At 43.0% G+C, this 513,608-nt stretch overlaps 4 protein-coding genes and 3 long non-coding RNA genes across 18 annotated transcripts; 2 read left to right on the forward strand and 5 right to left on the reverse strand.

Moving 5' to 3' along the window:
- Positions 1 to 7,278: 7,278 nt before the first annotated feature.
- PDK4 (pyruvate dehydrogenase kinase 4) lies at positions 7,279 to 19,432 on the reverse strand. Its single transcript, XM_083469072.1, has 11 exons — positions 18,706 to 19,432; positions 15,708 to 15,849; positions 14,747 to 14,818; positions 14,213 to 14,397; positions 13,422 to 13,511; positions 12,613 to 12,690; positions 11,973 to 12,049; positions 11,638 to 11,736; positions 11,019 to 11,126; positions 10,253 to 10,366; positions 7,279 to 9,586 (listed from the first exon to the last, which is right to left on the reverse strand). The coding sequence occupies exons 1-11, from the start codon at positions 18,833 to 18,835 to the stop codon at positions 9,443 to 9,445; spliced, it is 1,239 nt and encodes a 412-aa protein (XP_083325198.1). The 5' UTR covers positions 18,836 to 19,432; the 3' UTR covers positions 7,279 to 9,442.
- A 151-nt stretch (positions 19,433 to 19,583) lies between these two features.
- On the forward strand, positions 19,584 to 251,499 carry DYNC1I1 (dynein cytoplasmic 1 intermediate chain 1). Of its 9 annotated transcripts, XM_083469062.1 has the most exons (19): positions 19,584 to 19,676; positions 21,902 to 22,185; positions 27,468 to 27,594; positions 70,493 to 70,609; positions 72,611 to 72,725; positions 76,231 to 76,321; positions 84,351 to 84,410; positions 86,623 to 86,738; positions 141,892 to 141,981; positions 150,403 to 150,565; positions 152,189 to 152,288; positions 156,371 to 156,496; positions 182,234 to 182,380; positions 188,560 to 188,673; positions 189,503 to 189,636; positions 189,949 to 190,093; positions 213,314 to 213,454; positions 226,206 to 226,331; positions 245,506 to 251,499. In XM_083469062.1, exons 3-19 carry the CDS (start codon positions 27,592 to 27,594, stop codon positions 245,614 to 245,616), a joined length of 1,899 nt encoding a protein of 632 aa, XP_083325188.1. In that variant the 5' UTR covers positions 19,584 to 19,676; positions 21,902 to 22,185; positions 27,468 to 27,591; the 3' UTR covers positions 245,617 to 251,499. The 9 variants fall into 9 exon arrangements, with proteins under 9 accessions (XP_083325188.1, XP_083325195.1, XP_083325192.1 ...); XM_083469066.1 differs by lacking the exon at positions 19,584 to 19,676 and having other exon boundaries at positions 19,920 to 22,185; positions 76,264 to 76,321; XM_083469063.1 differs by lacking the exons at positions 19,584 to 19,676; positions 21,902 to 22,185 and having other exon boundaries at positions 26,556 to 27,594.
- Positions 49,315 to 52,558, forward strand: LOC310690321. 2 transcript variants are annotated; one of them, XR_014518037.1, is made up of 2 exons: positions 49,315 to 49,728; positions 50,221 to 52,558. It is a non-coding gene; the product is annotated as an uncharacterized lncRNA (long non-coding RNA). The 2 variants fall into 2 exon arrangements; XR_014518038.1 differs by having other exon boundaries at positions 50,238 to 52,558.
- LOC310690323 lies at positions 222,673 to 226,189 on the reverse strand. Its single transcript, XR_014518044.1, has 3 exons — positions 225,518 to 226,189; positions 224,804 to 225,375; positions 222,673 to 223,070 (listed from the first exon to the last, which is right to left on the reverse strand). It is a non-coding gene; the product is annotated as an uncharacterized lncRNA (long non-coding RNA).
- Positions 248,864 to 368,500, reverse strand: SLC25A13 (solute carrier family 25 member 13). 3 transcript variants are annotated; one of them, XM_083469059.1, is made up of 19 exons: positions 368,394 to 368,493; positions 362,279 to 362,293; positions 341,493 to 341,546; positions 334,751 to 334,893; positions 325,580 to 325,695; positions 307,578 to 307,717; positions 299,550 to 299,696; positions 296,016 to 296,154; positions 295,072 to 295,165; positions 294,825 to 294,909; positions 291,056 to 291,140; positions 290,202 to 290,360; positions 285,686 to 285,738; positions 284,763 to 284,843; positions 270,286 to 270,426; positions 261,038 to 261,176; positions 252,423 to 252,581; positions 252,238 to 252,328; positions 248,864 to 250,133 (listed from the first exon to the last, which is right to left on the reverse strand). In XM_083469059.1, the coding sequence occupies exons 1-19, from the start codon at positions 368,403 to 368,405 to the stop codon at positions 249,953 to 249,955; spliced, it is 2,034 nt and encodes a 677-aa protein (XP_083325185.1). In that variant the 5' UTR covers positions 368,406 to 368,493; the 3' UTR covers positions 248,864 to 249,952. The 3 variants fall into 3 exon arrangements, with proteins under 3 accessions (XP_083325185.1, XP_083325186.1, XP_083325187.1); XM_083469060.1 differs by lacking the exon at positions 362,279 to 362,293 and having other exon boundaries at positions 368,394 to 368,500; XM_083469061.1 differs by lacking the exons at positions 362,279 to 362,293; positions 368,394 to 368,493 and adding an exon at positions 362,798 to 362,824.
- LOC310690325 lies at positions 342,913 to 356,033 on the reverse strand. Its single transcript, XR_014518046.1, has 3 exons — positions 348,042 to 356,033; positions 346,520 to 347,719; positions 342,913 to 344,027 (listed from the first exon to the last, which is right to left on the reverse strand). It is a non-coding gene; the product is annotated as an uncharacterized lncRNA (long non-coding RNA).
- Positions 368,501 to 451,895: 83,395 nt separating the features above from the next.
- On the reverse strand, positions 451,896 to 458,416 carry SEM1 (SEM1 26S proteasome subunit). The gene is made up of 3 exons (XM_083469081.1): positions 458,180 to 458,416; positions 453,830 to 453,923; positions 451,896 to 452,357 (listed from the first exon to the last, which is right to left on the reverse strand). Exons 1-3 carry the CDS (start codon positions 458,256 to 458,258, stop codon positions 452,315 to 452,317), a joined length of 216 nt encoding a protein of 71 aa, XP_083325207.1. The 5' UTR covers positions 458,259 to 458,416; the 3' UTR covers positions 451,896 to 452,314.
- Between the last annotated feature and the right edge of the window lie 55,192 nt (positions 458,417 to 513,608).

A 513,608-nucleotide genomic window follows, 5' to 3' on the forward strand; every position in this document is an offset into this window, starting at 1 on the left:
GCGATCAGCCTTCTTTGTGGTCCAGCTCTCACTTCCATACATCCCTACTGGGAAAACCATAGCTTTGACTATACGGACCTTTGTTGGAAAGGTGATGTCTCTGCTTTTTAAGATGCTGTCTAGGTTTGTCATTGCTTTTCTCCCAAGAAGCAGGCGTCTTTTAATTTCGTGACTGCTGTCACCATCTGGAGATGGGTGGGACCAGAGGGAAAAGTGAGTGGAGTAACGAAGGCAAGCAAGAGGCACTAACACATGGCAACCGGTCTAAAGCACCGAAGGAGAGTACAGAGCAGGGCTGTTGAGGGGTGTGCCCTAGGGAGACAAGGTGTGGCTGACAGGTGAAGCCCAGGGAGGGCAAGATAGGCAGGTCTGGAGGTCCGCATTTGGCTCTGATGCCTGAGGTTGCCCACCCCTGTATTAAATGAATGTGAACTTACAGTACCCAGGATGCTACATGACCACTTGGAGGAATGGTATTTACAAGAAAGGTCTTGCCCATTTTGATTGTTGGTCCTGTAAATAGATTGAGGGAATCATAAGAACATAAGAGGGCCCTGCTGGGTCAGATCAAAGGTCTATCTCGACCAGTATTTTGTTGTCATATTGGGCAACAAGTTGCCTTTCTGCCAGCATACTAGGGGCTCATCTGGGATTGCAAGTGCCATCCTGTGGCTGGCAGAACTCTCCGCCAGCAAAGCAGCATTCATGCCACTTCCAGTGGCCTCTCAGCTGAACTTTGGCCAACTTTGGGGTTCCCTGTCCTTTTGCAGAGTTTGTTGCAGAAACCAAATTGCTGGCTACAAAGGAGCATAAGAATCTGCCTTGTACAAGCTCAGAACATTAGTCTGTCTACAGTGACTGCTAGCAGCTCATCAGGGTTTTAGGCAGGACACAACCTGAGTGCTACCTGGAAATTCCAGGGATTGGACTTGAGAGCTTCTCCTTGCAAAGTAGATGGTCTGGCACTAAGCTTCTGAATCAGGTCAGCATTCTGTCCTCCTAGATACTCTTGCAGAAGCTGACAACTATTTGTTCTCTTCTTCAAGAGTTTTGGTCTGTCTCAGTTTGAGATCATCTGTCCTATATAATAGAAGGCATATTAATCATTATTGCCACTCTCTTCTGTCGGCTCTGGTACACAAGGAATGATAACAATACGACAAAAGTACTTATTTTAGCCTGAGGCTGCCAGGCATCTCAACAACTTAGCTAAATATATAGAGAGAACAAGCCTTCCTGCCAGGAGAAATCAGAACAGGGAGGAACTCCTTTGAAAATCTTTGCTTTTTACAAAGGGTAGACCCCTGCTTTTTTTATGAAGAAGAAGGGAAGGCCCTGTAATGCCTTGCTGACAGTAATCTGTGGAGATGGTGATTTAAAGGCAAGACTCATTTGTACTTCTCCATGCCTGGGTGGAATATAGATTATCTGAGAATGAATCAAGGAGAGAGAAATTATGAGGCACCCTTACCGTTAAATACAGTGCAGCACACCAGTTTGAATTAGTGAATTGGGGCATTTTCAGACAACCGGCTTATTAAGCATCAATCCTGATTTGTTTACAATGAATTTAGATGATGTTATCCCACACTTTCCCATGCATTTCCTCGACATTTTCCTTGCTGCAAGACATTCAGTCTTTTGGGGAGGAAGGTTTGTTGTACAAGACCTCTTAGTCAACTTTAATTGCACAACCTGAATTTGCTGGTATGTTATTGAATCCCACCTGAAAATGTTCAGAAGTGGTCTTGGATCCTTTTAAAGTTGCTAAATAATGTAAATGAACATGCTCTTTAAAAACCTTTTCAGCATTTCAGCTGGATTTGATGTTCTTCTTGTATGTCGGCTGTGGCTCCTTGAGGATGCACATGCTCAGACGCAAAAGATTCCTCTTCTGAACTAGCAGCAAAGTGTTTCCATGTAATATCTTTCCTTTTCTGTGACTAATTTCAAAGAGTATTACTTCCCTTTTACCCAGTTAAATAAATCTTGGTATGTTGTTGTAGGGAAGAAAAAAGAAAAACAAGAGTCTTGTGGCAGCTTAAAGAATAACAGATTTATTGCAGCTTTGCCTTGCGTGGAATAGAGCCAGCTTTGTTACTGAACTGGAACAAAGAGGGACAAATAAAGGGTGGATAGAAAATGGACGGAAAGTTAGAACACATTAGGTGAACTGGGCCCCAAATTAACATATATATTGTCAGTGCTATTTTTCTAGAAAAAGAGGTGACAGAACTCATCATGAAACACCTCCCTTGTTCTCTTAGAACGCCAATGGTGCCCACCTGAGAGGTGCTGGAACTGAGTTCTGGAAAAAAAGCCCTATATATTGTTATGAGTGTTTTGGAAGTAGGCTGTATGCTGAGACCCTTCTAACCCTTGGATCCAGCAAGTGGTGAGGTGATTGCCTGGGTGATGGGCCATTAGGGGGAACAATGGAATGGGGCTCTGTGTGAAATGGCAAATGGGTTGGGGCATCCTCCCCCAACTCACAGATAGTTAGAAAGACAGAGCCAGAGTTTAGAGTTGTAAGTGGCAATGATGCGAGCTAGAGAAAAAGCAGCAAGCTGAAGAGTCAGAGTGATGTTTGATTTCTGTTTGAATTCAAGGCTTTGACTAAGGGAGAAACAGGACCCTTTTGGGGTGTTAAGACTGGGAAACCTTCCATCGCTGCCTCAGGTTGCATATATGTGTAAATAAACCATATGTCAAAATGACACCATAGTCTCTGCTGTATCTCATCCCCAAAGGGAAACAGGAACCCGGGGAAAGCGCCTGGAATCCCTGGAATCTCACACCACAATAAGCTTCCCAGGGTACTGGCAGTGGAGACTGGTGGATTGGGGCGAGTGGGGTTCTGCCTTACCAACTTCAGTCTACCCTCAGCTATCCAAGCATTCCTTTTACAGGTGAGAGGATCTTTTGTTTTCTTTCTGCCCCATTGGAAGACATGGGGCTATAGCAGACAAGAAGGCAAAGTCCCACAATTTAAAATAAAAGCTCAGAAGAGAGAGAGGTTTCTGTGAGCATATCTGCGCAGCCTGAAATCCAACATCAAAATGCAGTTCAGCATTGTTGTTTTTTCTTTTTTGAAGAGGAGCTTGTTCCGCTTCTATAACGCATCTCCTCATTTTGAATCTCGATTTCTGGGCACACCTGTATCAAGCAATGCAAAAGTCCTGCTAGATTTGGCACAAGAAAGAGGAAGAAGGTTACCTGCCAACACCACATGGTAGCTCCGTTTGTCACGTTCGATGGAGGCTGTGTGCAACTTCTGGGTTTGCCAAAAGCTTCAAGAGACACACACAGAGCTTCTGCTCAATCGATGAGTCATTGAACTACCCACTAGGTACTTTTTGCGCTTCAAGCATGGTATTATTTTTCATAGCTAACTTCACTCCAGTGTAGCTGCCTCGCACTCCCTTATTGACTGAACCAAGAAAAAACAACTATATTTTCACAGTACACCCTCGGTTATTTCCCAATGGGCAGCAACACTGATGACAGAAGAATGACTCTAAAGATAAACCTTTGAATTGCCCTATATATATATATATATATATATATATTTAAAAAACCTGGCTATATCAAGTGCTTCATTCTCTAATTGTTGGTTTTGGGGCCCTGACTCTCATATAGAATTATGGGGTCCTTGCATTGAGATGTTAGGCTTTCTTCCATCACTGTTGTGAAACTTACAGCAGGTGGTGGTGATTTCTAGGTTATGGAGAATGGGGCCAAATGAAAGATCCTTGCAATGCAATATTATAGGAATACGCTCATTACAACAAGCTCAGAAGCCTCTGAGATTGCCGTTCAGGGATGAGTAGACTGTGGTCCTCCAAAGGGTGGTGGACTATAACTCCCAAGATCCCTGGCTACTCCGGCTGGAGCTGATGGGAGGAGCTGGAGCCCAACAACGTCTGGAGGGCCACAGATTCCCCTTCCATGGTGTAGTCAGACATTTGTAAAGTGGCAAAAATATATTCATTTCTGGATATTCAGTTTGGGAGGAGCAATATGGACTTGGTTCCATTGCTGCACCTGGAAATGCAAGTTTTAGGGGTAGGATGAAGTGCTTTATATAAATGTTTTCTTGTGAGAAAGCTCCAACCCACACTTTGAAAAAAAGTATTTGTTCTAACAAGGCTATTTGTCTGGAAATTGATGAAATTAATTCAGTTGCCCCCTGAAGAAGGCTGCAATGTGACATTATGGTAAGCCATGGTTTATTGTGATGGGAATGAGCCCACACACTCTGCCCAGTCCACAGACTTATGGACTCCCCACTTTCATCTTCCTGGCATGGCTACCAGCAAAAGTTTCCTGATTAATTACAGTTTAGGATTCTGCTTGAACCCCAAAATGTGGCTAATCTTAACTATGGTTTGTTTGAAACAAGCCAGCTCTATAAACTAGTTCGAAGATGGTTTGTTTCAAATAAAGTTTGATTTAAAAAAGGACTAAATAAAGTTTGTTGGGTTCAGATGACACAGCAAGCTGTGGTTAATCAAACATGCAAGTGGGAACCTCTAAACCTCTCCACGTGGATGGGAAACATTCACCCAGGAAGTGACTAGACTACCGTAATTTCTGTCATGATGAATAATGGTTTACAACCATCAGAGAGCCCTATGAATCAAAAGACATTAGGCATATTGGCTGACATCTTAACCTGCAGCTTTGAATGTGGCTGGCTCTGAATGTTGTTCTGTTTGTTTGGGCAGGGAGTGGTGGTCATCGGTTCATTATCCAGCGGGGAGCACATTGATGTAGGGTTGTCACCTGCTGAATACAAGTCAAGGTACCAATTTGAATTCATTTAATTAGTAGTATGGGCAACATGGCTTTAGCCTGACAGCATGGTTTGGTCCATGGGTAGGCAAACTAAGGCCTGGGGGCCAGATCCAGCCCAATCGCCTTCTAAATCCAGCCAGCAGATGGTCTGGGAATCAGCGGGTTTTTACATGAGTAGAATGTGTGGTTTTATTTAAATGCATCTCTGGGTTATTTGTGGTGCATAGGAATTCATTCATTTCCCCCCCAAAATATAGTCCAGCCCGCCACAAGGTATGCAGGACAGTGAACTGGCCCCCTGCTGAAAAAGTTTGCTAAATAGGAACAAGGTGGCCCCCAACTAAAGCTCAGGGTTCTGTATCATAGATTCGCTGTCTGGCCTTGGGCATTTTTGTGGGGTGTGAAACACAGAGCAGTCAAATACAACATTCCTAGAGTGGACGTCTAGGGGATGTCTGGATCAGCCAGTCGGAACCCACAATTTTATATTTCTAGTCTGTTTCCCATCTGGGAAGCAGAAACAGCAGCAACCTAGAAGGATGATGTTGCTGTTTGTGTGTGGTGTGTGTGTACACCTGTTGTCAGGATCCAAAAGAAACCCACATATTGAAAAAGAACTTTGCAATGAATTATTCCTGAATTTGCTGAATCAAGTGGCACACACTTGTATACTTTGAACCCCACTCATCCCTGCCCACTCTCCTTTAAGCTAGCTATTACAGCTGTTATCTGGAGACATTGACCCAGGAAGGTGGTGTTCCTAAGCTGCCTTATCTGAAAGTTTCCCTTTATGTAACCTAGTTACATAAGGTGATGTAACAAGACCTTTTTTAAAAAATGAGTTCCTTGAAAGTTTGCAAAGCAAACAAGTGCACGGCAAAGGGCAAAGTATTTCTAATCAAAAGGTAGACAGGCACTATATAAAGCAGAGAGAGGCTGTGAACAGTTGTAGAATAAGCCTTAGAAACTAATTTCAAGTTATGATTGTGCAATGTATACACAGATTGATGAACTGTTTGCACGGGGCTTTTGAAAAACTGGCAAGGACTTACATGGACCTTAAAGGGAGAAAGATTTTATAGTTTAAAGTTTTTTTAGTAGTACATGAGAAGCATTCTTCTTTGTTTCTGTTGAGACCCAGTCCAAATTTGGCAAAACAAGTTCCTTGCTTTTAAATTTGCTGGATTTTCTCCACCAAACAAGCCTGGGAAGACTTCTGTCAGGCCTTAGCTTTTATACTACTGCTTAACCAATACTCTAATTCTTGATATTCATTGTTTTCTGGCTCTCTTTTTCCTTTCAGCATTCTGAGAGCAGTGCTTACTTTCTAAAACAATGGGTGCTAGAGCTCAAGACATTCTAAACACCCACCCACCTCTAAAAATAATGGCTCAATGTAGTTAAGTAGCAGACATTTTCCTCTACTTCAGATGGGCCCCCTGACATTCAAAACCAGCTCCAGGGCTGTCATGACATTCTGGTTATCTGCTCCCACAAGAGATTATGCCCCCAATATAATTGTGTGGGATGAGTAGGAACTGTCTCTAGTTTTGCATCGGCAAGGGCAGTTGTGGGATTTACGGCTCTCTTAAATGAGTCTGTACACCAAGACAAATTGGACTCTGAACAAAACGCTGCAGCATATCACAACCCCCAAAGAGGAATTCTCCAAACCCACAACAGGAATTCTCTAGTTCAGAACGTGGGAGCTGGGATTGACTTTTTCTTTTTGCACATCATGAGACTTTTCCGTGGATAGTGCTACAAAGCTGGAGTTTACATGCTGCCTGTGAACAAAATGATCATTTATACCATACATAGTGAGCAGGTGAGGATGCTGGCACATGGCAAATTGAAAGTGTATTGGCTTTAGCTTTGCCTTCCTTCAAGACATCCTTGCGTGGGGACAGGGTCGTTGTATGCTGTGAGTTTAAAAAATATTTCCCTAATCCTCATTCCCTCTCTCCTGCAGTTACTGTAAATTATTAGGGGGCTGAGTAAGTGGGTTGTGTCTTCCCCATTTATTTCCATACCCCAACATTCCATTATATCCAGAAGCCTCAAAAAAAAATAATAAAAAAAATCAAGGTCTTTTGGGGTGCTTTTTCTCTTTTCATTTACAAAAACTATACACTTGCATATTTGAGGAACTGCCCAACCATATAGACAGAAACCACTACCTTAGTTTTGCTTCCAGACTGCTAAGCGCTCAGCTACTAGAGTTCACTGTTTGAGAGCAGTGACAGTGTTACTGTTTACAAGCTATAGAATAGCAGTAATAACTGAGCAACAACTAGAAATAAACTGTTGGACCAAAAATGGAAGCAATAATGTCTGCCCCCCCCCATAACAAGGACATGTAATTTAAAAAAATGGATAGACTAAAAAATAAAATGCAGACTTAGAAATCAACCATGTAACAGGCAATACATTGCTTGCATGATTTAAGAGGAGGGTGGAGAAGAAAAGAGTCAAGCAGTATTTTAAAAAAACACCACAATTTTATTAAAAATCTTATAATACATCTCGAGTACACCTGAACTCGAAGGCACACTGTGGAAGAAATACTTCAGTCTTCAAAAATTTGGGGTTTTTTACACTGCATTTTTCACTTTGTACTGAGCATAAAACAGCACCAAAAGCTTATTTTGCTCAAAGTCAATGGCATACTTAGGCTTGCCTTTACTGCAGCCATATAATTCAGCCAAAGGAATTCTAGTATCCATTTAGCATGATAATATGGTCTGTGACAGAAAGATGGCACCTTTGGTTCTTTTCAGAAACACTGCATAGACTGACAGTATAGGTTATTAAAACAGTAAAACAACTCATCTTTAGCAGATTGTATGCACTGCATGAAAGGCACAAATTCTATCACAGTTATCCAAACATTATGGGTGAACATATGCGGATGATATTTGAATGACATTCATCTTGTTATCTAATGCTGCCACTGTGATAACACCATAACACTAAACTTAATGCACAGCATTAAGACCTCACCCCTTAGTTCTTCATCTCAAGTATGCAATAGCAATTAGCATGTCACCTACACACTTGTTTCCTCACAATAAAGCATATACAAATAGGCACTGCAGCAGAACAAAAATCTTCAGCATTTCCCAAAACTGAACTACAATGACAACAGGAAGGAACAAAAACATCCAATACTCCAGCAATGTTAGCTGTTAAGCCTTTTGTTGGTACAGGTTACCAACTGCACATAATAGCCTCACATGGCTGGGATTACCAATTCAACTGAACCCAATGTCCACAGCAAAAATGGACATCAGCAAATGTGGGAGCTTCATTGCTGTCCACAACTGAGCAGACACTAAATCTCCACAGATAGCAATCATTTTGAACATAAAGTAGTTTTAGCTCTTTAGCACATTGTTGCTTTTTAAAAAAAGAAAAAAAGAAGACTGACCTGGATTGTCACTAGCTGGGCCCTGATCAAATTCTCTGCCTTTTAGCAGCACAATTTGGAATGGAATATTCTCCCGATGCTCTCTTCACAAAAAGAGACTCTGCCACCCTCGTTCTTTGCAGTTACACAAAGAAATAGTATTTCTCACAGCTGTTCCTTACGCATTTTCGATACAGGCACAGTATCTTCCACAACCTGTTTTATCATCACATCCCTGCAAATGTCTCAAGAGTAATCTTAACATTTACAGCATTGAAAGTCACATTTTTTTCTTCAAATTGAGCTGTGGCAGGTGGCCCCCAAATTAAGATACATTATTCAAATTTACACCCTGAAAACATAGTTGGGTGTGCACACACATACATAGTAACAGTACCATTTAGAGAACTCATCTCCCCTCTCACAGCTTCATATCCTGCTCAATGACTTGCAATTTAAGTATCTTTAAAATACCCTATTTGTACTGCTGCTCCCTCACTGTATTGAGCTGTGAGCCATACACCAAGAAACAGCTAATAAACTTTTATCTTCACAATATCTAACCGTCACTTCCTTGACATCACTTTAAGATTCTTCTCCAAGAAGAGCAAAATCTCAGCATTAGAAAAGCAATGAAAACGCTATACATAAATACAGCTATTTTACATTTAAAAATTCAAGTAATGTTCACCATTTGGAGCAAGTTTAGAAATATGCAACTTTCAGCATTGCACTCTTGATCTAGCCAAACAACTGCAGTCAAGGTAGCCTGTTGTCGGTGCTCTTTCAACTAGACTTTGTCGGTTGAGCATGTCAAATATACTTAAAGTCATAATTTTGTAATAGGATGAAATACCTACTGACTGGATTAGGGGGAAATTGATGTGTACTGGAGTTCAACCACAACATAACGTTTTTTGAATATTAACAAGTCCCACCTCAGAAGTCTGAAAACATTAGTACTTGGGAGTGCTAATTTAAATTTCAAAAAGCTAAAAAGAAATGATGTGCACATCTTTCTATGCATTTTGATTCTCCTAACATATCAGTTATCATTAGACATGCTGTAGTACAAATACAGTACATGCAGTCTATGCTGTAATCATGTGTTCCATATAATTTCTTCTCTTGCTAAATCCTGGTATAGAAGAGAAATGACTTCTAGTTATTCGTTTCATTAGTCCTATCTGAAACATTGGTTTGATCCACTTTCAGTGTTCTGGAGAAATGCAGATTTCATGCAGCTGCAGTCTGCCTTGACACATTCTTTGGTTCTTTACTTGGAACACACCAATCATCTGCTTCTATAGTGGTTTGATAATGCTTCGAAACAGACTTGTTGAAAACAGGAAGTTTCTCTACAGAGTCTGTGGAAAGGGCCTGGAAAGCAAGACCAAATATAGTGAGATTACACCATTATTATCAGTGTAGTAAACTGATTTTTTTACTGAGCCTAGTTATGAGCAAACATACAGCCTGGAACAGGTTTGATTCAAAGTTTGAGACTTGATTGTTCTGCCAAGCTTTTGAGACTGAAGTTTATGATGCACCACACTTATAACAATCTTAAAGACAGAACACTAACTGATAATACAGGAATGACAAGTAGTGAGAGAGACTAAACTTAGTATTTGTGGGAAAAGCAAAGTCAGATTATTTTTAATGTGAAGGCAGCCAATCTACATTTATTAAGAACTCTCATTTTGGCACATACTTTCAATTATTTTTGCTTTTTTAAAAAAGTACAATGTGAAGTATCACATTGTAATACTTCCATATTTCTATAAAATAGCCAAGATGGCTTGTAATCCAAAGAATAAAATAACTTACAATGACCTACTTAGACAAAGGCAACAGCAGTCTTTTGAAGAGCATATTCTGCAAAGACTCGCTGGTGACTAATGTACAGTTGATACAAAGTACTGTCTTTAAAGTAATAAAGCTCAAGTTACTAATAAATAAAAACAAACTTGATTCAAATAAGCTGGTGATAGGCACAGTTGCAACACTACAAAATTATTGGGATTGGGGACGGGCAGAACATACCTTTAAGTAGATGAGAGCATCTGTTCCATAACCAGAGATGGAACACAGATGGAGGTCCCCATGGAAGTATTTAGCATACAGGCGAGAAATGGGTAAGCCATAACCAAAACCAGCCTAGAAAGAAATGAGGCATTTTGTTAATTGGAACGATGGGGTCCTTCTTTCCTAGGCTAAGTACTGTATAAGTGTCACACTGTGCAGATCCTATTGGTATGAAGTCCCAACGAAAAATGATGTGCTCTACAATGATTGTTCACAAGAGAAATATAAGGAAAGCACATTCTCTCCTGTATAATGCAGTCGTAGTTTGCATTATAAACAAAGGCAATCTAAAATAATGCAACACTACTGACCTAGTTTCGGAGGCTCATCAGTGGTTGCTTGTCTACATAATTAGTAATGCTGAACAGAAAGGGGAAGAGGTGGAAATACATGCCAAGTATTGGGTCACTATCAGGTCTGGGAGAGGTAAACCTGAGTATAAATTGTACACACCAAACTACAGGTGGGGGGCTCAGAAGACAATACTCCTCTCCTCCCAATACAGAAACCCTGATGTGCACCCCCATCAGAACAAGGCTGTTTCTATGAATTGGAAGCGATCAGCATGGTTGAGTCACTACAGATATCAGGCGTGCTTACGTGTACACCTGGAAGCATTGTTTTTGTCAATGAACTCAGAAGCCAAGTCCTTGACAAGAACAAGGGCAGCTACAAAGACTCAGCTCTCTTCTTACAGCTTAATTCTTATAGCTTCATTTCTTACCAGAGGAGTAAAATTCTTTTCCATCACAGGCTTTGGTGCTGTAGAATATGTGTAGCTGAAGAGGCTTTCTATTTTTCTCACTGGAACACCACCCCCTCTATCAGATATCTAGTTGAGAACACACACAAAAGGTATTAAATGCATGTTTCTAATCCTTGTTAAAGTATCACTAATGCCCGCACAAAGCCATTAAATCATTACTGCTTTAAGGATCATCCTGTATCAAATTTGCTTATCTTTTTCTTAATCATATTCTGTCCAAAACAGTATTGGCTAGCGACAGCTTGTTGTAATTTCCAAAGGCTTGACTATTTGTAATTTTGCTGCAATTCACTGCCCATCTATTCCACACCAAATCTTTTTAAACCTATGAGACTCCGGATGCTTCCAGACGGTCACTATTTTGGGGTGGGATTCAGTCACATACTGGCAATACAGAAAGTGCTAGAGGAAATTGTATGGGAAGAATGAGATAATGCTGGTGATACAACATCATTTAACCTCCTCACAAACAAATCAGGAAAAATGCTCAATAAACAGGTTGTCTGGAAGTGCCCCATCTGTAAGTTTATATTATATGTTGCACCTATTGTATTGGGAAAAAAGCCTTGTAAGATACCTTAATTGACAGGTCTTCCTTTCCAAGTACAACGGTCACCTCAACTGGATCAAGGGAAGGTTTGTTTTCCTGGTGTTCAACTGTTGCTCTCATTGCATTCTAGAAGAAACAAAGAATCAGGAGGACTTAATTCAATCTGAGGCACTCTAATATTTGCTATTTTTAATTCCAGTCAATATACTAATGTATCATTAGATTTCTATCCCACTTTTTCCTTCCAAAAGAGTCCAAGGCATCAAGCAGAATAGTAAAAACAGCGCTGAACAAATGCTGCTGCTAATGCACACATAAATATGGAGGCGAAAAATGAATGTTTCATAATTGTAAACACAAACCTTGAAAAGTTCAAACAGCATGTGAAAGAGGTGGGATGGTACATATACTATGTGGATAGGCTGTCCAGCTGCCTTTCCTGCAGGAAGATGCACAAACAATAATCAGCACACAGCTGCTATTCAACTTCAAACAATTGTTATTGTGTGTCCACAATAAATGCTTTTAATTAAGATCTGTGCATTTAACACTGCATCCTGAAATTTGTTATCCTTTATTATTCTATAGTACTGTAGTTATGAATGTTCTTGTTTTGCAGAAGTTTGTATTGTGCTGAATAAGTACAAACTTCCTGCAATCCATCCTTCATGAGAAAAAACATTCTTGAACTATTATAATAATAGTGGAATTGCAGCTAAGCTAATTTCTTCTTTTGATTTCTTTTAAGGAAATGCTGGTGCCAACCCTATCAGAATTACTACATGTCCATGTGCTCAATCAATTCTGGCATATTGCATCATATTTATTGGGGGTGGCAAAGGTGAATGAATGTAACCGTGCAAATTTAGCACTTTCTCAAGGGGGAAAAATGGTAAGCCTCCAATTCTAGACAAGTGGGTCAGCAGTAAGAGCAAAACGCTTCTAAAGAGGAGAAACCAAAGTGCTACTCTGATATGGTGGAAAAGAGGAAAATGCACTCACCATTCACTTGAGTAAGCTTTAAGTCTGGAGAAGCGAAATAGTATTGGTCACAAAGCATCTGGGCACTCTGGAAAGCATCTGGAAAAAATGAAGCATGATTTAACACAAACTCTTATGCATCATTAGGTATATCCTAGATACTAGGCTACTCCAGGCTGTGCTCTCTAGCATTGAAATAAAGCTTCTATATATACAGAAAGCTGAATTATAACTGTCAGCATTAAGGCACAGAATGCCACTGAAATATCCGTTACATATTACCCAAGACTTCTAACTGCACATGTCTGTCACGTGGAAATCAACAGACCTTGCATGCAGCGGACTGAATAGGGCTGTACCCAACAGGAATGCAATGCCACCTGACTGCATGAGAAAATTCTGATGACCCGTTAAAAACAGGCATTCCACCCTTCATTCACTCACTACTGAATGTAAAAGTGTGCAACTTGCCAGGATCCCTGTCTCATGACGGTCAGAATATGCAGGTAGGTATACACATGAACATATGGAGCTGTCTTATACCATAGTACAATTGACTCTTCCACCTTCCTAAGCACAGTTGACTCTGACTGGCAGAGGCTCTCCAGGGTTTTAGGAAGAATCTTTTCCCAGCATGGGGCCTTCTGCACGCAAGGGAAATGCTACAGTCCTTCCCCAAAATATTCTGCACTTAGATGTGAAGCCAGGATACTCATAAAAGACTGACAATTCTTTCACTTTCTCAAACTGGTTAATGCATCTAACAAAAGGACATATTTTCTACACGTAGCTGAATCCACCAGGGGATGCTGACAATTTCATATACGTACCATGCACCAAATCCACAACGTCACAGCAAGGGTCAATGCATCCAATGTGCTTTGGATTACCCACATTGTTATTGTTATCAAAAATAAGCGCTGTTGAAATAAAAGACAAAATGATCAATTTTTTTCAGGTTGCTCAACGTAATTCATTACAGCTATCTAAAGGATTATTTTTAGCAATAATAAAAAGTACAAAGTGCCACCTTTTGGAAATTCCCCCCAAACTTCAATTCCACCTTTTAAATCCCTGTAATGTCCGGTGCAATCCGGACGTATGGCAGCCCTGTCTTATCTCTCCTTCCCACAAGAGCTCATGGTGACATAGAAGGGACTATCCAACTTTATATTTATAACTGCTCTGTAAGGGATGATGGGCCAAGGGTCAGTGATTTGCTGAAGGCCATCTAGTGAGCTTCATTGCTGAACTAGGTTTTATCTGCTATTCTATCTACTACAGTGAAGTGCTTTGGCATTTACATTTTTCTAGTCTGGAGGCATCTGTATCACAATGCATTTCCCCTTGTGTGTACTACTTTACCAGGTTTTAGTACTGGAGTTGTTATGTACACACATTTCATTGCTGTTTGGCTATACTGTTTATTACCTAACTACTTTCTGCTTTTGATCCTTGTTCTCCCTCGCATAATAATTTATATCATTTACACTTGTGTTTTTTCTTTTTACAACCAGCATAGATAAATGATTAATAAAATCCACAGTTCATCAAATATTTCTAAGAATGTTTGACAAAAACATTAAAATCAACTTGTCAAAGGGATGGAAAAACAACTTACTGTGCTGGTTTATTAACATTCGAATAGATATCCGGTTCATGTAAAAGCGATCCAAGAAGTACTGGATGTTTTGATTGATGAATGGGTCCATCTTGGAAGAATCTCTGTATTCTAGAACCCCTTGTGCCATTGTGGGCACTACATCATGGTGCCGATTTCGGACTTTGACAATGGCATCTATGAAACTGGGAAGGGGGGGATAACTTTAGACTTGGCCTATCTGACGAAGGCAGCAAAGCAAAACTGAAATAAGTTATTTTTTTCACCATTCATTCTGTCAAGATAATTGAAGCATCTTAATGTTATCTTGACAGTTTATAATTCATTGCTGACTTATTTTATTTCAATGTGCCATTTTTTGCAGTATCAGGTGTCAGTTAGCTATACTGTTAAAAGCTTTTGATCATTATCATATGATCAGTAGTCTCTGTATTCTGAACTGAATAATGTTCATGCTTAGTTGAGCAAGCTATCAAGTCAGCTGTTACTGTGAAGCAAGTAAAGCTACTAACAACACAACTCATAAGAACTTACTTTGATAGAACTTTGTGGTCATCTGATTTTTTGTCATGGAACTCCACTAGCTCCATTAGGCTTTCAACATACCTGTTAATATACAAAGTAAACCATGAATTATTCATACAGGCCAGGGAAAGTTGACTGGAGAGATAAGATTGCTTTAGCAATTCAGTAACTCGGTGACCTCAAGTAGAAGGCAAACTATGAGCAAACAGACTACTAGGACTTCAGTTAAGTTTAGGAGTAGAAAAATATATTTTAAATTCCTATGTGCCTGCCTCAATGTTTGTATGCATGCCTCTTAAGCTATCTCCAGCTCACTATTATATGTTTTTTTTAAAATGTGTGTGGTATCAGTTGGTATACAGCATTGCACATACCAAGGACGCAAACAATGCCACCAAATCTGTGCACAAACACAGCAGCTGTTAAAACGCAGTTCCTTTATCTTGACTGTGCAGAATGTCATCATTATGATAACACTACATGGGCAGAAGACAATTATGTGAGGCTTCACAGCATCTTAGTTCACATTTAACAAGCAGCCACGGCAGCTATAAAATGACTACAGAGGATGCCATAGTTGTGCGTCCAGCACGTCCTTTTCTATGCTATGGCCTTGATATAATGACCTGCATTTTACTAGCAACCTGTCAAGCTTCAAATACAGAGGTACCTCTAGTGACGAACTTAATTCGTTCCGGAGGTCCGTTCTTAACGTGAAATTGTTCCTAACTAGAGGCGTGTTTTTCCGTTCCCATTCTGGGGCACAGTTCTCAACTTGAGGTAACTCTTCCAGGTTAGCGGAGTTTGTAACCTAAAGCGTTTGTAACCTGAGGCGTTTGTAACTCAAGGTACCACTGTAAAGGTTCTTGTTACTGTTGCAAAGTAAATATGAAGCTTTCTGAAATTTAAAATACAAAAGCAGGATTAAGTTGAACGTAGTAAAATGTGTTATGTAAGTTTTGCTACTTACCAACTTTTTACCAACTGTACTGAAGGAGTGCTTAACAGTCGGCTAGGGAGGAAGTCGATTTCTTTTAGGATATTTGCTAGCCTCACAGGAAGTTCATGTCGAAGAAAAGAAAAAGACGTTTTCTCGCATGCATTAGTTGACCCTGAAAAACAAAAGCCAGCTCGTTTAAGTTGTTTTCCATATAAGCACCATAAGGAATAGCTTCAAGATATCATATGTCAACTTTATGTTATACAATCAAGTAGCTCAGCTACCAGTGCAAGATCGTGTAGCGACTGCTAGTTATTAGAACTAAAGGATGTTTTGCACAATGGCAGCAGTAAATACAAAGTAATCTCTGAAAATCATCAGGTGTCTTCTGCTTGTCACACATTTCCCCAATACCAATGTGCTCTTAGGGAACAGAGCTATGATATGACTTACCACAGATAAAATCAGCTATAAACTATTATTGATTTAAGCCATATTATATGTAGTTACAATTTCTTGGTAAGGATTAAAAAAAAGGTCTAAGCTGCAATCATATGTGCACTTCCTTGACAGTAAATTGCACTGAACTTGGTAGGACTTAGTTCTGAGTAAACATGCACAGGACCATACTTGGGAAAAGTGGACTAGGCCACATCCCAGCTGTGTTCCACCAAGTGTTCAGAAGAATGATGAACACTATCTGTCTCTTGAGATATTAACAAACAAACCCCCACAAATGCATATAAATTTCACAATGCTTTACTCTATTTTAAGTTCCACAAGTACAGTACTACTTAACATTAAGAGTATGTAATTTTAAAATGCCTTTGGCTTTTCTACAAGTAAAAATTGTGGGCCCTCACAGAAAATAGAGACGAACAAAAGCCAATCATTGCTAACCAGCCACAAGAGAGATCTGGTGAAACCACAAGCATGTATAGAAAGCTTTGGCAAAATTACTACTGTTTTAAATACCGTAATTCCTTTTAGCTGCAAGTAGCAGACCACACCTAACATACTGGCATGTGTATTTATATATCTAGCAGCTGAGTGATTAATATTTTTTTCTGCTTATAAGTTGTAAAGTTTTAAACTGTATCTACTAAATGAGAAACAGCTTTTTCTATCACACAACAGACTGACACTGATGGCTGAAGAATGACTGAATACAGTGTCAGCAATAATAAACTAACAAAGCCTACTATGGGTGGCCAGGCTAAAAGTAATAAACTGAGCAATGCTGAAAATTACTTATCCAATTAATCAGAACTAGAGGACAAAATCCTATTTTCATACTTTGTGACTTGAAGTTATTACCATTTTTTTCTAGCATTTGTAATAGAACATGTGAAGCAACTTGAGCCAATGAGAATAGAGTAAACAACTATGAAGATTCCTAGAAAGCACCCTTGAAAAACTGCCATTTTTAAAAAAAGGTAAAACTGCTTCTTTATAGATTTTAAAAGCTAACATTTAAAAGTATAGAACCAATTTCAGTGACTAAGAAAAATATAGTTTAGAAACACAGGCATGTAGACAAATGTTTACTTAGGTGAACTATTTCCAAATGCTTCACATTTGATTGCATAATAGATTTAATAAAAACCATATGAAGGGAAAGAACATACAATGTTATTTTTTTAATTTGAGAATTCCTGTAAACTATAGTAATTTCCTGCAAAACTCTCTCTGCACATTTGCTTTCTAATAGAACCAAAATTGTTGCATAACAAAATTGTTGCATACCAAAACCACAGAGAAAAAAAGATGAAAAAATCTATATGCTCAACAGGTTGACAGTTCCATGGAGCTCTGTGCAGTCCTAAGATATGCTAACAACAAATGAAAACTTCAGCTGGAGTACAAGGGCAAAAGATGAATAAACCAAAGGGAGTTTTGGGGATCCTTAAAGATTTGTAGTGCAAGTTTACTCAGAAGCAAGTTTAATAGTCAGGGCTGGCCCACCAAGGTGAGGAAACCACCTTGGGCAGCATAATCCAGAGGGACAACAGATCTCAATGTAGATCTTTATTCCCCCCCTTGCACCTGATACAGATCTTCACTCACCCCTTCCTCCCTGGTGAGGAGAGAGGTCACCATTTTGTGGTTTGGCTCAGGTCCTAAAATGTCTTGGGCTGGCCCTATCAATAGTGCTCACTCCCAGAGAAGTGTACATAAGGTTGCAGCCTAAGAGATCGTGGCATAAACTCCTTTGGACTAGATCCCATAGCATCAAATGTGTGGATTGCATCAGATGAATTCACTTGATGAACCAGACTCCAGTCCACAGAAGCTGATGTAACAAAGAACTTGATTAAGCACTTTAAGGTAGCCGAGACTTGTTTGCTTTTGGTTTTGCTGTGATAGATGCACATAGCTACCCTACTGCAATTTGCTTGAATGCAAGCCAGTAAGAAAAGATGGAGATAACATTCCACACCCACCCCATCCCTCTTGGGAGCATTATCCAGACACACACACCCCAAAGCAAAATCGTTTTCACCCTCCTTTCCCTCCTGGCCTCAGCTTACACTGCTTTGGAAGCCCAAGCCATGAATACAAGGACAGAGGACCAGGGGTACCCCCCCCCCACTTAACAGAATGAGCCCCCTAATGCAACAGGACTGACTTCCCACAACTTGAAGTGAGTGCAGTCATAGACTTTGCTATCTGTAGCAGCTTTTGCCAACCTGGCGCCGCTCCAGATGTTGTCTGGCTGTGTTGTCTGGGGCTGGCAGTCCAACAGCATCTGGGGGGTACCAGGCTGATCTATGGGGGAGGGGGGTCCATAAGACCATTAAGCCTTATGGCCTCTCCACACTAAACTGCACCTCTTATACACACAGACACCCAGTCATCTCAAGCAGGACCCTACTAGGCGGTGTCCCAAAAGGCCATCTCCCATCACCAGCGACCACCTCAACCCCCCCCACCCTTTTGCTCTGGCATTGCCCCACAGCGGCCACCCCGTGCCGCACCCACTCTCCCTCTCTCACACACGCGTCGATCGCACCGCAACTGCCCTCACCGAAATCCAGGAACTGCTTGATGGACAGCGGCGACGGAGAGTAGCGGGCAAAATGCTCCACCTCTCGGGGCGCCCGCTCCCCGCCCGCCAAGGGGGCCGCGCTGCGAATCGCGATGCGAGCGGCCTTCATGGCTCCGCAGCGCCAGCAGCAGCGAAACGATGACCGTGAGCAACGGTTGGAGTGTATGTATTTCTGCGCGGTTCCTCCGCTCGAACCCTTTTGCCTCGCGCCCTGCACGTGCGGCCCCTTATTTACCACTTCGAACCCTCCCTCCGGGGGGCGTGTCCGGAGCGCGAGCGCCAAGCCACGCCCCCTCTCCGGAGGCTAACTGCCCCGAGCTGGCTCTTCCCACAGCCACCTCCCCCCTTTCCAGGTATCTTGCGTGCGTGTGTGGCGACCTTTAGCCCTTCGCCGCTTGGAAGGCTCGGCTGCCGTGGGAGGAAAGGGAAAGGGGCGTGGCGGAGGAGGCGGCACAGGGAAAGTGGGTGTGTCTTTCTCTCTCTCTTGACCCACTTGCCCTTGTTTACGCGGTTGGGAGATGGAAGGACACGGTGTCATCCTCCCTCGTCCAAGTCCCGAGCCTTAGTTCTCTTCCCCCCGCCCCCCTCCTGCCGTTGGAGAAACCGTCAAATGACCGGCGCGAGACTGAGCGGTTGGAGTTGGGAGGGAGGGGGAAGAAGAGAGAATGGAGCGCGGCCAGGCCCGCTCGTCATTGGCGGGTCGTTTTACCAGAAAGGGCCAATGGGAAGGCTGTATCCGTACTGTGGGCGCTTTGACTTCGGGCGGGCCTCGGGAGATAAACAGCTCGGCCCGATTCCTGAGGGAGGAGGCGGGAGGCTGGTGGGATGTGCAGGTTTTTCCAAGAAGCAGTAGAACGCCCGGCGCGGGGGCGCTTCAAGGGACGGGAAACGAGGCCGGGGGGTGGGGGCAGGGCCGGATTTAGGTTTGATGAGGCCTTAAGCTACTGAAGGTAATGGGGCCCTTTATATGTCCAGGTATCCTTTGTCAACAACAAATTGTTGCTGTTTTTTATGTTGAATATATGCTATATGGTATGTATGGACCTAATAGGTATCTCAGGCCGTTTGCACAAGTTGCCATGCAACCAGTGACATTTTAGGGAGCAGGCTAGCAGGCAAGGCCCATTACTTACATCACAGGAGCCTACACAACACAAAACACACTTGCTGTATGTAGGTTTTATTTTATTTGTTCTTGTATCTTATATTTTGGAAATGTACATCCAGTTTTTTTCCTTTAATTTTCCCAAGAGAGTGGGGCCCTAAGCTATAGCTTGTTTAGCTTATATGTAAATTGTGGGGGAACGTGTGGTGGCTGCACATTGTGAGAGAAACGCGCTTGCTCCCTGAAAAGAGAAGAAGTGCCCTTCTGAAAAATTATCCTCCCCCACCCTAGCAAAATATCCTAAATATAAACCATCCCGTTTTAGCACACGAATCAAGATGTGCTCCTTCCAATGGTTTCACGGACTTGAGGCTGGAAAGGGGTTTTCTGGCATTGCAATATCATGATAGCATGATTGCAATATCTTCACATTCTTTTGAGGGGAGTTGGTGTTCAAGAAGCACTGGGAAAGTGAGGCTTTTAAAAGAATGGTAAACATGGAATTAGGCAGCGTTCGATCCATGGAGGTAGTTTTTTTTCTTTTCCAAAGGGTTGCGTCATTCCTTTTTTATATACTTTTTTACTTTTATATACCAGCATTCCTCCATTTTGTGCAAGGAGAGGCCACACGTGGTTCCTTCCTTCCCTGTTTTATCCAACAACAGCCCTGTGAGGTAGGTTAGGCTAAGAGACAGTGACTGGCCCAAGGTTGCCCAGTGAGCTTAATAAGTGAGTGGGGATTTGAACTCTCATTCCATAAGTGCCATAGGAGCCAACTTCTAGAGGTTGTGGGGGCTTCGGCCCCCACAGCAAAATATTTGAGGGGGCTGGACCCCTATAAAGTTGATGGGCATTTCCATTCAAATGGTGTGTGTGCACTGTGTTGATTATGCGGGGCGGCCACTCTTTTCTTCCTAACCCTATACATATAACACCAATGTCTCACAACAAATGTAACTGAAGAACCTGAAGAAAGAGACAATGCATGTGCTTTTGAAAACGAGGCGAAATTATTATTTTTTTAAAGAAGACAAGGAGTGTGTGGCAGCCCCCAGTATTTAAAGAGCCCCCACCCCTATTACATATAAGAACCAGAACATAAACCTATGGAACTAGAAAAGAGCCCAAAACATCAATGTTTGGTCTAGATCCTAGGTACTGCACCCTCACTAAAGGAGACTATGGATGATTCACTAAATGATTGTAGGATGGTGTGTGCACCTGAGCTTATGGCCTCAAATTCTCTTTATCTGATATGCTGCTTTATTACAAAAAATGACGACTAGACTACTGATCCTAAAATGAATAGTTAGTTGCTCAACCACCCCCTCCAGAACCCACTGCTCTCAACTGCCTCACATTCAAACTCCCTTTCAAATCCTCATCCAATCCTCACTCACCACCAGAATTCCACACTCTCCCTTTCCTCCTCCCTCCTTGACATTCCCATAATAATTCTGATACAGTTACCTTAATAACCCTATTACATTCAATATTTTATACATGATGCTCCTTATAATCATACTGTTAGAAGCACTTGAGCTTTCCATTCCTGGTTCCTAGGAAATGGGGGTGAGCAAACTGCAAGTTCTTCATCCCTGTTCTAAAAACCAGATGTCTTCCCCCAAATGATCCTGGGAATTGTAGTTTGTTAGGGGTTCTGGGGATTGTAGGTCTGTGAAAGGAAAGCCACAATGGCACGAATCATTTCAGGGGAAGTCATGTGCTATAAAGGTTCATTGGATGCTCTTTAAAATATAGCATCATAGAATTGTAGAGTTGGAAGGGACCACGAGGGTCATCTAGCCCAACCCCCTGCAATGCAGGAATCTCAACTAGATGATCCATGACCGATGGCCATCCAAGTGCTGCTTAAAAACCTCCAAGGAAGGAGAGTCACTGCTTCAGGCCCTAAGGGCCTCTAGAGCAGGAGAAAGCAAGCTTGCTCCATCCTCCATGTGACAGCCCTTTAGACTTTAGTTATTGAAAGGACTGCATGGTGTGGATCTCATATCAGTGTTATGAGAGTGTAAGCAACACATTTCTCTCCCCTTTCTCCACACCATGCAGAATTACAATGGTAACCAGAAGGCTGGAGTTTGGAGCCCAGCCAGGGCTGGCTGTGGGCAGGATCCTTGCATTGCTGGGGATTGGACTAGATGACCCTTGGGTTCCCTTCCAACTCTGCCATGCTCTGATTATATCAAGCAGCTAAAGGAACAAAAATATGCTTCTGAAACATTTGGAAATCATATGAACACTCTCCTCACCAGTGGCTTCCAGGAAGAGCTTGCATCTCATCTTCCTTAGGAGAGTGGCAGTCCAGAACGAGGAGGGAAAGGCTCAGAGTTCAGGTAGGTAGAAATGCCAATTGCCCTATACTATAGGAACGTTTCCTTCCTGTGTCCCCCACCCTCATGTACCAGACTGGTGCTAGCATGGCTGGGAGCCAGGCGCCTGCTGTTTCCTCCATTTTCTTTGCACGGAGGGAGACTTTCCTCAACATATAGTTTGTTCTGGCCAAATCCCTGGAGAGACATGACGGCCCTCAGGTACTGGGGCAGAGAGAAGGAAGGGGTCCTTGTGAAACACATTTGGGTAGTCTGTGGCTTCCAGCAAATGCTTTTCAGAAGGAATGCTCCCTTCAACAGCGTAGCCCGAGCATAGCCATCGCGGCTAGTTGCCTTTGATAGGCCTCTCCTCCATGCAATTGTCTAGCCCTCTTTGAAAGCCGTCCCATCCAAGATGCTCTTGTGGTGCATCTGATTCCCTTGTGCTTCCTTGCCCCTGCAAGGAGATGACTATTGTGAGATCCTTTGATTAATATCTATCTGGGCTGGAAAATATTAAAGAATCAGAGGACTGGTGAGCTTCCCTTGAAGCACAACTGATCAAAGGCAGGCAGATCTGTTAGCACCTTAATATAGATGCTCAGACGACAAATGATGCTATCATACCCCTCAAGCACCCCAGAAAAAGCTCCCAAGCTGATGGAGAAGAGAGCAGTTAAGTGGTCAGTGGGGCTCCAGGTTGCCATTTCTGGATCTCACCACAGCCCTTCCAAGTTGCCCAAGAAATCAATGTCACAACAGTTTTTTCCTTGCACCTCCTCCCCATGATCCCACGTGGGGCCTTCTCAGACGTATGCTGTGTCCGAACCAGCAGTTCCCACCAAACCAAGTAATCGAGGACCCAGTCAGAAAAGGAGTGTGCACAGTCATACTAGAAATAAGTAAAATAACTAAACAGGCACTAGAAGTCACCCCAGAACTGGCCCTACTGAACACCTTCCAATATAACTGCCCACTCAGAATAGAAAGAGCTCATAACCCACCAACAGCATACAATTCAATATGGCTAACTTAACCTGACAACCCCCCCTCACCCACACACAAACAAATCCCACTGTGGCCAGCCAAAGATGATCAACCACACCCTAGGCCACCCCAGCCTCTTTCACTATCAAGGAAACATAACAAGCGAATAGAAAGAGAACTTCCCCAAGTGATGCTGACAGAAAAACCCCAAGCATACATTAAATAAAAAAGCTTTTCTACCCCAGTCCCTCTCTCCTGTCCCGTCCCCCGTCCAGGGCCGGATTTAGATGAAGAAAGACCCTAGGCTACTCGTGAGGCCCCTCCCAATCCCCCACCCTCACAACTAGAAGAAAATGGAAGAGTGTTATAAACAAAATTGAGTGAAGCCAAGGATAATGGTGGGTATTTAAAATTCTGCAATTCACGACTTCTGGGTTGGCGCCATCGCCGAATGGCGGATTTCCTCCGAGCTCCGGAGGGAGTCTGCTCGACGGGGGTTGGGTTCTGCCGCGCCGGCGACGCGGGGACCCTCAAAAACCACGGGCGCGGATGCCCGTGGACATGGTGACTCGGCGGGCACCGTTAGCGCCCTCCCGACCCGTGAAGGAGCCTTTTTAAAGGCTACGGAACGGGGGGCGGGGAGTGGCGTGGTGCTGTGAGTCTACTGCTTCCCCTGCCGAGTGAAGCCGCATGCCATTCGTCGGAGAGCGCTGACTTCTTCCTTTAAAAATCTGGACTAAAAACCAAGAACAACAACCCGTGAGTAATTTGGAAATTGGACTAAAACTTTTCCTTTTTTGTGGATTTGGCACGAGCGGGGGAGGTGCAAAGAGGAAGTCCGTCTCCCCCCCATTGTAAACATTTCAAAGCAAGGATTTGACAACTAAGGTTGAGAGAAGAGTCTTTTTTCTTTCCTTTTCGGATAAAAATTATTAATTCCACGGATTTAAAAGTATAAGTTACTGTGCTGGAGGATAAGAGCTTATTTTTTGATCAAGTGCCACCCTTCCTGGGACCGGAGGTGATCTGCGAGAGGAGCCTGCTGAGGAGTTACAGAAGGTTTTGACAGCTGTCAAATTAGCTGTCAAAGTCGGAAAAACAGAAAGCATTGGTTTAGCCGGCTTTATTGTTACAAGTTGTTGAAAATAAAGAAAGACTGAAACAAATTAACCGGACTTTTGGACTGGAAGTGAAAGGAATACTAAATAACCAGAATCCCTCTAGAGGGGGTTCACGGACATTACAATAATGGAAATAGGTCGGAAAATACTGGCTGACTTGGATGAGGTTGTTTTTCTCATGGGAAAGCTGCAAAAGATGTATGAGCAAGGTCATGTTTTGTCTACAAGCCCTACAAAATTGAAGTCAACAGCAAATATATCTATGGAGATGGAAAAGGACTTGACGTACAAAACCCAGGCAGCTGGACAAGAAAAGAAACTAGAAACTGAAGAGGTGGAAGAGATATATGCTGAACAGGAGGAGCAGAAAGGAGGGGCTGAAATGTTACAGAAGGCGAATGAGAGCCGGAGGCCTGCCAAGATGGCTGCAAAAGAAAACAAGGATTGGAAGAGGGAAATTTGGTTTGAACCAACTTGGAAGGATCTTCCTTTGTGGGGATCTGAAGACCTAGGGGCTATTAAATTGATCAAGGTGGAAGCTGGAGCTTTTGGGACATTTGGATCTAAGAAACAGGACTTGAGCTCCACCTTTAAACAAGGAGGCCTGGCTGGAAGGAATATGGACATTATAGAGAGAGTGCCCCCCCGAGACTGGGTGTTAATCACAAGGGACTTTCAAAGAAGCCGGCAGAAAGGGACTGAGAGAGACTTAAGAGCCTCAGACGTGAGGTTGCCAGGCTAATAATGGATGGACTAATGGACTATGGTTTTGGGATTGAAACCGGGGAAGGGAGGGTGGGGTTTGGAAATCCAAAGGGGGCTTGATTTTTTCTACTCGGTGTTTAATTTTATGCTGTTATCTGTATAAGAATGGGGAATTTGTGGAAGGGAAACTGGGTCAACCTTAGAAAAAGATTTTTATAAAAGATTAAGGTACATAAGTTAAAAGTTGGTATATAAACTGAATTAAATACAATAATGAATTAAGGGTAAAAATTAAATATAAATAAACAAAGTAACAAAGTAAGGTTAAGAAATTAGAGATAAGAACTTGTTGGATAAATATTTGAATTTGGAATACAAGAAGGGGAGGTGAGGGGAAGTTGCGGAAAAAGGTTATTGAAAATTAGACTGTAAAGGATGAATTCTTTTTTTTCTTTTTTCTTTTCTTTTTGTCTTTTGTATTATTCGAAATTCTAATAAATATTACTTTAAAAAAAAATCTGCAATTCACAATTTCTCCTCTAAAGGACATCAGAAAACTTCATCAAAATTTGTTTATCTAAGTTTGTCACTTTCAGTGTAAAGAATGCTCAGTGTGGACAACCTCTCTTGAAACATTGTGGCCCTTAATTCATTTTTAATTCTTTTGAGTCTTGAAAAACTCCTCTCTCCGAGCAGTTAGTGACCGTAAAGCTAAGAAATATTGCTTCCACATTAGGAAAGGCCATCTGAATTTTTTCTTTTTATATAATTTGATAAAGGTCTGTATGAGACAGAGAATGCCTATGGCTTTTCTCACGCACAAGTGAAAGTGCAAAAGTTCATCAATAAGTTTCAGGTCAGTATCTTCTGGGTGTGCTTTCATCAACAGTTCAACTCCTTGCTGAATTTCTTGCTTAGATGCTATCAGAAAAGCAAGAATGGAACAACAACTGTGCAACATCACTGTACGCAGTACTTCTTTTTAAATTGGCTTCAAGTGCATCTTAGGATGCACTTGAAGGATAAAATAATTTTATCCTAAACTTATCTCTTGGAGAAAGTGCATCTAAGGCATCAGGTGCACTTCTGTCATTTTTTTTTTTTTTTTTGCTGTTTCCTCACTCTTTGTCTCCTTGTTTTGTAGTTAACATTTGGCTTTTGCTTGTTTCTCAAGCTCATCAAAATCTTCTCTTTATAAAATCCAGAAGTGAACTGTACAAACTTGCACAAGAACTCAATAACAGGTCTGATTTCTGAAGGGCTTTGCTGACCTTGTGAAAATGACCTAGCACATGGATTTATATCTCTTAAGATTCTGCATATTTTGGCTGTGAACTAGGGCCCCACAATTTTTTTTCAAGTTGGGCCCTACAGTTTCAAATTGGGCCCCACTGGCTGGCCCTGAGTCTCATCGTTGCTGGGCCCGAGTTGCCCTGCTCTTGGATAAAGTCTTGGGTTTGCAATTTTGGGAGAGGGGAGACTGCCCGCTGGGGGGCTGGGGAGGCCTCCTCGATTTAGAGGCTTCAGTCTACTTAGACTATACATAAATCCGGCACTGGGGGCAGGGTTTACCAAGGCCCCCACGATATTTTATTCAAGTTGGCACCCCTGGTAGGTCCATCCGAGTCCTACAGTTTAATCTCTACACCATGTTGGCTCTCCAACACTTCACCAGATAGTGAGCAAGCTGAAGAGTTCCCCAGGAGTTTTATTCAGGCTGGATATTAAAGCAAACAAACAGAGGAGGGGCATGGATTAAAAAAAATACACCCTGAATATACACTCTGTTGTTTCTCTTCCGCTGTTTTTTCTGTAACACAAGAATCCACTTGGAATATGCACGTTATTTGAAAAACACACACCCATGTAGTCCTCAGGGATGCAGTGGCACCCTTGAAATCTTCATCTGACTTCTACAAAGTGTCTGAACACACACACAAACTCACATCCTGATCATGAGATGGCAAGGGTGATTTTCTCTCTTGAAAAGCACATGTAAAACAATCACTCTTTTCCACTTCCTCTTTCAGCTCTATGTCCTTTTCAGTATTAATTCTGCTGTTCTCTTGCAACAGCAATATGTGTGTGTGCATGTGCTTTATCACTTCTTGTATCTTTGTGGGATAGTATGAGGGAGAGGGGTAAGAAGTGACCATTGAACTAGCACACACAGCACTTCCTCAAAAATCCAAGTGTGCCAGTGGGCATAAAACTGGTCAGCAACCCCTGATTTATATCATGGAGTGAAGAGGTTTTGCAGACCTGCACCACAATCCTGTAAGCCAGGGGTTGCCAACCCAGCACCTGCGGGTGCAAAGGCTTAATGGATTGTATTCCAGGATAGGCTATGTATCCTGAATGGCATGCTGGAGAAGCTTTAGCTGGGAACTTTGGGTGGCAGCCAGTAGTTTGGTTTCTCTCTAGACATGTCCTTTAGTAGGTCAGTCATGGTTACCTACTTTGACTTCTTAATCTGTTTCTTCACTCTCCCAGGTGAACATTGCAGTTTTAAGTGGCTGGTGTAAATCCTATAGGAGTTTGTCCTTGTCTGAAGGTCTGGAGAAAATGTGGCTACGTTTGATGTTTAGTTGACAATAGATCATGTGATACGCTCTTCATGGTAAATATAGTAGTTTGTTGGTATCTGGCATAATAAGACAGTGTTTATATGCCAATTGAATAGTTGCACAGTGGTGTTCAGAAAGTGAACCTGCTGTGTAGACTTGTGAAGAATCAGTTTGATGATGAGGTGGAAGTTGCTCCAATTCTAGCTGTATTTCTCAAGGTCCCACCCCTCATACTGATTTCCCTCTCCTTTCTTTATGTATCCAGCTAGTCTGAATGCTAATGCTTCTTCTCTGCAAGGCCATTGGGGTTGGGGTTTTTTGTTTTGCTCTGCTTCCTTGCAGAGGGCAACCCTCCCCTGCATGAGGTTCAAAATACTCCCATTCTGATGCCCAAAGGTCAGCAGAAAAACTGGAGTTTTTCCAGGCCCAAGTGCCACCTGAGATATTTGTACATATAATATACCGGTACTGTATATCAAGCACTGAATTCCCTCTGAATGAAGGCAAAGAAAAATCATAGAACACACCAGTAAGCCAATTACTAAAGGAGCTGATCCTTTCAGCAAGGAATAATAATAATAATAATAATAATAATAATAATAATAATAATAATAATAAATTATTTATACCCCGCCCATCTGGCTGGGTTTCCCTGGCCACTCTGGGCGGCTTCCAACCGAATATTAAAAACAATAAAGCATCAAACATTAAAAACTTCCCTAAACAGGGCCGCCTTCACTTGTCTTTTAAAAGTAAAATAGTTGCTTATTGCCTTGACATCTGCTGGGAGGGCGTTCCACAGGGCAGGCACCACTACCAAGAAGGCCCTCTGCCTGAGCTCCTAATCAAATTAATTTGTGAATAAAGGCCAAGTGTAATGCAAGCTTTGGTATTACAGCTGCAGTCCTAAGAACACTTGCTTGCTGATTTACATATATGCTCACCAAATATTACACAGGCTGCCTAAGATGGTAGCTTAATATTGTAAATGGGTCATTTAGATATACAAAACAGGTTGGTGGCAACAGGTTCTTTTAACTTTCCAGATTTTTCTTTGAAATAGTAAATGGAATTAAATTGGGGAAAAATATGGACTGGCATTTTCATGCCAATGGTGTTGTGTGTACTTCCTGCACAATTAGCACACATCCCACAATAATCACCCATCTGTAAGCACCCACAGATAAAAATAAGGGCATACAGGTTAACTGTACTTTCCCATAGTAAGAATCATCAAGGAAGCCAGTTCCCTGCCCCTGTTACATAAGGCTGCAACCTCTTCTCGTGAGCTGTATGCTGCATTCATTTACAATGCACAAGAAACAATATTTTATAGAGAGCTTGGAAAAGAAGATGAACACTGCAGAATGACAACCTGAGACATTCACCCTCGCAGAATTTTTAACAAGGCATTCACAAAAGGGGAAAGAAGTGTCAGTGATTGATTAAAGTCAAGAAATGAGAAATGTTATTGGTAAATAAAAGGTACTGTAAAGGTAAATGACCCCTAGACAGTTAAGTCCAGGCAAAGGCGATTATAGGGACGCGGGTGGCTCAGTGGTCCTGGTAAATAGGGGCAGCTGGAAGAAAATAAGGGCTTAAGTACCATTAAGCTGTGTTCTTAGAAAATAGGTGTAAGTTCAAAAGGCAAGTGGTTGAACTTAATAAAACTGCATGCTTATTAAACCCATGGGCAAGGGTTGCCATAATGGCATTTTTTCTCAGAGTTCTCTGCTGGCTTTATCACTAACCGGCCTTATCTTGCTAGACCTATTTGTTTCGCTGTGCTTGTTTTTCCACTGACTCCTAACATTTTCTAAATTTACTCTCCTCCTTTTGAATCCTCAGACAGCTGTTGAAGCTCTGTCTCCCTAGCAGCAGTGTTGACAAAAACAAAAGTCACTAAGGCTGAAATCCTATACCCACCTGGCACTAAATCCCATTGAGCTTAATAGGTAAACATGCTGTAGCAGTGCAATCCTATACCTAGCTGCTCAGAATCAAGCCCCATTGAATTTACATGGGCAAAGGACTGCAGCTTTAATCAAGAGATTTAACAAACCATTAAAATTTAAAAATAAGTTAACATTAGCTGCTTTTTTTGACATGATTATATTGGCAGAGAAAGCTGTTTGGATTAGCTTGGTTAAAGTTTATTCAATCTGCCTGCAGGGTATGGGCTGCTGTTCTGCAAATGGGTATAAACATCGGGGTGGCAACAGGGTTGAAGTTGTTTTTCAGAAATGTCCTTCCTTGTAATGGTCAACCAAAACTTGGAAAGAAAGAAAGAATCTGTAGATTTGCTAATCCTGTTTTGCTGACTTTGATCATAGCCATTCTGCCCTCAGAACATTCCAACCGGAGTTACATATTTAATTTTTCCAAGCCATGAAGCTGTTCAGTAACCCTCACCTCCCTGCAAAATTTTCCATACAGACTTTAAAATACAGTGAAATGAAAAAAAAACTAGAGCTGTAGGCTGTTAATGCAGCTTTCCCCTATTGATGACCTATAATGCACAATTAAACAGCTTTCTCAGCTTGCTGGATGCGGAAGACATTTTATCTCAATGTGAAGTTTAGTAGGGGAAAGTTCACGGAGCTGTGAACAAAGACTTTCCATTTGGTGTGTGGCAGCACTGAGATACTTTGCATTGCCTCCACAGCTCAAGTTTAGTGGGGGAAAGGTCATTTCTAGCGGCAGAGGCACTGAACAACATCCTCCCTGCTTCTCATATTTCTTAGAAGTCAGAGTACAGTATTTGGATCGCTTCCCCACTGCACTAAGCCTAGATGGTAAAAAATGTGTCTGCATCCAGAATAAACTTGCAGTAACAAACATTCATGTTCTGTAAACAGGAGGCAGCCTTCTGCATTTTTCTCTGGTTGTGGAACAGTTTACTTGACCCATTTGGAACACCCACAAACCTTTTTTAATACCCAGTGTACCTGCATTTAAAATTTAAATATTTTTACCAGAGGTCCAAATGGAGGAAAAAAGTTATAAAAATCATTTTCCATGCACAGCCTACATGGGTCCCTTGCCTGTCCATATGGCAAATGTCGGGTACAATGAGCTGTGTATGGGCTGAAGACTGATGCAAGCATGACCACCTTGTGAACTGTTTAGTCTGGTGAGAGAGCCTCACATTCTCTGAGTTAGCCAGGCTGATGTGGCTTTGGAGTTTAGCAAGACTGGCACTAGTAGTGTGGCTGAACTTTATTTTTATTTCTATTTTTGGCCCCTTAATTTTGATTTTGCCCTGTTGTGTATTGTCTGGATTATCTCACTGAAGTACTGACAAGGGGATATTTATTGTATTATTTTTTTCTTATTTGACAGTATTGATAGGTTATGTTAATAAGCTTTTCATGCTTTTTCAAACATTGTTTATTTGGGTAATAAGTTGGAGGGTTTTTTTCTTAAGTTGTTCATAAATTTTACAAAACAAATAAATAAATTACCTTTCTAGAAGCTTCTAAGATTGTTGTTTGCTCTAGTAAAATGTTTGGCCCGATGCAAGACATGATATTCTCTATCTTTCTCCCTCTCTATCATATTTTGATGGCGAGAGCATCACCTAGCAAAGGCTTCTAGCATGCTTGACTATACTTAAATAAGTATAATGCACCAAGAAAACTGTAACAGTCAGATAATGTCAGTCCTTCGCAGTCAGTTGACATTTCAAATGATGCACCTAAAGACCTTAAAGTAGAGGAGATTCTCAGAGAACACAACAAGATTATATAGGACAAGCACCAATTCACTCTTGCTGAGTAACAATTCATTTTGATTTCGTAACCTGTGAAGTGGTATGTTAAAAATAATGAACTTTAAGGAAACCCATGAAGAGTGTGATTATCAAAGCTTACTGCATCTGACCTTTGTTTGCTGACTTTTATTATAAAGCAGTCAAGACAGATAATTTATATCATCCCTTTCCTGTACTTTTTAATGACCTTAGATTTAAATTTTTTAAAAATTGGATGCATCAAACAAAAAGTTAGTCTGCCAAACAAAATGAAGGCATCATTATGTATTAGAACTTCTCAAGGTTGTTATTTATAAACAGTGTCTTAAAAGCTAAGCACATTTCCTAGCAGGGAAACATGACTCCTTGCCCTTATCCAGACATGCGTCATACCTGTTTTTGTACATCCATTATGGCTCACTCTTTTTAAATAAAACTTCTCTTTAAGGCTGCTTTTCAGAAATATTGAGTGCAATGTTTACCAACTGGTGCTGAGCAATGCATTTTCATTTGGCTGGCTCTGGCTGTGTGGAAATCCTATTGAGAAGACTGGTGGCATATGTCTATCAGCAAGGACCAGTAGACTGCCCCTGCTGATGCAAACATAAAGAACAAGGATAGATTCCCCCCCCCCCCCAGGTCACAACCTGAAAAATGAATTATATAATGAATTTCTATAATTTAAATATAGCAGGGAAGACTGTAACCAGATGACCTGGACGCTTGCTCACTGTGCTATCCATCTGGTAACAATTGATGGGCAACTTCAAGGCCCCTCCTTCTCTTTCTTCTTAGGGTTCTTTATGTTTAAATCAAACTTGGTTTGGACTTTCCTTCAAATAAATGAATCCTTTAAACAGAGGATACATGACCATCCTAAGTCAGGTGTGTGGGAGAGATCCAAATCAGGAGTCAGGGGCCCAATCTAGGTTGAATCCCCTGTACCTACTATTTACAGTACAGTAGTACCTTGGTTTTTGAACGTCTAGGAAGTCGAACGTTTCAGTTTTTGAACGCTGAAAACCCAGAAGTAACTGCTTCAGTTTTTGAACGCTTTTCAGAAGTTGAATGTGCCACGTGGCTTTCATATTGAGTTTTCCGTATAATGCCTGTAGGAGTTGATAGCAGTCATTCATTTATATGGAAGAAAGTAAAAGGGAACACCAAAAGGCAACATTAGTCTGGTAACTTGTCCTTTCATGACCCTAATGTTTGGGGATGTGAACAGATCTTCTCCCCGTGTGTCTCACTGATTGAAACCCATTTTTTCTCTCCCATATAATTAAATGGGAAACTCTGAGAACCAAACCAATCTCTAGCTGCATTGCCTTCCCATAGGTTCCATTCCTTGGTGTGGTAGAATGCTGGGAGAGTGGGATGCAAAATTAGAAACTCATGTAATATACTTGCAACCTGTCTACCTGGTGGGTACAGTATTTCTAGGAGGAGGATTCATGTGCTCAATGGGATCCTGACCATGTCAACTCTGCACAAAGACACGTTGCACTCCTTGCTGGATCCATGTCATTGTAGAGCAGGCCACTCAGTGTCGTGGATGGAGATAAGCTTGTGGAGCCTAGCTTTTGCCCTTACCACAAGTGTCCCCTTTACTTTTTCCTGTATGAGTGAATAGCAAATTTTGATCAGAGAATGGAAATGAGAGCACTTGAGGACATCACTGATGTGGGGGCTATGCCATGGAGGCTGTGTACATAGTAACTTCTACTCTGGCTCTAGTGTGTTATCATCACTGATTTTTTGAATCCTTGTATGCACAACATCAGCCATGATGTGGAACTATCCTGTAGTTTATTGAGAAATACTTCTGTTCGATGTTTCAAACCAAAAGAAAATCTGAAGCCACAGTCACTTCACAGTTGAGCTGAGGGTCTATGTTTGAGACAGCCACTGCACATGTACAGATAACAGTGCACGCATAGGTGGATGAGAGTTTGTGTGGGGTTGCAGGGGCAGGAAAACTGAATGGGGAATGCACATTGGATGATGAAGGCACCCCCACTTCCTCTCTAGTGTGTACAACAATGTCCAAGTGTGACTTGAAATGCAACTGGTGTGGGTGAGAACAACCTCGCTGCATTTTCAGCTCCCAATGTGTACATAGCCAGAGTATCCCACTTGTTCCCATCTGCATAGAGCCACATGGGTTCTGTTTTTTGTTTACACTGAAGTGTGATTGAATGCTGAGAAACTGAAAATACAATGTAGGTAGATTTAAAAATATCTAGCTATTCAGTGTTTAGACCTTGTCATGGATCCAATTAATTCCTGGTCCCAACTTGACTAATTATGGAGCAAATTAACTTTCCACTTTAAAACCTTTCACATTTATTCAGTTCTCATTTTAATCCCTTACTGTTCTAAGTGAGACTGTCCAGAATTTTCCATCTCTGATTATATGTCTTCTGTTAATCTCCACTTTACATTTATTAATGGAAGTTTAGACCCATTTGTTTTAGTACATTCTGAACCCATTAGATGTTCAAGTGTCCTTTCAACTAATCTGGGAAGAACCTTATGCTAGACCTAGTAGACGTCAGTGAGTTGATTATTATGGTGCTTACAGGCTAATATTAGACCACTTGCACTCAGCTGCTTGATTGGAGGTTTTGAAAAATAGTGAGGCATGCCATTTGACAGACCTTGTCTGCACGTAGTACTTTTCCTGCATGAGGGAGCCATGTGGCAATAGGGTAAATCAAAAGGCCATGTTAAGAAAAGAAGACTTTAGTATTAGGTAGGTGACTTTTTTAAAGGACACATATTTTAATCAAACAGAGAGTTATAAATTCCAACATGAAAGTAGGGCATGTGTCCCACCATGTGGAGTCTTACAATCCAACATTTAGCAAACTACTTGTATGTGATGAGAAAGCAGTTCATTTGAGAGGTAAAGTGTAAGCATTTCCCCCTCCAATTGATGCAAAATATTATAAAAATGACAAATCCGCATTGCAGTAATGGTAAGGCTATCTTACCAGGAAAAGGAAAAGGTATCTGATGAAACTGGTAGATGGGGTCAAGTCTGCTTGTTTGTGGAAATGGAAGCCAGGAATAATTTAGCAAAAGTAACAACCAGATAACCAGATTTTTTTTAAAAAAATATGAAACCACAAGGTTCTTTCTGTTAATATCTCCAGGAGACAAACAACCTGAAATTATTGAAGCTTTTAGATTTTCCATCGTAAAGGAAGTATCACTGATGTACATGGGCTTGTGTCTGTCAGTACAGTGTTACTCAGACTGGCCAAAGGTTGCAAATTTTCCAGGATAGGCAGAAATTGCTGCCATAGTGTACTTTGCTTTTTAAAGCGTTAGCGACTTTCAAAGGACAGTTTAGTGCTGCTATATCTGCTGACGCCACCAGTCTGGACGTGAAATGGTATTGGTTATGAAAATTATTGCTGCTGTGTAGGCGACAGTAGCAACTTTGCAAATACCAATGATTCCTGTATTTGAAAAGATTACACATTTGTAATCCACAGCAGTTTGAGCACCCATTAAATATGAGTCAGGAGACTCATTCGCTTTATCACTGGCTTAAAGAGAGAGGAAGTGACACCGCAGCATGTAAGCCTTGAAATAACATTTTAACTCAGCTATTTCCAATTCCCTCTTTTATCTTTCCCCCCTTTTTGTTCATAGTGTGTGTTGAATATTAAAAATAACTCATTTATTTGCAGAAATTAATTTTGCAGCCAAATTATATCCGTTAAACATTAGTGATAGCAAAGGTTAATGCAGCAGCAATCAGAATGTGCAAATGGAAAATATAAGCTGCTTCCTGTGGCAGTAATGAGGATACACAAGAAAGCTGAGTGCACACCTCACTTTTGTTAACCCCTCTGGTGTGTTCTGCATGGATTGTTCCTCATCTGCAGGATGCTGCATGCACAACTCCAGGGTTGCCAGACTTCCAGGTCCAGCCTGAAGTCTCCAGGTTTGGCCCCCTCCAGGTGGCAAGTGGAAGGCTTGAAGCTCTAGGTGGTCAAGAGTGCCTGTAATAAAATATATATTATTAAGAAGACTGTGAGTGCAGCTTACAAGCTTCAGCCTGGTAGGAGCTGGCTACAAATTATAGCATAGACATGTCCTCTATTTGATATTTTAAGTAGTGGTCATCAGATCTGCTTGGGGTTCATTGCATGATTGGAGTGATAAATATTGAATGTATGTCCCTATAGTAATGATGAATGAATGAATGAATGAATCAATCAATCAATCAATTTATTTCGGTCACTGACCAGAATGCAAACATATACAACAACAGAGAGCATATAAATATGAATAGATTAAAAGTAAGCTCTGCGAGCTGATACACAATAAATAATTCAGATATAAAACAGCTAAAATATATAAATTAAAACCTTGACCGCTAATTTAAAACATATTAAGACATTGGCTGTTAGAGTCATTCAGAGCTTATCTCCTTAATTTTATAGCAGCAGCAGCACAGAATTTAGCCACTTTTAAGGTAATATCTGGTTCCCTGTCTTCAGTTAAGTATTTTAAGTAGTAATAATCAGTTCTGCTTGGGATAATATTCTGGCATTGTTCCAGAAGCTTGCTGTTGCATCATGATGGTGGCACAACACCTCTGTCACTGTCACCTTGCATCTCTGTCTATTGTAATAAGCAGTTAATATGGGATTATTTTATTTTATTTTTTGCTGAAAGGAAGCATAGAAGTGTAGGTTTGCTCACTGGCTTTACACACAGTGCAGCTGTAGCTACATTTCATCAAGCTGATATCTATTCAGTTGCGACTATATACATATACAGGATCAGGTGCCTGTCTGGGAGCACACAAAGCATTAGTAAATAAGTATCACGATGAGTTTCATTCTGTGTTCTATTTTTAACCTTTCATGGCCATAGCAAAGGGAAACAGGTGTGAAAACAACTACCGCTTAGGCAGCTCATCTTCATTCAAGCAGGATAAGTGTAAACAGATATGCCTTCCATTAGGGGAAAACCTAATAAAGCCAAATGGCATGAAATCACAAGTATGAGCTCAAGCAGACCAAAATCTAACTCCTTGGGGAGCCTTGTCAGCAATATCTCATTTCACCTCAAATAGGTGTTATTAAGAATGTGCTTTGGGGAGCCACAGAAAAGCAGTATGTAGTGTTAAGTTATGGCAATGCTTCCTGAAGAAAGGGAGAACAGTGTAACAGATTGAAACAAACAGATGTTCCAGACCTGGAGGCGAAGGATAATGTCAGAATTTTATGCTCACAATTTGCAAAGATGCTGAGTGGAATGTACTGTTTCTGATCTATGAAGTTTCTTGTCAGGGAGGGTTCTTCCTAGGCCCGTGTGTGTGGCCCCAGTGCTGTGTTCCTGCCTCACTGCCCTATTCTGCCTAGGTCAGAGATAACAAATGTGGTGCCTCCAGATGTTGTTGGACTCCAACTTCCATCAGCCACAGGCAGCATGGCCAGTGGTTAGGGATGATGGGAATTGTAGTCCAACATCTGGAGAGCACCCCGTTGACTGCCCATGACCTACACACTGGTTCCAGTGCAGTGAATTAACATTTTTGTTACCCTACCCATATATCCACAAACTTCCAAGTTTGCTGAAATATTTACTGAGAACAATACATCTTCAGAACTTATACCTCTCCCTATTAGGCAATGACTTTGTCACAATTTGAGATTTTTCTTAAATCATTTTCCTAAAGAAATTTCATAGAGGAATTAGGACTAGCCTGACACACTTGTCCACCATGTGCTGCTGCTGCTACTAGGCCAACAATTGTCAGGTGATACAAGGAGCCAATAGGATTCCATCTGGACTAGGAGAACCTTTAAAATATTATAGGTTCTGTGACAGAGTACTGCCATAGTTAACTTAATGGATAATTTGTGTCAAAGAAGTACAGGCAACTCCCAATTTATCCTGCCCCATTCTGCCCCTTTTTGTGATGTTCCTGTGACTTCTTGGGTCACTTCTGGGTTTAGCGTGATGTGTGTGTGTGTGGTTGCACTCATATCAGACTCGCCTAAAATAGTCGCTTCCTGTAGTCTTAAAAAACCCAGCAAACTTCAGTGTCTATGCATTAAATATATACCTGCAGGTATCAGACTGGGACAAGAGTTCCCCCAGGGTTGCCCTACCATTAGGCAGAGTGAGGTGGTGGCCTTAAGTGGTAGCTGTAAGTTGTAGATAGCAGTGGCCGTCTCCCTGATGACTGGGCTTTCCCATTCTCCTGAGCCAGTGGCAGTATTCATTGTGATACATGGTTATTGGCCTGGACTGGTCTGACTTGCCTAATAATATATGTTAAATATGTGTACCTACTTAGATGCGGCAGCTTTGGTTCAGAATACAAGCTTTCCTCCAAAGAGTGATACCATTTTAACAAAAATGTAATCCAAATAATTTCCAGTGTGACAAACAAGCAGATACTGGATTCATGTGGCCCTTTGTGTGTGTGTGTTTTGTGGGGTGGGGGTGGGGGTGGGGGTGGGAATCCCCGGCTGATTTTTGCAGACTCTCTGTTTTTCCTCTCAGCTGTTTCCTTTCAAACATGTTTAAAATAGCTGACTTGGGCAGTGTTTGGTTTGGGAAGAAATGTTTCTGTGACACTAGAGCCTCTAGTGGAAATGTTTGCACAGTGCACCTTATTTTGTCTCGGCTTCTTGTGATGCACTACCGTATTTTTCGTCCCATAGGACGCTCCGTCCCATAGGACACACCTAGTTTTTTTTTGGGGGGGGAAATAAAGGAAAATTGTTTTTCCTTTATTTCCCCCCCAAAAAAAACCAGTTCGGGGAAACCAAACCAGGTCGGGGAACAGCGGGATGGCGGCGCTGCGCCTCCCCGCTGTCCCCTGAGCTTGTGGGGCTGGCCGATATCTGCCCGAAGCGTGGGGCGATCTGCTTCAGTGCGCCTCGTGCTCCGAGCAGTAGGCTGCTATCCGCAGCCTAGGGAGCCCTGCGGGAACTCCTGCAGGGCTCCCCAGGCTGCGGATGTCTGCCCGGCGCGCGGGGCGCTCTGCTTCAGGGCACCCTGCGGGCCGGGCGGCAGGCTGCTATCCGCAGCCTAGGGAGCCCTGCAGGAACTCCCGCAGGGCTCCCCAGGCTGTGGATGCCTGCCCAGCGCGCGGAGCGCTCTGCTTCAGGGCGCCTTGCAGGCCAGGTGGCAGGCTGCTATCCGCAGCCTAGGGAGCCCTGCGGGAACTCCTGCGGGCTCCCCAGGCTTGCTGATAGCTTCCTGAAGCCTGGAGAGCGAGAGGGGTCGGTGCGCACCGACCCCTCTCGCTCTCCAAGCTTAAGCAAAAGCCTGTATTCGCCCCATAGGACGCACACAGATTTCCCCTTCATTTTTGGAGGGGAAAAAGTGCGTCCTATAGGGCGAAAAATACGGTATATTTTAGAGTGAAGAAAATGAAAGAAAAGGAGGCCCATATGACTAGTAGAGCAGTGTTTCCCAACCGGTGTGCCGCGGCACACTACTGTGCCGTGAGACACCGGCTGGTGTGCCGTGGGAGGGAGGCGGGCGAGTCGGGCGGCGAGAGGCGGCGGCGGCGGCGAGGATCCGCGTCGAGCCGGGGGCGGCTCCGCGGTGGTGGTGCCGAGCGGCGGGGCAGCTCGCGCAAAAGGGAGGAGCGCGAGACAGCGGAGGAGGAGGAGGCCGGCATGTCCGGGCAGCAGCAGCAACAGCAGCAGCAGCAACTCCCGGCGACGGCTCCTCCTCCGCCCGCTATCGCCGCCGCCGCCTCAGCTGCCCTCGCTCTGCTGCCTCCTCCCACCCCGGCAAGGGGAAGGGAAAAAACGTTCACTTTTGTGCGTCCCCCCCCCCCCGCGTGACGCTGCGCGCTGACGTCACGGGGCGGGGCTTTAATGGTGGTGTGCCGCGAGATTTTTTTCCGGTAAGCAGGTGTGCCGTTGCCCAAAAACGTTTGGGAAACACTGTAGTAGAGATTATGAGTAGGGTTGTCCACCCAAGATCCACATCAGCACCATACATTTAAAGCACTGTTATACCCCATTAAAAATCATGGCTTCCCCCAAAGAATCCTGGGAACAGAAGTTTTTTAAGACTGCTGAGAGTTTTTAGGGAACCCCTATTATCCTCAGACAGCTACAATTCCCAGAATTCCCTAGGAAGGGAGATTGATGGTTAAACCACTCTGGGAATTGCAGTTATGTTGAGAGAATATGGAGTCTTCTTACAACTCTCATCTCCCATAACAAACTACAGTCCCCAGGATTCTTTGCAGGAAGCCATGACTGTTTATAGTTGTATGCCACTGGTTTAAATGCATAGTGCTGATGGGACCCAAGTCCAGTTTAAACAAAAGGAAAAGAACCCTGAGAAGGGAGGGCAAGAGAAGTCTTGAAGTTGCCCATCAACAGCACTTGGACAGTGCACTGTCCAATTCACAATTCTCCCCACTATGGGGAGATATAATGTATTACTTTTAAATCATAGTCATCCTATATCAATGTGTATCTCACATGGCAGGGTGCGGTTGAGTTCATGTCCAGCTTACTGGTTTCCCACAGGCTGGAAGGGCAAACAGAGGACTGCACACTACAGCATTTAGTGTGAGAACAGAACCCTAGACTAGGTGGGCCATTGGCCTGATCCACGCACCACCACCACCTGAGGTGGCTCAGGGAAGCCCTGGAAGGTGGCAGCGGGGGGGAAAAAGGAGTCCAGAGAGGAGCAGGCAGTGGCAGCAGCGGTCCTGTTCTTTCCAGGCAGCACGCAGGTGACAAACACAGGAATCAGTGAGTGGTGCACTCTTCACGGGTCCAGGTCTGTCACCTCTCTGCAGCCCATCACCTGAGGTAATGAGCCTAATGGGTGGACCAGCCCTGATGCTGAACCACTGCCAGTGCTGAAATCAGATTTGGCTGACTGGTCAGTTTTTTGTACATGGAATGAGAGGAGGCACCATCTTGTCATTCACCTGTGGTAGTGAAATGTCTTGGGATGGCCCTGAAATGAGCCTTGTTTCTCTCCTAAACATTGGAGTGCTGTGAAGATGAAGTTCTTTATGGAAGGAAATATGAGAAGGAAGTAAGCAAAATGCCTTGCCATGATTCCCCCCCCCCCCCCAGTTATGGCTGCTGTGTGTGTGTGGTGCATTACTAAGAATTCATGGGAGGGAGGGAAAATTGTCCAATAGTCTCTTCTGATAAATTTCAGCTTGCTTAATGTTGAACAAAACACATTGGTTAGCTCATATTGGTGAACGAAGGAAACTGTAGGCCAAGGGAGGAGAACTGGCAGGAGCAAGGGCTAGGCCTATATTATTCAAATAACAATATTGAATAAAAATAACATTAAACAATATTAAAACTAGATCAACAGGTGCACCCAGAACTTTCCACCCTACACGTAGATCGTAAAAACTGTGTGTGTGTGTGTGTATTTTCCTGAATATTTTTGTGGGGTAGGGGAGGAGAGGAGAGGAAAACAAAAATTACAGGCATAGAATAACAGATGGAGGGAAGGAGCAACCTCCAAGTCATTTGGAGAGAGTTGGCTTTGAAGATGGGACACCCAGGTTCAAATTTCACCCAACCCCCTCTCCACATTGTGATCTGCAGCAGTTGCAGCTTTCAATCAGCTTGTGCTGAGTGCTAACTTCCAGTTAGCACCACAGGGAGGTGGTTTTGTGTGTTCATACAATGCAGTGTATACAGCAGTGGTGGAAAACCTCTGGCCTGCAGGCCTAATGAGGCTACTAGATCTCATTATTTGGCCTTCTGGGCTGTCACACATCTGATGTCATATTTGCTGTCAGGTGTGGGGCATGAAGACGTAGCTTTGCTGGGCTGTGCCCTTGCAAGCACTGTTGATCAGCTGATTAATAATAATAATAATAATAATAATAAATTTTATTTATATCCCGCCCTCCCCAGCCGAAGCCGGGCTCAGGGCGGCTAACAACAATAAAACAGTACAAAAGTACAACATAAACAACATTCTAAAATCATTCATTATAAAAATGGGCCAGAGCTCTGCGAAGATTGCCGAGGGAGGGAGTCAGGCTGTGCCCTGGCCAAAGGCCTGGTGGAACAGCTCTGTCTTGCAGGCCCTGCGGAAGGATGTCAAGTCCCGCAGGGCCCTGGTCTCTTGTGACAGAGTGTTCCACCAGATCGGAGCCACAGCCGAAAAAGCCCTGGCTCTAGTTGAGGCCAGCCTAACTTCTCTGTGGCCTGGGACCTTCAAGAGGTTTTTATTTGAAGACCGTAGGTTTCTCTGTGGGGCATACCAGGAGAGGCGGTCCCGTAGGTACGAGGGTCCTAGGCCATATAGGGCTTTAAAGGTTAAAACCAGCACCTTAAACCTGATCCTGTACTCCACCGGGAGCCAGTGCAGCTGGTATAGCACCGGGTGAATGTGATCTCGCAGCGAAGACCCCGTAAGGCACTGGCTGCTGTCTTTCTGAGCACCCATCTTTTCCATTCTAGTTTCAAAAAAATTGCAGGTAAGTCAACAAACCTCTTCCTTGCCCTGGGCCTTTGTGAGTATGGGATTCTGGCTTAGAAGAGCAAACCTCTTACAGCTTGATTTCCGAGCTGAGTCTGGTAATCAGGGCAAAGAGCTGGAAAGCGATGGAAGAGCAGCACTGATGGAAGAACAATGGTATAAGGACAACACTAGGTCGCTATTCAGATAGTCAAGCAGGACTAAATGTTGTAGTGTGGAGTCCTCTGTTCAGTTTTCCAGCCAGCCATGCCCTCTTCTGCAATACTTCATTCCATCCTCTTCCATGAAAGATTTGAAGGCCGAGGATAAAAGATTGAACAATTATCTAGGTTTCCCCCCATTTCTGCCCATTTTCTTCAGGCCTTCACATCCCTATCTCCTACCCAGGTTTCTGCCCAATCCCCCTCCCAGCATTCTGTGGGCTGTTTCAGAGAGTCCCTCCCTTAGGTTTTTGTACTTTAGCAAACTTTAATGCTCCCCTCAACCTGCTGATATCTCTTGTGCTTGGATGGTGCTAGTTTGGCTGCATATGCAACAACATCCACCTCAGGGAATCAGAAATAAAGGGAATAACTTGGAGATATTGTGATAGCTTGTTTGCATTCAATGCAGCTCAGATCCCCACTGACGTCAATGAGATCGCACTATCAACCTGTGTTTTTAGCCTGCTTACGTCTGAGAGCTAGTGACTGACTTGAGTCCTCAGGTTTCAGAGCTGACAAGATTGACAACGTGCTTGATGTCCCCAGCGGAGAAAAGGTCATAGATCACACACCCCACTTTAAATGCTGTACTTTTCCATATTCATATTACATATAGTAATTGGTGCTTTTTCTCCTTCCTAACCTATCACAGTTTATATGTGAAAGGTCATAGACAGCATAGATGTTACAGATGAACTGCCAGAACATGATACTTGGCTAATGTAAGGGATGTCCTTCATGCTGCCTTCCAAATGTGTCAAGTGCTATCTGTGCAAATAAAGACAGCACCTCAGTCTAGGATTAAATGATTGGGTACATGCAAGTTTCGAGGAACATGCCACGAATCTGAAAAACACTAACTTGGCAAGTAAAGAATTGGATGTCCGTGGCTGTTTGTTGAACCAACTTCACAAAGGTGTTGGTAGAGTAACAAGTTTAGAGCTCCCTGGCAGGGCTCTGAAATCACAGGCCTGTAGCAGGGTATTTCAAGGGAAGAGAGGAAAGAGGGATTCTGGGCTGTACTTAAACATGCAGCGTTAATTCACTGCGGCTATAAAATGGCCACTCATTCTTCAGGAATAATGCTGCCAACTTATATTTGTGTAGAGCAATGTCTATGGGTTTTTTTAATGGTAAAGATATTATTTTAGTTGTATTTTATGTTTTAATCCTGTATACGAGCTACATTGGGAGAGCATGCCCAGAAAAATAGCATAAAAATACTGGAGACTTATTAAATAGTGAATGATGGCTTTGATCGAAATGCTTCTCCCTTTGTCCCTGCTTATTGCCCCAAAAGGAAAGCTTCTGTTGGTGTTAGCAGAAACTTTTCTCCCAGAGCGAATAAGTGGCACAGTTTGTAACCCTGGAGTCAGATTCCTTGTCTTCAGGAGGTGAGGACAAAGACTCTGAAGCAGAAGGGGAAGGACATGCAGGACCACCACCAGAAGCATGACCGACCAGGTGAGTCATTAGTGCCTGTGCCACAGGCTAAGGATGTAATGTTGCCGTTCTCAGATTTAGTGGACTCTCATGGCGAAGACCCGGTTAGACCAGAGGTTCCCCTGATCAGTTACAGTAGAATTCTAGAGAAGGCTGGGCACTTTGAAGTGAAGCTGCATCTTGCAGCACAGGTGGTGCTAGTAATCAGGCTGTCGCTGCTTTTGCTCCTATAGAAGGGTTCCGTTTCAGCTTGTTTCTTGGAACAACCAGCCTTACCTTGTCCTTGCCTGAGATCGGTGCTCGCCATATCAAGCACATGATGCTGCACTTCAGATTGGGACTGCTATACAGCAAAGGGCTAAAGCCTTTGCCATGGAACTGCTCCCCCCCCCTGCACTAGCTGCTATTTAATTTTTAAAAATAACACAAGGGTTAACAAAATGATTAACACCATGTCTGGTTTGGCCTTCAGTGACAACTGACCTCAATGAACCCTGAGTATAATAGAATATCTTTCTGATCAGGATTCAGGTGGAGGTATCCATGGCCCAGTCAGGGCTGGGCGAAGATATTTTGCTGCCTGAGGCAAACAAGCTGCCCATGTACAAAAGCACTTTGACACTGGCAACAGATAGTTTATGCCCAGTGTAGCTGAGCACAGCAGGCTAGCCCACAGGGTGCAAGGCAGGCCACGCAGCACACAATACTCTGCCCCTCAGAATCTGCCACCTGCCTAATGGTAGGGCTGGCCCTGGCCCAAGTCACTTCCCATCCCCATTATCAAAAGTCAGTCAAATCCATGCTTTAAAACTCCCACAAAAACATTTTATGCTGTCTTTGGAATATCTGCATGGCTGTGACAGGTTTCAGGAGGTAATTGATTCCCTCTGTACATCTCTCCCACACTACCATTAAACACATTTAGATCCACCCATTGGCTTGTTGTTGTCGTAGATGCCTGTGTGGTGCAGCAGTGGAGATAATGACATGGTGCATGGCTCATTGTCTTCTTTAGCTTCCAGCCAAGCAAGCTGTGGCCAGTTGGGTTATATATAGAAACAATTAAGATGCCGGATTCTTTCAGCCACTGGATGTAAGGAAACAGATCCTATCTCACACCACTGAAAAATACCGGTACTTCAGTGAAAAAATACAGGTGCTTTCTTCACCAGACCCCAAACCTTTCCTTCAAGGAGATAATAGTAATATATATATATATATATATATATATATATATATATATATATGCACGCGCGCACACACACACACACACACACACACACACACACACCGTGCTAGGCTTTGACACTATCTTTTTGACCTAGTCAACTCAACCAAATATTATTTTACTGTATTAGTTTCATCCAGCAAACTTGCTTTCGAATGGGTCACTGCCGACACTTTGCTTGCATGTTACCTGATGTGCCTGCTCTATGGTTGCTCTAACAACCTGGTGGATAGCATGTCAATTCTTATTTGGCTAAGAACAAATGATAAATACTATACAGAGATCCACATTTAGTTGCCACTGCTCAGTAATTATCTATAAACAAATCATGAGAGAGTGCTGTGTGAGAGCCTCATGGTGGTATATAGCTGTGAACTTGAATTCTACCATTTATTAACTTCTAACAGCAGAAAAGTTGCTGGCTATTCTTAGTAGAAGCAAATTCCATATCCTGCAATATTAAGTAACCTCTACAGCACTAAAACACGTATTGAGCCTGCAAAAGCAAGGAAGGAGGTCTTTTACTGTAGTGTAGGGATTAACTTATATTTCCAGCAGATTGCATCCTATGTACCATGCTAGTAGCAAGCTTCATGTCCACACGGGGCAGGCATCGTCAGAGTGGTAAGCCACCCTAACCAAGTATGTTGAAGATATAGGCATGCTACCTCTGTCCATTGCCCATAGGATAATATATCCACAGCACATCTCCTTGGGCAGCTTTCTCCTTTACTTGTTCTTCCTCTTCCTTGATCATCAGGGGTTTGTTCCTCTTTTACACACCATGTGAAAGGAAGAAGTAGACCATACCCACAATTAAGCTCCTGTGGTTCTCTTAAGCAACCGCTCTGTTTGTACTGTTTGCATGGTATACTGTAAAAGTCCACACATGCAGTGCAAATTGTGTATGGGGATCTCAGCAGGAAGAATATTGACAAATGATAGCACATGCAGTCTCTTGACTTTGAGTCAGGACTAGACAGATGCACTCTCTTCCCTGTAGACTTGATGAACAGTGACAATATACATGTACCTGTGCTTTTGTATGTTTAGGACAAAGAACAATGAAGGGAAAATGAAAAGATATGCATAATGAAGCCAGAAGGTTTAAGTGGGTATTTACAAGACCCAGCAGAGATTTATGAAAAATAAGCATTTCCTTTTGAGTGACTGCTGGCTATGATTTTTTACAAGAAAGATGAATGATTCATGACAGAACAAGAACATGTACAATCATGGCCTAATAATTGTGTGCACAGTCTATTTGCATTTACAGGACCACATTAAGTTAATGGGTTCTAAAGCTGATTCGTCAAATGATTAAGAATAAAGATTTGCTTTCTGCTTGATGCCAATGCTAGTATTAATTTAGTTGCAAAGCCACTGTACTGCATAGCAGTAGTTAAAGGGAATTTCATATTGTTATGACCTTGCCATTCTGTTGTACCAAGTGAAGGGAGAGAGCTTGTATAGCATACATTGATGTTGAACAACAAATGTATCTTTGATGGCCACTGATGTTAATCTCTTTCTGAAACACATTGTAGAAGGCACCTTGGTGCCATATATACTTTCAAGGTGAAGGCTGAAAGAATTGTATGTTGTGAATTTGGTTCCAGATTTAATCCCCAGCCAACTGATCCAAATGTCTGTGCTTATTTTGTGTCACAAATGCTGCCACCTACAAGGATTCACCAGTTGGGGTCTTAAAACCCATTATTGTCTTCTTAATATTATTAATAGATAACATTATCTTCTAAACATCAGAAAGGACCTGGTCGTTTACAGCTTTCAACTTGTTACAATAGTGTAGTGAATTGTTACACTGCCATCTAGTGACAGAAGATTCCAGGATGTCAGATGCCTACTATTTTATACTCTACTACTGCTTGTTGAGAATAAGGGTTAGTAAGGTATAAGGCAATGCAAACAAAAACTGCATACCAGTGAGAGAGTAGACATTCTTGGACTACAGCTCCCATCATCCCTGACTATTGGTCATGCTGGTTGAGGCTGATAGTCTAACAACCTTCTGGAGGACATTGTATTGGCTCCCCCTGCACTGGGCCAACTATCTCACAGCCTCAGCCCCACTCCCAATAACCGGCCTACCTTAGAGGGAGAAGGATCCAGCTGGTGAAGAGGCAGTCTCAGATTGCTTGGGGAAAACCTTGCAGAGGAGTTGGACTTAGGCAGCTGTGGGGAGTCAGGGACCTTCATGGGGGAGATGAGTCGCTGTGCTCATGACACTCCTGTGCAGATCTTGTTTTTGTTAATAAACTCCAAATTACTGCTGGTTTGCTCCTGTCGCCTATTATACGAAGTTATAATATACATCCATTACTCCTCCCAATTTTGTGGAAACAGAAGTATGGGTGTTTAGGGAACATACTTATTAGGGCTCTGAGAGGCAAGAGTGAAATAATAATATTTATACAGTGCATTTCAAATGTTTGAAGCATTTCGTATATAGTATGTGTGATGCTTACAGGAGTCCTCAGGTTTTCCCCAAGCTTACTGAGACTGTGCCTCTTCCCCAGCTGGACCCTTCTCCCTCTAACCACTCATTGTCATCCTACCACCAACCCCCTGAGCCTTCTTCCCTTGGGGTTCCCCAGCTGTTGTCTCCTACCATTCCTCTGCATCCAACCGGTCTGTGACATCAGGCTATTTCTAGGGTTGCCATACGTCTGGAATTTCCCAGACATAGCCGGAATACGGTAGTTGGAAGCAGTGACTGGGCAGAAATCGCTGAAATGTTAGGGACGTTTCTCTATCCTCCATACATATAAGCAAGAGGCATAATGGGAGTTCAAGGGTACCTTCCAACCAGACAGAAAGGAGTGTGGCCTGGGGAGAATTCTTAGGGCCAAATAAACAGGCCTGGAATGCCACATTTAGCCCCTGGCCTGAGTTTTGCCTCTCCTGCTTTACATCACCTTAACAGAGTCTCACAGTTGCCTGATTCCTTTGTGTCTACCTGATTCATGGTCTGCATTGGTTAGGCAAATCAGTGACATGCTGCTGACTGTTTAATTCACTCATCTGCCACAGGATGCTGAGTGCTTTAACCAGGGTAACCAGATGCATACCCGCTAACATTTCTCCAATGAAAATACGGACGTCCCATTCAATAATGATAATTTTCCTATTTATACCCCACACATCTTACTGGGTTCTCCCAGCCACTCTGGGCAGCTTCCAACATATACAAAAACATAATAAAGCATTAAACATTAAAAAACCTTCCCTATACAGGATTGCCTTCAGACGGCTTGGTGGTCGGATAACTCCATACCCTCCAACATTTCTCCAATGAAAATAAAGACACTCTAAGGAAAAGTGGGACATTCCGGATTAAATCAGAAACCGAGACGGCTTCTCCAAATCAGGGATGTCCCTTGAAAATAGGGACACTTGAGGGGTTTGCAGATGAGTAAAATAGCTCAGGAGGGTGCACTTTGATTTGGTGGTATAATGACTAAATGCAATGCATTGCTATAAATAAAAATATTGTTCGGCAGCTTTTGTTTATTGTTAGGCGCCACACTCGTCGCTGCGGTGCGGGGCCTGCTGATAATTTGTTTTGCAGCTACTCCTAATTAACTATGGTGTCTCTACCTTTTGCCAGGCGCTTTTAAACAATTTCCCTCCTATGCCAGCAACTTGACAGGAAGTTAAGAAAGGAAGCTCGCAAGGCCCAGATTACACATAAAGCCTGCAGGCAGCTGACAGGCAATTATGTCTAATAAGGTGTTATGAAAACCACAGCACAGCAGGTGCAGCAAGGAGGAAGAGACAGCCCCCTGCTGGGTTTGCATAGAGATCAGAAGGAAAGTTAAGGGATAGGAACCGAAAAAGCACATAAAATATGAAGCGCCGAGGAAACAGGACATCCTGAAAGCGGCCGCAACCATTTGTAAAAGAGGTCCCAGGGTTCAAAAATACTAAGATGTTGCATTGGACACCTCTTAATTCTAGATATGTTTTTTTGTTGGGTCTCCCAATATTATTCAAGGCTCATTTATTTAGGGCGGCGCTGTGGGTTAAACCACAGAGCCTAGGACTTGCTGTTTAGAAGGTTGGCAGTTCGAATCCCCGCGATGGGGTGAGCTCCCGTTGCTCGGTCCCTGCTCCTGCCAACTTAGCAGTTCAAAAGCACGTTAAAGTACAAGTAGATAAATAGGTACCGCTCTGGCGGGAAGGTAAACGGCGTTTCCGTGCGCTGCTCTGGTTCGCCAGAAGCGGCTTAGGCATGCTGGCCACATGACCCGGAAGCTGTACGCCGGCTCCCTCGGCCAATAAAGCGAGATGAGCGCCGCAACCCCAGAGTCGGCCATGACTGGACCTGACGGTCAGGGGTCCCTTTACCTTTACCCACAATAGTTATAGTCTGCCTCCATGGTAGGGGACAGTAATATTTTTGAATACTTTTGAAGAGGAGATAGAAGAGATAGAGGAGATATGATAACCAGCTTTCTTTCTCCTGCTCTGGAGGGTAGGACCTGAACCAATGGATTCAAGTTAAAAGAAAGGAGATTCTGACTAAACATCGGGAAGAACTTCCTGACCATGAGAGCTGTTTGACAGTGGGAGGTTGTCAAACCTTCCTTGCAGGTTTCTAAGCAGAGGTTGGGTGGCCATCTGTCATGGACACTAGTTGAGATTCCTAGATGATCCTTGGGGTCTCTTCCAATTCTATGATTCTCTGGATATCAGTTGCTCATTTATTTAGGGTTTCACCCATGAGGGCTATGCTCTGCCTCCAAGGTCGGAGGCAGCAATTCTTCTGAATATTAGTTACTGGAAACCACAGGAGAGGAGAGAGCTCTTGTGCTAGGCTCCTGCTTGCCTGCTTTCCCACAGGCATCTGCCTGACCCCTGTGAGAACAGGACGTTGGGCGAGATGGGCCATTGGCCTGATCCAGCAGTGATTTTCTTATGTTCTTATTTTTTCGCGGCTTTTTCAGAGAATGGCAGCTGTGGCCATTTTGTCAGTTTCCATGCACTGGCTGTCCGTATAACAATATGGGCCTGTGCTAGAACCAGCACAGGTGTGTATCTTGCTGTTGCAAGAGCTTCGAAGGAGGTATACAAAAAGCATATCCAAACTGATTTTGCATGTGCCATTGATAAATAGATGATCATTAGTGAAGTGAGAGCTCCGGGACAGAACAGGAGGTGCCATGCTCAATCCTTGGCAGAGGTGGGGAACATTTTTCAGCATGAAGACTTCATTCCCTTCTGGGGGTCACATGCCAGTGGTGGGCGGAGCCCAGGGCAAAGGCGGGCGGAGCAATTAATGTGAACATTACCTTTGTGCAATAGGCTAGTTTCTACACACAGTCACATGCCCCTCTCTTTCCCCTATCCAGGCAAGCAAGAGGCCTTATCAGAGTTCAAGGGCACATTTCAGCCAGGCAAAAACACTTCACGAGGGCCAAAGCTAGGCCCTGAAAATCTCTGACATGTTCTGGTTTCCGAGTGTAAAAATGGCATTGGGGAATTTTGCCAAATTGGATGTATGGCAGCATAATGGAAAAAGCAGCTCCAGAAATCTCAACAACTTTGTGGGTGTCAGGAATTTTACTTTTTCAGATACGGAAACCCCAGACAAAGCAAGACTGGGGAGGGGTGTCACCTGGAGAGAGTCCCCAGGGCCAAATAAAGAATCCTGGGAGGCTGCATTTGCCCCCCACCTGGACCTGAGGCAAGCATCAGGTAACATTTACTGAGAAATATTTCTGTTTGAGGCCCCAGAGAATGGCTGTTAATCACAGAATCTTAGAATTGTAGTGTTGGAAGGGACTATGAGGGTCCTCTGGTCACAAGCATTTGTACAAAGCCCATCTGTTTCCTCCCAGTTCATCATGGTGGTGCATGAGTGCTGATTTTGCAGCATGCACGAGCGTTATCACATCTTCCCCCCTGGAATTTTAGCATAATTAGCTAACTGACTATTGAAGTGACAGCGGATGCTCTGTGACACCATTGCTTGGGCATTCCTTTGGTCTATCTTTTCACATAATCAAGGGTGTAGGACGTTCTAGTGGCGTAGCAGAGGACAACTTAGTAGGACACCTAAAGGAATAGGACTTGATAGAATGGTTTAGACAGGAAAGCCGTTACATCAGAGAAGATGTTTAGCATTGCTAAACCATCACTATACTTCTTCATGTAATACTTCACTCAAAAATCATTACATGGAAACAGCATTAATCTCAGCACTGAAAACACTGCCAACTACAAATTTGTATATTTAATAGCGCCATCTGGTGACTCCTCAGTATTACAAAGCAATGAATTATAATATGCTAAGTACTTTGTCTTGTGGCCAGGGACCTTGGGCTCAGAGGTCGGTTGGGATCAGGGCCAGATTTAGGTTTGATGAGGCCCTAAGCTACTGAAGGTAATGAGGCCCTTTATATGTCCAGCTGTCATTTGCCAAGAACAAATTGTCATTTTTTGTGTTGAATATATGCTATATGGTAATTGATGGACCTAATAAGTATCTAAAGCCATTTGCACATGCAGAATGCAGGCACCCTATATATAGAAATGAGAAAACCAGTGATATTTTAGGGAGTAGACTAGCAGGCAGGGCCCATTACTTACATCATAGGAGCCTACACAACACAAAACACTCTTGCTGTATGTAGGTTTTATTTTATTTGTTTTTTATCTTATATTTTGGAAATGTACACCCAGTTTTTCCCCCTTTAATTTTTTTGGGGGCTCCCAGGAGAGTGGCGCCCTAAGCTATAGCTTGTTTAGCTTATACGTAAATCTGACACTGGTTGGGATGCCTGTGTTAACATTTAGCATGTGGATGTTTAAATGTGCTTTGGAAGGCACCCCCCCCAGTGCTTCCTGCAGTAGTTTAAAAGCTGACCCATGTATATTATAGTGGTTGCACACAACTGCTAAATTAGGGGTAACATGAACATAGTGTTACTAAGGTTGTGCACCACCCCAATGGTAGCAGAATTCCAGGGACACCCAGGCACTTACCCTGGGTCTTATTTCCATTGGGAATCAAGATGCCATGGAGACTTTCATGTCTTTAAGAAATATGGTATATTAACACATACAGTGGTACCTCGGGTTAAGTACTTAATTCGTTCTGGGGGTCTGTTCTTAACCTGAAACTGTTCTTAACCTGAAGCACTACTTTAGCTAATGGGGCCTCCCGCTGCCGCTGTGCCACCAGAGCACAATTTCTGTTCTCATTCTGAAGCAAAGTTCTTAATCCGAGGTACTATTTCTGGGTTAGTGGAGTCTGTAACCTGAAGCAACTGCAACCCGAGGTACCACTGTATTTACAACCTGGGTGCAGTTGGGAGAACTGCAGAGTTTATAGCATTTGCCTCTCAAGAGGACTTCGTCCTTCAGTGTTGCATTCAGAAGCTCTCTATGCACCATCTCTGTGCTTCTGCCCCAATGTCAGGGACCAGCAGGACACTGATGAATGTGCACCAGGAGAAGTGGGACTGGAGTCTGATTTGGGAGAGGGAGTCAGAGATTTGTGGTGACCTGTACCAGCCAGGAGGCAACAGTCAGAGGCAGGGGATGCTACAGAGCTGGAAGGTGGAGCACAGGATGGATCAGAAGAAGAGGACGAAGAGAAGCAAAGGACTGGGTGCTTCCTCACCCTCTCCTGTACCACTGCCTCCCAGAACCAGGAGGGGATTGTGTTTGCTGTTGATAGATAGGGCCATGATTATTATACTGTAGAATTCATTGCATGGTTTGAACTAGGGTTTGAACTATTGACAGTTTTGTTAGTTGTTATGCTCTCAATATGGACCATTTGTCATGTTTTTAAATTGTTCTGGCTTTTGTTTAAGCCACCTTGAGACCTCTGGTATAAGGTAATAGGCAAGTTAAATAAATAAATAAATTACTCACTTACATACACAGCTAAACCTGGATTTATTGAGATACAAAAAGAGAAAAAATGATGTTGTTGTTTGATGGTCTGGCCATCAGGAGTGTCTGGTTTCAGAGATTTGTTAATGACTTGTTCCCCCTGTGTGTTCATATAGAATTAGTTTTTTTACATGGAGCAAAAAATTCATAACTATGTATTCATAAACAGCATCTTCCTCAGAAAATCACTAATAATGTAACATTAAACTCCTCAGGGTTGAAAAAGAAAAAAGTCACCAGCTATGTACATGCGACACAATTATACATAAATTAACTTGTAATTCAAAGCATGTTTGGAGAAAAATATATAAAGTCCCTGCAGCTAGGAGAATTATGTTATCTTCACCGCTCTTTTGAGATGACTAAGCTGTCACATTTCTTTGCTACACACTTTTATCTCAGCCTTGCAAGTGCCATGCTAATAAGTGGGCAAGTTCAGCAGCTAATGTGGCACAGGCAGCTGGCATGAGAGTAAAGAAAAATGCTGTAAGCCATGAATATATTATATCACGAAACTATCATTACCAAATGGGAGTTCAGAGGGAGGTGGGTTGCCTCAGAGGGTACTGGAGCCTACTTCAAACGGAGCCTGTTTTGGAATTATTCAAACATGATTTCTCCAAAATAATTAAATTGTATTTGATTTTTAAAAATGATACATTATTTTAAATACATTAAAAAAATACATTACCCCAAGTGGGGCCTGCAAAAAAGTGTTAACGGTGAGAAGCACTCCCTGCTTAGGGTTCCATTTTCATCGTTACATTCTGCTCCAGAGCCAGTGAGGTATAGTGGTTAGAGTGTCGCACAAGGACCAGGGAGACCAGTTTGAATCCCCGCTCAGCCATGAATCTCAGTGGGTGTAGGTGCTGACTCCTAGGGGATACGGCGCCCCAAATGTATTTTTTGAGGGGGGCTGTAGTGGGGAAGATCTCTGCAGCCCAACTGGCATCCCAGAACAAAAAGGGAAGGGTGCAAAAAGAAACGAAGGGCATATTGCTGTCTGTCTCACTCAATTTCCCCCTCTCTCAACTCTCTGGCTGTTCCTTAAGTGGTACAAACCAGGAAGTCTGTGCAGCTTCTTTCCCAGCACCAGCTCGCCACCGCCACCTCTGGCCTCTGTGCGCAATTGCAGCCACTTTCTCTGCGCCTCTCAGCTCTGCAAAATAGTTTCCAGCCCCAGAAAGGCTCAGTGAAAGCACCCACGTCAAAACATTTTGCTTTCCACAGATAAATCACAAGTTATGGAAAGGGAAAAACAGGCGCCAGTACTGTGTACCAGTGAGTACCGCCAGGAAAAAAAAAACACTGAACTTCTCACTCAACTCTGATGTTTTTGGTCTCTTCTTGTGCATCCTTCAGCTTATGCACATATTATTTCATTCACACAATGTGGCAGAAGACAACTTCATTCAGAGCATAAATTCTCATTCAGTGATATGTGTGTGTGTGTGTGTATGAGAGAGAGAGAGGGAGGGAGAGAATGAATGGAATGGAGTATCCTGGACAAGGGCATGGCCCTGTTGTGAGGCACACAGAATCTCTTATCACAGACAGTGAATTGGAAGAGATTGCCAAACGAAAGCACCCCATGTTGCTTGCCTGAGTCCCTGCAACTGCCCAGCCGCTTCTGCCAGCTGCTGCCACTGCACAAGCCCCTGCCATCTGCAGCCTCTTGCCCAGACACTCCACCTGCTGCGTATATTTCACAGTGATGCCAGCTGCCTGCTGGGCCTGTGGGGAGCTTTCCTGATGAGTTTCTTTATCTCTCTCTCTCATTTTAAGTGCAGCGGCCACATCTGTTAAGTCTGCAAATGCTGCAAGGTTTTGCCAAACCCTTGAGAGGTTTTACTGGCACGTTTGGGGAAGTCTTGTGAGACTTGGAGCAACTTCTGTATGCCACAGTGGCATCTGTGGTAAGTAGCTGCTGGCAGTGCAGAAGGGCACAGGGTGGCAGAGTGTGTGGGGTGACACTGCTACTGCTCTGTCTAAGGTGGAGAAATGAACCTGCTGGACTGCAGTTGTGTTGGAAGTAGTCAGGTGTTATTTCCTATTTGGTTCATTGCAGGAAACTGGAAAATTGCAATACTGTGACTGACAAATTGATCTCCTTTGGGAGGCATTCAGCAAATTCAGGGATGGGGAGAACACCAGCTAGAGTCTAAAGTTGTGTACAACACAACATCAGGGCTGTGTTGGTGTTTGAATGCCCAACATGGTGGATTTCTACATACTGTATCTGATAGAAATTGTAATTGTAATTGTAATCAACTCATAATTTTTGGTTAAAGATTCCCTAAGCTATCACTGCAATTTAAACTTGGTTTGATATTGTTTCAATTATGTTTGTATGCAGCCTTGGAAGGGCTGTGCATAAATAATAAAATAAAATTTGACAATATAATGTTTACACCACAGCCTTTCCTTTTAAATGACCCAGGAGGTCAAATAAAGAGCAGGCTACGGCACAGAATCTGGTCAATGTTCAGGGATGATGGGAATTATAATTCAAAAATATCTGAAGGTCCACAGCTTCCCTGTCCTGGCAATTAATGGGAAGATGGCTGATCCCTCTCCCTCCTTCTCCCGCATCCTGGTGAGACAACTTAGAAACATTGTTCCACTTTTCACAAACATGTATGTATGTATGTTTTTTAATGTCTCAATTGCCAAGTTGCTACGAAGCACTACAGATACTCTGCTTGGACTCAAGTTTGCTTTGTTTAGATCCTGTTTTGCCATGTAGAAGTCCCAAATCTCCTTGAAGCACCCTGCACCAATTTTTCAGGATTTGTCCAAATCCAACACACAACTCTAGTTCAAAGTACTCCTCTGCAGTCTGTGAAGTGATGGGCTGTTCACAATATGAAGCCTTAAGTACTTGGTGAGCATGAATTTATGAGCATGTCCCTGGTAAGCAGAAACATTTGGAGCATATCTTACCAGGAATTTCCAAGCAACCAAACCAGTGCTAGTTGGCAGATATTATCCCCGAAAATAATTTCCAGCTTATGCTCAGTAGTGGATTGTTATCTAATTGCAGGTCACATATGTAATTATAGAGAGAGATCTGACAGGGGTTGATACTGCTCTTACCGTTTCTCTCAGCCTTGAAATTATTATTATTTAAATCTTTGCACACTTTCAATGAGAGTTCACTTTTCCTCTTCTACTGTTATCTACCACATTAATTTTTTTCCTAGGGCTGGAATATCAAGCATGGCAACAATACTTTGCAACCAGTTTTGCATCACAGATTAATATCGCTAATCACAATCATGTCACTCCTGACTAATTGCCATCCTTGACAAAGGATTGTGTCAAGTTATTTTCCTCTTAAAAAACAGGCTCATGGCAACTGAATGACACACCTGTTCCATTATTGATGTTTGTAACATTATTTACCTTTTAAAGTGTGGCCTAAATCTGTCTGCTGCAATTCAGAGCAAGGCAACCTGCCATTGAAAATGGGTTTGTGAAACGACAGCACAAATGGTTACGTGTGTGTGTGTGTGTGTGTGTGTGTGTGTGTGTGTGTGTGAATTGCCATTGGGAATGCAGAACAGAAGGGAAACACATTCTAGCCTCCACTGTTGGCCTGGGGACCAAGGATGTCCTGGGAGGCTGCACCTCCTGCCTCCCTGAAGGAGCAGAATGGGAAGGGGGAGAGAAGCAGCCTGGCCCAGCCCTTAGCCAAGGAGCTTTGCTTCTCCCCTTCCTGCCAGAAAGAACACTCATCTCAAGCTGCTAGACACCATGAGTGTCAGGTGTGCATGCAGGAGCCAGGCCCTGTGACCAGGCCTGGGGCCTTCTTAAGTTTGTTCTGAAGAGGCAAGGTGCGGCCTCACAGGTGAGGCTGATTGGTAATTTACACCACCTGGTGGCAAGAGCTGGGAAGGGATATAAGGTCAGCATTTCCCTTCAGCTCTTTGCCACAGCAAGACGTTCCCTGCCTTGCTGCATTTGGTTCCTTGACTCCTTGCTCCTCGGACCCCTGCCTTTGTGACTCATTGCTTCTTGACCCTCGGCCCCTTGGCTTCTTGACTTCCGGATCTCTGACCCTCGGACTCTTGGCTTCCCGACTCCTGGCTTCTGGACTCCGGTTCCTGCTCCCACCCTGCCATCTTGCCGCCGGTGCCAACGTCCCCAGCCAGGACTTTGATCGCCCGTGAACCAGACTGGGACAATGGGACTGCAAAGCAGCAGTGACTTGTGTGGTGAAGTGAGTCGGCTTTCTAATACTAGAGTTGCTTCAGGAGGGCTGGCCCATCCATGAGGCAGACTGAGACAGACACCTCAGGTGGTGGGATGCAAGGGACACCTCTGCAGGTGCCCACCACCACCATGGGAGAAGCAAGGAACAGTGGCGGTGGCAGCTTCTAGGTTCTGGCAAGATCTTGTGGAGGCCTTGTGCAGCCTTCCTGAGACCCCAGCAAAATCACACGAAGCCTCTGTGCGATTGGATGCAGGGCTCTCATGAGATCTCACAGGAACTTGGAAGCTGCAGCTATGCAACTCCAGTAAGTGGAGGGTGGTGGTGGTGGCACCACGAGGGTGGTTGGTACCTTCCCATTTCAGTTCAGGTGGTGAAATGCAGCATGCCACCCTTGACTTCAGTTGAGCTGTCTGCACAGCAGCCCTGCCATTACTGCCACCCTGCCCTGCCCCAAAGGCCTGTTTAGGGAAGCTTTTAATGTTTAATAAGTTATTGTATTTTAGTGTTTTGTTGGAAGCCGCCCAGAGTGGCTGGGGAAACCCAGCCAGATGGTCGGGGTATAAATAAACAACAACAACAACTACAACAACTACTACAACTACAACTACAACTACAACTACAACTACTACAACTACTACAACTACTACAACTACTACAACTACTACAACAACAACTACTACAACTACTACAACAACAACAACTACAACTACTACAACAACAACAACTACAACTACTACAACAACAACAACTACAACTACTACTACAACAACAACTACAACTACTACTACAACAACAACTACTACTACAACAACAACAACTACTACAACTACTACAACTACTACAACTACTACAACAACAACAACAACAACTACAACAACAACAACAACTACTACAACAACAACAACTACTACTACAACTACTACAAAAACTACAACAACAACAACAACTACTACAACTACTACAAAAACTACAACAACAACAACTACTACAACAACAACTACAACAACAACTACTACAACAACAACAACAACAACAACTACAACAACAACAACAACTACTACAACAACAACAATTATTATTATTATTATTATTATAACATAGGAAGCTGCTTTATACCTAAGCCTGACCTTAGTGCTGCCTACACAGACTGGCAGCAACTCTCCAGGGCTTTATACCCAACCTTCTCTGCGATGCCAGGAGTTGGATCTGGGCCCTTCTGCACGCCAAGCTCATGCTCCCCGCTGGCCTAGGGCGGAGTGCGGGGACGGCGAGAGTCTGCAGGGGGCGGGCCGGGGAGATGTCAGTGCCAGGGCCCAGGCTGGAGGGAAGCGGCGGCGGCGGCGGCGGTTGCTGGGCGGAGCCAGCCAGGCCGGCGTGAGGCAGCACATTTCTCTCCGCGGCGGCAGCAACAGCAACAGCACCGCCGGATCTCACGCCGCGAAGCAGCAGCAGCAGCAGCAGCTTCATCATCATCCTCATCTCCCCGGGCAGCTGGAGCCGCCCGGGACGCAGCCTCTCTCTCCAGCGTCTCGCCTTCCTCGGGGGCAGGCTGCACGTCCAGGCTAGGATTAGCGTGCCAAGGTAAAATGCTGAGCCGGGTGCGCGCTGGTCTCTGTGGGTGGTGATGCCCTTCAAGCAACGGGGGGGGGGGAGGGGATGTTGCAGCTAGATCGCACCCCCGTACCCTCTCTCGGGCTGCAGAAGACCTCTCGGTTTCTCCCGTGCAACCCGAGACTTCCCCTCCATCGGCAGGTCTGGGCTTCAGTCTAGTTCCAGGAGCATCAGCTGGCAAGGGCTTGGTGGGCGGGAGTTATTAGAGTATTGCGGGGTTTATTTTTTCACCGATAGGAGCAGATCGCAAAATAGTGTGGATTTTAATTCCCAGGGACGCACCCAAAGTCTTCGGGAGGCGCTGCTGCCTGCCCCCTTTCAGGAGAGAAATGTGTCATCCGAGGGCTGAGGCATCCTTAGGTTGGTCTTATTCTGCTGGGATGCAGCCTATACTGGCGGGAGGGACTCGGGACAAGATGGCTATTCTAATTCCCCCCCGCGGGAAGAAGAGGATTTTATCGGATTTGTCACTGCTTTGAAATGTGCAGTGCCTCAGCTTCATAGCAAAAAAGAAAGAAAAAAAGCCTCCATATTTTTTGCGTTTCCCAAAACCAAATACCTGCTGTGCTGCTGAGAGAGGAAAATGGAAGTGCTGCTATTTTGGGAACGCCTTGGTTTGGCTCGGCACTGAAGGGGTTAAAACAACCAGGAAATTAAAATAAAGGCACTGGGGGGGGGGGAGAGAGAGAGAGAGAGAGAAAATACCCCCAAACAAGTCAGATGGATGACCCACCAAGTAGGCAGGATGCAACAACAATATATATTGAGTTTGATAATAAATTCCAAAGAAGATGAATCTGTGAGTGAGAGGCCATTTTTTCCATTAGCAAGTTTCCCAGTGCAAGTCTATACACATCTACTTCTGATTCCTTTTATCAGTTGTAAAACCCATTGAATCCAATGGATCTTTCTTCCAGGGATAGTATTACAGCCTTGGTCACGGATAATGTTTTTAGCTTCTTAGAAGCCCAAAGCTTTTAACTTAACAAGCTAACGTAAAATCTCATTTAACCATTAGAATCCTATTCAGATGTTTGTCTCTTGGATCATACATTCTGAGCTTGGAAAGGAGCAATGCTGTGTGTGTCTGCTTGGAAGTAAGCCCAAGTAGAATTTCCTCCCAAGGCCAACATGACTCCTGTCTTGGATTCAAAAGATACAGATAGGGTGATGGAGACCATTTGAGGCATTTAATTGTTACCCTGTGGCCTCCCTTTCCAGAAAAAAAATATCTGGAAACTTATGGCCTGTAGCATTTGGTGGAAAGAATTGAATAAGGTGCATCTTGTCTAATCTCAGTAACCTCATGAGAGAAGAAACTATTCAGGAAAGTTCTCTTTTCTGTTAAGGCAAGTGTGGGAAACCTGTGATCATCCAGATGTTGCTAAACTATAACTCCCATCACCCCATGACCATTGGCCATGATGCCTGGGACGGACAGGAGTCCAGCAATAGAGGGTCAGGCCAGCTCCCTAATATTATGGGCATGAAAATCCTACCCCTCAAGTCATGCAACTATCCTTTGTTTGCACAGTCATTCTTTTTACTGGCCTCACTGCACTGCTCAGACTACATGTCAGGATCAATATTGCATATACTTATAGTTGCATAGCTATAGATCTATAGTTACGTTGAAGTATGCAGTTTTAATCCTGGCATTTTGAAATCTGCTACTCCTTTGATTCTGGGGTTGTATGTTTTATGGCTTATAGCAAGGATGAGAAACCTTTATTGGTTCCGGGCAGGAGGCAGATTTTTATCTCTCCTCCCCTTTGGGTCAACTTTAACAGGTGGGTGGGACAATCAATCAGTCAATCATCTGGCATCATAGTGACATTGAATGATTGACAGGTGTCAAAGCACAGTGTTTTCCAAATGGGCAACAACCAGCTGGGTGTCAGGCGCTTTGGAAACACAGTGCAAGGGTTATTGCAAACTGTATAGTGCAGTCCAGCCTGGAGTCTTTAACTGAGGGATGGGCTGGAAATTTTATCTTTGAAAAAGTAGCAAACTCAGTCTCTTGAGGGTGGATCACTATGTAGCCAAAATGGCATGATCCACTTGCAAAAGGGATATTGCCAGGCTTGCGGAAGTCCAAGGTTTGCGGAAGTACATAATAAACACACACAAAACACAGGGGAAGAGCATCTCTTCTGCATGCAGACGTCCCAGGTTCAATCCCTGGCATCTCCAAGGTAGCACTAAGAGACAGCCTTGTTGGAAACCCTGGAGAGCTGCTGCCAGCCAGAGTAGGCAATACTAAGCTAGATGAGCCAATGGTCTGACTTGCTTCCTAACCCCTAAGAGGGGAGGCTGGCTCACAAAGTGGTCCATGATAGCAAAAGACTGACTGACTGTTGCTGTTGATAAAGCGTGTGTGTGTGTGTGTGTGTGTGAGAGAGAGAGAGAGAGAGAGAGAGAGAGAGAGAATATGGAATGGAGTATCCTGGACAAGGGCATGACTGGCTGGAATCCTGAACAGGTGCACTCTACATTGTTTTGGTCTCATTTGTGTTAATCTAATAGACCTCTTGGAAACATAGAAGGACTCTGGATTTGGGGCAAATTTGGCTGTTGATCCTCAAAGAGTGAAAGCAGGCCAGGGAAAGCTCTAGAGCTCTGGCACCCACTCTCTTGAGCTGGTTTTAGGTAGCAGTGGCCTTTACCTGGGCTCTGGGTACCAGAGGATCAGGTAACATTAATGCAAAGAGGCCCTGCACACAGCAACACTCCCATCTATCCCTTAAAACTGCTTGAGGGTTATGCAGTTGCATGTGGTTCCTGTGATAAACACTGGTTTATTTTGATCAACTGAAAGCTTTTTATGCTTGAGGACCTGATGAAACATGTGCCAGGAGTGCAGCAAAGCAGGATAAATTGGGCCGAATGCACAAGCATTGTGCTTGCTCATGCTAAGACCTAATGAGTCAGAAATTCTTGCTTGTTGTGATGTGCGAGCACTGCCATTGCCTTCTTTGAAACAGAGGCAGCAACTGTATTCTTGGTTATAGAGCTGTCCTTTCAGAACTAGCTAGGGCCAATCTTGCAGGTCGATTACTGTTGTTCGCACCCATCTGTCTTGGGAGACAATGGAGGAGGGCACCTTTGCGGTGGGGTCAAATTATTGGAAGGTTGCAGCACCTGCTGTGGTTGTAGAGACTGATGTAGGAGAGAAGTTTTCTTGCAGCTGGGGCAGATAAAGGCGTCTGGCCATGCTGCCATAGTGTTTCTCCTCTCTGCGCTCCTCCCAGGAGTCGTTCCTCTGGTCAGTGCTATGGATGCATGACCTGACTGTCTGTCTCTAGGCACTGTGGTCATCTGCAAAGGATTCCCGCATAATGGGGTTGTCAGCCTTCATGTTATGTTTGCAGACATCTTTATAAGAAGAGTTGGTCTGCCAGTGGGTCTGGTGCCTGAAGCCAACTCCTTGTCCTTTAGGTTCCTGCCATCTTCCATTCTGTGGACGTGACCAATCAGGTCAATTGCTGGGTGCCTAAAAGCAGTGCTGGGGAACCTGTGCTCTGCGTATGTTGTTAGACTCCAACTCTCATCAGTCCCATGCAGCATGTCCAATGGTCAGGAATAATGGGAGGTACTGGACTACATCCCAATTTGCAAAAAATTTGCATATATATGAGAATCTGGGAAACTAAGAGAGAGTGGATCTGATCTCATCAGCATTGTGCCTTGCAGTGCATTCAGTTGCCCTACAAGCAAAATTTTGTTAAAAAAACAATTAAGTTTTAAAAAGGAAGGGAAGGAGGAGTTGTGAGGCTGGCCACAAAATACATGGGTTTCAAATCGTTCGCCCCCACAACAAAACCCTGCAGCCAAGGCATCATTTGATAGTAGAAATTACAATGTGATTGTGCGAATTAGCCTGAGGAATTGCTTGATTTGGTTCTGCTTTGTCCTCTTCTCAATTAAAATTAAGAAAAACTAGACTGTCTCAAGCTGCATAAGTTACTTGAAAATGGAGAGTGGTCTTGAGCATCTGATTAAACTAAAACGGTGGTGCTCTTCAGGTGAACAGTGCATCCGTCACAACAGGGTCAATAATCATGGATCAAATGGTCACTTGTCATGACAAACCATGGCTGAGCATTCTTGCTCCGGACACATGGGAATAGGAATAGGAATAGGAATAGGAATAGGAATGGGGGTCACACACAAGCTGAAGGGCTGCAGCAGCTTGTTCCTGTACACACTTGTCACACTAAACCATGATTTAGCATGACATATTAGCATTACTATTTATTAAATTTATATAAAATATGTATTTATAAATTTATATAAATTGTTAACTCAGCTGCTGTCTGCATGGGAAATCTTATGTGAGGAACATTTTATGCAAGTCTCCATTTCAGAAATCTCCTACTCAGTAAGAATTCCCCATTATGAATTGCATGCTGAGGACTCAATATTTTTTTGCATATTTTACGTCATAAAATCAGTGGGATAGATCAGTTTCAGAAAACCATTAACTCCACTTGATGTGCTTGTCTGAGATAATAGTTTCTGGAACAATATTTAAAGTTCTCCAGAGATTGTTCCTGCTAGTGACAATAATGGCAGTGACTTCAACATGACTGCAATTAATAAGTCTATGGTGTGGTCCAAATTACCAACTAAGCTACCTAGAACTGTGCAAATTTACGGTAGGTTGTAATCCTGTGCACACCTGCTTTGGAGTGAGCCCCACTGAACATAGGCACTTACTTAAAAGGTTTGCTTTGTAAAGATCATCAGTGTTCATACTGAATCCCAGCATGCCATCAGATCATAACTGCCAATTTTTCTTGTTCCATGATGTTGCACATTTCCATTTCTACTTCTGTGTAATGTTGCTTCAGATTTTTCAGATAATATGTTATTTAGTTCGGGAACCATAAAATGTATTTCCCTGAAACATGAGAATACACCTTTCCATATGATCATCTCTGTAGCTGGAAAACAGGGAAGGCTATCTTGATTAACCTGCAGAAGATTTAATGAATACACTATGGACTTTAATTGATCTGTACAATTTGGGTGATGGAACAATATTTAATCTCAATTTGACTATTGTTAAATTTTGATGACATCACAACACTGCGTTGTGTATATTCATTTCAGTTCCTGGGCAGAGGAGGCTACTTTCCCTTGTGCTGGGTACATCTGTTGCTCTCATGCAGTTTGTTTTTTCGTTCTTAAGTAAGAAACTTCACAGTGTAAAACTATAAACAGAAAACTGTTACACAGCAAAGTAACATTCCCTCCCCCCCTTTGGTTACAGTGAGAATAGAATATACTTTTCCAGCCCCTTATTGCTGACACCAAGAACTGCATATTATAATGAAGACCCCACAAGCGCTGCCCTATAAATGAAACCCAATCTTCATAATGTCTGTTTATGACCTTGCTTGCTAAGAATATTTCCAGGGGCAGGGTCTTGAGTTTTTTATATAGTGTAGGAAATAAAATTATCCCCTACAATTCCGGTTTCACTAGCCCTCTGATCACAAATATCTGATGAATCAGCTGCTTTGTTACTGTTGGTTTCTAATGCTTATTATACCAATAACAATCTATGGACAACTCCGCAGGACTTTCCCATGTTTTTGATTAAGAAAAGCCTAACTGCAGCCAACATAAAGCATACAAGCTCTTTGGATCTTACTTTTGTAATGTCTTCTTCAAACACAAAAAGTAGTTTTCCTTATTTGTCCTACAATTCTAGATATTTATCATAGTACTCTATTCCAATACCTCTCTACCTGTGGCCATTGCTCCCCAAAGTGCACATCAGTTCCTTTCCCCCACATCCTTTCCAACAGTTTGGGGAGACAGACTTACAGTAGCTGTACATAGTTCCATCTGTGCAACATTTCCACAGGCTTCTTCCAGTTGTATGCTGACCACAGATTTCACTGGCTTTCTGCTTCTTTGGAGTTACCCCCCCCCATTCCTTTCCCCAAATTATCTTGGTACCCATTACTGTTTCCACTAACATCAAGCATATTCAATTTGCCATTTGTTGTAAAACCTTTGTTGCCAACAGCCTAGTTTTAACACCCATGATCCTAAAACATGGAAATACATTACACTTAAAGCAGTGTGACAAAGGTTCCATGCCATTTTTTGGGGTGGGGAGAGGAGCGAATTAGAACACCAGTAGTCAGCTTAATGGGATGCGGGTGGCGATGTGGTCTAAATCACTGAGTCTTGGGCTTGCCGATCAGAAGGTTAGCGGTTCGAATCCCCATGACGGGATAGTAGATAAATAGGTACTGCTCCGGTGCGAAGGTAAATGGCGTTTCCATGTGCTGCTCTGATTTCACCAGAAGCTGCTTAGTCTTGCTGGCCACATGACCCGGAAAAACTGTCTGCGGACAAACCTTGGCTCCCTCGGCCAGTAAAGCGAGATGAGTGCTGCAACCCCAGAGTCGTTCGCGACTGGACTTAACTGTCAAGGGTGCTTTACCTTTTTTAGTCAGCTTTATGCTCTTCTTTGCATTGTTCCCCCTATCTAACATTATAACTGATTTTATTTAGATAGCATTCATTTAAAAACATGTTTACAAAATATAATCTGAGAAGTACATGCAAGAAGGGGATGGGTCTTCCTTCAACCTTCCTAGAATGTTTTCTGTGTCTCTGTTAACAAAGCCTGCATTGAACAGACATACGATGCATTCAGTTTCCCCATAGTGGGCCTGCATTGTACATTTAGGCCATCACTGCAGGGATCAATGAGGTTACCAGGTCAGCTGTTAACTGGGACAACTATGAAACGGTTATTGATTTTCTAAACTGCAACATCTGCAATTTTTGCATTGTCTAAACAAGGTAAAGAGAGAGAGAGATAGGTAGCATTCTGAGTTGTGAATTACGGTATCTTTGGAATCTTTATACACTAATAGCAAACTCATTTTCTGAGTCTGAATCCCCTTTCTGGTCAAAATGGCATGACCCAAACAGAAGAAGGAAGTAACAACAGGATTTTTGGTTGGTGGGGACGACGCCCCCCTGCAGAGATATAAAACATCCTTAGGAAAAACAAAGGGAGTGCACTCAGCAATTGCCTATTGAGGACTGAATATGTCCAGAGGCATAACATGCCTTACTTTTGGTTGGGGGCAAGGAGATTAATGGATTTCCATGGAGATGGCGAATAGAATGGAGTATACTGGAAAAGGACATAACAGGCTGGCTGGAACCCTGAACAGGAATATGGCACAGTGCAGCATTTTGTTGCAAGTCCCACTATGGCTGCATTCATAGAATCATAGATTGGAAGCGACCCTGAGGGTCATCCAGTCCAACCCCCTGCAATCCAGGAATCTTAACTAGATCATATGTGGCAGATGCTCATCTACAACCTCCTAAGGGAGTCTGTTTTACTATCGTACAGCTCTTGCTGTCTGAAAGTTCTTTCTGATGCTTAGTCGGAATCGCCCGCCTTGTAATTTGAATCCATTGGTTCAAATCCTCTCCTCCAGAGCAGGAGAAAACAAGCTTGCTCCTTTAGATATTTGAAGATGGCTATGACATCTCCTTTTAGTCTCCTCTTTTCCAGACTAAACATACCCAGCTCCTTCAGCTGTTCCTCATAAGGCTTGGCTTCCAGACCCTTGATCACCTTGGTCGGCCTCCTCTGCACGTGTTCTAGCTTGTCAATATCCTCCTTAAACTGTGGCACCCAGAACTGGACACAGTACTCCAGGCATTTATTGCATTGGTTTTACTGGGGTTTTGTTTGTTTGTTTGTTCTTAATTAAGAAACTTCACAGTATAAAACTATAGACAGCAAACTGTTCTATAGCAAAATAGCATCACATTTTTTATTTTGTTGCAATGACAACAGAATATAATTATCTAGTCCCAATTTCTAACATTTTGGGACCTTCCAGCTATGAGTGCTTGCTGCTCACCTTGTCTTGTCACCATGGAACATTTCTGAAAGTCACACATCACAGCACCAATCTAGTTCATCCTGAGGAAACATAACCATAAACCATTGAATTGCATCTTTTCCTTCACAGATGGCTCTTAGATGCACTATCACTGGAAGGGTGAGGGAGTAGGGTTACCATATTTCTAGAAGTATAATTATTTTGCTCCTTTCCCTGCACCTCCCCACTCCCCCAACTCTGCTCCAGAAGGAACAAGTATGCTTCTGAATACCAGTTTCCGGGACCCACAAGTGGAGAGAGTGCTGTTGCACTCATGCCCTGCTTGAGGGCTTCTTATCAGATTGGCCACCATGAGAAAAACTGAGGCTGCTGAAGAAGCGAGAGACCATCATGGCTGTGATTCCTAGAAGACCTGCTCCTTGCCTTTCGGGCCTTTCCCCACCTGGCCTGGGAGGGCGGGGCCTGGACTGACTCCAGCCCCAGAAGCCGAGGATGCCAAACAGAATCTTGAGCTGAGATATTGCTTAGGGGGTTTTTGCCGGAGGGCAAAATGGTTGTTGTTAATTTTTTGCACCTTTATTTGGTATCTTATGATTAATGTGGAAATTTTTCAGTTTGGGTGTGTACTTTCTGGTGCTTTGTTTATTGCTTATGACTACTTTTGTTATGTTTGTAGTTAACATATCTTGTTTATTTGTTTGCCACCCTGAGCATGGTTTTAACTTAGGAAAGGCAGCATACAAATAAAATGATTGATTGATCAGGATGCTGGATTAGACTGGCCTTTGGTCAGATCTAGCCAGTCTCTTCACAAGTTCTTATAATGGGGGTTCCTCTGGAACAACATGGGAGGTGGCATAGGCGAAAGGGGCTAGGCAAAAATCATCTCCCTTCCATTCACAGAAGCCACCACCAGATCAAAGACTCTTCCATGAATGGACGGCACACCCATTGGGCGCAACCCATTAGCTCTGCTGGGAGCTCATTAAAAAAACAAACACTATTAACATTTTCAAACTTTTTGAACCAAATGATCCGAAATCCTTACAAACACTACAGCATTTTAATGTTGATGAAATGGCCTATTCTTCTCTTTGGCAAATGTCCACAAATGCTGTGTGTCACCCTTTCACTGTCTTCTGAGTTGTAGGAATCAACAGTTGTGCTGATGAGACAGAATGGCATTGTGTGGAGGACAAAAAGGGTGATGTCACTGTGCATTTGTGCTGAGACGGCCTGTGGGAAAACTGTGCCATTCTTTCCCATCTATTCTCCGTCTCTGGAGGAAGGCAGATCACATTACTAATGAGGAGGCGGAGGGAGGGAAGCACAGAGTCTGGCTGATACTACATAGTAGTTCTGTGTAAATACTCTAAAACCACAGACTGCATTCCAAACAGCAACTTCATGCTGCCATTTAGAATCACAGCCAATTGAGTAACAAAGGCTAAGTGCTCACCACACATTTAAAGCACATTACTTTCCACAATGAATCCTGGGAGGCGTAGTTTACCCTGCACAAAGCTATAATTCTCAGCACTCTTAACAAACTACAATTTCCAGGATTCTTTGAGAGGTGGAGCCATGTGCTTTAAATGTACACAGCCTAAAACAAGGGTGGGGATTTTTTTGTCAGCCTGTGGGTTGCATTCCTTGTGGACTATCTTATGGGGCAGTGGATGTGACTCTTAGGTTCAGTAGGCTATAGTCCAGCCATGCAAAAGTCAGAGGTTCCTACCTGTACCTGTCTCCACCAGGCAATCAAGTGGCGTTATAGTTTGACAACACATTCCAGACACTCAAGAACTACACCTCCTCTCTGCTTGCACATGCATGCGTGCGCACACACACACTTGTGTCACTGGGAATGGGTCTAGGCGCTGTATCCCTAAGGCTATGAGACACTTGTGTCAACACTGCAAGTGACAGAATCCAACTGTGGATGTATCTTTGGAAATATCTTCCTGCAAAGTTGCCAGCACAGTTTAAAAAGTGTAGCAGCAGATCTAGTGCATGGAAGAAATTGCATACTCTTCAAGTGTCCAATTCTCCAAGGACAGACCTGGAATTACGGAAGCCATCCCGGTTTCTGATTTGATCCCGGAATGTCCCAGTTTTCCTTTTTCTTCCTCTCCACGTCTCGGAGTACAAATGGTGCAAAAACAGAGTCCTGTTTATACTGAAAATAAAATACCTGCACGAAATGAAAGAAATGTTGACACTGGCATACAAAGCACAGCCAGCCACTTTTTAGGAAATGCATGGAGTGTTTATTCCTTTAGTGTAAATTGAGCCTTTCACACACTACTCAGAACAAAGACCCAATGAGTTCAATAGGATTTACTGTTCCTGATCATTCTCAGTTTCCATTATTATTATTATTAAGTCATCTTCAAGCTAATTTTTTTTATTCCATTTATCTGCTGAAGGTGTTGCACACGATCCCTTCCCTCACACATTTTTTCTTTTCCTGATGTAGAAGAGAATGTCTCTATTTCATCTGAGAAATGTTGAGGTATATGAAAGTGATGTCACGTAAACATAGGGCAACTTAGGAGAAATGTTGTCTTCTGGGTCAGGGTGGAATATTTTGTTTGTATGATGATTGTAATATGTTGAAAATTAAAGAGAAAATGAGGACAAGGAAGAAATGCATTTTTCATAGTTACATTGGGCATATCGGATTTCCTGTCAATGTAGCCTTGTCACCCTTTTAAAATCCCTTTTTGCACCCATTACAGAAAGGGCCCTTAGCAACATGGATGCGGCATTAGCATTGATTGAGTCAGAGCTCTGCTAGTGTAATTGAGCAGTGAGGCATAATGCAAAACTAAAAAGAGAGTATAATTGGTTGTAGCCCTGAGTTTCCTCAATGCTTCTGAGGGCAATCTTCGCTCAGCAGTGCTTTTGTACCCATAATGATGCCATTACCTGACCCTCTGTAACAGTTCTCACATTGATTTTACTGTTCCCTCTCTTCAACCTTCCCTACCCTGAATCCAATTTCCCTTCTCTTTTAACCGATAAAGTAGTTAATCATCTGTGTGATGTTAATGGTGATTTAGGCTAACCACGGTAAACCACAAACCACAGATTGGGGTGGATTTCAGATCTTAGGCTGGCGGGGGGGGGGGGGAAGGCTAGTTATTCAGAATCAAAAGTTTTGCTCAAATTAATGCTGATGAGAATTTGACCACCATTAAGGCTCAGGAGTTGCTCCCAGGAGAGAAGGCCCTTTGATGTAAGGAGCCATGTATGCCCCAAACTGGCTTCTATTAGTTAACAATGGTTAATAGGAATCAGAATTCAGTGGTTTGTTTTTTGGTTCTGGGTGAGAGAACCTTGTTGGGGTGTGGAAAGAGAATTTAAAGAGTATATTCACATTAGTGGCTTGAAACATTTGCACGGAGTTGTTCACATCAGAGAGGGGCAGGAATCACCACCCAACACCCACAGTCCTTTGGGTTTTTCTGCCCCATAACCCTGGCTCCCAGAACTCCTATTCATCAAACTGTCGCCTGCCCTTGTGTGCTCATCTGGGCCTGAGTGATGGCTGTTAGGGAGTGTTCGCATTACCACTCACTCTACATCCGGTTTTCTAACTGGAGTGAAGCTGGTTTGAGAAAAATGCATCAAACAGCAGAATTTGCCAAGAAACTTCAGGATTGATATGGATTGCGGCTGACATCATGTGAGTGCAGCTTCAAGAATTAGCAGTGCAAGCACTCTTGATGCTGAGTAAGCAGTTATTTGAACATACCCTTAGATTTTCATGGCCTTAATCAGGCCAAAACAAGCTCAGAAGGTGGTCTGGTGAAAAATCATTCAGTTGCCCTTTCAAACTCCAGGTGTTGCTGTTTTTATTCATTAACCTATCAGTTGCCTTTTATACACAACTCAATGTGATTTACAGTTATACCATGATAGTAGTTTAAAAACTGCGCAAAAGCAACAAAAGATAGGTCCAAAAACAAAACAAAACTAGGCAGGGACCTTTTCATGTTGTCTGCCTTAATGTACTGTACTTATCATTTTGTTCATTCTTTTACTGATCTCCAGCCGTCACTAGGGAATTACCAAGTTATGCTTACAGTTTCACCAGAACTCCCCCCCCCCAGATGCCAGTCAAAGGCAGAAAAGAGACCTCAATCCCCCCCCCCCCATTTCCAAAATCTAAATTTGCTACTTTTGCTTCGTAACAGGGAATCACCATGTCTGACAAGAGCGATTTAAAAGCGGAGCTTGAACGCAAAAAGCAGCGTTTGGCTCAGATAAGGGAGGAGAAGAAACGGAAGGAAGAAGAAAGGAAGAAAAAAGAGGTAAGGCTGCTGAGACTCCCTTCCCATTTTTGCTTGTTTATTTATTTGGATGTATGTTCTCTACTGTCCTCTGGACACAAGTCAGTGCATTTTTTCTGGGGGTACCCAAGGGTAAGCAGTAAAGGTAAAGGTAAAGGGACACCTGACCATTAGGTCCAATCATGGCCGACTCCGGGGTTGCGGTGCTCATCTCACTTTATTGGCCGAGGGAGCCGGCGTACAGCTTCTGGGTCATGTGGCCAGCATGACTAAGCCACTTCTGGCGAATCAGAGCAGTGCACGGAAACACTGTTTACCTTCCCGCTGGAGCGGTACCTATTTATCTACTTGCACTTTGATGTGCTTTCAAACTGCTAGGTTGGCAGGAGCAGGGACTGAGCAATGGGAGCTCACCCTGTCGCGGGGATTCGAACTGCCGACCTTCTGATCGGCAAGTCCTAGGCTCTGTGGTTTAACCCACAGCGTCACCTGCGTCCCTTTTAGGGTAAGCAGTACTGGCACCTTTTTTCTAGAAGAAAAGCACTGACATAAGTATATATAAACTATGCTGCTTATGGTGTCCCCAAATTAGCTATTGACTTTTTATTATTATTATTTAAAGAATCCTGTCCTTTCCGCTCACTTTGTGTAGGAAGACATCTCTATTAGCTTTTATATCCCAGCTTGGATCCAGTTACTGCAGGTGTAAACAGGCTGATCCAGTCAGGTGGGGAGAAAAGTTTTGGACTGAATCTGGAACACCCAGCTTCAAGTCTTGACTCAGCATGGATTCACTGTGGTTTAAGTGAATTTCTACCCAGAGTAGCTAATCCACAGCTCAAAGGTTGCATTGGGTCCTACAGGAGGGTTTAAGTGCTCCCCACAATTAGAAACGTTTTTGTTTAACTGATCCTGTGGATCCCATGCAGTGATGTCATGATGCCAAAAGCTTATTTCTGCCCAACCTCAATTTTATTTTAATTTTAAAAAATGTAAATACTGTATACATTTAATTCTTTTTAACTGACTGATGTTGTGATTTCCATTTTTAAATATATTTATTGTTCCTTTACAACCTGTCTCCCCCCCCCCTTACATTTGCGACTGGCCAGCCTGGTTGCTACGGTAGCAGATTTGCACTTACTGTATTCCAGCAAAGTAAACGATAATTGCTGCTGCATTTTAGCCTCCTGGCTTGGTAACATCTTTTAGTTCTATTAAGGTTTGACTGACATATTAGTTTATTTGTCCTTGACGCTATGCGTGAGGTTTTTTTTCATTAAGGGGATTTGCACTTCTTTTTTATTCAGTCACTTAGCGAAATAGAGATGAGAATTGACAGGGAACGGATACTCATTTCCATGCAAAGTCAAGGAAGCATTAAGTGATTATGTTTCTTTTCTTTCAGATGTCAACATTTGCTGCAGTTTAAAGCACCTGTTATCCCTTTTCTAATAACTGGTTTGCTTTAAACTGACACTTTAATATTGTACGTGCATTTCATACCATTATTGGGCTTTGCTATGAGAAATTGACGTTGCAAATTTTGTTTTTTGCTGTCTTCCTTCCATTTTGCACTTTTGATAGTTCTCTAGAAGCAACTGAGACATGCATAAACAATTGCTGAATGAATCCCACCTTTGCTAAGAGTGCTGAAAGTTGTTGGGAGACCCTAGTTCCCCTCACAGAACGACAGTTCTCAGAAGAGGGCTTGAAGGTTAAACCACTTTGAGAATTGTAACTCTGGGAGGGGGGAATAGGGGTCTCCAAACAAGCCTCTGCACTCTTAACAAACTACAACTCCCAGAATTCTTTGGGGGAAGCCATGACTGTTTAAAGTGGTATCATAGTGCTTTAAATGTATGGTGTGAATGTGGCCCAAGAAGCACCAGGAAGGTGGGGGGGGGGTAACCGTTTCTTATTCCACCAAGGGGAAAGCTTCCACTAGTGTCAGGAAGCACTATCCTCCCTTAGTTTCCATTTTCTTTCACTTCGGCTAATTGTCCAATACTATTATTTCAGTCAGATTTTCAGCAAAAGAAAGAACCAACGCAGGAAGATTCTGATCTGGACCGGAAGAGAAGGGAGACAGAAGCTTTACTGCAAAGCATTGGTATTTCTCCAGAACCACCTCTAGGTATTCAGAGAGAGACCTGTTCAAAACATTTCAGCCACCGTTTAAGATCCACACATTCTTTTGACTGTAGCATGCTTTTCTTTTCTTGGTTTTTGGCTGTTGTTCATAATGTTATGTGTTCTGCTTAAACACCGTTTCGTATCGCCCCAATAACCAATTCAGAGCATTTCTGCTTCTTATCTGTGCTGAATCTCAGTGTGTCTATTATGTGTCGTTCTCATCCAGACATTTCAAAATTGTTTCTCTGTGGGCCACACCACTCGCACCATCTTGGGCTGTCGCTGTTCCATTCTTCTGAAAATTGGCTTGGCTCCCCTTCATTCCTCTGATTTTTTCTTACATATAATAGTTGCCCCTTTGAAAATAGAGTCCTTTATTGACCTTTTAAACAAGTATCATTAAAAAAGAAAAACTTAGAAAAGAAACATAAATTAGACATACACGCTGTACATTTAAAACACATTCCAAGCACATTTTCTCCCTCAGAGAATTCTGGGCACTGTGGTATACCCCTCACAGTGTTACAGTTTGCAGCAACCCTTAACAAACTACAGTGCCCAGAAATCTTTGAGTTGGAAAATGTGGAATGTGCTTGCTTGATAGACATGTCCCTTGCTCCTGCCCTTTTTCTGCTGTTTTGTTTCATTCCATCCTAATCACAGACCTATTTAGGCATTCTTAAGTGATTTACATGAACACACGACAGAGGTAGAGTAGGTATGCTGGGCTCCTTTCACTCTGCTCCACTTCGCTTCCCATTGCCCTCTGAGCTGGAAGGCCACTTTTTTTTGCAGTGGGAAAGTCTCCTGCACTCATGGAAACTCCCTAAGCATTTTAGGAAGAGGCGTTGTCACAGGTCAAGGATATTCCAACCTGGCAAAGAAGGTGAGGAGCAGACCTCACGAGGGATGTGGCCTGCAAAGATGACCTGCTAAGGGGCGCGGCCTAAGAAGTGTTCTATGGGCTGGATAGAGGTCGGAAGGTCCACCCTTGCCTCCTGGACCTGATGTTTGCCACCCGGGCCTAAGCCGTGTAGGGTAGGCATCCCCAAACTTGGCCCTCCAGATGTTTTGGGACTACAACTCCCATCATCCCTAGCTAACAGGACCCAGTGGTCAGGGATGATGTGAATTGTAGTTCCAAAACATCTGGAGGGCCTAGTTTGGGGGTGCCTGGTGTAGGGCTTTTAGGAATGTGAAATACAATCTGAGGTCTCCAACATGAGCCAGCATGATGTAGCAGTTAGAGTGCTGGACATGGGAGACCAGGGTTGAAATTCCCGCTCAGCCATGAAGCTCACCCAGTGACCATGGGTCAGTCACTGTCTCTTTGCCTAACCTACCCCATAGTGTTGCTGCAAGGATAAAATGGTGAAGAGGAGATCTATGGACTCCACAGTGAGCTTCTTGGGGGAAAGGTGAGATATAAATGTAGAAATAAATAAATAAAATAAGTGTATTGCCTAGTCTGGATCATGGCTTCAGTTGTGCAAGCCATCAAGAAAACCTGGAGCCAGCACTGATGGCCATATTAAAATACAGCATGATACATCTCTTGGCTCTAAAGCCATGATTCTCTTTGTAGGCTATTCATGCAAATTAAAAACCAGCTCCTCCCGATCCAGATAAAGCCCAAGAAGCAGAATGGATGCATAATAAGCACGTCACCTACCACTTCACACCTGTACCTGCCAAAGGGCTGTCATGAAAAATGAATGCCTTTTGCACTCGCGATTCATTTTAGTGACAGTTCCTAGTGAGAATATGTGTAAGGTGTTGGACCTCGTGCCACGGCCGATCCATTTGATTGACACTTCTGCCAGGAGATGTGAAGGATTTAGCTAGGAAAGGAAAAAAGGAAAATGCAGTTAGGAAATTATTTTTGATTTAACAAAGTAAAACAGTGCATTTTTAAATGCCCAAGTTGAAACAGGCGATGTCGCATTATAGGATTTACATTTTCCTCCGTGTGGCTGCCATGAAGATTAGTCGAAGTAGAATTGTTTCTGCATTGCCTGCCCCCTTGCCAATCTAGATTCAAAAACGACAATAGCATTTCCACTTGTGGTCTATCTTTGCTTTCAGTGCTTGAAATGGAAAGCTTCCACACCTTGTCTTTTTTTGTGGGGATGGGGGGACTTATTGATCTAAATCACCATGCAGTCTTACTTTGGCTCTTGGTCCTAGGCTGAGCACTGTGTGAGCAAGCTAGCTGACTTTGGTTTTGCCTTAACTTCACTTGGCAGGGTCCCAACTAATTGCCCTCCTACTACTGGATTAGTTTTGAAGTTCCCAAGTTTTAAACAAGCTGGGTTCTGTGACCCTGCAGTCATTCTGCATAAATGCCTATCTAGCCGCCTCTTGCAGAAAAGGGGAAAGAATGAAAACCAAAGCCTTCCGGTATAACACTTTCATGCTTCTGGCAGAAAAATGCCGAAGCTGTTTGGATCAGGCTAAAAGCCTAGCAGTGTAGATTTGCGTCAGGTGGCATTAGTCCACACAGGCAGGTAGCGGTGGAGCGTGCCTTCCCACCACCCGGGGCGTGCCTGGGGGGTGAGGCATGGAGGGTGACTTGAGGAGGACGCAGCAGGGCAGGCATGCGCCCTTCCAATCAATCTGATTGGTCTGAATGGAAGGGTGCATGCCTGTTGCGTCCTTCTGATGCCCTGCCAGTCCCATGCTGCTATGTGAGGCTGGGATGTGGGATCAGACTCACAAAGTAGCACGGGGCTGGTGTGAGGAGCAAAATGCACCCTGGGAAAAACTGCGCCTGGGGCAACGGTCCCCCTTCGCCCTGCCCATGCGACGCCTCTGCAGGCAGCCAATTAGAGCAGCAGGCTATGGAGCAACGTAGTAACACAGTGTATGTTAGCAGCCCAAAATGCCCAATAAACTGTTTTATCTTTTAAGAGACTTTAAACAACTGCAGTATGCCTTTTCCGTCCCATGTAATGACTTAGCTCCAACTATGTTCTACTCAGAGCAGACCCTTTCCAATTAATGGACCAAAGTTAGTCATGTCCGTTAATTTTAGTGGGTCTACTCCAAGTATGACCAGCATTGACTATAAACCAATGTTTGCTCAGGCAACTTAACACTATGCAGAAACAGTATTTTCAATTTTTCGTTTCCCTTAACTTTTTTAAAAAAGATATCCAAGGCCTATATTACCTCTTTGAATATGTTTCCACGTCTAAAAAAATATTTTAAATAAAAATGCAAAGAGTCGGTCTTAACATTGAGTACTGATACTATTATAACTCGCTTTCAGACCAATCTAAAATTCATTTCAACTTTTAATTTGCTAAAATATTTAGAATTCACTTGACTTTCTTCCTTTTCCTTTCCTTTCTTTTCCTTCTTTTGGTTTCACCATTTCAAACTCTTCCACTCATCCGACCGTTTTATCATTTTGGATCCTCGCTTATGATTTGTCTTACACTGCTCTTCATCAGTGCAGTCGCTGCATGTTTTAACATGGGATACCTGTTATTTTCATTATTTAGTCCCAACCCCTATGTCTCCCTCTCCGAAATCAGTGAGCACTCCCAGCGAAGCCGGAAGCCAAGATTCAGGAGACTTGGGGCCCGTAGGAAGGTAAGACGAAATTCTCTGTCAGTGTATGCTGTTTGATTTCATTGTGGATTCCTTTGATGTGAATGCCTTTCCTACCATGCCATGCCACCCAGTTGTAAATATTGAGTAGACCCAGGGCTGGCTCTACTACTGACCAGAGTGGGGCAGCCACCTCAGGTGATACACGTTGTCAAGTTGTAAGTGTTGAACTTCTTCATCAACACAGAGTGTGTGCAGCGAATGGAGCATAGAAATAAAAAGCTGTCCTCAATGTCTTGTCTTAGTTTTATTTTTGAAAACATTAACAGCCAAATGCTGCAAGCCATCACCAGCAGCTTACAAGACATTTGATCAAAATAAATACAGTTTCAATTAACCAATGATCCTATCACATCACTTCCTGCACCCGGTGCAGAAAGTAACTCCCCTTTTAATTAGGCACAAAGACCACAGGTGTGCAGCTAAGTCGGTCAAACTGCAAATATACACCTCTGAAACAAACCTGGTTCTTGAGTAGCACTACTGACCACTTTAAGATAAAGAAAAACCAACAGTAAGATGACAGATCTGTGTGTGCCACACAGCTTGCCTTTCTAGCCCATTGCCTTAAGGTTTGGTGGGTGTTGTCTCATCACCAGTGTGTTGTCCTCCATATGTTGTTGAGCATCATCTCCAATCAGCCTGTGCCTTTCTTGAATTAGTGGGAAAGGCTATGGGGTCTGGAAATACACCTGTTCTATTAGAGTACAATAAAAGGAGCCTGTAGGTTGGGGGTCGGGCACCTTTTTCAGCCTGAAGACTGCATTCCCTTTTCGGCAACCTGCCATGGGCCAGTGGTGGGGGAGGCAAGACGCACAACGGGCAAAACAACAAATGTAAATGTTACCTTTGCGGACTAGACTTGTTTCCGGGTCTAGCCCAAGACATTTTGGCGCCTGAGGCAAACAACAAAAATGGCATCCCCCTCCCTGAGAAGGGGTGAGTGAAGATCTACATCAGGAACATGGGGGAGAGGGGGAATAAAGATGCACATTGGTATCTGCTGCCTCTGTGGATTGTGCCACCTGAGGCAGTCACCTCAGTTTGCCTCATGGGTGGACCGGCCCTGCTACTTTCTATACACACACCTGCCCATATTACATGTATTATGAGATTTCAAGGACACATCCAGCCAACCCAAAACACTAAAGGAAGGTGTGAAGCAGACTGGTGAGAATCCCAAACAAACAAAAAGCATGGGAGACAATATAGCTTTAAATTAGTTTTTTAAAGAGATGTAGAGATGAATTGCTGTGGGTACCAGGAATATGCTGTTTTAAAGCAGGTAAAATGGAAGTTTGTTATTTACTATGAAGTTTTATTGGATCAGAAAGGGAAGCCTTGTAATGTAAAGCAGGGAATATTTATATCTCAGTTGCCACAAGCATTGCCCTTATGAATTATACGAGGAACAGATTTATAATTAAAGGGATGGCTAGAGTGGGGCAGATCACCACCATTTGAATTTGTCTTTCATCTTGGCCTACCTGGCTGAAGTATTATAGGTGATTGACTAACCTAGGGCTGTGTCACTCAACTTAGCCACTCTCTTCACCTCAACCTGCAACCCTGTAGTTGCAACCATCTTCCTCTCAGTAGTCAAGGTGAAAAAGCAGACTCCTCCCCGGTGCCCTCAATTGTCCTCTCACCAGTTTCCTGGCAGAAAGAGGTGAGCCTCTTGCTCTTTCTCCACCTCAAAAGAACCTCCACAAAAATGCCAACATTCCCAGGTGTTCCCATCCTCACAGGGCAGGACTTGATGTTCCCAAGCCTGCTGATGGTTCTTGACAGCTTTTGCTATTCTCCATCTGTTCTGACCACACTGAGCCTACAAGTGCTAGATGGAAAATGCCACCCTCCGTCACATAGCCTGTGTCTTAGGAGAGAGATTCTTTGATCCTCGGCTTTGTTGGCTGTTACATCTCTGTGCTGGATGCATCTTCTAATTCATTCCGCCTCAAGCACTCTCCAAACTTGTCCTTCAGTACCTCAGGTTTCAAGGACAACCCTTTCAAGTCTTCCCATGAGCTCTAAGTATGCCAGTTCATATTGTGCAGTATTATTGTCAAGAAGAAAACAATAAAACATTTCCAGTGTAGTTGTTTCCTAGCAGCATCACACTGCTTATTAGCCATATGGTATCTTCTTGGGCATTAAAAATTATAAAATGCTTCTCATGGAGCATTCCAAAACAATGAACAATAAATAAGTCAACAATAAAAACAATTTCCCAATCTAGTACAGATACAGGCTGGGATAAGAATCTAGACTTAGTGTACAACTGAAAAGACATTAGAAAAGCCAGCTCTGTGATATATATTGAGAGAGTTGCAATGGGTAGATACTGGCACCCTAAAGGTCCAACTCTTACATTATATGGAAAGGACCTTCTGATGAGATGGTATCTGCAGGAGACTCCCTCCCGTAGATCACAGTGGCTGACTGGGTACACTGCTGCCAGCATTTTGACCTTTGCCCATTAGCTAATAATTGACAACTTCAAGCAGTATGGCTGCTGTATTAATACGTCCACATAAGAATATTTCTATCAAATCATGGTGCCCATGGAAGGCACTGAAGTAAATAGACCGGCAACTTTTACTGCATTTCCATTGTTGATGGCAGTTGTCTTGTGGCTTTGTGTGATTTCTTAGGTTGTCATGTGGTTTCAATCGGTATGAGTGAATTAGTGCTTGATTTATATGGACCCAGGTTTCCCAACTGTTCTTCGTGGCAATATTTGGTATGTACTCTAAACCAGTTTTCTCATTCTTGGGTCTCCAGATATTATGTATCATCAACAACAATTACTTATTATTTATTTATATGCCGCCTATCTGACAGGGTTGCCTCAGCCATTCTGGATGGCTCCCAACACAAGAATAGTAAAAACACAATAAAACGTCAAACACTAAAAACTTCCCTGAACAGGGCTGCCTTCAGATGTCTTTTAAAAATCATGTAGCTGTTTATATGTTTGACATCTGATGGGAGGGCGTTCCACAGGGCGGTTTCGACTACCGAAAAGGCCCTCTGCCTGGTTCCCTGTAACCTCACCTCTTGCAATGAAGGTACCACAAGAAGGCCCTCAGAGCTGGATCTCAGTGTCCAGGCTGAACAATGGGGGTGGAGATGCTCCTTTAGGTATACAGCTCCCACCATTCCTGACTACTGGTCCTGCTAGCTAGGGATGATGGGAGTTGTAGTCCAACAACACCTGGGGACCCAAGGTTGAGAAAGGGTGCTCTAAACAGAAACTCATGAAATAAATCCGTCTAGCAGTCTGATCCAATATATCTTTACTTGTATGTCTCACTCAGTGTGGGGGTTAGTTTACTTACTCCCAAGTTAGAGTGAGTGCATGGGATTGCTGGTCACGACCTCAATCCTGTGAGCATTTGGTGGAAAGCAAGCCCTATTGGACACATGAGCTTACGTGAATAGTGAATTTCTGTTTGTATGACCATCACAAAAGCACGGATTGGTTCTGGGTGTGTGCCAGATACAGAGTCAGGAACCTCTGGTTAATTAGTCTTTATGCATGTGAGCCAGTGGCATCATTAAAAACAGTCACACTCTCATTCCTCAAGGATATGTAGAGTTTGGTTGTCTAGATTATAGTTCTCATTAGTAAGTTTCTCATGGTATGGTTTTGAGGGGGGGGCGCTCTTGTTCCCTAAGGGGGCTTCCTAGCGTGACTTAGCAACCTGAGTCTCTGCTCAATCCTGTATTAATATGTAATGTGCTGTCACTGAACTAGGGTGGATAATGGCCCTGTCGTACTCATTAATCTACTCAGGAAAGCTTTAATTAGTCTGCTTTTCTTTTAGAGGTGGCAACATCTATTGGCCCCAAGGAAATCAAAGGTGTCACTTACCATTGGATACCCATGGAAAATGTTACAAGGAACAACAAAAGCCACGTGCATTTTGCAGGAGAAGACATGGGGAGCCAGAAACTCAAAAAGGGGGTGGGAATCCAGTAAGCAGTTGAGAAACAGTTCTTACAAAATTCACTTTTGCGTGTTTGTGTTTAGACTTATAGCAAACCTCCCCCTAATGTATGCAGGGAGTTGTTTTTAAAATCTTAATAAGGGGGAGCATTGGAAAATATGATCGTGGAGTCCTGTCAAGCAGAAAGGCGAGTGCAGAGCAGATCCTGAACCAGCTGTTAATGGTAGTCCCTGAATAAGAGGGTCAGTGCTAGCTAGCCTGAAATGGGGAGCCGGCAAAGGCGGACCTGACATTTGAACCTGTGCAAAGCCTATACAAGGCAACATTGTCCTCCGGTAACCTCAATTGCCTTTGTCCGCTGAGGATTCTGTTCCCCAGCTCTTCCTTTAATCACACAGTAATGGAATTCTCCCTAGCGGAATATTGTTTGTCACTTGGGAAACTTGACAGGTTTTGAAAGAGGATGGAGCAAAGGGGTAATGACTGCCTTGAGCAAGCTGCGTGTCCCCCGCCCCCCCCTAAGTATCCTGGGTGTGCAGGTATAAGTGGTCCCCCGATACTCATGACATTAGAAGCTGGCGCATATTCGGCAAATCACACTTTCTTCGCTAATGACCTTGGCAGTGTTAGGCAGATCATTTTCACTTTGTTTCAGTTTCATCTAGGCAACTTCTCTAACACATTAGGCACAGAAAGTGCTTGGCATCTTCCGCCCCCTCCTCTTTCATCACTCAGATTAGGTAGAAGTATTGGGAGGAAGAGATTCGGCCTCTGCTGATGCATAGCCACCAGAGCAAAATCTTACTGGCTGCCTGTGTAGTTTAGTATTTTTATTTTGAAGGCATCGCTTTCAAAAATGCCTTTCCAATGACACACAAAATCCTGGGCAAGTTTTCAACCGAGTCACCCAGGAGGATTCCCTTACTACAGCTCAAATCCTTTTGAACATGCCCCGTTGCAAGGTCCCTTTTATTTATTTATTTATTCTTTTAATGGACTTAATATTGATTGTTTCATCTCGATGTGTCAGCGTGTGGCCAGTGCCCTTGCTCTTGCCCTCCAAAGTGTAACTAATAGGAACTGAGCTCATCTAGCGTGATTGTCCCATTTGCAGTCCAATCAATTCATAGTGCTTTTGTGCAGGAAGTCAGTCCCTCTGTGTTTAGCTAGGAGGCATGTATAGGGACTCCTCTAGGCAACCTGTTTGTTGAGTGTCCTTCCTGGTTAGCTCACACAAATCTTATGCTGGTGTTAGACTGTGTCTGGTTTTCATCGAGCATTTGGAATTGATAGTGGGGAAGTTAGATGACACTGAGCATTCATCCTGATTTGTTTGTGCTGCGTTCCCCATTAATAAGTCATTCATCCTGCTTATTAAAAAATGGAAGCGGATTTGTTATGTTTGAGTGACAGTGTGCTTTAATCCACTTTTATTGTGCAAACCTACATTTCTGGCATGCTCTTGAATCTTTTGCAGATGGGGGAGTTGAGGAAAAGAAACAGATTAGTGTGTTGTTTTCCAGGATGGGACCATGGGCAACTGTCCCTAAATCCAGCGCTGGAATGAGTTTTCAACCAATTTTCTTTGCCATAGTTGTGTGGGTAGAGTCAACACTTACGTGCACATTGACCCAACTGACTCAGTCCAAGATGCAAGTGATATTTTTTTTTACATTTTTAAAATTTATTGTTAAATTTATATTCCACCTCTTATATCCTCCAAGGAGTTGAAGGTGGCATATGTGGTTCTCTTCCGCCCCATTTTGTCCTAACGAAAACCATGTGAGGTAAGTTAGGGTGTGAGGCAGTGGCTGGCATGACGCCACCCAGTGAACTTCATGGCTGAGTGGGGATTTGAACCCAGGTCTCCCAGCTTCTAACCAAGCTCTCTAACCACTACACTACACAGGCTCTTCAAAGTGCTGTGTTGGTGGGGGCTGATAGGAGTGGTAGCCCAAAACATCTGGAGTGCGTCAGGTTGCGGAAGGCAGGTCTAGCTCAGGGCTGGTGACCCTCTGGCTCCAGGGCAGGGGAATGTGGCCCTCTAAGCCTCTCTGTCTGGCCCTTGGGAGTTTTTCTGTGCCATAACCATGTCCTTCAGCAGCCCTGCTTCACACTTTCCTTAAACGTCTTTGCTTGGCTGAAATGTGTCCCCTGATAATGCCTTTCGCTTGCCTGAATGGAGGAAAGAGAGGGGTGCAAGCTAGCTTACTGTACAAAAGTGGTGTGGGCACAGTGGTGGGGCCAACCCACGCCAAGCTCTCCATTGCCTTGCCCCTGCCCCTCTCTCTCCCTTTTCATATATGGCACCTGCACTGCCTCGCCAGCTGCTACTAGTTTTAGCATCACTTCACTATGTTCCCAGCTTGTATCCTTGAACACCTTAAAAAATTGCAATGTGGCAAGTTGTGGTCTTTCCTGGGTTGGAACCGCCACAAGACTACTACACTGTGTCATTTTTTTTTTAAAAAAGGATCAGGTCCTGGAAAAATCAATTTATAAAACAAAGTCGTATATTCATGTGTCCTTAGATGTAGCCCCTTAGTCAACTAGTTACTAACTGCCTTTGAACTAAGTAGGTAGTGAGGACAATTATTTATAACCTACTACAGTGGTACCTCAGGTTACATACGCTTCAGGTTACATACGCTTCAGGTTACATACGCTTCAGGTTACAGACTCCGCTAACCCAGAAATAGTGCTTCAGGTTAAGAACTTTGCTTCAGGATGAGAACAGAAATCATGCTCCGGCGGTGCGGCAGCAGCGGGAAGCCCCATTAGCTAAAGTGGTGCCTCAGGTTAAAAACAGTTTCAGGTTAAGAACGGACCTCCGGAACGAATTAAGTACTTAACCTGAGGTACCACTGTATTTTAATAATTTCATTAATGTACCATTGTATTAGATAAGTATGTATAGAATGATAGTGTTTTTAATGCCCCTTTTGTTTCTGCATTCATTTGTTTCTCAAATCCATCTGTTAGTTGAAATGAGAATGGAGAGATCACTTGGTCCTAATGCTGGGAATCCAGATCCCAGCTGGAGGAAGCACTTTCATTGCTGTGCTTCCAGATTTCCTCTCCTACCTGCCTAAAATGTGCTCAGTCCTCTTTACCCATAGCTGGCAATGCTGATCATCTGTTAGTTGGTATGCACGCCACGTGTCATGCAGACACCCCGAGTGTTGCATGCAGAGATTTCCTGCCCTCCCAAATGTAGCCTTTTGTGCCTCTGGTGCAACAAACCTGCATGCAGCGACCTGCTTGCAGAACGCTCTTTCCAGGGCACTTAAGCACATGGGTGCTCCAGTGTACTCATGGAGCTCCAGCAAGTGCAAGGGCTTCCCCGTTGACCTTGATGTTGAGCTACGAATTGGATGCAGCTTCTTCACTGTGGGTGGGTGGGGGGAAAGTCCACATTTAACACCATCTGCTCTGGATTACCATATTTTTCCGTCTATAAGACGCCCCATGTATAAGACACCCCCTATTTTTTGGGACTATAATTTAAGAAAATGGGGAAAGATCTATCCGTGTATAAAACACCCCCAAATTTTGGAAATTATTTTTTTTTTTGGGGGGGGGAACCTAGTCTTATACAATAGCTGTCAACTTTTCCCTCTTTTTAAGGGAAATTCCCTTATTCTTAATAGGATTCCTCGCAAGAAAAGGGAAAAGTTGACAGCTATGTCTTATACACGGAAAAATACAGTATATTCATCAGTTAAGCAGCTGAGGCCTACCTTGTCTTTCAGGGTGGTTGTTTTTGAAGTGAAGCAGAGCTGAGCAAAGGTCAGAAGCCTCTTGTCCTTGCTAGCATAACATTCTCCAGTTTTGACAGAGAAAGAGAGTTTGATGGAATTACCTGCTCTTGTCTGACAGTAGATATTCTGTGATATTGCCTGTGTTTCCCTGTTGTACTTTTGGAGCTGTGTTCTGTGCTTTTACAGCATAAGGCAAACGACGAAGTGATTTGTTCCTCTCCCTGCAGCCCGTCATTGCAGTTAATTCTGTGTGTTCTTCTTCCTCCCCTTGTGCTGTGCTGCTGATAACCTCGCTAGGACCCTGCAGTGGGACACAGACCCTTCAGTGCTGCAGCTTCAGTCTGACTCTGAACTTGGGTATATGTCCACTCTCGTTCTTTATTTTCCCTCTTGTTATACAATGACTTTGTTTGCACTGGTTATGTTGAAGTTGCTTCCTTGGTCCGCTTTCTCCTTGCGTGTATATGTGTGCCAAATCCTCAGCGTCATACAGTACTCTTTTTTTTGTTTTGTTTTTAAATTTTTTTGGGGAAGGACCGTCTTCTTCTGAGAAAAACGGAAGCGAAGCTTCCTGAAAATGGTCACTACTTCTGGCTAGTGAAAACATCCAGGGTCCGGTGCGCTCTTGATGTTTTCCAAAGAAACATTTTCATTTCGCTGGAGATGAAATGTTAGAAAAGCATGTTTGTGGAAACAGTAACATGCATGTTGTAGGTGTGTACTATCAACATGTATGTCTTTCACATCACCAGCAGCCCCCAGATTTCCCCTACTTGTTCATTGTTCAAAGTATTTCATTAATATCACATCAATCATATTTCTATTTCCTTTTAGCCCATTAACCCTTTGAAAGTTGCAGCCAATAAATTAGCTAATACAATTTACATAACGTTGGCTTCTTCAGTACCATGATATATAATACATTGATGTAATATTTTTGCACTGAACGTCCTCCAGAGGGCTCAGAAACAGCTCTGTGAGGTTGTTTCTGTTGAGCAGAGGTGACTGTCCCAAAGTTTGCTTCATAGCTGAGCTGGGATTTGAACCCGGGCTTCCCCACTCTGAGATTATGTTTGGGTTGTGTTACAAATAACCTTAAAACTGCCTTTGGATAGGTATTGGTTACATACTTAAATTATTTTTTTATTGGATTAGTGGTGGGCGAGGAGCAGAATATGACTGCAGCCCCAGTGCACACCTACTTTGGGAACGAGCCCCATTTTATACAGGGATATTTGCTTCCACATAATAATGTATAGGCTCACGATATGAGAAGTAGTGCAAGAAATATCCTGTCCATCATGAGGACAGGACTGCAGTACCATTACCAGTGTTATCCTAAGAATGTCAAGCAACTTCTGTTTTTATCTTTTGATTATTAAGGGCAAAAGCATAATGCTGTTCACAAAATTGGGGGGAGGAGAGAAAGTAAAGGGAAGGCATGGGGGCCCTGACACAGATCAGGAAAGCGGGGGGGGGGGGCGGTTCCTGCACTGCGATTTATTTTTTAAAATAATTTGCACAGGAAGCTGCCTTGTACTGAGTCAGAACACTGGTCTATCTAGCTCATATTGCCTACACTAACTGGCAGCACCTCTCTAGGGTTTCAGGCATGAGGCAATCTCAGCCATAACAGGAGATGCTGGGGTTTCAACCTGGGGCCTTATGTATGCAGATCATGTGCTCCACCACCAAGTTTACAGCACTTCCCCCGCATGCCCGATTGCATGAATGGTGTCTTGTCTGGTTCAGCTCTTAGAATCCAGCAGTAAAAGATTCTGGCAAGGTTGGATGATGCCCTTCGCACATCCTGCGAACAGACTGCGGTTGATGCTTTGGAGTGTGCATTGTCTTAATGCACAGTGGCAAATTCAGAGCTGTGAAAAAGAGTCATTTGGGAGCGTTTATGAAATCCTTTCTCAAAAACAGACGAGTTGCAGCACTAGCAATAGTGGCTGCTATACTGCCAGGTCATTTTTATTTTTTATTTTTTGCTGAAAGTTCGATTTAAAGCAAAACGGAGTAGAAACAGCGCTTTTCTAGCTGGCAGCATCAGTGTCAACCCCTGCAAGAGAAAGCAAAGTTAAGCTGCTAAGGGAAAAAACCCCACATCCTGTGGGAACTGGGGAAGGGACTTAACTCGGCGGTGGAGCAAAGGCCTGGCATGCAAAAGCTTCTGGGTTTGGTCCCCAGCATCTCCAGGTAGGGCTAGAAACAGTGGCGGACCTTGGGGTCTCAAATTTCACAGCGCCCTGTGCGACGCCAAAATCCACCCCCTCTCCGCTTCTCATCCTCCATTCTAAATAATAGTTGTGACATCCTCTGCAGTGCCTCCGATGCTTGGAGTGCTGCTGAACTGGTTGTGCTCCCCTAAATCTACCTCTACTGGGAAGTACAGTGCCTGAAACATTGGAGAGCTACTTCCTGTCAGCATTGACAATGCTGAGCTAGAAGGACTAATGGTCTGACCCCACTATAAGGCGGCTTCTTGTGTTCATGACTGAGCGCCGTAGCGCTTTTGACGGCACACTCCAGTACCTAACCCAGCCTTTTGGTTTGCTTGTTCTAGCCGCCGCCTACACAAACTGGGCGTGTCAAAGATCACCCAGGTGGACTTCTTGCCTCGGGAAGTGGTGTCCTATTCCAAGGAGACGCAGACGCCTTTGTCTACTCATCGATCTGAAGGTAAAGCAGCTACCATTTCTTCCGCGGAATTTGAGATGTTTGGAGTGAAGAAAAAAAGCTCACTTTGATCAGTGATCACTTTAATGTCGCATACCATAAAGGTATTAGAAAGTGAAAGACATAGCAAGCTTTCTGTTACAAAGAAGTAATTGGTATGTGATTTGGAGGGTGGTCTCTTTTGCAATAAAAGCTTCCAGCCTCAGGACAAGTTACTTGGAAGCCGTTTCAGTCAACTGTGGTGGAGTTCCTGAGCTGGGAGTCTATCAATTCTTTCTGACATGTATTGCCTCCATTTTTACTATTTACTTTTGTTTTATCTCATGTATGCTCCTGTGTGGAGTTTTATGTTGTTTTACTCTATGTCACATTTAACCTCTCTGGAGAGGGAGAGTGGAAGGTTTATTAGTGGCAGACACGGTAACATCACTGACGTCCTACTGATTGTGCTTCAGATGGAGTTAGTTCACATTGACAACAATAGTATATAACTGTATTATTCACAAAATAATTGTAGCAGCAACCTATATGACTTAGGAATTGCGTCTGGCTGCAGTCTTGGTTTTGTCTTCAAGGAAATAATTTTTTTCTTTCCAATAGCACACATGTTTGTACATTACACTGGATTTGTTGAGATTTTAGCGGTAGCCGGTCCGCATGATCAGTTGAGTATGTTCCCAGGTCAGCGTGCATGGGATTGCAACTTTAACCTCCAGGTTAACTCAGCACACTAATGCTGTTCAGATGTTCAAAAACATACGGAGATAATTGTGTGAGAGTGTGAGCATACTCTGGCATATCCCCACACTCTGCGCCCTTCCAGTGGTTGGAAGGTGGATTTTCAGCGGGGCAGCCTTCCACATGCACACACAAGCCCTGTGAGCATGAAGAAGCCTTGAGTGCTCAGGATTTCATCCTACTTATGCCCGTTTGGTAGCCTCAACCTATACACAGCACTGAGGAGTGGATCACATAGGGTGCAGCAGTGGTGGTGTGGGAATAAGGGACAAGTGACCTTGGCCTCGTTCTCCTCCCTCGCGTCACCCCTCCAAATACCGCTTGCTTCTGAAGACCTGAATAGGGTTTTATGAAAAGATCCAAAGTCTTTTAATTAGATGGAGAGAAGACTGCAACTGCTTTTGGATATTTTAATTTTATTTGTTTTTAAGAGTGTCTTGACCGTTTTAGAAAGCTTTTGCTTTGTTTCTCTTTTGAAATGCTGTATGTTTGCTGCCCTGGGCTCGAGGGAAGGCAGGATATACGTTCAATAAATAATAAAAAAATAAAAAACAGATCTGCGGTGCAAGTAAGCTCTTTATCTTCAGCAGTTTCCTGATGGCTTCCAAACTAAAAGGGAGATATAGCTTAGAAAATCTGTCTTGTTTCATTATTCTGTCTATGCTGGAGGTGTGGAGGCTGGCTGGCAGCTTCTGAACAAGTAGTTGAGTCATCAAGAAGACATATCATTTTCCTCCACTTTCTTTTTTTGGTCTATTCAGCATCCTACTTCCTTCCACGGAATAATGTATTTTTGTTGTTGGAAAACCTGCAACTTCCTTTATTTGAGGGGAAGAAATCACATGTCATTTTTGGCTGGGTGTACAATTTGAGATGCTGTAGATATGCCTCTTGACCTCACTGTTCCTTCAAAATGCCTGAGACACAGAGGTCACATTGAGATTATAACGAGGATACTTCTGAAAAGGCTCCTCTCTTTCACTAGTAAATCATCATCCACACACCATAACACATAGGAACACTTGTCCTTGTGGATCATGGCATTCTGTTGCAAGTCTCCAAGACCTTCCCAGTACTGTATGAGATGGTCCAAGGACCTGACTCAACAAGGCATCTTTCTGTGTTACCTGACCATTGGCCCTGCTGGCTGGGAGAGTTAAAGTCCCACAACATCTGGAGGGCAATACTTCAGGGAAGGCTGAGCAAATCATTTAGAGCACTCATATAATTACTGAATCAATGTGCCTTCTGAAGTAGCCTTTATTTTATCTGCTGTTCAAGGTAATTACCATAATGAGTTAGCAAAGCAGAATAAATATTTGGAGCAGGAATGGGGCATCTGGGGCTCCCCAGATGTCGCTGGACTAAAACTCCTGTTGTTGTTGTTGTTGTTGTTGTTGTTGTTGTTGTTGTTGTTGTTGTTGTTGTTGTTGTTTTTATTAAATTTGTGTACCGCCCTTTACCCATAGGTCACAGGGCAGTCCACAACACAAAATTACAATATAAAAAACACAGAATACATACAAACAATAAAAACAGAAGCAATCTCATATTGTCAAAAGACGCTTGGTCCATCAAGGAGTTGTATTACTGCCCCCATCATTTCTGACCATGGGCCGTGTTCCCTGGGGAAGATGAATTGGAGTCTAACAATATCTGGAGGGCTAGTGGCTCCCTCTTCCTGCCGTAAGACAAACTGTTGGTGCCTGAATGCTTTTCTTTTGAGGGCAAGCAGCAGCTTGGGGGACAGGGTGGGGGTGGGTGGGTAGGAATTCAGGTCAATAAACTGATATTGCTGAAAGGATAAATCTCTTCACTTCCAGCCGCATGGGTCTGCTCCCAAAGCGCTCTCTTCCTCTCACCCCCCCCTTAACTGAGAAAGATGGGAGATCGCATGGATAGCCAATGTTACATTTAGCTCAGCCCTCCAATAAGCTAACTTACTGCTTAACATTTGATCTTGCTGCCTGGCAGAGGTGCCAAAGCACTGTCTCCTTAAAGTATATATTGATGTAATAAAATAGCGACGTAAATCTATTTGTTGCGGAAGTACAGTGGTACCTCGGGTTACAGACACTTCAGGTTACAGACTCCACTAACCCAGAAATAGTGCCTCAGGTTAAGAACTTTACTTCAGGATGAGACGAGAAATCGCGCAGCAGCAGCGGGAGGCCCCATTAGCTAAAGTGGTACCTCCAGGTTAAGAATAGTTTCAGGTTAAGAATGGACCTCCAGGACGAATTAAGTTCTTACCCCGAGGTACCACTGTAATCTAAAACCCAAGTGCAAGACTGGGTGTGAAACGGCAGAATTTGCCTTCAGAGATGGCACAAGCATATTCTTCTCTTTCGAAACATGGATATTTTTTTTGGAGGAGTGTGTTTTATTCTTTACTCCAGAAACTTACAAAGAGTACCCTCTAGTGGTGTATGTCAAAACTGACATTGTGGTGGAGGAGGCGATCAGAGGAAACTGACTAAGCATGAAGACGGGAGCAGTTCTGAATATGGAAGCACGGCATTGTCCCGATTATTTAAGGGCGGGGAGCAATTTTAATGGCAAAAGGAGCAGATGCATGAGGCAAATATAGTCATTCACTTAACCTGTGGCTCACATGGGTGAGGAGTGGCCGTGGCTTCCTCTTGCCTGGTAGCGATTTCTTGAAGGGCAGCTCTGTTAGATCTGTTGTTCCGGAAGGAGAGAGTGAGCTCTAAAAAGAATCTTGTGGTATTTTAAAAGACAAATACATTTATTAAGACATAAACTTTTGTTGTTACAATGCATGCATTTTCTCTGATAGAACAAGATTTATTATGCTATTCTTGAAAGGGAATTGGACAACTTCATAGAGGTGGACAGCTCTAGCCATGATAATTTGACGGTATAGCAGAGGAAGGGAAAGCTGTGGCCCTCCCAGTGTTGTTGGACTCCAGTTCCCATCAGCCCCAGGCAGCTTGGCCCAGTGGTCAGGGATGATGGGAGTTGGAGTCCAACAACATGTGGGAGCCCACAGCTTCCCCAGCCCTGCAGCACAGCTTTAAAGGCACTGTGCTTCTGAAGATCACTTTGGGGGCAGAAAGGATGCTGGTCAAGATGGATCCTTAGGGCGATCCAGCTGGTCTCTTCTTATGTTGCCTTGATCTACATAACAATTATTTATCTGTCTTGTCAGACCTTCGCACCCTGTGCCAGGCTTCCGTCACCAGGGCTTTTTAGAAAGGCGCCTGTCTGATTTAGTCCCCCCGTCATGTTTATTTCTTATGTTTCCATTTTAATGGTTGTTTTGGAAATGATGGTGGCTTAGGCTTTGCACCTTAATGTTCTGTTCTTATGATTAGAGCCAGGAATGGCGATTGCGAGGTATTTTAATATTGTGTAATGTTTGGATGTAACAGTTTCTTTCGAAATTAGGCAGGATATACATTTTTAAAACAAGGGGGGTTAATTTTAAAAATGTATCATAGCCTTCCTCTATTATTTGTTTATTATAAGATTTCTTAGTAACTTTTGCAGTGAAACAAACATAGAAAACTTGCACTGAGTCGGACCACTCGCCCATTTGACTTAGTAATGTCTACACTGACTGGCAGCCTTTCTGTCGTGTTTCAGACAGGGGTTTCTCACAGCTGTACCTGGACATCTTGGGGATTGAACCTAGATACAATGCAAAGCAGATACTCTAACACTGGGTTGCAGCCCTTCCCTAAATCAACTCACATCCGTCCTCAGAGGACTTATTCTTACAACAATCTTGTGAGGCTATGCTGAGAGGGAGTGATCTAGTGAGGTTTGCCTACAGACAGAGATTTGAATTCAGGTTTCCCTCAGCCAAATCCAATACTCTAGCGACTATAGCAGACTAATTAGCAGAGTTGTGGCGAACCCTATCTTTCTTTAAATTTGGTCACCTTCATAGCTGCCATGTTGTAACGCTCCTATATAGAAATACTTTTGTGGTTCATTATTCTGTGTCCTGCTATCCATTTCCTTCTTCTGTTCAAAGTTACATTTCAATCCAGTCACTTTTAGAATAACTGCTACTTTTAGTTACAAGGAAATTCAGATGGGAGGGATTGGAGGAAGTCAAGTAATAGGTTTATGAGGTTGGAAGTTTAATCAATAATTAATTTGTATTGTATTTGTGTAATTGTTGTTATATCTTTTGTTGTTATTTGCTTTATTTGCTTTATTTTTACTTTATTGGTTTTTGAGTATGTGTTATGTTTGTAAGAAACTTAATAAACATTATTGGGGAAAAAATATAATAACAAACCTAAGATTTCTTAATATTTGTGCGACACTCTCCCCCATTAAATAGCTATTTCTTATAGAGTGAAGTGTGCACTAGGAATTGGTTATAACTCCATTAACTGAATTGATCAGAATGACAGGGATACTGTAGTTACTGATGCATTAGCTGCATCAATATGTATAAATTTCAGCTGTTTGGAGTATCAGTCAACAAGCATTGTCAAAAAGGTCCAAAATTCAGCACGGAGAGTCACTCCCATAAATGTGCAATAACGTACTTGTTGGATGAGGAAAAGAATGCTGCTGTCAAGCAACAGGAACCCAAATAAGCCTCACGCAAGGAAGCGGGCGTGACAGCATCTTGTTCTCTAAAACGCATTCTGAGATGCCTACCTGCTGGACGGCACTTATTTTTTAATGTCTCTCTCATATATTTTTTCCCCCATGTAACATTTTTACAAATCAGTTTCATTTGTTGAGACATTGGGAAGAAAAGGGGGAAAGAGGTGGAGGGGGGGGAAGATGGGTGGGGTCACGTGGCGATGTTTCTATTTTACTTAATATATGTGGGGTTTTGTGTCAGCGTTGCTTGTGCAGGTTCTTTGCTGTTCACTTGTGTTCCTTTGGTGGTGAGAGAGGTTGGGGTTGGCCTAGGGTGCGGTTGTTCATTTGTGGTTGGCTGTGGTGATCTTTGTTTTCATGTGTGAGTGCGGTGGGTGGGTGTTTTGGATCAGGTTAGCCATATTGATTTGTATGCTGCTGGTGGATTTTTGTCATTGTCTTGTTGGGCTGTGTATGTGATAAAGAAGAAGGCGTCTTCTTCTATTTGTTCCCGTGTCAGTTTCAGTTTATTGGTTAATTTTTCTAGTATGGCTGTTTCCCATACTATTTGGTACCATTGGTCCATGCTTACTCCTGACAGGCTTGACGGCACTCCTGAGATTATTCTGTGTGGCTGGAGGTCTGATTTAATCTTCCTGCAGGTGGACACAGCCTGGCATGTGGCCAATTGCGGACCCTCCAAGAGCTTTAATTGAGATTCCTGCGTTGCTGGGGGTTGGACTAGATGATCATTGGAGGCCCTTTCCAGCTGTACAATTCTAGGATTCTATTTTTCTTCCACTCCTTGTTGCTGCTGATGAGTCTTTTGCTTTGCTTTCTGCTAAGGGCGGGGGGCGGTATGGCGAACCCTTCCCCCCCCCCCACACACCAGAGAGCTCTGTCATTATGTCCTAGGGAGTAGATTCAGCCTCCCCACAGGGTGGTTATCAATCCGATCGTTAAGTCTGGCATCCCAGTTCAAAGCATTAAACCAAATGAGCTTCTGGGACACCTGGTGACAATTGGCCCCAAACGCGAGTTAATGGCCTTGACCTCCGGGTCTCATAACTAGCTGCAAGCCATTTCTGCTGTGCCTTTGCCCTCATCCTCGCATCCTGACATCTGAAACCAGCATTGTGCTGCGTTATTCGGAGAGGGAGCCTCATGACACCTGTATGCAAATAGAACCCCAGCTGGGGAAGGGAAAGCATTTTTCTTTCTTTGCCGAGAAAGCGCCCAGCATGTCTGAGCCATCAGCAGCTCACATGTCAAACTATTCCTTTAACACGATGTGAATGAGAACATGGTAGGTGCTTCTCTGACGGGCCGCGTGCATGCAATAGCTGCAGGAAGATTTCTTCTGAGTTCTTGAAAATGTAAATCCTTTTTTAAAAAATTTATTTAGAAGTATTCCTAGACCACTTAATATTTAAAGATCTTTTAGTGGTATGCAAAAATGTGATGTAAAAACAATAAATCAGTATAATAAGAGCAGAGGTGAAACCAAAACAATATTATATGGGCAGTAATAACAGGGTCCAAGTCTTACAGGTCAGGAAAGCCTGGACCCCCCCCCCCCGGCAATATTTAGAAGATATCAGAAAACTGGTGGATGCTGCTTCACATATTGTAGAAGGAAGGGCATTCCAGAGTACAGGGACAATGGTGGAAAATGCCTGTTTGGGGGAACGGCTCTGTGATATTCTGTAGGATGCCACTGATATTCTGCAGTGCCACAAGTATAATCTCCCCAGATGATCTAAGCGGTCTTACACATCTGTATATGGGCAAGTAAACCTGGTGCAGGGTTATTCTGGGCTTCTGATGTAACAAGAGTTTAAATGTGGCTGGTAGCTAATTGGCAGCCAATGTAGTTCCCTAAGTGTAGCGATAACATGTGTGTATCAAGGTGACAGGAAAGGCGAGACTAGCTAAACCAGAAGTCGTGCTTCCATCCTAAACAGTCCAAGATTAGGGCAAGGAGTCAGGAGCTTCCTGGCCTGTTAGGTTGTTCCCATCATTTCCTTACAAGATCCATTTTATTTCACTTTTGGATGTTTTTCCAGGCTCTCACATATATTATCCTACTGAGTGTCATAATATATAAAAAAAACCCTTGGGTTTGATGCCTTTGTCTTATGGGATATTTTATTTTCTATCCATCTAATGTGTATACCACCCTTCATCTGAAGATCTCAGAGCAGATTACAAGATAAAAATATAGCTCAATAGAAAAATATAGCTCAATAGAAAAAAAACCCCAAGGATCCAATAGGTTCTAATACTCATAGAATAAAATATATTCCAGCAATGTAACCACTATAACACCAGAAATCCTTTGCTTTACAACATTTCCACCAGACGCGGACAAAGTTTTCCTTGCCCCCACTCCCGCAGTGTCACTCCACATAGTGCTTTTTAATAGGGACTATGATGATGTCCAATTGCCTCTGACCACACCATTGCAATCCTCAAGAAGTCCCTCAATCTGTACTATACTTCCTTCCAATCTATCTGGTGGTTGTGCGTCCCCACCTGCATCCCCAGCACAAGGACTTGGGGGATGTGTTTTCTAGCAGATGTCCAGACCAAACTCCGCAAGCTACCTAGTATGAAGAAAATGCATTGGCTCAAACTGCTGTATGAGCTTTAAGATGGTGCTTATATTGTAATGGAGGTAAGCATCGGAGATGGACAAGTTCATATTCTAGATCGATTTGTAATTCTGAATCTCAACAACAGCCTTCCTGCTCTTCACTTAAACTCCCGTTTTACATGGGCTCCTTGGAATTTTTAAGGATGTGAACCGGGCTAGAATGAGGAGTAAGAGAATATTTGTCTCTGGGGCCTCATTGTAGCTCGCTTCATGTACTTAATGTTATCATTAGGGCAAATGAATATGTGCAACTGAGCCAGCTGAAAAGGCTTATGTCCTACAGCTCAGTAGCATGAGTTCTATAGCTCAAAAATGGCTTAGGGAAATAGCCCTAGTTTTTCACAGAGGCTTAATAGTTTCCTCAAATTGGCTCATTAACAGAAGAGGCCACCTGCCCAAAATGATAGTAGAGGCTCCCTCCTATATACGCCATATTCTTGATCATATTGAGGAAATGCCAGCTTTCTGTCCCCACCATTAAAGTGTTTACTAATTCATTTCCCCCCCACAAGGACCTGAAAATAAATAGCATCCTTCCAACTGTATTTTATAACTGCAATATGACATTACTATAATGTAATTAATATCAGCATAAGATGGAAAAAACACGAGATGATATTTTTAAATAAAAAAATCAGATATTAAATGCGATAGTCTAAAAAAAAAAAGTCCTGTTTAATAAACCTTTAATCTGGCTATTCCATTAGTACCCTGTTACTTTGTACATGTCATTTACACAATTGCTTTTGACAGATGAAAGTCACTGTGCAAAGATTCTCTCCTCTCATTCTTAGGTGGTTAAAGCTTTCTAGCGAAATCACCCACGTGTTTAAATCTATAATTGTTTATGTGTTCACTTGGCAGTAAAGTCATGTTGAACTCAGTGGGAATTTTCTTCTGCTTTACTTCTGAATCAGCACACATGAGAACAGGTTTTGTATGTGTGCACAGACATATACACACAATAACTGTTTTGGTAATATAAAAAAATTCCTTCCAGTAGCACCTTAAAGATCAACTAGTTAGTTCTTGGTATGAGCTTTTGTGTGCATGCACACTTCTTCAGATACTGAATTCTTCAGATACACACTTCTTCAGATTGGTAATGTTTATTTTTCATGAAATCACAGAGTTACACTTTTATAATATTTATTATTATTATTTTAAAATATTAATTTTTTGCACACAATAAAACAGAATAACAAATGCATAAAAACAGCAGTGCACAAAATAATAAAATGCTCATCCGATGATATATTTAAAAGAAACAAGGCCTAGCCACCCCATGTAAATGAGACCGAACGAAAGCCACAAACATGTCTTAACTAACCTGCTGACTAAAATCAATAAGCATGGGTAATTTAAAAAACAGCTTTTGCCTGGCACCTAAAGACAGACAGCGATGGCGTCAGCCACGCTTTTCCTATTGGAAAACATTCCACAAACAGGGAGCCACCATTGAAAATGCCTCTTCTCATGTGTACTCTAGACTTGTGCATTTCAGAGTTTTATGGCTCTTTTTTAAATGGTCCAAATTTTCGGCCTTAGCAACACTGCTGGCTGTTTTTACCTGCATGGTTCTTGATTGCCCTAAACCAGGAGTAGCTAACCCGTGGACCTCCAGGTGTTGATAGACTACGACTTCCATCACCCTTGGCCATTGGCCCTCCCATGTGGGGCTGAAGGGTGTTGGAGTCCATTGATGTCTGGAGGACTACCGGTTTCCCACCTGTCATCAGAAAACCTAAAAATAGATGGGTGCCCCAATTCCAGTTGACAGGTATAAGCGGTGCTTAATTTTTACCTTTATTTTTAGGAAAAGGTGCCAGTACTGAGTACCCCCAGAAAAAGAGAGCGCTGGTTATAAGCTGCCATCCTTGCAGAAAGCTGCCTAATGTAAAAGGTTCGGTCATGATGCATCTTTGCCGTAGAACACAAATTAATCACAATTGCAATCTATTTCCGTGTCCTCCCATTTAAGAGAAACAGTGTTGTTCTCTGCATCCCAGATCAGTTATGTCAGCTGAAAAACGGTGCCTTCTTCGTTAGCAACTGCTTTTATCAATCTGCTGAATAGCGGTCTCTTCCCAGGGACCGGCCACATCTTGCAATAATTTTTATATAAGTATTACAGCGCAGTAAACATGATACTCATAGTAATTCCTGCACTCCCCCCTCTCTCCGCCATCTCCATGTAACCAAAGGCGTTTGTGCTGTTATTAGTTTTGACAAACTGGATTGTACCTCGGCCATTGTTAAGTCGTTCTATCTGCCCTACCCCCGCAACTCGCCGAGAGACAAAGAATTTTTAATGAATTTAATTAAAACTTTATGTGGTTCCTGGAGTACAGCTCCAGCTGCTTGGCCGTTCTTTTTGGATGAAGGAAAGTTTCTTTAATGCATAATGATGTGTTTTATATGAGATACGTTTCAACCTCCTTCCTAGTAGCCTTAGGTTGTTTTCCATCTGTATCACACTGGCGGAATATTTTATAAAGAGTCTCTTTAACATCTTGGTTAAGTGCAAAGCACAAATCAGTATGTTAAATATATTATCAACAGCAGCTACTTTTGGGGCACTCCACCACTTGTCTTGTCAGCTGCCAGAATCAAAACCATATATTTTCATGAATGGCTTTTCATGAATATTTTTTCATGAATATTTTCATGAACGGCCGTTTCATGTTTCTGATATGGCTTCTGGATTGGAACTTGCTGGGTCCGAATCTGTTTGGGGCTTGAATTGTGGAGGATATGGAATTTTATTGGGGGAAACCAAAGTAAGACCATGAGAACGTAAGATGAGCATGCTGGATCAGGCCAATGGCCTGTCCAGTCCAGTATCCTGCTTTTGAAGCAGCCAACCAGAGGCTTCTGGGAAATATGCAAGCAGGACCCCCTCAAGCACACTCTCCCCTCTTGCAGTTTTCAGAAAACCTAGGACTAAGATGAAACTGTGAAGCTCCCTTGTTAGTTTTGCTATTGGATGCTACATGTTGTTTAAGCAATCTTGTTACATGTACAGTGGTACCTCGGGTTAAGTACTTAATTCGTTCCAGAAGTCTGTTCTTAACCTGAAACTGTTCTTAACCTGAAGCACCACTTTAGCTAATGGGGCCTCCTGTTGCTGCCGCGCCGCCGCTGCGTGATTTCTGTTCTCATCCTGAAGAAAAGTTCTTAACCTGAGGTACTATTTCTGGCTTAGTGGAGTGTGTAAGCTGAAGCGTATGTAACCCGAGGTACCACTGTATAGTATTGAAATATGGGTGGGGTTTTTTTGCACGCTGTTATGTTTTTGTTTCGCTGTGTTGATATGGAATGGTTACTATGTTATTGGGACGCGGGTGGCGCTGTGGGTTAAACCACAGAGTCTAGGAATTGCCGATCGGAAGGTCAGTGGTTGAAATCCCCGCAACGCGGTGAGCTCCCGTTGCTCGGTCCCTTCTCCTGCCAACCTAGCAGTTTGAAAGCACGTCAAAGTGCAAGTAGATAAATAGGTACCGCTCCGGCGGGAAGGTAAACGGCGTTTCCATGCGCTGTTCTGGTTTGCCAGAAGCAGCTTAGTCATGCTGGCCACATGACCCAGAAGCTGTACGCCGGCTGCCTCGGCCAGTAAAGCGAGATGAGCGCCGCAACCCCAGAGTCGGCCACGACTGGACCTAATGGTCAGGGGTCCCTTTACCTTTTTACTATGTTATTATGAAATTGTTTTTGTAGTGTTTGTTGTAAACTGATATGAGCATGATTGTGTGTGTGTGTGTGTGTGTGGAAAAGCAGCATACAAAGAAAATGAATGAAGGAGACCTCTTCCTATACCCACAGCATGTCTTGAGATCTAAAAAGGCCCTGCTCCAAGTACCCTCTTTAGTAGAAGCACCCTGTGCAAAGGAGAGGGCCTTTTCTGTGGTGGCCCCCTGACCCCTCTTCTCTAAGGAGGTTTGCTTGCCAGCTGCATTGCAAGCTTTTTGATACCTTTCTATTGACTTGGGCATTTTAGATATGAAGGATTCTCTTCTGCTTTTCAACTTTATTGCTTCTGTTTTCTATTTTCTTATTCCTGTGGTTAATTTTAAATGACTCAAACTTTAATTCACATCGCTCTGGGATCTTCTGATGAAATCTTTGTTTGTTTACTAAGAGATAAATAAAGTAAAATTGAGAGAAAACTCTTGGAAGAAGATGATGGCATGCCTCGCTTTAAACAGCAGAGGGAAGAAAACATAGCCAGAAAGGAGATGTTATTAGTTAGCAGAAGGCTTGTTACTGTGCCTTTTAGTGCATTGTGTGAGATGGCTAATTAATGAAAAGAAACAAACAAAGGTGAAATGTAGGCACAAGCCTAATTTACACGGGGTTTTATTAGCCAATGAAAGACCCGTAGCAAGAGCAGTGGAAGGTGGAAGGCTGGCTTTGGCTAAAGGAAGGTGTGAATTCTCAGCTGGACTGCAGTGTAAAAAGAAACATACATAGCCACATTCCTCATGTAAAACAAAGCCATTTTATGGAACTATATTAATAAGACTGATGGGCCGAGAGGAGGTAGTTAGCGAGACTTTGCATTACGAGCCCATTTCCAGTCCTGCTGCTTCCTCTGGTTCCTTCTTCATGCTTTCCCACCAACTTCCAGCTGTGTCTGAAAAAACGGGCGATTGCTGAGATTGCGAATGCTTTGGTAACATCGTTTGCATTAGTGTGGAATAATTCCCTATCCCATACAGGGATTACAGTATTGAATACATATACAGTGCTACCGCAGGTTACATACGCTTCAGGTTACAGACTCCGCTAACCCAGAAATAGTACCTTGGGTTAAGAACTTTGCTTCAGGATGAGAACAGAAATCATGCTCCGGCGGCGTGGCGGCAGCAGGAGGCCCCATTAGCTAAAGTGGTGCTTCAGGTTAAGAACAGTTTCAGGTTAAGAACCGACCTCCAGAACGAATTAAGTACGTAACCAGAGGTACCACTGTATGATACCTATCTATGTAGCTAGCTATATCAAAGTATGGTGGGCGGATAGGGCAAGGGGATTGTCTCATTTGTCTGTCTGTTTTTGTTGTTAATATCTTCTTTCAGGTCATTGCCGATTCATCAGGAGAGTGTTTTGTTGTGTTTTGACAGGAGCAAGAGCCCTCCTTTATACGTTAATGACCATTAGATTGGTGCTGTGTTTTTGCACTGCAACTATGGTGTACATAGATTGGGGTGGTAGTCACTTAAGTTTTACTTAGGGTGGACGCACTGAAATAATGAAGACAACTAAGTTATGTCCATTGATTTCAGTAGGTCTCTGATTAAAACTTAGTTGAAAACTGCCAATTAATTATTAATTAATTATTAAGCTATATTTTTGGAAGCTATTTTCTTTAGTAATTATACGTATTTAGAGCCTGACCAAACTGCGGGAGGCAGTGGAAGACAGGAGTGCCTGGCATGCTCTGGTCCATGGGGTCACGAAGAGTCGGACACGACTAAACGACTAAACAACAACAATATTTTTGGAAGCTATTTTCTTTAGTAATTATACGTATTTAGAGCAGAGTTGAAAACCTTTTTTCAGATCGAGGGCCACATTCCCATCTAGTTAACCTCCCAGGGTCCACATGCTAGTGGTGGGTGGAGCCAGAGCCAAAAATGGGTGAAGCAATCAATATGCATTTGACCTTTGTACAGTAGGGCAGCTTCCACACATATCCCCACAGCCCCCTCTCCACCCTCCATCTGGACAACCAAGAGGCATTATTATTAGGGTTCAAGGACATGTTTCAGCCAGGCAAAAACACTCAGAGGGTGGTATTAGGGTAGCGGTGTGTGTGTGTGTGTGTGTGTGGCTGAGGAGATGGTGGCCTGGGAAGAGTCATGGGGGCCCGATAGAGGGAAATGGAGGGCCGAGTTTATCCCCCAGGCCTGATATTCCCCACAGCAATTTAGAGATTTATGTGCCATGTTTCTAATTATTAGCAAGGGTGTGTTATTATGTGCTAATTATAATGTACTAATTATTAGCAAGAGCCAGTGTGGTGTAGTGGTTAAGAGCGGTAGACTCATAATCTGGTGAACCGGGTTTGATTCCCCGCTCCTCCACATGCAGCTGCTGGGTGACCTTGGGCTAGTCACACTTCTCTGAAGTCTCTCAGCCCCACTCACCTCACAGAGTGTTTCTTGTGGGGGAGGAAGGGAAAGGAGAATGTTAGCCGCTTTGAGACTCCTTCGGGTAGTGATAAAGCGGGATATCAAATCCAAACTCTTCTTTTATAACATGTAAAGACAACAACTTCATTCTGAGGGCCAGACAGAGATAAATGGAAGCCTGGATTTATCCCGTGTTCGAAACTCCCATTGTTTTAGGCACATTTTGTGACAGGGAATTTCATGAGGGCGAGTGTTTTCTGAGCTCTGGGCACAGCACTGCGCCTAAGATTTCAGATTGAAACTGCAGAGTGGAAGGAAAGGAGGACCTTTTTCTGCCTCCCCACTTCCAGCTACACTCTGAAGACTGGCGAAGAGACGCTCTTAAGAATATTAAGTGGGTGGGCAGGGGAAGGACTAGACCACGTGAAAAATGAACATAATATTTTAGCTGCAGTTCATTCATTTCCAGCTTTGTATTCTTGCTATAGAAAGTGCACCTAGACATTCCATTGTAGTGCTCATAACTTGGATTACGGTGCCATTTAGCTCCTAGCTTTCATATCTCAGTTTCTAACACTGTTTATCCCCCAGGCCTGATGTTCCCCACACCAATTTTGAGATTTATATCCCAACATTCTAACTGTTACCGAAGATGACTTATAGCAAGTAAAGACCCCAACTTCATAGGCATGTTATATATATATCTGACATCAGTTTAAAAAAAACCCCTATCAACACAAGTGACAGGGTCACAAATTGACATTCATTGATAAAAACGTCTTCCTGCTGGAAGAAAAAGTCTTCGGCAACTGGTGAAAACAGGGAGAGAGGAGTCCAGCTGTACCTCAGGAAGCAAAGTGTTCCATAGTCTGGAGGTGGCTACTGAGAAGGCCTTTCCTCCTGCACTAGATGGGAGCAGGAGAAGGTATGTCAGAACCAGATACGTTTGCCATGCTATGAGGGGCCCTAAAGCTTTCTCATGAGGACCAAAGTAGCTGTAGCACGTGAGACTCATCGTTTATAGTCTCGTGACTTTTTGTTTTACTGATTAACTGAAAGGAGTTGTGAATTTGATTGCAATAGCGATGTAGGGGAAAGGGAGTGCTTAACCCTTTCGCCCTGTATCTTTCTCCTGTGGCTGGGTAAGCAGGGCTGGTTTTGATCAGGAAAAAAATGGCTTGAGGGTAAGAATTAAGCACCTCTCCCTCCCTCCCTCCCTCCCTGCTGCTGCTTCAGTCAGATTTGTAGCACCTCCCGTCCCCCGTCCCCCCGCCAGTCCCTGCATTTCAGTAAAACAATCACCACCAGTGACAGACTAATCATGGGTTTCCCATGTCACTTGTAACATGGCCCTCACAGAACTTGACTTGATCTTTCATCTTCCTGACAAATTTCCAAGATACAAGAAATCTCTAAGCAACTTGGAAGGAGATCTTTTCGAGAAACACATTTTGGAGAAGGATGTCAAGAGAGACTGTTATTATTAAGGATGCAACAGTAGCTCACATTGTACATTTTTGGGAGAGAAAAAAATAGATATTTACTGTTGTGAAGAATAAGGCTATCATTGGCTACTAGTCATGATGACTATATGCTATCTCCAGGGCCAGAGGCAACATGACTCTGAATACCAATTGCTGGGGAACAGCTGAATAGCACCAGGGCACTATGGGTCTCAGGTCTTGCTTGCATGATTCCCAGAGCCATCTGATGGGGCATTGCTGGACCCACAATGTGGATTAGACAGATCTTTCATCTCATCAATCAGAACTCTTATCTTATGTAAGCCAGGCATACACGCAGCAGTGCTCATCAGATGTGAGACTTCTGAGAGTGCTGCATGCCCGAGAAGTGTACTTAGTTTGTGTTAAACCTGGGCTTTTAGAGTTATGACTCCAGTCCTCTGGAATCTGTTACCATCTGAAATGAGACAGGTTGTTGTTTAGGCAGTTACTGAAGACGTTTTGGTTTAAGAAGGCTTTCCCTGAAGCACACCCCAGCTATTTATTGGATTTTAAATTGCAGAATTGTCAAAACGGTTCCTGAGGTTTAATATTTTGTCTCATTTTTTTCCTTATTGCACAGCACTTTGTGTAATATTTATAGTGTCTGGCTATAAATCTTTAATATAAATGAAATAAAAATAATTAGTGAAGCAAAAATGATACTGCAAATCAAGGCCTGGCTAACGGAGAATTCAATTTCCTAGCCCCTGACGCATAAGAAGGACAGTGTCAGGAGGATATCCCTTGGGGGGAAAACCACATTTGGGACACAATCACTTCTTTCCTTCAGTGAGTGAGAAGGCAATACAGAAGGGCAATTTAATGTCGCTAAAGAGTCAAATTCCACTGTGCCACTGTTAACATGTAGTTGTTTCCAGCATAAGGGACATGGCTGTTTCCATTTTGATTCTGTCTATAAAGTGATGTAAAGATTATTATTGAGTGAACACTATTTGGGGGAGGGGGGGAGAATGGTGTCCAAGACATCCTTTTGGCCTGGCTTTAGACTTTTGGCTTATACAGTGGTGCCCCGCAAGACGAATGCCTTGCAAGACGGAAAACCCGCTAGACGAAAGGGTTTTCCGTTTTTGAGCTGCTTCGCAAGACGATTTTCCCCATGGGCTTGCTTTGCAAGACGAAAACGTCTTGCAAGTGTTCCGATTTTTTTTCACTCCCCCCCATTTTTCTAAGCCACTAAGACTCTAATAGCCTTTTAGCCGCTAATCCGCTAAGCCTTTAATAGCCGCTAAGCCTTTAATAGCCGCTAAACCGCTAATAGCGCTAATCCGCTAAGCCGCTAATAGGGTTGCTTCGCAAGACGAAAAAACCGCTAGACGAAGAGACTCGCGGAACAGATTAATTTCGTCTTGCGAGGCACCACTGTATTGGATGTTAATTTGGGCAGCTTGTTGCCAAATACAGGGCACAATACCACCAAAATGAAGCACTCCAAGTTCCACTGGTTTTAATGGAAGGCAATCAATCATATGCTTCTATTTCCCACTGAAATCAGAATTGATTAGATCCTGCTAACGTTTGTTCTGGACAAAATGGCACCTCTGCTGTTGCGCGGAATGATCTAGTGCAAACAAACAAACAAACAAACAAACAAACAAACTGTTTTATGGCTCGCAACACAATTTTTATTGGATTTCTAAAGTTTTTTTTTTAATTTTAATGTCATAGCTTTGGCTTTTGAATTGTTTGTGCTAGCTGGGAGATTTGATCAGAAAATGGGAAGCATTAAAGAATTCGCACACACAGCTTTAAAGCAGTAGCAGAAAAACAAACAATTCTTCTTAATCTCCCTCCCTCTCTTCCCACACACACTCATATGCCAAGAGCAGAAATGTTCAAAGGGCTTAATCAGGTGGGGTGGGTGATGGCTGGCTACAAGAAACATGAACCGGATTTCATTAATGCCAGCATTAGACTTCAGGAAAACGCAGCCCGTGTACCAAGTTGCATAGCTATGTAGTGAGAAGTTTATAGCAGATGACTTGGCCTCCTCATTCACCGAAGCTTGTGGGAAAGTATGTGCCTAATATATAAAGTATTAAATGTCACTGATCAGAGAATGCCAAGCAAAAAGTGATGTTTGTGTGAGCAGCTGTATATTTTTGATGTTACAGGGGATATGTTTGAAACAAAGAAGTTGATCGGTTGCAATAATGACATATTTCTTCTGCTGTGTCATTTTCCTTCCCACTTATCCCAAGAAAACATAACAACTGGAGAGTTACGTCAGCGTATCAGATTTTTGTGCAAATGTTTGGTCACTCCAAGAAACCCCCTTTCCTTAACAAATCTGGCAGATGGGTCCCTTTGGCAGCAGCTGCTGGCCATGTGATTTAAAACTTCCTGTCACTATAATTGATGTGTTTTTATTCTTTCCACTTCCTGAAGCCTGATCAGAATTAAAATTTGCCGTTGGAATTTCCTGTCAAAGCAACTCATTTATTCGCTGGGCAGAGAGGACTGACAGTACTTTGATTGGACATTGCCTTCAGCTATTCTCGGGCAAGGAGATTGCTTCAAATTATACTCCTTTGTGAGGTTTGACTTCCACACACACCACATCTGCAAATATATACAGATTGTCCATCATGCGGTAACCTTTTTCCCCCACCCCCTAATGAAAACGCCACATGTAAAATGTTAATGATTTGAATATCAAACCCGGCCACCTGCTAAGGGCCCTGGCTTTTCTGTTTACTTAGAAAACCCCACTGAGCCATCAAATCGTTGTCTCCTATCAGGATGCTATAGTTGTTCACGAGGGAGACGCTAGGCTCCTTTTGACTTACTCTGCAGGGTTTTCATTTTGGTAAATTTGGCCTGATACAATGAGCTTCTGACTGTTACAGTTTTAACATACCGAACACATATTAGTCCAGTAAGTCTTGCGTGTGCTGTGAGTTGTCCGTTTGACCAATGGTTCACTAGGGAACTATGAAGGGGGAAAGTTGCTGTCTTTTATGGCCCTATCTGCACTGTACATTCAAAGCAGTCTCATATAATTTTAAACTCGTGGCTTCTGCCCCCCCCCAAGCATCATGGGAACTGTAGCTTCTTAAGGGTGCCGAGAGTTGTTAGGAGACTCCTTATTCACAGAGCTACAATTCCCACAGTGGTTTAACAATAAATTATTTTCAGGGAACTCTGCGAACTGTAGTTTTGTGAGGGGAATAGGAGTTCCCTAACCATCTGCAGTACCCATGAGAAACTAATGTTGTTTCCTTTTCTCCTTAGGATGCTGTTTGTTAATTTATTTAAGGAATTTTATACTCTGACTTTTGAGCTAATCCTCCACAAAACGCCTTACAGTATTTTAAAATGCAAATCCAGTTCATAAAAACATTTAGTTGCTTTCACCCATACTTCCTCCTTCAGACGTGTATTCTAATCCTAGTTATTTGTGGTCACATATCTGAATTCTTTCTGATTTGCTTGTAGAAAGCTTACACAGAGGTTAGATTCTATCCCACCTTTACTGGACATTCATTCTGATTCGTTTGTGCGGAGGTTATACGATGATAAGTGTTCAACTTTCATTTGACCTTATTTGCTGATGGGATGTTCATTCATCTTCTCATTAATCCCACACTTTTCAATTCATTTCCCGACTCTTTCCCAATTCCAAAAAAAATCCAATTTGTTTTTAAAGTGGATTTGCTTCACCAGGGTGACAGAGCTCTTGAATCTGTTCTAATTGCGCAAACCTAAATTTCCCGGTCTGTGCTTAAGTCCCTTCTGCAAAACACTGACAATCTGTCGAGATGTCTTTTAATAGAGATAACCAAATATTGGTGTCCTATTTTAGCATTAAGAGCAATTGAGGGCTGTGTAGTGGGGCCACTGCTTTTTTTCTTATTACGCAGGACCAAAGTTGTTGCTATGTAGGAAAATGCAGGCAATCTTTGTCTGAAATATGCCTGTCCCGGGTTCTCCTCATTTCCCTCAAAGAACCCATTTCTATTTATATGTGAATGTCTGCATGTTTATATATATTTAAATGCTCCATTTGCTACACTGGTTTTAGCTTCTTGTTAGCATCACTTCTCGTTAGCGTGACGTTCTGCAGCAGCAGGGCAGCTGGAAAAACGAAACACGTGTTCGAGATTTATGCAGTGTCTTTATTTTCTTTCATTAGGAGAACCAACAATAATAGGTGCATATTGTAAGTTAACAGTGCTAAGCAGTATGTTACAGCCATGTCTGACAGACGTGTTGTCCATGGTCATATTTCACATCGGTGAAACAGTGGCCATTTGCTTTAAAGCAACACGACCTTAAAACAAATCAGAAGCAATATTTAGACTGGGGTCACCATGCTTAGGAAAGCTGAAATCTCCTTGTCCTGTCTTCAGTGTCAACATTCACCCTGTGTTCCTACCAGACACAGAGCATAGGAGATTTCTTATTGAAGGACTTCGTAAGTATAGAGAAAAGAATGCATTATCTATGAAACATCTTATCCTAAGTTAAGGGCAGGGAACCTTTTTCACCCCAAGGGCCACATTCTGTCCTGGGCAACCATCCAGGGACCACATGGCAGTGGTGGGCGGAGCTAGAGACAAAAATAGGCGGAGCAACAAATGTAATTCTTACCTTTTGGGGGCTAATCTCTACACACACTCATACACTCTCACTCAATATAATCTGTCTAGACAACCAAGAGGCAATATTAGAGGACAAGGACGCGTTCCAACCAGGCAAAAACACCTAGTAAAGGTGTGAAGCAGGTGTGGCTGGGAAAGGCGTGTGGCCTGGGGAAGAGTCCTGAGGTCAAGGTGGAGAGGCTCGGAGGGCTGCATTCGGCCCCCACACATGAAGTTCCCTGCTTCTGTGCTAAGTAATACTCCACTTCTTTTGAAGAAACCTCAAGGGACCTTCTTCGAGAACGTTATTAAGTTTGAAACTATAAAACTGTTTGTCTTTGAGCTGTAGGATTTGGGCAGAAATGAGTCATGGGAACTGACAGGGCCAGACCCAGGTTTGCAAGGTCTTTTAGCAAAGTGCCCTGTGGTTTGGACTGTCTGTGTCAGTGACCTCTCATGGGGCTTTCTGGCAAGAGTGGGCAAAAGCCCCAAACAGCACTGTGATCACCCTTAGGCTGCTCAAAACTGGCCGTCCCCAACATGAAAACAAAGCATGAGCATTCAGATGATAGATGTCGTGTTTCATCTAGCCATACTTTCCTGAGCTGATTCAAGTCATGTGCATTTCAGTGTGTGTGTGAATCAAAATGTTACTTTTTCAAAACATTTGGTTTCAGTACTGTGACAGCAACCTTGGAGTCTCTGAAGTGGCTCTGTGTTTGTTCAGTAATGGAGAAGTCCATTTCAGCCATTACAGAAGATGAACGTGCTTGCTTTGCAACACACTAGGTGACCATAATTGCTCTGTTTTTTTTTCCTTTTCTCTTTTTATAGTTAAAAGCATGGGACATCTTATTCAACTGGATGCTCTAATCAATGGTTTGATTCACTGCAAAATTTCTTTAAATAACAACAACAACAACCTAAAATTCTGTTGCAAAGTTGATAAATATCTGTTCAGTTTAGCGTTATTTTAAAAACCTAAGCAGTGAGGAGTGGAAATTGATTTGCCTGCATATATACTGTCAGTTAAAACTCTCCATTGTATGTATGAATGTATAAACGGCCTGTTGGCATTGCCTTTTTCTGGGCAGGAAAAAGGCAACACTATGCAAAGTGGTTACTCTATCCTTTGAGGGTTGAGAGTATGGGAGTTAGATCTGTGCCTGAAATAGAGGGAAATAAAGTATGCCAAGTAAATTTATAGCAGTGAACTGGATCATGCCGGAAGGTGTTTCTTCTCGAATGTCTTCCACAACTGAAGCAACAACCAGCATGTCTGATTGGTGGCGTGAATCAGTCTGTACTCTGTTTATCGCTAGTCAATGTATTTTCCTGCTCTTGACAAAAATGTCATCTGAATACTTCTTTGTGAGTATAAGCCATAATTTAGCTTGCTGGCACCCAGTCCAGATTTGGAAGCTTTCAAGTGGCAAGTGTAACTGCGGCTTGTGCTCGTGGCAGGCAATTGCTTTCCTTTCTGTTTCGCTCTTGCCATGAAAATGGATCCCTGTAACCAGGGAAAACGAAGTGATTTGTTGGTGTGGCTTTTGCTGGGTTGTATATATGGCCTTCTTTTCTTTCCTCCTGCAGAAGATTTAGCAAACTTTTTCTTGACTCTCCTCTGCCCTACATGGCCATAAACCTTTGCCCTAATTTGAAAATGTTGTGGCTGGTGATCGCTTTCTCTCTTTTCGATAGGAAGTTAAGAATTGGGGATTATTTGGCTTGTGGATTTACAAACTCTCTGTTGCTTGAATCTCTGTGAAGAAATGTTCCCTTGGAATTATGAATGGGGAGGAAGTAATGAATACAAAGCATTTAACGTTGTTCTTTGTGAGTGTTAAAAACGCGTCATATGCATTGTCTCACTTAAAATGGTGTTTTTGCCCACCTTGTGCCTTCCGAATGCTTTAAATGCCCAACTCCTATTGGCACCAGCCAACATGGCCAAGGGTCAGGGATGATCAGAGCTGTAGTTCCAAACATTGGGCGGCACCACATGGGGGAAGGCTGTTTAGAGCAGCAACTCTGAAAGGCTGGCCGGTATGATAATCTCCATATTATAGATTATATTATTGAGGCTCAGAAACAGGCTTGCCTATGGCACTGTCAAGGACTGGCTGGATGATGAGGAGTGGTGGGAGGTGCCTGCTGGGGAACCTCCAAAGGAAAATCCCAGGAAAGGAAGGCTCAGAACCTGGGGATTGGTGGTGGGTCATCGAGGAGAAGATTGAGAGGAGGTGCCTGATGCTGAAGGGGTAACAGGGTTCAGTGAGCATAACACTAGAGCTTGTGGACATCCAACAGGGCTGAATGGTGGAAGATCCAAGACAGAGGAAAGAAAGTATTGCTTCATTGTGCTTAGTTAAACCATGGAACTTGCTCTCACAAAAGACAGTGGTGGCCACCAGCCTGGGTGGCCTTAGGCAAATTCATGGAATACAAGGCTACCATTGACTACTAGCCCTGATGGCTATGTTCTGCCTCCGCTGTCAGAGGCATTACTGGGAATTGCAACTGGGCAGAATGCTTTTGGATTCATGTCCAGTTTGCAGGTTTCCCCCAGGCATCTGGTTGGCCACTGTGAGAAGATGAAGTTGAACTAGAATAGACTAGAATAGAATTTAGAATAGAATTTAGAATAGAATTTAGAATAGAATTTAGAATAGAATTTAGAATAGAATTTAGAATAGAATTTAGAATAGAATTTAGAATAGAATTTATTATTTATACCCCGTCCATCTGGCTGGGTTTCCTCAGCCACTCTGGGCTGCTTCCAACAAAGCATTAAAATACAGTAGTCTGTTAAACATTAAAAGCTTCCCTAAAGCTTTGGCCTGATCCAGCAGGCTTCTCTTGTGCTCTTAAGCAAATGTCTACTGTGGTCTTAGTGTCACTTTTCAGTATGACTGGGAGGGAAAACTTACAAGAATTTCATCACAACTCTCTCATATACGATGAAAATTGCATCCAGCTCCTAAATACTTGGAGTGAGGCAAAAGGTGGATACTTCATTGACTATTAAGGTAAAAGGTAATGGTAAAGGACCCCTGGATGGTTAAGTCCAGTCAAAGGCGACTATGGGGTTGAGGTGCTCATCTCGCTTTCAGGCCGAGGGAGCCAGCGTTTGTCCACAGACAGCTTTCCGGGTCATGTGGCCATTATAACTAAACCACTTCCGGCACAACGGGATACCGTGACGGAAACCAAAGCGCACAGAAATGCCGTTTACCTTCCCGCCACAACGGTACCTATTTATCTACTTGCACTGGCGTGCTTTTGAACTGCTAGGTTGGCAGAAGCTGGGACAGAGCACTGGAAGTTTACCCCATCGAGCAGATTTGAACCGCTGAGCTTCCGATCAGCAGGCCCAAGAGGCTCAGTGATTTAGACTACAGCGCCACCCGCATCCCGTCTGCGTCTTTACCTGTTGACTATTCATTGTCATTAATATTTGTTTTCTGCACCTCTTGTCCTTGTTCTAAAAGCTTTACAACTTCAACTTTCTCAAGGACTACAGGTTTTGTTAAAGGGCTTAAGGCCATTGTGTGACTACCACGGCCAAACTGGAATTTGAACGTGGGTTTCTCATATCCAAACTTGGTTCATGAATTTATTTTGTAGTGAGCCACTACCTCAAGATGAAATGAAGCAGCAGGAGAAGCAAGGACGTATAGGGGCATGTTGTCAGGGTTCAGCAGCAGTCTGGAGCCAGGAGTCTGCGCTGAAGAACAATTTGGTTTAGTGGGCAAATTAGGATGTAGGATCAGAGAACAAGCCAGGAGTCAGTACGGAAGAGTAAATCAAGATTGGAGCGCAATGCAAAATGTGGTATTGGGGAACAAACTAGGAATTGGGACCAAGGAGCAGGACCAGCACTGCAAGGCACATCAGAGATCAGGTTGGTCAGCCAATCTCATTGGGTTTGCCTAAGTATTGTCCACATTGCCCATTATCAGCTACTTTCAAGAGCAGTTTTCCAAACAACGCACTAGAATTACATTGCCTTCAAGTATATCGCCAGAACAAACAACATATGTTCTTCAGGATTTTTCAGGAGGTACACTACACTGACCGCTTAGCTGTTTTTAATCCATGCATAGAGATGGTACAGCAACAGTAAGTTTGCATTTCTTATCTTTAACCTTAAGACAAAAAGTGAAACAGCCAGCAGAGTGTGCTGCTGACTTAAAATAAACACGGTCTTTACTTTCTGCTGCTTCATCTGACTTCTGTTTTGCAAAACTTAGATTTATTTCCTTTATTATGCCTCAAAGGGAAAAAAAAGTAAGGGGGGGCGGGGAGAGTGCACCATTTCATCAGAGTCCAAATAGTTCAGTGTTGCCTTTTTCTCAAGAAACTTTTGCAAAAGCATTACACTAAGGAAATATTTTGAATAATTGGTAATGTTAGCAGAAGCCAGGAGAAGTCTCATCATTTTGACCAATGGTCCCCCCCCCCGCCTCTTTTTAAGTTTGATATTCCCTTTCTGAAAGTCTCTCTCAGTCTAGTCCCCCCAAAAGTGTTTACCTTTCCAGTTTTCCAGCTGACCTTACCAGTTATCCTCTGACCTATGTTATGATCTCAAAACATCTGGGAAACCCTGGCAACTCTCGCACGTGGGGAGTTGAGCTTGTACAGAGTCTCTCAGCACCTTTCATTTTACTTACTTGGAAATTGCTGCTCTATTCCCTAAAAGTCTGGATAAGGACTAGTGATGGATTGTATTTGAAACACACTTGGATATATTTAATCTATCTATTTTCTTTCTCTCTGGCTACATTGAAGAAGTAGGATTTCTGTGCACTTGAAGTGAACTGAAGTGTTATAGAAGACTTCAGATCAGCCTTTTAATCTGGTGCCTTCCTGGATGGGGCTGATGGGAGTGTGGGCACCAGGTTGGTCAAGGCTGCTTGGTGTAGATGCTTAGTTTACATCATGTGGATGCTCTTTGAGTTTACAGGCTAGCTAGATGTTGGAATTAGAAGGCCGATAAAATATCTCCTTTTAGTGATGGATGCCTTTCCTGTGCTTGCTTGGGTTTGGATTTCATGAAAATCTGAGCTCTCACTTCTCAGTGGAAAACTCTGAGCTCTCAAGATGAATGAAAGGCAGTTAATTCATATATCAGGGATGGGGAACCTGTGGTCCTCCAGATGTTTTTGGACGCCAGCTCCCAATAGCCCAGCTATCACAGCCAATGGTTATGGATGCTGGGAATTATAGCTCAACAACAGCTGGGGGCGGGGCAAGTTCCCTGATATATAGAGAAATCAGCCAAATGTCTGATTATGTTGTGTGTTTCAAGTCTTCATTCTATAAAGGTCCTGCATTTTTTCATGATAGGAAAGATCAAGCCACCTTGGATTATTTAACTTGTCAGGTTGGTTCATCGCTCATTCACAACCTTATCCTGGGTTAGGTGTCAGCAGTGCATTTTTTTTTGGGGGGGTAAAAAATGAAGTGGCATTGGTGCCAGCACAAAATGGCGGCCATAGGTAGTAAAAAAAGAGAGATGCTGGTATATTCTGTACCAGTGAGTACTGTAACACACCCACAAGCCCTGGATATCAGACCTTGTATGTGTGTGTTTGTTTGGTGGGTGAGGTAGAGGTGTGAATTTCACCCAGATGTGCCCACCAAGGTACTTGGTAGAGTACTAATGTAAGCTGGAGCACCAGTGATGGTGTGTGTGTGTGTGTGTGTGTGTGTGTGTGTGTGTTTCAGGAGGAGTGTTCTTCTCTTTCGTGATACCCTGGCTTCCGAATTCCCTTGAAATTCAGTAGTCATCAGTGTTGATGTTGGTCTGATGCCAGCTTAAAGCATGGGTGTTTACAAAGTTATTTTATACTGAGCTGGTTGTTTTCAGTCTATTTTATTTATTAAAGACTAGCAGAAAGTGCCTCACATTGCACAGGAAACCATTCGAAGAAAGAAAGAAAAAATCAGTGGTTTTAAATCAGTGGCTAAGAAGCATTGCAGTTTTGAAAGGTTCAGTCCATCTTCTTAAGTCAAGATGGCATCCAATTTCATCCAAACATAGACAAAAAATGCTCTTTGATTTCAGGAACCATTATGTAAAATTTGGTTATGATATCTTAAGAGGTTGTCAAAATGTATACAGGACAGACAAAAAGACAAAACAAATGCCCAATACATAGATTAGATTGTTTTGCATTCTTCATCAATAAGCCCAAGAGCAGGTTACATCAATACAATATAAAACAATACTATAAAATAAATAGAATAAATAGATAAAATATAATAAAACAATTCCATAACTCCAACTCACAGAAAGAAGAAAAAGACAGCACTAATTCTTTCATCAATTTAATAAAAAGTGACAATTCTTCACCCCACCCCTTTTCCAAAAGCCAAGCAAAAGAAGGACATCTTGTTCTGTTTCCTAAAATAATATAGTCAAAACCAGACTTAATGTTTGTATGGTGTGCTTTCACTGAATGTTTCACTAGTTTTCAGAGTGATTCTCTTATTGGAGAATTCACAAGTGATAAATCTGACTATGTAAAGAAGGAAGTAGAGCTATGTAATTTATTTGACTTCCAGGTCAATTCCTGGTGGTGTAGATACCTAGCTGTAGACTAGTTCTTCCAATTCCTGAATATTGGAAACTAATTGTCGAGTCATACCACAATACTGATGTGTTGAGAAATTAAGCAGAGCATGGCCAAACAGAGCTTGTCACATGGAGATGGGCTTCCATATTTGTTTGGCCATGCATCAGCTTTCATCTCAACCCAGATTCGCTCCATCATGGTCCAACCCCAGTTTTGGTAGCCTTGCCACTGGTAGCCAAACTAAATGTTAGTGGTAAAGCATCCAGGTGACCTCTTCAGCAACTGACATACCCTGTCCATTTTCTTGACATGCACCAAATCCATTGTATAAACTGGACCTCACAGAATGTGTTGTTTTTCTTGCTTTAGTTTCTCATTCTTAGCTCTGGGACACTGATTTGTGTTGGTTTCCTGCATTATGGAATCATAACAAGAGGGACTTTCTAACCCAGGGGTAGGCAACCTAAGGCCTGTGGGCTGGATGCGGCCCAATCACCTTCTCAGTCCGGCCCATGGACGGTCCGGGAATCAGTGTGTTTTTACATTAGTAGAATGAGTGCTTTTATTTAAAATGCATCTCTGGGTTATTTGTGGGGCATAGGAATTCGTTCATTATTATTTTTTCTTCAAAATATAGTTCGGCCCACCACATGGTCTGAGGGACGGTGGACCGGCCCACGGCTGAAAAAGGTTGCTGACCCCTGTTCTAGCCCTTAATGTTGATTGGGGAAAAGTGGGTGGGTGGGTGGGTTGGTTAGGATGAGTGGAAACCCGAGATAGGGAAGACAGAGGATGAAAAGGTTTACAGTCATACCTCAGAAGTCGAACGGAATCTGTTCTGGAAGTCCGATTGACTTCCAAAACGTTCGGAAACCAAGGCATGGCTTCCGATTGGCTGCAGGACATTCGGGTTCCAAAGAACATTCACAAACCAGAACACTCACTTCCGGGTTTGCAGTGTTCGGGAGCCAAATCGGACGAGTACCAAGGCGTTCAGCAACCAAGGTACGACTGTACTATGAAGTAGAAGCAAATAAGAGCCAACCTGGAATCAGACTTAGGACCAAATGTGCATTTTTCCTTTGGAAAAGTAGAGTGAAAATTTTCAAGCAACTGACCATCCTTTCTTTGCTGGAATGTCTGAAGCTGCTCAGCGAAAACAAAGTACATGGCCTAGTACAGCTGGGAGCCCAAAAGCCAGCAACTTAACTTTAGATTATATCCATCCACAATGTTACTTTTGTCTCTTGGGCAAATGTGAAGAAGTCACATTTGTTCTCTGAAAGGTCTGATGCAGAGAATCCTGCCGTCAGAGCAGAGGGAGGCTGGCATCTCCCCTTGCAGATTGTCTCAGCTTTTGTGGCTGCCGAATCAGCAGACTGTAGAACAATGCATCCATTTTCACAGCCAAGGCTGTGAGACCAAAATGTCTAGATACATTTCATATCGAAAGGAACACAAGCCTAACAAAAGGGGGGAGGTCCTCCTTCTTTACCTTTTAAAAAACATATTTTAGTTTTGCCGTTCTCATTGCAGTGTAACACAGAACATCCCTCGGAGGTCAAATATTTCCCTCCGTGACATAAATGTTAGGCTGATTAGGCTACGTTGAGCTTTGCTATCTATGGGCCACAGAAGCTCCCAGAGATGAAAGAGAAATTCAATTCAGTTTGCATTTAAAGGTGAACCAACCCAATTCACAGTTTACAAAACAAGGTGCAAAAAGCATCATTGTTGACTTCTCATATTGACATTAATGGGACTGAAAACATGCAAACCCTGTTTATATAGGGCCATATCTAATTGTGCCCCTCCACTAATGAAAGGCACTTTGATCCAGCAGGAGCTCCTATCGGGTGAACAGGGAAGGAGCTTATTTTTGCCCATATATATTCTTCCTCCAATCCTCTGACCACCTCCAACAATGTTCAAAAGGGTTCTCCAACCCTCTGGAGCAGATGGGCGGGGTGATGAGGACCACATATGTGAAAACCACCTTCCTTCCCCATTCTGCTGACAGAAGCCTCGGCTGGATCATTAGCAGTGGGACACCACTGAATACAACCTGGAATACAAGGTCTGCACCTTGTATTTCCCATTGGGCAATTGCAGAAATACAGTGGTGCCTCGCAAGACGAAAAGAATCTGTTCTGTGATTCTCTTCGTCTAGCGGTTTTTTCGTCTTGCGAAGCAAGCCCATTGACGGTTTAGCGGATTAGCGCTTTTAGAGGCTTTTAGCGGCTTATCTGCTGATCGGATCAGCTGATAAGCGGCTTAGCAGCTTAGAAAAAGGGGGGGGGGAGGAGGAAAAAAACCAGCAGGAACTAGCAAGCCCATAGGAGATTCGTTTTGCAAAGCACCTCCAAAACGGAAAACTCTTTCGTCTAGCGAGTTTTCCGTCTTGCGAGGCATTCGTCTTGCGGGGCACCACTGTAAAGGTATGTGAATCACACAAAAGCTGTTTGAAAATGTAGGTTGCAGGGTTTTAACTAGAGCACACCTACATTTTCTCCTTATTTAAGCTTGTGTAATTTAAAATGTTGCACAGTAACACATATTTTTAAACAAATCTAAGCTACGGCAAATTGCAAAATACAGTTGCGACTGCATAGAGCAAGAGTCTTCAAATCAAGATGCACAACAGCCCTTTTTCTGAAACAGATGAACCAAGTGGTTGTGGGCTCCTGCTTGTTTCTGTCATTCACGAGTCCTACCAGAAAGGCAGCACCCTTTACTAGCAGCGATTCAGTAGGCAAAGCAGTTTGCTGGCGGGCTGGTGGTGAGTCGCTTGCTTTGGCAGGAAGAGATTTCCAACTTTAGCCGAACTGTTTAAATAAGGAAACCATTCCTAAAGCTATTTTTTTCTCTCTTGGTTTTTCTTACAGTACTTCATGTGTGGCATTTAGATATCCTCCTAGTAAATAGAACCCATTTCTCATTGCTCCTACAAACTGCCACATTGGGGCCATCTATTTAGTGACTGAAATACTCATATGTCTCTGTGTGTCTCTTTATAAGGTGGGAAAGTGATACATTAATGTCGATAAAGTGTATTTCTATCTCACTTTTCTTCCATTAGGGAGTCCAAAGAAGCAAATATCATTAGCAATAGAAATAACCTAGAGTATATTGTAAAATAAGCATGGCAACAAAGGAGAAGAAGAATCTATTGAAATGTAGGCTGTTGGCTTGCATGTGAGCACTGTTTCTATGTCACTACAGGCAGCCCCACATTTGTGTGCATTCAAAATGTGTGCGACCGTATATAAGCACATTGTCCTGAACCTGGAAGTGACCTGGAAATGGCATAAAGACGTCACTGAAACATCACTAAAAGGGCAGAATGGGCTGTTTGCAGGCTCTTTCAGTGGATTTCAATTATTCACATCATTCACTATTGGGAAATTTTAAAAAAACAGGTAAAACTTTTCCCTCTTTTGACAGAAGTGGATGAGATTTGCAGGCATACTACAATCAATTTTGTACAAATGGGGTTTTGTTTGTTTGTTTGTTTTCTAAGGAAAAAATGTACAACTTCTACTTTTTTGGTCAGAATTGAACTTAATTTCCAAGGCTGCCTCCTTCAAAGGCAAATTAAAAAAGGATCTCTGCAGTGTTTTCTCTGCAAGGACAGCTGTCACAGTTTTAGGGTGGGTAAAAAATGAGTTGGTTAATCTCCCATAGTGTTTTGTAAGCAGACATGAGACATGCCCCTTGTATGAAAAGTTGTCTGCACTTACAGAAGAATCACAATGTGATGTAATAAACACTCCCCATTTCAACAATCCACTGTCTACAGAACAGCCATAACAACATCAAGTGCTACGTCCCCTTATTTTCAGAACTCAGTAAAATTCATATGTGTACAATCACATAGTTCTGTAATTTGCACAGTTCTTCTGCAGGAGGATCACTTTCCTTAGCTAAACCTGCACAGAGTTCTTTTGCTGACCCAACCATTGGTATAGACCAATCTTCTCTTGAAATGCGTTCCTTTTTTGTGTTTTATGAGACATGTTCTTTGAATATAAATTGCCCTGGGCCTGTTTCTAATTACTGGTTCTCATAAAAGCAGCAACTACAATGGCAATCATAAATTCTGATTTTTTTTCTCTCCAGTAGAAAAATCTAGAGACAGGTGAAGGTGCAGCCATTTGGAGAGCCCTGAGACTCCTCCATCCTCAGATGACTAATGAATATATAAAACCCACTGAAATCAGTAATGTAGCAAGGCACACAAACTTGTAAGAAGATCCCAACTGCAGTTCCAATCTGGATCCGATTTGCAGCTTTATTCGTTAGTAGAATTTGCTTTTCATTTAATTGAGCCCATGCGAAAGGCATTGCATGGCATTACAATACTCTCCCTTTTTTTCCTGGGGGTACTCAAGGGCACGCAGTACCGACACCTTTCCCCCCGAGATGAAAAGCACTGCTTAAGAATGTGGCACTTACTGTAAAAACTTCATAGTGAATACTGGCACCTTTTTTTTCTAGAATAAAAGCACTGCGCTTCGGTGTTGCTGTCTTGCAATACGTGGGTTCACATCTCATGTTCCGAAGATTCCCTAATCTGCATTTTTACTTTATTGGAAACTCTGCTCACAGGGCAGGTAATGGTAAAGGACCCCTGGATGGTTAAGTCCAGTCAAAGGCGATTATGGGGTTGTGGCGCTCACCTCGCTTTCAGGCCAAGGGAGCCGGCGTTTGGACTCAGGCTATGGAAAATAGGCATCATTTTGCAAATAAATTATGAAATTGCTCATCCTCGTGGTTTATCCACATAAACCTTTTTAGTACCACTGAAAGAACGAAGGCACCATCTGCCCACTGGTGTCTATACATCAGCCATGAGATGGCAACATTATGTTTGGAAAAAAGAAATGAACAAAAGCAGCAGCAACCCCATATTAATGATGTATACTATTTCCTTTTAACTAAGGGGAGTGGTAGCATTTATGAAATGGTAAGATACCTCAGTATCTCAAGAAAGGTACTTCTATTGCTGTTTTGGTAATATGTGCCATTACCTACATTGATTTAATTAAGATATCAAGTTGTTGGTTAAACAGCTGGCGTTTAAGCAACAAAAAAGTCTTTTTAGCAGTTGACGACCCTCATGGGCAGGAACTTACACCTTTTGGTAATCAATTTGGCATGCATTGAAAGGTTTGGTTGATAAACACAAGAACAAAACATCTAGATGGACTGTTGAAAAATATCAGCCCATCAACTTCCTAGTGTGTTACATGTGTCCGAAGGGATCTGAAGGGATTATGCCAGCAGCAGTGAATACTATTTGCCAGTGAATGATGAAACGGTTTTATTGTTTATATTTCAATGTTATCATCTTTATGGGCGACTGTCTGACTGCCACACACACAGCAGCTACACCTTCTTCTTCTTTAAAAAAGCCCCTCCTTCAAGAAGGTGTCTAAGGGCGAGAGTCTGTTGTGGGTAGCTGAAATTTCATGTTTATAGTTCAGAATGCTAGCCAAAATTCTTGCTATCGGGTCTCCAGCTGAGCAAAGTACATATTTAGAAATTACAGCATTGTGATTGGCTGTCTGCAGCCTTAGAAAGTGCCCGAGAGCTAGTGGTCCATTAAAACTGGGCTGGAGCTCAATATCCAGAGTTATGCTGCGCCTGTTTTTGAAGTATGTGTGTGAATCTGGGCCTATGCTGCAATATGTTTTCATAGAATCATAGAGTTGGAAGGAATCCTGAGGAATCTCAACTAAGGTATCCATGACTGATGACCATCCAACCTCTGCTTAAAAACCTCCAAGGAAGGAGAGTCCACCACCTCCCAAGGGAGCCTACTCCACAGCTCTTACTGGAGTTCTTCCTGGTGTTTAGTAAGAATCTCCTTCCTTGTAACTTGAATCCATTGGTTTGGGTCCTAGCCTCTGGAGCAGGAGAAAACAAGCTTCCTCCATCTTCACTGTGGCAGTTTTTGGTGTAAAACTACTCAAAAAGGAAGTGCCCAAACCCTTGAGCAGCTTGCCTCCATTTTCAGATGCACATATACACAGTAAGCCTCAGACCACAGTTGCCTCCATGTTATAACCCTTTAGCGCTGCTGAGGTGTTCTTTCTACACAATTGTCTGGAAGCAAAAATTAATAGGAAGCACATATTATCACTGCTTCTAGTTGCCAGTGCAGATAGTGTGTCCTGTCAGCATTTTATCCAAAATAATAATAATAATAATTTTTTATTTATACCCCGCCCATCTGGCTGAGTTTCCCCAGCCACTCTAGGACCAATAGGAATATGGCAGTCTTTTTGGGATAACCCTGAAGGTTGCAGGTTTCTTTTTTAAACACAGCCCATTAAAAAATCCCTGACGTGGCAAAACAACAACAAAATGAAGAAAATCCAGGCCAGGGAAAGTGAGCATGCTCAGTAGCCAAAGAGTGTAGTGTGACAGAAAAGAAAAACAGGGCTCTTTCCTTCCATGTGCCTTGAATGCAAATATAGCAAGTCCCCCTAGGAATAACAGGACTTTAATGATGCTCTGATACTCGTGTGTGTGCGTGCGTGCATGTGTGTGTAGAATGGCCATTCCACTACAGCCCTTGGACCTCCTTACGAAGGAATCCATAGGACTGTGGATTCCGAAGTGGACCCATGATTCAATCTGGATCATGATCTGCCTAGGTTGAATTAGGTGATTTTGCTTAGGAATCCAAGTTTGGCAGATTCCCCCACCAGCACTCGGTAGCCAATGTGGTGCCCTCTAGATATTGCTGGGACTACATCTCCCATCATTTTTAACCATTGCCCAAGCTCTCTGGGGCTGATGGGAGTTGAGAGTCCAACAATTGGTGGCGGTGTGGTGGTTACCCCTGTTCTAATTGAATGTATACATTTTTAAAAAAACAAACTCTATATAACATAATGATTTACTAACCTCCACTTTGGCACACCTGAGAGTTAGTTAATTCCTTAAGCCATCCTGCTGGTTCAAGCCAGCTCTGTATCAGTGGGGCTTGTTTTGGTAGGACACTTCCAAGAACAAAGTTATTGGTTCACCTTAAGCAGATTACAATGCTCATAGTTCTCAAGTGTCCCTTGCTTGAGAGGGATACCCACACTTAGCAGAATCTCACCTGCTCGCCAATTGTTCAGAGGTTAAGGTATGAGCAGGTGGGACCTTGCAAAGCTCACTGAAGAAGGTGGGGCAGATTTTTTAAAAAACAATAATAATAAAGCAAGACAAATGTGGGATGTACCCCACAGCAAGGGGCATTTAAGAGGTTTAAATATACCGGCCTCAGTACTTTGAAGACAACCGCTTATGCTCCTTTCTAAAGCCCCAAATAAAGCTAAGCTTTATTCCCTTTAGAGGCTTCATCGAGCCAGTGAAATGTATCGCATGCAATAAGGAAATGATTTCTAGCCTTACAAAGGGATGTTATGTCCCTGAGTAGAAAAGAATGGAAACTGGCGGCTGCGCTTTGTTGGCTAGCGAAAGAGCAGCGCTGGCCAATGGGCAACGACACTCCCCTGGGGGAAGGAGGATTCCAACAAATTGTTATAAGGAGAATACAACACCAAATGCAAGTAAAAACAAGATTCTAGAAATGTTCTGGAAGGGGAAAGCAAGTTTGAAATGATTGCTAGCATCAGCAGCAAGAGAGTCGGTTCCAACGCCTGATCTGGATTTCCTTGGAGCCGAGATGAAAGCCATTGTTTGTAGAAGCCTACTCAGAGCAGATTTAGATTTTTCTCCTTCCTTTTGTTTTATAATTCTGCCAAGAATCGATGGGACGAATATCAAAGATTAAGTATGTAGTTGTCAGTGACTCCGGGGAACATATTTTAGTTGAAATGGTATTCCTAATAATAGGGCTAATGGGGGGGGGAGGCAAGGTGGGTGTCAGTGCTTGGTTTTAAAAAACCCCAGTAGTGCTTTGTTTGTTCCGAAACACAGTGTAGCTGACTACATTTTAAACTTGGTCTAAGCATAGATAAAGGACTTGGATCATTCTTACCATCAGTCTCTCATCTAGCATTCTTATGGTGTAATTTAATCCCCTGCAAGTGGTGTATGAGAAAGCTTTGATTTCTGAATTATTTTTCTCACAAATGCTTTGTCTGCATTCCTGTGCAGATGATCAATCAGGCTCCATTGGACAATGCCAAGCAGAATGTTCCGTGTACGTGTGTGTGTGTGTGCATGTGTGTATATTGGAGGGTGCAGATGTGCTTGTATGTGTCACAAGCGCAAGCTGGAAGCAGAAGCTGATGCGCCACAGCACTGGAAAGGTGGGTTACTGCTGCCTTTGGAAGTACAGTGGTACCTTGAGTTATGGATGCTTCAGGTTACATACGCTTCAGGTTACAGACTCCGCTAACCCAGAAATACACCTCAGGTTAAGAACTTTGCTTCAGGATGAGAACAGAAATCGCGTGGCGGCGGCGCAGCGGCAGTGGGAGGCACCATTAGCTAAAGTGGTACCTCAGGTTAAGAACAGTTTCAGGTTAAGAACGGACCTCCAGAACGAATTAAGTTCTTAACCCGAGGTACCACTGTATAACTAGGAAGAATGCTTATAATTGAAATAGAGATCTCGCCATAGCAGGGAAGGCTGTGACCAGGTGACTTGTGTACCTGCCCAGTCTGCTATCCAACTGCTTGATGGGCAATTTCATGGCCCTTCCTGCTCTCCCTTCTTAGAGGTCTCTAACATTATACTGGACATCAAGAGCTATCTCTGAAGTAGGACACATGGTTGCCTTAACTGGTTTTTGTGTGTGTGTGTGAACTCTCGTTACCTGTACATTTTGCCGTGCAGGACAAAAGATTTGCTCTGGGAAGGGCAAATGTGACTGGGAAAATGAAGGGGAAAAGATTATTATCTCCACCCACCCCGTTCTACAGTCTCAATCTCAATCGACAGTTCTACAGTCTCAATCGACAGTAAGAGCTGTTCGACAGTGGAATTTGCTGCCAAGGAGTGTGGTGGAGTCTCCTTCTTTGGAGGTCTTTAAGCAGAGGCTTGACAACCAGATGTCAGGAGTGCTCTGGTGGTGTTTCCTGCTTGGCAGGGGGTTGGACTCGATGGCCCTTGTGGTCTATTCCAACTCTATGATTCTATGATTCTATGATTCAATCTGAACCAAGCTGGGGGAGATGGGAAGCTACTATTGTCACGTTTAGCTGCATATGAGAATAACACTTTTTAGCTCCAGTGACCCCTTCCCCAAATATGGGACATCCATGCAGTCCCTCTTTTCAGAATATTTCTGGAGCTAACAAACTGTGGAGGAAGGAGGATGGCTTGTTTGTTTTTTCCTGCATATCAAACCTTCCCTGCTACTCTTTAAAAAATTACCGCTGGGCTTCTCTTTGTAAACACCCCTCCTTCCTGACCCCCCCCCACTAATGAACTTGAAACACAGTAGCATCTGTTTATCATCTTGTCATTTAGGTTGTGAGTGGGATTCCAAAATTAATCATGGGAGTGTTACAGAGGTAATGTCACTATTTTTAAAGCGGGTCCAATACCGTGATTACAGATGAACTAAAACACCATAAAAGTTGATGAACTGGCAGCTTACTGGCATTTTTCTCTAGCTAAGCAGAATCTTGTGACCTGCTTTGTGCTGGAGCAAGAGGGAAATAATTGCTGACTTTTAAAACTTCAAAGAAGGGACAACGATGATTGTCTCAGGTGCAATCTGAAATCTGCTTTGTACAATTTAACCTAATTGAGACTTCAGTCCTAAACACACTTACCTGGGAGTATCTCTCATCGAACATCTGAGATGGCATGTAGAAGACTGCACTGTAAGTCTGCAAAATAACTAATGCACATCATCTTAAGACTGTTACGGACTGCAGACTTGGGGAATTTCCTATCATCCCATCCATTTCACTCCCTCTCCTTTGTTGGAGTTTTTTTTTGGTTAACATCTAGCCAAAAGAACGGTTCTATGGAGCTTGGCAATTTGCTCCCCCTTTTTTGGGTGGTCTTTAGAATAAATATTAACTCATCACTACTTTTGGATTTTTTTCTCAGTGAACCAACATTGCCACAATTGTTGTGAATCCTTAGTTATCCACCCAATTTGTTAAACCTGGCTGTAATAAGAAGCAGCTCTGGGTAAAACAACCATGACAACTGGTCTGATTCCCTCCTCCCAATCTAAAAAATATTTTTATAAGTCCGGTTAACATTATTTCCCCCCCCCCTTTCCCTCTTTCTTTTGTTTATACACTTGGATAAGGCTAAAATAATCCCCCAAACCCACTATTATTTCAGTCTTGGACGAAACCTAAAAGTTCCGGAAATTTGACAAAAAATAATATTTTTTTCTCAACATCATTTGCAGAACATAGATTGGCATAAAGTCTTTTGAAGTTCTGGAGAAAACATTTGAACTCTGGGATGCTCACCAAAACCAAATGTTTTTAGAAAACTGAATTCAAATGAAATGAATACTGGTGAACGATGACACATTTATGACAGTCTTGGCAACTGCTAAGATGTCTGGTTTTTTCCTCTACCAAAAAATAAGAGTAATAGTGATAATCTGCAATCAGGGAAACGTTACTTTGGAATAAGAAATGGATCAGCACTCTGGATGGCCCAGTCAGTAACAAAAAAAGCACTGCTTATTTGTAATCCTTTTATCCTCCTGCTACTGTGTAAAGCCTTCTCCTTTCTATGTCAGTCTTCCTTACTCTGCTCTTCCTCTTTCCCACTTGTTTGTTTCTTCATTTGATTCGGGCCAGAACCCAAAGACCCTTGAAACAAGATCCATGAATCCAAGGGGTGGAGTTAGACCCAAATGGCAACCTCCATCACCCACAAAATGAAAAATGGTGCACTGATCATTGTTTCAAAAGCAATTTGCAAGTGGTGTTGGGGTGTGCAATTCAGCAGTTCAAAGGGATGGGTCTTTATTTTTATTTTAATCCCTGGGCTCTTGCACAAGCAACTCTTTGGGTCCTTGCCCTAGTTGGGAATGTAGGAATGTGTGATTTGCCTTGGCCCATTTTGTGCTGCCTCCTTTCTTTCATCTGTGGCCAGGGGCTTGACAGCTCAGGGAGAGTCACCAATGGGTATGGAAGCAATATCCATTTTCAGTTGTTACTTTGCAGCTTGTAATACTATACTGCCTCTAAGAGCAGACCCAGTATTTAAATGAGTTGCCATCACATCAAGTTGCTGTGAGTTCCACAGGTTGTTTATGCATTGTGCAAAAAGGGCTTTCTTTACTAGTATGCTATTCCTCTAGCCCAGGCATAGGCAAACTCGGCCCTCCAGATGTTTTGGCACTACAATTCCCATCATCCCTGACCACTGGTCCTGTTAGCTAGGGATGATGGGAGTTGTAGTCCCAAAACATCTGGAGGGCTGAGTTTGCCTATGCCTGCTCTAGCCTTTCCTAGTAGATCCAATGTAGCCACCGATCTGTTGGATTTTCACTGCCAATCATCTCTTTCCTCTCATCTGCTCCTTTCTTGCTGGTTGTCCAAATGGTACCCTAGAACCCAGTTCAGTTGTATAATGTGGAACAGTCTCTGGTCTGCTGGGGAGAAGCAGCTTCCAAATTGTTTCCAGTGGGCAATTCAGCCTTGCAGACCCCTCCTCCTTTGTTCTTTCGGCTGTAGCCAGTAACAAATGCGCTGATTAGCATAACATTTCATCCACTCGCCCATTTCATCCACCAAAGGCCACCAGCATGTTGGCCGAAAATAGATCCCAGATTGAATTAATAACCACTGTTTGTTTGTTTGTTGTGGCAATGGCAAAAAACAGAGTGGGGGAAATATCCAAAGACGTCCAAAATTAATTCAGAGAAAACTTGATCATTCCTTTCCCTATCCCACTTCCATCCATGTGCATGGCAACAGGACTAGAAAATCTGTTTTCATTTTAGCTATCAATTTAGCAGTAAATCGAATTAAATGCCAAAATGTTTGAAAACCGAGTTGTATTTCATTCCAGCTGAATCACTGATTTGAGTGGGGGGAGGATGTCTTAAATGCTCAGCATTTTTATGATTAAAACACCCCAATAGTCTCTCTTTTAAAATGAAACATGCTTGGAAGAGACTTGCTGTTGTTAAGTATTAATCAAATCTTTACCCAGTTACGACTGAAGGGATTGTGTTAGGTAGACATGTCAGAGAGTGGATAATGGAGGTTGCATGGATACTGCCATTCTAGAGGCTAGTCACTAGGTGGCACTAGACTTAGTTTTAGCTAGGTGGAGTCTTACTGTTACTGTTCTTGTTGGAGAGAGATAATAAAGTTATTGTCAAGTTTCCTTACTGATGTGTCCTCAAAGTCTTCTGTGACAGAGATGGGAAGGAGAAGGGAGATGAGTTTTGAAATTTGTTTAGCCTAGGGCATTTGCACTCATATAGTCATACTGAAACCTCCCTTTCAGTACTGTATACCATTAGTCTTCAACAGGTGGGTTGGTACCTGCTTTTGGTTCATAACCTGCCTTAAGCATTCAGATATATGGTGAAAAAGACATAATATTTGAGTTTAAGGTTAGTTCCAGCTCTGAAAAATGATCACAGAGAAGGAATTGTCCTTGTGGTCTTCTGATTTCTCATTGATTGCTACTTTTTCATAGTTTAGCTTTGTCAATGGCTTGTGTCTACCTTAAATAACTGGGATATAGACAGATTGAATCACACAGGGTATAAAAAATGGCATTGCCTATCTGTGTGAGCGATCAACAGTGAATCCACAGTGATATCCACATTGTAATCCAAGCTTCTAAGAAAGGCTTATACTGTATATAATTTTGTGAATTGTGCTAGTTATCAAAACTGCTGAAATCTGATCCTTCTCATCACATTTGGGTCACGTGTTATGATTCTGATAATTCAAATTGCTGATCAAAACACTGTGCTGACAGATGTGCTGAAATCTGCCATTATTTTTCGTAGATTTTCCCAGTGTGCATTCTGAACCATAAAGACAAGAGCAAAGGGCAGCCACAAACAAGAGGGAAGAGTCTGTTCAGAGGTGACTTGGACCTCTCCTGCCTGTTTCCTGCCTGACTTCCCGAACATTGTGTGGCATAGCAATGTCATTTTTAGAATGGGAGGAATGAAGGAGAAATTTAATTTGGTTCATATTTAAAGGTGACCTTACCTAATTTGCACTTTTCAAAACAATAAGTGAACTGAAATACAGCCATCCTTCAAAATTCACACTTCTCAAAATTTGGCAGTGCAGTTCTCCAGCCATGTAATGGGTACAAGAATGCAAATACTAGGGTAAGGTGTGCATAAATGAGTGTAAGTAACACACAAACATGTATTGTGGGGAAATTGCTTTGCAAAAACATGTATATAGGTAGGCAAAATTGCATGCCAATTTGTGTATACCAGGAGAAATTCACACTACAATGCTGAAGAATTTTCATGATGACTTCTTTTAAAATTGCCTACACAACAGGTTCTTAAACTGCCAAAATGTTTTATTTAGCCCCTTGTGTTTAGGAATTAAGAAACCCTTTCCTTGGGAAAAACTTGCACTTCTTAGCACCAACTTGCTGAGGGTATTAACCCCTTACCTCTGCTGTGGTTCCAGTCTTGATTGGGAAGGTGAGAGTTTGCATAAGGAAAATAAGTTCCTATAGAAGTGAACAGGAATTTGCCTTCAATGCGAATTGCAGGTGCAAGCCTCACAATCTAGATTGGGTCCTCAGTGGAAAATTAAGGATATGCCGTACGCCGATAGTCCAGTCTGAATTGGGCTTTTTGTGCATGCACAGACACAATTCTGCAGATTCAGACACAGCTACATAGCTAATGTAATATGTAATACAGCCCTGAGGGAAGGGTAAGACGATGTACTACATGCAAGTGCCCAAAAAGCACATATATCCTTTTGCGTTAAAAGGGGAGGATATCTTTGGCCCATCTCGTTAATGTCGTTATCAGTATTATAAGAGCTATTTTTCCCTACGAACACTTCCCTTGTTCTCTTAGAATGGCAACGGTGCCCACCGGGGAATTCTGACTGAAATAAAGCCCTGATTATAAAGTATAAAAAGGTACCCAGAGCCAGTGCTCTTAGAATACAGCCTGAATTCTGCCGTTCAGATTAGAATCCTGCTGAGAATCTTGCCCTCCCTGCCCTGGCCTTTTGAAATAATGCCCTTGGATGACGAACAGCTGACACTGCTGCTTATGTCAGTGCTTGGACTGAGGTTGTGTTACTGTGCTGAGAAAACATCGCCTCCTCAGACCAGTGCTGGGACATTTATATGTGAACATAGGAAGCTGCCTCATACTGAGTCAGATCATGGCTCCGTCTCCCTCAGTGCTGACTACACTGATCGGCAGCAGTGGCCCAGGGTCTCCCACAGCCCTACCTGGGGATTCTGAGTTTTGATCCTGCAACCTTCTGCATGCAAAGTGGATGCTCTGGCCCTGAGCTGTGGCCCTTCCCCCTGTGCTGGGAGCTGGTAGGATTTGGCCACTGCTTTTACCTCTGCAATCTTGAAAACAGGACTGCGTGAGAACCTGAAACTTAAAAAACAAAACCCACTACATGTTCCCTTTGTTTATAAACCAGTGCACATTTTTTATATACAGCCAGGATTAAGAATCCTTCCCTGATAACACAATGGCTGTCTCTCAATCTGCCCAGTTTTTCCAGTGTCTCTAGGGCACAGAGGTCGGGCTGAAAAATCTTTCCGTGACATGATGGCATTACCAGTCTCTCCCCCCCACCATTTCCTAGTGGGAGGAGCGCACTCCTACACAGCACATTTCCTCTGTGTTGTGGTCCTCACGAGGCAGAGAGCTGCACTTCTAAATGGTTTCTTGTGTAAGCTCTTTCATGCTTCTCGCCTTGGAGCCTTCTTTTAGATTCTGAGCCAAGAGGTCAGGAAATGCTCGGCGCTACGGCTTCTCTTTCTGTATATGTTTCTATGTGGTTCTCCACAGATCCATGGAACACATTCCCGTCTCTCTCTCTCCCTCTTTCTTTTTCTCCCTTCCTCACACTAATTTCTTGGCTCAGAATATTCTTGACTTTCATTGTTTGCATGTGGAAAAATGAAAACTTGATAAACGGGAAGATCTTTCTCTTCACATTTTTAGTCCTTTTTCCAAAGTATCCCTGCTCTGCGCACTGTCTCTCAATCCAACACTTTAAAAAGGAAAACCAAGGGGGGAAAGCTTCTTCCTGGGTTTACACATATACTTTGAAAAATTATTCTGCTGATGGAATCGGCAAGCTTTCATGACTTTTAGGTTTGGCCAAGCTGTTAATGCATTTATTGCTTTTGGCATCAGGTGACTGGAATGGTTAGTTGCTTTGAATTCCCTCCCTCCCCATCACTTTCTCTTTCTCCCACTCTCTTTAAAAGATCACTGTTTTTCCTCCCCTTTGCAATTCCCTTTCCTTGCTAATAGCACAGAGTGACAGCCACTGATTAGAGAAGCTTCAGGAAAGGCCACTAAGAACCTGGCAGTCACAGGCATCACATCAAAACTAAGACAGACGAACACTCTCAAGATCCTTTCTCCGGGTGGCGGGCTGTTACCCCTCCCCGCGCTTTCCGGATGAAATTCACCTTTCTTTTCTCACTCCCTGACCTTGAGATTTCAGTAAAAAGCTTGAGAAATAATTTCCCCACCTTAACATCGCGGTTCAGCTTCTCCCCTACCCACCCCAGTTCAGCTGCAGCTTATTTGATGAGAATCAATACAATACTGTAGTTCTACAAAAGGGTGTACATCAGGCACAGACACTGTAGAAGTGGTCTTTGGCATCGTCCTCACTGAGGCCATAAATTGGTGCCTGGGCTGTACCACTTTGGACCACAGCTGGGTTTGGCTCATTGGAGTGACACTAGGCAAAACAAAAACACCCCTCCACATAGAATATTAATGTGGCACATACAATGTTATGGCCAAAAGCCTTCTCCCTGAAATCTAGTTTTCTGTGTTGAGGGATTTTGAGAAGCACTCAATCATTAGAGACTCCATCTGCAACCGTACAACCCAGAACACAGGTTAACTGCCTCTGTGAGAACTAGGCCTCTGAAGGCACAGAGAGACTTGGGTGTTGGGTTATATCCACGCCATATGCTTAAAGTACTCCTACATACCCTCCAAGTGTACTGATTTTCCAGGGGCGGTCCCGGAATTAGGAAAGCCATCCTGGCTTCTGATTAGAACGTCTGCATTCCCGCCCACCAGTGCTGCGGCCGCCACATTCAGGAAGGAGGACAGTGGCAGCTGCAGGTGGTGTGAGAGAGCATCCCGTTGCCTCCCCATCGTCACCACTGCCGGCCTCCTCCCTTGGGCAGCTCATAGTGGATGCTGGAGAGCAGGTGAGGAGGAGGAGAGGCTGCCACCGCCCAAACCCAGCCCTGCATGATGTGCCGCCTCTGATGGGCAGGCAGAGGGCAGGGCTGCCCTGGGCGGGAAGACGGGGGGAGCAGAGCGCAAGGAGTCAGGATTTTTTTTTTTTTAAAAAAAAGTTTTGTGCATCCATGTCTAATCTTTTCCTTTTCCAAAATTTATTATTGGTGTGTGTGTGTCCCAAAATAAAATTGGGATTAAGTATGTGCTGTGTCCCATTGGTGAAGCGGTGATGGTACTTGCCCTTCTGACAGGAAATGCTGTGCTGGGGGCACAAAAAATGGGGGGAGGTCAATGAAGGTTGGGGTGGGTGAGAAATGTCCCTATTTTCACCTGAGGAACATTGCTGCTTTAACAGCCATGGCTCCTCCCTGCAAAGAATCCTGGGAACTGTGTTTTGTTAAGGGTGCTGGGAATTGTAGCTCTGTGAGAGTTAAACTACAGATCCCAGGATTTTGTGGGGGAAGTATAAATGTGCTATGAACGTATGCCGTGGGTGTGACCTTAGAAGTAAATGTGAAATTCAAAGCAAGTTCTCGTCCCAAGGTTCTTCCTAACTTTGAAGTTAAACTACATACCCTAGAATCAAAATGAAACCCTCCTCCTTTGCTTCCCTGTATCTTCCACTGAGGTCTCGTTGCAAGGAACACCTTTCAAACTGTGTATCTCCCCTCCCTGTTCCTCCTCAAATGCAAAATCTGTGTTTGGATTTTAGCCACCTGGTTATGCTTAGTTCCTTATTTAAAAATAGTTCTCCAAAATAGATTCAGACATTACACTGTTAAAAACAATTTTCGCTCTAGGTATTGAATGTCATACTGGGTTTGTAGTAATAACTGATAGATATCTTGAATAATCTTCAGTTTGGACTGTGACTACAAAGCTCTGTCAATCATTGGGTTTAACCTTAAACACAGATGATTTGAATTCACATTAGCAGCATGAGGAAGCCAAGAAAATGGAAGGGTGCTGTTTGCAGAAAAGATGATAGGGTTACCTCTGCTGCTAGCTTTTCCTGCTACTTGCCTGAGATACTAAATCAAGGTGAAGTTTATGGAAAAAACCCCAAGAAGTGGGGGGTTCTAATGCCTCATTCCTGCTGGGATTTTCCTATTATAAATCTGCTGTCAGAAATGAGTGTTTCGCTTGTGGCTTAATTTTATGCAGGCCCAAACACCTTGGCTCAACACGTTCTGCCAGAGACCGTCTTGACTGTCTTAATGCGACAGGGTCCTCATTAGCTGCGACACGGGAAGAAGGGAACGGTACACACACTCTTTTGTCGCTGCCCATTGCTTCATGAGCAGCCCAATGCAAACTGAAGGAGGACGTAAATTTGCAAGGTGGCATGCGCGCAGCGGTGAACATTGAAAGAGCATTACTCGCATGAATTAGCCAACTCAGAGCAATTTCATCCGCCCCCCCCCCCCCGTTTTGAGCTGAAAGTTCTCAATGGCTCAGCACTAACGTTTACTGAAACTAAAGCATCTTGCTGAAACCATTCAAAGGACAGTGTACCTATTGATTTCTCTCTCTCTCTCTCTCTCTCTCTCTCTCTCTCTCTCTCTCTCTCTGGCTACTCCGTTACACACAAGTCTCAAACAGAAGCTGCGCTCGTATTTCCTAGAGTTATAGAGACACTCTATATTCATGGGCTGAATCGGACAGCCTCCTTTTGCACTGTGCTTCTTGCTTTGTTGTGTGACTTTGAGATCACCATTCCTTCTCTATGAGTCAGTTCCAAGAGAAATGCTTCCAGACTCCAGTGCTAAATGCTAGCGGGCAGGAACACATTCATGTACTACAAAGCAGTCATACAAGCTCAGGGCCCGTCGGATGCTTAGTCTAAAGTGTGAGGTGCAAGAGAGCTCGAAGCCGTGCCCTCTGCCCTGGAAGCTTCCACCCTTTGACTCAGATGACTGTGAGGGCTGTCCACAGCTCTGGGAAGGGCACCACACACACGTGCTCAAAAGCATCCCCATCAGCATTCCCGGGTCTAAAAGTCTGCTGCCCTAAGATGCATCCGTTTGCACAACTGATTCTTTAAGTGGGGAAAAGCTTCAATCGCCAAGCCGCGCGTCCCAAGTTGTCTGGAAAAGCAAGGGCAAACGCGACTCAGCGCAGATAGGGGTAAAAGCAGAGATCTCCTGATAATGACCGCTCCCCGCTTAAACGGGGGGCGCCCTTTGCGTGGACGCGTGCAGCCCCTAGATCTGGAGCGGCTCCTACAGCATAGGCTTGGCTTTGCCTTCCCTCAGGTGGGATACCTGGAGGTCTCCGCCTACCTCAGTCAGCTGTCCAATCCCACCTGGGGGAAGCGTTGCCAAGGAGACCAGGCCAGGTAGGGGAGGGATTACCTGCCCACACAATAGAGGGAGGATCTTACCTAAGAATCCTCACTTGGCTCCAGAGCTTCTCCCACCCTACCCACCCTTAGTTAATGTCTTATTTTGCAGGTTAACTTTTCTTCACAGGTTTTGCAGGTTAACTTTTCTTCACAGGTATGCGGGCGCTGCTACGTTAAGGTCGCTGTTAAAGGGCCGGAAAGGAATTTCCCTGCATTGGCAGGTTTCGCCTTTCCCGTAGCAAAACGTCACAACTTTGGCGGTATCAGGCCTTGGGCGGAATCCTTTTGTCCATCTTCCTCTTGCGACGGCGATACCAGGGTTCCCCGTTAAAGGGGTTTTATGAAGGGAGGCTTTGGCTGTACACCGAAAGGTCGTCATTGCTCTCTCCTGTGGCGGCAGCGTTACGGGGGCGGCCATCTCTGCTTGAACATATGTTCTCCAGAGCTGGCCCATCCCCCCCCCACACTGGATAACCCTGATGCTCCCTAGGTCCCCGGCCGGGGACCGGGGAGGGAGAACGCCCAATGCCTGAGCCAAGGTCTGCCCACATTTGAAATTTAATAAAGTTGTGGCCAATTTAATCCCATAGCACGTTGTCTTGAGTCGTTATTCCACGTGACGGGGGGACCGTGCAGGATCTGGGGACTCCGCCTGTCCACGCAAATAAATAGCCAGGTTTCCTATATTCTCTATGTGTATTGTCCCCTGTGTTGATTGTGTGACGACAGCTACGATGACTAGTGAACGAATGGCATGGTGATTGGTGGAGTTGGAAACATGACAAAATATTGTATGATCCTGAAGCTGATGAGTTTTGGCCCCTCTTATTTTGGGTTTAAAACTTGGGCCGTTGAAAACCATCCAGCTGGTTCTAGGAAGCATTTGGCCTGACAACAGTCCTCCATCTTTGTGTTCCGCCAATTGGCACGTGCTGATTGGCATTGCAACAAAAGGCACGTGGGCACTGAGCTGATTGGCCGTCAAATACATCTGGTAAGAGTTTGAGAAAATGCTACATCTTGGAGTACAGGGTCTGAGGTCAAGAGCACAATGATGTGAGAATTCTCAGGTTTATGTAAGTTCAGGCACGCAGGGCTGTCGTTCAGTGGTAGTACATCTGCTTTGCATGCAGAAGGTCCCAGATTCAATCCCTAGCATCTCCAGGTAGGGCTGGGAGAGACTGTCTTGCCTGATATTACGGAGAGCTGCTGCCAGTCAGTACAGTGGTACCTCGGGTTACATACGCTTCAGGTTACATACGCTTCAGGTTACACACTCCGCTAACCCAGAAATAGTGCTTCAGGTTAAGAACTTTGCTTCAGGATAAGAACAGAAATTGTGCTCTAGTGGTGCAGCGGCAGCAGGATGCCCCATTAGCTATAGTGGTGCTTCAGGTTAAGAACAGTTACAGGTTAAGAACGGACCTCCGGAATGAATTAAGTACTTAACCCGAAGTACCACTGTATAGACAATTCTGAACTAGATGGACAAATATTCTGCATCCCTTGTTCCTATAAGCATGTGGCGGCGATTAGTGCAAGGCTGGAGACTCTGCAGCACTTGGTCCTGATGTGGTTTCACGGCAACACATATTCAGCATTATTGAAATGGCATGTTGCTCATCCCTAGTGCCTCACCACTACCCAAGTCTCAGTGAATGCTGTGTAAGTAATGTGAAGTGCCTAACCTTGAGGTTTTATTACAACCAAGTGACATAAATGCTGTGAAATATGAATAATAAATAACAATGGACCCCTAATGAAAGGACAGGATGCTGACAACCGTCTGATGCACTGATATGCATAACTGCAGCCCCATTAAAAAGAACGTTCTAGGCTGGTGGCTGGTGACTCCTGAGCAGGTGGAAGCATAGGAGGGCTTCCTGTTTCTGGAAGGCTTCCTGTTTCTCTGCTCAAGCAATTAGGTTTATCTGAGTTTCTTTATAAAGACAATCTGTGCCTGATCAGCTTTAATAGGTTTATTTGCATTTTCAGCTCAGGGATTTAATGAACACTTTAAAAACATTTCTAGAAGAAAGGTATATGGCTGGTCTAAGCTGGCGATAGCCAAAGGATGCTGAACGTGGAGACTTGCTGCAACCAAGCAAAATTCACTTGGGTCAAGGAAAATTCGTTTCTGGGATTAGACAGATTCCTTCCATAACAAATACAGACTGCCCTCCATGTTTAATTAGTAGGAAAATAATTATATTGCAGCATTATCCCAAACGGAATAGTTGGACCAGTACAACAACTTGTAGCCAGGGAGGCCGTGAAGATGGCTTTGCCAGCCCCAGGGCATCATGAGATGCCAGAAGAAAAAATCATAAACAAAAAGTTCAGAGGCATTTCCCTTTGCCATTTGGCTGCGATACTCCATCATTTGTCACAAAATGGAAAAATAAGACCTGCCTTTCTAGGGCAGTGGCTGAGTGCAATGAAAACAACGCTGACTTGCAAACACAAAATCAGCGCTCAGTGGTGAAGCTAAAAAACCAAGAGATGGAAATGAGAAATACTACACCAGGAGGCCTGAGAATCCACAAGCCAGAAATAGCACATACGGTAACCTTTAGAGAGTAATGTTTAGCAAATTTAACTTTGTGAGAGACTGAACAAGGCAGCGCATGGCAAATGTTTCAGTAAACTGTTTGCAAATAGACTGGCTTGTTTTGCACTCTGCATCCAGAGATCCCAAATATTGCATTGGGGAAACAAATTCTGCACTCAGAGGAAATTGTGGAAATTTATGAACTATATGTAAACATGGTTTGGGGGGTTGTTTGTTTTGTTTTTGCATAAATATGTTCCACCTTGCAACTTCATTCTGAAGTACTTGGGGTTTTTTATACAGGCTTTGGGGTGGTGCCAGATAGGGTTGGGGAAGAAAGTGGTTTCAGTTCACATTGAAAGGCAAACTTACCTTATTTGCACTTTCCAAAACAATATGTGAAACAAAACACAGCCACCCTTCAAAATGTGGACTTCTTTGAATTTCACAGTGTATTTATCTAGCCCCGTGATGTGTGCCAAAATGCATATACTAGGGTAAGGTGTGCATAAGAATGAGCTATCTCTCTGCTTGAAGCTCTGGATCGCATCAAGACTTAGTTTTACTTAGAATAAATCCATGGAAATCCTTGGAACTTCAGTTAATCATGATAAGTCCCATTGAGTTCAGTGGATCTACCCGAAGCATGTCTACAACTGCAATCCTACCTCTCCTTACTAGAAGTAAGCCCCACTTCAGTGGGATTTACTACTGAGAAGACATTATTAGAACTGCACTGTTAGTCTAGATCCAGCCATATATATTCTCAACTGTTTCCTGAATTTCCCACAGAGCACACCTGAGATAGCACGGCTCCAAGAGCATTATGGGAACTGTGGGGTCTGTTTTTTAAATGTCCCATTTTATCACTGAGGGTAACGTAGAGGCGCATCGTATATGTACCAGCCTGAATTTTGTGCAGATAAAAATATAATAAATAGCACCGTGTCTCAGGTCAACCAAGATGATGAAGGTCTTTAGAATGGGTGTGTTGGCCACCAGATGGGTTTAACTTGGGGCCCAAATTGAGATTCCAGGCTGCACTGAGCTGGAGGCTTCCATGAGGCCTGTATTTATCTTGAAGATGGAGACCCAGTGAAGCGTACTGGTTAGGCTGTTAAAGCAGGACCTGGGAGACCAGGGTTCAAATTCCCATTCAGCCATGAAGCTCAGCAGGTGACCTTAAGCCAGTCACACTCTCCTGGCCTAACCTACTTCCCAGGGTTGTTGTGAGGATAAAATGGGGGGGGGGGGAGAGAACTGAATATACCACTTTGAGCTTTATGGAGGAAACGTTGGATATAATTGTAATAATGAATAAATGAAAAACCTCCCAAAAGACACTTGCTTTTGTGGAAGCTAAGGAGCACCCATTTTCTCCCTTCCCGCTTCTAGCCTTTGCAAAAGCCACTCTCTCCTAACTTTCCATGGCTTCTTGGTCTTGGAGCATGTAGCCAACTCCACTTTTGCCCTCCTAACCCATCAAACACAGCCCTAATTCACAGCGCAAGATCCATAGTTTGTTTCGATTTACTAACATACCATTGTTTTAAAGGTGTGTTATTAATAAGGGAGGGGGATCATTTGTAATTATACAGATTGAAACATGGTGCTGTCAGTCTAATTCAGCATGGCTCTTGATACATAAAACCATACACAGGAGTTATGATCTCTTAACTAGCCTCAGAGGTGCAAATCCAAGGAGGTGTAAATCTCAAACTCCAGGGAGCAACAGATGCCATAGCTGTTGAGCTGGTAGTGCATATATCAGCAATGAGGGGGGTCTGCTTTACATAAATCTTAGACGAATATTTAGCCGCTTAGTAAACTGGTTGAACAACGAGAGCGCAACTACATAAAAACGAAAACCACATGTCCCAATGAAAATACTTTTTTTATTTTTAACGGTGGGGGTTGGGGAGGGGGAAATAACTGTAGCCCATGGTATGCATATCACCAGAAGAAGCAAGAAAACTGTTTTCAAGGAATTTATAAGAGGGATGTAATTTTGATAATTAATGTTCTTTCCCCTTTATGTTCTCATTTTTCTCCTGTAGTGTAACTGAATTGGAAGAGGGCATTTTAGTGCTGAAGTGATACTTATCTCAAATGTTAGGCTGGTGGGGACACAGTTAAAATTCAGATATAGTAAGTGGATTAAGGCAGTCTTACATTTTATGCCTTATGGGAAGCCATTGGTGTCATTCTGTTGTTGAAACAGGAAGCTGAATGGCAGACACATGTAACTGCGAACCTATGCATTTTCCGTGGAGGAACTTGATTGATTGGTAGCTCGCTTACATGTCCATGCTACATCCATGTCTTTTGTTCACACTTTATATGGTAGTAAGAGCAGCTGGTATGGTGAGTTGGTGATGTGGAGCCCCCCTCCTGACACTGGAATCACTGCCACTTACCTGGATGGGGAAGGAGGTGGCGAGATTGGGGCTGGCAGGAGCACTGGGTTGACTTGACTGGTGTGCTTGTGCAGCCCTGACCTTGCTAAGATCCTGCCCCATCCAGGTAAGGACACCATATTAGCCACTTCCATGTGATAATGAAGTGTCATTATAACACCCATGATCAGCGCCAAGCCTAATTTGGCCCAGTTTGCATGTAATACGAAGCCAAACCATGGTTTAGCACAAAGGAGCAATCGTGGGTTTCCTGAACAAAGAGCTTAGGAGGCCATTTGTTTGTTTGTTTTTATTTTATTAAAGATTTTCTTGATTTACAAAAGTGTAGGCAATGTCTCTCTCTTGTATTCCCTCCCCCCCCCCATGTAACATTTTAACAAATCAGTTTCATTTGTTGAGACATTGGGAAGAAAAGGGGGAAAGAGGTGGAGGGGGGAAAGATGGGTGGGGTTGGGGTTGGGTGGCGATGTTTCTATTTTTCTTAATATATGTAGGGTTTAGTGTCAGCGTTGCTTGTGCAGGTTCTTTGCTGTTCACTTGTGTTCCTTTGGTGGTGAGAGAGGTTGGGGTTGGCCTAGGGTGTGGTTGTTCATTTGTGGTTGGCTGTGGCGGTCTTTGTTTTCATGTGTGAGTGGGGTGGGTGGGTGTTTTGGATCAGGTTAGCCATATTGATTTGTATGCTGCTGGTGGATTTTTGTTGTTGGGTTGTGTGTGTGATAAAGGGGAGCCATACTGGGGTGAAGGCGTCTTCTTCCATTTGTCCCGTGTCAGTTTCAGTTTATTGGTTAACTTTTCTAGTAAGGCTGTTTCCCATACTATTTGGTACCATTGGTCCATGCTTACTCCTGACAGGCCCATTATTGACTTGTGTGAGTTCTATGAAATGTGTGTGGAATAATAGGAGCAGTTATAGGGTTATAGAATCGCAGAATAATAGATTTGTGGAGTTGGAAGGGATCCCGAGGGTCATCTAATCCAGCCCTCTGCAATGCGGGAATCTAAAGTTTCCATGACCATCCAGAAATCTTTGTGGGTAACTCCCAACATATTGCAATAGATTGCACTGGAATAAGCTGCAACTTCTAAAGGTTGGTGGCAATTTAGAAAGCAGTAGAGGAAGTTGGTTTCTTCTTTTAGAGATGAAAACCTGGTTATAAATCCATCGCTTTGAAATGAAAGGCAGACAGGTCTCTTAGAAGGATCTCTAGCATGTAGCTTAAATAGGAGCATTGTTCTGGCCACCAGGGACCCTCTCCATTTTGAACTGAAACATATTAAGGATTACTTAAAGCCAACTGATGGATAGTATATGCAGATATGGGAGACTCTTGGTAATGACTCAAAATCAAGTTATAAAAGAAGGTCTATTACCAATGCACACAAATATGCTTCACTTATGAGATCCAATCCCCATGGAAAATCGCAGCAGGGAGAGAAATAGTTCACGTGCCATGAAAAATATATGCATTTCAGACCTTCAACAAATTAGAACAATGGTCACAAGTTTGCTAACTTGAAAAAGCCAATCACATTAGATAAATGATTGCCAAGCAAGTAGATGGAAATGACTTTGGAATCCCCACCCCCTGCAAAAAAAAAACCCCCAAACAGATTGTGTACAAACTATACATCAAAATCAACTCAGACTTTCCTCTTGCAAACCTGCTTGGAAATAAGTTCTAATGAACCAGAAGACTTTCTGTCAGATAAAGGAGGTAATTTCTTTTAGGAGGTAATTTAATTATTGTTTGATACTAATGTTATGTATCTGATGTTAGCTGTCCTGAGCCCGACTTCGGCCGGGGAAGGTGGGATATAAATAAAAGTTTTTTATTATTATTAAAAGTACTAATATTATTATTAATAGCAATACCTTCATTTTCAGTATGCAAATGACTTTAATCTATTTGACAGGAAGTATATCATCATACGATGTTGCCACAGCTTAGTAGACCAACGGATGTGAATATGGTGAGGGCAAAGGCCTTCCATGGCCCTCCCTTCCATACACACATGTTCTGGATATGTGTGGAAAGTCAGGCCCGATTCTTGTGTTAACTGGTCACATGGTTGAGACCTGCAGCTCAGTGCTAACCTATGCATTCACTGCTTGCGAGAATTTCCTGCTTTTATAGCTACTATCCACACTACTGCCATGCATGCATGCAAGAAGGCTCTGAGTTATATATGAACATATGATGTTGCTGGCTGTAGAATCAGAGTTTTGGTCCATCTGCACCAGTACTCTCTCTACTTAGGCCACCCAGTGTCCACCCACCCAGTAGACCAGGCATAGGCAAACTTGGCTCTCCAGACGTTTTGGGGACTACAACTCCCATCATCCCTAGCTAACAGGACCAGTGGTCAGGGATGATGGGAATTGTAGTCTCAAAACATCTGGAGGGCCGAGTTTGCCTATGCCTGCAGTAGACTTTCAATTTGTGATTGTTTTGAACTGGGCACATCAGGGCATTGTTTTGAACCTGGCATCTCCCACACGGAAAGCAATCCTGCTCCCCTCCCAAGCTGTGCCCTATGGGTGCTTCTAGCTGGTCAGTTTGATTTCTGCGGCTTTTTCTCATGTTGGGTGTTTTTCATCACCCTCGAGGAGCTGTACATTGACCTGGATGTTCAGGCCCTTTGTAGCTTAAGGCAAACACACCGCGACACAAATGACAGGAAAAGGAAGACTCCATGAGTGGGGTTTGGGAGAAGGAGAAGCAGGAGTGGAGAGATTTGCATAGGTCAAGAAAGGCCAGTGAAACATCTGTTAGTGGTAGCTGACATGTGTCAATTTTCAGCGCTCATTAAATTCGTATTAATGCTGAACTGTTCTTAAAGCTCCCAAATGCATCTCATGGCTGCCGCGTTCTCCAAATCGAGTGGTGATGACTTTTCAGAACTGTGCCATGCCTGTTTGCTTGCCAGTGGCATCTGACCTGGGGGTCAGGATTCTATTTAACCCTTCCTTGTAGGTCAAAAGACAAATTAATCTGGTGAGAATTGAATTGGAAATGAGGTGTTTAAATAACAGGTGTCCCATTAGTAGAGTAGCTGCCAAGCTGAAACGCGTATGCCTTTCTCTCCCCCTGCTGCTCCGCTTTGCTGGCTGCAAAGATGTCTCTGGGGAGAACAAGTCAAGCTTAAGTCATCCGAGATGGAAAGTTGCTGCAGGGAAGAGAATGGAACAGGTGACTAGCTCAAGAATATCTTGCAGATTTATGGCAGCCAACGTCTCTCATGCTTCTGCTTCAGCATATTTGCAAGCTATTTTTCTGGACTTTGGTGGGCAAATAACCGAACAAATGCAAGGACCACACTTGCCTCCAGAAAGCCTAGACGCACCCAAGAGCTCACACACAGAATTAATGAACTAACCCAGTGCGCGTCCACTCCAAATCAGATCATGCGTAGTTCACGGGAGTTTACTCCTTAAGTAAGTAGGATTGCGGCCTTAGGGTTATTTTCTTTGAACAGCAGACCACCATGCCGGCACACATCACAAACGGATTTTCTAACTTTGCAGAGCTTCAAAAATAATTTGCTGTGATGTGGCCTGGTGGGCTGTTGTTTGAGCAGTGTGACTCCAGAGACTCAACTGGGCATGAATAGGTAATTGTATAAGACACTCCAGAGTTTTTCATAGGGCTCTTTTTCCTTTAGAGTTGGCTCACTCATGAGAATTCCATTGTCCTGCCCAAACCATTGCGTTTCTTTGTCTTCCCTGTTGTAGCCCCATTCCCCAGCACCCAGAGCTGGTTTGCCGCCGTTTTTGAGTTTGCAGTGCAAGTGAACTGATTGTAGTCTCACCTGATTTAGAGGTGTGGTTTTTACAGAGTATGGAAGGGTTCCATTGCTTATATTACTTTCCAATGTGAAGGTGCTGCTGGTAACCAAGAGGAGGAGAGGGAGGCAGCAGGGAGGTTGGCACAGTGTGGGTGCAGCAGCAGAGCCAATCATATGCTCCTGCCACTGCACTTGCACTGCACTGACCTTCCTGCCACCTCCCCTGCTTTCGGTTATTGACACTGACCTCCATGTTAGGAAGCCTGGTAAAACAATGCAACTCCCCCCTGCCAGCCACTGCTGTTACTGAGTAGGGCTAGGTGACAGCACTTTTGCATGGTTTCACTAAGCCTTTCCCATCCCTGTTCCTCATAAAATCTATTTAAAAACAAGTTCTGTTTTAATGCATATTTTAAAGTATATCTAACAAACGATTCCATTAAAAACAGCAAGCTTAAAACATACAATACGAATCTCAATAGGACAGCCGGCTAATAAAATTTAGCAAAACCCCAGCATAAACCCCAGCAACAGCTTATGCAAGAAAAGCTTTCAATTAAAAGCCAAAATGAGTTTTTAAAACGTTCTTAAAAGCACGAACCAAAGGAGGGAGCCATTTCTCTGCTAAAAAGGAATTTCATAGGGTAGGAAACACCACTGAGAAGTCCCTATTCACGATAAAAAGTAGGAAAAAAACAGATAAATGAAATTTGAACGAGTGATACTTGTAGTCAAAGAGTTGTGAATAAAAGCACTATCTGCATTTTCTGCAGAATCAAATAATGCTACACTTTTGCTGTTGCTTGTCCATTTGTCTATTGTACAAAAGTAGCATTGAAGAAAACCTTGGTATATCCTGGAATTCTTAATTTTCACAATTTCTCCTCCTTTCTTTTCTCTTTCTCTTTAGAGGATGAAGACGATGAAGAATTGGTTGAACCAAAAGCACAGAATGACTCTGAGATAGAAACTCAAGAAAAGAAGCAAGACGTGAAGGAAGGTATGTAGATGTAGACATTATTGAAGCATCTACCAAAGACTGCCATGCGCAGTGTGCTAATACATGCCAAAGTTAACAGCAGGTGAAGTGGAAATTACTGTTTTCTAGGATTTGCTTTTAACATTGATATTGCATTGCTTGTGACTTCTGCAGACCTTTAGGGCTCTTATGTCTAAGAATAGATGTACAGTCCAGCCCTAAATATTTTTAGTTCAGCTAGACTTCTTTCCTAGTACACATGTTTAGGGTTGCAGCCAAAGAACGGTTACAGTTGACACATTTTTACTTGGACAGAAGTCAAGAGAGCCTGTGCAGAGTAGCGGTTAGTGTCAGATTAGGACTGAGAAGACCCAGGTTCGAATCTCCTTTCAGCCATGAAGCTCACTGAGTGATCTTAGACCAGTCGTTGTCCCTCAACCTAGCCTTTCTCACAGGGTTCTTGGGAGGGTAAAATGGGGGGGGGGGAGAGAGTACCATGTAGACTAGCATCAGCTCTTTGGAGTAAAGACAGGATATAGATGTAATCATTGTTTTACTGAGTTCAGTAGGACTGACTCTCAAGGGTTCCCCAGTGGCAGTGACTTAGACATAGGGAGGTCAACTAAGCAGGACAGCCCCCCTGTGTCATCCAGTTGTTTCCCCCCATGTATATGTTGGGGGCTGAATAGCTACAACAGAGAGCCTGCCCTCCTTGAGTAGGCTCTCCACGTAATTAAGAACCCTGGAAGATCAAGGTTCTAAATCTTATGGATGCCTATTTGAGAGGGGGAGGGGTGAGCTTCAGGAATGGGGAACGTGTGGCAGGGGGATATCCCAATGGACTCACCTCCATCCCCTCCCCCTCGCACAAGGGTAATTACATGTGGGTAGGCAGAAAGAATGAGTGAACAGGGCTCAGGGTGCACTGGAGACTGGAGATGGTCTGTAGTTCAGTAGGGTGCATGTTTTGCGTATAGAAAGCGGCGAGATGCAAAGGGCATCTCATTGACCACTGTGAGAGCAAGATGCTGGATAAGATGGGCCATGGGCCTGATCCAGCAGACTCTTCTTATGTTCTTATGCTCTTATGTTCCAAAGAAGGCAGGGCTCCTGTACCTTTGACAGTTTGATGGATCACAGGAAGCGGCTGTGTACTGACCATCGGTCCATCTAGCTCAATATCATTTAAAGTGACTTGCAGTTTCTCTCTAGGGTTTCAGGCACCCAGGCATATGCAGAGATGTCAGGGATTGAACCTGAAAGCTTCTGCAGGCATAGCAGATGTTCCACCATTGAGCCATGGGCCTCCTTCAATAAATTCAGTAGGTGCCAGTTACGTAACACTTGCTATGACTTCCATTTCTACACAACTATGAATGTTTCAGAAGACCTTTCCTTTTCATCTCGCTGCCATAAAAAGCTTCAAGATCCAAGTCCTGACATTTCCAAAGTGGTTTTTTTTAAGGTGACAGGTGATGTGAAAGACCCCACCTGAGACCACAAAGAGCCATCAAGAGAGAGTGAAAACTATACTAGGGACAAAACTATACAGAGGGACAAATTGAACAGCTATCAGGCAGTTTCCTGCATTCCCTACTTTAGCCTTCAACACTAGTGACTAGGGTGGAGGGGCACTAGTCAAATCCATCCATCTAAACTGACATTTAGCAAATTTCCCCCACTTTGTTACCAGCCGACTAAGCAAGCAGGCTTAGGAAACAGCAAGAACAATGCCGTGAAATACGGTATATCCACTGTTCAATTTTGGTTGAGATCTGTGTTATGTTTCCTCCTGTTGCCACATAAAAGCAGCCCTAATTTGGATATCTCTGGAAGGCGACATTGTGGATTATGCGCGAATACTTTTAAAAGCCAAACTAAATAGACTCCTGAAAGATATATATTTATTTTAGTGGGCTTTTTTTCGCATGCTTGCAAGCGCGCCCTTTGTATACTTTTGTTGTTGAATTTGAAGGAGAGCCATAACTAACATCAACTCCTTCTTTGTTATAGTTTAGTCTAGGAGAAGTGCTTCGTGTTGCCACTGGCTCCTCTTCTTGTCTAGTCAAGCCAGGTCTGAGGCAAAGGGTAGCTGGATAGGGTGGTTTTTTCGGGTTTTCGATAGTAACAGTTTTTGAGGAACTCAAACCACAGAATTCTGAAGGAAGCACGGTTGTTGACTCAGATATGACGGCACTTTGAGAGAGTGTTAATATCATAGGAGCAGAAGGGAGGGAGAATGAATTGAGACTGACAGCATAAACACTTAAAAGGTACTTTTGTCGTTCTGAGGAGACAGGTGAAACGCCAAATATCCACTAACTGCAGCGCTCCTAATGAATTGATTGCAAATTAAAATAGAACCATTTGTGGCTTCTGTTATGAAGGCCTGAGCTCATGTCATATGAAGCAGCAACCATAAAAAAAAGATAGCTGGATTGTAGCACAGTGACAGAGCATCTTCTTTGCATGCAGAAAGTCCCAGGTTCATTCGCCGGCGTCTCCAGGTAGGTCTGGGGAAGGGCTTCTGTCTGAAACCCAGGGAAGCTGCTGCCAATCACTGTACACGCTGAGCTTGATGCATCACTGGTGGTCTGACTTAAGTGTAAGGCAGCTTCCTGTGTTTCTCTGAGCATGTGCAGAGTGCCTTTCCTTCAAGACTAAGCAGCTTTAGCTCTGGAACTATTGGAATTGCCGCATAGGCCAAGCCAAATAATTTTAGAAGCAACCAACTCCCCCCGCCCCCCTGCTCACATTAACTCTGAAGTCAGTTCCAAAGAGTTGAAGGGAGCTTAACCCCCAGGCAACTGTGAATAGGACAGCAGCCGGAGCATGTGAAATAACTAAGACAAAATACCAATACCAGGAGTCTTCCTTACGAAGGTTTCCATTTTTCTCTGCTCTCGTTTTTATCGCATAATCACATTTGCTTCCCTCATACAATCCCTTCCTTTTCTGACTTTGTAACCCTCATGCGTGCTTCATGGAAGTGATTAAAAACATGTTAGAGGCAAAACAGGAATTTAGACTAACATTTCCTGTTGGTACTGTGTTCTGCAATGCTTATTCAGAATTAAGGGCTTTCCTGCAAATTAGTATATAATGGGTTAAATGCATGTTTATGTTGGCATAAAGTCCTCTGGTTTCTTTTCTTTTTTATGCAAAGCAAGAGACACTATTCCCCCCCCAACCCCCACAACTTTTAAAGAATCCTTAATAGATATTATAGCGGCGCCATTCACACTTCTGTATAGCAGTTGAAGCCTGTGTCAGCACTTCCATTATGAATCTTGTTTTTGAAGGATTTTATAACCCAGCCATAAAAATTTGCTCTGGGCTAAAAACTGGTTATAGCTCAGGGAGCTGAACTTTTCTTTCTTTTTCCTTTTTACTTAAAAGAACCTCGGATCGTTCAAGTCACACTAACATATCATTTTAAGAAGCAATGTGAATAAAAATGCTATGTATATGGGCAACTTTTAAAGAGAGCATAGTTTTTTTTCCTAGAAAACAAAATACTAATTAGTAACGCTATGTAACTCGCTAGCCCATCCTGCCAACACCGTTGCTCTAATAAATCCCTAAAACCTCATCAATCTACATTTAATTTTAGCAAAGTGAGCAGGGCTATTAATATTCTGGTTGATCTGCTTGAACACTTCCGGTTGATTGTGGATGAGGGCCCTGACACAGCATTTAGTACCAAAACCTGGCTGTACAAGGTGGGTGGAGTTGATCTGACTCAGCTCTGCTCAGCTGGGTATTTGATGCAGGATCAGTCCAACCTGGAAGTTTGGGGCAGGAGTCACCATTACCCCTAGGAATCCTATCTCCTTTACCTTTTTGCTCCAGTGCAAGACTTGAGGAATTGTACCCAACATTGGACCAGAAGGACAGATGCTGCTTGCTGGTATACCACCCAATCTGCTGCCCAGGGACATCCTTACACAAGGTGGCAGAGGCAGTCTCAGGCGTGATGTTGGAGGATCCCAGCACAATCATTTTGGGAGGCTTCAACATTCACGCCGAGGCTACCTTGACTGCACCAAGCTGGGACTTCACGAACACCATGGCATGACAGGGAGAGCCTTGCCCTGCTGGTTCATAGTAACCTCTAGACTGGACTATTGTAATGCACTCTGCATGGGGCTGCCCCTGAGGCTGTTCAGGAAGCTGCAGCCAGTGCAGAATGTGGCAGACATGTTTCTTTTAGGGTGACCTACTGCAAACGCGGGTGGCGCTGTGGGTTAAACCACAGAGCCTAGGGCATGCTGATCAGAAGGTTGGCAGTTCGAATACCCGCGACAGGGTGAGCTCCCATTGCTCAGTCCCAGCTCCTGCCAACCTAGCAGTTCGAAAGCACGTCTGGCAGGAAGGTAAACGGGGTTTCCGTGTGCTGCTCTGGTTCTCCAGAAGTGGCTTAGTCATGCTGGACACATGACCCGGAAGCTGTACGCCGGCTCCCTCGGCCAGTAAAGCGAGATGAGCGCCGCAACCCCAGAGTCGGCCGCGACTGGACCTAATGGTCAGGGGTCCCTTTACCTTTACTGCAAACATATATCACCAATCTGGAAATAACTACACTGGCTATCTTCTGCTGAGTCTGGTTAAAGGTACTTGCACTGACTGACAAAGCCATATACAACTTGGGCCTGGATGCCTCAAGGAATGCCTTCTCTCATACAGATCTCCCCATTTGTTGAGATCTACCAGCAGAGTTGGTTTGGCTGTGGCATCTTTGGCAACGTGGCAGGCGGGAGCCTTCTCAGTGGCGCCATCCACTCTCTCTTTTTCATCCAGTCTCTCTTTTTCTCTGTGACATGGCAGCACCATGAGACAGCAGTCCAAGACCTGGTTATTCACCCAGGCTTTCTGTGGGATCTAATGCCAGCATTTGTGTTTTTTAAGTTGGCTAATTGTGATTTATCCTGCCTTTAAAAAAGAATAATTGCACTGTGAATTTTGAAACTGTTTTAGTTGTAGCCCACTTTCAAATTGCTGTTGGTTAGAACTCTTCTAAATTAATAAAGTCTCAACGAGTGTACAAGAAACTACACTCGGTTCTTTGAATCCAAGACAGTGCATCTTTACCCCTCTTTTTGTTTTATGTAATTATGTGTGTTAGATACATTTATAACACCTAGACTAACTACAATATGAGATTTTCAAATATCATGTAAATTCTGGGTTGGCATAGTGCTATCTTGAGTTTTTTTAGGGTTTTTTTTAGGGCAATGTAATAAATGAATCTTCTGGCTTTCTTTCTCATTTACTTTTTGCTACACTGTCTAAAACAATTATGTTTTTGTGTTTATGTATAGCAGATAGTTCCCTGTGGTTTCTGGCTACATATTGCATGCAGTCATTGCTCCAGTGAAATAAAAGGCTGTTTTGCCAAAGTCTTAAATAGGACCTGGATTTTAACCCGTCATATTTTATGCTTCTGTTACAGCCTCTGCACATATTTTAAAAATGGGTGAAGAATTGCAAATTTTCTTCTACCTCTCACCCCAAAGCTAGGCTAGGGCTGCAATCTTGTTCTCATATACTCAGGAGTAAGCACCATTAAACACAATAGAACTTCTTCTGAGTAAACATAAGAAGCCAAAATAACCACAAGATAACATCTACTAAAGGTAGGGATAGAGGAGGTGTTTTATCCAGTCTGCATTTAAAACCGAATCTATCAAATTTGCACTTCCTGAAATAATATGCAAACTGAAACTTAGCCATCCTTCAAAATTCACACTTGTCTGAATTTTGTGATGGAGTTCTCCAACCAAGCATTGTTTGCATAAATGCATATATTAGGGGAAAGGGTGCATAAAAATGAAGATATTAGTGGAAGTAACATATAAAACCACACCATATCAGGGAAAGTTACTTTTGTACATTAGTCAAAATTATATATAAAAACGTACTTGTTAGGAGAAATTCACACAAAAATGCTGGTGAATTTTCATGAGGATTTCTTTTTTAAAAGGAACTGAATTTAAGTTTGGAAAAATGAGGAACAAAGAGAACCAGAGCTGGCAGGTCATTCCATCCCTATCAGTAGGGTCACCTGAATGAGCATCAGGAACCTATGTGGCTCTCCCTTCACTTCTGACCATTGGTCATACAAGACAGTAGAAGGAGGAGAAAAGGAGAACCAAAATGGCTGTGATCTACTTTCTTGGTCCCTGTGTATTCACACTAAGCCATGGTTTGACATTGTGCAGGGGTGGGGAAACTTTTTCAAGTGGGGGAACCTTTTTCAGCTTGAGGGCCACATTCTCTGTGAGTCCTATATGGTGGGTAGGGCCAAAAGCACAAAAACTGAGTGGAGCAATGGATGTATGAGCAATTCGCTTTGTATAGTAGGATATATTCCACGCAGGCAAGCAAGAAGCTTGATCACAGTTCAGGGCCGTTGGGGAGGGCCTTCCAGGAGGGCCAGTCAAGGCCTATAGAGAGGTGATGTGGCCTAGGATGAGTCCTGAGGGCTGGACAGAGAGACCTTGAGGGCTACGTTTGGTCTCCAGGGCTAAGGTTCGCCATTCCTGACTTAAATGTGTCTACCACCCTTCATCCTCAGATCTCAGGGCGATTCACAACATAAAATTACAATATAAAAACCACAAAATACATAGTAAAAATAAGAGCAACAACAAACCAAAATGAAGTCTTAGGCAGTTTTTTTGTAAGATGAAGATGCCACCTCAGTTCTACAGAACCTTTGTCATCTAATAAAATCTCCTCTACTTCCTCTTACAAGCTGAAGACTGGAACTTTTCCACCATGCCTAGGAACAGCGTTTTATCCACCCTCACTCTCCATTTTAACATCCATTCTGAGTTCTGAGGAACGCAGAGAAATCTGAGGAAGATTTCTCACTCTACTTTGTGATGTTTTAGTTGGCTCTAATAAAGCCATTTTAACCTATTACCCTACTGTTAACTTTTGCACACACCCCTCCCCTCCCATGGACCAGTATGGTTACCTGCTATTTTCTTGTGTGCTTAAATTGAAAGGTCTTTTAACACTGCCAGAAAATTGGGCCTAGAAGGCTCCCAGTGGGAATAAGGTTCCATCATTACGGGGTTTCCCCAAGAACTCCACTCTCTACCTTTTCGAAATAGATGCATCTCACAGATGTTCATAGAAAACGATAATCTGGGTAAATCTTGGGAAGCGCTGCCTTCTTGCTGTATGCTGCTTTTCATTTCATTTTATTGGCTTGTAAACTTCTACACAGAAGGCATTTTATTTTATTGCAGCAGAGGGAAACATAAGGGACCAGAAAACAGCCCATCATGTTCAATCATCTCAGGAAGTGGTGAGCATAAGAGAAGAAAGTTGTGTGCTCTCGTGAAGTAGGCATGGATCTTTTCCTCTCCAATGACATCTGCTAGAAATAGCATCCCCACATAGGGATCTTTCCAGCTCCACTTGGAGAGGCCAAGGACTGAACCTGCAACCTTCTGCATGAAAAGCACATGCTCTACCACTGAGCTACATTCCCGCATGTGTTTTTGGCCCTTAAGATCCTGGCCTAAGGGCCCCTCCAGATGCCCTTTTGATTGAGCGTTCATGATGATTTGAGCTCATGGTGTTACTGGAGATGCTATACGCAATCAAGTTTTCAATACCATTTGTACTTGCAGAGGTTTTGGAGCAATCACACTGCTTCATTTGCAATAGGTTCGTGCCCTGTAGTTTCCTGCTTAAATTCTGTAGCTTTCCAAACCACAAATGTTCTGCACTTTTTGTTGCACTGTAGCACAAGTATGTCCGTCCCCCCCCCCAAGGCAATAATACAATTAACAATGTGAAAGCGTCACAGAAGAACTGATAAAGCAGTATGATGTGTGGATGATCCAGTATAAAGCCATCACTAATGCGCTATTATCGTGGCAGTGACTTGTTACAGAAAGAGTACACATGCAAAAAACCAAATGAACCCTACTTTAGAAGGGTCCTATGTCTTCATGTTAAGAAACCTAAATACAGTGAAGTAAAGCATGCCTTTTAATAGGCTGAGAACGTTTTTTAAAAGCTTTGGTTGAAACTGGTCTCTGTGTTAAAAGAGCACTTCTTTGTGAAATGCCGTTTAATGCTTTTCCAAGTTCAGTTTTGCAACATACATCCGTCAAAAACGTTTCCTGAAATCTGAACGTGGGGTTTATTTTATTTTGGATCCTAAGTATTTTCTTTTCCGGAATAATAAATATGCACGATATAGGCTACCTTCTGTATAGAGGCTGCATTCTAAGATTACGCAGCTGCCCATTTAGAGAGGATTCAGAAGCGATTCTTTAGAAGGAAGCAAACCGCTCGACCCTACCAACGTTGCTATGGCTTTCATAGGAATATTTCCTTTCTTTCCTGAAGACTTTGTTTAATTCAGTTGGAGATATTTAAATCCTTGTGGGCTTAACGCTGCCAATATGCTTTTGTAAGCTCCTCCCAGGGAACTGACAGAGGAAGAAAAGCAGCAGATTCTCCACTCAGAAGAGTTCCTTATATTTTTTGACCGGACGATACGTGTGATTGAGAGAGCGCTAGCTGAAGATTCTGACATTTTCTTTGACTATGGTGGCAGAGATGTGGAAGAGAAAGATGGGTCAGTCTTTATTTTATTATTTTCAACATGATAAAAAGCGAACAAACAAATAGATACTATTTGTGTTAGAGTGGGAGGGAAGAGCCTTTTTCAGTCCTAGGCACACACATTCCCTCATGGGCAGCCTTCCTGGGGGGGGGGGAACGATACGCTAGTAGTGGGTGTGGCCAATGTCAAAAGTATGCTATTGCCCTGCCATGCAAAAGCCAGAGGTTCCTTCACATGGACATCCACATCTTTCCATCCATCTAGGCAGGCAAGAGGCATTCTCATAATTCAAGAATAGGCAAAAGCAGTCAGGGAGGGTTCAGAGTAGGGCCTTTGAAGGGCATGGCCTGGGGTGAGTCTTGAAGGTCAGATGGAGAGCCATCAAGGGCTGAATTCGGACTCCAGGCCTGACATTGCCCATTTCCGTGGCAGAGTGTCAAACTCTGGTAATTTATACATTTTAAAGACCGATAATTAGATTAAGTGGTGAAATGCATTCTTCTTTATCGAACCCTTGTTTTTATTATCCATGTATTTATGACATTTCTATAAACCACCTTTCTGCCAAGGCACCCAAGATGTTTATGGTTGAAAAAGTTGTGGCAGTGCAGTATTGTATGCACAACAGATAGCTGCTATAGTGTGTGAGAGCAATATGATTCATCTGTTCATCCTTAAGGTTCCTCTTCCGGGGATAGTTAGCTTAATGTGAAGCTCCTAGTTACAGACCAAAAAAAATCAATCCTTTAAGGTGGGCTTGGCTCCACATTGGGGGTGGTTTCTACAGCCCTGGGTTTAGCTCCAAAATATGCAGTGGAATACCAACATTGAGGGTCTCCAAAGGGGCAGCGGGAAATATTTTTACTGCCCTCTGCTACCTGCTGGAGGTCCCCCCTGACTCTTTAGTATGTTTTGAAGCTTCATTCATGAAGCCTACAGTATGGAATGTCTTGTTAGGTTGACTCTTACTCACAATTAAAGTCAGGTGCAACAAACTAAAAAAAAGAGACAACTATGCAGGTGCTTTGAAGTGTCCAGTGTCGCTTCAGGCCTTCTGCCCCATGGGTCAATTATATGCCTTGAATAATGTATGTGGATTTGCACTGGGGACAACATGAGGTATTGGTCAGGTGCAGCATTGACACAGTAGGCATACGCTGACACAGGGATGGATTTACTATGTTAAAGAGGAAATATTTTTTGCCGCTCCATTTTTTTACTTCAGACAAAATAGTTTTCAGGGTGGGGTGCAGAGAAGACGCACTAACTAGCTAAGGAAACATAGTAGGGGAAATAAATGATTGGAAATCATTTAAAACAATTGGCATTGTGCAAAGCGAGACCTGGGCAAAGTGTCCTGTGGTGGGGCCCTTCTTATGTTTGATCCACCATTTTAATTTCCCACAATGCCCTGGAGGACCTGACATTATGAGTTTTCCAGGGCATTGTGGAAAATCAAAATGGAGGCCTGCAGAACCAGCTGCCAAGTGTTGAGAGCCCAGGGAAAGAGTCAGCTGTGGTGGGCACAAACTGGGTGACTGGAGCCTCTGCCTTCGCATGCCAGCTGCTGACGCCAAGGCTGGAATTGTAAACCAACCACAAGTTTAAGTGTAACTCTTTTTCAAACCCATACAGAGATGTTCAAGCTGGAGCTAACCTTTCCTTTAACCGTCAGTTCTACGATGAGCACTGGTCTAAGCACCGGGTTGTCACTTGTATGGATTGGTCCCTTCAGGTAAGATTTATGTTTACAAAAGCACACCAACTTTGGGTACATATAATTTGGCAGAGTCTGAAAACGAAACGAAATGGGGCTACTAGTTCCAAGCTCTTAGACTTGTTTCTTGAGCCACTTTCCCCAGTACCACAAATGCTGCATGGCAAGCTGCTGTCTGAGGGAGATTTGTTACATACCATAATATTCAATGGCCCAAGATTGGCGGCAAAATAAAACATGTCACTGCACTTGCCACAAGCCAAAGTCGCTCTGCAATTTGTATATATACCATGTGACTTTGATAAAGGAACCATGCCTCAGTGGTAGAATACATCTCCTGAATGTTCCAGATTCAACTCCTGGTATTATATCTCCATTTTTAAAAGACTAATAAACTGGGTAGTATGCTATGCGAAAGACCTCTGCTAGGGAGCTGCCATCAGTCGAAGGCTTCATCTGCTCTATACAATTAAAGCAGTTCAAACAGTCATGGCTTCTCCCAAAGAATCCTGTGCTTTGTTAAGGGTGCTGAGCATTGCTAGGAGATCCTTGTTCCCTGCGTGAGCTACAGTTGTCAGAATGCTCCATTGTTAAATCACTCTGGGAACTGTAGCACTGTGAAGGGAATACGGGTCTCCTAACAACTCTCTCAGCATCCTTAAGAAGAAGAAGAAGAAGAAGAAGAAGAAGAGTTTGGATTTGATATCCCGCCTTTCACTCCCCTTCAGGAGTCTCAAAGCGGCTAACATTCTCCTTTCCCTTCCTCCCCCACAACAAACACTCTGTGAGGTGAGTGGGGCTGAGAGACTTCAAAGAAGTGTGACTGGCCCAAGGTCACCCAGCAGCTGCATGTGGAGGAGCGGAGACACGAACCCGGTTCCCCAGATTACGAGACTACCGCTCTTAACCACTACACCACACTGGCTACACTTCCCAGGATTCTCTGGGGGAAGCCATGACTGTGTAAATTGGTATTCAAGCACATGCCAGGGAAATAAGGCTTGTGGAATCACAGTGAATTAAGGTGCTCTGTCACCCTAGTTCAACAAATCCACTTTTAAAAGGAAATGGACTTTCTCTAGTTAGAAAAGTCATGGGGGAATGCATTGAAAAGTGTGGGATGAACAAATGAGTAACGGGAAGGTATATAAACAGCCCACAATCAAACCAGGGTGAATGCAGGATAAATATTCATTGTCATATAACCTCTCTGCAAAGAAATTGGAACAAATGCTTAATAGAGACCAGATATAATCTAACCTCCATGTAAGCTTTCTGCAAGCATATCAGGATGAATGCTCAATAAATACGTTGTCTGAACCTCAAACTTGTAGCTTGCTTGAGGAAGATAATGCAGACCTTGGAGTAATATGCTTATGAGATATGACCACAGATACATTTAAAGGGAATTTTTTTTAGCATCTATGCGTCTTAATCGAATCCATTTTGCAACAGGTATGCGTTGGCACGTGGGTGGTCAGTAAGCATATGTGGATTTGTTCAGAACTGGGAAACCAGCCTGAGGAAACACTTATCTTAGGCTGTTCAAGAGCTGGAAATTACATGGAATTCTTATCTGATAGGTTTTTAACAAGCAGCATTTACTGTATTCCCGGGACAGCGAGATAAAGTCAACTGGAAGGCAACTGCCAAAAAATGTAATTGTTCGTGCCCCCAGGCGCACAAGCATGTTTCTGTCTCCTGTTGCTTTGTTCTGGGGTTGCCCCAGCTCACCTTCTCTCCTCCGAAGCTTTATTCCTCTTGGATGTACACCTTAACTGCTCTCAGTGTCACTGTGCATTACGTCAAAGGGAGCGCTTTGACCTCTGACCTCTGGAGTGCAAAAGACAGCTAAGTAGGACAGGGGCATCAGAGCACACTGTGATAACATTTCACTGTACAGTGCACAGTTTATCAAAGGCATGCTGGAATTCACACAAATCAAGCCGAATGGAATTCTGCCAGAAAGGGATGTGTGTGTGTGTGTGTGTGTGTGTGTGTGTGTGTGTGTGAGAGAGAGAGAGAGAGAGAGAGAGAGAGACAGACAGACAGACAGACAGACAGACAGAGCATCACCATGATGGCGATGAACGGTGGATAGTATTATGCTCCTACTGTAATTTTTGGAAAGTTGTAAAATTTAATTTTGCCTTAGGTTGTCTCCTCACTTTCCATTTGGACACCGCTTAAGATAGCACAACCAAATTTTGTGTGATGGTTCATGAAACCAAGAGCAGGTTTATGTTAATGTTTGGATAAAATTGGGTGCCATTTTGAAACAGGATGGTGGACTGAACCTTTCAAAACTGCCCATTTCAGTCACAGATTTCAAAACCACACTTTTTACTTTAAAGAATTCCCAAGCAACCCTGGGCTGCTAGCATCAGATCAATTGCCCTCAATATTGCATCGCTGCATTGTTACTGCCCGCAACCAGGTTAGCCCTTTGAAGCCCAGCTACATAGGAGAGGGCCCATCACATAACATTTTGCCAAAGGCCCCCTTATCTTTGGAGCCAGTCTGGCTTGTTTACATGGGGAAAATATAGGTACTGACCTTGTTGAAGGATGTCGTGCAACCCTATCTGTATGCTACAATAGTTCCTGCTCAAATGTTATTTAATGCTTGAGTGATAAGCACAAATTAATCAACTAAAGCTTTTCCTGTCATGAAGGCTAGCTTTATGTTTGTTGTGCAGCTGTCAAAGGCAGAAGAGCTCTGCCATAAAAAAGTTGGCAATCCTGATATGAAATGAAAGGCATAGTTTAGGCATTACAATTCCATTAGCTTCTGTTAACATTAAAAACAGATGTCCAATACTGCTGAAATGTGAGGAGCAAACTTTTTTAAAACCCCCCCCCCCACACACAAAAACCACCTAGCCTTTATCCTGGCCTGCTGTCTGCAACCCACCTCCACCCCACGTAAGTCCCCCTGCCAGGTAGTCTCCCCATGGGAGTCAAGATGCACCTTTGAGGAGACATGTAGAAACAGTCATTTCAATTATTAGTTAGTATTTTTATGTTTATTTTATCAATTGTTTTATGCTGTCTTTATAACTGATACTTTATATGAGTTGGTGATAGACAAATGTTTTTATAAGTCAATAAAGATGGATGAATGGCGTTCTCTCCCACAATTCTGCCTATGGAATCCTACCTTTTATGTGCCTCCAGTAGCTTTTAAATGGTACTATATCTTCAGCTACCTGTTTTTTTAAAAAACCATCCATTGTTTTTATTACGGTTTTTAAACTTGCGCTTGTATTGTTTTATTTCCCAGTGTATATCTGATGTTTCTGCTGCTGTTCATCTTATGATTTCAGTATATTTTTGCCCATGCTTTTTATTGTAAGCCATCTTGTTGTTGTTGTTGTTGTTGTTGTTGTTGTTGTGTGTGTGTGTCTGAAAAGGCGAGTTTCAAACATTTTAAATAAATAAAAAATGATAAAACACATTTATTTTATACTCTTATCTTGAGAGTGGAATTACTTCTCTCTCTCTGTCACACACACACACACACACACACACACACACACACACACACACACACTTATCTAAGCATAAGCCCCCTTGAGTACAGTGGCTCTTACTCCTAGGTAAGCCTCAAAGGATCAAAATAGACTCTAGGGTCTGTAGAAAATGCAACCTGAAAAAAAGAGACATTGCACATACTTTTGTAAACCAAGAAATCTTTATTTATTTGTTTAAAAAAATAGATTCCAGAGCAGTGTACAACAATGCAGATAATAAATTAAAACTTAGTATAATACAATATCTTGTAAGATAGACCAATATTAGTTATCGTGATATCACAAATGAGAGAAGATTGTGGGTTTTTCCTGCAGTGGGGTTTTTTTCAGCTGCATTTCCCCTGAAGATAAAATGCTCAGAATGCATTTCAGAAATACTAAACTCTCTCTCTCTCTCTCTCTCTCTCTCTCTCTCTCTCTCTCTTACTCATTTTGAGTGACCCACTGGCATTTGTTGTCGTCTTGCTAGCTTCTATTTTGTTTTGAACTCCTCTGTTTTTTCTCAGCAGCTAAAACTTTGTTCCCCCTTGCATGCTGAAATTCAATAGCATATTCTTTATCTGCACAGTACCCGGAGCTTATGGTTGCTTCCTACAACAACAACGAAGATGCTCCTCATGAACCTGATGGCGTGGCCTTGGTCTGGAACATGAAATTTAAGAAAACAACCCCCGAGTATGTTTTTCATTGTCAGGTAAGATAATAAAGATAATCTCAAAGACTAACAAATTTATTATGGCATAAGTCAACCTTTGCCGACCTGGTGCACTCCAGATGTTTTGGACTGCAACTTCCATTAGCCCCTTAGTGGTCTGCAACCCATTAGTGGTGGTAGAACATCTGCTTTGCGTGCAGACAGTCCCAGCTTCAATCTCCAACATCTTCAGGTATGGTTAAGAATGCCCCCTGCCTAGACCTCTAGAGTGTCACTGCCAGTCAATGTAGACAACATTTACCATATTTTTCGCTCCATAGGGCGCACCGGACTATAGGGTGCACCTAGTTTTTAGGGGGGGGATAAAGAAAAAAGCCCAAGCTTCCCCTGACCCCAGCCCCCAGATCAGGTCCGGGAGCGGCAGCAAGGTTGCGCGCAGCCTTGCCACCGCTCCCGGAGCTTGCGGGGCTGGGGGCACGCTCCGAAGGCTTGCGGATAGCTGCCTGAAGCCCGGGGAGCGCAGTGGGAGTTGGCGCTGCGCTCCCCGGGCTTCAGGCTGCTATCCGCAAGCCTTCGGAGCACGGGGGGAACTCCTGCTGCACTCCGAAGGCTTGCGGATAGCTGCCTGAAGCCTGGAGAACGAGAGGGTTCGGTGCACACTGACCCCTCTCGCTCTCCAGGCTTCAGCAAAAGCAACGCGAAGCCTCCAGAGCGCTCTCTCTCTGCGCTTCGGAGGCTTCCCATTGCTATCGCTGAAGCTGAAGCCAAGGAGCCTGCATTCGCTCCATAGGATGCACACACATTTCCCCTTCATTTTTGGAGGGGGAAAAGTGCGTCCTATAGAGCGAAAAATACGGTAACTCAATGGACTGATAGTCTGAGTATACAGCAACTTCCTATGTTTGGAGGAAGGGTCCATAGCTCTGTGGCAGAGCAGAATCCTTGCATCTCCAGGTAGATGGACAAATGTTCTGACTCATCATAAGATGGCTTCCTGTGTTCTCAGCAAGTGTGAGAGGGCATCAGGTTGGAGGAGGCTGACATAAACTTTCATGGATTAGCATCCACTTCATCAGATGTATGAAGTTTTATCTTGAGTTAATAATGTTAATTATGTCATGATCACTGCCTGTACTTTTCTGCATTTCATTTCCCTCCGACCTCTGTGTTTGCAGTTCCCAGCCATGTGTATATCTCTGTGTGATATACTCATGGCCCCGGAGTAAAGACGGTCAACGTTGAGGTCAGAAGGAAATGGAAATGCAGAAAAAATACAGACAGTGATAACTGCTTTATCATCAGTCGTTGCTCGCAAAAGAGTGTTGGTGGATAACACAGGTTTTGCTGCAACAGACTTAACACAGCTACCCTTCTGGAAAAAGGTAAAGCGGTTTGTTTTGTACTGTGCTGAAGACTCCTGTGTGACTCAACTGCCCACCATTCGGAAGAGGTTCAGGTTAAAAATATAGCCTTTTGGAAAGAGCACAAGGAAGCACGCTAATGTTTTTAGAATGCATGCAATCTTTTAAAACAACAACATAGCCCAGTTGGAGACTGTGTGTCATTTTCTGTCTATTTTAAACAATCCTCAAGAGAGTTCGTTTATAAAAACCTCACACTTATGAAGTAAGTGTGGTGTACCACTTCCTCCTCCAGCTGGCAACATGTGCTTTCCCACCCACGTAAATTTCCTTCTGCCCTCTATATTCCAGAGCAGCCGGCGCTCCATTTTAACTTCGTTTGCAGTGATATTGCAGCCGTTCACCGGCACAGAGAGCGCTTGTGGATAGCAGCTTTGCCGACAGCATGGTAGAAACGAGGTCAAGGTGACAATTCCCACCGATTCCTGCTTGATTAGCGGTTGCGGTGCAGATGTCACATCGCTGTCACTCAGTACTTTGTCATGAACAGCTGAGGCAGGAAATCAAGAGGCATGTCTCCAACATGAAGGGTGTGTCTCCATGGGTCATTTCCCACATGCCCCTGAGGACAGGTAGCCCAATCCACATCTGAAACCAGGTGGATCCCTCTTTGGGGCTCGCCTTCCAGATTCTGTAATAACCAGTTGAGTGCCTAATAGGATGGGGAACCTATGTTCTTCTAGACAAAAGGAAGCACTTCTTGGTTAAACTATAGAATTCATTCCCACAAGAAGCAGTGGTGGCTACCAATTGGGATGGCTTTGGAGGAAGATTAGACATATCCAAGGGGGATAAGACTATCAATGGCTACCACCTTGATGGCTTTATTCTACATCTACTGGGGCTTCTGTTATGCAAGCATATATCCTTGTGCTAACAGAATGAGAGGACTGGACCATTCAGTGTTTATACGCCACCCGAGGCAGCTCACACAAACAATTAAAAACATAAAATACAACTGAAACAATGCTATTACAATTGCAAAACTAAAAGAAGGTCCCAGGTTTGATCCCCAGCATCTCCAGGTAGATTTGAGAGAGATCCTGCCTGAAACCCTGGAGAACCACTGTTGGTCAGTGTAGACCATACAGAGCTGGATGCGCCAATGGTCTGACCCTGTATAAGGCAGCTTCCTATTTTCTTAGATATACGGCAGCCTAAAAACAGTATATAGTATAGGCCAGCACAAGTCAGATACTAAAAAGCAAAAACCAGCAACAGTTTTACAAGTTAAAATACCCGATGGGTATTGAAACAATAAGGTTTTCAAGGCTTGTTTAAAAGTTGAGAAGGATGTGAGAAGGAGTTCCACAAATATGGGGCCACTGCTGAAAAGGCTATATCTCTCTAGCGCCTACTACTCTGATAGCTTTGGTAGTACAATAGCTTTGTAAACAAGCATTTCGGCTTCCCTGCGAATGTCCTGGTCCTCAAATACTCTGCACTTCAATCAGGAGAAAGTTGCACTTGCCGAGCTCAGGCGATGCTGGATTTCGGCATCAGTGTCGTCCCTTGTGGAAAGATAACTGCCCGTGTAGGAGAAGTGATCGACACTTTCCAATGTTACACCGTTGAGTTAGATTTGTGGTGCTGCAGTGGGGTTGTTTTATGCTTGTTGGTGCAGTGCTTTGGTTTTTTGGATGTTGGATATTGAGCGATAGGCCAAGCTTTTTGTAAGCTTCTGTGAAGATATTTAGGATGGTTTGGAGGTCATCCTCTGAGTGTGCACACACTACGTTGTCATCAACATACTCTATGATGGAAATTATGGTAACCTTACTCTTTGCTTTCAGCCTAATCAGAAGAGCTTTCCATCTGTTTGATATATGATTTCTACTCCGGTGGGGAGTTTCCCTTTGACAAAGTGTAGGATCATGGCAATGAAAATAATAATTAGAGTTGGGGCGATAACACAACCCTGTTTTAACAGGCTGGTCGCACTGTGAATGGTTCACTTTGAGAGCCATTGTTTGCTTGTGAAACATGGACCACTTATAAACACCATCTCCAACTCCTTTAAAGATTCCATCAACGGTGTCTCCGAAAATTTTTACACATCACTTGGGAAGATAGGCTAACCAATGCCAGTGTACTGGAAGAAGCAAAGATCACCAGTATCAAAGCAATTATTCTTCAACATCAACTTCATTGGACTGGTCATGTTGTGCGGGTGCCTGATTATCATTTTCCAAAGCAACTACTCTATTCCAAACTTCAAAATGGGAAGCCTAATGCAACAAAAGAGGTTTAAAGACTCTCTCAAGGAAATCCAAAAAAATGTAGTATAAACACTACAATTGGAGAACAGCCTTTACCAAAGGTGTCATGGACTTTGAAGACACTCGAACTCAGGACAAAAGGGAGAAACATGCTAAGAGGAAGGTACATTGTCATGGGCTTTGAAGACACTCGAACTCAGGACACAAGGGAGAAACATGCTAAGAGGAAGGCACGCTTGGCAAATCCACACCGTGATCAATTCCTGTCCAGAAACCAATGTCCCCACTGTGGAAGGACGTGTGGGTCCACAATTAGCCTCCACAGTCACTTACGGACTCATTGTTAAAACTGTGTTTATGGAAAACAATCTTACTCAGCTATGAGTGATTGCCAAAGAAGAAGAAAGAAGAAGACATTTGGCAAACCTTCATCGTGATCAACTCCTGCCCGGAAGCCAATATCCCCACTGTGGAAGGACGTGTGGATCCAGAATTGGCCTCCACAGTCACTTACGGACTCACTGTTAAGACTGTGTTCATGGAAGACAATCTTACTCAGTTACAAGTGATCGCCAAAGAAGAAGACTACTCTGATACATCTGAGAAGAAAGGCCTTTGATGCCAACTTTAAGCCCTGGGCAGGTTTATATGTGTGTGGCTAGTCTTTCAGATTTTGACTCAATAAGCTCCTGAGTGAAGAAGTCAGTATCAAGATCAGCTCTTGAAGAGGAGAGGAATTCTTTCCAAAAGGAATTGGGCACCAATAAAACTTGGCACTTTTTGAGAAAAAACAGTTGTTGTCTCTTGTTTTTGCCATCCTTCAAATAACCTCTAATGCCAAACTATTTGGGGCTTTCAAGGTCAATACCAACATGTCTATTTAAAATCAAAATGTTGTTTAATCTAGTTAAGCATGCTGAGGCTAAAAATAAGGAAGGATTCAGTGAATGGGGAATCATGTGAGGACTTTCACATCTGTCATGAGAGTCAGCATTTTTGTTATGTTTCTGATCGAGATCCACTAAAATTACATCCAGTTTGAAACCACAAACAACCTGAATCTGGATTTAAGAATGTGCTAAAGGCGTACGACTGCAGGAAATGCCATGACACTATTTCTTTAAGAAACCCCACAGATATTTTAAATGCTCTTCCCCAGTGCATTGTTAGCGTTGCTAGCTGGAACCATGCTTGAGCTACCGTACTTATGGGGTAGAGTGTGGGGAGAATAGCGGAGCAGAATAGGGGCCAGATAGAATTTCTTTTTCCTGACTGGTTAATCATAGCTCATGTGATCAAAAGAAGTCACCCTTGGCTGGAGAGCTTACTCTTGGCCTTCTAAATAAAAGCTGACTTACCTCAGAGTCTGGAAGGCAAGTAGGCCACGCTCAAGATTATAATGATGTCATTCTTTGATTACTTAGTGGAAACCAACTATGTTATTATTTAGTCTCATTCCATATATAATATATATTAAAATCTGCAAAGGAAATGTTCTCTAACCAGTACCCCAGACTTCCAGTGTTCACAGTTTTATTTATCAACGGTGTCTAGTTTTCAAAAACAATAGCCATTGGTGGGGTCTAGATAAATGCATTTCATCGAGCTTGAAGAAACACAAACAAAAGCATGGTTTTAATTGCTTCTTTCCAAGAATTGAAAGTGCACTGTAGTCCTGGACAAGTTTACTCAGAAGTAAACCACACTGAGGCATTTGGGCTTATTCCCAGATAAGGATGGATGAACCTGTCAATTTCATTTTCTCTCATTTTCCCAAGCTTCAGTTTGACACATTTCTGAACCTCTCTCTCTCTGTGTAGATACCTCACAAGAAATCACCAGCATTTTAGTGGGCATTTCTCTTAATTTACAAATTTATATGCAGGTTTGCCTAATATATCCAATTTTCCAGTGAGGCTGATAGTGAGTTGTAGTTCGACAACATCTGGAATGAGGTTGGGGAAGGCTGATTTAGGGTGTTAAAGGTCAAAGGCAGCACTTCGAACTGAGCCTTGGAACTATGTGGTAACTACTGCAGAACTTTAAAGACCAGCAGTCCTCATCTCTATCATGTGGCTCAGTTAAAAAGCATGGCTGCAGCATTCTGGACCAGTTACCTCTTGTTTCCAGATCTATGCTGCAAAACTGACTGGGGCCATTTCCAGGCTGTCACTGTTTTGCGGGTATGATTCAGTCATAAACTGGCAAATTTAGGTTGCACAATCAAATTGGATTTGGCATTCTTTGGCATCAAACCCACTTCAAAAAAACAACAACACAAAAAACCACCCAGAAAATGTTTGTGATATGAATGAATGCTTGGTAAACAGTGACACCGTACAATCTCCATACAAATTATGTGCAAAGAATAAATCAGATTGAATGCTTAATCAACCCGTCACCTGAAAGAGCCCTGGTTCCCACATTCTTATTTTCTTCCTTTGTGGAAGAAAAAAATGTTACATCAGGACCAAACCAGGATCTTTGATTGCGGTCATGAGGACAGCCACAATTGGCTAGACTACAGTGACAGGTGGAAAGTCTTGCCTTTGGGCAAGGACGAGACAAGATGGGACCCAGCTCTATGAATCTGTGAAATGCAGAAGTGGCCCTGGGCAGCCTGGAACTGCAGATTGACAGCCATGCTTGGTAGATGGCTCCTACATGGCAGTGTGATGTTGGGTTCTGCAGACGTTTCTCTTTTCTTTCTAAAGCATCACCATCCAGTCATACTCACCATGGTAGGCTCCATGTCATTGCTAACCTGTCAATTTCTGTGTGGGATATGGCCTTAGGTTTTCTATTTTAATTTCAATAAAAGCTGCCCAGGCTTGGAAAATACTGTGGCTTGCTTCTAGAAATCAGCCCCTTAACCACACTATAGAATGTTTCTCTCCCCTATGCCTCCTACCCCCAAGTTTTCTGTAGTGGCTTCCATACGCTGTCATTAAATTATGGATCTGACCACCCTTTGTTGCTTATTCTGGTGTGGTCTTTCCCTTTTCAACTGGGTGGATGGAATCAGAAATGCCTATCTTAGAATTAAACACACTGAAGTTAACTGAAAATCTGTATTTAGTGGCCAATGTTGGCTGGAGTTGCTTTCCTCCCCTGATTTTCATTTCTCCTTTGCTGTTTTCTTTTCCTAAGTAAAGATATGTTGATATATACAGTGCTCCAGTGGCCTGTTTTCTGAGGCTGCCAGAATTCCAGATTCTTGAGAGCACGTCTGACGCATCACTACGATGGCAATATGGGCAATATTGTGTTTTTACCAAAAAGTCTCTCTGTGTGTGCAGCAGCCACCGATTCTCCCGGACCTTTATTTTAGATGTCCTCTTTTCATTCTTTTCCAATCCAACTTCCTTAATACTCGCCTCCTTCTTCTTTGCCCATCCATCTACCAATGCTTAGTATAAATATCTGCTCATATAGCTGGAATCGATTCTCTGAAGTTCACATGTCAAGTCCTTCAAAGTAATGGAGGAATGTCTCCTATGTGCTAAAAGGTCATACTGATGCTCATCAACTGGATAAGGATCCTAGGACCATACCCTAGTAATGAAGGACAATGTTGAAAGTCATACAGCTTTCCCTTTCGTTTCACTGACAGTGATGGAACTTGTAATTAAGTGGCAAACATTCTGTGTCCTTTATATGAACAATGGACACTAACTCTCCCACCTCCTCCTCCTTAATTTCAAGTGCATAATTCATTATATCATTGTATTCTATTGCCGTTATTTGAAAAAGGGATAGTGAACAGTCTTGGGAGGGATGTAAGGGACATCATCACTCCCCCCCCCAGGTTTTTCCGTTCTTTCAAATTTACTCGAGTACCAGGTGGCATCCTTGCATCCCTTTACTTTTTCTGAGCCTGTTTTTCCATTCCATCAAACTTTAGCAAGCAGGCAGCCTTCTATTTCTGTTTTCTAATAAAGCATTGCATAAGTCTTAAGCTGTATCTTCACCTCCACCCAGCCCATAAATGATGACTAATAGCAAAAACAAAACAAAAAATGGCTGCAGTTGAAATACTGGGAATGGACACACAGAGTTGTGTGAAGGCTGTAGTGGACAATCCTTAAGCCACACACAAAGCTTTTGTCCAGCAGCAATCGGATGTTCATACAACCCCCCCCCCCCACTTTGCATTTTAGCTGTTTATCATATGCGTCTCTTAATTCCTCTGAGAATGAAACTTCATATTCACTTATTAGCTGAAGCATTAAGAAAATGCTTTCCTTGGCTGGAAAAGTTTAGGCACTTGCTGGTTTAAACTGTGGGGGCAGGGAAGTGGAAATTCAGCTATGTTGTTTTATGAGTTATAAAACCATGACTTGTAATGCATATTTTCTTATAGCATGTTGAAGGGTGTTAAAAAAAAAGTATTCCATCTGACCTGGCTCAAATAATTATTTCACCTTTCAGACTAAGCATGAAGTATCTTCTATTAACACTCTCTCTCTCTCTCTCTCTCTCTCTCTCTCTCTCTCTCGTGTATGTGTGTTCTTAATCCTTGTTTTCATGGTAACTGGGGGAAAGAATTAGACTTAGAGGTATCGCTTGCATCCATCCTCTTCATATGTCATGCAGATGTAAAATGTGTGTGTCTGTGTGTGTGTGTGACACAATAAAATCAGAATATAAAACCACAAAGTACCGTATTTTTTGCACCATAACACTCACTTTTTTCCTCCTAGAAAGTAAGGGGAAATGTCTGTGCGTGTTATGGAGGAAATGCCTACGGGTGGCATGCCTACGGATTTTCCTCCTCTAAAAACTATGTGCGTGTTATGGTCGGGTGCGTGTTATAGAGCGAAAAATACGGTACATTATCAAAATGAAAACAAGAACAACCCAATAACACCCCCCAGCACATTTTTAAAGGGCATAGGTTCAATCTCCAGTTATAAAGATTGTATAGCAGGTGATGTGAAAGGGACCTTTGCCTGAGACCACTGGGAGCAACTGCCAGACAGAGTGGACAGTACTAGGTTACATGGACCAATAGGTGTGATTTGGCATCAGGAGCTTCCTGATTTGTTATGGTAGCCTCTTGAGTGGCTTACACTGCAGTTTTGCGGGGCAGGGGAGGTGTGGGATCGTGTGGGTCCACTGTGGCATCCCAAGCCTTGCTGTTCCACACCCACCAGGACAGAAAATGAATATGTGTGTGAGAGAGTTTTATATTTTGCTAAACCAGCTCCAAAAATCCAAGGATTGGGCCCCTTTTGGAAAGCACAGGCCTTTGGACCTAGTTTAACCAAAGCCACTGGCCTCCCATGCTGAAACAACTCGTTTCAGTCCTTTGTGCTAGCTTCCACTGGTGAAGTAGCTTCAGATCAGCAGGGAGAAGCTTCCCCTAACCAGTGGTGGTGCTCTCCACTCACAGAAGTGACTATGTGCCATTCTACCATCACCTCCATCCATCAACACTGAAGGAAGGCTCTATATCTCTTTTCAGTTCCAGTCCCAAGACTTCCAGGTTCTTTTGGTTGTTCCCCCTCCCCCCATTTAACACACCTTGATGATGTTACCTCCAGCCTGGAACCTGGAAGTGGGAAAAGACTTGCCCCCTTCCATAAGGGTATCCAGCCATTAGCTCCTATGGCAACAAATCACCTGTACTTGATCAGCTTTTTAGTGAGAGGGCGGTCTCCCAGTTTAAATCTACTGTGGACACGCCCCCCAGTGCTGATTGGTCAGTGGGGCCTGCCCTCCTGGGCGGGACCCTGCCCTGCACCATTGGCATGGCCAAGCCCCAGCTAGAAGGGCGCCCACCTCAGGCCCCAGGCTGGATCACCACGGACCCCGAGGCCTGGCCGCAATGCCGCCCACCCAATAAGTTAAGCGGACTTGTCTTTCGAAATTGGTCAGACTACCTAGCCTGTCCATATATTTTATTTATTTACTCAGAAAGATTTATATACTGCTTAATCAAAAACTGCCTTTCAGTAGTTTACGTAATAGTATAAAATAGTCATTGAAATGAAATAATGATAAAAACAGACCTTGAAAACAGCAGACAATAAAATGGTCAAAATACAGATAAAATCAACAATTTTAAAAGCAACAAAAGCAAATAAATAAAATTACATTTCTAAGTAGTCTTGCCTAAACAATAAAGTTTTTAGCAGGCATTGAAAACAGTGTTTTTGGATACCATTTTTCAGTAGGGGCAACCAGCACAGTAAAACACACTTTGATTAAAGGCAAAACTTTGCATTTGTGAAAGCAGGCATGGCGTACTTTCAAATCTTTCCCCTGTTCCTTCAGAAGATCCTCCTCACAAGCTATATTTCATGAAGGGGAATTAGAGGGATGTTGATGACCTGCCAAAACCCCAAGCAGTGACAAAATCATCAGAGCGTCCTGGAAAGGATGCCTTTGCAAAAAAACACACACCAGGGTTTCACAGATGGCTTATATTATGGATACCCAAAAGCACATGACAGCATTTGTTTGGTTTAAGAAGCTGGAACAGGCTTCATTGATAGAAAGCATAAATATGTCCTCTTGTTTTATATTATCATTTATATAGTACGGTCCTGTCAAACCAGGTGAGATCTGTATTCTATGAATTGTTGATTCAGACACATTTTAGCATGACCCCTTATTAAATCGCTCTCTGTTTGTAAAGCTGTTTAACAGCAAAAGAAATGTTTAGCATTTTAAAGTCCTGTCGATTTCAATGGAAGAGTTGTGGCTATAATTAAGGCTTGCGAGGCTATTGTATACACCCTTACCTAGGAATGAACCCCGTTGAATTCAACAAGCCTTACTTCCGAGTAGACATGTATAGGATTGCTGTGTAATTTTTTACAATGAAGACTAAAGTGCTAAACTTTGGCTAGAAAATATTTTGTGTTTGTGCATAAATCTCTTGTATACAGGTGACAACCATTTTCCACTTGGACCTGGAAGAGAGTAGAACAGGGCGGGCTTAAGCATGCTCTGCCAACACATGCAGGGACCAGGAACTGAACGCCCTGCACAGAATGGTCACCGCCTATATTGTATTGTCTCCAGAATTCAAATCTTCCTCTTTCCAGATGTGTGCTGAATTTATAGTTAAAACATGAACCTTTCCAGTCTAGCCTAGCTGAACACGAACCCTTTCTTGATTATTGTTTTTTTAGAGCAGCCCCATGTTCCCAGTGTGGCTCCGAGATGAGACTGTGTGTACCTGTGCTCTCTGGTTGTGAATTTCTTCCACCCCCCAAAATGCCCTGAGTGATATGTCTGGATACTTGGCCTTGTTCAGATGTTCTCCACGTGTTTCTAAATTGTGACGAATACATGTCACAATGTTTTTCAAGCATTCAGATCTCCAATGCAAGCTAACGTTTTGAATCTCAACACATACTCTTACTATAGGCAGGGTTTAGCTTTTGGTTCCCAGGTGTGGGTGTGGATGCGTGTTGCCCCAGGTATTGTGGTTAGAGTGTTGAATTCCAGGTTCAAATCCCCACTCACCATTGGCACTCATTGACCCTGGGCAGTCAGTCTCTTGGCTTAACCTACCTTGCAGGGTTGTGGTTAGGATATCATGGGTAGAGAACAGTGTATGCTTCATTGATCACCTTGGAGTAAAGTTGAGACACCTATGCAATAAAAGTGGAGTACAGTGGTACCTTGGTTTTCAAAGGCCTTGGTCCCCAAACAACTTGGAACCCAAACACCGCAAACCTGGAAGTAAGTGTTCCGGTTTGCCAACTGTTTTCAGAAGCTGAACGTGCTCTGTTTTAAGTGTTACGCTTCCAATTGGAGTGTTACACTGAGGTCTGTTGGTTTTTGCTATTTATTTTGCGTTTTTGTCTTTGCGGCTCTTTTTGTTTTGTTTTTGTGACTGTGTGGGAACCAGTTCAGCTACTAATTGATTGATTGTGTGATTGCAGTACATTGTTTATTGCTTTCATTTATGGATCAATGGTCTCGTTAGATGGTAAAATTCCTGTTAAATTGCTGTTTTAGGGGTTGTTTTTAAAAGTCTGGAATAGATTAATCCATTTTGCATTACTTTCTATGGGAAAGCGTGCCTTGGTTTTGGAATGCTTTGGTTTTGGAATGGACTTCCGGAACGGATTAAGTTTGAGAACCAAGGTACCATTGTAATAAAAAATAACCCAGAATGCCACTGAGAATATGAAGGGTCTCTCTCCCACACAGTCTAGGCCACTTCTGATGTTAGCATTGCACATAGAATTGCAATAGTACATCCTTCCTGCATCACTCTGTTAACATCAAAAAGTCTTGGTTTTGTGAGACAAATGTACACCAAGGCTACTTCCCATATCAACATTGCCCCAGCTCCAAGTGCGGAGGGCAGCGGCATGGGCTCCTTTGCTAACATGAAACATCCAAAAGGAATGAAACACACTCCATTGGCTTAGGGTAATGTCCAAGAGGCAGGCTGAGTCATCATTAATCCCCAAACAGCTGGAATGCAGGGGTGTGGCAAGGAGGTATGGAGATTCCAAAGCAGTTTAAGCACTCCTAAAATATCTTATTAGAACCTGAGGACAGGGCAGTGTTCTTCATTGGGACTACTTCCTCCCCAGGGATTTGGTGGGGGAGGGGGATTTGATCCTGTTTCCATTTGTATAAGAAACTATCAGATTTGCACTTCTTGAGAACACAGTTCTTCTATGAAATGGACACTTTTACAATTTTTGTGATGCTTTTATCCAGTGACACAATGTGTGCAACATGGCATATACTGGGAGAAAAATGGCATAAAGTTGTATTTTATTTATTTATTTCATAAGAGAGAGATACACCACTTGGTTGTAAGGGGGGGGAACCCTCAAAGCAGATTGCAACATGCAAATAATGGTGAAAATAACCCCATTATATTGGGGCAGTTGCTCACAAAAATGTAGGCTTTAAGGTTACAAAAATAGGCATATTAGGAAAAAATATGTTGATGAATTTTAAGGAGAGTTTTAAAAACATACCACAAATTACCGTGAAAATGTGGAAAACTGAATTTAAGACTGGAAAAATGAGGAACTGAGAGGAAAGTGAAATTGACACACCCGAACGTCACTATGAATTCCTCCCCCCCCCCCCGCCCGTGTCTATTTCACACCCGCAAAGAAACCTGACATTAGTATAACAAAGAACTTGCTGCGGAATTTTTGTCTCTTCTTCCAACAGCAGTTTGCTAGCCGCACTGTCCGTGATAAGCATTTCTTGGCTTGCCTTTTTGTAGCACAATTTCCCTTTTAGCTTGGTCTGAATTCTAGGCAATGGCTTTACCTTATGTGAGATGCCTCTGTGGGAGTCCTCGGTAAACAGTGGAGCATCACACTGCGTTATCTGGCACGAGATGGAGAACAGTTACTGCTTTGAAATGCGCTAGCGTCTCCAAAAGCCAAGGGATCCATCACTAAAAGCCTGGCTCCAACTGTCCCCTACTCTGGGTCTAAAATCAACAGCCTCCCACCCACTGACCCCACAGCAGGATGACTGGCAACCTCCTTCCCCCAAAAAAGAATCTTTGTATGAGAACAACATTAATTTAATGATGATTAATATCCCATACATTCTGCAAAGTGAAGCTAAAAGCATTCAATCACTGGTTGAAGTATTGAAATTTTCCCTGGAAGATTGATCACAGAGGGGCAGTGACCTTTTAAGAAATTAACAAAGGGGAAAGCATATGGATTCACCGCATGAACTCAGAAAATAGGAATGAATTAGCTCCGTGCAGTATAAAGACACTGCGTATACCTTAAATCTACCTATCACAATAACACAATTTCATTATTAACATTTTTTATTTCTAAAGCACCTCCTGTCGGCGGATTTGGGTGATCGGGTTGAGCCTTTAGCAGTAAAATACACAAGCACAGCTTCTTATACCTCACAATAATATGCTTTTTTAAATAAAATAATAAAAAGACCAGTTATAGTTATCTAAGCTGACTAAACTATTGGCTGAGGTTCCAAGGTAATAAGTCTCAGCAATTAATATTTGAGATATAGTACAAAAATGTAATAATGGTGCCAGTCCAGAGGTGCCCAGGTAGCTGAATGTACATTGCTGTACCATATGACATATCTGCACAGGGCAGATAACCTGTCCTGCTAGCTTTGGCACCTCTGATTTCCCATGAGGAAGGGGATACTAGTCTTATAGCCCTCCTGTTGAACTACAACTCCCATCAGACCCAGATAGCACGGCTAGTGGCAAAGGATGATGGGAATTGTAGTTCAACATCTGCATGACCATAAATTAGTGAATCCTGCTATGAGGGGTAATAGGCTGTCTCAAATCTGCCCAACTTGCCATAACAGGTGATTGGAGCTATTAGAGCTGACAGTGTCAATCGTCTGTTGGACACTGCACCTGAGAACATAAATTTTCATAGTCCAGTAGGGGTGACATTTGGAGCCCTCTGCCCCCAGCTAGCACCCTTTTGGGAAAGAGCCTGTCAAGAGCCAAAAAAAAAAAAAAAAGCAGCAAATTATGACAGCGAGTAAATGAATGCAGCAGCCCAGATCAAACAGTGCAGTGCACAGTCTTGAATAGAAACTTTCTGAGTGCTAGTGAAAACAGACATCCTGTTAATCAAATTAGGTTGAAACATGTAAGGGTATTACAGTGGTACCTCGGGTTAAGAACTTAATTCGTTCTGGAGGTCCGTTCTTAACCTGAAACTGTTCTTAACCTGAAGCACCACTTTAGCTAATGGGGCCTCCCACTGCCGCTGTGCGATTTCTGTTCTCATCCTGAGGTAAAGTTCTCAACCTGAGGTACTATTTCTGGGTTAGTGGAGTCTGTAACCTGAAGCGTCTGTAACCTGAGGTACCACTGTACATTAAGCTCACGTGCAACAAAGGCATCAGACACTGTTGATACAGTGTAAAAATAATAATAATCCACTTCTGGTGGCAGTAGTCAGTGTATGTGGGTGTGCATTGAGTGACAGATGGTAAGGCACTTCTGTGTCTATCCAGCGTAGGCCTTGCACTGTAGTGGTTGAATGTGGAAAGAACTCAGATCTATATCCACATCCAAATGTTGGCCAGCATGCCCATACACATCAACATGCACATAAGGCAGAACTTTTGAAAGGTTTGGGAGAGGGGTTGGGCTCAAGATCCTATGCCCATCCCATGACGCCTCACATTTTTTCTGCAAAATCGGGGGGACCTCCAGTAAGCAGGAAACTCTTCCCGACACATTTTGCCTCATTTTCCCACCCGCAGGACTCCCTGTTTTAAAGCAGGAAGAGTGATCATAAATATAAGGTTTGCACACACACACACACATCCACATCCCACACACGTATAGTCTTAAAATTATATTCAAAAGGAGTTTAGATGGGGGAAGTGTGTGGGCAAGAGTTAAAATCAAAACAGTGAAGGGAGGAAATGGCAAACAAATGTACCATTAGGAAAGTAAGAATGCTTTTTGTTCAAAAGGGGGGCGGAGAATCCTTCCTATTGGAACAATCAAAATATTTTCTTTATCCATAAAATAATATTTATTAAGCCTGGATTAAGATCCATCCTGAATTCATTTTGACAGCTCGTATAACAAATTTGTTTAGTATTTTTGTGGTTAAGACTTCTCCTTTGCACTGCAGTTTCTTATTGTTCATGGACACATAGCAAATGGCTAAGGATTTTATAATGGAGAACATGGTTAACATTTGCTCTCATGTGTTTGAAATGTGACTCTGGACGGCTGGAAAGAGAAATATTTGAATTAAGTCACCCATAAGCTAAGGATTTGTAATAAACCTTTGTCCTGAGAGCCGCTTTAATTTATTCTGAGGTCTCTGCTGTTTTCAGCTCAGTCTAGGGCCTGCCCTACTGTTAGGCAAAGGGAGGCAGCTGATTCAGGTGGCAGATGCCAGGCTGCTGCAGCAGAACCCACAACACTTGCCTGCTGCCCTCAGGTATGGTGGAGGAAGCATGTCATTCCATCACTATGGTTGAAGTAAGATTCAGCTGCCAGTCTGTAATGTACAGATTCAGCTGCCAGTGTGATGTACAGGTAAAGTAGCACTCTAAGATCTCAGTTTTAGGCCATGATCCAGATAACCTGCTGTGCATATGCTTGCAGGCTTTGACATATGGCATGGCTGTCTTCTACAATGTAAGTAGCATATCTTGCAAAAATCTGAGCAAGGAAAACCAAGCCACATCTGCAATTATATCTCTTAATTGTGGCCACATTTATTATTTAGATGGTGGGGGGTGGGATAGGAAGAAAAAAATTATGTAGGAAAGCACTTGCAGTTATTTATATTTACTTTTATGTAATATCGGCTGGTGAAACTGTCATTCTGTTTTATTATTTCCTTATTTATTTTGCATAATTTAATAAATAATAACATGTTCTCAGAGCAATGAAATATTCCCAAAGCTGAGAATGATATATCGCATGATAATGTCAGTAAAAGCCAATCTCTCACTTTGTTTTTTAATTTCTCGAAACTCTGCAATTTCAATTTGTCTCCTTCTTGTTCCAAAATTTCCCAATATTTCGGCCATTTGGCCTCCATATTGAGCCTTTTCAGAGCTTTCGCTTCCATCGGTGACAACCACCTTGGGGTTTTATTTTCCAATAAATCCTTGTATCTTATCCAAACGTTAAATAATGCTTTCCTGACAATATGATTTTTGAATGCTTTGTGTGCTTTGACCTTATCATACCATCGATGGAAGCATTATTATTAAAACCGCTTAGTAAGGGAGGAAATTGGCCGATGTATATAGAATTATTAATAGAGGCGGGAAGAGGATTAAGGCTGAAAGGATATGAGGAATTGAAGACCTTTTTACAAAGCTGGTTATATCATAGACAATTAAATGAACAGTTTAAGGAAGACATTAAGAAAGGTTTCAGTTATACAGCTTCAAACTTTCAAAAAGAGATAGTCAAGAGTGACACGAAATTACTTTTAAAAAGTACACTCTTCTACTTTATGGGGAAACATTAGATGAAATGGTAAAGTCAGCACAAATAAAGTGGGCTCAGGATTTAGGTCATAATATATAATTGGGAAAAGATGTGGAAGGTGAATCTAAAATTTACATATTGTATCTTACTGAAAGAATTATATGAAAATGATGTATAGATGGTATATAACACCAGAGAAAGTGGTCAAAATGTATAAAACTTGTTGGAAATGTAAAGAAAACGATGGTACATTCTATCATATGTGGTGGGAATGCAAAAAGATTAGAAATTATTGGGAAATGATATATAATGAATTGAAAAAAATGTTTAAAAAGATTTTTATTAAGAAACCAGAAGCATTCCTCCTAGGAATTTTAGACCAAGATGTAAAAAAAGAAAATTGGAAATTATTTATGTATGCAACAACAGCAGCAAGAATTATATTAGCACAAACTTGGAAGACAGAAGAGATACCAACGAAAGAACAATGCCAAGGGAAACTTATGGAATATGCAGAACTGGCAAAACTAACAGAAAAATTACATGAAAAGGACAACAAAGACTTCAAAGGAGAATGGGAATCATTTACAACATATATGAAGAGGCAACATAAAGAAATGGACTCATTGGCAGGGTTTGAGTAAACAATCACAACTCTATACAACAAAAAATAAGACTATATGTATTGGGAAAATTTTGGGGAAACAATACGCATGGTGAACAATATGGAAATAAAACAAAACAGGAATATGAGGGAAGTCCAGGGGAGTAGCGTGGAAATATGAAAAATTGTTAAAGATATATTGTTAGAAGAAGTATACATGGAAAAACCAATTATTATTTTTTAAAAGGCCTTTTTAGTCAGACCAAGTTCCTTGATTTGGTGGGTTTCTTGTTGCGGGTGGTTCCTCAATCCTGGGGCTATAACGGAAAAAGTCCTCAGTTGTTGCTCCTCATTTTACAGTAGTAGGCGGCAGCACTCACAAGTTGTCTGTCATTAGTGGATCTCTGTGTATGGGAAGGTACATGTGGTTCTGTTTATGATATTCTGTGTTTACTTTTCTCCGTATTCTTTCTTCTTTCCAAAATTTAATAAGAATAAAATTAAAAAATAGCCCTAATCTGCTTGAACCCACCATAGCGAAGAGCCTCCTCCCCATTACCAGACCCTGGAACTTTCTAGAACTAGGTTTTCTTTTAGGGCGAGAGTGCTGTAATATACATTATTGCTGACTTTTCAACTACGTTTATTGCCCCTTCTCAAACGAAGTGGTCTGAGCAACTGGCATATCTGGGTTTTCTGCTACACCTCTACTACTCTCCCAAACTAGCAACATAGCTCAGTGCAATGTTCAATTAATTTTAGATTATTTCTAATTACCCACTGACACGACTTGTAAATGATACATTAGTGGAAGGGATGGCTTTGGGCAAATATAATAGTCTGTCAGTCTTCCCCAGAAGCTATAATTAAATCAAAAGATAAGAAGAGATTACTGTAATTATTTTGACAGTGAACTGATAGAAGTGTGCCCAAGTGACACAGATTGAAGAGCACCAAATGTCAATTGCTTAGAAACAATTAGGGTAAAGCACGAAATGTAAACATGTGCTTATCTATCCTTAGATCTCCTCTGGGCTACTTGCTAAAATTGCCCCGATCATTGATGAGGTCTTAAGGTTCAACCAAACTGCACAGAAGAGGATTCTGATGACTGTGGTGGTTGCACATGATTTGTAAACTCGTTGGTCTTGTAGATTTGGGTACCACCAATGTCCAGTTCAGTTCTCAAAGAAGATTAGAGCAACAGCAACAGGTTTTAAAGAAAATGTGCTCAGACATCAGAATGCAACATTTTTTCCTTATAATAAATGAAAGATGCAAAGCATATATGGTTCTGCTTTTGAAGACAGAAAGTACTCAGAAAGCTTTTGAATTACATATTTCTCTTAGGTCCACATTGTGGTGTATTTATACTGTATTTCTTTAGCTGTTTATTCTGCAAGATGAAAAGTTCTTGTGTAAATCAGAAGCTTGCTTACCCCTACACCACAAGACTTTGATCAAATTAAATATATCCCATAACTTTATTTCTGTTTTCTGGACATACCCCAGCCATCAACATGAAGCCTTAATGTTTGGATTGCCAAGGCTTTCCTCCTCTGCTTAATCCCTGCTATGCTTCCAGGGTCGCGGTTTGAGAAGTCACATATCCTATTGATAATACCCATGTTGAATATCAAAAAGAAATAGGGTGACAGAGAACAGGGTACCACTGGCTGCCAAAAGTGGCAGATGAGAGACCCAGAGTAGCAGGTTTGCAAGATGGCCTATCAGACAATAGCTAAATTTGGACAGCATGATAAACCATTGTTTATTGTGATGGAAATAACCCTAGTTGAGTCTTGGCTTGTGTGCTCCCCCCCCCCTTTTCGATGACAAGGAGTTCTGAAGCCTTTGCTTCCATTTTTTTATTAACCACAGTTTGTCATCCCTTCTGAACCCAGCAAACTATGGTTGATCTTTACCGTTACAAAAAAAGAAGTCCTGTTCAAATTGTGTGTTTAAAAACTGGCTTATTCCAATAGAGAGTTAAGAGTAACCACAGTTTAGGATTTGGACATAATGTTAAACTGATTTACTGAAAGCTTCCAATCTTCACCTCACAGCTGTACTGGGTGTGTTTTTGCCCCAGGCTTTCCTAGGCTTGTTCCCATCCCTCTGGAGCCACAGTTTACCATTACATCTGAACAGAGACAATGTGTGGCACGATTGTAAGCATGTTTGCTTAGAAGTAACTCCCACTGAATTACTCCCTACTAAATGTGCAAAGTGTGAGGAAGAAGTATTCCTATGTCTTTTTACTCACCAGTTATTTCCTACACTATTTATGCATCTTATGTGATAAATAAACCAGGAATTCCATCAAAAGCCCTCGTATTTGAGGTCAGCAGAAACTACACAGGATTTTTGTATGACTTTACTTTCTGTGAGAAATGGAAAATAAAAGTGTTGAGAAAGGAAATGTAAAACCTGACTGAAGAGCCTTTTGTTTGAGTTTGGTTATGGACACTTTGTGAATTATTACAGACAATTCATTTTGACTTATCACACCGAGTTTCTTGACTTGGAAGAAGCCCAAACACAACTGAGTTAACATAGGGATTGAGTTACCACTTACTTAAAAAGGAGGGTGGTCTCACCAGGGCAGAATGGAGTTCATTAACAGGCTGAGGCACTTTCTTTGTAGCTACCTGTGTTGTACTTAACCCTTTTAACATCAGACGTTTAGTTCAATCAAATACTTTTTGACAAAAATGAAAAGTGAGAATTCTCACATTGGATTTCTGACCTTGGATAAAAAGAAAATGATATTTATTGCTATTTATTATTATTTTTAATAGGATCCAAGTTCAAAGCTGTATGGCTTACTATAAATTAACTGTGGTGAAGCAGGGCATTTAATCTAATTCTTTGTGCTCTCCATTTTTCATTTTCTTTTCTTTTTTACAAAGGAAAGTTGCTTGTTTGAAACATTTTGTGTACTGACTAGGGCTACATTTATGCTATCCTTTCAATCAGTATGATACCACTTGAAACAGTTATGTCTTTTCCCAAAGAATTGTTAGGAGATTCCCATTCCTTTTACAGAGCTACAGTTCCCAGGGAAGAGGCTTTGATTGCGAATTGTAGCTCTCCTAACAACTCTCAGCTCTCTTAACAAAAAATTACAGCTCCCAGAATTCTTTGGTGGAAGTCATGACTATTTACAGTGCTGTCATACTGCCTTAAAAGCATGGTGCGAATGCTACCTAGTAGACTGTAGACTGCAATGTGTGGAATGAAGAGAAGGAGGGAATCGTGGAAGCTGTTTTACGTGACCCATAGTGTTCTTCAGTTTAAATTTGTGGTTTTAAATCATGTCAGGGCTCCTTTGAGATGTGCCTGGTATGGAATTGTGTGATTCAAAACAAAGTTGTATCTTTACAGTGATGTTTCTGGAATTTATTATGCAGAATGCTGAAATACTTTCTGTTTTGTTCCATATGGTTGTCATCAAAACTCAGTTCACTTTATTTCTTACTGGGTGCTTCCAGACTGTTGCCATTTTGAGGTGGGATTCAATTACATACCGGCAAATTGAGGTAGCATAATTGAAGTTGATTTTGAGCTCTTGAGCAACAAAGCCAACCCCCATAGGACTTCTTACAGTAAGAAAAGTGATAGGAAAATGCAGTAGAAAGTGTGGGATGACACTGATATGACACAACATCGTATAACAAACAAGGATGAATGCTTAATAAACAGGTTGCTTGGAAAGAGACCATTGATGAATATTTGTATTCATCAATACAAGTAAGTTGGTTAGCAGGTTATAAGGTTTGAACTCACTGGCCTGTAACATTGGTGCAGTCCCATAGAGATAAATTAAATAATGCACATGTAAGGGTTGTGATTTTGTCTTTTAAGTGTCTCAGAAAATAAACTGCTGCGTTGAGTTGCCGAAGTAAGCCACAAAGCTACGTAACACAATGTAGCTCTTTGAATTATTAAATTGGGTTACGTAACTTTGTGGCCTGCTTAAGCAGCTCAACCCAGCAGATTTAGGGGCATAGAGAGCAATGTAATTCCACCAGTTTGCCCTTTGCATGACGTGGTTTAGGATGCAGGCCTTCCATTTTGAACAAGGCTGTATGTAAAGAAAATGGCTTCTCTTTAGAAAATGCAGCCACTGGGATTTGACACTCGCCGCAGCAGAGATCCAGCGCTTGTGCATGCTGCTGTGTACCTGCATTATAAACTCCCTCCCAAAGTCTCTGGATTTCCTGACACACCATTCTGCTCCTTTCAAGGACTTAGTACTTTTTCAATAAAAATAAATAAATTCAATTTGTGGCTCTATTTCAAGTCAGTTGGTTTGATGGTATAAGTAGAGCGGTACCAGTTTTGGATTTAGAGAGCTGTGTGGCTAAGTCTCTTTTCATGTGGTTGCCTGAGACATTCTTAGAAACCCCAAACATTTTTGAAGATCCTCAACTGGAGACATTCACAATTCTTCCCTCCCTTTTTACCATTAATCCTTCATGTTTTAACAAGCACTGAAGTTAAGGCAGCCTACACTCTTTCCTGTCAAATCGCCCTCCTTCCCTATATCATTTCTCTTGAATAAAGCAATCTGCTCCCTGTAGTCCATACTCTTGTAAATCAAAGGGATAGATGTCAACACATGCCATATGGAAATATAAACTTCCTTTTTTTAATTAAATGGGATTTTGACATTTGGTTTGAAGTGTTTGTTTTTTTTCTTCCAAAACCCCCCCCTCCTATGCAAAAGGCTATCAACTGTTTTTATTTTTAGTTAAAGTTAATTCCTCCCCCCGATACCGCAAATAATTTCCAGCTCCAAAATCTTTCCAGTATCCTTCCATAGCTCTTACGTAGAAGATAAGATAGCAAGTATTAAAAGCTGTCCACATCTGGAAGAATTCTCACTTCTGAAAAGACATGATTGTAAATATGCTGCCTTATATTGAAATAAACTTCTGATGCTTTTCTTTCTGACATGTTTGCTGTTTAAATTACGGAAAACTTTTTATTTTCTCCTTATTTAGCATATGACAGTACTGTCATCCTATTATGCAATGGTAACACAGAGAAGTCTGAAACAAATGGAAACTGCTTTGTTTTGTCTTTTGTTTTCTTTTTGTGGCAAAATTAGGATAAGATTAGGGACCTTATCAGTATTATCCTTACTTTCATCCCACAGGATCTTGAAGACATTGTTAAGGTGAACAAACTTGCAAGAACTGACATGCTGGGGTCAAATAAAGCTCCATACGGGGCAATTGTAGCTCTTTATCTGAGCCAAGACATTTGAGAGAGTGGGAATAATTTCTCTCTTTAGCCGTTATGATTTTATAAGCCTCTGTCAATGCCCACTTTATAACTCTAAGCTATAATGCATGCTATTTCCTTATCTGCTGATGTCCACTGGGCTACTGTTGTCAGAAGATAATGCTTTGTTCCATTTGGTAAAGACTAAGGAGGAAATATGCTGGTACTTTGAATCAAGCAGAGCTGTTGGGTTTTTTTATCAGTATCCAGAAAATCTGGTCCTAGATGGTTGTACCCAAGGAAATTGTCCTGTTAGAACAAGGATTTTCTCATGCACAACAGCACTTCCTCCCCCTCTTCCTTCGTGCCCCTCCAAATTTATTATGGGAGTTCTCCCAAACCCCTGGAGCAAATTTGAGGTGGGGACAAGGAAAAGGGAGACCTGTTACACAAGTGAAAGTCCTTCAGTGAAAGTCCAGTTGGTGGCTACAACCCACTAACTGGATTTAGCAGTTTAGTTCTTTTAAGGCCAGTTTCCTAGTTCTGATCTCTCCCCCCCCCCCTTGTTTCCAAGGAAATTTAGTTCTGGAAATTGGATTCGAAATACAATTATATGGGGCCCTTTTCAACTGTCTGAAATTGGCCCTAAGAATAGGGTTGCTGTACCTCCAGAATTTTCCGGACATATCCGGAAAACTGCAGCCGAAAGCAGTGTCCTAGAGGAAATTGATGAAATGTCTGGGAAAATCAACAAGTTTTCTGTCTGGATTTTCACTTTTTGAAATATGGCAACCCTACCCCAACAGGACTAAAACGAGATGCTTCTAGGTGCCTTTAAAACCCTGTGGTGCCATTAAGAGTGCAAACAGACCTACAGGCCACCATGTCTTCTGCACACATGGCCTAAATCACGGAACAGCACTGGCCACGTGTGTTTCTTTAATATGGAGGTGCCTGGTGTTTGCTTTGTCAGAAGCTGGAAATACTTCTAAACTCTTCGCATTTCCAGTGCCCACAAATGAAATATTGTTTCGCAGCCCACAGAATGCCCCAGGGAGTGACATTTCTGAAGAAGACACTTCACCAAATGCAAATCTAAATCTCATATTAGAGTAATATTTATTTAGCACTCTCCTCCAGATGGGTCCAGGCAATGGCTGGCAGAAAGCCATCCTGATACATGAACACCAGTATGCGCAGCCAGTTCACACTTCCCATGTGCACATCAGATGTGGGTCCTGAGGTCAGGCTTCCCAACCAAGATAATGTAAATTACTATCTGTTGCAAGCATATCCATCTGCGGTTAAAGGGATGTGCCATCACTAATCCAAATCTGGCCTGCATTAATTCTTCAAAATAAAAAACAGCCTTACCAGGCACAAATGAACATTTTTAGATCTGTATGTACTGCACACAGTAAAGGCAGAGCAAAAATGAGACATGAGGACACAGTGCTGGATGAGACTAAAAGTTCATCTCATCCAAATTTCTGTTCCATTGGTGGCTAGCTTGAAGCCTCTGGGATGCTTAGCACATCCCCTCAAATGAAAGATAAAGGAATATACTTTTTATTTAGAACCAGTGTGGCATAGCTCAGACCAGGGTTCAAATCTCCACTCAGCCATGAAGTTCCCTGAGTTACCATGGGTCACCATCTCTCAGCCTAATCTACCTCAGGGGGTTGTTGTTGTTGTTTAGGATATGATGTGCAGGGCAGAACCTTGAGTTTCTCTGAGGAAAGTTAGACTATATAATAAATAATTTGGGCTATTCTGCACTGTGAAAAAGTACACAAAATTTTATTGACTTTCCAGAAGAATATAATCCTAGCAGATCACACTGTCCTGCAACCAGGGCCATCAGACACTTCTGATTATTGCAGATCACACCACAAATACATGGTCTCTTTCCTCTTCAAGACATTGGTTGTAGTCGTTGCCTTATTAAATAAAAAACCTCTTCCAGTGTAAAGGAACCCATATGTTTTGTACATCTTCCCTTTATTCCGAGTTCCATAAATGTGGAGCTTTTGTTGAATGCTGCAGATATGGTCTTCTAATTCAGCCGTGGAAACATTTCTACATTAGAGTGCTGTGTCGGCAGGATGCTGACATAAAACTGATGTACCATCTTGACAATTCCAAAAAGGGATGGACATATAATTTTAGGCAGATGCACCTTCTAAGTTCATTGGGGCCTGGAAGAGCATTACAGTGTAGACACACATTTGCCCCAGCCCTACACACTTTGTTGGATCAGGGCCCACAAGTCTTCAGTGTGTTTTCTCCTTCACATGGGAACAGTGCTGTAAAACAAGGGTGAAGAATCTTCAGATGTTGGAATACAGCTGCCATCATCCCTGAACCATTGGGCATGTTGGCTGGGGCTTATTGGAGTCCAGCAGCACCTGGTGATGCCCCAACCTGCTGTAAAGTTTTCCAAGAACTTCCCATAGCTCAGGAAAAGCAAAGCCTGAAACTATTCTCTGTAATCTTTAAGATAACTCTGTCAGTATCCAGGGCTATTTTTGTTATCAAAACATTAGTGCAACCTAACTGCCATTTCAGAGAGTGTGTTCAGCACTGCAGATATTGGCTTTAAAAATCTGCTGCTATTGTCATACAAGGTTTGTCATTAGTGATAAAGCATGTGGTTGTCTGATTAAAGCTTTGATATGAAATGATAATACATCGGACCTGGTCTTCAAGGGTTGTTGCAGCCTGTAGAAATGGAAGGGCAGCTCCACAGCTGCTGATTTTCAAGGGCTCTCTGTTCCTGTGCCACCTATCACAACGGATATTTCTGCGGATAAACTTGTGGAAGAGGGCACCTTCTGAAAATGATGGAAACTACATTTTTTGATGTTGCACTTGACCACTGATGAAACTGCAGTGCTTGGTGGGCAAGGCAGCAGGAAATAACAGCATCAGATAAGCGTATGAAACTTTTAGCAGAGTAAAGGGGAATTGGGGACATTTGATTAATATTTCAATTTTTAAAAAACACTTTAGCTTGTTTGAACACCTTAATCAGGTATGGGGAACCTGTGCCCCAGATGTTGCTGGACTACAAATCCTATTTCCCCGGACCCCTCACCATATTTGCTGGGGCTGATGGGAGTTGGAGTCCGACAGCAAATGACTGGATACTGGTTCAACATTGCTGACCAAAAGGGTGGAAAGACTGAGAAGAAAGTTAAATTCATGCATACAGATGCATGTGTGAAGCAGCCCTATATTTTGAAAGGTTTTTCAAAGAACAAGGCATCAAAGGAGTATTTGTTTCAGAGTATTAATTCTAGGATTATTTTTCTAATAGAAACAAAGGAAAGAAAGAAAACCCTTCATTCTTCTACCCCTTTTTGCTTTTTGTTCTAGTCTTCTGTGATGTCTGTCTGTTTCGCCCGCTTTCATCCAAACCTGGTTGTCGGAGGGACCTATTCCGGCCAAATCGTGCTGTGGGATAATCGGAGTCACAGGAGGACCCCAGTTCAGCGCACACCCCTTTCTGCAGCTGCTCACACGGTAAAGGATCAAACCCATTATCATTATTTTTAAGGACAAATATCAATAGCAGGATGTTGCAGTGTAATATTTTTGTACGCTAAGTAAAATAATAATAATAAAGAGCTTGTAATTTTGAATAGTAAGTGGCAGGGTAGACTATCAGGGCTACAAATTCCTTGCCCAGGCAGGGCCTGTGCCTTTAATTATGTCGCTCGGCTGGTTGTCTTGCGTACCCCTGCTCCCCATCTATGACCATTAGGACTGTCATTTTACCCTGAAGCAAGTCCAAGGGCAGTGGGTAAGTCAACCACTGTATGGAAAGGCCAGAAAGCGCTGCACCTTTCCTTGGTGCCTTGATGCAATTCAAGGGAAGAGTGCTTTTCCAGGATCTGGCAACTGTGATTTTGAAGACAGATTTATTTGCAAATACAGTAACGTGCCCGTGAGTACCTGACAGAAGTTCCGATGTTATTCTGGTTGTATGGTCCTGCTCTGTTGAGAAATCTGTGATTTAACAATTGCGTCTTTGAGGAGGCTGTAATCAGTGTCCTGGAAAAAAGAGAGAACCTGATAATCCACTTCCACTTTAAAGGAGAACAGCAGTGACTGAGTCCTGCTAAATCGCTGAAGTCTAGAGCATCCCCTGAGGCAAAGAGGGTAAAGTTGCTGAGTTCTGGATTCATAAGGCAGACACTCAACCTTTCTGGATTCATTAAGTGGCCTAATTTCTGCTGAAATAAATATGAGAAGCTCGTCTCATACTTTCTTCATGCCACCCCTTTCTAAGAACAAACTGCAATTGTATGGAAATTGGGACATTCAAAGTTTCCTGCCTCATTTTTGCAGTCAGAAGCTTCTCCGTAAGCAGCTGTTTGCTCTGCCTGAGGGGGAGGGGAGACACACACTTCCATATTGCTTCCTCCCATGAACCATATAACTGCATGGAGGGTGGTAATTTAGAGGGGAGGCTTAATCACCACTATCGGTAGTGTCACTTTCCCAATCAAACTAGCAGCCTCCCATCCAATGGCTGAATTTAGTTACAGAATAAAATAAAACCTGGATATCAGTCTTGATCACCATGTGTAATATGTAGCTTAGCCCTGTGAAAATGGGTATGTTGATACTGTACCTTAAATTGCCTTTTAAAAGAAAAAAATAAGATCTCGGTGGGGTCGGGGGAGGATATAATCACCATAAAATATGACAAGTTATGATTATTTCACAGATCATTTTGCACAAATTGGACTACAAATGCCGGCAGATTGTGGGATGCAGTATAAACTGCACCGGCTTCTTGTATGATTTTCTGTCAAAAATCATTAAAAACTCAACAGTTTTGAGTGCTCCGTGGGGGAATGGACAGTAACAAAGCTTGCTATTTGTTAAAAATAATGAAATGTTGTGATCACCCAACCAATATCCCAGGGCTTTCAGGTCCAGATTGAATTAAACTGATTTTGGTCACTGCTGAATTCGAAAGTCATGATCTAAAAATTGTGACATCCAAGTGTAAAAGATGAATTGTGGTAGCAATGAGGTTAGCGTGCAGCCATTTATTTAAAAAAGGAATATGTTGCTCCAAATTTCTGGCATCAGAACACTTGCCGTGCATGAGTAATGCACATCTTAGAGTTAGGTCAATTTAATTAATCCACTGATGGTGTTCCTTTGATGACTAGTCACCAAGCTACACTTGTAAACATTGTCATTTTAGGAAGATGACTTAGTAATATAGGAAGCTTGTGGAGACTATGCAGGTCACTCAAAATGTTTACCTAGTGTTGAAGAAACTGATTTCATCCCCCCCCCCCCCATTCTATTAACACTTGTCAATCCCTGCTGACAAGTCTATACCTGGGACACAGGAAATGTGTGCACTAGAAATTACAACTGTTTCAGCTGGAACACAGAAGATGTATTTATAAGCATATGTTGTGTGCATATTACATGTCAAATTCAAACTACTACAAGGATCACATCAGATCATGGTTAGAGGAGTCTGCCATTCAGGATAAGCAGAAATTAAGACCTAGCTTTTATCATGTGTCCATCTTACATTTCAATTATACCAAGCTTTTAAATGACTCCGTAAACCTTGGGGCAGTTTTGGCATGATTCCAGTTGGGAGCAGAATGGATTGCTCATCTTACCTCCAGACCCACTTAACATCCACCAGTTGGACAAGATGTTTGCATATGGATTATGCAACTGCTTCCTGGGATTATTAGGGACTAACATTTCTGTAGTTTGGGTCTACACATGTTGGTCTTTATGTGCATAAGCCCTATGTAGTAATTATATTCAACGCATGAATTTCAGGTGACAGGATAGGTAGCAATGGTGGATTGAGTAAACTCTTTGTAGACTCATCTAAATTATTTGCGTAAAGAGAAAGAGTTCAAATATTGTTCTGTGTAAGCCACTTTCCCCATCCATTATTGCAGTAGACTTCAACATTTTCAGACACAGACTAAAAAGGTAAAGGGACCTCTGACTATTAGGTCCAGTCATGACCGACTCTGGGGTTGCGGCGCTCATCTCGCTTTATTGGCTGAGGGAGCCGGCGTACAGCTTCCGGGTCATGTGGCCAGCATGACTAAGCTGCTTCTGGTGAACCAGAGCAGTGCACAGAAACACCGTTTACCTTCCCTCCGGAGCAGTACCTATTTATCTACTTGCACTTTGACGTGCTTTCGAACTGCTAGGTTGGTAGGAGCTGGGACCGAGCAAGGGAGCTCACCCCGTTGCGGGGATTCGAACCACCTACCTTCTGATCGGCAAGTCCTAGGCTCTGTAGTTTAACCCACAGCACCATCTGCGTACCAGACGCAGACTGCCTTTAACCCAAACATGCATTTAGAGATCCATTTCTGGAAAGTGCTGCTGTTACCTTTTTCTTAAATTTATATCATGTCATTCCAAAGAATCCCACCTTGTACCACCTTAGATCAGGCCACAACCTGGTAGTGAGTCCCAATCCACCCTCTGGAGAAACTACGTGTTCCCTTACCACCCCCTTTCGTATCTTGGACTGCAGCTTCCTTCTTACATCGTTTATTCTGTTATCTATCACCAGGTTGGGCACTGCTTTCCTTTTGGATAAAGACAGAGGCAAAGTAGATGTTGACCAATTCCTCCTCTATGTGAGCCAAGAGCATTTCTCTGTCTTCTCCCTACACGGGACCTACCACTTGCTTGTTCTTCCTCTTGCTTCAAACACGGCCAGAAAAAAACCTTTTTTATTTTTAAGTATTCCTGTCCTTTTCTTGTTGTACATGATTTATTTTTTTTATCCCCAACTTTCCTCCAAGGAGCTCCAATATGGTGTACATGATTCTCGTCTTCCCCTTTTTATCCTCACAACAACCCTGCGAAGTAGGTTAAGGCTTGTCTTGTGAATGGTTTAATTCATTAGCTGACTGCGTCTTGCAGCATCCTGGAAAGCCATGGGCTTAAGTGTGCTGATTCTGCCTTGAGACTGAGGCAACCCATTCAATTCCACCAAAGCAAGCCGTCCGGTAATGCAATACTCACTTTTAAAATTTAATTTTAGTCTGTATGAAAACAAGATTCGCTCCCTTCCCCCACTGGAAAATACATCCCATGTTGCCACCAACCGCTGGCTTCCAAATTTCCTGAGCTTATCCCTCCGCCTTTGGTGCCAGGATTCACAAGGGAAGAGAGTCCCACCACACATTACTCACTAATTTCCTTTCACACCCACCACACATCTGCATTTGGGATAACAGGAAATTTTAATTAAGCTTTTAAAAACCCTCTAGCATGATGATTTCATTTCCAAAATAAATAAAAGCAAGATGGCATCTTCTCCTCTTGGGAAAAGAGGGAGCCCAGCAAGATTCTCCTCAAAGTACAGTTGGCGTTTCCCCTCCCCCCTCCCCCCGCCTCCCACTCTGCGCTCGAAACATCCCTTTCAGTTCTGCAGTGAGACTTATTGCTTATGAAATTGACAAGTGACAGCTCTGATTAAAGCCAGACACTGCATAAAGAGAGCGCTGCAAGGAAAACAGGGAGGCATCCTCGTGCTACTGAATGGTGCTCCACCTATTTGAACTTTGCCTCCTTTCGCCCCTGATGTTCCCTGCTTAAGAGGACCATGTTACCAACCTGTATAAGCACCATAGTGAGGAGGGCAAATGTTCAATAAGCTTTGGTATGAACTGACTCTTGGCTGGGTTGATTTCATAGAGGCACATGCGGAAGGCCAGCTCTGGCTGGTGGAATGAGTAAGAGCTAAGCAAGGGTGGCAATGGAATCGAATAACCCCGCTGGTGCGCGCACACACAATTAGCTTTCTTGTCATGCTGTTTTTCATGTACCCATCCGTGAAACCACATATGAAAAAGATCCAATGGGATTTAAAATGAATAAAGTCCATATAAGATGCTGTAGTCAAATATGCCATCTAACTTTGATTGACCTGCCTTTATTAAGCAATTTCTGGAAGGCAGGAATGACTAGTTGGGTTTTGTTTTTGCTCTTTTTGCAAGCCCTCTGGCAGCAGAGGGGGAACACCAGGACAAAAGATGGGATGCCCACTCCTGTTATGCACACGCAAGCTACACATCTAATGCACACCACAGAGAGAGAGAGACAGATAGACAGAGAGAAACACACACAAAATCCAGGGGCATATGCAGTCTGTTAAACACATACCACAAACACACATGCAGATAACACACATACAGGGAGGCAGGCAGACACACAGGCCAAACATCACCTCCCTCCTACCACTCATCAGATGTTTGATCAGCCCGTTTGGCCAGAATAAAAGCTAATATGCATGCACACCACTTTCCCCATCCTTGTGCTTTACAGATGTTTTAGACTACAATTCCCATCATTCCCAGCAGTTGTTCATATTGGCCGGCACTGATGTGAGGTAGAGGCCAACAGCATCTGAGAGGCAGCAAGTTATGGAAGGCTGGTGTACACGATTGGTGTTATATTCAAACATGTGTTCTTAAAACCCGATTACCGCTTGGTTTATGAAAAAGCAGCTTTCAAAGAGGACAAGTTAGGCCACATCTAGTTTATTGAACATTGATTCTTGATTTGGTTGCAGGAAGGCTATGCGGCGTGGTGCCAAGCGATTGTTATCACGTACTTCCCAGCACTTTTTCTGGTCACTTCCCTTAACTCAAAAAGTTTGATGCAGGGGGAAGAAAGCAGGTTTGTTGCACAAGGGCCCCAAATCCACTTTTATTGCACAACCTAAATTGTGGTGGAGAAGAGTGCTCTGAGGTGACTTGTGTGCCTGTGCACTCTGCTGCTGCTGGTCAACTTCAAGGCCCTTGGTCTCCTTCCATGTTGTTTCCCTAAACGGGCGTTGGACCAGGGAACTGTTTCAAAGAGAGGACTACTCCAAAAACGAGTCCCTAACAACCCTTCAAATACAGGGCTGTCTTACGGAAAGTAGGACACAAGGCCACCTTAACAGTCAGTCGTCACACACTGGAGACTGTAGGGAAGCACAGCTATAGGTATGCTCAAGACCCAGTTCTTCCCTTTGTGGGAGAGAATTGTGGCTCATTGTAAATCTAAAATAATACAATAGCCTGCCACAGTTATTTCAGGTTATCTTCAATGAAAATGAGACCATATATTGGCCTTTGATTAAGAGGTCTTAATGAATTTGTTGACATTCATGTCCATCCCTCAAACGTGTGAATGAAAATATTTTGTGCAAAGTCCAAGCTGTGTTAGAGATGGTGGCTGCAATACGCGCGCGCCCCCCCCAACTGCACCTATTTTCTTCATTAAATAATAAACATTTTTGCTCCGTCTGAAGATTTGTCTCTTTTTTGCTCTTACTTTTCTAGCATCAAACACCATCAGTAGCATGATAATGTATCCCTGCAGGTGAAATTTCCCCCACTTAATCCATCTTCACAGCAGTCATCATTTTGGTTAGTTTATGATGGTGTAAAATGAAGCTTTGAGAGGGAAGGGGGACTTTGGTTTTTGTTGTTGTTGTTGTTTACTCTTGTAAAAAAATCAAGTTTTTGACAAAACAAAAAAGTTCACAATCCTACCCGGCAAACAAAGGAGTTCTGGGCATTATGTGGCAACCTGATTTCCTTTGCAAATAATATGTCTGAATCATTTGGATACGTATGTTTTCAAAATGTGAGCAGGCACCCTCTGATTCCAGACATTTTGTGTGTTTTCAGCACCCTGTATACTGTGTAAATGTCGTTGGGACACAGAATGCTCACAACCTCATTACCGTTTCGACAGATGGCAAAATGTGTTCCTGGAGCCTGGATATGCTCTCAACTCCACAGGTGGGTTTGTTTTTACCTACACAAGAAGAAAGTGCTGGAGCTAAAGCTGATACCCACATCATCCCTAAAAGCCCAAACTTCACATCCTATACAAACTAAAACCTGTGGATGCACTTGAAAGAGTGCAGCTTATTTCCAGCAATAGGCTCCTCTAAGAGCCAAAGCCCATTTCCTCTGCCACAAATCATGTAATTACTGTTATGCGTTAATATGCAGGTCAATTTCAAGTGAAAATGAAATAATCAATTTTAAAGCACAGGTAATCATACAAGTCGCCTGTGGTGAATATCACACTTACTCTACCGCATTCTTTAGCAAATATTGACTAGATAAAGGCAAGACTAGATTGTTGTGTGGCACTCAAGAAAAGTACAGCTTATTATCTGCATCCAGCGACTATGCTAAGCAAGGAGATCATCTCAAAAGTTTGACAAATATTTTTCTGCCCCTTTCACTCCCCTGCTCTTGTGTTGCTGTAGTCATTGTTGGGTTTGGCACTAACTCTTACCTTTCTAGAAAACATTCTCCTCCAACCTGGTGCCCTGCAGATGTTTAGGACTGCACCTCCTATCCCAACTGGCTATGGCTAATGGAAGTTGTAGTCCATCTGGCTGGAGAAGACTGGGAACAAAGAGCCATTGGCCCATTCAAAATCTAGAATAGTGATTCCCAAGCTGTGGCCTGTGGACCACCAGTGGTCCATGAACTTCCTTCAGGTGGTCCACAATGATCAGCTCTCTGTTGTCAATGAAAATTTATTAAGAAAATAGTATTTTATTTCTGTAATATATTCAGAAACAACTCATTGGGGGAAATTCTATTTTGCTAGGAGAGCATGGAGCTGGTGTACAATAAATCCAAGCCAGTGGCAGTTACTGGAATGGCTTTCCCAACTGGAGACGTCAATAACTTTGTAGTTGGAAGTGAAGAGGGCACTGTTTACACAGCTTGTCGTCATGGAAGGTATTTGTGTGTATGTGTGTGTGGTTTTTGTTTTTGTTTTACTAACTGCATTTAGCTCATAGTAGATATCTCTAGGTTGCCTAGGTTACAATAAGGGCCAAAACAGACATGATGAGGGAAGTGGTCATTGTGAATTTCATAGGAGAAGTGATTCTACCTTCTAGCCTTCTACTAGCTTTGTTTCCCTAATCAAAACTCCATACCTGAAGCACTTTTAAGGGGGGTGGGGAAGGAATACAGATAGAACCTCAAGATTTGCAGCATTTTCTGGTGTTGGATGTTTCCTAAGTGTACACCTCTCTCCTTATACAGTAAAGCGGGCATTGGTGAAATCTTTGAAGGCCACCAAGGTCCTGTGACAGGAATCAATTGCCACATGGCAGTGGGTCCGATTGACTTCTCCCATCTATTTGTGACATCATCATTTGACTGGACCGTCAAGCTGTGGACTACAAAGGTAAAAGATGGGGTTAGCAGTGCTGGTTTGGGTCTTCAACGTTAACTAATGAGTGGCTGGGGGTGGATTTCATCCTCTTTGGGGCTCTGGCCTAGACAGAGATGGAAACCACTCACTTCCTGCACATCAGATGAGTGGGGAGAAAGCGTCGGCTCCCATTCTCAACTGATGTACGTGGAGCAGGGGCCTGTGTGTGTGCCTGTATGTGTGTCCTGCACCCATGTGTGTCCTGTGTGTGTCCTATATTTGTGTGTTTTGTGTGCATGCCTGTGAGAATGTGCATGTGGGGTGTAGGGTGGCCACACTCACTCTTGGCCATGCCCTCTACTAGCATTCATCTCTCTGAAGACTTGGCCAAGGGTGAATGCAGCCCACAGGCCCCCAACATATTCCCGATATAAAAGGAAATGGCTCCTTAGATGGCTCATAGTTCTCAAGAATCAACCCTATACAAGGATGAGCATAGTATCTGCCCATCATATGCAATAATTAAGGCTAGCAGATGATAAAGGATCCAAATGGCCCAATGTGACATCAACCAGACATCATCCATCGTGCTGTGAAGAGAGGCTGAGAAATGCCTAAGGTCATTCACTGAAGCCAGGATTTGAATTCAGATTTTAACTGCATGTCCACACAAATCTGAATGAAAATGCAGCAGTGTCAAGAATTGCTTCAGATCTAAACTCTGCTTGATTCAGTGCCCACTGCATTTCCCCCCCACTGGCCTTTGCTTATTATAGCTGCGAAAAGCTTAGAGTGAACTCTGTTGAGCTTTTGGTACCTACTGAAAATGCACCCAGTTTTTGTGTGGGTGGGTGGGTGGGTTGCAAATTCCCAGTCCTTGAGAGGCTACTGTTTGTTTTGATATGCTTTGAATTACCTTGTTTTAATGTGTTTCTTAAGCTCTGCTTTTTGCTGCCGTAGGATTTGCATGAAGGGCATATATACACACCCACACACCATACTTTTCTATGCCTGCTAATATTGATGATAGAGCAGGGGAAAGGCCATTGATTTTGTGTATGTGTGTGTGTGTGTGTGTGTGTGTAAGTACAAATATGTGAAGGAGTGTGACAACTGCCTGGTGGAGACTGTTTGAAGCTGGCCTGAGAAACTTTACATAGGTTCTGACTTAAGCTGCTGTTCTCTGGGGAGCAGTGGATTTCTTCCTGTGCTCCTTTGTACATGGACCCATGTATTCCAGTTAACCCCAGTCTGATAAATAAGATTGAAACACACAAGCAAATATTAAGTGAAACAAAGAGGCTGTGGCAGGCTGTGGCTAATTTTCCCAGCAAGGGGAAGGCCTGCAGCAAATGTTGTGATGGTTGCCTGTTGCCCACCCCACATCTAAGGAGTCTTGAGTGTATCTCTGTGGGAAAACATGCAGCTAATTGCCGGATGTTTTGCTTGGTGTAATGCTAGGTAAAAATGGTCCTAGTCAGCCTCACGACCATTATGGGGAAGTGGTTTCCATGTGACTTGGTATATCTGGAAGGTTGGCGGGGGGTTTATAAGTTGCTGTGGTCAGATTATCTCCCTGCCTCTTACAGCATTCTTGACCACATCTACACAAAGTGTTTAAAGCACTAGATGGTTGGACAGTGTTCTCGAAACTACCAACATGAGTTTGACCAAACTCCAGGAGGCAGTGGAAGACAGGAGTGCCTGGTGTGCTCTGGTCCATGGGGTCATGAAGAGTCGGACACAACTAAACAACAACAAAAATAGTTTTCTAATAGTCATGGCTTCTCCCAAAGTATCATGGGAACTGGAGTTTGTTAAGGGCAGTGGGAGTTGTTAGGAGACCCCTACTCCCTTCGCAGAACTACAATTCCCAGAGTTCCCTGGGAGGACAAATTGATTGTTAAACCACTCAGCCAAACCTGATTTAAACTGCCTTCTTTCAAGAACCTCTAGGAATTTTATTTGTGAGGAATCCAATAATTTTCTGCTATAATTTTCTCCTATATTGATGTTAATAATTTTCTCCTATATTGATGTTAATGAGACATGAGATCACAGCACACCATGAAAGTAGAACCAGGATGCCGAAAAGTCAAGAGATATCCTGGTGGGATGAATCTGTTGAATCTTGTATCTATTTAGGTATTACTGCTTTGAACATGTAAATTGTTTTCTAAAGGCCACCTGCTCATTAAGCTATACTAGGGATTATTAACAAATGTTAATGTGCAGCAATGGCCGTACTCCTTATCATGTTATCATGCAGAATTCTATAATACCACATGAAGAAAAGCAGACTTGAGTCTCTTAGATTTCTTTATCAAAACACCCCATTATTCTGCCTTAAATAATCTTAGCTATGGCTTCAAAAGGAAAGTGTTGGCTTCTGAGAGTAGACTGTACAGGACTGAACAGGATTTCAGGTGCAACTTTTCCTGCTACTTTTGAGCCATTAACTTAAAAACATGTATAGCCTAAATAGCATGGTTGTATAGGAGAATATTCATGTTAGAGATGTCTTGGAAATTTTTCTTTGGGGATTGCCCATAAAATACCATTGAAAGAAACAACACCTTGTGGTTTGTTGCCAGCATGGTTCAGACAAATGAGGAGTTAGTATTCTGTTCAAATGCAGCCATGTCCCTCTGTTATAGGCAGCCCCCCTAAAATAACTCCATATATGTAATTGTACCAAAAGTATACATTTACATGGATTGTTATATTGGCCTCAGTTTCTTACTTTTAAGGAATAATTTTTTGACTGACATTTTCACTGAAAATGAGTAATGAGAAACATTTTTGCACTTTCTAAAAAGGCCAGCCGAGAGTAAGGATGGAGAACAAGAAGCAAATATTAAGTGAAACAAGAGGCCCTCTCAAAAGAGAGGGGCCCAAAGGAGAGCAAACAAGGGAGAACAATTAATATTGTACTAAGTGACTGCAGGGAAAAGAAACAGATTAGAACCAAACTGCAGCTCATGCTAAAGGCATCTTCGTAGTGGCACCAATGTGGCTTTGCTGCCCAAAGTATCAGCTTCAGAAGAGGGATTTTCCTCAGGACTGCAGCAAGGGAGGAAGGGGTTGAATTCCCTATCCATGCCTGCTATGATTCTCATAATTATCACATACACACGTGCAACTTGCCTTTTTAAAAAAACCTTGCACATTAAATGCAAAGAATCATGTCATGTCATGTCTAGTTTGGGACTTGGATGGTGTCAGCTCACCCAGAAGCATATAATAGTCCAATAGTCCACTGGAGAGCCAGTGTGGTGTAGTGGTTAAGAGCGGTAGTCACGTAATCTGGGGAACCGGGTTCACGTCTCCGCTCCTCCACATGCAGCTGCTGGGTGACCTTGGGCCAGTCACACTTCTTTGAAGTCTCTCAGCCCCACTCACCCCACAGAGTGTTTGTTGTGGGGGGGGGGGAGGGAAAGGAGAATGTTAGTGCTTTGAGACTCATAAGGGTAGTGATAAAGTGGGATATCAAATGCAAACTCCTCCTCCTCCTCCTCTTCTTCTTCTATGATTTCACATTTTTATTCTCCTTCCCTCTTTCGCTATAGATTGCCATAACTTTTCTCTCTATTTAATGCATGACATACTTTGTGTATGTCCCCCCCCACCCTCCTGTGTCTGCAATTTCTTTAAACTTTCTGGGGAGAAGAGGGAAGGCATGGACTCTTTTCTGTGTGGTTTCTCCTACATGGTCAGGTATGGTGGCATTGGTGGGAAGCTGTGCCTTTAATCTTTTTCTTTCCCCTCCAGCCAAATTCCTCTGCTTCCCCCTTGCACCATCTTATGCTCTTGCAGTCCTGCAGTGAGAGCACTGTGCTACGTTCTTCTCATGTGTCCTTCCTCTTAATCTGTCTCATGCCCCTCCCCCATTTCTTAAATCTGTCTGTTGTGTGGTCCGTAGGATCATTGGAAGCTGCCTTATACTGAGTCAGGTCATTGGCCCATTTAGCTCAGCATCGTCTACACTGGCTGGCAGCAGCTCTCAGGCAGGGATCTCTCCCAGCCCTACTTGGTGCGCTCAGTGTGGTGTAGTGGTTAAGAGCAGTAGTCTCGTAATCTGGTGAACCAGGTTCGCTTCCCCGCTCCTCCACATGCAGCTGCTGGGTGACCTTGGGCTAGTCACACTTCTCTGAAGTCTCTCAGCCTCACTCACCTCACAGAGTGTTTGCTGTGGGGGAGGAAGGGAAAGGAGAATGTTAGCTGCTTTGAGACTCCTTAGAGTAGTGATAAAGTGGGATATCAAATCCAAACTCCTCTTCTTCTGGATTGATCCTGGGACCTTCTGCATGCAAGGCAATTGCTCTGCCACTGAACCATGACCTTTCCCTGAAATTTAACAATTGGGGGAATTGTTAAAATGAAAGCTCACTTGACATATAAATGGTGATTATCCTGAAACAGCTCAGGATCCTCTTGCCAAGCAATTGGAAGTTCCATCTGGTGGAGATTGCCAGAGATTTTCCTCTCCCATGAAAGCTTAGCTGCCAGGCTCTGGTCATTCATAAATATGCCCACACTCTCCATGCCCCTTTACAGAATGCCTAATGTGCCCATTTTGGCAGCATTAAGTAGTTTACACTAGGGGCTTGTCCATACAGGAGCAGAGTGTGGATTTACACCAGATTGTCTCCCCATTAATGCTAGGGCAGCCACATAATTACCTCCCCATTGTTATCTCAGACCCCCCCCCACCCTTTTAAACGAAGTGTGTTTTTAATTCTTGGAAAGTCCAAATTTGGTGGGGGCATGCATTTAAAGTGGAAAAGGTCTGGGACAACTCTAGGATGGGGTCCACATTTTTGTTCTGGTGTGATCGAGTCCTGGGTCAATTTCTTTCTGTATTGTACCATAAAACAATACTGGCCATATAGCAGAGGTGCAGATGTAATCATGCAATGCTCTTTAAAATGTAACCGTGTTAAGTGATTTTAAAAATTATTTTATCAGTGTGGCCCTGCTGAATTAATTATAATATTATATTAATATCATATATTAGTATCATATTGTATGTTATTGTAAGGTCCCCCATCTCTGAGTACCAAGAGACAGCAGGGCTGCCTGTGCTTATCCTGGGTTCAGTTTCCTTGGAATGAAGGTCAATGGAGGCTGTGGTATCCTTAGGTTATGTGGTTCTATTTATACAACCTGAGCATAGGATGAAGGTGCTCACTGCATTAAGACTCCAAAATTTATTGCCTCCCCATTAGGTTTCCAGAAAAGCCCCAAGCCATGCTCTGGGTACAGTATAGGGCAAGACAAGCCTCTGTGTCTTCAGCTTCCAGCATCAGCCAAAACTCTATCTCACACCCTGCCCCCACCCCTTGGCCCCCTGTTCTCCATCCTAGGATGGCATGGCGTCCAGCCAGGTAAGGTAGTAAAAGGTCCACCCATTTCTCTTTATGGCAACATGTCTTTGGACACATATGTGGCAGTCCAGCTGACTAGCTAAGGCAACCTGTCTGACTTAGTTCAGTGACCTCTTCTACTAGATTCTAAACATTGCTGCATCAAGGATCAGAGGCCTGGAAGGGACCGGTGAATATCATCCAGACTGACCCCCCCCCTTAAACCTATAACAATATTATTGTTGTGGTAAAGATTTTTCTATCGCTATAGAACAGAAGTTCTTGTTTTGCTTGGCCAGACCTTCAACAGTGTCCTTAATAGAAATGCATGGCATACATTGTAGCATCAATAAATACCCTTTCAGTTAGCAAGGAAAAAACCTCTAAATGAAAATTAACAAACGTGGATAAAAGAGTTCACTCCCTCTGCACCCAGGTCACATTAAATTTCACTGTCTTCAGAGCAGGAAGCAGTTTATAGCATCGTATTTGCAAACACACCCAAGACTCATCTAGACTGTATCAGCCACATGAAGTAAGGAAGTAAGACAAAAGTGGCATAAAGAATTTTCTTCTGCCTTGGCTAGAGAAACCACATGGCCAGACCTCAGGGAGACTACTGGTATGAACGTGGGTGGCATGATCTGGTTTTTAAGTTATATACAATTTAGGAAACAAACTTATTCCCCCTTGCTGAGTGAACATTACAGCAGAACTAGGGGATGAACAAGGCTTTCTTGTGGATCTCAAATGAATCTACCCTAAAAGCCCAGCCACTGAAACATTCCTTCCCCAGTCCCCTTATTTGTTTTATTCCATTTCAAATTGCAGTAGCAAAAAGGGCATTTCTTTACTTATCTAATTTAGTAGTTTCACTGTTTCAAAGTCCTTGCAGTTGAGACTTGTGGGCCTACCTGGTCCGTACCAGCCCACAGGAGCCAATGTGGGTTTTAACCTAGGATGTGCAGCCACTTCACTGCTTTGAGCACAGGGAATGCATTGAGGGGGGGGGGAGAGTTATCAGCCTTTTCTGGGATATAGGGAACAGATTATACTGAGTCAGACCATTGATCCATCTAGTTCTGCATTCTCTCTACACCAACTGGCAGCAAGTCTCTAATGTAAAGTTTCCCAAACTTGAGTCTCCAGCTGTTTTTGGACTACAGTTCCCATCATCCCTCACCACCAGTCCAGCTAGTTAGGGATGGTGGCAGTAGCAGTCCAAAAACAGCTGAGGACCCAAGTTTGGGAAACTCTGGTGTAATGTTTCAGACAGGAAACCTTCTAGCCTGACTTGGAGTTGAACCTGGGACCTGCGGCCTGCGAGGCATGTGCTGTATCATTGAACTATGATCATCTCGGGCATTTCCAGAAGGCCCAGATGCATGGCACTGAACTCAGCCAGGAGCACGATAGGAGCTATTCTCTGTGCATCACCCTAATCCAATTTGTAAACTCGCTCACTTAATCGCCTGTGCCGGGTAAGAATCCTCTCCAGGTGACCTGGTAAAGGTAAAGGGACCCCTGACCATTAGGTCCAGTCGTGACCGACTCTGAGGTTGCGGCGCTCATCTCGCTTTATTGGCTGAGGGAGCTGGCGTACAGCTTCCGGGTCATGTGGCCAGCATGACTAAGCCACTTCTGGCGAACCAGAGCAGTGCACGGAAATGCCGTTTACCTTCCCGCCGGAGCGGTCCCTATTTATCTACTTGCACTTTGCCGTGCTTTCGAACTGCTAGGTTGGCAGGAGCAGGGACCGAGCAACGGGAGCTCACCCCGTCGTGGGGATTCAAACCGCCGACCTTCTGATCGGCAAGTCCTAGGCTCTGTGGTTTAACCCACAGCGCCACCTGCGTCCCACACCAGGTGACCTGACAGAGAAGCAAAAGCCGGTTCTCTCTTCATCCTTATAAGGCCACAAGTGTCTAACAGAAGAAATATAGTAAACATGTTTGAGGGTTAGTAATGGGGGGCGGGGGCAGGAGGACTAGATTTGCAAGGCTGCCCTACTTGGTAATCCTAAAACCAGATATCTTCTGAAAATATGTCTACTTCTGAATATTTTGTGTCCTACAGATGAACAATTAAAAGCATCCTAGTCATTACAGTAAACTACATGGTCTAGCTGTAGATCCGTCAGTAAGTAGCATTCTGGCTTACTCTGGGATCTGCCTGTCTGTTGTACGAGCTCAGCATTTTGAGTTTTGTCCAGAAGCAAAGCAATGAATGAATTTTCTTCAGAGCTCAATTTTGTTGTCAGAAAGCCAAACTGACTCAGAGGAATGGGTGGAGCTGCTTGTTCAGACAGGATTTTTACTTTTTGCCCTTTACCTCTGGAGCCAGAGGTCTGGCTCCCATCCAGCTGTATGAGGAGAAGATTATGGTCTTTCTCTAGGTAATTTGAAGGAGCAAAACCAAAGTGAAGTCAGGTGATCAAAAGCCGGCACTGAGTTTTTCCACAATGTTTCTCTTGATTTTGCTTATCTATTCCACTGTAACCACACGGTCCCCCCCCCCCTTCTTTTTAAAGACTTCATGAGCAGTTTCTTGTATGCACAAAATTGCAGATCTGTTCATGTAGGATGAACTATCAGTGGCTCTCAACTCTGAGGTTTTGCGGACCTCTCAGAAATTGCCGGGAACCACTTAATAAACTTTATTTCTTCTACTGTGACAATACCATCAAAACCAGCACAGCATTATGAAAATCACAGGTCGGGCTACTGGCATGGATCCCTTTAACTGGGAAAAATATATATCACAAAACTCACAGGTCCTAGTCCATGGCCTTGATAGTCTCTTCAATAAATATGGCCCTAGTCAAAACACCCTCAGTCTCCATTACAAGAAAAGAAACAAATGCAAGGCCAGCTACAGCATAGCTGTCAGCTTTTCCCTTTTCTTGCGAGGAATCCTATTCGGAATAAGGGAATTTCCCTTTTAAAAAAGGGAAGCAGTGACAGCTATGAGCTACAGAAGTTCTTGACTGTACCACCTTATGAAGCCAACATGGGGGAGATGTTTTGCGAACATTTTTGGCCAGAGAATTCACCATCTGTCCTCAGTGATTCCATGTGCTCATTGGGAAGAGTCTTGAAACTATTCATGGGGGTGAGGGGTGCAGAAGCGTTAGGTGCTGAAGCAAATGGATCAACAGTCCTTTGCTTCAAGCCAATTATGCTTAGTTTGCTAAGGATATGTATGCAGATCCTGGAGCTTAAGTTTGGATGCCATGGATTGAACTTGAGGCCTTCTGCATTTAAAGCAACTGCTTGACTGAGCTTTGGCCTCTCCCCATCTGAATGGCTACTGAAATAATTGAAGTGAGAGCTGATGCCATCCACTTGCGTGGTTTTTCTTTGCTCAGAGAGCCCTTGTATACATGCTTTGCTGTAGTTAATCAGTCCTAACAGTGCAAATGGGAGCTGGACCAGGGCAAAAGTCTTCCCATGCTATGTTGGTGGGAAATGAAACTGCTTGCAGTCTGGTAATGGGGTGCCCTATAGTTTAACATTTGCACTTCTCTCAGTTTTGCAATGCAGTTCTCCAACCCCCAAATGTGCACAAAAATGCAGACATTAAGAGAAAGTGTGCATAGGCTTCCGGTCCCACCTGCCTTAATGGAGGCATTCCCCACGATGGCGGAGGATTGTCGGCGAACAAAAAACAAGGATGGCAGAGGGTAAATCATCCTTACAAATTCCCTCCAGGGAATGGGCTTTGCTCGCAGTTCGTCTTGGTACCTGGTTCTCACTCCGGCATGGAATGTGGAAGGCAGGGAGGCGCTGAGTACAAAAGCACTTCAGCTGGCGAAAACCCTCCTACATCGCCATTAAGAAGCAGAGGTTATCCATTTACAGTAGTTGGATTTATAGTACCAGCGCATTATGGAAAAGGGTTGCAATAACACACTGCGGACATATCAGCTACAGGGATCAAGGGTTTGAACTGAGATGAGATTTTCTTTAGTGTGGGAATCGTTTCGGGAGAGGGAAACCCACAGTTTGTTTATTCTAAGCTTCTTTTATATATTTATGATTTGGCAATCCTCTCCAGAATACAAGATAAAAATATATTTACAAGTGAGGAAGGGACATTGGAGTAATATTGATATTAACAAGCAAAAATGGAAACTGTGTGTGATCTGAAATGAAGAAGGGGGGGAACTCAAGTATGACTGTGTTGGAAAGACAGTAATTCCCCTCAGCTCCATTTAAAAACAACAGACAAGAAAAAACAGACTGAGATTTGTTTGTGCTACTGACGGATTGTAATCTAAGATAAAGTTTAATTGGGCCATAAATCTCTTGCTGGAAGGAAAAGAATTTGGGGGCTGTGATAAGAATGCTGCAGAGATTCTGGGAGTTGGAAAAGGAGTATTAAATCTTCAGTGCTGAGAAAACTGCCCACCTTTTCCTAGGCTGAGATGAAAATGGCGAAGATCTGTGACATGTTTTACTAGTGAGACAGAATGGTTTCTAGCAGACTGTCGCTTGTTCCGAGACATAGAAACAAGGACCGAGAGATAAGACTTCTGAGAAACTTTGAGATTCAGTTCCGCCCCAAATCACGATGGGAGAAAACAACAACTGGGAAGTGAAAGACACAACACCATATATGGACAGAAGGAATCTCCAGTTTTCACACGCAGAACAGAATAAAGATAACAGTTGGAGTTCCACACCTGAAGCATTATAAATTTATATATTATAACATCACAAATGGAAATCATTAATTATGTAGCTGTTGACTAAGGGATGATTATTATAACTTAAATGTAACTGGTATTAATTAAGATTATGCAACACAGTGATACAAGATCGAAAATGCACCTGTTCCACCATGCAGGGAAATGTATTATTAGGAAGTTGAATGGCATTCTGATAATTGTATAATTTGGGAATTAATTGTTATTGTTATAATTTAGCTATTATTGGGGGTATATTGGAAACCAAATTTTTTAAATTTACAAAAAAAGGTGTGCATAAAAATGTATATCTTAATGACAGTAACACAAAAATGAATGCTATTGTGGGGAATTGCTTGCGAAATTATGTATGCTAGACAAAATTGCTCCCAAAAATTGGTATATTAGAAGAAATGCACAATAAATGCTGACAATTTTTGTGCAGACTATCTATCTATCTATCTATCTATCTATCTATCTATCTATCTATCTATATCTGCAAACTGAACTCAAGTCTGGGAAAAAGAGAAGTGGTGAAAAAATGACATTGACCGATTCATTTCTACTTCCAAATGATGACTTAGGTAGCGAGAAAAGCTCATGAAAATTCAACACAGAATTAATGTGTGAGTGAAATATAAGTAGGTTTACTCAGTACTGATAAGCCATAGTCGCCAAGTTTGCTGCTGATATACATTTGTGGAAATGCTGCTTTAGACAAAGAAAGCTGGGAATCAAGCAGAGGATTTAGCCTTCAGTTGTAATTGTGAAACCACTTATTCTACAGAAGTCCCTTTGAAGTTAATGGGCTCTCCTGCAGACGGTGGCTGGAGGCTTGCAGACAGATTCTGGAGGCTTGCAGCAGCTCATCTGCCTGCAGTGTTGGCATAATGCCTCTCCACTCCCCATGCTACCCCACGGTTGGTGATGTTGATCTGACACATCAGGTAACAGGCTTGATATTAAGCAGGGGTGGTTTTTTTGTTTTTTGTTTTGCTGACACTGCAAGTTTTCATCTTATTTGTTCCTTGCTCAGTTTGTATATATTCCCCTTTCTCCAGTTTGAAGAACCTGAGTCAGATTATATCACAGACAAGCAAAACATAACAATGTGCAGATGACGGTCAAAATGAGCATATTCTGCATATATAAATAACAGGATCACAGCACCATTAAAAAAGAGAGATTAGCCAACTCCATATGCTTTTCTCAATCGAGTTGTTTTCCCCATTCTCCAAAGGGATTCCAACAAAGCCTCTCTAGGAAGCAAACTCCATCATCAGGGTTCTACCACCAGGAAAACCTAGCTCTGTGTGTCACCGTCAGTCTAGTGCAGGCATCCCCAAACTCGGCCCTCCAGATGTTTTGGGACTACAATTCCCACCATTCTTGACCACTGGTCCTGTTAGCTAGGGATGATGGGAGTTGTAGTCCCAAAACATCTGAAGGGCCGAGTTTGGGGATGCCTGGTCTAGTGCATAGCTGAATAACCTTTGGCCTTCCTGATGTTGCTGGACTATAGCTCTCACAATTCCCGATCATAAGCTATGTTGCTGGGCCACAGCTTCCCCAGCCTTTGTCTAGCTTTTCACACAGAAGACCGGAAAGGGTGGTTTGGTTCCTATGTGGTGTTCTCACAAGAAACCAATTTCAGGCCCAAGATAAAATGTTTCGAGAAGGTGTGGGCATGTAGCCCTTGGCGTAATTTCCAAAGCTGACTGCGACGGATCAGTCTAGACAACTCTGGCAAGAGCAGTCTCTTTCTCCTTTCGTAGGAAGCGAGAGGGAGAAAGAAGGAGGTGGCGGGAAGCAGTGCTATTTTTCTAGAAAAAGAGGTGCCACAACTCACCCTTTTCCTCTAATAATGGAAATGGCTCCCACCTGAAAGGTGCCAGAACTCAGTTCCGGTGAGTTCCAACTGGAAAAAGCCCTCTTTAGGAAGACAGTGCAAATGGGTGTGGCGGGGAGGTCTGCTTTTGGCATTGGTCTTGCCCACAGCTGTCTTGGGTTCTTCCCCTTGGTGGGCCCACCCCACTGGCAGATTACCTCAGAAGGAATACATGACTTGACAGTAAAAAGGATTGCCCACCCCTCCTTTGGAAGCTTACCAAAAGTAAGCAAAACTTAACAATGAGGCTAGTAGCAGTTATGTTTGCTCTCTAGGTTATTCGCTCCTTCAAAATCATCATCTGTGAACTTCCCCTCCCGTCTAGGCATTAGAACTTTGACCCTCAACAGGCAAATTAACTACAAACCCCATAATTTGGACTCTCCTCCAAACCTGTACCAAAGTTTTGCCATTATTTTACAGTGTTTTGCAGAGAAACCTCTACATTCTGTAGCGCTCCACAAACTGATTAATTGATACATCAAACACAAGGTTCGTGCTCAACTACAAGCCCCAAAATTTGGGATCCTCTGCAAACAACGGGACCACCATCAACCATTCTCAGCTGAAAGCAGGGCTTCCCTTCAGACTGGAATCAGCTTTGCCTATAGTCCCTGAGGGGACATAGATCAGAGCCCCCCAGTAACATACTCTCACCAAACCTTTGAAACAACCTATTTTCCCCTGGCTGTCAACAAATGTTAAATATTCTGTTATGTCAGAGTGAGGAAATGTACTGGGGATCTTACATATGCAGGGATGTCTTGGATAATAAATCACTTTTGAGTCTATATGACTGATGACCCATGAAATCTCCACAGGCCTTCTAGTTTTAACAGTCACAAACACTAATCTTGGCTGTCGGAGGAAACTAGTGTATTCTACCGAGCCATAGTAGACTTTCCATTCGAAAGCATGGTAGCTATGAAATGGTTATTGAAAAGAGCTTGCTGAGAAGCAATAGTGATTCCTTGGCTCTCTTTCTGACATGGATCTGGGCTCCCTTTTGGTGCTATTTCTCCTAATACACAAATAAACACAGGACTGTTCATGTCCCATATTTATATCAATGCCTTGTCTGCTTACTAGTGTACAGACATCACACAGTGCTGTGCCACAATGTTGAAGTTCTTTGGAGCTATGTCTAGATTGTCTTGCACTCCACCTTTTTGTACTGACTCTTATTGTATGTATGCATAATGATGGATCAACTTGGGGTTTAAAGATTCTGAACATGTGCAGAGTGTTTTCCTCCAATCATTGAAAAAGAGCAAAGCCTGCAGGCCCTAGGCAGTCCTGAGCCATGGCTTTTCTTCTTTTGGAACTGAAGCATTCTTAGCCATCTTGTTGGCCTCATCCATTGGGCTCTCCTTACACCCTTAGCTGCAGGAGTATTCGGTTATCAAGGAAGCAAAAGGAGAGACAAGAGTTAATGCACAGTAAGAATTGCAGCACCGGCCCATGTGAGTCACAACTCAACAGATTTTATAAAACCGCTAAGGAGATTAACTCAATAACCAGTTTACCTGTCAGCATCAAGTCCTCCCCCCTCCCAAAATACCCCTAACACATCTTCAAAAAACTGCTGCCTGACAGACTGACGCTTTCCAGAGTCAGGTGGTGTCTGGCTTGAGGAATTCACTGTGTTTCCCCCCTTCTCTCTCGGTGTTAAGCATTTTCATAGGTGAGGTTTAAGCCATTTATCACTTATCACATTCCTATGCCTTCCTTAAGGAGTTCAGAATGGGATCCATTTTATTCTATTGCCATTTTGCCCTCGCAACATCCTGGGAGGCAGGCAGGCTGAAAAAGAGTTAATGACCCCCAGGTCAGGCAGTGAGCTTCATAGCTGAATGGAAATTTGAACCCAGGGCTCTCGTTCAAGCCCAATACTTTATCCACTATACCGAACCTGCTCTTCTTATCCATCTTGCATGGTTGTCAGATGCACATTAAATGTGTATATTTACCACTTGTATATTGCATTGGGGTTTGGATAGCTCAGTCGGTAGAGCTTGAGACTCTTAATCTTAGGGTCGTGGGTTCAAGCCAAAAGATTTCTGCATTGCAGGGGGTAGGACCACAGTAGATTACTCTTGTGGTCCCTTCCACCTCTATGATTCCAACTGATGGGAATGATTGGTGGAGCATCTGCTTTGCTTGCAGAAGGTCCCAGGTTCAATCTTTGGCATTCTAGGTATGGATTTGAGAGACCCCTGTCTGCAATCCTGGAGACCCACTGATAATCAGCATAGTCGGGTCAACAACCTGATTCAGCATATGGCATCTTCCTACCTTCTTCCACTGTTCCTCTAGCTGTGTCCCATGTCTGTGTCATGCTCTGACTTAAGGTGGATCATGCTAACATTACCATTGCCATTTTCTTTTTGCTCTTGCTGTGAAGGGATTTAAAAAAGGAAGGAAGGAACTAAAGGGGAAGAGAGATTGGATACAGTAAATAACTAAAAGTAGCTTCTGTGTAATAGATGAAGCGTAAAGGTGAGTCCTGGCTCTAAGAAGGTTGCATATTAAAGCAAAGAACTAGTATTAGAGGCATATTGTACACAATCATCATTGCTAATAGACACTTTTAAAACCATCCAGTTTGATGGGCATCACTACATGTTTTGGCAGAAAATCCCATAGTTTAACTTGGCACTGGGCAAAATAGTGATTCCTTTTGTCTACCTTGCATCTTCACTGGATGAGTCCAGGCTTTAGCATTATGGGAAAGGGAGAAAAACATCTCTCCAGCCAACTTTGCCTGCTTTGGTTTTTCCCCTTAAGATTTCTTTGTACTACTACTATTCCCCATAAGCACTGTGATCATAGTGTTGTTGTGAGAAGGCTGAAATGGGCACCAGGAGAAACCACTGCTTGGGACTCCTTGAAGACAGACATGCTTCATATCTTGATGATGAAATGCACAACACAGCGTGTGGCTTAACCAACTTTCTTGCGTTATCTGCTCTGCGCATAGAACATTTTCCTGCTTTCCAGTTGCGGCACAGGTTGTGTTGATCTGTGGTGTTATGCTTATCATGCGTGGATGGTATTGATTGGTGCTGGGGAACTTGCAAGTACATACAATTGTTGGATGGGGTGGATAAGGAAAAATGTATGGGGGTTTTAGCTGTTGTGTAAGACTTATTTTATTTGTATTGTGCACATAAAAAGCAGTTAGACCCAGAAAAGACTGTTGACACTCATAGTTCAGAATAAGTCCTGCCAGTTAGAGTCAGGTTTTTTTCCATCACTGAAACATGGCCTGAATGTGCATATATAAAAACAACTAAGCATATACAGATTTTATGCAAATTAGAACAATGTGCCAGCTTGCCAGGTCTTTTTATGTACCAGCAGCTGACACTTACTTCTGAGTAAGCATGCCTAGGATTGCACAGTAAATCTCCTGCGCCAGTGACCCAAGTTCTTTTTCATTGGTTCCTTCCTATGAACACAGCTATGATGCCCTGACTTTAAAAGAAACCACAAAGCCTAATCATCATGTTATCTCCAGACTTAGTCTGCTCTTGGAAGCCTTCCCTCTTGCCCCCTTTTTATTCTCCTCTTGTAATAGCTTCCACATGCTCATGCAAAAGCATGGCACATTTTTTAAATCCTTGGCATAGAAATCAATTAAGCAAAGCGGCCGGGACTTCACAGCGGCACTGGAGCAGGAGAAGCGATTTAGAAACACGGCGATCTTACTTTGCAAATTGTGACCCGATCTTGAGCTCAAGCCCACCAAGGAGAGGAACGAACCAAAACACAAAGTAACACTTCGTGTGGAGTGGAGATGATCATGGGGTTCTCTTTTGAGGAGAGCCCATGTCGAAAAGGAAGGTGTACGTCATCTTCAAAAATGGCAAATAATCACGTTAGTCTGTTTCTGTTGCTGTCCAGGAGGCAGATCCAAAAGCAACAGTACAGCCAATGAAAATGTCACAAAATAGTGAGCAAGCTTTTGAGTTACCTATGGATGGATGCTACCCAAGTGAATGAGTGGTGAGATGAGAGAGAGAGAGAAAAGAAATGTTCCTGGGCATTATGAAGAAAGCCCTGGGCCACACCAACGCCATATATTTAAAAGACACCTACACCACTTTAAAAGCCATGGCATTCCACCACCCCCCACCCCCAATCCTGGGAACTGCAGTTTGCTTTGGATGCTGAGATTTGTAGCTCTGTGTGTGGGGGCGGTCCTGCTCTCAGCACCATTAACAAACTACTGTTCCCAGAATTCTTTGGGTGAGGCCATGACTGTTCAAGTGGTGTGGATGTGACCTGCCTACATTTGGTGAGATAGCCTGGTGCATAAGAGTACAAACTAAAGCTGTGATCCCATGAATACCTCCGAGAGAGTAGAGGTAGTATTCAGCTAACTCAGAGTGCATGGAAATGAATGAACATGGTTAAGTTCTGGATAACTTGAAAACTTGCTCATGCTTTTGTGACATTTTACTTGGCCTAATAAAGTTTTTTTTAAAATAAAAAAAGATTACTTTTTATTATTTATTTATTTATTTATCCAGCTATAAATCGGACACGGGTGGCGCTGTGGATTAAACCACAGAGCCTAGGGCTTGCCGATCAGAAGGCCGGCGGTTCGAATACCCGTGATGGGGTGAGCTCCCGTTGCTCAGTCCCTGCTCCTGCCAACCTAGCAGTTCAAAAGCACTAGTAGAGAAATAGGCACTGCTCCTGCAGGAAGGTAAACGGTGTTTCCGTGCGCTGCTCTGGTTCGCCAGAAGCGGCTTAGTCATGCTGGCCACATGACCCAGAAGCTGTATGCCGGCTCCCTCGTCCAGTAAAGCGAGATGAGTGCCGCAACCCTAGAGTTGGCTGCGAGTGGACCTAATGGTCAGGGGTCCCTTTACCTTTACTAGCTATAAATACAAAATCATAAGATCTTGGTATATATTAGCAATGCATGTGAATTATTGTTCTAGTTAATAAATACATTTTAAGCCATAGCTAGAACATTAAGAGTATGACTTTTTAAATAAAAAAATTGAATTTTATAAATTATTCATTTAGTTAAAAATACATATAGACTGCCCCTCATACAAAATCCCAGTCTGGTGTACAACAAGATTTACAAAAGAGATAAAATACTATTATAAACAGTACAGGATGATCATAAAAATGACATACGGTTCTCCAGCCGTAACTAGATTTTTTCCAGACATAACTTTCAACATGTGCTATATAATAGTGAAACCGCTATAGAATAGAAAAGCGAACTCTGTTATAACTATGAACAAAGCTTTTTGAGCCGACGTGTATTCCTGCTATGTCTCTCCCAATAACGAATATGGGATTAATGAGTCCTGCACTTCGTTATTTATTGGAACAACAAAGTGGCCTAATAAAGGTATTTCTAAAAGTTTGTGGATTTTTGTCTTGCAGACCAACATTGCTACATTTGCTTTTTGCATAAACCAAAACATGACATGCTCTTTGGATATTGTAGAGCAGCCTTCATCAGCCAGATGTTTTGGACTACAACACCTATCAGTCCCAAGTTGAACGTTGTCATCCACAACATCTGGTGACAGCTGTTGCAGAGAGAGCAGCCACATTTCTTTACCTTAACTGAAGCCAAGAGAAGCAACTCTGAAGAGCATGACTTGAAGACTGGGATCAACTTTCAGCACCATTCCTTGTGTCTGCATCTTAACAGGCAGGTGTTCCCTTCCTGCCGCCTGAAAGCTGCAGCCTGGCCCCCAACAAACAGTGCTGTTGTAAAGTTTAAGGGCACATCTACACCACAGATTGAATGTGGTATGAAAGATGTTCCATTTCCTCAAGAAACCTGGGGGAAATATAGTCCGGGGCAGGTGGGCAGAGAAGTGATCTCTGTAAGAGAATCTCAACATCCTCACCAAACTACCAAAGAATTCTTTGCGGAAAGCCAGGGTTGTGAAACTGGTATAAAATGGATGCAAATGTGTAGGCCATGTGCAACTGCAGATTTGAACCAGGTGAAAACTGGTTGATTTCCATGGATTCTCTCAAAATATTCTGGAGGCTGTTTGTTCTGGATACGGACAGTTGTTTGTTAAGAGATCTCAGCTGCCTCGCAGAACTATTCCTGGGATGAGAATAATTGGAAGGATAACAACATGAAGATTTAAAGAAGGAACTATTGGAAACTCAAAGCAGTAGAAACATAAGATGATTGGACCCCACTGAACTTGAAGCATGGGAAGCCCCAACAAAAATTTATAATTTGGCAAAATATTGGGACTATATTATATGTATTTGGAATATTTTGGAATATTTAATGTGATCTGATTGGATTGTTAAAATGGAAAACTTAATAAAATTATTTTTTAAAAAAGAGAAAAATTCCAATGTAAAGTAGTTTTAAAATGGTAGCAGTAACTCCACAAGCATAAAGGCTCTTTTCCTGACTGGGTTCAAATTTGATTTCTGCTGGGTGGCTCTCCGCTGGGTGAAGGACCTCTGATCAGATGGCTCTTAGAGTTGGAGACACCGTTGCGAGATGCACCTTCGTGGAGAGCCTGCTTCCGCCATTCCAAGAGTGTGAAATACCTCTTTCATGAAACAAGCAAAGCTGATAGATTTCATTGTAGCTTTTAAGCAGCTAAATGCTAGTTAAAACCTGTAAACATGTCCACATGCCTTCCTCTAAGCAGCGAGGTTCTTAACGTGTGGCGCCTCCTGGATTAAGGAAGATCCTTCATGCAGCTATGCCGGGGAACCAGCCGGGACTTTAGCCCTAGATACAGTTATACTTATTGTCATATTTCTATATACCCAAGCTATTCTTTGTGATGGAAAGGAGGTGGGTGCCGCAATCAGGGGTTGATCAAGGAGCTGGTGGAAACCTAGACATGATTAACATGCGGCGTATGTGTTTGTGACTTTGCCAAACCTTTACTGGGTCTAAGGCCAGTTTTGTGAATTTCTGTGCACATATGCAGTACTTGCATGCAGTAGAAATCAGTGATCAGTGTTGGTTTTTACCAAGGTTAATGGGCCTCCAGATTATGTTGGACTCCTCCTCTCAGTGGATGCAGCCACCATAAACAATGGTCAGGGAGGGAGGATGGGAGCTGCAGTCCATCAACATCTGGAGGGCCAAAGTTTCCCCATCCCTAGTTAAAACCAAGTCCTCTTAAATGCTACTTTTCCTGAGATGTTTTGTGGGGACGCAGGTGGTGTTGTGGGTTAAAACACAGAGCCTAGGACTTGTCGATCAGAAGGTTCGAATCTCCACGACGGGGTGAGCTCCTGTTGCTCGGTCCCTGCTCCTGCCAACCTAGCAGTTCGAAAGTATGTCAAAGCGCAAGTAGATAAATAGGTACCACTTTGGCGGGAAGGTAAACGGCGTTTCCATGCGCTGCTCTGGTTCGCCAGAAGCGGCTTAGTCATGCTGGCCACGACCCGGAAGCTGTACGCTGGCTCCCTCAGCCAATAAAGCGAGATGAGCGCCGCAACCCCAGTCGGTCACGACTGGCCCTAATGGTCAGGGGTCCCTTTACCTTTACCTTATGGATGCATGAGTAAAATGCTCACTTTTTCCTTTAAGAACCACACACACACAAACAATCTTCAAAGGGAAATTTTGACCCCTTCAGAAGACATTCTTCATGGACTCAAAGCTCATCCTTTATGAACTTCATATGACACACGTAACAAGAGCCCCGCTGGATCAAGCCAAAGGCTCATCATAGTCCGGCATTCTCTTCTCTCAATGGCCAGCCAAATATCTATGGGAAGCCTGCAAGGGGAATCTGAGTGCGACAGCCCTTACTGCAATTGTAACTCCCAGCAACTCGTATTCGGAGGCGTACTGGGTTTAGGACATAGACGTTGTGCCTAGTAGCCACTGACCTTCTGTGAAAATCAGTCTAATCTACTTTTAAAGCCATCCAGATGAGCGGCCATCACTACTTCTTGTTGAGAGGAAATGCCATAGCTCAACTATGTATTATGAAGAAGTGCCTTTTTGTGTCTGTCCTGAATCTTTCAACGTTCAGCTTCACAGCATGTCCCTGAGTTCTAGTGTTCTATGTCCATTTTCTCCACACCTCAGCTCAGTCATGTCCCTCCCTTACTCACCTTACATTGAGATCCCAAGGGTTGAACCTGCGCCTTCTGCATGCCCAGCAGATGTTCTACCACAGAGCTATGAATCTTCCTGTATAACTCATAAGGATACCTAATGCAGTCAAGAATGACTGGAAGATTGGCTGCACTTTGCAAACTAAAGTTGCAGTCAATTGGTTTTTTAAAAAACAATTATCTCTGTATGATCTTTATCATGATTTTCTTGTAAAGAGAGATTAAACCCCACAGGGGGTGATATAGACTGGGGTGTGCATGTGTATGAGAGAGGGGTGTGTGTGTGTGTGTGTGTGTGTGTGTGTGTGTGTGTGTGTACTGTGTTTGTCTGTATACAGTACATGCAAATTATGTTATATACAAATACACATACATAGGCACACATGTAGAAATCCCATTGTTTAGATTTCTGTCACAAGCGATGAGAATATTTAATTTTCTTTTATCTCTGGGGTTTTCATTATCATTTAAATTTCATTTCACACTAATTGATCTGGGATTAGCAAAGCCATTATTCAGAAATCAGACTTAAGACGAGCCAGAATGTGATGAATAATTCATAACACCCAATTACATGTTACGAACCCGGTGTACTTAAAAAAAAAAAAAACTTGCTTCGAACTTCCAGTCTGTTGTGAAATGAAATGACGCGTAGGCACTTAAGAGTCAAGCAACAGCACCACGCTCTCTTAGCGCAGCTGTGCTCTCTGAACCTTGCCACCTCCTTGCTTCAAACTCAAGTCTTAAACTCGGGGGAGGGGGAGGGAGAACTGGCTTTCAGAATATCCAGAAACTACAGATCACCTTGTCCTCAAGAAAAAAAGTGAAGAGAAGCCCTGGGGAGAGAAAAAGAAAGAAAAAGAAAAGAGCAGAAGTAACTTGATGAGCCGGAGAATGCAGTTTAGCAGGGAAATGTGGCACCAGAACATGCCGCCTGATAGCTAAATTCTAATGCATAGTGAAAAGATGTGTGTGTTTGGCAGAGAAGCCGTGGCTGGGCTCGTATAGTGTTTTTCTTCCATCCTGAGATACATTATCAGGAGGAAGATGAGTGATTGACTTGCCAAGGGATGCTTGCAGAAGGAAATATCCTGGTGCCCCTGTTGAGAAGCCTTCAGGAACATAGGAAGCTGTCCATGTGGTTCGGTATTATCCACAATGACCAGGCAGCTGCTTTCTGGGGTTTCAGGCAGTGCTCTCTCCCAGCCATACCTGGGTGGACATGGGACCTTCTGCATGCAAATCAGATGCTCTGTTAGTGAATTACAGCCCTTCCTCCCTGATCAGAACAGCAGCCATCTTTTCTTTTTAAAAAAGTGCCTCATATGAGTGCATATGAAAATTGACATGTGGGAACTGACCGTGGGAGCTGCTTAAACACTACCTTTTCCCAGGGGGCAGGAGAGCTTGTGGGTGCACCCCTGTGACAGCAGGGAGCCCCAGGGCAGGGGCGTGTGCAGTCAGTTCTGGTGTGAGCTTAAGTTAAAGAGATAGCAGCAGAAGTGAAAGTCCTACTGCTACCTATAAATACACTGGTGAGTGGGACTGGTTGCCCGTCTTCCATTTCTGTATTTTGGATCTGCTAGTAGTAATTATTATGGTCCTCATATGTAAGTTGTTAAGTTCATGCTTCCTTTAAAAAACGAAAACAAAACCATTATGTCCTATGGAATTGTTTTGTGCTGCTTTAAAACGTGGGTTTTTGTTTTGGTATTTGTTTGTGATATTTTTAGGATGTTGTAAACCACTCAGAAGTTTCTTTGAAATATGGAGTGGAATACTAATTGCCTAAATAAATACATTCTGCAGATGTGGAAGTCGTATCTGTAACATTTCAAGGGGCAGTTTTTTGCTTAGTTCCGCGAAAGGGCCACTGTGACCATGAGCTCCCTGCATTTGAATAGAAAAGTGAAATACCAATAACAATAATAATAATAGTAACAACAACAGCAACAATACCACTGGCCTGTTGTGTCAGTTCATAAACATTTAGCCCTAAGTGCAGACATGGAAGTAACCTTTGCACTTTGGACTATGGCAGCAGGTACCTCTCTAACCTTTTATTTAATATAACAGCCTTATTTAATAAAGCAGCCTTGAACCAGTATTGCCTAGGAATGCTTAGAAACAAACAAACAAAATCAGTATTTTGAAATAAGTAGTTAAAACCTAGGCAAAAACCTGCTGCTTAATCTCAGGAACCTCCATGCACAATTTGGTTAAAATCAGTGCCATTCTGAAATGTTCAGTCCACCATCCTGATTCAAAATGGCATCTGGTTGTATCCAAACGTCGGCGAAAACCCGTTTCATTCGCTCCGTGACCATGCAAAATTTGGTTACGACATATTTTTAAAAATGCATAGCGAGTGAGCGACTTTTCAAAATATATCGTGCGTGTTATACATATATATCATTTAATGGACTTCTGGCTTACTCTTCAGAGTAAAAAACAAAAACGCTCCACCCTTTTGAAAAGACAGGTTTTAAAGGAAAACAAACAAATTCTAAACAGCAAGTCAGATAGCAGCAGCAGATCATCCCTCCGTTAAAAGCACAGTGCGCCCAAATGAGCGCAGTGCAGACGGGAATAAGGAAATCTCCGCAGGCCTCCCCCAAGTCTGCATTCTTGGGTTATTCGGCTCCCGCCGCCGAAGCGCCTCTGTGGCTCGCGCCTGCCGCATCCTCGCGGCAGCCGCTAGGTGGCAGTCTTCGTCTTCCCTTGCCACTCCTCCCCGGGAATCTCCCGATCCCTTATCAGGGCAGCAGTTTAGGAAGGCGATGCCTTGGCGCGAGCAACAGGCAGCATCTCCCTCCCTCCCCTTGAATGGGCCGCTTGCGAGCTCCCTTTTACCTGCGCGTGGAATGTCTTGCGCAATCCCTTCTCTCTCCTCGCCGAAATCCAAACTCTCCCTTCCTTCCTTCCACCCGCCTCCTCCCCCGCACGTCCCGTCCCCCCCCCCGCATCTACACGAACACCCCCACTTTGCAATCCTACCCACTGCTGGACAGTGGTCGCGCCCCCCCCCCATTAGAGCGCAGCAGCGGCAGCAGCAGCAGCCCCACCTTCTCCGTCCCGGGACCTTTCATCTGCGGGAAGTTTTATGACACTTGGTTGAATGTGCAAAGTTTTTAATTAGACTCGCCAGACAGCCCGAGGCAGCAGTAGCGCCACGAAGTCTTCATGCTTCCCCTCTGCTTCTCTCTCCCTTCCAGCACAACAAGCCGCTCTACTCCTTTGAAGACAATGCCGACTATGTCTACGATGTCATGTGGTCACCAGTGCATCCCGCGCTCTTTGCCTGCGTGGATGGGATGGGCCGCTTGGATCTCTGGAACCTGAATAATGACACAGAGGTGAGGAGGGAGAAGGATCGGGGCCTGGGAGCTGACATTTTCTGCTGGGTTGCCATTATTATTATTATTATTATTATTATTATTATTATTATTATTTCATCTTACCCCTTCTCTTCAAATTGGGAGGGAAGGAGAAGAAACCACCTTCGTTAGAAAGAGGCTTCCACCCCAAATTCTGTGCTTGCTAATTTCATCAGTTTCCAAGGGTCCTTTTCTGGGTGCCACCAGACCTGCCTGGTGGTGTCCCCCTCCTCCTTTGGCCAGAGACAAAGGGCAAGTCCTCAGCACGTTTAATGCACACGACTTCCCCCCAAGAATCCCCGGGAACTACAGTTTCAGGATGCTGGGAATTGTAGCGTGCTGTGCAGGGAAACTGCAGTTCCCAGGCTTCTTCGGTTGTGCTTTAAATTGGTGGGGTGTGGTTACACCCGGGATCCTCCTACCCGCTTGCTCCTTCCAACTTCTGCCTCACATGATGCTTGGGAGACAAGGCGCTGCCCTTCTTTGGTTGTTGGACTCTAACTTCCGTCAACCCCGGCTAGCATGGCTAGTGCTCTGGCTAGCAACATCCGGCAGGCCGCAGGCATACCCTGTAAGCACCACTTCATCCTTCACTCTTTCTTGGCGACAACTCTAGGGGAATATGAAACCCACCAGAATGTTACTATGGGGGGGAAGACCTCTCTGGTAGGATGAACATAGACATTGAGCAGGCATGGCCAAACTTGGTCATCCAGCTGTTTTGGGACTACAACTCCCATCATCCCTAGCTAACAGTGGTCAGGGATGATGGGAGTTGTAGTCCCAAAACATCTGGAGGGCCAAGTTTGGCCATGCCTGAGAAGGTGGTTGGAGGCAGTAATACTACAGAGATCTCGAGGAGGGAGAGTGCACTTGTGGTGCTTGGGGGTTTCCCGCAAGCACCTAGTCGGCCACTGGGAGGACAGGATGCTAGACTAGATGGGCCAATGGTCTGATCCTGGCTCCTCTTATGCTCTTACGTTCAAGCAAGAGACAAGCTTGTAACTTGCTTTGTGCAAAAACTATTGTTGTTGTTAATTTGTGATCCCTATTGTCTTGGTTCATCGCTGGCACCACCCTAACCTTAAGCTAAGCACTGTAAGGAAGGTGAGGGAGGCTGTGTCTTTGCCCAGGGGCTCTAAATCAAACCTGGCATCTTAGCACATTCATCCCAAAGCCTTCTGCCCCAGATTAAAGGCATGGCACAGATTCCTTCCTTCTCTTGTGCAGAGTTGATTCACGTTTTCAAAAAGATTGGGTGTGTCGGGGCTGATTTATTCACCTGCACTTCTGCCCCCCCCATTTATTTTTCTTCTTCTGTATGCCCTGTGAGGAATTTAGAGCATCTCCCCCTCCCCCCCTCCTGTCCCAGTGGTGGCAGGTTTTGGAGGTTTCACATGCCTCTGAAACTCTGCACCACATGTTGCAGAGGAGTTGCACAAGTTGCGCTTTCTCACGTTGCCAAGAAGGACAAAAAGGGAAGCCTAGCCACAGATCTGCACCTTACATTTAAAGCACATTCAGTGCACATTTTAAACACCTGACTTACCTCAAAGAATCCCGGGAACTGTAGTTTGTCCAGGGTGCTTGGCTCTGTGGAGGAACTACAGTTCCCAGAATTATTTGGGTGAAATTGCATGCTTTCAACGAGTGTGGAATGTGCTTTAAATGTATGGTGTGGAATAAATAATAATAAATAAATCTGTCCTGAGTCGCAGGTCCAGCCTTCTTCCTGGCTTGCAGCAGCTCTTCATTATTTCTCCTTTTGTGAATGTCTTTTTCCCCCCTCTAGGACTGTATATGCAGCATACATTTCATACACTTCTGCCAGCTCAGCCAAGAATCCTGGGACCTGTAGTTTGTGTGGGTGCTGGGAGTTGTAGCTCTGAGAGGGGTAATCTACAGTTCTTAAGATTTTTTTGGGAAAGACGTGCCGCTTTAAAATGTGTGGTGTGTACAAGGCCTGAGGGGGGTAGGTTACAGCTGTCCCGCAAGCCCTTGGAACCTGCAGGGAAGCAGATTTTGGTGAGAATTTAGGAGGAAATTGCTAAAGGCAAGACCTGTTTGTCAGCGGAACAGGCTGCCTTGAAGAGATGTTGGACTCTCCTTTGTTGAAAGTACTTAAGCAGACGCTGGACAGCCACCTGCCGGTACGTAGTGCTGCAGTTGCCTCTTCCATATTTACCTGGGAGTAAGCACCATTGAATTCCATGGGACTTAACTTCTGGTTAAACTTGCATAAGATTGGGCTTTAAGGCCATTAAATCTTAGTACACTGACTTGAGATTAAGCTCTGTTGAAATTAGCAATACCTCCTTCTGCACAAACATCTATGCAACATTTGGGGTATGTTGCTATATTCCTAAGCACACATACAGCCTGATCCTATTGATCGTTTACTTGAAAATAGGTTCCCTTGAGTTCAATGGGACTTACTCCTAGATAAGTGTGGTGCTTCATTTAGAAGATAACTGACCCTGAAATTTGATGAATGTGCCTTAAGTCTGCAGCATTCTTGAGGAGGTACAGTAACAAGGGCTGGATGATCCTCCTGTGACCGGGATGCTGTAGTGGCTAGAACCAGAAAGGTCTGCGTTCAAATCCTTGCCCAAAAGCCATGGGCCAGTCACACTTGCAGCCTTGCAGGGCTGGTGGGAGAATAAAAGGAATGCCAGGGAAGAACAATATAGGCTGCCCTCAGATCCTTGGAGGAAAGATGAGATGAAACTGCATAAGTGAATAATAAACATCATTAGAATAGAAAATAACCACTAGAGAAGTCCAGATTTTACAAAGTGCCCCTTGCCTTATTTTCATACTAGTAAGTATATAATACAAACAAATTTGTGAAAGTAAGTACTGATAAAAGAAGATTATTAATTAAGAAGCAGCTGCATTAAACTCTTGGATGTATTTCTGAGTGATTTTATTGTCTTTCTTGCTGGTTTTTCTTTGGGGGGGGGTGTTGTTGAGTGTTTTATCGTTTTTGAGTTTCCTAATTTGAATGGAGTTCTTAAAACACTTTCAGAGTGCACTAGGCTTCTTTGATACATTTATCATTTGCCTCCCTCAAACTGCTGTCCTGTAAGGGCCTGGTCTACCAACTCATCAGAAGGAGTAAGAAAGGAGTTTGTAAGGCAGTAGAGCGGACATAGAATAAATGTTTATTCAGTGCTCCAGTATGTAAAACAACAGCATCAAAAGCTACCTGCAGAGTGCAATACCAGCACACAGGGAGCAGACAGACCTTCTCCTTGATGTGCTAGCTTTTTCATTGAAGGGAATAATAATAATAATAATAATAATAATAATAATAATACCAACCAGCATCCCCCAAACTGAAGTGATACAACCCATTCTGCTCCTTTTTGTCCTGATTGCATAGATCAGGTCTAAGTCAGTATTTTCCTAGCCTATCTGCCTGCAGATGCTAGGAGATGTGGCAGATATTTTGTCATTTTAAGGTGTGTCCATATTGCCTTTATTTTGAAGATGACATTCTGCCCAGAAAATTACAATTATTTTTTTTTTTGAGATATTCTGGTCAATAGCACATATATCAGGTGTGTCAATCATAATGTTGTCGTTCACAATGCAATTTTGTTTAATCAAATTGGTATGGGTTTTAATTATTGTTTGTTGGTTTTATTTGTATAATATTAGTATAATATCATTTTATAAACAGGGTTTCTTTGCGTGCTTTATTGTATTCTGCTGTGAAAATGTTCTTTTTAAACTGAGAAGTGGGCTATCAATTTACTAAATAAATAAATAAATTCTGTCTCTCTTTCCCCCTCCTCGCACCATTCATTCTTCCCTGCAGGATATATATTCTGCTCCTGGCCCAAACACACACAATTGCAAAGCTTCACATGCAATTAAAGCCTTCAAACATAAGATTTCCATACCAGTATTGGGGAGAAATTTAAAAATAGGAACCATACAGAGAAAACTCTGTTGCCCTGTTTAGCATCAGTGAAACGTTGAAGTCAGAAAGCTTTGTGAGAAAATATATTCTGTACATGAAAATCAATATCTCTTACCATAGCGGCTGCTGCTTTTTTTTGTTCTCTTACAATTTTTGTCTCATGCCATTTTTGTATGAATTGAAACAGCCTGCAGTTTTGCCTAATTTCCAGTTGTGAAATAACTGCGCCTAATTCAGATTTTACAGAAATTGTCCCTTGAACTTTTCCTTTGTAATCCTTCCCCCCACCCCCGCCCTGCGAGAACGGTCTTGTGATTGAACGTTCTAAATGCCACCACTGAGAATGGAACATGAAAAACCATTGCATCATGCAAGCTGCAAATATATTTTGTAGAAGGCTGTCCAGCAAACGTGCAGTTCAAATCCTATCAGAATTATAAGATAACCATAAGGCAGTGCGGATGAAAGAAACGAGGCTTGTAAAGCGGTTTGTGAGCTTAAAACACTATAGAAACGAATAATCATGATAATAAATTTTAAGTTTCCTAATTGCAGAAAAATAGCTACGTTAGTCTGCAAGAGCAGAAAATCCAGAAAGTGCTCTGGCGCCACAGAGGCTTCAGGCAGGAGCTTTTAAGGCGAGACAGAGCTTAATTCATCAGTTGTATGTAAAAGACTCAAGAAGGTAGTGGATTTATATACTCGTGGATCGGGGCTGTAGTCAAGAAACCAACCAACCAAGTTACCAAGGCAAAAGTAATAACTGCCAGTATTTTCTTCTACTTTTGTGCGTGTGGTTAATTCCTTCTTTCGTATGGCCTTAATATACATTTCAGTGAGAAGAAAACGCACATTTTTACTGCTCCTTGCCGTAAATCACCTTAGACAGGTAAGGAGGGACGAATACTGAAAACTGGATTGTCAAGTGGAGACTCGAGGTCTTTTGAAGTGCTCCGAGCAGGAAGCTGCAGAGCCGCCTTAATTATAAAGCCAGCAGCTGAAGGAGGATGTCTAGGGAGGGGTTTTCTCTCCAGCTTTTTCTTTTGGGGGAAGGAGCAAAGAGGAGCAGATCCCTACAGGTGTTACCATTAAGAGCCCTTGCTATCAATGCCATAAGACTGTTAAGAGAAAAGTCCATTTTCTCAAAAAGCAGGCTGGAAAATACTTTATTTTCCCCCCCATCAAGGCTGTTGCAAATCTTCCCTGTTGTTATTGACATGGAAATTGCACTGTGATCAATGCTGTTAAAGCATGTGGGGCTGCGAGCAGGATTCACTTTGCTCTTATTTGTTTAATTTGGACCTTTAAATCTGTGCTAGGCAGATAAACTTTCCATTCCCCTTTCCTCTGGACATCAGCAGGAATAAATTCAGCACCAAGCCAGGAAAAAGCAATCAGAGACGTACCGTATCAGCCAAGAAGAAAACTCTTTAGCAACTGAAAGCGATGGTTCGTTTGATCCTTTGCCTGGCAATTCAGAACTTTAATAAAGAATACTAATGATGATGATTTTGTTTCTCCAGAAGTATCGAGCCACGCAGTCCAGCCCAAGCTAAGCCTTTTGATTTCAGTGGCACTGATAAGCATTTGCTTAAATCACTCCTGTTGAGAGCAAAGGAATAAGTGCTTTCATTTGAATCATAACCCATTTTTCTTAAGACGTAACTGAACTATCGGATTGGATCGTTACTAGATTAGAATGAAATTAGGTGTTTGCAAAAATAAAAAGTCTTGAAACGTTAGCCTCCTCTCCATGATCCAGTTTGAACGGAAGTGCTTAAATCTGATTTAGGTTGCTATCCTAAACCCAAAGAAGTTGTTTTGCTGAAAAGACTGGGTCTAGAATGTGGGCTCCGAATTGAGACAGTTTGGCAGGCTTCTGCAGGACTGCTAAATGTTTTAGAATGAGCTTGCCTTTTACCCAATGTGTTTGGGATCAGGCTGTTTAGCAGGTCAGCGGCCAAATACTGTGCCATCGCTGACTTGCAGATCAGAATGTTAGCAATAGGAAAATGCACAGCGACTCTTTACAGGAGTGCTGGGTAAGGGATGGCCTTGCAGATTACAACCAACGTACCAGTCCACAAATCTGACTGACTGCCCCAAATATAATCATCAAAGTGGCAGGCCCAGTGAGCTGAGCTCCCAGAGGGAGTTGCTTCTTGCATTCGGAATGTGACTAATCATGGTAAAGGGAATACAGGACAGGCTACAGCACAGTGCTCTGGATGCAGAAGATCCCTGGTCTGGTTCCTGGCACCTGCAGTTAGGGCTCGGAGAAGGAATCTCTGTTGCCAGTCAGTGTATTGAGCTGCCTCCTGTATTCATAATGTTATTTATTTTCAAGTTTTATAGCCCACCTTTTTATAAAACCCCCAAGGCAGTTTACAATCCAGATTTTGCATTCTATTAAGATGCAACAAAAACTATCAGTAAATAGTCACAAAAATGGAAAAGGGAACAATATAATAATAATAATAATAATAATAATAATAATAATAATAATTTATTATTTGTACCCCGCCCACATCTGGCTGGGTTTCCCCAGCCACTCTGGGCGGCTTCCACAGAAACCAAAAAACACTAAAATATCATACATTAAAAGCTTCCCTGAATAGGGCCGCCTTAAGATGTTTTCTGAATGTCAGGTAGTTGTCCATCACCTTGCCATCCGATGGGAGGGCATTCCACAGGGCGGGCGCCACCACCGAAAAGGCCCTCTGCCTGGTTCCCTGTAGCTTCGCTTCTCGCAATGAGGGAACCGCCAGAAGGCCCTCGGCACTGGACCTCAGTGTCCGGGCAGAACAAGAGCGTAAAAATACATTGCAGGTAAGACTCGGCAAGACCTTGCTGAAATAAAGATCTTCACCACCTGCGCAGCTCCAAGCAGTGACAGGGCTGGGGAGTTCTCCCTTGGGACACTGTTTGTTATCTTGGGGTGACACACCCAAAAAACTATTGCATGAAACCAGCTACAGGGTTCTAGTCACCCCAGTGAAATATTTAGGAACAGGGTTTTAGTCACTATTTCATAAACTTGTTTTATGGAAATAATTGCTTAGCTTAACTTTCAAAAAATGTTGGTGTGCAGTCATTTTGCTTTAGTTCTCTCCCCCCCCCCTTTTTAAAAAAAGTATCACAAAAGCTCCCTTTTCCTTTTTGCAAGTTTGGAACCAAAGGCCCATTTATGACAGCAAAGGGAATTTTCAAAGCTAAGTAAATAAATAAGGGCACATATCTAGTGGGTCACCCTAAGGTTGGTTATAGATTCAGGAAGTAGTGCATTCCCTGTCCTGTCCTCTTCTCTCTCTCTCTCTCTCTCTCTCTCTCTCTCTCTCTCTCACACACACACACACACACACACACAACACAACACAACACAACACAACACAACACAACACAGCTCCAACTTGCAGAAATAGCGCCAGTCAATGATTTGGATCAAAACTTGCATTTATCTTGCAAGTGCCATCAACGATAAATCTATGGGATAGTATGAGAAAGTTTTAGAAATATTTAGCCATCCTTTTTTCTTGTATGATTCTTTTTCATCTCTGAGGTTAATGCAAATCTCTAACAAACACGTTTATCTGATTTAGAGAAACGTTTTTCTGACTGTTGTTTTTTATTGACATGTTAGGTAGGTAGTGACACCATCGATTATAGCTCTTTTAAAGCCTAACTGCTGGACTATGGAGTGAAATATATAAAAGGCTTGCATTTGGTTCAGCGTAGCTTCCTGGCTTTAACAAAGGAAAAGCTTGCCATGTTTGATTTATATCCTCAAATGGATGCAACAACGCAAGCGGCAGAGGAGAACAAATGCAACGCTTCCTTATTTCAGCATTCATCAGCTATACATTTCTGTCAGACTTGGAGCTGTAACACGTAGAAGAAGAAAACAAGAATTCTTGGGGGGCCTATCCAAAATATTTGAAGATTGCTTCTAGTCTACCTGGACTAGAATGATTATATATTTTAAATTAACTAAATATGCATATTTTTACCCATCACTTTTCCTCAATAAGGAATAAAACCTATTAAAATTAACAGTCCAACCCTACGTATGATTACTCATACAGAAAACCTGGTAGTAAGCTCCCCTATGTGCAATGGGCTTACTCCCAAGTAACTGTATAGGACAGCAGCTTTAATGTCTGTTTGGTTACTGCGTAATTCTTCCTCTCCTTTTAAAGCACATCAAATATACGTAGATAAAATCTGTCATTTAATACATATTGTTACATGTAGTTTGCTTCCCCTCCCTACACGTTTTAATTACAAATGCTTTGTCAAAACACAAAGGCTTTTAGTGTTTTATGAAGAAATGAACATAGAATTAAAATCGCTTCATAATTATACAAACGTTTCTAATTTAAATGGTAAGCATTTGGGAGGGGGTAGGACTGAAGAGATTAGAATACTTTGGATTAATTGTTCCTGATAGACTCATATGATCTTATTAACATTGTTTCCCTAACTACATTTACTTAGAAGTAAGTTTCATGTGATTTTCCAAAAAGCTTCTTAAGAACAGGCTGGGATGAAATTTCACAGAAATACATCCTGAGCGCGCTTAGTGGAATTTTATTATTATTAAACTTATATACTTTCCATCAAAGGACCATGAGGTGGTTTGCAACATAAAACACAAATGTCAGTGTATTACATAATATACAATATAAAAATCAAAACAGTTCTGTAAATACAAGTATAATAATAAGAAATAGATTACTGTTGTTGTTGATTTCTATACTGTCTTTCATCCGAGGATCACAGGATGGTTTGCAATAACATAGTAACAAACAAAACCAATAACCCCTCACCCACCCAGTTTGAAAGGCCATAGATTGTTTAATTGGGCAAAGGCCTGGGAGAAGAGCAATGTTTTTGCCTGGTGCCTAAAGATGAAGGCATCAGGCGAGCTTCTCTGGGGAGAGCATTCCACAAATCGGGAGCCACTGCAGAAAAGGCCTGTTTTTGTGTTGCTGCCCTCCAGGCCTTTTGTGGAGGAGGCACATGAAGAAGGGCCTCAAATAATGATCACAGGATCTGGGTTGGTTCATATGTGGAGAGGCAGTCCTTGAGGTATTGTGGTCCTGAGTCATTTTAAGATTTATAGGTCAAAACCAGCACTTTGATTTAGGTCTGGAAACTCATTGGCAGCCAGTGCAGTTGTACAGTGGTACCTCAGGTTATAGACACTTCAGGTTACAGACTCCACTAACCCAGAAATAGTACCTCAGGTTCACAACTTTGCTTCAGGATGAGAACAGAAATCGCATGACAGTGGCATGATGGCGGCAGGAGGCCCCATTAGCTAAAGTGGTACCTCAGGTTAAGAACAGTTTCAGGTTAAGAATGGACCTCCGGAACGAATTAAGTTCTTAACCCGAGGTACCACTGTATCAGGATCGGTGGGATATGTTTCAATTGTCTATTCCCCGGTGAGCAACCTGGCCTCTGAATCCTGCACCAGCTGAGGTTTCTGAACCATCTTCAGAGGCAGTCCCACGTATAATGTGTTGCAGTAATCTAACCCAGAGGTTACCAGAGCATACTCATAACAGCAACAGCAGAAACAGAAAAGAAAACCAGCAGCGTGTCTGAAATAAAAAGGCAGTATACACATACAGAATCTTCTCTCTATCCAAAGTACAGTGGTGCCTCGCAAGACGAAAAGAATCCGTTCTGTGATTCTCTTCATCTAGCGGGTTTTTTCGTCTTGCGAAGCAAGCCCATTGAAGGATTAGCGGATTAGCGCTATTAGCGGCTTTTATTTTTTTAAAAAAGATATTTATTGAAATTTAAGCAATAAAACAAACCTTCCAATCAAGCCAAAGAAAAAAGAACATTGTCACACTCAATACAAAACAGAAAAATACAGTAAAAGACATAAAAAAAGAAAAAGCATAGAAAAGACATAAAAATCCAATTTTTTTACCTATTATTTTCATAACCCTTCTTCCTGACTTCCTCACATCTCCCTTTTCTGTGTTCGTTTTTACACAATCATTTTCAGCAATATCTTACCCTCTTTCAATCTTGGTCTATATTATACCTTTCAGCCCATTGTGTCTCCAGTTTTTTCCCTTTATATCCCTTTGTTTAAATTTGACACAGTGTAGTCTAACTTTTTCACCCTTGTCTTTTGAAACGTTTGTTACATACTCCTTTTACCTCTGTCACTGATGCCACATTGTCTTTACATCTTGCATCATTTTAACATTCCAACATTTTAACATTTTAACATTCCAACATTTTACAATGTTTTTGCAAGTAATCTTTAAACTTCTTCCAGTCCTCCTCCACTAACTCTTCTCCCAGGTCTCGGATTCTGCCAGTCATTTCTGCCAATTCCATGTAGTCTATCACTTGCATCTGCCATTCTTCCAGAGTGGGCAAATCTTGTGTCTTCCAGTGCTTTGCGATGAGTATTCTTGCTGCTGTTGTCGCATACATAAAGAAAGTTCTGTCCTTCTTTGGCACCATTTGGCCGACGATGCCCAAGAGGAAGGCCTCTGGTTTCTTGAGGAAGGTATATTTAAATACCTTTTTTAGTTCATTATAGATCATTTCCCAGAAGGCCTTAACCTTTGGGCACATCCACCAAAGGTGAAAGAATGTTCCCTTCGTTTCCTTACATTTCCAACATTTATTATCAGGCAAATGGTATACTTTTGCAAGCTTGACTGGGGTCATGTACCACCTATATATCATTTTCATAATATTTTCTTTCAAGGCATTGCATGCCATGAACTTCACATCGGTGGTCCATAACCGTTCCCAGTCAGCAAACATGATATTATGACCAATGTCCTGCGCCCATTTAATCATAGCTGATTTGACCGTTTCATCCTGAGTGTTCCATTTTAACAGCAAGTTATACATTCTCGAAAGTACCTTAGTTTTAGGTTCTAACAGTTCTGTTTCTAATTTCGATTTTTCCACCTGGAAGCCTACTTTCTTGTCCATATTAAAGACTTCTCTAATTTGATAGTAATGTAGCCAGTCTCGCACTTTATCTTTTAATTTCTCAAAACTCTGCAATCTCAGTGTGTCTCCATCTTGTTCTACTATCTCCCAATATTTCGGCCACTTGGCCTCCATATAGCACTATTAGCGGCTTTTAGCGGCTTATCTGTTGATCGGATCAGCTGATAAGCGGCTTAGCGCTATTAGCGGCTTTTAGCAGCTTATCGGATCAGCTGATAAGCGGCTTAGAAAAAGGGGGGGAGGGGAAAAAAACAGCAGGAACACGCAAGACATTGTCGTCTTGCGAAGCAAGCCCATAGGAGATTCGTTTTGCGAAACACCTCCAAAACGGAAAACTCTTTCGTCTAGCGAGTTTTCTGTCTTGCGAGTCATTCGTCTTGCGGGGCACCACTGTAGTGGCCCACAACTGGGATATTCCCTTTCCTCTCCCAGTATCTCACCTTGGGAGATCTTCACTTCCCTGCCTTCCACCATCTCTCTCCCACGCTCATGTGGGTTTGATTCTTGGCCACTAGTGTCATCCCAGAAGGGGAGACACCAGAGTCCTTGTGGTATCTTCTCCTCGAGGGGACTCCCACTGGTACTGGCCCCTCCAGCAGTGAATTGGAGGTGGTGACCTTAGTAACCTTTGTTCCACAACTAGTCCAGGCTGTGGTTGAAATTCACACTACTCTTTTTCTAGTGTATGATGTCTATATTGAGCACCCTGATCACCGGAGCACATAGGAAACAATGGGTTTATTACATTTATTCATGGAATTCGAGGCAAGTGTACACAGGAGCTCATAAGCAGTTCCATACATTCAGGCTATGGATAGACCTGCTTTAGTGGAGTTGTTCCATCATGTGACCAGGGGTGGCCAACCTGCGGTCTTCCAGATCTCATTGCATTCCAACTCCCATCAACCCCAGCCTGTGTAGACTATACTACTGCACTCCCAGCAACATCTGCAGAGCCTCAGGTTGCTCCCCTATGCTTTAGACCAGTGTTTCCCAACCTTGGGCCTCCAGCTGTTTTTGAACTACAATTCCCATCATCCCTGACCACTGGTCTTGCTAGCTAGGGATGATGGGAGTTGTAGTCCAAAAACAGCTGGAGGCCCAAGGTTGGGAAACACTGCTTTAGACTATGCCCTAGTCCCTCAAGAGAAGCTACATTGCAGTTATTCCCTGCATTTCTCCCCAAGAGTTTTCTGTGTGTTGCCTGCATAGTTTTTCAGCAAAGTAGTACTCAGGACCAAACCAGCTTAGTTCTAGCAGGGCATAAAACACTTCCTCTGGGTAACAAGGGCTTAGAGTCTCTGCAAGAGATGCAAAGGAAAATGAATAGCAAAAGGATTTTGAATGTCATGGTTTTTAGCCCATCTTCCTTTCGTTTCTGACCCCATCCTGTCTCGGCTAAACTAATTACTCTAGGTCAGTAAAATGTTTACATGAAATCCCTTCAATCTCCTTTCAGCTTTCAGTTTATGCTCCATACCACATTTGAGCTCATTAATCCTTGCCACTCAGCTGAGTCATCCATCATTTTTGATCTTCTGTTAGGCCACATTGAGAGAGAGAGAGAGAGAGAGATAAAAAATAAAGCTGCAGTGGTTTTGGCATGTCCCAGAGCCAAACAAAGTTGTGTGTCACTTGCTGCCCCTTTATGTTTTGCCTGTCTTAAACCGCATCATTTCATTTGCTCTTCTGCTCCTCCCTTGCTACACCACGTGAGTGAATAACAATGGATATTTCATTTCATTGTCTTTCATCTGCAAAGCAGTGGCTTTGTCAACATCCACATGAGAATTCTGTCTTTGATAGGTTCCAACGGCGAGCGTGACCATCGAAGGAGCTTCTGCCCTCAATCGTGTCCGTTGGGGCCAAGCTGGGAAAGAAGTGGCCGTTGGGGACTCTGAAGGAAGGATCTGGATCTATGATGTTGGAGAGGTACTTGTCTTTCTTCATAGATGCTCTGCATTCTTGCCATTTTTCTTGCAGCTTTGTAAATAAACATTTCACACTGGAGTAAGAAACACTTACCATTTCATTGGCACAATGTGTTGATTCAAGCTGCAATCCAGCCACTTTCAAATCAGGCAGTTTTGCCATGAGTTTCAACTCATGGATACTTTAACCACACACTTAAATTTTATATATGACTTTTTTTAAAAAAAAAAAGTCTATCCCATCCACTTTTATGAGTAATGAGTTGAAGTCTGAGAGATTTCCAGAACTGATGGCCACATGGTAATGTTAATCTTCTGTACTGATGGCTTCATTATTACAAAAGTAGGGTCAACTAATGTGTCTAATGCTAGTCTAGTCATTTATTTTTTCAGATTTCTAAGGGTGTGGAGTAGCCATGTTTAATGCAAAATACAGTAACGGCAAAGTTCATGATGCATATGGACACAATTGTGGCAATCCGGGGCTGGTTATGTGTTGTTTTAATATACACTAAATGTGACTTGTAAAATGAGAAAATAAAAATAAAGCTTAATCATCATAATAAAAAGAAAATGCATGCACAGTGGGTATGTTAAAATTTATCTATACCCTGATCCATCTCCCACACATATAACCCCAGCTGGATGGAGAATCAAGGATGCAAGCAAGTGTTGCATCTTTCAGGTTAATCGGCTGTTTGGAAGGCACAGCTGTATGGATTTTGTGCCTCACTCACCAAGCAGCTGATCATCGTAATGGCAGCTTATTTAACAAGCTGTGTTGGGTCAGCCTCTCTGTAAGTTGTACCAAAATGCCAAGAGACAGACACCGAAAGCAAATTATGGTAAGGGCTGTTTCAAGTCATCTAAGATTCTAATTAGTTCTTTTATATATCGGGTTCTCTTTGATAAATGCATTTTTACCTATTCTGAGCCTTCAGAATAGGATTGACTAGAATTTAAACTCATATACTTTGGGGCTTTGGAGGAAGTTGGGCAGTCTCAGAGTGGAGAAGGCAATTTTTTAACTCTCTGCTGGCCACAATCTCCCCTTTCTGCCCACTCCAAAGGGAGGTTCACACATTCGTTCAATTAATGTGCACTCTAATTTTTACCAACACTTTGAAAATAAGTTTTTCAAGTGTCTGGCAAGAAAGACCATGATAATATCTGCGGCCATCTCAACCAGGTACCTGTAGGTTGTTAATTTTTATCAGAAAATTAATTGGTTAATGCTGAAGTTACATTACTTTAAGTTTACTTTTACTTGTGCTGAAGATTTTTGTTTCAGAGATGATGCTTTGTTTCATTATGCTTTCGTTATCTTGACGATTGGTCCAATTTTAGACTGGTTAGTTTCATAGAATTGCTTAAAATGGGCCTTGGTGTCAGGAGCTATTGCATAGTATTGGTAGTGTGGTGGATTTGCATCTACATTGTGGGTAGATATCTGAGCATACCTGTGCACATATGACAGAACACGACCAAGGAATCATGTTAAAAAAATCTACCATTTTATTTTCTCTCTCGTGTTAAAAGAATCTAACATTTTATTTTCTCTCTTGCCTTTTTTACTGTAAAGAAAGAAATCACCATGCTAATAAATACATACTATCGTATTTACAGCTACTAGGATTTCAGTTCTTTTTTTAAAAAAAAGACTGTGAAAAGTCACTGGTATAGGCAGGTTCCAGATGCTAAGGATTTCTTTCATAGCACTTGGTGCTTTCTGAACATTCAAGCATTTTCATGTATTTTTCTCTCAGCAACCCTTCATTACTATAACCCTGCAGGGTAGGTCAGCATCTGCCATTCCCAAATTGCTTATGAAAGCTGAGACTGGAAGGGAAGGGTTTCCCTAAAGCAGGCATGTCCAAAGTCCGCTTCTGGTTTAATCCGGCCTGGTTTAATCTGGCCCCTGTGGCAGTTTATTTCCCGAGGTAAAATCCTTAAAAAAACCCTCAACAACTTCAACCCTTAAGAAAAAGGTCAACAACGGCCCTTCACTTCATCAAATCTGGCCCTCTTTGGAAAAAGTTTGGACACCACTGCTAAGGCCACCTACTGAGTTCACTGCAGAGACAAGATTTGTCCCAAGCCGTGCTTTTTTAAAAGAAAAATAGGTGCCGGAACTCACCACAAAGTTGTTACAGTAAGTCCCTGGACCACTCAGGGCAGCTCTGAACAGATGTCGGTTTGACAACAGGTGCATTCACTGCCCACAAAGGTGCTAAAAACTACGGCGAGCTGTTTCCCTATCTGGTTTGGGGGTTTCCCCTGGCTCTGGCACAGGTCAAAGAAATGCACCCCCACCTCCCTCGTTCTCTTAGATTCAGGAGAATGGCTAGGGCAGCTCAAAAGGGCCCTTGCACAAACACACACATGTGCAATGGTAGAGGCCTAGCTGGAAGCTCAAAGCCCACCACCGACTTCTAGCTTCTGGGAGGGCTGAGTCACCACCCTGTTAGAGGCAGCTCTGCAGCTTATTTTGGTTTTTGTTAGTATTTTAGTACTTTAAATGTTTTTGTTTTTGTTTTCAAAACAAGCCCTCTGCCACTACATAGGAGATGGATTGAAGAAAAGGAAATATGAATTGGCCCCACCCCATCATTTGACACGTCACAGCTGGGAGCTATGTGGAGTCATAGATCTAAACAAAAAAGTGTAGATTCGAACATGCTTGGCAGCTTCCGTTTTGACTTGGGCTTTTGTTTTGGGCTTCTTGGAAGTATGTCGAGTCGAGAAGCGGGTGAAGGGAGCGCCAGCCTGCCACAGTCCCCGCCTGAGAGGTACTGGAACTGTGCTCCAGCATTCTCCGGCTGAAAAAAAACCACTGGTCCTAAGGCTTCCTGGCTTACAGCTCACTATCTTAGCTTACTGTGTTACACCGGCTCTCAGGGGCATCTTTCATCTTGTCAACTCTCATGTAGACAAGAGAATGAATCAGTCCATGATGTTGTTGTTGTTTAGTTGTTTAGTCATGTCCGACTCTTCGTGACCCCATGGACCAGAGCACGCCAGGCACTCCTGTCTTCCACTGCCTCTCACAGTTTGGTCAAACTCATGCTGGTAGCTTCAAGAACACTGTCCAACCATCTCGTCCTCTGTCACCCCCTTCTCCTTGTGCCCTCCATCTTTCCCAACACCAGGGTCTTTTCCAGGGAGTCTTCTCTTCTCATGAGATGGCCAAAATATTGGAGCCTCAGCTTCAGCATCTGTCCTTCCAGTGAGCACTCAGGGCTGATTTCCTTAAGAATGGATAGGTTTGATCTTCTTGCAGTCCGTGGGACTCTCAAGAGTCTCCTCCAGCACCATAATTCAAAAGCATCAATTCTTCAGCAATCAGCCTTCTTTATGGTCCAGCTCTCACTTCCAAACATCACTTCTGGGAAAACCATAGTCCATGATACCGTTGTCTACACGAGCACATGAGGTATTGATGCAAGAAAATCTGAAATGGTGGGCTAGAAAGGAACAGCGGAAGCCTATAGGGGTGAAGAGTAGATGTAATGGAAATTAGCAGGCTGAATATAGTGTGTTGCAAGGCTGTTCTGAACTGCCCCCCCCCCCAATACTAAAATCTGACTAAATTGATGTCAGTATGGTGTGTGCTTGATGGAATGTGCCTCTTTGTTGCTGAATGCCGCACAAAACGTAGCGTCTGCATTACAATTCCTGGAACCGCCGAGGGGTGACTCGCGGAGCAATCAGCTTTTATAGACGGAATTTGTTTTTTGTCATTATCTGTGATAGGATACTGGGATCTCCATCTCCCCACAGTAGGGAAACATTATGTAGCACATACAGATTTAGCTTTAACTCACACAAAGTGATTTTTATGGCCCATAGCAAAATTACTTGCGCATGACTCACATTTTTGGCTGGCTTGTGCTTTTGCAGGAGTCGCTCTTGCTCGCAAATGACTGCAGAAACATCTTGCTGTATCGTTACCATAATTGCTAAACTGTCTAAAGTCATTACACTCAAATTTCTGCTGCGGCACTGGCAGGACAGCATGTTTTATTTATTTATTATAGTGTGTGTGCGTGTGTGTGTGTGTTCTGTTTCTGAGTGATTTGACAGACGCTAGAAATACCTGCGTTGACAATATAGTCTGTTCTCGCCTATTGTCTGTAGTCTAGACAGGCTGTAAATATGTCTCTTTGACATATCATACAGCAAGATATTTGGAGTATTTTGTTCATCTCTTCCAGATTAGCCATCCATTTCTTGGCTTCCCTCCACCCCCACATCAGAAGCAGAATGGACAATGATCCCAATCTAAAAAAACCAGAGGTAGACCAAAGAGGTGATTTAAAATTGCCTATATCATACATTGATCTTATATCCTTCTTGGATTAGGTGATTTGTGGAATGAATTCTGCTGAGAGGCAGTCCACACTTTCTCCTTTCACTAGGGAAACCCAGAACTATTTATGTTCCTTCAGTCTCAGCTATTCCATCTCTCCTTTGTGGATTGGATATATTTTCTGGTTGCATATCTACAAGCTGACCTGGAGGAGATGGAGGAACACATCTCCTGGGTTGCTGGCAACTGCAACCTAAGTACCTCTTTTCCAAGATGGGTGAGGGCTGAGAGATGAACAGGTGGCAACAGAAACAAAGGTGTTTGTCAACTTGTTGCTTAGCAGGGTTGGGGTGCAGAACGAATGCCTCATTCATTTCTTGTGGAACCCTACATATGTGCCCTAATGACATAATTCAAATGCATACTTGTTAGAAGAGAATGCACATTCTATGCAAACCAAAATAAAAAAATTCCTTCTAGTAGCACCTTAAAGACCAACTAAGTTAGTTCTTGGTATGAGCTTTCGTGTGCATGCACACTTCTTCATCTGTAACTGTATGCAAACCAAGTTTGTTAATTTACTCTTGCATGCTTTGGGATTCTGAAATTTTCTTCTTTATCCCTTTATTTATTTATTTATTTATTTATTTATTTTAATGTGCATATGTATGAATACGTAATTGCATGCTAAAAGCTTAGGAGTTTCTGACCTGGCTTGGATATTGTAACCAACCAATTCTATTTCAAACTAACCATACTGTGTCGTTTTGTCCAATATGAGAACAGCCATTAAATTGTCGTTTATTCGAAGAAGGCAGAAGCAGTAGCCACAATTTGATCTTGGCTTGTTTGGACAAATTATAGTTTAAAACTCTTCAGAGGTTGTTGAGATTCAGAGAAAATGACAAACTTTGGCGAGTTGAAAATGGCAGTGGGTGCTTCCGGTCTCCTCATGGCCGTGCCAGCAGAAGAGACTGGAGGAAGGGAGTACATGGACCCATGCTTCATACATGTAACGCTGGTTTAGCCACAAGTGAGTAATCACCCAAACATTGATGCTCCTATTTCCCCATAATCCACAATATAATTGCCCACAGTATGGAACAGAGAAGAGGAACAAAGAAAAGGGAGCATCCTCCATGAGACCACCTCCCAGGCCATGCAGAATTGCTGACTGGTTTGTGCCCTGGCCAAAATTGGATGGCGCCATTTGCATAAGGTTACTCAGCACCTCCACAAGGGACAGCTTTGCTTCCTTTGATTTCCATGAGGGTCAGGGTTTGACCTTCTTTATTCCATCCTGTCTATTAAATGGATGTCAACATTCATTTTATGACACCGCAAACAGAAAAGACACGGGAAATTGTACAGCCCATGACTACTAAGTTTAAAATAACATTAATATTTTCATTTTCTGATAGTTTTTTTTAACAGCATCTACATTTTTTAGCTGTTTGATTTCAGCATCATCTCTGAAAATAACTGAACACATTTATTTTCACAGCCAGGGGTCTATTTTCTCTCTGACGCTTGTACATTCTGCCCATTAGAATGAATGTGAGTTATATACACATGTTCGAGGGACGACAATATATATATTGTACACACACACACACACACACACACACACACACACTCACATGTATGATAAGGTGAAAGAGCAGGTTATTGATCATTTGACAAAATAGAAATGAATTATCCCCATTATTTTTAAGTGTATCCAGTTGAACAAGAATATATCCAAGAAAAATCCATTTGAAATATTTTCTTTTCTGCATCTGTAGACTACCTATGTTATTTAGAGCAGTACATAAAGCAGCACCCCAAAACTTGCCACCTACTGTTGTCATGATATGTCATAAGTAGTAAAAATGAGTGTTAAGCTATTCACCTCTGAGCACAGAGATATTCACATGCCTTGATGATTTAATAGCCAGATTCAGCTGTAAGAGAGCACTTAATTCAACTCTAAATGCTTCTGTGATGGCCCACAGAGGTTACTCTTGTTCATATTATCCAGCAATGATGGACATAATTTCCTAGGAACCTCCCTGGAGCCATCCCCAATGTAATGAATTGAAGCTAGCCAAGTGTTGGGTGTTATCTGCACACAGGCATTTAACTGAAGCTTCTGTAGAAGTTCTTAGTAGTCTGTGGCAATAGCCTGACTAGACACTGAATATATATATGTATCAGCTAAGTAGGTTAGGAATTGTGTTAGAAAATGTGGGCCATGATCCTAATTGCATGTACCTGGGAGTAGTCCCCATAAAATTCAATAGGGCTGACTTCAAAGTAGACATGGTTAGGACTGTGTTGTCGTTTAGTAATGTTACTCAGAGTCAATTCGCAATTGGGTGTTACATTGCAGAGAATTAGAGCACTACAAATTTATACTACAGTATAACTGGCATGGGATGCGGATGGCGCTGTGGGTTAAACCACAGAGCCTAGGACTTGCCGATCAGAAGGTCGGCGGTTCGAATCCCCGCGACGGGGTGAGCTCCCGTTGCTTGGTCCCTGCTCCTGCCAACCTAGCAGTTTGAAAGCACGTTAAAGTGCAAGTAGATAAATAGGTACTGCTCCGGTGGGAAGGTAAACGCCGTTTCCGTGTGCTGCTCTGGTTCCCCAGAAGCGGCTTAGTCATGCTGGCCACATGACCCAGAAGCTGTACGCTGGCTCCCTTGGCCAATAAAGCGAGATGAGCGCCGCAACCCCAGAGTCGGTCATGACTGGACCTAATGGTCAGGGGTCCCTTTACCTTTTTATAACTGGCATGGTCTCTTACAAAGAATCTTGGGAAATAACTAGCACTCCTTCAAATTAAGAGTAGTGCCACTCAGATAGTTATCTGGAATATACTTTAGTTTCAGTGTTTCTAGCCACTTGCTTCACTTGCCATAGACATGTTGGTATAAAGGTACCAACAAATGCTCCTTCTGTGTAATGCTCTAGAGAGGTGTAGTGATGTCATTTGCACTTCTGGGAGTTCACCCAATATCTCTATTAATGCGAGAAAAATACAACTTTGTACATAACTGTTGCCTGCGAGGAATGTACTGCATTTCAAGGGTTGCCAATATTTGGAGACTCATTGTCCCATTTGGAAATTTGAAAACATTTGTGGGTACCACCACAAAATGACTATAGTAAGGCCTTGGCTTGCCACAAAATGGCTGCCACAACAAAGGACAAGTTAACCTGCCTAAAAAAACTGAGTACAAGGCAGAGTTGGGTTCTGAGCCCCAGAACACAGAGCCACTCATTTGCTTACGCAATTTTCAAAGAAAGTATTACATTTGTGACAACGCCCCTCCTTCTTCTTTGTACATGTTCGTTGTATGAAGACTTTGTTTAAATCCTATATTTGATTTTTTAAAAAATAAGAAATATATAGAGCTCTCCTGTCGCCATTGCAGGATCACTCAGTGATTGATTCTCCCCACCCTGGCTTGTGTAATGAACGCTTGGGAAACAGCGTGTTGATCAGTTTTGCTCCCAAATGTTGGCATTTAGGAGAGAAATAGTGACTGATGTATCCAGTGCGCCTTTTTTTAAAAAAAGAGTGGCTTAAAAAGAGCTCCTTAATGAAAAAAATGCCCAGGTTTGAAAAATCAGTCAGTTTAATTACTGTGTTTTATGAAGGCCATCACCCATTGCTGATTACTAGAGTGATAAAATCTTTGGCTTTGGTAGCCTCAGTAGGGGGTAAGCCGGTGTAAGTAGGGCAAAGCCCAGTAATTATCACCCTAAATCCTTGTGTTTCTCATTACGATATTCCTTAATTTGTGTTACCATACAGTCTTTGAGGTCTTTAATGTACACATCGGTTCATACACCAACAGGAATAAAAGCTGTGTCTTCAGCTACACTCTTAATCTAAAATGAAATATGTGCACTTAAAGTGGTTTAACTTGCTTCCTGCTCATTCTGGAGATGTGTGTGATAGATTGTGATATGTGTATATATTAAGGCCTGCTGTTGCAGCGGGAGGGCCCGACGGAGCCTGTTGCAGCCTCAGCAGACCCTCCCCTGGGCCTTTTGGGTGGCGGCTGGGGCTACTCCCAGCAGCCGACTGGGGCTTGCTGCAGCTGCGACCGTCTGTCAGGGGGGCAGCAGGAGGACCCGTTCGAGCCACTTGGCTGTGGAATATTGAGGGCTTTTTTGTGGGTATGGTAGTAGTGATGTATGGTAGTGAGAGCTGGACCATAAAGAAGGCTAATTGCCGAAGAATTGATGCTTTTGAATTATGGTGCTGGAGGAGACTCTTGAGGGTTCCATGGACTGCAAGAAGATCAAACCTCTCCATTCTGAAGGAAATCAGCCCTGAGTGCTCACTGGAAGGACCCTGATGTTGGGAAAGATGGAGGGCACAAGGAGAAGGGGACGACAGAGGTTGGACAGTGTTCTCGAAGCTACAAATATGAGTTTGGCCAAACTGTGGGAGGCAGTGGAAGACAGAAGTGCCTGGCGTGCTCTGGTCCATGGGGTCACGAGGAGTCAGACACGACTAAACAACAACAACAAGCACCCAGGGCCCCGAAAAGACGGCACCCCTGCCTGCTGCCTCAGGTATGGCGGATGATTTTGCCTCGTCGTGAGCATTGAAATAAGATTCAACAGCCAGCCAAGTCAGTATTTGAACCTGGAATGGAGAGGGGACACCGCCTTGTCCTTTGCCTCAGGAAGCAAAATGTCTTAGGCTGACCCTGAGTCAGGCAAACCAATAAAAACCAACAACAGCTACTCACTGCTCACCTGCCCTTTCTCTCTCGCCTGCACCAACGGGAAGAGACAGCCTCTTGTTCCTCTGCCTTCAATTCTCTGGGCGAGTGAGCAGCATGAACAGCAGTGGTAACAGCAAAAGGCGAATGAGCTGCTGCCACAAATAAAGTCTTTATTCAGAGTTATCCAATAAAGTATTGTTAGTATTATTATTGATTAATAATAATACTTACCATTTAGTTAATTGTAGATTGGTAGGGATGGTTGTTTGCAAGAATCGTTTTACAGTTTTTAGAATTTGTATTTTGTCTTGTGCACCCTTTTGGTGGTCGGTGAAGCAGTTTATAAATTTGCTAAATAAATAAATATACAGTGGTACCTCGGGTTACAGTCACTTCAGGTTACAGACACTTCAGGTTACAGACTCTGCTAACCCAGAAATAGTACCTCGGGTTAAGAACTTTGCTTCAGGATGAGAACAGAAATCGCATGACGGTGGCAGCAGGAGGCCCCATTAGCTAAAGTGGTACCTCAGGTTAAGAACAGTTTCAGGTTAAGAACGGACCTCCAGAATGAATTAAGTTCTTAACCCGAGGTACCACTGTATATGTTGCTTAATGCCAAACATAGTCTTCTAAGGCATTTGCAAAGTCACGCAACATTAAAATATCAACAACTGTTATTAAAAGAGGCAACAGAAGAATCCCGTTAAAATAATGTCAATTAATATGGGAGATGAACGTTTTGTGCAAGCCAGTTTTTATGTTAAGTTACAAGAGCTTAAAACTGGCTGGGTATGCTCCCAGGAATGGGTGCTGCTTGTCACCCAGCCCATGAAATTCTACATCAAACAAATGAAATACCGTGAAAATCCCTGAAATGAGAAGTAATCAACTAGAAATATTATCTTATAGAATTAAACTAAATAACCAAAATCAAAAAGTTTAAGGGAAAAAATTAGAAAAACCTAGAACCTTACCCCCTTTCTTTGAATTTGGTCATTTAAGGTTTATGATTTCTCTATTTCCTTCTGAGGAACTGACTAGTTCAGTGAAATGAGGTTTGTAGCTGGCATCCCGTTAAGGCTTTGTTCAGTTCTAGGTTTTTCTAATTTTTTCCTTAAACTTTTTGATTTTGGTTATTTAGTTTAATTCTGTAAGATAATATTTCTAGTCAATTACTTCTCATTTCAGGGATTTTCACGGTAATTCATTTGTTTTGTGTAATTTCTCGGTTCCGCGACTGTCTTTTTTCTACTGATGAAATTCTACATCACCTGCATGCTCTGCCCCAGCTATAAGGGAAACCCCGCAGAACACATTGCAGTCATCTCAACATGAGGAGGGCATCCCCCAGTCTGTTGAGTGATCTGCAGTATCTGTCTATAAGGAAGCTGGACGACATGTTGAACTGGTCCGTAGCCTCGGTGTGGTTGTAGGGGAGACTTCTGCACCCTGGTTCATAAGCAAATATTCTCCCGGGGCAGTGGGGGTCGGGAGGGAGAAGCTGTACTGAATTTCCTAATATTGTACAACATCTTAATGTGGAAGAGGGAAAATGCACTTTTAAAAGTAATATAGCATCATTAACATTGTGTAGCATCTTAATAAGGAACCATGAAATAGTGTATTTAAAATAACAAATTTAGCCAGGATGAGGAGGGAAGTAAACTTATTTCCCAAGAACATTTTCTTGGTTTTTTTCTATATACACACAGTAAGATCAGCTTGACTAGGAAATTGCTACAGCTATTTCCCTGCGCTACAGGGAATTGAGTGAAAAAAATCTTCAGTGCCAATATGGGTTAAAGCGATATCACATTAATGTAATGGTGTTCTTGTTTGTGAAATTCAGCTGAGCAGGCATGCTCTCCTCTTTACTAGTACCAGCATATGTTTTCTGGAGGAATATCTTCTAAAACAAGAATTCGTTTGTATAATTAATCATCTTTATGATTCTTCTGTGGTTTGAGCCTGTCACTTTCAATAGCAACCTTGGTTGTGAGGGAGGACTTAATTATGGTGTTAAAATGCTTTTTCCTTAATGGTTGGTGAAGTTGTGTGTTGTATAAGTGTATGGCGCAATGGAATGTATGTCTTGATAAGGAGCCGGTTAGCCTAAAATTGCAGCACATTACGGAAGAGTTCAGGACATTAATTTGCTCCGTAGAAAAGCGGAAACGACATATTTGAACTATAATTTTATGGTATTTGCAGGCGCTTTGGCTGTGATCCAGCAGACCGCAAGTACACAGGTTTGGTGGCTTTAAAAAAAGCAAAAGATCCATACATTCCTCATGCCAGCCAGGCAGTTCCTTGCCTTTCCGTAGCAGACAGCCAGAGCCTGTGATGCTTGCAACCTTTCGGAAAACAGCTCTTGAGAATTATTAATTTTCAGAGGCAGGCACCTGCGTTAAAAAATAAAAAAGGAGGTACCTCATGTTATGCATTTATTTGTATGTCTTTTTGGAATTTGTATTCTACCCTGTAGAAAGTGTCTCAGGACAGCTTAAAATAAATAATAATAAAATCAGTGCCAATATAAAAGAAAGCATACATTCATAACTAAATTAATACACAGAAGAGGTGTCATAGAAAGCAAGCTAACTAATTTCTCACTGGAAGCATCCCAGATAAAATTCTTCAATGAATTTGTACCCCAGCTCAAATCCTTCCAAATCAGTATCTCTTTCATTTATTCAATTTCAGTTACCGTATTTTTCGCTCTATAAGACGCACCAGACCACAAGATGCACCTAGTTTTTGGAGGAGGAAAACAAGAAAAAAAATATTCTGAATCTCAGAAGCCAGAACAGCAAGAGGGATCGCTGCGCAGTGAAAGCAGCAATCCCTCTTGCTGTTCTGGCTTCTGGGATAGCTGCGCAGCCTGCATTCCACACATTTCCCTTTACTTTTTTAGGAGGCAAAAAGTGAGTCTTACAGAGCAAAAAATACGGTAATTCTCCAACTGATCCTGCTCCACATCAATCCACTTTTCTACAGTTAACCACATTTATTACAGATCTTAAACATATGTGTTGCCCCAAATTAATATCCTACCAGGAACCTGGGTCATCTCCCAGTTCAGTTTCCCCTTCTATTCATTTCCCACCCAGAAACACTTAGTGTGGTTCAAGATTTGTGGCTTGGCCCCCTTGGGAAAGAGCCACAGCTCAGTGGTAGAGCATCTGCTTTGCATGCAGAAGGTTGCAGGTTCAATCCCCGGCGTCTCCCGGTAATACTGGAAATGTCCTATTTCTGAAACCCTGGAGAGCTGCTGTCAGTCAGTGTAGATAATACTGAGCGATATGGACCAATGGTCTGATTTGGTATAAGGCCACATCCTATGTTCAGCCCTAGCAACATCTCTTCTGTCAACTGAGATTTACACCTCTGACAAAGTGGATTCCAGTCTGTGGGTGTGTATACTATAATACATTTGTGAGTGTTTAAGGTGTCACAAGGCATTTTGTTATTTTTGCTGGAGCCCAACTAACCCTTAAACAGAACCACTGCCAGTTTAGTACAGTATGCAGAATGGACTGTACGTGTTAAGATTTTTGTTGGAGTTCTTTTTACAATGCAGTAAGATATAGAAAGCTGAAGTAAATAAAAACACACCCTGAAAGCTGCTACAAAAAGTACAAATAGAATACTGTGCAAAGTCCTCTCTTAAAGGTTGTTCTTAGCCCTTACCACCCACAGAAGGTAATAGCCCTCCCCTTGGGATTTTTCCTTTCTGCTCTGAGCCAAGTAGGCAGAATGAACCATTATTGGATTTCCCGAGGCTGGTCAAGCTTTGGAGTCAGCAAGGGTGCCTGGACTTTCTTTGGTTCAAAAAAGTTTGTGGGGAGGGTTGGATTGGAGTGAGATGCAGAACCATCAAGCTCAAGCCAGTAATGAAGATGGTGCTGTGAAAAACGAGGGGGAGATGTTAGTGCAGTTCTTTAAACGGTAGGCAGTTTGGCCAACTTGCTAATTTGCTAACATTAAGCAGGAACTTGTGGACCTCCAGAGGTTGATCTCCATCCCTCCCAGAGATGATGGGACATGCAATGTACTGAGAACTGGAAGGTCACATATTCTCAACTTTAGCCAAACTTTTCAATTTCGAAGATTTCGTCTGAGGTGCGCCTGAACATTTAGCTCTGTGTGTTTCGCCAGTGGAAAAAATCTGGTGTGTGTGCCTGTAGGGATCCTGTGGTTTCTTATCTTTGCTGCTGCAACTCCCGTGATCTCTAACGGCCACCCCCGAACAGTGCAAAGAGACACAGTTCGCAGCAGAGGTTAATCAAGATGAAAACCCACAAATGAACTTTATGGGGGGGGTATGTACAGTTCCTGCAATACCTGCTGTGTGTTGAGCGGAGACAGTCTTTAGCCCGTCTGTGGTATCCCACCCCTTCAGTTAAGCACACCAGTATATACACAGAGCTGATTAAAATCATCTGCATGCAGTTTTCTGGCTTCAACCTCTCGCCGGTGGTTTCATCCATTGTTAGCAATGATGCTCGGCTCTCTGAAGAGTTAAGCACAGTGGTACTCCAGCTATGTGAACAGGGTGCTTTCGGTTACTTTGGTGGCCTTCCTCCCCGCCCCCCCCTTTCAGATTACCTCCCACTTTGTTTCCAGCCATGTGTGTGGCATTGGGAGTTGCCTGGAAAAATACAGACTTTTTCAGACTATATATAAAGAAAAATAATGAAGGAGTTTTGATACTACCACAGCATCAAAGCCAGAAAAGGTGTGTGCTCATATATATATATATGCGCGAGAGCAGACCCCATAGGGAGAAAGAAAGCTATATGGATTTCTAATATGGAAATTTTTTCCTTACTGTCTTCTGTGTACGATTTGGGAAGGAGTGTTGCAGTTACGATTGTCTTCATGCAATGTTTCATCCTTTTGTAAATTTTAATTATCTATTTTTAATACGTCTGTGCCTATACTTCTTTTTCTTTTGTCTTGATTTGAGTATCTGTGTGGTTTTCTTTCTACAACACTATAAATGAATCCATGCAGGAAAGCTTTGCTGGATTGGAACCAGACTGACGGAGTTACGCTGTAGCCCCCTTGAGAGCCAGTGTGTTGATAGTGGTTAGAGCCTCGGACTAGGACCTGGGGGACTGGGGTTCAAATCCCTACTCGGCAATGAAGCTCACTTAGGTGACCTTTGGCCGGTCACTGCCTAACCCTACCTCGCAGGGTTGTTGGGATCAAACAAGGCCGGGAAGAACCAAGTATGCCATCTTGAGTTCCTTGGGGGGAAATATTGGGATATAAATGCAAGAAATAAATAAATGGGGCAAGTTACTCATAGGGACGTGGGTGGTGCTAGGGGTTAAACCACAGAGCCTAGGACTTGCCGATCAGAAGGTCGGCAGTTCGAATCCCCGCAATGGGGTGAGCTCCCGTTCCTCGGTCCCTGCTCCTGCCAACCTAGCAGTTCGAAAGCACGTCAAAGTGCAAGTAGATAAATAGGTACCGCTCCGGCGGGAAGGTAAACGGTGTTTCTGTGTGCTGCTCTGGTTCCCCAGAAGCGGTTTAGTCATTCTGGCCACATGACACGGAAGCTGTACGCCGGCTCCCTCGGCCAATAAAGCGAGATGAGCGCCGCAACCCCAGAGTCGGCAATGACTGGACCTAATGGTCAGGGGTCCCTTTACCTTACTCATTGCCCAGTGGTGCAATGGAGGGGGAATGTCGGTGAGAGCAGCTCTAGGTCTTCTCTAGGTAGGAGTGATTTTGCCATTTGCCAGAGTTCAGGGTGATTGACAAACTCTTTTTTGCTCTGGGGAAGTGAATAGGGTGATCTCCAGGCTTTCAGGTTAGGATTAAGAGTCTGCCAGAATATTACACCCGCATGGCTGCTCATTTGCTGCCAGGCTGAATTCAGGTTGCTACTTTAATGGCTTAGGGCCAGTTTACTGAATGGGTTAACTTAATTCAGTTTATTCAGTCTGCAGCACTTGTACAAGTGCCATGCAACGCCTGCTCTTTACTTGTAAGGAGTCATTCCTTTAGAGCAGGCATAGGCAAACTGTGACCCTCCAGATGTTTTGGAACTACAATTCCCATCATCCCTAGCTAACAGGACCAGTGGTCAGGGATGATGGGAATTGTAGTCTCAAAACATCTGGAGGGCCGGAGTTTGCCTGTGCCTGCTTTAGAGTGACAGCACCTGAAATTTGGAACTCCCTGCCTATTGACATTAGGCTGGCAACATCATTGTCCTCTTTTAGATGCTTGCTGAAAACTGTTCTGTTTACGGCAGGCCTGTCCAAACATATGATTTGGTTGTAACTGGTCTTAAATTGGTTGTAGATGTACAATCCTACAATTCTATGATTCTGTTGTTTTGAGATATGTGTAACAATTTAAAATGTTTTAAATACAGTGGTACCTCTGTATTCCGGAGGTTCGTTCTTAACCTGAAACTGTTCTTAACCTGAAGCACCACTTTAGCTAATGGGGCCTCCCACTGCCGCCATGCCGCTGGAGCATGATTTCTGTTCTCATCCTGAAGCAAAGTTCTTAACCCAAGGTACTATTTCTGGGTTAGCGGAGTCTAACCTGAAGCGTATGTAACCTGAGGTACCGCTGTATATATTTATTTTATTTTTAATTACAGGTGTCTCTGCTGCCCTGGTAGGATGAATGGGCTATAAATCAGTCAGTCAGTCAGTCAATCAATCAATCAATCAATCAATCAATCAATCAATCAATTAAAATAACTTAAAGCAGCAGCCAGACTGAGATAGGTTTATTAAGACATCTTAGTGTTCAACATAACAGTTTCCTGTTTCCCTTAAAATCCCAAACATGCTACTGATGACGGAAGAAACTTAAAGCATTTAACTTATATCGTTTGGTCAGTCACTCATGTATGTGTTATAAATCGGGTATTTGACAGTATCATTCTAGAATCCAGTTCCTTCTTACCCTGTTGTCTAGTTCCTTGCATGACTGAATCGTGAAGAAATCTTTACGTGCAAAACTGTTTGCAACAAATCTCATTCCATATCAAATGCATTTCTTATGGTTTGTGTGCAGACAACTTCAGGATGGCAAAAGCTCTGCTTGGAGTAAACAGTTAATGCACTCCTGAGATAGGGTTTTTCTGTTCTTTCCTAAAATGCTTCTGTTAAATTGAAAGATTATAAGGATGCTGATAAACCACACTTGGTCTTTATTTTGAAGCCTCATCTTAGTCATTATAACCATTTGCCTGGCTGATGCTATTGGAGGAACCAAGCTAAAATTAACCCAAACTCTTTCTTTTTTTTGCGGTCCTTAATTAGCCAGCTTTACAAAATCTTTTTAACTAGCTCTCTTGAAGCCAAACATAATTTAGAATGGAATATATAAAAATGAGAACCCTGAGATGGAAATTTTAGTGAATCTGCATTACAGGCTTCAGATAAAGAAAGAATCCAAATGGCACCTCTCTGACATTCATTTTTGTAAAATGATGTGCAAGGATATGGATGGTGATTTGTCTCCTGAAGCGACTGTGGCAGCAGGCACACTTTACCTTTAAAAGAGTACCCCAAGCTACATACTTGCTCCAAGAGCAGGCTGCCTCCCAGAGGGAACCACCCACTAACAGTGTCTCAGTCTTATCTGGATTGAGCTTCAGTTTGTTGGCTCTCATCCAGTCCATTACCAAGGCAAGACACTAGTCCAGCACGTCCACTGCCTCACCTGCAGATGTAAGGGAGAAATGGAGCTGAGTGTCATCAGCATATTGCTGACAATGTACTCCCAAACTCTATAGACAATCCCACTTGGTGGTTCCATGCAGAAGTTAAAAGCTGCAGGGGAGATAAAAATGGAACCCTGAGATGAACCCTATGTTAAAGGCTCCATGGGGTGGAGGAGTGCTCCCCAAGCACCCTCTCTCAAAATGACCATCCGAGCAGGACCAGAATCACCACAAAGCAGCACCACCCACCCCCAACTCGGATAGAGGCTCCAGAGGGATACTACGGTCAATGGTAGGGAAGGTCAAGGAGAATTAATAGGAACACATTTCCCCTCTCCTCCTTCCAACAGAGGTGACCAAAGCCGTTTTTGTACTCAAACCAGGGGAAATTCAATTAGGTACACATTTAAAGCCAAATCTATTAAAATTCCACTTTCCAAAACGATGTGAACCAAAAAACAGCCATCCTTCAAAATTCACATTTTCACCCAAACTTTGTGATGCAATTCTCCAACCCAACACTGTTTACAAAAATGTGTGTATTAGGGGGAAGTGTACATGAAAAGAAAGATATTAACGAAAATAGCATACACAAGTGCATTATATTCGGGGAAATTGCTTGTACTGTAGTCCATTAACTGCATATACAAATGTGTTTTCTAGGAGAAATTTGCACTAAAAGGCTGGTGAATTTTCATATGGATTTAAAGGGGGGGACGACTCAGAAATTGTTGCCAGATGTAGAGAACTGAATTTAAGATTGGAAAAATGGAGGCAACTGAAATGGACTGATCCTTCCTTCTGCACTTGTAGTACAAATTTGCATAAGGTGCATAAAAGGATTGTATGGTTTTATGGCTCACTAGCAGTAATGGGACACATACCCCAGATGCTCAATGTCAGTCACACTGCTTCCTGCCTTGAAAGAAGTTCCTTTCCAGCCATCTATGTTGCATAATTTCTTTAAACAGTTACTTTCTCTTACAGCATCCAGCGAGAGATTACAGACTTTACGGAGCTGTAAAAATGTGCATGGTTAATTTAAATTCGTGTTGCCGGCTTCTAGGGTCGGAGTCTATGAAAATGTACATAGAGGAAGCAGTCTGGTGATTGCTTCAATCTTGTTTTGCATTATCTCTCAAAAATTGCAAGACTAGATTCAGCTAGAATGGATTCTGGGGTGGGGTGGGATTGTCCCATGTATCACTAAAGCACCCTAGCATCCATTCCATTTGAAATACATATCCCACTCGGAGCATACTTTTGTCCTGTCTTCATAGGAATAAAGCGAAAAAAGGAACAATTTTACCAGGTTTTTTCAGTGTTAAGGGGTGGGAGAAGAAATTCTGATCAGTTTGCATAATATTCGCTTGCTCTAGAGATGCTTAGCATTTTTATTGTATACCTTTTCTGTAGCTGTACTGAGAAACAGGACAGAGCAAAAATGCCCCCTGCCCCCTCTCAAATCTCGCTGCATAATGATTTCAGAAATATGACATGGTGCATACATTTTTAACATGTGTAACCCATCCTGGAGTTCCATTCTAACTGCAGTGTAGTATCACCCTGGCCGTGTCCAGCTGCTGCTATTATAACATTCTGACCTTAACGTATAGCAGAGATAGGGAGCCTGTGGCCCTCTCATTGGACTCCACCTCCCATCAGCCCCAGCTAACATGGCCAATGGGCAGGGATGGTGGGAAAGCCACAGCTTCCTCATCCGCGACTTGTCATGGTCTTCTACTGTGGTGGGACATCTCCTTCCAAACCAACACTCTCAGATAGCAGGGAAGCTAGGCCAGTCTGATTCAGTGCCATCATTACTGAGATGCATAAACATAAAGAGCACATCTCAAACCAAGGCTGATGAGATCATGTTGTGGCGAAACATGGGTTATAAACTGCGCAAATAAATGCATAATGTTTGAAAGTCTAAATAGGCTTGCCTACATCAACCAGAAAAGGCTTTCGTTGGTTTTAAATACATTGATAGCATTTGGTTGGATTCTGCCATTTGTTAACATGATAAAATGTGTCGTGTTCATTTCATTGCCCTACAGCATTTTTATCCTATATCTAGCCTTCCATCTATCTATTTATCTGTCTATCTAGTATCACCCTAAAACTGTAGGGGCTAACCTGTGGTCCTCCAGATGCTGAACTATATTGCTGATCAGCCCTAGCCAGCAGTAGGCAAGATGCTTGGAATAGTATTTTAGCAACATCTTTAGGCAAGTCTAAGAAAAACAACACCAGAACTGTTCAATTGGCAGTTAACATACCCCATCATAGATTTTTATAAAACACCCAGTTGCACCATTCCTTCAAGAGGGTTGCTGTAAACAGAATAATGAACGACTGTCAAAACAGTGTGGCTTAAGACCTCCCTTTGTCCAGTCTTAATTTCTCTGCACCATTGTCTGTTTAATTCTTGCAGCTTGCTATACCGCACAACGATGAGTGGACCCGATTTGCCCGGACTCTGGTGGAAATCCGTGCCAACAGAGCAGACAGCGAAGAAGAAGGAACCATGGAGATCTCTGCCTAGAAGAGAGAAAGGTGTCCTTCCCTTTGTAGCCACCTGCCCTCTGTCGATTGCGGTCATGTTCTGTGTCAAGTCAGTATTGTTGTGGCTTTCCATGCCAGTGTTGCTGCCAGCATTCCCCAGGGTTCCGATTTCTCCATATTAATTGCGTTGTGCTTCAAGCCGTCTGAAAATATCCAGAGCGTTTTCATGCTTCATATTTCTTTTTGAGAAGTTTACGAATGAGAGGACAAATCAAGCCCAAGCGGGTTCAGTTGTTGCCTTTTAAATCCTTTAGTAGCTGCAGTAACTAGCTAGGAACTCCTGAATAAACTTGGGCTCACGTGCGTTTCTGGCACAGTCCTATTAAATCCATATGAAGTCAGATATGATTGGGTACAGATGTGGTGCGCTTCGCAACATGGGACTGGGCCAGAGACTTTTAGATGTGGTGTTTCACATGGTGACTTACATTATGAATGGATGTACTATACGAACATTGCTGCTCCTTATTTATTGCGGTGTGCTGCATGGAACATATTTATTTGAAAGCATTAAAATAAACGATCCCAAAGCATGTGCATAACGAGCAAACTGCATTGTCTCTGCATGCCTGTTGGGGTTATGTCGAGTCCCAAACAACTATTACTGGATGTCACTTTTTACTAAAATGAAATCTGTAAAAGGGTTTGGTTGAATAAACAGAACTTTCTAAAATCGCCTATTAATCCTAGATACTTTAGCAATATTTCATGTGCAGTTGGTCCCCGGCACTCATTGCAGGATACCACTAATGGTCTGAATGAGGAAGTGTTGTTTCAGAAGTAGACAGAGGCAACGGCAGTAAAATGTGTCAGAGCTGTTCTGTAGCCAAGTTTTGTTGGTTTTCTTCTTGATAAAATTATTTCCGTTACTGGTCAGTCAGAGAATTGTAACTTCTGTGGTAGTAACATTGATTAGATGAACAGGGTTTTGTATTTCTTGGAGTGGTAAGAGTCAATATTACTTGCTCAGATTTGCACCGGTAACACAACTGCACAACCATAATTAATCTTACCGGCGAGATTTCTGTGGGCCATTCTGATGCTTCATGTGTAAATTTAAGCTCTGAGCTTCTTTAGCTTCCCAGGCACACGGGCCAATTTTCCACTGTGCTCACTTAAAAGACTGCAGAATCTGTCTGTGCACTTACATGAGGTCTGACATTACTTCCTCTGTTCAGCTGCAACCATTGGGAGGGCTTTGGAGTCCTGCCTGCCCATCCCGCTTCCATCAGTCCCACCCATCATGGTCAATGGTCAGGGATGGTGAAGAGCTACAAGTTTCCCATCCCTACATTAGTATCCGAACTGGACATACCTTCCTAGTCCACTGTTAAATGATCCAAAATACGTGTCTTTTGTCAATGGAATGGGACTGGCAGTGCCTCAAGGCGAGGGTTGTTTGGATACTGGTTAAGATCCATGTCAGCATCTTTCATCCTAACCTGCTCAAAATGATGCAGAGGATCAGTTTGGTCCAGATACTTGGCTTTGCAGAGAGAGTCAAAGCAAAAAAAAGCAAAACCACACATTTTGGTTCTACTGTTCACAATTCCATTTTTTTCTCTCTGCAGCCACGCATCTGCCAACTGGCACCATCCGTTTTGTCCCCGGACTTTGCCAAAATACAGTTGTTGGATTTAGCGCCCTGTATTTCCTGTAAAGTTGCAATGCTGCCTCTTAGGCGGCAAGTAGGACTACTTTCTAAAGTACACACAGAGAGTGGTTAAAAAAGCACAATTTGTTCAAGTGCTGTTTCTGGGTTATTTGCTGTGTTTAACTTCCCCAGAGAGTTCCATAATGAAAGTATCTTGAGGTTTACTTATTTCCAAACCAGCCAGTAATTTATTATGTATAATCATTAGATTTAAAATATGTCCTTTAGCGTAAGCAGCAAGCTAAACGGCTCAAGTGACAAAACGATGCTTCCATTTCCAAAGTGCTTTTTACACTGCTCGTTTTCCACAGCGCGGAGCCTAATCAGAACTGACGAGCTGAATGCACAGCCACACCAGTTGGACTGTGCTCATCGGACATGTCCAAGGAACCAATGTGGCAAAGAGGTCCTCCTTGGTGGCACATTCAGGGCACTCTTGCCCTTAAGTCTTGGTGCAGTTAGAGCGATGGCTGCTCTTATCAATAGCGCTGCAGTCCTTACCCTATCCGTGGAGGTGTGCTGGTATTAAACCCATATTATAGCTGACTGGCTGAGGTTAAGACAACAGGATCTTGCTTAAGGCTAGCAGCTTGTTAAATTTGTGGCAGAATTTGAGGTTTGAATAAGGTGGGTCGGGGAGACTGCTCAACATTCAGCTCAAATTCTTAGCCAGGACACAACTACAATACCCGTACGAGGCACAGCAAGGCTTTATAAATTGACAGCCTGGCCTTCTTTTCATGAAGAAGTCAAGTTGGCAAAGTCCCATCTGAGCCTGCACCCAGCCAACGCTTGGGCACCTTCTGTTTCAACCTTTAAACGGCTGCTGAAAACTTTTCTGTTCTGCCAGGCTTATGCAGGCAATTAGGAATAGGTAATAGTAGTACCAGATTTTAATTTTTATGTGTGTTTTTAAGTATATATAGATACTATTGTAAAACACTTTGATATTTCTTATAATAGCGACCAGCATATATTTTTCTTAAAATAAATGCACGGAGTTCGGTTCTGCTGCAAACACCCAAAGCTTGTTTAATGAAGGCCCTTGCTCTTAATTGAGACGTAGAACTTCAGTTCTATTAAATCAATAAAAACTGCAGTATTCCGATTTTATGTTTTAAGTAATAATTTGTGGAGAATTTGATCCAGTTAGTGGCTTTAGTTAACGCTTTAAAAAGATCCAAGGCAAACTTTTTTATTACTATTAAAAACCGAAGCCTACATCCATTTTATAAAAATGGGACAAGCTTTTAAAAAGCTACCGGTGGTCTCAGCATGGGAAAACAGGCCATGTGGTGGCATCCGTGACAGATGGCTTGCACTGCGAAGCCTTTCTAGGCACATGTTGCAATACTTGTTAAAAGCAAGAAAAGAGTTCAGCCCTCAATGACTTAGCCTCTCTCAGCCCCCTTAATTCTTTGCAGGAAGCTGTGACTGTTTTAAAGTGGTGTCATGGCACTTTCAATTGATGGCCTTAATGTGGCCTTAATGTTGGTCTCAGTTTCCCACTAAACTCTGCAAGGCAGCCCCACGCCCCCCCCCCCTCCAAAAGAAGGCAAAATATTTAATCTGGTTGTTATTATTATTATTGTATTTTTGTTTTTTTAAAAAAAAAATCTGTTTTAATTCATCAAAATTATTCAGAATTTCCACACAAATATTTTTCAATTACAAGCTGGCAGTTAAGGCAGATACCATTGATACAGTGCATGGATTTTTCTATTGCATTTATTTAAACAAGCAGCAGGTTACTCTAAGTGCACCAACACAAAAAACAAGAATCCAAATATCAGCAGGGCCTGGTGTGACCCCCTTGGGCACAGCCTCCATTAGTGTCGGCGAAAGCTGTGCTGGAGCCCTGAGCCAAATAGCACTGAAGAATGTATAGCTACACCTCTCGATGGCTCGTGCCGTTTGGTGTTGAATTTTCATCTCTCGTGGTACGATGCTCTTCCATAAAGTGCAGAGACTATGGAAAAAAATTACATTTCTCTTCCCACCCCCCAAGCCTTCTGATACCAGGAACAGAATATAATTGCTAAACGCTTGTCGATGTGGTTTCAGTTAGAAAAACATGTTCCCCATAAAACCCTCCTAATACAATTCAGGAATGCAACTTGTGTGTGTAGTAAAATACAGTCACTCTTGGCAAGACTCGGGTACCGCTCGTATCGACACCTTTCGAATCCTCCGGTACGGATGCAAATGGAATGTGTCCCCAAGTCTTAGACGCACTGTCTAAATTGTTCTGCGTTGAGCACCATGATCTCTGTTGAATAGCCAACATGCAGCCATGACGACAGGACAGCCCTCCCCGAAACACGCCACCCTCCCCAACCAGAAGAGCAGTTGCATACAAATGTCTTTCCCCAAATGAGCCCAAGTACATTCACGACCCCAGGTATGTGCAAGAAAGAACAAAAATGCATTCATGGACCCAAACCGATAAGACTACTCTAGCAAGAATTTCACAGTGATCTGATAAAAGGAAGCGCAGAGACCGATGATTCACACTTAAAAGATGGGGAGCAGGTGGGAAGAAAGACTTGCAGATCAGGTGGTGCTGGGTTGAGACCGGAAAGCTAAAGGAATGAAGTATTAAGACTGATCAGATGAATGGCTCTTTCCCAACATTCTGTAAAAGTAAGTCGCTGCCTTGGGATCAGACAGGCGCTGCCTTTGAGGTAGGTGGCGAAGACGCAAATCGAGGTAAGTAAAGTCCAAATTTGTTTTCAATTCCCGCAAAAGTGGCAACGGCCAACTTGTAGCCCCCCACGTGGTCGGGATTCGGTGCAGGTAGGGTGATCCTTGTTTTCAGAACGGCTTCCGATCCAGCTGGCTTCCTGCAATACATATTTTATCAAGTGTGATTATGCAGCCTTCCACCCTAAAAGTAAAGTTATTTCCAGAGAAAAAGAGCCCCCCGCCCACAAGTGCTTGCCTGGGACAAAATGCTATTTGGTTCCGCCTCTCTCCAAACTCCCTCCCATTCGTGGCTATTCCTCCTGGTCATTGGGAACATCAGCACTCAACCTTATGGAAGAGTTGGTACCTGGGGCTGAGGAAGGACTATAGCTCAGTGGTAGTGCATCTGCTTTTCATGCAGAAGGTCCCCGGTTCCATCCCCAGCAACTCCAGGTAAAGCGATGCCCTGAGTGAAACTGGGCAGACAATACTGGGCTAGATGGGTAGCTTCCTATAATCTTCTTTTTCCTCTTTTGTACCAATTTCTTATGCAATCCTTTCAGACAGCAAGCCACCGTTTTTTAAACTTTAGTCCGCTGACCGAGATGCTCTTTGACTACAGTTCCCATCATCCCTGGCCACTGAGTGGTCTTGCTGGCTGGGGCTGATGGAAGGTGGAGCCCAACAGCATCTGGGGTGGAGAATGTTTTACATACCTGTAGAAAAATAAAGTCCTATAATCTCCAGCAGCTGCCTATAAAGCAGCACAGTAGAAGTACGTTAAAAATTACTTTGAGACTCGCCCAGCAATCTGTTCAGTGTGAAATCTGTTTTGAGCGTCAGCAGAAGAGGTGAAAACATGGAAACTTAAGGTGACATGATGCACCAGTGATGCAAGTCTTAACACTAGTGCTGATGAGACTTCTCAATCTCATCAACAGCATTGCAGTATTAACAGCATGCCACACTACCATGCCAAAGGTTTCTAATGATTTTAATTTTTTTTTATTGGCAGATGGAAAAATGATTAATGGGTTTTTTTCCCTTTCCCCCTTATTCTTCTCTCTCTATTTTCTTTCTTTCTTTCTTTCTTTCTTTCTTTCTTTCTTTCTTTCTTTCTTTCTTTCTTTCTTTCTTGGCTTTTGTTTTTCTGCTTTCTCCTATTTCTTTGGAGTCCTATGTCTGGGGCCTTTATTAGAGTTCATAGATTGTATACTCATGGGGGTAGTAGAGGGTTGAAGGAGGACCCTGGGTGATGACCAGGAAAATGCTGGTCCCCCAGGATATGAAGCTGGGAGGAGAAAGGAAAGATCCCAGATGGGAAGAGCTACTGTCCTCTGTGGGTGGTAAGGACCAGGAACTACTTTTAAGAGAGAACTTCGTTTGGAAATCAATAAAACTATGTTGTTTTGTTTTGTTTTTAAAGAAAGGACTTCGTATTTCACTTCATCGATTTGTATCTTCTGTAGTTGTAATTTTATAGTATTATGGGGAAATCTTAATAAAAAGTCTTTTTAAAAAACCGTACTGCACTCTGTGAATGGATCTTCCCTTTGCTATTTAACTACTTGTGTTCCTCTTCCTGTCTGCCCTCATGTACATGACAAGCACTGGTGTGAAAAAGTGTATCTCCCCTGAGCTTTAGTGACCCTTAATTCATAAAGAAAATCTGGAGCTCTTTATGACTAACATATGACTAAAGAGAGCCAAGGTGGTCAACCCAACATACGGTATTTTTCGCTATATAGGACGCACTTTTCCCCCATCAAAAATGAAGGGGAAATGTGTGTGCGTCCTATGGAGCGGAGACGCCATAGCAGGAGACGCTATGGCAGGAGCCTCTTTAGCCGCGCGCCACCTCTCCAGCTGGGAGAGCGCTTGCGGGGCTAAAGAAGCCATAGAAGCTTTCCGCTGCTCCCCAACCTGCTCTTTGGGGCTCGTGGTGGGCTTCCCCCCGCCAGCTCCAAAGAGCAGGTTGAACGGAACCTGAAGCCTGGAGAGTGAGAGGGGTCGGTGCGCACCGACCCCTCTCGCTCTCCAGGCTTCCAAGTAGCCGCCTGAAGGCAACTGAACGCACCTTAAACGGCACCTTGTTTTAGAGGGGGGAAATTCTCCCCCTCTCTGCGCAGCGCCTCCTGCCGCTTCGCTGAAGGGGCGCTGGGCAGAGAGGGCGAGAATTATTTTTTCTTGTTCTCCCCCCTCTAAAACAAGGTGCGTCCTATTGTCCGGTGCGTCCTTTGGTACGAAAAGTACGGTACTTACGTTCCTCCAAAATCAATGTAGAACCATCTCTGCAGAAGCTCGTAAGTCACTAGGGTTACTCCAAACTGAGGAGACGACCGAAATACACGAGCTGAGGGGCAGGAAACCACACCATTATTAGCCACATTAACGCATCAGGTTAACATGCATCCTTCCTTGTTAAAATGAGTGTTTGCAAAGGCTACCTGCAGCTCCTTTCCAAAATGCCCTGGGGCCTTCCTCTCGGAGGATCTTCCCGAAACAGTCAATCACGCCGCTGTAGGTTGTTTGTCCTGCACGGGCTGCCACCTGTAACCTCGTCTTGATCACATCCGCAGGCGTCACTAAGGAAGCGGCAGGCATTCCTGGAGAAAGGGAAAGCAGGGCAGAAAAGAAACCAGCTTGTTGAACTTGCTTAGAGATGGGTGAGTTGGCCTGTTAGGACCCTGGGAAGCTGCCTTATGCTCCATCTAGCTCAGTATGGTCTGTGCTGACTGGCTTACTAGCAGTATATGTGAAAAGGATCTAGGGGGTCAACAGTGTGATGCAGCAGCAAAAAAGGTTAATGCCATTGTAGGCTGCATCAACAGAAGTATAGTGTCCAGCTCAAGGGAGGTCCCTATCTCTTTGGGGGCGTGGGGGCGCTGTGGTCTAAACCACTGATCCTTGAGCTTGCCGATCAAAAGGTCGCGGTTCGAATCCGTGCGATGTGGTGAGCTCCTGTTCCTTGGTCCCAGCTCCTGCCAACTTAGCAGTTTGAAAGCACGCCAAAAAGTGCAAGTAGATAAAAAGGTAGCGCTCCGGCGGGAAGGTAAACGGCGTTTCCATGATGACCAGGAAAAACTGTCTGCGGACAAATGTCAGCTCCCTCGGCCAGTAAAACGAGATGAGCGCCGCAACCCCAGAGTCATTCGCGACTGGACTTAACTGTCAGGGGTCCTTTGACCTTTACCTATTCTGCCTTTGTCAGACCACATCTGGAAAACTGTGTCCAATTCTGGGCACCACAATTTAAGGATGTTGACAAGCTGGAATGTGTGCAGAGGAGGGCAACTAGGATGATCAAGGGTCTGCATACCAAGCCTTATGAGGAATGGTTGAAGGAGCTGGGTATGTTGAGCCTGGAAAAGAGGAGGCTGAAAGGAGATATGGTAGCCATCGTCAAATATCTCAAGGGCTGTCACATGTAAGATGCAGCAAGCTTCTTTTCTCCTGCTCTGGAGGAGAGGATCTGAACCGATGGCTTCAAGTTACAAGAAAGGAGATTCCGACTAAACATACAGAAAAACTTTCCATCACTAAGAGCTGTTTGACAGTGGAACAGTCTCCCTCAGGAGGCTGTGGACTCTCCTTCCTTGTAGATTTTTAAGCAGAGGTTGGATGGCTATCTGTCATGGATGCTTTATTTTTCTTTTTAAGTTGAGTGGCAAACAGAAGTCTTCAATATGTCTGAAGCTTGCAGGGTCTTGAGTTCACTTTGGGGAGGTAAAAGTCAGCTCCCTTGTAGTTTCCAGCATTTGCCCCTATGTGCAGAAGACTGGAAATTTTTACACTTTTTTGACTTCAGGGCTACATCCTGTGAGAAGTCTTGTTAAACTCAAAACAGGCAGACAGGTACAAGTTGTGCACAAAGCGCCAAAATAAAATAAAAACCCAAACTCCAACTCAATAATGTTCCATGTTTTCCTTTGGGCATATGCACATTTTTCAGCGTCTAATTTCTTCAGCAAAGTCTTGTTGGAAGATTTATGCTGGCAGATAAACAACAGAAAGCAACAAATACCGAATTATCAGCAGAGAAGGGGCCACAATCCTGAAACATGCTCTCTCCATGAAGTCAAAAGGGGCACCTCGAATGATTTTAGGCCTTGGACCAGCAGTTTTTCAAACTCAGTCTAATGAAATAATCCGTATTTAGATTTAAAGAAAAACAAGGGGGGGGGAGGACAAAAATAAAGCAAGACTGTATTCAAAAACAGTGTCTCTTCTTATTTTATTACTTTTCCATTTTGCATCAGTTCCAAACCAGCTTGGTCAGATGTAGATGCATAAATCTCCTTTGCTTTTGCTATTTTTTTTTCATCTTCTTCTTCCCTCTAAAGCTTAATAATTCTGTAACAGTTTTTGTCCAAACCAATGTGGTTTGGCTCCAGAACGCCATCTCACTTTTTTTTTTTTAGTAGACTCCTTTGAAAGAGATGTAAAAGTGTGTGTTTATCACCAAAATAAGGACTGCTCCTCGTCTCTCAAAACCCATTAAAAAAGAAAGGAAAACACACTGTGCGAACATTCACATTTGAACATTTGGCAGAAGGTGGCTTTCTCTTAACATGGTCAGCGCTTCCCTTCAGCAAGTCCACGAGTCATCCATTTCACCTCCTGCTTATGAGACACAGAAGCTGGACTTTCACTCTTTAAAAATTAGCTGACTCTTGCAAAGACAGCAGCCATGCAGGCAGAAGCCCCGTCCCCGCTGTGGAGGTGGTATTTCACAGGAACAATGCCGCCATGTGAGCCTGGTCTGGCCACAAACCAGCCAGTAGTCTTGCATGCTTCCAAGGTACTCTCCCTTGGGGACATCAGCAAGGGTGAACCAGCCCTGAGCTTTGTGGTACAAGTCCCAAATAGTTTCCATCTTATGCAAATTTTTGGAATGCAACTATCTGCAAGGCTTTGAAAACTGCAAGCCAGGACTCTTCAGAAACGTCTTTTAATTGCAAAGGTCCAGGCACCCTCGGCTGAGTTAAATAGTCTAACATAGGTTGCAAAGCAGGCATTGTACAGTTGAGTAAAAACTCATGCTGCCCTGGGCAACTCTGGGAAGAAGGGCAGGATATCAATTGAATTAATACTAACAACAAAAATGACACAATCCAGAAACACTTCGGTACAGGAACCAAGAGACTGCTGTTTGTGGCAAGGAGGTGAACGGGTGAGAAAGAAGCAAAGAGAAGTTTGGAAAATTTTGGACAGTTGTCCACTTGCTCCTGAAACGTGAAGTCCAAGTTAGGTGTGTGTGGCACTGCTTTGCAGGGGTTCCAGTCCTACTTGGATGGTAGTTTCCAGAGGGTGATGCTTGGGGAGTGTACTTTGGCCCTGTGGAGCCTAACTAAATGTGGGGTTCCTCAGGGTTCGATTGTATCCCCCATGCCGTTTAATGAAACCACAGAGTGGGGTCATCTGGGGTTTTGGAGTACGTTGTCGGAAATATGCTGATGACACACAGCTCTATTCATTTACATCTGGACCTCTGAGGTGACAATGGTCTTGACTCAGTCAAGAAATTCCAGGTGAGTGCTATCCCTGGACAGACTTGGAGGGGGTTGTGCCAGTCCTCAGGCCTTGAATTCTCCAGATACTTTGGGCTACAACTCCCATTAACTCCATTCACTCTGCCAATGGCAGAGGATGATGGAAACCTCAGTCCAAAACAAATGGGGTGATAACTATCTGTGGACTGTGCCTCCAACGTTAGCCAAGGCTTAGTATGGGGGCCTTGTGAGAAACCTACTTCTGTCCCGAATAACCAAACCTAGTTCCTGTCCCCATTTCAAGGGGAAGAATCTCTTCCCAAAAAGTCTTTGAATGCTCCCAGTCAGGGAAGTGTGATTATTATGTTTCTGCCAATATAAAGTATACATGATAAAACTTCAGTTCTTCCTATAATCCTTTACTTCCTTTTAGCCCAGTAATATCACCCTTGCTTTCACTAGTACCTGCCACTCATTCCCACCCTCCCAGTCCTATACTGCACGATAAGAGTCAAGTCACTGCCCTGAACAGTAATCAGCTAATGGAAGATAACCTGAAATGGAAATATAGTAAAAAAAAAAAAAAAACAAGATAGGGTCCACATTACTGTGCATTTTCTAACCCTATACTGGCAACTACTGATAAAGAGAGGCTACTTCTGTGGCTGAACTGAACTTCAAAGAGACAGTTATCACAGTCTGCAATCGCTTAACAATGGGCAGAGAAGGAAAAAAATTAGAAAATCTAAGAAATGACTTGGCTCAACACACTGGCTTAGGTTTCAAGTCTAGATAGGATACAGAGCTCAAAAACTGTTTTGTTCCATTATGTTGGGTTACAATTGACCCGGCTTTAAATCCATAGTCTTCTGACTATTCAGCACAAAGTAATGTACTAACTGAGCAGTTTTTTAATAACTGAATCTCTTGTGGATGTTATGCCTAGTCATGTATCATAGGAGTAATTAATTATATTACCACCTGATCCCTTATCTCCTTTGCTCAATCACTAAAGACTTCTTGGGAGTCACTGTTAGTGGCTCCTCATGGCTTGGATAAATCATGTGTTCAGTATTCTGAGTCCATTTGTGCAGGGTCTCCCACACACCACTTAGACACAACTGGAATCGAGCAGCATACAAACTGTCAAAATAATAATGAATTAAAAAATAAGAACCTGAAAGTCCCAAATCAAAATAAACATCTGCTGTAGAATGGTGCATGCCATCAGCACTGGGTTAGCTGAACGCAGGCAGCGGACAATCTCTCAAAGGGTTGGCTGCCTGGAGGTTTCACTGAGAGAGCAGCCTGTTTGATCTCAGAAGTCATGATGAGCTTTATAGGTCATACATATAACTAGAATATAATGGTGCCCAGAGCTATGGTACAGATAACTTGGGCAACATTTACCACAGCTTACTCTTCACAACAGAACAACTAAACAGGGAAATGCACCCAGGCACTGCCTCTTGGTATGGGAAGTAACCGCCATGACCGGTAGCCATTGACAGCTGTAATCCTCCAAAAAAATGTGTACAATGATAATTTAAAGCCATCCAAGTTGGCAGCTGTCCGTCACCAAAGATGGTGGCAGCGAGGTCCACAATTTAGCTTTGCACCGTGTCCTGAATCTCCCACTATCTCTGTCATGAATACCACTAACCATTCAGCTTCACTGGGTGAACCCAGGTTCCAGCTTTATAAAAGACAGAGGGGGAATTCTCACTCTCCACCCCATGTTCTATTATATACGTATACCTCTTTCCCCCACCACTTTTTATTCGCCTTTTTTTTAAACAAACAAATAATCATTAAACATTGTATGCCTTTCCTCACAGGAACCCCGTGATAATTTTGGCTGTCCTTTCCCTGCACCTTTTCTAGCTGTACAATATCCTTTTTAAGGTGTGGCGACCAAAACTGCCACACAGGATTCCAAGTGTGGTTTGGATATACTCGAATGCTTAGTCATCAGGGAATGGACTTTCTTGCATTTCCCAAAAACCAAGCATACTTAAAGCCTGGACACTCTTTTCTTTTCTTTCTTTTAAAGAACACAGCAGTGAGGAACTGGGACTCAGCACTGAAGAGTGAACATTCACAATGAGTTCACCAGAGACGTGTGAAATATGGAATAGTCAACTGCAGAAGGCTTATAGGCAAGTGCTGAGGCTCAGTGGCATGGCATGCAGAAGGCCCGAAGTTCAACCCTGGGCATCCCCATATGTGTTGTTGTTGTTGTTTAGTCGTGTCCAACTCTTCTTGACCCCATGGACCAGAGCACGCCAGGCACTCCTGTCTTCTACTGCCTCCCGCAGTTTGGTCAAACTCATGCTGGTAGCTTCGAGAACACTATCCACCCATCTCGTCCTCTGTCATCCCCTTCTCCTTGTGCCCTCCATCTTTCCCAACATCAGGGTCTTTTCCAGAGAGTCTTCTCTTCTCATGAGGTGGCCAAAGTATTGGAGCCTCAGCTTCAGGATCTGTCCTTCCAGTGACCACTCAGGGCTGATTTCCTTAAGAATGGAGAGGTTTGGTCTTCTCAAGAGTCTCCTCCAGCACCATAATTCAAAAGCATCAATTCTTCGGCGATTAGCCTTCTTTATGGTCCAGCTCTCACTTCCATACATCACTACCGGGAAAACCATAGCTTTAACTATATGGACCTTTGTTGGCAAGATGATGTCTCTGCTTTTTAAGATGCTGTCTAGGTTTGTCATTGCTTTTCTCCCAAGAAGCAGGCGTCTTTTAATTTCGTGACTGCTGTCTCCATATGTAGGGCTGGGAGAAAACCCTGTCTGGAGAAGCTGCTGCCAGTTAGTGCAGGCAATACAAGATGGCTCAATGGCCTGATTCAGTAGAAGGCAGCTTCCTATGTTCCTAAGCCATCCTATTTAAAGTCTCAGCATATGCTGATTTTGTGGTCTACGAACCAGCACTTCAGACCTCTTGGTTCTCATCCTCCAAACTAAGCAACAAAGACGCATGTCCATGCAGGCAAATGGCAGAGCCGGGAGTGAACCAGCATCTTGGATCCTTTTAGCTACCAACAGCAGAAGTGGATAATCTAGCCATCAGTAGTAGAGAACATTTGGCTGCAAAGAGCATCCGGATATTATATCCTGCCTCTTTATATAGACAGTACATGTTGAGAGCAAAAACATGCCAAGTTGGGAAAGGAAAGGGGGAGAAGAAGGTGAGAGAGAGAGAGAGGGACCGCTTAGAGCTCTGCTCAGAGTATTCAGCACAGACTGAAGCAGAGCCCAACGCTGAAAGAGCTGAATGCTGGGGTCAATGCCTGTGGTTTCAGGAACGGGAGCAGTTAGCTTTGATACTCTCGCATTTGGAATACAGAAGGCAAAATGCTCAATGCCTGCTTTTTCTGGGCTTTCTGAACTGTGACTCTACACAGGGCCCCTTTAGCTGCTTCTCAGCAGGACAGGGGGGAAAAGCATTTGCTATTTGCCTTTTCATTCCATGCAGAAGAGGCCTGGCTTCTCCCAGAGCCATTACATTTCCATTATCTATCATAATAACAGAAGTTCACCTTTTAGATAGATTTATATGCAGGATTTCAAATATGCTACTTTAAACATATGCTGATTTAAGCCATACTGGAAAGAAAGATTTTTTTATTTTATGTATAACTTTTTTATTATTTTTAAGAGAGAGCTTTCCCCTCTCTACCCTTTCCAATAGTCAACAAAGTTTATTATGCCAGCCAGCAGCTTCTCTTTTATCATAATGGCTTGGTCTCCTCCTGTCAGAAGGCATGGATAGATTTGGGGCATGCCTTTGGAGTCTTATATTATTAACATAACATTCAAAAGTCTGCTGATCAGGGAGACGTCAAAAGTAAGAATATTCTTTTATGAGCCACTTTTAAGCAACCCCTTTCATGGCCTCCACCCAAATGCCGGCGAAAGAGAGCTCTTCGCATTACCATTTCAACATTCAAATCCATCACAGACTGACATAAGAGAGTCTGGAAATGGAAGACATTCCTAGTGCAGATTGGCTGCAATGCTTGAGTCAGCTGTATGTAACCGGCTAGCAAGGGTCTAGCAGTCGGTCACCAGCAGCATATGACACCCGGACTCCGGCAAACACACCAGCTCCAGCACTTAAGATTCTGGTGACATGACCTATAAAGCAGAACAACAGGCAGCATCTCTCTGTGCATTCACAGTACTCCCTTCGCAGACCTAGTCCTTCACATATTCATCTCAAGCTTTTAAAAAGATGCCCATGAGCCTTTTCCTGCAAAATCATCATGTGGCAAGGAGTTCCACGAGCTATATTATGCATCATGTGCGGGCGCATGCTTCCTTTCACATGGCTTAAACCAGATGCCAATCCATTTTATAAACTCCCAAGTTATTCTTTTTTCTTTTCTTTTCCAAATCTGGAGAGAATTGCAAAAGCCTCTATCAGATTTCAGGCACAGCATGTATAGGAGGATACAGTCATCTATGGGTATGTGTGCAAGGAAATCTGAGCCTTAGGAGAAGGAAAGCATTGGGTGTGGGGGCTCTGCACGCTAAACCTCATGTCATTTAATCTGGTCCTGCTAGTGGAGGGGCAGGAAAACAGCTTTGGAGCAGAGAAGATGCTTTGCAATGCATCAGTCCCTGGCACACCTCTGCCTACAACCCTGGAGAGCCTCTGCCAGGCAGCACTATAGCCTAAGGGTAGCCAATGCGGTGCCCTCCATAAGTTTGTTGGACTACAACTCCCATCATCTCTGACCACAGGCCATGCTGGTTGGGGCTGATGGGAGCAGAAGTCCAATAACATCCAGAGGCACCAGTTTTCCCTGTGCTAGTCCTAAATAATCACCTCTTTGCTCAAAATGTTGCTTCCTCCAGATCACTGACCAGTCTACCTCCATGGCAATTCCACTACTGAAAAAAGTCCATGTCACAGTTCCTGACCCAACTAGATACAGATTAAACTATTCAAGGGCCCAATCCACTTGCAATCTCCAGGCACCAAAGGGTACAGAACAAGGGTGGGGGACCTTTTCTGGCCAGAGGGCTGGATCTTTATCTCCCCTCCGCCTGCCCCCCCCCCCAGCAGGCCAAAGCAGACAGGTAGGTGGGGCTGCTGGGCTGCCAATCACCTGGCATGCTTTCCTCTGAAGCTCTAAGTCAAGTGAACCATTGTAAGCATTGTAAGCATTATCATGCAGGGATGAGTACCAAGGGCTTGGAAATCATCCAACTCCTGGTGCTTCTCCTTCAAATGTCCACACTTTTGAGGGGGTGGCTGTTTTAAAGCCCTTCGTTTGGAAGCATAGGGGATGTACACAAAGGTCTTCCAACTACATGCACTGGAAGAAGCAAGTGAGAGGTTGAAGTTGTGCTGCTATCCCTCTGTCAGCTGCTGGGTGGTGGCAGCAACACCTTACTGGGCAACTGGGAGCTTTGGGCATGACGTCATGCATGAGGTCGGGTGTAGGATGGTTGAGAGTGGCTTCCTAAAAAATGCCCCGGCAGCCAAGCCTGGCCCCTAGACTAGAGCTTCGCCACCCCTGGTACATTAACGTCCCAAGAAAAAACATTACTTACCAGCTATTGCTCCAGCTAGAAGCAGCGACCAAGGGCTCACCCGCCCATCTTCACCTGCAAAAGCAGATTTCATGTGAGCGTAACAGGGGAAGTAAATGGCAGAGAAGGGGATGTCGCGGAGAAAGCATGCCTTGGCTCCCTAGGACACGAAAACAGAACAAACAAAGAAAAGCTGCATTATGGACAGAACCACAGCAAGGTAGAGGAAGCGCAGAATAAAGTTGCAGACCACAGAAACCAACCAGCTTCTTAGGCACGCTTGTTAAGGATAGACTGTTTCGCAGGAACAGTCAGTGCAGCGCAGCCACCCTCAAGACGCCAGCATTGCTGTTGCTTACCTGGGTGGCACAAGGTGGGGAGGCAGGGGGGCAGTGGTGTCTGCACAAGTGCACTGGTGGGAGTGCAGGAGGGGCTCTGCTGGGATGCATGGGCAACCCCAAGCTCACTACTGCTGTACTCACTACCGGTGATATACAATGGCTTTGTGACGCTGAACCACTGCATCAGCTACTCCTGGTTTTCTGCTGGCAAAGTAAAAATGCCACCCACTTGTGGAAAGGTATCATAGAATTGCAGAGTTAGAAGGGACCATGGGAGTCATCCAACCCCCTACAATGAAGGAATCTTTTGCCCAACGTAGGACTCAAACCCACAACTTTGAGATTAAGAGTCTCACGCTCTATTGACTGAGCTATCCCAGGTGTTGTGCGAAGTTTCAAGAAAAGTTCTCACAATGTAGATTTAAGTATGTGGCCGACACAAATGCCTACTGGTACCAGGCAGGTGCCTTCGCTGTATTTTTTTTTTGGCACCTGCTTAAAACATTTTTGTTTAGGCAAGTCTATCCAGACATGCAGATGTTGATGTTTTAGTTTACTGTTGGTTTTAATTGTGGGTTTGTTTTTTTTTACATGTTTTAAATGTTATGCTTTTACTGGTAATTTTAATATCGTATTGCTTGAAAACCGCTTAGAGGTTTTGTTACAATAAGTGGTATATAAGTTTTGCTAAATAAGAAGTAATAGAAATGTGCAAGAAGCGGAAATGGGCAGCACAGCTGCTGAGGCTCCCTGGCACTCAAAATTGTGGAGACAGACTCAATCTGCATAGCAGGCCCTTCACAGTTTGCAATAATCCTATTTGTTGTAATGTGTTGTTTTTTGTTTCTGTTTGTTTGTTTGTTTGTTTACTGGATTGTCTTTTAAGGTTGTCAGCTGCCTTGCGATTGGTATGGCAAGTGGCACAGAATAGTTTGTGAACAAACAAGCCAGCAAACCAGTCTTGCACAACAGCAAGGGGAAACACAGCTTCCACTGGCACAGCCCAACATGGAGAGAGTTGTGGCATTGTGAAATGGTGCACGACTGCCTTGAGAACTGCACGAGGGGAAATGCTGACTGCCTGCAACAAACTTTAAAAGTCAGTTGCCATATTGATTACACTTTGCTTTATAGGAGTGTAGTTTGTTTGGATATAAATATATAACCTGTTCTTCCTCAGGTGAGAGGAGCTATGGGCAGTTCTTCCATGAGTCCCTGAACAGGTCAGCCTAAAGATGCTCAGTGGTACAGCATCTGCTTGGCATGGGGAAAGTCTCTGATTTAATCCCTGGCATCTCCAAGGAGGGCTGGGAGAGATCTCAGCCTGAAATCGAGCCACTGACAGTCAGCAGAGTGGCTGTGGGACCTTTGGGATCATCACCGGCAGGCAGAACAAGCCTTGCTCCCCACACCTTCAAAAACGTGAGATCTGTGATGGCTTTGAATTAGTTTTATACCTTGAACTATAAATGCAGCTCATCCACAGATAGTCAACCTTTTGACCTTTACCTATACTTTCCCCTAAGGAAAGGGTAACAGAAAAGACAACTGAAAAGCAGGCACACTTGGGATACACAGAATGCAAAGAAACCAAGCTGCACCCACACTTTTCTCTGGATGACCTATGGGGGTCACAGGGTGAGAGTCTAACATGGCAGCCCTGGAATTCGCAGATATTGCAACATAAGCAACAAGAAGCAACGCCTGCCCTGATAGAACATATGTGTACCAAAGTGCAGACACAGCCTACTAGCGCTTGTTAACTTTGCCTCTACGTAGCGCTCGTTCATTCATGTTGGCAGTGCTCATCCATTAATGCAAAGCAAAAGTGGAAACAAAATGTTGCACCATGGACTGCTCCTGTTCAGGATTCCAGCTGGCCATGTCCTTTTCCAGGATATCTGATTCCTTTCCACACATCCCTCCAACAAAATTCTGTGCACACTGAGCACAGTCAGTTTTCAATGTGCTGCTGGGGGGGGGGTGTCCCCCCTCTACTTAGGGTTTTTTACCTAAAGATTGTTCATACTTCCCTAAGTCTGCTTATACCCTCCTCTTGTGCAGGGGTGGTGCCCTTGTTACCACATTAAGGATCCACACTCGGATAATGAGTTTAGTATTAGTATACAGAATATCAAAGAACTACAGTACCTGTGAAACTGACTCCTATTCATCTTCCCTACCTACCCCTTTATTCTCTTAGCAAACATCTACGGTTGCACTCCTGCAATCATTTGCTACAAGGGCGCAAAGCATGCCTAAGGGGCTCATAAATGCAGCGAGTCGCATTCCTAGAGACAAACACTCTTCCGGGTTCTACCGACTTGGCAGGCAACCTTGTGATTTGTTGCACTCTCTGGCAGGCAATGCAGGAAATGAACAAGTATTCTTTCATCTCAAAAATTTTCCCCAAAGGGTTGGGAAAAATATGCATTATGCCTTTTGTCACAGGAGAGTTCATTAGTCTTACTTCATTTTCCAGGCTGTCACCCAGATGCCTTTTGTTTCAATTGCACTTCAAGATACTGATTAGGATCTTTCAGAGTCCTTCATGTCCTTCTCTCTCTGTCCCATCACAACCTTAAGGTTGACCTATGAGCTCCCTCTCAACACCACCCAGGTTTAACATCAAAGGAACACAGAAAGCTATTCCTGGTACACACTTTCCACGCGGGTTCAGCAGTGTCCTAGCCCAGGGCTGTGAACCCGTGGTCCTCCAGATGTGGTTGGACTCCAACTCCCATCAGCCTCAGCTAGTTCAGAGTGTGGTCAGGGATGCTGGGAGTTGTAGCCCAAGAACATCTGGAGGGCTGCAGATGTTCCCCAGCCCCGTCCTAGCCTGAGCCTGTAGAGCATCCCTTTATGCTTGGGCAGGATTTTGGTTGAGATTTAATAGATTTCTGCATATAAAAATTGGTGCATATTGTTCTGCTTTCCAATGACAGAACAGAACTTCAGATAAAGAAATGGCAAATATACGCTTCAGTTTCTTCAAAATCATTAATGGAATTTAAGCGGCACTCTCTTCTCACTTTTACAGTAATCTCTTTCCAGAGATGGAAATAGCATACTTCTATATATATATATATAAAAGACCCTCTGGTAATATGCTTTCAGCTTTCAAGGCAGAAAATATCTGTCAAGCTTTGTTCAGCTATGTGTAAACAAAGCTGGATCAAAACTCGGATTCACTTTATTAACCACCACCTTTGGCTCCTTTCCAATATCTCAACAGTCTAAAGTTTCCCCTCGCCAACTCGGTTTTAAAGTCTGGGAAAAGCATGTTTACAGGCAGGCCTCATTTAACTGCAAGTTAATCACCTGCAACCAGCTAATGCCAATTAGGAAGGCTTTAAGGGAGAATGGCCAATGCATCCTGAAAATGCTAAGGAAACAGTTTGCTGTGAAGCAAGTTCTCGTATAGTTTTCAGTGAAACTTGCTTCCTACTTTTAAGCGTGTTCCAGATCGCCAGTCTCACTGTACCTTAGTGATGTGTATGCTTTCATATTAGTCCTCAGGTAAATTATGACGATTGTCTGCCTGAGTTTATTCTGCCAACCAAGACACAGCCCTGCTGGGCATGACATTTTTGGGGTGTTTATTTATTAAGGCATTCCCTTTACCAGCCAGCTAATTTGACTCCCCACTGCCACATCGTTTCTCTTGGGCCTCTCGGGCCTTTAATACTGGATCGTATCTTAAGAGAACAAACCAATAGAGAAAAAGAGCTATGGGTTGTCGGGAGGTTCGGATAATCAACTCAGAGAAGTCAGAGCTGGGGCAGGTTCTTTAGCATGCTAATTCTCGCTTATTCCAGCCTTACCTGAGGTAAAAAAAAAAAGTAGGGGGGGATCTAAATAAACTATTTCTACTACAAGGGGAGGGTAATTATACTCACAAAGGCACCTCTGTGTCAGGGTTGGGCATAAGGAGCCAGAAGGTCTGGGAGACGCAGGCTTAACCTAGTCTCCTGCAGTGAATGCACATTGTCTCGTGTAGGGGGAAAAATGCCAGACTGGGGGGACCTTGCAGAATTCAAGACAACAGTACTGCACCTTGTCTGAGAGGGTTATTTAATGCTTCTGGCACCTGTACTTACCGCCATCCTCTCTTTTCCTACCTTACAGGTTTAGAATTTATTTGGCATGTATAATTGTTATTTTGATCCTATAGCAACAAACAATAGGCAGCATGTCATTTCTTGATCCGTTAGCATTCCTCTTAGGTTTCACGGGCAACTTAACCCTTCCGATTCGGAAGTGCAGCAAGCGTCGTCAAACACGCCCCCCCTCAAAAAAACCCACAACCTTCCCTGGAAGCCCCCACCTGCTCTGCCTTCCAAAGCCCCAGGGAAAAGTTGGAGAGACTTCGGCTGACATCTCAGCATGGAAAGGTGAGTTGCTCCAAGTTTAGAGTTTTAAGTTATGTCCAAAGGACTTGAGCAAATATTGCTCCCGTAAACCAAAACAACAGTGCTAACGACACTGAATACACAGATATGTGTAACTGGACTAGTTTTACTGAACGATACAAGTATTTTGAAATGATCTTCCCAGCTCATGTCAGGTTTGCTGCCTCAATTCCAAGGAGATGGCACATCCAACTCTAAAAAGTGGTCAGGTAGGGGCTCCCACCTGCTTCCACTGAGAATCCCCCAGAGATGCTTGTTTTAGACAGGGAAAGCTCCAGCAGAGAACTGTTGAATTTTAATGTATACAGAAGTTCAATCCTACTCATTTGGGCCTGAATGGAGACAATGGTTTCCTGTCCCATTACAGATGCTAATTTGCCCAGCATTGCTGAGATATGCTGTGTTGTCATCAAAAGTGGGGAGGGTGGGGAGGGGCACTTATGCAGCTTACTGGGAAGGAAAGGGGCAAGAAAGTGGGGAAGGTCAAGTGTAGTTCAGACACATTGGCAGGAGCACCGGATTGGCACCAAAGGGCAGGCATGCCATGTTGACCTCCCCGCTGCCTCATCCCTCCCATTCCGGTAAACTGCAATAACACCAGAGTCAGGAAGCCAACTAAGCTCCGCTGTTCCCTCTCCCTTCCAGAAGCTCCTGGCGATCTCCTCTCATACCTATTTTCCGTACATTCAAGCTCTAACTGAATTGCCACTTAATTCCAGCTTCTCCATTTTTTCATTTACTCCCCTGTGATTAGATACCTTGCAACTGAGGATTACACTTCATGCATCTGATAGAGTGGGCCCCAGTCTATCAAAACACACAATTTATTAGACTTTAAGACCAATTTATTCGTCCATCTCAGCACCTAATTTATTAGTCTCCTTTACGCAGCAACAGACTAACACGGCTACCCCACCGGAGCTTGCTTTAAAGTTGCTGAGAAAAAATTAAAATGAATTAAAATAACTTGGAGGAAAGTACAAAGGACTAAAGCTATTCAGAAAGCTGGATAAAAAGGCATTAAAACAGGAAAAGCGACCTCATCTAATAGCTATTCCTCTAACAGGAACACCCATCATAAATAACATGATAAATTAAAAGGTTAACTTTCATGCTAACAAACATGTTCTTGTTAAATTACTAAGCAAAAAATCCTAAGAATGTTGGGAAGTGTTTAATGTATTAATTTTTAAAATAAATAATAACACTAACAATAGGGAGTTATATTTTACTTCTTCATACATGCCATTCTGTTCCATGGTATATAATTCAAATCACAACAAATGTAATTCAAATGGCATTTTTTTTAAAGGTTGGTGGTTAAAAGTGGGCAGAGGAGGTAATATACAGTATTATAACAAATAAACTTTGTCCATGAGAAGAGGTAAGTATTACAAACATTGTGATACACAGTCTAGCTAAGAATTATAATCTGGAAGTGACTCAGAAAAGAAATAATAATAATATTTATTATTATTATTATTATTATTATTATTATTATTATTATTATTATTTACCCACACTTCACCCCAAGTTCCCAGGTGGGGTTAGAACAATTAAAAGGCAAAGTTGCAAACAGTTAAATGTAATCTACTTTCCTGTAAATCTATTTTGGCACAAATATGAAAAGCTGATGAAGGTGCACAATTACACAGAGAAATATACAGCTTTTAGCTGCTCTAGTTTCATTTCTATTTTGAATTTTTAAAATATTGCTTTTAACTCTAAACCTTTAACAAATAATTTGAATGCATAATTTAGTGTATGTAAGCCGCTTAAGAGTTTTTTTCATAGTTAAGCATTAGTTTATAATTAAAGCTACAATTTTACCTTTTTTAAAAAAAGTCACAGCCTTGAGATTGTGGAGTATTTAACACATTCCCCTCCCTTCTTATTCTGATATTATTTATTTCCTTACATTTATTTCTTACATTTCCACCTTTCTCCTGTCATGGAACCCACAGCAGGTGTGCTGGCCTGGAGACAGTATTGATGGCTTAACAGAGAGGATTGGGGGCCCAAATTAGATTCCCACTCCCCAGTCCTGCGGTCCCCCCCCCCACCTCTTTGGACCATACCTTCGGTCTCTTCCTGCCCAAGCAATGCCATAATGCAAATTCAAGGGAACTATTCCATAGAAAAGACTGCAATAAGACAGCTAAAATGCTAACAAGTCAATGGGGAGGCAAACACCCCACATTAATTCCCATTTATTACCATGAATACGCAGCACCGGGGTGCAAAGATCTGCCCAGCGCCCCCAAATTACCATATTTTCCTGTGTATTAGATGACATCATCCTATACACGGATAGTGGCAGGGGGGAAGCTGTGTGCCCGCCAGCCATATGGTTGGTGGGCGCACAACTCTCTCCCATGCTGTTTTGGCAGGAGAGCAATCTCTGCAGCCGTGAGGGAGGGAAGCTGCGCGCCCGCCTGCCCGCTATTTGGTGCCCCCCCAGAATTCGGCGCCGGGGTGCCCTGCACCCCTTGCACCCCCAGGTAAAGACGGCTCTGGTAGGGCTCCCCAGACTGAAAACACACAAAATAGACAGCTCACGCATGCAAATTCCCTCGCTATCGTGATAACAAGCAATTCCGACTGGCGTGACTGAATAATGAAGCAACATGTACATGGAATCCCTTCATATTTCCTTCCTTCCTTCTTCTTTTAAAGACTTCCAAATGTTTAGTATGCACATATACAACAAAGCTGGTATGTAACTAATGTTAACTCTGCTCAGATGTGTTTACATGGCAAGCCAAAGGGGAATTTATTAGCAGTATTTTTCGCCCTATAGGACACACTTTTTCCCCTCCAAAAATGAAGGGGAAATGTGTGTGCGTCCTATGGGGTGAATGCAGGCTTTCGCTGAAGCCTGGAGAGCGAGAGGCGTCGGTGTGCACTGACCCCTCTCGCTCTCCAGGCTTCAGGAGAGCCCCAGCGCCAGCCCCACAAGGTCGGGGGACAGCGGGGAGGCTGTCTCCCGATGTGGTTTGGAGGCTGACGGCAGGGAGACGTGTGCTTCTCCCCGCCACCAGCCCCGCAAGCTCCGGGGACAGCGGGGAGGCACAGCGCGTCTTCCCGCTGTCCCCGGACCTGGTCTGAAGGCGGGCGGCGGGGAGAAGAGCGCTTCTCCCTGCTGCCGGCCCCACAAGCGCCTGGGGGAAATAATTTTTTTTTCTTTATTTCCCCCCAAAAAGCTTGGTGCGTCCTATGGGCCGGTGCGTCCTATGGGGCGAAAAATACGGTACTTTTTTGAATGGGTGAATGTTTTCTTGACTTACCGCTAATGGGAGGGAAAGCATCCACTAGTGGCACTAGCTCTTGTATTGGCAGAGTGGTTTCACCATCACCACACAGGGAAGCAAATAGCTCGGTATGGAGAGCATGAGACTCTTAATTTCATCATGGTGGGTTCGAGCCCCATGTTGGGCTAAAGATTCCTGCATTGCAGGGGTTTGGACGAGATGACCCTCAGGTCCTTCCAAGTCTACCATTCTATGATTCTATTACATGGCCCACCATCTAAACAAGACTTCCAACCTTATTCCCCCTAACAATAGGTAGAATTTTAATGTCACACTAGGGCTAAGAAAAGCATGCAACTACAAAAGTATCTTTTTGGGGGGTAGGGTGTTATGGACAACATTTAACTAGAATGCAGCTATTAGGATGAGTTGTAAGGTATCAAACAATATTTAGGAACAATTCCAGGATCAAGCAAGAAGTAACACACAAATGTATGCAACAGTAGTTCATGTTTTTCATGAACTGTTTTTTGGGGGGGGGCTGGCGGGGGGCAACTGGGAGCAGTAAAGTAGTTGGAGGGAAGGGGCCCTCAACTCACTCCCATTCTGCTGCTCTCACAGTCTAGCTCCCCTCCCCAACAGTATTGTACATGTGTGCTTCTAAGGTCAACACACAGACCTTGGGAGTCCAGAAGATAAAGTTTCCTAATTTCCCCTAATTGCACAGCAACCTGGCTCAGTCAGATTGGCCAGAACTTCCAAGGCATCACAGCAGCTAAGCCAATGGCAGCTACAGAAATGGTGACCTCATCAGCCAGGGCTCCCTGGCAAAGAGGTAACAAAGGACTACTGTGACACCAGAGCAGATCAACATGGTGTTGCTCAGAGACTAGGCGATTGCTTCTAAATAACAGTGTTTAGAATTGAGACGTATATTGGCTTAAGTCCAAGGAACAGGAGAATGCAGAAGCACACGAGGACATTGCTTGATGACGTTCAAGGTCTAGTTGGTATGCTGATGGGGCCTGAGGTAGTCTAGAATTAAGACCTTTAAGCCACGTGAGCCTGACAGAAATTTCAAATAAACTTTAGCAGCTTTTGCTACAGGTACTGAGGTTTCTTTCACTGTATTTTTGGACACCGGCGTTTCTTTGTTTTTGGATACTTTTAAAAAATATGCCACTTTCTAACTATTGAAAAGAGCGAGTTTCAAACAACAGTTTAAATAGCATATTCTCTTCCATTGACAACCAAGATGTATTTACCTTGTAGAGGCCAAAAAATCCCAGGTCCCGCAGTACAGTAAGGGCACTAACGCGTGGACCCGTCGTGATCTCCCCAGCCACTTGCAAGCGGATCTTGACAATTTCCAGTGGGTTTGTGAAAATGACTTGAGATGCTCCAGCCTAGAGTGGGGAAAGGAAAACACATGAGTGGCCCTGTGAACATGTCCTCGCTGTGAAGTACAGAAAGGAAGAACTCTCCAAATGCTGCTGGCACGGGGTCTCCATGTACTTCAATGGTGCCTTCACAAGGATAGGGGTGAATTGAGGTGATACAGCAACATTGCTTTCCAAACTGCAGTGCAAAATGAACTGGTTAATTATGCATTTTAATTGCAATTGATTTATGGATCAAAAGCTGCTGGTCTGTTAAACACAATGAGCTAAACAACCCTTAGATAAACATACGCCACTGTAACGTGACCTCCGTACAGCTTTGCTTAAAAAGAAGTCAGTAACATCTATTTCCATGATTCTGGAAGGCCAGGAGTAGAGTAAAGCTAGCCGTAGACATTTCAAGGCTGAATTATTAACTAAATAGAAGAAATGAAATCTGCCTGGCAGCATCTATCACAGTCTACTAAAGAAGGAAATTTGGCAGAATCTTTCTCTCTCTCCCTGTTTTGGCTCCCGTACAGAAAGTGCTGTGGAACATATGTATTTACAACAACTAATTTCCTCCGCTTTAGAAAAGTTACTGAACTGAAAGTTTGTATATCCTCAAATGGCATCTTACTCAGTTGCTGCTAATCTGATGTGAACATCCTTTCTCTATGCAAAAGGCAGTCCTACTTTATTCAATTCGCTCCAGAGAGCACTAGAACTCAAGCAGGAAACCAAGAGTTTCTTTAACAACTCGGTAGCTTACTTTCATTTGTTTTTTTAGAAACCTTGGGTAAGGATGATGTGGCCATTTGCTTAACGTAGTTAGTCATGAGGAACTGCCAACAGCCCGTTAAAACAACAATACTTAAGCAGACAAAGTGCATCACTAATAAAGCTAATCCTACATATGACAACTAGGAAAAGCTTGGAAGATTTGGGATGTAAACCAGTCGTCCTGGAAGAAAAAGAAAACAACCCTCTTCTCCCTCAAACCCAGCCATCTCTGAGAAAGTAAGGCATTGGGTTAGTTCATCCCCTGAACTGGAATGCTGTGATTTCCAGGGCTGGACACCTGGGGAAAGCAAGTCTCTGAGGTTGGTATACAAAAGGGGAAAGAATGAGTGCCCTGGGTTGCTGCAGAGCTTGTGTGGCTCCTGGACCCAGTGGATCAGTATTGTTTTGGTTTTGTTTTCCTTGCAAATGCATCCCTGCAAATCCTCAATCTCTGTCGCGGTGAGCCTGGATATAAGGCACGAAACCATTTTTCAAAATGTCCCCAAGAGTAATTGAGAGGAAGCAGAAGATGATGGATTGTTTACCTGCCTGTGCCCACTCTTGGCCAGAGGCCACGGAGGGAAGAAAACCAGAAGGGCAACAGAGGGAGCCGGACTCTGATGAAACTCCTGTGTCACACGCAAGGGCCTCTGGAGGTTTCCTGTGCTGGTTTTGCCTGCACTCATACTCCCGGGGCTACACTGCTATGCTTGCCAATGATAGCAGACAATGTTGTATTAAATGTGCTAGTGTGGGAAGAATGCTGAGAAGTGTGCTGTATCTGTTCTGCTGTGCCATCCCCATAGCGCATGGGGCCTCGCAGGCATTTTCTCAAAAACACATGGAGGGAATCTGACGCAGATGGATTATGTTAACAAGGCAAGGATGACAGTTCAAGTCTTAAAGCCCTTTGAAATCAATGGTACTACTCGGGGTTATTAGAGGCCAACTCATTAGTTTCTGATCTCCAGCCAAAAACCCAACTCCGAGTCCAGCCTGGGCATTCCTCTAGTATTTTCCACAATTGATATGCGATTAGCCATTTCCTTCTATTTATTTTAATGAGCTGCAACTGTGGATACCATGCCTATATTGAAATAATTAAGACGAGAATGATATCCCTCCCGAAGTTTCAGAAACGGGCTGCTAAGCGGCTTTGAAAATCTGCACTATTTTAAAATGCAGGTTTGGCGTGTGAAATACCACCAAGCTTGTTGGAAAGTGGCAGCCTTTGCAAGCTGCGTTTAAATAATGAAACAAATGATGGAGGCTCTTAAGTATGCCAGACGGAGAGCAAATTGCGCGAAAGCTCTGAACTGCGGCCCCTTTCCAACGAAAAGTCTGGGAACTCTGCAATCCTACCACAGTGAAAGTGCAGATAGGAGAACGCTTAGTGGGGGATCGTATACTCTGTATGCAAAAGCCCCCACCCCACCCTGTTTCTTCTGTTTGCAATCCTGGAGAGACATTGCCAGTGACTGTGGATAATACTGAGCTAGCATTGTCCATATACCCATTCCCAGGTTATCAATGTATATCATCTCAATGGAGCCGCCAACTGCTGGGTGCTTCTGGTGACAAGGAAAAACACACCTTTTTGTTACAGCTTTTTCTGAGAGTTAAGACCAGCCCCTGTGTACTCTTCCAGCTGTAAACTGGTGTTTACACCTGCTTTGCACACAGAAGGTCCCAGACACAGCTGGCAGCAAACCCTGCCTGAAACCCTGCAGAGCTGCTGCCAGCCAGAGTAGACAATACTGAGCTAGATGGACTTAATGCTCTGACTCAGTATAAGGAAGCTTCCGATAATACTATGATCGATATGGGGTGGTATTCATACTAGTCTCACTCCAAGCAGACACCATGAAGTCAAGGGGCATTCCTTTCAACGGGTCTACTCTGAGTAGGACTAAGCTAAAGCAACTTGTGGCTTTATTTATTTATATTTCGAAGTTTAATTGTTTTGCCTGGCAGCGACAAAGTATCAAATCAGCAGACTGAACACATTTGCTTAATATATGCAATTTCAGAGTTCATCCCATCACTAAGTTTCACCTGCGCTTCAAGTACATGGCTAGCTGAGGTCTGCACATGGCATTCCATCAGTGGCACTGACTCTGTTCATATGTCTGTGACTAAGCACCATGATGGTGCCTGAGGAGATTTTTTTAAAAAAAAATCATCGAAAGCAACACACACAGTAATGGTGAAGAGGAAACAGTTATAAATATACCCAGCCACTCTTATTCTACCATCGGTAGACTGAAGTTCTGGAAGGCTTCCACAACAATTTCACACTGAAGTATGGTACAGTGGTACCTCATGTTACAGACGCTTCAGGTTACAGACTTCGCTAACCCAGAAATAGTACCTCGGGTTAAGAACTTTGCTTCAGGATGAGAACAGAAATTGTGCAGCGGCAGTGCGGCAGCAGTGGGAGGCCCCATTAGCTGAAGTGATACCTCAGGTTAAGAACTATTTCAGGTTAAGAACGGACCTCCAGAACGAATTAAGTTCTTAACCCAAGGTACCACTGTACTACCAATGCATTGGCAGGCTTTTTTGTTTGTTACCTTTATATCCCACCTTTCCTCTAAAGAGTTCAACATGGGTTCATACATGCGTTGTCCCCCCCCCCAAAAAAAACCCCTACACAACAACCCTGTGAGGTATGTTAGGCTGAGCGACAGCGACTGGTCCAAAATCACTCTGGAGGCATATGCGTAGGAATGCCACGGCCTAACCAACAGTGGTATTTGCTTCTGTCAATGCTGCACAGTAGTTAGAGCAGGAATTGGAAAACTGTGAACCTCCAGATGTTATGGGACTCCCACTATTCCTACATATTGGCCATGCTGCCTGAGTTAAATTTGAGAGTCACAGGGTCCCCAGCCCAGAGCCAGGATGTTGGGTCTGAGTGCAGGACCAAATCCCTACTCAAGGAGGAAGCTTACTAGGTGGCCCAGGGCAAGCCAAGATCTGTCAGCCCTAACCTACCTCACAGATTGCTGTGAGGCTTCCGAGGAGCTTCTGGAGGAACAGCGGGATCAGAATGTTATACTCGCAAGCAAACAAACAAAAGAAAAGGGGTTTATGTCATGGCAGTCTGCAGGAATTTAAAGCCCTCCTGCGCAAAAACACTGCTGCTTCAGAGACCTCAGCGACATCCCATAAACTACATTATATATGCAAGGATTCGATTAAAAAAAAGTAAAAACAAAAACAAAAAAGCACTTAAAAGTTAAAATATCACTCTGTTTTTAAAATAATAAATATTGCTGGAACGCTTTTATGGAACAGCAAGATGAGGATCAATGTTGAATTGTTTCAGCACTCAGAGACCACACAACACGACAGCCCTAAGTCGCCTCATCCACTCTCTACCGTAGGTTAATATGTATTTTTATGGAAATTTGTTTCTGCACTTTTTCAGTGACAACTCTTGACTTCAAAACAAAAAACAAAAACCACAATATCACTAGACACCTCTCGATGGCAGTATAACCTTGTACACACGTGTCTATCATTCTTCTTTTCTCTTTCTTTCTTTCTTTATCATATTTTCTCTGCACTCCCCAGGAGAAATGGGGAGGGGGTAGGGAATCGGATATTTCTCCTTTGTCTGAAAGAAGAGTGTTCCATCACTTAGGAGGGGGAGGGAAATATTACCACAATGCTGCTGACCACCTTAATTACCATTTAGGAGGGAAAGAAACTTGATTGTTTGCTTGACCCACCACTCAAAAACAAGTTGAAGGAAGCTCTCAGGTCACTAGACGCAACTGAACTAAGAGGAAAGCGTGAAATGATAAATGCAACTTCTTCTCCTTTTCTGCTTCTTCTCCCTTCCCATATCCTGCACCTCAGACTCCTGAGAGGACACGGCAAACTTTTGCAAATCATAGAATCATAGAATTCTGGACCTGGAAGGGAGGGATCCCCAGTGAACTGGTTGCAAACACAATGAGGTTCAGGTTTTGAAAAATACCATTTATTTAAGTGTAAGCAACCGCTGTGTTTGCCTTGTTAAAGATAGAGGGAACAGCTTGAACGCTGGGAAAAGCCAGTTTGTGAGTAAAGGGTTTTGTACCTGAACATCTTTCAAAAAACAAGGTCGCATGGACTATCAAAAGAATTTAGGAAGAACCCTGCATTCTGTTCCCAAGAATGGCTAGTCAGGAGTATCTGGAGTCCCCAAAGAGGATAATTTTGGTTTTTTTAAAAGCCCCTACTTAGTTGCCTTTTGTTCTACACTAACAAATTCCAAATACTAGGAGATCCAGCCTTTTGATAACTTTGGCTGCTCCTTTCCACTCCACACATTTTCCTGCTCGACAATGTTATTGCTGAGAGGGTGGCCACATATGCACTGCCAAAATAGGGGAAATCTGTCATTAAAGCATGGGGGGTGGGGAATAAGAAAAGTATTTGCCCCCCCCCCAAAAAAACCCAGTACATGTGCTAATTCTTTAATAAGTATTATTTAAGCAGAAATACAATATATCTCACAATAGTAGGGGATGCAGTGATCAGTTGACCCATGTGTGCCTGCTGCCTTAGTGGAAAACTTTTGATAGGCACCCACAAGGCCCTCCCTGCTCTCTTTTCATGGTTCTTTAAACCAGACGTGGACCAGAAAGCCCTTCAGATGGAGAAGATGTCTTCAAACAGAGGACTGTCATGTTTAAAGCAGATCATGCAGCTACCCTGTTTTTTAGGGAGGAGCTACAGACCTCTGATTGCAACTAGAGAGCTAGCTGCACCACAGGCTTCAATAAAAAGTATGACAATATTGGTCAAAGTTAGCAACTTACAAAGTTATTAACCAGGGTGGTACATGAAGGGCAGGGATCTTATTTTAGTCCACTGAAATTTAGAGCCATCTTGGCTCCTCTGAATGACAGAGCATTCCTAGAGAGCCTTCCTTCCTCGAGAGGCTAGACTGGTTCCCTCCTTGTTGTCCTAGGTAAAGGTAAAGGGACCCCTGACCATTAGGTCCAGTCGCGGCCGACTCTGGGGTTGCGGCGCTCATCTCGCTTTACTGGCCGAGGGAGCCGACGTACAGCTTCCGGGTCATGTGGCCAGCATGACTAAGCCGCTTCTGGCGAACCAGAGCAGTGCATGGAAATTACGTTCCCACCGGAGTGGTACCTATTTATCTACCTGCACTTTGTGCTTTTGAACTGCTAGGTTGGCAGGAGCAGGGACCAAGCAATGGGAGCTTACCCCGTTGCGGGGATTTGAACTGCTGACCTTCTACCCTAGGTTCTGTGGTTTAACCCACAGTGCCACCCGGGTCCCTCCTTGTTGTCCTACCAGCAGGTAAAGACTGTTTTATGGTGGTGGGCTTTGGGGAACAACTGACTGGGTTTTTTTTTTACTAGTTTGTTTACTAGATTTGATCTGTTTTTATTTTATTTTAATTCTGTTATACTTTAATTACTTTTTAACTTATCTTTTTTTAAGCTTTCTGTGTTTTTATCCATGTTAGTTTTCATTTTTGTGAGCTGCCTTGAATCCCACTTCTGAAGAAAAGGTGTAGGAAATAAATAAATAAATGATGATGGTGATGATGCCCCTAACACCTGAAGAAAATAGAGTCCCAACCGGGTATCAGCTCATCTCACTTCTCTTTGCTTTTCTGCTACTCAAATCTTAATAAGCAGAGAACCAGTGTGACAACATACTTCTTGCGTTTTGAAATTACTAGAAAAGCGGGGGTTTTTTTAATTGAGGAATGCTCCCCTCTTATTTAAAAAACAAAACAAAACGGGATTTATCAGCCCAGCACAATATGAACACACAACTTAAGGACTTCGGCAGTACATTTTTATCTTACAAAATGCTGAAGATTTCTTTTTTAAAAAAAATTGCTGGTAAGGTAAGCTGCACGAAACCATGGAATTAAACGATATGAAACAGTAATATTTCTACTAACATGGCACAGATTTAATTTAGTGAGGAAAAAGACGAAAAAATTTAAGATTTCCTCATTCTAATTTTCTAACGGCATGTCTAAGTAGGAAAAATATAGTTTATTTACAAGCTCTGACCAGTTCTGTGCTATAAAAACAGAAGACTTGATATTTTTCACTTTATTAGCTATAGCAGTTCTTCAGAAGCTGAGCCAAGAAATCAAAGTGGAGCCTATTTGATTGATGTTATAAAAGCAATTAAGTCACAGGTTTGTCAAATATGTTAACATTTGGCTCTGCCTCTAGTATGTGTCTATTTTGACTGCAAGTAGTAGAAGTAGTAACATTTAATGATTTACAGACCTTCCATGTCTTAAGGTCTAGTAGCTGAATTAAATCTATGATACCACCCCTTTGCCTTTATTTGCGCATTTGCAGACTGTAGCAACCTTTTTAAAAAAATATTCATAACTATTTCTCTCTTCTTAATTCAGTTCTTTTTAGTGGTCCAGCAATAAGATTTCAATCACCTGGAGCAAACAAACGTTAACACAACAGCAACGGCATGCCATGAAATGCAATATTAAATAATAACACATTCTGGTACAAATTGTCAAGCTTGACAACTACCCAGGTGAGGGTCCATAAAATTGTCACTACTTTCCAGGCCACCTGAAATGTAAGGAATGTTTTATATTTGAAAAGTGAGAATGTAAACCTTATCAATTATCATCTGTACTCCTGCTCTGAAGTTAACAACTCACCAAGCAATTTCTTCCTTGGCAAATTGTAAGATGGGACAATTATAACAGATCAACAAACATCTTCCGTTTCAGTCTTACTCATTGCCATAGATCTTGTAGCAATACCTCCTTGTATGGCTCTTGTAGAAACTGGGTAAGCATAGCCTGACTGGTGGGATCGAGGGAATGATCCACTCAGCTCCATAAAAGGTTAAACAGCAGAAAAACATGAATTCCTGATAGATTTGCTATCTTTTAGAGTACCACATGGGACTGTATCCCTTTTAATTTTCTGAAAGAACAGGTGTGTGGGGTGGGGAGCTAGGGATCTTTTTTAAAATAAAAAATAAAAAATTGTATTCTAGTAAAAGTGAAAACCTTGGATTGCATTTGAACGTGGTGATAGAAGAGCACACTAATTGAAGAAAAACCAAGCAACACTATAAATTACGTTAAATTTGAAAACCAATAATTCATAATGGACAGCAAAGAAGCTTGAAGTAATTATTTTTCAAAGCAGCGCCTTCTCTTTTTTTTTCTTAAAATGAAAAAATGCTTAACTTTTCTTAAAGAAAGAAAGGGCAACAGAGGAAATAACACTTAAAAAAAATGTAGTCCAAAGGTAAAAATGGGCTCACATAAGTAACTTCAATCCTGCCAGAAATTACCACTCTCATCCCTACATAACAGACTTCGGTTGATACCAGTGCTGTATCAATTCAGGAGAATGAATTACTCAGTGAAAACAAAATTCTAGGTGCTTGATGCTGCTCAAATTATACCTCAGAAATGGATCTAGCTATCTAAGCCAATATTCCCTATGGAGTATCAGCATATTCCTATATGCTATACTACAGATAACTCCCCTTCCCTAGAGAAGTTCAAATCTTGTTTTTTTCCACACACACAGAACAAGAATCTATTTTTTTCCACACACAGAAGAGGAACAACTTCTTTCCTAAATACTGTACACACACACACTCCACCACAAGTATCTTTTCCCCTACTGGAATAAAGTGCAGTGTTTTATTTTATCCATAATGCAGGCGTCTGCCAAATAAAATGACTTAATCAGAACAAGGTCTTTGCTTACTGCTAAAGTTTTCATTTTTCTTCACACAACAGTAACACATATTCCCGAAATTAAATTAAATTAAATTAAACCACCAGGATCACAAAAGCTGCAATCCTCACGTGTTTTGCAATGATCTGAAACAATACCCAAAGTACACTTTACACCAACTGCATCAAACACTCTTCGCTTGGAAGCAAAAGCAAAAAAATATGCATGAAGCATTCTTGCTATTTATCCTTTGTGCCAAACACAGATGCTTCTAACAAAGTTGCCCAGTTCAAATCCTTGCAAAAATCACTCCCTGGGGTGGCACAGACTCCAGGAGTATCCGAGGGTGCATACATTTTGCCAGCATACATGCAAACCCTACGATACAGTTATGTTTAAGATTCTCTAAGAGAGAGATGGAAGATGTTTCTTGCTGCAAGAGTTTTAAGTGGGCAGCTGCTTAAATTTAGAAAATAAGAAACGAATACTGTATCCCGTCAGGGCTGCTCCCAGACAAGTGGGACATACAAATAAATCGTTGTTCTTCCATGGTTAAGGCACAAACGAAATGAAAATTTACTATTAGGGATATTGCACTGTCTATATGTTCTTCCTATGTTCTATTGCCACCAGTAGGCATGGCATAGCTGATATGAGCAGCGAAGGTCCATTTCTCCTGAGCAGTGAAATGAGAGAGGGCAGGCGGGGAGAGGGAGGGGAGAGAACAGTTGAGAACTGTTAAAAAAAGAGAGAGCATTTATTTGGCACTAAACACCTTCTCATTTGAGCACGATTGACCATTACAATCCCTGAAATGTCAAAAAAACGAAGTGTTTTAATATTTGCTTTGGATTGGAAGTTTAGAGTGGCAGTGTTTAATTAGGAAGAAAACGTGTTCCTAAAACAGTGTTGAATGAAAAGGGGCTTTATTTCTCTTTGTTTTTAAATTAGCTTTATAATGGCAAATTGCTAAACACCCTTTCACTTAAGGAATATTTTTCTTAAAGTTCCATATTTAAACAGAAGTACCAAGGAAATTCAATTTTTTAAAAATCAACAGAATTATAATATGGTGCCTATATGTTAAAGTGAAAGTGTGCTGGGCTGTGATAAGCTAACTTGCCTGATGCATCACTGCTAACTCTACACCTGTAGGCTTTCTGCAATAAGAAAAAAAAGATGCAATAAGCACAGGGACATTGTGTGGATGCCCCATAAAATGTGAGTGAACAGGGCATGACAAGTCCAGGCTAAATGCCTAGTTACACTGCTTTACAACACAATTCTGCTTTCATCCAGAATATTGTGCCACTGGTTTTTAAGCAAGTGCTCTGTTAGAATTTTGACAGCACAGCACAAGTGTACAAAATGTTTCTGTTTAGCCCTTCTGCTTTATTGGCTCCTCCTATTGTTAACAAAAACTTCAGTGACAAGCTTGTTTGTGTACTTTCAGAACTATTTGCTTTGATTATTTGCATCCTTTCCACACATGCCATTAGAGTCAACACAAGTTTGGCAGTTCTTAAATGCCACTGTGTTTTCTTAACAGGTTATTATTTAACCAGCTACCATGCTTCTCTCCAAGCCTTCTAGCAAAGACACCAGATGATATTGTAATCTGCTGTGAAAAGGAATTATGTCTGAGGAATTAAAAAGGATAACACTATTTATATTATCATTAAATTTACTTTTCCTCCAAGCAGCCCCAAAGTGGCACACACTCTTCCCCTCATATTATTCTCACAATAACTCTGCTATGCTGAAAGTAGTGACTGGCCCAAGGTCAGCCCGTGAGCTTCATGGCTGAGTGGGATTTGAACCCTGGTCTCACAGGTCCTAGTTCAACACCCTAACCACTACGCCATGCAGGCTCAGTGTGTATCCAGATCACATTCTGAACCCACGCCATTTTTAGGTGAGCTAAAGAGCCCTTCAAGCAAAGGGCTGGGTGTGTTGCAATTATGCTCAAAGTTCCGCAAGACTTTTGTAAACTGTGGATCAAGCTATCAGAGCAAAGAGCATGCCATCAAGCACTTTGCAACTTACCACACTAACAATGCACAAGTCCCCCCCTCCCCCGCTTTCTCCAAATGACCTTACAGATGAAACATTTCGAGATGTGACTAAACAGGCCAATTTGCACATCAATCCTCCTTACGCTACTTCCGATATCAAAATAACCTTCCAAGATACCTTTTGTCTCCTTAATGAGAAGATGGAATTGGGCTGTCAACTGTATTAAGTACTGTGGGGTCATGAAACAAAAACCTCTTATTTTCCCTAGCGAAGAAAATAAGTTCACTGCAACCGAAGGCGGCTTTTTCCATCGAGACAAGCAGCTTTGTGGGTTGCAAGTGCAAAAGTCAACCATGTGTACTAATTCTCACTAATCATTCTGCAAGGTGAGCTCCCCAGTGACTCAAAAGTCAAGGAATGTCAACTGCAGCGCAAACAGCAAAGCGCAACTTTGCATGTGACACCAAACCAAATTTCAGAAGGACAATGTACCTGTTGAGCCTCTCAAAACACTTGTTCCTATTCTCGATTGTCGCCGTCTCTCGTTTTAGAAAAAAAACCCCAACGCGGCATACAACAACTCCTTAGCTGGAATCAGTTTACGTTTATAAAAAGCAAACAAACCCCCAAACCTTTATTACAATGGAAGCTAAGGGCAAAACAAAACCCTCATTAAGGCAGCAGTCCTACATGCACTTAGCTGTGGCTTAAGTCCCATTGAAATCAGTGGGTTGCACTTGTAAGCAGACATGCCTCAGGCTGCACTGCAAATCAGGCTACTGCTGAGCAGATATAAGTGAATATTGAAATGGAAATCTGCTGTCCTGTTGAACAGAGGACAATAGAGCCAGTGTATGTTTCCACCTATCTCCTGCCTGTGTTATACTTCAACAGGTGACTTCATGATTATCCCAGACTCAATAATTTTGGGGGCTTGTGTACTGGAAGGCCTGGAGGGAGTCACCAAGACAGCATTGCACTTCGTATTGCTGCTTCCTTCCCTCTCCGTAGGATGAATCCATCTCACTGGTGTAAAAATCAGCAAAAGTCAAAATGAAGGACAGAACTTGCAACCTAGAGTCTGTGAGTCTTTCGTGGAATCTTTTCTTTTCTTTTTCATGAGGCAGAAATCTAAAAAGGGGGCAGCATGAGCAGGGAAACAGAAGCTTCTTTTTTTCCTGTGGGAAGACATATTCTTCACCCTTCCTCCACCAAGTGCTTTTCTCACCCATGAGGGAAAAAGAAGTGGCAACCGTATCTTTTCATGACGGAGGGTATAAAAGGGGCAGTTTTCATCTGAAAAAGGATTAAGAAGCCCCTCTTTTCCTCCAAACTGTAGCCTCAGCAGCTGCACCGTGTAAAACAACAACAACAGCAGAACTACTGTATACCTATTGCGTAGCTCTGCGGTAAGGCTTTCAGAATTAATCATCCACTGGCCTAGGTCTAGACTAACCACAGTCAACGAGTGGCTTTATTTCTGATGTTCAGGTGTGAGTGCCATTGCTTATGTAGCCGAAACAGCACAATCCACCCCAAGGGGGAAGTATCAGCAGACTTGAGAGAGAGCCCCGAGGTCTGCAGAAGTACAAAAACACCTCCAGAGGAAACTAACCCCAAGAAGGATTGGCCACAGAACACCCTTGCTTCCTGTTGAAGGAAAAAATGCAACATTGAAAGGGCAGTGGGAAGGGAAGGGAGCACAGCTGATTAACACACGGAACAGAAAGACTTCACACACACACACTTCAACATTTTGTTGCCGGTTTGTTAAGCCTGTGTTTAGAAGAATGAGGGAAAACGAGAGAGAAAGAGACAATATAGAGAGAAAGACAATACAACCAGGACCTATGGACGAAGGGTAGGATACAAGATTAAAAAATAAGAATGAAATGAAATGAATATGGAGGAATTACCATCTCTATACATGCTGCCAACTTTGAAAGACCTACTGGAACATAAACAAAACAAGGCCACCCATAAAGAGACAACACAAGTCTCATCCTACCTACCTGGCACTGTTGTCTGCCCTCTAGTTAAACACTTCAATTCAAAGAAAGCCCTGGGCTGTTTGCCACCAAACACTGACTGCCAGGAAATTATGCAGAATCACATAATTAATTTTAGAGTCTGGGTGCCGGCTGAAAGATCCAGCATACACAGCACTTTTTTTTTGAAAATACGGCTATGAAACGGTCCTCTTTCAGAACACGACTGAGCCATAAGAAGGTACTAAATAGATACCTGTGTCATTACTTTATTTTCTTAAGTGTTTTTTTGCAAAGTATCCATTATTTAGAATTAATTAGGAAAATCAATCGGCTGCACAAACTGACACAACGTAAATTGGCCATAAATGGTGCTATAAAAATGAATAATAATAATAATTTGTCTGTCTGCTATTGGGCTTTTGGTCATTTGGAAATCTTTCTTCTGCATCCCCAAATATTTTATTTCACTTAAAGTTTTATCACTGTGCATTTTGTGCCTGCGAACAAAAAAAGATCCATGGTCTTTCCTTTTTTTAAAAAAAGAAAAATGCTCCTTGAATGCTCCTTCAGTTACAGAACAGGTGAGCCTACTTGGCACTGTGTGACAGGTCACTGATCAAACAGAACAGGCAGACATCGCCCCCACCCTTAGGAGAACTGTGCAAAGCTAAAGCTTGTCAGCCTGCGCTGCACTGAAGAACATACACCGCTTTCTCTAGGCACAGCTGCACGGGTCTCTTCTCCTCCTGATATTACGGTACTGTTTGCTGTGATCCGTTTTGTGCTTCCACGTTCTTTTCAGCAGAGATATAAATTGCTTTAGAGAGTGACCTCATCCTTCTTATGACAGCAAGAAATTTACCAGTCAGCTTGGAACGCCACCAGCCCTGCCCTGCCCCAATGATCAAAGCCGGTTTAAATGAACAGCCTTCTCTGTCTTCAAAATGGCACTCATCTTTGAACAAGAGTTCATTTCATGTACAAAGGATTTATTTTAATTGCTTGAATAAAATCAATACTCCTCGATAGAGCGCTGGTTATAATTATATAAACCGATGTTGCAAAACTAAGCAGCGGGGATATTGTCACTTAAAGAGAATGGAACGCAGGTCGTTCAGCAAGATACCACCCCAGGAAGGCAAAACGGACTGCAAAACAGAACGCCTTTTATATACGGCATACATTTGGGAACGCACGAGGCACTCAGTTAATATCACAAAGCCTAACAACACTATGGCAACAAGCAAGCGTGAATCGTTTTTGCCATTTTGCTGAGCCGGTATTATGGCCTGAATGGGAACATTAGCGAGTGAAATGTGGGCGAGGGGGGCATAAAAGACGAGAAGGACAAGGCAGAGTAGGTGCCACGATGAATTTGTGAGTCGAGCCAACTTTCAAATACACATTGTATTTAAGCAAGCCTATAAGTGTTTGCAAGCAAGCGATTAAACTGCCAATATTGCAACAACAACATTGTATTGTATTACATTGTATGTAATCAAGTCTATCATTTTACCAAGTGCACTTTTAAAATGCCAAGATAATTACAAGAGTAATAATAACAAATATAGCAACATTGTATGTAACTTTAGCAAAGGGGGAGCTTTAAAATACCAAGCTATTACTACTACAACTACTATTAATTTTGTTATTATTACAACAAAAATTATTAAACTGTTAAATTAAATAATAAAAGCACTCAAAATGCTCAACCTGTTACCATTTAAGAGCCACCTTCAATTGACTGCTTAAGGAAGGAACCAACAGGCTCACAAGCTTAAATGCTTAATCTTTGTGGTTCTGTTCGTAATAAATGCATCTCAGATAAAACAAATATGAAGAAGATACTTACACAGCCACCAGCGACAATTTCTGCTGCTAAAGGAACAGAACCATCTCTCGCCATAAATTTGTCTCTTATAAAATCGTTTACCTTGGAAAACAAAATTTCAGTTAAATGAAGGAAGAAAACATGTCCCATTATTTTTTTAACAAAAGAATACCAATTTTCATAAGTATGAATTCTATGGCTTTCATCAATATCGTATGTATACTTAGAAAAGACAGAGAGGACTGCTCCATTTAAATCAGTTTTACAGCACAGCAGGAGAGTTTACATATCAGCAGGTATATTCATCTATTTAAAAAATAGCTTAGTTTAAGCATTAGTCTTAAATATTTTTGAACATTTTTTCAAATATGTTCCACTGTGTGGGAGCCTGATCTTGAAAATAAGCTGTAATGATTTCAATTGTCATTTCAATGATTTTCTAGTTTACTGCTAAGAAGATAGTGCACACAAGATTTCAGACTAAAATTAAAAGTATCCTTATTTGGTATTTATGGATTTCTTAGTTGCTTTTCAACTTTAAGTACTACAGGAAATAAGTAATGTAAGGAACATGAAAATGTATGAAAAGGACTTCCTTTTTTTGTACAAGGTTTTCACTCTATGTCATGGTTATTTATATTAAAGTACAAGGCAATGAAGATGAAGGGGGCTGCTATTGAGCCGAACATTTCAAATGAGGCTGTTAGATGATGGGCTTTAGCTAGACTCTCATCCAAAACACACAGAAACACACTCCGTGCTACCTGCAGCGCCCAGAGGCAAGATATGAACACAGACTGCATTCTGCAAGTATAACTTTATCAAAGGAAGGTATGCACTTATGCAGGCTTTAGGCAAACAACCCCCTAAGTCTTCTCACTGGGAAATTCAAAGATACAAAAATAAGAGATTATATACGATAAAGGTTTTTGTATTGTACTTACAGTAAGTTTTATGGCCTTTTCTGGGGCTACTCCCAATAATTGTGGCAAAAGACCTGTAAATATAAAAGGAGCAAAAATACATATTACGGAATGTATCATTAAGTTGGCAAATAAACAGCTATGCAAAGTTGTCCACCTAAAAAGAGGGAGGGCCATTTTTAGGGCAATTTTCTACTCTTATGTTCAACAGGAGCATCTAGACACGTCATTATGATTTTTTTTTTTAACCACCTAAACGAAAATTATCATGGTTCAGAACTGCGGCTATTCAAACACCACCATATATCTCCATTATAATGACTTAGAATTCAGAGTAAATGGTGAAACACAATTCAGAAACCTGCCCTTTACAGATTTCCCTTGGGCTCATTCAGAAGCAATGCATTAGCTTGTTGCTGTATCTTCAGAAACCTAGAGTCTCGTCTGTATGCATGCATTGCCAGTCTGGGGTTGGCAAAGATGGTACACAGCTTTTTCGTCACACTGTCTTAAGAGACAAGACCAAAAAGCCCATCAGCTGAACATTTCACCTGTTCCATAGATTCCCTTATGAATCTTGTAGGGTTTCAAGAACAGGTTGTGGAAATAGTGTGTGAGAGAAATGACTTGAACACTCCCAGGTGCTTCAATTATCACCAGCAACAAGATCTGCAGCCATAAGGAAATAGCCAACGAGAAAGAAAGCAGGCCAAGCCACGTCAAAATTATTTTGCAGCTACAGCTCAGTGGTCAAGCACATGGTTTGCATGCAAAAGGTCCCAGTTCAATCCTTTGAATTTCCAGTTAGCAGGTAGCAAGCCTGGCTGGGGAAGACCTTGGCTCAAAGCTTTAGAGAGCCCCAGAGTGTCAGGCAGACATGTTCAGCTACACAGAGTAATGGTCTGCTCAGGATAAAGCATATTTCTGTGTTCTTCATGGATGATTTTAAGTTCACATAATAGTTTGTCCTGGCCAAACGATTTGCTATTTAAAATTTAAGCTCAGGTTATTTACCTAGCCACACACAAAATATTTGCTTTTTTAAAGTTACAAGCGCTATGATAAACAAGCAGGTAGCTGTAAGTCTTTCGTTGAATGCTGAATTTCTGCTACGGATTGTTGGGCAATCTTGAAGAAAGGATTGAAAGCCAAGTGCTGCATAAAATGTTCTTTACAAAACGGAAAAAAGAGAGGAGGAGCTTAATTTTACAAATGTTTTAGGGTTATTTGCCGTTTGCTTAAGCAACTATTTCTGAGAAAGTCAACACAACAAAAATTTACAATTATACATATTTTCATGTTTGAGTAAAAAAAACAGCTCACTATTTCTGAACAAACTTCAAGAGGCGTCTCTCAAGGCAGATGAGAGAATAAAGAGGCATTATGGTTATTCCACCACTTTGCTCTTTTTGCATCAGCTTTTCGAGATTTCTGTTTATGCTTGATTTTGGAGCAAACCAATTTTGCCGCAACTACTTTTGCCTGCTATTTGAGAAGGCACTAAGTCTGGTTTTCTTTCAAGCTCAGAGTTGCTGGAAAGCTACTAAAAAAAAAAAAGTACTGTATTTCCTCTTGCATTTACAGTCTCCCTGCTCAGTGATTGTGTTTGTGGGAATCAAAATAGCTCTGTACCTCCAGTAGAGTCTGGAGTACTTAAAACCTGTTGGTTTTAATGGGATTTTAGCATTTGCAACGTCTTTGGATTGTGCCTATTATGTGTATTTAAGCCCCCATCCCACAGATGCAGGCTATGATGATTACTCCTGCTTACTTCCTTAGTATTTTAAGTGTGAAACCAAGGCAACCTCAGTCCATTAGATGTATGCCAGATTCAGGCGGAATGACAAAGCATGGTTGGTCCTTCCAAGAGCACGGCCAACCTTGGACTCATGTGCTCCCCCTCCTCTCTTTCTTGTGAATGATTGAAGGGGATTTAAGGCTTCCAAGTTCCAGTTTGTAACAAACCACAGTTGTGTGTAAAAAAAAAAAATTCCCATGAAACTGGTTTGTAAAAAACCACAATTAACACACCAGGGAATCAGTCCTGGATTACAGTTTGATAACTAGCAGCTTCTGTTAGGAATATATATGCTACTAAAGATGCTGGAAATGGTGTAACTTGAGATACATTACATGAATACTGCTTTCATCACTTTCTTGAAGATCTTCACATATATGGATGGATGCAAAGGAACTTTGGTGTGAGTGGAAAGCACAAGGTGGAACCTAATTTCTGCCAGCTCCCCTCCATTTACACCTCTTTGTGCAACAACCCACATTGTTCCCAAGTGTACCCCGACCTTCAGCTTTTTGAACGGTCACAGGGCATGGAAGCGCTCATGGTTTGTTCCTCCCAAACCATGATTGGGAAGCCAAGAGCAAACCTTGGCCTCAGATGGTTTGGCTGGAGAGAAGCGTCACAAAAAACTGAGTTGGACATGCAGTAAGCCAAGGAGAAGGAAGAAGCAGACGGGTTGATGGGAGCCTAGGTTAGAGGAGGGGACAATCTCTCCTTTCCGCCCTAACTTCCACCACTCTGGAAGGAGGAGCAGGGATGCTGGCTCCCCTTTCCAACCCTCCTGTGGAGCGGAGAGCCTCAACGGAGCCTGCCGAGGGGTTTGATCAGCCAAGGGAGGAGAAAGAACAGGAGGAGGCAGAGACTGAGCAGGAGCCTGAAGAGGAAGGTGCAGCCGTGCCACCTAGAACCAGGTGCCGACTTTGCAGGTGGGAACAAACGGACTCACCTGCGCCAACAGAGGCATTTGCAATCCTGACATTCCCGGAAGTCGAGCAGATCATCATGCCTCATCTTTAAGAGTCACTTTTTAAAGGGGCCTCTTTGCTGCTTCTGTCCAGTTCTGAACTTCTTGCCCTGTTCCTGAACTCCTGAACCATATCTCCTGAGCTTTGTGTCTGCTGTTACTTGCCTGAATAAAAAACCCTTTCTTATTTTCAAGTAAACGTCTCTGTCTACATGTGCTGGGTGGGAGCCAGGGCACTCTAGTTAAGAGCTGAATTTCCCAAGAAGCTGTGATTCGGCAGACTCACACTGGAATCTCTCTTTGTTCAAGTCTGCTTGTCTTAAGATCGGTGTCCTGGGAGGTTGTCAGTGTCTTACACCAGAAACCAGGTGGGGTCTGGAAAACGTGGTTCATGGGTCCCTGCTCTTTGGGATTCAAATAAGATTGCCCTGAAGTCCAGACTGATTCAAAGCAGATCCCTTTCCCAGTATTACTGTAGGCAAGGAATGGCAGCAGTGACACCTCCAGAGTTAGGTGTTAATAGATGTTGCTGTACACACAGACAGCTGTGGCTGCCGCTATTCTTGGGAAGTGCAGTTCCCAAAGCTTATCTTAGAAGCTTTGGTGAGCATGCCCTGTTTCCTGGTGTCTCTGGAAAGGAAAAGACACAGCAGGAAATGCTTGTACTGGGGTGGTATGAACAATTCACAGTGGCCTGCCGTCCTCAGCAATGGGACCTGCCAGATGGCAACATCAAAGCAATTTTCCCTGTCTGTGCATATCATTTCTGTGGATCACAGGTCCTGCCTCTGCAAGAGAGGTACATCCACTGCAATTGATGCACCAGTTCATGATAACCAGCAGCCATTTATTATGTTTATTCTGAAGCTATACTGTTGACACCATGACCGCTTTTGCTATTTGTGTCATACAAATATGCTAATGGCAAGGTATTATGTAGCATCAGATGGCCCTAAATGTTCCTGATGGCACTGCAGGCTTTGGAGCAGCTATGCATAGCTCCTCTATTGTTTCCAGTTAAGACAGACCAATCAGTCCAGTCCACAACAGCAAACTGAGATGATGAGTATAAAATCAAGGGCTTCTGAACAGCAGGTAAAAAGCTTTCCTAAGGTTTATTGATTTATATAACTTATATGCTGCTTAAGGAGGCTCATCCAAGACAGAACGTAACTTTTTAAAAACCCAAGCGAACGTAATACATCAAGATACCACAAAAATTCAACAGGAATTGATTGAAGATGTTAAGCTGCTCCAATAAAACCCAACTGAGTATAAAAACAGAACACCGAACAGTAAGATCTAAAGATTTCTTAAGAGTCAGGGAAAGCTTGTCTAAACAGATACGTTTTCAGCAGACGTTTAAAGCCCACCCCAGTTGACACCTCCCAAATTGCACAAGGCAGGGTGTTCCAGAGGGTACTATTACCATCTTACACTTATAGCAAAATCCTAACCATGTCTACTCATAAGTGAGTCCTACCGAATTCAGTGGAGCTTATTCCCAGGTGAGTGGGGTTAGGAATGCAGCCCACGTCGTTTCTGTAAATGCCTTGTGGCAGACAGGGCTGGAAAAAGAGATCCAATCGATACTGGGAGTGATCAGGGCAATAAAACTCCTCTTTGGACGCCACAACTCAATCCTGGAGAATTTTCATTCTGAGTTAAGTTCTTCTGAACAGGGTGATATAGAAATCCATGCCGGCAGCAAGTCCCCCTCTTGTAAACTCGCACCAAATTTGGGGGGGGGTAGAGACAACACTTGGTATACTGACCTCTGTAGAGCCCAAAGAACCCTTCATAGCGTAGCACTTTCTTAAAGCAATCAAAGCTGTTCTTGTACATCAGCTCTCCAATAAACGACCCAGTGGAGCGCTGGTTCTGCATCCGGGTTTTCACAAGGTCAATGGGATACACTGCCGTGGCTCCAACAGCTACATGGAAGTAACACATTTTTTTAAAAAAACAATAGCATTTCTCTAACAAGCTTCGTTGCACTGGGTTCATTCTAAGCTTGTACATGGACGGACGATCACCCTGCAAGTATCGCAGGGCTTGCATGCATCTCTTCCATCCTTTGAACTGTAATATCCCTGCACTATTCACACATAAGAGGGAGATATCAGCAGGGCCAGGGTGGGTAAAAATAGGGGGAGGCGGGACACCTCCCCTCAAGAAAACTGCTAAATGAGAATTGAGTGTGCTCACTGGGCATGGAATGCTGACTGGCTCTTGGGGTGGGTGGGGTGGGAGAATATTGGAAAATTGGGGAAGGGGTAGGATGGAACGGAGTATCCCGTACAAGGGTATAGCTGGCAGGAATCTCAACTGGGAGACACCACTAGAACATTTTCGTTGCAAACTCCACTTGCGATTCACAAAGTGCACTCTACGGAATCCCAAAATCAGCTTATGGTCCTATAAAACATCTGGAGGGCAGAAGGTTTGAAAAGGCTTCCCTAAATCTGGGGAAAGTACCAAAAAAAGCCAGGGAGAGCTCACGCCATTTTTGGTAAGCTGGTCACAAGCTGCAGAGCTCTGTATATAATGAAGGGAAGGGAAGGTAAAAGAGAAGCAAGTGGAAAGGTATTCTAAAAGTTCTTTTTGTGTACCCGATTCCCTCACTCACCTCCAGCAATGGAGCCAAGGGCAAACCTGTACGCAGATTCCGCTACTTGGATGAGAATGGGACGTGACACGTCGCTTGGAGCTTGCTGCAGGTAGTGGAGTTTGGGGAGAAGATTTGGGAAGAGAAAGGCAAAGGGGGAAAGTTAGACTGCGGCCGAACAGCAATACAGTAATGACAAATTGAGGATCAAGTACGAAAGAGGAAATTTAATGACTACAATATTGTAATCAGCTCTATTCTACTTTTACTCCTAGGAACGAAACGGAACACAGGTAGGATGTTAAGGTGTTCTCCCATCGAGGCACTGACTCAAGGCAGCTACTACATCATGGGACTTTTGTCTGTGCCCTTGCTGTTAATGCAGCGGGTAACACTTCCTTGTTCAGGATAAAAAGGGAGCATCAACCAGTAGTATGCAATGAGTCCTCCGCACAGCAAACTGAGACTCAGATACTTTATTACAGTGCAATCCTATACATGTCTACTCAGAAGGAGGTCCCACCGAGTTCATTGACAACCGCAGCCAAGTGAATTATTCAAAGGTTTAAGTGGTCACAATTCTGGGCACCTAAAAATGTCCCAGCCTGCTTCCAGTTTTGAGCCAAATCACGATCTCAACACTACTCCTGCTCCTAGGCTGCTTTTGAGGAGTGTCTAAATACATGAGGCACGCAAGAAAATAAAAATAAAAATATTTTCCATCATGGCTTTGTGTTACAGTGGCCTGGGCTGCCATAGGGGCAAGAGATATTAAAACAAGTGTTGTGGAGTCTTTCTTGCCAACAGACCATGAAGATACCGAAGAAACCAGGTTGGATTTCTGAAACAACAGAAAACGTATTTTTCGGTTTACTATACCACTACTGGGGTTTTTTTTGTTTTTTTAAATCCAAATGTACCAAATGTTTTAAAATCCTATAAGCAAAGAATTGCTTATAGCTGTGAAAAGATTAGCTATTGCATTTGAACATCTCTCTTCTCAAAATAAAAGAGATACAGAACCTGGACGTATTGGCTGACGTCCAAATCACTGCAAATTTAGCTCTGACATACATAAGAGCGCTTTCCATTTTTGCTTCTCCTAAGAGCAGCCTCTCATATAGCTGCATAAAATACTGTTCTTTAAAGCTTCTGTGCAATATGCTTGGTGTATCCGGCTTGGTCTTGTCCACTGAGACTGGCAGCTTCTCTTTGGACAGGAGACAGCCTAACTGGAAAAGCCAGGAATCAAACCTGGACCATAGGTATGCAAAGCACTGTGTGCATGCCTCAAGAACTGCCTTTCCTGGACCCTGCAATCGTCATCACAGGCCCTTCTTCGTGTGCCTCCTCCATGAGAGGTCCAGAATGCAGCAACACGAGAACAGGCCTTTTCTGCAGTGGCTCCCTGCTTGTGGAATGCTCTCCCCAGGGAGGCTCGCCTGGAGCCTTCCTTACATACATTTAGGCACCAGGCAAAAACATTCCTCTTCTCCCAGGCCTTTGGCTAATTAAACAATCTATAGCCTTTTAAACTGAAGCGGTAGGGGCAGGTTATTATTTCTGTTTGTTAGAGTGTTGTATACATCGGCCCAGTATACCTGAAGGAGCGTCTCCACCCCCATTGTTCAGCCCAGACACTGAGGTCCAGCTCCGAGGGCCTTCTGGTGGTTCCCTCACTGCGAGAAGTGAGGTTACAGGGAACTAGGCAGAGGGCCTTCTCAGTAGTGGCACCGGCCCTGTGGAATGCCCTCCCATCAGATGTCAAGGAAATAAACAACTATCTGACTTTTTGAAGACATCTGAAGGCAGCCCTGTTTAGGGAAGATTTTAATGTTTGATCTTTTATCACTTTTTTATTATTATTAATATTCTGTTGGGAGCTGCCCAGAGTGACTGGGGAAACCCAGCCAGATGGGCAGTGTATAAATATCATCATCATCATCATGCATTTTTGTGTTTTTATATTGTAAACTTCCCTATTATCCTCAGATGAAGGACAGTATAGAAATTTAATAAATAACAATAATTGTGCTCTTCCACTGAGCTTCAGCCCTGCTCCACAATTTTTGAAAGTTCTTGCAAGGCATAGGAGTTTCTGTGGGAGGTGAACAGGGCGAAAACTGTGAATAAAAACAGCTTGCTGGATTTCAACCACAGATCACCACTGAGAGCATAAGAAAAAAACCTAAGGAATTGCACATTTCAAAGATCTGCTTGAGAAATCCACTTTTGCATGTGTTGTTGCTACCTGCGCTTATATTCCAGGCTATTTCTAGAGACCAGTCTACTCATTACAACCCCCTTCAGCTGCTGATCACGGCACAAAGCATTTCCACGGTGGTTTCTCCAGGCAGAAGCCGTAACCCTGCGGTACCGCTGATCATCTGCACTGCGCAGAAAGTCTTGATGCGGGTGCCAAGAATGTAATGCTGTGTGGAAAAGCTACCACATCCATGAAGCAGTTTTTCTGTGTGGGGCTTAAACATGTGCAGACGGACGCTTATTCTGTACCTCGGTAACCTTTGAGACAGGTTTTAGGAGTCAGCTACTAGGAGTGTGTATCCTAACACGCTCGCTCCTAAGGCGAGGCTAAAAATATGCTGTTTGTAGGGTGATGCTGCTGGGGGGGGGGGGTAGGGGAGGGGAGGAAGCAGCCAAGTGAGAAGGGCCTGGCTCAAGGCCTATTAGACCCAAAAATGTAGCCTGCATCAACTCATTGTGGTCAAACTGGCGTCTCTGTACAGACCCAGAGCATAGAAAGGGGTGGCGTGGGGGGGGGGGAGGGAACCCTCCAGCTCTCAACATACAGAACTCGGTTTGACTTTAAGTGATAGTTTCAGAAAAACAGAACTACACCCAGGTCTGTGTCAGCTTTCAATATACGAAAGAGACCAATAAAAGTTTTTTTTCTTTTAAGTTGGCAGAGATTCTTTTTTGTGTGTGTGTCTTTTGCACTGCATCGTTTTCCAGTATCTCCCCTTTCCAGATACAAACATTTAAAAATTAAGGTTAATTTTTTAAAAAATCCCGAACAAAAACAAAACAAGGAACACCACACAGCACTTGGGTTTCTTTTACAGTCTTAAAAGATTTGAAACGATTGTGACAGACTAAACAAAACCATCATTCATTTCAATAGGCGGCTGAAGACAGAATGCAACAGAGAGGCTGTGAAACAGAAGATTTGACATCTTCCCAGGATAAACTGTAAAGCATTACTTCCTTCATTAAACATATTTGGAGACAGGATCAGGGAGGGCTAAGTCAGCTAGTTTACTAAGGTTGGAATCCTATATCTACAAATTTGACATTACAGAACTACACTATTGGTGAACCAACATTCCCTTCCCTGCTGCATATTGTTAGCGAGAGACCCTTACTTACTTGTTTGTTTTATCTTTTCTATCAGATCACTCATGCTTCAACTTTCTAAATGGAAAGGGGAACCCACACACACCCCATACTTTTTATTTCCCAGCTAAGCAAAGCTGTGAGCAAATTATTTTGCTTTTAAAAATTAACAATCAAGGGTTATATCTAACGTCAGTCAAATTCGGAGTAGACCCTTCAAAATTAACAGACGGGACTAACTTAGGTCCATTTGTTTGAATGGGCTTATGCTGAGTAGAACTTGACTGGATGCAACGCCTTGCTTCTCATACTGAACCTGCAAGGGTGTTGATGTGATTTAAATATGACATACTGGGCAAATCTTGTGGGCTTGCTGCTGCAAAAGAAAGAAATAAGTCAACGCAGGCCTTCATATTATCCCCACTTGTCTCCTCACCTGTCTCTGAGCCTCAGCCAGGTTGTACGGCAGGGTGCCCTCCTCCAGAGGAGCAATTCTTTCGATGTCAGCCATCGTCATGCGCCTGGGGAAACAAGTGATCACAAAAAAATGAAATTTGCACTGGACACCAGGAGGAAAGTTGCCAGCAGCAACGGGCAGTATTCTGTTCACTCATACGTATTCCGATGTTGTTGTTGTTTTTCATTTTCTTTGCAAGCAAAGAAATGGGTAATTTTCAACTTACCCCCGTGGCTCATATAAATCTGCTAACTGGAACAAGATGTCAACTTCCATGGGTGTAACCTGGCCAAATTTCTGAGCTGCCAGAACAAACTCCTCTGCAGTAGAAATTGGGGGTGGAGGGAGGGAGAGAGGAAAATATAGAAGGGGAAACTAATCAAACAACACCAAAAGTTATCCACAAATATCCTAGAATCACTAACGTTTTTTAGTATTAAACCAATATGCTGCAAAAGAAGAAGAAAACACCGCAAATAGCATGCCCGCCACTGTGTAAATGTATGTTTTAAATACTCTATCCATCATGCAAACAGGAGAAGCAGTCTGGCCTTATAGCTTAGTGCTAACAGCAGGATTTAGGATATTTGACATACGGTATCAATCAGTTGTGGGTCAGAGTGGGGGAGTGGGGGAAGGAGACAGCGATGTGGAACTTTCTTCTTGCTTGTGCCGTCCCAGTAGGGCTGCATTAATAGAGGGTTGGCACTGCCGAGGGAGTTCTCTATAAAAGTGGTTAGATAGAGCTGATAACATCTTGTTCCAAACTTGTAGATCAGCTTACTGCAATGCCAATACAAGTTTGTGGAATTTTTCAACTAGCCTTGAAGGTCACTTTAATAGGCTGCCAATTTGGCACGACTCCTAGGAAGTTTTCTGAAGCCTTTAAAACATCTTTACGTCGACTGCTCATTCGATCCTGCTTTTTAAGACCTCCATCTCTCCAAAATTAAAAAAAAAGTTTCTTTTAAAGAGAGGTAGGAAAACTAATTGTAATGGACAAAGCAACTGGAAATGGAAAGGCACAAGGACAGCTAGGCTTGGAGAGTTCCTTTTACCGCTGTCAAAGCATCTCACTTGATATCCTGAAAAGCTGACCAGTGGGGAGGGAGGGAGGGAGGGAGGGAATAACTGTTCCAGATTAAGGTTCATATCCACATTTTAACTAACCTTTAGTAACTTCCACGTCTTTTCTATGTCCAGCCAGAGTACTATAGATTTTTCTAATGAGTTCCATGTTATTAAGAAGGGTATTAAATCCATTAAAATAGGAAAAACTGACTTGATGAGAAGTGGTTCCTCCAGCAGCCTAGAACAGAGAAAGCAATGAGGAAAGCAGGAAGAGAAAAAAGGATGTTAGATGTATCTGGATTTGTTCATTTTATTTTTAAAAAATCATACCACTTGGAACTTTTGTGGGGAGAGGGGAGAACACTTTGGGAATCATGTTGGAGTTTTCTTTTAATTTAAGAAAAACAGCAATAGAAGTAGCAAGGGATTTTAGAAATGCAAAATGAAAAAAGCCTATTATAGATTCTAAAGTTACTGGAGCTAATCATGACCAGCATGCAAGCTGCCCCCCCCCCTTCCAGGGAAACCTAAACAAATACATATGCAGGATTATAACAACATGGCCAGTGGTAATTTACAGAGTTCAAGTTTCAATACTGTTTCAGTCGAAAATGTTTTATAAGTTGCTTTATTTCTTCTAATGAGCAAATCTCAAAGGCTTAAAAATGCCAAGTATGTTACAGTTGGGGGGGGGCAGGATAAAAAAAAAATCAATCATGCTATGGGGGTTGGGAGGAATGGGGCTGCTTTAATATTTAAATCCAGAGAGCACCATATCACCTACATCCGATAGTGTTTCTGGGTTTCTCCAACTTTGCTTTTAACAATCAGCTTTGTCAAGGAATTCAAAGGTCTTATCTTCAACAGTGCACAAATGCTATTTCCCAGAAGAAAGAAAAAGCAAGCAAATCTTCCCAACATCCATGAGAAAGGAGAGTAACTAACTTTAGCTTGCAAAATTCCATATGGCTCACAGACTGACTCAACTTTTTAAATGTGAGAGGATCATTAGTCCTGCCGCGCAGGAAATGGGGGGAACATGTGAGCCTGACATAGCATCAAACCATGGTTTAGTGTTACGTGCAGACACAGCCACCATGCCAGTGGTTCTTCGCAGTTCAATTATCTCTTGAGCCTGCCGCAGAAGTCCATTTAACTGAATCCGCCACAGGCTGAAGTGGGACTCTCTCCAATATGCAGTATCATTCATTGGTTGTGAATTCTGCATTGTAACACAGTACGCATACTTTGCAGAATGTTTATATTTTAACATTTTTCCAAGCTGTCTCCAAGCCAACGTTTGAATGAATGAAAGAGCATTCAGCCTTCAAACATCTGCAAAGGACACCAGGAAGCATACTAACATTATGCTTGCTCAGGACCAGAGCTCAGTATGAGATGCAAACAGTCAGAACATGGGATGCTGATGCCAATATCTAAGTGCTACTGTTAGCAAAGCAATTTTCACCCTTACAAAAATCAAAGAAGGGGATGGAACTTTATTACGGATGCATTAAAAGCTGGTTGCTATGGCAGTAGTCCTAAGAAACTCAACACTGCGAAGCAAATGTAGCAATATATTTGACTCGAGGAAAGCCTGTACTGAATGAGATTCGTAATCAGGTCTGTGCACAAATGAATTTTTTTAAAAAATAAACTCCACATTTGAGAAGGAATTTAAGCACAATGCTAGTACACATACAAATAAGTTTTCACACACTCATCTTCTTCTTCTTCTAAGGTTAAACGTTCCAGAAAATTTGAAATTCATTTATTTGTTACAGTAGAGTACCAATATAGTATTTCAAGGTCTTTCTCCTTATCAAAGTGTCTCCAAGCTACACTTTGCCCATTCCCCAATTCCTGTGTATTTCTCCTCTATCTCCACATACTACTAACATAATGTTGGTATTAACACTGTGGCAAACCAGTTTGCATCACCAAAATATGCATACTATTACATAATGTAGCTGTGCGAAGCAAGTAGACTCCTTTGACAGGGGAACAGTGCCATTTATCTTCCTCCAACTCACATTGAGTGTGTGCTCTCTAATGTAAGTTGCTGTGTGTATAGTTCCACAGAAAAATACAGCCTAGAATGGTGTTTCAAGCAATGTTTTTTTTCCAAGTAAAGCTGACATGATTGATAGCAGGACATGGTCAAAGTGACCCCTCATTGATAGGGGGGCCTGTGAACACAGCCCAGCACTTACTTAGGGTTGTAAATGGTTTTGCACTACAGTGGTACCTCTGGATACAAACGTAATTCGTTCTGGAGGTCCGTTCTTAACCTGAATCCGTTCTTAACCTGAGGTACCACTTTAGCTAATGGGGCCTCCTGCTGCCGCCGCACGATTTCTGTTCTCATCCTGAGGTAAAGTTCTTAACCTGAGGTACTACTTCTGGATAAGTGGAGTCTGTAACCCGAAGTGTTTGTAACCCAAGGTATCACTGTACTAGAAGTGCTTCTGCTTGCAGAAGGAGGGACACTTCGTTTTTACCAATTCCCACCAACTGCAACCTTCAATGCTACATCCCATATTGTTACAGAGGTTTCTCCCCTCCCCAGCTTTTGGGGGGCAAGGGGAGCAGCAGGGGATAGGAGGGAAAGAAGTGTGTCTACTAGTGTAAAGTCACCACCGACTCATAAAGCAAGAACGTCCATAAAATATATATTTCATATATTTAAATGGAATAAACAGAAGGAGGCGGGAATCGAGGCATTCAGATACTTTTGCTTCTTGGCAAGTAGGGATGTGCAAGTGAAAACAGTTTACACGAAGGCAGCAAAATGTTGTTTATTTTTTGATACTACGCTTGGGAAAAGCTTGGGGGGAATTGCAGGCAATGAAACGGAGGTCCGAGTACGAAAGGTTTTAAGTCTATAGGGCCCATCCTCAACATGCTAGAAATAGTTGCCTGAATGTGAAATATTACCACCCGCCACTCCACCTCCATCCCACCCTCCACCCCCGCAACCAACCAGTTTGTAGGGTCGAATGTGCAGGGATCATACCTCTAAATTATAGCTAAAGTTTGAGGCTCTCTTGCCATCCACATTAAGATGTCATGCAAAATTTCATGCAATCTGTGGGTTAAATTAGATTAAGCATATTTAAAACCATGCAAAGCAGATGTGAGCTTTCAAGCTCAGCATCTTTCCCTTGGTGGCCCTTGGTGCTGAACAAGTTGCCAACCTCTGTGTCAGCAGAACATCAGCCTTACAAAACAAGACTTTCATGCAGAACTGCCCCGACAGGGAATAGTAGCTTGTTGGGACAGCACACAAAAAATAAATTACCCTGATGGTGCAACGGGTCATCTGATAACAGCCTCAACGTTGCTGGCTACTACTCTGGGCCTGAGAAGATAGTATCACGATCTTCTGGAGAAGGAAACCTTACATGAATGGCTAAATGGATTTACCATGTATAAATTTTAACTCCTTCTCTCGCATCCAATGGCTGGGCTAAAGATACTAGCAAAAAACAAACAAACACAAAAAAGAACAGGGGTGGGGAATAAACAAAAGTAAACAAGAGTCTTCTGCCCTCCCTTTAACATCCTCTATGCACTTTTGTCTCAATGGGACAAGGTCCCTAGGCATGACCCAGATATGACAAAATTACTTACAGCTACTAGACATTCTTCAACGAAAGGTGTCAACATGTGAGGCCGGATTGTAACCATAATGTCTCTAAAGTCAATGGCAGTGACTCTTCCAGCCTGGGCATTATCTCGCTGTACAAATGCTTGCTTTGCGTGTTCCAGCTGGATTTCCTGGAGGGGTAAATAAAACAACAGTTAACTAAGGTTCATAACTAACTTTGCCACATTCTCTCTCTCTTATTTAAGAATTCACTGAAGAGTACACAATTCTTTAAAAACAAAGAGCCCAAAAGATACTCAAGATGCCCTCCAGATGCTGTCAGACTACATCTCCTATTAGTCCCAGACAGTGATAATGGGAACTGGAGTCCCGTAAGATTTGGAAGGTTGCTGCAGGCTATTAGTTTAGCTTTGGGAATGGGGTGATGATCAGAACTCTGCTGGGAGTCAGCATCCTCTTCACAGCATGAAGCTTTCCAAAGTCCCATGGAGCTCAGGACAGTTAACTCCATTTTAAGTTTGTAGGTTAAATATGTTCTCCAAAGTGATATCAACCTTTTAGATAGGATTTCTGTAGATTAATGCCCATCTAATTATGCTTAGGATCAAACTCTTTATTTGCAAAACAGTAGGTATCGAGATAGTAATTTTGTTTTCTTTTTGTGCAGTCATGAAGATCTTCCAAAGTCTGAAATTCTAATGTTGAGGGTTGGATCCCAACAGCCCCTTGCATGCATGCTGGGAGTCCCTATCTGTTCACAGTTCAAGACTTGGTTCCAGCAGAGCTTCCACAAACTGAATAGTGCAAAGACAAGGTGGTGAAACCAGGGTCCAAGAGCACCCTATTCTCTATCCAATGAGTGCAATTATTAGCTCATAAGCAGCATTTTCTACCATTTCTACTATGTTTTTACTGTATCAGGAAACCTGCTTTCTTGATGAATTGTTTTAACAAATCGTCTTCTTAGCGAGGCTGTAAACACTTTGAAATATGTAGACAGAAAGGCTGAAAGGTTGTACCGCAAGGTATTAAAATAAAATATTAACAACGAGCAAATACTGTTCAATTGATTTGATGGTTTTAGTATTCAAGACACAGGATGAGATCCAATCCAACTCCATTCAGTGGAGGGAATTAAGTACACGCTTAACACTTCCACACTGAAACCAATGGGCTAATTTTGGCAGGTGAAGGCAGTGTCTGCTCTAGGTTCCAGAGGCCCCAAGGCAAGACACCCTTCCTGACCCCCTCTCCCTCAGTGCTTCTGTCTCACAGAAGAAGCAGCTGTGGCCCTCCACAAGTTGTTAAGACCCCAACTCCCAACTTTCCCAACCACTGAACATGCTGTCTGGGACTGATGGGAGCTGGAGTCCAACAACATCTGGACAGACATAGGCTCTCCATCCAAGCTCTACCTCCTCACTATAGCTGGTCCACAGAGATCTCATCAGTGGGTCATCAGTAGATGCTCAGCCAAGCCAATCCTTGACATTGGCCCTGCCATAGATTTAAAAGAGAATCTAGTGTAAGATCAGGCCATGTCGGTGGTGGCCCCCACTTGCAGAATGCTCTCCCTAAGGAGGCCAGCCGAGCACCGTCTTCATCTATCTGTAGGCACCACGCAAAGACTTTTCTCTCTATTGGCATTTTTGGCCATTAATTTGAAGGGTGGCACTGTGGTCTCTTTGATGGGGTGAGATGTCTTAAGTCCTGCCTTCTATCTGTTCCACTGTGTTTTTCGAGTCTTATTAGATTATCTTAATTGGTATTAATGTTAAGTCGCTTCAGCTCACTCTGTGAGAAAAGCAACTTGACCGCTATAAGAAATATTATTACTACTACTATTACTGAATTCAAAAATATCCTAATATCCTTCATTTCTGCAGCTTAGTCCTGCTGTGAGTTATGTCCTATAACAATATACACTGAAGAGTTTTGAGACTCAGCAAAGAAAGGGTTAAAGCAACTTTGCAAGAAAAATAAATTCAGTTGCTTCTCAATGCAAAATAAATGGCCTGCCAAACGTCCCCTAGATTAGAGGTGGCGTAATCCCTCTACATAACTTTAAAAACAGCTTCGTTCCTTGACGCTGGGTGTCTGAATTCCTAAAAACCACAATAAGTGTTTATACAAAATTAATTTGCAGTTGATAACAGGAACTCTGACACCAGAGCTTTAATGAAAGGATTTCCCAACTTGATTTTCGCCCCCCTCCCCTACCCCCAACTTTCCAAACTCTATTTTTCCTGTTACAGCTCATAAAGCTATTTTATTTTCCAGGTACGGGGAGGTTATATTCAGGTATGACTGATATTTCCAATTGATCAACAATTCACTTGATGTAGTGCAGTACAATCCTTCCCACCGCTGCATATTGTGAGGTCCCATTGACAGGTATTATTACCTCATCAATGAGCATGCCAGAACAGAATGCTAGCTTACATTTGAAGTTATTTAACAAAGCCATAAAATGAGGACATGTAAAACATACAGTGGTACCCCGCAAGACGAACGCCTCGCGAGACGAAAAACTCGCAAAACGAAAGGTTTTTTCGTTTTCGAGTTGCCTCGCAAGATGAATTTCCCTATGGGCTTGCTTCGCAAAACGAAGCTTGCCCCGGGGACAGCGGGTCTTCTCTTTTGAAGCAAGGGGCTGCGGGGAGATCGCTTCTCCCCACCGCCCCTTGCTTCAAAAGAGGTCCGGGGGCAGTGGGAAGAGCTTCCCGCTGCCCCCGACCTCTTTTGAAGCAAGGGGCTGCGGGGAGATCGCTATCTCCCCGCAGCCCCTTGCTGCAAAAGACGTCCGGGGGCAGCGGGGAAGAAGCGCTTCGCTTCCCGCTGCCCTCAGACCTCTTTTGAAGCAAGGGGCTGCGGGGAGATCGCTTCTCCCGGTGCTTCGAAGCCGGGCGGGGGGCAGGGGACACCTCCCGCCGCCACGGGGACACCTTTTGAAGGCAGGCGGGGGGGAGCAAAGACTTTCGCCCCCCGCCCGCCTTCAGAAGAGGTCCAGGACCTCTTCTGAAGGCGGGCAGGGGGCAAAAGTCTTTGTCCCCCCTGCCTGCCTTCCCAGGGGCTTTTAAATCGCCCCGGACAGCGGAGAAGTCCTCCGCTGTCCGGGGCGATTTTAAAATGTCGCCCGCCAGCATTTTAAGATCGCCTGGACAGTGGAGAAGTCCTCCGCTGTCCCAGGGTTTTTTAAAATGCTGGGGGTGGGAAGAAAAGCCCTTGTCCCCCCCCCCCCCCAGCCTTCAGAAGAGGTCCGGGGACAGACTGTCCCCGGACCTGGTCTGAAGGCGGTTTCCCTAGGAACGCATTAATTGATTTTCAATGCATTCCTATGGGAAACCGTGCATCGCAAGACGAAAAAACCGCAAGACGAAGAGACTTGCGGAACGAATTAATTTCGTCTTGCGAGGCACCACTGTAATGTGAAAAACTGGTGTTTGGGCAGAGATTTCAGACTTTGTGTGAGCCTCTTGCTTAAACCTTATTTGGAAGTGGGCTACACTCTCTTTCCTGAAGAAAACTCACCATTTGTGCAATCTTATGAACAGTTCTGTTTTATAAATACTAAAACAAATGCTTGTTCACTTAAAAATTCAATTTTGTTCATTGTGTTAAAAAATAATAATCTTCCAATTCTATTTATCCATCCTATTTACATGCTGCCTTTGATTCAAAGAGTTCAAGAGTGATGAACATAGATTGTCATTTCTTCTTCTTCTTCTTCTTCTTCTTCTTCTTCTTCTTCTTCTTCTTCTTCTTCTTCTTCCTATACCACCCTTCAGTCAAGGATCACAGGGTGATTTATTTTATCTCCTGACAACCTTGTCAAGCAGATAAAGCTGAGTACCAGTGATTTGCCCACGATTATCCAGAAAACTTTGCTGAGATTTGAACCAGTCTCTCCTTGGTGGTGGCCCCGCTGTTCTGGAATCCTTCTAGTTAGGTTTTTTAAAAAACAAAACAAAAACCTACTGTCTTTCTTTAAGAAAGCTTAGGCAACCTAATTTCATTTGTCCCATGCCTCTACTTGTTTGTATCCACTCAATGGGTTTAGGGATTTTCTCTCTTTCTCTCTGCATGTTGCACTGTAAGGGCTTGGCCCTGATAAGCAACTAATAAACAGTTGGCAGAAATAAAGAGTAATAATCCCAAACCCAACCTTCCATTCACTGAACCACACTGTGGTTAAATTTGTCATAAAAAAGAAATAAAAACTTTGAGGCCTTTGAGATTAATTTATCTATGCTAAGAAACACTTTCTTCTATAATCAATTACTACCATGTCTTAGACTCCTACCCTAAACAGGGGAGAGAAAAAGGGTGTGTTGGGGGTATCTAGTCTACATTCTTATTTCCTGGTGTTTTAATCCATGTACAGTCGTACCTTGGTTTTCGAACAGCTTAGTTCTCGAACATTTTGGCTCGCCTGATTAGCATTTTGGAAGCTGAATGTCCAATGGAGCTTATGTGGCTTCCGATTGGCTCCAGGAGCTTCTTGCAGCCATTCAGAAGCAGTGCTTTGGTTTCTGAATGTTTTGGAAGTCAAACGGATTTCCAGAACAGATTCCCCTCGACTTCCAAGGTACGACTGTACACTGTATGTTTTATTTTTGAATTGCAAGTGCTCTTGCTTGCTTGCTTGCTTGGGAGTCATGTTGCCAATTTAAAAATGGTCCAGGGGGGGACACCTTTGACTATTCATGCATGCTAACACTTTCAGTTAGAGGTGCCAGCTCTAAAGCCATTTCAGAACAATGCCCCCTCTCCTCTCCCTGTACACTAGTCTGAGGGTTCCTTCGACCCCCCCCCAGCGAATTTTGGGGTATGTAGGGGGTGCATGGCAGGAGGGAGGGGGAAGCCCCATTCTGCAAGTAGAAGTCTTCATGCAGGGCTTCCATTGGCAGGACTCGTTAGGTGAATCCTGCCCAGAGTTTATAAATCCATGCGGAATCAAATTAGATGTGTGTTTCCCTGTGAGACCCTTAAAACTTCCACTGTCTTTTTAAAAAAACTACAGCTTCACTAGTAACATGTCCATGTACTTCTGTTTAATCAAAGCTATTTCCAATATTGATATTGCAACTCCTTACAAAGGTGACAGAATGATAATAACTGCAGTCAGCAGGATCTTACAAGCTATTTACCTTTCTTCTTCTTATTTTATACACCTATGCTGAGTGGGGCAGTATTTGCAGAATAATTTTAAAGTACACCACGGTGCCTCATCTGGTACAAATTAAGAGAAATATATAATTCACGCAGAGAGACAACGGCGTCCCCCTGCAGTCTTAAGGTCCAAGGTCTAGATGCCAGAACAAGGTGATCGACTCATATACATGAAAAGCATCAAAGGACAAGGGTTAAATGCCAACGGTTGCTTAATCCAAAGCAAGATTTCTTAAAGATGTGAACAGCCACTCTAAATCTCCAGCTATGGGCAGATTTTGACAGAAGAAACTAGAATGTTATCTGGCCCATTCAGCTGCTTAGAAGCTAGGTACCGTATTCCCAGACCCATGGTGGCTGGCTGTGATGGTTGCCCTACTGGGAATGCTTAAAGGCATTCTGCATACAGATGTTGAAAACAACAACACCCAGCCCTTCCAGACAGTCTGCAGGTGCAAAGAATTGAGATTCCAGGAATCACTGCACTGGAAAGTGTTGCATTGTTTATGGCAGATAGAGTACGTGGCAGATTGGCTTTTGTACAGCAGAATTGCCTTTGAGAAGAACCACAGTGCACCAGTGTATACAGAAATATACTGTACATTTCCATGGGATCCCTGTAGTGGGGTGGCAGAAGGGTTGTCCCAGGAGAGGGCTAGGCTATACTTCCTCTTGACTATGTCCTAGATTGCACAACACTTACTATGCCCAAGGGAACTTAATGGGGGCCACTGAGAATCAAGCTCTTTGCCTTGCCCTGCTCCATTCTGGGTTCAATGCCCTGATGTGAGAGTTATGACTTAATGAGAACTGGATTCCACCTCTTTCTCAACTTCCTCCAAGGAGCTTAGGGCAAATACATGGTGATTATCCTACCAACACTTATCCTTCCAATATTTGTTTACTTATTTATAATCTGGATTTTCAATATAACAAGGCAGTATAAAGGTAAAGGGACCCCTGATCATTAGGTCCAGTCATGGCCAACTCTGGGGTTGCAACGCTCATCTCGCTTTATTGACCGAGGGAGCCAGCGTACAGCTTCCGGGTCATGTGGCCAGCATGACTAAGCCTCTTCTGGCGAACCAGAGCAGTGCACGGAAACGCCGTTTACCTTCCCGCCGGAGCGGTACCTATTTATCTACTTGCACTTTGACGTGCTTTCGAACTGCTAGGTTGGCAGGAGCAGGGACTGAGCAACGGGAGCTCACCGGGGATTCGAACCGCTGACCTTCTGATCGGCAAGCCCTAGGCTCTGTGGTTTAACCTACAGCGCCACCTGCGTCCCTTATACAAAATGTAGTAGGCTATTAAAATTTACATAAGCACTAGGACAATAACATTATACCAGAATGTATGGGAATATTGTATTCTGCTGCTTTCCCCTCCCCCCTTTTTTGCTTTTATATGTATCTGTTGTTGTTTTTCTCCCTCTCACTTTTCCTTCTTTTTTTCTGTATCACTTTATTGCTTTTAACTGAAATTACCTTAATAAAATATAGTTATTTTTAAGAAACCTCTGCCACCTGAATTCATTTTTTTGCATCAAGCATTTCTAACAAATCGTGGTACTGACTGATCAGTGAGAAGGTGCAGTCTTGAACTGGTTGCCAGACAGCTGGGTGGGACGGACTTGTGCCGCTAGTATGATGCTGGGAATCTGGAACACCATCTCCTTGAAATGGGCTAGAATTTGCCCTGAAATTGTCCCTCAGTGGCGAGAATGGTTAGATATGAAGGATAGTGAAGTCAGCAAAAGGGGAGTCATTAAAACGAACAGAATGTGATTATACTGTATCAGGAATTCCAACATCCTCTTCAGACAAAGAGTTAATGAGGCTCCATCTACTCTACCAATTCAATTTGAAGCATTTGTCCTCGTAGCATTATCTTAATTATTCCTCATCAAAATGATAACACTTCCTACTGTGAACTAACATCCTTATGTAAACAAAATTACAGGCTCCATAGTCCTGAAACACGATCCTTTGTCAAAACTATCTTGTGTAATGGCTCTTTAGAGCCTACCCAATGGAAACACAAACAGAAGCACTCATCCTGCCTTAAGAAGTTTTCAGCGCCGCATCTGCCATTGCTACCATGTATTTAAAGTAAATTCCCATCCCAAGTGTCGGATATAAATAAATGCAAAACGTTTGTTCCAAAGTAAATACAAAAGTTATCTGCAATGTATGGAAAAAAAATAATAAAAAATCTTAAGATAGGGGTTGATGAGGAGAACCGTTGTAAATCCCAAAATTCCTTCCTTCCCCTCATCTCTCTCCCTCCCTCTCTTCCCCTTGCACAAACAAATGTCCAATTTAAAATGTCGCATTGATACTGGGAGCTGGTTGGCTTCCCATAAGTTCGTTGTAAGCCACTGATACATTCCAGTTCCCCATTAGGAGAAGGAATTCATTCAGTCCCACACAGGTTAAAGCTGCCACTTCCAGACTTTAGGTTTGGCAACGTTTGTCTGAGTTGCATCTAATTCGATACTCTGCCTTTCGGTCACAAATATCCAACGTAGCTGAACTCGTAGCTGAAATAGGGGTGGGGATATCCAAGGGCCTCTAATCATCTTGAGTGCCAGCTCCTCAGAACCACACCTACAAGATTAAATTGAATTGGATCCTTTTCAAAAAAACATCTACGCTGCTTTCAGATGCCAGGAGAAAAATTACTGCTTAGGCAGCAATTTCACCACTAGCCAATCACAGTTCATGGGCACACACAAACATCCCGAGCAGTCTCAAAAAAAAAAGACAGATAGATACTGTGCAATGAAACATGGAAAGTAAGGGGAAGGGATTAAACCTTGCAATTCTTCTTTTATTATTATTCTTTTATTCAGACAAACATTTATTGCCAAAACTCACCAGTAAGAACTGGGTGAACTCTGCATAATTGAGGCGCCTTTTCCGATCTTTTCCAAAATGCAGCTGCACAAACTCTGAATCCCAGTTAAAGGGAATATGCTGGTGAATTGTGGTCTGGCCAAAAACCTGCTTAACATCCTCTGGGGAAGGAAAGGGGAGGGGAGAGAGAGAAGGAGAAAGAGAGAGAGATGATTATGAAAGCAGATGCAAAAATTGGTAAAAATCTGTTCATTCGATGAGAGCTTGTGCAACATTAACAGATTTTCATTTAAATAAACAATAACTCTGGATTAAGTAGCTCAGAGACTCAGATGTTCTGCTAGGTTATACCTGCGCTTGCCTTGTCATGCTTCCTTCTTTCCGAGTGATGCTGTAGCACAGGGGTTGGCAACCTAAGGCCCATGGATCCCCACCGCCTGCTCAGGGACCCACGCCGCCCACTCAGTCAGCTCCCATACCAGCACAGAGCAGAGCGGGCACCGCCTTCCGCGATGCTGGCTGGCTTCCCATTGGATGCAGGAAGCTCCTGCAGCCAATGGGAAGCTGCGCACGCCTCCTCCGTGCCAGAAAGAGCGCCGGAAATAGCGTCTGCACATGCGTGCGTGCACACACTCTGGCCCACCACAGCATCTGCGGGATCGTGAACTGGCCCAAGCCACAAAACCTTTGCCAACCCCTGCGTAGCATAACACCACAGTATGGACATGGATGCAGATAAGCGACCAATGTGTCCTCTAACGCTTGACAGACCTAACACTTGGCAGTCCTCACCTCACCGACCCATCCCTTACTCATGCTCTACATGAAAAAATTATGTCATTCATCAAAGCAGGGAAACCCACAGCTGCAACTCCCATCATTTCCAACTACTAGCCATTCTGGCTAGGACCAATAAAGAGAGTCTGAAGGGCCACAGGATCCTCATCCCCACAGTAAAGAGAGAGAAACTGCAGTCCTCATTTTGTCATCTTGTACTTGAGGAAGACCAGTTTGGAAATGTCATGGAGAACTGCACCATGTAGTCCAGCTGTCACCCAGCACTTTGCCCGATTTATCAAAATGGTAATAATGAACACTATAATAAAGTTACAGGTAGGTAGCCGTGTTGGTCTGCCATAGTCAAAATAAAAAAATTCCTTCCAGTAGCACCTTAAAGACCAACTAAGTTAGTTCTTGGTATGAGCTTTCGGTATCTGAAGAAGTGTGCATGCACACGAAAGCTCATACCAAGAACTAACTTAGTTGGTCTTTAAGGTGCTACTGGAAGGAATTTTTTTATTTTCACTATAATAAATACATTCATCCTGCAAGTCAGCACTGGCCGTTCAGATAATTGTGCATTTTCAATAGGATTCCTAGTGCAGAAAACCTGCCCCTCCCCTGCTTCATATCACTTACTATTCCAAATTCCTTGCCCTCCAAATGTCTGAAAATTGGCATTTCACACTACCAATTGGTTACACACAAATCACTGTTTTCCCTCCTTGTTCAGCACGCATCCCTGAAAACTGCAGTACGTGTGTTTCCCAAAAAGCGATGCCATAAACTGACTCCAGTGTATCTTTTTAAAATTAGGATTAGCCGGTTTCCTGACAGGGTGCACACTGAATTATATGGTGCAGCTACTTCACCAGAAAATCACCTATTTATTGCTCTTATTGACATCTTGTGATGGCTATGAAACAGGGTATCCCCTTTGCTGTTCATCTTTTATATACTTCTTTCCAACCACCGTTCATGGTTCGCAAACTCCAATACAAGCTCACTAGACTGGTTTTTAAATTTTTCCTTCTTTCTTCACTGGATTCATCACTCATTCATCTAGAATAATCCACTGATCAGAGTCCTTACTCAATGGACATACTGCCTGAATCAAATATAGAGATCACTCATGCCCATGAACCATTTTTACAGGGCTTTGGCTTCAGATTTAACTGCCAGGTCTGGTTCTCATGCACATTTAGAAAACTATCCACTTTGCTTCTCCTCCACTCCTTCCACATTACCAGGAGCTAAGTTATGGTTTGGCTCAGCACAGTATGCAAACCCAGACTCACGGTTTGTCTCACTTTAAACAAGCAATGATCCATAACCCTAAACGGCCTCGGCCCAGTATACCTGAAGGAGCGTCTCCACCTCCATCGTTCAGCCCAGACACTGAGGTCCAGCTCCGAGAGCCTTCTGGTGGTTCCCTCACTGTGAGAAGTGAGGTTACAGGGAACCAGGCAGAGGGCCTTCTCGGTAGTGGTGCCTGCCCTGTGGAACGCCTTCCCATCAATCAATCAAGTTTTATTGCGGCCAAAGCCAGTGACACTAAACACCACAAGATCAGACAACAAGAAATCAGAAACAACCTCAGAAACGCCTTCCCATCAGATGTCAAGGAAATAAACAACTATCTGACTTTTAGAAGACATCTGAAGGCAGCCCTGTTTAGGGAAGTTTTTAATGTTTGAAGTTTTATTCTGTTTTTAATGTTATGTTGAAAGCCGCCCAGAATGGCTGGGAAAACCCAGCCAGATGGGCAGGGTAGAAATAAATAATAATAATAATAATAATAATAATAATAATAATAATAATAATAATTGCAGCTTATTCTTGGTTTATTGCTTGTGGTTTGCTTGGGGACACGCAAACCATGAGCCTGGATTCACACATTAAGCCAGACCATGCTTTAGCTCCCAGTAGCATAACAGCAGCTCTTGGCAAAGACCAAATTGATCAAGTTTTTCCAAATGTGCCCCAGCACATTTGAGTGATGATGCTGAGACCCACTCATTAGGTGTCGTGTGTGAACTGAGCCGTTCTTATACCTACAGTTCTCCCTGTACCATTCTTTTGCTTCCTACTACACTGGTCCAATTGCCAGAAACTAGCTTTTGAAAGAAGAAATGAAAAACATGGTCATCTAAAGCAGGAAGCCATTTTTTTTTTTTAAAAACTGCTCATTCCCAGTAGCAGATAACGAATGAAACTGAATCACACAGTTTTACTCACCAATTCCCACCCCTCCATTTTTTTATTTTTTTCAAGGTTAAACCTATTAGGTCAGAAATGACTACAACTTATACAGACACTGGAGAGAAAAACCACCTAAGACCACCACCTGCAAATGAAAACTGATGACTTAAAAAAAGAATTTTGTGTTGACAACTATATAACTGTAAAAGCCTTGCATGGATTTGAGGCTCATAGTTCTATGATCCATACATTAACCTTGTTCCAGCACTCCTCCCCGAATAATTATAGTCTGGAGCCACCAGTGAATGTGCTGTGCATATAGGATTTTCCTGGGCTTTCCTTGAGTTCTGCAGTTCTAGGACAACAAACACTTGGAAGAGGTAGGACACTTCTCTGGAGATGCTCCTTCTATGACAGACAGCTGGCATCAAGGTGTCTCATTCCTTCCATTGAGTTTTTCCTGGCTTCCCAGTGGCATTTGTTCCTCTACCTGTATGGATTTTTTCCTAGAAGTCAATATTTAATTGTCTTCTGCAGGGGACGGGAGTGGGGAGATAACCCAACCAATTCCCTTTTTTTATTATTGAATTCAAGTTCAGGATTATTTTCATATAATATCACGACGTGAGTCTTGATTAGGTAATGAAACTACCCGGAAAATGCCATTTTCTATGCAGCCAAGCAACCGTGCTGGAATCTTTATTTTTGAATCTTTATTTTGTAATCTTAAAAAAGGAAGAACCTGCAACTTGACAGAGAATAATAAGCTTCCACCTTGCCAGTACAGCGAACGACTGGCTAAGAAAGGCACAGCTATCTTCTGCTAAGCAAAGAGCACAAGGCAAATTGGAGATTTCATAAGAAGCTAAATTGCATAATGGCGTAAGTACCAAGGTTGCCTTTTCAAAGCTTTTGACAAGGCCCTTTTATATTAATCATTGTTAAGGGTCTGAAGGCAAGGAAAGCGACGCAGTAGAATTAGAGCCGAGGCTTCGAATCCCATATTCAAGGCTGTAAGAAAATGAATACAGAACTGCAACTAAAAATTAAACTAAACATCACAATTACAGCAAAAGTCATATTATATGATTAACAAATCAATATGGCATTTATAATCTATAAAACAATGCTAACATCATTAACAAACCAGCAACAACAACAACAAAAGCTATGCTCTGTAAAGTTCATATACACACTCTATTCAGTTCGTTAAAATACACAGAAAAAACACAGAAAGCCCATTGGTAAGTGTTTTAGATAATATTCTGTCACAATCATAACACTGTCCCAACTGCTGCCTTCGCCCCAAACTCCCTGGAAAACCAGGGAGATAATCTGAATCTTGCCAGTGGGAAAGGACATCTAGGAGAGATTGACCACAACGTTGCTGGGACCAGTGCAGTGGCATAACGTGGGGGGTGCAGGGGAGCCGGCCGCACCGGGCGCAACATCTGGGGGGGTGGGGGCGCAAATCCACGGGTTAGGGGGCGCAAATTACTTGCCTTGCCCCGGGTGCTGACAACCCACGCTACGCCACTGGACCAGTGACAGATTTTATTTTTGCAATTCTGCAAATCTTTGGGGGGGGGTCCCCTCTCACCTGGAGAGCCTAATGATACCTTCTTTTTTTGCTGGTGGCAGTGATGCTGTTTTGGCTACATAGGCAATGGCACACATACATAAGCGCTGGAAACAGAGGGAACAACACAGATTCTGAACCTGAAAGGTCCATGCAGTCAGCATGACTCATATCCATTGACAGACGTATTGTCCATGAATTTGTCTGATTGCCTTCTTAATCCTTCTAAATCTAGCAGCGATTCTCACATCTTGACACAGTGAATTCAGAAAATCGTAAGTTGTGTGAAAAAGTATTTTCTTTCATTAGTCCTGATTCACTGAATGGTTGTAAACATTTGTGTGTGTGTGTGTGTGTGTGTGTGTGTGTGAGAGAGAGAGAGAGAGAGAGAGAGAGAGAGAGAGAGAGAGTTGTCTCTGTATCCACTTTCTCTGCTACATGTATGCATTTTATAAACCCCTATCATGATCTTCCGTAGGCACCTTTTTACAAAAGCCCCAATTGTGGTAGCATATGAACATCGTAAGAGCCCTGCTAGATAAGCAAGAGAAATTCTGGCCTTTCTAGACTAGCATCCTGTTCTGCAGTGGCCAACCAGATAGTTCTAGAAAGCCTGCAAGCAGGACTGTGACAGCAATAACACTTCTGCATCCACAAAACAGAGGACCAATTTGGATGCAGTCATACAAGAATTCTCACATCTCCATCCATATTTCTGTGGGCTTTAGGGAAACTTGCAGCTAATTCTATATATGTCCACCCAGAAGTAGGCCCTGCTGAGATCAGTGGGACTTACTCCCAGGTACATAACTATAGGATTGCATCCTTAGCATTACCACAAAGGTCCACATAAAAAATAGGATTTTGGACTCCCTCTGGGGCAGTGTCCAGAACTATGGGCAAACAGACAGAAGGTCCCATATTGAAATGCAACACCCCCCCATTGACTCCTCCCTATTTTAAGCAAAATCACACCCTTTTCTGGCTGTCTGAAACTAGTAGTTACACGTAATTCAAGCACTGAAAATTGGGTTGCAAATTGTCAAAATGGGAGCCACAGTCAGAAGGCATAATGCTCATTTGTACAGAGCTGGTTTTAAATTCATTTCATCCCATGCTACATGTTGACATTAATTTAATGCATCTATTTGACATGCATTTAACATGCAAAAAGTCAAAATGTTGTCTTTCCCTTACTGTCTTGTTCCCCGCCCCACTTAATGGCACATGAGCTGATAGAAGTAAAGAAACAGTTCCTGTCTCAATTGACCATTTCATGGTAATGTTACCCCCATTTATTTTGTCCTTTGCAAACATGAAATCAGATTCTCTACCTATTGGGCAATAAAGATTTTACTGATTTCAGCAAGACAACTCTCGAGTTTAATAAGCATTACACATGAAAGAATCCAGAGTTAAACAAACATGGTTCTAATGGAATTTATCTTTCGGACGCAACACGTGTCTATTTGCAACTGAACCAGCCTGAGATTCAAGACTGTAGCAATGTTGCCACACAACAGCAGTGGTGGGGTTTATCCCCCCAGTAGAGGCAGGTCAAATTCCTTCCAAAATTGCTGCTTAGTAAATGGGCCTTTTCTTCCACACCGTCGTCTTATGAAGGATGGTTATATTTCAGCTCTCAGTTAACCAGACAGTGACCTTATACTGTTTGAATTTACTCTCAAATTGGTTCTCTCCCACCTTCTCCATACCTATTTTTTCCTTCTCTCTCTCTCTCTTTTTAAGTAGAAACGAAGAAAGCAGAAAGCACAATATTTTAGCCATTTGAACAAGCTGCATTCTGAAATCAGTCCTGCTACCTGGAAGTGCTCTCCGTTACCTCTATCTTTCAAAATTGGAGGCATTATAGTCATTCGTGCAAATCCACATTTAGCCTTTCATAAAAGAGTGAATTTTTGACCCATTGAACTGGAAGAGCTTCTGCGCTGTTCTCCTGATCTTTGACAAGATAGCCCACAACAACAGAGAAGACAATTTCTTGCTGGTGTGAATTTGTATTCCGTTGTTAAACTCTGGATGCTCACGAGTGGTAATTCTGCTCCTGATAGCCTGCACTCTGATGATTCTGAATGGTTGCAACAAAGCCGTACGAGAAACCCAAATACCCGAATGCACTAAGCCCACTTATTGTTACTGAGAGGGGCCTGCCCAAGGAGGAGGGGGAAATTGACCTGGGCACGGTGAACTCCTCCTTGACACAGTGGAGTTGTGTTTGTGTGCATTTTCTAATTGGGCCAGGGGAGACTGCAGCAGCAATCAATAGGAAACTCAGATGATCACCTCTGCCTCAGGTATAAGAGCAGCCTACTGGTGCTAAGCAAAAGGGAAGGTTTTCATTCTCTCCTACGATTCCCTTTCTCCAAGACTGGGAGAAACTCTGTGCTTACTAGGTGTACAGAAGAAGCGCTCCCAACTGGATAGCTCCGGGTAAACCCCACCGCTTAAGCAAGATTCAAAGTTGGCCAATTGGCAATTTCAACAGACAACACATTATTAACCTATGCAAAAAAATAAACTGGGTAGCACAATACAGGTATGAGGAAGAGTGCCCACGACTGGGGCCTATTTGTGCAATACTTCTTCACTCCAGAATACCAGTCCATATGATTTTGGCTGATCATTTCATCTGCTACTCCTTTTTGTCTCCTTGTGCATTTAAAAAAATAAATATGTATTTTTCTGTAGTGGATGTCCGTGGTGGATGTCTGCAACAGCCAACTCACTAGTGTGAATTGCAATTTAGTGTTGATCACCTGAGATGTCCAACATGCTTCCTTAGGATTGGCTTACAACCAGTTTAGAGGAAGGATAGTTCTTTCGAGCTGCCAATTCTATACCTGGGGGAGGCTGAGAGTGGACCTGGCCATCGTGCATTCCATATCCATTCTCTACTGGCCAGGAGTAGATGTCTATATTTACTCAACAACAGCTGAATAAATAGAAATTGCATTTCTATTCTCAAAACTAATCACAGCAGTTTAAAAAATGACACTAAAACTAACAAATGACCTAACCAGATCTTACATTATTTCTGCCATTCAGGGGGGAGATTAGAGCTAAAGTATTTGCCCCCTTCCAGCTCTCCCTCTCTCCCAAAGCATCAGCACTGCACCCTAAATGGTGTTAAGAGTGAACGAGGTAACAAGTGTGGGTTGCTTCACACAAGATGGAGTTCCCTGCACATAAAGTCCTCTCCTGCTAGAAACTGCATGCAATATCGCACAACACGTGGCAAAATGCACACAATTCAACGTTGCTGCATGCGCCCATGAAACACAGGATATCAGCTACAAGCAGAAGTCACTGTATTTCCTACAAGTTAAAACCTCTGTGAAGGAAATTTTGTCGTGTGTGACACAGATCTCAGGTCACATAAAGATAACCTGCTTCTACGGCATTCATCCTAATTTGTTTTCAGGAAGGTTCTACAATGCCAAGTGAAGCAACTGTTATCCCACTGGCTCCAGTGCATTCCCCTGCCATTTTCCTTCCTGCAAAAAGTTGGATCATTCTGTGGCAGGAGCGGGAGTTGTCGCACAAGGGCACCAAATCCAATTAAATTGTGCAACTTGAGTTTGCCGTTACGCAATTGAATCCTACCTGCAGAATAGCGACATTCTGTAAGTGGCCTCGTTTTCCAATGAGGAGAAGGCCAACACGAAACTCAGGGTGACACTCCATGTACCTATCCACAAAAGTTTATCCCGTAATGCATTTGCTTAAGCTGCCAAAATAATCTCTATTGTTTCTGCAGTACTGAATTATTTTCTATTCCAGCTGGTTATTATAAGAACATCATAAACGGGGACTAGTGCCTGAGTTTGCTTCCCCCGCCTCCCTTACAATCCTTTTTCCTTTTGTGTTATGCTTTTCTGATTGTAAGCCTGAGGACAGGGATTGTCTTATTAATGATCTCTGTATGCCTTTTTTGGATGGTGGGGTAAAAATCCTATTTCTCATTTAGCTATCATTTTCCATTTGCAAGCATTTCCAGCTGGTTCCCAGATCTCTTCTGCCTATATTCACGGATATCCAAATAGGCCAACAAGGGTCGTTCTACAGCCGGCGACTTAACCGCCTTAAAAATTAAGGTAACCCGACAGGCTTTTATTTACTCTGTTTGTAAAATGGAGACTTTGTCTGCCTTGCACTAGTGCTGCAGTGTCTGCAAAAAAGACAATGCGAGTTCCAAGCAATTACTTCTGATGTACGCAAGGCCAGAAGTTGTTAAATTTGCTTTGCCCCTGCGCAAGTGCAGCCCTTGGAATTAAAGATAAAGGTTATTTAAAAGGACTGTTAATTTTTAAAATGTTGACATTTAGACCCAAGCATCTAAACTTTTCTTTATTAAACCATCTAATAAAGGATATCAAAGAACTCTTACCTCTTTAATGAGGCATTAAAATACAGTAATACAAAAAAACGCAAAACTGTTAAGCCTCTTAAACCCCTGGACTTACATTATCAGCTTTTATGTGCCTGTCAACACTCAGGAGTAAGAAGCAATGGTTTATTCTCTGTCTCAAATTTAAAAGCCAACTAAACTTCCTTCCACCTTCCTGCTGAGATCTTTAACTCCTGGCAAAAAGCAGCAGCTCCATGTACAATGTGATACAAAAGGCTAAGGCAATCTCTATCCGTTGCAAGCCAAAAGCACACTACCATCTCCTGTTTCATGCTGTCTCTAGGAACAAACAACTAAGCCTTCCTTATTTTAAACAATATACGTAGCAGGTAATTTTGCTGAAGGGGGGCTGGGAAGGCTAGGAAGGAAAGTCCTTGATTCTCTGTGTTCCTAAACAGTGGTTTGGGTAAATCAAAGGTCCTAAAACTAGGACTAAAATTAAAAAGGAACTTCTAAAGATAATGCAGATATAAAAGAGATTGCTGAGAAAAGAGAAAAGGGGGTAGGTTGGCCCTATTTGGGATTAACGCAATCTAATGCTAAGCAGTATACTGCAAATATTTAACAGATTATGAAAATATTTACAGTGACCAGCATAGCAACCTAAAAGTGTAGCCAGGTTATAGCCAGAAGCTGGATTTCAGTGGTATGGCACAAATCCAACAGACTTACAAAACAAAGCCTAAAAGGAACATGGGAGGTTGCCAAATACCAAGCCAGACCATTGGTCCAACTAGTTCAGTATTGGCTGTACTGATTGGCAGGGGCTTGACAGGGTTACGGGAAGGTTTTTTTCCCTACCTTACAAGGAGAAGCTTGGGATCTTTTGTATACAAAGCATGTCTCAGTCACTGAGCTATTATTATTGCTAAGATATTACACTTATATAAATGCTACAGGGGATACAAAGCATAATTCTCACATGAGAATTTGAAATAAATTGTTCTTATACTGCATATAAAAACCTACGTTACTGGGAACCATCTGTTAATCTGGGCCCTGCTAGATCTGAAGAACCATTAACTTTAGCAAGCTGCAGAGCAGAACAATTGTACTGTCTGAACTCCCAGGGGAAACAGCATATATATCTATATCTATATCTATATCTATATCTATATCTATATCTATATCTATATCTATATCTATATCTATATCTATATCTATATCTATATCTATATCTATATCTATATCTATATCTATATCTATATCTATATCTATATCTCACTGTTGTAGCCAACTAACTTTTACACAGAGCAGACTCATTGAAATTAATGGACCATACTTAGTCATAGTAATTAATTCCAATAGGTATCCATCAAGGAAACATTAGTTTTAAACACTACAATGTGTGAGGGTTTGATTAGCTGCTTGTGCGTGAAAACGTGCTCCCTCAGAGTTTGTGCGACCCCACAAACCTCCGTGTGTGACGGAGCTCCTCAGACATGTCTGCTCTAGTCACTAGTAGAGTCCGACAGTGGCTGTCTGCGGAAGCGTTTCCAGCAAAGAAGTTCCTTAACGGAAACGCGTCTCCTGGACTCACGGCGTGACAGTTTCCTGCGAGGTGTGGGTCTCCCTATGGGAGACTCCGATACCTCCCCACTGTTCTCGCTGGAAGCCTCCCTGAGCCCTCCCTCCTGCTCGCATTCCCTCAGAGACCCACTCCTCCCCCTGCTGGTCCCTGCTTCAGCAGTTGAGTCTCTTTCATCCTGCCTGAGTCCCTCCACCACCTGATGCTCTGATGGCAGTTCCCTGACATCCACCTCCCCTCCAGGGCCCCCCTCACCCCCTCCCAATTCCTCCCCCCTGGGAGGTGAAGGGCTAAAACCCCGAAACGAATCTTCCTCATCTTCTGACGTCTCGAACAATTCTCTCCATCGATCGTCGTCCTGGCCAGCTGAATCCTCCTCCTCTTCAGAATCTGGGAACCCCTCCAACTCCTCTTCCTCGTCGGTGGTGGCAAAGTATTCCCTTCGGAACCTCGCTACAGGCTGAGGTTTACGTGGGAACCTCTGATGAAAAGTCTCTATTAAAACCTCGTCATTGACATCCTCTGCCCTAACCCAGGTGTTTTCCGACTCCGGTTCCCCTTCCCACATTACCAAATACTCTACTTGATCTCCCTTCCACCTGGAATCGAGGATCTCCGCTACATGGTAGCTGTGTTCCTTCTCCTCCATTGCTGGTCCCCTAGTGACCCTCCCCTCACTGTCTCCTCTATACGGTGACAGCAACGACCTGTGAAAAACTGGGTGCAGCTTCATGTGGTTCGGTAACCGGAGCCTGAAAGCCACTGGATTGACCTGCTGTATGACTTCAAACGGACCCAGCCTTTTGGGTCTTAATTTCTTACAACCTCCTTTGAATGGCAACCCTTGGGTTGACAGCCACACCTGGTCCCCCACCCTGATGCTTTCACCTTCCCTTCTGTTTTTGTCTGCCTGCCTCTTATATTCCTCCTTAGCCCTGTTTAAATTGAGTTGGAGCTGGCGATGGATCGCTTCCATTTCTTCCACGAACTGTTCTGCAGCTGGAACGCTCCAGTTCTCCCCCTCCCCCCCTGGGAAGGCTCTGGGATGGCACCCGTGATTAGCCAAAAAGGGGCTCATCCCCGTGGACACGTTCTCTGCATTGTTGTAGGCAAATTCTGCCAACGCCAACTTCTCCACCCAATCATTCTCTCTGTCATTAACATAACACCTCAAATATTGTTGGAGAACCCCATTTGCTCTTTCCGCCTGCCCGTTGGTTTCAGGATGACGGGCCGTCGAGAAATTAACCTCTACATGCAGTAAGCTCATGAGCTTCCTCCAGAACCTGGAAGTAAATTGTTTCCCTCGGTCTGAAACCACCCTCAAGGGGGCGCCATGCAACCTAAACACATTCTCTACAAACAATTTGGCGGTTTCTTCTGCTGTAACCGCATGTGAGCAGGCTATGAAGTGGGCCATTTTAGTTAACAGGTCTACTACAACCATGATGGCTGTTTTCCCTCTAGACCTTGGCAGATCAGTCATGAAATCTATTGCCACTGCTTCCCACGGTCTCTCAGGTGTGGGCAGTGGTTCTAATAAACCAGCCGGCGCCTGCCTCTCCCCCTTGGCTCTTTGGCATTGTTCACACCCTCTCACATACTCCCGCACATCTTCCCTGACCTTGGGCCACCAAAATTCCCTGGTAACCAGCCACATGGTTTTGTGTTGCCCAAAGTGCCCTGCTGTGGGGCTATCGTGCAGCTGCTTGAGTACCTTCTCCCTCAATTCCCCTTCAGGTATATATAACGCTCCCTTATAATACAATGCCCCATTTCTCTCCTCAAAACCACCGGATTTGTCTTCCTCCCCTCTGAGATCCCTGAGTTTCCCCTGGGCGTATGCATCCTGCACCGTACCCTCTACCAATTCCCTTTGCCCCACCAAAGTCGCCCCACACACCCAGCGGTCCTCTGGAATGATATGGGTTTCTTCGGGTGCTCCCTCCCCCTCCAAATATTCAGGTTTGCGTGAGAGAGCGTCCGCCCTAACATTCTCTGGGCCTGGCACATAACAAATCTCAAAGTTAAATTTGGAGAACTCTTGGGCCCATCTCAACTGCCTTTGGTTGAGCACTCGCGCCGTTCTCCAGTACTCTAGATTTTTATGGTCCGTGCACACTTGCACTTTATGTTGTGCACCAACTAGCAGATGCCTCCATCTCCGGAACGCCTCATGAATAGCAAGCAGTTCTCGGTCGTACACCGTGTAGTTCCTCTCGGATTTGTTCAGCTTCCGCGAGAAGAAGGCACACGGACGCCACTCTGACTCCTCCTTCCCCGGCTGCAGAAGAAGCACCGCCCCTATGGCTCTGTCAGATGCGTCTGTTTCAACCCTTAGCTTCTTTCGTAAATCCACATGCAGAAGTTGTTCTTCAGAGGCGAAGGCCCTTTTCAGTTCCTCAAACGCTCGCTCCGCCTCCGCCGTCCATACAAACTTCTTTTTACTGCTGAGACAGTCAGTGATGGGCGCCGTCAGATGGGCGAAGTTGCGGATGAACTTACGATAAAAGTTTCCAAACCCTAGGAACCTCTGCACATCCTTCTTGGTTTTGGGTGTTTTCCATTCCAGCACTGCCTGTACCTTGCCGGGATCCATGGCCAATCCCTTGTCTGACAGGCGGTACCCCAGGAATTCCACCTCCTTGGTATGGAACCGACACTTCTCCAGTTTGACCCACAGCCTGTTGGCTTGCAGTCTGCTCAACACTTCTCTGACGTCTCTCACATGTTGCTCCTCATTCTCAGAATACACCAACACATCATCTAGAAAGGCAACGCAATTCTTGTAGAGCAAAGGGCCCAGCACGTGGTTCATAAAAGATTGAAAACACGCGGAGCCTGCTTGTAATCCAAATGGCATAACGAGGTATTCAAACGCCCCCAAAGGGGTAAACATGGTGGTTTTCCATTCATCCCCTTTCCTTATGCGTATCAGGTTGTACGCCCCCCTTAGATCCAGCTTTGTGAAAATCTTTCCCTTCCTCACCCTGGTCAAAATATCATCAATTCTGGGCATAGGGAACGCCACCGGTTCAGTCACTGCATTCAGCCGCCTAAAATCACATACAAGTCTCGGCTTGTCCGCATTTTTTTTGTCCACAAAGAACACTGGGCTCCCCCCTGCTGCTTTGGACTCTCTGATGAAGCCTCTCTTCAGGTTCTTGTCAATGAACCCTCGCAACTCCTGCATTTCCCTGTCTGACATGGCATACAACTTGCCCACGGGAAGCTGTGCTCCTGGGAGTAAATTGATCTGACAATCAAAGGGTCTATGAGGTGGTAGTTGGTCAGCTTCCTTCTCGCTGAACACGTCGCTGAGATCTGCATACTGTGGTGGTACCTTCACCTTCCCCATTACTTCAGTCCCTGCTAGGGTGGCTTGGGCCCCTGCTGAACCCTTCTCCCCTTTGCAGTGTTCTAGGCAATGTGCTGAACCAAAGGACACCACTCTTTGATGCCAGCCAACCAGCGGATCATGTAGAGCTAGCCAGCTCATTCCCAAAATAATGGGAGCGCCTCCCAGGGTGGCCACATTAAACGCTATCAGTTCTGTGTGCCTTGCCACCCTCATTATCATTGGGACAGTCTGCAAGCGGACTCCTCCTCCCAACAACTCCCTGCCATCAATCGTGGTCACCTGCAGGGGGTTGCTTAAAGGGATGGTCTGTATCTGGTGTTCAGCAGCAAACTCCTTGCTCATAAAATTGCAGGAGCTGCCTGAGTCCAATAGCGCCTTTATTTTTAGGGGGTGCCCATTCTGCAGCTCTAGCGACACTTCAATCACTAGAGCAGGTCGAGGAGCTTCTGGCACGGGCACTTTCACTGCTCTTTGGCCTGGCTGCAGTGCCCCAATTGTGGCAACCAGGCGTTGGCTTTTACCTGCTCCGCTCCCCCTTCTTCTCCCCCCTCAACAGCTCCCACCATCCCTTGCCATTCCTTCCTCTGGGGGCAGACTCTGGCAAAGTGGCCTGGCTGTTGGCAGAGATAGCATTTCCGGGGGCCCTTTCCCTCCTTCTTAGCTCCCTCGCTGGTTTTTGAAAATGCGCGCGCGCGCGCGCTGTTCCGATTTCCATCGGCTCTGCCGGCGGGAAAGCTGGCTCAGGAATGTCTGGAATGCGGAACTCCTTCCAACGTTCCCCTCTCCCTTCCCGCCTCTCCAAGGCTCTTGCCTCCTGCCGCGCTCCTATGGTCAGCGCAGATTTGGTCAGCTGATCCATAGACTCCGCCCTGGGGCTCCGTGCCAGCTCGTCTTTCACCCCCGAAGAAAGACCTTCTTCAAATAGCATTTGAACGGGTGCCGCCGATAAATCCCAACTCAGTCTGTGAATCAGCATGGTAAACTCAGTCCAATATTCACGGACAGATCGACTTCCCTGCTTACAAGCCATTAGCTGTCTGCGCACCACCCCTTCCTCAATATCGCTGGAAAACATGATATCCATTGCACGAAAGAACTTCATTGTGTCCTTTAGTATGTCATTGTGCGTTGCCATTAGGGGTCGAACCCAGTCTCTAGCCCCTTTCTCAAGATGCCCAATTACAAAAGCAACTCGCGATTCCTCATCAGGGAACTCATCGAACTGCACATTAAGGGCATATTGCATCTCTGTCCTAAAAGCATGGTAGTCCTTGGGGTCCCCCCCAAATTTCTGCACCAATCCTGGTACCTTTCTGGGGAATTGCGTGGCTCTCCCCTTCTTGTCTGCATCCTGAGCCCTTCTCTCCTCCAACCTCGCCGTCTGCAGGGCCAGTTGAACCTCCAACGCTCGGTATCTATCTTCCAAGCTTGGACCAGCTCCAGCCCCTGCTCCTCCGGTTCCGGTTGGTTCGCTCATGATGCCTTCTCTTGCACAGGCAGCGTACAAAGACTGTCGGACTGCTGTGAGGGTTTGATTAGCTGCTTGTGCGTGAAAACGTGCTCCCTCAGAGTTTGTGCGACCCCACAAACCTCCGTGTGTGACGGAGCTCCTCAGACATGTCTGCTCTAGTCACTAGTAGAGTCCGACAGTGGCTGTCTGCGGAAGCGTTTCCAGCAAAGAAGTTCCTTAACGGAAACGCGTCTCCTGGACTCACGGCGTGACAGTTTCCTGCGAGGTGTGGGTCTCCCTATGGGAGACTCCGATACCTCCCCACTGTTCTCGCTGGAAGCCTCCCTGAGCCCTCCCTCCTGCTCGCATTCCCTCAGAGACCCACTCCTCCCCCTGCTGGTCCCTGCTTCAGCAGTTGAGTCTCTTTCATCCTGCCTGAGTCCCTCCACCACCTGATGCTCTGATGGCAGTTCCCTGACACAATGGTACTTTGATTGTCGAACTTAATCCATTCTGGGAGTCCTTTCGACTCCCGGAACCGTTCAAAAACCAAGGCGCAGCTTCCGATTGACTGCAGGAGCTTCCTGCACTCAATCGGAAGCTGCGTCGGAAGTTCAGCTTCCGAAAAATGTACATAAACCGGAACACATACTTCCAGGTTTGCAGAGTTCAGGAGCCGATTTGTTCGGGAGCCAAGCCATTTGACAACCAAGATACCACTGTATATGCTTTTTGACCTACAGATGGGTGGCAGAAACCTGAACATAGTGGTGTTTCATGATTGGCTACTATGCAAACCGAATGATTGGTCACAGAAAAGGAGACTGAGATAAACTTCTCAAGGAGTCTCCATGAGTAAAAATGGAAGGATACGAGTGGGGGTAGGGGGGAGAGAAGTAAGTGCCACTTGAGGGTTTTTTTGGAGGGTGGGTGTTAAAAGTATTTACTTTTGCAATTCCTCCAGGATGGTGCCTCAGTCATCCTAATAAAACAACCTCATCTGCCTACATATTAAATTATTTTTTCTATTTCTATCCCACCTTTCTCTCCAAGGAGCTCAAGGTGGACTACATGAATCTTGCCCTCCTCAGTTAAGCCCTCACAACTGTCCTGTGAGAGAGGTTAGGCTGAGAGCCAGTGGCTGGACCAAGGTCACCCAGTGACCTTCATGGCTGAGTAGGGGATTTGCATCCTGGTCTCCCAGGTCCAACACTCTGACCACTATGCAACACTGGCTCTCAGTGTTGTGTGTGTGTGTGTGTGTGTGTGTGTGTGTGTGTGTCAGTCCCACACATGCCTCTGGACCCCAGCTGCCCCCTTCTTCTGTTTTCTAGGACACAGATCTCAAAAATGTGCATGCTTCCTGCCCCCCCCTGCCCCCACCCAACTCTAGCTAACTATGGATTTTCTTCCAAATGCAAGGTATAGTAGAAAATTGGGAATATGCTACTGGGAAAACTGTTTGACAACTAGGTGGACTGGAGGAAGATAGAGGTAAGATCTCCTGTTAAATGACTGATGAATTACTTTTGTCAATTCAATTCTATTGCAATTCTTATTCCATTCTTAATCCGTATTACTCCCTAAATTCTGTCTTGTTATCATCTACAAGTTGCTTTATGTCGCTATGTTTTGCCTCAAAGTTCAGGATATTATTTTCCACATGAAGATAATAATATGCTTTGAATTAAGCATTATACACCGATAAACCAAATGAGATTCACTTCAGTGACAATATTGACTCTGTGGACTTTATCACTGGTTATACTTTATTCCCTGACTCATTGGGATCGAGCCCTGATTAGATCATCAAATTAGCATCATCTTTTAAGTATATTTCCTGCGCAATATTCCCACTGAATGGAAAGCAGACACTTCAGAATATTTCTGTGCAAGACATTTATTCTGCAGCAAAAGAACTAAGCTTTGCGTGTGAGGAGGAAATGCACACGTATATTTGCAGGAAAGAGCAGAAAGATGTAGGCCCTAAGTTAAACCAAAAAGGGTTATGAAACAAAAACAAAAGCTGGGTTTCTCTTTGAGACATTTCTTTATACACACAAAATATACATTTTTTAAAATTAAAAGTGTTTTACAACATCAGCTCCATGAATCCAAGACGTGTCACTTAAAACTGTGGGCACTGAGGTATTATTCTTAGAAAACAATTTAGACAAGTGCTTGACATCTGTAGGACTGAATTGCCACCTGCCTAGTCACGTGTCTTGTGTCTGGAAGAACATGCACAAATTACAAGCCTATGAAGAATTTCTGGAAGTGTTTCATTAAAGTTTTTCCTTTTCATTTTTTAAATAGTGACAGTATATTGCATTTCCCAACTTATTAATTTGTTTTATTTAAAGTTTATATATTGCCCTTCATCAAAACTGGTTCCAGGCCAGTTCACCCACTAAAAATGTCAAAACACAAAAACCAGCAGAATAAAACAAAGCAACCAGCACGATTTTAACATGTCTAAAATGCAAAGGTTTGGGGCAATGCCTGGGTATATCATGGTCAAGCATTCTCCAGTAACACCGATCTGCAATAGCAACATTTAAAAGTCCATTAACAATATAACACTTAAGAAACCAGATAGCAGTAGACTCATAAAGAAATATTAATTTAGCAGTATTTCTCACATGGGAGGGAGAGGAAGAAGGGTGAGGAAAGGAAGGAAAAAGCAGGTCTTACCAAAAGTAACTTCTCCTTTGCCAGTTTTGTCAAAAAGCTGAAATGCCACCATGAACAGTGCATCTGGAGCACAGAGGACAGATTCAAATGCTACAAATTCTTGAAAGGATATCAACCTACGAAAGGAAAAAGAAAGCCATTTTTTCAGGAGGTGTAATCACCAAAAGAACATTTCGCAGGTAAAGAATTTACTTATTAGATTTCTGTCCCTCATTATATGTGGCCCCTCCCCAACTATCACAACAATTTAAAGTATAATAATGTAAAAACAAAATAGAATAATATTTAAAATACAGTTGTTACCTTGGAAGTCAAACGGAATCCGTTCTGGAAGTCCATTTGACTTCCAAAATGTTTGGAAACCAAAGCGTGGCTTCTGCAGCCAATCGGAAGCCACGCCAGACATTTGGCTTCTGAAAATCGTTCAAAACCGGAAGACTTACTTCCGGTTTTCGATCATTTTGGAGCCAAAACATACAAGTTCCAAGGCGTTCGGCAACCAAAGTACGACTGTATAGCCATTCTCAATCTAATAAATGTATCAGGATAGCCATGAAACTTGAACACATAATGGCCGACTCAGAAAACATGGAAGAAGAGAGCCTTCAGCTTGCACTGAAAAATAACCAAGGTTCTTGCCAGTCAAAGCTCAGCGGAGAGTGTTCCATAACTGGGGTATTATTGCTAGTCATGAAAAGCAACAGATTGTCTAGTCTCATGCAACAATGGCACCATCAGAAGAGTTTCTGTAGACAACCTCAAATCCTAGGCGAGAGACACGTCTTCAGATGCCCAGGTCCTAAGCCGTGTAGGGCTGCGAGGCACCCGTGCCTCAAACCCTGAGGAGCCAATGGCAGCCAGTATAAAAAGTGATGAGCGAGACGGACCAATAGTCTGACTCACCATAAATGCAGCTTCCTATTATCCTACTAGCATCTTGAATGGTGGCACAATTGAAATGGCAAGTTTGAAAGTTGCCAAGTTAGTAATTCAAATGCAAATTATCCCAATCCAATTGTCATGGAGTAATATTTTTTTAAAAAAAAACAAATGGGGTGGAACCACATTTTAGAAACCAAAAAAGTGTTCCGAAAGTTGCCCATCAGATTAATCATTTGCAAAATAGATGGACATGGCAGTATCTCCTCTGATTTGAGGCAACGTGGGGCAAGGTTCTGCCACTGACCAGATGGATCACAGCGTCATCACTTTTCCACACACGTGGAGCACATCATCTTACCTGAAGTAATTTTATGTTGTAAACCACCCTGTGTTCTCTTGGTGAAGGTCAGTATATAAATTACATAAATAAGGTAAGTGATACAATGCAGCGTTACGATAATAATTCACACCATCATTTAAGCAATAAAAACAAGATGCTAGCATCTATTTCCTCTGAAAGTTCCTTGAGTTGTTGGAATGTAGGTGAGAGCTTCAACAGCTGGCATCTGTTGTCATGGATAAAAATCATATTTATGCAGGTATGGGTAGAATTTGATTAGATGCTGGCCCCAGAGTCTTTGCAATGCAGATTTGTGATATTTCAGTTGGGATGTTCAATTAACAAGACTAAAATCATTATTCATAAGGCAGAACCAGCTTCAGATACATTAAGTGGTCCGATGAAGTGAACTTTAGCCTACAGCTCTCATGCCAAAATGAAATTTGTTGTCTTTAAAGCAGCCTTTGGCAACCTGGTACTTTCCAGATGTTTTGGACTGAAGCTTCCATTAAGTCACAGCTAGCATGTGGTAATCCAAAATATCTGGAGGGCACCGGATTGGGAAAGATTCTTTTGGCTACATCAAGCTCTTCTCAGTCGAGTAACCCAAACACCTCTAAGAGTCAGATATTTAATTAAGAGAGTTTATTTCAATTTTAACGAAAGCAATGGGTTGGGGTTTTTTTTTTAATGGAAAAAGGGAGAAAGCCTACAAATGTGAGGCTCCCATCAGACTACTGCAGAGGAAACATGAATATCTGCTGTGCCAGCTGAATTCAAATTAACCCAATTTTTACATGTTAATTAAACCAGCTATTTTCTTCTTATTGTATTTTTGCTCCTTAAATAGACTGGCCTGCAAGTGATTCCCAACAGATCGACTCCGACAACAATGACGCACTCATTTACTTCTATTATGCCCATACAATACAGTAACTGAGCAGTAATTTTTCACAGTCAATTACACATGTGGTTCCTAATGGTTAAAGATGCTGAAATAATGCATGTTACATAGCCATATGTTCCAAGCTCTATACGGCACAAGGGCAGTTGCCTAGGTAACAAGTTTTCTCTCTGGCATAGTGCAACCCTTCATTGAATATCATTAGGTTTCATTAAACAGCACATATTAACATGAACCTCAATATGCTACTTAAGAATAATTTTGCCTACATAAGCAAGGCCTTGTCTAACTTAAAAGCCCGGCTGAGTAAAGCCTAATGACCCTGCGTTTTAACGATGTGAAACTAGGAGGAGATGGATGAATTATAAATCAAGCAGAAAGATGCCTTCTAAGTCAGAGGTTCTCTACTTTGGTACTATCTTCCCCATTTTAACGGGAGAAAAAAGGGAAGTGCCATCACTTCTTCAATGAGGTGGCAAAGACATGTTTAACAGAAGGAAAAAATAAAGGGGACAAAAAAAGAGAGTTTGCCCCGCATTCTTCAGTTGTGCTTTGAGGCCAATTTCTCCACAAGCTTACCAGCAAACTCAAGACTGGTTTGAGCAGTCATTTTTGCCGCTCCCTCTTGCTCCCTATGGCTGCTAACTTCCACCAGCATGGCACCAGGTTTTTTTCTTGGGGGGGGAGGTGGGGGGGAGGTCAAATCCCCTACAGTCAGGTGTCTGAGGTAGGGAATAAATATCAATTTCTGTTTCACTGTTTCTCATTTTCCCAACCTTAACTTCAGTTATCCACATTTCCATAACCGTTTGGGGGGGAGGGGAAGTTCTCACAAAAATTCATCAGCGTTCTAGTGTGAATCTTCCGGACATAAATTTTGCTTGCAATTTTGCCTTATAAACACATTTTTAATATATGCATTTTTAACTGGAGAAGTGTGAATGTCAAAGGATGGGTGCGTTTTGGTTCGCATCTTGATTCAGAAAGCGCAAGTAAGTTCACCTTTAAAAATGCAAACTGAATCAAATTTCTCCCCCATCTCTAATGTAAGGTGAAAATGAGACAGCATCTCCCCATCTGCTTTGCATGCAGGAGGGCCCAGGTTTAATCTGCTGCATTACTAAGTAAATGCAGAGACATCACCTTGCCAACAAAGGTCCGTATAGTTAAAGCTATGGTTTTCCCAGCAGTGATGTATGGAAGTGAGAGCTGGACCATAAAGAAGGCTGATTGCCGAAGAATTGATGCTTTTGAATTATGGTGCTGGAGGAGACTCTTGAGAGTCCCACGGACTGCAAGAAGATCAAACCTATCCATTCTTAAGGAAATCAGCCCTGAGTGCTCACTAGAAGGACAGATCGTGAAGTTGAGGCTCCAATACTTTGGCCACCTCATGAGAAAAGAAGACTCCCTGGAAAAGACCCTGATGTTGGGAAAGATGAAGGGCACAAGGAGAAGGGAACGACAGAGGACGAGATGGTTGGATGGTGTTCTCGAAGCTACAAACATGAGCCTGACCAAACTGCGGGAGGCGGTGGAAGACAGGAGTGCCTAGCGTGCTCTGGTCCATGGGGTCACGAAGAGTCAGACACGACTAAACGACTAAACAACAACAACTAAGTAAGTAATGCCCTCAGTGATATCCTGGGCAGCAATCAGTGCAGACAATACTGACTTGGAGACTGGCTTTGGATAAGGCTGCTCCCATTGTCTCATCTCAAGCACCAAGCGACAGGTTGCTCTGTTAGCTTTCTCCATTCAGAAAAGGTAGAAGTGGCAGCAAACAGAAGGGCCTGTGATATGAATCGGTTTTGAAGGTGGGTTCTGAAGGGTCTAGGATTCCTATTTTCATATTACAGGACAACTGAGGAGGCAGAGAAAGTTGGAAGGAAGTACAGAGAACAAGGATGGGCTTATCACAAATTTGGAGACCTCCTGCATAACAAAGATTTTGCTTGAGAGAACACAGTTCACCACCACAAAGCAAGACAGCAGAAGATATTAACAGATTCTTGCTAGATGGGCGGCAGCTTTCCATTTGGCCGGTGGGGGATGTGAGAAAGTGCAACCACTAGAATCAGGGCTTGGCAAAGAAGTTTGGAAAACACTATTTGAAAGAACAGCTGAAAGCTCCATGCTTTCAACCGTTTACGTGTCAGGTGTTCCCATGAAATTCACTTGGTTTCTCAGCAGCTGATTCAGTCAGCTTTGATCTAAAAATTCTGAAATTCCTAAATTGGGAGCAGAGCACAGCCCTGCATGGTCATTATCTGCTCATCTAGAATATCCCTACAATTTCTCTCTTCAAGAATCTTTTGTACTGATCAGAGAACAGACTAACATTCATTTCAAAAAAATGAAAATAGAAAGTGATTTGTTGGTTTCAGAAATTTAGATTACCAAAAAGCAAGCTGAACCTCAGCTTGCAAGAGGTCCATTATGTGACAGCAGCATACTGAGGATTGTGCAGGAGAAGCTCCTAGCAGACTGTGCACCAAGTGCTCAGTTATAAATTAGCCTGCAACCTACATTTCAGAAACTTAAAATATATTAGAAATAGCAGAGAAATGAACCACTCGGTAAGGAAAATGAGATTTTTTTTTGAAAACACAAAGATCAAAGCTGGCTAATGTGTATTTTGCTTCAGTCTTGGCAAGAACAGTATATTGTGACCATTTATTTATTTATTTATTTATTCAATCAATCAATCAATGAAAGAATGAAAGGCGAGCCAAAATAAGAAAGGACAAAGAAAAGGAACCACTCTAGCCAAATTTAGTCAAATCCCCCATTTGATTTGATTTCGAAGTCAAGCATATTAGTATTCTGTAAATGAAATCCATACAAGCCCGTTGTTTTTGAAAAATACATCTGCAGAGGAGCTTCCCACTCCTGCTTTAGTACTTTGGAACACAAAGAAGCCTGGGAAATAGTTGCTAGGACTCACCAAATCCAGAGAGGTCATCTGTAGGTAGCCAACACTTCTTTACCCATACTGACCGCAATGCCCAAATGCTGGTGGCAAACCCATTATCTCCTGGGCAATGAGTAGCCTGTTATCAGTTATTAATATTCATGTGATTTATATAGTGCCATCAGGTCCCTTATGCAGGGAGCTAACAAAATAAATTTTGGCACAGGGGACAAGGGGAGGGAAATGGAGGCCAAGATGCACAGGGAAGCAATATGGAGTTGTTTAGTGAGGCTTAGGCTAGCCAAGAGAACAGCTCTTGTGGGGTTTGTGGAGACCCAGACTGGTGAATGAAGCTAGGCTTTTTGACCTATGAACTTTGGCCACTTGGGTTCTAACTTAAGAACTGTGAGGTATTTATTATGAGGAGGTACATGTGATAACTTATGTGGTAAAAAGGAGACTGCAGAACAGACAAGATGGTGTCTACCATTCATATTTGCACCAGTTTTAAAACCTGGTTAGCTCCTGTGGCTCCCAAGGACTACAGCTGCCAGGTGTCTTTGGGAGAAGTCAAGGCGGTGAAACCAGTTTCAAATGGGTTTAGATGTGTAGTGTGGATATTCCTCCTACACACTGTCCGTCAATGAAGAACAGCCAAGAGTGGCTTTATAAACTCCTTAAGCCTTGCTTTAATTCATGGAAAACTATACAGTGGAGTTGTCAACGCAGCACTCGAGCACACCACTTGCTTCTATGGCGCCAGTGAAATGTTTCAGTTAATATGCCCTCAAAAATTCACAGTGCATGAGAGACTTGTTTGCTTTGCTTTCTCAATTCCAGTTCACACTGGATCAGCCTCTCCTATGGTGAGCACTTCCCCTTATGTAGGGGCCACATTTCAGTGGATGCAAGGACTGCATGTTCAGAGGAGAGTGTAAAGAGTTTCTCTCTGTGGTTGAAGTAGGTGCCTTTATTCCCATTCATTTTGGGGAGGGGGGTGGCTGATGTAGGGACCATGCCTATATACCATTTTGGGTCTCTGCCTCTTTTTCTGCTCCTTTAAGACATGGCAGCCATTTTATGCCACGTCCCATGGAAGCAATTTTGTGTTATGGGGTGAAATGTCAGTGGGAATGGGGTAAAGTTATTTGTGCCATATGCAGAGAACTCAGCCATCCACAACTGCCCAATGTTCACTGACTTCAACAGCAAGAGATCTACGCTCAACCACATCTTTTCCAGCAAAATCAGGGCAATTTTGCAATGGTACCTTTAAATTGGCTAATTATTAACTTCTGCTATACGAAAAAGTACCCAAGGCACACACGTCTGAAATTCTTGTGTGTGTGTGTGTGTGTGTGTGTGTGTGTGTGTGTATTCCTGCAACATCCATTCTTTTGCATGTTTAGCAATACTAATCATTATCCTCATCATTGTATAATAAATACAAAAGCTACAATGCTTTACTAAAATCAGCAATTTAACCATAATAGCATAATGGGGCACAGGGTAAGCTATGCCTATTATTTAATGTTTCAATCTTAGATAAACAACTTGTTCTGAAAAATGGTAGATTAGAGATAAATCAATAATAATGGGAAAAGCTGGCATTTCAAAGCATTATTTTGAATTGTTTACACTTTCTAAAAATAAAAGCCATATAGTATTTTGAGTTGCTTACTGGAAACCAAGCTATGATTGGCAGAACAGGCATATTTTATTGGGCAGAATTTAATTGTAGCAGCAAAAAAAGAAAAAAAAAGTATGGATTGTTAGAGGAAGCCAGTTGGATTTTTAAAGAGTGCAATTTGCAGTAAAACATTTCTTTACATGCTCATCTGTGGGAGGGTAACAGGCACCCTGAATGGCCTCCTGAAGCTAAACAACAGGTCTCAGACCTCCCACCTAATCCTCTGGAAGCCTCCTCTCACTAAAGGTTTTGCAGTGCATCCACCTAGCAAGAAAACAGCCAGGCAAAAAACACTCCTGTCTTTGCGAGGCTGAACAATGGATCAGCACGGGGGGAAACAGAGCAGGGGATTCATGCATGCACTGTACAGAGAAAGTCATACAGATGTGCATTCAGGTGCTCTCAAAGGTTGCTCTGGAGTTTCAGTCATTACCTTAATGGCACTGAGATACTTGGGACACAAGGACTAACAAGATGGCCACACAATAGCAAGAGAAAAGGTCGTGGATAGTTGGGTCGTTTTTCTGAAATATTATTAACATAGCAGCCATGCAGAAAAAGATAATGAAGGGGATTTTACATAGCGTGTGTGTGTGTGTGTGTGTGTGTGTGTATGCAAAATCTCAGTAATGTCTCGATCATTATCACGAGAAAATGCCACGCAAGAATCTCCTGGATGGGAATGGGGTGGGGCAGAGGCACCATTTCAGCTTACTGTAGCAAGGGCATGAAACACTGTATGAGGCAAAAATACTGTTCTTGGATAAACTCAGGTTAACATGTACCTTTGGCCATTCAAAAGAATCACTGTTGCGACTTTTTATACCTCATAACAACCAAAGGGAAGAAATGAAAAATCCTTTTGAGGTTGCCACGTCAAGGGTCACTTCACAAGACCTTATTTAGGGGCCCCATCCTGGCTGAAGGCATATTGTCTGGTAGGAGAGTGTGAAAGGAAAGCTATTGGCCACCATGTGGGGTAAGACCCCATGATAATGGTGGGCATAAGTCCCCTCTAGGTGAGAGCCAAGGTGGGAGTGCTTGCACTATCCCAGGTGAGAAAATTGGGTGGCGTCCTTGAATGATGAAGATGGCGTCTCAGAACCAAACCACTGGTCACAAGTACATAATCTGGCGATGTTTTGAATGCTACCACTCTATTTTGAATTGGTATTATTTTCTCTTCCATTTCATTTCAGTTATTTAATTGGCGTAGCTTATTCGTATGCAATGTTGTTACTTACTGATACTGTGATTTATAATGGTTTTGAGGTTTTTTAATTATTGTTCACCTGATGTGTTGTGAACCACTTGGAGCAGTTTTGCAGAAAAGCGGCATTCAGGTAAAACAGATGAGGTAACATGAGGACCTAAAACTTAGTGGCTCCAAAAGAATAACCACAGGTAGACTGAAACAGGGGCTGGTGGGGGCAGAGTAGAGATTTAAAATAGTGAACTCATTTCTATATATAGGACTTGGATCTCAAATCTGAATTACTCAGCATAAATCAGCCTTCCCCAACTGGATGCCCTCCAGAGGTTTTCGACTCCAGCTCCCCTCAGCTAGCATCACTAATGTACAAGGATGGCGTGAGATGTGGCCCAAAACATCTGCAGGGTGCCAGGATGAGAAAGGCTAGCATAAATATAAGCTTCCAAAGCCCTCCTGCAAAAGCATGTATGCTCATGCTGCCACTCGCAGAAGAAGAAAAAGGGATCATACACAATTCTAATTTATAGTAAGTAAATTACTTGCATCTCGCTTTGTTCACAACAGCACAGGACGATACATTGTTCCTTAAGTTTCTGGGGGTTTCAGTATTCTGAGAAGGCTTTGTAAACTGAGAATAACAAAGAGTTTTGCAGCAGCTTAAAGCATAACAATTTATGATAGCCTATTTTTTGTGGATTAGAGTCAGACGTACTCCAGCCCATGAAAGGTTATGCCATAAAATATTTTCTTGGCTCTTAAGGTGTCACAGGGTCTTGTTTTTTTGCTGGAAACTGTTACAATAAATCAAAAGTAGGCCTTTTTCAGTGTCCTTCGTGCTACTACCTAAGGCTTATGGGTAAGAACAAAGCCCGTTTCCCCTCTACTGTTCCGAAACTTGCTCTATAAAATTCATTTTGCGTGCATTGCTTAATAATTGTAACTTCTGAATGTGGCACATCAAGTTTAAAAATGTTGTCATTGAGTTTGTTACAAAGTGCATGCATTTTTTAACCCTTTATGTATTTGGCCCAGTGTCTAGTGGAAAGCATTTTAAGACAGCATACCCTGTGATTCACAGAGATGCCGAAGAACTAATTGCTGCTGAAAGCAAAATTTCATGGCAGTACAGTATCTTTTTCATGTACTTTAAAAGTGAAGAGCAGCTTATTCTGCGAATCTCTAATGCTACCACCATATAAGTAATTCAAATGAAGGTCACAGTACATACCCATCTTTCGTCTGATCCACCACACCTCCGAGCAGCTGAACGGTTCTGGGATTGGGCACCCCATCTCCTATTATCTTCAGGAACCGCGTGACAAAGTCACTGGGGGACATGTAAAATTCACCATTTTTCTCAACACTTGCATACTGTAAAAAAGAAGAAGAATTTGGTTCTTAAATTACAAGGTAGCATTGCATCACTCGTATAGCCAACGCAGTGCTGCCCCATGCGGGGCATCATAAAACTGCTGTGTGTTTGCACACGCTCCCTTCTCTACTTCTCACGATGAGTGTCCCCCCCACCAGCTGCCTTTCCTTATCCTCTCTGAGTGCTAACTATAGCTTGCCAAGACACCCAAATTATGGTTAGTGTATGCCCTCCAAAACAGGAATCAGAAGCTATGGTTTGAAGTTGATTTATATACAGTGGTACCTCAGGTTACATACGCTTCAGGTTACAGACTCCACTAACCCAGAAATAGTACCTCGGGTTAAGAACTTTGCTTCAGGATGAGAACAGAAATTGTGCTCCGGTGACACAGCGGCAACAGCAGGAGGCCCCATTAGCTAAAGTGGTGCTTCAGGTTAAGAACAGTTTCAGGTTAAGAATGGACCTCCGGAACAAATTAAGTACGTAACCCGAGGTACCACTGTGCTCCCTTTTCTGCTATTGCTGAACTCAAGAGTGGATTAACAACCCATAAGACACAAAAAGTTTGTTGTAGAAATATATAAGCAAATCTAAACACCGTGAATCGATACAATACCGAACGCTAATCATATTTTGGAGGGCAAATGGTAACAACATTTTGCTAGTTTGGTTGTTGCAGCAAACCATGGTTAGCATTAAAAGGGGAAAGGGTATGCTTATCAAAGCTTGTTTCCTTCCCTCTGAACCAAGGGTAGACAACATGGCACCTTCCAGACGTGGTTGGACGACATTGGCCATGCTGGCTAGGGTTGATGAGAGCTGAAGTCCAGCAACATCTGGAGGGCATCACGCTGCCTACCCTTTGCTCTAAACCATGGTTCAGAACATCCTATGAATTGAGCCTGTATTTTGAGGCTTTGATCACTGAGCAATCTCTTGCTTACTGCTGCCAGCAAATGCCAGTGGAACAGCTTGAAAAATATGAAATATGATCACTACTCTCTCTTATATGAACTCAACAAACACATGATTGTGTCCATTCATATGCATTCATACTTATCAGCCATGTGCAAAACATTACAGTTGCATGACTCTGACAACTTTTTTTTTCAGATTTTACTCCCAAATATCTACCTCTTGGGAGTAAAAGAAGAAACAGAAGTGAAAGCAGAAGTAAAACAAATTTTATTTGAAAACTTAAATTGCTCCAGAAAGGAAAGAAAGCAATATGAAGAACAGTAATAAAAATGCCCTCAATACGCTATACTGGCCTAAACCCCATGAAATCATATAGTATTACACAGGAAGAGGGGATGGGGGAGAGAAGCACACAATACAATTGGCATTTCTATTCTCTCCCCCCCCCACACACACACAAGTATAGAGCTAAGTCCATAAACTGATATAAAAAAGGGGGGAGTACAGGGATCGGGGGAAGAGATTGTGTGTACCTCTGAAGTTTTTAAGAGCAGCATTTATTACAGGAGCTGGTAGGCATTATTTGGGCTTTCAGCTTAACATTGTGGGTTGTTGTTGCTGCTGTTTTTATTATTATTTTAATTTGCTGCCTATCCCTCATCCTTAGCCCCCAGGGCAGGCTGCAACAAATAAAAATGCATTGAAAACCATTCAGAACAACGTGAAATCACAAAAAAATAGGGTGCGTCCTAAAAATATTAAGGAAAGGGACCCATTGGTTCAAATTCCTAAAGCATGCTTTGCCAACAGGTGAGTGATTTTAGGATGAGGCAATACACCACCATTCGCCTCTTGTGGCCACTTCATTTCCAGCCACAATTCAGCATCTCTACCCCCATCGTTCTGTCTGGACACTGAGGTCCAGTGCCGAGGGCCTTCTGGCAGTTCCCTCGTTGCAAGAAGCCAAGTTACAAGGAACCAGGCAGAGGGCCTTCTTGGTAGTAGCACCTGCCCTGTGGAATGCCCTCCCTCCAGATGTCAAAGAGAAAAACAACTACCAGACTTTTCTTAGAAGACATCTGAAGGCAGCCCTGTTTAATGTTTAATGCATTTAATGTTTGACAGACTATTGTATTTTAATATTTTGTTGGAAGCCACCCAGAGTGGCTGTGGAAACACAGCCACATGGGCGGGGTAGAAATATATTATTATTATTATTATTATTATTATTATTATTATTATTATTATTATTATTATTATTATTTCAACTGGATGGCAGGCCAGAAGGAAAAGTTTTCACAGCTTCTTATGTAATGGTACCCAACACTCCCCAACTGCTCAGCTGCACATTTGTCCATGAGTCTTTTAACATATGCTGATAACCTCCTGCTTATTACAAAGGGTATTCTTGTTATTAAAATGTTTCACCTCGCGACTACCACAGGCCACTTGGCGGTCTGTCTTTGGATATGCTGCACTTATGAGAAGGGTGGCAATGTGTCCCACTTTATAGAGGATAGTCTTTCATTGGAAGGGGTATCCAGTCCAAGAACCCAGAAGACAGGAGAGCAGGGAGCGCCATGACATCGCCTATCAGTGCTTCGCACCTGGACAGCAGACTGAGCAAGTACACCTGGGCCCAGCATTTCCCACTACGGTGAAATATACTGTATTGCTATTTGGATTCTTATAAATATTTATAAATTTGCATCTGCACATTAAAAGTGGCGCATGTAAACATTATGCAAATTTGTGGTCCCCTCCCCCTTTTTTGCAATGCTTCTTTCTTTCTTTCTTTCTTTTTGGCAATGTGCACAGCCATATCTGAAAAGCAGACTGGCTGGGACACCTGAAGATCCATGTGACTATTTCAGCATGCTGAAGGCAACCATGGACTTGTGCTACTCTAACAATTCCCCCCTCAATGTCTTAGGGCAAACATCTTGGAGACAGAGAAAACAGTGATATTCAAAGGATATTTAATTCAAAGGGAAGAGGCTTAATTTTATTTATAAAAACAAAACAAATCCATTGGCCATGGCCAAGCCCTTGGGTGCCCCTAAAGTAGTTGTCTGGATCCCAGCCATACTTTTTAAGTGTTATTAAAGTCGACTTCCCATTCCTTATCACCACTGCATTCTTTTAAAAGCCACAATTCTGCATATATTGAGGTCAGTAAAAATTTGATGGGGGGGGCGGAATGCAAAATAGCTACTTTGCAAATGCACCGTAAATACTACAAAACTCCTTGGGCGGTGAGCGAAGGGACATTAAAAGGCAGCTGTAAATAAATTACAAGAGCACGTAAGTCGCCACGTGTCACCTCAAAAAGAAAGATCTGTATCGCAGCAAGCAACATGTTCTGAGCAGGAAAGCCAAATTGCTAATTACGGTGGTATGTTTCTTTTCTGAGGTGGCCTGATAAAAACATTTGCTGCGATTCTCCACAGAACATTATCCACATGAAGTAACAAGTAAGTTAGGTGTCTACTACAATTTTGCAACCAACTTCAAAGACTTGGGTTTTGTTTTACGTTGCAATAGCTCTTGCAGAGCAAAGCCTGCTGCCAGATCCCATTGAATAAAGCCGTTGTTGCGCCTGACAAGTACCCTTACATTTTCTGTAAGTACATAACTCTTGGCTTCCCTCCGAGAGTTAAACTGTACGTGGTTTTTTGTTTTTTTAGTTGTCTAGATTTAAACCATATATAGGTAAAGTAATTTCCTTCAGGCAAGTGTTTTATTGAAGCAAAGACCGAAACAGAAAACTATATAGCCCAAACATTTAATAATGTTGCATTTCTATCATTTCAAATTAATTGTTTGTGTTTCACCTGCAACGTGTTCTATGTTTAGGAGCAAGCTTAGTGTGTTTGTTTCTCATATTTACAATCCTTCCGACGGCCCGGCCAACAAAACTATCACATTAAAACACATTAAAGAATCAAATCAAAATCAAGGTATGCGCTTATGCATGCATGCACACACAATTAAAAGCAATTTAAAACACAGCAGCAACATAAAATCAGCAACCTGATTAATAGGTGATATGTCACACACACACACACACACACACACACACACCCACACCCACACCCAGCTGCACACTTTTATAACCAGCACACAGACCAAATCGATCTCATTGCAATCACCTGCCAGAAAATCTTTCCAAGTCTCAGGCTTGAAAACTTTTTAACACAACAGTTATCGAGAAACAAATCAAATAAGTCAGCCGTTTTCTGCTTCTACATTTCATTTTTTTTTTCCAGGCTAGCCCCCCTGCTAAGACATTCAATAATAGAAAGCAGTACAAGGTTTCGATGTCCCCCTGTTCCTACCCACTGCGATTTATTCTTGTGTATTTGAAATCCAATCACGTACCCCCCACACTACATATAGAAAATGACCTTGAAAATGTCAGCTTGCTCATTTTGACTGAAGCCTAATCTCTTAGGTTATGGTAGGAGAGTTACAAGAAGTAGAGTTACTCTGAGGAAATTATCATGACAAAAGCGAGGGGGGGACACACACATCAATTCTATTAGTTTGGGAATAAAGACTTTCGAAAAGGTGGTACTCTGCAGTCATGTATTTTCCCTCCACTTTGGTAATTATACCTATGGAGAATTTGATATTACACAATAATGCCTAATGGCTTTTTGGTAAGTTCCTTCAAAATTCACACTGGATAATCATATATTTTAAATACTTGAGCATTAACTAGTTCAAGCCCATTTAAGTCCTTACAAATACAACAGAGGAATATACATTTTTTAAGTATCTCCAGAGAAAATATGTAACTAACCAAGGAATGTCACACTGATTGCAATGCATTTAACTGAAATGGAAAATGATGTGATTAAAAATCCCATTCTAACGGTGTTGTGCTTTGGTTTCCTTGGTATGTGTGGGTTGTTTGTTTGTTTTTAATAGAAATTTAATTTCCAATTTCAGCTAGTCTGTGTTATGACTCCGAAGTGTCCTGAATAAACTTGGTGTGAGGATGGTCTAGAAATAAAGGCACTATTAGGAACGTATGCCATTTTTGAAAATGCAACGTAGAAAATCCACAAAGGAAAAAATAATTTATATTCATAAATATATGTCAGGTTAGAATTAAATGTGTACTTATGTATCATCCTCCTACCAAGACTCTCAGAGCAGCACATGAGAATTTCTTTAAAAGTGTGCCATCGAGAAGACTTTGCAGGCTTATCCCATTTTATATGATAAGCCTGTTAAAGTAGCATAAAATATACAGGTTTGGAGCGACCTTTGTGCCTTCTCATTTATACCAGTTCATAGCTACTGGCTCGTCTTGCTATTGTTGGCTTTTCTGATATTGAAGTAGCTGAGAGACACATCTCTCATTTCAAATTATTATTATTTTTCCTTAATCCAGCTTTTAGAACAGCTTCTACTTTATGAAGCAAGTCCACTGGCTTTTCAGAGGCCCCAATTCTCACTGCTATAGGGTGAGGTGGTATTATTATTATTATTATTATTATTATTATTATTATTATTGTTGTTGTTGTTGTTGTTTGTATCTCACCAGGCGGAGGGTGGAGGGAGACTTTCAAGCAGCTGTTGTTTCCAGGTACAAGCAAAACAAGAGACCCAGAAAAGCATTTGAATGAAACCATGCCATATATTCCCAAATAATTAGTTTGCTGGTACTGTACATTTAAGACCTCCCCACCTCTACTTGGTTTCTGTTGCACCCTCTTCTTCCCCATTGCAGAAGCAACCGCCTAAGCCCATTTTTGGAAGTCCTCATTATAAACCTGGTGGTTTTGCTTACCTAGCATATGCAAATGCAAAGCCATCAGGCTTCCATCACTATCTAGAAATCAGGAGCAAGCTGCAGGTTTGCATTCTTTCCATCTTGCTGTTGAATGTCTCCCTGAACAATGATTTGGCCTCCCTAACCATGGCTGAGAGCATTTCCAAACTCAGATTTAGAAACCAGCTTTCCAAGCCACAGCCTTAAACTTTGGTTAACAATTGAAAGATGGATGCTAAATCAACGCTGCAAGTAGCAATGGAAAACACAGCACACAACGCAGGGCAGAAAACAATTATGTGACCCGCTATGGCCCTTATCAATGATTAGCATTCAGGTGAAGTTACATCTGCAGTTACCTCCAATAAAATGTTTGCAGAAACAATCTTCAAGTTTTTCCCTCTTACTCTCTTGTAGGGGCAGGGTGACTGTATTTGCATTTGCTCCCACCATTAGTTAGCAGTCCAATGATTTGGGAGAGATGGGGAAATGCTAATGAAAATAGTTATAGACTGCAGTTCTAATTCACAGATCTTCTAAGAGAGTCACTCTCTCTCTCTCTCTCTCTCTCTCTCTCTCTCACACACACACACACACAGAGAGAGAGAGAGAGAGAGAGAGAGAGAGAGAGCTCCATGTAGGAAACACTGAAATTTCTATTCTATTTGGGGGGATAGCTATATTTCCCCGAGTCTATACAATAATCATTCAAGAACATATTTGACTTCTTGGAGAGCATTGTTCAATTTTTGATAGTGGTATTTAAATCTAACATGGTAATAATACAGTGAATGATTAATGGTTAGAAGACTATCAAGAGATGAATAATGCAATAAGAGCTAAAGAAATGAAAAATTCAGGCTTTAACGGATAAAATATTTACTTTTAACATACCTTCAAAAATATTGTTTTCAACTCAGTTGGATCAGCTCTCTTGGTTAGAGCCACCTACAAGTAAATACAATTATATTAATATGCATAGTCTATGCAAAGGATGTCAAAATGTCATTTAAAAAAAAGAAAGAGGATAATTCAAACAAAAGAATGAGCGATGAAAAATAAATGTTCCCCTCAAATAAATCAGACAGTGGTTTATGCGAGAAATAAATAAATAAATACTTGTTTTAACATTTACACTTAATTATTTGATATTTTTGCTGGTGTTGTTCCTCTGAACCTGCCAAATCTTAAACGAGTGCACTCTGACTTTGCCCACATAGAGCCATCAACCACAGGAACTGATTTTATTTTTATAACATGAGTGCCCAATCCTGAGTAAGGAACATGCAATAACACATTTTTGAGAGAGAGAGAGAGAGGGAGAGGGAGAGGGAGAGGGATGCCATTAAAATATAAAGTATTTAATAGTAAATACTTATCATTTAAAACCAGTCCTAACAAGAAGTCTTCCATCACTTCTAGAAAAACTCTATGGTTTTGATCAGTCTGAAAGGCAACCGTCAAGAATGACTCTTTGCACTCACCTGCTGTTCAAAGCTGGGGCAGAAATGATACAAGGTTGAGAGCTGAAGATACTCCCAGACAGACTTATGGATCATGATTCCAAAATAAGGGAAGGGGCTATCTTTGTCAATGGTGGAGGGTAGCTGTATTTGATGACCCCACAACCACCCTTCTCCAAATAATATTCCAGCCATGCAGTTTGCTATGGGGCTACAATGAGTAGCAACTACACCTGCAGCAAAGCGCACTTGCCCAGCCGCAACCCCCTCTAGTACCAAGTTTCACTTCCAGAGTTTGGGAAGCAAAGCACAGTGTCACTGGAGTCGCTACAGTCACAAGGTATCTCCCTTTCCTGACCCATAACTCTTTAAGCGCAGGAGCACAGCTTGGCTGGCCAGAGCATGTGGCCACTTCTGCTGGGAGAACGTAGCACCCAGCTCTCACAAACTGGGTTTTAGTCATGAGATCTTTTCCCAGCCTTACCTGGAACTGCCAGAGATTGGAAGTGGCACCTTCTGCATGCACAGCAAATGTTCTACCTCTCTAACCTACAACCCTTCTTCCGTAACTGCCCTCTGCAGAACTTCCCCAGCCTCCTCTAGAGGAGAGATAAGGAAATTAGCTGGAGGTATCTCACCTTGGTAAGAAAACTCTGCTCTCTCTGAACTGTATCTAAACCAGGCTGCCCTAGCTCTTTGCAGTGTGGAAAGACTAGAATTGGTAATATGAATTGGCTTCATTCATCTGCTTATTTGTTTTTGTCTGCTGACACACAGATGCTGAGCAAAATTAAATGTAATTACGTCTGTATTATTTCTTTGCATTCTTTAATTTTTCCTATGTTCATTGATTTTTTTGGGGGGTCTTATTTGAATTTATTTATGTATTTCCTAGCACATCTTTGTGTGTGTGCAAATGTTTTGCATTTCGCTAATAAGCGGGTGCTTGTACAGTAGTGAGTTGCTTTGGGCACAGTTCAGAGTGGGAAATAGAAGCAAATTAAACTTAAAATTAATCCTAACAATAATGAAGGTTTTTTAAAAAAAATCTAATGTAGGCTTTAAAATAACTGTAAGAGCATAGGATATGTGATACTAGAATAATCCTTTTTATACTCAGGCAACATCCTCTATATTAAGATGGCTATTGACTTTGAATGATCTGGGGAAAGAAACGTTGTCCTACTCCCATAAACACACATCAATAAGGAGATACATTCTTTGGTGTCTATCATAGTGGTTATAAGAAAGTCCTGAGAATATGGACCCTAGACACAAATGAGCACAGAATAGGTAAAAGTGCAGATGTGTGAACACTTGTATACATAATGCAGATCAACACAATGCAATCTCCCAGGAATGCCCCCCAGTACCTAATAATAATAATAATTTTATTATTTATACCCCAACCATCCGAAACATCTTTTATGGAAACAACCCCCCCCACCCTAAATCAAGGTGTGTCCTCTCACTTTAGCCCATGCCTCTCATTAGAACTAAACACCGCACAGCAAGATACATTAACGCATTAGGAAGAAAGCGCATGCTTTTAGATGCTAGCTATTTGGGGGTTAATGATGTTTGGTTGCTTTTTCCTTCCAAAACTCACCGAAACGACATGAGCAATTGTGGGGTAGATAGCCAGAAAATGTGTGTTATCCAAGTGTACATGCTGTCCTAAGTGTCATAATCTTGTACTAAGACAGTTATTTACTTGAGAGCCCATTCACAAGGCTTTGTGCTCTCTGTGGCAGACTGGACCCAAATTCAATGAATTCCACAACCTCCACAAGAAATCTTTCCCCAGTACAAAAGTAGCATGCCACCCTATCCATCACTCCTTCACCTACAAAAGGACAACAACATTTTAGCAGTAGTCTAGAATTCTGCAAAACGCTTCGGGGCCAAACTCTCTCCTCGCCCTCAATCCCCAAAAGTACTAAATTTCTAAAAGCACATAGGGGAGCTGAGATGTATCACATCACTTTTCTGGTACAGTGGTGCCTCGCAAGACGAAATTAATTCGTTCCGCAAATCTCTTCGTCTTGCGGTTTTTTCGTCTTGCGATGCAGGGTTTCCCATAGGAATGCATTGAAAATCAATTAATGCGTTCCTAGGGAAACCGCCTTCAGACCAGGTCCAGGGACAGTCTGTCCCCAGACCTCTTCTGAAGGCTGGGGGGGGGGGGGACAAGGGCTTTTCTTCCCACCCCCAGCATTTTAAAAAACCCTGGGACAGCGGAGGACTTCTCCGCTGTCCGGGCGATCTTAAAATGCTGGCGGGCGGCATTTTAAAATCACCCCGGACAGCGGAGGACTTCTCCGCTGTCCGGGGCGATTTAAAAGCCCCTGGGAAGGCAGGCAGGGGGGACAAAGACTTTCGCCCCCCGCCCGCCTTCAGAAGGTGTTCCCACCCCCACCCCCGCCCGGCTTCGCAGCAGCGCTACGAAGCCCGGCGGCTGGGGCAGGTGCTCCCGCCCCCCACCCCGCTTCGAAGCAGCGTTCCGAAGCGGGGTGGCTGGGGCAGGTGTTCCCACCCCCCGCCCGGCTTCGCAGCAGCGCTACGAAGCCCGGCGGCTGGGGCAGGTGCTCCCGCCTCCCCCCCACCCCGCTTCGGAGCAGCGTTCCGAAGCGGGATGGCTGGGGCAGGTGTTCCCACCCCCCCGCCCGGCTTCGCAGCAGCGCTACGAAGCCCGGCGGCTGGGGCAGGTGCTCCCGCCCCCCCACCCCGCTTCGGAGCAGCGTTCCGAAGCGGGGTGGCTGGGGCAGGTGTTCCCACCCCCCGCCCGGCTTCGCAGCAGCGCTACGAAGCCCGGCGGCTGGGGCAGGTGCTCCCGCCCCCCCACCCCACTTCGGAGCAGCGTTCCGAAGCGGGGTGGCTGGGGCAGGTGTTCCCACCCCCCGCCCGGCTTCGCAGCAGCGCTACGAAGCCCGGCGGCTGGGGCAGGTGCTCCCGCCCCCCCCCCCGCTTCGGAGCAGCGTTCCGAAGCGGGGTGGCTGGGGCAGGTGTTCCCACCCCCCGCCCGGCTTCGCAGCAGCGCTACGAAGCCCGGCGGCTGGGGCAGGTGCTCCCGCCCCCCCACCCCGCTTCGGAGCAGCGTTCCGAAGCGGGGTGGCTGGGGCAGGTGTTCCCACCCCCCGCCCGGCTTCGCAGCAGCGCTACGAAGCCCGGCGGCTGGGGCAGGTGCTCCCGCCCCCCCACCGCGCTTCGGAGCAGCGTTCCGAAGCGGGGTGGCTGGGGCAGGTGTTCTCCCCACCGCCCCTTGCTTCAAAAGAGGTCCGGGGGCAGCGGGAAGCGCTCCCGCTGCCCCCGGACCTCTTTTGAAGCAAGCGGCTGCGCTTCTCCCCGCAGCCGCTTGCTTCAAAAGAGGTCCCGGACCTCTTTTGAAGCAAGCGGCTGCGGGGAGATCCCTTCTCTCCGCAGCCGCTTGCTTCAAACGAGGTCGGGGACCTCTTTTGAAGCAAGCGGCTGCGGGGAGATCCCTTCTCTCCGCAGCCGCTTGCTTCAAACGAGGTCGGGGACCTCTTTTGAAGCAAGCGGATGCGGGGAGATCCCTTCTCTCCGCAGCCGCTTGCTTCAAACGAGGTCGGGGACCTCTTTTGAAGCAAGCGGCTGCGGGGAGATCCCTTCTCTCCGCAGCCGCTTGCTTCAAAAGAGGTCGGGGACCTCTTTTGAAGCAAGCGGCTGCGGGGAGATCCCTTCTCTCCGCAGCCGCTTGCTTCAAAAGAGGTCCGGGGGCAGCGGGAGCACTTCCCGCTGCCCCCGGACCTCTTTTGAAGCAAGGGGCGGTGGGGAGAAGCGATCTCCCCGCAGCCGCTTGCTTCAAAAGAGAAGACCCGCTGTCCCCGGGGCAAGCTTCGTTTTGCGAAGCAAGCCCATAGGGAAATTCGTCTTGCGAGGCAACTCGAAAACGAAAAAACCTTTCGTTTTGCGAGTTTTTCGTCTCGCGAGGCGTTCGTCTTGCGGGGTACCACTGTATGTTGCTAAACTACCACTGAGCTTCCTAGGAGAAGACCCCTTATGGGATGCCCTGATAGTAATGCTACGATCAGTAATTTTTCTTTGAAATTGTATTTCTATTCTTTTTAGTGCGTGACTTCATGAGCTCTGTAGGGCACACATTCACCTGCTAATAAATTGTATAAAACAAGCCCGAAGGAGGCCCCCAACCCACTCACAGGTCCTTGTATGATCAGTGGAAACAGTTGGTCCTGGCAAGTATTAACTACTCTCAGCTCCAACCTGATAATTGCCACCTGCCCAGATTTTAACTTGCCTGAATTAATTTTAAGATGTATTTCAATTAATTGATGTCAATTAATTAATCAATTCAGCATATTATGTTGTTTTTATGATGTTAGCCACTCTGAGCCTGGCCTCGGCTGGGGAGGACGGGATACAAATAAAACTTTATTATTATTATTATTATTATTATTATTATTATTATTATTAAGGGACCCCGGGTCTCCGGAGCTCCCTCACACGCAGCAGCCCAGCTGGGGAGGGGGCAGCGGGAAAGGGATGTTGCCGCTGCCTTTCCTCTCCATCGCTTCCACCCCGTGGCAAGCTTTGACCCAGGACTGCTCAGCTTGGCAGCACCGGGCCACTGTGCAACAGAGTCCAGCGGCCCTCAACCCACTTGCCCTCCCTCCCTCTCGGCCAGCCCAGGGGCGGCGCACAGCACGTGCAGTCGTGCCACACTACAGACCCCCTGCCCGGTGTGGACACCCCCCCACACACACACCTGGCTAGTTACGCTACTAGTCAAGATCACATCATTGCACCATGCTAACATACAATACTTGATTCATATTTCAACCACAGCACCTGCAACTTCAGGCAACCCCCAATTTGCATGGGGTGTGTGTGTTCCAAATCACTGCGCACATCGATGGAGCATGCCTAAGCCCAGCCCACCCTGTTCCACCCAAAAACGGTGCATGCGTACAGAGTTGTGTGTGCTTTGAGCATGAGCAAAATGGTCATTCCTTGGAAATGGAAACAGAAGCTGTAGCCAAACCATAGTTCATGTAGTATGAGCAATACAGCTACCATGCTTGAGCAAAACTGCAAGCCCTCAATGTGAGGAACAAAGCCTAGCCCTAGCAGGTGGCTAAACTGCACCCCAAGTCCAACTCAAGACAGCAGTCTACAGGTATCCAGATGGCTAGGCTGGGTCAGGCAAGACAGGACCTGGGACAGCTCCTAATGCAGATTCCCAACAGTTTTTATAGAAAAGAAACAAAAGGCGTGTCCTTACCTGAACCTACTTCGCCATCAACTGCACAAGAGCCTAAGAGTAGAGAGCTAGTTTTCAAAGCATATCTCAGAAATGGTCTTTAAATTGCGTTTCACATGGTAGTTTGGGATATCAAACACTATGTTCTTTTTAGCATATTAGCAGTGAACATATTCTCCTTCTGAAACCAAAGTAGCACCATCCATACACAAAGCAAGAGGTATTGGCAGGCTTTGTGGAACCCCATGTTTTGCAGAAGTACAAAAAAATAATCCTAAATGCGAGGGGATAGCTCAGTAGACATGAAATACTGGCTGGCTGTTGGATGAAAACTGAGGGGAGAGGAATGGAGTACCTGAGAAAATGAAGTGGCTGGCTTTTGTGTTTAACAACAGCACACTTTTGTTTCAGGTACAGTGCTGCCTCGCAAGATGAAAAGAATCTGTTCTGTGATTCTCTTCGTCTAGCGGTTTTTTCGTCTTGCGAAGCAAGCCCATTGACGGATTAGCGGATTAGCGCTATTAGCGTCTTATCTGCTGATCAGATCAGCTGATAAGCGGCTTAGCGGCTTAGAAAAAAGGGGGGAAGGAAAAAAACCAGCAGGAACTCGCAAGACACTGTCGTCTTGCGAAGCAAGCCCATAGGAAATTCGTTTTGCGAAGCACCTCCAAAACGGAAAACTCTTTCGTCTAGCGAGTTTTCCGTCTTGCGAGGCATTCGTCTTGCAGGGCACCACTGTACTGCAAATGTTCCTAAATCCAGGCTGCCAGAACAAACAAACTCAGCTGTGTTAGACAAACTAACTTGACCTAAAAAAGGATTATTTCATTATTGAGTTTCCAGAGGGGTACAAAAGACAAACAGCTGTGCAAAAGCCATCCTCTTACACCCCAGATTTTATTTATCCTCTCCCCCCTCCCCCCCACAGTCCGTGACCCAGTACACCTGGTTGTCAGCATCCTCTTCTGAATGAATGGCCCTTGTGCTTTTCCAGCACTGTCAGAATCCAAGTTAAGAACCTTGATTGTGGTATAGAATGATGAACCGATACGGCCACTATGGCGTGTCGCAAAATGCAATCAGCAGGTTTACAAGCAGATTGCAACAAGGGTGCAATATTCCCAACTGTCTGATCAGACAAACAGGGCAGAGAATAGGTAGCAGTGCTAGAAAACAACAAGTCCAGAAAGGGGGAGTTGGGCAGGTGGGAATCAATAATCTGGCCTTATTAATGGCTAACTAGGCATTTCCCTCACTGTACTAGTAAATCAAAGTCCAGTCCTTCAAATATAGTGAAGTGCTCAGGTTCAGCTACAATGAACCTGAAACACTACTAATCACTACATCAGATGGTAGGGACTAGTGAAATGGCCGAAAGGGGAAAGTGGATCAGCAGGCAGGGTATTCATTAAGGAACAAAAAGAAACAAATCCTAGCAAGGGGTTTTGATTCTCTTTGTTTGTTTGTTTGTTTAGTTATTTATTTTAAAAGAGGACTTTTGGTGTTTATTCAGAATACAGGTCAGAGTGAAAACCTGGACCCTATCCTTATAGCAACACTGGAAAAGGGGGATAATACACATTTTAGGTAACCACTAAGAACACCTTCCAAGGTTTTTAATCATCATCAACGCCCCAAATTACAAGATGACGAGTCTCTGCCCCAAGGAACTTACAATGTAATTTTTTTAAATTAAAAAACCCCTTTTTTAATATTCAAAACAAATTGCAATAGAACAAAACCATAAAAGACAACTTTGAATTCACAATTAATACAATGTAAAATTTGGCAAAGGAGGGGCAGTAGAGAAAGGGGAAAGACATGGGGATACTTGGTAGTTGTATAAGTCACAGATTTGCTAGCTGAGGGATCATGGTAGGACATTTGGGGCTTTATAGGGGGAAAGTTGCATTTTTCCTATCTAACTGGAAGCTACTGCAGATGCAAGAGCACAGGTATAATACACACCTCCCACCATGCCATCTGCAAAAGGAGGCTGGCCGGCAGGGTATGCATCTGCTAAAGACTGGCATTACATAGTAATAAAAGGAATATTCACAATACTTTATTAGGATTTTTTTAACTCTAAGCTTCCCAAGCAAATGTAGCTGCTAGGATAAGGAGGGTGCGTTTGTTTTGTTTTGTTTGTTTGTTTGTTTGAAGGCATTTATATACCACAGAATATTTACTATCATGATGGAGCTTAGGAACAATCTTACCATCTAATTAAATCAAAAACAAGAACCACATTAAAATGCCAAGGAATTGGCATATTTTGCAAAGCCCAAGGAAAGAGCTGAAACACCTGCCTGGCAGCTTTTCATCAAAACTGGAAGCCTTCCAATCCATCGATCTTTTCGAGCCCCATGTCTTCCTCCTCCCACACACCTTCCACTATGACTGCAGCATAACAACATGGGCATCCATCATCTTTCTACGCCTGTTATTTCTTGTACTTGAAGAAAATGGAAGTTTAACCTTCAAATGCTGAACTGATGAAACACATTAGGTAGAGTCCACCGCCCACTCTGCTGCTCTCACTGCGAAGCATACCAACAAAGCAGTAAGAGACAGACAATCTGCTTCTCACTCACTAGGCACCTAGAAACACACGCCGGTGCTCCTAAGTTTCTTGTACTGAAAGGGAAGCAGCAGTTTGTGCCTATTGTTGCTGGTGGCGGTTTTATCCTCCAAGATATCAGAATGATACAAGGGACATCTTGGAACAAGGATTGTGTTCCAAGTCTGTCCGTAGCGCTGACATGCATGATTTTAGGCTTGTTCTTGTTCGGTGGCCTTTATTGGTGAGCCTGACTGGCATACGTAGTGCCCATTTAACAAAACTTAGGATGATTTCACATTTCCTTTACAAAACAGCAGCTGAGCGAACTGGGCTGACCTGCATACAACCTAAGTGAAATACAACCAGTCGTCCTCTTGAGAACTGACCAGTTCTGCTTAGCAAGTTTTAGCTAGGACTGCCACTATTTTATTAAAGGCACTTGGGAAGCTCTTCTGAGAGCTCCCCAAGCCTGCAAAATTGCAGCAGGCTTTTTTTCTTCTCCTGCAACTTTAAAGGCAGAGCAGACAGCATGCCATCATCATATATTGGGAGTCTTTAACCCTCCAGAATTTGCTGAATGGCAACTCCCATCTTCTGTGGCCACTGACCACGTCTGCTGGGGCTGATGGGAGTTGTAGTTCAGCAACATCTGGGGGACCCAAAGGTTCCTCACACTTGACATATGCCTTCATTTCATAATTTAACACCTCTATCTTCATTTCACATCCACAGCATGAGGGTGTTTTAATTTAAAAGTGAGTGTCACGTTGATAGTCCTACAGCACACGGTACTTATTTGCAAAAATATTTTAGATTGCCTTTCAACCCTAGAGAAGGCCCTCAAGACAGTTAACAAGCAAATATAACAGAAAGGTGGGTAGATTTTGAGTTGGTCCCATTTTGCTAGGGAGTCTTGAAATTTGTATAGATCTGGTTCTCAGTAAGCATGCTGTTTTACTGTTTGTTTTTGGAGACTAATCTGTGTGTATAGATGTCCTATCTATGCAAACACAAACAACAAAATAAAAATGCAACTCTTTTCATTTATAAAAACATGCATTAATAAAAGCATGCAATAGACAAAGACTTTGAATTTCTCCCAGTAATTGGTACCGGTAGCATGCTTGGCTATTGCTATGGCTTGCAAAAAAAGTGTGTTTTGAGCTCATCAAAAACTTTTATGGAATGAGACCTTGGAGATCCACTGCCAATCAGTCAGAATAGACCGTGCTAGGCTAGAAAAGCAAGTATTTACTAGGCTCGCAGGAGGCCGGTTTGTATGTTCTATGTAGGTAGAAAGCCAAAGGTTTGTTACCCTCCCTTCTCTGGCAGGTTCCAGGGAGGGTTACAACAACTCAAAATTTATAACAGTTAAAACAGATTACAATTACAGGAATAGGGTGGGCCCTGAAAACACGCGTCTCAGGTGCCAATAGCCAGGGAAAACAGGTGCGTCTTCAACATTCACCAAAATGAAGAAACCAGACGCACCTCTGTGGGTAAGGAATTCCCCAACATTATTGATGGTGCTACTGTAAAGGGATGGCCAAAAGTATGGAACGGAATAAAAGGCTGTTAACATTCATGGCTAGCAACATGACAGCCACCAATTTTATTTATGTATAAAAATATTTATATACCAGTATATCATGGAAAGCAATGATATCCACATATAGTAAAAAAAACATACAAAATTTAAAATCAGAGACCATACAATAAGACAATCACTGAAAAGCAGGCACAATGCATGCACAGTTTCTCCCAACCTAGTTCCCTCCAGATGTTCTGGGTGACAACTGCATTCCAGACAGGCATTTCAGCATCTGGCTGGAGAGGAGGGGAACTGGGAGTCCAAAATATCGGGAAGACACCAGGTTGGGAAAGGCTGCCTTGGTGGAAAAGTGCTTTCACTCATAATCCAATTTTCAACAATCCCATCTGCCTACTCCAACCTTCTTCACCATAACTTGTTCTGGAAGATCTCCCAATCCTCACCAACATATGATAGGGATGGGGCAGACCAGTGAAAATTAGGTATCCCACTTCACATGAGCATAAGAGCTTTCTGCTAATGACAATCCACCACTGGGTACAACCCACCCAATCTGTTCCAACTTGTCAAGGTTCGGTTTCAAAGTCATCACAGTTGGCTTATGCAGATCACCTTAGCAAGGCAAGTTGGGTAAAATATGCAGGAGTGGAGGTTATTTACTACAAAAGTTTGCTGCACTAATTTGCTAGCAAGACCTATTCTATTTGTAGAACCCTTGTCATGAATAAGTAGGAGGAGGAACTGGGCTGGAGAAAATAAAATCCTATAGATAAAGTGCCCCACCTAATAATTGTGTGACAGGAACTATATAAAAATAACTGACAGGTAAATGCATTTTGTTTCAGTGCAATGTTTTCTTTTTTGACTGAGCACAGAAGTTAACTATTAAAGATTGCATTTATAATCAGATCTGTCTGTTCCTGTCTATTCAAAATGCTACACCTCAGTAGCTGAGTGTGTGAGTGGGTACAAATCCATGTGCATGCATGAATCCATTTCTCGGATCTTAAAAAGAGGGGCGGGGGACTAAAATGCATATGCGTAATGGAAACAGACAACATCACCTTCAAGTAACCACATTTTTCTGTATTATAAATAGTAAAGAGGGGAAAGTCTCAAAGTCAAGAATCTTTCTTTAGAATTAAAAAAGCAAAATGAACACCAGTACGGTACCACTCTGGTTCAAATGTATTATGCTACTGGAAAATAAAATCAGGACTTATTTAGAAAGCCACTCTCTCTTTGTAAACATGCTACAGCAAATTATGTACAGTGGTACCTTGGTTCCCAAACAGCTTGGCTCCCGAACGCTGCAAACCAGGAAGTAAATGTTCCAGTTTGCAAACGTTTTTCGGAAGCCGAAAGTCCAACGCGGCTTCCAATTGAGTGCAGGAAGCTTCTGCAGCCAATCGGAAGCCACGCCTTGGTTTTCAAACGGTTTCGGGAGTCAAACAGACTCCCGGAATGGATTAAGTTCGAGAACCAAGGTACCACTATATATGCCACAACACTACTGTCAGATCCAGCAAGCAAAGCCAATGGGAGTTGCAGTCCAACAACATCTGAGCTCTCCATTTGCAGTCATACTGAGGAACATGAAAGCTGACTTCATGAAAGTTTTGCCATTGGCCTCAGTAGGATATGAATTGCACCCAAAGGTAGCAATTCTGTTGCACCCAAAGGTACTCTGTTGTGAACTGGGAGTTCTCAAGGCCAGGAATGGTAAAAACTAGTTGGTAGCTATCTATTTTAAAAGTAAGTGCCATTTAAATTGACTTTTGTGACTAGTCTAGTGAATGCATCAAGATCTACAAAGGAGGCTCTTCTCTTTCTTCTACCTCTGAACCAGATGCATTGTGCTCCAGCCATGTAATAACCTCCCCCCCCCCCAACTAAGACTGTAGATAATACTGTATTCTTTTTAGCACTAGTTTAAGGCATTTTTATTTGCCCAGGCTTTGTACTGATGATGATGATCAGTGCTTTTTCGGGGGGAGGGGGTACGCAGGGGTATGCATACCCCTAAACATTTTGTGAATCTAAGTTTGGCCTCATTGAGGGGCAGTATTTCAATATGAGTAGGAAAATGAACGTACCCCTACACATTTTTTAGGGGGGGGGAACACTGATTATTTTTATTTGAATTTACACACCACCCTATACCCGGAGGTCTCAAGACAGTTCACAGAATAAAATCAAAATATAAAACCACAAAATACATAATCAAAATTAAAACAACAACCCAATAACTACCTCCCTGCCCCCCCCCAAAAACACCCCACCACATTTTAAAAGGGCATAGGATGTACACTTGTCTACAATCTATGTTTTGGATGAAGGTGAAGCTTAGAACTATTCAAAATAAATAAATGAACAGTGTCCAGCATGCAAACAGTGTGTCTACAGGCCATGCATTTCAGAACTTGCCAGGTATCCATAGGAGACAAGTGATCAGGCTAGCACAGAACCAACTCAATTTTCTATCCCATCTTGGTGCTCGGTACAGAAACCAAAAAGGGTGCTAGACAACAGGACTCTGAATCCAGCAGAGAAATGCAATGAGCTGCTGGAGAAAGGATGGAGCTCTCCATCCAACAGACTCATAATACATTTTGTAGGCTGGAAACTTCTGTACGCTTGCTTGCAAGGTAGCGTCAAGTGTTCAGCGACTGGTATAAAACTTTCCTTCACAAACACAACACAGCAGGAATGAGGATGCTATGGGCCTCCAGATGTTGGCCATGGGGTTGAGGACAGATGAACAACACTAGGAGGGCCACAGGTTACCTAGTTCTGTAGCACAAGAATAAAAAGCATGCATGTTTTTCCAGTGGGATGACAGTGTGCCTTGAGTGTCTTCAGCTTATACAAAGTAAGAATTATTTATGGATTTAGAAGAGATAGACTAGGTGGCAGCAAGCCCGGTGCTGGATGGCTGAAAGAACAGCAGAAACAGCTGTTAGGAAGACTTAATTATAACTGCCACACAAACACACATACCAAAAAATTGACATGTTTGTTGATAGCAAGTACACTGAAAGCTTCGAAACACAAACTTGGTTCAGAAACAATTGTGTCTGTAGATTTGGTTTCCTTTTGTTAAATAAAAACTTTATTAACTGAATTTTCAGGCACATAAGGATTTTGGTTGATTGGTTGGTTAAAGTGATATATTTACTTTTCTTTCCAGATCCGGCTTTATACCCTTTTTTTATATGAGATCAACTGGTTGCCATGGAAACAACATATGACGTCAAGCCGGTCAAGCCTGGCACTCAATAAGATTTAAAATGAAGTAAAAAGATCCAGGTCAACTCTCAGACAGACCATTTCCACTGCAATAGTAGGAAGGGTTCAGGGGAAAAGAAGTGAATTGTGTTTGATTTTGACTGAAAAAGCAGGAGCATTTTAATAAGAGCAAATAACCTAAAATTACTGAGAAATCCAAGGGCTGAGGACTTTATATACTAGTATAAAGGTAAACATAGAAATGTTAGTATAATCCTATATACTGTCCTATATACTATCCTATATCCTATACAGTGAACTTGCTTCTCTGAGTGAGGATGCTTTCATAGCCAAAATAGCACTAGCTAGGTCCAAACACAAGAGAGAAACATCAGCAGATTATACACAGCAGTATTCCTAAGCATAGTAACTGCAATCCTAATATTTAGCAGAAGTTATGTTGCACTCGCATGGAAAAACAAATATGCAGAAAATTCTTATACTGGGCATCAAACTACCAATAATGGTCAAATGGAAATCCAATTATCATTATGTTTATCTCTGAAACAAGAAAATTTACTTCATATCAACAAGGGACTAATTCACAATCACTAAAAGATGCCTTCTATCTAAGCTGACATGCCATGGCAGATTGTACTATAAAATAGTGAACTGACAAGCAGCCTGACTTAATGTCAGTGACAAATGACTACATTAATGGAAAGGTGAAAATTATTCAAAATTCAGTACGTCTCCGTTGTGAAAACCAAAATTGAATTTAGGTTGTGCAGTGTGCTGGGACTAGGCAAATAATTCCTACTTGTGGTAATCATTTCAAATGGCTTTCAGACATTCTGCTATGTTTGACTGAGGTTCGAGACACAAAATGCATTTTACAATTGCGGATTTCTCATTAATGCTGCTGCTAATCTAATGTTGTTACAAAAAAAAATACTATAAGTGTGTGTGTGTGTGTGAGAGAGAGAGAGAGAGAGAGAGAAAGAGAGAGAGATTATGTTGTTGTTTTAGTATTTCTATTATTGTTGTTATTGTTATTATCATTATCTTGTTGTTGATTTTCAGGTGTACTGCTGTTCTCTTTGTTGAAAACCACTTTGAGAATGTTTGTGTCACTTCATGTGTGGAAAGGTGGCATGCAAATAAAATTACGAAAGGATTAAGGAAACACTAAGCGATATTCACAACGGAAGTTAATCAAATCTTCCTCCTCCTCTCAGTTTGGTGGTGGAGGAAAAATGGACTCTGAGCTGCTTAGATGTTATAGGAGTATGTAGCCAACTGGGAAACTAACAAAGGTAAATCAAACTGCAAAATTTGTTTATAAAAGTTGGCTAAACTCTGTCTATTACCAAAACCAGTGCACACTTTAGCATGTAAATAAGCCAACCAATGACATGTTAAAGACACACCACCAAAAATATCAGCAAAAACAGATTTAAATGGAAATGGGAGTTGTGATCTGAGTTTCCTGTCTTGTGATGTGAAAGTCATGGGCAAAAAGTATTCTACTTCTCTTTTCCAAATAAAGCACATGTTTAAAGTTCCAGTATAAATGAACCTGTTTATCAAATCTGGACAAATGTTTCTCAGCCCTGTGAACAAGTGCAACAGCTAAACCTCTTCCAAGATTTATAATCTACTTGTCAGTCGTAACTTAAACGGACACTACTCAGGCAGTCGAAATAATCCATTTTTCTCTTTTGTACATCTTCTCAAAAATTCATCCTTTTTACATGTCCACCTCCACTTCCAAGTGTTATTTTCTTGTTTTCTTTTTTAAAAAGGAAAATGCCAGCTGCCTACTTCTTATGAGCAATATTATCCTACTTCAGCACCATTTATGCAGGCCAGAGTAACATTTTTGGTAAAGTATATGACTCAGCTGCGTGCTTCTAAAAGCATGTAAAAAGCATGGGATTATTTTAAAATGTTATGAAAATTGTACCGGCAGCATTCTTCTTAGTGTCTTAACAAAGCTACAGTTTCAATTTCTTTTATTCCAAAATAAACTGCTTCTACCAGGGCAGCTTGATATTGCGGGAAATGGCTGAGATGGATTGGATACTTTGCAAAGTATACAGAAGAAATTTAAATTGCATTTCTTTGCCTTGAAAACACCGTCCCAACACTACATTACTAAACACATTATCTTGAAGTCGTTGCGGTGTTTCTAATGGAATATAGGAATACAATAAGATGCCTTACACCAGCTGGCCCTGACTATTTGTTTAGCCCAATACCGGCTAATCTGACAGGAGGCAGCTCTCCAGGGTCTCCACATCACCAGCTACTTCAGAAATGGGGAGCCTCAGGCCCCTTCGGGCCTCTCTAGGTGGTCCTCAGGACTCTCCCCCCAGACCACACACCCGCCTGAGCCACCCTTCTCAAAAGCCCAGCTTTGCATCCTCCTTGAATGTTTTTGGCCGGCCTAAATGCATCCTTGTTCTCCGATCACGCTTCTTGCATTGGGATTGGTAAGTGAAGCCAGAGTCAACAGCAGACGATTTTGTCACCATCTTACTCCCTGCTGAGTCCTACTAGGGGCAACAACACTGAGATTAAGGGCTCGCCCAGACTTCCACTTATCCCACCGCTTTCCCCTGGGACTATCCGATCTTTACTGCTGAACCAAAGCACGGATTGACGTTTGCTGTGATTTAGCACTGAAGAGAAGCGGGGGAAATCGAAAACTGCTCTCTAAGTACAAGAGGAAGTGTGGACAAGCCCCAAGTGGGTTATAAGTTATAAATAACAAAATAGAGAGGTGGGGGCTGGCTGAGGGCAGAGTGAGGTTGGTGGGTCACTGCCTCATTCTCCCAAATCAACCAACCTCCACAGGATAACAGGGTTTTGGTGTTTTTTATAGTCACATAATATAATCATTTTACCACACCGAACTTTTTAAAATGCCCTAAAATTTGTCACAAAATCCGCACACCCCATTCAATTGTTTTTTGGCAAGGATCCCCCCCCCCCACTATTTATACTGAATTACGTCTGCCAAAATAAAAGGTTATTATAGTGTCCCTTTTAAAAAATAACAAAATTTCAGTGTCTCTTGAGGCCTGCAATACTAAGTGATTAATCTTCGACGCTTAATCTGCAACGAACTCCAGCACCTGGCCAGGATTAGCCATTATGCTACTCAGAGACCTGCAGATCATGGCCCAAGCCAATTAGGTCTCTTGCTATAATGCAAGATAATGTAATTATCCAAATGAAATTCTATTGTGAGGCAGGGGCAGGCCTAGCGCTCTTCGATGCCCCAATGCTCAGGACATAGTAAGCATTCCCTTACGGCAGTACAAGAGAACAACGCTCCCATTTTAGAGCCTGGGTTCCCAGCAGGGAGCACAAAGGCTTATCGCGTGCTCTGAACAGGGACAGGGAGCCCCCAGATGTTGCTGGACTACATGGCCCATCATCCCTGACCAGGCCTGAGTAAAAACGTCTGGAGGTCCAAAGGTTCCCCATCCCTGTTCTAAACTATCCCAGATGTGATATTGGCAGCATAAGACAACACTGTTTGCCTGGGAGGACGCATTCAGAAAACGCATTGGAATCTGCAGGTCAAAGATCCACAGGACTGATCCTGAAGCCCATGATAGTCAGGGAGCTGGAGAGAGACCTCGCCAGACTGGCCTCCATGGGGTGACCCTCAAGAACTCTTGGAAAGGTCTCTCTGTCTGAGGCAGAGGAGGAGGTTAAACCATCCTCAGACCTTGAAAGCAGCAGCAGCAGCTGGTCCACAAAGGGGAATACACATGAAAGCCCAAAGTCATTGTGCTACTCAAGAGTAAAGTGCTCCTTGGAAATAACTCCTCAACAGCAAGGGGTTCCTGGAGAGGTAGCTCATGAAGCAGATGATTTGGGGCAAAGTGTGGGAAGCCAGCCTTATAAATCACATGTATAGGGAAGTTTTTAATGTTAGATGTTGTACTGTGTTTGATGTTGGAAGCCGCCTAGAGTGGCAAGGGCAACCCATTCAGATGGGCAGCATATAAATCAGTAGTTGTTGTTACATTGAGGTATGATAGTTACTAGAACTAATATACGTTTATGCTTCTTACTCTGGCAACCTGATTTGCATTTATCCTGATCTTCCTAGCTGTTGACCTATACACCTCAGCTTTAGGATTCTGCCTTTGGATTATGTCTGATTCAGGGCTACTCTCCTATGCTGAACCTCAGCTTCACCTGGACCTTGTTTGGGGGCTCTCTTTATTACTGCTTGGTGCTATTTTGTTTTAGACCTGCGGTTTTAGACCTTTATGTGTGCTCTTGCTCCAGCCAACCTCCAAGACTGAGAATTAATCCAGTTGGAACAGAAGAGTGGCTTACACCAAAGCAAGGCTGCATCAGCTTTTATCTACTTATTTTTTACAAGTTATGTATAGTTTAATACAATAAAAAGCTCTCTGTTTACAGATAAATTAAAACAACCTCTGATAAAATATTTTAAAAACTAGGTATAAACCAAATACGGCTATATCTCACAAATGAAACTGGGAAGTGTAACAAACACAGAAATAAAATTTCCTCAGTGTCCAGCAAAGTTTGGGTCACAGGAATGAAGAGATGTTCAAAGGTTGCTACTATTGCCATCTCAAAAATTAACTAAGGGATGGCATGCTATCATGCTAAGGGTGGATGCTATCAATGAGAAGCGTCAGTTCCATGCAAATGGCTGGTTGTTGAACACCTACTGAAAATCATTTATCTGTGTTACAGAGCATCTTTTCTTTGACATTATTATTAATTTATATCCTGCTCCCCCCCCCCCCCAGGACTCAAGGCTGAAAGCTTCACACAACCATGCCTCAAACATTTTCTTTAACTGGTAAGTGCGATTATGACTTGTGTATCATATTTGATATATACACAGAAGAACAATATATACATGCATGAGTCAAGTGTTCACGCTACAGTGTTAACACTGCTATGAAATGACATGGGCCATAGCTCCCTGTCACATAATCTGTGAAGCAGCCCCATCATTTTCCTGTTCTGTGCATGATAAACAAATTAATAAAAAGTACTAAGAATTCCTACCCGAAGCTGGAAGGAAAAAAAATTACTTGCTTAATAGCCAATGCTATATATATTCACACACAAGTCAAGGCTTTTCAGAGGTAGCACAGCAGGTCTTATCAGCTATAAAAACAAGCATTTTGGCGTGTCATTCTTTTCACAATGTGTTCTTGGAATCACAGTGTGATAGGAAAAAGTCAGGTGCATAAATCTATTCTTAGTCACCACATCGTTGGATCTCTTATTGTGAATTTTGTACCGTGGCCCAAATCAGGATCATTATATGAACAGTAGCATTAACTCACAAAACAAGACTATTACCCGGAGGACAGGAACTTGGGTGTTAGCAGAAAGTTTGCGTTTTCAGTCTGAGAGCGTTCCACAAGCACAGGGGAGGACATGCAGCTGCGCTCTCAGATCTCTGTTTCAGAGCCAGCTCAATGTGCAAAAAGGGCTGGCAAGTTTCCTCTCTTCTTCTTCTTCCTCCTCCTCCTTCTCTACCCCTTAACAGCCTCTGTTGTCCAGCAAGTTGTAAATTTTCAAAATGTACCATCATAATCTGTGCAGGTCAATGGTATAAAAACAAAGGTTCATTGTGACGTACATGCCTATGGTGTACCTCCTGCACAAAGCATTCTGAGTACTTGATGGGACAGGTGTCATAAGCTTATAATCAGGAAGTGGTGGGCTCTCCTTCACAGGAGGTATTCAGGCAGAGGCTGGATGGTCATTGGCCAGGGGTGCTGCAGTTGCCTTCTGCACTGAGCAAGGGTTAGCCTGGATAACCTCAAAAGTCCCTTCCAACTCTTAAAAATTCCATGACTCTACCATATGAACCAGTTTAAGATCTCTGCTTGAGAACTCTGCTCTTTTTGCTTCCCCTTGCCTCCTTCTCATAAACATTCAACTAATCGGAACAACAGAAAAGGTCTGTATGGTGGCAGAATCTTCCTAGAAATGTGCCTGGCCTTTTCACAGCTCACTTTTTAAAGCTGCTCTCTTAAGACGGGTTTTTAAAGCTGCTCTGTTAAGACACATTTAAAGCACATTCCCTTTTCTCACCCCCCCCCAAAGGATCCTGGATACTGTAGTTTACCTATCGTAGAGCTACAATTCCCAGCACCCATAACAAGCTACAGTTCCGATGATTCTCTGGGAGTGAGGTTTAAATGCGCCTTAGATGTATGATGTATATGCAGCCTTTGTTTCAGGAAGCATGAAGCATTTCCAAAATACAGTTTGTTTTTTGTTATCTGCTACTTTTTTCCTGTATTTGTTTTGCTTTGTTCTTAAATTGTTGTCAAGTTGCCTTGAGTTTGTATTTGGATAAAAGTGGGATATATGTTTTTAGTATCCAGTATAAATCCAGTTTTGGAATGTCTTGCTTAATCTGGAGGATTAAGGACGCAATTAACAAGGAAATTCTCCTGCACAATGCCTGTGCTATAAATGACACACCACAGCTGCACCCAGCTTTTACTCTCTCCTTTCCTCCGAGGAAGCTGGTCAGAGCAAAATGTAACTCCTATTCGTTTCGCTGGACTTTGCACAAAACCATCCTTGCATTCAAAAACTTGCCTGATTGCCACAGGTGACCAGGAATTCTATGCAAGTGAGAGAGCTGATGGAGGAGGCTGCCAACACATTTAGTTTCCATGCTAGCTACAGATGAACTGATAAAGTCTCTGCCTCCGCAACAAGGACAGAAACACTGGTGGAAAGGGCAGACACAAGTCTCTACCATCAGTGCATTTGGCATTATTCTTTTACTGGCAAGCTAAGAGGCTAGGATTTAATTAAAACACTTCTAATCCACTATATCTATTTATCAGTTGATCGGGGGGCAGAAAACAACAACAATAAAACCATTCTTGGGAACACCTAAAACCATAAAACATAACAATCAATTAATAATATTTGGCATGGAATCTTAAAATATGCAATACCAATCAACGGCACAAGCATGTCAAATGCTCAACATGGTCCAAATGCCTGAGTAAAAAGCCAGGTTTTAACATGGGACTAAAATGTAGCCAATCTTGGCCCCAGCCAGGCTTTTTTGGTATTACTGGGATACCATGGTGATTCTTCTGTGCAGGTTGGAGAAAGAGGAGTCCATCCTCTGCAAACTGCCTGAAACACAGGCTAGTTGCCCCTTAACAGGCAAGTACTTTTTTTTTGCAGGCTAGATATCTTTACAAGTATGTGCAGTGGTTTTCAACTGGTGAGTTGGGACCTGCAGTCTGATCCAATGTTTCTGTACTAGGCCATAAAAAAGAATAGTTATATTAGAATACTCCATTTTTTTTTATAAAAAGTCCTATTCACTCTCAAATACCCTACGCATCAAAGTGGGTTGTGTTCTTTTGCAAGGGAGGGGGGAGAAAACAATCTGAAAACCTTAAACACATCATTTAAAGAACAATGCAACAGGATACAAAAGGGTGCATGAGTTTGAGGGTATACAAAAATGAATAAAATTAATTTTAAAAAGCTGTCATGCAGGATGCTGGCACAGGACAGGTATCAGGCAAATGCAGAAAAAAAATATATCAACGGCTCAGAAAAATACCCACGACTCACCAATCCATTGTTTGGCTGAAGAGAAAAATCAAACGGAACATTATTGGGCTAGATCAGAAGAGTATTTTCACACAACTCAGCCTGAACCTTAGGCACACATTTGAGCTTCGGTGTGGTGGCCCCCAGGTTGGGGAATGCCCTCCCCTCCAAGATACAACACTGTACAAATTTTGATGTCTGGCATGGATGTAGCCGGGAGTCGGGCAGGGAGGGGCAGCTGCCCCCCATCAATAAAAATACATAGCTAACTGATGTTCTGCCCCCCCAACAAAAATCCTGGTTACGCCCATGATGTGTGGTCAAGATGCACCCTTTTTGCACAGACTTCTGATGGTGGAAGATGAGATCAGAATATGCCTTTCATTGTAGTGTTTTTGCCTTTTCTGACTGCTGTTGCTACAGTTTAATTTATACTCTAGTAATGCTTATGGATCCTGATAGATTCCGACAAGCCTTGCGGAACCCTGCTCCTCCTGGCGACTCATTAGATGACCTTGTTGAGGACTGGAATAACCGGCTCTTGGCAGCCATTGATGAGATCGCGCCTAAGCGCCCTCTGCGACCCCGTCGAAACCGGGCCCCTTGGTTTACTGAGGAGCTCCGGAAAATGAAGCGGGATCTCAGATGGCTAGAGCGAGTATGGCGACGGACTCGTGACGGAGCCTCAAGAACATCTTATAGGACGCTTATGAAAGCCTATGAGATGGCTATGAAAGCTGCTAAGAAATCTTACTTTGCAGCTTCCATTGCATCCGCTAGCTCTCGCCCGGCACAACTTTTTAGAATAATTAGGTCAATAACGTCCTTAGGAGGACAACCAAATTTAAGCACAAATTCGACCCACAGCTGTGAGGCATTCGCAAGCTTTTTTGCGGAGAAAGTCCTGTTGCTCCGCCGTGACCTCCCTGCCAATCTAGATACAGTGACTGAACTGGAGGCCCCTCGACTGACTTCAGGTCCAGTGTTGGACCATTTCGATCGGATACTCCCTACTGATGTGGATAGATTCCTCCAAGTTGGTAGGCCCACCACCTGCCTCCTTGATCCGTGCCCGTCTTGGCTGATTAGGGAGTGTCCAGATGTTGCGCGGACCCCCCTGGTTGAAATTATCAATTTGTCCTTTGACACGGGGACATTCCCAGGGGAACTGAAGGAAGCAGTGGTGCGTCCACTCTTAAAGAAAACTTCATTAGATCCCTTAGACCTATCCAATTACCGCCCAGTTTCAAATCTTCCATACCTGGGTAAGGTAATTGAGAGAGCGGTTGCTGAACAGCTTGGTAGGTTTCTGGAGGAAACATCGGCATTAGATCCATTTCAGTCCGGTTTCCGTCCTGGTTTTGGGATGGAGACGGCTCTGGTTGCCCTAACAGATGATATCCGTAGACAACTGGATCGAGGCGGGTCAGGACTGCTGATCCTTTTAGATTTGTCAGCAGCCTTTGACATGGTCGATCATGATCTTCTGGACCATCGCCTTGCAGACGTGGGGATACAGGGCATAGCCCGTAACTGGTTGTGCTCTTTTATCTCTGGTCGGGGACAGAGGGTGGCACTAGGGAGGGAAATGTCGTCACGCCACTCCTTGGTGTGTGGAGTGCCGCAGGGCGCAATTCTCTCCCCAATGCTTTTTAACATCTTTATGCGCCCCCTTGCCCAGATTATCCGGAGCTTTGGGCTGGGCTGTCATCAATATGCTGATGACACTCAGCTCTATCTGCTGATGGATGGCCACACCAACTCGGCCCCTTACACACTGACCAGATGCTTGGAAGCTGTGGCTGGATGGTTTCGTGGGAGCCGATTGAAACTAAATCCTTCGAAGACAGAGGTCCTATGGCTAGGTCGGGATAGCATGGGGATGAGGGACCAACTCCCTTCTCTTGCGGGGGCCCAATTAGTACCATTGCCTTCCGTTAAGAGTTTGGGTGTAATCCTTGACGCCTCCCTTTCCATGGAGGCGCAAGTCACAGCAACAGCCAAGGCGACATTTTTCCACCTTCGCCGCATCAAGCAGTTGGTCCCTTACCTTTCCCGCCCCGACCTGGCCACAGTGATCCATGTGACAGTCATCTCCAGGCTTGACTACTGTAATTCGCTCTACGCGGGGCTGCCCTTGAAGCTGTCCCAGAAACTCCAGCGGGTACAGAATGCTGCAGCGAGGCTCCTCACGGGGTCTCTGCCATGGGAGCATATTCATCCAGTGCTTTTCAAGCTGCACTGGCTCCCGGTGGAGTACAGGGTCAGATTTAAGGTGCTGCTTTTGACCTTTAAAGCCCTTCACGGCCTAGGACCATCGTACCTACGGGACCGCCTCGCCTGGTATGCCCCACGGAGAGCCTCAAGGTCCATAAATAACAACACCCTAGTGGTCCCAGGCCCTAAGGAAGTTAGATTGGCTTCAACCAGAGCCAGGGCCTTTTCAGCACTGGCCCCAACTTGGTGGAACGCTCTGTCTCATGAGACCAGGGCCCTGCAGGATCTGGTTTCTTTCCGCAGGGCCTGTAAGACAGAGTTGTTCCGCCTGGCCTTTGGATTGGAGCCAATTTGATTCCCTCCCCCCCCTTTTTTCTTTTTTCTTTTCCTTCTCCTGCAATGAGGCTTCATTTTAATATGTTAATGTTCCATTATTTTAATGTTGTATTTTATTTTTGTTTTTAAGTTTTAATCACTCATCTTGTTTTTATTATTGCTTGTAAGCCGCTCTGAGCCCGGCCTTGGCTGGGGAGGGCGGGGTATAAATAAAAAATTATTATTATTATTATTATTATTATTATTATTATTATTATTATTTATTGCATATTTTATTGTACAGTACTGAGGTCCACATAATCCATCCTGGGACCACATATTAAATAAATGTAATAAATTAGGCAGCCCCTCTAGCAGTTTGCATGCAGGATCAAACTCCTGCTATGCTGTACTACAATCTGACTCTACTTATTTCAGCATCCTTCTGCACCTTCCACCATAATTTAACACTTCAGTTCATTAAAACTCTGACCCTTTTGCAAGGAAAACACTGCCTTCGTTTCCTCTCCCCCACCCCAGCACCTATACATACTAAGAAATAATTCAGATCTTTATGGAATGCTATGTTTAGAAAACACTATATACCATGTCACCTATAAGCATGTTGATTGTCCAGGGCCCATTTAAAAACACACATGCTTTGCACTTAAGAGAGCAGTGAGAACTCTCTTCCAAGAACATAGAAAAGCTTAGCTTTCATTCCAAAGTTTCTAGAATTTGTGGTGGAAGGGGAAAACATGGAACTAAGAAAAGACTAGGATGATACGCAGCCTGAACCTCCAGTACTGAATTGAAAACTGCCAGTGCCCAGGAAGCTCTACAGATTCAAAGAAGGGCTTCACTCTACCTTGTATCACAGCAGCACAAACCTACAAGCCTAGCACTGGAACTCAGAATGACAACTGTGTTTGACTTAATGCCAGAAGTGCATAAGGTTTAGATAGCATCTTAAGGAAAGGAAAGCACTCCAAGCTGATCATGTTCATGACTTTAAGTCCGCATAATTTTGATAGACCCACCGCATATGTACAGTTCACTGTACAACTATGGTGAGGAGCTACAGTCAACCAAGGCTTCCTCTCGCATTTGTATACTGTTTTCCTGCAATCAAATCATTATATGCAATGCAAAATAAACACGCTTTAATATAAACGTCTACTGAGAGGTTTCTACCACATATTCCTCGAGGCATGTTGTAACATGAAGCATTCCTACGAAGGATAACTTGTCTTGTCAATCTACCAAAGGCAACTATGGATTTTTACTTACTTTCTTTTTTTAAAAAATGGATAAATACAAGATGGTCAGCTCTAGAGCAAATGTGTCAGAGTAGATGGTTGTACAGGACTGATCCTTGATATTCCTTTCAGCCTTTAGACTGTGTGGTTTTCCACGACAAGACTGAAGGAAGCTCCTCTGTACTGAACAAATTGCCCATCTCTCAAACTAAATACTTGTGTTTCAAGTCTTACCCCAAATTTTTCCTCTGCAAGCCGATCCACACCCTTAAACTTGCTAAACTTGAAGCAAGTGTACTGCTTTTGACAGGACTTACCTCCACATAGCCATGATTAGGGTTTTGGCTTTGAAACCTGTTCACCAGCCTTCTCCAACCTGGGAGCTGGCTGGGGCTGATGGGAGTTGTAGTCCAAAATGTCTGGAGAATAACACAGTGGGGAAGGCTGCTCTACACCCATAAGAAGGTTATAATCAATACAACACAGTGGCTTCTCTTAGGGTGTGGTCACTTTATCCTAGCACCGCAGGCAGCTATGACAACATTAAGGATCAGGGTTCTGAACAGGGATGGCTTTAATGTGGTTTAATAGGCAGATGTTTGTCAGCAATTGCCAAAAACAGTGCTAGCAACCTTTTACTTTTTTTAAAAAAAGGTTTAAATATTCTTTTTAAGCACTCACATAACTGCTTCTGGAAAACTTAAAATAGTTTGTTAACTAGGGTTCTAACTACATTTACATGAGAACAAGGTGCGGTTCAAGTATGAACTTAAGATTTCTCTATTTTTGCTTAGAATATGCTTGATGGACAGCAGCTGAACATGTACTGAACTGTAGAGAACTTTCGCCTATAATATATTGTGTGAATGACGGTTTGCATGTATAGTTTATATGTGTGAATGGGCTACCAAGTGATGTAAGGCCTTTGATTTAATTCATTCATTCATTCTGCTTGTTTGGCTGTCTATAATGCACAGCATGTTCAGTGTAGTCAAACACCATTCTGTTTGTAGGGTTTGTAAGGCTGCAGAAGATATAAGGCGTCTTTAAGCATAGGATTTTCCTAGCATTCTATTGTAGCTTTGCACAGACTGCCACCATCTTGCCAGAACGTTTGTGTTTGGTTTTTCAAGGTAACTTTAAGACATTTCTCCTTCTGGCTGACAGGCAGCCTTCAACCTCTTAACTATCTGAACTTGGAAAACTGTCAGTGAAAGTCAGGTGACTATCACTGTTGAAACCAAAGTCCTTACATAAATGTGACCTTTGTGTTGGTCTCAATGCTCCAAACTGTACAGGCACTATAGCTGGGACAGTATGTTTTTTAAAAAAGAAAACTGTGAAGCTATATTGCATAGCTCCCATAAATGTGCATAATGGATTTATATATTGGAAAATAATAAGTCCTGTTTCTGAGGTAAGTGTGCTTTGCAAACTGAAAAGGACTGCAGGTGGAAATGGGCCTTCAAAGTCACTTCACTGTAACACAGAGGCATTTTACAGAAATCTCAAGGCTTATCCTAATTATGGAGCAAACACCGCACTGAAGGCATGTACCACGTGTGGATCTATCTAGTGCTGCCAGTCAAGACTTACTGTGCTAGGCCTTAGCCCCAGGACCCACTTTCTAGTGTTAAGTGCCAATGAACCAACCATACAAAGCTGTCTTTGAACACACCCAGAGCATTCTCCTTGCAGCACAGGAAGTTTCAATACCTCCATGAACGCTGCCAGAGGGAAGCAAGCTTCCCGCTCCTACAAGGCCAGCTTTCATCCATGGCTTGACAACGAAACAGAACCTCCATGCACAAGGGCAGTGTACCTACAAATGTCAGGGAAGGCAGCAAGAGAGGAGAGGCGGCTGCCAGAGGGGAACCTGCTGCTGGAGTTTCCTAGAAGCATCTGCCCAGCACCTGTTGGGAAACGGGACACTGGGCGAGCAAAATGGGCCTGTGGGCTATGCTTTTAGGAAGCAGCCCTCAGCCCCGGAACCTCTCCGTTTGCCGGAGGGGGGGAGGCGCTTGCTGGTGCATCTGCATGCTAGCCAAAAGACGCTTCCCTGAGGCCTCGCCTCCTCTTTGGGGTTTCCGGAAGCAGCACGACCTGCTGGCCTCGGCTTGGCCCTTCCCCCGAGGAGGGAGGGAAGTCCCCTCACCCCCCAAAGCGGGCCAAGCTGCGCCAAGGACAGGCCCTAGGTCAACTCTGGCAGCCTCCCCGCTTCTCCCCTCCCAGCGGCAGCCGCCTGGAGGCTCGGGGAGCAAGTGGCGCGGCTGCTACCGGGACAGAAGCAGCAGCAGCCGCAGCCCGCGCTCTTCTGCGCGCGCCGCCGGAGCTCCGTGACTTACCTTGGCAGCCATGCTTTACCTTGCGCAGCCGGCCCTTTCCCCCTGGCGAGGCGAGCGGAGGCGGCGGCAGCGGCGAGCGGCGTCCTCGCAGATGCACCAACCAGGAGAGAGGAAGCGCCGCCGCCGCCCGCCCATTGGCTGCCGGCGGCCCCCGGGAACCCGCTGCGGCGCGCGTGATCCGCCTGTGTCCTCAGGCCTGGCCGCTCGGGCGGCGCGTGTCAACTCGCCGGCTCCCCGTGGTCCCTTCTCCGGCCAATAAGGTGAAATGTAGCCGCTCCGGCGGGCAAAGCCATCCCGGAGGTGGCGGCGTGGAGAGACTTTATTATTTATTAATTTTTTGTAATTCGTACTTTAACCTCCTGCAGCTGCATCCCGTGGAGAGGAAATGCTGCATATGTATACGGGTGGGGGTGGCGTATTCCTGCCCGCGCCTTATCAGAAGTAAAGCCCATTAACTTTAAATGGGATGTGTGCCCTGGTAAGGGGGTGGTATATAGGATTGCAGCCTCAAAGCAGGCGCAAATTCCAGTGGTTGCCATGGGTTAAGCCCCGGAAGCTGTTTTGCATGCCTGCCGGCGCTAGGTGAGGTTGCGGAATCCTCAAGAGCCGTGAGATCCCACATTTTGGAATGATTGAGACGGAAGGGACCGGTTCTGCAAATCAAAGTGGTTGAGTGGGCAGTGACTTGAGTCAGTCCTTCAAGTGAAATAGTCCAGAGCTGTTATGGGGTTTATATTCTGATAGCAATATCTTGAATTTGGCCGCGTAACGAATTGGCAGCCAGTGCAAATATCCCTCCAGTTAGCAGTTGTGCTGCAGCATGCTGCACTAACTTCGGTTTCTGGACCAAGCACGAGGGGAGTCCTACATGGGATGTCATGAAGTCCCTACTACCTGGACTGCTGTGATCAAGTTCTCTCAGGCCAGGAGCAACCACATGCCAGCTGAAGCCAATCAAAGGTGCTCATAGCCACTGACGCTCAGTGGCGTAGCGTGGATTGTCAGCACCCGGGGCAAGGCAAGTAATTTGCGCCCCTTAACCCGTGGATTTGCGCCCCCTAACCCGTTAATTTTGCAGAGAGACCAGCGTGCCCCCTTTCATTGCAGAATGACCAGTGTGCCCCCTTCATAGCTGTCAACTTACATATTTGAAAATAAGGGACCAGCAGCCTTGAAAATAAGGGACCAGCAGCCTCACCTGTTCCAGGCACTCCCGTCTTCCTGTCCTCCTGCAGTCTGGTCAAACTCATGCTGGTAGCTTCGAGAACACTGTCCAACCAACTTTGTAACCAGAGGTTCAACTGAATAGAATCTGAATCACATGCACCACAAGGCCTATGCAGCCTCAGCTTAAGATGGCTCCCCGGCCTGGTTTTGCACTGCAAAGTTTGCAGCATGTGCAACAAAATGGCGTCCAGCATTCAAAAAACACCTCAGCTTGCATTACCTAGCCACACATACACAGCCTCCCCCCCTCCCGCGAGATCTCCTTTCCTTTTCCCCCACCATGTGCCCCTGCTCCAGACCTTTTCGCCGGCAAGGGTGAGTGGGCCGTCGATGACGTATCCATCCGATTCCGATCTGAGCACTCAGCACAGGTATGTTCAACTTCTGAGCCCCTCTGAGCCAAAGGCAGAAAGCCCAGTCAGCAGCCAAATGAAGCCTCAAGGAAAACCACCGTCACCTCTCCGCTGGGAAGCGCTGAGCAAAGGTGAGTCCCCAGGGAACGCAGCTGATTTGATCAGCAGAAGGCATGCAAGCTCCACTCCCCCAGTCATTCTTAGACTTCTTATTGGGTGAGCAACACAGCCAAGCAACACAGTTAGAGCCTCCCTCCTCCCTGGCCAGCAGGGAGGGAGGGAGAGGAGCGGCTTCCTTTGAAATTTAAGGGACATCATTTAAGGGACATCCATCAATAAGGGACAGCAGCTGGACATGGCGCTGGAATAAGGGGCTTTCCCTTCAAATAAGGGACACTTGACAGCTATGGCCCCCTTTCAATGCAGAGAGACTTACCTGCAGCGGCGGCTTCTACTCAGTTCCCCGCGTCACCACTGGCTCTCTCCTCTCTGGCTTGTGTCACCTGCCACTGCTGCCAGCTTCTTGCTGCTGCTGCCTGGTCTGGTCTGGTGTGGTTCTCTCCCGCGCTCAGTGCTGCGCTGGGCGGCCGCTGCACTGTCCCTCCCCCAGATAGTCCCTCACTCTCTCTCTGCACCACACCGCACGCCTGGCACCCCCCCTCCACAGTGGGCGGCGACCCGGTGGCTCGGATTGGATTTGCACAGCCAGCACTGCAGTGAGAGAGAGTGAGTGAGCCAGGTAGGGGCAGAGAGCTGCAAGTGCGAGCGCCCCCCCCCCCCAGATGTTGCGGCTGGTGTGGCCGGCCCCCCTGCACCCCCACGCTACGCCACTGCTGAGGCTACCAAGGCCTCTACAAAACTGGATCCATAAGCACCTGCAGATTGTGTACCTGCTCTTTCAGGGGAGTGCAGCTCTGACTAGGGCAGGAAAATGGCCACTTCTTCAGACATGGGAACCATTTGCTCACAGTGCCTCCATCTTGTTAACATCTAAGTTTGACTTGTTTTCCTTCATCCCACTACTGCTGGGCCCACACAGCTACTCCTGATTCAGATGCTGTGGAGAAATAGAGCTGAGTGTCATCAGTATACTGATGGCACCTTGCCCCACATCACCTAAGCCCTGGCTGCAGCACTATCATTGGGAATAAAATAGTGCCCCAGAGTATTCGGGAATACAGAGAAATACAGCTTGATGTGTGGTGCTTTGGATTGTAAATAGAATGAGCAGCTTCCATTGGCACAAGCAGGATTCCCTGTAACAGCCATTGTGCAACCATATCCAGGGCAGAATTAAACCCACTGAATTTAATATGTTTAAACCCACATAACTTGTAGCATTAGGTGAAACATAGGCTAAAGGCCAGGCCAACACATTTCGCTGCCTGAGGCAAAGACAAGATTCCAGGTAGAGTTGAATCTTACTTCAGCACTGGTAACAGGACAGCATCCTTCTTCCTCAGGGTACTTAAGGGAAACTGGCTAGCTTAAGAGGGGCAAAGCAGGCTGGCTTAGACAACTCAGGAGAATGGGGAAAGGGGATGGGGATTGCAGTTGCCCCAGGATCTGCTGCCCGAATCAGCTTCCTGCCTAATGGTAGGGCCAGCACTTCATAGGATTACATGATGCCAGAGTGTCTGTCAATGTGGGTCTGCACTCCACATGGAATAATGCAAACGCCCTCCCCCCGGGATTCCACCACATTTCTTCCAGGAAGTCTGTCAGCACCACATTGTCCTTGGATTTACACACATGCATGCAGAGTTTGGCACTTAAGGAGGAACTGTTCTTGTGGAACAAGTTTGTACGAAGGCTGTCAAACTACTTTGAAAATAATCTTTCTCAGATGAGTTTCCTCTAGTCAAGGGAAAGAAGCCTTTTCAATCATCCCCAAGTACAATGCAAAAAAAGGGGAAAGGAAAGGGGGGGAGAGAGAGAGAAAATACCAAAAATAGATATGTTTAACAATCTTACATTTTGCAAACTGTCCCATAAATATTCAGCTTGCTAGATCCTCAGCTGGCCTAAATCAGCACAGGTCTGCAGATTTCAAGGACACCATTCCAATTTACACCAGTTGAGAGTTTTCCTATAACACGCGGAGAACATCTATTCTAAATAAGAAGAAAGTAATTTTTCCCCATGAGTGACAAAAATACTTTGCAACTGAAGATGCCTTTGGCATGAATATATTAAGCGGGGAAATCTTCCCAACTACACGAAACATAATCATCCCTCACATGTGGCAGATTTGTTTACTCTGTAAAGATTCGATGCAGTTGATTAATTATCAGTATCTGCAGAGCGTTAGGGTAACAAGGCAGCTCTGATGAGAGAATTATTGGAGTACATGCTCAGAATACATATCAACTCAAATGTGTCATATATGCTTGGAATATTTATCAGACTGTAATGGACTACTAATATTATTTTTTTGTCCACAATTAGTCAGTGACCATCAATAACTCTCCAGAGACAATGAATTGAGGTTTTCCCCCCTGTAGGATTTTAGCAATCAAGAGAGAGGAAATATTATTCAATCATTTGTACATGATTAATCGCATTCAACCATTAAGCAATTTCTGTCCCCTGAGTTAAATCATTGTTATTCTGAGCTGGTAAAAGATTTGCATAAATGCAAGATGCCAATGACAAAAGAGAAATGAAAATACTATCAAAATAGTTTTAAACTAATAGCCAATGAAACACTGAGTGCCAGAAAGACTGCATATCTGATGTCCATAATTTCCATTCAGACATAAACAGGATAGAGGTGTATGGTTGAAACTAGGTTTAGTCATGCTTTGAATGGACTCAGTGAAATCAGTGAGACTTCCAGTTGTTTGCTCTAAGCATAACTAAATATTTACAGTTCAGTCCTTTAAATGAACTCAGTACATGACCTCAGAACTAAATCTGTTTGAATTCAGTAGGACTTACTCCCACATGGGACTTATTCTGCATATGGTTGCAGCCTTGGTTACAAAAAATAAAAGCCTATACTTTAGTTTATTTGACATAGCACCACAACTTTGGAATCTATCCCCTAAGACAGGCATAGGCAAACTTGGGATACCTGCTGAAGTCTTCAAAGCAGGAGGAACTGAACTTACATAACTTCACAAGCTCATCGAAAAAATCAGGGGGAGAGAGGTGATCCCAACAGATGTTAGGGATGCCAAAATTATTAATCTCTTTTAAAAAAATGGTGATAGAACAGATTACGGAAACTATAAAGTCATCTCTTTATTAGCTGTGGCCTGCAAAATTCTTGCAAGGGTGTCGCAAACCATCTCCTAACAATATCCTAAATGGTTTTCGACCTTCATAAGGGACAGTGAACATGACTTTCACCACTTGACAGCTTCAAGAACAATGCAGAGAGCAAAACCAATCCCTGTATAGGCTGAAATCAAAGAGTAAGGTTACCATAACTTCCATCATAGAACGTCAGTATGTTGATGACAATGTAGTGTGTGCACACTGCGAGGATGACCTCCAAACCATCCTAAATATCTTCACAGAAGTTTATGAAGAGCTGGCCTTGTCGCTCAACATCCAAAAACCCAAAGTGCTCCATCAACAAGCACAAAACAACCCCTCTGCAGCACCACAAATCCAGCTCAATGGTGTAACATTGGAAAGTGTCAAACACTTCTCCTACCTGGGCAGTTATCTTTCCAAAAGGAAAGATATTGATGCCGAAATCCAGCATCACCTGAACTCTGCGAGTGCAGCTTTCTCCCAATTGAAGTGCAGAGTGTTTGAGGACTGGGACATTCTCAGGGAAACCAAAATGCTTGTTTACAAAGCTATTGTACTACCAACCTAAAATGGAAAGTGTAATGCTGGTGGTCAACAAAAGAGGTTTAAAGACTCTCTCAAGGCAAATCTAAAAAAATGTAGTATAAACACTGACAACTGGGAAACCCTGGCCTGCTAACGCTCCAATTAGAGAACAGCCTTTACCAAAGGTGTCATGGGCTTTGAAGACACTCAAACTCAGGACAAAAGGGAGAAACATGCTAAGAGGAAGGCATGTTCGTCAAACCCTCATCGTGATCAACTCCCGCCTGGAAACCTATGTCCCCACTGTAGAAGGATGTGTGGATCCAGAAGTAGCCTCCACAGTCACTTACAGACTCACTGTTAAGACCATGTTCATGGAAGACAATCTTACTCGGCTACAAGTGATCTCCAAAGAAGAAGAAACAAGTATTAGTACTAGATTAAAACATTACAAAAAGAATATAGGGCTACAATTATATAATCAATATTCAATCAATTAATTGACTAATCTTTTTTTTTAAAAAAATGGTCAAATAAAACAGTCCCCCAATTAATCAGAAAGTTTTTATTTGATACATGTAATTTAAAAATCTCAGATGACAAGCCCTGCCTTAACAGTGTGATTGCAAGTCCCACTGAGTTCATCTGGACTTACAATCTGTCCATTTGTTTTCCATAGCCATTAAGTATCTTGATATCTAGACAAATATTTTTGTTACAGAAAATCACAGAGTGAATTACAATGAACAAATAAAATCGTTTAGTCTGCCTACAGAGTAATACTCAAAGTAAATAAAAGATTAGTTTTGTCATTTTGTTGTGCACTAATGACCATATATTGCCTTAATGAAAATTGAGGTTGATGTTGGGAAAGCCACAAAGTTTGCATATTTAAGAAAACATGACTATTTTCCAAGGTAAAGGGTGCAATCAGCCTCTCATAGAAGTCAACAGCCGATCTCCAATTGATTTTAATGGAAGTCGGTTACACCCACAGCGTCTGTATCCATGTATCTAGGACAGGTGGTTTGAATTAGGAATGGTGGGCTTTGGGGGTTTTCCTCCCCTCTTTTAGTTTGACTATCCAGAGAGACAGGAAGAAGTAAATTATGAAATCAGCTGATTGTGGTTCTGTGGTTTCATGCATCAGAAGCAAGCATGATGTCTTGAGAGCAAATCAGCTATGAAAAGCAACTGTAAAAATGTGATACAGCACAATTGTGTTTATTGTCTTCCAATGATTTCCAGATCTATTTCCTTCCAATTTACAGCAGGGGAAGACAACAACTCCAGAGGCTCAAATCTTTTCCTTGTTGTTTCCACAGAGAAAAGAAACTTATTGAAAAGGTGCGTGGAGCTGCAGGGAACATGATGTAAATGTAGGAACCTCTCTCAAATTTCTAGAGATCACATGTGTCTGAAGACAGACCCAAGACAAAGGCAACATTTGCAAGTGCTGATATTGCCCGCTGCGCTACAAATTATTAACACACAACCAAAGTGAAAAGGGGCAACACATTTTTTAAGGTTGTTAGGAGACTCCTTTTCCCCTCACAGTTACAATTTCCAGAGTTTCTTAGGCAGAGGCATTGATGGTTAATCCACTCTGGGATAATGCAGCTCTGTGAGGGGACAGGGGTCTTGCAACAACTCTCAGCACCCTTAACAAAGTACACTTCCCAGTATTCTTTGCAGGAGGCCATGACAGTTCAAAGTGTTATGATACTTCTTCAAATGCCTAATTCCGAAGAGTCCTAAGGTACGCCAATCTGAGTAGAAAAGAGCAGTTGGGCACAACTCCCAGTTGGGGAGTGATCTTATAACATGCCTGTTTTATGAGGAGCAATACATCAGATCTTCCTTTAGGGGGGGAAAGGGTTCACCAGCTTTCCTGGTGTGTAGTACATGTTTTAATTCCTTTTACTGTAGTTTTTTCCAGTTTTACACTGCCTTGTGATATTTTATATGAAAGTGGTTTGTAAATATTTAAACAAATACATAAAGGAATCTTTATAAAGAGAGTCCTTTTTTGTGAGACACTTATTAACAGTAATAAGGCATTAGTGATTTGATCATATAGCCCAGTATTCATCAAGGCCTGTATTTACTAAACACAGCAACAATAATCCTTGACTGCCACAGAGCCTAGTGCTCACCGATTTGAATCCCCATGGCGGGGTGAGCTCCCGTTGCTCGGTCCCTGCTCCTGCCAACCTAGCAGTTCAAAAGCGCGTCAAGTGCAAGTAGATAAATAGGTACCGCTCTGGTGGGAAAGTAAACGGCGTTTCCATGCGCTGCTCTGGTTCGCCAGAAGCGGCTTTGTCATGCTGGCCACAAGACCTGGAAGTTGTCTGCGGACAAACGCTGGCTCCCTCGGCCAGTAAAGCAAGATGAGCGCCACAACCCCAGAGTCTTCCGCAACTAGACCTAACGGTCAGGGGTACCTTTACCTTTATTGAATAATTTAGGAATTAAGTGTGAGAAAATTGACACGTCAGATGCAAAAGTTCAAGATGGACTAGATTATTAAAAGTATTTTACAAAGCCAATGCAATTTAGTAAGTGGCAAATTTGCAAGCTTTGTAAAGGGGAAAAGTTCTGCCCAATTGTGTTCCTCTGCTGATGGAAGGGACTTACATCCTATGGAGGCCTCCCTCAGTATAATAGAGAAAGAGGTGATTTTTGCTGATACACATGAACCTCAGATCTGCTTCAGAGGGTTGGAGACCCTCACAATGAGAGGTGGCCTGGGGGGCTGCAAGGGGAGGAGAGTTCGCGAAAATTGCTTACCTCTATTCCACCAAAGAGCCTTCCTTCCATGGAAGTGTGTAGGTACCGGACATAAGGATGATGTGTAAATGCGAGGAAATTGAACAGAGTTACCTAGATCTCCATCTCCACTCAATGGGCAGCACTGAAATGCATTGAACTCACAGTAATTACAATCCTCAGATTTGTGATTTTTACAGTTTACGAGTTGTCCCGGGTCCCTTTGAGCAAATACTGTGATTTATACATATTACATGTATATCTTGCCTTTTATATATCTCCACCATCCCCACCTCTACAACAACCCTATGGCATAGTGACTGGTCCAGAGTTATCCCATGAGCTTCAGTGCTGAGTGGGGATTAAAATCTGGTGCTCCTCCATCCTAGTTCGACATTCTAACTGTTGCAGCACACTGTCCATTCCTAAGAAACCCCAGGCAATGTGTGCAATATTATGAGCAAGCCATTCCAGCTGGCACAAAGTTTTCGGCGACGCATAGTTGCCAAAATACACTTGAACAGCGCCAGAGTTAGAACCTGGACTAACTTGCCTTGACATATTATTATCACCCCATATAAATCAAATAAAATTCCCTTACATCCTTCTTTTGGCAGTTCCTTTTAGGTTAAGGTCCAATGTACATTTTAAAGTCTTGGGAGGCTTTTCAAATGCTAGAAAAGTGATACATGAAAATGTACTTTAAATTCAAAGTATAATGATGTAGTCCTATGAGATTTCCGCCCCTCAAACCTTTGAGGATTTTCAGAATGCTTTTTATTTTCATAAATTTACCACAGTTTGCTGGCATGAAGTACTATATTACTGCTTCTCCTTATTCAATATTTTTCAATCTATAGAAAGGCACTTTTTAAATCAAAGTCCCTTGTTTCCCCACTACTTCCCTGCAAAGTAAGTGTCCAACATCATCAACGAAGTCCTACACGTGTATAAAATGTGGAGGTGATTCAGAAGCAATAACTAGTGAAGACTGGTGGTTCATTTCGGGAAGAATCGTGGGAGGGGTGGTCTTGAAGCAAGTTACCTTCCTAGCTATGCTTTCTTCTCTGGGAAGGAAGCTGGCATTGCTGCTACGGATGAAGGAGAAATTTGATTCAGTTCAAATTTGAACATGGACCTGCCTCATTTTCTGAAATAATTGGCAAACTGAAACAACTATCCTTCAAAATTTGCACTTCTCCAAATTTTGCAGTGCCGCTCAACACATGCATTTTCTATGCTATTCTTACCAATATATACATTTTTATGCACACTTTACCACAGCACATGCATTTTTGCAAAATTCGGAGAGGTGGGAATTTGGAAGCATGGCTGCACTTTGGTTCATTTGTAGTTTTGGAAAGCATAACTTAGGTAGATTTGCATTTAAATATGAACTGAATAGAATTTCCTTATGTGTAGTTTAGTATAATTGGTTCTCATTCTCCTGCCCAATAGTTATGTTTTATGATGCTTTATGGTTTTAGACTTGTATGGATTTTATAGTGTGAATTTGTATGTTGGAAGTTGCCTCGGTAGGGTTGACCCTAAAAATCAGCCTACAAATATTTTAAATAAATGAAATAAAGTAATGTAACTTTTCCTGGGGAACCTCGGTGCTAACTCTTTCTCTGTGAGTGCCATGGTCCCAATCCTGATTGCTCCCCACCTTTTTTGTAGCAAAAAAACAACAACCAGACATGTTAAATGCATTGTGCATTGGCTAGCTTGTCGCTCAATTTGATGCTTGTCCTGTTAAAACAGCTTTTAAAAAATTAGGTGTGCCTAGGCACATTGCATTACATTGCACTTGCCACAGCAAGAAATGTAGAAATACTGAACTTTACTGGGTGTAAAATAATGAACTTTAAAGTGCTTGAGTAAAATGGCTTCTGGGTGACAAATTTTGGTCCACAAACAGAATGATGCATTCACATGTCAAAGCAAACACTGAGGTTTTCCAGTTCATAAAAATATCATAGAATATTCGTTGGAAGGGACCCAGCAGTCATCTAGTCCAACCCTCTGCAATGCAGGAATCTCAGCTAAAGCATCCATGACAAAATTTCATATCAGCACTTAAGCACAAAAAAATCAGCTGTGCTTTGTAGCTTTCCACCTAAAAACAGATAAAAGTCATTTCACAACACTGAAAATAATATTTTAATCCCTGTCACTACAACATTATTTCTAAAAGTATCTACACTTGCGGAATCAAGAAGAAAACATTATTTCTAAAAGTATCTACACTTGCGGAATCAAGAAGAAAACCACACCAACATTTGATACAGCCAGGATTAGTCTGCTGTTGTGCAGCAGAATGGCAATAAAACGCTTCTTATTTGTACATTGGTTTCTATAGACTTGACAGTGAAATGGAACCAATTAAAGAAGGCTAGGTTTGTTGCCGATATGACAGGCCTGGAAAGTGAACCAGCCACTGCAGCCGAAAGGAGAGAGTTAAGCAAGGACTTAATTTTCTTCTTCACATGAGGTGTCTACTTGTCCTGTTTTCCAGAGGGCAAACCTCTGATTAAATGAATGATTAAATGAATCCTCTATTGGAAGGGCTGCCCTGTCCAAGACCAGCTTAAAGATAAAGAAAGGAAAGCTGAGGCCTTGGAAGCTGCCTGTCAGCAGTCAGCACCCGGACCTCATTCACACCATAGCTTTTAAAGCAATATGAGACCATTTCAAACCATCATGGCTTCCCCCAAAGAATTCTGGGAGCTGTGGTTTGCTAACAGTCCCAAGAGTTGTTAGGAGGCGTCTGAGCAACAATTCCCCATGACGAGGGATTGTAGCTCCATGAGGGAAACGGGGGTCTTTTAACAATTCCCCGGAGCCTACACAAACTACAGCTCCCATAATTATTTGGGGAGGGAAGCCATGCCTGTTTAAAGTGGTATCATAGCAGACCCTCCAAGTGCCCCTATTTTCCAGGGACATCTCTGATTTAGAGAAGCTGTCCCAGTTTCTGATTTGATCCCAGAATGTCCCGCTTTTCCTTAGGACGTCCCTATTTTCATTGGAGAAATGTTGGAGTGTACAGAGTTATCCGACCTCTGAGCCGTCTGAAGACAATCCTGTATAGGGAAGGTGTTTTTTAAAAAAATGTTTAATGTTTTGTTATGTTTTTATATATGTTGGAAGCTGCCCAGAGAGGCTGGGGCAACTCAATAAAATGTGTGGGGTATAAATAGTAAAATTATCATTATGGAATGAGGCGTCCTTATTTTCATCAGATAAATATTGGAGGGTATGTCGTCATGCTTTAAAGGTGTGGTGTGAACGTGGCTCAGGACTATGTGGGCACCTGGTCACAGTCTTCCCCCACCATGGCGAGATATATTTCTATTTAAATTATAGCAATGGTTGTAAAAGTACATATACAGTGGTACCTCTGGTTACAAACTTAATTCGTTCCAGAGGTCCGTTCTTAACCTGAAACCATTCTTAACTTGAGGTACCACTTTAGCTAATGGGGCCTTCCATTGTGCCAGCGCACAATTTCTGTTCTCATCCTGAGGTAAACTTCTTAACCCAGGGTACTACTTCCGGGTTAACGGAGTCTGTAACCCAAAGTGTTTGTAACCCGAGGTACCACTGTATAGAAATAAATTAGCTTATGTAAATTTGTGTCTTCTTGATGTGTTAACAGCCGCCTTACCAAGGACGGGAAGAAGATTTACACGTCCTGAATTTTTACTGAATCTATTTGCTTCTGAATTTTGCATTGCCATTCTTCCTTTGCCCTCTTATTATTTTCCTTTGAATCCATTATATATGCTATATATACAGCCTTATTTTATTAAAGGGTGGGTGGGGAGAGGGCGCATGAAAGTTCTGGGGCTGCTGTATATGGTTGTTTACTCTTCTCAGATCTCTCCAATCCAGCTTCTAAAGTAAGGCATAAAAGATGGCTGTTTGACAACTCGGGGAGATTTATCAGTCTTCAAATATATTTTAATGAACAGGAAAGGTCTTAAAATCCTTGCATTGTGACTGTACCCTTTGAAAGGGGTTTAATTTCTTGTAGGCGTATGGAGTCTGCTCAGCCTCTTAGCCGGCTGATATAATCACAAAACAGGCAAAAGCAGTAAGTTGGTTTCTATAATTAAATCTTTTCCAATTCTAGGGCTTTGCTTCCTGCTCCCACCCCTTGATTCCCACATGAAATCATCGGCCATTATACCTTGCCATTCCAAAGGTTATTCACTCAATGCTTCACCTGGTATAGTCTTTGAAACTTTTTTTTAAAAAAAGTTTACGAAACACTTCAAAGTTTTCAGAGGTTTTTCTTTCCTCCTAAAGAAGCACAAATGAAGGCTTATAGTAGAGCTTTTTTGTTTTTGTTTTCTCCTAGCAGTTAATAAATTGCATTTTGACTGTTTCAAAAAAACAAGATGATACCCTTCATTCAAGGCCAATTAAGCAAGCCTAGCACTGTGACATTAAATGATCTCTTGTTCTAATATGGAAGATGGGATGGAGGTGTGGCAGACTGGTACTGTTCAGAAAGTAACTAGGGGTGGATTTAAACACAGGAACACAGCACTGTAAATGAGTCAGAAATTAGATCGTTAGAGGAAATATCAATGCCCGCGTGTTATTAATTAAACTCAAATTCCCGAACATGGCTCTACTTTGAGCTAGCCGCATGTTTCACATGGTATGTATTTTAAAGTTTGTTTTCCAGTTTCTGCACATGTTTTGACCTGCAGAAACCAGGGAATAGATGGCGTCCAAGCATTAAGAAAAACATCTCTTTGCCTCGCCTCCGGTTGTATAGTGGCACTTTGTTATCCTACATGACAGTACATGACAGACCCTGGATACAGTATGATTTAAGAAACTTCCTCAAGAGGTTGAAGAGAGGAAATGCTAGAGTCTGTCCTCCCTTCCATGAGGCACTACAAGGGTTATCTCTTGCAAATCTTGAAGATTAATGGAGGAGAGAGGCCACATGGGAGTTTGCCGGTTAAAGAAGAAGAAGAAAAGACCAGAAATGTTGAAGCTAACCTGAGAATATCAGCACCTTTACCTAATTGCTGATGTTAGCTTTTTACATTTTGATTTAAAGATCCTCACTGGAAAATAATTATAGGTGCAGAGAATTCAAGCGTGCCTATGTTACCTCATAAATCTGCACTTACAACAACCTTTAAAGGTAGATCACGTGTATTATTTCTATACTGCTAATAGGGAGGTGATAAGAACTGGATAAGAAGTAGATAAAAAGTGTTTCTGAGCAGCGACACCCTTCAGGGATCCTTGCAACACACAAGGTCTCTATCCATACACGTTCCATCTGCCACAGTGATGGGCATTTCGCTAAGGTTTAAAAATACCTGGAATTCAACCGCATTTTGTCATTTTTTACAAAGCATCTCTAGCACCAACTGATGTGCAATACCATTTTTACCAATACTGTTACAAGCTGTGGTAACAGTAAAATCATCAGGGTACGATTGCTCAGGAAAATACACCGCCGATACCTTCCTCTGTCAAGTGGAAGCAACTTTTTATAAATTTCAAGTAAGTTGGAAAGATGGATAGAAAAACAAGAAGAGGTTAAAGGAACAGAAATATGGAAATTCCTTTGAAATAACTGTCAGAAAAGGCATTTTTTTTCTCATTTCAAAACATTCTTCAATAATGTGCTCAAATCTCCTGCTTTTTAGCAGTATTAATAATGCAGATTCATTCCTACCATCTAGCTCGGTCCATAAGCTCAGTGCCATATACAAATGCTCTGAAGGAATATGATTACCAATGTGCCTAACCTCACAGAAGCTCAATTTTCCGGGCTCTGCTGCCAAGAGAGAGTCTGCAATGTTCCCTGATGCCCTCATTACTCCTGTTTCCCAAATTCAATGACCTAATCCAGATCTAGCCATTGCCGTTGGCTTGCAAATTTATTCTGTGTAACTTAGTGCTGACTTCAGTACATATTTCCCCCCAGAATACAGTGGGAGTTGTTGTTTATTCTAGGGCCTGGATCTGACGGACCTCAAGACCAGTTTCATCCCCCAAGGAAGCTGTGTGTTTCTTAACACAAAACCACATGGGAAATCTTCTTTTTTTTAAAGTATTTTTTGATATAATATGGAGTTTGCTACTGACAGATCTGAACCTTACGAAGCCAGATCATCATGTGGCAGTCAGGAATCATACCAGGAGGTCACAACTGAGGGCAGGGATGGGGAACCTCAGCCTGGGGGGGGGGGGCAAAGGCACCTCTCCAGGCCTCTCCATTTTGCCACCGGGACATTTTCCAGGCCACATCCCTCACACGCACTGCTTTGCATGCTCTTTGGGTGTTTTTGCCTGCCTGTGAAGAATCCATGAACTCTTATCAAGCTTCTCACTTTCTTGATGGAGGCTCTGGGAGGGCAGAAACTATCCTGTGCCCACTTTTGCCTCTGGCCTTGCCCACCACTGGTATGTGAAGCCCTGGAGGTGGCCCAGAAGGGAATGCCACCCTTGAGCTAAAAACAGGTTTCTGTCCTTAACTGAGGGGGTCGAGTTGGGAGTTGGAGCTGCAGACATTAGAACAAGATGAGAGCCAACAAGATGAGAGATTTACTGTATGAGAAAAGTCCCAGCCTGTTCAGGAAGCATTCATCATCATAACGTGCTTGCATGCTGCCTTTCCAAAATAAACCATGCTCAAGGTAGCCTACAATATGCAAAAATAGGGAGCCTCCCAACAGCTCTCATTCCCCTTAAGAAACTACAGTTCCCAGGATTCTTGGGGGAGGCGATGACTGCTTAATAAAGTGGCACCTCGGTTTTCAAACGTAATCCATTCCGGAAGACCGTTTGACTTCCAAAACGTTGGGAAACCGAGGCGCAAAGGGCAGTCTGCAAATTTACAGAGAAAATTGAGAAAAATACGGTGGTACCTCAGTGGAAGCCGTTCGACTTCTGAGGCACGTTCAAAAACAGAAGCATTTACTTCCGGGTTTTCGGCATTCGAAAACCAAAACATTCGACTTCCAAGATGCTCAGAAACTGAGGTACCACTGTACTGTGTATGATACTGTACAGAGGGGGTCCGTGCTTCAAAATATAACAAAATTTTACCAGTTAAACAAGAAGGCAATGCAATGAAAACATCTAATTGAGAAATCCCCTTATGATTCGTAATGCCGAACAATAAAATACAAAACACCACCCCAAGAACAGCAAAAAATCCCAACTCCAAAATTAAATATTGACCGCAACAAAAGCCCCTAAGTGACTCCCCACTCTGATATTTCTAGGGACCCAGAGTTTTTCTAGACTCACAGTAAGAGTCCTTTAACAGTTACAGTTTATGTACCCCTCCAAAAAAAAAATAAAAAAAAAATCCAGGAGGGCAAATCAGGGCACCCCCTATCCCACCACTCACTTGCTCTCTCACCCCCTCCCTCGCACACCCACTCGCCCCCTCCCCATCTCATAGCTTTTTTCACAACCTCTGCCTCCTCCTGCTCCACCTGCACCACATCCTGCTTCCAGAAGTGCTGTGAGAGAAGGAGGAAGAAGAGTGGTGAAGCCTTGGGCCAAGGTGGGTATTGCTTCTTCCAACCCTACCCCACCTCACTCTGGTGTGAGCCAACTGACTCATGCCATAAAGCTAAAGGTAAAGGGACCCCTGACCATTAGGTCCAGTTGTGGCCGACTCTGGGGTTGCAGTGCTCATCTCACTTTACTGGCCGAAGGAGCCGGCGTACAGCTTCCGGGTCACGTGGCCAGCATGACTAAGCCGCTTCTGGCGAACCAGAGCAGCGCATGGAAACACCAGTTACCTTCCCGCCAAAAGCACTTTGACGTGCTTTTGAACTGCTAGGTTGGCAGGGACTCATGCCATGGATTGGGGCAAAAAAATGCCTGTCTTTTGGTCCCATGCTCTGACATGACAAGAGCACAGGAGCCAAAACAGACCATCCAGGATTGAGATGAGAAGCCGGGCCAGCTTCTGTCAATCTGGGATGTCCCACTTAAAACGGGAACGTTGTGCGGTAGGCAGTTTTGTAGCTGGGTTCAGGGCCACGAGGAAATAGGCCAGCAAAACAAGAGATTGGACTCTGCAGTGAAGCCTTTCTAGCTACAGTGGTACCTCGCGCTGCTGCAGCACGATTTCTGTTCTCATCCTGAAGCAAAGTTCTTAACCTGAGGTACTATTTCTGGGTTAGCGGAGTCTGTAACCTGAAGCGTATGTAACCTGAAGCATCTGTAACCTGAGGTACCACTGTAGCACCCACTGAAACCACTCCTGTAGTTGAACATTGAGTACCCAGGACTAGGCCCAAACTTGGGATTCAATGCATGTGGTAGCTGTGCCAATGGGTTTAACCATCAAAGCTGCCTTATACCGAATCAGACATTGGTCAGTCTAGTCCAGTATTGCTTGCACTGACTGGCAGCTGAGCTCCCCAGGTTTCAATCAGAGATCTGTCCCAACACCTGTTATTTTATCTGTTAGAATGGAAATGCCAGGATTGGGCCTCCTGCATGCAAAATACTTGTTTCTAGCCAGAATAGATCCTGCAAAATGTTCCAAGTTTTTTTTAAAAAAATCCCTCTGAGCTAGGCTTGCTAATGTGGATCTCTGGATTGCAGCCAAATTGTTAAAAATTATTTTCAAAACCTCAATGAAGGCTCTATCAGGGAATTGGTTGACTAAGACATCGTTATTTCAAACGATATATATTAAAAAGACCCCAATAGTTACAGTAAGCTCAAGAGTGACCTTTCCTTGTGGGACAGTATGAAGGCACTTTAGACCATCCCTTTGATTATACCGATCTAACTAAGGAAGAGGTATTATTATTTTTGTTCTAGGGAACGATCTACTGAATTACACATGTCTAGGCTGTCACTCACAGTGGCAACACAGCAAAGGGAACTTCTTTGATCTCTGGAAAGTTAAAAGTTGCAGACAGCAGGAGTCCGTGATGAAGGTAAAGTTAATACGCAGATCCCGGAGCTCGTGTAGCAATGGAAAAGGTAGATTATGAGCCGTACCTTGTTAGTTGCCTTGACCTGTTATTGATCATTGCGCTAATAGCTATTATGCTAAGATTGTGATAAGAATCTGGTAAGGCTTAGAAGGTAATGACCAGCTAAATTGCTATAGTTACATCACAGTTTAACTTGATTTTGAAGACTTTATGGAAATAAATCAGTTAGTTTGCCGTTCAGATTACATTATATCCTCTGGCGTTGTGAAGACTAAGGTTTTCACATTAAGCAAGATTCCAGGTCTCGTCTGTTTCAGATACTCTAAGCAAAGCTCCTTCATCGCCCCTAGATTCAGCTGGCTCTTGCTGAATAAATACAGCGATGAAATGGTTGTTGTTTAAAAAGGACACAATCAGTATGTGTCGAGACAGAAGCCATTGTTGTTTTCTTTTGACTTCAGTAAGAAGGCAGATTATTATTATTATTATTATTATTATTATTATTATTATTATTTATAGACTGCAAAAAGCCATCAAAGCAGCATATAGGGTAAAAGCAGAATAAAACAACCCAAACCTGATTTGCCCACGTGTGATTGAAAACCCCTCAGAAACGGTGACAATCTGCAAGTGCCCATTAAGCAGGATTCACGGTCCTCCGCTTCAGAGGTTATAAACTTGTGCCTTAAATGGCCCACGTCACATTGCAGGTTCAGGCTGACAAGACTGGGAGCAGAACATGTCAGTATGGAAGAGAAAACATGCAGGGGTTCATGGGAGAAAGAATGCATGTGAGCACATGCAAGTGAAAGGAAGAATCTGGACTGATGCTGAGGCGCAGGTGAAACTGAATGAGAACATATGTGACTATGAGTATAAGAAGTAGAAAGACCATACAGGTGAGAGTATTGTTCAGGTAAGAATGTATGGGTGTGTCTGAATCAATCAATCATCTATTTATTTATTTATTACATTTATATACCTGTAACTTCCTGTGGTATGTTGCAAGTTGTTATACCACAAATGGTGCAGTGTTGCTTTTTCTGTCCAACATTATTTTTGTGCTTCAGTGCCCTCCGGACAGCAATAATGCAGTAACCTTCAGGAAGCATCACAGAATAACTAATAACATGGAATGTTGTGTGGATAATGCAGCATAAATCCATCACTGATGTGCACTGTTTATTGCATCAATGACATGTCACAGAAAACAACCACGCTGTTATGTACTGAGCTGAATCCTAGAACAATAGGATCCAGAATGCAGCAGTCTGATTGGTCCACAGGAGCCACCCAATCCAGCTCCAGGTAGAAGTGAATCAGTGGCCTGATTGGCCTGCAGGAGCAGCCAATCAGGCTCCTGGATGAAGTGAATCAGCCAATCAGGCTTCTCGAGGAGGTGAATCCGCGACCTGATTCACCTACAGGAGCAGCCCGGAATTATCCAATCACGCAGGGCCCATGGTGTAAATAATGTATGTATAGCTAGACATTTTCGGGGAAGTTTCATTCATTGCTACTATGAGCTGAATAAAGAGCATGAAATTCACACTCGCCTCCGAGTATATTTCACGCACCCAGTCTGGAGAAGTCCATTGCCAGCCATTTAGTATTCAACTCTTTGGCTTCAGGCCTCTGGTAAAGAGTTGTTGCTGGCAAAAGACAGAAATGTAAATTAACAGATGGATGGATGTTGCATGATTTTTAATTCTTCTAGTTTGGGTGGTATCCCGGGTGCTCACTCAACTCCCTTAAGCAGCATGCTAGGGACATATAATGCTATGTTTCTCCATCCTAGAGTGCACTTACTTTAAAAGCGTTCCCAAACCATCTCTTGGAACCATCTTTCCATTTGTTTAAGTGGTTCATTCTTGGAGTGCAGTTTTCTTATTCTTATGGGGAGAAATGCTTACTTATCTATGCAGTCTTTAGATTCTGAAAGTAGAGGCCTAGAAAGCTGCTGCGATATGACCCATTTAAAAACAACAACAACTGGGAATTTAGGTGCTTAAATGTCAAAATAGTGTGTTTCGTTAAAGCAGTATAATATATACACAACTCCTTCAAGTCATCAGACAACACCTTTGAACAAAGAAAAATCAATTTTAAAAGTCAAATATTGCCATTAAAATTGAATATTTGATATTCTGGAATGGATGGGTGGATAACTTTCCAGCATTTCTAAAGAAACAGTGGAGGATTTTGCCTTAGCTGCATGCACACTATGCCTTTAAAGCATATTTGGAGCACATTCTTTCCCTCAAAGAGTTCTGGGCCTGTTTTCTGGGAACTGTAGTTCACAGAATTACAATTCCCAGCAACCCTTAACAAACAGACTTCATTTTCTCTGGGATGGGGAGCAGCCAGGATCTCTGACACCTGTGAGGGATTTAATCAGCAACCTCCATCTTGGAACTGAGCCTGCTAGTAGACCTCATGGATACATCATCAGTTTGATTTTTGTACGTCTTCCACCACCTCTGCCACCTTTATATAACATCTTGCCTCATGAAGAGCTGTGGAGAACTTGAAAGTTTGGCGCTTCCCCACTTACAGATCAACTTTATAAACAGGAAGAACAACCTGTATCTTAACTTGGTCATACTCAGACTCACGGAAAGTAATGGACATGAAACATTTAGTTCCAATGGGTTTACCCATTTAAGGCAGATCTACACTATACATTTCAACTCTCACATATTCAACTCTCACAACTTTCTCCAAGAGAACAATAGTTTCCCCCTCAGAAAGCAGCATCTTTTAACAATCTACAGTTTCCAGAGTTCTTGGGGGACAGTAATGTGTTTTAATTGTGTGCTGAATGTGCTTTGAATGCATAGCGTGGACCTGCCTTTAGTTGGATACAGCCCCAGGAAAAAGCAATGCAATAGATGGCTGAAAAGGAAATAAACTGAGGATCTTTGGCGGAGGAAAGTTTGTGGAGAAAACACTGTAAGGGCAGCCTTGGTGGAGCATAACTGACTAAGCCGATTGAGAAGACCAAATGTGAATGTGTTGGGTGTACATTCCTTGCTCTGACTTCCTATGTGTATCACTACCCTGTTGGCCTGGCTGTAGCTTTCCTGGCCATTTCCCACAAGCCAAAAATGCTACAAAACAACCCTGCTGAGGAAGTTTATGGCTAACCTGGCATCAGACCTGTTTTCGTGTTTTTAAGTGCAGCCAATATCAAGCGATGGATGCTTCTGCACACCCCTTAAGTCTCACAGAATGTGACTGTGATGTGTGTGTGTTTTGCCTGGCCTCAGATGTGAAAACCACAAGCAGAGGCCCCCCACATGGATTGCCATGTTTAGCTTTTAGAAAGAACGGGAAGTAGCAGGGAGAATGGCCTTTAGTTTTCATAGGGGGGCCTTGTCAACAGCCTTTTGCAATGTTCATCAAAGGACACTAAAACCGGTGGAGAGACTGTGGTTGTTATTCAAGACACGTCACTGGTCTTCCATGAAATGTTGTAAATAGGTTGTTTTTAAAAATTAACATAACCCGCATGGAGTGATCCTGTTCCCTTAGTGACTTTTACATCAAAGGCTTTGCAGGGGAATTAAAACATAAATAAAAATTTAGCATCTAGTTGGAGACCTCTTGATGGGCTTAAGATTCAATTTGAAAAAATAATTTTGGGAAAGAACAATCCCCCCCAAAAAATATATATAGTATCCTATTAGAATGGGAAACAAAGGATGAGTTTGTAAAGGCAGTGATGATTCCCTGGGTGTCAGATTTCAGATACAATATAGAAATTTCAGCATGGGGGGGGGGGAGAGTGGAATAACACAATTTTTTTGGCATGTTACACAGTTAGGGAAAATATTCAAAAAATGATGTACAGATGGTATTTGATGCCCAGTAAACTCACTAAAATGTATTTAAAGCGGATCAAATTTATGTTGGAAGTGTTCAGATGAAGAGGCTCTTTAATTCACATGTGGTGGCAGTGCAAATTTGCAAAAAGAAATCTGGGAAATGAATTTTTAAAAGATGCTTACGTGCACTTTCCTCAAAAAACTGGAAGCATTTCTGTTAGCAATAGTAGGTCAGGAAATTAAAAAAAGTTAAAAAAGCATTTCTTTACACAACAGCAGCCACAAGAATACTGTACCCAAAAATGTGGAAAGAGAAGACTATCCCAACAAAGGATCAATGGTTGTGATAAACTAATAGAATATGTCGAACCAGCAAGTATGGCGGCCAAAATAAGAAATATAGATGGAAAGGTAATAACAAGCGAGTGGGAACAATTTGAAGGGTATTTTAATGAAGTGGTATTAATATAAATCTACAAGCAGGGATAAATCTACAATCAGCAGCAGACAAAATACAGGGTTATGAATAGAAAGAGAAAGGAATAGATAACCAATGGAGATGTAGCAAAGAATCTCTAATAGGATATCAGTGAAAGATACCTTGGGAAGTCTGTATTAGATTTGATAGGATGGGGAAATGTATGTAAAATGTATACTGAAAAATGCATATATAATTTTTAAAAAATCATTCATTTTAGCTATCATGCATTAAAAACAGATATTTAGATCCATGTAGGAAATATATTCATGTTCCATAATCACAATCCATGACATCGTTGGAATTTAAGAAATACTATAGGTTTATCTTGACTAAGGTTAAAATTCTAATGGGGCAAACCAATATATATCTACCTAGGAGAAAGCCCCACTGATTGCAATCAAACTCCCAGGAATATATACCGTATTTATAAAGTTGCAGCTAACAGTTGTAACCCTATACCCATGTATAGGATTTACTGTAAAGGAGCCAGTGTTAAGACAGCGATCCAAAACTCACTTGGTAGAGACTAACAGCACAATCCTATGCTAGTTTACTTAGCAGTAAATTATGCTGTGCTTAATGGGATTTACTCCCACGTAAGTGTGGCTAGGACTGCAGTAGAAGTCCCATTGAACCTAGGGGAACTTAAACATGTTTAGGATTGCTCTTAAAGACTATCTATCTATATCTATCTATCTATCTATCTATCTATCATCTATATCTATCATCATCATCTAAAAATCTGTTTAGCTTTGCAGAGCTACAGATTCCATCACTCTTGATTTCTGAGCTCCAACAATCATGCTAAATTGGTTAACAATGTTGCTTACCTACCATGCTGTTGGTTAGCTTAAACTAGAAAGAAACCCAAACAGATTTGGGAGGTCAGGAACAGAAGCTCAATTGTTTTCCAGGAGGAAAAATAAACCCACCCACATTTTTTATTTTATTTTTAGATCATCTATTTTTAACTTTCTAAAATTAGTGTAAAGATAACAGAGTAGTTAACCATGGTCCTAGACTACTTCATTACCTTAGTTATTAGCTTGACAGACTAAGTGACTCCCCATTAAACATCAATGACAGAAGAGTTGGAGAGTTTAAAAGGTCAATAACTACTTTGATAGGCTCCCCTTATGCAGATTCCCACCAGAGACTTCTGGAGCTTAAACACTGACAAGCTAATTGCTCTTTTTCCCTCCTAATTAAGCAAACCCTTCTCTATTAGACTGTTTGTCATGATTGCTCATTTTCAAGACCTTTCAAGATCTAACCTAATATAAATTCATTAGTGAATCGCAGAAATGAAACCAACCCCAACTAGTTGCCATTATTAACTGAACAGGCTGCAGGAATTCAATGCATTTTTTTAAAAAACCACACAAATGCGGGAGCAAAAATCCTAATAGGTCAAAGGAGAATTTGTGAAGGGGAGAAATGTCAATGTCACAAAGCTATGGACCTCCCACAAAAGGGAGACCTGTGGCCCCCCAGGTGGCCGTCATCCTGATGATTGCCTACACTGGCCAGGGCTGATGGGAATTGGAGTCCAGTAACATTTAAAGGGCCACAGACTCCCCATTTGTGTCCTAGAAGATTACTGAACTAGGTATATTGTGAATGTGCAACAACAACAACAACAACAACAACAACAACAACACACACACACACACACACACACACAGACATATTACACCTTTGCTGTGTTGTTATTTTCTAGTAAGTCTTCAGCTGGCCTATAAATGTGCAAATTGTATTTGATTGACTACAACTTAGTGGCTGATCTGTGATCATCATAATAAAGATTGATGGAATGATCTATCTCCTGTTCAAAAACTTTTGAGGAGGTAACCTGCAGTAACTGAGAAGAGCAAAAGTTACTTAGCAACCAAAGCTAGACAGAAAGGAGCCGTAGAGCCCTTTCACCTTTGGCTGACACATCTGATGCATTGATTGTTCACAAATAGCAAAATATTCAGTTTTCAGTGTTGAGCAAAATCAATAGCTTGATGATACACAGTGGCTGCTTTTTGAGAAATCTGTCGGTCACAAAAAAACCCCTGCAAGCTCAACCAGGGCTACGCTTCTGAGGTGTGGTGGATGGCTGCAAGGGAAAGGGCCTGCTTGGTGGTGGCTTCCTGACTATGGAATATTGTCTTCAAACAGGCTCATCCGGCACCTAACTTGATGTCATTTTGGAACCAAGTAGACCCCTTTTCATTTCTCCAATCAGAGGATCTCAGACACCCACTGGCTATATCAAATGGAGAAATATGCGGGGGGCGGGGTTGCAAAGGAAAAGTGTGCGGGGGGGAAGGTTTGATTCCACCCTCCACCTGCTGCTTCTCTCTTACAAATCATCTCCCCACAATGATTGCTAGGAAGTGAAGCATGAGTTCCCGGATCTTCGTTTGCTGCCAGGTGCAAAAACGGACCCTTAAAAAACAAGACACTTTGACATCTCATTTCAAAATGTTTACCTCTGAAACATGTTTCTATACAGCCTCAATTTTATGGGACGATGCATAGGTGCATTTACACGAGGCCACAATTCCAGAAGGAGGGATAGGAAAGGCAGAAAGAATTGCACAAAAAGGATAAATGAAAAATGCCAAGCGAGCTGGTCAAAATGAATCCAAGGCATGTCTGCAATGCTTTACAATTTTGTGCATGTCTACTCAGAAGTAACTGTTGGAGTTCATAGTCTACATGCAACTTGGCAAGTGAGCAATTAGTGTTTTGACTACAGGCTAGGGAGACAGAGCACAGGAGAAATTTGCCGGGAGATAAGAGGACTTAATAACAGCTAGGTAATTGGCTGAGGTCTCTCATATAGGCAGCATGACCTATGGCATTGTTCGGCTAGTTAGGAGTAATCCAGAGTGCTTGGAGAGTGATGAAGTTCGTGTCTGTATATAGTAACTTGTATATCGCTTGTGGGTTTACGGCCGTATATAATAAACTACAAAATCAAGTTACTAGTCGTCAGCTTTGTTTCTGATTGTTGTCCTTACTGCGCAGTCTCGATCGTTGCCTAGGAAAAGCTGCACTACTCTGCGAAGTTGTGCATCACTGAAGAAGTTCAGAGGTGAAGAGACTGGTCCTAGCAGCATGCGGAAGGACTTCAGAAAGTGTTCACAGGCTTTGGAGTTTTAACAGTAGCCACCACTGATTTCAATGGGACTTACCCCCAAGCCTCAATCTTCTTCCATCTGTCCCATGACCAAAAAGAATTGTGGCCTCACTAAGATGGCCAGATCTTAAAGAGAGTGGCTTCTGCACAGTTGGCAGTTATGGTTTATCTGCTGAAATTCCCTCCTCTACATACCTATTAAAGGGCCAGGAGCCCGCTTCTCTGAGCACTTTAGCTCTCACTTCAGAAAGCCTGTATCTGTTCCACAGTAATTACTCATTTTTACCCAAATTAAAGGCATATTCACATTTACTAGGAACATAGTCGTCGTTGGCATCCATCTGTCTCGGGAGACAATGGAGGAGTGTGCCTTTTACTAGGAACCTATTAAAGCAACATATTTTAAAAAGGACTCCAAGCTCATTTATTGAATTTCTCATGATCTTGCTTCTTTTTTATAAAAGCGTCTCATTGTGTCACCTCTGCTAAATAAGATATTGGCCATTTTATGAAGTTCGCTTTCAGCTTCTCAAGGTCTGTTTTGGAACTTTATAACTTCTCAGTTATAAAGCTTCTTTCCTTTTTAATAAAGGTGCCGGGTGTGGTTCATTCACAAACAGGGCTTACTCACTTCCTGTCCTTAAAATAATTATGAATGGCATTTCAAAGCTAGGAAAGCTGCAGAGTACTGGAAAAAGAGAACCGAGTCTGTTTATATGGTAGCTTGGTTGCTTTATATGCATATGTAGATCTTATTAAAGTCCTTTACCAAGATGCTTGGCCTCCTTTGTGACAGATCAGAACCAAGCTTGTCTTCCTCTGTTCTCCATGTCCCATCTGCTGCCTGGTGTGTGTGGATTTTCTGTAGTGGTGCATCCCAACAAACTCTATACTCCAGGAGCAATTTAGTCTATCCAAAGGGATGGAAGTGAATTTTTCGTTTAGTTGGGGTTTGTTTTTTAAATATGAAACAGCCCAATTCATGCTTTAGGAAACAATAAGTCTGAACCAAATCACAGCTGTCCTTTAGCCTTGGCTCTTCTCTGAATTTTGCAATGCAGTTTCCCCATGCAAATACTGTGTACGAAAGCGTGCGTACTAGGGGAAATTGAGCGTGAAATGCATATATTGATGAAAATAACATACAAAATGAAAAAAGGGGGATTGCTCAAAACAATGTGTATGTCTGGCCAACTGCACACACAAATGCGAAATTTGCACTAAAATGTTGGCGAATTTCAGTGAGGACTTCATAAAATAAAAAAAATGCAGACTGATAAGCTGTCATGGACTGATTGGATGCAGAGGAATTGTGGGAGGAATGAGTTGGAGAACCCTCAAGGGAAGACGGCTCAGGGGCCCAGTAGTAGTGGTGGTGGTGGGACAACAACAGTGAGTGGTCAGAGGGAAGAAGGAGAAGACTGGGGGGAGGAGGTGTCAGACGCTGAAGAGGTAGCAGAGCTTAGGCAGCTAGGAGAGTCAGTGGTGGAGAGAAGTCCATAATCAGAGACTGAAGCTGAAGCAGGAGAGGTGGGAGATCAAGAGGCAGAGATGAGTCAGGCTGGTGAAGAGGCGCAGGTGTCTCCCCCTCCTGCTGTGGCAAGTTCCCCTCCCCCCGGTCTTCCAGAACCAGAAGAGGCATGAAAAGTACAGAGGAGAAGTTAGCTGCATGCAGGCTTGGTCTCCAATTGCTCTTCCCCTGAGGAGAGGTGGACTTTCCATCTTGGAAGCTGATTTTCATGGAAGAAGACCACTGGGAATCAGCTGCTCTGCTCACTAGACCCAACACTCCATCAAGTCTGTGGAAATCATATTTTTTGCTAATAAAGAGTAAACTCCATCTTTGAGCTGTATGATTGCTGCTATTGAACAGAGTAGAAGTTCTCAAGCTTCCCACTCTTGCATAGAGCATTAAAATTGCTAGGTGGTCTCAGCAGACCATTTAAACTTTCATTTTTTCTACAAAAAAGCACAGTCATAACTCAAATATTTATTTTTTAACAACAATTCAGTGCCAGCCTCATTTTTTAAAAGCAGCACATCATTGTGAAAATCATGGGTCCCAGTCCAAAGCCTCAATGTCTGGCTTGGTAATCCAACCCTGGTCAAATCTGCTTTGATTTCAATCATTAGAAAAAATAAATCAGGTCCAAATATTTCTGTTTTGCAAGCTTTCCATGGGGCCTCCTGAATGGAGCTCACAGATGAGTGGTCCATTTGAGGACATCTGATGTAGAGAAGTGAACGGGCTTGTGTGGATTCACTCTCCACAAACCATCATCCAAAGGAAATTAGGCAGCCTCCTACGATTGCAAAGCACCCGTTCATAACTAATTGCTACATGAAGTTTATATATAGGGAGGATTCATTCCCAGTCATAAGCAGATCATCGAGGTGCTACTCCTGCTCAAGTGTAAGGAACAAGGGCGTGTGTGGTCTGACTAGGACCAGGTTTCCAGTGAGCATAGACCAGCAAGGATCCTCTCAGAGGGTGTAGGCAGGTGCTGTGTCATGGTCCAGGTTAGGAGGTCAGGAACTGGAAGGACATGTCAAAGCACACAGTGAGGCAGCGAGATGGAACACAGAGAAGGGTAGAGGCTGGAAGAGGATGTGAAGATCAGGATAACACACCCTGAAGGCAGGGTGAAAGATCAGGGTAGGAATCAAGGTGAACCTGGGATGTGTGTAGGAATCATGTGGCCCTCTAGATGTTGCTGTACTTCAGCTCCCTTCATCCGTGACCACTGGACATTCCGGTTTGGACTAGAGTCCTACAATATCTGGAGGTATACTTAAGAACATAAGAAGAGTCTGTCAGATCAGTCTGCTTTAACCCACTTTTTATCTTGCCTGTAAGAATGATGATAAAAATCTGAACAGGTAGAACCTTCTCTGACTGGTCTTTTGGAGACCATACTCTGTGTGGATGCTAGCTCATTTGAGACTCACAGGCCTCCAATCCTCCTGACATCATTCTGGCAAAGTTAACTAGAACCATGAGCCACCTGAGGCCGCTGAAAGGACAAGGGGCATGCCGGCCTATGCAAGGCACAGAATCATCAGGCAGATGGGGGTTTAAAAAGGAGAAATAAGACAAAGCGGCAACAGGTTAGCCAATTAAGTTTGAGGCTGCTTTTGATCTCTTGAGCATGGCGGGCAGGAGGAGTTAATGAGCTCACAGAAAAGCATAATGCGGAGGCCCAGAGTTTAATCATGGCTGTCGGCAAGAGCTTTAAATGCAATAGGGTGCCAGGGATGCCTCTATGCTGGAGAAGGGCCATGGTATAATGCCCACCAATCATGGCTCCCTCACGTGACAGCAATAATCAACCTACAGTTAGAGCCAAATGGGTGCCATTTTAATTCCCCACCATGAGTGATGCTATGTTGTGACCTGCAGTGCATTGTGGGAAATTTAAATGACATCTTGTCATTGCACACTATAAGGGCTCCTCTGGGACAGGCATCAATGGGCTCCAGCAGCTGGATTGAGGATTCCTGGTGCTCATGCAAGCCCTGAAGGCTGCAATACAAATTTTAATGCCAGTCATTTTAATGACTGTCCTGTATTGATTTTAAAGGGTCTTGCTGTTGCTGTACGCCAGGCTTCCTCGAACTTGCCCCTCCAGATGTTTTGAGACTACAATTCCCATCATCCCTGACCACTGGTCCTGCTAGCTAGGGATCATGGGAGTTGTAGGCCAAAAACATCTGGAGGGCCGAGGTTGAGGAAGCCTGCTGTACACCATCCTAATGTTTTGTGAGAGGGTGGTATATAAGTACTTTAATAAAGAAATATTAATAAATGCAATCCTATGCCTATTGTAGGAGGGTGTCCGCTTGAACTCAGTGGGACATTTCTTTATAGATATGCATATAGAAGAAGAGTTTGGATTTGATATCCTGCTTTATCACTACCCGAAGGAGTCTCAAAGCGGCTAACATTCTCCTTTCCCTTCCTCCCCCACAACAAACACTCTGTGAGGTGAGTGGGGCTGAGAGACTTCAAAGAAGTGTGACTGGCCCAAGGTCACCCAGCAGCTGCATGTGGAGGAGCGAAGACGCAAACCCGGTTCCCCAGAGTACGAGACTACCGCTCTTAACCACTACACCACACTGGCCCTCAGAGCTGATACAAAAGCATAAATACGGGTTTGAAGAAAGGGGGAGCTATGGTTGACTTATTTCCTGCTGAGTTGGGCTAAGACACGTTCCATAGGCTGCAAAGTGACAATCTCTTCCAGAAAGTAACAGCAGTATTCCTATTTGCATATGCCCTTTTTCTCGAAAAAGGGGTGCCGGAACTCACCATGAACGTCTCCCTTGCTCTCTGAGAATGGCAAAGGTGCTCATCTGAGAGGTGCCGGAACTGAGTTCTGGTTAGTTCTTGCTGGGGGGGGGGGGGAGCCCTGGTTAAAAGCAATAAAAATATTTCACAAAACATCTATAGAGATAAAACCAACAAAATTTAAATGCAAATATACATAATTAAAGTAGACTTGCCTAAGCAAAAATGATTTTAGCTGGCAGCAAAAACAGTATAGCGAAAGTGCCTACTTAATATCAACAGGCGGGGAGTTCCAAAGCATCAGCACTGCCACTCTAAAAGATCCATTTCTTGCGAGTGTGGAACAAACATTATGTGCCAGCCCTAAAGATCACAGAAGTCAAGCAGGGACTTATGGCACAATCCTTCAGGTAAACTGGCCCCTTGAATTTGGCCTGGTAAAAATCTGGCAGAAAGGGCTGGTCTTTGAGCAGAGGTGTAGCAGTAAAGTAAAAAATGGTAAAGGACCCCTGGATGGTTAAGTTCAGTCAAAGATGACTATGGGGTGTAGCACACTGATGGGGTCTTACCTCCATTAGCAATTGTGCTGCAGCGTTCTGCATTAACTGCAGTTTCCAGACAAAGGAAGGCCCCTGTAGAGTGCATTGCAGCAATGCAATACTGTATTGAAGTGCAGTTTCACTCTCTCCACCCCTTCCCCAAACTGAGTACCGAGTGGAATTTTGCCTCATATTTCAAGCTGAAACGTAAATGGCCTGGAGTCATTTGTTTCCTATTTAACACGCTCTTGAAACAAGCTTCTTAAGAACCTCTGCAAACATGCAGCTGTACCAATACTGACAATCATTTCATTCTACCACCGGATGAGTAACAACATGAGTTAAAGGATTAGCGCTGTCCATCATAGCGGAAGTGCGCTGTAAAGCAGAACTGGATGCTTTTAGTTTTTAAAAACATAATCGTATACATACATGCCAACTTCTTTAATGTGAAAAACCTCTAAGCAAATTCCGGTTACCATATATCAAGAGGCAAGCCTGCTTAAGGAGGAAGCAATAGTCACATAACCTCATTTTCAATTTACGCTTAAATGAGGGCATATTCTTATCATCCCTTATCATTAAAGACAAGGGTTCTTGACAAGAGATTCCTTTAGGAGCAGATATGCCGTGCACACAGAAAGAGAACAAGGTGAAGAGGAAATGGATGCATTATAAGAAGGGGAAGGGAAAAACTTTTTATATATAACAAGGTGGTAAATAAACCTTGCTTTAAATAATTTACTTGCCCAGGGATTGATATTCAAGGTGGATATAAAATCCACGATAATCTTAAAGCAGCCCATGATAAAACACAGTAGAAGAGATAAATAAATATCTAATAAAACAATTAATGGCCAGAACACCAAGACAAGCTACCCATCTGAATTTCTCTCTTCTACACAAGTGTCAAAGGTTCCAGATCCTGACACCACCCCCACCCTGTTTTTTACCTGAACACCCTAGATCAGGGGAAGAAAAATAAACCAGGGAAGGTTAAAGTTACAGGTAAAGTGACAGGTGAGGACCACCAGATGAGGGAGTTCCAACCCTCAATATAGGTGGACTGTAGAGGCTGAAAATCGATCCCAATAAACACAAGAGCTTCAGCATTTAAGACTGGGAAGAATGTAACACATGTATCAATAGATCTGGCTACGAGAGTTGCATCCCTGCAACCGCTCCCAGGAAGAACATCATGGCAAGGAGAAGACCAGCCCCACCCCATCCATTGGGTGACATCTTGGTGGGCCCCGTGAGAACAAGATGCTGGACTAGATGGGTTGTTGGCCTGATCCATTTCAAGGGCCAATGCAGGAGAAGCTCCAGGGAATTTGCTTCTCTCCTCCTTACAAGAAACAACATGATGTTCCAACTGTCAGTTGATCTAGGACTGAAGGGAAGCAGAAGCATGTTCTGGCTCCATCCACCAGGCAGAGGACTAAGGATTTCTGAGTGGTGGTCGTATAATTCACAGATTCATAGAAGTTTAGAGTTGGAAGGGATGCCAAGGGTCGTCTAGCCCAATGCACAGCAATACAATGCACACACAGCTATTGCCTGTTACTTGTAAGCCTTTTGGATAATCATTGGAATGTGGTCATACACCTTCTAAATAAACGATGGGCAGCAAACCCCCAGTTGGGGGAGGGGCTGAACCAGCCCACCCACCAATTTATTCTGCTCCCCCAAGACTCCCCCAAGATTTTGGTGGCAGTAGCAGAAATATATATGCAGAATTGGAATGGGGTGGGCAGAACCCAGGGCTCAGGTGCAGATTGCTCCCTCCCTGCTCATCTGATCAATCCTGTGTTGAGTTGAGAAAAGGGGCTGGCTGCCTGTGTGTGGTGTGCATGCAAGAATGTGGGCTGGTCACACACACCTTGAGACGTATCATCCACCACCAGGGTCAATGTGGCTGCTCAAATCAATCAATTATTCAGATGTCACCTAGGCATGAGGCCCAAATCTTGCTTCTTTTTGCAAGTGCAATTTTATTTTTCCTCTCATGCACTTTGGCTGTGCATGTCAAGTCCTATTGACTTCAATGGGTCTTACGCCCAGGTAAGTGGGTGTAGGATTGCAGCCCAAAATGCTGCTCTGTCCAGCTCTTGTATTTATCCATGGTGATCTTGCTTTAGCCACTTAAATAAAACGTCTCTTCCTTGGTGGCTTCTGGGTGGAGATCAGGCTGCTGTCAGTCTTGAGTCCTTGCCATGTTAACAAACTTTTAGTGATGATTTATGGACATCTCCGTTTACTTCCTCCCTTCACTCTCATTACGACATATTATTCCCAGGTGAGTTATTGCCACAGATGATTTATCCATTTGCATGTTTTTCAAGGTTATTATAAAATCCAGCTCTGTTACACGCGAAGATCCTCATAATACTTTTTCACTAGGTTTGGGGGTGGGGTGGATTCCCATCACTCTCCTTTGGAGTAAAAATAAACTCTCAAATACTCACTACCACTCCCCCTGCTATATTTAAGTTGTGTAAATAAAATACTCATTTATTTAGGCTGCAATCTTATACATGTGAGTAAGTACCATTTAACTCAGTAGAACTTATTTCTGAATTGACATATATAGCATTGTAATGTTAAATGTATCTTTCATATCAGTTTTTCAAGGCTCAGCTGTATAACATTCAGCTAAAGCAGAATATTCTAGGTAGAACGGAGCGGCGGGGGGAGAGGGGAGTGCTGTTGATTTGTAAGCAAAATGTGCTGAAACTTGAATCCTGTACCTGGCAGTGGACACAAACAAGTGGGCAGCCAGTACCTGGGAAATTAGCACAGCACAAATTTTCAAGCAGTTTCCTCCAGGCGGCTATTTCCCTGAAGGTTGTATTAGGCCTCAGGGCAAATAATATAAGGAATATAACATTGTCATAGAAGGGCCACCCATTTGTAAGTGAAAACAAACAAGGCTTTCCTGAAGAGGGTGTAGCTGCAGAATTTGCTCATCATTCATATATATATATATTCCTGTTGGACTAGATCAGTTAGTGACTGTATCCTTGCCTCCAGCCAAAGCAAAAGCTGTCCCAAGAGTAATATCCTTTCTTTGGAAAGGTTGCCCTTTCCAAGGAGGGATTCGCCTGAGAAGGAGGTGACACCTCATGACTTTCCTCTCTGCTGGGTTGGTACACAACCATTCATCATTCCTTGACACTGGCGGCATCGTTCTTCTGAATCAAGGCGCCGTGGGACTGGAACACGCTAGTAACAGGCCATGGGAGGGTGCTGTGGGTGTTCAGCACAGGCGTTCTGCTCTTCAGAATGAAGGAAAGGAGAGCTAGATGAAAAGGCTGGCATGGACAGATCTACACGTTCAGAAGAAGCACATGGCATAGACCTCCTGTGGCTGTTTGAGTTCAAGATGTCACCCTAATAACTTAGCTTTGCTGGCTCTTCTTCTGCTCTGTGGACGCAACAAGGCATCCTCCTCTGAGAGGCCATCACTACCTCTGCTGCAGTGGCAAGGCTGAGGCTTCCACCACCACCACCACGAGGCCCATTGCAGCCACTGATGCGCTTCCAGAATCCAGTGCCGTGCCTCTGGAAGTGCAGCCTTGGCAGGCCTCAGCAGAGGCCTTGCAGCAGAGGAGGCCTCGCCACAGTGGTGGTAGCGGCAGAGGCCTCACTGCAGCAGTGGAGGAGGAGGTGGGACATCTGGGATTGACATCAGAAGCTGGGGCGGCTTCTGTGTGTTGTGCTGTAGACACCGGGTATATAGCACAGGGGTAGTCATTGTGGTGCTTTCCAGATGTTGCTTCACCCCAGCACCCATCATGCATGAGCACTGGTCATGCTGACTGGGACTGATGGGAGTTGGAGTGGAGCAACATCTGGAGGGAACCAGGTCGGCTGGGGCTGAATGAGAGGCAGCCTTGGGCTGGGAGCCAAAGGGCCACAAACAATGGTCTAAGCATAGAAGGTCCAACTTCCTGCTGTAGCATTTGAAGGGGCCGTTAGCAAAGTGTCCTCTCATGGGCCTCCTGCTGCATTCATCCCTGAGCCTTGGGCTAGCCACCACTTGAGTTTCCCAGAATATCCTAGAATGATGCTCCATCAGGAAACCTTGTGGAAAATGTTAAACAGTGGGCCAGGGTGGTGGACCTTGACATGTTGCTGGGTCCCCTGGTTATGGCAGCTGCCCAAAGATGCCAGGAACTGATGTTGGACCCTGAGGTATATAGCTGGGAGAAGCAACACCACCATCTACATGCCTGCATGTATGCTCCTTCTACTCATTCCTGGGGCTGGAAAAATGATTCAAATGTTCATTATGCGAGGAAATAACACAAAGCTGTGGAACACCAATGCCTACTGGCCTCTCGCAATCAAGGCATTTTGTCTGGGGTGGTATCACAAGCAACATAGCGCTATTAACTCCTTTCTCTCCATAAAATGTGACGTGTAATTACATGGGAGGGCAGATCCCCCACAACACAATCATGTTTCTGCTTCTCTTCCTCTGTACTGCTGCACAGCTGGCTAAATCTCTACCCTTGCGCATTCAGCTAAGACAACAGGCTGCCGTTCCCTGCGCTATGTTCCACAAGGTTTTACTTTTCAGTCATGCATGCAATAAACATACATAAACATGGTGCTAATGCATTTTTCCCCCAATAGAGCATTTACTTACTTGCTTCATCTGTCTTTGATCCTCCTCTGCTGGGAGCCAATGAATAAATAATACTGCTGATTATGAGCAGGAAACAATCTGATGGGGTTAGATTCCTCTGAGAGGCCTTTATGGCATTTCTGTTAACTTGGAAGATGGAGCCCTGTTGTGCTCAGTTACAAAGGAAGGAGCATCCCTCTTTCTGTGACGGGAGCCTGCTGGCTTCCCCCAAGGCAATCCAAGATAGAGACGGAAAGGCGAGTCCTCATAGTTTGGGGTGGTCGTGCAATCCTTAAATCAATCTTAACTCAAAAAGGCTGCTGACTGCTAAAGGTTCGTCGCCGTCCTCTTGAATTTCATTGCAGTTTACAAAATAAAGCAACGAAAACATCAGCCAATAAAACGGACCAGCCAAATCTATAAAACAGTATCGCTGCTGCAAAGCTCGTACAACAAGAATACAAAGAGAAAAGTAGGAAGAAGGAGAAATAGGGGTGTGGGGAGAGAAAAGGTACTCTACTGTCTCCAAAAAGATATACTAGGGAGGAGACAAAATTTACCTTTTTTGGGAGAGAGTTCCTGTTCGTTGGAGCAGCCACCAAGAAGATCCTGCTCCTTGCAGAGCAGAAGCGGGGAGCCTCTTACAGCCTGAGGGCCGCATTCCCTTCCAGGCAAACTTCCAGGGGCCACATGTCAGTAGCACACAGGGCCAGAGGCAAAAGTGGGTGAAGTGATGAATGTATTATTAGCACATCGTTAAACTATGGAACTCACACCTGCAGGAGGCACTGTTGGTCATTAGCTTGGATGGATTTAATAGATGACTAGACAGATTCATGGAGGACAAGGCTATCATTGACTACTAGCCATGAAAGTTATGTGCTGCCTCCACTGTCAGAGGCATCATGTCCCTGAATTCCAGTTTCTGGGACTCAGAGGTGGGCAGAGTGCTCTTGTGCTCAGGTCTTGCTTGCATGCTTCCCACAGGCTTCTGGCTGGCCACTGTGAGAACAGGACGCTGGACCAGGTGGGCCATTGGCCTCATCCATCAGGCTCATCTTGTGTTCTAGAAAAGGGCCAGTGAGTTGGGTTGGGGTATCCAAGGAACAGGGGCATGGCCTGGGGAGAAAGCAGGACTTGCGGGGGGAAGTGCCAATGGTAGGTGGCGCCAGAGGCAAAATAATAATAATAATGGGCCAATGTGTTAATGGATGTGAGGTCTGTACAGTTGGTGCCATTCCAGCAACGCAAAAGTCAGAGGTTTATACATAGTCTCTCACACACAAACACACACAGACACCCTCCCAGAAAACAAGTCGCCCCATCATAGTTCAGCCACACAAAAATTTACTGATGAGACAGACAAACAGGTTCAGTGAGTGGATGCAGCCTGGGAATAAGGGTGTGTTCTGGGATGGAGGCATGGCTTGGAGAAACTCCCAAGAAAAATGAGGTTCTCACCTCTGCTGAAGAGGATTCCTCACAGCTCTCAGAGTGTGCAGAGAACACATGGAAGAGAGGAGGAGAACCAACCATATTCTGTTTTCTACCGAGGGGGAAACAAACACAGTCACAAAAATGCACCTCGATTTGAAAAGAAAGAAGGTGGTTGCAGGCAAAGTTGCAGGGAAGAAGCAAAGACTTCTGGATCACGAATCTGCTTCCCTGTTGCATAGTGCCACATTCATCTGATCGCATTAAAACACAGACACACACGCCTAAAATTGCATTCCCACCAAAATCAATGTTACCTAAACCAAAACAGATGTCGTACCTCCATTCCCATCCCACCCTCCTCCAAAACTGGAAGTAGATTTTGCACATGTTATTCTTTTAGATGTGCTACTGGGTGATTTGCATCACACTAGCCTTGGGAAAACCTGTCTCGCTCTCGATAGAAGATGGACAGCTCGCTTGGAAAATGCCCATGATCAGCAACGATTTGGAGCTAATTTCACGGATGTTTTCCAGTCCCACCCACCCCCATTCCCTCCCCTGATCTCCTGTTCCGATCCTCTGAACAATAGGGCTTCTGAAATTTCCCCTTTTAACATCTTTCACATTGAATCAAGGGTACACTAAGCACACTCCCTGCAGCTGTTGCTGGTCAAATTGCTCCTCTGGAGGGACGAGAGATGAGGTTGCCTCCTTTGAGAAGGTCCAGGCAGAAGGTTTTAGTCCACAGTCCAGCCCACACTCAGTCCTGAAATATGAGAGGCTGGATTCCTTCCCTCCCTCCACCCCCCACCTACTACCTAACACACACACACAGAGGCAGAGCCTTTAAATGAACCCAGATGGCTGGCACAGAGAGAGGAGCCATCTTGCAAAAGTGCCTGGGGGAGCTCTGCTTGCTGTCAGGAGTCTTGGAGATGTCTGTGTTGTTTCTTAATCTGAGATCACTCCTGTTTGAGTTTTCCCCAATTTCCTTTTGGAAATGTCACATGGGCCTGGCCATCAGAAAGATGTCCCTAAGATTGAACTGACTGGAATCAAACATTCCCCTAAGTCCTAGGTTGAATATTATTACCCTTAATAAAGAACATACACACCCCACATCTATCCAGATCAGATCTCAACTGATCTATTGTATTCTCCACCTATTGTGCATGTAAGGGTCAAATGGCTGAGCTATTTGAGCCACAGGTGAACTAAATTAATTGATGAGGGGCATTAGAAAATATTGATAATGTGAAATAAATTAATTGGCAGTGATCAATAGAAAATGCTGAAAAAGAACACAAATTTAATGTGTGTTGCTAGCTACTTTAAATTATAATGAAGAATCTTCTAGTACCCAGCCAGATGGGCAGGGAATAAATAATAAAAAATTAATAATAATAATAATAATAATAATAATAATACTTAAAGACTAACAGATTTATGAGGGCATGGGTTTTCAGGGACTGCAGCCCACTTCAGTGGATTAATCAGACGTATTCATCTGCCGTCCATGAAAGCTTATGCTATGAGAAATTTGTTAGCCTTTAAAGTGCCGCAAGATTCTTTGTTTGCTGCAATAGGCTAACACGGCCATTCCTCTGGAAATTATATTAGGGGATTTCATTTTTAAACTTCAAATGATGCAAGCATATGCCCCCCATCTCCTTTTTATTATTCCGTACAAATATGTAAACAATTACCTGGCTTTGAAGGATGTGATTACAAAGAGATTCATCTCTAAAAGATGATTATTCACTTGTAAAATTCGTTATTTTAATAGAAGGCAGACTGAGGAATACATATATTTCAAGATGCCTTTTCTTCTGCAAATGAGTGATGGCCAGAGAAGAAAGTATGTAAGAGTTTGTGCACCCATTATATACTTCGGCAAGGTGGTTTTGTTCTCGTTTACAAATTCATTTTCTGTTCTGTACCAGGCAGGACCAAGGATGAGGTGGTGCTGGTGAGATCAGACACACTTTGCTGGGATCTTTAAGAGTATTAGTATAGTATTACTATTAATCCTATCCTAGGCTACACATGTCCATCCATTGATCCACACAACTGGGGGAAGAAGAGGTGGGACTGATGTGTTTTCAACAATCAAGGATGGGAAACTTTTCATCAGAGCCAGGAGGAGTGATGGTGGGATGACAATGAGTGGACAGAGGGAGATGCTTGGGAGGAGGAAGTGGTGGAAGCTGAAGAGGTAACAGGGCTTAGTGAGCAGAGAAAGTCTGTGACAGAGAGAAGTTCAAAATCAGAGGCAGAAGCTGAAGTAGGAGAAAAGGGAGGAACAGAGGCAGAGGGAAGTCCAGCTGGTGAAGAGGCAAGGGTGTTTCCCCCTCCTGCTATGACAAGATCCTCTTTCCCCTGGTCTGTCAGAACCAGAAGAGGCATGAAGAGGGTGGAGGAGCTTCACATAGTCTCAGATTGCTTGGGGGTAACCCTGGAGAAGAAGGGACTTGGGCAGCTGTGGGGAGACAAGGACCTTCAGTCTCAGCAAGAGACTAGGAGCAAGACCTGCTGGACAGGAGTTGCTGGGCCAGACACTACTGTGCAGATCCTGTTTTTGCTAATAAAGAGTTAAATCCAACATGCTCAGTGTGATTTACTGCTGTCTTGCTCCTGTCAAGTGGGTGTGGCCAGATGCAAAAGTGGGCAGGGAGACAGGTGTGACTGTTACCTTTGTACAGTAGGCTGCATTCCAGCCATGCAAGAGTAAGATGTTTCTACAAATCTCTCTCTCCCACACATACACACACACACACACACACACACACACACACACACACACTTCACCCAGGCAAGCATAAAGGGATTATTATTATTATCATGAGGCAAAAGAACTTGAGGAGCCCATGAAGAGGGACTGGTGAGAAGGGAAGAGAAGTGTAGCCTGGAGAAAATCCCATTTGGACCCTGGGCCTGAGGTTTCCCACCCCTCTTTTACTTACATATTTTGAATTTCGTATATATACAATCGATTTAACTTTTTAATATATACATAACTGTTCTATATATGCTTTTATCATGTTGTGAATCGATTCAGGTTGTCTTGTGGGAAGCAATTCGCAAATGGGGAAAAAGATACATCTGCAGCAGGGAAGTCTCAGGTTATAGGTTGTTTTTTTAAAAAAGGTGGGGTGGGTGTTTATTCCTTTGCAGTAATTCTACTTTTAGAAAACGGATGTAAAAGAAGAAGAAAGACCTCAGCCCAGTCCCCAGATGACTTAAGTAGTTAAGCCATAAAAACTTTTCACATACTTCCCCCATTTATCCGTTCAAGTGGCGTACGAGGAGTGGAGGCGGCGGCGGCTGGGGGGGGGTAGCTTGTGGGTTCGGACTGGTGCCACAGGGATCAGAGGAAGGCGCATGGCCCAGAGCTCTTCACTGAGGATGCCTTTGTTCTTCCAGCTCCCTGGAGTGCATGTTCCATGTGAGGCAATGACAGTTTTTGTTATCGGACAGACATATCGGTTTCAGTGACAATCACTGCCTTTTTTTAAAAAAAAAACACCAAAAACATTATTTCTCATGATCGTCTCCATCTCAGAAAACTCAGTTTCTGAAAGCAAGTGGGGCGAGGGGGGGGGGGAGTGAGGAAGAGGAGGAGGTGTATGCGGGGCGGAGTGGGGGCACATTACAGTGGGGGGGGACTTACATTCTAGTGATGGAGGAGTTGAATGGTGGCAGCCTGTCCATCAACTCAGAGAGGGTTTAAAATCAATGAATATATTTTGCCAACCTGGTGCCCTCCAGATACGTCGGACTACAACTCCCATACCAGCCCCGGATGAGTTGATGGAAGTTGTAGTCCAAGCATCAGACTTTGAGGGCTGACCTGGAGCCTCCAGGTCTGCCTGCCCCCCTCCAGGCGGCAGGTGGAGATCTTGAATCCCCAGACAGGCAACAGTACCTTAATTTTACTTTTATTATAGTAAAAACAACAACAGCCCAGCAGCCCAGCAGGAGCGGGCAGAAAACTATTGCATAGACTCACTGGGGGTCATAGGAACATCCCCTTTAGTTAAGGTTCCTATATTAATTTCCAACCAATGAAATATTGCTCATTTGTTACACTGCGGTTTTCATTTGAACGGCATGGTCTCAGCGACTGTGGTTAATACTTTATGTGCCATGTTTAATGACATCACCATGGCGCGCCCCATGACATCACCGGGGGCAGCTCCTAGGTCTCAGGTTTGGTCGCTGAAATCTCAGGCTCTGGGATGCTCCCATCCTGGCAACCCTAATCTGGAGGGCACCACGTTGGCAAAGCCTGGTTTAAAGAAACACTTCATTCTCTGGGATGCAAGGAAGGAAATCCCTTTAGGCAACAGTGGCTTGAGGAATATCTCACTGCGGCCGTTTGTTGTTGTTGGGGTCCCCCCAGCCCCCCCAAAGGCCATATGTCATGAGAGGAAAGAGCAAACTAATAAGTTTCTTCCTTCCTTCCTAACTCAATGAAACATGTGACTTGAGTGGAGCCAATAGGTTATGAGAATCTGATACAGCAGTTTCAAAGATACGCTCCTTAGCTAAGGCCACTGGGGTAAACCATGTCGTTTCTCATTTCTACAGTTTGGTTGATTTAACGCAGATCCAGGTCTTGAAATTCACACCAGCTCTTTTGTACACTGGAGTCGCACAGATAACAGGCCGGGTGCCTACTTCCTCTCAGCCCTCTCCCCCCACAACCGACCTGCTTTTCCTCAGCTTTAAAATCATTTGCCAGGTAAAAATAAACTTTTTGGAACCTCAATGTGAAAAATGCACCTAAGCAATTCAATCCTTGTAATTTGGAATCTGGGAGAGAAAGTGCAGTGGAGTCCTAATTAAATTATATCATAAGCAGCTTAACGTGTGGGGTTTGGGTTTTGTTTTTTGTCTTGGTTTCTGTTGCCTTGATTTTCTCATGCACATTTTTTTCAATAGCTGGAAGTGAGTTATTAGGTATGCAAATTAATTAGCCCTAAGCAGAGATGACAAACAGAGGCTGCTGGGGCTTTGCAACGCATGATGTCATTCAAGGCGCTCTCTCTCTCTCTCTCTCTCTCTCTCTCACACACACACACACACACACACACGCGCACGCTTTCAAAAATATGGCCCAAACCAGGGGTGCTTTGGCTTCACATCTCATTTTATTTAATCCCATCAAGAGCACCAGTCAATATTTCTCATTTTGGCCTGTCACTGGGAAAGAGAGGGGAGGAGGGAACAAAGTGCTTTTTTTTTTAAGGTCCTGCAAACCCTCATCTGTCAGATTGTCGCTGGCGAAATCAAAACAGGTGTTATGGGATCTGGGTGTGCTCTGAATAACTCAGTCTCAGTGTGGCTTTAAATCGTTAGAACATTATCTGCTATTCGTGAAAATGGCTGTGCCCACGTAAACTGCTGGCATTTTACTGAATAAGCCCATTTGAAAACACCCAATGTTAATCAACATCCACTGGGAAGTTTAGAAAGAACAGAGGGGAAGCAAGTTTGAAAAGACGGGGGGGTTGGGGGGGGTTGGGGGGGAGGGAGGGAGTTTACATCTGCAACATTAGCAGTAGCATAAATGCCATTATCAGAAGAAATATCCTTCTGGAGAAAGCCAGAGGCAAAGCAGCTGTGCCATTGACAGTTCTGTGGGTTTGAAGGTGGAACTGCCACAGCACAAATAAAGAGGAGAATGGTGGTCTGGCCTGATTTTAATAGCAATGGGCCACAAAGATGAGGAGATCTGGATCCTTCTCCTGCTCAATACCCACCTTCCTCACAGCCTTCCTCCCCAATTGTTCTTCACTTTTCAAGGTCACCTCCAGAATGGAACACAGAAATCCGCCTCACACTTGAGGCCACATTCACACCACACATTTAAAGTACTATGATACTACTTTAAACTGCCATGGCTCCCCCCACAGAATTCTGGAAGCTGCAGTTTGCAAAGGGGGCTGAGAGTTGTTAGGCGTTCCCTATTCTCCTTCCGGAGCTCCCTGTGCAGAGGAATTGCTTGTTAATCCACTCTGAAAATCCTAAATTGGTGCATGTATGAGTTGCACATGGTTGCAGAGGGGATGGCTGTATGCAATCAGGTCAGAGGGAAGAAAAATGCAGACATGTTGGATTGTAACCTGTACATTAAAGCTAGAAATGTACGTAAAACCATTATAGCTAACAAAGCAGTGCTGTTGGTTACACAAGCATCCCGGCATTGGTAAACTAATGAACCTCCATATTAAGTTGTTGGGTTTTTTTTAGTTGTCTCAATTCAGAGCAGGCCACAGCTGATGGAACAGGAAACCATGGTTTAACAAACCCTGGTACTTTTCTATTATACTCTGTGAAAGAAGGAAAAGTTAGGAAGGAGGAGGTAATATGGGAGCACAATGTTTATTGAACTTGGTCCAGGAAGCTACAGTTTACTGACTGCAGGTTGTTGTGTTTGACCTGTGCCAGTAAGTGTGTAAATATCATGTGATACAATCTACTCATGGTTTAACACAGAAGTGCCTTCTATATAGGGATATTGGAGCATGCTCAAGCTGCCCTTAGATTTATGACTCAGCTTTGAGAACAGTCCCAATTAAGCATACCAAAAAAAGAGAGGAAAAAATCAGTCTGTTAAATCATTGTAGCCCATGTACAAATGAATCACTCTGTTCTTTGCCTCAGGGGTTTCACCATTACAAGAAATGAATGAAGTAAGCAGAAAAATAACAGAGGCTCTCGCAAGCTGAAAAGGAAAACATGTTTCTCTTTTTCTAATAAGAATTACTGAATGAATTGTTTGAAAATATCAGAGGATGTACTAAGTGGAAGTTGACCAATTCAGTTAAAAAGCGGTCTGCTTCCCATCTCTTATCTCTCCCCGCCCACTTTGTTAGTGATGTTGAGACATCACTTTAGGGAGCTAAATTGAAGGGTAAACAAGTGGGCCTGCAACAAAATGTTACAGTACACCCTCTTTCCAACAGGAGTATCCTTGACAGGGTCCCAAGCAGGGCATGCCACACACCTTCCTCACCAACTCCATTTTTCCTTTCAATTGACCATTAACATTCCAGACCTACTGAGCATGCTCAGTCCTCCTTGGGCTGGTTTTGGATGGTTTCCCCCCTTAGGATTTGTTATATTTCCCCTTAAGATTTCATTGTTTCTCAGAGGTGTGGAGCACCTTTGACCCTCCAGATGTTGCTGCACTAACGTAGGGCTGCCATATTTCTAGATGTAAAATTCAAGACACAAAGTTGACTACAACCCTAGACTACAGTTCCCTTCAGCCCTGGCCATTTGCCATGCTCGCTGAGGCTGATGGGAGTTTTAATTTAACAACCTCTGGAGAGCCACAGGTTCCTCAACATTGATCTACGGGGCTGTGAGCACTCACCACTTGAATTCACTGTTAAAGGGAGTAATAGTAAGTTAGATTCTGAGCTAGTGTCAATCAGTTTTGTAGGTAAACTACTTCAGCTGACAGTAAGGCAGCATTTGATCCTGTCATGCAGCGTAAGTGACTGGTATTTTAGGTAGAGATTGCATGAAATACTCAGGTCCCTGTAACTGCCTTTCCTGGGGATGAGGGAGAATGCATGTTGAGCTTCCGATTGGTCAGTTCTCTTAGAACCAAAGTCACATTATTCAAATGCAAATATTTGCTCTGGTAAATGCCATTCTTCTGCCTTTTGACTTTGAGTTAAACATTTTACTGTGTTTGTATAATTGCTTATAGCTATCAGCCTATTAACTATAAACAGAAAATAACTCTGGTAGTCATAATGTTGCATCAACATTTTAAAATGCTTTAAATCAATGACAATTTTCACTTCAGCATTAAAAGTCTGATCGTGTGTGTGCAGGGTTGTGCGTGTGGAATACCTGTAGTTTCATAACAGCTATTATGTATGCCTTTGACAGCACAGGCATGCTTCTTCCAAGACTGATATGGGCTTCATTCTGGGATGCTGAGAACATAAGTCCTGAGAGCATGTCGAGAATATAAGAAGAGTCTACAGGATTAGGCTGTTGGCCCATCTAGTCCAACATCCTGTTCCCACAGCAACCAGCCAGATGCAAGCAGGTTCCTGGTTAGCTTTCCCCATTTCCCCATGAGCTTGATATACAATGTCTCCAAGAATATTGAGGCTGCAATCCTCTATGCCCATACATGGGAGTAAGTCCCACTGAAGCCCATGGGGCTCATTTCTGAATAGATATGTACAGAGTTGCACAGAAATGCCTCTTTGACATTGCAATCCTTTGTATGTCTATTCAGAAACAAGCCCCACTGAACTCAATTGGACTTCTTCTAATGTATAGGATTGCAGATTAAACTTCTCAAAGCACATTTATCCTTGCAAATATGCTGGGTCAGAAGCCACCGAATCACTCCTGAAGGCAGGGAGACCACGGTGTCACAGTAATGGAGCTATTAAATGTCAATACACAGGTGGATGAGTGTCTATTAGTATTTAAATGATATGCAGTAACTCACTTGTCCAATGTAAATGAAATGCAGCTATGGTCTGAGACGACTGAAAATGTCACCTCTGTGTTTGAAAGGATGACATTTTATGGAGCTGTTGCTGTCTCTTTCCATAATTAGCCGGGATCCAAGCATAGGTATAAAACTCTTACATGGCATAGCAGCCTTGGAACTGGTATTGCCTTGTATGAAATTTCATGGCCCGCAGGGAACTGTGTCAACTGATTGTGTCTCCCAAGAAGTCATACATTTTTAAAGGGCTTCATATGGAACAGTGCTGAGGAACCCGTGGCCATCCAGGTATTTTAGGAGTCCAGCCTGCAATGTCCCTGTCTTTTGGCAATGCCACGGGTTCCTCATTTCTGATACAGGAAATCATCCTGGCATTTGACTGTTACTTCTGTACTCCTCTTCTAAAAGGAGATTTGCTCAATACCTCTCAAACATAAACCTGGAAGTTAAGTTCTGGAAGTCTGCTGAATACAGAAGATTATGGCGTGATCTGAAATGTTTGCCTCCAGAGCCTGTAATGGTTGCTGCCTGCCAACAAGGCAAGATACAAACACTTACTAAAATGGCACTCTAGGGCCCACAAAGGCTTTCTCTGGTACCTATGGGCAGGTGCCCCACAACCTGAACTTCCAGTTTTTTTAAAAAAATAAGTCTGAAGTCCTCCTACCTAGAAAGAAAGTTATGGGACAAAATGTGTAGGTATCTTCTAACCAACTTCTGTGAATTGAGAATGAGTTTGATGTGGTCACCATGTATATTTTTTTCCTGGTACATAGGAATGATCCCTGTTGCAATAGCATATCTTTGTGTAAAATCAATATTGTGTGAGCTCCACAATCAGGACCAGCCAGACATAGCTGACTTTCTATGGTAGGCATAAGGTTGTCGGGAGTGGCTGTCCCTCTAATTTTGTGTTATGCCACGCTCCTCATGGAGCTGGTCCCAGATTGAAGTTCAGTTTTCCATTCATACCATGCAGGTACAGACAGCTGCAAAGTGATGTCTACAAAAGTGCTTTTAGAAAACCCCAAACTGCAGCACTGCAAAGGCTGAAATATACACACAACCGATGAAAGCTGAACAGGAGCAATTTTTGGAGGTGATTTACAGGTGAAGAGAAGTGACTGTTTATTTAGACTCTGAGAGGGGATTCAACTATATTCTCAACCAGCCTGCCTTTATACTTGGTCACATGACACCACAAATCTGTTCGCCAATTGTACACCTTTGTGAACAGCAGATTTTTACACAACTGAAATCTTCAGCTCTCTTTTCTTTAAATAAAGCTGAATCTAGGAAAGTTCCATTGGGCTCCCCAAAATTTGGAAAAGGAGGAGCACAGAACAAGCATGATCATCCCTCAGACCCAAGATGTGGCTTGAAGAACTACATGTCTGAAGACTCCTTGCTGGCTTGTGCATGCTCAGAAATAAAGCCAGTATTCTGAGCCATCAGGGAGATGGTGGATGATTTATAATGTAGCTAAGCAGTACAAGTTGGAGAAATTAAGTGACCACTAATTATAATGTCTGGAGCCTCCACAGCACACAGTGTTTACATGAGTTAACGGTGGATGGATCTGTTAGACAAGATACTTCTTCGTGTTTTCTCCCTTCCACTCTACCCCAACCCACCAAACTCCTCACTACTTATAGCTGGTTGCGAATGAAAAAGCATGGTTCTCTCCATAGTTACCTTATTTATTTCCAGCAATCCACTCCTTGCCTTTGTGGAAGCCTTGCCAGAAGTGGCTGCAAGAGAGGACCTGTGAACATCATCGTGGGAGGGGTCTTTCTAGAACCAAGGTGAAACTGTTGAGCTCCCTTGTTATTTTTGCTATTGCCAGAAAGTGTAATGCTGACCATGTAACGCTGCCACATTCATAGCACTGAAATGTTGTGTAGGGTTGTTGTTGTTATATTTGCTGTTATGTTGTTGTTTTATTGTGTTCTTACGAAATTGTTTTGCGATGGCTGATTCCGAGGCGTATTCCTGTTCTCATTGTTGTAAGCCACTTTGAGCATGATTCTTTCTGTCGGAAAGCGGCATAGAAGTTTTTTTTACAAATGAATGAATGTATTTATATTGAAGCGTTCCAGACTGACCACCATTTTTATAAGTGCTTAGGGCCTGAGTCTGGGTTTTCAGCAGGATTCTTCTGACCACGAACATCACAGCTAACACTTACAAAGAACAATGGCTTGACAGGCAAAGTTTTCTCCCAAAATGGTGCAAGAAGAAGAAGAAGAAGAAGAAGAAGAAGAGGAGGAGGAGGAGGAGGAGGAGGAGGTGGAGGAGGAGACGACCAAAAGATGACAAAAGGAAGAAGAAGTGGGGAGACACAGTTGCTTAAACATGATTCCTGTTTTCTACGTAACGTAAAGCCAAGCATATGAATATGTCACTTGGGCATCTTTTGTGCTAGCATGTCAAGGAAGCGATTAACACTGACTGCAAAACTGTGTTGTGATGTTCATTCTGTCTTAGCTCCTCAGCTGGGTTTTTTTGAGGGGTGGGTGGATAGAGGGTGGGGAAGCAGCGAGCACTTTTCAATGTGGAGTGTTTTATTGAAAACACATTCACCGTTGTCAACATTTAGAGAAGGTAAATTGGCAAATTTTTCATTCTATTAAAATCCTTGCACCTGCTCCAGTTTAATGTGTGTGGGGTGTTTTGTACGTTTTAGTAGGAGCAGAGGGAGAGAGAGAGAGAGAGAGAGAGAGGAGAGCATCTGCTTAGCAAGTCAGGCCTTCTTAACAACTGACAGAATTTGTTTATAAGCCCGCTGAAGAGCTGAATGAGGCAAACTGCATTATGTTACACGTTAATTACATTTAGCTTTAGAGAAACATTTATTAAAGATACAACCCAATGATCAGACATTATTAAATTTTATTTGCTCTCCTGGGCTTTGCCCAAGTTTCTGGAATGTCTTTGACTCATAATTCGTGGTGGGGAGGGCAAGGTCTGTAGCCAGCGGTGGGTGGTACCCACTGGAACTGGTAGGGCAGAAAACAGGGGGCCCAAACAGAAAGTGGATCCAGAACCAGTGAGAGAAAAAGCCAATTAATTATAGTTTTGTCCCCATCCCCTTCTCTTCTGAGTTCTAAAAGGGCAACATTCAGACTATGGAGGAAGAAGCTGACAGGAAGGGCCGTCACCTGGTTAGTAGATTGGTAGTTCCATCTCCCTCAGAAGTTTTGGGATTCTCTGTCACAGCCTCTAAGTTGTGGAATTCCATCCCCACTGAGGTGTATCTGGCTTCTTCTCTTTGCAGTTTTACAGCAAATGCTGGAAACACTCTTTTTTTATATAACATATTTTTATTAAAGATTTCTTGGTTTACAAAAGTATGTGCAATGTCTCTTTTTTCAAGTTACATTTTCTACACATCAGTTTCACTTGTTGAGACATTAGTGTTATATTAGGAAGAAAAGGGGGGGGGAGAGGTGGAGGGGGGCCATAGTGGGTGGGGTGGCAATGTTTCTATTCTACTTAGTGTATGTGTGGGGGTTTTGTGTCAGCGTTGCTTGTGCGGGTTCTCTTTTACTATTTGCTTGTGTTCCTTTGGTGGTGAGAGAGGTTGGGGTTGGCCTGGGGTGTGGTTGTTTGTTTGTGATTGGCTGCAGTGAACTTTGTTTTCATGTGTGAGTGGGGTGGGTAGGTGTTTTTGAATCAGGTTAGCCAGATTGATTCATATGCTGTTGACGAATTCTTGTCATTTACCCTGACACCTGAGTTGTGTTTTCAGGACTCACCCTTATCGTGGAATCATAGAATTGTAGAGTTGGAAAAAAACCCTGAGGGTCATCTAGTCCAGCCCTCTGCAGTGCAAGCAACCATGACAAATGGCCATCCCATCTCTGCTCAAAAACCTGACTGATCAGTTTTAACTGTTTTTAATTCGGAATTTTAAATTGTTGTTTAATTATTGTATTTTAATATTTTGCTGGAAGCCGTCCAGAGTGGCTGGGGAAACCCAGATGGGCGGGGTATAAATAATAAGTTGTTGTTGTTGTTGTTGTTACCCATCCTGTGGCCTGCTGTTGAAGAGCAGGAAGAATAATAATAATAATAATAATAATAATAATAATAAGTCACGCAATGCTAGGTCTTCAAAGGAAAGTAGAAGATTCTCAGACCTTTTCAAAGCACGCCAACATTCTTTCTTTACTTTTTTTGAACCGCACTGCCTGATTAAAATTTGGTAGGGATGCGAAGCACCCGAAATCTGCCACTCAAGTCCTAACCAGAAGACAAGCTGCCAGGTGGCCACCTCTGTTTGTCATGTTCCCTTGCTCCAGGACCCTGTTCTGAGCCTCCCCAGTAACATTTGATTTTTAGCCTGCTGAGAGGCCATCAATTGCCATTGTTTTTAAACAAAATACTCTTACTGTAGAAAACCCAAGCAAAATGTACTTCTGGTTTTTTGGAAGGGAAAAAAGGAACAAGAGTCCTAAACCAACACAGACATTGGGATTGAAAGGAGTGGGAAATAGAGTTGCAGTCCCAGGTCCCCGAGGTTTTAGGTCCTGTAACTGCTGAGTAGTCACAATTGCCTCTGAAAACAAATCACAAGTGGTTCTGAAAAGAGAGTTACTGATGGTATTTTCTTAGGTGTGCAGGACCTTAAAGACGTTAATGAGTTTCCAAAGGTCGTAAAGGAAGACACTGGAACTGCCAAACCTTGAATACATACATAGATCTCCATTCAAGCTAATTCACTATTATTTGTTCCCAGAGCATGTGCCAGTGTTCTAGTCAAAACTAAATTTGGGGCCAAACGACACTCTTTCAATCACATCAAAAGTGGGGTGTGGAGAGACTGTATTTTGAGAGTAGAATGGGCATATGGATGAAGTGAAGTGAGCTCCACCTGCTTCCCCCCCAGTAAATCAGGGGTGAGGAACATGCTGCCTCCAAGATGTTGTTGAAATTGCCACTCCCATAATTCCTGACCATTGACCATTCTGGTTGGGGCTGACTGGAGTTGGATTCCAACAATAACTGGGGAGCTACAGGTTCGTCGCCCTTCTGTCACTAATCTCTTTTCTCTCAGCTGAGATAATAAGGACTGACTCAAGGCATTTTGCTGCCTGAGGTGAAAGAGAAGATGGCCTCTCCATTCCACGTGCAGGAGCTGACCAGAGCAGCAGTCAGGTCTTCCTTCCATGCTGGTGAAGCAGCCTTGTTCTTCACTGTGCCTGAGGGAAGCAGGCCAACTGAGGGAGCAGAGGATAGGCCCTGTGGCACATTCAGCTCTGTCCTCCAATGCCTCACTGCTGTTCTCCTCACCTCATTCGTGTGTACCATTTGAGGTGAACATGAGAAGAGCCTGCTGGATCAGGCCAATGGCCCATCTAGTCCATCATCCTGTTCTCACAGTAGCCAACCAGATGCCAATGGGAAGCCCAAAAGCAGGGCCCAAGAACAAAAGCACTTCCCACCTCTGGTTTCCACGGCAACTGGTCTTCAAAAGCATACTGTCCCTGGCTGTGGAGAAAAAACATAGCCATGGTGGCTAATACCCATTGACAGCCTTCTCTCCCATGAATTTGTCTAATCTTATAAAGCCTTCTAGGTCGGCGGCCATCATGGCCTCCTGTGGGAGTAAGTGCCATAGTTTATCTATGTGGTGCATGAAGACGTCCTTTCCTTTCTGTGTCCTGGATCTTTCAACATTCATTGGATGTTCACAATTTCTAGTGTTATGGGGGAAGGAGAATTTCCCCTGCCCACTTTTTAAATGCCATGCATTGTGGTAGGGCCATCCTTGCGTGATTTCTTCTGGAGTTGGAGCCCAGTTGAGGAGAAAATAATCAGACTTCAGGAAGAATCAGGTTTCAGGAAGGGGCGTGTTGACACCCCCACTTACATACACCCTTCACCCCAAAGCTTGTTCCAACTGCTTACTGCTGTGGCAAGGCCAACCCAGTTGGCTCCTCCCTAGACTTTTCTCGTAAAAGCCAAGCCACTATGGAAAATGGAACAGGGACTTCCATGCCAGAATGCATATATTTTCTCCATGCTGAATGAATATTCGGATTGACAGCATGATTGTGCTCCCTGGAGTGTGAACTGGGTTTTTGACCACTTTCGTTTTATTGGTCCAAAAAGCACTGTGTGACTCAGGCTTCTGAATGTCAAGACAGATGTGTTGCAGAGGATGAACATCTGCAGAGATTTCCCCTATACAGTCATCAGTATCAAAAAGAGGGCGGGGGAATACCTAAAAGAAAATGGACAGTATTTCAAAGCAGTTTATAACCCCATTTAAATGCCTACTGAAAGCAGACTTATCTCATCACATGTGATCCAAACATCAGCATGAATTCACAGAGCGGTTCCCAGAAGGAACAGGAGTTAAAACCCATTCATTGTGTGTGTGTGTGTGTGTGTGTGTGTGTGTGTGTGCGCACACACACACACACACACACACTTACAATTAGCACACATTTAATGGGGAGCTTATGAATTTTTGTTCTGATACAGGGGTCTTGAGGTGGACAAGGTGGTAATTAGCCATTTTCATTTTTGTCATTTGACCTCAGAAATGGGTCTCATGATTCTTTGACAGTCTTACTTAATTTAAAAGATATCTCCCCTTTCCTGTGGAAGACTTTACTTCTTGTAGTTTGCAAATGTTAAAAACACACACCACAAAGCAAATACAGTACCACAAAGTTTAGAATGAAGCTGCAATCCTATATACACCTTTGTGGGAGTGAGGCCCCTTCTGCAGTATACACGTAAAGCAGTTGCCATACTACTTAAACAGTCGTGGCTTTTCCCAAAGAATCCTGGGAGCTGTAATTTATTCTGTCGTTTATTAAGGGTTCTGAGCCCGTTTCCCCCACAGAGATAACATTTCCACAGTTCCCTGAGAAGAGGGGTTGATTCCCCTGGGAACTGTAGCTCTGGATGGGGAAAAGAGGGTCTTCTAACTACTCCCAGGACCCTTAACAAACTACAGCTTCCAGAATTCTTTGGAGGAAGCCATGATTGTTTCAAGAGATATAATACAGTGCTTTAAAGTGCAGATGGGGCCTAAGTCCTATTGAGTCCAATTGGGCTTACTTCTGAGTAGAGATGCCAAGAATTGCAGGGCGTGACACTAAAAGCCACATTTTCGCAACTCCTGCCTTATCCACTGAATGGAGGTGTCGAGCCTTGTAATTCTGACTGAGCTAGTCATTTCTACTGCATCAGTTTTTCCAAGCAGGACCATGCTTTCTGCCATGGACTAAGAATTTCCAGACACTGGCAGTGTATTCAGCATTCCTAGGTGTTATTTTATTTTTAAGAAATTTCAAGGCGTCAGTAATTTCAGCAGCCTCAGTGACACCCTCTAACTTTGCCACAGTAGAAACATCTGTTCTTGGTTTATTGATTTTATTTGAGAACGCTTTGCAGTCCAAAGGAGATGGCAACATGTATGAAAGATACAGTTTCTTCTCGAATTCATGGCGTTTGGTAGCTGGAAGCTTGTCTTGAGGCCGGGAAGTTGTTTCTACTTCTGAATGAAGAGAGCGGATTCAGTTCATTTGAGGGCCTAGTTTGCTGTTGCTGTGCTTTGAAAACTAGATAGAGCCAAGGAATTCAAGACATTTGCATGAACTTTGAGATCTTATCTATATCTATATCTATCTATATCTATATCTATATCTATATCTATATCTATATCTATATCTATATCTATATCTATATCTATATCTATATCTATATCTATATCTATATCTATATCTATATCTATATCTATATCTATATCATCTATATCTAATCTATATCATCTCCTGTACCTTATGATGCTTTTGGCTGGGCAGATTATGCAGTGTGTGATTTATTTCTCACTAAATTATATCACACCTAAGGTGGACATCTGCTGTATTGCAATAGTCTTCTATTTCAAGGACTGTCAGGGCAGAGGACCATCCTCCATTTGAAAATCTGTCCAGGCCAAGTCCAGTTTCAAGATTAAGAACCATCAGAAGGGAGAACAACAGGGGTCCTCAAGCTGCCCATTAACAGCCCCAGACAGCAGACGGAGCAGGCACACAGGTTACTTCCCTACTGTGGTGAGACGTATTTCTGTTTCCATTGCTAGAGCATGAGGTCATGGGGTTCGAGCCCCATGTTAGGCAAAAGTATTACTGCATTGCAATGGGTTGTCCTAGATGGCACTTGTGGTCCTTTCCAATTCTGTGAATTATTTCTAAATTCCTACAGAGTGCATGAAAATCTGTGTTCCCTTTTTTTGTTGGTGTGTTAGGAGCCACCTGAATCCCGTCTTTCTTCCAAGGAGCTCGAGGTTGGCTGCATGGCTCTCCTGCAACATGTTATCCTCACAACAACCCTATGAGGTAGGTGAGGATGACAGAGTGTGGCTGCTTCAGGGCTATCCTGGGAGCTTCAAGGATAAATGAGGTCAGAATCTCCCTCCAATCCTAGTCCAATGCTCCCAACCCTAACTGGTGCCCTCTAGAAGTTTTGGACTACAAGTCCCATTAGCCTCAGCTAGCCAGCACTGTAGTCTAAAACATTTTGAGGTCATTCAGTTTGCAAACACTGTGCTTACTACTACTGCTGAAAGTGCAACAGCAGGGATCATTCAGTTTGTAAATTAGGGGTTAACTCTCTTGTCAGTAAGTCCACTGGCCAGGAGGGGATGTTGCATAGCAAACAGGGATGATGGTACGAGTTTTGCTGAGGTAGCACATGTGCTGATTGGTTGCGTAGTTCCGAGGGAGTTTTCCCTCTGTATGTTTGGTTGACTGTCTCCCTGCTTGAGGTAGGAAAAACAAAATGTCTGTTTATTTTCCCCTCAAATTATACACTGGTTTTGTTTGGTTCCCTTCGTAAAATGTTACCAGGATTTTTTTTCCCTTTCTGGATGTGATATTTAGGTGACAATCACTGCACCAGAGGAGCCAGAGGAGCTGTTCCACTCAACCTCTGAAGGAACAGTGCCAGAGTTGGCGCCTCTCTCTGCACTTTCCCCTTATGTGCAAACGGCCTGCAGAATTACTCTCATAATCCAAATACTTTAGTGCTCATTCTCTAATTTCCTTTGGAAATTCATTAGTTTTCTTAAATGAGTGGTAATGTCACTAGCATTTTGGGGTTATGAGGGGATTAAACGGAGGAAATCTTTGCCTAGAATAATCACTGTTACTTTACTTAAAAATATTTGGCTCCTGAGAAAGAGCAGCTTTTAGTCCCTTCAGTAACAGTGGTTAAACTCAACAGCTTACTAAAATATTGCTAGATGAACAAAATTATTCAGCAAAGAGGGACTGATGAGGGCCAGCAATAAAAGGTTGTTTGTGAACTCTGGCTGGCAAGGGATGTGAAGTATTCCTTTTGCTCTGCCAACTAGAAGCTGATAACATGACTTTCTGAATATCTTCCAAGCTTTGGCAGGGCTGCTTACTTTCTTAATGTTTTACACTTAAACCCTTAACGTTCCTCCCCGCCCCCGAAGAAGAGTGGCGTTAACACATGCATATGTAACAGCAGGGCCATTTGAATGGTTAACACGCACAGGGAAAATATTAATGTTTAACATGTGTCGATTAAAATGGAAAGACTAAAGCAAACATTTCAGCTTTGCACTCCAGAGTTTTCAGTTAATCACACCAATGGCTTAGCACCTGAGTTAGCCAAAAATAAAAACAGGGCAAGGAGAGTTGACAGCTCAATCGTACAACTTTTTATGCACAGTTTAACTGTAAAATAGTATTATTATTTTTTGTGCACCAGAACTACACTGCGGAATCTGGAAAAGTGCATAATCCAATTAGAAGCTGTGTTCTGATCAGCAAACAAGCTTGGGAACCATCAAATGGGGTCGGCCCACTGTGACAAAGAGAACTCTTTGTGCATCTCTTAGACACAGTGGAAATGCAATGAATTCTGCATGCAATGGTGGTTGGTGTCCATTGGGAATGGTGAAACCAGTGACAGACCGCGCTCTCAAATTTCCGCAGTGCCCTGTGTGATACAAAAATTTGGCTCTCCATTGCACTCTGTTCTACAGCATTTTTGTGGCGCCCCTGGAACCAGCCTCACTGGTTGTGCTACCCTAGAACTGCCTCTGTCCAGTGTAAACAGGATCCTTGGGAAGAGAAGACGTAAGAATGGAAAAGCCGCCCAGAGCCGTGGGCTCACATTCACCGAATAACAAGATAAAAGGGATGCTACAATAGCTTCACATCATGATTTTTTATTTATTTATTGCGATGCCATCAAAGTGAAGATGCAGTATAGTACCTTCTGGAGATAGCTCTGTCCTATATGCCTTCTCAGAAGTAAGACCCACTGAGTAAGAAGGACTTGCTTCTGAGTAGACATGTATATTTTAAAAAATGCATTGAAAAGCATCTATTTGGAGGGAAATCCACAGAACAATTTGTAAAATAAAGATCTGGCCCAGCAGGCCAGAAAGGTTTTCCACCCTGCTCTACCGTAATGTAAACTTGATTGCTGCGTAAGATATGGAGCTGTTCTTTTTTTAAAAAAATAATTTTTATTAGCTGACCAATCAAATCAAATCAAATCACATCACATAAATTCCGAATTACAAAGCCGAATTTTAAATTTTTGTTGAGGGGACCCATATTTCAAGTTCCGTAGGGGGATTCCGATCATCTTCTTGCTACTGTGTTAATATCCAAATCAGTCCAAATAATGTTCATAATTCTATCCAGTCTTATCTTGCTGTTTCCACATCTTATCTTGTTCATATATATTTTTTCCTTTTTTCTTTATGATCTCTTCTGATAATCTCCTTAAGCAGATAAACACCAATTATAATCCTGTGCGAATTTTTCCGTTCATCCAATCCTCATATCAAGATGGTTTCCATATATCATCACTTTCATAAATAATATCACTCTTTCCATCATTAATCTCGCAGATCTGTCGCTCCCTCTGAGGAGTCTCACCCATAATATAAAAACAGCTCCATTCCTCCTCCCAGACTTAAGTCCTCCGACAGAACTTGCCAACATGGCGACGGTATTTTTAACTGCGTCATTCCAAAGCTCTTATACTTTCCACGATCTTCTTGAAACACGCTTTGGTTAGAAAATTATCTCCACACAGACATAAATCCACAGCTTAAGTCATTAAAACGGCATTTCTGACTTGGGGGGGGGGATTCTTGTTTAATCACATAGAGGAAAGAAAGGAAAGTCCCCCCCCTCCCCCATCCAGTCCCTTTGCCATACCAAGCCTTGGTGATCTTCTCATGATTTATTCTTGTTCCTCCGACCCGTCTTGTTTATCAGAGATCTCTTCAGTTATCAGTCTTTACTCCCCCTCCTTCCTTGAAATATGTGCATTCGCTTCCTCCTAATTGTTTCTTTTGAAGTTATTGCAGCTAGAGGCGCGGATCAGAGACAACGTCCAGGAGCGCCGAGCTCCGCACAAGGGCTTTCTGCCTAGTGCCCCCACCCCCACAAATTTGGGGGTGGTATAGGGCACAGAAGGCAAGGGCAGCCCCCCAACCTTGGGGGGGGTAGGGAGGCTATTTACTCCCATCACAGCCTCCTAATTACCTCGTGTGGGTTGGAGAGATGTTATTGTCAGCCATCTTCCAATGTGCCCCTAGTGGCCCCCCAAGATATGGAGCTGTTCTGAAACCCAGTTGGGGGCATGTGTGTAAGCAGCTGGGCAGAGGAAAGAACAGAACCTTAAACGAGCAAAGAAGGTTCTGGCTGCTCTCTTGTGTAATGTGTGCCTGTGTTGAAGAGAGAGTGAATAGGACACACTTTGAGATGTTTTGATCCCTTTAAGTCTATTCCATTTTATTTTTACTGGTTTGCAATCACAGGCCCACTCCTTCCTGTTTTGTGGGGTTTTTTGTTTGTTTTTTAAGCATGTACAAAAAGTTCACATGATTTCCACCTACCCTGTGGGCCAACTTTAACCCACTTGTCAATTATCTAATACCATGAAAACACCCAGTGATGGACAGGTGGGTGGTTCTGCCTTCTGCTGGGCTTGGGTGTGCAAGTGAGTTCCCCAGTGCTTTTTTTCTGGGGGGGACGCATACCCCTAAACATTTTATGAATCTAAGTTTGTCCTCATTGAGGGGCAGTATTTCAATATGAGTAGGAAAAGGAGAGTCCCTCTAAACATTTTTAAGGGGGGGAAAGCACTGGAGTTCCCTGTGGAGAACCCTTGTGTGCACCCAAACTGAAATATAGTCAGAGTCGTGTGGTGATTTCATGCTCTTTGTTGCAGCTCGACAAACAATGAATGAATTTCCCCCCAAACCTCAGGCTTTATATACATTATTTACACAATGAGTCCCATCTGACTGGTTGATTCTGTTTCCCTCCTGGAGCCTGATTGGGCTGCTACTGCAGGACAATCAGTTGTTGCATTCTAGGATCCTACTGGCCTAATAGGCTGATTAACTTCCTCCTGGGGTCTGATTGGTCTGCTCCTGCAGGCCAATCAGGTTGTTGCACTCTAGGATCCTACCTGCCTATTGTTCTAGGATCCAAGCTTACTACATAACACAAACCAAGCAAAATTGAACCCCACATGCATTAGCTATCTGCGGACACTGCAACTATTTATCTGCCTTCCCCAAGTGGACTTGTTTTTTGGGGGAAGTGATGGCTGAGGAACCCAGGGGCCACTTCAGCCCCTTCCTCTCGCTGCCCCCATTTTGGAACTTTGTGTGGGCTGCCATTGGTAGAGAGCCTGATGACAGTATTTCTGCCCACACTTTTGGTGTGTGGCGAACAGAGGGCCACGTTAGACCGCTGTGTCATCTTCATCCCTCCATATGGTGGACTGCGTTTTGGGATTGAGCCCTTAATTAAGTTCCCAGCATACCATTTTATGTAGCCATTCTCGTAAAGAAGGTGCTTTTTCAGATTTCACCAGTATGAACTCTTCTTTCATGCAGATGACAGGCGCTTTAGTTAAGTCCTTAGATCCCAAAGACATGGCTGGAATCAGAGCCTCAAATATGATGCATCTCTTTTAAGAAACATATGGATAATATCTAACCCTAATTGCAAATAGAATTTATAGTCCTTATGGCAAGGGGGAAATGGATATTAGGCTATAAAAAAAGAGATTAAATCCTTTGTCTACATCTGTTTATTTTATTATTAGCTTGAATAAGGTTACCTAAAAACATCCCAACTAACTATAACTTAGGCTGAGCTATAAATATGTGGTTTAATTTTTTAAAAAATAGCAATTATTGTGCATGCTGTCTTCCTTTTCACTTCCTTAAGATTTAGTAGCAATAACTTTTCATCTTGTTAATGTGCCAGCCTCCAAGCACCACTATGTTATACTGCCAAGGGACGGGGGGGGGGGAGAGAAACCCTCTTGTGGATTAAACCTTTTTTTTTTAGTTTACAGCTCCATCCGCCTTGACCCCAGGTGGCTCCGAAGTAGTGCGGGTCAAACTTATTACATACTATTCACTATCCCAATAAACAAGAAGTGTGTTGTCACATTTGAAGTGCTGCATATTTTTCCTAGTAATTATGCCTTATTATATATTTACCATTCAGAAAATGCAGGTGTGGACTATTGAATCCTGGCCAATGTGCATTTCTAGAATTGGCAGCCATTGCTCGGTGAGTTATGTTCCACTGTCTGTCGGTTTTACAACTGTTTTCACTAGTAATTTAGCTCTGCGATGCAATATGCAATTAGTTCTATTATCGAAGCAGCTGTATTCACTTTTACAATGGAGTTCCCCCTCCCTCCTTCCCCCCCACCCTGGCCCACTCCACCTCGGCTCATAGCACAGCCTGTTGTGGTTCTGTTGATTTGATGACTGGAGTCGTTAAAGCCGTATCTGGTCGATCTGCATTGGACCAGGAGTCTCTCACAAATATGATTCTCTCCCTGACTCATTCCCTCTCCTAATGCTGTTTCTTGCAACCCAATTATAAATGTGGCCGGGGGGCGGGCGGGGGAGAAGCTGTTTCATGCTACAGTAAATAGCCTTGTCATGATAGCAAGATTTGTTTCTGCTCTGGTATCACCTCGAGATACCTTACGGCTTATCGTAAATAACGCTTGGGAGTCAAAGGTGAAAACGATAAATTCAGCCCTGGCAATTAGTTATCGTGTGTCAAAAATTAGTTGCGGAGATTTCTTTCAGCTCCGCATCCAACCGTCTGGAAGTCCTTCCCTGCCCCCAAGATTTCCTTTGACTGTGGATGGTTCGTTGTTCTCACTGCATCTCGGCAGAATGAGTGGTGGCAGCAGCCAGGGAAAAAAATGGGTTTGGGAGGGCCTACTCTCTTCTTCCAGAGCAATCTTAACCTCTGGGTCTGTCCTGCTGGTTGGAATAAAGCTGTGAACTCAAACAAAAAAGCAGCCAGTCCATGGCAGAACCCCCCAGGGCAAGTGTACTCACTTCAGTTGTCCTCCCATCGCTCCACATAATGGTACTCTTGGTAACCTGATCATCCATTGGTGGATCCCAAGTTATTGCTGAGGAAAACATTGCTTGCCTCCAGGGGTGCCAACATGAATAAAATATTGGACAGTGGCCAGCTAGGGCCCGCCCCATATAATCGATCACAAGGCGAAGGCACATGCACACCATTTGAATGGCAATGCACCTTTGGGGGGCCTGGTCTCCTCAAATATTTTATGGGGGGGCAAAGGGACCTCAGCCCCTAGGAGCTGGTTCCTATTCTTGCCTCCTGCTTTCAGGCCTCTGCAACTCCAATGAATACTGAAGGTGCTCAATGGCCTCAGAGTGTAGGTAGAAAACTGGGAAACTGTGGAGGGTTGGTATGGAGTGGTTGAAATCCAGAACAGTAGGATAACCATGGCCCTCTCTAGACTGGTGTTTTACTCCTGGTGCATTATACAGCATGTTCTTCATAGAATAATACTGGATTAGTGGTGGATTTATTCTGCTTTATTGTTGCTGTCTGGGAGGGCTATAGAGGAACAAAAGCTGGACAGCACATCTCCGCCCTGAGCATTTGTGGCATGCAAAGTTTTGATACTTCAGCAGGAAGTTACAGGATATGCACCGATTAGCAGTGAAGTAGTATGTGTCCACCCCAGGCACAAATAGTATTGAAAGTGAGATTTCGTAGGACTGTCCCAATAGCATCATAAACCATTAGGCCAATTTTTCTTTAATGTGCAATAAAAAACAACATCTTCAGGATCTCTCAGTCTTCTAGGTAGTTCTCTTTTGAAAATTCTTTTTATTTTATTTCTGACATATACACCAACATAAAAAACCACAAACAATCCAAAAAGGATAAAAAAGAGAGAAAAAAAGAAAAAAAGAAATAAAGCAAAATACAAAGGCACAAAAAAGTCACATAACAAAAACATTAGATTCATACTGTTTTGTTGAACTGACTTCCCTCCACCACGGTTTGAGCTGTATCCCAATGTTTTCTTCTGCAGAATCTTTTTACCACTTTTATCTCTACATCGCCGGTTTTATATTACCCCTACTGTTATTTTAATATTTCCTAAATTTGTTTCCATGTATGTAATGAATTTGTTCCAATCATTAATAAATTTGGTGTTTTTCTGATACCTGATCTTCTGTGTCATTTTTGCTAACTCTATATACAGGTAGGTAGTTCTCTCTAGGCTTCTTCAGACAAAATATTTGTGTTGACTTACAGCAGGCATAGGCAAACTCCAGCCCTCCAGATGTTTGGGACTACAATTCCCATCATCCCTAGCTAACAGGACCAGTGGTCAGGGCCGGAGTTTACCTATGCTTGACTTACAGCATGTTTGCAGGTGGGGTAGGGGTGGGATTTGATTGGATCCTCTGTTCCTCTATGAAGGTTCATTATAACTTCTGAACAGAGTGAATGTTTCTTAATGTAGCTTTGCTGAACAACACTCTACTTTTTAAACCGTTTTCCTGAAAGGCAAAGGTAGCAATCCTACACATACTTCTCAGGGAGTAAGTTCCACTGAAATCATTAGCACTTACTTTTGAGTAAACAGAAATAGGCTTGGGCTGTAAGAAATGTTACTGTTCTGGCAAGTGGCTTAATCACTTGCAAGTGCCAGATTGACTCAGTTTTGGTGGGTTTCCCAGAGCTAGCTCTTTAATATCCACAAAACGGTTTTATTTTAGGGTAAACAGCTGGAGCATTTCCTAGTAGGAACATAAAACAATAATTTACTTTATAGTGTAGCGTAAAATTATTCCCAGCTCTAAGATGTATTTAATGTATCCAAATAGCAGAAGTTTATCACCTGACCACAATGAATTAAAAGTTACTAATGCAGAATTTAGCAGCGTCGTTTTAAGTGGTCCCATTTTCCATTAATAAAATCCAAGCCGATTTTATAGTGGAGTATGTTTTATAAAGCATGTCTTTCCGGGTGTATGTCGAAGAGTGACACTACAGACACAATCCTTCATGGAGCTTACATGTTTCTTTGAAATGGCTGTGTAGGGCCCATATGGGGCAACTATTCTACTCTACAGCCACTTGGGTACAACCGAGACTGAAGGTGAAATTTCACCGGTCCACTTTTCATGCTTGGCTTTGCTCACCAGTCAACTGCGCCATGATAAAACGAACAAACAACAGCAAAAACATGGGCGCTGTGTGTGTAATGGAATCATAGAAATGTAGAGTTGGAAGTGATCGGGGGTAATCTAGTCCAACCCCCAGGATTAAGGGGTTTTCTCCCTTCTTCGGATAGGAAATGCACAGCAGCGCAGGGGAGAGACAAAAAATGGGGGGGTCAAAGAGAGTCAGTTGGTGGGGAGTGTGAAATGCCCCTGTTTTCATTTGGTAGTGTTGGAGGGTGTGGAATTCTGTGCACAGGTTTGTGAATGTGTCATTATGGTAGCAATGAGAGAAATATCATCAAGAATAATGAAGCTCAGAAAGTAAGGATGCCACCTGGTTTTTTTTAAAATAAAAACTTTGGCACACACCATTTTTCATATTGGATGCTGTACCTTGACTCTAGCAATCGACTATCAGCACCTTAAGCATGCTTATGCTATAACTCCCTGGCAGGGCTGTTAACGCAGACCAGTGACAAGGTTTCGCTTAGGCCAAGGGAAACGGAACAGGGAAGTCTGGAAGTTGGGCTGTGCCCAAAGGGACAAGTGAACAGTTGATTCACTGTGCCTGAACACAACAAGAAATTTCCACAAATATAATCACTACTCCCATGGTTTATTCTTCCTGCTCAGTGGAAGGACCCCGGCAGCATTGTTAGCACATATTACAGTAAGGAAGCAACCACTGTGGGTTGCTATAGCGACACAGAAAATAGTTGCAGCTCCAAAGAAAGATCCTCCCCTTCAGCATTTTCTGCTTCCTAAAAGGCAACAGTGGCAGAGAAACCACTGAGAAATAGATGTGCTACTCTTGCGTCTCACCTTTACTTCAAGTAACTTGGTGCAGCATTGTGTTAGGCCAAGAAATTGTTGCTTGCCCAAGGCTGTTCAGTAGGCTACATAGCAAAGCAAGGGCCATTATTTCTTGAAAAATAATTTTTATTTAACTTTTCTCATTAAGCATACAAATAAAAAATAACATTGTCATACACCAAAGGACAAAAAACACCAGTGTATACAGACCCTCCTAGTGTTCCTATTTTCTTGATTTAGAGGAACCGTCCTGGTCCCTAATTTGATCCCAGAATTCCTTAGGATCCGACTTTTCCTTAGGATGTCCCTATTTTCACTGGAGAAATGTTGGAGGGTATGGAGTTATCCAACCCCCAAGCCGTCTGAAGGCAATCCTGTATAGGGAACCTTTAACGTTTTTATATATGTTGGAAGCTGCCCATGGTGACTGGGGCAACCCAGTAAGATGTGTGGGGTTTAAATAGTAAAATTATCATTATGGAAGGTGATGTCCCTATTTTCATTGGAGAAATGTTGGAGGGTATGGTGTACATGGCCAGAGGACACAAAGTTTACTGCTCTGCATAATGCCACATGAAATCTTGAAGTGTTCATAGGCTAACATCTCTGTATTACAAGAAAGATCACTGTCCAGAGGATGAGTAACACAGCCTTCTCTAGTAGTCTGTGTTAACAGTGGCCACCAAGTCTCCACAGACTTGTCTGATTTAATCAGTTCTCTGCATAGCCTGTTAAACTGAGTCAGTTAAATTGAGTCAGTTTCTCAAGGAGACCCAAATTCTGGACTTTTGACCACCAGGCATTCATTGTAAACAGAGAACTATGGTTGCAGTGGTGGGTTTCACAGCTGTTAAGATTTTGCAAGACAAATGCTGCAAATGTTCTGGGAACACAGACAGCAAAACCAACTGGGGAAAATGGTGGTATAATTTGTGATACTATAGCTGATGCCCGATTTTAGACATATTAAGACTAGACTCCTTGAAATCAATGCACAGAGGGACCTTCATGTCCACTGATTTCCACAGGTCTACTCTGATTATCACTTAGTTGTTTGTCCCCCATTTACCAGTACTTTACTCCAGTAACTCCAAAATGGATTTGGTTTTTTAGAATGACATTTTGACACTTGCAATTTTCCTTGGTATGTTAATGGCTTTGGCTTTTTAATGGGACTGTCTGTGCTGAGCTGAACTTAAAAGCCAAGGTTTTCATCATGCTGCAAAAGAGGCGCATCTTTACTTGAGGTTGAAAAGTACATATTAGATAAATCAGAGTGGCCTTAAAGATGACATTATGAAATGTCAATAATCTTTGGGCTGCAATTCTTTGCATAAGTGCAGCTTGTGAGAAATGGTGTCTTTGCTTCGCATGACATTCCACAGATGATCCGAGGTGGTCTTAATGACTTGGCTGCGCATTGTACTTGCTGTGTGATGGTAGCCCCCACCCTCTGAGGGCTACCCAACTATTGGAAAGTTTTTGATTGCACACACACACACATAGAGTGAAAGAGAAGCCACTGGCTGCCTCTTTCCTAGAAGTAGTTCACCAGACCTACATACATCAGCATCCTGGCAGGTGGGTTGATCTTGCTTACTGTGAAGGTGAGATGTAAAGTCCTGGGGAGGTTGGTGCAGTGCAAACACGCCAGCTTACCCAATCTGGTACTCCTGACGCTACAGTACTTTCACTGCACCAACCTCTCCACTGCCTTGTCTCTTCCCATCCTGGTAAGCAACAGCAACCCAACCTCGCAGGTATAATCGGGGCGAAACCAGGCTTTATTTCACCTGGGTCAAAGACCCAGTTTGGTGCACGTGCGCGCGCACACACACACATTTGTGTATACACACACACACCAGAAGGCCCAATGGTGCCCCTCTGGAGGCTTTACCCGGGGCAAAAAAACCCCAGCTAGCCCCCCCCCTAGCTGTGGCACTGGCAATTTATTATTATTATTATTATTATTATATTATTATTATTATTATTTTACTTATACCCTGCCCGCCTAACTGGGTTGCTGGGGTCCACAGAACACACCCAGGGGGTCCGCAGCACCATCCCCTGCCAGGGACTCACTTATCTAGTTAACTGCACAGTGAAAGCCACAATGATGATCCACAGATCACCCAGCCTCTGCTTGCAACCAGGGCCTGCTTGCTGGCAGGGGAAAAGCTTGTGAAAGAGTTGCTGGATGGAAAGTGAGCTGGGATTGGGCAAAAAACTCACTGTTTCTTTGGGCTCTTGGAGGGGGCAGAGAGAGAGAGAACGCAAACAGCTTGCTCCACGAGGTGGATTCACATGCTTTTCATTTTAAAAAATGTAAGGGATCCCTTTTCCTTTGCTCTCTACTTTTTAACTGAAAAGAACTTCCAATTCCTTTCAATGACTAAGTTTAGAGGACTCTCCCACTGCTTTGCACAGGTAACTACCATAGAGTTATCAAAATTTTCAAAAGTAGGGGGTCCGTGGCTTGGCTTTTGAAAAATAGGGGCCCTCAGTAATTAGCTAATTGGGAACCACTGGTCTAGTCCACAGATTAATCCTAAACTCTGAACTATAGTTAAAGCTGAGGTATCTGGCAGACAACCCAGACAAATGAGAATGGTGCCATGGAAACTGGGAGAATAGGGTGGGGGAAGGAAATTGTTCCTCTCCCTGCAATCCCCTTCTACTGGAGAATTGGTGACTGGGGAACAGCTGAGAGTGGTGCAAAGGGGGCTGGATAGCAGTGAAAAGTTTGTCCTTATCTGCAGCCCTATTCCTTTTTCCTCTGCTTGGCTGATCAATGGGAGAGTATGTAGTGGGCCAGATAAGAAAAGGCAGTGGCCCAGAAACATTATGAGGGATCAGATTGCACATTTTTGAACAATTAATAACAATGCATGTTTCTTGGAAACTGTGCCTACTGACCTGAGAATGTGTATATTGCCTAGGAAATGTACAAAATTCAGTTGAGATGTGCATGTTTCCCAAAACCTGTTGGGGATCATGTATATTGACCGGGAGATGTGAACGATTCCCCCTTCATGGTAGGAGTATTTGCACATTCGCCATGAGGGCACGGAAATGTGCACATTGGCCAGTTGTTATGCACGTTAACTGCTCAACTTACACCTTACATTCCCAGTAATGCAAACACACACAGGGCTTCTGGTTCCACTCTGCCTTAATGGAGGCAGCCCCCATGACAGTGGGAGATCATTGGCAAAGGAAAAACAAGGATGATTGAGGGTTATTATCCTTGCAAATCCCCCCCCCCCCCGGGGGGAGACGGGCTTCACTTGCAATTTGTCTTGGTACCTGGCTCTCACTCCAGCATGGAATACAGGGAGCAGGGAGGCCCTGAGTGTATAAGCACTTCACCTGCCAAAACCTCTCCAACGACGCCATTAAGAAGCAGAGGTTCTTCTGTTAATTAGAACTTGATTGGACAAAAGTACAGGTGCGCGCTAGTAGTGATGAGATCACAAACTGTGGAACAAAGCAACTGCAAGGACTTTAAGGTTTGAATCTGAGATAAGACTTCATTTGGTGCAAAAGATGGTAGGGAGGAGGGGAGCCTATGGTTTCTTTATTTAAAGTTTTCTTCTCTACATTTATGATTCGGCAACCTTCCTCTGAATGTTACTTCAAATTATATTTGTATAAGCGAGGATGGAAGAAATTGGATTATAAATATGGAATATAACATCAAAAGGAACTGTGTTTGTAAAAGGGGGGAAAGGGAGGGAAGTTCTATTTTGCAAAAGGTTTACAATGGAAACTTAGAGCTGACTCTTCCCCATCCTTTATTATATACGTAGTGAACTGAATAATGCTAAGAGGACTTGGAATTTAATTTAATTGGAAGTATAATTGCTCATATATCTTCAGTTGAAAGGAAGGATGAAAGTAGTCTGTGGACTGCCAAGGAACTGATAAGGTTCTTTATTGAGTCATCTGCAGTTTGACAGACTGCTCTTCTTCCCAGGCTGAGAGGAAAAATCGTGACAACAGGTAATATTTACTGGGACAGAGTGACTTTTGCAGCTGTTGTTAAAGTTGCAAAACAACGAAGCACGGGACAGAGTGAAGGAGAAATTTCTGGAGCAACAATGGGAGTTCAACTCCACCCAAGGCCTGACAGATAACAGCAACAACCAGGGGAAAGAAAGACATAACATCTTACAAGGACAGGAAGAAACACCACAGACAGAATAAATGTCACACACAGGAAGAACAAAGATATAGTTTGTGTTCCTTACTTGTAGTTTTATAAATCAGTTAATGTGTCAACACAAATACAGTGGTACCTCGGGTTACAGACAGTTCAGGTTACAGACTCCTCTGACCCAGAAATAGTACCTCGGGTTAAGAACTTTGCATCAGGATGAGAACAGAAATCTCGAGGCGGCTGCGGGAGGCCCCATTAGCTAAAATGGTACCTCAGGTTAAGAACAGTTTCAGGTAAAGAACGGACCTCCGGAACGAATTAAGTTCTTAACCTGAGGTACCACTGTAGAAGTTATTAATATTGCAGTTGTTGTATGAGGGATTATTATTATGACCAGAATGTAATTGAAATTAATAAGATTTTGGAACACAGAAATAAAGGAAATAAACAAACCATCAAATCTAGCACATGGGGGGCCACTTTATCTAAATTATATAATTCAGTATTTGAATGTTTGGTATCAATAATTGTTTCATAAATGGTATTGTTATAATGATGCTATGATTGGACTGTATTTGAAAACTAATAATAAAATTATTATTAACACGAACACACACAGGTTTGCTGTGTGGGTGTGTGCGCACGTGTGTGTTTGTGGAGAGAGGGGAAAAGAGAGAGAATGAGAATGAATGTTTAAATTCACTTAAGTGGATTCATATGCAGAGAAAGGTCTGGTTCTGTATCATTTGTATACCTATCAATTTTCAAAGCTCATGGAATGCATATAAATAATGTGAATATTTTAACATGGAAAAGATTCTTTTTAAGTATTATATAACATTATAGGTTTTTTTGTGGTGTTTTATTTTTACTCCATTGATACAGATGAACAACAGGCCAAACCAGCAGGAGCTCATTCTTCATTCATATATGCTAATTACATGGTTCCAGCTAGCAAGGGTTCTCTTCTTAAACTGAAAATTCTATTTATTTTTGTTTTTTATGCCGGTTATGAGAAAAGAAGGATAGAGAGGATTAACATGCACACCAAGATATGCTGCACATCAACGAAAATTATGTTGTCACCTGAAAGAAGAGAGCCTGGCATTCCTCCTTGCTTGCCGTTCTGATGGAAGCAATTAAAGCCTAATCCAAAGTTTAATTATGAATCCCAAGATCTGTTTCTCATTACGTTAGGCCGTGCCCCGGTACATCTTGCAGAAGCAGGTTATTCTTAGCAGGATGAGATGATGGCCCTGGTGCTTCCTCTTCTTATACCACAATCCTAGTTTCAATGGAATATGTAGCCAAGTGAAATATGCTTAGGATTGTTAGATGAAGCCTGGGTGCCTTCAGGGGACTTTGAGGGACCACATGCACACACGTTCAGCTCTTTCGTTCCTTGTCACTCACATGCACGGGAAGAGGAGGGGATACTTGTTTGCTGCCCGCTTGCGCCCTAGAAAAGGGCAATAGAAGGCTCAGTGCCACCCATGTGTGATACCTGGGGATCAGGCTGCTGGAATGGCAGGCAGTGTGGTGTAGAGCGGTGGATTGGGACCTGGGAAAGCAAGGTTCAAATCCTCACCATAAAGCTCGCCTGGTGACCTTGGGCCAACCACTATTTTTCAGCCTACCCTACCTCATAGGGTTGTTGTGAGGTTAAAACAAGAGATGTCTTGAGTGCACTGCCTTGAGTTCCTTGGAGGAAAAGTAGGATATAAATGTCATCATCATCATCATCATCATCATCATCAAATACAGACTTGAGATGCAGGTTTCGCAACCCAGGATCCCTGATGTCTCTTTCTGGGCAAGATAATTTAGAACAAAACATAAGATAGTAAATGCTTCTTGGGTTGCATTTCTGATTACAAGAAATGTCTGCCTGGTGGAGATTTCCAGAGCACATTTATTACAGCATTTTGTAGGTTAGAGCCCCCTTTCTCAGATACATGATGAAGTGCTATCCTCCCTTGTCAGGTAGAGACACACAAACACACGGATGTAGAAGGGAGGAAGTTAACAGGGGAGTCAAATGTAGTCAAATTCAAAAAGTAGAGACTGCAACAATTAAATTGTCTAGATGATTATCGAACATTAGTCATTGAGCAGACCTCTATGAGCTCATTGGCTCTATTATGACTATGGTTGGAAGGTAAAAAAGAAGAAAAGGACAATGACCATTCACAACATCAGTAATTGATGACATCTATCTTAGGACTGCTAAACTAATTGACAGGGAACCATCTGTCTCATCCACCCTGAAAGGTATAGAATGAAACATCTCGATAAGTTCCAATTCAATAGTTTCAGGCTGGAGTCTCCCTTTAAAATTCCTTTGCGGGAAACTCAACTTTTACATAAAAAGTGGAATGTCCCGGAAGACTGAAGTGTTCCTCCACTGGTTCCATAATTTGGTGGAGGAGTCAGAACCCTAAGCCTGGTTGTCACCAGTTAAAAGTTAAAAAGCAAAGGGGGTGGGGGTGGGAATGACATTTATGTGGTGCCAAAATGATAGATGAATGTTCTGGAGAGAGCGTCACAAAGTTGGGGCACCACCACTGAGAAGGCCCTCCTTTCTCAGACACATGGCATAGCCAGGATTTTGGGAGGGGGCAGGCTTCATGTTGGGGGGGGGGAGAACTTCAGTTAGTTAAGTAGTTTTAGTGATTTACTTGATTGGGGGGGGGCAGCTACCCCCTGCACCTCCCCCTGGCTATGCTCATGCTCAGACAGTAAAGAACTGAACATCTATGCAGACATAGGGCTCTTAGTTTAGTATACTCATGCATGACATTACAGTTTGCATATGATAAACTCAGTTGGGGGGTGGAGTTTATCCGGACAAAATTCAGTTAATTACTATATATTTAACATCTTGTTTATTATGTAGAATCTGTAATCCACAGTCTTCTCAATTCCATTCTTGAAATAATCATTGCATATGGACTCCAGTACTGGAATAAAACCAAAATAATCTCACTGGGGACTTCTGAAAGGGAGAAAAAAAATACAAATGACTTTTCTAATCATTGAGCTTTCCATCCCTTCTCGTATGTTTTTTAAAACTTAAATCCTTTCCTCTACAGAGGAAAATATAAAGCGAAGCACTGGGGCCTGCTTATTTAATGAGGATTTGTGTCATATCAAGGGTAAGTGACATTTCCTACATTTCAGGGAAGCACCTGTATTAATTGTATTTCCTGCTTTTGTATTGCTTTGTGGGGAAGAAAAGAAATTCATCTCAGGTGAGTTAACCTTGCTTTTAGAGGGCACCTGCAGTTATCTTAGTGCTTATTGTAAATCAAAACATGTTGAGCCTTTAAAGCAGTGAAATAAAGAGGTGCTGACAAGGGGGGATGCCGGTAGGATTAGGAGCCATTCTCAACCACTTGTATTATCAGGATGGGGGGACTGAGACATGCTAAATTACAGGGGGAAGAGATATTCCCAGAAATTCCACAGATGGGAGATTGATTTGCTTCTTCAGTAAGCTTAGGAATAGGAGGAGCATTCAATGTTTTGTGAGGTTTAAGAAGGAAAGAAAGACGAAAAAAGAAGAAAGACACCTTCCTTTTAGCCTAAGGGTTCTATAATTGACCGAGATTTTTCTACTTGCGATTTGATCCATCCAAACCCTGCTAGAGCGGGAGCCCCCTGACTGAGATCACAGCTGAGGTGAATAAGAATTAGGCAACTCACTCAGACAGGCCGTACATGCATTCCCATCTATTAGGGTAAATGACATGTCGTTCAATTTAAGCACAGGCAACCGGAGACTGTCATATTTGGGAAATGACAACTGTTATTTATTTATTGAGAATATTTATACAGGTTTTTCCTAGGCATAGAGAATGCATTTTTCAAGCCGCCGTCACCATGTCACCAGTGTATCCATGTGATTGCAGCAAGGCCCAGGCAAGGCATTGCCACCAGGAGAAAATTAAGGCAGGCAGGCAATAGTAGAAGCCGGTTCAGTCTAACGCAGGAGCAAAAGGCATAGAGAAACATACCCAAAAGAAAGAAAAGTCATTCACGTTATGAGGACCTGACTCCTTTTGAAACACACCTTGGTCTCAGTCCTCCTTCAAATGATGTTAATAGCATTCTGCGCAAAGGGTCTATTTTCCAATATTGGAAGGTTTTGGTAGTTCCACAAGAGATTGGATGGCTCTGGAGGGATTTGAACCTTAGTCTCCTGGGTCTTAGTCCAACACTCTAACCACTACACCACCCTGGCTTAATCCCAATAAAATTAGTACATAGGATGGAAGCCCAAGATTCCCTGAGCAAATCTGAAGTCTGTACATTTTCTCTTTTTTGTCTCTTACTCTTGCTTCCTCCCCATTAGTTAGTTCATTTATATCTGATCCTTCTTCCATCATGGAACTCATGGGCTACATATGCAGCCATGAAGAGGTAATGCATTTTCATTGCACATTCTGCAGACATGCCAGTGATCTGAAGCCTCTCTACAGCATCTAGTGAAATATAAGGACTGTAAATCCTTACAAATCACAAACCGTGGAACCATTTGCAAATAATTTTGCCATGTCCTCACTCTCCTGATCTTCGGAGCCTAAGGATTGTTTCCCAATCATCATGTAAACGATCCATTATTTGTTCATTCTACTAAGAGTCTGCATTTGGACTTTGGAGAGACACAGCGAGAAATTAAACTATTGAGGCATTATACATGTTTCCTCTGGGCAGTTACTTATTTGAACAGCTGCTAGAGAGGTACAAATCAACTTCAGAGCAGAGCCAGGTCTGGAGAATATGTACTTTGGGTTCTATTTTCTTTCTTTCTTTCTTTTCCCTCTCTTTAGTTTGAGGCGTGCACATGACCAACCTGCTTTCTCTTACTGGTAATAATTTCTCTAAATTAAAGGTCGCTGCAGTTTTTCAAACCTGCCAAGGGTCTGTTGTTGTACAGACCAACTACTGCAAGGAATCCAGGTTTTCAAATGTTAGTACTTAGTGCCAAATTATACTTGATGTAGGGATCTGAAAGTCATTTGTCAATCTGCAGGCTTTCTTTTGTTGGAGTTACTCATGAGGAGCACAGGTTTCCCCACTCCCCCAGGTCTTTTGTTTAGACACGGGGAAGAAAATGGTCATTTATTTTCATTCTGATGAAAGCTGACAAAGATGGTTTTTCAGTGGAGCAGCCGACATTTTGCTCCAGGGTTTTTCATTTAGCACACTTCTGCTGTTTGCTCCCTTCTTTTAAAGCATAGGCTTCTCAGAAAGTTTGTTATAGTTGTTAGGGCTGCTTCTTTCTTTTTTTTTCATTGATTAATCAGATGAACTGCAGTTGAGCAATCTATTTGTTCAATTTGCATATGGGTTAAAAAAGGAGAATAAATTAAATTCAGTTCACATTTAAAGGAGAACCCACCTAATTTGCACTTTCTGGAACAATACATAATCCAAAACACATCCATCCTTCAACAGGCGTCCTTCTCTGAATTTTGCAATGCTGTTCTCCAGCCATGTAATGTGTGTGGGAAATGCGTATACGAGGATAAAGGGTGCGTAAAAATGCATGTATTAATGAAAGTAGCATACAAAAATACATTATGTTAGGGGGAAAATGCTTTGCAGAGATGTATATATTAAGTAAAACTGCACACAAACCTGTGCAAATGAGGATAAATATGCATTTCAATGCTGACAAATTTTCACAAGGACTATAAAAAATAAAATAAATACAGGCTGATTTGGAAATGTGGAGAACTGACTTTAAGACTGTAAAAATGAGAAATGAGAGAAACCAAAATGGATACATTCAGTCATCCCTAAGTGGAAAACAATATTTCCACAACAAGAGTAACAAAACTGTAAGAGGAACCATGAAAAAGCAACTGCTTCCATACCAATTTGTCTGTATAGCATGCTCAGGTCATTGGCTGGTGTCCTTCTCTGGATAATACCTGCTCCATCTGAGGTGAGGATTACATCAACAAGGGAAAATGTTTTCCCTCAGTAGTTTCTTCAGCATATGACATCAATTCCTAGGATCTATGAGTTTATGAAAAACTTACAAGAGTTTCAGCAGAACTGATCAAATAAGTTTGTTTTTTATATATATAAAAACACCCAACAAATGTTATGTACTATTTGCTCCTTTGGTGACTTTAATCTTCTGTTTCTTAAATGGGTATCTTCTTCCAAAATGCAATTATTTCTGTCACTTGACACAAAGTTCATGTTTTCACCATAAACTGGTGTAATTTTTTTTCAAGTGGCTTATTTAAAGAAGGTTGTTTAAGGTAATACCATTAATTTGGGGTGCTCTGGCATATTGTGCTATCAATATGTTACCCTACTTAAATGTACTTGCTAGGTACAAATAGGCCAAATGTAATTGTAGCATAGAGAATTGATCATAATCAGGATGTAATTTATTGTAAACGGTTTGTAATTTGCCTCACCATTTCCCTCTTCAGTTGCCATTTTACAGCCCCCTTGCTTTCTCAAGTAGTTTCAAAGTTTTTATTTCTCATTTTCTCACTCTGGTTTAACCTGTTAGGTCCCACCTGCTCTATACATTTAAAATAGTACCGTATCACTTCCAACAGTCATGGCTTCCCTCAAAGAATAATGGGAGCTGCTGAGACTTGTTAGGACACCCCTTTTCCCCCTCACAGAACGACAATTCCCAGAGTTCCCAAGAAGAAAAATTGAGTGCCAAACCGCTCTGGGAATTTCTCACAGGAGTATTTCCCTTTTTAAAAAGAAATTACTCATATCTGTATAGGTTAAAGCAGGAATGAGGAATCTGTGGCCCTCTAAATGTTGCTAGACTACAGGTCCCATCATCCCTGACCATTGGCCATGCTGACAGAGGCTGAGGGTAGTTCGAGTCCAACAACATCTAGTGGGTCATAGGTTTCCCCTGAGTTAGAGCATAAAAACAACCCAAACCTGACTTGGAGGACAAACATGCAAGTCCTGAAATATATATATATTTTCACTGATTGATTGATTGATTGATTGATTGGTTAACTGACCGACATTAAAAAACAACAACATTTTAAAATATTGAATTTGGATCCAGGTGTGTTGATACAACTTTTGCTTCCTATATATTCTGGAACCTATCAGGCTGTCTGACTCACTGGTCCTGCTCTGCACCTCCCTCCTGGTGATTTTGCATGTGTCCTTGAACTGTGACAATACATCTTGCCTTCCTGAATGCAGTATGGAGACTACTGTGTGCTTGGCCAGCCCCACTCTTCTGTGCCCATTTGTGTGGCCCCACAGAGAGCTAAACTAGGCAGAGTGGCATAAAGGAAGAGACGGAGGCCATCTTGTCACAATATCAAGCTTCTGTTTTCAGCCACGGTAGGGGGAGGACTGGGTTGAAGGAGGAAGAAGAAAGGAAGGGAATATCTTGCTTCAAATGTTGAGTCCAAGCAAAGTCAAAGGACAAAGCTGCCTCAGAGCTCCAGAGGGCAAGGCCTAGCTGTTGCCTCCTCAGAGACTCGCAGCACCTGATCACAAAATGGTGGTCGTTACTCTCTGACCTCTTCTAGGAAAATGTGACAATGTCCTAAATCGGCAGACGCCACACAGCAGATGCCATGTATGAAGCAACCATCACTAGGTGGCAAATGCAAGAGGTACCATGGGTACAGGACACCCAATTTTGCCTACCACTGGTATGTGGCACCCGCAAGGCTATCCAAGGGGAAATGAGGCGGCCCTGAGGCTGAAAAAGGTTTCCGGCCCTGATCTAAAGAGTCTCTCCCTTGTAAGATCCAGAATCTAAAATGACCTGGTGACATTGCTGAATTTAGGTGCTAGCTTTTGGTGTTTCAAAGGGTTATAGTCCAAGCGGGTACGGTAGACAGCTAGATAGCTAGCATCTGAGGTAAATGCCGAATAAATGTTTGGGTGTTTGTCTGTCTACAGTTGCATCTGAAGCTATTTCCAAGGCTACTGTCGCTTCCCTCCCACCGTCACAAATAAGAAAATTGCCTGGTATACAGGCAGGACAAGGAACAGATGAGCTTAATCGTGACTCCAAGGGAAGTGATTCCTAGAGGAACAGTGTCCAAGTGAACAGCTCTCCACCCACCTCTTTGTGCCTTTCCCCCCCACCCCCGCTCCTGCTCACAGTGTTTTACAAGGCAGGGGGCAACCCAAGGGGATGCTTACTGGACAATTCTCTAACCTTAGGTTATCCACACAAAATACATATTGGGTGCTTTCCCTGGTAAAGAGACAGGCAGGCTGGAGAGTTTCAAGAGTGCTTTGGGTACCCAAAGGGTGTGTGTGTGTGTGTGTATACGTGCTCTCAATGCGGTAGTGAGCAAATGTGGACTGTGCCCACAGGACTGGTAAGAAAGCACAAAATTGGGGAAAGAAAACTCACATTGATATGCTTTCTTTTTGAAAACAAAACATATATGCTTGCTGTTTCTAATGGATTGAAAGGCTTATTAAGCCAGGTTATGAGTGCAGCTCAGTAGTTATGCAATATTGTGAGTCTGATACTATCGTCGACATTGGTCTCTGTTTTTATTTAATTAACAAAAGTTATATACCAGTTGCAATAACAAGTGGTTTGCAATACCATCTATTCGGTTAAATACCAGTAAAAAACAAACATTAAAAAACAAGTTATGTTAAATGTATATATATTAAATAAGATCAGTAGTTTTAAAACATTGATACCTACTAAAATCACGTGTCTTGGTAGGCTTGCTGGGACAAAAAGTTCTTCAGTAGGCTCCAAAACAGCACAGTAAAGGCACCTCAGTGTAAGTGTACACAAGATTCATTTAGCTATTTTTCCATTGTGCCATATGGAAGCTGTGTACACACCAAAGAACATGACTTTCCACCAAAGAATCCTGGGAACGCTCAATAGACATCCTACAACCCTCACATAAGCTTTGTGAAAGCAGAGCAGAATGAATTATCAGGAGGAACCCTTTAAAATCAAGATCCAAGATGATTCAGAGTTTGCAGGCCACAATTCACCAATCGTACAATGTAGCTGTTCCCACATATACCCTTGAATGTCATCCATAACACTTTTCCGTGGCAACAGTGGCCAATACCAGGAAGTCTTAATATCAGTTTAAGGGACATATTGCAGAGAGAGAGAGAGAGGGGGGGCACCTATCACTCCCATAAAGAATGATGGCATGATAAGGGAGGTGGAATTGGAGCAGAATGGCTCCGTTATAAACACCGTATAAAGCAAGAGACTGATGGCTTTTGTGTCACCTAAATATACTGCTGCCACTCTGCTTCCAGGAGCCATCCAGACAATTTCTCTTCCTTCTGGAGGCTGCGAATGGTGGGAGGTTTAATGTGCAATAAAAACAGGAAGCTAACCAGCTTCTGTTGCCAGAGCAAATGCCTTGAGAGAACGCAGAGCTATACGGACACCATTGTCCTCAGGGGATTTTCCAAGACTATTAATGGCACTGCAGTCATGGCAAGCACAGGATATATACAAGAATTAATTTGGTAAATGGTCCCCAGGCTTAGGCCCAAATCTGTTCAAGTGTTGGGATGGGGGAGAAAGATGTTTGCGTTTTAACAAGAAACTGCAATTCTCTTAGTTTTATGATGCAGTTCTCCAACCCATACAATGTGTATACACAAAAAAGCATATATTAGGAGGAAATGTGAATATGAGTGAATAATGTACAAAAGTGAATTATATCTTGGAAAAGGTGTTTGCAAAATTCCATATATGTATATTCCGTATATTAGTCAAAACTACATAAGAAATGTGTTTATCAGGAGAAATCACTAAGATTAAGAATTTTTGTGGTTTTTTATAATAAAAATAACTGCAAACTGCTACAGAAATGAGGCAAAGAATGGAAAAATGAGGAACAGAGAGAAACCATTATCTATCTGAATGTCAGACTGAACCCTGCAACATAAGAAGCAATTGTGGAGAGGGAAGACTATCTGGATCTCCACAGTGCCCTTTCTTCAACTCAGCATAAGCAATACAACCAACCTTCACATCTAAATTAGGATGTGAATTTATACCCCAGTAAGATGTATGGGGTATAAATAGTAAAATTATCATTATGAAATAGGGGTCGGATAACTCCATACCCTCCACCATTTCTCCAATGAAAATAGGGATGTCCTAAGGAAAAGTGGGACATTCCAGGATCAAATCAGAAACTGAGACAGCTTCTCTAAATACGGGACATCCCTGGAAAATAGGGGCACTTGGAGGTTCTGTAAGTTCCAACCCTTTCAAATAAAATGGCACACTGATTAGAAGACAAGGAATTGCACAGAATTTGTGCATTTAAACAGCATGTGTTTGGCAGGGAGTGCCAGTGTGGTGTCCTCCAGATGTTGTTGGAATCCTATTCACATCGGCCTCAGTCAACATGACCAATTGTCAGGGATGATGGGAATTGACCTGAAGGGGACCATGTTGACTATGCATAATTTGTATTGCTTCAAATATTTCTGAAGTTGTGTAGCGGACCCCTTTTTCTCCATATAACCACACTTTATTATTTAAAGTGTTCAACCATGCACAAAAAGAAACAATAAAAACACATTTTCTATTGGAAGCTTACTCTGAATAGGAAATATGAATATTTCAATAAAAGGTTAATACCCAGAAGTTCGCCCAAAATATACAACAGTTTAAAAGGAATAGTTGGAACAGCTACAACCAATTAATGTGCTATCATGTCAATGCTATAATGGAATTGGGAGAGATGCTAACATGCAGTGGGGTAGCATGGAACATGCTCTTCCTTCTCCAAAATAGCTGTGGGGAAGGCTCCCTTTTACTCCTTAAAGCAGCCTAAATGACTGTCCCATTGGCAGACCTTTTTATTTCTTGCTCAGGTGAAATGTTTGAAAAATTGCATGAACAGAGCAATTTTGGCACTTTGGGTAGGAGCACAAAGTGTTAGCAAATTGTTCTGAAAGGCTCTGAAGTGTAACACTGGAATAATATTCTCTATGATAGTGTATGCATCCGCTTTTTAACCTATTTACATATTCACATAAAAAGCCATTGTGGTTATTGTCTAAAGGGGCCTATTTGGAGTGGGGAGGGGGGGACGACACGCACAGTTTGTGAAATCATTTGTCAGGGAGCATACTTTAGCCACAGTAGTCAGAAAGAGCATGTCGCCACCGGGAGAAGGGTTTGATGGGAAGCTAGGCAAATGCAGTGGGTGGGGGCAAATGGAGAAAGTACAGTAATATATTTAGACATTTTGGGTGGTTGAACTTTTCCAGTCATAGAGAAAAGGCATTTGCTCGAAGCCTGTGGTGCATCCTGTGGTCTAGCCATTCAGGGCACATTTGCTTGAAAATAGGCCCTTTTGATTTCAGCAAAATGTATTTCCAAGTGATTGTGTCACGAATTGATGAAAAGACGTGTGTGACCCCACCCCCAAGATTAATATGTACGAGGATTTCCTGGTTCTCTGTAAAAGAAATGGCTCCCCATACATTAGAATTATCCACTGTGCCTAAGAAAATGTTCCCCTGCTTATAGGAAGCAATGAGGGTGACCACTTAAACATCGCAGGCACATGCACACAGGAAATGCATCACAAAAAAGTGGGTTCCTGTTTGCACAAAATTTGCATGGGCTAACATGTATAGATGTTTAGAAATAAAAAAAAGTACAGTACAGGTGGCGCTGTGGTCTAAACCACAGAGCCTAGGGCTTGCCTATTGGAAGGTTGCAATTAGAAACCCCGCGATGGGGTGAGCTCCCATTGCTCGGTCCCTGCTCCTGCCAACCCAGCAGTTCAAAAGCACGTCAAAGTGCTAGTAGAGAAATAGGCACCGCTCCGGCGGGAAGGTAAACGGCGTTTCTGTGCGCTGCTCTGGTTCGCAAGAAGCGGCTTAGTCATGCTGGCCACATGACCCGGAAGCTGTGCGCCGGCTCCCTTGGCCTATAGAGTGAGATGAGCACTGCAACCCCAGAGTCGGTCACGGCTGGACCTAACGTTCAGGGGTCCCTTTACCCTTTACCTTTACAGTACAGTGGTACCTCGGGTTACAGACGCTTCAGGTTACGGACTCCGCTAACCCAGAAATATTACCTCAGGTTAAGAACTTTGCTTCAGGATGAGAAAAGAAATCACATAGCGGCAGCGCGAGGCCCCATTAGCTAAAGTGGTGCTTCAGGTTAAGAACAGTTTCAGGTTAAGAACAGACCTCCAGAACGAATTAAGTTCTTAACCCGATGTACCACTGTACATCTCATTGAAGTGGGGGAGACCAGGCGACCGAGGTTCTAACTGTGGATGGGAAACTTCAAGGCCCCTCTTAGTCTCCCTTCTTAAGGTTCCTAACAGTTGCTACTAGCCATGAGGACTACGCTCTGCCTCCACAATTGGAGGCAGCAGTGCTTCTGAAAATCAGTTGCTGGGGAAAAACAACACAGGAGGGGAGAGTATTCTTGTGGTCGAATCCACTGTGAGAACAGGATGCTGGACTAGACGGGCCATTGGCCTGATCCAGCAGGCTCTTTTGTGTTCTTAAATTTGTCCATCTGGTCAGGTAATGGCACTGCCAGCAATGCTACCACAGACCCAGCAATGCAATCCACTCATATAAAGCTGTGTTTGTTTGCTTTCAAAGCCAGTTCTTGGCACTTCCAATGATCAAGAGAAGGAATAGGAACACAGGAAGCTGCTGTAAATAGAATCAGACCATCGGTCCATCTAGGCCAGAATTGTCTGCACTGACTGGCAGGGGCAATCCAGGACTTCAGGCAGGGATTTCTCCTGGCTCTACCTAGAGATGCCGGGGGATGGATCCTGGGGTCTTCTGCATGCATAGCAGATGCTCTGCGGTTACTACTGAACTATGGTCCTCCCACAATGAACATGCAATCAGTTATGATACTTGATTAGTGTCTATTCAAATAGCTGCACCTCCAACCAAATCAGCGGTGTCAGCTCCTCCATTATGTGTATGATTCAATGGCCCTTGCTGTAATAGAGAACTGCACACCTCTGGAGTGTATGAGCGATTCCCTTCAATGTCCAGCTCATTATTTAAAGCTTTGCTAGTTTGTAACGGCAGGGTGGAAATTAGATAGAGAAGCAGGTCTTCTAGCAGCTCTGGCTTATTTTCACCACTTAGGCTTTTTATCACTTTGGACAAATTGAAATGCTGCTCACCATTTGCATTGAACTAAAATAGTTATTCCCCGGGCAACAGATATGTCACAGTTTCCATGAAATCATGCAGATGCCAGGTAGTATTGTGGAAACTCTCTTGTTTTAGAGGGCAGGTCTACTGCTATTTGCTGCCTCTTTCAGTGGGGTGGGACCTGTTAGAGCATTCTTTTTCATAACTAAACTAGCTCTCCCTCAGAACTCTCATGACAGGCGGGAAAAGGGGGAGGGATGATCAAAAAAATAACCCCCATGGAAGAGTAAGGCAGGAGGTAGGGGGACAGGGGTCTGGGCAGGTGCCAGGAGAGGTGTTGGTGGGTGCCATGGCAACCACAGGCACCATGTTGGAGACCCCAATTTTAAAACCTTTGGCTTTAAGTTACAGCCAAGTTACAGCACTGCCTGTGAAGGAATGAGTACAAATCTTGCCTTCCAAACCCCAGCCTCTTTTTAAAGTAACTCTAAAACTCATTTTTAAACGTCAGGATTTAAAAAGAGAAACCTTAAGCACATACTCACAAGCTGGTCACTAGCCAGCCACTCTGGAAAAGCCAGGCAGCTACTGTAGGACTAATGCTCAGATGTCAACTAACTTAACCACATTACTTTCCACATAGTTCAAATGAGTTCTGTCTTCATTTGGGGGCCTATCTAGAAAGGCACGCTTTTTGGAAAGCACCCTGAGAGAGAGAGAGATTGAGAAAGCATGGGGAAGGGTTGCCACTCAGTGACAGAGCATCTGTTTTGAATGCAGAATGTCCCAGGTTCAATGCCTGGCATCTCCAGACAGGGCTGGGTATGTCCCCAGTTTGAAGCCCTGAAGAGCCACTGGATAAGGCTGGTCCCTGTCTTCCTTGACTGGTCCCCAGATTATAAACCATTACAAAACTGGCCAATTCTCCAAGAGACTGATTGCGGGGGGAGGGGGGAGAAACCTACCGCCCCTACACCTTCTATCAACTGCCAGAGCAGCCTTCCTCAACCTGGTACCCTACAGATATTGTTGGACTCCAACTCCCAGCAGCCCCGGCTAGCATGACCAACAGTCAGGGTTGATGGGAATGTAGTCCAAATCTGGAGGTCACCTGCTTGGAGGATGTATAATGATGACCCCATGTTTCTATTCCTCTGTGCTCCTTGAAGCAAGAGGACGAGGTTGTTTTGATGATGTGTGGGAGATGTAAATATTGGCAATGCTATCAAGCACAGAGCCTGGCATCCCACCCTTAATTGCCCACTTCCCTGTGGCCCAGTTGATTTTAGTCAGATGATACAGGTGTGACTGAAGGCATAGGTTGTTTTACAGTCTTTAAATTGTCAGAACCTTCAGGAAACACAGAGTGGTAATTCTAGAATCAATACTAAGAGACAGGTATTTTACACCTGCTGTGTGTATGTGTAGAGGGGTGTGTGTGTGTTTAAAGAAAAGCAACAGACACTAAAAAGGTTGTGCAGGGGTGGGGGTGGAAATACTACAACAATTGACAATCATACTTACTCAATCCCTTTTGCTGGGTATATTGACAGATAGCAGGGAATTGCAGTTCAGAGAGTCAGGTAAACCAAGGGAGGTGTAATAAAACCCAAAAAACATCTGGGTCTAAGTCCAGTGAGAGATGGTGTTTGCGCTGAGATTGAAGCTTCTGTACAGCTTATATGACAGATAACAGACAGCGTTGCCAATCTCAAGCCAATTCATCTTCCATGACAGTGTGTGTGTAAGAAAGGGGAGGGGGAGGAGTATCTTTGGTGAAAACTACAAGACATCTGCTAAACTAGCATCAGGCAAAATGATAAGCCTTATGACCCAGGGCTCTTATCTGGCGCACCAGTGATCAGTATTTTAAGATTCGGCTCCAAGGAATCAATACATCAACACAACCAGTGACACTTAACAACTGAGATTCAGGACAGGCAAAAGGGGGGAAATGGTAAAATGCATTCACACAGCATGTAGTTAAGCTATGGAAGAGGTAGTGATGGCCAACAACTTAGAAGGCTTTAAAGACAAATGAAAGGCAAATAAGACTAGCAGTCAGGGGCAGATCTACATTTTGGGGGCCCTGAAGCTAGAACTGTTATGGTGGGGGGGTCCCTTCATGACCAGCGACGAGGTCTGGATAACCACTGTTACCTTCTTCAATGGGGTTGTTTACAACAACCTTTACAACATCTGTGCTACTGACTCTCAAAACTTCAGGATTGTTGAAATATATGCAACAACAAAAATTGTCCAATTTTGAGTTGTGCGCCTCAAATTGAGTCTAGTAGACCCATTTTTCTAAAAGCATTTTGGACTAAAGTTGCTTCCCGGGGCCCCTCCAGGATTAGAGGCCCTGAAGCTTTAAGCTTTGTTAGTTTCATAGCAGATCCACCCCTGCCAGCCATGACTACAAGACATGATGTTCTCTGTTCTCTGCATCCACTGTATGTCTGAATGCCTGCTGCTGGGAATCCCAGGTGAGAAGGGAGCTGCTATGCTCAGGTCCTGCTGGGCATCCATAGGGCATCTGGTTGGCCAATGTAAGAAGATGATGCTGGACTAGATAGGCCTTTATCCTGAGCCAGCAGGGCTCTTCTCATATTCTCGTATGCACATCCAGGTTTTTTCTTGCAGCTTGCAAGGAATGCTCAGCTTTCTTCACCAGATGACACTATGACTCAATGCTTAAAATAAAAAGTAGGCTCTAACTGTATTATCTTGCCCCCAGTTTATCACCCTTGAAAAACAACAACAAAATTATGTACCCTTTTTCCCATTGGTGTTCCAGCCCTTGGATCACTTAGGTTCCCCTTTCTCCAGCCAACAACTTCCTTTCCACCTCTGTAATATCTTTCTGAGATCACCTAACTATAATCACACAGTATTTGAAGTACAGTGGTACCTCGGGTTACAAACGCTTCGGGTTACAAATGCTACAGGTTACAGCCTCCGCTAACCTGGAAGCAGTACCTCGGGTTAAGACCTTTACTTCAGGATGAGAACAGAAATTGTGCGGTGGCAGCAGGAGGCCCCATTAGCTAAAGTGGTACCACAGGTTAAGAACAGTTTCAGGTTAAGAATGGACCTCCGGAACGAATTAAGTTCTTAACCAGAGGTACCACTGTATGGCTGCATCATTGATATATCTAAGAGCACTGCAAATGCGGGCAATTGGATTTATACAGTCCATTGAATTGTATTCACATTTTCCTTCCCTCACACTCCCAAAACCTCTCCATTTGGTCCTGAGGGCTCTTTGCACCACTCTTTGCACCAGACACACCTCTGCTCCCCAGGGCATGCACCTCAATGGCTCTGCTTTCTATCCTCCTTAAGAGTTTTTGCCTGGCTGGTATGTATCCTTGACGGAGCCTGGAAATATAGAGAAGTCATAAATTGTTCATTTTTCATACAGTATTATTTTAATCTCCACCTCTTCCTTTCATCACTATTGCTGCACACTGATATATTTTGAGCCAGCAAATTCGGAATATGTTTTGTTGCAGGGGAAGCAATCAGATGTCAATGACACGTGTGTGCACTACAAATACAGCTTGCTTACCTGGAAACCAATTCTACTGAAATCCATGGAATTTCATTCAGAGCAAACATATTTAGGATTAAGGTGACTTTTAGAGGAGTTGAAGGCAGTCAGAAGAAGGGAGCGTTCCAGCATTTAGTCATATATGTTGCTACAGTTCTTACTGTCAGAAAGTTCTTCCTGATGTTTAGTCAGAATCTCTTTTCTTTTAACTTGAAGCCATTAGTTTGGGTCCTACCCTCTGGAGCAGGAGAAAGCAAGCTTGTGCCAACTTCTATGTGACTTCCACACATTCATTTGAGATGACTAAGAGGTGCTTTAGTCAGTCAAAGTTCTATATCTTCTAGTTGACTTTACTTTATGTAATGAAACCGAAAAGGGTCAGCTCAGAGTTTCATTCCAACTTTTACTTTCTGTTATTTATAGCCAACATTTTGCTTTCTTCACAATTCCCAGCACAATGCCAAAATACTGTGTGAGGAAGAGAACGAAAAAAGCTTAAAGCATTTATATGTTCTTGAGTCAGTTTGTGCGATAGTGAATTTTGCTCTATACTTATTAAATGACTCATGTAGCTTGAGTAATAAATGTATGACTAAGCTATTCAAGTAGTCATTTGCTTTCTTTCTCCAAACCATGCAAAATTGGATAAAGGCATAGCACTGCTTAAAGGTGAACTATCTAGTTTTGCAAAACAACCAATGTGGCCTATGGGCATTTTTTCCCCCAGAACAACTGGCTTAGGGCAGAAGTCATGGTGTCCTGCAAATAACCCTAGCCAGAGCTCACCATGAGTTGGCTGACTCAACAAACCCGCCCAAGTGTTTCCCCAGAAGCTGGCAATGTACCATTATCATATTTACCCAATTACATCATGATATACTCAAGGTTATTTAGCTAAACAAGGTTAAAGAAAGTGTTTCTAGTACTAATATTAGGTTACTCCCACCACTTTCCCTGCTCTACTCTTAAACTGATGTGGCCCTGTAAGACAAGATAGAATGCTTGTCCCTCTTTGTACTCATAAAAAAATAGCATTGGATGGTATGTTCATTCAACATCAGCTGTGTGTTTTATTGCACTTCACTTCAAGGTTAACTAAGGAATACTTTTGTTTCATTGCTGTAAAGTTTGGACAGTGTGGCTTCAACTATCATCAAGCTGACAATTCTAGAACAGGCAAATCAGCAGGGAAGGTAAGCTTCCCATCAGGAGCACATCTACGGCTATGACTAAGCATGCAGATTGGACTAAGAAGCTTCCACTTGCAACCACCCATCTGTAGGTTGTCTCTCACATGCGACTTCCTTCTTCAGAGGCATTTAACTTGTATGCTTCACTTGTTTAAGCAAAGAAAAGTCGATGAAGTATTTCGGTATAAGACTTGTTTATTAAACTTCTGTCCTGCTCTTCCTCCCAAAGTGGTAAACAATAACCACAGCAGTTTTTCCTCTAGTTTTGATATAAAGTGATAAAATGTTGGAAACCTTCAATTCACTCTGCTTCAGTGGACTTCAAGTACCATGTAAAGGAAGTCAACATTATAATGAACCCAGACTTAGTATAGCTGACAATATTATTTTTGTACATACTAGTAATTCAGAAATGAAGTTGAACAATACTGACAATACAAAACCCTTTAAGATTCAATTTTTTATTCATACAAAACAAAAACAAATTTGGGGGGTAATAAAGGACATTCTAGTATTTCTGCTTCCAGCTAGCATTCTGTAACATTTCTCTGTTCAATATACAGCAGTCCCATCTCAGACCACAGCATCACTGAAAGCTATGAAGTTTCCATCTTGTAGCCGTGTTTTTCTAATTCAGCTCTGTAAAGTAAAAACAAAGCACACAAATTATTTAAATCCTGCGAAATGTTAGACACTCAATTCTTGCTTACATTAAAAAAAACACTTGATTGGAACCAGACTAAGTTTCCACTGAGTATCAATGAGACCCAAGTGCCAGGAACTGTCTGGGCTCAACCCAACATGTATGTATATAATCTCTCAAAACATATTCTAATTACTCTTCCTTTTGCTTCTGAAAGAATTAGTATTCTGATGAAAAGTCTAATCACATAATATAAAATCCTTTTTATATTGGGTTGGATCCAGATTAAAGTAAGCTGCACTATGTTCCCACTGAAATGACTTCATTCAAGCTACAATCCTATATCCACTTACCTAGAAAGAGGCTTCATGACTGCACTGTCAGTTATAACTAACTTTTCACACTCATTTAAGTAGGACCCATGTGCAACTAACTTAGTCTGGATCCAGCTGTTTATCATATTTCTACCTGCACCAATCAATAGGAAAAGGTTGCTGTAAACAGTTCAATGAAATATGTATCTTGCTTCAGCTCTATGCTACTTCCTCCAAAACTTTCCTCCCCCCTCTACCTGTGGTTGCATCCATTCGCCACCCACCCGTCCCCTACTGAGTTGCTAAAGCAGACACAAGCAGCACAAGCCTTTGAATTATGTTGTTTCAGTGTGCATGTATCTCCATCTTCTTTGACTGAAGAAGCCACAAACCCCTCAAGGCCAAAGGGAGGCAAGGCATTGCTAAGCATGGAGCCAAGGTAACAAAAATAAGATATATGCAAAGAAAAAAACAATCTGAGAACATAAAAAAACTCCTTCCAGTAGCACCTTAAAGACCAACTAAGTTAGTTCTTGGTATGAGCTTTCGTGTGCATGCACACTTCTTCAGATACCTTGGTATTTTGACTATGGCAGACCAACACGGCTACCTATCTAAATCTGAGAACAGGAAGTGTTATTTTGCAGATACAGTACATAAAGGAAAACAGATGAAGCAACTGAAATATGATCCAATCATTAAATGCTTTCTCCTCCTCTTCTTTCTGATGTATCTGGCATGGTTCTTCAGTTTGGCTATATTATCGATATCTGCTGTATAAGAAATAATAGTCAGTCCTGCAATTAACTTAAAACTGCTTTTTCAGACTGACAATAAGTGACAGCAACACAATTTTCATCTCAAAATTCAGCTGGAGATATTGAGCTTAACCCATTTAGAGCTGCTAGTACCTCAATAGTGATTAATACTAGTTGACACTGCAGCTATTTTATTATGTGCACAATATGGCTAAATATCAGTAAAGTGACGCAGCTTGAAACTTAAAGCAACTGCTGATGTGCACAAAGTTCCATGTTACGTATGGGAGCCGCTACAAAGTGATTTTGTCCAGCATGTCGGATCTGATTCTTGTTTGAGGGATTCTAGCCTGCAATTTTTTCACTATTTGTATATACTGAAAACTTTTAGATGACCTTAGCTGATTGGAGAAATCATCTTCCACATTGTCATCATCCCAATTGTCTTCCCACACATGTGCATCTTCATCTTCATCTAAACCAGCCCAGTCTGAAAAAAGGACACAGGACAAGTTTAGTTTATATATAGTTAAAATGTGAGCAAAACATTTCAGCAACTTGAATATCAGAAAGCTTCATTCCCTTTAATTGTGTTATAAATAGTTGTTTTTAACTGTTTTAACAATAATCTTACTGCATTATTGTTTGGGAGACTGCTTTGAGGGATTTTTTACAATTAAACAGTGTATCAATTTTATGAAATGAAATAAATAAATGCAACTTTAAGGATACAATTCAGAGCACAATGTAATTTCATGCCGCTCTTCTGTAAGTATGCAATATTTACTGCAGTTCATGCAGTAATATTAATGGCAAAGGTAAAAACTGAAAGTGAACAGTGGCTAAAACATGTATCTTGAATCTACCACTTTCCCAGCATCTTATACACACTTTATAAGATGACAGAGCTCCATTGGTATGAACTGAGATTATTTTAACGGTTAGATCTGGACCAAAGCCAAGACTCGTGGTTTGTAAATGCATGATTGGAGTCAAATGATAGAAGCACTTCACAGACTGATCCCCTTAAAAGGTCTGGCTGGTAATTTCTAGTCACAGATATTCCAAATTTGTAAGGCTGAACAGCTCTGTTCAAGGTGGAGGAAACGAGTAAGGTGAGTCAGTATCAGGCAACCTAGACAACATGCTAGGGTGAGGAAATGAGGCAAAGAGATAAGAGAGCAGCAAACTAGATGCTGTCTGGCCAAAGATCAGGTACTGGCCCAGGAAGCTTTTTAAAAAAGAGAGAGGTTGAACCCAATTAGGGAAAGGGCCCAGAGTTCTGTCCTGCTAGTAAGGAGTATTGAGAGGTCAGTCCCTATTCATATATTTAAACTCCATGGATACTACTTCAATACCAGTTGGGACCCTAATACCAGGGAATTTGAAAAATGACATGTGAATAAGTTGCACATCAGATTTCATCACCGCAAAACAAGTGGGAGCTCAGGCTATTAAACCATGTGCTTTTCTCCTGACAGGCTTTCAAACCATTGGCACAAATGTGTAAGATTTGAGACACACAATGATAGAGGCAGCGATCAAAGACCATGTATTGCTGTACATTTCTAATGCCATCCTTCAGGACATAAAAGCGACCTGTTCCAGCAATGCCTTTCTACTGTTTTCCAAAGTAAAAACTGGCTTTTCAAATACATTTCTGATCTCTAGAACTCTAACCCACGACAATAAGTAAACCAGTCCTGTGCTTAAACAATACTGTGGCAACCTGATGCAAAAACACAGTAACTATGCTATGACAGTTCACGGGCTTTGTAACCAAAATACTACTGTATAAGTTTCACATTTAGGTGGTGTTTTTCAAAAGACACAAGATATGAGCATTTCAGGGCTTTGGCATTCTCGTTTACTATATAGCACATTGAGCTTTCATGCATTAAAAATATGAATAAAGTTAATCTTTTGATGATTCTGAAACAAATAAGTTATGCTCCCTGCTAACCAGCCTTGAGATGAGCAGACTCTCATCTTACAGTCTTTCCTCTCCCTGGAGTAAATACCACTCACTCCACTTAATCATGGCTGTCAACTTCTAAACATACATACTACAATTTAGGAATGGAAAAATCCAGGGCACAGTACTTAGATATATCTCTGGTGTTTTATTCTGTTTTAAATTTTGCACATTGCAAGTTTTTGTTTTGTGTAAGTTGCTTATTTATTTTTCATAAATAAATGAAACTTACTGCCTAGCATGTTTCTAACCAAGGAGTAGACCTGCTTTGTTTTAACTGGGTTTTTGATAAAAAGCTTCTTGCAATTGACATTACTATAATATTAATGAACACAATAATGTCAGCAGAGTGCATTAATTCATTTTAGATCACAACAGCCCCTGTTCTAACAGATCAATCTCTGTTGAAACACTAAACATAGCAATGCAAAACATAACTTGCAACACATTCTTATTTCAGTAACTGAAATTATATGGATCACTGGTATCTTTGTAGCTACCATAATTTCTTGAAAGCAAATGGGTTGGGCTGAAAGACATGCTCACTAAAATTAATACGGTGTAAAATGCAAAACCCCAAGTGCATCCAGCTGTACAGCAGCTCGGGGGTAACACAATAGGTACTGATGGGGGTGGTGGGTAGGAGGCTTCTCCCCACCCTCAAACATTCCAAACAGACAACTAGTTTCCACATCAAAGTTCTGTGCAACTTGCAGCATTTGGAACATTAGCTGATAAAATGATCACCTCGCTTTGTCCTCCCTACTGATTAAACTTGCTGCACTATAAGCAGCAGTCATCTTCACAAAAACTGAGACAGAAAGCCTGTAACTATACATTATTCATGCAGCTAAAGGATGTTATTTGCACACTTGCAAATGTAAAATTATCATCCAGTGGTATTATTTTCCTTTCACCAGATAAAATGAAAAAATATAAAGCATTATGGGGATTTGAAAGTACTGTATCATTAATTAACTACAACATGCCCATGTTTCAAAGATCTTAAAACTACTTGTATAACACAGTTGTTAAATTCTTCTACACTTAAAAGCCAACATATACTTTGTTTATCGCTCTAACATACCTAAGTAACTTATTTTTCACACTTCTGTACAATTTCCAAAAAATATTTAGCATGTGATGAATTCTTATAAGGAATACTGTACCACAATGGAATGTTTAACAAAAATAGAACAAATCAATTTCAGATGGTTGAATTTGAAAGGTAAGAATAAAATCACCCTTGAAATGTAGGGTGCTTTAATAAAAACATTCTTTGTGGAATGTTTCTTTCTCATATGTCAATATAACTTTGCATTGTGAAACTCTGTAACTGGAAGGTGCACTTCTGAAATTTAACACAGAAGTTTACTGATACCCATGCTATTATTATTCATACCTATACTACTAAAATTCTAAAGGCTCTTTCAGTTAGACTGCTGAAATAATATGACGAATCAGCAGCTCAAGATTTTTATACAAAAAAACTTTGCACTTCTCAGTGCTGAGCAACTGCAGCACAGCAAATGCAATTAAAGCAAAATGATAGTGGCACTGCTTTTAGCACAATGTGCATGGCATCAAGCTTTAAAATATATAACAAAGTTCAGCTACAAAGCAGAGATGTTTAAAAACATAATACTGCTAATAAATTGTATGAAACAGACTTTTTAAAAATCCGCTACATAGTTTTGCTGAGCTATACAATAATACAGAAGCCTTATTTAAGGTCAGCAGTAGCCACTGTTTGTGCAATCCTGTTTTACTGTTGAAAAAGCACCACCACCATCACAGCAGATCAGCAACAGCAACGAATCAACCAATCATATTCAAATGTAATAGAAACATAATACAGTAAAGTTGAGCGAGTACTGTCTGAAACCAGAATCTGCATTTCTGGTCATTCAGCAAAGACTGAGGCCCTTGGTTTCTGAGTCTGCCACAATTTACTGGAAGCAAGTTCTATAAATGAACAGGGCTTTCTTCCTGGCTATTAAAGGGGATTGTAAATATGGTGTTCTGAATACGCAAGAGTGACAATTATTAAACAGCTGCTACTAAATGTTTAACACACATTGACTGGCTTTCTGTACATGCCATCACGTCTATTGAGCAAGGATAGCATCTTTGTTCACCAGGTGAGAGATCTTGGTCCTACCAACTGTACCCAGGAAAACAGTCGGATCACATCCCTGTTTAGCTCAAAGTGCACAAGCGGAGAGAAATCCTCCGAATGGTACACGCGTTTTAAAGCGGTCCAAAACCTGGCCAGCCACCTGTCACGCCTCAAGAAACCTGATGTTTCTTCCACACGGAATGGGGGGGCGATGCGGGTGAGACAGCCAGCCAGGAACTCGCGCTGCGTAAACACACCGCGCATGGCATTGTTACACACACACACACACACACACACACACACACAGACACACCCCGCGGGGCAAAGCATCCTGGGAACTATAGTTCGATGCTGGGAACTGCAGCTCTGAGGAGTCACGTGCTTCAAACGTGTGGGCAGCCTCAGGCGCGAAAGGGATGCTGGAAGATAAGGCCCCGAGGCCGCAGAGGCTCCTACTCGGGAGCAACCAAGCCCCAACTGTGAGGAGGGGGGCCCCTCTCGCGGGAACAGCGCGCGCGCACACACAAACACAGAGGCGTGCTTGAGGCCTAGTTTTCAGCCTCCCCGCCCCCCACCAGGCAACAGCGCACAGTCACCGTCCTCGTCCCTAGGCCCGCCCCACGAGCCGCTCCCCTCCTGGGTTCAAGGCTACCTTCGGCCGGGAACTCCTCGAACTCGTCGTCCTCCTCCAAGAGCCCCAAGTCGACGGGCTGTTTCTTCTCCGACATCATCGGCCTTGCGCCGCTCTAGAGCCCGCCAGCGACTCCCACTCTATTGCTCCCCGCTGGGAATGACGGGACGGCGACGGAACCGGGAGGCCGGCCGGCAAGCGAGCGAGCGAGCGGAAGGCGCATGCGCCTTCTCCCGCACGGCCTGGCCGCTCTAGCCGCCGACGTCGCTCGCGAGAGCGTATCGGCGTCATCCCACCCCCACAAGCGCGCGCTGCACGCTCTTCGTCCCGCGTCACGGCGGTTTATTTCGCGTCCATCTCGTTCTTTGTGTTTAGTTACCTCGGCGGGGATGTGCAGGGAGGGAGTTTCGGCGCTTTTCTTTTCGGAGGGAGGGGGGCAGAGGCAATGGGGGAAACGAGCCAGGGCGTGAGCAACAAAAGCACGCAATGCAATAAACTACATCCTACATCAATATTTGTGCCATTCTTATCCCGCCTTTCTGCCAAACAAAATGGGATGGTGCCCATTGTTCCCCACTTCCATCCTCACAACAACCCTGTGAGGTAGGAAGATGCTGGCTAACCCATCTTGGCTGTGAGTCCTGGAAGACCTTGCAGGCCTTTCCCCACATAGCCCAGAAAGGCCTTGAATGACTCCAGCTGCAAAAGTTGATGCTGCTGAACAGACTCTTGGGCTGGGGTGTTGTTGTTTGGAAGCGGGGGTTGTTGCTGTTACCTGATATTAATTTCTTTGTATGTTGATTTTTAGACCTTACTATTTAATTGTTCGTTGGGTTGTGTGCAATTGTGAAGGAGTTGTGTATGTTTAGCCTGGAAAAAAGGAGATACAATAATAGTCATTTCCAAATCACTTTAAGGGCCTGTGAATCAAGCTTGTTTTCCCTTGCTCCAGAGGGCAGGACTCTAACCAAGGGCTCCAAGTTGCAAGAAAGGAATATTGCTCAAAAAAAAGATATGCTGATATGCCTAGATTAAAATGTGAAGTACTAGATGGAAAAAATTAGTAAGGAAAGATAATAAGAATATATAGATGATTTGAGAAGATTGTAGAATGCAAAGATTATTGTAAATTGTATAATGTGGAGGAAATTGAGTGGGGGTGGAAGGAAGTGGGAGGAAGGAGAAAAGAATAATGCAATGGATTGAGGAAATAGAAATGTAAATGTATGGTAGGATGGGGAGGAAATGGTGTTGCCTTTGGTACATCTGTATTGTAATGTAATATGTGAAAACCTTGCAAGTTTGCCAATGTGTCTCCATTATACAGTTCACTCTTGGGCGGGGGTGGGGGAGATTCCGACTAAACATCAGGAATAACTTTTCTGACAGGATGAGCTGTTTGACAGTGGAATGGACTCCCTCAGAAGGTGATTGACTCTTTCATTGGAAGTTTCTAAACAGAAGTTGGATGACCATCTGTCGTGGATGCTTTAGTTGAGATTCCAGCATTGCAGGGAGCTGGACTAGATGATATTCGGACTGCCTTTCAATTCTACAATTCTGTGCATCTCTGAAAATATATGCTTACAGGTATTCAAGATAAAGGAACTCAGTCCTCCTTTGCACGTAGTCACCCCCTTTCTGTTTTCCCCCTTCTTCTTATCACTTTAGAAAGAATCCTGAACAACAACAATGAAACAGTTTTACTACGACTGATGTATTTCTGAAGATTTCGATGCAACAACGATGTGGATCTACATCAGTTGAAGAACATTGTACTAAAATGTAACTGCTATTCAAGTACCTGATTATGTATACAAGCCACATAACACAGCAAAGCAAAACATTTTCCTTGAAGATTTTTCTGCATCCCACACAACTGAGTTCTCTCTGTTGGCATGACAGAATGAACATGTGTTGCCAAAATATAGGGGAATAAAGGATGGCTTCAGATGGCCTATTGACAGTAATTAGATAGCACGCTCACAACACTATCCCCTTCTTAAAGATGGTCTGGTCCTCAGAGCTTTTGGAGCAGAGCAATCCTAAGCATTTTTGCTCAGAAATATTTTGGGACTTAGTACTCAGAAAGTGTGTTTAGGTTGGATTACAGCCTCAAAGGGCACACAGCTTTCCCTTGTATCTTGGGTTCATTTCCACCCTCAAATACCCACTTTTAAGGCCCTTTGTGGAAAACCATACTGACTCTCCCACAGCATTTAAGGTAATCTGTAAATGTAATCTTTTATGATGACTTTAATTTTCTATAATCTATGTAAAATTTAGTGCTCCCATCCTCCTTTGCCAGGAGAGGTCCAAAGGCTGCTGGAAGGTTCAATTATTTCCTGCTGGATTTCATGGTTTGCTGGCAAAGCTCTTTCTGATTTGCAACAGGCAGCCTGCAGGGCACATGTTTTACAAAGTGCCTTTTCCTTCATATTATTATTATTATTGCTTTCAAAATTAGTTTACAAAAGAGTTTACAATATAAAGAGGCGGAGAAAACAGCAAGGAACATCCTTGTAATATTAAGGAATATAGTAGACTAGATAAACTAAAATGAAATCATCAAGATTAAAACACATGCCAAAAAGAAAGAAAGAAAAGAACTCACAAGATGAGAACTGTAATTGGACAGAATGATTTTATTTATTTTTGCTAATTTTCTTAATTACAATTCTTAGAGACCCCGAAAATGGTTAACATTATAAATTATCTCCCATTATTTTTAATTCCTTTTTTAAAAAAAAGCTCATTCTTGTTTGAAACCTTTAAAACCTTTTTCTTCTTGCTCTACCCATAAAATCAAAGATATCTTGTTCAGTGTTGCAAAATCCTCCATTTTGATTTGCCATATTTAATAGTCTATATTATTTTAATGAATGTTAAATGTTATTTTATTTGCATAGTGTATATTGTATTATGCATATTGCCTGATTTATATGATGTTAGCCACTCTGAGCCCGGCTTTGGCTGGGGTGGGCGGGATACAAATAAAATGTTGTTATTATTATTTTATTATTACAGTCAATGGGACTCTTTCTTTTTCCAGTACTTTGTGTAAAGTATTCTTTCCGTTGCAAACATATAAAATAATTATCTTTATCTAAGAACCAGCATCTTCCAAAAATGTTAATAAAAATACTCTAGGGTTTAAACATACAGTATGCCCACATCTTATAGACATTTAAATTGTGTGATTTCAGCCATATGCAGTTGAAGGCAGGCTGGTTGAATTTTCAAAAGCCAAAGCCAAACCAAGGGAAAGATCTTAAAAGCTCTTTTTGTGCTGGGTCAGAGTGGGATTACCTCGCACAGAAAGCACTTTTAAACTCTGCACCTTGATTAGAGGGCAAGGCCCACTCAATGTGCTGGCTGTGGGATGCTCTTGCAAGATCTCATGCAGAGACCTTAAAACCTTTTTGCATTGGGTCTGCTTGGGTGCAAAAACAGCTTTTAAGCTCTCCAACCTGGTAGCCAATGGAGGGCTGGAAGGGTTGAGTATGGACAGTTTTCACATATATGTGGAACCCTTGGAACTGGAATCCTGTGAAAGATGTGAGCATATACTGTATTCCATATTCCAAACTCATTTGACTATTTCATGAAATCTCCTGCCAATAATTCTTTGTCACAGAACAGGTCCAATAAAAACAATCAGCCCTATCTAGTCTGCATTTGCTGCTATTATAGATCCTAAATCATCTAGTACAGTGGTTCCCAATTAGGTAAGTATTTTGAACCCCCTTTTTCCCCAAAAGCCAAGCCATGGACCCCCTACCTTTGAAAAATGTGAATGGTGTCACAGACCCCCTGGGTGGGTTATGTGTACTCCCTGGGGTCCATGGGCCACCAATTGAGAACCCCTGGTCTAATAGGTTAAGTACCAATCTTCCCAACTTCCTATTAAAATTAACAGTGTTGTGGATTCCTTAATACTTGACCAAGTTTATTGTCACGTATCAGCAGAAATTGCTTTTCCAGTCATTAATTCCCATTTTTCAAGTAAAACTGATTAAACTCTCTTCTTCTCTATAAAATGGGGGAGGAGGGGGAGGATATGAAAAGCACAGCCTAGATACATTCCATCAAGTGTCACCCACTGGCATGAATGACAAGCAGCAGAATGGTGGTGGACGCCACCCCAGTCTCTAAGTGGTGTGAGATTCCATGGGTTCCAGGCACTTACCTCTGGATATAGGGCGGTATATAAATTAAATTAATAATAACAATATCCAGGTTTCGTGTTTCCTTCAGAATGAGGTGCAGCATATATCTTTTTGATGTATGGTTTATTTACACATATATACAACCTTAGCCTACAATGGAGGGCTTCACAGCATTAACACTCCAAGAGGGTCTTGCTTTTCTATAGTCACAGCTTTGGATTCTATCAGAAATCAGGCATGGCTCTGACTCCCTGGCTTCCCAACCTATAGCTTGCTTCCAGCTGACATAGCTCAACTCTCCCCTCTGCCCTTTGTCTTTCTACCAGACAATTAAGGAAGGGAAGCACAGCCATTTGTCCTCTGGCACAGAACTGATTTCTTTGTTACCTTAACAACCCACACTTAGTCCAGTTCCTCACCAGGAAGCTAGCTTGGCTATTCCAGGAATTGCTTAGATTTTAACACTTGCTGAATCTAGGAATTAGAAGGACCTTGGCATGCAGCCTAGCCCCACAAAACTCAATAGCATTGAATATCCATGTCTGGAAAACAGAGAAAACGCCAACAAAGGAAGAATGGCAAGTCAAGCTTATGGACTATGTGGAACTGGCTAAGCTGACAGAGAGGATACATGAGAGAGACAACATCGATTTCAAAAAGGAGTGGGAACCATTTATAAACTGTATAAAAAGACAGTATACAATTTGGACCCATTGGCAGGTTTTGACTAAACTTTCACAACTATATAAGAGGTTCCAGTTACAGATAGGTAGCCGTGTTGGTCTGCCATAGTCAAAATAAAAAAATTCCTTCCAGTAGCACCTTAAAGACCAACTAAGTTAGTTCTTTGTATGAGCTTTCGTGTGCATGCACACATATCTGAAGAAGTGTGCATGCACACGAAAGCTCATACCAAGAACTAACTTAGTTGGTCTTTAAGGTGCTACTGGAAGGAATTTTTTTATTTTATATAAGAGGTAAAAGCCAGAAGGATATAGAATTTGTTTAATAAATCACTATGGAAATATGGGGGGAGGGGAGAAATATGGATATATAAATTGTTCAATTAAGATTTGTAGAAAATTTGCTGTTACAATTTGGAAAATTCAATAAAATTATTTTTTTAAAAAAAGAATATCCATGTCTGAAAAAGAATGGGAATTTGTGGCAATTAATATGTTAAAAATGCATATCTGGGAAAGACAATTTTTAAATGAGTTCTTTGGAGTATAAAGCCACCATCTGGAATCACCCTAGACTTATTGCTCTCGGTCTCACCATCAGAATATCCTTTTTGTTAAAACCATTTGTCTCTGAACAGTGGTGACTGTGGCTTGTTAAGTGTGGGTGGGCAGTGGCATCCTTCCTGCAGTGGTGGAACTGCATTTTTGGGAGGGCGTAGGGCAAAGTTAGAGAATCTCCAGGTTTGCAGTGTTTGCCCCTATAACTCTGAACACCCCAAACCTTGCTGCCTTGCCCCACCCCATCCCAACAAGTCAGTGGCGTAGCGTGGGGGGTGCAGGGGGGGGCGGCCGCACCGGGCGCAACATCTGGGGGTTAGGGTTAGGGGGCGCAAATCCACGGGTTAGGGGGCACAAATCTACGGGTTAGGGGGCGCAAATTACTTGCCTTGCCCCGGGTGCTGACAACCCATGCTACGCCACTGCAACAAGTCAATTGAGAGACTCATGTCACAAGCCACTGCTGCCTTTAAATGTTTTGTGATAGTAAATGACATTCATTTAGCATTATATTGTAATATAATTGCTATTTCTCAGCTTTTACATTGTTTCCCGGTTTTATTTGGTTGCGAGTTACTTCCCTTTGTTGCCCAGGTTCTGTATCCTAATGCCACAATCTGCTACAATGTGAAGTTAAGCCATGATGCCTAATTTTATTTTTGGCTTCTGCAATCACAGTGCTTGCCAGGGAGCATGAGCTAAATCCACATGAGAGGTTAGCAACAGAAGGGGTCATCAGATGTCAAATATATCTATCGCCGTATCCCTCTCACTTTTCATAAATGTATTCTACAGTTACAAAACCAGAGGGTAACTGATTGGGTCTGGTCAGCTACCTACCGGTACTTGTGGTGCCTGCAGTGAATGAGATTTATCACTTTAAAATGAAGTTGGATTCTGCAGGAGTTTGTTGAATTGGAGCGCTGAAGAAAGGAATCATATTTTGCAACAACTTTCTATATGATTGAAGGCGCTTAAAGGGAATGCTTGCTTCAGAAATAATTGACACTCTCCATACTACTTCATAAAGAAACATGCCTTGCATTTTCCAGCATGGGACATACATTATAGCTTTTGTTTCTTCTTCAAATTCTGTTCCACTGATTAAACTGAATAGGACCTGGGATCTTCTAACTGTAGAGGGTCAGCTGTGTACATTGAGAACCAAAGGTGAGAAGGTTTTGATTGGCGAAAGAGTTTAGCATGCAGCATAAAGACCTTGGCTTAGGGTACTAACACTCAAAATGTATTAATATAAAAAGCCCTTAAAACCCCCAATTCCAGGATATATTTCGCTAGCAGCCTTGAAGAATATGATCTAAGGCAGGGATGGGTAGACTTCAGACTTGTGAGATCTACTCTGGTTTCTTTCTTTTTTAAAACTTTACTAAAAACCCCAAGTATAAATACATACACTTAGAATTAAATAGCCCTTGACTCAGGAATTTGAGTATCTGAACTGAACTCAGCTCATAGTCCTTCCATAAAAAATACACATTTGGATACCTCCCCAGAACCAGCAGTGGGTTTGTTTGGTTTTTCATTTGGCAATATGCTTTATGGTGGAGAAACTCATTTTGTTGTTGCCATTGTTTTTTTAAAAAGTGTGTCAGAAATTCTTGCTAATCTACTTCAAATCACCCAGACATCTACCAGTGAATCCCAATTTACTTTCTGCCCCTCCCTGATCAAAGGCATCAAGGACACATGGAATTCATATAGAATTGTGTGAACTTAAAGGTATTATGTCAGTCAACACAAACCCTTTGGAGTGCCTAGAATGACTTGATATATACATATAATCACTTGTTTTCTTTTTAACACACACAAAATGCATTTATCAGTTGAATGTTATTCAGCTGAATGTCATCAGTTGTTTATTACTTTATTTATTCATTGTTATTATTTTTAAAGGAACACAACACCCAAAGAGGACTGTAAAGTCACATTTATTCAGGTTAATTCTGTATTCTGCTGGTGAGTCAGAATAACACAGAGTGCAGTGTGTACATGGCAGAACAAGTTTGTGCCTGTGGAGGCTCTGATGTGTTCTCGCTAGGCAGTTACTTCCCTTGCCTTATAAGAGAGCTGCCAGGTTGCCAGTTCTTTTCCTTGAACACCAAGAGGTTGATTCATGAGTCAATGACTTGCACAGCTGGCTTGCTCTGTGTCCTGGTTTTGAAGTGGGGGGGGGTATGCAAGACCCACATTGATAACGTTTCAGACTTGCTCCTGAATGTTCCCTATATTATCAGAGGCTAGGCAATGGTGGAAAAGGAAATAAGGGCATCAAACCTGTTTGATCTTTGTAATTTCTGGAAGATTAGAATAACTGTGGACATAAGTTAATTTTACAAGACAGAACAGCCAACAATGAGCCCCATATTATTCTTCCCCACTACTTCTGCCCAATAATGTATTAATACCAAGAAATAAACTGTGAAGGTATTAGAGTTTGACAATGTGGTCCATTGGAAAGAGCAGGAGCGGGGAACCTTTGTCTTGCCAGATGTTGCTGAACTAGAAACCCCATCAGCCCTGGCAAACATGGCCAATGGCTACATCTGGAGACCAAAGTTCCCCCACACCTGGGCAGAGGCAGAGGAAGGGGGAGTGGGGACGGGCCTCCCTGGGTGTCACCACTGAGGTGGGTGAGAAAATGCCGGGTAGCACTCACAGCGGGGCCTACAGCTCACCCAGGCCACATGCCTCTCTTGGCTCTGCGCTGCCCCAAATGGTCCACCCGCCGCCTCCACCTCAGCTGTAGGGCAATTGAGTGGGAGGAGGCAGGCAGACTCCTCGGAGGCCCCATAGAGTGTCCTGCCCCAGCTTGCCCCACCCCCGTGGGCGGCTGGCCCTGCCCCTGCGGGCACAGGACACGCACACCACCCCAGGTGCCCAATCGGCTTGCACCACCACTGCACCTAGATAGAGTGTTGAACTCAAAACATAATTTCAAATCTTTGTGATGCACAGTTGTTTCTCAATAGTCCCATCAGCCCTGCATTTTATAATCCACATTCTGAGTGCAGGCATCCATAGAGCCATGTAAGCAGCTGCAGATGTCTCAACTGCAGATGTTCTGATTTCATGGGCTTCACAATCACAACTTTGAACCATGGGAGAAATGGTAGAGGGACCTTTAAAGGTAAAGGTAAAGGGACTCCTGACCATTAGGTCCAGTCGTAACCAACTCTGGGGTTACGGCGCTCATCTCGCTTTATTGCCCAAGCGAGCTGGTGTACAGCTTCTGGGTCATGTGACCAGCATGACTAAGCCGCTTCTGGCAAACCAGAGCAGCGCACGGAAACGCCGTTTACCTTGCCGCCGGAGCGGTACCTATTTATCTACTTGCACTTTGACGTGCTTTCGAACTGCTAGGTTGGCAGGGGCAGGGACCAAGCAACAGGAGCTCACCCCGTCATGGGGATTCGAACCGCCAACCTTCTGATCAGCAAGTCCTAGGCTCTGTGGTTTAACCCACAGCGCCACCCGTGTCCCACTTGGGGTGGTAGATGGTGTTTATCTAAGACGTTTGTTTGCCACATCTGCTTAGAAGAATTCTAGTTGCAAGCAACTCTATGGGTCGTTTAGATAAATCCACCCTAGCAGCAAGATTCCCGATAACTATATAGATGAGAAAAGAAACATAGTGGAAGCATGTATGGAATATAACCAGTATATATTATATTCTCAAATTCTTCAGACGACTCATCATGTAATTTTCTTTCAAGACTCTTACAAATTTGTACTAGTACATGGTTGAATTGGACACATTTTTCAGTAGAGTTTATTTAATATTAATCTATTCATTTTGGGGTAAATGAAGAGTTTAATGGTTAAGATGTAACCAGAATGTATTCTCAAGTGTCGTGTTAGGTTTATCAATCAAGTAAAAATTATGCTCTTGAATAAAAGACCCATTGGCTACCATGTGATCCACTCCAGCTGGGTTAATTGGAAATCATTTTCTCCATCCTGCTATCCACCCTTGAACAATACTGTCTGAACCGCACCATATTATGTCGCTATTTCCCTTTGTAGGCGCTATGAGAACTACAAGCATCTGGCTGAAGAGCAGCCCAAACCCACCAAGGTGTAGAATGTGTATGTCTGAAAATGCTCCAGCCAGTCCTGCCTCTTGGATCTGTAAGGAAGATAATGAGCGCAAATCTCTTTTGTCTGTTAAAAACATAGCATAAATTATGCCAATAATAAGCTTGGCAGGACCGTATCTCTTGATCAAGTTACGTTGCATACTAAATTATGGGAAACTGGTCTGCAAGGGAGGCAGAAAATAAAATAAAATCCATGGGGAATTTCTCAAGGGAGCCAACTACCAACCGCATCAGAATCCATCATTCCCTCCCACAAAGCCCCCTTATTGAAATAAATGAAGGTTCTATACCTACAATGTTTGCTGGATTGTCCCACCCCTGTTTCACTCTGCCCTTTTCCTTTCTTTCTCTTGAAACTCTAAAGCATGGGTAGGCAACCAGAGGCCCATGGGCCAGATGCGGCCCAATCGCCTTCTAAATCCGGCCCTGGTCTGGGAATTAGCGTGTTTTTACATGAGTAGAATGTGTCCTTTTATTTAAAATGCATCTTTGGGTTATTTGTGGGGCATAGGAATTCGTTCATTCCCCCCCCCCTCAAAAAAAAATATAGTTCGGCCTCCCACAAGGGACAGTGAACTGAGAGACAGTGGACCGGCCCCCTGCTGAAAAAGTTTGCTGACCCCTGCTCTAAAGTACATGTACACCGAAGGTGTTTTCTGCAATCATAATCTCCTCCAGCAGCTGCCTCACGCTTTACATGCTCATTTCTCCTCCATGGTTTAATCATAGATCTGATTGTTTAAATAAACGAATCCTAACTTCCACTGGCCTCGTTGTAATTTTTGGACCTAAAAGGGCTACAAGATACGCAACAGGTTGACTATTTCCTCCCTGCGAGAAGGCTGAAGACCATCAACAAAGAGCCCTGCTACATCAGAGCTGTCTAGCTTAGCATCCTGTCTCCCACAGTGGCCCATCAGATGCTTGTGATAAGCCCACAAGCAAGATATAAGGGCAGTCATGCTCTCCCAGTGTAGATCCTCAGCTTCAGAGGTATGGTGCCTCTCTGAACCTGAACGCCAGTATGTAGCCATCCTGACTAATAGCAGCCACTGATGGCTTTATGCTCCATGAGCTTATCTAATCCCCTTTCAAAGCCATAAAGCTTGCCTGCCACTTCTGTGTGGCCCAGATGGACATTTCGATGTTTGCGTAATCAAAAAAGGCAGATGCAGCTACAATGGTTGCATAGGTCAAAGGCTGCTTCTGCCAGTGGATTTCCTTTGCTGGATCAGGGTGTGGAACTGAATCCAATTTAGTTACAAGATATAAACACAGAACTGGGGTATATGGTTCCAATCATCATCGTCATCATCATGGCCTTTTTTCAGCTGGAGCTCACTGGGGCTCAGCTCCAGCCCCTCTCAGGTGGGTGCCATTGCCATTCTAAGAGAACAAGGGAGAAGTTCGCTGTGAGCCCCAGCACCTTGTTTTCTAGAAAAATAGCACTAATAAGAATTATAATAATAAATGTTTGATTTGCTGCTGCTAACGCTACTTAACCAATCATTCCACAATATTTTTCAGCAGTCAAAAGTTCTTATTTCCTTACTTTATTAATTACGTTATATCAATTAATTAATTAATTAATGTGTGACATTTTAGTGTATTTTTGGTCTCTGCTGGAAGCCACCCAGATGGGTGGGGTACAAATAAATTATTATTATTATTATTATTATTATTATTATTATTATTATTATTCCGTTAATTTATTTCAGCTTAATGTAGTCCTGGAGATATTGACGTGCTGCCTGTGAGGGGTTTTGTCCTGGCTTTTCATAGGCTTGCTCCTGTGCTTTTCCTTTGGTTTTTAAGATCACGCAACCTGCTTTTGGTAGGCAGGCAGAAAATCTAAACACAATAAATAGATCTATGGGGTTAATGGTAACATCTATGCTTGAGAATAAAACTGATCATCTGATTTTACACACAATTATTGAGGAACGGTTTCTCCTGAAATCCCTTGATACATATTCCTCCCGCCACCCAATAAATGTGTTTTATATCAGAATACCAATGCAAAATAAATAAATAAAAAATAAAAGCATAGGCAGATATTATTATTCTTGTTTCTGGAAGAAGGGGAAAGAAACCAGTGTTTCACAGTATTTGAAAACGCACTATTTTCTTTGTTATGAAGAAAAGGTTGCAGGTGCAGTAGGGAGACAGAGCGAATCAGAGCTGAGAGCTAGTAAAGACTTGTTATGCAATGAAGAACTTGCCTTTTACAGCTCTTGCGTTCTTCAGCTAAAAGCAGATCGTTGCCATAAAGAAGTATTTACCAATTTTAAAAGGTCTTGGCCCATCATAGCGAGTGTTAGATTTCGAATATAGCTTTTGTTGCCAAGGTGACAAACACTTATAAATACAACACCTCGTTGAATGTGCTTTTATCCCAGTATTTTTATGGCTTTTAAATAAGATACCATTAGCAAATATATTAGGTAATTTTGCTGAAAGATGATTTTTCCACTAACACCTTTTTTGTTACATTTCCCCCAGGTATTTGAGTAAATGTCTGTTGTGACATTTCAGTCCTGCTAGGCTTCTGCAGCACGATGGTAAGAGGGTACCAATAGTATACCTGGTGAAGATTAGCCCATTACCTTTTGGTCTTATTTTTATTGATAATTGCCAAATGTACAAGTGACCACATCCCCCCCAAACACATACCCCAAAGTCTTTATTCAAGCGGTTACACGTTTAGGGGAGCAGCCTTTATTGCCTAGAGAATGATGATGAGATTGACCAAACACTTTATTATTTATTTATTTATTCATTTATACATACAAAATTATCCCCTTGTAAGAATCACAATAATGCAGCTTAAAGCACAGTGGAAAAAATGTATAAAATCTATATTAAGGCTTCACACACATTTTCTCCTACTTACCAAACAAACAAACAAACAAAGCATTACCCAAGCGGTTTCACCAAAGCAGTGAAAAGAAATACTTAAATGTGGAACAATAACTTTATTACTGGTCCAACTCCATGTAGCGGAACCAAATGTATTTTTAAGGAGGGAAAAGAATGCAAACTGGGCAGCCAGCAAGCTCTGCTCTTGGTGCCCAGTGATGTTTAGACTTGGAATTTAAAGGAAAGTGACTGGTTTACACTGTGAACATATTTGGTAGCAATCAGAGAATTGGCATCAAAAGGCAGGCATTAATTCCAAATATTTGTAGTTTCCTTACCAGACAGCAACTGTGGCGGAAAACATTACACAGCAGGATGTTCTGCAACCACCGAAGGATGGTGTTTCACTTTGGTAGTATTTGAGCTGGATGAAAAAGTAAATTATAACCTGGGCAGCCCAATTCACAACCCACTTAAGTTGGAGTTCTTGGATTTAAGCTAATTTGCTTCCACTGGTGCGTGTAAATGGGGACAGTAGTTGCTGGAATTAAACTACCACAGCGCAATGTAACTCAGTCGTAGATCGGGCGAAGAATATGTTGCAGACTTTCATTCTGTGCATTTTGGATACATTGGTTAGAGACCACCTCCTCCATTATGGCAGGAGCTGTTGCGGGCTTTTAGAACCGCAGAGAATCTTCTCAATTACTACATTTGTGAGCCAAGCCCATTCGGGGAGGATGTGCAGAAAACAGTCTTGGTGACCGGCTGGCATACACATGTGGTACTCCTTTGCCAATTCATACATTATGGTTGCGTCAAATCTGTGGACCAGTGGTTTTAAAAGGACCACAGCTCAGCAGGAGAGCACCTGCCTTGCATGCAGAAGGTCCTGTGTTCAGTCCTTGGTATCTCCAAGGTAGGAAAGGGAGAAAAACCCTGGAGAACAGCTGCCAGTCCCTGTAGAGAATGCTGAGCTAAATAGCCTTGGTACAAGACAGATTCCCTTGTTTCCAAAACTGTGTTCCTATAACTAATGGCATGGAGTCTCAGAATGAAGGATGAGGTTGAAAAACCTCAACAGTGTACAGATTTCTGATTGGGCAGAGGCCTCTTTGAATGAGGTCACGTTTTTTGATGGGCTAATTGCCATGGAATGTGTATCAATCAAGGCCTCAGATGCTGGGGGGGGGGGGATGTATGAAAGAAAGTGGTCTTTTTAAAGTACCTAGTTCTCAAGTCTTTTAGGGCTTTAAAAGCCCAAGCCAGCACCTTGAATTGTACCTAGAAACAAACTAGTAACCAGTGTAGATAAAACAAAATGGGCATCGCATGTTCTCAACATCTAGTTCCAGTCAACTCGTTGGCAGTAGCATTTTGCACCAATTGCTGTTTCTGAATACATTTGAAGGGCAGCCCCTTAAAGGGTGCACGAGAGTAGTCTAATCAGAAAGTAACAGGGGCATGAATAACTGTAGCAACAGCTGATTTTGTCAGGAAAGACTGTAACGGATGTGTCAACCAAAGCTGGAAAAATGCACTCCTCACCACTAAATGCTACCTGTATATCTAACAGAAGCACTGAGTCAAGATGACCCAACTCTGAATCATATGGGTCATCCACCAACACCTTGCCCATTTTAGATCTATATAAAGAGAGAGGGCAATAGATCATTCATTTGTCAAGAGACAAAACATGCACATCAGTGGACACTTGTTGGAGTCTCCAACTTACTACCTTTCCTTTTGATCTATTAATTCTTTTGCCACAGTGCCTTTGCCATGATTTTGGCTACAGTTCCTTGCTCATCACCTTCTTTCTCCTGATGCTTTTGGGAAGTCCTTGGCCATCGTCTCTCCATCTGTGGATTTCTTGAGATATACTGGCTCCTGGGGAATATCCATGAAAATGGTTGCTTTTTGGACAGAGATGGGCCCATCCTGTCCTGCTGCCTGAGGTGAGATGGAGTGGTACCTTGTTTGTTGGAGTTGCATGGTGGCAGTGGGGGTGGGCAGGGGGGGCACCCTGCCACAGGAGAAGTGGCAGCAGTGGTGAGATCTTATGGGAGGTCCACAAAATCATGTAAAATCTCACCAGAAGCCACCCCAGTGTTTCTCTCACTTCTCCAATGGCAGGGGTGGGTCACCTCACTGAATTTTGCCACCCTAGGCAATTGCCTCAGTCTGCCTCAAGAGCAGGCTGGTCCTGCTTTTGGATATGAACCCCAGGAGAGGATAAAATAGACAATGTCTTAGGAACATAGGCAACTACCAGGGTTGGCATGACCTTCGAGCAGAAGGAGGCAGTAGCCTCGGGTGGCAGAAGCTGAGGACCACCATCACCTCCCTGGCTGGTCCCCTCTGTTGGAGGGCAAAAGCAGGAATACCCTGCACACACATACCCATATAGCGAATAGCCCTTGAGTGTGCTGGGGGATGCTGCTACCCTGTTGTCAGTATTGAAATTTGAGTCCACCCTCAGGCCAATCACCATGGAATTAGGGGCACCATCTTATCCTTTGCCTCAGGCAGCAAAATGTCTCAGGTCAGCTCAGGCAGTTGGCCCATCTAGCGTAATATTTCCTACACTCACAAACATACTTGAAAAATGCCTGGGACATCTGTGGCTCTGCCTTCTTTCAGTCCCGCTGTTCCTGAACAGCAATAGCAGAAGCACCAAAGTAATGCTGAAAGAGAGAATGAGAGAGAATCTTTGTTTTGCTTTGCTTCAGCTGCTGCTAGATCAAAGACCTGCCTTGGGCATCCGTCGAAGGTTGCTTTTCCATGAAAACCCAGCAGTGGTAAGATAAAAAAGCATCATGTCCCTTATAATCCTGGACATTTTGATGTGGCAAATCCTCGGGCTGGCACCAGTGTGTTAACAAAGCACTTGTCTGCCTGTATTTCAAGACATGATTATACATATTGCCCTTTTTTTTCTTCAGAGACCTGAAAATGATTTAACCACAAACAATTGTTGGGAGAAGTGCCCAGAAGTCAAGACTCCCATTTTTGGTCTGCAAGGTAGATGGTATCTAGTAAAACGCCTGCCTCTTTAGGTAAGTGTGTGTGTGTGTGTGTGTGTGTGTGTGTGTGTGTGTGAGAGAGAGAGAGAGAGAGAGAGAGAGAGAGAGAGAGAGGAGAGCGCATGTTTAGGGCTTGGCAGAGCTGGGAACGAGCTGAAACTGGCTACATACCTGAGGCAGCTGTTACCCTGTTGGCGCCTGGATTCTTCTTTCTCAGACACAGCGCTGGCTCCCCTCATCTTTCTCCTCCCTCGCTCTGCCCCACAAATCTTTCCCTTTTTTTTTTTTTTTGGCCTTTTCAAGGGAGCTTCATTCCAGCCTTCCCATGCTCCTGGGATCGCAGCCTAGTCTTACAGTCTGGCATTCAAGCGCTGTCTACCTGGGTGATGATCACAAGCTGGCCCCGGCCTGGAGGCTTTAGAATAACCCAACAGTCATCACTCTTATCTTTTCTTTCTTTCTCCTTTTTTTTTATTTGATTTCTGATTGAGATTAGGCATCGCCATGGCAACTGGAGAAAGTGACAGGGGCAAACTAAGCATACCTTTCTCGCCACCCCCACCCCTCCCTCTTCTTTTCTTGTTCTTTTCTAGTGCCTAAGGCTTGATCCTTGCCTTCTGGCTCCATCAACAGACAATTGTCAACTTGACCTGCCAGTCTCCATTAATTAAGACAAGGGCTCAATGTATTTCATGAATCCATCTCAGTTTCCTAGCGGGGAAAGTTTGGTGAGGTGAGGCAGACCCGCTCAGTAGAAATGACAGTCAGTGTTTTTATTTCAAGGGCGGTATATGAATTTTTGCAATAAATAAATCAGCATTTCTATTTATTTATTTAGGTTCATGTAGGTGATCTACATAACTCTTCTCTATGCCCAATTCATGTTAGCAAAGGCACTTAAATGACACAAATGGAGTCCAGAGAGAAAAGTATTGATAACAGTTTACTGAACAAAATACAGAGTATAATTAAAGGAGAAAGGAACAGAGAAGTCTCCTCTTTCCTAATTTAGGCTTTCTACATATCAGGGAAACTTTTGCCGGTTAACCAAACACACAGAAGAAAACTCCCTGTGAACTACACAGCCAATAGGAACACATACCACTGCTTGGTTGCTAAGCAACACCTCCATCCACCCCACTCATGGCTAGTTGACTTCAAAGTTTTTATTTGCACTTCCCTTAAGTTTATTTTATGTTAAAGTGAAAATGGCTGACCACAGGTCTCCTGTGTCTTGCCAGTTTTGGCCTTCAATAATTATGCTAATAATTAGACAATGATTACATTTATAAAGCACACACACAATAATTACATTAATAATGCACTTGGTAATTATGTCCTAATTTACCTGGAGCTCTGTTTCTATAAGCATACCTCAGCAAGCTTCTCTGGCTCCGTTTGACTCAATGATGTAAGGTGTCTAGTGATATCCCATGTGGTTTTAGAGAGCTGGGGAGGCAGAAACCCTCAAGAAAGAGCAGAACACTTATTTTTGGAAGCCCTTTTTATTTCATTTTTTTAGCTTGGAAAAGAAGAACCTCTAAGGATTAGGATGAATTATGAGCATATATTTCTTGGGTAACATTTTATTAATTTCCCAAAAATAAGAACAACAAAATTAAAAATTAAAAATAACAACACCAATGCATAAAAGAAAAGAACAAAAAAACAAACATTTTTTTTAAAAAAAACACAGCCACCACAATACCATGATTTTGCTTGACTTCCCTCAACTCCCCCTCTTGGTTCCATTGTTTAATACACATTCATGCACATTCTTAAGGCCTTATATTCTTAATAATCCAATTTTAAACCTTCTTCATCTTATTACAAGTGACTTTTTAAAAAGTTATACTAATGTAATAATCTATACACAAAGCTTAAAAGATATGCATTAAACATTTGCCCCCTTTTAATTGGATGAATTAGGTAAAGGTAAAGGTACCCCTGACTGTTAGGTTCAGTCGTGACCGACTCTGGGGTTGCGTGCTCCTCTCTCTCTATAGGCCGATGGAGCTGGCTTGTCCGCAGACATGTGTCCGCAGATTATGTGGCCAGCATGACTAAGCTGCTTCTGGCGAACCAGAGCAGCGCACGGAAACGCCGTTTACCTTCCCGCTGGATCAGTACCTATTTATCTACTTGCACTTCGTGCTTTTGAACTGCTAGGTTGGCAGGAGCAGGGAGCAAGCAACGGGTGCTCACCCTGTCGCGGGGATTCGAACCGCTGACCTTCCGATCGGCAAGCCCTAGGCTCTGTGATTTAGACCACAGCGCCACCCGTGTCCCAATGGATGAATTACGAGCATATTAATAAGTGTTCTACAAAAGGGAAGTGGCATGTCAACTAGGGTTTAAAGAATTAACAACTCCAGCACCGGCCCTGCCGTTAGGCAGCATGAGGTGGTTGCCTTAGACCAGTGTTTCCCAACCGGTGTGCCGCGGCACACTACTGTGCCGTGAGACACCGGCTGGTGTGCCGTGGGAGGGAGGCGGGCGAGTCGGGCGGCGAGAGGCGGCGGCGGCGGCGAGGATCCGCGTCGAGCCGGGGGCGGCTCCGCAGTGGTGGTGCCGAGCGGCGGGGCAGCTCGCGCAAAAGGGAGGAGCGCGAGACAGCGGAGGAGGAGGAGGCCGGCATGTCCGGGCAGCAGCAGCAACAGCAGCAGCAGCAACTCCCGGCGACGGCTCCTCCTCCGCCCGCTATCGCCGCCGCCGCCTCAGCTGCCCTCGCTCTGCTGCCTCCTCCCACCCCGGCAAGGGGAAGGGAAAAAACGTTCACTTTTGTGCGTCCCCCCCCCGCGTGACGCTGCGCGCTGACGTCACGGGGCGGGGCTTTAATGGTGGTGTGCCGCGAGATTTTTTTCCGGTAAGCAGGTGTGCCGTTGCCCAAAAACGTTTGGGAAACACTGCCTTAGACAGCTGATGCTGGGAATGGTGACGTAGAGTTGAAGGAAAAAGCTCTGCGAGACAAGCAGCCTGCATCCCTTTATGTAGCTTGTGGTCCGTAGGTGTGGTGAAGAATATTGTACCATCATAGGTGCTGAAGTAAGATTCAGCATCCATTACGGTCAGTTTCTGTATGTGGAATGAGGTGCAGGGTACCATTTTGTCCTTTGGCTCAAGCAGCAAACTATGTTGGGCTGCATTCATAACCACACACATTTAAAGCACTATGATGCCCCTTTAAACATTCATGGTCCCCCCCCAAATGACTGTGGGATCTGTAGTTTGTGAGGGTGGCGATAGTTAATAGGGAATCACGATTCCCCTCAAAGAGTTGCAACGTTCAGAATGGTTCAACAATCAATTGCGCTTCTCAGGGAAATCTGGGAATTGTAGCTCTGGGAATAGGTGGCTCAAAACAACTCTCAGCATGTTTAACATCCAATAGCTCCCAGAATGCTTTGGGGGAAGCCATGACCGTTTACAGTGGTATCTTAGGGATTGAAATGTATGGTGTGAATGTGGCCTTGGGCTGACTGTGAACAACTCTCCCTACCCCTCACAACATATTCTTTATTTAGACCTCCAAATTGGTTTCATGACTGTTTATTGTATTTAGTTTGTTACTCCTGTTTTAAGACTTTTCGTTTCTTTGTTGCAGGAATATATATATATCAGAGTTTGTTTGCTAAAAATTTAAATTGTTTGCAAGAGTCAGACAAATCAACCTTCAGGAGATACTTATCTGCTGACAAAGGTTTTAGTGTTGATACTTTATGTTTAAAGGAAAAGCAGGGAAAAGGGAACCCTTTACATATGTGTGTGTGTGCACTTCCCCTCCTATAGTGGTTCTCTAGTGGTCTTTTCATTCAACAAAGTTATCTGTCAAGAAGAATTTAAGTTTCATATTTTCGTCTGTCAGTTGTCAAAAAGGCCTGTCAGCTGAGCCTTACACTATACTTTGCCAAGAGGCCTATAGCCCAGAGTGACAATACAATCTTATATTTGTGCTTCCAGGCTCCAGATAATCCTCTCACTTTCCTCCTCAGCACCCCAGTTATGATCAGGCTTAAGTTGCATATTTCGGGAGGTTTTTATCCAGATTTTGCTGATAAATGCTATCAGCGGGAATGAAATGAAATACAGCCAAGTTTAGCTCTTGTTACCAGACCAGACCTGGCTGGAGACATTTCTATGTTCTATAGAGACGGTATTCATATTAAACAGTTTAATGCCTATATTCCCAGAAACGAAAAACCAGGAATGCAAATATTCTCTTTTATCTACCCTTGTCATTTTGCCAAGTCCAAAACAGACAAGCGTGTAAATAAATATATAAATGGGACTTCTTAATTTTTTAATGGCCGTTTCCCCAGTGTGTTTCCTTCACTAGATTTATGTTCTCATATATAAGGGAATGTAACAATACACAATGCATCATTTGGGTTTTAAAATCATATCCCTTTTGTGAAAGCCAACGAGTCTTTTTGTGGCTTTGCAAAGTGCGCTTTTAAAATAGGACTCTCAATTTCTCTGTGATGGTGATAAAAAAGGGGGAGTAACCATAACCTTCCAGGCTAGACACGTGATTATTTTTAATACATGTCTATTTTTTAAATAGATTACCCCATTGCAATTCCATTTTGAGGGAGTGATGGGAGCTCTGTAGCAGAGCACATCCTTTGCAAGCAGAAGGTGTCAGAGTCAATCCCCCAAAAAAGAATCCAGTAGTATCAAGTAGGGATGGGGAAGAAATTCCATTAGTGGAGCAGTATTCAGTAGCCTCTTCTCCTGGGAAAATTCCAGAAGTCAGTCTGGAAGAGGAAACCGAGAGGTGTTGCTCCATAGGAGTTCAGAAGAGGCCTGTATCATTTTAAGCTTGTTTTCAAAAGTTAACAGATTTATCCGGGTTCCTGATTCTAGTGCCAGATATTGTTGTGGGATGCAGCATAGAATACGTACAAGGAACTGTAAGTTTTATACCCTGATCAGAACACATGCTTGGCACTTTGAAATCTCTTGAACTGTATAGTTCAGTCTTTTGACCAAGGTGCAGCTCTCTTTATTCCAAAAGGCCTTTAGGAACTGACTGGAAAGGGTTAGTGTTGTGATCGTTGCTGTTTTCTGTATTTTTCAATAGCTCTTTTTATGTTGTTTAATAATTGCTTTCACTCTGTTAGTGCTTAAATACTTTTTAATGACTATCTTCTCTATGTTTTTAGCTTCTTCTGTTTTATTGGCAAGCCACCTTGAGTCCCGGCCTTAGGGGAAAATGGGATATAAATATAATATTAAACATCTTCAAATTGCTTCCCTTTCCTTTCCTTTGTCCAGTGCTAAAGATGCTGTACAACCCTGCTTGATATGTATTCTCTCATCTATCTATCATCTATCTATCTATCTATCTATCTATCTATCTATCTATCTATCTAATGTTTTCTTCATTGTATAGGTTAGTGCAACCATGGATGGGAGGCCCACTGTCCAGATTAGACTGAACCTGCTTACAGTTGATGAATAATGGGTACATATTGATGAGGCATGGCAAAACAGATGCAAGGCCTCTCTGGCAGCACTACAAAAGGAAGGGAGAGCAAGAATATCTCCCTTTCTTTTTGGGAAGCTTTTAGCAACTTCTTGCCATCTGTACCAGATGGAGGTTTACAGCATTTTGTGCTGCTGTCACACCTCAGATGAGCTGGGTGTCTTGTTTTTTTCCTTGGCTGTAAAGGCATGAAGCTCCTGCTAAGGAAATTTGACATAGGCTCCCCTCCTCCACACACACTCCCAGAGTACTTAGGAATTCCGAACAACTCCATCCACACTGCATCCTTTTGCTAGAATAGTGCATGGATTTTTCTACTGATAAAATTTATAGCTGCTACAAATGCCAAAAGTATTATTTTGGACTCCAGCCTAGATGCCCTTACCCTGTTAGAACAAAGCTTTTGTTTGGGCCAGGACATGATCTGCAGTTACCGTATATTCAAATTCAGTAAACATCTGTTTTTTGTATTAAGGCCAAAAACCTGTTTGCTACAGTTCTCACTCAATCAAGTCCTCTTTTAAGAATCCAGCAATATATGAGAGCTGCTTATGTTTATCTATGTTTATCTAGGCACAGTAACATTGCTCTGTTTCTTCTGTAATTATAATTACACTCTCATTTTCTAACTCAATAAATACCACATCTTGAGACTTCTTTCCCATTTAAATCGGTGTTTATTTACACTATTTCAACTATCCACCTCTGGAAAAGCTACAGGTTCATTGCATTTGGAAAGGATTTATTTATAAACTGCAAGCGTACAATTAAATAAGCGGTAGGGAGTTGTTAAATTATAGCACATGAATAGGAATTAAAACCATAGGCCTTTAATTGTTAAATATTCCTAGTATCTTGTAAACGATGGTCAGGTTTCTTTAAAAAAGGCAAAACAAAATTTAAAAACGAATAATGGATTTCAATGATGCAGTCCTCAGAAATGTCATGTGATTGCTTACACACGACTCTTGGAATGTTATAAACTGCTATGTACAGGCAATAGACTTCAGGGCTGTGTATGAACAGGGATGGTGCTGTAGTTCAGTGGTTAGAGCATCTGTTTGGCTTGCAGCAGGTCCCAGATTCAATCTCTGGCATCTCCTGGTAGGCCTGGGGATGTCCACTGTCAGGACAATACTTAGCAAGATGAGCCACTGGCATGCCTCACCTATTCAAAACATGAACAGGAATCCACATGGTTTGGGGCCTTCTTCAAAATGGCCTGTCTCTTCTGTCAACGCTTGTTTTCACTTGATATTTTTCCTCCCCCTACCTTCCCTCTCCTACATTTTACATGATATATTTAAATAATCAGACAGTGGTTGGTGACACTATTTTGTATTTTAAAAGCATTCTTATTCGTATTCTTATTATTTTACTGTTATTAATTTATTAATCACTTTTTAGACATTCATCTCAAGGCGGTGTAAAATAAAAACATTTTTTAAAACCCACTTAAAAAGGAAAAAAGGGAAAAGCAGCTAAATTTAAAACAAAATGAAAACCATATAAAATAGGTGCTGATGGCAAAACCCGATTTATCCACCTAGGAAAGACTGTCAGAACAAAAATGTCCTCAGTTGTTTCTGGAAAGTGCAGATAGTTGGTACCTGTTGTATCTCGGCAGAAATACTGTTCCACTCAGTGAGGGCAGCCATACTAAAAGCCCTGCTCTGATTTACTGCAGAGTGGACTTCTGAGATCTTTGGAACTTGCAGGAGCAGCTCTTTTGCAGACTGCATGAAACTGCTGGGTCACAGGATATGGTGGTCTCTTGAGGTACCTGGCCCCGAGCTGTATAGGGATTTATATGTTAGTACCAACACCTTTGAGACGTGGGTGGCACTGTGGGTTAAACCACAGAGCCTAGGACTTGCCGATCAGAAGGTCGGCGGTTCGAATCCCTGTGGTGGGGTGAGCTCCCGTTGCTCGGTCCCTGCTCCTGCCCACCTAGCAGTTCGAAAGCACACCAGAGTACAAGTAGATAAATAGGTACCACTCCAGTGGGAAGGTAAACAGTGTTTCTGTGCGCTGCTCTGGTTCTCCAGAAGCGGCTTAGTCATGCTGGCCACATGACCCGGAAGCTGTGCGCCAGCTCCCTTGGCCAGTAAAGCAAGATGAGTGCCGCAACCCCAGAGTCGGTCACGACTGGACCTAATGGTCAGGGGTCCCTTTACCTTTACCTTTTACCAACACCTTAAATTTGGCCTAGTAGCAGATTGACAGTGAGTGCAGATCCTGAAAGCAGGCTGTCATATGCTGGTGGTGATTTGCCCCCACAATCAGCTTGGCCCACACATTCTGCATCAGCTGCAGCCTCCATGCCAACTTCAAAGGTAGCTCCACATAGAGTGTATTGCAGTAATCTAGTTTTGAAGTTACCAATGCATGGAGAATTGTGGTCAAGCTCTCTCGGGCCAGGAAAGGCATAGCTGTCTTACCAGAGAAAGTTAGTAAAAGGCACTCCTAGCCACTGAAGGCTCTTCCAGCTACAATTAGATCCAAGAGCATCTCCAAACTGCACACTTGCTCCTTCAGGGAGAGTGCAGTCCCCTATAGGGCTGCAGTGCCATAGGCAGAGCAGGCACTGGCCTATTGGCCCCACACCTTTTAGGGGCCCCCTGACAACAGAGCAAAATAATATCAAATAATAATATCTATCAAATCAATATCAGATATAATTTGCAAGCCCCCACCCCACCCTACCCCAAGATCTCGACTGCCTAGGGGCCTCCACAGAGTTTAATTATGGGACTGTAAAGGTAAAGGGGCCCCTGACCATTAGGTCCAGTCGTGGCCGACTCTGGGGTTGCGGCGCTCATCTCACTTTATTGGCTGAGGGAGCCAGCGTACAGCTTCCGGGTCATGTGGCCAGCATGACTAAGCCACTTCTGGTGAACCAGAGCAGTGCACGGAAACGCCGTTTACCTTCCCGCCGGAGCGGTACCTATTTATCTACTTGCACTTTGATGTGCTTTCGAATTGCTAGGTTGGCAGGAGCTGGGACCCAGCAACGGGAGCTCACCCCGTTGCGGGGATTCGAACCGCTGACCTTCTGATCGGCAAGTCCTAGGCTCTGTGGTTTAATCTACAGCGCCACCCGCGTCCCTACTTATGGGACTGTAGGGCCAGCAATTTACCAGCTTCCCAGACCTTGCTCACAGAGCCTGTGCCTTGCTAGGGTTCAGGCTCGGTTTATTGGCCCTTGTCCAGCCCACCATTGCATCCAGACACTGGTCTAGAGTCTTCTAAGCCATTTCTGATGCTCAAGCCAGGGGACCATTGAGTAGCACTCATCTATGCATACAATTGTCATGTACATCTAGATCCAACTAATAGGTTCTACATTTGTATGCAATCAGGAAAACCAAGTAAAATCAAGGCATAAAACTCTATAGATGTGGGTTTTGGGGAATAAATAGCTTGACATTTCCAGTTTGAATACTAGTCCGCATCTATAGAGTTTTAAGCCTTGGTTTGGGTCTGTTTTCCTGATTCTGAGTAAATATTCAAATTGGAAATGTCAAACTATTTATCCCAAATGAGACGCAGTTCGGAACCAATTCACGGGTGCAAAAATAAAGTGATTGACTTTTTGTGTGTGTGGCTTACATCTAAAGTACTGGATATGCCATTCCCATGAATCGCACAGGGAGCAGATCATTTAAATGCTGGCTTTAAAATCTTCAAAATACTTTGGGTCATGTGAACTACATTACAGTTCACCATTGGAATATTTCACTTCTCTGGGGGCAGATAGAGAAATAAGCAAAAAAAGTCCCATGCACACAAATGGTAATATATTTCCAACATTCATTATGGCCTATTCAGGGGAAACTGCTGTACTGAAACTCCAGCTCTAGTCCCTCATCTGCCAGTTGACCTGGAAAGGCTTAGAGAACTGAGTTTAATGTAACTCATTCTAAAGAGGTATTTTTTTAAAAAAATAATAATCTGTGGGGGCTCCCCCCCTCCATGAGACACCTATAGAAAAGAAAAGGGATTTCCCCTTACGCCAATTAAAAATAAAACCTCACCTCTTCTTTCTTCCCCCTCAAGAAGTTAACCCCTGCTGAGCTTTCCCCCAAGGCATCTACAAAGCCACACAGGTGAGGCTGCTGTAGCTTTAATGAGAAAGAATCAGCTCTGATTTTCTGGGAGATAAACACGAATCTTTTATTCCAGCCACCTGGTCTTTGACCTAACCAAGAAGAAAACACAGTTTAGGACTGCCTGCAGAATTGTATAGCTGGAGAATGGTTCTTGGAAGGGTGCCCCCCCCCTTTTTAAATCCCTCAAAACAAATGCAAAGTCTGAAACACACAAAATACTTTTGCTCTCTGTTGTTGTTAATGCAGAGTAAAGTATATTTTCATTCCCTGAAGGATTCCTCCCAGATACAAGCCACCGTCTGGTATACAAGACATCTATCTTAAGAGTTGGGAGTTCTCTATGCATCTGAACATTATCAAATCAATTATTTGTGGGCTGCCTCTTCCCAGATAATTGCTGCCAGCTTCCCATGCCCGTTTGGGTTTTTGCTTTCCAGAAATGGATATAGATATAGGAAGGAGACCATAAGTATGCCACCATGTTATTTATTGCTTGCTGCTTGTCTTTGACCATAGGAGCCACCTCCTAGAAGCTGAGGGGGCTTTGCCTCCCCTAATAAAATATTTGAGGGGGCTGGCCCCCCAAAGTTAAGGGGTATTGCTATTCAAATGGTGCGTGTGCATTGTGACATGAGATTGATTGTGCGGGGTGGGGCTTACTTGGGTCCCCCAATATTTTATTCAAGTTGGCACCCCTGTCTTTGACTAAAAGGGGAAGGAGGGTGGGGAAGAGGGAAGGGAAATTGTGTCTTCATCAGAGATAAAAATCACCGTTTTGACCAAATAATATGCAACAATCCTGGGTGTTGTTATGCTACATAATGTTTTCTTTGGTATTCAACACACTCTCTAAAATTCATTTGATGGCTTAATTGCTTAGATCCTGGAATGGATCCAAAGAAGAGACATGCAGGCAGGCAAGAGAATTCTCCATGAGTGAAGCTCAGGCTCCAGACACTGTCTTCCCACAAATAGTTCCTGCTCTCTGTCAAAGAGACAAACCTCTCTAAAAGAAGGATGATAATGTGGCTTGCCTCTTCAACCCTGCCACTGTGCAAAGAGCTGAATTTGGTCCTTTCTCTGTGGCTGCCTACCACCATACTTTTAAAGCACACTTGAAGCACAGAACTGGTTGTAAGTAAGAAGGGACTGGCTTAAGGGTAGGCTGAAGTTGGCGGGGCATTGGACCTACAACAAAAAGTGGCCATATGGAGTTCCCTGATCAGGGCTCCAGCCAGCCACACACTTTCCCAATATAGTCAATTCCATTTCCCCTTCCTTTCACTTCTCCATTCACACACTCTCTCTCTCCCCCTCCTTTCCTCCCTCCCTCCCTCCCTCCCTCCCTCCCTCTCTCTCTCTCTCTCACACACACACACACCCTACCAATAGGTACTTTACTTCATGTGCCCACTGAGAATACTTGGTCCACATTGGACTGTTTTAAATATATATATTTACACTCCTGCAAATCTCAGGGTTGCCCTGAACATGCTGGCACCTGCCTTTTGATGCTCAGTGGTTTTCTTTTGGCTATAGTCCTGGTGGACTCATCGGCTAAGGTGGCTACTGGAAGGAGTGCTACTTTGCAAATGTAGAAACAGAAAACTGCTAATTGTTTTAAAATGTGTAACAGAATGCTGCTGAGGATCAAACAGAGTTCTAAAGAATGCCAGATATTAACAGGGTTTAACTTCTTACACATAGGGTCAAGTGGTTTTTGTCTTGTTTTTTCAAATGTAGACCTCATTGTTTTCCTTTGGAGAATCACTTTGCAAAGAATGTAACCCTCAGATAATCTGTATCTTTTCCTATCATCATCCTTTCATTCTTCTCCTTTCCCCCCTAAGACACAAGGTGACATATCCAAGTGCTTGTCCTTCATCAATTCTTCAGCGAGCAATAGAGCAGAAAGCCCTAATATCTATTCATTTGTAATCTGTCATTCTTAAAGTATTAAGGACAATTGACTTCACATGTCTCAGATAATTAGAATAGTCTTCCTTTGCTCCAGATTTTTTAAAGCAAGTTTCTTCCACTCCTAATCAGTAGATTTATTGATGTCTTTCAACATATCTGAATCTCTTGTCAACTGTGTATTAGCTTTAAGCAAATAACATTGGATAGAGTTCCATCCAAGAAAATTATAAAAAAGGGCTTTTCTCTCTGATTCTACTCTTGGAAAGGAAACAGAATTAAACATATTAAAATATTTTTATATTGCAAGGAAAGGATGTGGAAATGCGATGTAAAAGCATGCACATAAAAGCATTAGTTGACAATCATTTAAGAGAGTATTGAATTAACCAAGTTCAAAAAAAGGTCAGAGTATGTGTGGGGGGAAAATAATTACAAGATGGTCAGAACCCCAATCCAGGAAATGTCTGTTTGACACAGTAGCTTCTTCAGAAAGCATGGTTAAAGCTAACCACGGTTTACCCTGGTTTGGATGTAGCAACAAACTATGCTTCGGATTTCCTCCTCATGGTAATGGCAGAGGAGGAGATGTGGGGAGTGGGGCTGAAGGGTTGTGCTCAACCATAATTTAGTGTTCACCAACTCATTGGGTGGTATTCAAGTTAGCTTTATTCAAAGTAGATCCATGGAAACTAATGAACATGGCTAAGCTGGGGGAGAGGAAGAAGGCCCGGGGCAGCTGGCAGAGCAAGCCATATCCAGGGCAGTGGGCCAGTGGTTTCCCTAACCCTATTATATAACATAACTGTTTCCAAATAGGGCTGGAGGCCAGGCAGGTGTCACCTGAAGGCGACCCAGCTGAAGAAAAGGACTTATGGCCTTGAACAATGATGGACTGAAATTGCGTTGGGGTGGGCTGAAATGACTTCCTACTCCTCTGTGGGTGCTTGACCTGTCAGTATTTTGGGGGAGGGATCCAAGCTCATACCAGAACTTTAAGTCTGGGTATTTAAAGTGGGCTTCATGGCTCTGCTGCCCTAGCACAGGGGTGGGGAACATTTTTAGCCCAGTGGGCCAGATTGTTATCTCCCTCACCCAGTTTGACGGGCAAAGTTTGACAGGTAGGGATATGACTGTAACTCAGATCTAGTTGCTGATATTTGACCTGTCCTGGATGAGCAACAAAAATCTCACCCTTCACTGTGGTACCCTAAACTGTGGTGGAATTCCTGTTTCCTGATGGGGAATGTGCCACATAGATATATTACAGAACAGAAAATTAGACATTTGGTTTAGTTATTTAAAAGAGCATCTAAGTAGCCATTGTAGGAAAAATCAGGACTTTGTTAGACTTCCTCATGCTCCACACTCATGCCCCATTTTTCTGTTCTCTTTCAATTACTTAGCCCCACCTAAACCAAGGGGTGTCCTACTAACATAGATTGAAATAATGCGAGGAAATTCTATCATGTGTTGCAATAAATCTATGTTTTATTTCATTTTTTATTTTAAAATGTAATTTTATGTTTTAGTATTGTTTTTATTTTGAATCACATATAGGGGGAACCATTATATGATATTTTTTAGTGTAGCTCTTTTGTAGAGACTTGCCCAACATTGTCCTGGTGCAGCCAAACCCTTTTGTTGATCCTTTCTCTCTATTTATAACCTCAGTTGACATATGTTAACTCTGTAGAGGAAGTGGGGAGGTCAGAAGAAGAGGTCAAGGTTGAGATGGTAGAAGCCACTCTCTTAGGACATCCGATTGAGCAAGGACACCTTTGACTTGTGTCTGTTTAGGCAAAAGCCATTGCAATTATCCTGCTCTCAAAATACAGAGACAAAGAGGCTCATAGTATAGCAAGGAGCTACTGATATTTTGTACCATATTCCTCTCAGCAGCTTCAAGTTCTTGGGCCTTTCAAATCCTTCCTTGTCTGTCTACAGCATTTCTATATCACTCAGCAACCCAAGCTCTCTGATCAATTGCTCAAAACCATAAAATAAATTTTAAAAATGCATATGTTTAAATCCAGCAGTCAATGCACAATGAGAATGAGAGTGCCATCTTTCTCAGGGTCTCTCCAAATCTACTCCAGAGGGCTGAGGAAATTCCCAGAGCATATTTGGCAGATACAGGGGGCAGGCAGGCAGGAGGAGAGGGAAGGGATGTTCTGTTGTGCAAGCAGAAGTTGTTCCACTCATGCAATGACTTTGTGGGATTTTAGGAACCCACAGGCTCCTAAAATAAGATAAGGAATTTCACAGAAGGGCCATCCACATGCCCTTCAAGAGGCTGGGGGCAGGGAGTATCCCCCACACTCCACTGTTCAGGTGAGCACCCCAAATCTCCTGAGAGATTCCTAGTGGGTTGCCGCAAAAGGAAACAGAGGACACAGAACTTGCTTCCTGTAGACTTCTTTAAGCTAACTTGTCTTGGAATCCAAGCAATACACATGAGATCTACATGAGACCTTAAACTTTACTATGAATCAGCAGCTTTTTGCTGGATGAAAGAATGGATGCTTCTTGAAAACACAGACATTTTGGATTTAGAAGGTTTTAATAATGTATTTGGATGGCATGCATATTTGTGGTATGATAAGGTCAAAGCACACAAAGCATTTAAAAATCATATTGTCAGGAAAGCATTGTTTAATGTCTGGATAAGATATAAGGATCTATTGGAAAACAAAACCCCAAGGTGGCTGTCACCGATGGAAGCGAAAGCTCAGAAAAAGCTCAATATGGAGGCCAAATGGCCGAAATATTGGGAAATTCTGGAACAAGAGGGAGATAGACTGAAACTGCAGAGTTTTGAGAAACTAAAAAATAAAGTGCGAGACTGGTTTCATTATTATCAGATAATGGAGGCATACAATTTGGACAAGAAAATTGGCTTCCAGGTGGAAAAACTTGAATTGAACTGCGAACTGAACTGGTTTGTTTTGTAAAGGGACAACCCTGAACTGGAAATTGTTCATTTTTGACATGTTGAACCTGGACTAGAACTTGTTTCTTTTTGAAGCAAACTTTCCAAGCTCTGATAGTTCTAAATGCGTATCTCGCCATTTGAACTTAGGTACCCGAGAACTTCGAAAAGGCAAGTCCGCCCTGGCTCATAGCATTGTAGCCAACAAACATCTGCTCAGAGTGGACTCATTGAAGTTTATGGACCTATGTTAGCCATGTCCATTAATGTGAATGGGACTTCTCTGAGTATGGCTATCATTGAACACAACCCAAAGTATATAGTAGTTGTGGGGACACCTTTTCCCTCCTCCACTTGGCCAACCTTCTGTAGACTGTGCAGCCCACTGGTGGGTGTGGCCAGAAAAAAAATTGGGTGGTGCAAGAGATGGAGCTCTTATCTTTGTATAGTCACCTGCATCCCAGCTATAAAAAAGCCACAGGTTTCTACACACACACACAAACACATTATCAGGTTCCATGAGACATACTAACTGGGCAAAAGAGCCCAGGGAGGGTTCAGTGCAGAGGCAGCAATGGGTGTGTCCTGGGGAAATGGTCATGTGCCTTAGGGAGAGTTGCAAGGGCCAGATAAAGAGACTTTTTTGCCCACAGAGGTTCCCCACACCAGGACCCAAGTGTATAGCTTTTGATAGTTACGAAATAATTCAATCCACTGCATATCTGAAGCAGAAGGATGTAACTGAATCTGGGAAAGAGCTTCAGATCAGGGTTTCATTAGTCTTGCAATTGAAGTGATCTTAAAGTAAAAGTATTCTCTCTCTCTCTCTCTCTCTCTCTCTCTCTCTCTCACTTTGCTCCTTCTTTGTCTTAGGCAACAAATTGATCCTGCACATAGATAATGCTTTTTCTTTTCTTAGCAAAAATAAAAAAAGGAAAAGGAAAAAAATTACACAAGATTGAACAATTAGAATTGAATGTCAGGTTAAAGAGCAGTAGATGTATACTTGCCTCCCACTGAATCATTTTAGCCACTTTTTAAAGGGTTGACTCCTAGGTTACAGAACCATTTGAAGTGTGGTATTTAACCTTCATTTCCCTCATTTTATTTTTATATTAGAATATGTAGAGAGGAATTTCTGTGTTTTTGCAGCCTCGAAGGCCCGATTTCTTCACAATCTAACACAATATACTGGGCAGGCCATACTCAGAGTAGATTCACTGAAAAGAATAGAAATGGCTCCGGCTGGTCTGTTAATCCAATGGGTCTACTCTGAGTAAAACTGTGCTGCTGCAACCCACTGTGCTATCACCAGTGCTCAAAAGTAAATCCATGGGTTCAATACTACAAATTTAATGTAGACAAGACTAAAGCACTGTGAGTGGGTGGTTCCCTAGACCAGATGGATGGGATGTGGTCTGCTTTTGATGGAGTTACGCTCCCTCATAAGGAGCAGGCACATAGCTTGGGGATACTTCTGAATCTATGACTATCACTCGAAACTCGTGTGACCTTGATAACCTTGGCACCTTCCTTCAGCTTTGACTGTTGGCTCAGCTACACCCCTATGTGGACAGGGACAACCTAACTTCTTTTGTCTGTACTCTGGTAACCTGTAGATTGGACTACTGTAATGTATTATATGTTGGGCTGCCTTTGAAGAGTGTTCGGCGGCTGCAGCTGATGCAAAATTCAGTAGCCAGACTGTTGACCAGGACAGGATGGTCTGAACATATCATACCAACTCTGACACAACTGCCCTGGCTAGCAATTTGCTTCTGAGCTCAATGGTTTTAAGCCTTATGGGACTCAGGACCCTAGTGCCTCAAGGACCACTTCTTCCCCCAATGAATGGACCCCGAGTCTTCAATCATCACCTGAGGCCCTTCTCATGCTCCCTTCCACGGTGAGTGGCAACACAAGAACTGGCCTTTTCACAACATTTCTCAGGTAGGCACATCTGGAGCCATGTTTATCTATCTTCAGGCACAATGCAAAGACTTTTCTCTTCACCCAGGTTTTTGGTCCTTAATTTGAATGGTATCATGGAGGCTTCTTTTTGTGGGGTGTGATTTATTAGTCTTTTTTATTATTATTGTATAATTGTGTTTTTAGGGTTTTTTGTTGTCTTTGATTTTTCTAATGTAAGTTGCTTTGGGTCACTGTGAGAAAAGAGTCTAACCATTATTAATATTAATATTAATATAATTCATGTTACTGTTTGGTAATACAAGATGAAGAAAATCAAAGACTTGAGAAAGTGGGTAACTGTGGATTATTTTATATTTGGGGCTAAAAGTTTTAGCTGACACATACAGTTGCATATAGTCATGTGGATTAGATTACGGGAAGATAGTCAATTTATTCATGAAATGCAAACATGCCTCTGGAAACAAAAAGAAATCATTTCTTTTTACCCCAGATAGAATACACATGTAGCGCTTAAACGGAAATGTGTGTGTGTATGTCACGTTAATTACTGACACTAAGTGATTTCCCATGAACAATTAGCATGAATCATATAATCAGCTGTAAAGATTTGAAATGGAAAAGACCTATTAGGCCATTAGTTTGTCGTTATACTACAAATGTAGGAATATCCCGGTCTGTGCATGAATCATGAAGACAGTTAATTGGGCAAGAAAACTTTAACGTTGACAGTCTTGGGATAAAATGCAAGTTTGCTAATATCTCTCATATTCAGTGGCGCAAATATGAAGACTGATTGGGTGATTTAATCTGAGTTTTGCTGGTGTCAGATCTAAGCCTTTGGTAATCCAGAGGGAACATTAGCAGCAAACAAGACTTAGAGTAATGTGAGAGTATTACTTTGCTGCGGGAAGAAATAAAAGCACTGCGCAGCAAGCAATTTTTCCCCCCAGGGACAAATGAATTTCCCATTGATTGAAGATATTTTTAATTCTGCTCTGGACTATCTCCAGGAAATCGGTAATAATTACTAATTGTATTTTTGTAAGCTGAATGAAAGGATTCATTCTCTCTTGAAATTCCCCTTTAGTTTTTGCAATTAATTATGTTGCTCCTTTATGTGATTAAGTGAAATTGTAACACAAAGGCAAGAATTAACCAATTAACCCTTACGAGAAGATCTTAAATTAGTATCAACGTCTTTCTGCTGTGCTGAGGATTAAATACATTATCCTTTCTCATATTTCTTGTGAATGGGAATTAAATAATTGTAATGAGGGAGTCCCAGTTGAAAGTTTACAGATAATGTGTGTTGTGTTTTTGTTTATTTTAGCTGTGTGGTCTTTAGTATGTGACAACAGCAATAGGGTTTTTTCTTCTCCTCCAAACACCCCCCTACATTAACATTTTGTTATATATATATATGGATACTGGAATGGAGCAATACTAATGAATCAAGCCACATACTGGAAGATGACTGATCCTTTATTCATTCATGTTTACGTATTGTTAACAAAGCCTTTATACTATTAATAGGGGTCCTTCTTAAGAAGACATTAGATACTCATGGCAGTAGAATGGGGTCATTTTTACATGGCAGATTAGCATGGCTGTTTAGGATATGCTGGATGCAGTGTCTCAGGCATAATAGGGATGTATAGGATTAGACTGTAGCTTCCAGCATCACCAGTTACTGAAATTCTATTGTTACCGGGACTCCCAATTTCTGCTGAGTGGTGGCAAAATATGTGAGGGGTCTTGGCACTTGAACCAGGGTTGTGTTTCCATTGGGAAATCCAAGTGCAGCAGAGACTAGTGTCTTTAAGAAATATGGTTTATTGACTGAGTTTTATGGAGGGGGAATTCAAAGCATTTACAATAAATGCCACGGAATGATCACTCCAACCCTCAGTCCCTCATCACTGTTGTTTTGGCTCACCAAATACCCTCCACAGGAAACCGACTACTGATCTGGTTTACTGGACATTTTCAGTCATTCCCCTCTGGTGATGGCATTAAAATATACTATTCAATAATAATAATATAATAGAATTAATAATAAAGAAGACCAAATTGTGTCAAAGATATCTTTTTGGGAGATGCCTTTGATTATTCACCGATGATACGTGAGGTATTCCGATAGAGCAATGCTCCAGATGTTATTAACCCAACTGTCTTTTGGTATATTACAGGTTTCCTTCCATCATTGGGCAATAAAAAGTCTGTTTTCTAATGGGGAGTGTGCCACACACCCAGGGACATGGAGACAGCATGGAGACAGAGGAAGCGGCTGGATCTTTTTGACTTCTCTAGATGTGTATATAGCTGAGAGTCTTTTATAAAACAACAGAGGGCTGCTGCACGCTAGCCTACTGCTATTTATAACCCGAACTGACATGTGTTAACCATGTAGAGGAAGTGGAGAGGTCAGAAGGAAGGTCAAGGTTGAGGAGGCAGAAGCAACTCTCCTAGGACACCCAATTGAGAGAGAATACATTTGACTCTGAGTCCGCCGGCAGAAGCCTTAGCAATTACTGGCACTGTGCCCCCAGTTTCCTGAAAGTCTTCTTCCCTTGCAAAATGGGGCTTCTATTTCTCTCTCTCTCATTCTCAGGGCTCTAAAAAAATTCTCCAGAATTTTGGTGGGTGGGTGAGGGCGGTAGGTGTGCTCTCCTTTCCATAAAACATCTTTACAGAGCTCTGGGAGGAGTTACCTCATGACATCTTCCCCTGGGCAGGAGGACACTGGGAAGTCTGTCATCTGCATGCCTGAGATTTGTGTTCCTGCTGCTTTTCTTTTAAGCGAGGTCCTTTTACCTATTTTATTAAAAAATGTTCTGCACTAAAGACTTTGCTTAAGAGCAGCAGCAGCAGCAAATGGTTGTCTAATAGTGGGAGCCCTAACCTGAGGTGGTTGTGGGAGAGTGCTGCTGTGCTCAGGTCCTGCTTTGGGTTTCCCACAGACTTCTAGTTAGCCACTGTGAGAACAGGATGCTTGACTAGATGGGCCATTAACCTGGTCTATGAAGCTCTTATGGGATGCGGGTGGCGCTGTGGGTTAAACCACAGAGCCTAGGACTTGCCGATCAGAAGGTCGGTGGTTCGAATCCCTGCGACGGGGTGAGCTCCCATTGCTTGGTCCCTGCGCCTGCCAACCTAGCAGTTTGAAAGCATGTCAAAGTGCAAGCAGATAAATAGGCACCGCTCCGGCGGGAAGGTAAACTGTGTTTCTGTGCACTGCTCTGGTTTGCCAGAAGCAGCTTAGTCATGCTGGCCACATGACCTGGAAGCTGTACGCCAGTTCCCTCAGCCAATAAAGCGAGATGAGCGCCGCAACCCCAGAGTCGGCCATGACTGGACCTAATGGTCGGGGTCCCTTTACCTTTACCTATGAAGCTCTTATACTCATATTCCGCAGTTTCTGGAATTCACACTCAGAAAAGCCCAACACAGGTTTTCAAGAAGAGCAGGTACCTAGGAAGGCTTCAGAATATCAACCACTGAAGTAATAATTTGAGGAGGAAGGACAGTTAGTGAATCCTTCAGCAGCCTTTGAAGTAAGGTAAATGCAACAACCCCCCTATGAGGATTTCACCAAACTGTTCTCTCCCCTTTGCTAAATTTCAGATGCTGTTTACCTGCGAGGCTGTTTTACCCCACACATGCCCACTCTGTGGAACTGCTACTGTTACAGGTACCACCTTATACTCATTCTGCAATTATAAGAGATCAATCTTTTGGCATGGCACTTTGGAATTCCCTGCCTATTGACATTAGGCATGTGCCTTCACTATACCCTTCTCAGTGCCTGCTAAAAACTTTTTTTGTTTAGCCATGCCTACCCAGACATGTAGAATGTTGACATAAATTTAAATCTCTTTTTAAAAGAGAGAGAGAGAGAGAGAGAGAGAGAGAGAGAGAGAGAGAGAAAGCTTAGGGTTGATTTTAATTATGTTTTGAAGGTTTAAAATAATTTAACTGTTTTATTATTTTTGTAAAAGCCTTGAGGGGTATTTTTTTTTGCAATCAAGCAAAATATAAATTTATAAATTTATTTTCTCATTGAATGACAGAGAACAGTAGGGGGGTGGAATGTGACAGAAACTTTGGGCATTTCACTAGCAATTATCCTCCTCTTGAAATTCAGAGTCAACTGAGCTTATGAGTTTATTGTGCATATATGAACTACTGTCATTTTGAACTTCAAAATGGTTTTCCACACCTGCTTCACAGCAATGAGAATGTGCCTTGCTCTAAGATACAGAAGTCCCAGTGGGGAGGGGAGAGAGATTTTTCTGCTGACATTTCTACTGTGAAGATTTCATTTGCTTCATTTTTTAAATTTTGAATGCTTGTACTTTTTCCACTGAAAGGCCATTCACAGTTTTATGACAAAACAAAATCAAAGTTAATAAAACTCAGCAAAGCTAAAATAAGCGAAAAACAAACCTTCCACTCTGTTTTTCTCCACCAGGAAGAGATTGGCAATCATGTCAACAAACCACAGGCCACTTAAACTGGCATGTTTTGTTTTCTAACAGAAGCTTAGTGATATTGTCTTCAATGGAACTTAAGACTACTTGTGTGCAAATACTTAAGCGGTATGAGCCCCGCACTGTGTATGGCACTTTGACACTGATTTGGCTTTGTATATGCACACATAATTAGGCGCAGGCAAATAATAACTTGAAAATGTGCTTTCTTTCCTCATCCCCAAATGAAGATGGGTAGAGTATATATTAAATCCTTCCTCTTGCAAAGCTTAAAGAAACCAGATTCTTGTAATGAGTATTTTCATTTAACTGTTGTGCACTTTCCAAGTACCATAAAGTGCCAAAGGAGCTTGCCTTGGCACCACACCTAGTTACAGTAGTGCTAAGTTTTGAGTTGCAGCAAAAACCAACATCTGGAGGTAATTGCCTGGATTTTAACTGGCTTTCGTGGTAATATGCAAGTCATATTTCATCCGAGTGTGTATTTCTTTCATCTTATAAAAAGATGCTTCTTTCCAAAGGCCCTAGACATATTCCTTGGCTTTCTCATATATCAAAAGTATCAGATGGTGCAGCAGACCACAGAAAGCCGAGGAAGTCCATGCTGCCATCTTAACATGAACAATTCTGAGCACTGCTGCCAAAATGTCCATTTCCTAAAAGGAAAATTTAAAAAGGAAAATCCACACACTTTTGGCTCCTAATCCCATCTAGACAGAAGTCAGTGAACAAAGGTGTTGTGTTTTTGTTAGTTTGGCCTTGATTATTCTAATCTGCAGGGAAAGGTGCTATTTGGCATTAAGCAGAAACAACAGGATCTGTATGTATAGCAAAGCAAGGGATTTTGAAAAATAATATTAAAAAGTCATGCCATTGCACTCAAGCCACTGAGAGGTTTTCCTTTGGCCAAATCTGCAGAATAAAGCAAAAGCGGAAGAATTGCTAGGAAGGAAGTTGACGTGACAAAGCTTGTACATGCTTTGTGTCACTTAGGGTGGAACAATACTCTGCACAGGATTGGGAGGAACAAAACTCCTTGCCTTGTTTTGTAAGAATCAACATGTTCCTGTTTCCACTTTCTCCTTAAACTGACAGCCTGCAGGAGGCCTTAGTGGTAGAGAAAGCGGAAGGTATGAAGTTCAATCCCAGTTATCCCCAGATTGCACTGGAACCTCTGTTTGAAACCCTAGACTGATGCTGCCACAATACTAAGTTAGACAGACCAATGGGCTGACTCAGGACAAGGCCATGTTCCTATGCTAAGGCCTAACTGGTTACTAAATACCTGTGTTATTCAAGAGATCTTAAGACCTTGACTGTAAACAATGAAAAGCAATTAACAAGTAAAGATGTTATCTGTTCTAAATTGTAGATGGCACTAAATGCAGTCAACCATCTGAGAGGCTGATATGATTGGGAAAAGATGGCAAACTATTTGCGCTGTATTGTTCCTGCAGAGATCACCACAAGGTACCACTGATATGTCCCCCCCCCCACTCCTGGCAGTACCACAAAAACACAGTTGAAAGAAACATGGAGGTGTTGTGCCAGACATATTTAAAATCCCAAGCTGGACTCCTCTCCCTCTTGGCTTGCTGATGCGGCTCTGCTTTTGACATGAATTTGACACAGGTGCAGACACAGGGCTTAACATACGGGAGCAATTTTCTGATTCCTTCGTGGAAGCCCCGACGGAGAGCTGGAAGAGGACGTACAAGGTAATGTGACATTGTTAAGAATTAACATTTCTTGCTGAGGAACGTGCGCTGACAAAACCACGCACTTCAGCTTTGAAATTCAGAGATTTAAAGCGGGAGCAAAGCATTCCTGCTCCCACACACAATTCCTCTCATCAGTCCTTGTGGCTATACTCAGGTTATTCGAATTTAAACTGAGCCCCAAATCATGAAGAATAAATTGGCTGAAGTCCGAGTGTCAAGAACTCTGATATCATTTGGACCTCGTTAACTACAAATGGGAAGGGAAACTAAGTGGTGATGCAGATACTTTACAGTAGACACCCCCCCCCCGTGTTCAGTTCTTTAAATTTTCTGCAAGCCCAGTTAAAAAAGTTCCACACTGCAGTGCTATGAGAAACCTCTGCACCTAAGACATTGAGAAATTACTACTGGCACACAGTAAATCAAATGTGGGAAAACTGAAGCCTGCTTTCATGCCAAGTGTTTTTGCCAGGGTGACCTTGAACTGGGATAATGCCTTGTGCTTGTACTGGATGTGGCAGTAGAATTTATATTTTGCCTCTGGCCCCACCCATCTCTGGCCTACGGCCCCTGGAAGGCTGCCCAAATGGTAGTTTGGCCCTCAGACTGAAAAAGGTTCCCTTGGCAGGAGAGATCCCACCTTGTGCTTAACTTTCCTCTTTTTATGATTTTCAATTTTATACATTTCAGTAATTTTACAATCATTTGATCATTATTTAACTTTCCTCTTTGGACTGAGAAGTGCTTAACTTTGGCTGGGAGCACCCTAATATTTTTAGGCACATGCCGACAAAATGCCAGTGGCGTCTGTTTCTTAGCATGTATCTTTAAGCACGCACCAAAACTTGTTACGGCATTTTACAGCACAATCCAATGTCCACCTGCTCAGAAGACTTCAATGGGACTTAACCGCGGGTAAATGGATTCAAGAATGCAGCCTTATCTAGTATGCTGTTCTCAGATATGACTCCTGGTCACCAGACTTTTGGGTGAACACGGTGCCATTTGTGCATTATACAGCTGCTAATTAAGGCGGCCACAGAATACTGCTGAGCCACATGGTTGTTCAGGGCTGTCTTTAGCATATGCGCCGCCGGGGTGCAAAGATCCACCCAGAGCCCCCAAATTAACTTTTTTTGAGCTTTTTTGAGGAGGGGGGAAGCCAAAGTTGCTGACCTTTTTTTAGGGGGGAAATCACTCACCTGTAACAACGATGCAGCGAAAAAAACTGCTTTTGTTTCCTGACTTGTTGTGAATGCTACAGTGTAACAGAGCGACAGAGGAGGGGGACAGGGACTTTTGCTCCATTGCTTTTCACTGCTGCCAATTGAGAGGGACTGGTATACAGTTAGGTATGCATTTGGTGCCCCCCCCCGAATTTGGCGCCCGAGTGCCCTGCACCCCATGCATCCACAGGTAAAGACGGCCCTGGTTGTGTTGGTGTTTGTTAAGGACAACAAAACTATAATGGAAGAAAGATGCTTTAGGAATGTGATTTAGCCAACTTCTTGAAACCTGGGACATTTTAGAACAGACTTCATTTTGTATATTAAACCCCCCCACCCCACCCCTGTGAATGAGATATTCAGTGGAAGGTATGAGGCAAACATGCGTAAGTGGCGCACTTGTTTGGTTAAGGCTCTAGCCTTGACCTCCATCTTCAAACCCTTGTCCTTTTATTAGTCACGTGTTTCCTGAATCAGAGAATATTTTGGGAGAGGGAAAATTGTTCTGGGACTGGCTGAGTGTTACAAGCCAGACAGAAATGCCCAGATGACAAATAGCTCTGCGGGATACTGAAGGTCCATCCAGCTGCTCTACTACGTAGTTACGTGATTGATGGTGTTGATGTTCTAAATAGGTCTAAGATATGCCAAGTATAAGAGCCATAACAAAGTCCATCAGACTTCACATCCTAGATAGGTAAGCAGGCCTGTTCCCAGCACATGGTAATTCTAAGAAGGGTATTGCTGTTACACATAACCTTGCGAGAGTTTGTCTGGTTTCTGTCCAAGTTAGACAAAAACTATTTTCTGTTCAGGAAAGAATGAGGGTCACTTCAGGTCTGTCTGAAGCTTCCAATTACTACAGATTTGCACTGAAACTGGACACCCTTTGGAGTTACCCTTCTTGATTTCTTTGCAGAGATCAATACAATGTTTTTCTTCCATGGTGTAAATGGGACAAAACAGAGGCACATTCAGAAATGCGGTCCGTTTCTCTTGACACAACAAAAATATAGAAATGATCAAATCTCAACAGCATTTTGTCCAGAGTTTAGGCAACTAAAGCAGGTGTGGGTGGGGAGGTTTCAATTAATGATTGCCTTTGTACAAAGAAGCTGCTTTTATTAATATTATCGCTCTTCACTTTACAACAACTTTGGTGCTTTAAAGGGACACGGACAGTCTTAGAAATCCAGCTATGCAAGCTGGGTGCCAAACGGCTCCTTAAACCAAGGTTACAGTTGCCAAAACAAAATATCTAGTTGCTATTTTGGGGCAAGATGGTTCTAAAGTCTCAAAGTTAAATAACAGGGGCTGTCCTGTTAGGCTGCCATAGATTGTAATGGATTGCTTTGAAGTCACTTCTGCACCAGATTGGGGGGGGGGGTTGACCCCACCCCACTTTGTCCTGTATTTTGCTAGAACTAAGGTGGCAATCCTAAGCTGGCCTACCCTTGCTGGGAGGTCCAATCCCCCACCCATCCAGAGGACTGAACCTGCTGACAGTGGCACTGTTCTATACTGCAACATTTTGCTGCAGGTAGCCACCAAGGACAGCGCAAGAAAGTGCTTCTCCCATTTGCTGCCCTTTCATGACCCTCAAAGGCAGCTGTCTGACGCAGCTGCCTCACTCTACCTAACGAGAGGGCTGGCCCCGGGGCCAACTTTTCACAGTCATACAAAAGGCAAAGCACTGTTTCAGATGAAGAAGGAGAAAGAGAAGAAACAGGAAAAAAAATTTTTTGCACTTCCTTGGACATCTCAGAAACAGCTAGGAGTGAAAGAAAGTAACATTTAAGGGCATTCAGGGTGATATGATGGAGTTATCATTATCCACACTATGCAAAAACTCCATTCAATTTTAATGCATGGTTACTTCTGCTGAAACAGGTTTTGCAGGTTTTTGAAGTACTACAGAATCCTGCCAGACCTATTTGAACAGGAATACAACACAACATGAGCACCGACGGAAACTTTTGTCATGTCACATTCAACGCTAGAGGCAGGTGTGTGTGTGTGTGTGTCGTTTTTCTGTTTCCATACATAGTTAATATTAATCGAGCTCTTCAAAGGGATTCCCTTGAAGGAGAAATGAGTGTGCCAGAAATACTGAGCAGCTGTGTTTATGTCAGTGATTAAAGTCTTATTCCTATCTGACCCCCGTGCATTGAGATGCCCAACCAGCTGGCTGTGCTTAGAAGCGACTGCATCAGCCTTTTGCATTAATGCAGCTCGGACTCCCGTTCAAGTTTGCCAGATGTCCCCTTAAATGGAGACACTCTTGAGAATGCCAGATTGATACAGAACAAAATGAGCATCCCTCTAACTCCAGACAAACATGTGGACTCTGTAGCAGGAGCAAGCAGGCAGACTTCAGGCTTGTGGGATCCAGTTTGGGGTTGTTTTTTACTAGTACAGTACCCCAAGTTCCAGTCAAGAGTCAGGTGTAAAACAATGGCCCTAGGAATGGAAGCAGATACAGCACAGCTTTGGCCCAGGAAATGGTGTTTGCATGACAGCTTTCTCCAAATTATCCTGGGAACTGTCTCCCCCCTCCCAGAGCCACAATTCCCAGGACCCTTTACAAACTACAGTTCCCAGGATTCTTTGGGGGGGAAACACATGCTTTGAATATGTAGTGTGTATGCAGCCCCAGCTGACAATCCTTTCACACGCAGATCCATTCTTGGTCCCTGCCAGCTAAAAGATCTCAACATCCTAATTTAGGTCCCTCTTTAAAAGCGTTTTTGAAGCTGCTGTTGATAAATAACTGATTATCGAAAAGCTGCTGACTGATCTTACTAGATCCCAATCTTCTGCCCTTCTGAATCTGTAGCACTTTCTGCTTAATCTGACATCTCAGGTGCTAAATCTGACATTTTCACCTAGTATGTCAATTGATCTTCTTGCAGATCATTTAAATGTACTTACTTCAATGAGCTAGATAGGTACCTGAGTACCAATGATAAAGTATGTACTAACAAATTATACAGTGGTACCTCGGGTTACAAACACTTCAGGTTACAGGCTCCGCTAACCCGGAAGTAGTACCTCAGGTTAAGAACTTTACCTCAGGATGAGAACAGAAATCGCGCGGTGGCAGTGGGAGGCGCCATTAGCTAAAGTGGTACCTCAGGTTAAGAACAGTTTCAGGTTAAGAACGGACCTCCGGAACGAATTAAGTTCGTAACCAGAGGTACCAATGTATATATATTCATAATATACCGGTATATATATCTTCATAAGGGAGTCCCAGCGAGTTACTCCCAGGTAAGTAGCTACAATCCTAAACCCACCTATGGGGAAATTAAGCCCCATTGAACGCAACATGGCCTTTCTCTGAGTAAATATGTATTGGATTGCACTGTCAGTTAACCCGCACTTTAAACTTAACTGGGCATATGTTATTCTAAGACCCTCTTTTCCCAACTGACTATCGCAGTGAAGCATTTTAATATCTGTTGCCAAAGGTCAGAATGAAAATCTGCAACAGACCTGAAATGAAGTACAGATTTGCTAAGATGCCAAGTGCCTGGATGGACCACAAGGGAGCTGAGTGAAAATATTGGGTGCCATCCAGAGCCGTCAAAATCAAGGGAAGTTTTGCCATTGATTTCAAAGCATAGTTTCCAGTCATTATGTTTGGTACTTCCTGGATTTCTGAGCTTTTGTTTTCATACTTACATTTAGCATTAATAGGGTGATATCCACACATGATATGTACACATTACTGGCTTAAAACTCAGTGAGGTCATTCTGTTCCTCAATTTGGATTGAAGCTCATTTTGAGGAAGGAAACACACCAAAAAACAGTACTTCATATGAAACGATAGGATAGCTATAGAATGTGGCTAACATTGTGTGCACATTACAAAGTAAATGGGAGTGTGTGCACAGCCTAATTCATGCTCAGAGCAGACCCATTCAAATAAATGGATTTAATTTACTTAAATTGGGTTCAATGTGTATGACTTAATTGGATATTTCCATCGTATTTCAATATTGAAAAAGGCAAAACTCAGAAAGGGTTGAGGAATAAGTGTTTCAGGATCAGTCCATAAAGAATCCAGCAGTACATTTATATATAATCCATAATGATACAATCCTTGCAAAGTTATGTTAGGAGAATCCAGCAGCACATTTTATAATAAAACCATCCTACTGATACTCTTTATAGGGCTGCCACATACTTTATGGATCATATTGTAAGACTGCCATGTTTCCACTGCTTTTCTTTAAACTATTTTACAGTTAGTCCAGACATAGTAGGTTTTTGATGGTACAGACACACAATGTTGCATTAAATTGTAAAAATCATGTCACACATTCACAGAGAAGTAAACGGAGTATGGAGGCAAGATGTGTTTCCCAAAATGAGGGGTTAAACAAAATGGATGTTCATAATTCCATATAATATCCCATTATTCAGTGCTAATTTAATCCGCCCTCAAAGCTCAGAGAAGATTAGTAGCTTCATGAAGCTTAATGGGCCAACTTGGGACCAGAATGCATCACTAATATTGCACACACACACACACACACACACAGAGAGAGAGAGAGAGAGAGAGAGAGAGAGAAACAGAGAAAGATATAAATAAAAATGAGCAACAAAGAAAGCAACAAAAACTACTAGTTGCACAATTTGATATGGAAGTGCAAAACTTGATAAACACAATACTGAGGTGACAGGTACTGGTTTATGCTGCTTCTTGACAAGATGTTAAATCATGGGAATCAACAAAGAAGCTGTTAACAACGAGGAAAGTAAATGTATGTTGCTTACAAGAACCCCCCCCCCCCGCCCAATACTTAAATGTTAGGTTTTAATGAAAAGCAGTGAAGTGCATTGAGGGAGAAGGGAATTTGGAGATGTGGACACCCAGAGCATTAAGAGGATGACAAGAAGTGAAAAATAAAGAAGGAAAAGGTAACATCCAAGAAAGATGCTTAGGACAGCAGCCTTAAGGCACGAACTAGTATTTCTGGCTTGGCTGAAGGTTATAACATTTGCTGATAATCTAGAGCCTGAATCTATATATGAGGAACACCCACACGTTTCTCACTAGTACAGTGTGGATCAGGACAGGTCAGGTGGTAAGGCCCTAAACTGACAAAAATTGATCAAGTTACAATGTTGGCAAGAGTGGTTGGCTTGGTTTATTGTTCCCAAATGTTTTTAGGCAAGATAAATGTGAAGCCCGCAATGGTTGTGTTCAGCCCTTGCTGAAGGCATGGGTGGAAGAATGGAAGTAACCTCAGGCCCAGGGATGGAGGAATTCACTTTTTCACTCTCCACAATTCACCCTATTAACAAACAAAAGCCAAGTGTCAGAAGGAGAAGGCAGCTCAACACTGCCCTTTACAAAACATTTGCATAATGAGCTTTTGTTCAGCCTTAAATGGCCACATACAGTGCTTTGTGCACAAGGTACAAAAGGTGTCTGAGGTAAAAGGTTCATACTTTTTTCTTTTTAAAAAAAACATGGCTCTTACCTTTACCAGAGGCTTCTTCTGTTGGCATGTGGGGAGGGGGGGGAGGGGGAAAGACTTATCAAGGCTGGCTCAATGAAGATTTGAATTTTCAAAGCCACACAAACGATCCCATCCACTGCATTTATATGCTGACCATCCAGCTATGGGCAAAAATGTATTGCATGAAGGAGAAAAGTGTATGTGTGTGGCTATTTCCATTCCATGACCGCTCCATTCTGTTTCTACTGTCAGAAGGAGTCTGCCTTTGAATTGCCAGTTCCTGGACTAGTTAAATCTTCTTTTTTTAAAAAAGACTTTTTTAGTCACTGTGCGCCACCCCACCCCCTCGCATTTTGACTGCTGTATTATGTTGCTTATGTTGTTCTACTGTTTTTTAAAATATGCCACTCAGATCTCTTTGAGGTGGAATACCAGGGTATAAATGCAGATAGATATATTGATAAATAGACATGCCTTCATGGGGGGGGGGGGAGAGAAGGAAATAAAGAAAACACTAGAGTTCTTCTTCATTTAAGTGCTCATAGATGCTTATCGGGCTGATGAGCTGCTGCAGGGTTAATGCCTAGCCCTTCCCAAGCTTTGATGCAGGACACCCACTGTGACCCAAGCCTTCCTACCTCTTGGGTCTTCCAACAGACCCCGCTGGGAAAACATTACACAGCAGGGAAAGGGATGGGGATGGCATACCCTCCAACATTTCTCCAATGAAAATAGGGATGTCCTATTCCATAATGGTAATTTTACTATTTATACCCCACACATCTTACTGGGTTGCCCCAGCCACTCTGGGCAGCTTCCAACATATATAGAAACATAATTAAACATTAAACATTTTAAGAAAACTTCCCTATACAGGATTGCCTTCAGACAGCTCAGGGGTCGGATAATTCCACACCCTCCAACATTTCTCTAAGGAAAAGTGGGCTGTTCTGGGATCAAATAAGAAACCGAGACAGCTTCTCTAAATCAGTGATGTCCCGGGAAAATAGGGACACTTGAAGGGTCTAGGATGGATGGGGAGACTGTTTTAAGGGATTCTAGCTCGAAGCTACCAGCATGAGTTTGACCAAACTGTGGGAGGCAGTGGAAGACAGGAGTGCCTGGCGTGCTCTGGTCCATGGGGTCATGAAGAGTCGGACACGACTAAACGACTAAACAACAACAAGCTTTTTTTAAATGCTCAACGTGCAACTGCAAGGAGATACATAAATTTTTAGTACGCCTCTTTGAAGCCACTGCTGTGCTGCCCAAAGAATTCAACGGTTCTGCAGCACCATTTGATCAATTTATCATCCTCTGGTTTCTCCACAGAACATTTTTGTTTTGCCAATGATCTTCCTTGAAGTCTGATGCCCAGAATGTACATCGGTTTGTTTCTGCAGTCCTTTTTGGATTCCCACTCAGCTGATTTTTTTAAAAAAAGACACCCCAGAGCTTTCTTCACACAATTTCACGTTATACACGTTGCAGGTCACTTTGCAGGGTGTGAATAAGAGGATGGTGGCGATTCTGCTCTGCTCTCTATGGGACAAACGTATTGAATAGGCTTTTTGGTTGGCGACTGAGATCTCCATTTGGCTGGCCCCTCCAGTTTTCTTAGGCAGGTAAACGGAATAGCTTATTTATTGCATTTATATCCCATCTATTTCTCCAAGGAGTGCATGGTTCACCCCTTCCTCAGTTAATCCCTACAATGACCCTGCATGGTAGATTAAGAGGCTGTGGCTGGCCCAAGGTCACCCAGTGAGCTTTATGGCTTTTCCTAGAGTACTTCTGCTATGCGGCAGCTATATAAATTAGATAGGTAAATAAATATGAGGAAAGCACAATGTTACGTAGAGAAGGATCTGATTCCCCCCCCCCCCTTGAAGCTTGAATTTGCTTTATTCTGGGTTGTTTCCTTTGATTTTTTAATGTATTGTAAACAGCTTTGAGATTTTTTCCTTTAAAATATAGATGTGCTCTATGTGGGGCTACCTTTGAAGGTGACCCAGAAACTTCAACGAATCAAGAATGCAGCAGCTAGACTGGTGACTGGGAGTGGCCGCCGACACCATATAGCACTGGTCCTGAGAGACCTACATTGGCTCCCAGTACATTTCCAAGCACAATTCAAAGTGTTGGTGCTAACCTTGAAAGCTCTAAACAGCCTCGGCCCAGTATACCTGAAGGAGCGTCTACACCCCCATCGTTCAGCCCAGACACTGAGGTCCAGCTCCGAGGGCCTTCTGGTGGTTCCCTCACTGCGAACAGTGAAGCTACAGGGAATCAGGCAGAGGGCCTTCTCAGTAGTGGCAACTGCCCTGTGGAACGCCCTCCCATCAGATGTTAAGGAAATAAACAACTACCTGACCTTTAGAAGATATCTGAAGGCAGCCCTGTCAGGAGAAGTTTTTTTATGTCCGGTGTTTTAGTGTGCTTTTAATTCTGTTGGGAGCCGCCCAGAGTGGCTGGGGAAGCCCAGCCAGGTGGGCAGCGTATAAATAATAAATTGTTATTATTGTTATTATTGTTATTATTGTTATTTAATAATTAAACACATGAAATTGGGGGGGATTCACTGGGGGGAAATGATGACGACTGTAACATAGGTTTAAGGTGCCATTTTGTGATTAGCTCATATATCTGAGTTTCTAACACTGCTCCTTTGTACACCCAAGAACCCTGAACTGATCAAGGGATGTGTCCTGCGATGCTGGAGGCTGTCGTTCTTACGTGGTTTGGACTTGATATGAACAAAGCTGCAATAATTTCCATTCTACATATGGTCAAGTGATGCTAGGCAGCCACAGTATATTACCTTAGACCACCCAAAAAGTTGAAGACTACACAAAAATATGAAAATAGGGCCTACCTCTAATCTGTCTAGTACAGTGGTTACCAAACTCTCTCCCTGCCCCAGGAACCACTTGCAAGTTGTTGAGGATCTTGTTAAACCACTTAATGGTTTATCTTACTGCAGCAGCAATTGTGCTGTGCTAGCTGCTGTCTGATTTTAATTGTGCTATAGGGAATGAAAGAAGCAATAACATACAGTTAAAACCAATACGTATATTTAAAGCAATCAGTGTGCTGCTGCCTTCCATCATCAGCCCCAAATTCACAGGCCCACCATGGACCACTTGAAAGAAGCTTGTGGAACATTAGTGATCTGCCGACCACGGTTTGGAACCTCCGATCTAGCAGATGCCACTGTTTTTCATCCCTTACTATGTATGCAAATAAAGGTTCTGCTAACTAACCTCAAGGTTTTCAATGCACAAAGCAAAAGCTTGTGGTAATTGTTTGGGTTACGCAAGTCATTTTATTAAGTGCTAGGGAAGTAAAAGACATGAATTACCCTGTTGTTTATGGAACATCTTGATATCAAAAATTAATGGTGTCTCCTCCGTTTCCCACAATGCCACCCTGACCCTATCTCAATCGCATTCCCATATATACATATGCGAACATTTTGCTTGGGAGGACGCTGCAAATAACTAAAACATTTGTAACCAGTATGTACATATATTCAAAGACAAAGAGCATTCGGTAATAGCAGCTCTCTCTTTTTCTTTTGTTTGAACCCCTTAATTATTTTAGCCCTAGGGCAAGATAATATAATAATTTCTATCTCTTGGTGGCAGCTTTTTAAAAAATAAAATCAAACCAAGAACTTTCTTCCTCTCACCCCTTTCCCTCCCCTCCCGTTTTCTATTCCTTTATTTTGAACAGAGATATGAAATGTTAGCCTAGTTAATTTTTCCCCGTCTGATTGCCAGACCTCTCAAAGCCTTTGTTTTTCCCCAACATGTGTGCAATTTTCACTATTTTTGTCCAGCAGTGACCTTTGGAATTCCAGAATAATTTTCCCTCCCCTTCCTGGTGCCCTCACGTGACCCAGGAAAACAAACATCTGAGAGACCTCTGGGCATCTCCTCACATCTGCTGGGGGATATGATGAAGGCCATTGTGTGATGTGTTTTGAACAGCAGGTGTTGGGCTGGGGAAAGGGTGGGTTGGTTTTGGAGGGGTTGGGCTGGATCTGTACTTAATTCTTAGTTCCCAGGCTATTTAGAAAACGGCTTAAAACACACTTAATCTGTTTGTACAAATTTAACATGGCAAAACCCACAATCAGGAATGGCTGAGCGAATGCCCACCCATATTCAGTTTCCAAGTGGCTAAATTTTGAATTGTTTGTTGTCTGCAAATAGAGTAAAAATGCAACTCCACATTTAAATCTGAACCTTGTCCCCAAGAAATAGCACTGACTGGTTAGTTTAAGACCCTTGATTTTCATTTAAGCATAGTTTTCAACCAGAACAAAAGAGGAATATTTTTCTTACTTGCCTAGTGACACAATTGTAAGCATGGTTGCTTGCAAGATGAACATTTATTATATAATTACTGTTTGTAAATTTACTTATACTTCTAACTTTCCAGGGACAGCTCTGATTTTCTGGTACCCATCCTTGATAAATCTCTATCTCCATTTTATCTCTTGCGGAGATTTCTGACTGTTTCTTTCAAACTGTTTATTATATATTGTGAATTCCTAGAGGTGCTGTCAGGGAACTGACATCAGAGCGAGAGGCGAAGGGGAGGCTCCCAGATTCTGCGGGCGAAGGACCCAGCACCAGGGGGAGAAGCAGCTCAGTAGAGGAGGAAAGAAATCAGCGCAACACCAGGGATAAAGGGGGGCAAATGGGGGAAGCGGAGGGAGAGCTCCGGGATTCTGCTCTGGACATCAGTGAGGAGAGCACAGGTCCTCCACTACCCACGCCCTCCCTGTGCAGAAGACTCCCGCGCAGTGAGAGGAGGAGGCGACTGGGAGTCAGACAGCTTCTATGCTGGAAAAGGTTTAAGAAACGCCCACAGACAGATTCTGCTAGTGACTGAGACAGCTACGCGGAGATGGGCTGTGCAGTCAGAACGGTTTAACCATGGCAATTAAGCCTAGAAAGGCGGCAGTTTATGCACGAGTAACTCATACCCATTACAGGTGCCATTCTTCAGCTTTCAGGGGCCCCCCACCCCCTCAATGCACCACATAGTTTGCCACTTATCTTCATGGGACGGAGGCTTGTTGGAGGGAAGGGCCCTAGCTCATTGTAGAGCACTTGCTTTGCATGAAAAGGCTGGATTTTTTAAAGGATTATCTCCCAAACTTCTAGTTTGGTACTAAAAGACTTAGGCAGGAACACAGACATTTCCTGGGCCATGTTGTTACATCTGGGTTGTGGCTATGAATGTGAAAATGGTACAAGAATGGTTACTTCTGGAGGTGCTTCCAGTCAGCCATTGAATGCGCAGGGAGGCTGGTCCTCCTCTTTACCTGACCTTGTTGCAAGGGAGCTTTTCTCCCAGCACCTCCACTTCAGTTCGGGGAGGCCTCAGGGTAGAGGCTCCGCCAGGGAGGACTCCAAGAGGGAGGCCGATGTCTCAGAGCTGCAGCGCCTGGTGGCTGCCAAGCAGCAACAAGCCCACCTCACCACCCATGTTCACAACTTCATGGAGGTCTGCTGGGGAAAACGTGTTGACAAGCCAGGTTCCAAGCTGGACTCCAGAACAGAAACTTTGGAACAGAATCTTTGCATCAACTGCTTCATAGACACAACATTGTCCATCATCACCAATTGCTTTGCACAGATAGTACAGAAAGGAGGCCATTGATTACCACATGGAGGAGGTCCGCTTTGGTCAATGGAGTGAACAATACTCAGGTCTCTCACTGGGCCCCTACTCTGTTGGTTGTTCTACCTCAGTGTAGAAATGCTTGAAGAGCCATTTGTGCAAGATTGTTTGGGCCTAAGTAGCATTAGCCTGGGTCATGCAGAACAGAATCTTGGCTACTTATAAGCTTATAAGACAATCAAGACTTGTCTCAAGAAGTTGACTAAAAAAAAGAAAGGATGGTTACTTCTCTCTCTCCCTCGTGTGTGTGTGTGTGTGTGTGTGTGTGTGTGTGAAAAAGCATAATACTTTAGAATGGACCTTTATTTTATTTTGCACTAGTAGTAGGTATAAAGCTGCAGTGTTTTTCCATAAATATCATTGAAATCCTATTTCTATAGAATCTTTCTATTTCCTATCAAATTTTGTCAGGCAAGTACAGAGCGTTGCTTGGTGTTCACGCTTATCTGCCAGACATAAATGCTATAAATGGATGATTACTTTAAATACATCTACTTTAAGAAGAGAGTTATGGGACTGCACAAAAGCATCATGCTGTGTCTACTTGCGGCGAAGCACCTGGAAATAAATAAGTTGATGTAATAGTTGTTAGCAAACCCACAAAATACTCATTACCTCTTTAGCCAGATATGTTACCTCTCCTTGAACTGAGTTCAAATTGTATTTCCTTTGGTTGTCACAAGAGGTGGGTCACACTTATGGGAGGCAGAAGGATGCATGAAATGGTGCATTTGGATTGTTGCCATGCGTATCTTTCCTCCAAAACCTCCTCTTGATACACATTTTCTGGAAAACATGCGGGGGGGGGGCACTGACAGTGAATCCCTCAAAAACTTCAGTGATCTGGCAGGGATATAAGGGATTAGGTGGTCCTTATCCTGGACACAAACTGTTAAGGGCCTCGTAAATTGACTGGCAGTGACTCTCCAAGGTTTCAGACAGGGGACACTCTTCCAGTCGTATCTGGAGATGCTTAAGATTGAAGCTGGGGCCTTTTGGAGGCAAAGCAGATTCTATGGGCCTTCACTTAACAATTCCACCCAGTATAGATCTCATGGTTTCACACATATCTAAATTCTTTTGTTCCATAATGTTATGCCTGCCGGCGTGGTTGCTCGAGAGCGAACAGGCAAGATCCCCACTGGTCTTTTCAAAGGCGTTATTATTGGTGCAAAAACATTTACAGTGCGGAACGTCTGAATTCCATGTCTTGCTCAGTCACTAGCAGCATCTGAGAGTGGGCGGTCCTTAAACTTTCCCCAGCAGAGTAGTCTCTTGACCCCCATCCGACGCCTCCTCTCTCTGCGCGTCAACCTACTGCGCAGAGAGGGCGTGGCTAAAGGGGGACCTGCCTCCCCCCCGCTTTGCTCATGCCTGGTGTCTTGGCTCTCTCTTGCATCCTCGGAGCCCTGCATACCTTCCCCACTAGAGGTGGGGCTTCCCTCTTCCGCCGAGGAAGTGCTGCTTCTCACGATCTTGGGAGGTTCCCTGTAACCCAGCTGCCCTTCCATCTCTCACCTCTGAGCTGATGGCAGTTCCCTGACACATAATGTGCCAGTTCTTCCACCTTAAAAGTAATACACACTTTGGGGGAAATGTTAATGCTTGCCAAAAAACAGCACTGGCTTTTTTGTGGGAGACGGAGAACAAAACAAATTCTTGCAGCAGCCTCTAGATCCCTTCTTCTCATCAGACAAAACTCAAGAATATTATTGTTGCGGTTTTCTTGTGGAAACGTCACAGAAGTGGATGGGCTAAATATTCCTACCCACCCATGGATTGTAAATAGAACAGCAGTTGGAAAGAACCTGTTAATAGGTTTCCTATTGCTGAATATTCCTGCTGTCACCTTGAAATGGAAAATTAGAACCTGAAACTGGAACCGGTGCAATGAAAAGACAAGCCAATCCTCCTATTTGCTTTGAACATCTTTGCCACTCTTTATTAGTATAATGAGATCCATTCGGCACATTAACAATCATATGTCTCCTTAATAAAGACCGAGGAGTGTGGGCTCTCTCTTCTTGAGTATCACATTCATTTAAAATCAAGTAGGAAACTCAAAGGTTAAGAGGCTTAATAGTCCCGAACCCTACAATTGAAGCTCTGTATGGTCCACTTTATTGCTATTAATTATTCAGGAGGCTGATGGGTTCCATTAGAAACTTCACATAGTTGGAAGAAAATCCCAAACACCTTTTTTTGCCAGCTTCGCAATGCAACTGTTTAATATTGATGCGTGCCACCCAGTCTCCCAAGGGAGAGAGACTTCAGGGAAGCCTGCACCTTTCAACAGCTCAGTTTCCTTGGAATGGAGAGTGTGGGCGTACGGTGGCTGGTTGGTTTTTAAGACATATATACAACCTGAGCACAGGATGGAGGGGCTCATAGCATTAACCCTCCAGCAGATCTTGCTTCCCCATTAGGTTTCCAGGGAAGCTCCAAGACACAACTTTGGGACAAGCACTGAGCAGAAGAAGTCTCTGCATCTTCAGTTTCTAGCATCAGCCCAAACTCTCTCACACACCCAGCCCCCCTTGAAGCATTGTTCTCCATCCTAGCATGACATGGCATCCAGCCAGGTGAGATAGTAAAAGATCCACCCATTTGTCTTTATGACAGCCCCACAGTTATCACTCATGTCTACAGTTTCTGTGCAAACCAATATTTTTAGTGTTGCAGCGCCAGTTCTTTGGAACACTGTTCCTTCTGAAATCAGCCAGTTGCCTACCATTTTGATATTTCATCACCTGCTGATATTGTTTCTGTTTCACCAAGCATATTTAGAGAATTAATTTGACACAGTGTTGGTCATTTGTTCAGTGTGTAATTATTTACTCTTGCATCACCTTTTTATTTATTTTTTAATGAGTTGGCGGTTTAAAAATCTTTTTATAAGTAAATACAATAAATACAGTGGTACCTCTGGTTACAAACTTAATTCATTCCAGAGGTCCATTTGTAACCCAAAACTGCTCGTAACATGAGGCATGCTTTCGCTAATGGGGCCTCCCACTGCTGTTGCGCTGCCGGTGCACGACTTCCACTCGCATCCTAGGGCAAAGTTCGCAACAAGGGGCATCTACTTCCAAGTTAGAGCCAGTGTGGTGTAGTGGTTAAGAGCGGTGGACTCGTAATCTGGTGAACCGGGTTCATGTCCCCGCTCCTCCACATGCAGCTGCTGGGTGACCTTGGGTCAGTCACACTTCTCTGAAGTCTCTCAGCCCCACTCACCTCACAGAGTGTTTGCTGTGGGGGTAGAAGGGAAAGGAGAATGTTAGCCGCTTTGAGACTCCTTTGGGTAGTGATAAAGTGGGATATCAAATCCAAACTCTTCAAACTCTTCTTCGTAACCCGCAGCGTTCGCAAGGAGGACGGTACGTAACAGAAGATTCCATTGTAACTCAGAAGCAAAGAAAATCAGTTGGTACAGACTTAGTCCCTGGAAGTCCTCCAAGGCAAAAAGAAAAAAGAAAAAGTGGGGGGAGCTGTAGAAAGAATGTGGTTGGTCAAGGGAGCCATGGACTCAAAAAGGTTGAAAACCTCTGCTCTGACTACTCTGTTTGAGATGGGGTCGACACCCACCAAAGAACTGCCAAGGGATGCCAAAGACAATTTTTAAGGATGTTGCTAATACAGACATTAAATACAAATATGCTGCAACTGAAAGCAGGTGCAGAGAATGGGGTAGTGATAATGATTTGGTGAGAAGGATGCTCACAACCCCTTACTATTGTTTTGAGTTATTAATGTTTTGTGGTATCTGATGTACAGAGGATTTTGCCTCAGCACATAGGTGGCTCTGAAAGAAGATGTTCAAGTCTCTCCAGTCCTCGACATTCTTATGTTTAGAAAGAAAGCCCCAATTAATTGTAGTTAATAATCTCAACTCTCCTGCTGCCACTATAGGACCTAATTGGCTCTTGTGCGTCTCTCTGTGTGTGCTGAGATTACTACAGTAATTCATTTCAAAATGATTCATTAATTCATTATTACAACAGAATTAGTTGACACTCTGAGAATCTAATTAATTTCCAGTTTGAAAGTGCATTATGTGCTCATCTCTGCCTTATTATCTTCCCTTTCTTTCCTTCTCTCTCTCTCCCCCCCCCCATCCCCCCAACTCCCCTTTCTTCCAGAAGTATTTTGTTTTACCTCTTCTGGACAGGATTTGAATGTTGCAAGAGGATGTTGGGGGCCAACATTTCAAAACTAAGGGGCACGGCAGAGACGTGGCCTCTTATCTTGTAGCACTCCATGAAGCTGTAATGTTTCCAAACATTACACCAGCCTTTGCCAACCTGGTGCCCACCAGATGTTTTGGACTGCAACTCTGGTTAGCTGCAGCCCAGAGCTGATGGAAGTGGTACTGCTAAACATCTAGAGGGTGCCAGGTTGTCTTAAACTGCATTACATGGTACATTGGAGTAAGAATCAGTGTGATGTATTTGCCCTCCTGGCTGCATAACCTTCCCACTTGCTGGTTTCAACTCCTCAATAACACCTCAAGCAGCATGCCACAGACAGCCCTTTCCCCCTGCTGCACCTTGGGCTGTCTTTGAGGACTGCAGTGTCGGCAGCAGTGGCAGCAAGGATGCTTTCCTCCCTTTCATGCCTTCATCCTCCAGGGATGAATTAGTGATGCTGCTCCTGCCCTGGAAAGGGAGGCAGATGTGTGATGCTGAAGGAGAAAGGGTCAAAGTGGACCCGTGGCTCCCTGTTGAGGGCTGGCTGAAGAGAAGGACAAAGGAGCAGAAAAATTGGCCCAGCACTAGTCTCCTCCTATACAGTCTCGCTGCCTAGCCATACAATATACACACTGACCTAGGGTGCTTTGCAGTGACTTCCAGAAGGTCCAAGATGGTTGCTTAATCCAGTCTTAGGAGAACTTCTCTCTTTCTCCATGAAAAAACCCCACTTTGTGTTTCTCCAAGGTCTCCCATTCTCATTGTGGGTGAAAAGTACCACAAAGAGGCTACCCAGAGGACACATAGCAATAACATTTTATGCAAAACAGTTTGAGAGAATGAAGCTGCTGATTGTAATTCGA

This window comes from Podarcis liolepis (genome assembly GCF_965112155.1).
Source record: "Podarcis liolepis genome assembly, chromosome: 12".
Classification (NCBI taxonomy): Eukaryota; Metazoa; Chordata; class Lepidosauria; order Squamata; family Lacertidae; genus Podarcis; species Podarcis liolepis.

Coding starts and splice junctions, on each gene's coding strand:
- SLC25A13 (XM_083469059.1), bottom strand. Junction 261,177..270,285: donor GATTTTTTGGCCTCTACAAG/GTAAATACATCT, acceptor TTCGTGTCCTAG/GGAGCCAAGGCATGCTTTCT. Junction 250,134..252,237: donor TACATTGATTTTGGAGGAAC/GTAAGTACCGTA, acceptor TATGTATTGCAG/GAAGCCAGCTGGATCGGAAG.
- SEM1 (XM_083469081.1), bottom strand. CDS start 458,258: ATGATGTCGGAGAAGAAACAGCCCGTCGACTTGGGGCTCTTGGAGGAG. Junction 453,924..458,179: donor CGAGGAGTTCCCGGCCGAAG/GTAGCCTTGAAC, acceptor TCCTTTTTTCAG/ACTGGGCTGGTTTAGATGAA. Junction 452,358..453,829: donor GATTTCTCCAATCAGCTAAG/GTCATCTAAAAG, acceptor TTTACTTTACAG/AGCTGAATTAGAAAAACACG.
- DYNC1I1 (XM_083469062.1), top strand. Junction 76,322..84,350: donor GACTTGGGGCCCGTAGGAAG/GTAAGACGAAAT, acceptor TAACCTCGCTAG/GACCCTGCAGTGGGACACAG. Junction 188,674..189,502: donor ATATGCTCTCAACTCCACAG/GTGGGTTTGTTT, acceptor CTATTTTGCTAG/GAGAGCATGGAGCTGGTGTA.
- PDK4 (XM_083469072.1), bottom strand. CDS start 18,835: ATGAAGGCCGCTCGCATCGCGATTCGCAGCGCGGCCCCCTTGGCGGGC. Junction 13,512..14,212: donor AATGTTAATAAACCAGCACA/GTAAGTTGTTTT, acceptor TTATTTCAACAG/CGCTTATTTTTGATAACAAT. Junction 12,050..12,612: donor AAAGCTTACTCAAGTGAATG/GTGAGTGCATTT, acceptor ATCTTCCTGCAG/GAAAGGCAGCTGGACAGCCT.